General features: G+C 41.4%; 2 protein-coding genes across 2 annotated transcripts; one reads left to right on the top strand and one right to left on the bottom strand.

Annotated features, from left to right (window-relative positions):
* Positions 1-54,131: 54,131 nt before the first annotated feature.
* Positions 54,132-296,542, bottom strand: LOC126282156 (putative oxidoreductase GLYR1 homolog). Its single transcript, XM_049981672.1, has 12 exons — positions 296,207-296,542; positions 296,074-296,110; positions 257,221-257,306; positions 257,004-257,133; positions 248,172-248,267; positions 243,751-243,957; positions 237,465-237,638; positions 95,873-95,983; positions 95,406-95,507; positions 67,875-68,037; positions 63,981-64,160; positions 54,132-54,822 (listed from the first exon to the last, which is right to left on the bottom strand). The coding sequence occupies exons 1-12, from the start codon at positions 296,239-296,241 to the stop codon at positions 54,623-54,625; spliced, it is 1,521 nt and encodes a 506-aa protein (XP_049837629.1). The 5' UTR covers positions 296,242-296,542; the 3' UTR covers positions 54,132-54,622.
* Positions 232,009-236,650, top strand: LOC126282155 (uncharacterized). Its single transcript, XM_049981671.1, has 5 exons — positions 232,009-232,202; positions 232,375-234,253; positions 234,351-234,492; positions 234,685-234,825; positions 234,912-236,650. The coding sequence occupies exons 2-5, from the start codon at positions 232,425-232,427 to the stop codon at positions 235,677-235,679; spliced, it is 2,880 nt and encodes a 959-aa protein (XP_049837628.1). The 5' UTR covers positions 232,009-232,202; positions 232,375-232,424; the 3' UTR covers positions 235,680-236,650.
* Positions 296,543-487,185: the final 190,643 nt, after the last annotated feature.

Raw genomic sequence — 487,185 nt, 5'->3', positions numbered from 1 at the left:
TAAACAATGGAAACTCCAGGTTGTAATATCAACAATATTAGGAAAAGGATAGATTTCTACTCACTATAAAGTGAAGAGTTGAGTTGCAGACAGGCACAATAAAAAGACCATTACACATTACAGCTTTCGGCCAACACCTTTTTCTTCAAATAAAATATGCACACAGTCATCACAAATAGGTACATCTCATGCAGACAAAACTGTCACCACCATCAGCATTGGCCAGAAGGTGACGGTCACATGAATAGCAACCTGGAATGGGACGCGGAAGGGGGAAGGGATAGGAGGGTACAGGTGGATCGAGAGAAGAGCACTGTCTGGCAGGGCAAGCAGCGTCTAGATGGTGACATGATGAGACTGCAAGGCACAGTGTGAACAAGTGGAGTGTGGGTGGGGAGCAGAAAAGGAGAAGAGCAACCTCGGAGCCAAGACAGCCTATCCTCATTCCTTCACAACCTTAACACCTTCTCTCCTGCACCTGGTCCTCCTCAACCCAGCATGCCACATTGACCTCCCCTCCTCTTCTAATGACTCCATCTGCACCTCAGTCCACACTAAACCCACCAACATTAGCTGCATTTTGACAGCAGTCATCCCTTCCTCGCCAAGCAATACCTCCCAGACAGCCTGGCCACCAGTGGATAGTGTATCTGCAGTCAAGAACTTTGTTTCAGAGTATACTGAAAATCTCACCAAGACCTTCACAGACAGTTACTGTTACCCAGACCCAGTCTGCAAACACCTACTGCCCCATGCCATTTCCCCACACACCTCCAATTCTGCCACCACCACCAAGAGCCAGCTACAAAAGAGTGTCCCTTTTGTCACCCAACGCCATCCCGGCCTGGAAAAATTGAACCACATCCTTCGTCACGGCTTTGATTATCTATCAACATGCCCTGAAATGAGAGACATCCTACCCAAGATCCTTCTCACCCCTCCTAAAGTGGTGTTCCCTCACCAACCTGACCTCTCCAACATCCTAGTCCATCCCTATGCCACTCCCAGTCCCAATCCCTGGCCACAGGGTTCATATCCCTGCAGCAGACCCAAGGACCCAGGTGTAAGACTTGCACTATCCACTCACCCAGCACTTCCTGTTTCAGCCCTGTCACAGGCTTATCCTACCCGATCAGAGGCCAGGCCACCTGTGAAAGAAGCCATCTCATTTAGCAGCTCTGCTGCAATAATTGCACAGTGTTTTATATTGGTATAAGTACAAACCAGCTGTACACCATGATGAAAAGCCACAGCCAAACTGTGGCCAGGAGCAAAGTTGACCACCCTGTGGCACAACATGTAGCTGAACACAACGTGCTTGATTTCGATGGCTGCTTCACAGCACAGGCCATCTGGATCCTCCCCTCCACCAGCAGCTGTTACAAATTGTGCAGGTGGGGGTTATTCTTATAACATTCTCCATTCTTGATATTATACTGGTCTCAAAATATGGTCACCTACTGTCCCCACACCCTCCATCCAAAATCCCCCCACCCCACCTCCCTCTGTCCTATCATCTCCTCCCTCACCACATCCCCCATCCTCATTGTATGCTGCCCTCTGCCAATGCACCTGCCCATTCTTTCCCCTTCCTTGCTCCTCTCTTTCTCTGCTCCCTCTTTTTTCAGGTTATATGCGGGGAATTTTTTGCTGTGCAAGGTATGGCGTCTGTCAAAATGCAGGTTCTATTGGTGGTTGGCAGGTTTTATGTGGACAGAGTTGTGGATGGAATCATCAAAGAGGAGGAGAGATCAATTTACAAGAAGATGACATGCTGGGTCGAGGAGGATCAGGTGAACTGGGTGACAGAGAAGGTGTTGAGGTTGTGAAGGAATGAGGATAGTGCATCTTGGCCTTGAGGTTGCTCCTCTGCTTTTCTGCTCTCCATTTCTTCCCCACCCACACTCTACCTGTCAACCCTCTGGCTTGCAGTGTCACTCAGTCAGGTGAATCATGTTTCTTGTTATACCAGGTTGATGATCGTTTCTGGATACACCATCATCCAGGCAAACAGCTGCTCAAAACTTTCAATGCACCACAGTTGCAGGGCAGTTTAGGGAGGATATTTTCCTGGGTGTCCATGGACCTCTGATAGTAATCAAAGGCACGTAACAGCTATAGACTATGTGAACATTACTGCAGACCAGCTGTATCCCTTTGTGCATTATTTCTTCCCTGACAGCTACGGCATCTGCCAGCATGTTAACTGTCCATGTGACAAAGCCAAAATGATGATACAGCTGTCTGAGCAACATGACAGTGAGCACATGTTGAAGTCTTAGCCAGAAAATCCATCATATATGAATCTGATGGGACACTATTGGACACCAGCTCCACTTGCACAAACCACTGGCCCATAATTTATTAGGATTGACTGACCTGTGCATAGGCATGTGGTGCCACATTCCACCGGAAACCTTGCTGAATCTATGACGCACAGAATATTTTTGTACTCTGTTTCAAAGATGGACCTACATCTGCTTATACAGCTGTACTCCGCAAATCACTGTGAAATGCATGGCACAGGATTCGTTCCAGTGTACCAGTTATTAGGGTTTCTTCCCGTGCCATCCACATATGGAGTGCAGGAAAAATTGTTGTTTGAATGCCTTTGTGCATGCAGTAATTAATCTGATCTTATCCTCATGATTCCTATGTGAGTGATAGGTAGGGGGTTGTGGTACACCTGTACAGTAAAGCCAGTTCTTGAAACTTTGTTAATAGACTTCCTCGGGATGGTTTACATCTGTCTTCAAAAGACTGCCATTTCAGTTCCTTTAGTATCTCTATGACACTCTCACAAACCTGTGAACATTCATGCTGCATTTCTCCATATACATTCAATATCCCCTGTTAGTCCTATCTGGTACAGGTTGCACACACTTGAGCAATATTCTAGAACCGGTCACATGAGTTATTTGTAAGCAGTCTGTTTTGTGGACCAATTGAACTTCCCCAGTATTCTACCAACAAATCAAAGTCTACCACCTGCTTTACCCATGACTGAACCTGTATCATCATTCTATTTCATATCCCTACAAAGTGATATATCCAGCTATTTGTATGAGTTGGCAGATTCCAACAGTGATTCATTGATATTATAGTCATAGGATACTATGTTTTTTCACTTTGGCAGTGCAAAATTTTACATTTCTGAACATCTAGAGCAAGCTGTCAATCTCAGCACCACATTGAAATCTTATCAAGATCTGAATGAATATTTATGCAGCTCCTTTCATGCAGTACTTCATTATAGATACATGCATCACCTGCAAAAAGCCTTATTTCATTATTAATATTGTCTGCAATGTCATTAATATACAACATGAACAGCAAGGGTCCCAACATACTTCCCTGGAACACACCTGAAGTTACTTCTACACCTGACAATGACTCTTCATCCAAAATAACATGCTGTGTTCTCCCTATCACAGAGTCCTCAATCCAGTCACAAATTTCACTTGATATCCCATACGACCGTACTTTCAACAATAAGCATAGGTGCATTACTGAGTCAAATGCTTTTTGGAAATCAAGAAACACGGCATCTACTTGGTTCCCTTGATCCAAAGCTTTCAATATGTTATGTGAGAAAAGTGTAAGTTTGGTTTCACATGATCAATGTTTTTGAAATCCAAGCTAGTTGACATTGAGGTGGTGATTCTGTTTAAGATACCTCATTATGTCCGAGCTCAGAATTCTACAACAAATCAATGTCAAGGATATTGGACAGTAGTTTTGTGGATCGCTTCTATTGCCCTTCTTGTAAATGGGTGTGACCTGTGTCTTTTTCCAAGAACTGGGCATGGTTTTTCATTTGAAGGATCTACTAACAAAACATTTTTTCCAGATTCATTGTTGGATGATTAAGTCTCCACCAACAGTTACAGTATGACCTGGGAAATTACGTACAAGTGAACTGAGGTTTTCTCTAAAGTTTTTGGTTACATCAGAAGATGAGTCAGGTGGGCAATAGAAGGATCCAGCTACCATTTTATGCCCACCCTTGACACTGAGCCTTGCCCAAACACTCTCACATGCAGCTTCAATTTCTATCTAGGTGGATTTGAGTTTGTCTACTGAGACAAATAGACCACCTCAATTTCCCTTTGCCTACCCTTTTGATATACACTTAAATTTTCCCCAAAAATCTCACTGCTATCAGTTTCAGGTTTTACCCAGCTTTCTGTGTCTAGTGTTATGTGGGCTTCACTGCTTTTCATGAACACTTCAAACTCTGGCACTTTCTTGCAAATGCTTCAGCAATTTACCATTAGGAATTTAATACTCTCACCTATGGGAGGCATTTCTTTAAATAACAATGTTATTGTTAGAGATGGACGCAAAAGCTGTAACTCTTCCAACTCACACTGAGATTTAAATTGTCCTGAATGCCCTGAAGTTCACAATCACTAGTACTCCACAGTTATCACACTTCCTTAAACTCAGCACAATCCAGTTTGTCAGCCACACATGGAAAACCAATAATATGAACTGATTACTCTTAACCACAAATATATTTCTCTTATCTCATCTCCAAAAACTATAAAGCAGGAGATTATAATGTTTTGGCTTTTGACTGTATGTTTTGATAGTCAATCTGCCTTTTCTCCTCCCATATCTTCTGTTCAATTCCATCAGCCTTCTTGTTAATGTATCATAATTGTGAAATAATCTTCTAGTGCGGAGTTTACTAATTGGGTGCCATAGGAGCATGATCATGTGTTTGTTATTATGAGGGCAAGTCAATAAGTAAATGCCATTTTTTCTGCTCCGTAGGTTGACAGCACTGAAGTAGCAATAACATACCTTAACCTTAATAATGAAGGACAAGATAGAGTGCCACAAAAACATGTTAAGTTGCAGACAGGCAGAATTAAAAGACACACAAAGCTTTTGGCCACATCTTTCATCAGCAAAAGAGAAACAGAGAAACACACACCGTTCATACACACAAGCAAGCACACCTTGTGCTTGTGTGTATGAATGGTGTGTTTCTCTTTTACTGATGACGGCTATGGCTGAAGCCATTGTGTAAGTGTCTTTTAATTTTACCTGTCTGCAACTAGCATGTGTTCTTTATGGTAAGTAACAATATATCTTTTCCTACATGTTGATATTCCTACCTGGAGCTTCAATTGTTTGATATCTTAACCTTTCAGTTACTCTTGTGAGTTACTTGTGGTGGTTGAGTGAACTGCTCATACTGATAGTGGTTTCGAAGTATTTTATTGTCAGAAACCCATAGTTCATATACACTAAGGAAGATATGAGAGGAGTGATTAGTTTTTGTTCTCTGAAAGGAATAAAGGTGAAGAGATTATTCACAGAATGCGGGGGAGCATTCTGCTGTTTGTTTCTCAGTTATAACTTAGCTCTCTGCTGCCAAAGGTTGACCATCCATTCTTTCTTTCATTAAACAGCTGATAAATTCATGACAAACAGAGGGTCACTCAATCTCCTGTTTGCCAGCTCGATAAAAAGCCATTCTTTAAATATGCAGTTCACCACTGCAGTATACAATGGTATACAAAACTTAAGGATGAAAGTAACCTTCACATGAAATGTCACCGACAAGTAAAACAGCTTGATGAAACTTAAACCAACCACAGAAAGAACTGCTACGGTATAGTACAGAAGGTAACTGAAAGAAATACACAGTGAGACAAATAGAAATGACACTTTTGCTCAAAGACAATTATACGGAGGCCACTGTGACTTACAATGTTCCCCTAGACATTACAAAATGCATGCTATGGAACTTAATAGGGTGTGTGATCACCGCAGACAGCAGTGCATGCTGTGTAGTGTGCCCTCATGTTGGCCACAGTGTTGATGAGTAATTCTTGTAGCAGTGCATTCCATTCCTCAACCCGTGTGGTTGACAAGTGCTAGACAGCTGTTGGTGCATGTGAATGTGCTGCAATACATCTCCCCACTGCATCCCACATGTGCTTGATGGATTTAATTCTGGGGAACGCACAGGCCAGTCCCCTTGCAGAATATCCTCTCAATCCAGCAGAACCTCCACCTGTGCTATTCAGTGTGGTTGTGCATTATTATCCATTAAAATGAAGTCATGATTAAATGCACTCCTGAACAGATGTACATGGGGAAGGAAAACAGTGTCACAATATTGTTAACCAGTGAGTGTACTGTATTCAAAGATTTGGAGGTTAGTATGCCCATACAAGATTATGCCTTACCACACAATACCTGGACCAACAAAACAATCACATTTGACAATGTTCCTGGGTGCATTATGTGTTCCTTCCTCTTGCCACATGAGGATATGCCCAGTGTCACTACTCGGACTGAATCTAATCTCATCCAAAATGAGCACATGACACCACTCCTTGTCGGTCCAGTCCCTATGCTCTTGGCAAAATCATAAATGATACCACAGACATGCCGACGCCAACAGAGCACAACATACTGGTTGTCATGCACAAAGAGCACCCCCATACAGTCACCATGGCACTGTGGAGGGTTAGTTTGCATGCCCTAAAGTCCTATTATATGTGGTTGTAATTGCAACTGCTGTTTGACATGAGATTTATCTTGCCTGTTGCACAATGTAGTTGTCATCTGCTGTTGTATCTGACCTTGGTCAACCACCTTCTCACCTTTGGGCAGCAGTGCCTGTGGTTCACAAATCTTTCTGTGTATGACCGTGAGACCTCTGGCAACATGCTCCACACTTTCATTCATTTCCACAAAGTGGATAATATGTTATGTTACTTTATCTATCACATTTTGCAGAAATGTAGGTAGGACAAGACAGCAGAACTAATCTACTGGGATACAACTCTTGCATACAACCCAGACAAGATGAGCAAGGAGAAGTGGCACTTTATATGAGAAAAGGAATCTCTACAGTTGAATCCCCATACCTCCCTCAGTTCAGAAATATAGAGGCAGCAATGGTATATGTAAAGAGATCATGACAATAGATCTTAATCACAGTAAGTGTTTATACATTACCCCACACAGAAACACTAACAAACTTCCTACAATACTTTACAATCTCCAGATAGTTTATGAGCATGGGAGGCTTCAATGCTAGTCATGAGTCATTAGGTGACACTCCAACTCATAATAATGGTAACAACCTTATTACTTTCTGATTAGCAAAAACACAAGTTGACTGACACTCTCCACCACAACATCCACTGGATTTCAAGGACATTCCCTGCCAGATCACATACTATTTAACAGAGTCATTTCTGAAACAAGAAATCAAGATCGGAGATTCTGGCCACAATACTCAATGCCAGATGAAGAGCACTGCTGCACAAATGGGGACAGAAGTCCTCTCTTCAATGTAGCTGTGGTTTATTTGTTTTGTTCTAGGATGTAAAAACAACTAAGATTATACACATCCATGTCAGAACTGTAGAACACGAAGACAACAAAGGAGTGAAAAGTAACTACATGTTAAGCCCAGTTGATGGAAGGAAAGACAGCTAAAAACAGCAACTTTCTCTTGGAGAAAGATCCATAAAATACACCATAGAGACAACATAGGTACTGAACTAAAGATTAACTCAGACAGTAAACATAAATTAGAATGTAAGTGGTTAAAAAAAAGGGCATTCCAAAAGGAAATGACGAACCATCAAATGTTGATGACAATAAGCACAAAGTGGTGGGGGTCACCACTAAACAAATGGTGATGGCTAAAACAACAGTGCCCAATACACTGATACAATGATCTCACACCAAGAGGGCCAAGAAAAGGTTAGCTAAGCCGCTGGGAGAGGTTTAATTCCTTGGAGCTTGTTCCCATGAAGGGAAGACCAGTGCAGATGCCAAAGTGACACCACTTGCTGACAGACAGCAACCCAGAGATCATCAGAGGGAATGTAAGAACTAGCAGGCTGAGGTAGGAGGACTGCAGCCCTGGCAGCAGTGTCAGCAGCCTCGATTTCCATCAGATCGACGTGACCAGGGACCCACATAAACACCACAGTGGCACCTTCAAGAGTGAGCAAGTGAAACCTTTCTTGCACCCATTGCACTAAGGGATGGATGATGTACAGCACACAAAGGCTCTGAAGTACACTGAGAGGGGTTGGAGCAAATGATAAATTGAAAAGCCTGTGTTGCTAGATGTACTGCGTGGCCTGATACAGGGCAAAGGGCTCCACTGTAAATACTGAGCAGTGTTCCAGAGGCTGATGACAAAAATCATTAGTGCCAATGATGAAGGCAAAACTTATGGTGATAGGTTGAGTCTGGAGTCATGCCCTTAGGAAGAGAATGAAGTCTTAGGTGAACAAAGGTCGCCATATGAAGCCAAGATGGTGAAGGGTCCACCCTCATCAGCAAAGTGGAAGGTAGGATGAAGTTAAGCTGCCAGAGCAATAGCCAAAAGCAAACTCCAGGAGGTCACAGAGAAGAGGGACACACCCCATACTGGCAGTCAGCAGTCATCAAAGGAGGAGGCATAGGTTGGGTGGCCAGGCATGCAGACACATGGTACGCATATCCGCTGAGAAGTACATCAAATTGGTATGACAGCAGTAGTTCAACAGCCCCTGCTTACAGATTTTCAACCAGGCTCGTGCCAAAGGCACCAGTGGCCAAATGGATGCCACATTAGTGGACTGTATTGACGTGGCACAAGATAGACAGATGTGCAAATGCATAACCCAAGATGTAAAGACAGCGGAAATTCATACAAATGGTTTTATCAGTGAAAAAGCAAATGCCATTGTCGATGCTCCACAAGTAAAGATGATTGAAACATCACTGAAGACGCTGCTCAAGGGGCAAGCTGTGGAGAACTCCAATAGATCACAAAATTGTCAATGACAAGGGAGCTGGAGATGACCGGTGGGAGACAGGCCGTAATAGGGTTAATGGTGATAGCAAAGAGGCTGCTGTAGGCTTTCTCCAAATTGAAAAACATGGCCACAGTCTGGTATTTCCATAGAAAACCATTCATGATGTAGGTGGACAAAGTGATGAGATGGTCAACTACAGAACAGTGTACTCTAGATCCACACAGTGCAGTGGTTAGTAAAAGCAAGACCCAAGCCACCATACCACATGGGCATGAATCATATTTTCCATCATCTTGCAAACATAGCTGGTGAAAGAAATGGGGCAGTAGTTAGAAGGAAGGGGTCTGTCCTTACCAGACTTGGGTATGGGCATGACAGTGGCTTCATGCCAATGTCTGGGAAACATGCCCTCTGCCCAGATGTGATTGTTCCTATGAAGAAAAAGTGCTTGCCAGCAAGAGAAAGGTGCTACAACATCTGAATGTAAACATCATCCAGCCCTGGGACAGAGGATCAGGATGAAGTGAGAGCACAATCTAGTTCTCTCATAGTAAAAGTGACATTGTAGCACTCATAATTCTGAAAAGAGCAGGTATTGCCTGAGCCTCCTCCATTCATTTCTTTTGGAGGAAGGCAAAGTGATACTGGGTAGAGCTCAAAATTTCCACAAAATAGTGGTCCAAGGTGTTGAAGATAGCAAGAGGTTTCCACTACGACATCATCTGCTTTGGACAGGCCAGAAATTGGGCAATGTAGGATGGTCCCAGAAAGCCACTGAATGTTGGAACACATGATGGAAGAGGGAGTGAAACTATTAAAAGAACTAGTATATGAAATCCAGTTAGCTTTTTTGATATCCTGAGGAATACAAAGATATTTCACATGCAACTGTTTATAATGAATACAGTTCTCCATTGTAGGATGATGGTTAAAAACGCAGAGAGCACATCTCCACATGAGAATTGCATCACGGCATGCCTCAGTCCACCAAGGGACCGTGACACGATGAAGTGCCAGGAATGGAACATTCTGTGGCAGTAAGGATAAAATTTGCAAGGTATTCTACCTGGTCATCACAAATGGGGAAAAATTGTTCAACAAAGGTCACCAGGGAGGAGTACAGTCTCCAGTCAGCTGTAGAAAGCTACCATTTGGGTTTGCGTATAGGTGGGGTAGGAGTCAGCAAACAAACAGCATGCGGGCAATGGTCACTCGAGTACATGTCAGAGAGAGTGGACCACTTGAGATTATGGGCAAGCTGGCCAGTGAAGAATGAGAGGTTCAAATGACAATAGGTGTGCACGGAGTATGAAAGGAACATGGGTGCTCCAATGTTAAGGCAGATGAGGTCGAGTTGATTGAGAAGGTCACACAAGAGGGCACCTCTCTGACAGGTTCTGGGAGAGCCCCAAAGGAGATGGTGTGCATTGAAGTCACCGAACAACAAAAAGGGATGAAGGAGTTGCTCAGTAAGCTGGAGGAAGTCTGCCCTGGGGACACCAAATGAAGAAGATGTAAATGGTACAAATAAAAAAGATGAAGTGAGGAAGGAAAATGTGGACTGCAACAGCTTGCAGCTGGGTGTTCAGGGAGATGGTTTGACTATGTTGTTGAGTCTAAGGCCACATATGTACCATTGGAGGAGAGTCATGATGAGGAAACAGGAAAAGTGAGGAGGGAAAAAATGAAGGGGTATTACCTCATCGGGTGCCGAGTGCCAGCCTCCAAGGACTCTCTGCTATGGGGTGCGGAGACTGGAGGATCTTGCTCCATGAGATCTACAGAAGCATCGGCATTCTACCTCTATCAGTCTGCAGACTCCAGGGTAGATAAACAGTTGGTACTGTGTGCCAGTGACATGATCACCCACATGAAAGTATCATGTGGCAACTCCATTGAAGAGGATCTCCGACTCAGCAAAGGAGAAGACCATTTGCCTTTGTTTGATTTCTTGGAGCCTTTCAATTTGGCAGTTGATGATTCAGATGTTTGTTGGGTAGAGGGACATAAAAAGTCTTCATGGGATTACTCCTTCTGCCTTTTCTAGCATTCCGGTTGTGTAGCAGGTACGCTTCTGTGACAATGGACGACTTTACAACCATGCTGCTGAAGTTGAGGTTGCATGTCTGTGTGGCCATGTCCTTCATGGAGCAAGATGTAGCAAGAACTGTACTGTAAGAGCCAGATGACTAAACACAGATTTTCTCACTAGCCAACAACTTGCGAGTGACAGGGTAAGGCAATTTTTGCTCACCCAAATCTTCTAGACGGCCCACTCGTCTAGATCCACAGGATGATCTCGGGAGGAGGCTGCAAGGTCAGCATTGCAATTGATACAGCAGGGAGAAGGAGGCAGACAGTCACTCTTATGAGTATCCCTACCACAGGTTACACATTTGGCCGGGGGTTGTGATAGCAATGACGGCACTAGGAGCAGCACATTGGGTTTGGAATGTAAGGTTGCCCTGCAATAACTTTATCTAGATCTTTGAGGGAAGCACTACTCAATCAAACGTGAGTAAAGGACTATGCATGGACACTAAGGATGCGTCTACCTTTTTCATCATACGACCAGAGAGGTAAGTTTGGGTTTCTGCCTCAGTCAGACCATCAAGCAGCCTAATGTAAATAATGTAAATAACACCATGTGAAGAATTCAGCGTTCAATGGGTCTCAACACGAACAGGATAGCCCTGGAGGAGCAGAGCTGCAAGCATTGAGAAACACAAGTTGTCTCCAAAAGTGAAGTGACATTGCGCAAACAAAGCAGGATTTCACAGGGCCGGCAATTTCATCAGCATCTTCCTGAATAATAAATGGATTGACAGTAACAAAGGCCTGACTGTCTTCAGGATGTGAAACCATGAGGAACAGTGGTGCAGCTGGGCAGGTCTTTGAATCATTAGCCTCATTCCGTTTTCATTTAGTAGAATTAGACTGAGAAGAGTGCGTTTGGCTCATTACTAGAAAATCCCCCATGATTGCCATCATCTGTGATGGTGTGCTCCTTCCAACTAGGGGCATCTCTGATGGTATGCTCCTTCCAACTAGGGGCACCCCTCAGAGTGGGACTCACCTGCCTTAGGTAACTATTCACATCTCAGGTCACACCTCCCGAGTACCTGACCGAGGGACCAGTTGGCTATTTGGGAAGGTAACAGCTCAGGCAGTCACCCCTCCCTGGGTCTGGCCTGTACCAGGGTTACATACGAACGCTACCTGTCAACCAGGGCCGGGAATTACGTGTTACCCAGTCACCTGTTACACGTCAGATGTGTGGGCTGGCCTTCAGGAGCACATGGGGAGGAAGAAGAAAAAGAGGAACTTCAAATGCCAAAGTGGAGGAAGGATAGGAGAAGAGGAGCAAAGAAGGGAACAAAAAAAGAAACAAAGAACAAAGAAACAGGGAGGGACTGAAAATGCACCCCCAAAAATATCCCAGACATGTTCGCCAAGGGAGGGGAAAAAGAATAGCAACAGGACAGACACATAACATGGAAGAAAAAAGATGCTGTGAATGCTTGGGCCCTGTAGTAGCCAAGCATGAACTCGCCAAAGAGCGGTGAGCCCCAGGCGGGGGGTGGGGTATGTGGTTGTGGTGAAGAACAGCATGCTGTACACTGAGGTCACAAAATTCAGAGGGTAGTGGTATCCATGTATACAAATGAGGGTAGCACAGTGTATACAGGATGTAATAGGGCATTGTGTTGGTGGAGCTGTCATTTATACACAGGTGATTCATGTGATTATGCCTGCACAATGGGAATTAACAGCCTTTGAATGCTGATTGGTAATTGGAGCTGGAAATGCGGGACAACCCGTGTCAGAAATTGTTAGGTAATTCAGTATGCACAGCATCAAGAGTGTGCCAAGAAAACAAAATTTCACGTAATACCTCCCACCATGAACAACACAGTGGCCAACATCCTTTGCTTGATGACAGACAGCAGCATTGTTAGTGTAGAGTTGTCAGTGCTAACATACAAGCAACACTGTATGAAACAACTGTAGAAATCAATGTGGGATGTATGATGAATGTATCCATTAGGACAGTGTGGTGGAATGTGGTGTCAATGTGCCATGGTGTGACCATATCAGTTAGATGCTATTTGCCTGGAAATCATGGCCTTGTCATGAGTCCCAATTTCAGTTGGTAAGAGCTGATGGTAGGATTCGAGTGTGGCACAGACCCCACAAAGCCAAGGACCCAAGTAATCAACAAGGCACTGTGGAAGCTATTTTTGGCTCCACAATGGAATGGGCTGTGTTTGCATGGCAAGGACTGGGTCCTCTGCTCAAGTTAAACCGATCTGACTGGAAATGGTTATGTTCAGCTACTTGAAGACCATTTGCAGCCATTCATGGACTTCATGTTCCCAAACAATGATATAGGTTTTATGGATGACAATGCATCAAGTCAGAACATTCTGGACAATTTGAGTAAATGACTTGGCCACCCAGATTGTCCAACACGAACCCCATTAAACATTTATGGTGCATAATCGAGAAGTCAGTTCGAGCACAAAATTCTGCACCAGTAACTCTTAGGCAATTATGGATAGCTATAGAAACAGCATGACTCAATATTTCTGCAGGGGCTTCCAATGTCTTGTTTGAGACCATGCCACATTAAGTCGCTGCACTAAACCGGCCAAAAGGAGACCAGGCATGATATTAGGAGGTGTCCCATGACTTTAATCACCTCAATGTACATCATAGAACATTTGAATATTCCCTCACACCATTCAAAGGGGTAGTGGAAAATCTTCCCAATTTGTCAGCAGAAGCTTCTGCCTGGGGCTATGAACCCATTGAGATTGTTTGTATCTTGAAATGTGGCAACGGCAACGTGATGAGCACTAATGCCGCACTCTAGCGTAGTACTACTTTAAAACTTTAATGCGTGTAAGTAAGAGTAATTGCTTATTGGAGAAGCAAATGGGGTTGCTGTACGAGCAAAGAAACAGAAGTTATAGTGATTTTAATTAAAGAGGCACAAATCAAAATTCAGTTTGATATTGAACTCAGGCAAGAGGTGAATCAACATTGCTCATGTGGTTGGCAGTGCTGAATGATCACAGACTGAGCCAAATCTGGGAGTTCACGTGGGCCACTTTGACTTGCACGACATTAGCAGGAAGGCAGGAGAAGACTGCCAAAGAAGATTTTGACAAAAACTAAAACACAATATCCCATAGACAGACACCCCTCCACACTAGGAAAGGTAGACTGGTCCAACTAGTGTCCTCCAGCAAAGACAAAAGAGTTATGTCAATGAATAACTAAGGTAAAGCAGGAAGCTCAAATTATGTAAAGTTATAAGTCCATAATTTGAGTGCTAGGGAGTCAGTAAGAATGAGTTAGGCATGGTTATGATTAATTTCATGAGAAAGATAATGGATGATGTCTCAGTGCCGCAGTGAGAGGTAGGGGCAGCAGGAACACCATTGTCGTGCACTTGGAATTCTGGCAGCAAATGGGGTGGATGGGCATCAGCATCACTCACCCTTATCTCAGAAGTATGAATTGCATTTTGCTCATGCAGAGCCAGAGTGTGTGAAGTAACTGTCATGTGGATTGTTCAGTTTTATAACTGTGAATTAAAGTTTGATTTGAACTGTGACAACAATAGAGGTCTATGTGACTTTAATTCACTTAGCAAAGCTTATTCTGCACAACCACATGGATTATGTCAGACATGGTAACTAAGCTGCTGCATTTTCACCTGCTATTGTAATCCGCATTTGTGGTTGCAAGCAGCAGTCAATGATAACCAGTTGCTTGTGGTCACTCTGTTTTGACTGTAGGCTGTAGTGGATCAGAATGTAGTTCCAAATCCTTCCTTTGGAAAAGATCCTGGCTTTGTGTAAGGAAGACCTGCGAGGCAAGAAAGAGCATCATCCCCAAGAAAGCACAATAGGGATTAGTGTAATACTGGATGTGAGGCTGCAGTAGTGTGGCATATGCATCACACAGAGGGTCATGCCAATATCATCCATCATAGTGGATTCTGAGTTGCACAGTACGGAAGTTGTGGTGTGTAACTGTGTAAGAAGATTTAATACAGGCCAATGTGTCTCAAGAATATATTTCATTTTTATCAGAACTTTGTCATTTTCTTTAGTAGTGGCAAACCTTCACTTCCATCCATTAGTCTTATGCCTTTGTAGAGAGACAAAATTCACAGTGTGGTGAACAACACACAGTGGCTGCACTCCAGGTAAGGGCAGGTAGGCTACAGGTGGAGACAGTGCTCAGGCTGAATACACTGCCAATGTCCTGGTAAGTCAAGGAAAGGTCCCATCATGCATCCCTGTAAAGCAGGGGTTCACAACATACATACTCGCGGAGCAAGCTGTGAGCAGCAAAGCGCGAGCACGGAGCAGCGCGAGCACGCTACCGCCACTACTGGACCAGAGCAGAGAGTGGGGAGAGTCACGGGGGGCACACAGCAGCTGTCGCCAGTCAATGTAAATCCACGGCCACCTGCAGGGATATCACTTACGAATTATTACTGCGACAAATGAAACAAATAAAAGAGAATGTACACGTGCCACATAATTTTATTAGTTTAGTGTATGCCTCTACATTCGTATTAATTTGTGAACTGTTACACAATAAAAGGTGTCACTGAAGTGTGGGATTCTCCATTATCTTGTACTTTTTGCCCTTTACAATTGCGTCTATGTTCGAAGAATTGTTCTCGTGCATTGTAGGCGCAGCGTGCAGTTTAAATTTTTGATCAGACAATGCGTTTCTCAGGCGCATCTTGTTACACTTCATTGCAGAGAACAGTTGTTCACAAACATACATGGAAACGAACATTGATATTGTAGCCGCCAGGTTGTGGAAATGAGGAAATCTATCCTGAGGGAAGTGTCCGTAGAATTCCAAAATGTTTTTCTTGTTCTGAAATTTGTCTCTGTATTCTCTGTCACACTGCAGGTCAATAATTTCTAGTTGCAGCTAAGGACGAATCTCATCAATATTCGTCAAATATGAAGAGGAGAACAGATCAAAATCACTGTCTAGTGCTGTCAGATCTTGAAAGCATTAATCAAATTCTTCCTTAAGGGCAACTAAACTATGTGAATAACGTTCACAGTCTGTGTGAACATCTTGCATGGATGATAATTTAGGAAAATGAGCTAGATTTCCTGTTTCCAGCTGACTCACTCAAAGCGACAATTTCATTTTAGAAGCTCGTATTGGATCTATGAAATGAGTAATTAGCAGATCTTTACCTTGCAGTGACATGTTCAAAGCATTTAGATGGCTAGTTAAATATGCTAAGAACGCGAGATCACATTTCCATGAAGGCTCTTTCAGTTCAGGAACACACATGTTATTTATTTCCATGAACATATTTATCTCATCTAACAGGCAAAAAAAAACAATTTAATAATTCGCCACAACTAAGCCAGCGGACCTCTCTGTAATAAGGCAGGCTACCATACCGGCTTTCTACATCCTCAAGAAAGCTTTTAAATTGCCTGTGTTGTAGCCCATGCTTCCTTATATAACTGGTAGTATGAACAACAACACTCATCACATTTTTTAGAGTGATACTCTTTGCACGTAAGTTTTCCTGGTGGATCACACAGTGAACGCCCCTTATTTCATTCGGCACAGGCAGTTTTTGCATTTTCTCCTTCAACAGCACAATGAAACCTAATTTTTTCCCTGTCATCGCTGGTGCACCGTCTGTAGACACTGAAACTAAAGAATTTCATGACAATCCTATATTTTCAACACTTTCTTCAACACTACTTAAAATATCATCTCCAGTTGTAGTGTTCTTCATGGCTACTACATCGAGGAGCTCCTCCCTCAACTGAAGATCCCTATTAACACCTCTAATAAATATGGCAAGCTGCGCTGTTCCAGTGAAATCAACACTTTCGTCCAGAGCTAGAGAATACGCCATAAAATCTTTACAGATATTTGCAAGCTGGCTCTGGATGTTGTCTGCCATATCCTGTATGCGACGCATAATGGTCATGTTAGATAATTGCACAATCCAAAATTGTTCAACTTGAGATGGACACAAATGTTAAGCTGCAACTACCATACATTCTTTTATTAAATTGCCATCAGTGAAGGGGCACAGGGATTTTGCTAAAAGCAAAGCAATTTTGCAACTCACTCTGAGAGCTGCTTCAGTTGATTTTTTTTCATCATCCAGATCTTCTTCGGATAGCTTCCTTTTAAGCTTAATAACTTCCTGTGCATGATCTGGTCCATCACATTTTCCACTGCCATAGTCTTTTGCGTGGTACGGCATATAATGTCACTGCAAATTAAATTTCCTAAAAGAATTCAGCGTTTTGTGACATACTAAACATTTTGCAACACCTATTTTTCTGTAAACAGATACAATTCCTCCCAATGGGGGTTGAACTGTGAAAACATGGTTGGGGTTACACAACAGCGACTTGACATGATTCTTAACCAGTGAAGTGACTGTTAGAGCTGATCATAGTACTTTAAGCGTTACACAGTCGATGCGAATTCAATAGGCACGCTTCGGCCCTATTCAAAAGTGCCCCTCCCTCCCTACTACGCGACCTTGCACCTGCTCGTGAGCACATGCCTGAGCAGATGCAAGTACTCGCACTCACAACCGGCCAGTTGTTAGGCCCTGCTGTAAAGCTATCACTTACTGCACCATTCTGTCATTGTGGTCCAGGTGTATTGTTAAGTTAAGTTCTGCTGTTGGGATGCCTTATTAAGTCTTATTTTGTTTTTAACCAACAAAGAGTAGGCTGTTCTGCTTCAGAGAGCAGGCTGGGATGTAATGTTACAGTCTGTCTAGAAATGAATACATTTGTTGTAAATAGTTTATAGTCATGCAATAAATAAATAAATGATGGACCGCTTTCAAAATCAAAACACCATACAGCTGCAAACTGGAATATCTGTGGGGGTCTATTAAATCAGAACTGCAATTGGTAGAAAGCTCTTAGGTTTCCAGCTGAGTGGCAGTGTTCAAATACTATGACATTTCGACAAGTGCCGTTCTCATCATCCTCTTCCAAAGTGTCACGATACGTGGGTTCTGTAACATTTGTACTAGCAGTGTGCCCCCCCTATGCCTAGTTAGAGGTGGCTGGGTAATGTCCGGTTGGAGGATGGGGAGGGGAGGCTGCATTGGTTGGGTAGTGGGTGCACCATTAATATTTCTGTGTGGGCATTCTGGCCACGTCTTCCAAGTTGGATGCTGTGGCAATATTCTCGTCATATTGCCACTAATGATTCAGGATTCAGTGTCATAGCTGGTATCCTCTATCTATTGGGACTGTTCATAAACGAATCCACTGAAATACAGATTCACGAGAATCTCGTCAACAGAGACAAAGGGCACCAACTAACTGCAGTATCAAATACCGCATTAGTGGCAATACAAAGAGAGCATGACCAGCAGCCTTTAGCTTGGAAGACATGGTTGGACTGCTCATAAAGAGAAGCAAATGGTGCACTCGCTACCCCCATCACTGCAGCCTCACTTCCCTCCCCACTAGTATAAATATTACAGCATCCACTTATCTTGACACTTCATCAGAAGATGATGAGCATGGCACTCATCATAACATCATGGTATTTTAACACTACCACCCAGATGGAAAAACCTAAAGCCTTTCATTGAACAGTATAAGCCAGGTGGCCTACATTCAAAGAACTGCAATTCCTTGTGATAGTAACTGATGACTTAGATATGGGGTAGATGAGCAATAGATTTGAACAGGCAGTGCAAACAGCTATGGGCACAGCTGTACTATTAAAGACAATAAAAAAACTACAAATAGCCTATTTCTATGGCTAATACAGGGAAAACATAGAATTTACGAGAAAATTAGGATGACAAACTACCCCAACCACAAAGCTCCGTAGAATATAATGAATGGAAAAAAAATCAGACTACTGACAGCAGTGCAGTGGGAATGATATATGTATTAAGTTGGACTTTCATGGTGAACACGGATTATGGAATAAACGCGAAGTCATTACAGACAGCTCCCACCCTCTCATAGATGCAACACTGGCCATGACAGAGGGAAGGGTAAAGCCTTCAGAAAAGTGTTGGAACAAGGTAACTCATTCTCATAAGATACTTCGATGACAATTTTACTCCATTGCTAGAAAATTACAAGAACTATTAGCTACCCATAAAGCAATGACTAGAGAAGATTCGTACATTGTGTTTCACAGATCCCATCATAGAAGGATATCTTCAAGATGTGCAACTAGTCAATGATACATTAATGTAAGACAGAAATCACAGAAACTTAATCTGTATACTGTATTAACAATAAACCATCACTACACTGCTTGATGCTATATATGAATCTGCCATCTAAATTTAATCAAGTAAATTAGTAAGAAAGCTGCTATTCTGAAAAATCTGTTGCCTTCTCAGTTATTAACCACTTGCTGTTTATCCAGTGTTGATAGCTTATTATTTCCTTGATCACTATGTTATTTTTTAAAAATATTTTTTACATCTATAAATACTGAGTCTTATTCATAGTACATGATTACTTGTCATACAGCTTTATACCAAACACTGCTAATTGCACTGTCGCTAACAGTAAGTTTTAATGCATAGATAAGTTTTAATACATAGATAATTAGTAGAAAGAGTGGCTAATGAAGTAGTTTTTAATTTTGTTTTGCATTGGTAGAGATTCCCAAGTTCTTGCTTTATGCTTATTGAATAACTTGCATAATACTATTCTGAACCCTGAATGAGACAGCAAAAATTATTTTTGTGTTTTGTATTGTGTCTCTGTATCACACTTTAAATGAAACAGATTTTTATTATCATCAACAAAAACCACTAAGGAGGAAATTGTATTGAAAAATGAGTGTAAGAATTCCAAGATCCTTAAAAAGGTTTCTAGATGATGTACAATTATCTGCTGTACACAATGTTCTTTCTGTTTAGTTCTGCTGAACACGCACTTCATTTGCTTTAGGTGCACCAACACAGAAGAAAATTCCACAAGACAGTAGGGAGTGAAAATATGTCAAAGAAGCCAATTGTCTTTTAGATCAACGTGATGTGGGAAGCTTCTAATGCTGTAACATACTGAAATGGGCTTCTTGATAAGTTTATGCTAGTGTTGACTCCATTTTGACTTGTTATCCAGCTGGACTCCAAAGAATTTTACACACTGTGCTCCAATCAATGTATGATCATTAATGTCTACTTCTGTTTCTACATTACATACAAACATATTCTGCAAGCCACAGTATAGGGCTGGATAGATAAAATGTTGTGTGTCAACTAGTCACTTTCCTGTCCCACTCAGAAATGGAGTGGGAGAAAAATGACTATATGACTTTGTACGGGCCCTAACTTCTCTAATATTACATTTGTGGACCTTGTGCAAAATGTATATTGACAGCAGAAGAAAAGTTCTGAAGTAAGCTTCAAATAACTATTCTCTAAATTTTCTCAATAGTGTTACTCAAAATGAATGTCTTCCCTCCAGGTGCTCACATCTGAGTTCCCAAAGCATCTCTGTAATATTTGTGTATTGATTGAACCTACCATTAACAAATCTAGCAACCCACCTCTGAACTACTTCGATGTCTCCCTTTAATTCAAGCTGGTTTGGATCCCAAACACTTGAGCAGTACTCAAGAACAGGTCGCATTAGTGTTCTATACACAGCCACCTTTACAGATGAACCACACTTTTATAAAACTCCCCCAATAAACTGAAGAGATCATTCCCCTTCTCTACTACAATCCTTATAAGCTTGTTCCAAATCATGCTGCTTTGCAATATTACTTTGGTGTATTGTACCAACTAATGAGTACTTCAGAAGGACATCAAGCAGATACTGCAACACACACACAAATTATTAGTAAAATTTATTAAAATGTGAGCATGGTAAATACTTAACTTTGTAAACAGTTATTGTCTACACAGGTGACATGTAATCATTGCTGTTGCTGATACTTGTGAGATCAGCACTTTGTTCATTGCAGAATGATGAGAGTACAATGGACCTTAATGTGATACACAGTTCTGAATAACTGCTGTATTCACACACAACCAATGTGTGCTATGACAATACTGTCATCATAAGTGATGATTGCAGGTGGTCACTGATTACACAGAGATTGGGCTGTAACACAGAGAATGAGCTCAAACATAAACAACTTTCCAACCGCAGCGGCGTTGCATGGAAATCTTAGGGTGCATGTCTACGCCGATGTCTCTGGTTAACTGCTGCATTTAGCAGTGACTTTATTTATGGTGCCCTTGTGGGGTACTAACTTTTGTGTGAGACATCATTCTGCTGACACCTCCACAATTACACCTAGATTTTTAATCAACCCGACTGTGTCAAGTGGCACACTACGAATGCTGTATTCAAACACTAAGGGATTGTTTTTCCTACTCACGTGCATTAACTTAAATTTCTCTACATTTAGAGCTAGCTGTCACCCATCACACCTCTAGAAATTTTGTCAGAGTCATCATGTATCCTTATATAGTCACTCAATGACAACATTATTTTCCTCCACTCTGAGATTATTTTCATTCTTCTTTCTGTTATGGGGCTAAAACCCCACTCAAGCAAGATGGGTGCCATTGATACCCTAGCACTTCAGTTTTTAAGTAGACATTTGTGATTCACACAAAGACTTTGGGGAGGTCACAGATTATACCAATAGGATAATACTTCTTGACTAGCTCTTGCAGCCCTTCATTTTTGAGATCTTGTACTGCTTTCAGTGTTGAGAGTCCTTTATGGAAGCCACACTGAGAGGCAGCTGTAAAGTTCTGCGAAGTTGAATGAGTCAATATTCTATCATTGGCCATTTTCTAAAACACTTTTGAGAAGTATTCTAACCCAAAATAAAGTACATACAACAGACAACAAACAAGTAGTAAGCAGAGTCTTGCATTCTGGCCTATACAGCCACTAGTTCTAACAGGGAGCACAGTAAGCAGGCTGCAAATGCAACTGCTGTTGTACTGGCAGTCCAGGTGGCATCTAGTGGCCAGTTCAAGTACAGATTTCATGTGTGAGCTATGAAGCTGTGCAAACACACAAATTTGGTAGTTACAGCACTCCTCCTTCTTTGCGAAGTAGTAAGCACTGTGCTCGTGTCCATTTCTCTGTCGACCATGCTGGTTATGTGACATGCTGCCACTGGTGCTTGGGGCTGGAAGTGGCATGTGTGCGAACAGGACTGGCGCCCGCCCTCCTGTGAGAGACCATATGGTAGGACAGGCAACACTGGTGCAGCTTCCATTCCCATGTCCGAGGCCGGCCACAGCAAAGGCAGTTAAACAGGTGGCACGAGAAGCAATGGAGGCAGCAGCAGTGGAGGCAGGGATGCAACAGCACGGGAGGTGGGGTCTTGCATCGACAGCTGAAAGGAGTACTCAAAGCAAAAGATACAGTTGTGAAGATGTTGGCAGTACTGGTGGAGAAGGTTCGCGCACCGGCTGTGATGAGCAGCCACCCACATGAGGTCGTAGCTGGTCAAAGTTTCACGTCCTCCCCTCAGCAGTGCAGATGATGCAGAGGTGTTGGCCATGGTGACTCTTAATGACCACCAACACCTATTTCGGTCAACAGCCAAAACCATGATTCCAAACGGTTGTGCCAGGCTGGAAGTGTTACGCTGCCAATGTAGGCAAATGCCCGGGCACTGACTGAAGCAGATGTGCCAGAGTCTGGGGATGATGGCTGTCCAACAACTCTGCTGGACTCTTTATGTCTACCAGGGGTAAACCTATAGGTCATGAGCCACTTCCAGTGACACACCCAAAACGTATTCTCTCATCTGTCTTCAATGTTGGGACCATTCATTCTGCTTCCCATTTGATTGACGGCGGAAAGGAGGAGCCGTGACATGGTGCACATCATTTTTCTTACAAACTCTTCAGATTCCTAAGATATGAAATGGGGCCATTGTCTGTAACTAATGTATATGGAAGACCTTCCATTGCAAAAAAATTTTGACAGAGCTGAAACTGTTCTCATTGCAGAAGTAGACAGACAGTGCACCTCATACAGAATCTTAGAAAACATATCAATTGAAACATTTCTGTTGAAATTAAAAAATGTCCTACAAAATCAACACGAATTCATCCTCAAGGCTGCTGTGGAGCTGGCCATCATGATGAAGATGCACTTGCCTGATGGGTGGCACACTGTGGGCAGGTTGCAACAACTTGCGCTATTTCCCTGTCATTGCCAGGCTGAAAAACATACCTGTGTGTTAACACCTCTGTACGTGATGATGATGATGATGATGATGATGTTTGGTTTGTGGGACGCTCAATTACATGATCATCAGCACCCATAAAAAGTTCCAGTTTTCACACAGTCTAATTTTTTTACACAATCCAGTGTAGCCACTGTCACAAATGATGATGATGATGATGATAAAATGATAAGGACAACACAAAGACCCAGTCCACAGGCAGAGTAAATCCCCAACGCAGCCCAAAATCAGCCAGAGGTAGCAATGTTAGCCACTAGACCATGAGCTGCACACACTTTTGTACGCGATACACCCCAGTCATCCATGTGTAATAAAAGCATAACCTCACGCCAAAGTGCAAACAGGACTACAACCCAGGGAGTGGTGTTCTCTGTAGCTAACAGCAGATTTTAGAGGCATATGCAATAAGGTGTTCTAATCCGTTCACATAGTTATGAGCAAGGACGGCACCAAGGCCAAACTAAGATGCATCCACCTCTAGCTTAATTAACTTGGCTCAAAAGCGTGCAAATGAGACATTGACTGCAGGTTAGATTTAAACAACTTGAATGCCCTTTCCCAAGCCAGAGACCATTGGAAAGGAACATATTTGTGTAATAATACATGGAGGGTTGTGCAAAAATTGCAGCATCCAGTGTGAATTTGTGATAGTATGCAATTTCGCCTAAAAATTGCTTATAAGTACTTGACAGATAGGGCACGTGACAACACAGCAATAGTATCGATATGCTGAAACAATGGTTTATTGCCAGTGTGCAACATATCAAAACCCAAATAACTAACAGGTGGTTGAAAAAACTATTGTCCAAACTGCACTTTAACCTTGTAGACTGTAAACCAGAAAACAGAGACACCAGTCACTACTATGTCATCTACATTGCTGATGCAGCCTGGAACTGATTGCAATAAGTTGCTCTAAAAAGCCTTGAAAAGTAGTTGATGTGCTTGCCACAGGGTAAAATGCAAACACTGATACAGATAAAGCCCAAATGGTGTATTGATAACTAGAAGATGTCTAGATTTCTCATCTAGCAGCAGCTGTATATATGCATCTACCAAGTCAAGATTTGGCAAATAATGGCCCCCTGACAATTTTGCTGACTGCTAGTCAGGATGTGGTAAAGGATAGGTATCAATTATTGACTGTGCATTAATTGTGCATTGCAGAGGCATAATTTACTTGTAGGTTTTTTTACTATCACCAGTGGTGTTGACCATTCACTGGAAGACAAAGGTTGAATAAAATCAAGGGGTTGAAGATGATCTAATTTTCCTTTTACTTGATCTCGTAGAGTAACTGGCACTGGGTGGACTTGGAGGAGACAACTGATACACATAGGGTGAGATCCAAGACAAAAAAGAGCCTTGAACAAGTTTACTTCAGTTACCCCAAATGCCTGGAAATGTTGTCACAGGTGTGTTTCATAAGTGTCCCCGTCTTCTGCTGCATCATCGTGTGCAGGGAACAGCAGCATATATGTTTTTGGCGGGGCTGCACATTGTGCCAATGTAGACATTAATCTGGAAATAGTAACTCCTGTTGCTTGTTAAGAGACTTAAGCACTGCCTCCATGGAAATTAAACTCACAGGACCAATGACCGAAGTGGAACATGTGGAGTCGAGTACTGTACTTGGTGCCAATGAGTTCTAACCCTACAACACAGTAGTTTTATTACATGAAAAAGTGTAAACACATGAGAGACAAATTAATACAACAGACAACACACAAGTGGCCAGAGTAGCCGTCTGCTCTGACCTACACAGTCATTAGCTCTAAAAGGGACACAGCCAGCAGGCTGTGCATGCAACTGCTGTCATACTAGCAGGCCAGGTGACCAAATCAAGCGCAAGCTTCACGCATGAACTATGAAGTGGCACACACACACAAATTTGATAGTTACAGCAAAAAAAGTGGAAGGAGAGATGTAAGTGTGTAATTAGAGGTGCTCTTCTTATCTTCAGTTTTGTAGATGGGTGCTGCCAAAGTGTATTTACGGAAGGAAATATATACGGTGTCATTAACTGATTACAGAGATAGCTTAGGGCTAGTTCTATAAAGTCAGCACAAGATTTTAATCTGTGTTAGAAACACCCACATAGCCATCAGAATAACTACATTTTAATTACACAATGAATTCTGTAATCTCTGTGGGAGTTGCATTGTTGAAACTAATATCTGTCTGCTGTACCTCCACAAGTAAATCTAATGATCTGTATATCATTGTTTATTTCTGGGTGTAGTGTTTGCTGCCATAGTGGAGTAGTAGTCACTGATGAATTTGGTGGCCAGTGGATTGAAATTGTCACCATTTCTGCCAGATCTATTTTCTGCCGTCTCAGTTTCTTTTGGATGACTATTTTTACCTGTCTGTTGAATGTTCCAAATATTTTTTTTTGCAATATTCTTGGAGTGCTTTATTTTTTGAAGTTAAGACCTGAGTTTTATTTTGTTATGGAAGAGTGGAGGATTCTACAGTACTGGGAGTAATGGAGTTTCAGATCTTGACTACTCCTTTTGACTAAATTACATGGAGTGCTCTCTTCCTACTAGGTGATCCTTTAATCCCAGGAATTATCCACCCCCTATCCTTGCTTTTTTTTCAATTGTGCCCATATTTGTTCTAGGGGGAAACAGGATGAAGTGCTGTAGGAATGGTTTTATGGAAGCATTAAATTTTCAGTTAACACTATATGTTTTATAAATTTCACTACGCATTCTTCTCACAATTTCTCTCTAAATTCAATGATGAAATCATTGTTTATGATTTGCGATACAATATGTTTCTTCTTTGGTCTTTACCTCTTTACTGTTAACATTTCACCATCAAGAATGGAAAAGATAGATTGCTACTTACTGTAAAGATGGTACACTGAGAAAGGCACAACAATTACACACACACACACACACACACACACACACACACACACACACACACAAGCACACCTCACACATACGAGGTGTATTCAAGTTCTAAGGCCTCCAATTTTTTTTTCTCCGGACTGGAAAGAGATAGAAACATGCGCATTGTTTTAAAATGAGGCCGCGTTCATTGTCAATACGTCCCAGAGATGTCAGAACCGTACAGCAGATGGAATTTTACCGCCAGCGGCGAGAATGAGAACTGTTTTAAATACTTAAAATGGTGACGTTTTCCTTACTTGAACAGCGTGCAATCATTCGTTTTCTGAATTTGCGTGTTGTGAAACCAATTGAAATTCATCGACAGTTGAAGGAGACATGTGGTGATGGAGTTATGGATGTGTTGAAAGTGCATATGTGGGTGTGGCAGTTTAATGAAGGTAGAACATCGTGTGACAACAAACCGAAACAACCTCGAGCTCGCACAAGCCGGTCTGACGACATGATCGAGAAAGTGGAGAGAATTGTTTTGGGAGATCGCCGAATGACTGTTGAACAGATTGCCTCCAGAGTTGGCATTTCTGTGGGTTCTGTGCACACAATGCTGCATGACGATCTGAAAATGCGAAAAGTGTCATCCAGGTGGATGCCATGAATGCTGACGGATGACCACATAGCTGCCCGTGTGGCATGTTGCCAAGCAATGTTGGCGCGCAACAACAGCATGAATGGGACTTTCTTTTCATTGCTTGTGACAATGGATGAGACATGGATGTCATTTTTCAATCCAGAAACAAAGCGCCAGTCAGCTCAATGGAAGCACACAGATTCACCGCCACCAAAAAAGTTTCGGGTAACCGCCAGTGCTGCAAAAATGATGGTGTCCATGTTATGGAACAGTGAGGGCATAATCCTTATCCATTGCATTCCAAAGGGCACTACGGTAACAGATGCATCCTATGAAAATGTTTTGAAGAACAAATTCCTTCCTGCACTGCAACAAAAATGTCCGGGAAGGGCTGCACGTGTGCTGTTTCAACAAGACAACGCACCCACAGATCGAGCTAACATTATGCAACAGTTTCTGCGTGATAACAACTTTGAAGTGATTCCTCATGCTCCCTACTCACCTTACCTGGCTCCTAGTGACTTTTGGCTTTTCCCAACAATGAAAGACACTCTCCGTGGATGCACATTCACCAGCCGTGCTGCTATTGCCTCAGCAATTTTCCAGTGGTCAAAACAGACTCCTAAAGAAGCCTTCGCCGCTGCCATGGAATCATGGCGTCAGCATTGTGAAAAATGTGTACGTCTGCAGGGCAATTACGTCAAGAAGTAACGCCAGTTTCATCGATTTCGGGTGAGTAGTTAATTAGAAAAAAAATCGGAGGCCTTAGAACTTGAATGCACCTCGTACATAACTACCATCTCTGCCGGCTTGGACCAGTCCAAGAAATTACTTATGCCATGAGTGCAGGACATTATTCTGCCCCAGATACAACTAGACAACACTTATGACAGTTCTTCCGAACACCACCACCCTCACATTATTGGGTACTGCTTGGTAAAAGTAACAACACAATTGATGTGGAGACTAACGGTGAACATAATGATTCGCAAAGCAGACAGGCCACAGACAGACTCAAAGTCTCGTAGACCTATCTCATTTCTAGGAGTCGTAAGAAATACATTTGAAAGAATAATCACTGACCGACTGACACAATATGATTATGAACACCACCTGTTACCAGACACACATGCTGATTTCTGGAAACATAAGTCAACAAATCACCCTTTTCTAAGACTTACAACAGACACAACAGAATCCACCAATGTTGGACATTCAGTGCTAGCTGTCTTTCAACACAATTTGCCAGGAAGTACTTCTGTACAAGCTGACAAAAATGAGAATACTGAAAAAAATAGTATGACTCATATGAACATTATTGTAAGAGAATATGCAATGCACAGGATGGTTAAACTTTCACTACTTGAGCCAATGTAGACAGAAAACTGTTTACCATATGGCAACCCAACTTTACAGGAATGGTGTTCAGACTGTGTGTTGCAGTAACTGCATTGTTAGTAGTGGTTTTGGCGTCATGATTTGCCGTTAGGCATGGGTACTGGTGCAGCAATGTAGAGTTGAAACACAAGCGTCAGTGTGAATTACAGTTGCAGTCAGCATTGGTCTGGACAACGTGAGCAGGGATTTACTCGTAAAGTTGTTTTATGGAAACTACAGCAGTAGTGCTGTTTCTCTTCATGAGTATCAATACATTAGAGGAATAAGGAGAGGTCCTCTTCCCACACAGGGGTTGAAGAACATCAATTGGAAGTTCAAATTAACTAGTGATTTGGGAACTATTCCTCGAAGAGGGAGACAGGCAATTGAGCTACAATTTTTTGAAGAAGTTACTGTTTCCATGGCTGAGAATGTTGGGTGAAATGTGAGATCTTCAAGCAGGGCATGAGCTGTGTCATGAAAGCTGGACATTCTGGGGTACACCATTCGAAAAGTGCTGTGAACAAGTTTGAAACAGTATTTCTAGTGCAGTTTCAGGCTATCAAGGATGCAGATGGTCACATCATTTGGCGAAGTATGGAGCCCTAAATCAAAACATGGTAAGCATTAACAAATGTTACCCTCTCATGTGGAAATTAAAATTAGTTTCTTTCAATGTTTATTTGTTATTTCTCTTCAGCAGGTCTTTACACGTTTCCATAAAGTTTCATTGTCCTCTAGGATCACTTGCTTTTCATGGGACCCCTCTCAAGTGGCAAAAGTTTAATTATAACCAGACATGTAATCAATACGAAAATGAATTTACACAGACATTCCACAAACTGCCAGGACAAATGAGAAACTAGGGATGGACGCAGACGGCACTGCTCACAGGTGCTTGGAGCCTTCGACCCATACTGTACATAGATTAGACAAACCAGTACCTTGACTCACTTCAGAAGTGGATGGGACATTAAAGCCAGACTGCAATAATACACAGACAATACTATTTAGGCACCGTAACCTATCCCAGCAAAAACGGCAAACAAGAGACACCTGTGACTCCATCTCTGTGATGTTCTGCTGACAGTATCAGACAACACAAAGTACCTAATGGAAGACCTTTGATAGAGTATACAAAAGAAAAAAACTAATACAACTTGTGCAAGGGCATTTCCATAATCTGTATAAAATACAGGGTTATTCACAAGTACCTCTGGGGTTTCTGAAGGCGACTACAAGAACACTATGATACATGAAGAAAATACACACACACCAATGCATAGAGCATCTCTCCATGTCTTTAACTTACAGTACAGATTCTCAATATGAGCACTGTTTGTGACATGGCAAATATCAGTACATGAGTGTAATTCATTGAAGTCACTGACATGAACTGCCCTACAAGCCACAAAGGCAACCTGCTTTGGACATCTGTTCATCGGGTTGCCTATCTGCGGTACGAACTATCTCATTGTGATAACAGAGCGGAAGATTTGTCTACATGCGCCGACACTCCTGCCCCCTAGTGTAATTATGCCACAGCACCTACTACAAATCAAAATGTGGAGAGATGTAGTATCTGCTGACATGTTACTGGTCTGCATGTCTTGCAGTTTTCATGCAAACATGTTTTGCAACCATGGAATAACCCTGTATGTAAGACCACAGAAGGAATAAGCAGCTGACCCCTTCATAGGAATGACCAAACCAATTACAGAATGGCTGTATGCCACCAAATGATGACTACTGTGGACCACCCATCACCAGTCATGTCACAACTAAGGATTCGTACACTGCAGCCAATGTGATTCTACTGCATACACAACTTCCATCACCTTGTGCCAGACACGGAAGACATAATTTTAAGGAACAAAGGAGATATGAGTGATGTCCTTATACAGTGACCTAGTTTCACAACCAAACCTGGGGACAAGTACTTCTACCCACTGACAGCCACAGCGAACAGCAGCAATGAATATGGCACCACTACAAAGAACTTCTCATTCTGACGTACGCAAGACATGCTACTGCCCACTCACTTGGGTCTTTGATATTATTGTCATGAAAGGACTAACAGGTGACTGACAACATACACCATTATATTTGTGAAATCAGTCAAACACCAAGTTAAATTTAAAACAACAGTGTAAACCAAATTAAAGCATAAAATCATGTAAACATCCTGCAAAGTAAATGTGGACTTTTCTGTCCACAGCTACCAATGGCCAAAATAAGTTTTTCTTTATAGTTTTTATCTAACCACATAAATTATCTCAAGTGTCAAACCAATTTATCTTCCTGCACTGTATATTATGTTTATTGTTGCTTTCCTTAACACTTTCACTGCGGCTGACACTTATAAGCGTCACAACAAGGCATGAGCCAGTGCTGCTCTCGCTTATAAGTGTCTGCGCTCACTGTCAGAGTACTCAGTCTAGTTGCAGCATCTAACCTAGCATCAGAGCATGTAAACTTTTGTGTGGTCAGCTAACGAACATATATTGTTTGTAATGGTGGCTAATGAACCGACACCTGGACCTCCCAATGTGACAAGGAGCAGGAAAAGTGTTAAATTGACAGGGGAGACAGAGGAACAGTTACTTAGTGTACTAGACAACAGTGATTTTCTGTGTAGTGAGGGCAAGGCATACCACAGAGATTATCATTTATAGGCTGCAGAGGAATTGCAGAGTGATGATAGGGTGGAAGCACTGCTTTTGAATCTGTTTTGTGACAGTTCCTAATCTGACGATACAGATCACGACGATTGTGTGGAAATCAACGACGAAAAAGAGCCTGACCTGTCACAAGGAGATAATCCAGGTGATTCCTGGTATAAAGAACCACATAATATGCAGTATTACCCTTTTATGAAGGAAAAAGTTTTGCAAATTCATCCTGCTGGCAATTCTCCTATGGATTTCTTCAGATTAATTGGTAACAGACGAATTGTTGCAACTTGTAGTTGACGAAACGAACAACAACGCAGTCAACATATTGCTGAGCGAAAATGCAAAAGAGGAATCTAGGATCTGTAAATGGAAACCTCTAAGTATAGGTGAATTACTAGCTTTCCTGGGTGTTTCGTTACATATGGGTAATGTTAAATATCTGCGAGAACAATACTACTGGAAGAAAGAACCAATGTTTGAGAATAGAGGAATAGCGATGAGTATAAGCAGAGACCGGTATTTGATCATATTACGCTCCCTGCATTTTGCAAAAAATCCACTTCCAGGAAATCTGAAACGAGACAATTGTTTATATAAGATATGACCTATATTGGATTATTTTGACATGAGAATGTCTCAAGTGTATTACCCGGGAAGAGATTTATCAATAGATGAATCAATAATTCTTTGGAGGGGAAGATTGTCATTTAGACAATACATAAAAAGCAAACGTAATAAAAATGGCATTAATATATTAAAAACAAAGATTCCAAGACTTACCAAGCGGGAAAGCGTCGGCAGACAGGCACAATGAACAAAACACACAAACACACACACAGAATTACTAGCTTTCGCAACCGATGGTTGCTTCTTCAGGAAGGAGAGGGAAAGACGAAAGGATGTGGGTTTTAAGGGAGAGGGTAAGGAGTCATTTCAATCCCGGGAGCGGAAAGACTTCCCTTAGGGGAAAAAAGGACAGGTGTACACACACACACACACACACACACACACACACACACACACACACACACACATCCATCCGCACATACACAGACACAAGCAGACATATTTAAAGGCCTTTAAATATGTCTGCTTGTGTATGTGTATGTGCGGATGGATGTGTGTGTGTGTGTGTGTGTGTGTGTGTGTGTGTGTGTGTGTGTGTGTGTGTGTGTGTACACCTGTCCTTTTTTCCCCTAAGGGAAGTCTTTCCGCTCCCGGGATTGAAATGACTCCTTACCCTCTCCCTTAAAACCCACATCCTTTCGTCTTTCCCTCTCCTTCCTGAAGAAGCAACCATCGGTTGCGAAAGCTAGTAATTCTGTGTGTGTGTTTGTGTGTTTTGTTCATTGTGCCTGTCTGCTGGCGCTTTCCCGCTTGGTAAGTCTTGGAATCTTTGTTTTTAATATATTTTTCCCATGTGGAAGTTTCTTTCTATTTTATTTACATCATCAAATATGGCATTAAGATGTACATGCTCAACAATCCAGATGGTTTCATATATAAGTGCGCTGTGTACATGGGAAGTAGTGGAGATATGGGGGGAAAGATCATGCTAAAAAGGTCATTTTGCATTTGATGGCAGAAAAGCTGCATGTTGGTCATTACATTTACTTGGACAATTGTTATAACAGTTTTCATATAGCTACAACTCTGTTGAACCTAAAAACCCCTGAAGACTTGGGAGGGGAGAGACAGTTGCGTGGTATTCTAATGAAGTTATGATTGGAAAATGGAAGGATCAAAGAGAGGTTTCCTACATTTCCACAGAACATCTAAATGTTATGGGGCAAGTGACGAATGCACGCCAGCAAATAGTAACGAAACCTTTGCCTATTATTAGGTACAATGCGTGTTATGTCTGGGACTGATAAACAAGATCAGATGTTATCGTATTATTTATGTGAACAAAATACTATCCACTGGCCAAAAAAAACTATCCTTTCATGTCATTGACATGCTAGTTTTCAATTCTCTATATCTGTACAACAAATACTGAGAAAATAAAATGTCATTGTACGATTACAGAATGAACATTGTAAAGGGCTTCCTTCCACCAATGGACGTTCCACGAAATGTGAGCAAGAAACATCACAAACAAACACATGTTATGCAAAAGCAGGAAGTTACTGCAGGGAAGAAGCAAGTTATGAGGAAGCAGTGTAAGAAGTGTGCGGAACAAGGCAAGTGCACTGATACACCATACGAGTGTACAGCCTGCCCAGACAAACCTGGATACTGCTTGAACTGCTGTATAATTTCCGAATAAGTAGCAAAAACGCGATAATATCGAGGAAATTCCGATTATCAAAGACAACTTCTTTTATTTCTTTTGACACTGAAGGGTTTCTTTTTATGACATGAAAGGTTGGAACTTTTTTTCATGAGTACTCAGAAAATGAGGTTTTCTTTTATGTTAAATCGGCTTATTTCTCATTATGTTGTAAAGCGTTCACTTCAGTTTCCTGTAAAAGAATTTGTTGTGCTAAATTTGTTTTAATGGCACTGCTATTGAAGTGATGGGGGACACGAGAGAAACCTCCACATAGGGTGTGTTTCGCTTACTAATTTCTTAACATTCCCTGGGCGTCTATAATAAATGTAGACAACTAATTCTCTCATACCAGGAGCAAATATGCTACTAAATTGACGACCTCTATTTGAGTCAATCTTAAAAATGTGCATTTGAAGTAAATATAATTTCAGATAAATCCAGTTTCCTTTTTTTTCCTTCTTAAGAATCTGTGTTTTGGAATCCAAATTTTTCCTGAATGCAGTGGGTTTGTTGCTTGTTTGAATTGTATTTTTTGTTACGTTATCAACATACCACGAACATCTGAATGACGCCAGTGAACCCTGTAGGTGTCAGACAGCGGACAGACTTTAAAACATGACCACAATACAGTCGAAGCTTATTTGAAGTAATGCATCGGTGTCATCATTAAGTCAGTATAGAACATGATCCCACAGACCTTACAAGGTCTTGATGTCAGCCTGTATCTCAGGTGTACTTAGGAGCGTTGCTTGTTTGAATTGTACTTTTTGTTACGTTATCAACATACCACGAACATCTGAATGATGCCTATGACCCCTGTAGGTGTCAGACAGCGGACAGACTTTAAAACATGACCACAATACAGTCGAAGCTTATTTGAAGTAATGCATCTAAGGTGTCATCATTAAGTCAGTATACAACATGATTCTACAGATCTTACAAGGTCTTGACGTCAGCCTGTAGCTCAGGTGTGCTTAGGAGCGTTGGCTCCGAGCGGTACCTGCCGTTTCAGTGTGTTACCGGCCCGCCCTAGGGCGTTGCCGGACCACACTGGAGAGCTGCGCGCCTGCACCGATGCTGCAGTGAAAGTAAGTAAATTTGTAAGTTTTTATTTTCTCTGCCAATCATGATTGTCTTACGTTGAAATTAATGCCTATATGTACCAGAAAAAATTAATCTTAAATATTAATGTTTACTTTATTGTGCAAAATTACATTTACGTTTTTATCCTTGTGTCTTTTTTAGTTTTGTCTTTTTACATTTAATTTTTGTATTTCTTTTTAATGCATTTTATCACTATCTGTGATATGACTTTTCACTGAGAACGTGGATTATAACAATTATCCATCTCTATAGATGGAATGGTGACAGTATAGGTAAGGAACAAAAACATTTTAGTCTTAGCCATCGAACTGATTTAGTCCTCATGATATGTTTCATAAGGAATCATCCATTTTCAGGAGTGTTTATGTGAAATATTTAGATTATTCCCATGAATCCATTGCTGAGATATGTTGCCACTGACAATAATCTCGAACCATGAGGCATGACACTGCAAGAAATGTAACCAGTCAGCCCTTAGAAGGAGATGGTTGGCAAGCCTTGCTACCTCTTTTGTGGGAGGACAACACTGAGGACTTTTTCAATTAATCTCTTTGGCATCTTCCTCTCTTATAATTAGCTGTGTGTGTTCATTCAACTTTAAACCATCTATATTTATACTCTCAGATATTTAAAGCATATGACTGTTGCCATTTATTGTTTGTGAATCATATTGTCAAACAGTAATACGTCTTACAGCCTATTTCTGTGTAATATGTTACAGTTGTATGTGCTGAGAGTCAACTGCCATTCATTGCACCAAGTATGAATTGTCTGCAGGGCTTCCTACATTTCTCTAAAAAAAATTTCGGAGTTGCAAGTTTTCTACAAGCAAGATTATTATCAGCAAACAGCTTGTGGAGCTTCCAACATTATCCACTAGATCAAGAACCAGAAGTCCACAGACAAACTTTCAGAGGTGGTAGTATGGATGAAAAGAATGAAAAACTGTCAAGTAAACATGAGCTCTGCAATGCATACCTCAAGAGCTATTAGCACTTGTTCAGTAGAAAATACGTGTTACACAGCAGCGAAAATGAAGAAATGCTCACAGCTCTAAATGAAAGCATTTTAAATCCCTTATTTACACAACACTTTTTCTAATTATGGTCCACACTACCACCTCTGAAAGTTTGTTGGGGCTCTGGTGCACTCAGTATATTGTGATCAGAAAGGGTCCTACGACACTAACTTGCAACACACCCAAAGCTACTCCTATGTCTGAAAATTTATTTCAGTTAAGAATGGCATATTGCATTCTCTTGTTTCCAGTCACAAACTGACCTGATATTCTGTACGCTCATATTTCATTCACTAGGTGACTCTATGGAACTGTGCAGAGCATATTAGCAGAAGTCAAGGAACACAGGTTTGGACTGGGCACTGGTACTGTCTGCCTTCCTAGTTCTACGGAAGAACAGAGTGCACTGTGTTTCATAAGAGTGTTGTTTGTAGAATCTGTATTATTTCCTGCAGTCAAAGCCAAATAACTTATTGGGATCATGTCACTTTCTCCCCACTCTCCCTTTGTTGGAGAGCTTAACTGTTGTGGCAAAGGAGCTCCTCGTTCTTTATCATCTTGTTCTTTCACCCATTTCATTCGATCTGTATATTTATTTACTGAAATAGTGAGAACTGTTGTAAGGAAGTGGCTTCATGACCAGCTATTCAGTTATGTTATTTATATGGGAAAAGGACAAACCTGAATATACTGGTAACATTTATGGTTAGATTTATACTGGAACTACATTGAATGGGGCGGGGGGACAGGTATGAGGATGTAAAAAAATAATTAGCAATATACATTATTTAAAATCATTTGGATAACATTTCACAATTACTGAGGATATACAGTGGGTCCATAAAGTCCCTTTACAACTTCAAAATTTTATTACAATGGCAGTCGTCGAAATATTTGAACAAAATTTCTTTTATTGTGGTCACTGTTTACTAAAGTTTTTATATATACTAATATTTTGTGTTTCAGATACTCTGTTGATGGAAGGAACTGAACCTCTATAAAATAGCAACTCCTAAAGAGAAGGCACAATGCGTGTGTCCTGGTTTATTGAAACAAAATCAGATGTTCAGACTGAACGAAATTTCAGAACGAAGTATGGAAGAGATCCACCAGCACGCCTTTCAATCCGCGCATGGCACAAAAAATTTATGGAGACAGAGACAGTGTTGGATAAAGAGAGGAGCAAGCGACCAAGAACATCTGAAAAAAACATCAATAGCATTTTAAACGTCTTCACTCGTTCATCTACAAAGTCCATCCGCACTGCTGCCAGACAGTTGCAAATACCACGTTCAACTGTGCATAAGGTCCTCCACAAGAACTTATGGTTGTATGCTTACAAAGTGCAACTGTTACAGACACTTGAGCCAAATGACAACCCAAAACGGACAGAGTTTGCACTTAACATGCTAGAACGACTTTCGGAGGATGAATCGTTTCTCAAGCGAGTTTGTTTGAGTGACAAGGCAACTTTTCATGTTTCTGGACATTAAACAGACACAATGTGAGAATCTGGCAATCTGAACAACCTCATGTGACTAGGGAGCTTCACCGGGATAGTCCAAAAGTGAATGTGTGGTGCGGAATCATGTGCATTCGAATAATTGGTCAATTTTTCTTCATCGAGTCAACAATTACTGCAGATGATTACCTCAACCTTCTGACCAAATATGTAGCACCACAATTGACTGACTTACAACATACTATCATTTTCCAGCAAGATGGTGCACCACCACATTGGGGACTGCATGTTCGTCAGTTCCTCAGTGAAACATTTCCAGGCAGGTGGATTGGGAGGGACGGGCCAATTCCTTGGCCATCACGTTCACCCTCCCATGGACTTTTTTTATAGGAATATGTAAAAGATATCATGTATTGATATGGGACATTGTTGACTTGAAGCAAAGGATTCGTAATGCCATCGCCAACATTGATGACGCAGAACATGGCAAGAAATTGAGTACCGCATTTATGTGCTTTGTTCAACTAAAGGTGCCTATATAGGGGTCTATTAAACACTGTCAAAAAACTGTTATAAACACTGATTACAATAAAAGAAACATTAAAATATTTCAACAACTGCTGTAGTAATAAAATTTTGAAGTTGTAAAGGGACTGTGTGTGTGTGTATGTGTGTTTTTCAGTAATCCCACACCATCTTCAAACATTTATATCAGGCATATATTGCAAAATTAAGATTCAAAAACTGCAAATAATTTGGGATGTACTTATTTTAAGATAAAAAAATCTTTCATTTCCTTCTGTGGAGGAAGAAGGTGGATTCATTGAGAGCTAAAGCCTTTTAATGACATATGATCTTAACAGTATCTCTCTGGGTTTTCTTTTCAATGTAAGTTACAATTACTTACCAATTATTATTATTATTATTATTACTTCTCTATCTAATTGAAGCATGAGAAAATAGAAAAAATATTTATGGATATTAACAGTAATAACGCACAAAGGTAATTGCGTTGTCAGTGGCAACCTGTCTTGGCAATGCAGTCATGGAAATAATCTAAATATTTCAAGCTAAGACTCCTGAAAAAGGAAGATTCCTTATGAAACATGTAGTGTGAAGAATAAATCAATTCAGTGGTGAATGTTGAACATATTTTTTTTACTTACCCAGTTGGTCATCATTCCACCTACAGACATAAGCAAGTGTCATAATCTACTTTCACAGTGTAAAACAAAGCATTGGGCTACTGATAGAGAAGTGCTGAATGAAACTCATTTGGCAGTCTAGAGAGCAAGGCGTGATGCCTTCTATGACTACCATAGCAGAATATTGTCAAATGACACTTCACAAAATCCAAAGAAATTCTGGTCATTTGTAAAAGCTGTTAGTGGCACCAAAGTTAGTGTCTAGTCCCTAATGAAAGAGATAGGAGCTGAAATTGAGGGTAGCAAAGTAAAAGCTGAAATGTTTAACTCTATTATCAAACGTTCTTTTACGAAGGAAAACCCAAGGAAATTGTCCCGATTTAATCGTCTTACTATTGAAAGGATGAATTTCAGTGTCAGTGGTGTTGAGAAACAGCTGAAATCATTAAAATTGGACAAAGCACCAGGTCCTGATGGGATACCTGTCAAATTCTATACCTCATTTTCAGGTGAACTAGTCCCTCTTCTAACTGTAATCTATCATAGATCCCTCAAACAAAAAGTGTACAAGTTCTTGAAAAAAGGCACAGGTCACAACTGTCTTCAAGAAGGGTAATAGAAGTGATCCACAAAGCTACTGTCCAATATCGTTGAAATTAACTTGTTGTGGAATCTTAGAACATATTCTGAGCTCAAACAAAAGGAGGTATCTTGAAAACATCGATCATGTGAAACCCAACTTGCACCTTTCTCACATGACATACTGAAATCTTTGGATCAAGACAACCAGGTAAACATAGTGTTTCTTGATTTCCAAAAAGCATTCAACTTAGTACTGCACCTATTCTTATTTTCAGAAGTATGATCATGTAGTGTTGTTGTTATGGTCTTCAGTCCTGAGACTGGTTTGATGCAGCTCTCCATGCTACTCTATCTTGTGCAAGCTGCTTCATCTCCCAGTACCTACTGCAACCTACATCCTTCTGAATCCGCTTAGTGTAGTCACCTCTTGGTCTTCCTCTACGATTTTTACCCTCCACGCTGCCCTCCAATGTTAAATTTGTGATTCCTTGATGCCTCAGAACATGTCCTACCAACCGATCCCTTCTTCTGGTCAAGTTGTGCCACAAACTTCTCTTCTCTCCAATCCTATTCAATACTTCCTCATTAGTTATGTGATTACCCATCTAATCTTCAGCATTCTTCTGTAGCACCACATTTCAAAAGCTTCTATTCTCTTCTTGTCCAAACTAGTTATCGTCCATGTTTCACTTCCATACATGGCTACACTCCATACAAATACTTTCAGAAATGACTTCCTGACACTTAAATCTATACTCGATGTTAACAAATTTCTCTTCTTCAGAAACGCCTGCCTTGCCATTGCCAGTCTACATGTTATATCCTCTCTGCTTCGACCATCACCAGTTATTTTGCTCCCCAAATAGCAAAACTCCTTTACTACTTTAATTGTCTCATTTCCTAATCTAATTCCCTCAGCATCACCCGACTTTATTCGACTACATTCCATTATCCTCGTTTTGCTTTTGTTGATGTTCATCTTATATCCTCCTTTCAAGACACGATCCATTCCGTTCAACTGCTCTTCCAAATCCTTTGCCATCTCTGGCAGAATTACAATGTCATTGGCGAACCTCAACATTTTTATTTCTTCTCCATGGATTTTAATACCTACTCCGAATTTTTCTTTTGTTTCCTTCACTGCTTGCTCAATATACAGATTGAATAACACCGGGGAGAGACTGCAACAGTCTCACTCCCTTCCCAACCACTACTTCCCTTTCATGTCCCTCGACTCTTATAACTGCCATCTGGTTTCTGTACAAATTGTAAATAGCCTTTCGTTCCCTGTATTTTACCCCTGCTACCTTCAGAATTTGAAAGAGAGTATTCCAATCAACATTGTCAGTCTACAAATGCTAGAAACGTAGGTTGCCCTTCCTTAATCTAGCTTCTAAGATAAGTCATAGGGACATTATTGCCTCACGTGTTCCAACATTTCTACGGATTCCAAACTGATCTTCCCCGAGGTCGGCTTCTACTAGTTTTTCCATTCGTCTGTAAAGAATTCGCGTTAGTATTTTGCAGCTGTGACTTATTAAAGTCATAGTTCGGTAATTTTCACATCTGTCAACAACTGCTTTCTTTGGGATTGGAATTATTATATTCTTCTTGAACTCTGAGGGTATTTCGCCTGTCTCATACATCTTGCTCACCAGATGATAGAGTTTTGTCAGGACTGGCTCTCCCAAGGCCGTCAGTAGTTCCAATGGAATGTTGTCTACTCCGGGGGCCTTGTTTCGACTCAGGTCTTTCAGTGCTCTATCATGTAGCGTATCAAGTGAAATTTGTGACTGGATTGAGGCTTTTTGGTAGGGAGGACACAGCAAGTTATCTTGGATGGAGAGTCATCATCAGATGTAAAACTTCAGATGTGCGCCAGGGAAGTGTGTTGAGATCCTTGCTGTTCATATTGTATATTAATGACCTTGCAGACATTATTAATAGTAAAATCAGGCTTCTTGCACAAGATGCAGTTATCTATAATTAAGTACTACACGAGAAAAGAATCTTGATAAGATTTCAATGTGGCGCAGAGATTGGCAGCTTGCTCTAGATGTTCAGAAATGTAAAATTTTGCACTTCACAAAAAAATAAAAACATAGTACCCTATAACTATAATATCAATGAATCACCTTTTGAATCAGCCAACTCATACAAATACCTGGGTGTAACACTTTGTAGGGATATGAAATGGAATGATCACATAGGTTCAGTCATGGCTAAAGCTGGCAGTAGACTTCAGTTTATTGGTAGATTAGAGACTGCTTACAAATCACTTGTGTGACTGGTTATGGCATATTGCTCAAGTGTGTGGGACCAGTACCAGATACGACCAACAGGGTATATTGAACAGGTACAGAGAAGTGCAGCACGAATATTCACAGATTTGTTTAATCCATGGGAGAATGTCACAGAGATACTTTAGTAACTAAATTGGCAGACTCTTGTAGACAGATGTAAACTATTCCGAGAAAGTCTGTTAACAAAGTTTCCCAGAATTGGCTCTAAATGATTACTGTAGGGATACATTACAATCCCCTACATTTCGCTCACATAGGGATTGCGAGAATAACATTATAGTAATTACTGCACCATTATTGGAAAAGGATGAAAATATGAACTTAAGCACATAAAATAAAGTACACATTAATATTAAAGATTAATTTTCTCTATATATATAGATAATTCCATGTCAATTCAACACAGCATGAAATGCAGCTGTAGCGATTCTAAAGCTAAGTACTGACAAACTTATTTGTGCACTGTTATACAGTTATTAAATTCAATAGTTTTCAGTGGTGTTTCATGCTGTTTGTGGCAAAATAATGATTTAATAAACTTTTGGAAACATTCACTCATTGTGTCTTTTAAGAGTTTTCTGTGCATTGAAGTCTCTGAGTTTTCTGTGCTTTAGTTTTCAGCTGACGTTTCTTAGACAGAGAATTTCGAGATTGCTATTGTTAGTTCCACAAATAGTTCTACTAGTGTAACTGAACTTTTTTATCGTAGACATATAGTTTTTTTAATTAACTGTAAAATTTTACAATGAGTGAGAAGTGTGGGCTCTGTCGTAGGTTTGGGAGTAGTGGGTTACAGTGTGGGATTTGTTCAAAGTATTTTCATTGGGGGAATGCTGTGAGGAAGCCAGTGGGCATTCTAGTGAGGTCCTCTCCTGGGAATGCAGAATCTGTAGTAGAAATAAGTTGATAGATGAGCAGGAGCATAAGATCTGTACCCTTCAGCTGCACTTACAATGCGAAAAGGAGGAACTAGGTAGGTTGAGGAGGGTGAAGCGTGCTGGGGACTGGGAAATTGCATTTGGCAAGAAGGCAGCTAGGAAGAGGAGGTATTCAGACAGTTATACTTTGCGTATATGCAATAGATTTGACCAACTGTCAGAGTTCAGTGGAGAGGAGCCTCGTGTAGCTGCAGATGTACGGAACATGCAGCAGTTAGGAGGCTTATGGTCAGTTGCAAAGTCTAATAGAAAGAAGAAGGTTCTGCTGCTAGGTAATTCACACAGTAGAGGTGTGGGCCAGCAGTTGCAGGAAGTGTTGGGGAGTGAGTTCTAGGTCACCAGAATTGTGAACCCTAGTGCAGGACTGGCTCAAGTGACTGACATCATAGGGGAGCTACGAAGGAATTTTATGGAGGCTCAGGTAGTGATAGTGGGTGGAGCAGGGAACAGACCTGATAGGGTCGGGGAATATGATGTAAGTGGTGATCTGGTACAGATAGCTACTCAATGTGCACTAACGTGCATTTTGTGCAACTATTTCACCGTCATGATTGGCCTCACCTTAATGTGGTTGTTAGGCACGTTAACATGGGGCTGGGGACGGCGCTGATGACAGAGGGCATGGGTCACATCTCAGTGGAGACAGTTGGATCTATCAGTAGATCGGGATTCACTAGGAATGGCCTGCACCTCAATAGGTATGGAAAGGGGAGGCTGGCGAAGCTTATGGATGACAGTGTAGTGTGTGGTGGTGGTGGGGTCACGCATGGAAAAATTCCTGTAGTAGTTGGTGTTAAAACTGCACCTTTTTTAGACTGAAGTCAGCTGATAGGTCAGCCAAAGCACTGCTTTATTGCCTGTGCCAGTGGGACCTACACTGTTTGTTTGTGTGTCCTACACCGGAATTTTAAGCTTATGGTTGAAGGGCATTAATTGAAAGAACTAATGGAGTGCGAAGAATACATATTCCCACTATAAAAGCACTGAGTAGCATTTGTTACGTGCAATCCTGTATCTCTATCATGCTTCTTCGGCGCACATCCCTATTGTCCAACTTTGACAAAACTGACTAATAATCTGTTTTACCTGTTTGGTATAAATTGCATTGATGAAATAACCAACAAGGCAGGATAGTTCTAGAGACTATAACAAAATCAGTGAGATGAATTCATTGAAGTGTGTGCATCTACTTTATAACACTTCCTACCTCACTGTGTACCACCCAGTAGCAGTCACTGATTTTTAAAATCACAAAAGAAGAAATCGAAGTAAATTAATATCTTGTTGTTTGTGATTTTGTACAGAATTACTCCTTCACCATTCAGGATGAAGAACAGGGATTTCACTAGAAAAATTCACAGTTTACAATTCATCTATTTGCAACTTACTACCAAGATGCAAATACTTGTAAAATGCATCATGTGAAATATGTAGAAATATGGATTGCCTTCAACATGATACTGTGTGTGTGTTTTTTCCGTTTTTAGCACATTCTCATCAAGTTCTTAATATGTTGCTTTCCAACCCCAAAGCACATTTACTCCTCTTTGGATGGATATACTGCCCAATATAACAAAAAATTTCTTCAGTGCAGCCCACCATCAGGAAGATTTTGAATGGCAGTTTTTTGCTATAGCACATGGTAAAGGACCTTGAGATAAGGTTGCAGGGGCTGTAAAGAGGTCAGCCACAACTGCCAGCATCAAACGACCCAAGAAACCCATATTTTGACATCCAGACAGTTGTTTCAGTAGTGCAAAGAAAATATTCCTTCATATGTCTTTGGCTAAACATCAATTTCCCACCATGATTATGACATTGCCAAATTGAAGCAACATTTCAAGAATATGATTCCAGGTACCAATAAGTTTCAATGTGTAATACATAATAACAAAGGTATAGTAGTAATAAAGACATTTAGTGAGCAGAGAAGATACAGTATTGCTATGTGGAAAGAAATGCTGTTAAGACTTACACAGATTTGCTGTCTATACAATGACAACACGTATGTATTTTGCACAGGGTATAATTTAATCATAGCTGTCACTTGCTTTAAAAATTGTGAAAAAAGATTGTACATGTGCAAGAGACCTGCAGACACCAGAAGGGTTCTGATTGACTATAAAATGGTAAGACTGAGATTTTGGAACCAGGTTTTAAATTTTAAGACATTTCAAGGGGTAGATGTGGGCTCTGATCGTAATTTATTGGTTATCAACTGCTGGATAAAATTGAGAAACTGCAAAAAGTCAAGATTTTAAGGAGATGGGACCTGGATAAACTGAAAGAGCCAGAGCTTGTAGTGTTTCAGAGAGAGTATTAGGAAACAATTAAAAAAACAGGGGAAAGGAACACAGTAGAAGAAGAATGGGTTGCATTGAGAGGTGAAATAGTGAAGGCAGCAGAGGATCAAGTAGCTAAACAGATGAGAGCTGGTATAAATCCTTGGGTAACACAAGAGATATTGAATTTAATCAACAAAATGAAAAAAATATAAAAATATAGTAAATGAAGCAAGCGAAAGGGAATACATACATTTAAAAAATGAGATTGACTGGAAGTGCAAAATGGCTCAAGGACAGATGTAAGGATTTAGAAGCATATATCACTATGGTAGAAACAGATACCACCTACAGGAAAAATAGAGAGACCTTTGGAGAACAGAGAACCACCTGTATGAATAACAAGAGGTCAGATGTAAAACCAAAGCAAAGAAGAGAAAGTAGAAAGGTGGAAGGAGTATGTAGAAGGTCTATACGAGGGAGATGTACTAGAGGGCAATATTACAGAAATGGAAGAGGATGTAGATGAAGATGAGATGGGAGATATGATACTGCGTGAAGAATTTGACAGAGCACTGAGAGATCTAAGCCAAAACAAGGCTCCGGGAACAGACAAAATTCTGTTATAGCTACTAATAACCTTGGGACCACCAGCCAAGACAAAACTCTTCTATCTGGTGAACAAGATATACAAGACAGGAGAAACACACTTACACTTCAAGAATAATATAATAATCCCAATTCCAAAGAAAGCAGGTGCTGACAGGTGCGAAAATTACTGAACTACCAGTTTAATAAGTAATGGTTGTAAAATACTGACAAGAATCCTTTACAGAAGAACAGGAATGCACAGGGCAATAATTATTCTACAAATTCTCATAGAAGAAAGGTCAAAGAAAGGAAAGCCCACATTTATGGCATTTTTAGACTTAGGTAATACTCTCTTTCAGATTCTAAAGATGTCAGGGATAAAATACAGGGAGCAAAAGGCTATTTAACTAGATGGCAGTTATAAGAGTCGAGATGCACAAAAGGGAAGCAGTGGTTGAGAAGGGAATGAGACAGAATTCTAGTCTACCCCCAATGTTATTCAATCTGTATATTGAGCAAGCAGTAAAGGGAACAAAAGAAAAGTTTGGAGTAGGAATTAAAGTTCAGGGAGAAGACATTAAAATTTTGAGGTTCGCTGATGACATTGTAATTCTGTCAGAGACAGCAAAGAACTTGAAAGAGCAGTCGAGTGGAATGGTCAGTATCTTGAAGGTAAGATATAAGATGAACATCAACAAAATCGAAACAAGGCTAATGGAAAGTAGTCGAATTAAATCAGATGATGCTAAGGGAATTAGATCAGGAAATGAGACTCTTAAAGTAGGATGGGTTTCGCTATTTGCAAAGCAAAATAACTGATGATGGTCGAAGTAAAGAGGATATAAAATGTAGACTGGCAATGGCAAGAAAAGCATTTCTAGCGAAGAGAAATTTGTTAACATCGTGTATAGATTTAAGTGTCAGGAAGTCCTTCCTGTAGCCATGTGTGGAAGTAAAACATGGACAATAAACGGTTTAGACAAGAAGAGAATAGAAGCTTTTGAAATGTGGTGCTACAAAATAATGCTCAAGATTAGATGGGTAGATCATGTAACTAATGAGGAGGTACTGAACAGAATTGGGGAGAGGAGAAATTTGTAACACAACCTGATAAAAAAATGGGGGGAGGGGGGGGGGGGTGGATTGGTAAGAGACATTCCGAGGCATCAAGGCATCACCAATTTAGTACTGGAGGGAAGTGTGGGGAGTAAAAATCATAGAAAGAGTCCAAGAGATGAATACACTAGGCAGATTCAGAAGGATGTAGATTTCAGTAGTTACTTGGAGATGAAGAGGCTTGTACAGGATACAGTAGCGTGGACAGCTGCATCAAACCAGTCTTTGGACTGAAGACCACGACCAACATCACAACAACAACAACAACAACAACAACAAAAACATGTATGACAGTCACTGGTGGGTTGTGTATTACTTATAAACTTATGGTGTACAGACCAGCATCTTGCATAAATGTGGATACCTCTATAATTTGCGTTTTCTGATATACCTGTTTCAGAAGATGTGACATTCTAACAAGACTGTATCCAGTGACAGCATCTGCAAGGACAAGCTCTCTCCCTGCGTCAAATCTGATGAACGTTAACAATTTATTTTGGAGACTTGTGAAAAGAGCTGTAACCACTTTTTATTGCCTTTTTGTTAAAGTTACACTGTAGATGGTTCATAATACCAATACAATAATAGAAACCATTTTTGCACAACATGACTTCCAAATTATATTTCTTAATAATTTGTCTTTCATATTTATGTGATATCTTCTGCATTTTGATAATGTACTGATGCTGACAAAATAAATTTTTGGTCATGATGCCTTTAGTGTGATATCTTGATATTTACCATGTCTATAGTGGCATATTTGAATAACACAATACATTTTTTTAAAATATTACAGTGAGGTGTTTTGAGATATTTAATGTCAATGACCTTAAATGTGAAAATTCTTAAAAAACACCATGTTGCATATCAATGTAAAGATCTAATCATTAGCTTTACAATGATGTAAGTTTCTTTGCTGTATCTGGATTGCAACCAGAATTATAGTCATTATGTTGAGGCAGACACTTGTAAATTTTACACAACTTCCAAACTTTTTCAGACCTTTAACATTCTCCAGTCGTCATATACCTCTGCAAATTGGTAATTTTCCATCTCTTATGTGGACCATTGGATGCATTAAATCTGAAAGAAATGCGAGGTGGTCTCATTGGAAATTTTACTTTTCTATGTTGAATTGACATAGTATTACCCATACATACGTTTAACATAAGACGATTGTGAGTGGGATACAAAAGAGAGAAGAAGTTACATATCTATTCCGAAAAACAAAAACATATACAGATGACACGATATTGACTAGATGGGTCGTTTGCAAACTAACTAGTCCAAACGAACAGTTCACCAAGATGAAGGGAACGAGCTAGGTACAAATTATAAGGAACGGTCTTTCGTAGTTCACTTCAGTCATGGCTTTCTAATTATAGTTCCTGGGAATGGGAGACTGTCGGTCCCGATCCCGCAACGGCACGTCAGCCGGTCTCGTTCCAGCCTCGGTCCCATTCTAATTTGTCTCAGTCTCACTTCGCTGGACTTGTCCTTCTTCACGTGGCCACTTGTCACAGTTCCACTGCCGATTGCTCATAGCTCAGTATCAAGTTGTTGTTGTTGTTCGTTTTGTTTGCTTCGCACACCCATTCTAGATCTGTTTCAAACCTTTTCTGAACTTCTGGTTCTTTTCATACTTTATTCAGCGTCCATGACCGGTTATTAAAACCTATTTTATAATTACTTAAACTATATAAAAATTACACGGTATGTAATACACTCATCTTCTCAGGTAACAAAATGGCGTGTCAGCTTACTTCACTATTCCAATAAATAGCACAAGTAATACTTGTAAAAAGGCAAGATTTTTTGTTATTACACATGTAAAGGATGTCGGCACAGAACGCACAAGCAGCCATTTTCCGTCTTTTTTTTTTTTATCCAAGGTAAAAGAGCATGTTCATTGTTATGGAAGGCAGACCGACTTAAAACCGAATGAAGCCTGCGCTTCATAATCAAGTGTATTTTGTAAAGAGAATATGATAACTCCTACAATATTATTTCAGTGGTACAGGGTGACGCACAAAAAATTGGCCCCAAGTAATAGACTGCTCATTGTCGCTTACCAATTGTCATTATTGTTTCGAAGCTGTTTGCATTAGCTTATGTGTTATTTCTTCACTGCCTAATTATTACGTGTTTATCTATTCTGCTCTTAGCGGTCAACAAATTGTGCGTAATTGGCGAGCAGTCTGTACTTGGTGCCGGTTTTCCGTGCTCCACCTTATATTATTTCACTGTGATGAGCCACATAACGATACAGTTGGCTAAACGCGATGTTTTGCAGAATCACGAAAATTACAAGTGTGTGAGAATTCTGTTATGAATAGAAACTCTGTACTCCAGGGGGGAGGCAAGTGCCCCCTCTTGACGCCTTCCATCTTCAGTCACCTATGCTACTAATTTTCAATTTTTCATAAGAATCATATACCAAGCACAATCAACAGTGAATGAGTAAAAATGAATGGTTTCCAAAAAAGCGCGTCGCCAGTGAACTAGTTCCCAAGGATGAACAACTTTGCTCATCTCTAGTACTGACCATGTAAATGATTTGTGATTATGTTCAGTCACACACATTAAACTATTATATATTCAAAAATTCATCTCTATGGAGGAGGAGGAGGAGGAGTTGCGAAACAGATATGGTTTCAGTTTGTTTCTAAAATTTATTTTATTAACAAAACCACATGATTAAACAGTCAGCATACTCAGAAAAATTTCCTTATTAGATTCCTGACACCACTAAATGTTTAAAGGATTTCCATCAGTAAATACTTCACTCCTTTCCATTTCACACTAACACTGTGTGATAGGTAATTATAAATAAAAAGCACAAAACAGCAGAAAGTCCGATGATGGTCTTTTAAGCCGAAAACTAGTTAACAGAATAAATTAATACCGTAGAACATCTGTAATTTTTGTGTCTTTCTTTAATTATTATGAAGTTGGCCAACCAAGAAGCGATGGGAGAGTTAGTTAACATTAGTGGTACACATTTTAAGCCTTTTCTCCTTTTAATACTATATTAATGAACATTACTGTTGATATCAAACTGCAATTGATTTTTGACAGCAAACCTCATTAAGGTTGTGTTGCCAGAATGAACAATTACTGCACAATGAAGCAACTTCTAAGGCTTTTTTTCACAATAAGCATGTGCTGGGGCTATATTATTGAGGTGGTGCCTTGGCTACATTTATCGTAAGGGCATAGTTTTTCAGATGTGTGCCACCCCAACAAACAAGCTCCAATAACAATTGATTCTCACTAATCTGATGACTGTATTTATTGGATGTGGGCTGGCTTGTGTGTTGATAGCTGGTTTCCTTCTGCGGCAGTAACATGTTGCTTGATCCCTGTGTTTGAGTTCAGTTACAGCAGCACAGTCTACTTTAGTGATATTACAGCTTGTCCCTGTGACCAACTGGCTGCAGCCTCCAGGTGGCTGGATGGAGGAAGTAAATGGCAGGCCAGAACATTATAATGTTATCCTCTGTAAGTGATTAGTAGCATGTAGGAGACTCAGGTTTGACTCCTTATACTGCCAAGTACTGAACAAAGTACACTTAGCCTTGAGAACACAACTGAGGAGTGAGTTGATATAAAAAGTAGTATTAGCAAATACTGGAAAACGGGCACTCAACCTCAAGAGCACAAGTGTAGATCTACTTGAAGGTGACTTGTGGAGAAAGCCATATTTAATACGGGTTTACTAATAACTTTCGCGTCTGCATTGACAGTTAACATGACTCAGAGGTAAGCTCACAACACGAGGTTCCCAAGGTCTACTCACACAGTTATACATTACATAAAAATTTATATATAGGGGTAACAAAAACATTATTTTATGGGCAATGTTTTGAAACAGTATAGCAATTCTAATGGCAAGAAAATAATCAATCAGAATAAAATTAACTAAGCAGTAAATGTTATATTAAACTTCTTGTAGAATGTAATTAAAGGAGATCACTTAACAAAAAGCAGCAGCATTGACTTGTCAATAGGCATACATAAAAGGAGGCGCAATTATGTGCCTCTCCTCCTACATGATGCCAGCTGCACTATGCTATTTTGCAGCAGGTAGACTGGATATGGTAGAGGTAGTGTCACATGGGGTGGGTGGTTGAAGGAAGAGAGAGGTGGGAGAGGGATTGAAGATGGGTGGCTAGCAGCTCCAAGGGGAGCAGTTGGTTTGCTGGCATGGAATGCAGAAGGAGGTATGCCAGGCATATGGGATGGACATATAATGCAAGATTGTAGGGGCCAGTGGAGAGCAATGCATGCTGAAGGGAACATGAATTCATAGGGGGGTGACAGGACAGAGGAAAGAGAAACTAGAAGATGGAGGCTGTGTGGACAGTGGGATACCCGAGGCAGACAGTTTCGTGTTATTTTCTTACCTCTTTGTTCCCAATGAACTTGATGCCATGCAGACATTCTTTCATCAGACCAAATACAATGGTGTCCAAAATTAAAGCAACAAACCACTATTTCCCCATCCTGTGTCTAATTCATGATATAATCATACAATCTGTCAACCAGATGTCCATATGATCATGTTCTGCGAGGAGGATGGCATTCCGGTGAACAGACAACCGTACCAATGATGACATCAGTTGTTGTTGTTGTTGTTTTTGGGGAAGGAGACCAGACAGCGAGGTCATCGGTCTCATCGGATTAGGGAAGGACGGGGAAGGAAGTAGGCCGTGCCCTTTGAAGGGAACCATCCCGGCATTTGCCTGGAGCGATTTAGGGAAATCACGGAAAACCTAAATCAAGATGGGTGCGGGATTGAACCGTCGTCCTCCCGAATGCGAGTCCAGTGTGTAACCACTGCGCCACCTCCCTCGGTTATGACGACATCAGGGCACCTATGAAATGAGGTAGTGTCTGCTGGGTAGTCCCACATCCACAATCACTATGTACACAAGTCACAGGCAGTGCAGTATCGTACAGAGAAGATGCCTACAAGAACACTGGGGTAGTGGGCCATAGAAAGAAAGAAAGAAAGAAAGAAAGAAAGAAAGAAAGAAACCCACCAAGACAGTCGCAAACTGATGTGGCCCGATGTCTTAATGCGAATCATTCTGTTGTTTCTCGGATGTGGCCATTAATAGCTGTAAGGACATGACAGTATAACCTTAGTACTGCACAGCAACGAGCATGCGAGCTTGCAGCAGCCACTGGATGTTTTATACTGAGAGAAAGTGCATGCAAAAGGCTGAGACAGAATGGCTTTTATTGTCGGAGACCTGCTTTATCTGACTGACGTGTCTTCACAGAAGGGAATGTCCAGAGTGGAGTCATAACCTGGACAGTAGAACAGTGAGCCAATGTTCTTTTCACAGGTGAGTCCCGATTTAATCTGGAGAGTGATTCTTGATGGATTTGCATCTGGAGGCAACGTAGAACAGGATTTTGGACCCAAACATTGTGAAAAGAGATCTATATCAAGGAGGATCCCTAATGTCAACATCCAGAAAGACTTTTACTTCAACCAATCATCATTAGTTTGTTTAACTGCTGTCAGGTATCGTGACGAGGTCTTGGGACCTCACCTGTAGTTATGGCGAGGTGCTGTCAGCCCAGACTTCGTATTGATGGAAAATAATGTTCGACCTCATAGAGCAAGGGTGGTTGATGTTTTCTTGGAAACAAAAGAGACTGCATGTATGGTGTGACCTACTTGCTCTCTCGATCTGAATCCCATAAAACAAGTATGGAATGCACAAGGGGAGGGCTTGCTTCACACCAGCATCCACCAAACACTCTCCAAGACTGCGAGCAGCTCTGCAGGCAGAATGGACATATTTGCCTCAACACGAAACTGATTACATCATTCACAGCATGCCCCGTCACTGTCAGGCCTGTACTGCTACCAGAGGTGGTCACACCCCATATTGAGCACACTAATCGGTTGTCACAATGTGTGCGCAAATCTGTTAAGTTGGAAAAAACCAAGAATACTTTTTTTCAACTATTACGCATTTTGCAGTTGTTCTGTATTCTTTACGTTGTTATCACCTGTTTGCACTCTTTTGTGTGTGTGTGTGTGTGTGTGTGTGTGTGTGTGTGTGTGTGTGTGTGTGTGTGTGTGTGTGTGTGTGTGTGTGGGGGGGGGGGGGGGGGGGGAGAACACACACAGTCTTGCAAAATTTCCGTTTATTAATTTAATTTTGGATACCAATGTAGATAATTATACAAAGAAGCAAGGTCGGGGCTGTACGGAGGATGGCGTAGGAGCATCACTTCCAGCGTGAGCATTACTTGTGCTCTATGAGGTTGAACATTGTCTTTAAGAAGCAGCATGCCTTTCCTTTATGATCCCGAACATTTCTTCTTCAGTGCAGGTTTGACTTTTCTGTCAGGCCCACAAGTAGTCATATGCATATACAGCACCTTTTTATTTTAAGGGGACTTTCTTATACACACAGTGGATTCAGGGTGTTTCCATTGTACATTTATGTTCAGGCTCAAAATGCTTTGTCAGAGTTTCATCACGGGTTAAAAACCTGTCCAAAAATGTAACAACTTCACTACCAAAGTGATTTTTGAGCCTGGTGCAGCTGTCACCACTCTTTTCTTTGACAGGAATGGTCAGTTCCGTAGGAGCCCATCTTGCACAAGTCTTACAGTAGTTCAGTTTGTTTTCACCAGCATGTAATTGAAGTTTCAGCAATTTTTTTAGTTCCAAGTAGTCAGTCTTCTCGGATAAGTGAATAAATATCATTCTGCAACATCAATACTGATATTGCTGCTACTCACCACCAGCAGGGCTTTTCACACATGCTTTTGCAGTTAATTTCGAATGGCTCTGAGCACTATGGGACTTAACATCTATGGTCATCAGTCCCCTAGAGCTTAGAACTACTTAAACCTAACTAACCTAAGGACAACACATAACACCCAGCCATCACAAGGCAGAGAAAATCCCTGACCCCGCCGGGAATCGAACCCGGGAACCCGGGCGCGGGAAGCGGCAGTTAATTTTAAGCTTTTTCCAAACCACATTTAAAACTTGTCTCATTCATGCGATTACTACCATACTGTTTCTTCATCATAGAGAATATTTTTGCCAGTTGTACACGGATTGCACAATGCTCATCTTCAAAAGTATTTTCTCTGAATGGACACACATCGTAGGATCTTAGATGTTATGTTTACATATATATTAATTTAAAAAAATGACACACACTCTTCACATGGTTGCCAGCTAACACATACGAAAATTTCCATTCCCCGCATTAGGTGTTGCTTTCACTATATACCTTTGTCCATCTAATTATTCAACAACTTGGAACCACTTGAAATTTTCATCTCTATTGTGTATTGCTCTCTTCCCATCAAGTTCATCTTCGAGTTGTGGTCTGTTAGTTAATTGCACACTTCACAAAAATGGCAGATAAGAATTACTTTTGCCCTCATTTACAGCAAGTGTTTGAAAGAAAATCCAAATGCTTTAAACATTCACAATCACTACCTGAAGAGAGGTTTTTAAATACTGTCAACCCACATTTCACGTGCCACAGATCATCTAAATCCACTTAGCACACTGGCTTTTTCATCTGATTACCCAAAAATATGTAATTTCCATAAGAACCATACTTTTAGATGTATGGAGACTGCATTATGAACTGCAGGCAATGGTTGTAGAGGTGTTAGCTAAATGAACTACAGCCAACTGTGCATAAAAATGTCATTTCCTGTTACTTCCCTAAAATTAAAATGTAGTAGTTCCTCAAGACATTATTTCAGTTTAAGACACTTGTACACATTTGTTTACAGTATAAGCAGCTGTGTGCGATATAATGAAAGAGTCTGCCTTTCTAACATCACAAATGAGAACCAAAACATGATATCTTCGGGTTTTTACTGCCTGTTAATTAACAATACGAAAGAAAGGAAAAAATCAACCTACAGTTTCATATGCAACAAAGAATGGATGGCAAAATTAATAAAACTGCCCTCCCCCCCACACCATAAGAATTCTTCAATTGAGGTACAAAATACAAAAGTGCAGTCTATGCACAGCTTACAGAAAAACGTGAAACATAGGTTACGAAACAGCTCATAGTATTATTACTTCACAGAGAAATTTTTAAATACTTTTTTTTTATCTACAGGTTGCTTGTATTTTGACTCCTTTGAACAAAAGGTTCAGTAACATAAACTAGTTGCACAAATAACTTAATTGTTCCTTATTTTACTTAAATTTTATGTATAACTTGACAGAAATAAAATATAAATGCACAATAAGTGGAAGCAGTACAATAATGATTCAACTAGATCCTTCAAATCCATCATACGTTACACCAAAGAGACAAATGTAGTATGTATTCAAGTATATTCATGAAACATTCTGTTTAACATGCAATAATGGCACGGAAGTCTAAAGTACATACATTTATCAGATATAAGGAAGTTATGCAGTATTTTTGTAAGGAGAGGGGTGTTAAACAAACTTATCTTTGTGTGCTAGACAGAAAAACTTATTGGACATACTTGTTCTTGCCAAGTGAAAGATCAAGATTTTTCTAACAGGATGTACAAGTGTTAAGTACATCTATAAGTACATCTAATCTTTTCAAATCACAAAATACTGCAATTCTGAAAAATGTAACAAAATATTGTGAAAGCTGTTTTCAGTCATGAATCTCTTCATGTAAGTTAAAATTCTCTCAAGACAGAATATGTGGAAAAATAAAAAATCACAACAATGCACCTTCTGTTATTTTAATAAAAATTTATTTGTGAAATGTATCCATACAAGATTCTATACATTATTCTGTGAATGATATCATCTCTCTCGAAAGTCATATTTAAAGCACAGAAGTCTCTGTTTCATAATTGCACTCTTGCATTACTAAAAAATAAAACTATTTTTTCAAGATAATTTTTCCTTCATCCACCAACGGTGGCAGTAGAATTGTTTGGTATCAAATTACCAGTATTAAAGCAGCCTGACAAAAATTCATCACTGATAAAACAAATCGGGTTACAGTAATTACACAGATTTCAAAGTGTCAGTTCATTTATGTAACCACTTCAAAAATATTTCTGGTCAATACAATTCAGTGATAAATGGGCTGCAGCACTGTCATGATCATGTGGAATATGTCATAATTCAACACTATTTGTAAAAGTATATAGAGCCTCTTTCCACGACCCTGAAGAAACCATTGTATAAAACAGCAGTCATCTATTTAACAAATTTTCAAAATCGTGCACGGATGTAGACTGCAGATGCATCATGTGAACCGTATCCAAGCCTTTTCGCGTGCTTGAAAAGTTCATTGGTTGATGCAGTCAGCGGCAGCGGTTGCTCCAACTGGTCACCCATGATTAGAGAAAGTTTTAGGTCCTTCTGCATATGTTCCAGAGGTAAATGCGTAGGGAAAGAACCATCTATAATGGCTGAAAATGAAAGTTATTTAAGCAATCAGTAACTGGCTCACTTCACCTATTCACACAAATACAATAACTATACAGAAACAGGTCTCCTACACATCAGCCTTCAACAAGTTACTACAACGTTAAGACATGAACAGTACAAATCTTAGACTTTGCTTCTGTAAGAATTTTATAAAATTACAAATGGTAGTTTCCACCAACACAAAGCATACACAATAAATACTACATGATGTTCATACAATGCAGCACCTCACTTAGTAAGTAAGTAGAGCGATCTCTTATTCGAGGATGTTATTTCTGATAAAGTTCATGTAAAACATCTGACTCTTATTTCAGATGTCTTCAAATCCAAACCTTGTTTTTTTGGTGTGTGTTTGGGAAATATGTATACACGAACTCCATCACTTGTCTCTGGATAAAGCAAATTTTTCAGACCAGTGATTTCTTTAGTACACTTTCACTGGCACCATGTTGTTGTTGTTGTCGTCTTCAGTCCTGAGACTGGTTTGATGCAGCTCTCCATGTTACTCTATCCTGTGCAAGCTGCTTCATCTCCCAGTACCTACTGCAACCTACATCCTTCTGAATCTGCTTAGTGTACTCATCTCTCGGTCTCCCTCTACGATTTTTACCCTCCAATGCTAAATTTGTGATCCCTTGATGCCTCAAAACATGTCCTACCAACCGATCCCTTCTTCTAGTCAAGTTGTGCCACAAACTTCTCTTCTCCCCAATCCTATTCAATACCTCCTCATTAGTTACGTGATCTATCCACCTTATCTTCAGTATTCTTCTGTAGCACCACATTTCGAAAGCTTCTATTCTCTTCTTGTCCAAACTAGTTATCGTCCATGTTTCACTTCCATGCATAGCTACACTCCAAACAAATACTTCCAGAAACGACTTCCTGATACATAAATCTATATTCGATGTTAACAAATTTCTCTTCTTCAGAAACGCTTTCCTTGCCATTGCCAGTCTACATTTTATATCCTCTCTACTTCGACCATCATCAGTTATTTTACTTCCTAAATAGCAAAACTCCTTTACTACTTTAAGTGTCTCATTTCCTAATCTAATTCCCTCAGCATCACCCGATTTAATTTGACTACATTCCATTATCCTCGTTTTGCTTTTGTTGATGTTCATCTTATATCCTCCTTTCAAGACACTGTCCATTCCGTTCAACTGCTCTTCCAAGTCCTTTGCCGTCTCTGACAGAATTACAATGTCATCGGCGAACCTCAAAGTTTTTACTTCGTCTCCATGAATTTTAATACCTACTCCAAATTTTTCTTTTGTTTCCTTTACTGCTTGCTCAATATACAGATTGAATAACATCGGGGAGAGACTACAACCCTGTCTCACTCCCTTCCCAACTGCTGCTTCCCTTTCATGTCCCTCGACTCTTATTACTGCCATCTGGTTTCTGTACAAATTATAAATAGCCTTTCGCTCCCTGTATTTTACCCCTGCCACCTTTAGAATTTGAAAGAGAGTATTCCAGTCAACATTGTCAAAAGCTTTCTCTAAGTCTACAAATGCTAGAAACGTAGGTTTGCCTTTCCTTAATCTTTCTTCTAAGATAAGTCGTAAGGTCAGTATTGCCTCACGTGTTCCAACATTTCGACGGTATCCAAACTGATCCTCCCCGAGGTTTGCATCTACCAGTTTTTCCATTCGTCTGTAAAGAATTCGCGTTAGTATTTTGCAGCCGTGGCTTATTAAACTGATAGTTCGGTACTGGCACCATACCCAGTGTAATGCTAACACATTATGAACTGATTCACAAGTTGTTATGAACAACCCAGCTTTCTTTCTCACTGCACCTTTTTGCACCAATTTTATGTGTAATACAGGCCTGTAGTGGATAAACTTATGAAAATGATAATATCCATTTCTGACTTGTTCACTCTGGGGCCAATTTACAGTGTATGGTAACTGAAGAAAACTTTACAATCCAAGATCGCTAAAAAAGTGTTTTATTGGATGACCGGTTATGACAGAGCTACACTGTCATCATTGGATCTTATGCTTTTGAATTTTTACAACGTATTATTCATCAGTTTTGCAAGTCGCTTCACAATGCTTCTGTACATCTGCAGTTGCCAGCTGGTAGTGAATATGAACACTTTCAATCAGTGTAATATATTATGTTCATTTTGGGATTGTACCAGCACTCAACAGTGAGGTTATCAGCACCCTTAAAAATATTAAAAGAAATGAATATGGTTAAAAGGGCTAAAATGCTAGCACACTCATTCATTCATTCACTCACTCGCACTTATCCACACAGTCCCTCCATACCATAAGCCTTGGTGCAGTATAGTTATGTTTATGTTTGTATGTAGTACTTTTACGTTTGACATACTGATGTGTAGCGACCTTCATGGTAGTGTGGTGTACACGTGCAATGTGAAGCAACTTCTAACACTGATCGATAATATGTTGTAAAAATTCAAAAGTATAAGATCCGATGAAGACAGCATATCTCAGTTGAAACTGGTAAACCAATAAAATTCTTTCTTAGTGATCTTAGCTCGTGAATGTTTCTTCATTTACTCTAAGATAATAGTTGACTCCCATAGAATTTTGGATGGTGGTTTTATTAAAAAGATACCTGAAGAGGTGGCTATATAATGAAAACTATAACATTATTTTTTTATTTGTTGCAACTGATTGCTGTATCTGCCTTTGCCTGATAACTCTTGTTGCATGTCTGAGGCTTCATTGCCAAAAAACAGCAACATCTATGAAGAAAGTGTATTATGCCTATTTTGGTATAAAAGTGAGATCAAAAGCATTTATAGATCCTCTTGAGAAGACTAGCTTTGATTCTCGTGAGGACTTTCAAGACACTGCAAGAGCCTGGGATATTCACATAAGCCAAATTGAAATCTAGTCAGAGACTTACATCTCAGGATTTATCATAATCATTAGTTAAGAGGAAAAAAAATATTGACAATGGAACTACTCCTTTGTGGCACAGAGAGAGAGATCATTTCCATAACTATTTGTAGAGCTTCCCATGCTACTGAGAGAATGCTGAAAGAATTTCTATTCTCACACAACTGAAGCACAGTGATTATTGATAAACCATTATTTCCATATTTTCTGGACAAAAGAAATGTTAACAAAATATCTAAAACTTTTATGTGAATGTGACAGCTCTGACAGAAGCCAGAACTGGATTAAAAAATGCATGACTGCAAAAATATAGTTCAGCAATGTTCAGTTGTTCTAAAGGAAGTTCTCACACAATCACTTCAGATTAAGGTAGGGCTTTAATGAAACAATATCAGATGGCTTGTCTAAAGAAAGTGGGTGTTTTAAATGGATTTGTGAAAACTTTGTCCATTATCAGAAGCAAAACTGAAACTAGGAATTTTTGTTGATCCAGACATGAAGAATATTTTTAGTGATCAAGTACTTGTAAGCAAAGCAGTAACAGGTCAGCATCATACACCAACAGTGTTTGACGAGGTAATCTAGAAATATTTTAGAAAGTTTAAGGACATGCCCGCCCCCCATGAATGTCCAATTGGAAGTATTTAGCGAAAACCCTTGTAAATGAAGACCAAGAACGGTTTTTTTAAATTTTTTATTCCTTCAATAACTCAAAAACTATGGCTTTTTGCAAAAAAGGCTCCCAATAGTAAATTAAACTATAGTAAATTTCCTATTAAAAAAGACCCTATTCATTTTTCCTTTTGAGACTAATACTTCTTATGTTGTATGTGATGGAAAAATCACATATGATTACAACATAGTGTGTTAATGGTACAAAATTATTATTTACTGTTAAATAAATTGGGTTAAGAACAATTAAGAGGATAAGTCAATTATTATCTGCAATTTAGTTAATTATTGATTATTTTGGTAGTACTGTCATCTTACGTTGATGAGGCATGCTTTGTTTATTTGCTGTTACATCCTTGCAATTTTCAAGCTACTAGGTTAGTTTCTTTATTGCTGTTTTGCTGTTAATCATGGCTGCTCTACTGTATATTTGCACCAAAGAAGAGCAACATTTAGTGATCCGTTTTTTTGTGGCCAGAAGGCATATCAGGGGTTGAAATTCATCGAAGACTTTCGGTACAGTACAGGAATAGTGTTTTGCCACAATGGAATGTCTACGAATGGATTGAAAAATTCCGACGTGGTTGCACAAGTGTTATGCACGATGAAGGAACCAGATGACTGTTTACCGCCACAAATGAAGGAACCACTGAGCGTTCACATGATATGTTTCTCTTAGGCAGACGATTAACTATTGATGAAGTGGCACATCGTCTGCAAATTGGTTGTGGTTCTGCCTACAAAATCATCCACAACAGACTTGGGTTTCATAAAGTTTGTGCAAGATGAGTCCCCAAACAACTCACACAGTTGCATAAACAAACACGTTTGGACATCTGCAAAAAACATTTAGATCCCTATGGTAATGAAGGGGACAACTTTTTAGGCAGGATCATTACTGGTGATGAAACAGGGATCCCTCATTATGAGCCGGAGAGTAAACAGCAGAGTATAGAATGGAAACATCCAAATTCGCCGTGCAAGAGAAAGTTCACGACCCAACCGTCGGCAGGAAAAGTGATGCTTACAGTTTTTTGGGGTGCACAAAGTTCAGTAATGGAACATTATGGGGAAAGGCACACAACAATAAACAATGTACATTACAGTGAGATGCTTACTGCCAGGCTAAAGCCTGCAATTCAAAGCAAATGTTGAGGATTGCTTACAAAAGGTGTTGTGTTGTTGCACGACAATGCCTGACTGCATACTGCTGCCCACACTGCTGAAATTCTACAGGAACTCAAATTTGAAGTACTGGATCATCCTCCATGATCTTGCCCCCTTCTGACTATCACTTGTCTGGTCCACTCAAACAGGCATTAGGGGGCCGTTGATTTGCCTCAGACGAAGCAGTGAAAGTAGTGGTGCATTCCTGGCTCGCAGCTCAACCGAGAACCTTTTTTTTATGAGGGCATCAGGAAGCTTGTACAACGATGGACTAAGTGCATTGAAACGCAAGGAGATAATGTCGAAAAATGATGTTCTTGTAAGTTTCCTATTGGATTACAATAAAATTTTATAACTACTTTGCTGATGATGATTGACTTACCGTCGTATTAAATGCTTCTATCACATCTAAGTGCAGTAGGACCATATTAATCCTAGCAATAGCAACACATTTCCCACAGCGCACATTACAAAAGGTGAGTACTTTATATCCACCTTAAAAAAAATCATTAACTGTTGATGGCTTATATAAACAACAGCTTTAAAGAGGTATGTAAGTATAGTCAAGAAGGTGAAAACATCTTTTAGAACACTCTTAGCAGTATCTACACTTCTTTTTATAACGTGTATTACCCAGCTATAGGTACTTTATGACCACAGCAAAAAACTTAAAAACTGCAAATTTTGCCCTAGTCTGTTCACATTTACTTAAGACATACACTTTAAAGAAAAATTGATTTGGAAGCAAGGTCCTGAACCTGAAAATATTGTGTGTAACATTCATTGTGGAAAGCGACTTCATTAATAAGACTTAAATTTTGGGCTTAAGTTTCACTGAAAAAATTAAAACATTTACAAAATCTGATAGATGAATTCATCAAAAACATTTGCTTCTCAAAATTTTAAAATATAAAATAACTGATTAAACTACAATATTTTCCAAATGTGGGCACATTAAGTACTCTCCCCTTGCTTAGTATTGTGTGCTGGGGATGTAACAGTGTGGGACTGGTGAGGGGTATGGGGCATAATAGCACAAGGTAAGGTAGGTCACTCGACTGCAGTCTTGCACTTTCCTCCATCATAGGTTTGCAAACCAAAGAGCAAGCAGGCAATTCCCACACTATCTACACCACCACATCACAAGAAGCAACTAAAAAGCTTAATTCACCACCAAGTCACTACAACAAAGTAACATGGCCTTACAATATGCTGTCAACAGCAGAGGTAGCAGCAAGGTGCCACACTTACCAATTCTTTCCACCAACACTACAAAAGTCACTGAAAATATCACAACTACATATTGTACACTTCTCAGCCATGCTTTATAGGAAAGCATTTTATATAAAAGCTCATGTAACAACTGCAAATAACTACGCATTTAATAAACTGAAAACAATACAACTATATAAAAATGAGCTCAGTGGAGTCATTTTGTCCACTTCGATAACAGAATTGGACAGGAAACGCTGGTGAGGCATATGCTGTCTACAAAATGAAAAGAGCACAGTGTTTGTGGCGGGGAAGTTGCAGTCCCTAGAGGAATGTTGCATCTGCTGTAATGGATGACTAAGGATCAATTTGCCCTCTAGCAGTGTAGAAGAGTTGGCAGAGATCTTGTCCTCATGCTTTCTTCTGTTAGTATTATTAGTAATCTTATTTGTATTTCATTAGCAAATCTTGTAGGTATTTCATGTAGTTTTAATGCACCCCCCAAAATGTGTCTGCACACTGCATCATCATTGATTTGTAAGATCTGCACAGGGCTGGTATAACTTTGTGGAATACCTTGTAGTCACTTCTTGTAATGTAGTGGTGTAGGTAGAGTCGGTAATTACTGTGGAAAGTGTGAGTAAGCTCTTCATTTAAAAGTACACAGTAATTTCATACCATTAAAACACTATTTTTAATAATCTGTGATTTTTATCATCCCCTGTAACATGAAACGTGTTAGCCCTAGTAAAACATGAATAGCACCTTATTTGTAGAAAATATAAGATATTTTCTCTCACCTTATAACTACATTTCATTGGTATTAATTTCTGCTCTATCGATCAATTCAGAGAAGCATACCTATTCATAGTTTTAACAAAGTCTCTTGCCTCTTTCCTGAAATGTTGCCTAACATGTGAAATCCCACCTCACGTCCAGGTGCTGGTGCTGATGCTACTGCTGCAAGTAACCCCCTTCCGTAGATGTCACCCCTCCATCCAACAACAACCTCCCAGTTCTCTGGTTCATCTGAGGCCCATCCCCCCATAAAACTAGCACTATAAGAACAAATTCCCATGACACAGGCATCCCTGAACTACCTCAGCCTCTCTGTAAGACACTCTTATTATGTTTTCCCAACTGCCTATAATCCAACTTCCAAACTGAAAATCCTTGTCATCAACAACTGTTTCAAACAGTTATCTAACTTCCTGTCTTGCATTACCACAGCACAACAGGAACTATCCTGCTATAATAAACTTCCCATCAACCCCTTACAACACACAGACTCACTCTTGCCACTCTTCCATAAACCAAAACCACCAAAGCTCCCTCACAACACACACATCCCAGAACTGAAACAAACATATAACACTGTTGTCACTATACCCACAACGTGTTTTCACCAGTTAATTTTGACGATGGACACTGTCCACAAGTTTAAGAATGATTTCAATCTTCTTTTGAGCCTGTTGACATAAACTAGACTGAGAGTTGCTACCCTTAATCCTTCCATTATTTGTATTCCATGCAAGAATTTCCAGCATCTTTCATAAAATTTTTATTTATTGTGATGTACGATGTGCATATAAAAATTGTACATGTGCACATTATTTAACAAAGCCCAAGTTGGCTGTGTTTGTATCATCATCATCATTGCTATTCCAACACCAACACCAACACCAGGAAAGACTTGTCTTTTGCGTTTTCATTAATAAACTGCCACAGCTAAGGACTATTTATTCCCCGTAATTATTATTCTTTATGTTCAACCAAATGTATTAACCGCTATTTTCACTAACTGCAATCCCTTTCAAAGTATAAGATTTTTTCCTTGGGTACATAGCATGTTGTTCTATGTATTACACTCTTGGAAAGGTATCAGGTCGTCATGAGACAGCTTCTAGGTACCTCATAATCTACGATACCGTATATCATACTCTGTGATGTAAAGGTGTTGTATGACGATGACCTAATGTGTAACACGCCAATCACCATTTTGCAAATCAGAGGATGAAGCCTTTCGTGCTTTGAAATGATTGCACTTAATGAAACATAATAAATACAGCTATTCTGACGTTAATAACCCCAACCCCAACAACAACAACAACAACAACAACAAGGAATAAATCTGTACTTGAGAAGCAAAGTATTGCAGATCCAGTTCCCTCAGTTTTGATTTTAAATTATATCTGTATTACTACTGCTTCATTTGCCAAAGAATGGTGACAGCCCTGCTCCAGCCCATTGCTGATTTAGACAATGTTAGATGGACATCCGCCCTTTTACCACTGCCTGAATCAGTTAACAGGAGAAGCGGGACTACCATCATTCTTCCACAAATGAAGCGGTGATACTACAGACAGGGTCTTAAGTCAAAAGTGAGGAAACTGAACTTCACTCTCCATTATATCTCAGACACAGAAATAGTTTTTATTCTCCGTTAATAAGATATTTAGCACCTGTCATCTCCATCTCTTCTATCACTATGAAACAACAAGATTAAAAGTTACAAGATTGTCACTCCAATTTTCAATTCACATAATTTTCAGAAACATGTATTCTGATATCACATTTAACAATCCATCTTCTTTCAATGACGCAACTGGTTGATATCAGTGCAAAACATCCCGAAGAAGTCCAAACATTTTAGTACAATTGGTAATTTTGCAATGATGAAATTAGAAGCATAAACTAAAACGTTTTTAATTTTTGTCCATCCACTATACAATATATATCCTACCAACTGATATCATTTTAATCTTAGTTACTAACTAATGTGATTCAGGTGCTTCATACAATTGCATTTCATTCTGTGGCAATCTGCATTTCTTTATGTTATTAATTTTGTGAGTTGTCCTCTCCTCCTCCAGACTTCTACTTTTCATGATTATGACTACAATCTACACCCAAAGTTTCTCAGCTATTTGTACTGAGTTATCCTCTGAGGGAATTTTCTTTGCCATTTGAAAAGTAAAGAGGATACTAAAAGCAAATACATAATTCTATAGTTCTTCTCATTTTTAATATGTTGTCTGAGAATCTTAACAAAAAATTGACAACTTGTCTAATTATGTATGATAGTGTAAAAAATCTAATATGTAGAAAAATATTTCCTTTTGCTGCTATGAAAATGAGGTCATGTTAAAAAGATAAAAATGACAGAAGTATCAATTTTTTAATATAAAATTTGTTTTAATTACCTCGACCCTTGTCAACTAAGGTTGGACACGCCAAGGAAGTAAGTTCTAATACTTCAAGCACATCTTTCTGCTGGAGCCCCGCCCGATCAGCAAGAGCCATGCCTTCAGCTAAGCCAGCCAATGTTACACCAGTCATCAGCTGAAGAACAAGATTCATCTTCGAAGCATTTCCAACTTCACCTGAATAAAAATACACAACATAATTATCACATGCAGTTTTAGTTTCCCTATGACTTTGCATTAACATAAAGGACTTCTTCTTCTTGTTAAGTCTCAACTTACGCATGTCATTCAAAAATAACTTTATTATGGAGTGGACCACATGCTGCTATTGCTCGTAGTATTACGTGGAAGTTTAAGAGCACATTTAAACTACAGAATGTTTATAATGGTGAAAGGCTGATATAACTTAATTGGTAGAAAATATGGAACTGTGCCTCTAGCCATGGACATACTCAAATTAGTTGTATTATGTGGACATTTCAGATACCACTTGCACTTTTATAATGAAATATTATTAATGATTTCCTCTGAAATGCAGAATGTTGGTGGTTGTGACTGACTGGTATGAATTACTTGTGTTTGTGGATGCGAATTTTTTCATTTTCTGCTACTGCAGCTTCATCCATGATTGCCCGCCTCTTATGTAATCCCCCCCAAATGGTAGCATGTTGGTATACACACAAACAAACACAAACATACACACAAAATTCAAGCTTTCGCAACCAACGGTTGCTTCATCAGGAAAGAGGGAAGGAGACGGAAAGATGAAAGGATGTGGGTTTTAAGGGAGAGGATAAGGAGTCATTCCAATGCCGGGAGCAGAAAGACTTACCTTAGGGGGAAAAAGAACAGGTGTACACACACACACACACACACACACACACACACACACACACACACACATCCACACATACACAGACACAAGAAGACATTTGTAAAGGCAAAGAGTTTGGGCAGAGATATCAGTCGAGGCGGAAATACAGAGGCAAAGATGTTGTTGAAAGACAGGTGAGGTATGAGAGGCATTAGCTTGAAATTAGCGGAGGTTGAGGCCTGGTGGGTAACGCGAAGAGAGGATATACTGAAGGGCAAGTTCCCATCTTCGGATTTCTGACAGGTTGGTGTTAGTGGGAAGTATCCAGACGGTGTAACACTGTGCCAAGATGTGATGGCTGTGCACCAAGGCATGTTTAGCCACAGGGTGATCCTCATTACCAACAAACAGTGTCTACCTGTGTCCATTCATTCATGCAAATGGACAGCTTGTTGCTGTTCATTCCCACATAGAAAGCTTCACAGTGTAGGCAGGTCAGTTGGTAAATCACGTGGGTGCTTTCACAAGTGGCTCTGCCTTTAAGCGTGTACACCTTCCGGGTTACAGGACTGGAGCAGGTGGTCGTGGGAGGGTGCATGGGACAGGTTTTACACCTGGGGAGGTTACAAGGGTAGGAGCCAGAGGGTAGGGAAGGTGGTTTGGGGATTTCATAGGGATGAACTAAGAGGTTACGAGGGTTAGGTGGACGGCGGAAAGACACTCTTGGTGGAGTGGGGAGGATTTCATAAACGATGGATCTCATTTCAGGGCAGGATTTGAGGAAGTCGTATCCTTGCTGGAGAGCCACATTCAGAGTCTGATCCAGTCCCGGGATGTATCCTGTCACAAGTGGAGCACTTTTGGGATTCTTCTGTGGGAGGTTCTGGGTTTGAGGGGATGAAGAAGTGGCTCTGGTAATTTGCTTCTGTACCAGGTTGAGAGGATAGTTGCAGGATGCGAAAGCTGTTTTCAGGTGGTTGGTGTAATTGTTCAGGGATTTTGGACTGGAGCAGATTCGTTTGCCACGAAGACCTAGGCTGTAGGGAAGAGGCCGTTTGATGTGGAATGGGTGGCAGCTGTCATAATGGAGGTACTGTTGCTTGTTGGTGGGTTTGATGTGGACGGATGTATGAAGCTGGAGGTCAACGTCAAGGGAAGTGGCATGGGATTTGGAGTAGGGCCAGGTGAACCTGATGGAACCAAAGGAGTTGAGGTTGGAGAGGAAATACTGGAGTTCTTCTTCACTGCGAGTCCAGACTATTAAGATGTCATCAACAAATCTGAATCAAACTTTGGCTTGGCAGGCCTGGGTAACCAAGAAAGCTTCCTCTAAGTGACCCATAAATAGGTTGGCGTACGAGGAGGCCATCCTGGTACCCATGGCTGTTCCCTTTAATTGTTGGTATGTCTGGCCTTCAAAAGTGAAGAAGTTGTAGGTCGGGATGAAGCTGGCTTAGGCAATGAGGAAAGAAATTTTAGGTAGGGTGGCAGGTGATCGGCGTGAAAGGAAGTGCTCCATCACAGCGAGGCCCTGGACGTGCGGAATATTTGTGTATAAGGAAGTGGCATCAATGGTTGCAAGGATGGTTTCCGGGGGTAACAGATTGGGTAAGGATTCCAGGCGTTTGAGAATGTGGTTGGTGTCTTTGATGAAGGATGGGTTATCTGGATACTTCCCACTAACACCAACCTGTCAGAAATCCGGAGATGGGAACTTGCCCTTCAGTATATCCTCTCTTCTCGTTATCCACCAGGCCTCAACCTCCGCTAATTTCAAGTTGCCGCCGCTCATACCTCACCTGTCTTTCAACAACATCTTTGGCTCTGTACTTCCACCTCGACTGACATCTCTGCCCGAACTCTTTGCCTTTACAAATGTCTTCTTGTGTCTGTGTATGTGCGGATGGATGTGTGTTTGTGTACGAGTGTATACCTGTCCTTTTTTCCCCCCTAAAGTAAGTCTTTCCGCTCCCGGGATTGGAATGACTCCTTACCCTCTCCCTTAAAACCCACATCCTTTCATCTTTCCCTCTCCTTCCCTCTTTCCTGAAGAAGCAACCATTGGTTGCGAAAGATAGAATTTTGTGTGTATGTTTGTGTGTGTATCGACCTGCCAGTGCTTTTGTTTGGTAAGTCACATCATCTTAAATTTGTCATTAATAACCCATCCCAATTCAAAGGTAACAGCGAAGTACATAGCTAGAACACTAGAAGAAAGGAGGATCTTCACTATTCTGGATTAAACCTCACTTTGGCACAGAAAGGGGTGAATTATGCTGCCACAAAAATCTTTGCTCATTTGCCAAATAGTATTAAAAGTCTGACAGATAGCCAAGCAACATTTAAAAGCAAATTAAAAGAATTTCTAAATGACAACTCCTCCTACTCAATAGATGAATTCTTAGATATGAAGCAGTAAAAAAATGTTAGATTAAATTATTTTGTGTAAAGAAAACTTATTTTAAAGTGACACATTCCACATCATTATAAAATGCCATATTCATGACCTATGGAAGATGGATTAATGTATGTACAACAGAAAATACAGGGATCTACCGCTACAGGAGTCAAAGGGTTGTAAAAGTTCTATAAAAAAAGCATCACTGCTATGATATGCAAGTGACAAATAAGTAGAAACACGGTCAGGGGAGGAGGGGTATGAGAATGTAGTTCTTAGGTGTTACAGGAAACAATATGGTCATAGCATTTAACAATCTTTTCACAATCCATACTATATTACATGCCATGCACATACGCAATTCCCCCGCCCCCGATGGAAGGTATTTGGGTGGAAACAGTCCAACATTGAAACAGAAGTTAAGCAGTATATATGTGATTTGCTGTTGGCATGATCATCATTTTTCTTTCAGGAGGGGATCAAAAAGCTGGCCACACACTGCAGAAAATGCATTTCCATTAAAGGGAACTATGTAAAAAAAACATTTATCGTACCAGTAAGTAATTTTACCAGTCACTACTGGAATTAAACTTTTTCTCTTATTTCAAGGAGTCCTGAGAAATTTAAAACACAAGTAAATACTACAAAGCCTGAAGAACAAGTCCAGTACTATACTCACCAAGGTAGAAAGAATTTTTGCCCATTGCTTTGAAACAGGACTGACATTCATCAAAGAGAGATCTGTCACCAGCTGCTAAGATTACAAGAGTTCCTTCCTCCGCCTGTATCTTACTTCCTTGTACTTGGGCTTCCAGGTACCGGCCACCTTTGGCATTTATCGCCTATTGCAAGAAACACTAGTTAAAGAACATACATACATTACAATCATGCTGGCAATTTTATGAAATGCTAAGAGATTTCCAAGTATCATTCAATATTGTCAAATATTACATACAAAGATACTCATCTGACACTAAACAATATGCCTCTTTGTCTTTACTTTATGACTCATCATCAGAACATTAATGGAAGACACTAACTAGATAGTATTACTGGAATCAGAAAAGAAAAGGTGAGAGATATTCTACTACTTGAGGGAAGAGGGGGAGGGGGTGGGGTGGTAGCAGCTCAGACTTTTTCTTTAATTCCAGAGACAAGGAAGCCGAAGTCTAGTTAGTTCACAGTTAAAGAAGTTAATTTTTATCTAATGTCTTTGTACTAAATTTACTGGAACACTTCGGAGATCAATTAGATATAAGTTAAGAAGTGGCACAAAATTTTACACGCACCAATGAAATATAAATAATAGCGAGACACCATTTACCCAGCACATACTGATAAGTGCAATCAGCTGCCCAGTGGTGACTTTTTGCTGGTATATTTTTCAACAGCTGTTTACAGTAAACTGGCAGTGTTGGACCCACACAGAGGGGAAAAAATGTTGTTCTTCCTCATGTTTTCTTTGACATTGGAAATGTTTTGTCAAAACTTACTACTGCACTACTTAATTACCATCCATTAGTGTAGTCATGGACAGTATTTAAAATGAAACTTAATGTGTTGATACAGTACCCTTGGGGGGGGGGGGGGGGGGGGTGTCAAACACATCTAAAAGAAGGGTAGTAGAAGTGATCCACAAAATTACTGTCCAATATCCTCAACATAGATTTGTTGTAAAATCTTAGAATATATTCTGAGCTCAAACAAAATGAGGTATCTTAATGCCAACCAGCATGGATTTCGAAAACATTGTTCATGTGAAACCCAACTTGCACTTTTCTCACGTGGCATACTGAAAGTGTAGGATAAATGCAATTAGGTAGATGCAATGTATCTTGATTTCTGAAAAGCATTCAACTTGGTACTGCACCTATGCTTATTGTCAAAAGTACGATCCCGTGGGTTATCAAATGAAATACGTGACTGGATTGAGGCTTTTTGGTATGGAGGACACAGCACATTATCTTGGATGGAGAGTCATCATCAGATGTAGATGTAACTTCAGGTGTGCCCCAGGGAAGCTTCTTGGGACCCTTGCTGTTCATGCTGTATATTAATGACCTTGCAGACAATATTAATAGTAAAATTAGGAATTTTGCAGATTACACTGTTATCTATAATGAAATACTATCTGAAAGCTGCTGCATAAATATTCAGTCATATACTGATAAGATTTCAAAGTGGTACAGAGATTGGCAACTTGTTTAAGTATACAAAAATGTAAAACTTTGAACTTCAAACAATTAAAAAACCTAGTATCCTAAGACTATAACAGCAATGAGTAACTGCTGGAATCTGCCAACTCGCACAAATACCTGCATGTAACATTTTTTAGGGATGTGAAATGGAATGATCACTTCGGTTCAGTCATAAGTAAAGCAGATGGTAGATATCTGCTTATTTGTAGAATACTGGGGAAGTCCAATCAATCTACAAAGGAAATTGCTTACAAATCACTGATGTGACCCATTCTAGAATGTTGCTCAAGTGGATAGTACCCATGCCAGATAGGACTAACAGGGGATATTGAATGTTTACAAGAGAACAGCAGCACGAATGGTCACAGGTTTGTTTACTCCATCGGTAACACTCAGAGATACTGAAGGAACTGGACTGGAAGACTCTTTAAGATAGACGAAACTATCATGAGAAAGTCTATTAACTAAGTTTCAAGAACGTGTTTTAAATGATTACTCTGGGAATAACTGCAACCTCTTTGCGTATGGACTGTGAAGATAAGATCAGAATAACTATTGCATGTACATACAGCTCTAGGTTCTCTCCTAAGAGAAGCCAGGTGCATTTTCTCTAGTGTTTTTGCATATATTTATAATTTCGTTTCTATACTGTGTGGACTGAGACATCCCACACAAATTCCGCTCATCACATTTTTATGTGAGACCAAGTGTGAATAGGAAACGCTGACTTCTTTCTCAGAACAAACAAAATGTTTTAAAGTGAAATTTTAAGTGACCATCTGATATAGCAGTTCAAAAATATCACTAGTGCAATATTTGCTTCAATAACGTGTGTTTTTCAGAGACATAAAAATATTAAGAATAACCACTAACCCAGCTGTGACAAGCAGCACTGTCATCAGCCTGTTCTGTGACAATGTATTGAAAATTTACACAGTACTGACCTATATTAACACTGCACTTACACAGATTATTCTCTATTCATCTCTACAGCCATCACGACCAGGTGTTGTGCGACGTCCTTAGGTTAGTTAGGTTTAATTAGTTCTAAGTTCTAGGGGACTGATGACCATAGCTGTTAAGTCCCATAGTGCTCAGAGCCATTTGAACTATTCTACAGCCATCAGTAACAAAAACAAACACTGGAAGATTGATTAAGAAGTGTTGGCCATTACTTCCTCACACACGGCACGCTCCGTCTTGTATATCAGCCTGTGCAACACTGACTGACTGCTCCATCATGTTGCTGCTGAGCTACTGGTGGCTCTATGCAGCCACTGTTAACACACATTGCAACACCAAGCATTGCACTACATTAATTACGGACTGTTCTATGAAATGGACAACATACACGAAAAAAAAAAGAGTGTTTGTAATGAGAAACAAACCTACATTTTCCAGGGACACTGGATGTCACATTAAATGTAGTGTCTTTTGGAGTATTCAGTCCAAAGACTAGTTCGATGCAGCTTGAAATGCAGCAAGGTGGATTATGTTAACATACTCTGTACACCTCCTAGCAAAGATAGTACGTTAATTTTCTCTCTTTTACATATGTAATACATACTCCGAATATACACGAAATAGCAAAATTATTTCATAACCTGTATTTTGCCAAATCTACCTGATGAGAGTTAGAGATAAAACTTGGTTGATAACAGTAACACAAATATTTTGGAGAGAACAACTTTATTTAAGGAAATATTCCAAATTCAGGATTCAGTAAAACCACAAGCAGATAAAAGGCCCCGAGATTCAAGGACCCAACTGAGCCTATGAGTAACTTGCAGGGCACATTAGTCAGGCTGACTGGCCGGTAACTATCAAGGGGTGGCAGATCCTTACCAGGCTTAAGGACAGGAACCACAATACTGTCTCTCCATTGAGAGGGGAAAATGCCTTGGAACCAAATACAGTTAAACACCTGGTGGAGGTATTGTCATTGTGGAAGGTTGAGGCAATTGGTTAGGCATGGAATCCGTGCCAGGAGCTGAATCGTTAGAAGAAGAGAGGGCTAGAAGCAGCTTCCATATAGTAAAAGGTGGTGGTTGTTTTGGGGGAAGAGACCAAACAGCGAGGTCATCGGTCTCATCGGATTAGGGAAGGAAGTCGGCTGTGCCCTTTGAAAGGAACCATCCCAGCATTTGCCTGGAGCGATTTAGGGAAATCACGGAAAACCTATATCAGGATGGCCGGACGCAGGATTGAACCGCCGTCCTCCCGAATGCGAGTCCAGTGTGCTACCACTACAGTAAAAGATTTATTGGAGGATTCCACTTGACAAGAGGTAAGACATCAGTGGGAGGCTTCAGCCCACTGTTTCTGGAGGAAGAAGGTGGTTGGGTAGGAAGCTGATGCCGATGCCATCACAAAATGGGTCGTGATATGTTTAACAAGAATTGAAGGATCCATACAAAGACCACCTGGAAGTGCAAGGTATGGAATGGTAAACTGCCACTGACAACTTTGGAGGGTGCGGAGTGTAGCCCACACCCATTATGAAGGGACAAAAGCACCAAGAGGGGAGCCAAAGCATTCCCCACACAGCTTATTCTGTTTGATTAAGTAACAGGCTTTGACACAGAGGCATTTAAAGATAATAAGACCAGTGGAGGACGGGTGCCACTTAAGATGTTGCAAAGCAGCATGAAACTCATGGATAGTGGAGGTGATGGCCCTGCTCCACCATGTAACTGGCTGATGGCGTACGGAGCCTGTCACACTGGGAATGGCAATGCTGGCAGTGTGGATTATCTTATCCGACAGATCACTGACTACTTCATCAATACTATCTGGCAAAGATGATGTAAACACGATGTGGGAGGTATATAGAAGCCAATCCGCATGACGGAAAGCCCAGTAGGGTAACCTTGCCATCAAAAGGCACTGCCCCAATAAGGGTGGTGTGCATTAAAACCCCCAAGGAGGACAAATGAAAGGAAGGGAGCGAGGGCGGGGGGGGGGGGGGGGGTGGAGTTACTGAAGGAGGGCTTTTAGGGTAGCAGACGAAGGTGGCCTGTCTGGAGGGAGCTGCTTCCAATGTGGTACAAAGTGGTATCCATGTATCAATAACACCTGTACAGACCAATGTGCAAACACCACCAGAAGCCCTCAAAAGGATGACCTAGTTCTGAGAAAGGACAGAACCCACAAATGGTCAGTGAATGACCTTCAGTAAAATGAGATTCCTGGAGAATAACACACGCTGCCGATTAAAGGGCAATAAGGGATTGCAACTCTGGGAGGTGATGGTAGTATCCATCAAAGTCCCACTGAATAAGCAAAGAGAGAGGATATCCAAAGGAGAGATGAAAGGGCTGGATGCAATCATGCCGCTGGGTCACCATTCTTCATCAACGAAGACAGGGCGACATCCATAAATGAGAGGTCAGACTCGGGTTGTGAGGGGGGAGATGGCACCTCCGGGGGTACCAGGGGAAGGGGCTTGTCCTCTCTTCTTCCGTTTCAAAGGCTGAGGAGAGCAGAGCATGGCAGGAGAGCAGGCTTCTGCTAGTCCGTAACCGAAAGAAAGCAGGCAACCTTGGGGTATACAGACCGTGTGTCCCGTGCCCGAGTTGTGGTAGCAGGTTTCCAGCCTGAGAGATGCTGGGGGAGGGTTCCTGGGAGGGAGTCCCAATACCTGTGGACACCAAAGAATGCACTTTTTTTGGCCGGAGAGGGGGAAAAGCACCCTGAGGTAAGAGCATGGGAAGAGTAGTGGAGGGTAAGAGGAGAGGGGATAGGACTGGGGTGATGAAGGGGAAGGAGGGAGAAAGAATGTAACAGAGGCAAAAGTAAAAGTCATTAACACAGGGTGAAGCCCGTCATATTTCTGACAAGCCTAGGTGTAAGATAACAATCAAGGGACTTATACTCCTGTATCCTCTTTTCTTTCTTCAGGGTCTGTACGCCGACAAGGAAAAAAAATTCCCGGATTTTTCCCGGATAAAAATACCCCCCATGAACCATGGACCTTGCCGTTGGTGGGGAGGCTTGCGTGCCTCAGCGATACAGATGGCCGTACCGTAGGTGCAACCACAATGGAGGGGTATCTGTTGAGAGGCCAGACAAACGTGTGGTTCCTGAAGAGGGGCAGCAGCCTTTTCAGTAGTTGCAGGGGCAACAGTCTGGATGATTGACTGATCTGGCCTTGCAACATTAACCAAAACGGCCTTGCTCTGCTGGTACTGCGAACGGCTGAAAGCAAGGGGAAACTACAGCCGTAATTTTTCCCGAGGACATGCAGCTTTACTGTATGATTAAATGATGATGGCATCCTCTTGGGTAAAATATTCCGGAGGTAAAATAGTCCCCCATTCGGATCTCCGGGCGGGGACTACTCAGGAGGATGTCGTTATCAGGAGAAAGAAAACTGGCGTTCTACGGATCGGAGCGTGGAATGTCATCCCTTAATCGGGCAGGTAGGTTAGAAAATTTAAAAAGGGAAATGGATAGGTTAAAGTTCGATATAGTGGGAATTAGTGAAGTTCGGTGGCAGGAGGAACAAGACTTCTGGTCAGGTGACTATAGGGTTATAAACACAAAATCAAATATGGGTAATGCAGGAGTAGGTTTAATAATGAATAGGAAAATAGGAATGCGGGTAAGCTACTACAAACAGCATAGTGAACGCATTATTGTGGCCAAGATAGATACGAAGCCCACACCTACTACAGTAGTACAAGTTTATATGCCAACTAGCTCTGCAGATGATGAAGAAATTGAAGAAATGTACGATGAAATAAAAGAAATTATTCAGATAGTGAAGGGAGACGAAAATTTAATAGTAATGGGTGACTGGAATTCGAGTGTAGGAAAAGGGAGAGAAGGAAACATAGTAGGTGAATATGGATTGGGGCTAAGAAATGAAAGAGGAAGCCGCCTAGTAGAATTTTGCACAGAGCACAACTTAATCATAGCTAACACTTGGTTTAAGAATCATGAAAGAAGGTTGTATACGTGGAAGAACCCTGGAGATACTAAAAGGTATCAAATAGGTTATATAATGGTAAGACAGAGATTTAGGAACCAGGTTTTAAGTTGTAAGACATTTCCAGGGGCAGATGTGGACTCTGGCCACAATCTATTGGTTATGACCTGTAGATTAAAACTGAAGAAACTGCAAAAATGTGGGAAATTAAGGAGATGGGATCTGGATAAACTGAAAGAACCAGAGGTTGTACAGAGTTTCAGGGTGAGCATAAGGGAACAATTGACAGGAATAGGGGAAAGAAATACAGTAGAAGAAGAATGGATAGCTTTGAGGGATGAAGTAGTGAAGGCAGCAGAGGATCAAGTAGGTAAAAAGATGAGGGCTAGTAGAAATCCCTGGGTAACAGAAGAAATATTGAATTTAATTGATGAAAGGAGAAAATACAAAAATGCAGTAAATGAAGCAGGCAAAAAGGAATATAAACGTCTCAAAAATTAGATCGACAGGAAGTGCAAAATGGCTAAACAGGGATGGCTAGAGGACAAATGTAAGGATGTAGAAGCTTATCTCACTAGGGGTAAGATAGATACTGCCTACAGGAAAATTAAAGAGACCTTTGGAGAGAAGAGAACCAAGTGTATGAATATCAAGAGCTCAGATGGCAGCCCAGTTCTAAGCAAAGAAGGGAAGGCAGAAAGGTGGAAGGAGTATATAGAAGGTTTATACAAGGGTGATGTACTTGAGGACAATATTATGGAAATGGAAGAGGATGTAGATGAAGACGAAATGGGAGATACGATACTGTGTGAAGAGTTAGACAGAGCACTGAAAGACCTGAGTCGAAAAAAGGCCCCCGGAGTAGACAACATTCCATTAGAACTACTGACGGCCTTGGGACAACCAGTCCTGAGAAAACTCTACCAGCTTGTGAGCAAGATGTATGAGACAGGCGAAATACCCTCAGACTTCAAGAAGAATATAATAATTCCAATCCCAAAGAAAGCAGGTGCTGACAGATGTGAAAATTACCGAACTATCAGTTTAATAAGCCACGGCTGCAAAATACTAACGCGAATTCTTTACAGACGAATGGAAAAACTGGTAGATGCAGACCTCGGGAAGGATCAGTTTGGATTCCGTCGAAATGTTGGTACACGTGAGGCAATACTGACCTTACGACTTATCTTAGAAGAAAGATTAAGAAAAGGCAAACCTACGTTTCTAGCATTTGTAGACTTAGAGAAAGCTTTTGACAATGTTGACTGGAATACTCTTTTTCAAATTCTAAAGGTGGCAGGGGTAAAATACAGGGAGCGAAAGGCTATTTATAATTTGTACAGAAACCAGATGGCAGTCATAAGAGTCGAGGGGCATGAAAGGGAAGCAGTGGTTGGGAAAGGAGTGAGACAGGGTTGTAGCCTCTCCCCGATGTTATTCAATCTGTATATTGAGCAAGCAGTAAAGGAAACAAAAGAAAAATTTGGAGTAGGTATTAAAATTCATGGAGACGAAGTAAAAACTTTGAGGTACGCCGATGACATTGTAATTCTGTCAGAGACGGCAAAGGACTTGGAAGAGCAGTTGAACGGAATGGACAGCGTCTTGAAAGGAAGATATAAGATGAACATTAACAAAAGCAAAACGAGGATAATGGAATGTAGTCAAATTAAATCGGGTGATGCTGAGGGAATTAGATTAGGAAATGAGACACTTAAAGTAGTAAAGGAGTTTTGCTATTTAGGAAGTAAAATAACTGATGATGGTCGAAGTAGAGAGGATATAAAATGTAGACTGGCAATGGCAAGGAAAGCGTTTCTGAAGAAGAGAAATTTGTTAACATCGAATGTAGATTTATGTATCAGGAAGTCGTTTCTGAAAGTATTTGTTTGGAGTGTAGCCATGTATGGAAGTGAAACATGGACGATAACTAGTTTGGACAAGAAGAGAATAGAAGCTTTCGAAATGTGGTGCTACAGAAGAATACTGAAGATAAGGTGGATAGATCACGTAACTAATGAGGAGGTATTAAATAGGATTGGGGAGAAGAGAAGTTTGTGGCACAACTTGACTAGAAGAAGGGATCGGTTGGTAGGACATGTTTTGAGGCATCAAGGGATCACAAATTTAGCATTGGAGGGCAGCGTGGAGGGTAAAAATCGTAGAGGGAGACCGAGAGATGAGTACACTAAGCAGATTCAGAAGGATGTAGGTTGCAGTAGGTACTGGCAGATGAAGAGGCTTCCACAGGATAGAGTAGCATGGAGAGCTGCATCAAACCAGTCTCAGGACTGAAGACAACAACAACAAAAATACATTTTCTCCCCAGTGAAAATACACTTTTTCTGTTAAGTAACAGTGTACTTTCTGTCGGAACTGTAAAACTTTTCAATCCTTTGAATGGATATGGTTTTATACAGCAGTGCAGAATTTCTCAAAACTCCGAAAGGGTGGGGGTGGGGGTGGGGGAAGCAAGTTTTGGAAAGATCTTTGATATGCAGCAACATGTGTGCTACATATTTTTGTATTACAAAAGTATAAATTCGAGTTCCACTAACAGGAAATGTTAATGGTTTAAGTTGCTACACATAGTGCTGCTACAAGAAAAGCAACGCTTTCGCATATAATATTTGTCTCTAAGATTAATAAGCTACAAGAGAAGCTAAGCTTTCATATATAATGTTGATCTGCTTAGGGCATGTTACACTTTAAGGTACATCGCACAAATAAGCCAGTAAAATTTTTAACACCGTTATAAATCTCTGATCTTCTGGGCTCAAAATTCTTCTAAATGGCTCATCATCAAAGAGTTGATTTTTAAATGAGAGCAAACACTCTGTGATTTAAGAAATTCATCGTACATTCTCGCACATAGTTCATCTTGCATAAAAGGAAATTCACTTGGGGGGGGGGGGAGCTTTTCGAACCACAATTCGCAATATTTTCCTGTGGCCTGTTAGAAATAGATTCATTTCAGCAGAGGACAGAGAGTGCCATATAAAGAGGCGCCACTGAGCTTGTGCAGATACAGTGAGGTAGGAAGCTGATATGTTCGTAGGTGTGAAACATTCAAAGACCTATCTTACATAATGTCATAAAAGAAACAAGACATCAGAGGATACTCCAAGAGCAACGGAATTTTGTGAACCGTACTAAAATGCATAGTTCACCTTAACGTGCACATTCGTATGTCCAGACTCCTAATGACATAGGCCTCGACCTGATATTAAGCTTTTTGGTATGGTTTTCAGGATGTAAATGTTCTTGGAGTACCAGTACTGTATTACCTCATGTTTGGTTCTTTATTGTGCCATATGTGCTAGAAGATGAAAACGTGCACTTGAAATACAGTGAACAGTTGAAACTAGCCAATAGTGTGGAATAAAAGACCTCGTTTCAAATAAATTACTGCCTCAGCAGGAATGCTTTATAAAAGTCCAATTTCTTTAGCAAACCGACAAAAATAACTTTATTGTTCTGCAAGGTGATTAATGCTTCACTGTCAGAAAGGTGGAAATAAAATTAAATCTGAAACTAGTAACATACTGCCGTCTGTAATTGTGTGAATGTATTTTAATTCACTTGGTAGCTCCCAGCCACAAAAATCCGCCTTGTTTTCATTTGACATTAAAGCAGTAAACGAAGAGGAAACATTAAAATAATAATAATAACAATAATAACCCAGCAAAATATCACCCCATAACATGCCTACCAACAATATACAAAATATTAACTTCAGTCATTACACAGAAATTAATGACAGAACAAAATTATAATTAAAAAACAAAAAGGCTGCAGCAAAGGAGCACAAGGATGTAAAGAGCAACTGATAATAGGTGCAGAGGTGACATATCAAGCTGAAACTAAACATAGGTCGCTACACTAGGCATACATTGATTGCCAAAAAGCTTTTGATAATAGATGCAGAGGTGACGTATCAAGCTGAAACTAAACAAAGGTCACTACACTATGCATACATTGATTGCCAAAAAGCTTTTGATAGTGTACCCCACTCATGGCTACTACAAATATTGGAAATATACTAAGTAGATCCTAAATTGATACAGTTCCTAAACATAGTAATGAAAAATTGGAAAGCCACACTTAATATCCAAACAAATCCAAATAATATCACATCACAGCCAATACAGATTAAGTGTGGAATATACCAAGGAGACTCATTAAGTCCTTTCTGGTTCTGCCTTGCTCTGAACCCACTATCCAACACGCTAAATAATACAAATTATGGATTTAATATTACTGGAACAGAACCACACAAAATCACACATTTGGTATACACGGATGATCTAAAACTACTGGCAGCAACAAATCAACAACTCAATCTATTACTAAAGATAACAGAAGTATTCAGCAATGATATAAATACAGCTTTTGGAACACACAAATGTAAGAAAAATAGCATAGTCAAGGGAAAACACAATAAACAAGAAGATTACATATTGGATAACATCAGCGACTGCACAGAAGCGATGGAAAAAACAGATGCCTATAAATATCTAGGATACAGACAAAAAATAGGAATAGATAATACAAATATTAAGGAAGAACTAAAAGAAAAATATAGACAAAGACTAACAAAAATACTGAAAACAGAATTGAAAGCAAGAAACAAAACAAAAGCTATAAATACTTATGCTATACCAATACTGAACTACTCATTTGGAGTAGTGAAATGGAGTAACACAGACCTAGAAGCACTCAAAACACTTACATTATGGACAGGTAGACAATTTAAGAAAATTCTTTATAGAACAAGCAGAAACTAGTAAAATACACAAAGCAATCACTCATATAAATACATCGGCTACACCACCACAATTTCATAACCACTTCTACAACCCTTTAGATCACATCACATCAACAGATAAGATGAAAGTAAATTGGAAAAAGAAAACACTACATGGCAAGCACCCGTATCATCTAACACAGCCACACATCGATCAAGATGCATCCAACACATGGCTAAGAAAAGGCAATATATACAGTGAGACGGAAGGATTCGTGATTGCAATACAGGATCAAACAATAAACACCAGATTTACAGCAAGCATATTATTAAAGATCCCAATACCACAACAGATAAATGCAGACTTTGCAAACAACAAATAGAAACAGTAGATCACATCACAAGCGGATGTACAATACTAGCAAATACAGAATACCCCAGAAGACATGACAATGTAGCAAAAATAATACATCAAAAGCTTGCCTTACAACATAAACTTATAAAACAACACGTTCCCATATACAAGTATGCACCACAAAATGTACTGGAGAATGATAAATACAAATTAAACTGGAACAGAACCATTATAACAGATAAAATAACACCACATAACAAACCTGACATCATACTCACCAACAAAAAGAAGAAATTAACACAACTAATCGAAATATCCATAACCAATACAACAAATATAAAAAAGAAAACAAGAGAAAAAATTGAAAAATACATCCTACTGGCTGATGAAGTCAAGGACATGTGGCATCAGGATAAAGTTGACATTATGCCAATTATACTATCAACTACAGGAGTCATACCACACAATATCCACCAGTACATCAATGCAATACAGCTACATCCAAACTTATATATACAACTGCAGAAATCCGTAATTATTGATACATGTTCAATTACCAGAAAGTTCCTAAATGCAATATAACATATACCGTACAGTTAAAAGGAAGTCACGCTTGAGCAAGGTCCGCGTCACTTTCCACTTTTGACCAGACATAACGTCTGAGATAAGAAAGAAATAATAATAAAAGAAGACTTTTCAAAAATAAGTTCATTTTGTAGTGCACATCTTTCTGAAGGGTCTGATACATAAAACATATCTTCGAGGAAATGTAAGACATGTTATTTGGTCTTTAGTGTGCCGAAGTACAGTGCCACCCCTCTTCAAACCACATTCTTAAACAGCGCATCACTGAATTTCACTCTGTGGAATGCAAACGTGTGTATTTTGCAACGGATGCCATCAAACTATCTTAGGACAGTGGAAATTAAAATATCCTGTAGTGCCTCTCCTGCTCCCAGTTGGCCAGTTTGACATTCTGGTCCCCCCTCCCCAAAAAAGAGAGAGAGAGAGAGAGAGAGAGAGAGAGAGAGAGAGAGAGAGAGAGAGAGAGAGAGGGGGGGGGGGGGGGGGCGGCAATTAATACTTGATGGGATTATTTGTAACCGGGAGAACAAGAGCAAGAACTCTTCAGAAAATCAGGACTCTTTATTGCCTATTAGCTAATAACTTGCTCTTCTGTGTGACATAAAATTAAATATGGGTTACCTAAACCCAGTAAAGGCAAGAGACAGGTAAGACAGCACACATTTCTTCAATCCTTCGGTCCTAACGATTTTCTCTCTAATCCTGCTGCAGCTTTGAATGGCGCGCTTTCCTTTCGGCGAAAGAATCTATTACCTCATCAAAGTTCATCAAATATTTTGCTACATGAAAAATCGAAATGTTGTCTTCTAATAGTGAAAAAGCTGTTAATACAAAAAGTATCCAAGACTCGATCTGATTATGTCTATTTTGTCCCTGTGTGCTGGATTAAACAAAACAGGCCTTTCCAATATTGCAGCAATTGTAGCACACACCAGATAAGCCAGACTTTTTTGGCAATAATGGTGATTTTATAGTGCGAGAATATAATTCATGAAGTACCAATACGAAATACCTATCTGGTCTACTACAATCAAAAAGCTTTATGTTAGGAAATAGTTTCACATTTCATTCATACGCTCCAGTTTCTCACACCCGCGACCGAAAGCAGTAAAATGAAATTTTTGTATATATTTGGAATCGTCGTATTCTTCCATAATTTGTTTGATGTCCCCGTTTCTTCTCCTTCCTCATTCTAACAATCTTGTCATCACTAATTCTATAACTATTCCTACCACTGTCAAAACTCATTCGCCGGTTAACTTTACTAACCCTGCCACAATCACCAGCTTAGCTATCCAGCAATTATTCTCCAGTTAGGTGTTTGTACAATGCGTTTTCCATGCTACTCCCAGAATGGAACTTAAAACGGCTGCTAGCCGGGAACTACAACGGGCGTGTCTAGTGTAGCGATCTGGCCAAAAATATTCTGTAGGAATTTCACTTTCTTGGATACACCGAGAAGATAATACATAATCTTTCTAACCTGTTACTCCTGTTAGTTGTTTATTTCCACTCTGGTAGTCTGAATCTATGGATTTTCATAGTAATTATAACAACGCTGAACATTTACAAACTAAATCAACCACATTAACAAGAAGCAGTTGACATTCACCAGTTCGGCTTTATCCCACTCAGCTCGTATAGCCCTGTCCTATCCTGTCTGCGGAAAGTTCATTTCTAGGTGCGACGAGGATTCTCCTGGCAGAGACATCACCTACACAACGCACGCATTCAAAAATCAACTTATAATTCATTCAGAAATCAACTTAGAATATGTTCAAAGATGTCCAAAAACCAGCAGGGGTGTGTTTCAAAATCATGTTGTTGTTGTTGTTGTTCTTGTTGTTATCTTCAGTCCCGAGACTGGTTTGATGCAACTCTCCATGTTACTCTATCCTGTGCAAGCTTCTTCATCTCCCAGTACCTACTGCAGCCTTCATCCTTCTGAATCTACTTAGTGTATTCATCTCTTGGTCTCCCTCTACGATTTTTACCCTCCACTCTGCCCTCCAGTACTAAATTGGTGATCCATTGATGCCTCAGAACATGTCCTACCAACCGATCCTTTCTTCTTGTCAAGTTGTACCACAAACTTCTCTTCTCCCCAATTCTATTCAATACCTCCTCATTAGTTATGCGATCTACCCATCTAATATTCAGCATTCTTCTGTAGCACCACATTTCGAAACCTTCTATTCTCTTCTTGTCCAAACTATTTATTGTCCATGTTTCACTTCCATACATGGCTACACTCCATACAAATACTTTCAGAAACGACTTCCTGACACTTAAATCTATACTCGATGTTAACAAATTTCTCTTCTTCAGAAACGCTTTCCTTGCCATTGCCAGTCTACATTTTATATCCTCTCTACTTCGGTCATCATCAGTTATTTTGCTCCCCAAATAGCAAAAACCCTTTACTACTTTAAGAGTCTCATTTCCTAATCTAATTCCCTAAGCATCACCCGACTTTATTCGACTACATTCCATTATCCTCGTTTTGCTTTTGTTGAAATTCATCTTATATCCTCCTTTCAAGACACTGTCTATTCCCTTCAACTGCTCTTCCAAGTCCTTTGCTGTTTCTGACAGAATTACAATGTCATCGGCGAACCTCAAAGTTTTTATTCCTTCTCCATGGATTTTAATACCTACTCCAATCTTGTCTTTTGTTTCTTTTACTCCTTGCTCAATATACAGATTGAATAGCATTGAGGAGAGGCTACAACCCTGCCTCACTCCCTTCCCAACCACTACTTCCCTTTCATGCCCCTCAACTCATAACTGCCATCTGGTTTCTGTACAAATTGTAAATAGCCTGTCGCTCCCTGTGTTTTATCCCTGCCACCTTCAGAATTTGAAAGAGTATTCAATCAACATTGTCAAAAGCTTTCTCTAGGTCTACAAATGCTAGAAACGTAGGTTTGCCTTTCCTTAATCTTTCTCCTAAGATAAGTTGTAGGGTCAGTATTGCCTCACGTGTTCCAACATTTCTACGGAATCCAAACTGATCTTCCCCGAGGTCGGCTTCTACTAGTTTTTCCATTCGCCTGTAAAGAATTCGCATTAGTATTTTGCAGCTGTGATTTATTAAACTGATAGTTCGGTAATTTTCACATCTGTCAACACCTGCCTTCTTTGAGATTGGAATTATCATATTCTTGTTGAAGTCTGAGGGAATTTCGCCTGTCTCATACATCTTGCTCACCAGATGGTAGAGTTCTGTCAGGACTGGCTCTCCCAAGGCTGTCAGTAGTTCTAATGGAATGTTGTCTACTCCCGGGGCCTTGTTTCGACTTAGGTCTTTCAGTGCTCTATCAAACTCTTCACGCAGTATCATATCTCCCATTTCATCTTCATCTACATCCTCTTCCATTTCTATAATATTGTCCTCAACTACATCACCCTTCTTTGCTTAGAACTGGGTTTCCATCTGAGCTCTTGATATTCATGCAAGTGATTCTCTTTTCTCCAAAGGTCTCTCTAATTTTCATGTAGGCTGTATCTCTCTTACCCCTAGTGAGATAAGTCTCTACATCCTTACATTTGACATCTAGCCATACCTGTTTAGCCATTTTGCACTTCCTGTCGATCTAATTTTTGAGACGTTTATATTCCTTTTTGCCTGCTTCATTTACTGCATTTTTGTATTTTCTCCTTTCATCAATTAAATTCAATATTTCTTCTGTTACCCAGGGATTTCTACTAGCCCTCATCTTTTTACCTACTTGATCCTCTGCTGCCTTCACTATTTCATCCCTCAAGGCTACCCATTATTCTTCTTCTACTGTATTTCTTTCCCCCATTCTTGTCAATTGTTCCCTTGTGCTCTCCCTGAAACTCTGAACAACCTCTGGTTCTTTCAGTTTATCCAGGGCCCATCTCCTTAAATTCCCACCTCTTTGCAGTTTCTCCAGCTTTAATCTACAGTTCATAACCAACAGATTGTGGTCACAGTCCACATCTGCCCCTGGAAATGTCTTACAGCTTAAAACCTGGTTCCCAAATCTCTGTCTTACCAATATATAATCTATCTGAAACCTTCTAGTATACAACCTTCGTTCACGACTCTTGAGCCAAGTGTTAGCTATGATTAAGTTATGCTCTGTGCAAAATTCTACCAGGCGGCTTCCTCTTTCATTACTCTCCCCCAATCCATATTCACCTACTATTTTTCTTCTCTCCCTTTTCCTACTGTCGAATTCCAGTCACCCATAATTGTTAAATTTTCGTCTCCCTTCACTACCGGAACAATTTCTTTTATCTTGTCAAACAATTCATCAATTTCTTCATCATCTGCAGAGCTAGTTGGCATATAAACTTGTACTATTGTAGTAGATGTGGGCTTTGTGTATATCTTGGCCACAATAATGCATTCACTATGTTGTTTGTAGTAGCTTACCCGCATTCCTATTTTCCTATTCATTATTAAACCTACTCCTGCATTACCCCTATTTGATTTTGTGTTTATAACCCTGTAGTCACCTGACCAGAAGTCTTGTTCCTCCTGCCACTGAACTTCACTAATTCCCACTATATCTAACTTTAACCTATTCATTTCCCTTTTTAAATTTTCTAACCTACCTGCCCGATTAAGGGATGACATTCCACGCTCCGATCCGTAGAACGCCAGTTTTCTTTCTCCTGATAACGACGACCTCTTGAGTAGTCCCCGCCCGGAGATCCGAATGGGGGACTATTTTACCTCCAGAATATTTTACCCAAGAGGACGCCATCATTTAATCGTACAGTAAAGCTGCATGCCCTCAGGAAAAATTACGGCTGTAGTTTCCCCTTGCTTTCAGCCAATCGCAGGACCACAACAGCAAGGCCGCTTTGGTTTGTGTTACAAGGCCAGATCAGTCAATCATCCAGACTGTTACCCCTGCAACTACTGAAAAGGCTGTTGCCCCTCTTCAGGAACCACTCGTTCGTCTGGCCTCTCAACAGATACCCCTCTGTTGTGGTTGTACCTGCGGTAAGGCCATCTGTATAGTTGAGGCACGCAAGCCTCCCCACCAAAGGCAAGGTCCATGGTTCATGGAAGGATGGAAAACCATATGAGTAATTAATAGACCGACGTGCGCTGGATGCTAGGTGCTTTGTGGAACAATGTTTTTTCCTCAAGAATGTAGATTTGTCCCCTTCCCCCGAAACTGTCGCCCGGTTCAGATACCACGGTTTGCAGTCCCTTTGCTAACTTCTGCTGTACCTAATTTCAACCGATCCATTTCTCTGTTCGAATTTGGTAAGCCATTTGACTCTTTAATTCAGAAAGCTGGCAGTTCGAGTCCCTACCTAGACATAGATACTTATGATTTACTTAAATCGTCTAATGAAAGTGCTGGGATTCTCTCTTTGAACGTGCATGGTCAATTATCTTTTACAATCTGCCCCCACCCCAGCTTGTGCTCTATCTCAAACAAACATTAAAACCACCTCTTCCTTTTCAAGTTTTGTAATCTGCCCACAAGATTAAGGGACGTGCATTCCACACTCTGACCCATAGAATGCCATATCTGTTTTCTTTTTTCATTAAACCACACAAGAGAGCTGTTATATGCTCATTAAATATAACAGCTGTATATTCTCCTTGGTTAATGTTACATCCTTCAGATTGGCCAATCATCCATTCCATTGCCCTTAGAACTACTTTAAAGCCTACTGCCCCTCTACTGGAATTATAGGTATGTCTGTCCTCTCCACAGACACTTATTTGATGTGACTGCATCTGTGATACAGCCATCTGTGCTTTTGGTGCACGCACAGGACCCCACTACAGTCACATTTACGATTCACAGCAGCATGAAAGACATGGTGATCAGTATATGCTTAGGCTGACTTCATCTAAATCTATATATCCACCTACATCTATATCTGAATCCATACTCCACAAGCCACCTGACGGTCTGTGGCAGAGGGCACCTTGAGTATCTCTATCGGTTCTTCCTTCTATTCCAGTCTCGTATTGTTCGTGGAAAGAAAGATTGTCGGTATGCCTCTGTGTGGGCTCTAATCTCTGATTTTATCCTCATGGTCTCTGTGTGATATATACATAGGAGGGAGCAATATACTGCTTGACTCTTCGGTGAAGGTATGTTCTCAAAACTTCAACAAAAGCCCGTACTGAGCTACTGAGCGTCTCTCTTGCAGAGTCTTGCACTGGAGTTTATCTATCATCTCTGTAACGCTTTCACAATTACTAAATGATCCTGTAACGAAGTGCGTTGCTCTTCATTAGATCTTCTCTATCTCTTTTATCAACCCTATCTGGTACGGATCCCACACCGGAGAGCAGTATTCAAGCAGTGGGCGAACAAGTCTACTGTAACCTACTTCCTTTGTTTTCGGACTGCATTTCCTTAGGATTCTTCCAACGAATCTCAGTCTGGCATCTGCTTTACCAACAATTAATTTTACACGATCATTCCATTTTAAATCACTCCTAATGCCTACTCCCAGATAATTTATGGAATTAACTGCTATATTGTAGCTAAATGATAAGGGATCTTTCTTTCTATGTATTCACGCTTTACACTTGTCTACATTGAGATTCAATTGCCTTTTCTTGCACCAAGCGTCAATATGTTGCAGATGCTCCTGCATTTCAGTACAATTTTAAATTGTTACAACCTCTCAATATACTACAGCATCATCTGCAAAAAGCCTCAGTGAACTTCTGATGTTATCCGCAAAGTCACTTATATATATTGTGAATAACAACGGTCCTATGACACTCCCCTGCGGCACATCTGAAATCACTCTTACTTCGGAAGACTTCTCTCCATTGAGAATGATATGCTGCGTTCTGTTATATAGGAACTCTTCAATCCATTCACACAATTGGTCTGATAGTCCATATGTTCTTACTATGTTCATTGAATGACTGTGGGAAACTGTATCAAATGCCTTGCAGAAGTCAAGAGACACAGCATCTACTTGGGAACCTGTGTCTATGGCCCTCTGAGTCTTGTGAACGAATAGCACGAGCTGGGTTTCACACGATCGCGTTTCTTGAAACCCATGTTGATTACTACAGAGTACATTTCTAGTCGCCAGAAAAGTCATTATACATAACCATAATGCGTGTTCCAAAATTCTACAACTGATTGACATTAGAGATATAGGTCTATAGTTCTGCACACCTGTTCGACGTCCCTTCTTGTAAATGGGGATGACCTGTGCCCTTTTCCCATCTTTTGGAACGCTATGCACTTCTAGAGACCTATGGTACACCACTGCCAGAAGGGGGGCATGTTCTTTCGCGTACTCTGTGTAAAATCGAACTGGTATCACATCAGGTCCAGCGGCCTTTCCTCTTTTGAGTGATTTTAACTGTTTGTCTACCCCTCTGTCATGTATTTTCATATCTACCATTTTGTCATCTGTACAACAATCTAGAGAAGGAACTACAGTGCAGTCTTCCTCTGAGAAAAAGACATTTGATATTTCGGCCTTTAGTCTGTCATCCTGTTTCAGTACCGTTTTGGTCACAGAGTGTCTGGACATTTTGTTTTGATCCACCAACCGCTTTGACACAAGACCAAAATTTCTTAGGATTTTCTGCCAAGTCAGTACACAGAACTTTACCTTCGAATTCGTGGAACGCCTCTCGCATAGCCCTCCTCACACTACATTTCGCTTTGATAATTTTTGTTTGTCTGCAAGGCTTTAGCTATGTTTATGTTTGCTGTGAAGTACCCTTTACTTCCGTAGCAGTTTTCTAACTCGGTTGTTGTACTACGGTGGCTCTTTTCCCCCTCTTACAATGTAGCTTGGCACATACTCATCTAATGCTTATAGTATGATGGTTTTGAACTTTGTACACTGATCCTCACCAATATCTGTACTTGAGATAAAACTTTTGTACTGAGCAGTCGAGTACTCTGAAATCTGCTTTTTGTCACTTCTGCTGAACAGAAGAATCTTCCTATCGTTTTTAATATTTCTATTTACGGCTGAAATCACTGATGCTGTAACTGCTTTATGATCGCTGATTCCCTGTTCTGCGTTAACTGTTTCAAATAGTTCAGGTCTGTTTGTCACCAAAAGGTCTAATATGTTATCGCCACGATTTGGTTTTCTGTTTAACTGCTCAAGGCAGTTTTCAGATAATGCACTTAAAAAGCTCCACTGGATTCTTTGTTCCTGCCACCTGTCATAATTGTTTGAGTCTCCCAGTCTATATGTGGTAAATTAAAATCTCCACCCAAAACTATAACATGGTCGGGAAACCTACTATAAATATTTTACAAATTTTCATTCAGGTGTTCTGCTACAACAGCAGCTGAGCCAGGGGGCCTATAGAGGCATCCAATTACCATGTTTGAGCCCACTTTAACCGTGACCTTCACCCAAATTATTTCACATTTCGGATCTCCGTCAATTTCCTTCGATACTATTGCACTTTTTATGGCTATAAACACTGTCCAGCCTGTTTCTGCGGTATACATTCCAATCTGAGTTTAGAATTTCATTACTGTTTACCTCTGGTTTCAGTCAACTTTCTGTCCCTAGTACTATGTGTGTATTGTGACCGTTTATTAATGAAAGCATTCTGGGATCTTTCTATAGACGCTCCTACAGTTTAGTATTACCACATTAATATTGTCATTACCTGTTGCGTTTTGACATTTTACTGTTGCAAAAATAAAATTATTGATATATGCAGGTACAGTCACCACGTGGATACAGATAAAGACAACTTATGCCAGGAATTTGCACGTGCCTCAGTGTTACAGGTAGCCATGCCATAGGTGCAACCACAATGGAGGGGTATATGTTGAGAGGCCAGACAAACGTGTGCTCCGAAAGAGGGGGGCAGCAGCCTTTCCAGTAGTTACACGGGCAACAGTCTGGATGACTGACTGATCTGACCTTCTAACATAAACCAAAACGGCCTTGCTGTGCTGGTACTGCTAGAGGCTGAAAGCAAGGGGAATCAACAGCCATAATTTTTCTCGAGGGCATGCAACTCTACTGTAAGGTTAAATGATAATGGCATCCCCTTGGATAGAATATTCTGTAGGTAAAACAGTCCCCCATTTGGATCTCCTGATGGGGACTAACTCAGGAGGATGTCATCATCAGGAGAAACAAAACTGGTGTTCTACGGATCAGAGAGTGGAATTTCAGATCCCTTAATCGGGCAGGTAGGTTAGAAAATTTAATAAAGGAAATGGATAGGTTAAAGTTAGATATAGTGGGAATTAGTGAAGTTCTATGTCAGGAAGAAGAGGACTTAGGGTCAGGTGAATATTGGGTTATAAATACAAAATCAAATAACAGTAGTGCAGGACTAGGTTTAACAATGAGTAAAAAAATAGGAACACGGATAAGTTACTATGAACAGCATAGTGAATGCATTATTGTAGCCAAGATAGGCACAAAGCCACACCCACCACAGTAGTACATGCTTATACGCCAACTAGCTCTGCAGATGAGGAGGAGACTGAGGTAATGTATTATGACTTAAAAAGAAATTATTCAGATAGTTAAGGGAGTCAAAAATTTAACAGTCATGGGAGACTGGAAGTCTACAGCAGGAAAAGGAAGAGAAGAAAAAGTAGTAGGTGAATGTGGACTGGGGAAAAGGAATGAAAAAGGAAGCAGCATGGTAGAATTTTGCATAGAGCATAATTTAATCATGGCTAGCATTTGGTTTAAGAATCATGAGAGAAGGTTATACACATGGAAGGGACCTGGAGACACCGGAAGTGTATTGATTGATTATATAATGGCAAGACAGAGATTTATGAACAACATTTTCAGATGCAAGACATTTCCAGGTGCAGATGTGGACTCTGAGCACAATAGATTGGTTATGAACTGCAGTTTAAAACTAAACAAACTGCAAAAAGACAGGAATTTAAGGAGATGAAACATGGATAAACTAAAAGAACCAGAGGTTGTCAAGGATTTCAGTGGGAGTGAACGTTTGACAAGAACAGAAGAAAGGAATACAATAGAAAAAGAATGGGTAGCTTTAAGGGATGAAATAGTGAAGGCAGCAGACAGTCAAGTAGGCAAAAAGACAAGGGCTAGTAGAAATCCTTGGGTAATGCAAGGGATACTGAATTTAATCGACAACAGGAGAAAATACAAAAACACAATGTATGAAGCAGGTGAAAGAGAATACAAACGTCTAAAAAATTAGAATGACATGAAGTGTAAAATGGCTAAGCAGGAATGTAAAGGACAAATGTATGGCTGTAGAAGCATATATCATTAGGTGTAAGAGATATATTGCCTACAGGAAAATTAAAAAAACCTTGGGAGAAAAGAAAACCACCTGTATGAATATCAAGAGCTCAGACAGAAAACCAGTTCTAAGCAAAGAAGGGAAAGCAGAAAGGTGGAAGGAGAATATAGAGGGTTGATACAAGGGAGATGCACTTGAGGACGATATTATGGAAATGGAAGAGGGCATAGAGTAAGAAGAGAAAGGAGATATGATATGGTGTGAAGACTTTGACAAAACAATGAAAGACTTGAGTCAAAACAAGGCCATGTGAATAGACGACATTCCATTAGAGCTACTGATAACCTTGAGAGAGCTAGCCATGATGAAACTCTTCTATGCGGCGAGCAATTAATTTATTTGCGTTTTTTTGGGTACTTGCATAGTTTAATTCACAAATTTCGGGCATATTATAGTATTTGAGAGTTGTAGCATCGCGTTTTAGTGCCTGTATAGTGTAAATTCACTTAGTCATCAGTCATCTGTTTGTTTTGAAGGCTTGTGAGATAAAAGAGAGGAATAGAAATTGTTAGGGACTGCGCCTGTTGTGTACGGATTCAGGGGGAATTGGCCACCATCCGTAAACAGCTCGACGCCGTGTTGGCCATTGTCAACAGGCTCCAGGCTGTTGCCCTGGGCCGCGGTGTGATTGGGACACCTGAGGTGAGTGCTTTGGTGCCTCTGGTGCCTGCAGCATCGCCTGGGATCTCTGATGCCACTGTGCCCTCAGATGTGGATGTCCCTGCCGGTCGACACTTGTCTGATGGTGATTGGCGAACCGTGGTGGGGTTGCGAATCCCTGGGCGGAACACGAAAGTTGGTGCTGGCCACAAGGCTGTACCCTTATACCTCCATAACAGGTTTGAGATACTGTCCACTGCTGAAAGTACTTCTAAGCCAGCAAGAGCAGCCTCATCTGTTGCTGCAGTGGCCAGTCTTCTTGAGAGGCCCGGACAAGCGCAGAGGGTGGGATTGCTTGTCATTGGAAGCTCCAATGTTAGGCAGGTGATGGAGCCCCTTAGGGATATGGCAGCTAAGGATTGGAAGATAGCCAATGTGCACTCTGTGATCATACCAGGGGGGAGTCATCCAAGATGTAGGAAGGGTCCAGATGCAATGAAGGGTACAGGGTGCAGCCAACTGCAGGTGGTGGCTCATGTCGGCACTAATGACATGTGTTGCTATGGATCGGAAGAGATTCTGTCTGGTTTCCAGCAGCTATCTGAGTTCGTGAAGGCTACCAGTCTTGCTAGCAAGATGAAGGCAGAGCTCACTATCTGCAGCATCATCAACAGAACCGATTGTGGACCTTTGGTACAGACCTGAGTGAAGGGTCTGAATCAGAGGCTCAGACGGTTCTGCGACCATGTAGGCTGCAGATTCCTCTACTTGCGCCGTAGGGTGGTGGGGTTTTGGGTCCGCTAAATAGGTCTGGTGTCCACTGCACACAGGAGGTGGCTACACGGGTAGCAGGGGCTGTGTGGCGTGGACTGGGTGGTTTTTTAGGTTAGACAGTCTCGGGAAAGATCATAAAGGACTCCAGTCTCAAAGGGTACAGGGCAAAGAAACGACGAGAATCAACCAAGCAACAGTCAGTATTTTAGTTGTAAATTGTCATAGCTGTGTTGGAAAAAGTACCAGAGCTTCAAGCGCTGATAGAAAGCACTGAAGTTGAAATCATTATAGGAACAGAAAGCTGGCTAAAGCCGGAGATAAATTCTGCAGAAATTTTTACAGAGGAGCAAACCGTGTTCAGAAATTCAGAAAGTATAGATTAAATAAAGTACGTGTTGGTGCACTTGTGTCTGTTGGTAGTAGTTTATCTTGTAGCGAAGTTGAAATAGATAGTTCCTGCGAATTACTCTGGGTAGAGGTTATACTCCACAGTCGTACCAAAATAGCAGTTGGCTCCTTCTATCGACCCCCCAACTCAGATGATATAATAGCTGAACGCTTCAAAGAAAACTTTAATCTCATTACAAATAAGTACCCCACTCATACAGTTATAATTGGTGGAGACTTCAATCTACCCTCGATTTGTTGGCGAAAATAAATGTTCAAAGCCGATAGTGGGCAGAAAACATCTTCTGAAAGTGTACTAAATGCTTTCTCTGGGAATTACTTTGAATAATTAGTTCAGGAGCCCACACAAATTGTAAATGGTTGCGAAAACACACTTGACCTCATAGCCACAAGTGATCCTGATCTAGTAGAGAGTGTCATGATGGATACAGGGATTAGTGAACACAAGGTCATTGTAGGTAGGCTCAAAACCATAACAACCAAAACCACAAAAATAAATGCAAAATATATCTACTTAAAACAGCAGATAAAAATTTGCTTGATGCATTCCTAAGAGAGAGAGTCTCCGTTCCTTTCAAGCTAATTATGTAAGTGTAGACTAGATATGGCTCAAATTCAAAGATACAGTATCGACAGCAATAGATATACCGTGTAAGTTAATAAGAGACAGGACTAATCCACCATGGTACACAAAACACATCAGAACACTGTTGCAGAAGCAATGAACAGAGCATTCCAAATTCAGAAGAATGCAATATCCCAAGACTGGCCAAGTTTCACGGAAGCTCAAAATTTAGTGCAGACGTCAATCCGAGATTTTTTTAATAGGTTCTACAATGGAACATTGTCTCAAAATATGGTAGAAAACCCAAAGAGATTCTGGTCGTATATAAAATATACCAGTGGCAAGAAACAGTCAATACAGTCACTGCTTGATAGCGATGGAAATGATACCACTAAAGCGGAGTAACTAAATACCATTTTCCATAATTCCTTCACGAAAGAAGATGAAGTAAATATTCCAGAATTTGAAACCAAAACAGCAGTTAGCAGGAGTGACATAAAAGTAGATATCTTAGGTGTTGCGAAACAACTCAAATTACTGAAGAAAGAAAAGTCTTCTGTCCCAGATGGTATACCAATCAGGTTCCTCTCAGAGAATCCAGACAATAGCGCCTTTCTTAGCAATGATATACAACCACTCACTTGACGAAAGGTCTGTTCCTAAAGACTGGAAAGCAGAACAGGTCACACCAATAATCAAGGTAAGGAATAGGAGTAACCCATTGAATTACAGACCCATATCATTGACCTCAATTTGCAGTAGGATTTTGGAGCATATACTGTACTTGAACATTATGTATCACCTAGAAGAAAATGGCTTATTTATACATAACCAACACAGATTCAGGAAATCTGATTCTTGCGCAACACAACTAGCTCTTTATTCCCATGAAGTAAGGAGTGCTGTCGCCAAGGGATCTCAGATCAATTCCATATTCCTAGATTTCCAGAAGGCTTTTGATACTGTTCCTCACAAACGACTATTAATCAAATTGTGTGCATATAGAGTATTGTCTCAGTTGTGTGACTAGATTCGTGATTTCCTCTCAGAGAGTTTACAGTTCGTAGAAATAGATGGTAAATCATGGAGTAGAACAGAAGTGATATCTGGCGTTCTTCAAGGTAGTGTCATAGGTCCTCTGATGTTCCTGATTTACATAAATAATCTAAGTGATAATCTGAGCAGCCCCCTTAGACTGTATGCAGATGACACTGTAATTTACCGTCTAGTAAAATCATCAGATGATCAATTCCAATTACAAAATGGTCTAGAGAGAATTTCTGTATGGTGAGAAAAGTGGCAATTGGTACTAAACGAAGAAAAGTGCGAGGTCATCCACATGTATACTAAAAGAAATCCAATAAATTTTGGATACACGATAAATCGCACAAATCTAAAGGCTGTCAACTCGACACACGCAGCCATTCTTGCAATTTCTGACTGCACAGCAAGATGAATTCTTCATGAAGACTTGAAATTTCATCCATACAAACTGGCATTGGTGCACACACTTAATCCATGCAATTTTTTTTCATTCGAAAACCTGCCTCTTCAGTAATGAGGCACGTTTTCATTTGTCTGGATGCTTTAATAACCAAAACATGCGACACTGAAGTGGTACGAACCTAAAAGAACTTCACAAGTAGTTCCTACATGTAGAATGTGTGACTGCTTGGGGTGCCTCATCCAAAATTGGCATTACTGGCCCACGGTTTTTCGAAGAGAACAATTGGGCTCTTATGATCACTTCTGAGTGTTACGTTCAGATGAGCGTTCTGTACAGATGATTGAGGAGTTCCTTCTTTCCCAAATTGAAGAAACGGGTGTGGGGGATGTCTGGTTCCAACAAGACGGCCATGGCTCATACGGCACTAATATCAATGACACACTTGCGTGAACAGTTCCCCGACCGTCTCAACTCTTTGAGGAGAGATCATCTGTGGTCAGGCCACATTCAAGATATCACTTTCAAAAGCTAATGAAATGGAACTTTAAATGTACCTCTAGGTGTAAAGAAAGTCAACTACATTAGTATCTCCAATACAGTGTGTGTGTGTGTGTGTGTGTGTGTGTGTGTGTGTGTGTGTGTGTGTGTGTGTGTGTGTGTGTGTGTAAAAATACCCTACATTTTATTATTACCCTCTTTTTCGACACTGGTAATTGGAGTTGCAACAAATAATAATACAAAATTGCAAGGTACTATATCTACTCTGTGCAGCTGCAGTTTGTTTAATACCCCATACAGCAATGATGAATTCATTCAAGTGCATCATTCTATTATCCAGTAAATATACAACACACTCATGTTTGTAAAAACACTGACTTTTTTTCACAGGAATAGCCTCTGTTTACCTATACAAGTCTACATGTTTCATTCATATACGAAGTCCATATGGTGACATGTTAACTGTAACACTGCTACCAGATATTTATTTACTCTCTAAAATTCAACACATCACAACCTGGAACTTATGTTCACTACTTGTGATACCATGCATTTGTGAGAGCGGGTTTCCGGCATCATACTACAATGTGCATCTCCTAAGAAGCTAGAGAGAGAGAGAGAGAGAGAGAGAGAGAGAGAGAGAGAGAGAGAGAGAAGCACCTCAAAAAAATAAATAAAAAATAAATAAAAAAAGCAGTTTCAGATATGTGTGTACTGTTTTGTGTATAACTTCACATTTTTGAAACAACAGTATTACATGGTAAGACACAAGTTGCATGAGTCTTCCATATTTTCAGATTAAAGTAAATATATAAGGATGACATTAATACTCATCTCACCTCTGCTATGTCCTGTGATGTCTCGGCATCAATTCCAGTCATTTCCACATAACCTTTTTCTGTAGTAATTTCTACCAGGACTCCACAATTGCCAAAAACCATCTGTAACATAACAAATCAAGACCACATTACTGTTTGAAACAGTGATGATAATAATGATACAATTAGGTAACATTCTTTTAGTTCTTAGATTGGTCAGATTATAAAAATAGGTTTGAGACATTCACATTTATGATGTTTAAATTCTCATTCTCCAGGTGCTAGCAGTTTTAAATTCAACATCTTTTGGTTAAATGAGTTCATAAAAAATTCACTTTATTTAACAGACAACTCTACAAGGTACCACTGTATGACAATATCCACTGGGGAAAGAAGACAATATGGTCAACCTGAATGAGACTGGGCTCAATGTAAAATTTGAGTGTTGTGTGCAGGTCCAAGAAATTTGAGACTACTTTCATACTTACATCTTTAGCTGCTTGTGGATCAGCAACACAAGAAAAGGTAATGTCTGCTGCCTGTATTACATCTGAGGGTGTGAGACCTTGCTGAGCACCTGCTTTCACAAAATCTCGGCACTGAAAAAGATGTGATCCATATTAGAAACATGAGAGGGAACAGCTTTTTTATCATAAATAACTGCAAGGGGGGTTAGGAATGTGTGTCCTAGCCATGGAGATACAGAGTAGGACCAGAATCAACGTAATTCGTGCTGCAAAGGATGAATCAGAATGTAGACTCCTGTTGAAGGAAGTACTCATCAGCCACTCAGTCTCATAATTTTAGTTTTCTCAGATGACTGAAAATTCTGAGAAGTTCCCAGTACAAACTGCAGTAAGAAATGTTAGCCATGATAGCAAAACAGAAGCCAAAGTTTTAAATTTCACATTCAATAAATCATTCACACAGGGGAATCTTACACTGTCATTTGACCATTGGACAGACTCCCATATGGCCAACACCGTAATAAGCACCCATGACGGGCTTGAGACTGCAAAGCTTATGTCCATGAATCAGCATGGTTCCAAAAAGCATCAGTTGTTCAAAACTCAGCTTGCCCTTTTCTCACTTGATATACTGCTAACTACAGACGAAGGGCAACAAGCAGATTTCATATTTCTAGGTTTCCAGAAAGCATTTGATGTGATGCCCCACTGCAGGCTATTAGCAAAGGTAGAATGGCTTGAAGACTTCTTAAGTAATAGAATCCATTATGTTATCGTCGACGTCAAGTGTTTGTCACAGACAAGGGTATCGTCAGTGGTGCCCCAGGGAATTGGGATAGGACTGCTGTTCTCTACACACAAATGATTCGGTGGACATGGCGGGCAGCAATCTGCTGCTGTTTGCTGATGATGCCCTGCCGTATGGTAAGGTGTCAAAATTGAGTGACTGTGGGGAAAATACAAGACGACTTAGACAAAATCTCCAGTTGGTGTGATGAATGGCACCTAGCCCTAAATGTGGAAAAATGTAAGTTTATAGAGACAAATAGGAAGATCAAACCTGTAATGTTCAGATACAATATTACTGTCCTGCCTGACACAGTCAAGTCATTTAAATCTCTGGGTGTAACACTGCAGAGCAATACGAGATTGAACAAGCATGTGAGAACGGCGATAGGGAAGGCAAATTGTCAACTTCAGTTTATTGGGAGAATTTTAGGAAAGAGTGGTTCACCTGTAAATGAGACTGCATATAGGATACTGGTATGACCTATTTTTGAGTACTGCTTGAGTGTTTGGGATCTGTACCAGGTCAGATGGAAGGAAGACATTGAAGCAATTCAGAGGCAGGCTGCTAAATTTGTTACTGGTAGAACAATATGGAAGTTGTGTGTTACAGAGCTGCTTCGGGAACTCAAATGGGAATCCCTGGAGTCAAGGCGATGTTCTTTTCAAGAAACATTATTGAGAAAATTTATGGAACCGGGACTGAAAGTTGACTGCTGAATGATTCTACTGCTGCCAACATACATTGTGGGTAAGGACCACAAAGATAAGGCTCATACAGAGGCATGTAGACAGTTGTTTCTCCCCCGCTTTATTTGGGAGTGGAACAGTAAAAGAAACGACTATTAGTGGTACAGGGTACCCTTCCCCACGCACCGTATGTTGGTTTATGCAGTATGCATGTAGATGTACCTGTACAATGCTGAATAAAGCAAGGTATTCTGCAGAGTGCACTTCCAAAAACAAAGTGTTATTAAAAGAGTTCTGAATTTAACTCGCAACAAGCAAAATGCTATTGGTATGTCATTAAAGAAAAACCTTTTCCAAAGAAATATCCCCGCTGATAATGCAGGCAAAGTGGAAGATTCACTCTTAAAATTTATTTTTTGTGTTCACCACTGACTTAACTAAACAGACAGTGACAGAAAGCTAGTCACAATTCCACTCCATAAACTTGTGAATGCGTTAATGTGTGCTTCAATCGGTGATGTCTGGTAAGCCACAAAAAATTTCAGATGTTATTTGGAATATCACAGTAGTATTAGAATGTTTTGCACTATAATGAAGACATTAAGAGAAATGGATTCTCAATTTTGAAGGGAAAAAAAAAAAAAAAAAAAAAAAAAAAAAAAAAAAAAAAAAAAAAAAACATATGCATCCTAACATAACAAACAATAATTCAATAACAAATGAAGCATGTGAACAGGAGTCAGTGTGGATCATGTAGAAAGTTATAATTTTTTGGTACACACTATGATGATGAAATGTACATGAAAAAATTTGTTATTGAGCTTCTCAAACAGTCCAGTCCAGCAATGGTTGCTCTACACATAACTGACGGTTTTGGAAATGAATAATTAAACCACTTTACACTCTGCATATTTCTACTCATTAATGTCTTATGGCGTAATTGTCTGGGGTAACTCATCAATTGGGAAGAAAGTAATGATTTCACAATGGTGAGCAGGAGGAACAATATATGATATTCAATTAAAGTTATCTTGTATGTGCTCTCTTCAAGGAGTTGGCCATTTTATCTAAAAAAAAATTAACATACTTACTCGATAATGAAAAATATCATCAATAATCCACCACAGTTTGCAAAGGTATGTCCATAGTTACAACATTAAAAAGAAAAAAAAAATCTGTATCACTCATTAGTTAAGCTCAGAAAGGATCCACTACGCTGCGGCATAAATCTTTAGTCACCTCCCCAAAAACATAAAAATGTCTGACAGATAGCAAAGTGAATTTTCAGCGTATTTTGGAATTATTTCTTCTCGACAAAAGCTCCTATACCATAAATGAATGTTTAACAATACACTTACAGTACATTTAGAATACTAAAAAGCTGTCTACTTCAATATTAAATTTGTGTTTGACTTTAACATGTGTAGTGACTAAGAATAAAATGTTTACTAAAGCAGGTTACATGTAATAGAAGTTATTAGGAAATGGCCAGTATGAATCCAATACTTATAAACAAATCTTTCATGCACAGTTTACAAAATGGCTGCTCCACACAAAAAATTGTGCTACTGGTCTGTGAAACACACAGCCAACTCACTCCTCCTCCTCGTCCACCCCACTTTTGCAGCAACATCATGGAAGATCTTTCATTCATGGAAACAATAATACCTCCTTAATAAACAGTGTTTGTTAATCATTAATGTAGTTTTATTGTTTCTCGCTGTGTAAACTGCTTTCATGTGCTTTTACTGCTTCTCGCTGTGTAAACAATTGTCAGTGTTTCCAATAATTGACTACTGCCTTATCATGCAAAATTTCGTATGCTGCAACATTATGCATAGCTCGCCTGCAATATGTACCGTAGCTATGTGTACAGCCTGAAGAACGGTTGTAGCAAGGGGATTAATATGTTAATAAATTTGGCATACATAGTAAACCAGTAGCAAATTCTAACACGTACTCACATTACGGGATTGTTTTCGAACGAGGAGAAAAACTAAGGGAGAGAAGGTGAAGTGTCTCCAATAGCGAAGTAGTAGTTTTGGTATAGATTTCTTTCATATTTTCTACCCGGAACACATAGTGTGATAGTATAAGCTAGTACAAAAGAGGGGGAAGCGAATAAGTGGGTGGTACTCAATTCTGCACCAAATAAAGGTCGCCAGGCGCTTTTTAAGTTCCTGCTTTCAAACATGAATTTCCTTCAAATTCATCATGTGGAAAACTTAATTTTGTTTTTTTGGCGAATTAGGGTCATTTGCAGTCTTCGGTATTAGCAGCTTCGCATGGCCATACACTGAAAAGGTACTCTCTTACACCTCAATTTAAAGTTAAGACGCGTTTATTGGGCCATTACCTCATCGTCATGAAGGAGCGTCTACAGTTCATGCTTACGTCTCTGCTTAATAGATGGCTCTGGCGTCCGCTACACTGCGCGGATCGACGTGCTGTTTGAGCAGTTCCTGATGGAGGGCAAAGGCATACGTCCACGTCCTGCATACAAGTCCTCGAACGCATAATCACACATTCACTACATATTTTTATTTTAAAAATAGAAATATTGCTGAATCGAATCGCTCCACACCGGAGAATGAATGATGAATGAGAATTGCGCATTTGCGAACTACGAAGGCAAAATGGCACAGTTGAGGAAAGTTCGCTTCATGACAACGTGGATGTTCGTATAACAACTCTTACATTCCTATTAGAAAACACACACCATTTTCAAAGATTTGTCAACGACTTCTGCGTTTTAATACCGATGTAGTTCTCACTTTCAATTACAGGCCAACACTCAATGAAATTGAACGAGTCTGCTACCATAACGCAGCCAATATTTTATTAATAAAGAGGGTCAGTGACATATGACAGTACGACTGCGTCCTTTAGTTTTATCAGTAAACGGAGTTCAATAAATTATATTATAAGGAGAAAATCCTATGCGCTAAACTGCGTTTTTCTTTTTCCATTTCGTTGTCCAAATAATTTGTTTCAAAGTGAAACAAATCTCTTCAAGTGCTTGAAATATCATTAAGACACACTGACAGCACGAAAGTACCATGTGTTTCATGGAGTGTGGGGTGCTGTATAGCTGACCAGCACTTCGACTGTAGAATAATCTACTGTAATAATACAGTGTAAGTTTATAATTTGCTGCCTGAGATCTGCATGTACATCTTCCTCAATTCTCTATACGGTGTCCAGTAAGAACAGAATGGTGCGTAGTGTAGGTCCTTGGGAACAGGTGTTTCCAATTACGCTTCTGAAAACTGACGTGGCATCGTCCGCAAAAACCACACATTACTCAATACAATGGGCTTCCGCTCTATAGTGTTAAAAAGGTAACTGTCATTTATGTGGTGGTATTTTCGAAATTCGTGTCGTTTTCAGCTCGCCTCTATGAAATCAAGGGCTTCTGCCTTCGAAATGTTTCCCTTCAATGTCATCTCTTATCAACGTCAACCACAGAAACTTTGATGAGCATTCTGGACACAATATTCGTTTCTATACATTTTGTTCGATATAAATATACCCGGTGTCAAAGATTATCGAAAAAGGCTAATCTCAGATATCTAAAATTTATTTTGTGCTCTGAAGAAACGTGTTTATAAGCATCCATACTCATAGTCATGAATGTTTGGTAGAAAGAAGTTTATTGTATCATATTTGGGTTCCATTCCACTTACGGGCAGTCCAAGGCGAAGTCCACCGCTTGTATGTCTTGGTGCTGGCTATTTGCCTTATATTTTCACGGTTCAGCACATGCCTAGTTTTAGTGTGTACTTGAGAAACAGGAGGCAGAAATTTACACTACGATGTTTGAGTAATGGAAACATGAACGTCATATCTTCATGGGGACAAATGATGAAGCGCATTCCTCAAGTGGTTGATCACAGACGCATTATAATTATTCCTACTTTATGTTAATCGGGAGGAAATGTATATCCTTAACCGGCTTGATGCATCATTGAACAGGAAGCACCCACAGGGAAAATAATGAATGATGTTTTCGTTAAAATTATAAAGCTAGCCCATTTGAGCAGAGCTAGTTATTAAACTTCAGAGAGGGGGGAAAAATAAACAACCGTAGAAGGTTTTTTTTAAGAAGAGAACAGGGTAAAATGTTCCAAGTTCTTAGCTTTTCGTATTAATGAAAACATAGTGAAAATGTTCCAAAAATGTTTAAATTCAGCTACTTTTGCCATAAGAATAATTTTTAATTTTAGGGATATAGTAGACAGTAATGTTAATGTTTTGCATATATTGACTTTCAGTGATGTCCTATTGAGGTAAGTCCTCAATTTGACAAAAAATATTCAATGCAAAAATGAAAATAATTAGATTTACAATTAGAGTTCACTCTCGTACATCTTGCAGGCATCTGTTTAAACAATTAGGAATATTCACCACAACTACGCTGTACATTTCTTCACTCGTGAAACCTGTTAACAATCCATTGTAGACATTCCAATTTGTCTCTGCAGTCTTTTCTTCGACACCAGGAAGTACGTGATACGTGATCCGCACACTTCAGCGGTACTCCAGTATAATCTGCACTATTCACGTATTTCAGTTACTCTCATCGCAAGAAACACAAGCGAGCGAACAGATTTTACGCCGTAGCGAATCAGACAACCAATGAGGCACGTATGGAGTTTGTATTGAGCATGGGTGCCCCTTGCGTATGAAGCTGTCGACAAGGGCGTCAGTATCAGACGCACACAATCCAAACCGCCTCAACTGGCTTACAACGGCCCCTACATTTCAGTTGCGACTAGACCAAGGCCATAAATAACACAGCTGAAAAACTAAATACTCTGAGACACGACTGCTATATTTAGCGATACTGATTCTTTCCCTCACCACCACCACCACCACCACCACCACCACCACCAGCCTCTCTCGACCAAAACGAAAGAAAAAGTTTTTAAGTGCTCCTGACGGATATTCTATGGTTCCAGAGTTCTCTGTACAAAATCTGAATAGTTATATGCAGAATTTCGCGAAGAAAACCATATTCGTGAAACTTTTAATTTTTGGAAAAAAGGAATATTTTTTTCGCATTTTTTTGAGATCAAAATTTTCTCCGCTGCTACTGCTTTCTTGGCGAAATTCCGCACAATTATTCAAATTTGGTACAGACAACTCTATAATTATAGTATTCCTGTCAAGAACTCCGAATAAAATAGATATTTCTCTAAAGTCTGGTATAGTATTCCTGTCAAGAACTCCGAATAAAATAGATATTTCTCTAAAGTCTGGTGCCAAACCAGTTACTTACATTTTTTAATTCCCTAGCAAAATATTAATTTCAAATTATTGCTAAATGATGGAAGAAGTGTAGCGAATGGCGCAAAATGCTTTTATTAATATTTTTAAAAAAGAAAATGTTTCACGTCAACTAAGCTAAGACTATCGAGCTAATATCGACGTATTTAAAGATATTTAGCAAACAGTTACTGCGAGGGTAGATGTGTGTGTTTTTTCAAGGAACACAGTTTTATTAGTTCTCATTGTTCATTTATTGCTACCTGGAGTAGAGGCAATAATTTATTCCATATTTTGTCATTCAGTACGCAGTATTCTTTGTGTAGAACTACGCTCGGCGTAGCGAAATTTATCTTAGTTAGATGCGCATTCTAGGGCCTCAGGCATAATGTTTATGGTCCAGGCTGTAGAAAAGTCTTCAAATTCCTGCTCTCAGGCGAACTTGTTAGAAAATGGACTCGCCACACTGGCGTCTACCAAGTGACTGGGCTATTTCTGAGTTAGGAAGGGAGTTTTAGTCGGTGAAGATTCAGGATTTTGATGCGGTACGGCGAGCAAGAGTCGCACGAAGAGTTGCGAGATTATTGCTCATCTCTCAATACATGTGTACAACTGCTGAGATGCCTGGTGAATATCGTGAATGAACACGCCGACGGCTGCCGGGTGATCGATGGCAGATACTTCCGAGATGGACACGGGCGGCACAACAGTTACGTGTTCGGAGCTGGCTGGCTGTGAGATTTATTGACATACTGAAAGTAACGTGGCGACACGAGGGTTTTCGTGTTGTCGCCAGGGCCTACCACAATCTGGTGGGTCTTGAACCGATCAGGAAGAGGCACTATATTGCCTCTTTAATTTGTCGAGGCGAACCACTGAAACCCGTCGCAGACGACCGGTGGACTATGCTCTCACTATCTGAAGTTTCGACGGCTTCGCAACCAGGGGGCGCAGGTTCGGCACCTGCGTCTAGTAGGTACAGCGGCGTTCACGTTCCTGACCGTGCCTGACCAAGGCGGTGGCTGCACAATGGCGGTGCAGCAGAGTACAATAAATTGAGTGATGTTAACCCTAACAATACCAACGTACTTTCCATAACGCGTAACACCAGGAAGGAGGTACTTTATGGCCGCCACAAACAAAATAAAAAATAAATCGTTCATTGTTGTGAACTTCTAGTAGCAACATAGTTTTTAAATATGTATTGATGAATAAGAAGATCCTGAATCTGAAAATGTCCTATCAGTACCGATGCATTTTCCATTGTGAATACACAGGGAGAAGGGGTACTTTAAAACCACATTTTTAAAAAAAATCCAGATTTCGTTATCCTTACGTTTCATTCACAAAGTAGCTTTTAAAGATATGTAGATGTGTAAGAAGGGCCCTCAATTTTCAAACAGATGGCATTCGTTTCAAATGTAACATTTACTATTAAGACTCAAATTTTTGTGTTACATTTAACTGGAAATTCAAAACTAAGGATTCTAGTATACGAAACCTATAAAAATAAATACTTTTCAAAAGTTTAAAAATCGAAGTACATGACTAGATTACAATGTTTTCACAAATTGGGCATCAAGTACCACTTCTCAGTATTGCGAGGGTTAATTTAAAATAGTAACCTACAGATAACACGGAAATGGAAGAAAGCTCAATTTTATCAAAGCGCCAGGGAGGTCACAGTGACGAATTTGAAGTGGAGGAAACATCATTAGAAAATAAGGCGTAGTTCAGTAGAAGTGGTTGTTGTGGATCGGGAGGTGAGAAAGCTCCAACTGGTTCCAGGAAATACCTCTGTGGTAAAAAAAAGCTCTTGGAAGACAACACACAAAAATCTGTGCCTAGCAAATCTAATAGTTTAAGTGTAGGAAAATCTGAGGTGACGAGAACCAACGAAATAACGTTATCACATTTGTCGTGGATTATTATGTCCCACAATGTGCATTTATGACTCAAGGTCAGAGGTCTAGAACTAGTTAGAACAACTACACGTAATAGAGAGAGAAGTATATTAACTGACGATAACTGTGGAGCAAGAGTCATTAATTGTCTACTATCCAGACCCGAGTGGAGGCAGCAATTGTTTGTATGTATGGAGGGCACCATGAACGTTACGTATACTGTGTTCCTTAATGTACCAATGATGGAACTGGGAAAGACAGTTTATTAGTTGGAGAACTATTTATTAATACATTATTTCATTAATGTTTTTTATTTAATTAACGAGAATAACGGTGTTAAAAGTACTTATCTTCATGATTAGGGTAATTAACTGCAGTAGCAGCAACAGCAGCTTGAACCCGTTCCAATATTATCGCTGATACAGAACAACAGAGAAGTATACAAAATCAGAAGCTCTGCTTAGGTGTAATCGTGAATTTTGAGCGCACCTCGCAGCTGGTTTTGGTAGAACTGGCTCATAAATACGAATGAATTGGAATAGATTAGTATGGATGGATACACTGTCGATATTGATGCTACGCAATCTTGAGAAATATATATATAAAACCATTCAACAGTAGCAAGAGAGATTCTTAAAGAATAGACGAAAATGAATATAAATATTTTCAAACCATTTTTATGGGCAATGGTCATTGTGGGTAGCCGAGCTATGTTTGGAGTGACGTGGATAGGAAGGATATTCATTATACATACATCAAAAAAATTTTGCATCACCTCGGTTCCGGGAGTTCCGGAACCTGTACAGAAAATTGAAATAGTGATCAACATAAAAATCATTTCCGACCTTTTTATTGCTCATGAAAACCACACATTGCATGTTGTACCACCATACGGCGAGACCTTCAAAGGTGGTGGTCCAGATCGCTGTAGACACCGGTACCTCCAATACCCAGTAGCACGTCCTCTTGCACTGATGCACGCCTGTATTCATCGTGGCATACGATCCACAAGTTCATCAAGGTACTGTTGGTCCAGATTGTCCCACTCCTCAACGGCGATTCGGCGTTGATCCCTCAAAGTGGTTGGTGTGTTATGTCGTACATAAACAGCCCTTTTCAATCTATCCCAGATATGTTCGATAGGGTTCACATCTGGAGAACATGCTGGACACTAGTTAAGCGATGTCGTTATCCTGAAAGAAGTCATTCACAAGATGTGCGAATTGTCGTCCATGAAGACGAATGCCACGCCAACATGCTGCACATAGGGTTGCATAATCGGTAGGAGGACGGCACTGACGTATCATACAGCCTTTACGGCGTCTTCCATGGCCACCAGCGGCGTATGTCGGCCCCACATAATGCCACCCCAAACCATCAGGGAACCTCCACCTTGCTGCACTCGCTGGACAGTGTGCATAAGGCGTTCAACCTGATCGGGTTGTTTTCAAACACGTCTCCGGCGATTGTCTGGTTGGAAGGCATATGCGACACTCATCGGTGAAGAGAACGTGATGCCAATCCTGAGCGGTTCATTCGGCATGATGTTGGGCCCATCTGTAACGCGTTGCATGGTGTCGGAGTCTTAATATGACGTCCTGTGGCTTCACGAAAAGCATTATTCAATATGGTGGCGTTGCTGTCAGGGTTCCTCCGAGTCATAATCCGTAGGTAGCGGTCATCCACGACAGTAGTAGCTCTTGGGCGGCCTGAGCGAAGCATGTTATAGACACCTGCTGCCGCTCTAATCTCCTCCGTGTCCGAAAAACATAGATTTAGTTCACTCCGAGACGCCTGGACACTTCCCTCATTGAGAGCCCTTGCTGGCACAAAGTAGCAATGCGGACGCGATTGACCCGCGGTATTGACCGCCTAGGCTTAACTGAACTACAAGACAACACGAGCCGTGTACCTCCTTCCTGGTGGAATGACTGGAACTGGTCGGCTGTCGGACCCCCTCCGTCTAAGAGGCGCTGCTCATATATAGTGGTTTACATCTTTGGGCGGATTTAGTGACATCTCTGAACAGTCAAAGAGACTGTGTCTGTGATACAATATCCACAGTCACCATCTATCTTCAGGCGTTCTGGGAACTGGGGTGATGCAAAACTTTTTTTGATGTGTGTATATATTTATATATAATAAGGTAAGTTACATAGGTAGTCCACGGTAAGACCACTGCTCAACAAGAGTGTAAGATGAGTGTTCCGCATTTCCTGTAGAGACGTTTCTGCTGTGGTATACATGGGAGTGAAATGGTGCAGCAGCTGGAAACATACTCTGAAGTATGCGGGACGGTACAGTTCTTGTGGGCAAGTTGAAACAATACCTGAGGAGGGAAGATGTTTCCCAACGACAAAAGCATTAACTCAGCGGTTCTCGGGTGGCTCCGTGACCAAGGAGCCAATATCCGTTGTCGAAGAACTGAAAGATTAGTAGAACGTTGCGCTGGCTGTTTACAGCTAGCTGATGACTATGTTGAAAGTTACTTGACCTGCCATAATAATGTGTGAATTACTTTCTGAAGTTCCCTGATACACAGAGTAGTTTATTTACTTTAGTGGGGAGTAGCTTAAGACTGACTGTTTAGAAAAATATATAAATATATTTATGGTGTTTTAATACTTTATTTTACTACACTGGCTTATAAGTGGTGACAGAGAATGACCGAATTTGATGTTTCTGATGTCGCAATTATTATTAAGTAGTAATATAAGGCCCCCTCTGGATTTCAGTTGTCATGTATAAAAGCACTACATGCCAAAGGAAGGTTTTCACTTAGGTAAAAGGTTACAGAGACATTATATATGATATGATAAGGTAAGGTAAGTAGATTTCTTACGTTTAAAAACGTGTTAAGATATCTAGCGTTGGAGAGCGGTGGCCCAGAAGGAGAGCCTAGGTATTTCGTAGAGACATCCAGCTGTTTCAATGCAGCCCAGCAGTCCCTTTATGTGTAGGGCTGTTTCTCTCTTTTTCTCACCACCCACGCCCATGTGTCTAGAACTATTTATCTCTGTTTTTCCCCACCGTTGACAATCAACCAACTTATTAGCTTGTTCCATAGATTCGGCAAATTCAGCTCGATTTGCTTCTGTTATGTGGGGACGGATGTAACGACTCAGATAAATACGCTTTTTTATTGCTCGGTAAAATATTGATTTCAAACTTATAAGCGAGGAAAAATATTCCCTTCAAATTGCTGCTGCGTGATTCCAGAAGTGGGTCAAATAGGGCAAGATCTTATTAATGTTTTTGAAATAAATCTGCCCACACTATGTATCTACTCATTGCATTACCAAGCAATGAGTTCCGAGTAATTCAGTGTCCGGGAAATTAAAGAACATGAGGTGTAGGCGCAGGCAACGGCCAAATAGCGTAGAGACCAGAACTCGCCGTTACAGCGTCTAATAAGACAAATTTTATACAATGTATTCGGTACTCTTTGTATTGTATCAGTAATATACTGACTGTGATACATGATGGCGAGAAGCTAGAGCTATTGCAATTAATATTAACTGATTCTTTTTAAAGTTAGCAATCAATCACTGTGAAACGCGGTGCCTGAACATTTCTTTAATGAATAAATAATTTTATTTGCTCTCAGCAACTCTTGATTTTCTTTTGTAAACTGAGTAAACGTGAAGTGAAATTATTTTCACTGGACTTCAGTGTCTGCAGTTTCTTTTACTGCCACGTGGACCTAAGATAATCATTATTCCACACACTGTCACTTAGCATTCTTATGTTGAACCATGCCCGGAGTGGCGGAATTTTACCATCAGAGTCAGATGCATATTTAAAACCCCAATAATGAGTTTTGTGCCGGTAAATTTATATTTCCTGGGGATTCTTATGTACGACCATTCTAGCAGTTGTTCGCCCCATTGGAATAAAAGAGCCTATAAGCCAAACTCCACCTTCCAATTTTAGCTCGGATTATTATGAACCTTATTCCAAAATTATTAATAAAAGGAGACGGATCGGAAAGGGAAAATGGAAGAGGTTGAGCTACCACAGCATAAAACAAGAATCGACAGTAATCGTTAAATAAGTTTACTGGACCGCCTTTCATAGTAAGTAAAATTGGGTGCGGAGAACGCCACATGTGGCTTGTGCCACAAACTGCTGAAAATTTTGTTTCAAAATTCGAACAGAACATTCACTGTACTTTCCGTACAAAGAGGCGGTGAGTATTTATATATATGACAAAGTAAAATTCTGCACCGGCAATCTCTAAGGACATCATTAATAAAATTTAAAAAAAAGTTTTTATCTGAGCTTGACGTGTACTAAGGAATGTTAAATGTTACGTTTGCTCACTACTTCTCTGCGATGTGCAAGATGGACATTAAAGAAAAGAATCGAAGTTTTCGAGATGTGGGTGTACTGCAGGGTACTTAAAGATACTGAGAACTATGAGACTGACAAATGAAGTCTATGAGTGTTAGCAGAGACAAAGACGCGGCAGCACAATTAAGAAAAGACTGCATGTTTAGAGCATATCATGCGAAACGAAAAACATTGATTCTTGTAGCTGGTAACTGTAGGCAGAAGAGAAACCGAAACAAAGCAGAGCTGAAAGAAAGAGAACGCCTTGGCTGTGAAACACGAGGCAATAAATTGGGCTACGTATTATTTAGTCGCTGACGAATACCGCAAAAAACTGAGATGTTATGGAAAGCATGATCGCAAACGTTCATTGGTTGATGGTCATTCAAAGAAGGATCAAGTTATCGAATTTCTGCTGTTTGCTGTCCCAACGTTTCTGTGATAGAACTGTATGATTTTTATGGACAGGCTACGACCAATAGAATCAGATTCCTATATTAAAAAGGTTGTATGCCCCTATAATCTCGTTTGACAAAATACTGTACGAATTTAATTTCTTCAGGCATCCAGACAGTATCTCTGCAATCACTTGCCCCTGTGCTGCCAAAGACAGGCAACACGCCGCGAACCGTAGCCAAAATCCTATTCCCACGAATTGACAGAAAGGAGAGAGCGGAGCGCCTCGGTGAACGGTCGGTACATTCGGGCAGCACAGGGTCCGCGCATGCGCGCTCGCGCAGAAATCAATATAGGCCGGCAACACCGCTCGCAGCCCTGAACTCGCCGGAACTGGCTCTCGCTGCTGCCTCTCACTTATGTTAACGAAAACATTGCTCGAAGTACGTGTGGGCGAAACTGCGTCATGGACATCACTTAACACTAGCCGTACCAAGACATTTCCATTACGCGCATTACCAAGGGAGGGGAGGAATTGTCCAGAACCTCAAAATTTCTTTAACACACACTTAGCAAAATCAACGCTCGTTCGATATCGTGTAATACGTACGACTTTACGTCCATCACAAACAGTATATAAAAATGCATATTTCATTGTTGTTGACTTTTAAACTCAACATACTTTTTACGGAGATATTGATGTGTAAGGAAGGCCTGAACTTGGGAACACTGAATAAGGCATCCACTGGGCAAAATGACATCTACTACTGAGACTTAAATTTTTGGGTTATATTTAACTGAAACATTTAAAACTTTTGTAGAATCTGGTAGAATTCATTAAAAACTTTTTTTTTCAGAATATGAAAACAAAGTTTCAGAATAGATAATATTTTCATAAGGTGGTCATGAAGTACCATCCTCCCTTATTATTGCGAAAATTAAGCTACGTAATTTTATACGACAATTAACGATTCAAGAGACTCAGTTTTTTTCGGGTATCGCTTCTTATTTAAAGCGCCGAGTGCAACACTAACGTTATTACTGAAAAGACTAACATTTTAAGGGCAATAAAGACCATACGAAACAGGTAACAAAATTCCTTTTCATTAAAAAAAAGCAAATCGATTAAATTGCTTTCAATTAAGTTTGAAAGTAACGTTGCTCAGTTCGTGATAGTGTTTTATTATACCTGACGACAACCACTGTCTTTATGTTCAAAGAAACTAGTTTCATCTGTGTTTAACAGCCATCTACAGATAAATATCGCAGTATAGAATTCAGTACAGGCATAAGCTTTCGCATGATGTTGCAAGTGAGAACGCGCGCTTCTGTTTTACGAGGCTTCTTATGCTACAGCAGTGATCTGAAGAGACTGTAGATCACAGCTGAAAATTGTCATTGTAAAAATAGGTAATAGTCTTCAGGTATAATAAAGGAAAGAAAACAATCACTTTTTAAACGCGTCTTTCTTATACTCGATATTGACCATGTCTTATTTCACAAAACACTGCTGAAGCCTTTCACACATGCTGTACATGGCTTGGAACATTTTGTCGCATCGTGCCCATTAATTGTCGTACAGTTCCAAGGAGAGCTTTATAAAATCGGAAAAATATATGATCAAAAAGTCAACATTTTTTTATCGAAATATTGAGTGAACGACGAGAAGTGTAGACTGGGATATCACACTGTTGAAATGATTCATCCTACGTTAACTTTAGTCAACTTGAGCGTCAGACGTTCCATTATACTCCAGTACTGAAAATATCATATCATCGGAAAAAATTGGATCCTTCACAACTTCGGCTACCGCGCACCACTGTAGTATGCGATTTTCGAATGGTACGAGATGAGTCCTTTTTGTACTATGAGGATTGGTTGGTATGGAAGACTGGAGGATGTCTGTGTCGTGTGAACATAGCAGGTGCAGTGCCTAATTCAAGGGTAAGGATAAATACGTAGTTCGGAAGCACCGAGCGAGGCAGCGCAGTGTTCTGATAGGCAATGGACACATTCGGAAGGGCAACGGTTTATATTCCCGTTCGACCGCCCAGCTTCAGGCTTTTTGTCGCGTAATACAAATGCCTTTGGAATGGATTCGTCTGGTCTATCTTCCTCATCCTTTCCGAATCCGAACTTGTGCTATGGCTCTAATGACATCATCGACAGGACGGTAAGATCCTTATTTCGTCAATCTGTACGGAAAGAAAGTAATTAGAGTTTACTTTCCCGCTGAGTGATTCAATTACTAAATCACAAAGTATTTGCATTAACATAGGAGCAACTTCAACACTTTATGCACTTTCGTCCTATATAAAATGCTTGGCTATCAATAGCCCGTCAATGTGGACTTCAGTATCTTAAGCAGCAGACATCAACAGTGGCACTGTCCACGGAGCTATCGTGACATTCGCCTTAAACGGTATCGGGAAACAACTGTGGGTGAACACGGCTTTGAGTTCCACTTATCCTAAATGATAGGTCAGTGCCTTACAGCCAAGTTCTCATTCAAAATCGTCGAAACTTTGATATTTGTATTGCATTTTTTGAAAAGTTGTGTGTCTAGAATGTTAGGGCAGAGTTTTTTTTTTTTTTTTCCCAAGTGGTGTCACGGTCGCTGTGGGACGCTCTCGGCCGGAGACGTCAGGCTCCAGTAGAAAACTTGTCATGCCGTGACGCACGTTCACAAAATGAGTGTTGCAGTATGCACACAAAAAAGCTGACTACCAACGCATTTCGTCCAGCTCAGCTAGATTGGCTATTCTTGCCAAGAGGAACGAAGGAATTGCTCTCCAGGAACAATTCGAATCAGACGAAGGGTTGTTACATGGTCCTGGAATTTCAGTCTAAAAATAAGTAACGAAAACACTTTTTCTGGTCAAATTTTGATCCGCTATACTAAAGTGGACATTTTGAATTCTGAAAATCTAACTACATATTTGTCTTCAGCAACATCAAAACAATACAACAAAGTGTAAGTTTTATGAAAATTGAACTAATAATAAATATAAAAGTTTACACTAAGCTTTCAACAGGTTTTTCGCGTGAGCTGATATTTGAAAACTCCGTTCAGCATAAAATAAAAGCGGTTCAACATATTAACTTATACCTTTGACCCACGAAAAGTAAACACTTTTCTTTGGAGCTTATTTTTACGAAATTTCAGTCACCAACTTTCTCTTCCGAATGCGAAAATATTTTGTTGAGCCCAACCTACATAGGTAGGAATGATCATCAAAATAAAATACGAGAAATCAGAGCTCGAACAGAAAGGTTTAGGTGTCCGTTTTTCCCGCTCGCTGTTCGGGAGTGGAATAGTAGAGAGATAGTATGATTGTGGTTCGATGAACCCTCTGCCAAACACTTAAATGTGAATTGCAGAGTAGTCATGTAGATGTACATGAAATTTGTTAGTATGAATTATGTTTTGTAAAGCCATAAGAAGTGAAACAAACCACCAAAAAATCTAACTCGAAGTTCGAGTTAGCACCTTATAGTTAAATTTACGTTTATTCCTACATCTACATGGGTACTCTGCAAATCTCATTTAAATGCCTGGCAGAGGGTTCCTCGAACCACCTTCTACTATTCCAATCTCGTATAGCGCGCGGAAAGAATGAACACCTATATCTTTCCGTACGAGCTCTGATTTCCCTTATTTTATCGTGGTGATCGTTCCGCCCTATGTAGGTCGGTGTACAACATATTTTCGCATTCGGAGAATAAAGTTGGTGATTGGAATTTCGTGAGAAGATTCCGTTGAAACGAAAAACGCCTTTTTTTTTTTTAATGATTACCAGCCCAAATCCTTTATCATTTCTTTGACACTCTCTCCCATATTTCGCGATAATACAAAACGTGCTGCCTTTCTTTGAACTTTCTCGAAGTACTCCGTCAGTCCTACCTGGTAAGGAACCCACACCGCGCAGCAGTATTCTAAATGAGGCAGTCTCCTTAGTAGATCTGTTACATTTTCTAAATGTCCTGTCAATAAAACGCAGCCTTTCGTTAGCCTTCCCCACGACATTTTGTCTGTTTTCGTTGTGATTAGGTAGAATCTCCCATAAATTTAAAGTAGCATCGACTGACGTTATCCATTTTTGATTCCAGATAACTGCTGAGGGGCAACACTGCACCCAGTCTGTGTACTTCAAACTCTCAGACTCTCGATCAAACCACAATTACAGGAGCCATTTTGTTTTTTATTGAAAATCTAAAATAAAGTTCAAAGTATGATCAATCCTAATCCCCAAACAGATCCTTTGCATGTCTTCCCACCGTCTCAAAAAATTTCTAAACTTTGCCTGTTTTCTGTTCATTTGAATTAGAACGTGGCCTTAAGCACTTGGTCCGCTCACTCCGTGTTTAGATATAGACGTAGCGGTACTGAATTTTGGTATATATGCTAATATTTTCAATGGATACTTCTAATAAAATACTAGAGCGCGCATGTTCTTCACTGCATCTATACGTATCGGCAAAACATTCTATACGACAAACTCTCGTTCGTTCATCATTCAAATCACTCACAAGTGGTAGTGCGATTCCGCTCGACACGTCGGAGCTCGTTCGAATCCTAATTCGTTGCTAATAGTTCCCTAAAAAGAAGAGGCGAAGTGTTGATTTGGGGTTACTGGTCATCGACCAGGTGTGCCAGTCCCTGGGTGTAAATTCCAAATCTTTACGCAATGCCTCGTAGAGTGAGGGCATGTGACATTGTAATCCTGTTTCGCGAAAGACAGATGCCAATAAACACGATTAAAATGAGAGAGAGAGAGAGAGAGAGAGAGAGAGAGAGAGAGAGAGAGAGAGGCAAGCGGCTGCACAAACTACTAGACGGTCTCCTCGTTAACATTTCCACGTCTCTAGTCTCCCTCCCTAACCGTTTTCGTTACATTTAGAATCGTGTGGCCACGTCATCTCCCATGACGTAGTATTAGCGAAGACGCACCTCTGCTTCGCATGTGATGTTCTGACTTGTGGTTCTGGCCTTCACTGTACGTGGACTCGTATGCAAAAAGGAAATATTTTATGTGCCACCGAGAAAGGTGGCGCATTCGTGACACTGGTTTCTATTAAAATCCCCTCCCGGCCACCCATATTTAGGTTTCCGTGATTTCCCTCAACCATTTACAACGAATTGAAGGGACAGACGGTTTTATTCACCACCTTTCATCAATTCGAGCTTGTACTCAGTCTCCAATGACCTCGCCGTCAACGGGAAGTTCAACACTAACTGTCGCGTGGAGTGGCCGTGCGGTTTGAGGCCCCATTCGCGGATCGCGTGGACCCTCCCGTCGGAGGTTCAATCGTCCCTCGGGCGCGCGCGCGCGCGCGTGCGCGTGCGTGTTATTAGCATAAGTTGATTTAAGCAGTACGTAAGTCCAGGGACCGATGGCCTTAGCAGTTTGGTCCCTTAGGAATTCACACACATTTAAACACCAATTTCCCTTCCCTATTACGTAAGTTGCCGTGCGGTAGCGTGACATTTTGTCACCACAGCTTTCATATCAGTAGAAGTGCCTGAGAACGAATTACCAACAATAATTTCCATGTACAATAAAAGCACAACGTACAGAATGGAGTACAACGGACATTTTACCAGCAGTAGAACTCGAACTGCTGTTGTGAAGTTACGAGAACGAAAATAACTTTCTCTGCGAACAGGAATGGAGAATGTACGGAGTATGTTCACCTGTCTCTCCGTTCTTTAGATGACTACTACTGTTCATTACGAGAGCTGTTAGGTTTAGCAGGAAAAAATGTTAACAGCGTCAGTCTCAAGTACAATATGAAAAAGATGACATCTAAAGTCACCTAGCTGTACTGTGTGTTAACACTGAGGCCTCGCTCATTATTTGCATTAGAGCTTCAGGTTTTGGCATGTCTTTGTTGCAGGAAAACTTAAGGCGCGTAAGAATTAAGTAGAGGTGAGGTAGCGGTGCGGTATGAAGTTTCGGGATCACTGGTAAGCATGCGAAGGCACTGAAAGGCTCAACGAGGAATTCGTAATACTTTTGATAAAAATCCAACGAACATTGTCGGCGGCAATTGATAACAGGCACTGTCGTGGATGCAACATAAGGAACACTGTTACTTTAAGAAAAGACTCCAATGCTGTTATCAATGATGATATGTTCACCAGAAATTTAAGAAGTCTTTGCTGGGAGTATCTTGCGTTAATGATCTAACATCTTAACAGAATCTTCCCCTGGGGTCAGAACCACCGCGAAGAATATTACCTGTAAGAATTCGAACCCACAATATCTCATACACAATGGTGACAGATGGTATTAGCTGGAACTTTGGTGGTATCAAAGCGGACAACTATTTGTGGTGTGCTCAAGTGAAGTGGTTTCTCTCACTGTTTTGTTAAAAGATATAGTTGTCAATATATGGCGTGCAAGACCCGACATGTGTGTGCTGATAAAGAACAGTTACGCCCGAAGATTATGGTTTGGCACTAGATTACGGCCACTGTATCTTTTGCTAACTGACGGGTGAGATGACATCGTCCACACGGATGGCCAGCGCGTGGTTCAGGTCTCATGCCCTGTGATTTTTCCCCATTTCATTGCAGTCAAAAAAGATGTGCGGCAAGAGATACAGTGAATGAATAGGAACCAACTATGATATTTGAGCCCCCCCCCCCCCCCCCCCACACACACACACACAACCCACGCAAGTTATTAAAGCGGGAGCTTGAAACCTAGCAGACATGTCACAAAGAATGTCTTGCATGTAAGAGAGCTTTAGTTGGCAGTTATCGGATATCGAGCTAACCGCTACGGATTGGGGAATGTAACATCCAATGCTTATTAGGAGTGGTACCTTGAAAATAGCGAGTGACCTTATCCACCCAGTTTGCATTACATTAAATGCACTACACGCGATATGTTTTAATCAAGAAACTCGGCATACTTCCAGAATATCATGTTGTTCTCGCCAGCAATCGAAACTATAACAAGTGCTACAGTTTTGATTTATACTTTGCTTGCTTTCCTCATTGCGTTGGTGCGGTACAGCTACTTTAAGAAGTTCATTTCTTTCATAAGTCCACAGCAAAAGGTACGAGGGCGATAATGGTCCAATTCTGGCCAAAGAGCTTACGGGAACGTAATCGAGTGGCTTTTCGACAGCCATCTATATTTCGTCAGGCGCTGAACCCACATTTTCAAGGTGAAAATGCTACGAGAGAGCACTTTGCAAAGAAATTAAATCTCGATATGCTGAGCATATACAAAAAGAGAATGCAACACTACAAACAACTAGCACGATCACACAACCAAAAATCACCAACGTCAGAAATTGCTGTTATACACTGAAAATTTATCACCAACGGCAGAGTGAGTAGTATTAACTCAGTCCCTCTGTGTAACCAGAGAGCGAGAAGGATTCACACAGAACCTCCATCTATTTATAAAATTAGACGCAACTGCTTCCTTAATAACACTATCCCGACAGTTGGAAGAGCACGCTAGGATCTCTGTGTAGCAATTTATCAAATGTTTGAGAGGAGCTGAAACAAGACTCCCTAGAAATTACGCAAAGGATTTTTGTCCGCACAGGTTTACAACACATCCAGCTAGTTGGCTTATCGACATTCACTACGATTCTAAAGAAGCGACGTGATTTGCCACACCCCCGATTAGAGGAAGTGGAAGTCACATGCCTTGTGTCAACAAGGAAATATGAAGAATGGTGTACCAGTATCGACTGATGTGTTATGAAGACCTATCCAACGGCAGTTTCTAATGGACTTGATGAACAATAACACCTGAAAAGCGGCATGGGTCGGCCGTCACGAACACATCGCATCAGTAAGCAAGAATTGCCGTGCAAGAAGAGAAAACACGTGAGGAAAAAGTACATAATGCGCATTTGTTTGTTGTGTAAAGTACTTTTAAGTACTGTCAAACTAGCAGACTACTGTCCTGTCACCCTGAAACTGCCCAGGAAGATATGTACATTAAATTTATTTTCCAGCTGTTAATTTTGTTCGTGCCACGCCCAGCTATTTTACTGTCTCGAATACACGACGGCTGTGCGACGGTTCCAAGCCCAATGAAATATTTAAAGAGGTCTCCGTGAAGGGAATCAGCCGCCAGGTAGCGCTGGCAACATTGTGTGCAGTGAGCGACTGGTGCGGCTAACCTGTCGATAAAGCGGCCAGTCATTACAGGCACTCGAGGTAGGTGCTACGAACAACGAGCTGGAACCCTCTAAAGCCCTTTCTCTCACAGGAAGTGACGTGCATGATACGAACAATATGATTCCACTGCAGAGCCTCCTGTTCATGATTACCAGATAAATACGACTCTCGCGACTGCCATTCACGGTTCTATACACACGCATGGGTGGCAAAACCACTGCTTCGTCTTCATTTCTGTCCGTTATTACACTTTTTATCGATGTCACCAGTCAGCATCCATGTTTTACAATTATATTTTTTTTAAACTTCAGTCTATATGTAAGTACTGAATTTATAATTCTACTCCTATAATTTAAAGCCACTTGGGCCACTGCTACACATGGTGCCCCGGGAGGAATGGTCAATGTTCAGGTATACGACACCACATCTTTGATACTGTGAAATAAATCTCTTGCACTGGAAGCTCTTCTCTCTCCGTCTTTTGAGAGGTGGTAGTATGGACCAAAACAAGAAAATTGACCAATATACACGGGCTCTAAAATGCATACCTCCAGAGCTATGATCACTTGTTCAGTAGAAGAGCCGTGCTTCACAGTAGCAAAGATGTAGTGCTCCTAGCTCTTAGGGTATGCATTTCAGAGCCTATGTTTACCAGATGTGTTTTTTTTTTCTTTTTTGCTTCGAATGGTCGCTCCTGCCATATCCTTGACCACAGACCTTTTCTTCTAGGACACCCTGTATAATTCCAAAAATGCTGTAAAATTTTAAACATTTCGATGATGCTCTCAAACTTTAGGAGGTATGTTTCCCTCCATCTTCTTAAGTCTTCAACAATCATGCTGGTTAGCAGCAATTCGCCATGCATTTGTGTCTCGGTCTTCCTCTTGAGTGTGGTTTAGGTGGTGCAGCTCGTATCCTCCATTATCTGGTGACGTACTCCAGTCTCGGCCTGCCTCTCTTATTTTTCCTTTCAACTGTCCCTTCAATTATACTTTCAATGATATCTTCACGTCTCAGCAGATGGCCGACGCATCTGTCCCTTCTGCGGAGACAAGGCTTCTCTTCCTCCACTCTGTGGAGCACCTCTTCGTTTCGTCTTGTCTATCCAGGGAATCTTGAGTATTCTGCGGTAGCCCACAACTCGAAGGCTGTTATTTGTGTTTTTCTGTTTCTCCAAGCGTTCACGTTTCGCTTTCGTACAGCAACACACTTCAAACAAACGTATTTATAAGGTTTTCCCTGAGAAGTTTGTCTAAGCTGCTGGACGTGAAAAGGTTTCTTCTCTTGTTAAAAGAAGCTTTTTGCCTGGTAGATTCGTCTTGCAATATTCTTCCTTGACCTTCCGTCTGATGTAATTTTACTCCCTAGGTAGACAAGCAATTCGACGGTCTCCAGTCGGTCATGTTAAGTGAGCACTAAGCAACGGTGTTTTGTATGCTCATCACTAATATTTTTGTTTTACTTTATTAATACTTGTATTATACGAAGAGCTGAAGGGGGTTTCCCTTTGGGCAAGCATCGTTTCTGAATGCCCTGCATCTTCACTTAACATAGTCATATCATTAGCAAACCTCAGCATGCCCATTATTAATTTAATTCCTCCTATTGCTCCCAGGTTCTCCCTAGCTTCATTTATCGCCCTCTGAATGTATCCACTGAACAAGACTGGAGAGAGTGAACAGCCCTGTCATGCACCCTGCATAATAGCTGCTTCTAGATGTTCTCCACATCTTATCAAGCCACATCTTCTCTATACAATTTCTGCGTCATTCTTCTGTCCATATAATTTACGCCAATCTCTCCCAGCATCTTAAAAGGCTGGCGGCACCATTCTCCAGCAGCCTTGATGAGTTCTGTTGGTGCATTAACTCTAGTGGTTTTCTCAGGTTTCAGTTACACGACTACAAAGTCGAACTCATCGCGTATGATGTCTTCCCTCTTCTTCCAGATCTTCATAATTTCCTATATGCAGTTTTTCAAGGTATTATTTCCACCTTTCTACTATGTATAGGGGGCGTTCAAAAAGAAACGAGCTGGAGACAGAATTACAGAAACAATACCTGTATGTTAGAAGTATTGACCCTGGTTGTTGAGAGACTTGCACCACTGTGACACAAGGCAGTCAATGGCTGTCTTGTAAAATTCCCGGTGCTGCGATGTTAACCAGTTCCGCACGTACAGCTGGACGTCGTCGTCCGAGGTGAATCGTTTGCCCTTCGGAGCCTTTATAAGGGGACCAAAAACGGCGTAATCTTCACATTCTCTTCCTGCAGCACGGAACAACGGTGAATGCCCAGCGTTACTCGCAAACGATGACCATCCTTGGGCAAGCGATCAAATCAAAACGACCAGGCAATCTCATCCGTGGACTCATTCTGCTCCACGACAATGCAAAGCCTCATACGGCGGACACAATCGCGCCCCTCCTACAGAAATTCAAATGGGAGGTTCTCGGCCACCCTCTATAGTCTATACAGTCCGGACCACTCTCCCTGTGATTACGCCATTTTTTGTCCCCTTAAAAAGCCTCTGAGGGGCAAACGATTCACCTCGGACGACGACGTCCAGCTGTACGTGCGGAACTGGTTAACATCGCAGCACCGGGAATTTTACGAGACAGCCATTGACTACCTTGTGTCACAGTGGTGCAAGTGTCTCAACAACCAGGGTCAATAGTTCTAACACACAGGTAGTGGCTTATGTAATTATGCCTCCGGCTCGTTTCTTTTTGAACGCCCCTTATATTTCTGCTCATATAAGACTTTTGTTTTGGACTCCACTGCATTTTATTTGTCTGTTTCCCCTACCAGATTATTTTATCCAGTTCACCTCCAGTATGTAAAACATTTCGGCGACTGACCTAGTCGTCTTTGACAGTGGCCTCAAGTGATGGTCTTAAAAAGTGCACGCTGTGAGGTCTCCAACAAGGTAAAACCTACGAAACCATACAATGGTGCTGTTAACTGTATGGTTAAAGTCAACTGACAACGTCTATCCCTGTCGAATGTGGATAAAATTGTTTACATACATTGTACCGGAAAAAACAGCAGCAGATGGCCAGTATTAGGCACTGAATGTACTTATTTATACAATAAAGAAAGATACATTGATATATATGTCGAAGGCTTCATATATGCTAACACTTTCGTAAGGATGACGTCTCGATCAACAGCGTTCATTCTCTGCCAAAATGTCATTCAGTCTGCTGTTTAGATGCATGGATTTTATGTTTTAAAATCTTTATCAACAAGAAAGAAAAAAGAAAGAAATATACATCCGTTCTTGTCATCTACTTTCCGGTTCTACAAATTAATGTTTTCGCTCGTACATACAACAGAAGTTCCCTTTTATTTAATACTGTATGAGCTATTTTCAACGTGCGAATGAAACTACGACACTAATAATTCAAATGTTGAAAGTGCTAATAAATACTCTGAATTTCCCTACAGTTGGTAATGGAGCAGTCACAAAACAAGGGCGATTGGCAGACGCGTCCTTTCGTTAGCGTTCTTGTTCGTGTCTCCTGTTCCGTAACAACTAAATCTGTTGCTATAAGATTTACTTAAGATAAAAAATTACCTCTACTTCTGACAATTAGTCCCTTTCAGTTACGATCTTCTACCAACAATAATTCTGATCCTAAAATATAACGAGGTTAACTTGTTCACAGGTTGAGGAATGCTACGGCATCATACAACCTTTACAAGAACCTGCTTCTTATTTTGTTTAGAGTTACATGCTGGCCACTTACATAAATACTAAAATTAATGAAAATTACTTAAGAGAGGACTTTTGAATCACATGTGATACTAATTCTCGGAGTAAAATTCTGACTTTGTTTAAAGGCTACCAGAAAAACTATGTCAGTCTTGATTACTAAACACTGTATCTATTAGATGTTACTGGGGAACTAATAGATAGTTGTAGCAACATACTCCGCATTTCTATGAGTTAAATGTATACATCCACTCGAGTACCAACGACACTTCACTTCCTTTCTCCAGTTATTATCACTCAGGAGAGAGCACTGGTCGACGCTTAAGAAATCACGAAAGTTTATGTCCGAAGCAAATGCATTTTGAGATACGTAACCATTATGACGGGAACGTTCCGAAGACAGTACTGTACCATGTTTTTCTGTTAAGGTACATTGCTCATTTCGTAACGATTGTGTGTCTCACTTGTCAGTACTTATTTTGCGAACTGCGCTGCCGATATCAGATTGCAAGCCTGGTAACGGCTGAGAGCTTAAGATCCGCAGTTCACAGTTTATATTTCAATTTACGCATCAGACGGGATCACATAGGGTGAAATAATAAATTAACACAATAGCCCCACGTAGGGAGACGCGTATCAATTCTCGATGGATCATTTACGCAAGACATGACATTCGCTTTAGACTTAATGTGAAGACAGACATTTTGAGGAAAAGGCTTGTAGACACTTTACACCTCACTCGGCACATTAACAAGGGCTGTTTATCAATGATCTCTGAGCGACAAATTTCCTATCCTGTTGTAGAACGTTAACCTTTCAGAAAAACAAGGAAGTTAATTATATATGATGGGGCAAGACGTACTTTTATTCTTGTCAACACAGTAGCTAACCCAAACGTTAAATGAGCGATGGATTGATCGAAGATGTCCCGTGGCATGGTCTCCCTGTTCTTAACGCTTTAAATTTCTGGCAATGGGGACGTTTATAAATATTCGTGTATTCCATATCCACTGACGAATACGTAACTGGAGCATGTGATGGAATACGACAGTCGCCGCCAGACAGTTACCAATAGTTGGTAAACACGTGGAACACACCTTATGTAAGCAGAGAGACTGATGGCTATCACAGGACAAGATGTCACTTTTCGTTTTCACAAATATTATTTACAGGCATTTCTTCCACTTTCGACAAATACTGTTTCCGAAGCAGCACCATGAACCTATAACGGATCCCGATCATCTGCAAAACTCAACTATCCACTTTCTAGAAATATACATGTGTTTTAAAGAAGCACACAAAATTATTCGAGCATTTTTATTTGAACAACAAAATGGAAATACAAGTCTTAGCCCATCTTCAGAGTGTTGCCAGAATTGTCTCAGAAACTGCAGCTTTGAAGCTGAATTCGTTTGTGCAGCAGTTTCACGAGTAAATAAACAGGAATTTTCACTTAACCGTTTCAGTAGTAACTCCCAGATACAAAGCTATTAACACACAAGCCGCGTAACAACGAAACACAGGATCACTATTACACAGGGTGATTCAACAGCAGATGTACACACTTCTTGGGTGAAATGTATACGTCAAAATAAGAGTAAAACGTTAAATCAAGTTTTGTTTGAAATTGCTTTATTTCAATTATGCAGTAGAATAGGGGTCCCAAATGCAACACAAACAAGACAAGATTAATTCTTCTAAGAAAGCTACGACACGAAGGGGCCCAAAATTCAACTCAGTTACGTACAATACGTTCACCCCATGACATGTTCCAAATGATGTACATGTACACGAAGACAGTGACAATTGTACAGATATTTTCAGTTCGACGCTGTAGTTGTGCTACATTCTCCATTGCAACATTATGCACGAGTTCCTTCAGAGAGCTCCAAAAGTAGAAGTCCAATGATTAAGATCCGGAGATCTGGCGGGCCAAGCAACTGGTCCTGCACGACCACGACCGGGATACGCAACTTTCAGATACTCTCTTGCCTCCAGACTGAAATGTGGAGAGGAACCGTCGACAAAGCAGTATCAGTCGATATGCAGACGTACACGACACGCCAGAAGCCTGTACCAGTCCATGATGTAATGCCCATCACAAATGACATTATGCATCATAATTCGGAAATAAATCTGTTTCAGACAAAATTTTACGTGACATTTTGCTTTTATTTTGATCCATACATTACATCCAAGAAGTGCGTACAGTTACTTTTGAATTACCCTGTATAAAACTGTCATCAGATAGATATAGACCATCGTGTTAAACATATTTAGATATCCACAAAACAGAGAGTTCGTAAACTTTGTCAGCCTATTAATTTTTCGCCAGTAATAATAGGCGGATGACGCGATATAAGAGTTTGTAACTATACAAATTTGGCGCTACACAATACACAAAGTGAATTTTGAACTTCTAGTCACGGAACTCTACGCGGAAGCAGACTGTCCACGTGACGTTTCATGGCTAACCACTGTGGACGGAAAGTTACGGCATGCAACGTTCTGTCGGCAAGGTATCACGTAGTCTGACGCAAGGAAAAAAGAGAAAAAAAAATTAACCATCCATTGCCACGGACAAGCTGGGATTCCCGATAGATTTCTCCAATTGTTCGAGGCGTCAGACTGATGCCTCTGAATGAGAGTTAATACTCAAAATGCAGCTTTACGATGAGTAGTCACAAAAGGCATTTTAACAATTTGGCGCATACAGTTTACAGAAAAAAATTACGTGTTCATATCTTGTCACAGGATGATGCGAGCTTCACACTTGATTTTTCACTGCGTGTGCTGTGCTGTGTCATTACATACTGCGTACTGTGAATAAAAGATTTTGAACTCTACAAAGTGAGGTCGTCCCGCGATGTATATGGGAAAAGCACCATCGGAGGAATGCATTTGGTGGACGGGCAGGACCATTTCATTTTAGTTAACTCCAGACGCTGATATGGGTTTTGATGACAGCTAGGGAATTGAGCACTACCTCAACCAATTGAGGATGAAAAAAATAGTACCGTGGTGCTGTTGGAGGAACAATTCTAGTATTCAACTGAGGTGATTCACAAGAGCTAAGGGTAGTGTAAATAAAGTGGTTTCATGCGAATATGGAGACAGCGCCTACCGAACGTAAAAACAGGAAATGGTGTGAGGTCATCCATATCAGTGCTAAAAGGAATCCCTTAATCTTCAGTTACACGACGACTCAATCAAATCTGAAGGCCCTAAATTCAATTAAATGCCTAGGAATTACAATTACGAACAACTTAAATTGGAAAGAACGGACCGAAAATGTTGTAGGGAAGGTGAACCATAGACTGCGTTTTAGTGGCAGAACACTTAGAAGATGCAACAGATCTATAAAAGAGACTGCCTACACTACGCTACCAACAGCGTAATTGGGCCGTCAAAGCACTCGACACGTTCAATCACTTGGAAACAGGCACACATATGGTGGGTGTAGTGGTTGAGACTTTTTAGGATATTTTTGCAGTATGAATTGGGCTCGCTCATTCAGGTTCCCACGTTATGAACCATTATGTTAAAGTAACCATTCTCAGTGACCAAGAAATACCTTTTCAACTGTATGTTCATGATAAATATGCTGTGGAAATTACAATCTCCCAAGGCGATAAATATGCTGTGGAAATTACAATATTCCAAGGCGACTACAACCCTGTTCACAGAGCTACACGCATATGCGTCTGGCATGACAAACGCTCCGGCAGCTTACAGCATCACGACTGGCCCGCTTAATCATCCAATCTTAATTCCATAGAAAATGTCTAGAACTATTGGGAGCAAAGGGTAGAAGTATCATTCAGCATCCCCACAGTGTGGTTCCTCTGCGGGATCTAATCGTTAATGTGATGCTTGAGCTGGATACGGTATTCCCACAGAAACTTGTACGCACTTTTTCTCACTAAACTGAGACCATTCTCAAGGCTAGATGCAGTGTCACACAGTATTGTATGCGTTCTATATGGGAAGGAGCTGTTACATTTTTGTCCGGTGTACTAATATTAGAAAGAATGGTGGTAACATAATGACAATGAAATGATACACTGAGTACAGTTCATTACACTAATGTGATGTTATCAACATTCTGCGTCGTGTATTTGTATCCTCTGTCCCCTGAACTATAAATGGCGTTCATATGCCCAGTGTAAAGTAACTATAATTTACATACTCGTAACTTGCTACCTCCATAACTGAACCGCCCTATCATGGACAATAGGCGGTAATTAGTAAGTGGAGGTTACCTGTAATCTATTTAACACGCAACACTAAGTGACTGCACACGATATGGGATTTCCTGCATAGGTTACGCATGAAAACTGATCTTCAGATTTCAACGTCTAGTTTTCTTTCAAATACGTTTCTTTCTGGACGCTAGACAGGTATTACCGAGTTACATGGCAACAAGTATGTATGCCAAAAATGCCACGGTGCAGTTTGCATTATACATTACACTGTGCCGTCCTCCTGTGATCGGCTTTATAATCTCATCTCGGGTAGGAAGATGGCAAAGGCTTACCCTCTACATATGATCACGTTTAGCGCTGTGTACAGATGACACTTGGGAGACCGAGCTGTTTCACACTAGAGGCTCAGTAACAGTGTACTGTACATACAGGATGCCACAAAAAAGTACGGCCAAATTGAGAAATATGTTTTTAAAGGCACAGAAAAACAGTATGTACAAGGGTTTGGATATGCTCTAAGTGATTCATTTTCTATAACTCTTCATATTAGAATAATTTTTTCATGAGTTTGACCGTATCTTTCTGTTACAGCCTGTGCAGTTTAAAACCTGTGATATTTACTAATTGCAAATGAAAATGTCAGCAAAGTAGAGATCTTTGCACTCTTGCTTTCGGCAGTATTATAATTTATCCATGTAAGAGTAGATGGACAATATGAAGCACAGGTGTGCTTATCTAGCGCTCTGTGCCAGTTTTATCGCTGTTTGTACAGGGAAGTAACATCTGGTTACCTAGCCAGAATTTTAAAAAAGGCCTCGCATACCGCAGTATCCTCATACGAATGAGGTGCTGTCAAAACATCCTGTCACCAGCAGACAGCCACAGAGGTGTGTTTTATTCAAGAAAAGAAAGGAAGACACTTACAACCTTTGTGAAAGCTGAAACTCAAGCTCGCAACTTTAGAGAACTGTGAATAATTTCTGACATTGCAGAATGGTGTGAACACTCAAATCCCCTAACCGTCGTGCCATGAATACACGGAGGATCTTGACATATTCCAGGGCAATCTTCCTCCATGTTGTTAAGAGTGTTTACAAGAAAAACAACGGTGGTTGTTGGACGTTCCTGATTAACAACGTGCCGATCTAACACATCGCAGACACGTTCAACGGGAGACACACCAGGCGAGCGTGCACGGCAGGGTATCAAATTACCCGTTCCCTTTTTATGGTTTTGGGGTAATTAACCGCTCATGTGGCCGGACACTGTTCTGTTGAAATGTGGCTTGTGGACTTGCCTGATGAGGAGCAATAACTCGAACCTGCCTGGTGCTGCGCTACATCAACTTTCCCGCAATATGTAAGAGTTGAGATAGCGTATTTTATTCCACATTGATCCAAACTATCAAATTTTACTATGAACTAAACCCGTTTGGACATTAGGCTGCGTCGTTTAGAAATTAAAACCCATGTTTAGACCGTATCCACAGCAATCCTAGTACTCAAATGGACTTTACTGCATTGACAGTAGCTGTCGAAGCCTTTACACTTATCAAACACTTCACATTTACCCGCTAACACGGTAGTTGATTATCCATGTTGTCCTGATGTTTATCACAGGAAGTAAGCTATTTGTATATCAAGTTCAGTTGAAATTGTTCCAAGCTTTAGAGGTCACCTCGTCCTACCATCACTCACACCACAAAGTTTTGAAAGTCGTTGGCAGCGCTATGTATTCGACACTACGATCGATCACTTTCGAGTACGTTTTAGAGTTCGATATCTTGCCTCTCCTTAAGGCGTGATGCTTCAACCCTCCTCAAATACACCTCCCACCACTAATGGTGCTAGATTCTCTCATCATACAATGCAGGCTTTCATACCAGGTATTTGCACATTTGATAATTTTTGTTTTATCGTCTTTAGGCCCTGGCCTAAGGCATATTTATTCGCCTAATATTTAGTGTCTCAGTACAAGAGATCATTCTAGGCTATAAAGATTCAGAAGGCAGTATCAAAAACAAGCTCAGCAAGACGAATTAACAGATGGAAGTGCAATCGTCGTTTGGAAACTGCGGATCGATCTGTAGCAGCAGTTCATGCACAGGGCCGGGGACCAGCCAAATTAGTCTCTGCTATACTATGGTTTTATCAGGATGCAGTCATTACTATGCTAGGATATACAGAGGCAAGGAAATTCAAACACACGAAAACCACTTTAAAAGAGGAGGAGGACTGAAATTAAACTTACGGAGAGCCTTACAGTTAAATTAAGGAAACTGGTTTCGCATTTCCAGATTTCTAAGTGGCTTTTGACACCATCCCTCACACGTCACTTATAATCAAATAACCTGCCTACAGAGTATCATCTCAGTTGTGCGACTGAATTCGTGATTTCCTGTCAGAAAGGCCACGAAGATTTAAGTGTTTCTTTGTCCCACGCGCTGTTAGTGTGTGCAACGGTAGAGGAAAAGCTTGAAAGGTGACTCGGTGAACCCTCTACCGTGCACTTAATTGTGAATTGCAGAGTTGTCACGCAGATGTAGCGCTAACTCTTCCCCATTAAAGCTCTGTAACACACATTGGTGCAATGACGCAATCTGATGACATCGTTAACCTACAGTTGCGTGGATAGCAGTTCGGGAGCTTGTTTCATAGTGCTTTCTTTTATAGGCTCTGACGCTGTCCCTAACACTGAGAGACGAAATGTTCGGCAGGTGTCTTGGACCACGACCTAAAGCCCATAAAACAAAAACCACGAAGATCGTAGGAGTGTCTTACACCAACAGTATTTTCCCCAGATGTAATTCATATATCAGGCTGAAACTGCCCCAGGCAATACGAAGTTATGCTTTCATGTTTCCACTTTTGCACATTTTGGAAGAAAAAGAAATGGAGTCTTCATTCTGAACAGGGGTACTTACCGACTCGCTCTCTTACTACACATTGTAAGTGTTGCACATTTCACAACTGGTCGAAGGCATCTAACACTGCACTTAAGAATTCCTGAAGTGCCATTATTCCAGAATGAAGAGAGAACGGCAGTTTAAAAAACTGAAACGGAGAGTGGGCCTTACTCTGACTTATTTCTTTGTAAGAGATCGTGGAACGAATCCACCTTCGGCACAAATTTAGTACGGTTCATTTTTTGCTTGTGCTTCTGGTACCTACAAGAAACACACCATCGTGAAAAAAAGCAGCCTTATATAACAACAAATTCCGGGAGGGGGTCGCCCGATTCATTATCTTAGCCGTGCGAGCGAGGTTAACTTCTCGGAGCTAGAGGCCGCTATTGACGTGAAAGCGTTTCCTAACCGACGTCAGAGGGAAAGCAAATTGCCTAAACTTCGCGCCTTGCAAAATCCATCGCATTACCCACTCAGATGGGGAAACCTTCGCGTTACGGACAGGTCGCGTTTACAAACTGACGCCGTCACATACAGCAGACGACGCTCGCTGACATGAAAGGATATAACAGAAATAGTGCACAGTTCAAGACTCACATTCTACAGGAGTCATGACGCACGTGCGGCCGCACATGTGCGTCGATTCGTTGACCATACACTCGATCTCTCCCTCCGCCTCCCCCCCCCCCCCCCCCCCACGCCACTGGTCCCAAGGTCGCCATGGCGCCTGTAGCTATGCTGCTGAGTTAGTTGGCTTTTCAAGCCGGCTATCTGGGCAAGCACCCACGCCAGCAAAAGATTGGCGACAGAAAGAAATCGCGCGTAATCGGTCACAGCCATTTGCGCCATGCACTATATAAAGGGGTATGTTAGGGTCTCAATAACCATGTCTTCTGACAACTTACTGAACACTGCGTCTACCTCTGACCTCGCCGAAGCTGCACTTAGTGAATTTTTCGTAAGTACACTACGAAATGGTTTCTACTTTGTACGCTTTCCGCTAAAGAATAAACGGAGGATGCTTATTTTTGAAAGGACACTACCGATTTATTTCCACAACCTTCTCCTACCCGAGCTTGTGTTATACCTCGAACTCGCCGTGGACAGGACCTAAAACCCGTCATCCTTCGTCTTCCCTAAATTGGTGGACAGCACTAAAGTTATCCCAATCGACTTCCGATAGTGTCAAATTTTGAATGCTAGTCGTAGCAGTTGTTCATTACCGTTGTCATTTTTTGAATTTTGCTAACAGTTCACTACAAGTGATACAAAGTGCTCAATGCGCAAAGTAACTGCTGAATACTGTTTGCAGCTCAGCTGGCCAACGCAGTGAATCCCGAACACAGCCGGATTAATCTCAAATAGCGTGTCATAACTTGCTGAAAAAAGTATTGAATTATGTGCGTACCTGTGAACGTGTGTAGGCTTATATTCTACAGATGAAAAAAATTAAATAAAGGCCTTATCAAATTAAAAAATAAATTTACTGTGAGAGAAAGTCCACTTACCAAATATAGGCAGAATGTTTGAAAGTGAACTTAAAATATCAGATCAAAAGTATCCTGAAACCCCCCTGTAACGAGGAAACGATCGCTGGATGACACGAGAGGTGGACCCACCAGAATAAAATAAGACAGAGGACTGCTGCGTTGTCAGTACAGGAGCAGTTAACTACTGAATGGGTTGGTCAGAACTCACTGACTTAGAACGTGAACTATTCATTGGATGTCACATGAGTAAGAAATCCAGCAGGGACATGTCAACCCTTCCAAAGCTGGCCAAGTCTACTGTCGGTGCCGCGAACAACACAGCTAAACCAAGAAGACCTCATGTACTGATGGACCGGGCAATGTCAGGCACTGAGGACGACGCTCGTGAAGAACCGCATGAAATCAGCAGAAGGAACCACTCGCGAGTTCCAAAGTGATACCAGAAGTCTAGCTAGCACAATTTGTGTGAGGAGTAAAAAAGAATGGGGTACAATGGTCGAGCAGCTCCTTATGTTCCACACATTTTTGTAATCAGTGCCAAGTGACACTTAAGGTGAAGTAAAGAACAACGCCACTGGACAGTAGATGGCTGGAAACGAGTGATGTTAGCGATGAATCGTGCTGTATCCCACGTAAATCCAATGGTCTGGGGTTGATGAAAACCAGGAGAACGTTACTTGCCTTGATGTGTAGTGCCAACACTGAAGCACAGAGGAGGCCATGTTAACGGTGTAGTAGTGTTTTTCGTAGTTAGGTTTTGCTTCCCTTACTGTGTTAGAAAAAAATGTTTAATGTGGGAGAATATGACCGCATTTTACAGTGTTGTGTACTGCGTAACAGTTCGGAGGCGATGACTGATAGTATGAGCGTAACAATGCACTCAGTCATACAGTAGCATGTGTGAGGCAATGGTTTATGGGCAGTTACATTCCTGAAATGGGCTGACCAGCAAGGAGTCCCGAGTATCCGAATGGAGAACCTCTCCGCTAAATTAGAGCGTCGACTTCGCTACCTACCCTAGCGTCCATCACCACCACTTTCGCTGTTTTAGGCTGTTGAGCAGGAATGGACTGCCATTCCTCCACAATCAGACACCTCACAACGTGTCCCCAGCAGAGTTCAAACCGAAGGCGAAGAGTGACTCCTCCTACATTAATGTCCAATTATTTTTGGTCAGACAGTGTATGTGAAATGGAAATTTTAATTTTGTTGATGTGTAACATTTAATACTGCATTAGTCCACCCCGTGCTCTGTAACATGTTTCTCATTCTCTTCGGGGCATGCTCTTCACCAAGTGCCCCAGACCGTCGTTGCTGAAGACTATCCCACTCCTATGGCAGCGCTCCTGACATCCAGTGCGAGAGAAAGTTTTCTGCAACGAACGGTTTCTAAGTTTCAACTGACCTCAAATACGCTCATTTGGGCTCGTACCATCAGATGCAGCAGGCCATTCGATTGTTTCCTGCCTCCTGGTGGAAGGTGTTCATGAGTTGGGTGCGGTGTGCTCGTTAACTATCGTCTTGAAGTTTTTAAGTACTCGCCCAAATGGTCGGCTCGAACACTAGGTTAGAGAATCCTGCCCCGATATTGCCCAGCCCTCGAATCATCCTCGATATCGAAGCCAGGACGGTACTGCCCTCAGCACATTACTGGCCTGCCTCCTTGTTGAACCTGTGGCACCGCGTGCGTGAGACGTTTGGTGGTACCTGTACCTGGCCCTGGCCACCTCCACATTCTTCTACGGCGCACATCGGGCTTCAGACAACTCCTGCGCTCGTCGGTGCCGATAACGCGATGCCAATGACCCAAGTTCCGTTTCAGGTGTTCGCTCACCTACCTTGAAGCCAAATTTATGTTGTGGAGACGGTTTCGTACTGTTTGGAACGGTATACTACTACATTAACGGCACACGTATGTGACTGTATCAAAAACCAAAAAGAACTCAATGTGCCGTTCCCATTGGTTAGACTGCAGAAGAAGAGAAATTGGCCTCCGCTGTACCTCAAACAAGTTTGATAAGAGCTTCGCTGTCCGCGATATATGTAAATGACTTTACAAAAAAACGGCTACAGATCTGTACGCAGTCGATCCAGTTGTGTACAGGGAAGTCAAACATAATAATGAAGATTATGAAAACTTCCAAAAGTTTGGCATTTGGTTCAAAGACTGCCATAACATAAATGTAATATAGGGCGTAAACAAAAAATGGAGCCGATATCATCTGACCAGGCAATCCACAGTCACTACAATCCGAACCAAGTCAATGAGCAGCAATTTAAGGTAGAACGAGCACGAAAAGGTGTTCGTGAGGAAGGCAGATATCGGGCTCAGCTATACTGTAAGGAGTGATCGATGCACGAAAGTGGTCGCTTAGAAATCAATCGTTCCCCACTTTTTTACTGTTGTTCGGTGATATGGGAACACTGTCAAATCGCATTAACGCGGCAGTGTAGTGATACGAATATTTTAACTCGTCACCACACAGCTGGAGGTGCATCTTGAGGTAAAATAAGTCGTTGCAAATGTGACCACAGATATATTTGCTATTGTATTCATGTAGCGAATGCATTCTCTGTATTGGCGAATGCGACGTCAGGTAGGGGATGCAGGAGGGGGCATTGAGAGCAACTCTGCTGGTTGTGATCATTTTAGTACTGAGTGGTAATAGCCAATGTTCTTTAATAATTGTGTTTTATTTAAATCAAATTTTTACTTCAGGCCATCACGACAAATATTCAATTACGAGTAAGCAAAAGTTATTATTTTAGAACTGTACTACGTAATGTATCGTACAAAATCGACCATAAAAGGAAATGTAACGGAGCCAAGTACCACAGATAGGATTAACGGAAGACCTAAAAAAAAAAAAAAGACAAGCGCAGCTCACTTTGGATTATCATAAAAAAGAAACTATCACAGACATAACGGAGTTGGGGGTGGCAATCTTTACAGCAAGATTATTTCGTTGTGTTGTGGTCTCTCACGAAATTACAATCACCAACTTTTTGCTCCCAATGCCTGTTTTTAACTGCCGCCTACAGATATACTTTTCTTGCTATTGTCAGTCTGCAATTGATATCCTCTTTGGTACCGGACAGGATTACGGTTTTGTCCTTGGCCCTTCTAGCGGCTTGCTTTACGTTCAGACTGAATGACATTGCGGACTATATATTATCCAATTATTTCAGTCTGTCCAAGTAATAAATAGGCCATGGACAACTAGTGTCAAACGGTGACCGACGGAGGGATACAACCACATACCGGTATACATATCCTTTGCTCATGCCCTTACGTCTGCCTGATTGAACTTTGAAAACATCAGCCACGCGGCCGGCTCAAAAACGCCGAATCAATGTCATTTACGCATAATACGAAGTTTAGCTGACAGTGCAGTTGTCTCTTTTCTGGTAGCCTGTGTACCCTCCGCTGCGCGCTTGCGTGGTGGATAGCGAAGAACAAAACATATTAACTGCGAATGTAAATTGGAGCGGCAGAGCGGAGCGATGATTGAGGGTGTCGGGCAGGAGCGTGGAATGTGATGTCGGCGGTCACCGCGTTATTATTGGCTAGGGGAGAGGCGGAGGCAGAGGTGGGCCGCTATTTCCGTAGCCTCGTGCGGCAGCCGCAGCGCTTGTCACGGCGGCGCTGTCCCCATGTCGTCTGCGACCGCAGCCGCGCCCTTGGCGCCGGCGTCTCAATGGCAGCCGTGCTGCTGCAGACACCACCAGCGAGAGCAGCCTGTGCAAGCATCCAAGCTGCATTCCACTGCGCAAATTTACTATCAAAACCCCCTTACGGACTGGCCTCTTCGACTTCCTACATACATACAGCATTTGACTTTCGTAAAACAGTACGACGCAGTACAGTATTAAACTGTTTTCTGGAAATCGTCTTAAATGGTTAATTACGTCATTTTATGGTCATAGCAGGCTTTTTCCCTCCTGAATTTCTGTAGTCTTTTATAAAAACGGAAATGAAATTAAAATAGTTCGAAAGCCCGTTAAAACGCTCCATTCGACTCATGTGAAGTGGCCAGCTCCCTGCTCCTATGTATAAGATAATTCACAGTGATGTCTTGTTTTGGCATTTACGTTTCGGAAAATGGATTACAAATGATAAGTGTAGCGCCATACTGTACAAACACATCCATAAAAACTCTTGAAAACATGTCTGAGTGTTACAAAGAATGAGAAAGAGCGAAAAAATGTGATTGCACTGTACCGGCAAAATGCCACCACGTCGATGCCAAAGTTCACTTATTTAATTAAAAATGTCATACACTTTCCCACTGTTACAAAGAAGGATATCATCATTCAATGACTTTAAATCCAAGTAAAAATATCGTTATATCCGCTTTCTTTCACATAATTTAGTAATTCGGTTGGCAGAGCGATGGGCTATCGAATATCAGAAGATGATATCCATAGATCGCAGGTTCGAAATCAAGCCTGCAAAAATATTTTAACTTATTTGTAAAACAAATCGACAGCCTCTTCATATGAAAACCAAATCACAATTACAAAACTTCAGCACACCGATTAGAAACAGTATTATTGTGTTTTCCTTGGGGTTTACATACACTTACATTTTCAATAACTATTCACTAGCGTCAGGTTCTAAAAGATATTTCTATGTAATGCGACCATACACTTTTTACTTTGTTAGAAACAATGTTTATCATCTCCTTATTGTTCAGGCTTTTGAAGCTTCATTACATTACACAAGATGAAGTTAAGTCTGCTTCAGACACTGACATTAGTTCAGACTCACAAATAGCACAGCCCTTACATTTCTGTTACCTTCATATTGTACATGCTTTATATCTCTCCGCACAAAAGACCTCATTGTCCTACACCTCCTTGTAATGTAGGAGCATGGTGATATCTTCACCATTAGCACTGCTTTCCAAAAAGGTAATTGTTTGTGAGCAAAGTAAATGCCTTAATGTGAAGCTATATATAATACATCTCACCATTGAACCAACTGATACAATGAGTTCTTGGTAACGCTATTTTCGTTTTTCGCGTAAAACTTTAAAAAATGTACGACCCTCCCACGATTCGGATCTGTGTTCTCCTTCTCTGTAGTCACATGCGCCACGTAACGCGAGCTAGAGGCGGCACGTCTGTTTATTATCATAGCGGAAATCAGCACTAAGATTTGCCAAGAATAATTTTAATATGCTCTGGGTCGTAGTAGTTCACGACTTATAGTCGACAATCTAGACAGAAGATACGGACCCATTTGCGAAAGTTCTACAATTCCTTAGTTTTGACAGTGTTTAATGATGTTGCAGGGAGCAGGGGAAGGAATGTCCTTCCTTGCACATATCGTCGTTCTAAATGAGTGGAGCATAAACGCATCAACTTTCGTAAGGTTAACACTTTCTGCGTTCACAAAATTTCTTCCTATTGTTTCTTTGCAGTTGTAAATGCGTTTTTCATCACTAAATAGCTAAGTTATTTCCATAAAAAGTACGTAAAATCTATTAACTTCGACTATCTTTTCCCAGTTCTGTTCTGTGTGTGTTCTTGTTCATGTGTGTGTGTTTCTTTATGATGTTTCTAAACTGTTTTTTATTGTTTATGTTGTCAAGTGTGATTCGCAGTTCTTTAATGTCTTCTTCTGTTTCAGTGATCCAATTTGTCTCGTTTTTGCTATTGTTCATTATCTCAAAGATTTGCCCTGTGAGCCTTGTTTTATTTGTCCTGCTGATACATCCATAAAATTTCATCCTCTTTCTAATGGTGCCTGTTGTTGTTTCTATGTCTTTATAAATCTCTCTAGTTGGCCTCTTCATCCAAATTCCTCCCCGAAACACTGGTCCATATACTTTCCTCGGAATTTTTCTTTCCTGCTTTTAAATCTCTCTGATCTTCGTATGACCATGAGTCATTGTAATTTCTGCAGCGTGAAGTGCTTCTGGCAGGACTACTAAGTTGTAATGCCTTAGTTTCGCATTGACAGAAATAGATTTCCTATTATAATGATTCCAAGTGAGCTTATATGCTTTTTATAATCTGGAGATTGCATCTTCATTGGCTACTGAGTTCAGTTCTGATGGTTGGATTATCTCTCCCAGATATCTGAAGTGAGTAACTTTTACCACTTTCCCGAACTGAGTAGTAACGGGGAGATTATCTACAGGTTTTCCACGTACTGTGTTTTCTCGTACGAGATTTGTAGCCCTGTGAGATTTCGTGTAGTTTTTCCAATGGAAGATTGGCTTCCTCTCTATTGTTCGTTAGAATGGCAAGATCGTCCACGGAAGCCAGACACTTCACCCTGATTCTCTGCTCTTTTTTTTAATCCCAAGCTGAGTTCCTTTTATTTCCTTTTCCCATGTCCTCACAACATTTTCCAGAACCATGTTAAACAGAAAGGGGGTTGGGGGGGGGGGGACACATTCCATCTCCTTGGCGAGCACTAGTATGGATATGAAAGGCTTCTGATGTTTCTCCCATGAATTTAACTTTGGAGGTTGTATCTGTTAATGCCCGTTGAATAACTGACCTTGTTTTCCTGTCAATCCTAAACTCCTCTAAAGTAATAATGTTAGTCTATCTATTGAATCGTAAACCTTTTTAAAATCGAAGGAAGTTACCACAGTATTTCTACATCTTCTCGTTTGCAAGATCGATCTCTGCGAAAACCTGCCTGATACTACCCTATTAATTGGTCCGCCTGTTCTAATCTGTCTGACATGGCCTTTGAAAGAATTTTGTGTATTACAGGGAGCAGTGAAATTCCCCTGTAATTATTTGGATTGGTTTTTGCACCTTTTAGGTGGAGAGGGTGAATTAATGCACATTTCCTCTCTACAGATATTTGTTCTGTTTCCCAAATGTTTTATATAATTCTGTGGGTTGCTTGTGTGAGATTATTGTCATTTAATTCCCATACTTCTATGATTCCGTCTTCCCCTGGAGACTTGTTTCTCAAAGAATTGATCATTTACTTTCCCTCTTTAAGTGATGGTGGATTTGAATCGGGATTGGTTCTCTCTCTCTCTCTCTCTCTCTCTCTCTCTCTCTCTCTCTCTCTCTCTCTCTCCGAAATCTAGTTGTTCTGTCGGAGGCTCGCAGTTGTGAAGTGAATGAAAATATTTAGCTAAACAGTTCTTTTTAGGATTGATTTCCAGTGATCCATCGGGCCGGTGAAAGCACAGATTAGGTGGATGATACCCTGTTAGGTTAGCTTTGAAAATTTCGTAAAAAATTTCTGGTGTTGTTCTTGATATATTCTTCTTCAATTTCTTTAAGCCAGCTTATATCACATCTATGTTTTCTCTTCGTATTGTCTTGGACGAACTCTTCTGTATTCTCAGAAACTCCTACCATTTTTCTGTAGTTTTGTTGCTACTGAAAGTTTTCCGAGCTTGTATTCTTTCGTCTATTGCTTGATCACATGCGGTATTCCACCATATGTGTTTTCTATTTCGTGGTGGATCGCCGAATCCCTGTGTTTTTCAGTTCTTCTGCAAGTTCCTTCCAGTTCGTTGCGTTTGATTGCCCTATTTCCTGGAGAATTTCGCTTCTTGTTAAGTTTAAGATATTCTGGATCATTTCTAACTGTTTTGTTCATTGGTGGATTCTTTCTGTTAGGTTGAAATCTAATCTATATTTTAGTTTCTTCACAGAAAAAATTACGCTCGGATTTTTCTTGTTTGCCTACTATATATTGCACAGAATCAACAACAATAAGCACACAAGAAAATTCCGAGCGTAATTTGTAATTTTATCGGTGCAGAAACTAAATAATTAGTGAAATTCATAGCAATATTTATCACAAAACGGCTAAGAAGCCCCCCTAGAGATGAACAAAAGAACCGAAAAAGACATGCAGGGAGGGAAAGAAGTGCTACCCAAGATGTTTCCTAGTGGATCTTGTATACATTGTCAATTTAGTATTGGAGGGGGAGAAGGGGGATGAGATATCGTGTGTGTGGGGGGGTGGGGCGTGAGGGGGGGGGAGTGGAAGCTTAATAATATAGGGAGAGACGAGTTTAGTAAGCAGATCTTAATGGATGTGGGTTGCAGTAGTTATTCACAGTTGAAGAGGCTTGAACAGGGCAGAGTTGCGTGGAGAGCTGCTGCAAACCAGGTTTCGGACTGAAAACCACAATGGTTCTTCGAGGCAGCTGCTCGACATCGTCAGGCCGTTGCTGCTGATTGCAGCCGGCAAGGAGCAACCACGTGATGATGTCGAGCGGCTATCTCACAGAAGTATCTAGGAACTTACCCGGCTTAAGCACACCGGCAAAAAATTAGTCACCCTCAGAAAACACCATGCTAATACAGTGTAACAACCGCCTCTAGCTTTCACACACAAAAGAAGTGAATTACAGAAACCTCGTTCGTTCAATTCTTGAGTATTAGTTGCCAATTTTGGCCCCTTGGTAGGATTAATAGAGGTGATAAAGAAGATCCATGGAAGAGTGGTGCGTTTTGTCCACAGTTCGTTTAGTAAGAGTGAGAGCGTTACGGATGTGCTGATGAAAGTCCAATGGCTTTATGCATCATGCAACATTAAAAGTTCCGAGTGTGTGTGTGTGTGTGTGTGTGTGTGTGTGTGTTTTGCAAGAGTCTGACACTATATTACTTCTTCCCATGTCTTGAGGAACAAGCACCACGACAAAACCAGAGAAAGCTGGAACTCAGGCGAAGATTTACTGACAATAATTCTTGGCGTACGCAGGGGTAGATACAGACTCTAATCACAATTTGGTACCGAAGAGTAGGCTAAAATTTAAGAGACTAGTAAGGAAGAATCAGTGTGCAAAGAAATGGGATACGAAACACAAAGGAATGAAGAGAGACGCTTGAAGTTCTCAAATTACAGACACTGAGCTAATGAAAAACTCAATAGGCAGTACAATCGAAGAGGAATGGACATCTCTAAAGACGGCCATCACAGAAGTGGGAAACGAAAACGCAGGTACAAGGAAGGCAACTGCGAAGAAACCACGAACAGCAGAAGAAATACTTCAGCTGTTCGACGGAAGTACAAAAATGTTCAGAGGAATTCAGAAATAAATGTCACTTAGGAATGAAATATTTGTAAATAGGAAGTACAGGGACCTAAGGCGCAATGGCTACACGAAATAAACTGACATGCCAAAACATTACGCAGAGCCTATGAACGAATATCTCGAAAATGGCGAAGCTGGTCGAAGGTTCACGCGCTACCTGACGCTAAATGGTTGTACGTCCACGACTCTTCACAGAACGTGGGGTTCGGTGGCTTGTCTGTTCAGTAAAATATGATAGATGGTGATCTGTGCCATCTTTGGCGGAAAGGACAATGCTAATGCACACACTACAAGTGTTTCGGAGAACACCGTTCACGTATGTTGAACATGGAGCTTCGCAGCAGACCACCCGTACGTGTTCACTTGTTGACTCAACGATTGCAGTGGGCACGGGAGCATCGGATTGGACCGTAGATCATTGGAAACGTGTCGACTCTTCGGGTGCATCACATTTCTGCTGCACTATGTTGCTGGTCGTCTCCACAAAAGCCGCCATCGGGTGAACGGCGGCTAGGAAAGAGCAGCGCGCCACGGACGTAGGCTGGTTGGAGCAGTATTATGCTATGGGAGACATTCTCCTGCGCTTTCAAGCGACCTGTTGTAGTAATGGAAGGCACGCTGATAGTTAAGAACCACCTGCATATCCTCATAGTTGATGTCTTCCCCGGCGGCAATGTCATCTTTCAGCATTATAATAGTCCCGTCTCGAAGCCAGAACCATGTTAACAGTGGTTTGAGGAGAATTATAGTGAACTCACTTTGATATCTTCGGCGACTAAATTCACATGATATAAATGCTACGGAAGCCATCTCGATCGGTATCGAGCCCCAACACCGCGTACGCAAATCAGTATCCCCGTTATTGACGCGAATTACATGACCTGTGCATAGACATCTAATTCCACATACATCCACAAACCTACCAACTAACTGGCGGATCCCTGATACGGAGAATCAGTGATATATTTCGTTCCATAACGGACGCACAAGCTATTATGCAGGTGGTCATCACGTTTTAGCTCATCAATGTATCTGAAGAATCGTAAAAGAAATGATTGTCGGAAGGTTTGACTCCGTATATAAAAAGTCGAAACAACCTTCTGTGTAACTGAAAGTAAAAACGTTAACATTAAGAGTGCAATGGGAACTCCACTGTAAATTCAGGTGAGAGCGCGGTTAGGTAGAAAAAGTACATCGAAGGCCTCTGTGAGAGGGAGGACAAGGCTGATAACGTGATAGAAGAAGGAAAAGGAAAGAAAGGTAATCGGTATATATAGGACGGGGTCCAGTACTAGAAACAGAATCTAAATGAGCTTTGGAAGACTTAAGATCGAATAAGTTAGAAGGGATAGATAACATTCTATCACAATTTCTAAAATCACTGCGCGAGTGGCAACAAAATATTCATTCACGTTGGTGCGTAGAATGCATGAGACTGGCGATGTACCATCTGACTTTCGGAATACCATCATCTACATGAATACCAACATCCACACAATTCCGAAGATGGTAAGAGCCGATAACCGCGAGAATTATCGCACAGTCAGCTTCAGAGCTCACCCATCCAACTTGGTGACAAGAATAATATACAGAAAAAAAGAAAATAGAGGACCTGTTAGATGACGATTACTTTGGCTTTAGATAAGGTAAAGGCAACAGAGATGCATTTCCGACGTTGGGTTGATAATGGAAGTACGACTGAAGAAAATTCAAGGCACATTAACCGAGTTTGTCGACCTGGAAAAAGCTCTCGACAATGTGTAATGGTGCAAGATGGGTAATAATATGTACTACAACCAACAGGGAAGAATGAGAGTGAAAGGCCAGGAACGAAGTGCACGGAACAAAATGGGTGTAAGAGGCGCGTCAGTCCAGAACCGCGCGACTGCCACGGTCGCAGGTTCGAATCCTGCCTCGGGCATGGATGTTTGTGATGTCCTTAGGTTAGTTATATTTAATTAGTTTTAAGTTCTAGGGGACTGATGACCTCTGATGTTAAGCCCCACAGTGCTCAGAGCCTAAAATGGGTGTAAAGAGAGGGATGTTTTGCGCCCCCCCTGCTGATCAATCTATAAGTAGAAGAAGCGATGACGAAAATGAAAGAAAGTTTCAAGAGAGGAGTTTAAATTCAAGGCGGAAGGATACGAATGTTACGATTTGCTGATGACAGTGTTATCCTCAGTGAAAGTAAAGAATTATAGGATACGCTGAATGGAATGAGCACTCTAATGAGCATCGAAATGGACTGAGAGCAAATATAAGAAAGAGAAAAAGTTATCAGAACTGGGGATCACGAAGTAGCTAACGTTAAGAAATTCTGCTACCTAGACCAAAATAACCCGTGACGAACGGAGCCAAGGATGATATAAAAAGGAGACTAGCAATGGCAAAAAGGGCATTCCTGGCCTAGAGAACTCTGCTATTATCAAACATAGGTCTTAACTTGAGGAAGAAATTTCGGAAAATATACTTTTGGAGCACAGCATTGTGGCAGTGAGACATGGACTGTGGGAAAACCGGAACAAAAGAGAATCGAAGCATTTGCGATGCGCTGTTACAGAAGGTTGAAAATTAGGTGGACTGATAAGGAATGAGGTGGTTCTCCGCAGAATAGGGGAGGAAAGGAATATATGGGAAACACTGACAAGAAAAAGTGATAGGATGACATGAGGTGTGATAAGACATTAGGGAATAACTTCCATGGTACTAGAGGGAGTTGTAGAGGGTAAAAACCGTAGAGGAAGGCAGAAATTGAAATCAGGATTGGTAGGACCTGATTATGGTACCGCAAGTACCGCCCGCCACACGTGGTAAGGTGGCTAGCGGGGTCAGCAGTGTGCTCCCTCTGTCCAATCCGCGGCTGAGGACAGCTGTCCGTTCCCCGCCGGGACCCGGGGCAGCAGAAGGCGCGCTGCGCCAGCCGCTGGCAGCGACCCTGGGCTGCGGCGCGATCAATACGCGTTGCATGCGGTCGTCCGCCGTCTCCGAGCGTCAGCTTTACCACTCACAGCGCGTCTTTAACCGCTGCAACACGCTGCCGCCGCTGGGTCTCCTGCTCTACTACAAAACTATTCCATAGTTAACCGTAACTAGGGGCAAAATCGAAAGAGAAAAGCTGAGCACTTATTGGGCGACTTTATTTCAAGTCCTGTCCCATTTAATTTTGCTCAAAATCAAGTACCAGAACAATTTCTCATTTTACACGTAAATATTAAAAAATCAATTCTAGAAGCCGTGTAAGCCGTGACTTTGATGTCCGCCGACTTCAGCAGGTGGACTGTTACAGATTCGTCGAGATGGTTTTATGTTATGAGACTACAAGCAATGAAGTTAATCAACCATTCTCGCGACAAAAACTTAAACGTTTTGCAGCACTTTATCTGCGAACGTGTACCCGCTTAGGTCCAAGGGGAGCAGGGAATGAAAGAATACGCTTTATCAAACCAAATAATGAACTTTACTGTTCAGTAAAAACAAAACAATATCCAAATAAAGATAGCCTGTCGAAAAGAGAACACATCTGCAGGTCTGTGAATGCAAAATGTGCTGCCGGGCAACATTTAATACCATTTCTTCACGCATGGGCCTACAGCCTCAATGTAACTTCTAAATGGAGAAAATTTTAGAAACCACCGTGGGCTGTCAGTTTTATTATGCAAAGATCTTTTATTGCATCGTGTACGTATTTCACATTACAGACTAGTTTTGGCCTTTGGCCAATTTGAAATGTGTACGAATACAGTACCAGAAGAAGAGTAAAAAGGAACATCTTTACGTTTGCATGTTACATTCATTGTTAAATTACTTAAACAATGCTGGTGATGTTTGTGACACATTTAACACCTGTTTTGTGTTATGTAGGGACTGATATAACCTGCTTCCAAGCTCACATAATGCACCATGTCATGTTAGTACAAACAAGACAACTACCTTCCTACTCCTTTCCAATTCATTTAACGGCACAACATGTCCTTTTGCTTCCTCGAACATAAACATATCTGTTACAAAAACGCGAGTAACATGCATCATCCAAAGACCATACTTGGGCATGCCATTTTGTGGCGAGTCAAAATTTATCGACAGCAGGAGCTACAGTCATATTACAAAGCATAGCGTACTTGCGGTTAATTCTTAATAAAAATATTACATTATGGACTTTGAGCCACTTACAACCATCGCTAGTATAATCAGTTCTTTTGTGCTATGTAGATATTTCGATGTTTTGATAAAAAATATTTAATTTTCCATAGTTATATACCACTGCTACAAGCGGTCTCTTCACTCGTTGCCATTACAAAAAACAAAGTGACTTCATCACTGTCCCTCGCCACTGCACTAAAGAGACAGTCCTTACTTTTCACTGATAACTCTATGCCACGCAAATCAGTGAACTAATAAAATTGTTTAAAATACTGTCAAATAATAATATCATTTACATTCATTATCGTTTGATAAAAATAAAGTCATTTTCGTAAGATTCTACTAAGATGGTTCGAAGTGTTCGTTTTTCCTAAAGCAGTATATTCAAATTAGGAATTACGTCACTCGTAAAAATAGAAAAACCATCCCTAGGTAGGAACAGGATGTTACTCAGCAAACACCGCCATATTACATGACGATAAAAACAGTCTCTCCGGTTAATCAAATTTAACGTAAATTTCATTTTGCAAGTATAGTTATGTCAACAATGTGTCGTATCTATTTACTGTTCAATTGGTACTGTATTCACAGACGTAAAAATTGACTAAGGCCGGAAGTAGCCTGTAATGTGAAACATATACGGTACATGATCCAATAAACACAGTTTTCACAACGAAACTGGTTTCATCATTCAGAAATTCAATACGATGTCGCTTCACTTGGTGCACTACAGCAAGCTTTCATCTTCCTTGGCTTGCTGTTCAGACCTGTTCCATTCTTCGACGGCTGCCTTCCTTTGGCCATTCAGAGTGCGAAGAAGATACCTGCCCCCATACACTGCAAGTTTCAACTGTTCTCAAACAAGTTATATCTACGTGATGTCAGTAGATACCTCATGTTACTCTAATCGAGTGATTCAAGAGTTCGGCGTAGTGTGCTCGTGTATTATCGTATTAAACGACGAACTCGTGGCGAAATGTTGACTGAAGGACTTGACAAGAAGTTGGATGATCCTGTACCGGGACAGAACAGCTCTAAAATTATCCCCGATAGCAATGACGTTCGGATGTGATATTAGCTCTAAATACCTGTGACCCAGCCGATGTTGGACCCGTGGGATTGCATACCTGAGACGTGATCTGGTATCAGGCAACCTCCACACAACCATCATCAGGCATCAGATGAATCTTGCACTCTTCGACGAACGGAACCCTATGCCATCGCTGCATGTATTCCTTTGCCCACAGTCCTATCGCACACTGTGCTGCAAAATTTGTCTAACTGCTAATAATGGAGGTACAGAAACAAACTTCTTCCTTTTGTACTACCTAATCCAGTGATGCCCAACCTGAGCGCAATTGCCCCCTAAGGGCTAAAAGCTGAACGATTCGATTCTGTTTCAGTCAAAAACTGAATTATTTTCAAAATATCTTTACTATTATTACAATCTTTTAAGACTCTAATGCTGCTTATGTAAGTTATCAATAATTACCTTTCCTCAATTAGTATCATTATTATGGTGGAGATTACGGGTTTCTCACATAATGTACCCACTAAACACATGTGCGTTGTGTCCCGTCCATAGCTGATGATAACAGTGAGAAATATACGTAACAAATGCTAAATACACGGGTGAGTGAAATGAAAACCTTAAATAACAAATCGAAAGTTCGCGCCGTTATCCCGAAAGGTGGTACGCGTGCTACAAACAGCGTGCAGATGGCCTGTAGGTGGCAGCATAGAGCAGATGCACACACATCGTCGCAGTATCAGTATAAAGATGGCCGCCCCACTTGCGACTTGCACCAGGGAAGAACAGCGTTCTGTTATTCGGTCTTTGCGTAGTGAAGGTGTGAAACCTACTGAAATTCATCGACGAAAGAAGGTTCAGTACGGTGATGTATGTTTGTAACAGCAGCAAGTCTACGAATGGAGTACAGAAACAAACTGGTATTAAGTTCGCAAATGGTGTGACTTCAGTGGAAGATATTCCTCGTCCAGGTCAGGAACAATGAGATGTGACTCCACAGAACATTGCAGCAGTTGAAGCCATAGTGAAGGAAAACCGCCGAGTGACACTGAATGACACTGCAGCATGTTTACAGATTAGTCATGGGTCAGCACACCACATTGTGCATGATGTGCTCCAGTTTCACAAAGTGTCTGCAAGAGGGTGCCACGGCAGCGGACTCCTGAAATGAGAGAACGACGTGCTGATGCTTGTAAAGAACTTCTTCGGCGCTTTGAACGAGAAGGTGATGGCTTCCTTGCAAGAATCGTTATTGGGGACGTAACCTGGGTTCACGGCCACCAACCGGAAACTAAGAAAGCGAGCAACCCAGATCTTGCCCCAAGTGATTTCCATATGTTTGGACCACTCAACGACGCAATGGTAGGAAAGAAGTTCCGTTCTGATTAAGAGGTACTCCACACGGTGCGTCAGTGGTTGCGCGGACTACCAAAAGAATTTTTTTCTAAAGGAATTTATGCACTTTGTAAACGCTGGAGGACCTGCATTGAGCGTGGGGGAGATTATGTTGAAAAGTGATACAGCTTTGTACCATTTCTGCACAATAAACAATATTTTTAAAAAGTTTAAGGTTTTCATCTGACACCCTCGTATCTAAAGAAAATGTCTTCAAGTTGTAGATAGTACCCGGAGTAGTCTAGCAACTGCTTCATTACTCGCTTCCAATGAGATAAATGAATTGGCAGGACGACACTGCAGTTACTACATAAGGCCTACTGTTGTGCAGTTCAAATTACTACTACTACTGCAGCAATTGAGTGATTTACGAACAATAAGTATAGTGCGTACATTTTAACTTGGTTGATTCTGAATGGGGTTCCACAGTATGTAGGTCAAACAAGTACAGCAATAGAGAGAAGTAACAACTGTCTATACTCACTGTGGGTAGCTAGCTTTCTTATCTGAGGAGTAGGGGAGGAGTTGTGGGTAGCACCATTCATTCTATCGCCCCCCCCCCCCCCACCCCCCACACACACACTAAAAAATCATTCATCTTTCATCATTTTAAAAAAGTGTTTCATTCTACAGTTCAGTTAGGGGCAACAGACGGAGGGGGAAGAGGCAGGGGTAATGTCTGATTGCACTCAATGGTAATGGTTTAAGAAAGGTTGGAGAACCACTAGTCTAGATCGACGATACCTCCCAGTTGCCTTCAAAAAGACAGCTCGCAATTCTCTTGCACACTCACCGGCCTACATAAGAGTCATAATAGATAGGCAGCACGTATCAGCTAGTGATTTTGACCGCGGGCGACCACTACGAGACCGATTTTCAATTTCTCGTGTCAGTAAAACAGTTTGATGTTCGAATGACGTCACTGTTGTGTACAGTACTTCAGTGGGCAAACACTCGTACTGACAACCCTCCTTGCCCCAAAGCGACATTGCGCGCACTCCACGGTCTACGCTTGCTTTGTTTGTTGGTTGGTTTAAAGGCGGGAAGAAGGAGCAAACTACGAGGTCATCGGTCCCTTGCACCTAATAAAACAATGCCGTAAGTGTGAGAATAAAACGGACGAAACATATAACACAAAACGGAAAGAAAGGAAAAGTCACAAGAACGAAGGGACGGCAGCGAACACTAAAAGGAACAAAAGAGGACAAGAAAACAACAGAGAGACGCTAGAAACAGTAGAGAGTAAAGCATGAAAGATTACAGTGGCTGGCCAACCACGAGAATAAAAAGGGAAAGCCAGCCACTCTGCAACACATTAATACCTCCACCCTGAAAGCACTAGGGTGGAGGACACAGAGGGACATGCGCTAAAACCTACACGGAAGTATTAATTTGACTTTTCGTTTCAATATTCTGTGGAGGGGTTCATGGATAAGAGAATGTGCAGATGTTGGGTGTTGTTATTATTTATTATTTTATTGGAAGTATTATTATATAAATCCTCTTTGGGAGAGTTGTTATTTTATCTGTTAGTGCATATAATGAATTGCTTTGCATGTATACTTCGCCATTCAACAATGGTTTTCCTTTCTGCTTTGGTTTTCTGTATGTGGCAATTTTCTTGCAAGGTAAAAGGTGTTTTTTGTTGTTGATTCTAATTATTGTCATGTCATCTTCTCTAGTGGTCACGTTCTCTTAGGTGTTCTGCATATGTGGAGTGGTTTGTCCCATATTTCCAGGGTCTCATGTGTTCTTTGTATCCGACATCAAATGTTCTACATGTTTGTCCTATGTATCTGCCTTCACGCGTGTTGCACTGCAGTGGATATATACTTGCTTTCTGGTATGTGTCTTTTTTTGTCAGTTTCGGGGTGTATTTTTGTATGGAATTGTCTGTTATGTATGCTATGTTTATTCCCTGTATTTTGAAAATGCTGGTGATTATATGGGTGAGTTTGTGTTTGTATCTCATTGTGTACCGTCTTGTGTTTTCTTTCATCTTTTTCTGATTATCCTGTATAGTTGTTATGGGACTGCATGTTTGTGTTTGGTTCTGTTGTGTTGTGGTCTGGTACTTTCTACTTTTATTTTACTTTTAATTTTGTTGTTTAGCTTTGTGACTGTTTTATCATTGTAACTATTTTTTGTGCTATCTGTATTATTGTGTCCAGTTCTTTTTGGTAGCTTTCTTTGGTGAGTGGTACTGTGTTGAGTCTATGGACTTGCTTTTGTAAGTGTGGGTGGTACGAGGATTGGGCAAGTTTTCCGACAGGTCTGTGCGGAACTGTCATCAAATTCATATGTTCAAATGTGTGTGTGAAATTTTATGGGACTTAACTGCTAAGGTCATCATCATTCCCTAAGCTTCCACACTACTTAACCTAAATTATCCTAAGGACAAACACACACACACCCATGCCCGAGGGACGACTCGAACCTCCGCCTGGACCAGCCGCACAGTCCACGACTGCAGCGCCTTAGAACGCTCGGCTAAAACTGACATCAAGGGAAGATAGTTCCTACGACTATGATGATTTAAGTTTGTGAGTAAACGGTAGTCCACACAATAACTAACATTATTCATGTCGGAAAAAACCTCAGTCTTCAGACAGGACAGCCCGAAAGGTTCAGCAACACTTACTGAACTAACGCATAGATTGTTGGCTTTTATTTCGGGATCTTCGGATATTTAAAGGCCTCGACCCCAAACCCCGACGAGCAATGGAAATTGAACTTTTGACAATTTTTAGTCTGTCCAGATCTGACGTACAAAACAACAACTATGCATTACATTTCAAAACATATGCGAAGTAAATATCTGGCCACTATCGGCCCTTTGGCAACACCAGGCATCGCGCTGGACAAACGTCAGTCGAATCGTTCAACAAACGTCGCACGAAGATACAGGCAAAACCCAACAGGCAATATGACACCAGGTGGCCGCAAAAGTTTTTTTCACTGTGTAAATCAATGTTTATGTCGATGCACTACTTTAATTCCTTAGAAGATGCCATTATGTGAATTTTGAAATGTGTAAGTTATGAAGGTATTGACGTTTGATACCTGCATCTGATAGGTAAATGGATCAAAAATTGGGAAAAGCCGTGGTTTGGAGATTAAAATATGCGTCATTTAGCCTACAGAGAGGAGTGAGCTTTATATTATTTACTTTTTATTTTAGAGTCCTCACTAACAGCAGTCAATATACCCTAAATAGCTGCAAAAATCGCAGAAAACACGTCACCAAGAACGTAAGCGTCCACCGCAAGAAATCTGCATTTTATGAGCATTCATTTATCCTGCCCGTGTACTTATCCTCAAATTATTTCAAATCCGGAATAACTGGACGATATTTCTTCTGTCCACCAACAGCAATGTTGTTAGTGGTGCCCCTGCCACACACACTAAAAAAACTAATTATCTTCAAAAGCACCGCACTCATGGGACTGAATGGAGAGCTGCCGTCAACGCGTGGCGAAATGACCACAGAACAATTCCCTATCAGTTAGAAAAAATAAAAAGATAAGAAATCCTGTTGTGCAGTGGACGTAACTAAGACGCAAGCGAGATGCAAAAGCCGGTTTGCGGCGACCCTCGCCGGTGTTTCGCAAGCCCTGCAGCTAGCACAGAGACGACAGACAATGCCTCGTGCCAGGTTAGCACGTGTCTATTTTATCATATAAGACGTACGCAATTCAAGTCTTAAAAGACTGCCCCCTCAATTGCAATGGAAGCTATCGTTTCAAGGCTTACAAATACTTCTTGGCAACATGTTTTGAAATATTTCCTTCCTCCGAACAAGTACGACGTCAGGTACACAGACTGCGATATCGTACAGTTGTGTAGTGGGAGACTGTAGTACTCTTTCCAGAATTTATTTTGTAAAATAAAAAAAAATGCTTAGCAGTATTAGTAATATTGAGCCAGTGTAATTTACAGCATTCGGAACAGACTGAGCTTTCCCTTTAAATTACGCTATAAATTAACAGATTAATTTCTTCCACGCTTGTAGAAATGGATGACGACAGTACGGGATTCAAATGATGACGAGCATGATTCATTCACTCGTGGACTGTGAAAGTCTTATCACATGTAGCGAACATTTTGCGTTGATAACTTCCTCGTTTGGGTGTGCTCTGTGTTTCATGGAGAATATAGATTTGCGTCTGAATTAACTGTTTTGTTCAGTTGAACTAGTTTGTTAACAAGTACCGTATTTCATTGCGAATCGACGTTCTAGATATCTTTACAATGGTTGTAACACACGTCATTTTTTCTAATAGGATAGAAAATGTATTTGGCCTCAAGATACAAAACTTGCCAGAGCTTCAATACGCAGATGTTTGGTGTAATCAGCAGTTTTCAGCGTATAAGCACGACTCTTCCCTATATGCATCCATTAACGTAAAAATGCTTTCTTTAGTCCACTGTGGAGGTACGCGTGTTAGTTAAAAGGAACGTTTGATCGAGTTCCAACCTGACGGCGCTATGGAGAAAGCGCTTGGAGGTTGATGTCAGACGCCGAAAGGATTCCTGACCGGTGAGTACGGGAAACCAAGAATTTTACATGGAAAATAGCACAGGAGCTATCACCAGAAAACGTGCGGAGCTCCGCGGACGGCTAACACCCAACAACGCCTATTTAGGAGCAATCGCGCGAGCCGTCAAACTTACAGCGCATCTCATTATGTGTTGGTAAACTTTAGTCTGCGTGATATGGGCTTAGCATTTCAGAACGCATCTCCAGCACGCTACACACGCGTAACGTCGCCTGTGGAACCGAGCGACGTGGCGCAATGGTTAGCACACTGGATTCGCAAATCGTTCGAGACAAATACTGGAACGCTTTGTTTGAAAGGGCACGGCAGACTCCCTTCCCCATCCCTGAAGCAGTCCTAGCTTGTGCTCAGTCTGTAATGACCTCGCAGTCGACGGGACGTTAAAATCTGATCTTCCTTCCCTCGACAAGAGGGCCAATTGCGGCGCTTCAGGGGCACACAGACGGCCGGGTGTAAATCAGCCGGCACGTGTGGTTTAATTGGGAATGCCCATTTGCTACAGGCCCGTGGTGAAGAAGGCCGCAGGCAGTTTAGCGGCGTTTAGCGAGGCAGGCAGCGGCATTCACCGCGTGACCTCGCGTGTCCCAGGCAACAGAGTGCACGCACAGCTGGGATGCTGTTTTGCTGTACAGACAGCTGACTAGGCACGCTCGACAGCTGCGAACTCCAGCACACAAGCAAGTACAAACAATGGCGACTTTTCTTTCTACGTTGTTCACGGTAATGTTTGAAATTATGAACAGGCACAAGGTCAAGCGATTTGGTGATGAACCAGCCATCTTCTCCAAGAGGCAAGAAGCAATCCATACACCGTGCCACCAAATTTCGCATAAGAAGACGCACTATAGGTATACAAACAACAAGGTGAAATCAGTGAACTTTTGTGGCCGCATCTGGAAGCCACCAGGAGGGGAATCAAACTTATTCGTCTGAACTAATGCCATGCTGCTCAATTTCAAAACATGATAGCTAAATTCTAAGAAAAAAGTTTTGCTTCAGGTTTTCGGAAACAGAAAACGGATCAAACAAATCCATTACGTGATAGGAAAAAAATGCTTATTGGACCAAACCGCTCAGGTCATCAGTCCCTTAGCTTACGCACTGCTTAAACTAACTTACGCTAAGGACAAAATACGCACCCATGCCCGAGAGGGGACTCTAACCTCCGAGCCGCGCGGACTGTCACAAGGCGCCTCAGACCACGCGAAGTTATTTAAATTTCTCTTGTTGACGAGCAGACCACATAAATCAGAAATATTTTTACAATTTTATATGATTCACTGTGATTAGTTCTTTTGCTGCTTTTTCTCATCTTTTGCTTATATGCGTACCACTACGATTCAAGTCAATCAAACCGTCACTCATTCCTCCTTGCCCCATATACACGAACACCGTTCGACAAGAGACATGGAATTTATACTTATTGTCTCCGTCGATAATTTACGATTCCTCATAATTCACGTAAGCCCGTTAGCCTTATTTCCTCGAGCAATCATTCAATGTTAATCTTTCAGCAAGTCACCAGCTGTGGCAAAGCAATTATCATTGATGTTAGTGTCACTCTTTCCGTCTTGTCGAATGATTTTGTTATATCTGCCTAAGGAAGAGCCTGGGATACTGTCATTTTTCCAAGTTCCCATGGCCCGTGCTTACGCATACATTTCGTATCCCAAGCCAGATCTCTGAGATTTATTTGCCACGTAGCTGAAAATTCTTATTTCCGTAAGATACAAACCGCCCAAACACCGGATGCTTTCCGCCAATAATTTTCCAGGAAACAGTTTTGGGCAACGAGCACACCTGTCTAAAAGTGGAATAAATATCAGATCGATCCAGCTGCACTCCACGAATCATCCTGCATGCCTTTTACAGTAATTCCACTGCATTAAATGTCACTCGGAAACTACACATATACATGTCCATATCTGACGTACCAATCGCCTACGACAGACTACATACACTGATTCGTCCAGTCAATATGTCCAATCGCTTTAAAAGTATCGTTACTTGCTCTGAAATATACTACAGGAAGTTTTGTATGCAACACAGAAGATGAGTTTTCGGTACTTCCATTACCCAACAGAGAAAGGCTTCTTGCTTATTTACAGAAACCAGAGCAATGCGCATATCAAGAATTACAAGAAAGTACACCACCTCGTCAAAAATATACGGAAACCCTTATGTAATACGGAATCGGCCACTAGACATTAAGGGTAGTGGACTGGCCAGTATAAAAGGAAACGAGGAGTATTGTTTTGTCGGTAGAGATGCAATAAAAGAAGAATGAATGGGTCCGTCCGGAGAGCTCAAAGACTTCGAAGGTGAACGTCACAGATAGTCACATAAGTAGTGCCACATCCATCAGTGACATTTCCACCCTTCTAAAGCTGCCCAACTCGTATGTTGGTGACGAGATTGTTAAGTGGAAACGCTAAGAAACAACTACAGTTAAACCAAGACCACGCAGGCCTTATGTATGTCGCACAGTCAACGTCGAGCATTGCGGGGAGTGGTTGTCAAATATCAAATGAATTCGGCGGAGGAATCACTCGTAGAGTTTCAAAGTGATACCTGGGATCCAGCTGGCACCATTATTTGTGTATTGAGTTAGAAAAAAGGAAGTTTGATACAATGGTCGAGCAGCTCCTCATATGCCACACATTTCTGTAACCAATGAGAGTTCTGAGAGATGAAATAATAGTGAAGGCAGCATAAGATCAAGTACGAAAACAGACGAGGACTTTTAGAAATCCTTGGGTAACACAAGAGATATTTAATTTAGTCGATGAAAGGAGAAAATATAAAAACGCAGCAAATGAAGCGGGCGAAAGGGAATACAAAGGTAGAGAGAGAGAGAGAGAGAGAGAGAGAGAGAGAGAGAGAGAGAGAGAGAGAGAGAGAGAGAGAGAGAGAGAGGGGGGGGGGGGGAAGTGCAAAATGGCTAAGCAGGAATGGCCAGCGGAGAAATGCAACGATGTAGAAGCATATATCACTAGGGATATGATAGATACTGCTTACAGGAAAATGAAAGAGACCTGTGGAGAAAAGACAACCACCTGCATGAATTTCAAGAGCTCAGATAAAAAACCACTCCTAAGCAAAGAAGGAAAGTTAGATAGGTGGAAGTAGTATATAGAGGATCCGTACAAGGGCGATGTACTTGAGGACAATATTATGGAAATGGAAGAAGATGTAGATGAAGTTAAGATGGGAGATATGATACTGCATGAAAACTTTGACACACTGAAAGACCTAAGTCGAAACAAGGCCCTAGGAGTAGACAACATTCCGTTAGAGCAACTGACAGTCTTGGGAGAGCTATTCATGACAAAACTCTTTCATCTGAGGAACAAGATGTATGAGACCGGCGAAAGACCTTAATGCTTCAAGAAGAATATAATAATCCCGATTCCAAAGAAAGCAGGTGCTGACAGGTATGAAAATTACCTATCAGTTTAATAAGTCACGGGTGCAAAGTACTAACACGAATCTTTAACAGAAGAGTGGAAAAACTGGCAAAAGCCGACCTCGGGGAAGGTCAGTTTGGATTCCGGAGAACTGCAGGAAAACGCGAGGCAATACTGACCTTATGACTTCTATGAGAAGATAGGTTAAGGAAGGCAAACCTACGTTTATAGCACTTTTAGACTTAGACAAAGCTGTTGACAATGTTAATTGGAACACTCTCTTCCAAATTCTAAAGGTGGCAGGGGTAAAATACAGGGAGCGAAAGGCTATTTACAATTTGTACAGAAACCAGACGGAGTCGAGGGGCGCGAAAGGGAAGCAGCAGTTGAGAAAGGACTAAGACGGGGTTGTAGCCTATCCCCGACGTTATTCAATCTGTACACTGAGCAAGCAGTCAAGGAAACAAAAGAAAAATTTGCAGTAGGAATTAAAATCCATGGAGAAGAAATAATAACTTTGAGGTATGGCGACGAGATTGTAATTCTGGAAGAGCAGCTGAACGGAACGAACAGTGTTTTGAAAGGAGGAAAGAGTAAAACAACGAGGATATGGCATATAGTCTAATTAAATGACGTGATGCTGAGCGAATTAGATTAGGAAGCCAGACACTTAGAAGTAGTAAGTGAGTTTTGCTATTTGGGGAGCAAAATAACGGATGATGGTTGAATTTGGGAGTGTATAAAATGTATACTGGCTATGGCAAGAAAAGCGTTACTCAAAACGCGTACAGATTTAAGTGTCAAGAAGCTGTTCCTTAAAGTATTTGTATGGAGTGTAGCGATGTATGGAAGTAAAACATGGACGATAAAAACTTTAGACAATAAGAGAATAGAAGCTTTTGAAATGTGGTGCTACAGATGAATGCTAAGATTGCATGGGTAGATCACGCAATTGATGAGGAAGTACTGAATAGAATAAGGGAGAAATTTGTGGTACAACCTGACCAAAAGAAAGGATCGGTTGGTAGGACACATTCTGATGCATCAAGGGGTCACCAATTTAGTACTGGTGGGAAGTGTGTGTGTGTGGGGGGGGGGGGGGGGGTGTTGGTGGTGGGGGGCGGGGGGGGGGAATCGTAGAGGGACACCAAGAGATAAGCAGATGTAGGTTGTAATAGTTACTCGGAGATGAAGCGCCTTGCACAGGATAATACAGGAACATGGAGAGTTGCACCAAACCAGCCTTTGGACTGAAGACCCCCAAAAACAACGACGACGACGGCGGCAACAACAACAACAACAACAACCGACATACCATATGTTGCACCATCTTTCGGGCGCGTATACTGGAAAAATAAATATTACGGATGCTCAGCCGAAAGATGCTGGAATATTCTATCCGTAAGGAAGATATCAAGAAACACGTAATATACCATGTGTGTTTTCATGCTTAGAAGAAACACCAATGCTCATCTAATATCGCACAAGAAGCTTGGTTGGGCTCTTGCTCTTATCCGCGAAGGCCTTGGCAAGTGCTAAACCGTGCACAAATCTACCGAGAGTCGACGGCAGAAAAGATGAGACTACCAGTTACGAGAATATCGGCTAATTGTTAAAGCACCGAGTATCTGTTTGAATGTTTACATAAGCAGACTCAATGTTTTCTAGTGACCTAAGCACATATGGCTTCACTTAACAGGATCATACGCACTGCTTGGTCGTAGTATCGACCGGGGCTGTTTATAGACTTACGACAATAACTGTACACGACTCTTACGATCAGGCACAAGCGTACCATGCAGTTACAAGATGTAAATGCAAGACGTAAGTTACGTCTTAGCAGCTTCCATAAACGAACATTAACTGAGTAAAAAAATATGGTAATTTAGTATCTTTATTTGTTCACATTGTCGCGTAGGTAGCGGCCTGGTGAGTGATGCATTGCGTTTCTTCTGGTTTGCGTAGCTCTTTCGGAGCAGTGAGTTAGGTGTGTGTGCATTGCGGATTATGGGTCAAAGCATGTGGGCGCATCACTTTGCCTCACTATATGCGTAACAACTCTCGCCATAAAGAAAGTTGTGTAGTTTCGTGTGTTACGTTCCAGTTATAACGTGTTCTCAAAGCAAACTTCAAATAGGTGCAAAAATATACAACAAGTTTAAGTGAGCAGAAAATATGCTTAAGTAAACGATTTTTATCCTTGCATAGAACCGACCTATCTAGAAACTGAAAAACAAGCAAGGAACAGGGAAAGGTATGCTGTAGTCTGACGGAGGGAGCAAAAATAAGATTTGCGACTAACGTTCCGCAACGATAATTAGACAGCAAAAACTAGGTCCGTACAAGCATGGAGCACAAAATATGTCGTGATATATTCGAAGAAACCTTCCTGATAATGGTCTAAAGTGGTACGGGTCATCACGAAAACCCGAACCTCGATAGCCGGTCGAGGATCTGAAATCCTCTCTAACCAAATACAGCTCCTGTACATTAACGATGGCATCTCACTTCGTATATGTATAAAAAGTTAGGGGACAAAATCACATTGCGTTTGCAAACCGAATACCCGAGAGGAGGAATTTCCCATCTGAACTCATTACTTAAGTTTGTTCCACCAAGAAAACTATGCATTGGGATGTTCAATGGCGACAGAACCTGATGATGCACATAATTACATGCACGAAAAGAATCCCATCCCCAAAGTCTCAATTAAAAGCATCGTTTCAAGTCGTATGGTTGCCCTTGGAACACCTATGTGGAAAAACAGGTTTCATGGGTAGCGGTTTGCGCAGAAACGATGCAGAGTGAGCACTGCGACGCCGTTCCGGAAGAAAAATTTAGCACAGTGACGGCGTTCCCACTGGAGTACCTCTTACTTCACGCGTTGTGGGCTTTCAATGTATCAGGTATGAACGCCCAGCTCTAGAATACAACAAATACGAACTTAGGTGAATGCAGACAGACAGACTTACTAAATTACTAACAGAATTTGGAAATTTGTGGTAAGTTCTATGGGGCCAAACTTCTGAGGTCCTACGCTTACACACTATTTTATCTAACTTTAACTTACGCTAAGGACACACACACACACACACACACACACACACACACACACACACGTGTCCAAGGGAGGACTCGAACCTCCGACGGGGTAAGCCGCGCGAACCGTGTCAATGCGCCCCAGACCGCACGGCTACAAAGAGCGGCTCTGACTTTCCAGATGCCAAATCAGAAAGGGAGAAACCAGATGTGTGTGGTTTATCAGGATGTAGTGTCCGATGGGTTGGTGCAGGACACCTTGAATAAAAGATTAATTCACATTCTGCCTACTGGCAACATTATATGAGAGTACCATAAAATGAAACTGTCACTGAAACTGCGGACCCAAATTTCGGAACATGGGCTAAAATCATGTGAACGCTTTCCACCCGTATAAGAACGCGACGAAAATAGGTTTCCTTCTTTGCTGTGTCCCGAATACCGACATTAATAGCAACAACAAAAAGTTTCGTGTGGACAGGGAATGCCAAACTCCAAATGTTTATAATCACTTGAGTATTCTTGGTCTTAGAACGTAAGATGAGTAATTGTTTCGTAAATACGATGGATTTCTGTGTATCGCAAGATAATAACGAGTGTTCTCAAATACATCCGCAACATATAATATTCATATGTTGATTTCAGATTATTTGTAGCCGTCGGCATTTGCTACCTTGTTAATCATGGGCAATGGTAGAGCATGGAGCATAACGGCATTACCAACTAAACTGTAACTCAAAACTTCTCTTCAAAGGCACTGGCGTGAAGATGCAGGCCCCCTTTTCACTGTGTGAAGTCGCGTCATTGTACGCTGCAGATAACCCAATCTCCGGCCTATGTAGGCCACCAGACGGTAGCGTTTCCGCTTGATGCTACGTATCTGTATCCTACTCCGTTTCCTACATGACAGTTCAGGTGGACGACAGTATTTCGTACCGGCGAAAGTCTTGAGATATTATTATATATAGTTAATGTGAGTGGCCCTGTGACACGTGGCGGAACGTCTAATGTCCACAAACAATTAAAACGATGTCACAAAAATAATAATTATTATTATTATGAGTGGGCCAAAAAATAATGACGTCTCTATGTGGCATTCGAGGAAGTGATGCTGCCCTGGGACCACGGAGGTAGGCTGTTCGGAAATCCCTTGCTACTACTCAACCGCAGCAATTGAATTCCGGCAAATGGCGCGAATACTCCCGCCTGCGGACCAGCAGTAGATAATACCACTTCACACGCTACTCGCTCATACGAAAGATTCCGCAAATGGGCAGTAATCACCACGATATAACGGAAGTATAGCCTTTCTCACGAGTCACGGGGCAAGCATGTTAGTACTATCAGGTCCATTGTCTGAAGGAGTTCAGCGTATATTTTAATATATTGACTTAATTCTTACATAATGAAAATGTTTTCATCGGGCAATGTACTATGCTCAACACCCGTACAAACTCTACACACGACACGATGGACGGATTATTGTTGTATGCCGACCAACCTTTGTTCTACAGCAGCTAGACAGCCCGGGAATAATACCCACCGCCACCGCCCCCTGGCATCAAAATGGCTCTAAGCACTATGGGACTTCAACATCTGAGGTCATCGTCTCCTACACTTAGAACTACTTAAACCTAACTAACCGAAGGACATCACACACATCCATGCCCGAGGTAAGATTCGAACCTGCGAATGTAGCAGCAGCGCGGATCCGGACTGAAGCGCCTAGAACCGCACGGCCACAGTGGACGGCCCCTTGACATCCATTCATCGTCGTCCTCGCCGGTCGAGCTTTGGAACTGAGTAATTAAGAGCTTTATTTCAGACTTTCAGCTTAATTCTTGACATTTCTGTCGGGTAAGAAAGAAATTTCGCAACAAATATTGATTCCTCTTATTGCCGGTTTCAGCACTAAGAAGACTGTCGAAATTTCTCTAGTCACAATTGGTTAGCTCAAAATACTATATAGCTCATACAAAGGTTGGAACTATTTGTTTATTCACAATAGACACATATTTCAAAAGTTTTACTGCTTTTTAAAGTAGTCACCAGCCCTGTGTGTAACTCGTTGCCAGCTGGTCGTAAACTGTTTTCAAAAAATGAATAACAGCTTAGAAAAAGATGCTGCGACACCTTCTGCAGGAGCCGCCCATCACTTTGCAAGACAATGCTCGGGCGCATATGGCTCGAGGATTTGTTCGATCGATGGGGTGGGAAGTTCTCATTACCCGCGGAGTGAATTCCTATGGGACCAAACTGCCGAAGTCATCGTTCCCTACTCTTACACGCTACTTTAACTTATGCTACGAACAACAAACACACCCATGCCCCAGGGAGGAATTCAACCTCCGGTGGGAGGGATCGACGCCGTTGTTACTTCGAACTGAATCGCAGGATGATGAAAGCACTTCATGGCGTTCGCTTCAGAGCCGCTACTCAGTTTCGTCGAGAAATAGCAAGATCCACTAGAACCATCAACACAACTGACGCTGCAAAGAGTGACCTACGACTTCCTATGCCTGGCAACGAGTTAAATACAATGCTGGTAACTACTTTGAAGGGCAGAATCACTTTAAAACCTTTATCTATAGTTTATTAAGTTCAAAATAAATAGTTGCCACTACTGAAGTTCCAATCCTCGTACATGTGTCCATGGCAGCGCACGCACACGCCACATTCGTTAGGTACGCAACAACTCGACGCCTGAGATGAAACACCCAGCCCACTCTCGCTAGTTCTTTAGCGTATAACACAGTGCCATCGTAAATCATATACTCGTAAATCTTTACAAAACGGCTTTCTAAACACAGAAGTCTGACGGGCAAAATCTACATCTGCGACGACACTATGAAAAACGCTGTGAAGTGCATGGTAGAAAGTAGTTCCTAATGTACCAATTACTGGAATTTCTTCCCGTTCGATTCGAGTGCGTAGGGCCTCTGTGCGCGCTATAATTAATCTTATATTCGCTGTCTGTACGAGTGATACCAAGGGGCTGCAGCATATTCTTAGATTTCTCATCCACTACTGGTTCTTGAAACTCTGCAAGTAGACATTCGCGAGATAGTTGACGTTTATCTTCAATAGTCTGCTAGGTGATTTTTCTAACATCTCCGTAGCGCTCTCCCTTGGGAAAAACCAATCTGTGTCCACATGAGCTGCCCTTCCTTGTATTGTTCAGTAGCTCCTGTAAGTCATATTTGCTATTGGTACATGCTCCTGAGCAATATTCCAGGACGTGTCGAACGAATTTCATCTATATGCTACAAATGGATCAAGGTTGTCACCAGCTTCAAGTACGACTCAGTCTCGATGTCAGCGTTTCATTTCACACACCTACAAATTGTTTGACACGGGCATTTGTATGTGCTGATTGATGCAAATGGCGACTCAGTGACCCTGTAGTCTGTTAAGAGCACAATTTTACATTTCTGTCCATGTAAAAGGAGCTGCCACTCATGTCTTCCTATGGAGTCAGTAATTCATTATAGATAACTGCATCTGTCAGACTACTACTACTACTACTACTACTACTACTATTATTATTTCTTTCTTATCTCAGACGTTATGTCTGGTCAAAAGTAGAAAGTGACGCGGACCTTGATCAAGCGTGACTTTCTTTTAACTGTACGGTTTATGTTACATTGCATTTAGGAACTTTCGGGTAATTGAACATGTATCAATAATTACAGATTTCTGTAGTTGTATATATACGTTTGGATGTAGCTGTATTGCGTTGATGTACTGGTGGATATTGTGTGGTATGACTCATGTAGTTGATAGTATAATTGGTATGATGTCAACTTTATCCTGATGCCACATGTCTTATTATTATTATTATTATTATTATCTGCAAGGTCATTAACATGCATTGACAGCAAGGGCCCCCTCCCACTTCCCCAGGTAGAGCCAGAAGTTACTTCTACATCTATCGATATGACACTCTGTCCAAGATAACAAGCTGCGCCCAGCGGGAATCATAAGCTGCGTTCAGGGATGCTTCTGTGAGAATATATTGGATACTGGAGAATATTTCTCTGACATCCGAAAGCAGGGACAAACGGCCGTCCCGATTTCTTTAATCGGAAACAGGGACTATCCTGGAAAACTGGGATGTCGGGGAACCCTAATTGGATACAACTCGCACTCCTGTGAGTACACTCAGTAGCAGCAGTTGGTCCCCACAGCCACCAGCGCAGCTGCTGTGGCTGCGTAGGCGCCTGCAAAACCGACACAGCAGAGCGGCGCGAGCATGGCCGGGTTGTTCCTAACCGCCTTTACGTAACGCGCAGCAGGGTACGCACACACTGACACACGGCGACGCGACGCGAGAAGGCCAAACGCGGCCAGAGCAGGCGCCCTTGTACTCGATGGTAACGAGCGCTTACTTGTAGCTTGCACTCGAGACGAGCTGCTTCACAACGTGCTACCGTCAATCGATTTCCCAGCTGCTCGCAGAGCCCGCAAACTACTTCACTGCCCGGCAACAAGCGGCCCATCGCATTAGCGTCGGAAAGTCCGCCACGGTGTCAAATATTTACCGAGCCAATCAGATTATGGACAGACCTGGGTTTCTACTACAAACAACGGGTGGCAGCAAGTACTACACCCACTCAAATGTCCATGGCATATAGTACTGAAGTCGAAGGTAAACAAAACGCCTCCACGTCGTTAATTCTTGTCGGCAGTATTGTTTAATTACTACAGTGTGTTTACTGATTTTAGTTCATATCACACTAGACGCGGGGAAGAAATATGCCGTCGTCCTTACTAAATGGATACCAGTCCTTACTAAACGGATACCAGTATTCACTTTGAGTAATATGCAGAATAGAACCCACACGCAACTGACAACTTGCGGAATGTAAACCAGAGACCCAGTAAATAAATTCCGTACCTTTTCAAGACTGGTGTACAGAGGTAAATTCGTCTGAAAAACGGTACGAAATGCGGAAAGCCTTTTAAGATGAACAGCGTTTGTTACTGTGCCGGCAACTAACTGGCAATGCAATGAGACTAGGCTGATGAAAACACCCCACAAATCGTTTCACTATATGGTCAGCGAACTATCAGTAGATTCAATAAAGGGCTTTTTTACTTTCATTCCACTGATATTTCTTCTCTATCACTTCCCTATATTACGGGCAAAGGTTTTCCCACGCGAAATGTGATAACATCCTAGGGCGAAGAAATTTGTAAGCGGTAGTTCCAGGTCTGAGTCCCAGAATGGTACAAATTTCTATTTGTCTCGGCATACTCGTTACATTCCAGGTTCAGCAATTCAGGTGATTTTCACTTATTTTTAATGTCTTTCCACCTTCACCTATTTCATCCCACCGATTTCGGTAAATTTAATTCAATTTGTGTAGAGCACTATTCAGCGGTCTTCAGTCCGAATACTGGTTAGAAGCAGTTCTCTACACTAGCGTATCTTTATCTGCCTCCTCTTGATCTATGCATAAAACCTTCATTACTTCGATCTGCTTACTGTTGTCAAGTCTTGGTACTCCCCTACAGTTTTTACCTCTATTACCAAAGTGACTATCCCCTGTCGCCTTAGGATGTGTACTGTGAACCGACCCCTTCTTTTAGTTCAGGTACAAATTTTCCCCCCCTTATTCTGCTCAGTCTCTCTTTAAGATAGGTATTTAATCTAGCAGTCTAGTCTTCTGCAGCACATTTTAGAAGCTCCTATTCTTTTCTTTCGCATATTATTTATTGTCAACGTATCACTCCGGTGAAAAGCTACACTCCGGACATACACTTTCACAGAAAAAAATATATATTTAATACTGAAATAATTCTGTTTCAGGAACACTTTCCTTGCTATTGCCAGCCTGCATTTTATATTTTCTATATTTCTGCCATTGTCAGTTATTTTGCTGCCCACATACGGAACCTCATCTACTATTGTCAATGTTTCACCTTCTAATCTAATTCTCTCAACATCACCTAATTTAATTCAACTACACTCCATTAGTCTAGTTCTACTTTTTTATGTTGCTCTTATGGTTCTGTAGCAAGGAAAGCCACGGCCCTCTGCCTAATCAGTCAACCTATGTTCCCGTAAGTCGTGAATGTGGCATGGGTAAATTACAGGCAGCGAAATGCTATTTACAATTTGTACAGAAACCAGATGGCAGTTATAAGAGTCGATGGGCATGAAAGGGAAGCAGTGGTTGGGAAGGGAGTGAGACAGGGTTGTAGCGTCTCCCCGATGTTATTCAATCTGTATATTAAGCAAGCAGTAAAGGAACAAAAGAAAAGTTCAGAGTAAGAATTAGAATCCATGGAGAAGAAATAAAACTTTTGAGGTTCGCTGATGACATTGTAAATCTGTCAGAGACAGCAAAGGTCCTGGAAGAGCAGCTGAACGGAATGGACAGTGAACATCAACAAAAGCAAAACGAGGATAATGAAATATAGTCGAATTAAATCGGGTGATGCTGCGGGAATTAGATTAGGAAATGAGAAGCTTGAAGTAGTTAATGAGTTTTGCTATTTGAGGAGCAAAATAACTGATGATGGTCGAAGTAGAGAGGATATAAAATGTAGACTGGCAATGGGAACGAAAGCGTTTCTGAAGAAGAGATACTTGTTAACATCGAGTATAGATTTAAGTGTCAGGAAGTCGTTTCTGAAAGTATTTGTATGGAGTGTAGCCATGTATGGAAGTGAAACGTGGACGATAAATAGTTTAGCCAAGAAGAGAATAGAAGCTTTCGAAATGTGGTTCTACAGAAGAATGCTGAAGATTAGATGGGTAGATCGCATAACTAATGAGGTGTTGAATAGGATTGGGGAGAAGAGAAGTTTGTGGCACAACTTGCCTAGAAAGAGGGATCGGTTGGTAGGACATGTTCTGAGGCATCAAGGGATCACCAATTTAGTATTGGAGGGCAGCGTGGAGGGTAAAAATCGTAGAGGGAGACCAAGAGATGACTACACTAAACAGATTCAGAAGGATGTAGGTTGCAGTAGGTACTGGGAGATAAAGAAGCTTGCACAGGATAGAGTAGCATGGAGGGCTGCATCAAACCAGTCTCAGGACTGAAGACCACAACAACAACAACAACAACAACAACAAGTCGTGAAAGAATCTGAGGTAGTAGTGTCCAGTAAGTGGAAACGTCAATGACAGCGAAATTTTTAATTATGTAATGGTTAAAGCGGCTGCTCGCAATACGCAGGAAGACTGCATTCAAATCTGGCACAAATTTTCATTTGTAACGACATTCAAAATCGTCTTTGTCTAATGACTGGCTGCTGTCACTACAACACTACCGTAGACCAGTTCGCCACTCTATATCGCCCTGTACGTTATTGACTGGAGGTCAATAGTCACCCACCTCTCGAAATAACGGCCGAGTTCCGAAGCTCCCATTACTTCGAAAACTCGGCAGCTGAGTACCCTGAAAATCATTAATATGCAGATCTAAACGTAAGTAACAAGATGTGTAACGTGGCAGTGGCTATACGTCACTGACTCTCATTCTCCGGGCTACAAATAAGCGTCATCATACGTCATTATCCTTTTTAAAGTTGAAGTCACGTGCACTAACTCGTGAAATGACGACTAACAGCCAACGATTCGTAAAGTTCGAAGTGAATACTAACTGCTGCCGAAACTTGCAGTTTTCTGCTGCTTGTTTTCGTCTTCAGAAACTTCGTACACAGCCGCTCCTAGGCATAACACCTCTGGCTGCCCTGACAAAACTACGTAATGCAGTTCATATTTATGTGAGGGAGGCAGTTATAACAGGCGGTCAGTATGATATCAACACAAAGCTGTGAAAACGTGGATAATGGACTATTCATAAACCGTGCAGTACAAGAGCCTCGCACTGCAAAAGTGACACTATAATCTAATATCTTTTTTGAAATTCAGTAGTCACAGCTTCATATCTTTGATTCCTAGAATCAAATACTACCATCGTTTAGTAAATATTATGATTAAAATTTACCAAATTGACGTATTTTGCCTGGCTGTGTTTCGCAAATAAAAAATCTGATTTCTGTATAGTACCAGAACTCTAGTTAGCTTGGTACCAAAAATTTAGGAAAATTCTTATTCTTACCTACCCAAAGTGTTTTGGAGCAATTGCAGTGGATATCCACAAACAGCAGCTATATTTTCGACGTGATGTAATTAGCAAATTCAAAACAGAAAAAAAAACTATTAGTACAATGTGGTTAAAGGGACAACAGATATTGAACACAATGAAGTGGTTGATGACCTTGTAAAATACATCAATGAACGAAAAACGATTTTTCAAGTGAAGAGACGTATAAAAAAGGTAAAAGCAGTGGCAAACACCTCAGCAGGGGAAGAGGTTTACGTACACTCCAGTCCACTTCATCGGACCAACAAAACCGCGGAACTATCAGAAGAATCCTTTGAGCAGAGGTGTTACATCAATTTTCGGTATAAGTTTTGGGTGAACACAGGTTACCCAGCACATTTACGGAAGATCGGAGTCATAAACACTCCCCCACACTGTGAACACGCAGAAGGCGACGGTAATCTGAACCACGTCATATTGTGATGCACTGACATTGATCAAAGTAAACTATACGATAATATTTATTTTCCCCTCCCCAACATACTCTGAAATTCTAATAAGTTTGAACAGTATCGTAGTTAATGTAATACCAAGTTGCCAATAAGAATAGGCTATAAATCTCTGACGCATTAAATACTGAAATTAGTAAATTTATGTGTGTATAGCGTTACCTGTATTACCCAGTCCATAAAATCACATTTATATGGTTGTATTGTTTCCAACAAAATTCCAATTACACTTTAAAAAAGCATATCATAAGAGCTACATCTCAATTTACTTTCGTTTCACTCATCGCAACAGCCCACGCCTTCAAATTGGAAATAAATAAAGTGCGCGGCTTACACACTCTTGATCCCATCCTGCCAAATATTTCCTGAGCCACATCTCTCCCCAGCCTTGGCATGCTTAGTTGACATTCACGTCTAATGTTGGTCTCACTTACACGGGTCTGCAGATCCATATCGAAGCCAGCACATGGTAACTTTACTTTATACAAGGGTACATAAACGTCTAATCTGTACAGCACAGTGTTTCGTGTTCCACAAAGCTTGAGATTCTGTTTTTACTTCCGGCGAATTTACGGCTACCATACAATCCGCTATTTGAGCGCATGTACTAAAACGTTGGTAAAGAACAGCCACTGCAGAGGACATTAACAGGGCAAGAAAAATCATGCCATTTATAATTACTGTTAGCAGTATCGCTTGTTAATACGGTACATAACAGCACAAACGGCAACTAACTTTGTCACGTCCTATGCTAATGCCTGACATTCATATCTTATACGACTTCCGCACTCAAAAACACACGCAAATAGCACAGGTGGCACTGAATGTAATTTTTCGCAGAAATATCCGAGTAATGAGGTGGAAATGCGCCAGCACAGTCCCGTTATGCGTCGTTGGCGTGCCTTTGGAGTTGACTCTGCCCTGAACAGATAGCACAATCGCCATTTATTTTCCTAAATCGTTCACTGTGAACATTGGTGCTTTTTTTCATCGAGGCATCTTTTTAAGGACTATCGAATGCTATAAAAGTATATAGTACCTCATTACAATAACCACAGTCTGATCCACTTCTTAATATTCAATAATATTTGAAATCATTAAGCCGCTATAGGAACACGTGCCCTTCAAATACAATTACTTACTGAAAACCTCGTTATGTATTTAACAGTTCTGAAATTTGCAGGGTATACGCCTTGCGTGGAAGAGGAGTAGCCTATGTATTTCGTCATAATAAGACTTTCCAAGACGCTTGAGATGGGAGAAATTTTCTTATGGAGTTTATTAAGAGATCGAAATTTTTCGGCGATGACGTAGGTGCAGGAGGGCACGCGCATATGGAGCTATAATTTTTGTAGGAACTATGTTCCCTCAGATAGTAATAAACATTGTGACCGCTGTAACTAGGCACGATTTTCAGCATGTCAGGAGAACGTTTCATGCGATACGCGTTGTTGTATTGAAGGCAAATTGTCTAATAACTTAAAACAGTTGGTAGACGTTTAATCAAAGGTAATTGCTGCCTGGCTTCGTGAATAAGCTATCTCTCTCTCTCTCTCTCTCTCTCTCTCTCTCTCTCTCTCTCTCTCTCGCGCGCGCGCGCGCGCGCGCACGCGCGCGCTCTCTCCTCGTGTGTGTGTGTGTGTGTGTGTGTGTGTGTGTGTGTGTGTGTGTGTGTGTGTGTGTTTCAGAGGTAATTCTCTTTAAGTAAAATGGATGATGGACTATCACATAAACACAGTATAATGGATGACACCAGCATTTGTCCTCAGTGAAAGCTGAGACGCGATAAGAGCGCGAACTTGCTGTGTAACACTTGATTGCTATGTGCAAAGCTTAAGTCCAAAGTACGTACCGACTGCGCAAGGTCTTTAACCTACAAACAAAGACCACCCGCTATTGTTTCGTCCGGCGACTACGTCCGGTGATAGTCGAAAATAATACGGACAGTATTTTAGCCGCTCACAAGCATGGCCCATGAATTCAGAAACAAACCTGCAGAGCACAGACGATCTGTAAAACATGTTCTAATCAACGTCCTAAATCCCTCGAGAATGACTACAAATACAAACATGAGCGCCTAGTTTGGCCACTTGTCTTAAAGGACGCATCGCCAGCCGAACGGCCCGTTACGGCTATTTTAGACAACGCGAAAGGACAAAACATTAGTTCCACTCATAAGTCGCCTTGTAACTCAAATACCCCTTTCGTAAGATGACACATGGTTACACAAAAGAACAAAAAAAACCTCTTCTCTCTTCTCTAAATGATCACCATACACAATGGCCTTCCCCTTGGTGGGTCAACGTTCTTTTAAACAATACGGGGTGCAATGTATGACTACTAGGTCCTAAATTTCAGGTTACAACATATACTCATGAGTTACTTGTTGCCTGGCGAATCTTATGCGAAATTTTGTGGATGGTGTTGGAGTTCAAAATTGTTTATTATTCAGGGAAGGGATTTCTTCTGAATATTTTGGTATAAGAGACTCGTGATTTCCAGTGGCGCATTACCGAGTAATAATGTAATTATTTATTTGGTTTTTTACCCTAACTGCCTTTGTTTCTGTGGAAATACCTTTACAACAGTGAAAACGCCTGTAACATGCAATCAACAAATCGCCAAAACAAAACAGAGTTATACAACACGCACCGCCCTAGGAACAGCTCTGCATAGCATCGTTGTGATGCTTTTGCAGTTCATTCTGTGACTCCACACACGAGGTGCTCACCTGCCAATTCTTCACCAGTCAACCTATCCATACTGCTTTGTATTATTATTATAGTACAACTAGCACTGCAGGAAAAACAAACACTAGACAGAATCGACAATTACTGAACGCAAGGTTGGGGGTGAAAGAAAAGTTGGCATTACGGCTGCGGGCAGCAAAAGCTGTGATTTGTTTCTAAACATGATACACAGCACATACCGTCAACATCTGCACTGCCGTGCAGTTATTTTCACACATGCGAAGATAAACAGCGGTAACAAATCAAAACGAACTGCAATCACACTGGGTCCAGCCACTGGAAACCACCAGGTCCCACGTACCAAAATATTCTTCACCTTGCACATATACAACGGCTATATAACTGAGAATTGTAGTCCAACAGGCTTTTCCTGCGTTTTGCTAACACTACTGAGTTGTCGAATAATTACATATTAAAGGTGAGTCTATCGCACAACAACGCAGTGATTCAAAGAGTCGAAATATTAGAATACGTAGAGGCTGTGCATAAGGAACGCCGAAAAATATGGTGTGACCGAGAGAAAAAGTGAACAAAATTGGTAGAGCATTATTAGGAATACTGCGGCTGGAAGGAAGACTTTGAGGAGAAAATTTGTGCCTCTTGGACGGAGGACTGTCAGGAAGAGGTACGTAATTTCTCAAGTGCTTGACATTGTGGAAATAATAATAGGCGCCATCGCATCAGTGTGTTCGTTCGGTAGCGTAGCCCGTTATGAACTATATGCAACTGCCAAAAATTAACCCAAGGTTTGAAACTCAATCGCAAAGCTAGATGAAACAAATAAATGGCAGGAAAATAAAAGCTGCGTGGGTGATGGAAGGAAATGCTCTTGGATACAAACAAAAAAATCTACGACTGGAGTACGAAGGAAGGAAGATTAAGGTTTAACGTTCCGCCGCATCGACAACGTGGTGATTGGAGACAGAACACAAGCTATGATTGTTACAAGGATGGAGAAGGAAATTGGTAGCCTTTTCAACGGAATCATACCAGCATTTGCGTGGAGCGATTTAGGAAAATCGCGGAACATCTAAATGTGGACAACCAGAGGGAGATTTTAGCCGTTGTAGTCCCGAATGTAAGTGCACTGTGCCACTTCGCTCGGCCAGTTGGGATAATACCGGAGAATGAAGTCAAGACTTTCAACGGAGACTCATTGCATAGAAAAGTAATCATCACTTCTGGGGAATGAAGGCATGCGGATGACACGTAAAACATCCAAGTTTGCAGTTACCACTATACAAGATATTTCCACAGCTGTGTTTGGAACCAGAGTTTTTAGCGGAGATCTTGGTACCTTGTTGCCTGACTTAATGAATTTTTTTCTTTCCCTGCATATGTAGGCAGAACGGGCCGTTTTAGAATTTTCAGTTCTTTCCCAGAGAGAAAGAAATGAACCAAGAGCTTCCCAATTGAGAATATTTGTGAAGGCATTAATAATTTGGACACCTGACATACGGGGAACTTCCCAAACATGTTTGTCTAGAACTAATACAAGGTACAATCCGAGGCCCCGTTGTCATGGTTTGCTAAGTACGGATGTAGATGCAATGGCAAGATGCGTCTGCTTTCAAGATTTTTGTCTGTTACGGGCACTGCAGTATAATTATACCCCGGGTAACACGTTTACTCGCGCTTTAGAGCTGAAGTAAGGTATAAGGGGGGCTCTTGGTATCCTTTCGCAACCCTAGTCTTCCTATCAAAACTGTCTTCCACTTTATGCCCTACAAAGTCGATGGTTGACCCATTCATTGAGACAGCGTGCTTCAGCTGACATCCCTAGCCAGCTGCTACTCGGTGGGGGCTGTCGCCGCCGAACGAGCGAGGCTACGGTGTTATAACGGCTGCGCCCGCAGCCGTCAGCTGCCTCGCGGCGTTGCCACGTTTCTCCCGTGCTACGGGGCCATCTACAGCTCGGCACTCTCGCAGCCCATCCGGAAAGAACAGCCCACCGACGTAGAGAATTCGCATACTGCTCGTTTTTGCATCAGCAACTGCCGTCTTAGCGCATAGTCGTATCTGTGACGGCTGTATTCGTGACTAAGTTACACTGCTAAAGCAACAGGAACACACCGTAAACATTCACCAAAATTCATCTACGTGTAACAGCTGGACCAACAGCTTCTACACCTCATCTATACTCTGTGAACTACTGTGAAGTGTATGGCAGACAGTACTTACTACTGTACCGTGTCTTAAAATTTTGCGCACAGAGCGCAAGGAGAATAATTCCTTAAATGACAGTAGAGCGCTATAATTAGTCTTGGCTTCCCAGCCTCTACGAAAGCGATATATAGAGGGTTGTGATATATTTTTAGACTCCTCATTTAATTATCTTAAACTTGATAAGTGGGGCTCAACAGTCTCCATGTTAGGCTTTTTCATCATCGCAGTGGCGCTCTTCAGTGGGTACAAACACTGGGACCATTCGAGATCCCCTTCTTTGTAACCTTTAATACCTCTCGTCAGTCCTATATGATGGTTCTCCGAAGATTTGGGCAATATCCTTGGCTTGGAAGCTGAGGTGTTCAGCAAGCAACCTCAATCGCAGAGTCGTTAAATTTTTCTTCTACCCTACCAATGGATATATGTTTTCATATATTTCACCCATGCATGAAAGTACATATCTTTTACTTACATCGAATATCTTGAGTAATTTTTAGGGCACTGTTCCTTGTTTTTAAATAGCTTTATGTTCCACGAAATAATATGCAAGAAAAAAGTGTCAATATTGTATTTTGTTCCGCAGAATGCAATCTCTTGTAAAACAATCAACACTGCCATAATAACTTCTTGTTTTTAATGACACCCAACCTTCAGTGTGGAGGAACGGTAGATAATGGCTGTCATGTTCTACTCATCAACCCGAAGACTGTTTTGACGTAGCTCTCAACGCTAATTTATCTCATGTAAGTCTTAGCACACCTGTGCCGCTATTACACCCTACAACTTTCTGAATCAGCTTACTCTGTTGTAACCTTTATCTCCAACAATTTTACCCCCTGACATTTCCCACTGTTACCAAATTCTCTCTTGATGGCTCGGGATGCCCTACCAAATATCCCATCATTTAGTTGATGTTTCCCATAAAGGCCTGTTCCCCCCTAACTCTATCCAGGCACCAAGACACACTATCTAGCGAACTTAAGTTAGCGTCCTGTCGTCCTCAGGTGCGTGTAATGTTACAGTATGTTGATAATTTTTACTTTTAGACGGTCTAACTACAACTTAATTTTCAGTGGCAGGTTCCGTGAATGTTATTCTATATATTGTGTTTCTGTTCCATTTTTTGTGCTCTTCTTCTTTTATTTTTGAACACTTGTTTTGATGCTACGTTTTGGTACTACATAGCGTCAAAACAAGTGTTCAGTTTCTAGTGTTGTAAATCTCAAAAACAACATTTAAAATAGCAGTTATAATTAGGCGATAAAAAAAGCAAAAATCATCAATATACCGTAAGTTTAGCGTTCTTGTGTAGCGCCACAGTCCAAAAGCTTCTTATTGCATGTATCTTTTACCGTACACGTTGCACGTTTATGTAAGCTAGTAGGAAGACAAATATTTTCAGAAGACTCTTTCTAATATCCCATGACGATAAGCAAGTGCGTTCGATTACAGCACCGTTTGTGAGGCGCATGAATCTGCTGCATCCATTAAATTTACGACGGGAAGATTACGAAGCGAAACTGAAGGCACACACAACTGTAGGTGCAGGCTGTGTTGTTATAAATCTGGGTTTTGTTGGAAGGACTTTAAGAGACTTGTACCACATCTAAATTGATCGCCACTCTTGAAGAAACCGTTACAAGTTCAAAAACTTTGTCCGATGTAAGAAACGGCCTAATGGTCCTAAAATTATAAGATTAAATAGACAATCATCCAACACAACCGCGACATACGTTCTCTGATATTTCGAGTGTTCAGGGTGATTAAGTGTGTTGAAGCTATTAAGATACATGTCATTTGAATCGCAATGGACATGTTTCGCGGACAGGAATATAGCTTTTTATAAGTATAGGCCCCTCACGTCTTAGTATGGCAAGCTTCTTAAAACTAATCTTGGTTCAGAACATTTTATACCAATCACGGTGGGCTCTTTTATTAGATGTCTTACTTGCTTTATTATTTGAGGAATATTCCTTCACTGAGATAGGTAATAAAATTAAGAGCGCATACGACGATTCGTTTTTTCGATAAAAAAAAAAGACGAGTGACGAATGTGTGTGTAGCAGGAACATGCAGAACGTATTCCTGGAATCACAGACAGTACAACGTTTCTGCAACTCAAACCAAAGATCTCGCAGAATGATTGAAACTCTCTTTCTTGATGAGCGTAATGGCGAAGAAATTCTGGAGTTTCATGTGAGAATGCAGCAAAAATGGAAACAAGTAATAATGGTACAAAGCACTTTGCAAAGATACTTGGGTACGAACGTTAAAAACTTAAGTGGGCCACCGTTTACATTGCAATTAGTTGACGCCCGTGTCTGCATAGGTTTTATTGCAAGTTTGAATCTGGGGACACCGAAACATTTCACAAAATATTGTAAGTAGTGAGATAAGAGTATAACTAAGCGAACTTTCGTTTGCAACAGTTGTTAATGATCGCTGCATTTCTATGATTTTATTTCCTTCTTTAACATGTTATGCACAAATTTTGAATTAACAACAACTGAAAACTGGCTAATGTACTCTTAAAGGGAGACTGCTGAATGCACGTCTTCATATTGTGTGGATCTCTGTAGCTACTTGTGTTAAGAACACAGTTTATAGTTCTGTAAACTTGTCTAAACAATTTAGTTGGTGCGGACGACAGAGGAACAATAACGCCCTTCATTCGCTACGGAGTGAACGCCGATGCTGTAGCAAAGATAGGCGGAGGCGGGTGGGGATACTGTATAGTGACGGGGTTACTTTTAACAGCTCATGATTGAACACTAACCGCAGGAGTCGCAAGACATAAGGGCTTAAAAGTTCTGAACGTTCTGCAATGTAGTTATCCGAATGGAAAATGGAAATGGGGGGTTGCAATCTATGAAGATGAAATGGTATGAAGTGATGTCAAAACAGAAATGTAAAACCTCCAATGTAATGAACATGCTGACAATTTAACATTGTGCCAGACAGGGACTCTAATGCGGATTTCCTACTTTTCACGAGCAATCGCCTTAACCATTACGCAAACTCCGCACGTTTCCATACCTGACTCAAACCTTCACAGCCACATTAGAGCGATACGAACACTGTCACAACATATTCCTTACATTGAAGATCCTGATTTTTGAGCAGCCTTCACAGATTCATTGCATCTTCACTGATGTACAGCCATAGACTCCAGCCTTTTCATTTCAGTGAATTGATTCCTATGGCAGGATAAGCCACGGTTCTTCAAGATATCAGTTGCCCCAGTGGCGATATTTTGTCATACGCCGTGAAAGAAACTAAGTTTTGTAATGTTCGCAATGGGAAAAATTAACGGTATGACGTTTCATGTCTAATCCTGAAGCGCACTCAAGACATCTTAATGATTAGCGGTAGCTTTCGAAAATCTGGGAACAGGTTGGAGGCCAAGTAAGGCACGATTTTTTATTTGCTGTGATTTATTCATTCGCGACTTCGTTTTACTGGTATCTCAAATTTCCGCGGAACACTTAAACGATGTGGCCAAAATTATCTGGACATTCACAACCATTCTTTCCAAAACGTCTATCAACGGAATTAAACTCTCCGAACAAAACCTTCGATACACCCAGTATAAATCACGCTAATACCTCGTAACACCAGCTTTAGCCTTGATGATGGTCTCAATTCGGGGAGGGAGAGGAACCACAAGTTTCTTCTTGGTTACCATATCCCGAAAAGCTCCTTGATTAGATAGATGCCTCAGAGCTACTAAAGTGTGGTGATGAACCCTACTACATTTCACCTGAGGCTCCAAATGGTCCCAGGCATTTGCCACGGGATCATTTAGTGAGCCAGTCGAGGGGCTATAAGATACCAGAGTGTTCCGTCAAAATACGAACGTATTTTTCTCGACTTGTGTACACGGCTGTTATCTTGGAAGACGGGAGTGTGTACAGCATTCTCTCTCTCTCTCTCTCTCTCTCTCTCTCTCTCTCTCTCTCTCTCTCTCTCTCTCGGGCGAATAGACGTGCAATTATGGAGCAACTGACTGCCCGTATGAACGAAGGGGGCTGCCAACAGTGTCTAGTGAACAACAGTTTAGCGAACGTTGCTGCGTAGGGGCCTCCCCGCAGAAGTACCTGATTACGCAGCCATACTGACTACTGATAATCGGTGACGAGGACTGGAATTTACACACGATTATCGCAATTAGACTTCACTGAGTGGCAACAGGTGGTCTTTTTGGATAAATTACATTTTATTCTCCACCACACAAATGGCCGTTTGCGTGTACGGTGTGAAACGTCTGAAAGCAAATGTTCCGAAACAATCGCTGGAGGCGTCCAGGCCAGACACCATACCCTGGATGACCTCGTCGTCCTGGAACGCAAAATGGATCAACACAAGTGTGCATCTATCGTTGGGGACTTGGAAACCATATCAACCAGTACATGCAGCTTGTGTTTCTGCGGCACGGTGGCATTTAGCAGCAGGGCAGTGCAACGTATCGCACAGCTCACAGTGTACGTGCGTGGTTGGAAGAGCACCAGGATGCGTTTACTGTACTCCCCTAGTCACCAAACTCTATGGGGCCACCTCGATCGAGCTGTTCGCGCGCCATGGATCCTCAACCAAGAAACAGTGGAACTGGCCATGGCACTGGGATCGGCATGGCTCCACACCCCTGTCGATACTTTCCAGAACATCGTTGACTCTTCCTCCACATCTCGCAGTGGTCCGCGCTGCAAAATCTGGTTATTCAGGCTTTTGACAGGTGGCTGTACATGCATCCCAGTCAGTTGCTGCCCAGTATCTGTGTCGTTTGGCTCTCTCAAGATGTGCAGCTGTCGCTGGCACCAAGCCTTTTTTTTGGGGGGGGGGGGGGGTCAAATGTCCACTGCATGCAGATACATTCGCCATCTTCGCTTGAAAACTGACATGGACTTGCACTCACTCACAACAACAATTCCTGTCGGGTTAGACACCGAATGCCATGGCATGACACTAGCGTCTAGTCCCTTCGGTCAGGCTCTTTATACGACCGATGTTATTACGCCGAGTTATATGGCTGCGTTTGGTACTCTGTTCCTTGTAGGCACGTGCTGATACACAAATCAGTCAACTACATTTTGTTGTCATGGGCACATCCTTTTTGCCATTTAGTCACTTCACCACGTCGGCCCATGTTACAGCGCTAACTCCCTACAACAGACTGGCACATACGCATCACTGCACTGTCATGACTTCCATTAACTGTGGAAGGTCACATAAATCCAGCTGATAACCTTGAAACTGAAGTAGTACTAAGGCTAGGCTTTAATGCCCCCATCAACGACAATGTTACACATGTAATGATTCTCGTTCGTGTATAGGAATGGTCGGTTTATAAATTCTTGTAGTGCGAAAATCATTAAATGAATATGGACTCTATGAGGAGGAAATCAATTAAGATGCAACAGCATGAAATGCCATCACCAGGAAACAAGCAGATGTGAAGAACCTGCAATATAATGAATATGTGCCATATCTAGACAAGAACCTTCAATTCCTATTTTTAGGACCAATCGCACTGGCCATCTATTTGAAAAGGCTGACAAACATCCAGGAGGAGGAGGGGATTAGTGTCTAACGTCCCGTCGACAACGAGGTCATTAGAGACTGAGTACAAGCTCGGATTAGGGAAGGAAATCGGCCGTGCCCTTTCAAAGCAAAGATCCGTTCAGAAGTTAAGACGACTATTTCACACAGTTCAATAATTGTCGCCCTGTATGTATCCACTAATGAATTCTGAAGACTGCTATCAGCGGCTGTTCCAGCAGAATTTACGTAATATTTGACATGGTCGCACGGAGCTACAAGATGTATGCTGCATCACCACAGTCTATGAAGTCTCATGAGGGAACTGCTTGAATAAAGAACAGGCGACACACACGCGCTAGCTGCTCAACCAATTCGTGTAACAAAATTTGCTGGAGGCAGTCAATTATTCTCATACGGCCGTGTGAGATCGACTCTATAGAACGAATGACGGAAAAAATGTCACGATAACGGGTAGCCAAAGGTCGCGTTGAATAACGTTCAGATTTGTGTGTGTGTGTGTGTGTGTGTGTGTGTGTGTGTGTGTGTGTGTGTGTGTGTGTGTGTGAATTTACTTCTAGTCCTGTGTCTCTTACGGATTTTTCCGAAACATTTCGTAAGATGTCGAACGCGATTATCCACTTCCTTCATACAGCTTTAATGTTTCCCTGACAGCGACACCGACATGATTAGGTGTAGTCTGAGCAGGTCAATATCTAAGCCTTCGCAAAGAAACCAGCTCTTTTATTTGAGAACGAAACAGTGTCTACTTTAACACACGTCATACAGAACGTATTTGTTAACAGTAGATCGAGCAAATCTCATCTCAAGAGTTCACTTAGGAAACTGATCGAGTTAATTACTGCTACAGCTTAAACGTATGAAACGCCGCTATTGATGAGTACCAGTTTACACGAAGCAAAATGGCTATGAGCACTATGCAACTTAACTTCTGAGGTCATCAGTCGCCTAGAACTTAGAACTACTTAAACCTAACTAACCTAAGGACATCACACACATCCATGCCCGAGGTAGGATTCGATCCTGCGACCGTAGCGGTCGCTCGGTTCCAGACTGTAGCGCCTAGAACCGCACGACCACTCCGGCCGGCTTACACGAAGCAAAAAACTTCTAGACAGATACGTCGTGCTAACAATTCAGCTTGGCCAACGGCTCACTTTGATAGTTTAACTCATTTTCCAATATCTCTAGGATACTCTTTCTATAGGTCATGGCTGTGAACAACTCCAACCCATAGTTCTTTCAACTGATCCAGATTCAATTTTCATAATTTCCTATTTCTTAATTTTTTGTCATTTTATAATCTACTAATTATGTGCAGGGTCCACAGCTGCCTCTGGAAATATCTTACAATTTAACATTTGGTTCCAAAACTACATCTTGTCATTACATAATCAATCCGAAACCTGCCAGTGTCTCCATATCCCTCCCACAAATACAACCTCGTTTCATGACTTTTAAAAGAAGTGTTCGCGGTGATTACATAAATTTTGCCCCATGCAAAATTCTACCACGCAGCATCCTCCTCCGTACGTTTCCTACAGTCCATATTCTCCTATTTTTTCTTCTCTTCCTATTATCAAAGTGTAGCCTCCATAACAAATTTCCTCTCCCTTAACTACATGAAATATTTTTATCTCATCGTATATTCTTTCAATCTCATCATCTGCGGAACTAGTTGGCGCACAAACGTTTATTATGGTGGTAGGCTCTGGATTCGAGTCTATCTTGGCTACGATAATGAGTTTACTATCCTGCTCATGGCAGCTTACTCGCTTTCCTAGTTTAATTCATTATAAGCCCCACTTGTGCTCCTCATCACTATTGTATTTTGTATTTATAGCCCTACACTTATCTGAATAGAAGTCCTGTTCATGTTGCCACCAAACGTCACTATTTCCCGCTATAACTTCAACCTACCCGTTTCCCTTTTTAAATTTTATAACCGGCTTACACGATTAAAGGATCTAACATTCTAAGCTCAGAATCGTTGAATGCTAGTAGTGTTTTTCCTTATGGCAATTTCTTCCTAACATGGGAAAACTCCCCATCGCACTCCGCTCGGCTTTAGTGATCAGACGGCAGAATGGATAGCGCGTCAAAAACTGAAAACAGGTCAAGCATGAAAACACGAAGGGGGTGGACTGAATTGTGAAAAACGAAGCAAAATAGAAACAGTGAATGGTTCAAGATCAAGATGTGTGATGACCAATGTATTTGAATAGTAACGTCGTCGTCGTCGTCGTCACGTGGACACGGTATTGGCTAGTGAAGGTGATGGTCTGGGTTTTAATCTCCCCCGTGTCCCATTCTTTTTTTTTTCCTCACGAAATTATGAACTGTCCATCCGGTCATTGATGTGTCTGTACGCTGTATTAAAATTTGTATCTGTGCCGTGATGTAACGTCCGTCTGCAACAGCGAGGTGTAAGGAACGGACATCCAGAGGCATGTATCTCCTATCTGTTCTACAAAAGTATCACATGTTATGACTCTTTCATTTCGTTTTTTAAGTTTTGACTCTTTAATTTCTTTGTTGTAACATAGTTCACGCCCGTTTATTTGTTGTCATTTCTGTAAGAGTTCTATGCCAAGATTACGGAAGGAGAACAGACACGTTAGTGACAGGGCGAACAGTTCGTAAGTCTGTGAATAAAAATGGTTCAAATGGCTCTGAGCACTATGGGACTCGACTGCTGTGGTCATCAGTCCCCTAGAACTTAGAACTACTTAAACCTAACTAACCTAAGGACATCACACACATCCATGCCCGAGGCAGGATTCGAACCTGCGACCGTAGCAGTCGCACGGTTCCGGACTGCGCGCCTAGTACCGCGAGACCACCGCGGCCGGCCTCTGTGAATAAAAAATATGGGGGGGGGGGGGGGGGGGGGCACGAGGGAAGTTTGAACACGGATCTCCCGCTCCTCGTACAGACACCGTGATCACACATCCAAGTTGCGGCGGCTCTAGCACTTCGCTCGATGTTGCACCTCTTAAGCTTGGACCGTTCGCTGTTTCTATTTGCTTCTTTATCAAAGTTCAGAACACCTTCCTGTTTTCATGCTTCATCTGTGTTCAGTTTTCGACGGGCCATCCACCGGGACATTTGACCACCAAATCTGAGGGAATTTACCTAGTGAGTAGTCCCGCCCAGAGATTCAAAGGGGCGACTATTTTGCCTTGGGAATATTTTACCAAGAGGATAACGCCATGTATCCATATAGTACAGTTGTATGCCCCCGCAAAAAAATAACGGCTGTAGTTTACCCTTGTTTTCAGATGCTCGTAGTAGCAGCACAGTAAAGCAACGATGGACGGTGCTACGATGTCAGATCAGTCGATCATCCAGACTACTGTCCCTACATCCAGACTACTGTCCCCTGCCACTCTTAAGGGACCAAAAGTTTGTCTGACCTCTCCGTGGATACCCCTCCCTTATGGACGCACTTACTACGTGGATATCTTGATCGCTGACGAAAGCAAGCGACCCCACCTTGGAAAGATCCGTAGTTCATAGTGGGGGCAACAGACTTATCAGTGTCTACCGGTTAGGATGTTTGTTTCTTCGCAATAAACTGTAAGCTCTGCGATGGTATAAATCTGCAACTTGGTCAAACTGCAGCCGTCAAAGTTTGTTATTTTACTATCGTTAAAGCACAGCAGTACATAAGGAATTAAATCTACAATGAAATAGTTAGAGTTGTTATTTTACGCTGCCGTGGAAACTACGTACCTCACGACAGAAAAAATAAGTTTATTAGCAGTAGGCATTTAAAGACAAACAAGGCAAAGAAGGATGCTGAAAAACAAGTAAACTGATAAGGAAAGATGAGGTTCTTAACAGCATTGGTGATGAAAAGAATATATGCATAATGTTAACAAGAAAAAAGACACGATGATAGATCAGCACAGGAGATGAAACTGTGGTAGGCCGCATCAAACCAGTAAGAAGTCTAAAGTTATTTGGTTGGCGAAGATTCTAACCACTACAAAGATTTCTGAATCACTACATAACCCCGTATTAGCATTGTAGGTTTACGTAATGCATGTCATTTTTTACTCCACAGGGACTACGAATAATCATAGATAGAGCATATGTACGAGTATTCAGTCCCCCCTCTCAACCCCATTTTAGTCCCCGTTGAAACGCATATTCGTCCGCAATGGTATTTGCACCACGGCTGGTAAGATATCTGGCCTGTACTGCGGATGCGCCGAAATCTCCCACCGGAAGGACTACAGGCGAAACGCGCAACGACGGGCGACCTCGTGTTCTAAACAAATTCCTCGCCACAATATTCCGCGCAGTTTGTTTTGAATAACTCCACGCTGTTTTTGCAGTATCTCACAGACGGTGTCAGCAGTGATAGTGTCTCCTCGAGGCAAACACTAAACAAAATTATTTGGTACATCGTTCCGGGGAAAACTGACTTCTTTATAATATTGTAACTTATTTCAATACACATAGACGTGATCGCAAAGCTTTTTTTATTTTTAGATGACCGTTTCGATCTTCTAAGTTATCAACTTCACATCTTACATTCCTTGATGATCGTAGGAACTGTTGGCATGGAGCAGGTCCGTCTGTGCAGGGGTGGAGAACACTGCATCGTCTTTTGGATTTGTATCGGGTGGCTGTTTTACGCTGGAAGTTCTACGTGTGAAGATACCAACAAACCCTTGCGACGACAGAAAGGCATTTCCCAAGTAGTAACACGAGTTATACTGAAACCACATGAAAATGTTGAGAGATGCCATGCCTTAGACACAGGCAGCGCTAAATCTAAGATGTGTAAAACAACTTAAAAAATGCTAGAATAATCAAAATCAGTTTTATACTGATGTATATAAAACAAATTTTAAAGCTCTGTCCCCAAGTGCCCACAAAATGTAGCTGTAAATTTTCAGTGCCTTTAGCCTTCTTCGCAGTTTTATTTGGAAGTTTCAATTTGAGTCGAACACAACATGGGTAACAGTAAAAACTGCAACGAACTGGTACTTCAATACCTTTACAAAAAATAATTGGAATTTTGACTTACCAATAAAAGTTCTTACTACACACACTTAACGCCCACGGTTCTTGATAGTAGATGCGAGGATAGCTAGTTTTCATTTAGTAAGATGCGAAGTTCTGTCGTGGCCACGTTATGTTAAGGCTATCTTCAGAGGGCGGATACCTTCACAGTTCTACAAAACAAGTTAATTCACTAAACCATCCAATGTCCTAAGTGCTCGTCGTGAAGAAATAACACGAATGCAGAGAGAAGGCTATTCTCCAGCTGAACGGTTGGGCAGTTTATTTAGCTCACCCGTCATATAACTATTACCTTCTCTCTCTGGCTGAATTCTGTACTAGATTAAAGTGCAGTACCAGATCGTGGTACATTCCGAAGCTCTTCGTTGAGAAGTATCATCGAATTCATCCCAAGTGTAACAGATACCGGTATTGTCTACTGGGCAGTGCTATTTTAACTCTCAGCATTCCAATGGTACGCCGATTACTTCATGAGATACTGTGCACGGCAGATAGTTATTTACGGGCAGTAAATACTTGCGTCGTATTCACGCAGTCCCATTCGTATCTGTAGCAGTTCATGTATTATCAATAATTACTACTGGACAGTAATCACGATAATGAATAAAGTTTCATGTATTACAACCATTTATCTGGTCAAACGATTGTCTGAAAGCATTCGGCACTAACAACATCTATTAAGTGTAGTCTACACTGATAGCTGTAATAAAGTCCATTGAGATATGAGAGAGCAGACGGGAAAAATATGCAGAAACATTCCTCATAATGACCAAACTTAACTGCGGAAATAAATCTAGCTATGTTTATTACATTTTAATACTAGTTTGTGGGCTGACTGTAATATGCTCAAAGACAACTAGGAGACTTATTATCGTCTTCGTCGAGTCCGATGGCTGATCTGATGCAGCTCTCCACCCTAGTCTATCCAGTAAAATCTCCTTTATGTCTGCAAAACTACTCCAACTAGCATCCATCTCAACCTGCCCTCTGTGACCAAGCCTTGGTCACTCTTTACAATGTTAGCCCCCCCTCTTCCATTATCAAACAATTATTTGATGCCTCACAATGTGTTCTCTCAACCAACGTCTTCTTTCAGTCAAGTTGTGTCGTAAATTTTTATCAACTATTTCGAGTGACTCACTTCCTAATCTAATTGCCTCAGAATCGCCTAGGGCTTGACTGGCGTAAAAACGAATTTTATGGAGACCGAACAATTGGAACTCAGTACATCATTCTCAACAGGGAAACCGCCGCAGAAGCGAACGCAGCGATCGGCCTCCCTCAAACTATTATAATCGTACCATTACTGTTCATAAACGATGTGTCACATGAGATTTATAGTACAGACTGTTCGATAGTTGTACAAGGTGATGGGTGACGCCGTTAGGACGTTGTTGCAAAATGTAGAAAAACTGCAGGAAATGATCCTGAAGAGGATAAGAAGCAAAAAAGGCCGGCGACGCGTTTCACGAGAGGTAACCCACCTGGAGGTGAAGATAATTGTGTTGAACGCTGTAGAATGTGACTCTGTTACCAGTACCAGGCAGGTGGCTCTCCATCATAGAGTAAGCCAGACGATCGTGTAGATCTTTCTCCACGACAACTGACACTATCTGTATCATTTACAGCGCTCGCAGACCTTATTACCAACAAACTTGCCTCCGCGGCGAGGGTTCAGTCGCTGGTTAGTCACATAGGTCACCATAGTGCTGGGTTTTCTGTGATCCGTCCTATTTACAGATTAGCCTACCTTTGGGAGGGATGGTATGGTCAACGTACAAGCACCCACCTTTGGACTATGGGGAATCCCCATAGTATGGTGGCATTTAAACCATCAACGCTGGTTCAGCCTCAATTTGAGGACGGGGATTCTACAATGTGGTGATAAAAGTCATGGGATAGCGATATGCACGCATACAGATGGCGGTAGTATACCGTACAAGAGAAATAAAAGGACAGTGGATTCGCGGACCTGTCATCTGTACACAGGTGATTACAGTGAAAAGGTTTCCGGCGTAATTATAGCAGCATGAAGGGAATTAACAGACTTTGAACGCAGAATGGTAGCTGGAGCTAGACGCATGGGACACTCCATGTCGGAAACCGCTAGGGAACTCAATGCTCCAGGTAAACAGTTTCAAGAGTGAGCAGAGAACACCAAATTTCTGGCATTACCTCTACACCATTGACAACGCAGAGAGAGAGAGAGAGAGAGAGAGAGAGAGATAGAGTGAAAAGGGGAGGGGGTCCGGGGTCCATTTTACGCTTTCCACGACCGAGGGCTGTGGCGTTTGTCAGTGCTAAGAGACTGGGTGAAATAGCCACAGAAATCAATAGGGGGCATACGACGAACGCATCCAAAACGACAGTGGGCTATGGCAGCAGATGACAGACACGAGTACCTTTCTTTGCTAACAGTGGGACCTCGCCTGCAGCACCTCTCCTGGGCTCGCGACCATATCGGTAGGACTACAGAAGGCTGAAAAACCGTGGCGTGGTCAGATGAGTCCCGATTTCAATCTATAAGAGCTGATGATAGGGTTCGTGTGTGGCGCAGACCCCAAGAAGCCATGACTTAAGTTGTCAACAAGAAACTGTGCAAGCTAGTGGTGGTGGCTCCATAATGGTCTGTATGCAACTGGAAATGGGTTATATTCGGCTACTTGGAGACCATATGCAACCATTCATGGACTTCATGTTCCCAAACAACGATGGAATTTTTATGGATGAAAATGCGCCATGTCACCGGGCCACAATTGTTCGCGATTGACTTGAAGAACATTCTGGACAATTCTACCGAATGAGCTGCCCGTCCATATCCCCCCCCCCCCCCCCCCGGCATGGATCCACCCGAACATTTATGGGACGTAAGTGACAGGTCATTTCGATCACGACTAAGCGTAATTCGCTCACGAAGTAAGTCGTCAATAAAACCCTCTTTTAACCAATTCACAAAAACTGATTGTCGCTTTGGAAGCCTTAAGAAATTGCTGAACTAAGCTAACTGCGGAGGCTGTTTTCTTACTTTGAATGAAACATATTTCAATAACAGCCCATTTCACCCCACCACCCAGACATTATCAAGGTACATCACACCAACAATTTTGTTAAATGTGTAGTACGATCCACATAGAAGCGTGAGGTAGGTAAGTGCACAACTATCACATGTGTGTTCATATATTAAAAAATAATAAAAAACTACCAACATACATAATACAATAAAAGGGGCCACGATAATTACTGAAATGTAAAATACAAATAGCGTAGATGGCTTAATTTTTTTACTTTTTATTTTTGCAACTTTTTGAAGGCACTGACCGCGTGAAGTATATTTTAGTTAAATAGTTACGCCGATCAGTTTTAATGTTTTGTTTCGTTTGCATGTTTCCATCTTACATATAAACACGTTTGTGATCCTAGTTCCTGCACTTTAGTTGTGTTGAACTCATACGGACGCTAACGCTATCACAAAATTCCAGCGTACCTGGAGGGATCCAAATTTTCTTCCCGCGAATGGAATAAGAAATGGACAAAGTGACTGCAAAGTTATGACACCCACAACAGTACAGTGGTTTACTAGGTACACACGTACATGGAGAATCGGTCTAATTACCCCTTCCTTGGATGATATGCACAGTTGATTCGAGTCACGTAATGTTGTAAGTTTCGCATACAAAGCAGCGCAGCAGACGACAGACGTTGCACGTTGCGTCACACTGACACAGCGATGCCGTCTAGTTTCGAAAGCTCGTTTCCGCGGAGTGCAGACCGCCAAGCGTTGCAGCTGCTGGAATTGCTCCTTCTTGCACACAATGGCGACAGCCGAGCAGGAAGTCAAGTGGAGATCGTACCGCCCGCAACGACTTTGGTATGTGGTCTTCCGCCCCCTCTCAGCCATGACTGCTGGCGCCCATAATTGAGGCAACACTGTGAGCCAACAACTGCCTAACTTCCTCAGGCCAACTTCATTAATAACCGGAGTGCTATGAAACGCATTTTGCTGGAAACAGGAACTGGTTTCCCCTCACAACGCAAATAGCACTTCCCACGTACACAGAGCTTCCGAAGTGGAAGTTCAAACTTCTACCTACCACATGTGATGATCTCTATGTAACTAGCTCGAAACAACGAGATTTCAGTGCAGAAATAGAAATTTAATGGCGCCTTTGAAAACACAAGTGCTTTCTGCTTGAAACTGATCGTTATTTGGTACATAAAGGTCCATCTCTTAACGCATATAAGAAGTTAAAACATTTTAATACAGAAAGTAAGTCATAACTTCTTACAGTCTAGAACTTGCAAAAGCCCTATGTCTTAGATTAACTTAAGTATTTCTCATTGGCTTAGTGTAAATACAAACTAAAATATAATGGGCAATTATGCCGGTTATCATCCTTAGAAGCCTAGTGTTTTTATACGTATAGAGCATAGTGCTGTTATGTGCACAGAGAATACCCCGATTGATAGTAGTTTAAAACTCATAAGGCAAGAGTGTATAAGGAATTTTTATTTTGGAAAAAAAGTCTGTATACGTGCTTTGCCTACAAAATTTAAATTCAATGAAACATTAGGAAAACCTTCACTTGTAAAGAACCTTTAAAAAGATGTCGTTTGAGACTAAGACAGCATGGCAGTTACAAATCAGCATAAAAAAAGAAACTACAGACGCCCTGGTCTTTATTTACTTGTCTACTCTCAAAAACTGATCGGTTTAAAAGACATTTACCAGCTTTTGGTTTGTTTCTTAATTACGAATATCCACTACTTTCTATCATCTATTCACATAGATCTTACGGAATACAGATATTCCCAGTCATAAAAATGGTCTAACAATTGTACCACACGTATCACGCTACCATTTGTGCTTTGCTAGGAATAATGTTTAAGTGACATCTGTCGTATTAAAAAATGTCTATTGAACAGATAGTTTTTAATTATTAAGTAAACCGAAGAGTTTTCCGTAACTATCGATCCAGCAAATAGACAATTAACCAACAGAAATGATATGCCAAAATTTTAATTTAGTTTAAGTTGTGGTATAATTACCAAATAGAAAAACAGAATAAAGTATTTCTGTTACCACTAGATTTCTGGGTTTGCAGCTGAGTTAATGCTGACGCGCTGCGCGCTGACGGAGTATAACCACCACTGAGAAAAGGAATAAAGAATAGATTCACGCAGCCAGCTATTTCAGCTGTCGGTGAATACTGCCTCACCTGTAAATATGCAATGCAATACGAATATACGGGCGATGTGGTGCAGGCTCCGAAGTTCTGGGACAATGTAATAAATAAGGCAATCGAAATTAAGAGAGGATGATAATTTAATTAACAGGTACAGTGGCTTTAATTCATGTGAAGCGTGGGACCTGGCGCTCACTTTTGCTTAAATTAAGTCGGAAAAACATTTTCTTAATTCATAGATGAAGTGCCCATAAAGGCAATTTTTGTGAATAGTACAACTTTATATATTATTCTTACTTCTAATTTTTTTACGATTTGCCATTGTCTTTGGTAAGTCTTAAATTACTTTGAGGTCACTAAAGCGGTTGACGTCTAAACACGAGAAACGGAGTCTGTGCGCAATACTTGAATGCAGAAGTTCTCGAAATATCATGGAAGAAGCATGACATTAAACCTCGAGATAGGCCGTTGTGAAGTGGTTCAGGTAGTTCTTATCTCTGAAGTTTACACTTGAAGTTATTTCAAGTAGCATAACTTCATCACCTCCGGCGTTTCCTTGCATTTGGTGACTTCTGCAAATTTTAGTTAAAAGCGCTTGGTCCAGACTGTGTCAATACCGATGTCGATCCCGTAGCCTATTCCTGTCTTCACTGCACCTGTTTCTATAAATGTGGCTAGTGTAAATACTTGTTCATAGCAGCCCTACAGATTGTTCCACAGGCATCACCTTTTTCGATTAGTGGCATTAATCTCGAGGAAGATAACCTCTCAAACAGTTATCAGGTCGTGCACAGTAGCAAGATAGGCGTAAAGTTCTTTAGATTGTACGCTGTTTTACTGGTTTAAGTATTGGAATCACTTCTGTCTCCTTCGATATCTTGGGTAGTTTTGCAGAGTCAGCTATTTCCATGAAGAATCTGGCCAATTAGATTTTGGCTTTTGGTCCCGTAAAAAAGAAAAAAAAAAGTAATCCATCCACACGTGAGGTCTTAAGGCTTTTCGCTTGTTTTAGAGCAGCCGCTATTTCACCAATATCAATGGTGCGCGCAAATTCTGTATCTTTAAAACACTTTTCTAAGTAGCAGCTTCTCATTTCCTTTTTTTCTGAAATGTTGAGTTATTTTTTAGTTTTATGAAGTATGGAGGCAACCATCCTTGGCGAGGCACTGGTGGCCCCCCTTGACAAGAACACTCTGAGGTGAGGTGACGGGAGTCATGGGATGCCTTCTAATATCGTGTCGGACCTCGTTTTGTCAGGTCTAGTCCAGTAACTCGACGTGGCATGCACTCAACAAGTCACTGGAATCCCTCGCAAAAATGTAGAGTCTTGCTGCCTCTGTAGCCGTCCATATTTGCGAAAGTGTTGTCGGTGCATGATTTTGTTGCCAGTCCGATTTCTGGATTATGTCTCGGAAATGGTCGATAGGATTCATATTGGCGATTTGGGTCTCCAACTCATTCGCTCCAATTGTCCAGAATGTTCTTAAAACCTATCGCAAATTGTGGCCCAGTGACTTGGCGCATTTTCATCCATAATAATTCTGTCATTGTTTGGGGATATGAAGTCCATGAATGGCCGCCAGTGGTTTCCAGATAGCCGAACAAAAGCATTTCCAGTTGGATCTTTGACAATTATAGAGTCACTGTTAGTTTCACAGTGCTTTGTTGACAAGTTGGGTCCATGGCTTCCTGGAGTCTGAGTCACGCTCGAACCCTACAATCTGATTTTACCAACTGAAATCGGGAGTCATCTGACCACGCCACGGTTTTCCAGTCGCGTACAGTCCAACCAACGTGGGCAATACCCAAGGAGAGGCTGCAGCCATTGTCACGCTGTCAGAAAAGGCATTCGCGTTGGTTGTCTGCTGCCTCTGTCGAAACCATTTCATCGCACTGTCATATCGGATACGTTCCTCGTACTTCCCATGTTGATTGATGCGGTTATTTCACGCAGTGTTGTTTGTCTTTTAGAACTAACAACTTACGCAAACGCCGCTGCTCTCGGTAGTCAAGTGAAAGCCGCCGGCCATTGCGTTGGCCGTGGTGAGAGACGATGCCTGAAATTTGGTGTTCTCAGCGCACTCGTGGCACTGTGGATCTCGGAATACTGAATTTCCTAATGATTTTTGTAACGGAGTGTCCCATGCATCTAGCTTCAACTATCATTCCCCGTTCAAAGCGTGTTAATTATTGTCGTGCGACCATAATCTCGTCTGAAGCCTTTTCACGTAGACCACCTGAGTACAAATGATAGCTCCGCGAATGCACTGCCCTTTTAATACCTTGTATACGCAATATTACCGTCATGTGTATATGTGCATATCGCTATCCCATCTCACAGTATAGAAACTGACACACAAAAAAAATTAGCATTGTACTGTAGAAATTTAAACTTCGTCATTTCGAATAATATGCTGCTTACGCTATCCCGATGTAGGAGGCAAAAACCTTATATCCAAATCTTGAGATGGGAAAAATTCTTAGAAGATACTTTTATTGATATAACACGTGTAACTTATTGTTATTTTCCTCGGGTGTGTGTGTCTGTCTCTGTGCAGTCTCGGCAGATCCTGAGGTTCTGGAACTTTCTGGCCTCTTATTCACCGGTTTATTAATCTGGGATTCTTAATTTTCAACTTATACACCTCGAATTTACCCAGCACATAGTCACATAAATTTGTCTATGCCGATGATTTAGCAATTGTCACACAATCACAGTCATTTGAACAGCTAAAAACCACCCTAATTAGTGATCTAGATACTTTTCATCAGTATTATACCAAATGGCACATAAAACCAAATCCTTCCAAACCTGAAAGTATCACTGCGCATCTCAACAATAAAGAAGTGGCAGGCTCTGAGCACTATGGGACTTAACATCTGTGGTCATCAGTCCCCTAGAACTTAGAACTACTTAAACCTAACTAACCTAAGGACATCACACACAACCATGCCCGAGGCAGGATTCGAACCTGCGACCGTAGCAGTCCCGCGGTTCGGTTCCGGACTGAGCGCCTAGAACCGCGAGACCACCGCGGCCGGCAAAGTGGCCGGAAGTTGAGCCTTAATGGAGAGGCAATTAAACATAAAAACACGAACGAATACTTAAGAGTTCAAGTTGGCCATACACTTTCATACAGGCACCACCTAGAACTCCCAACTATGAGGCTGCTCATGGGGAGGCGATGCGAACATATTGCGCACATAACATCAGCATTGGCACTGGTACATAGTACTGCAGAATACTGTGCCGAATATGGGCAATGAGCAGCCCCACAAAAAAGTTCATGTGGATCTCAATGACTCAATAGATCACTCAAACCGACCCCTACAACCTGGCTACCAGAGTTAGCCAACATACGACCATCAAACATCAGACGCAAGTTTGTAATACAAAGAGAGTGGAAGAAGACATCAAACCAGTGTGATCTTCCAATTCATCGTCCTTTACACTCAATGAATCGATTGCAGTCCAGGGTGCTACTCTTGAAAACCATCTAAAGATTAGATTTTGAGGAAGAAAGAAATTGGCAGGAACACTGGCGAACGAACACCCCACAAAATGGAACCCTTATCGCTATGACCGAACAAGTTCCTGGTTTTGACCTTCCAAGAAGACCCTTGACAACATTAAAGAGAAAAGGACTGTAACGGGTCACTGCTAAATCTTAATGGCAAGTGGGACCTTGCCAATGATCCTTTCTGTGTGTGCAGTGAACTTTGGGCCATATTTTAAGTTGCGTAATTTACAGTCTTAGGAGGAGGAATTAAAGTCATCCACCATGTCTCCGTAGAAGCCTTCCAGTGACAGAGGAATGTTCAGTAAGTTATTTGACGGTAGTGCATATCTTACCTCTTTAATATGTTGTCTCGTTTATAATGGTTCATGAAAATACAAACTTCATTAGTTATTGTTGATTTCTACTCGCAACATACTTTTTACAGTGAAACTGATGTCTAAGTATGGTGCCGAACCTGAAAATATTGAATACGACATTCATTGTGAAACGTCGCATTTACTACTGAGACTTAAATTTATGGGTTAAGTTTAACTGAAAAATTTAAAGCATTTACGGAATCTGGTAGAAGACTTCATTAAAAAGAGCAAATATTTTTTTCAAAATTTTAAAATAAGGTAACTTACAAGATTACAATATTTTCAAAAGATGGGCACAAAGCGCCCCCTCCCCCCTGATATTGGGAGGGTTAATAATGCGTAGCCCGGCTTCTACCGTTTCCAAATACTTTGGTTTTTCTACATTTTTAAATAGCTATCTGGAACCAGTGTTTTTCGTTTATATCGAAAACATTTTCGGCATTCAGCCTCGCAAAGCAGTGTGACGTCACGACGAATATAAATACGCGCGCTCGAATTTTTAGCGAGGTCTTTGTCTACTCCTGTCTTGCCTCTGTTCTTCCATATGAGCTTCGTGTCCACGGTGTGACCGACCCAAACATCTAATAAAATTTAGTGTGTGTGGAGGAGCATTTTAAAATGTATAGAACATAGCAATTAAACTCAAAATCAGTGGGAAGTATAGCAATGTCCTAACTATAACGAACACTTATATTGGTCCATGTCAACACGGAGTTTAAATCAGTTTGAATGACAACACATTAGCCAAAGTTATTGCATCATTGTTTCACAACAGAGCAATTTTGGCATTACGCCACTGTGAAGTGCTCACTGGAGTATATTTAAGATGAACGTAATAAGTGTCAAATAGGACGGAAGTAGTCTCGCATGACAAAGAAACGAAATCATGTTACCTAATGGCAAATAACTGCTCCAAGATAAAATTTGACGACGACAGCAACTCCTGCATCATCGTCGGTAATTGTTTAATATCCATGAGGAGACAATCTTTATATAGCTTATCCCTTCTTAAAGAGTGCAATAAGAAAAAAAAAAGAACTGTCAGAAGGAAAAGGATACGGCATACGATGAAGTTTAATGCATCGTTCAGTGCGGGGTTCTCTAACTTTTGCCGACGCGGCCCCTTCTGAAACAAATTAGTCTCCTATTTTTCCTCCCATTCTCCAGCGCTTCCCATACAAAACCGGCCTACGCTATTTGGTTCTGTCAAATTACTGCAAGTACAAATTACAACGATTATAGTAATAGTAACTAGAGTGCGTATTTTGAGCAGATTATCATACATCTGTATTATCGTTAGGTAGCGAAAGTTAATAACAAAAATAGTTTATAAAAAAACCACAGCTGCATGTCCAGTTATAGAAACTGAGCAAATAGATGTATTTCACAACACGTCTTTTGCAAATTAGCTCACAAATTAGTTAAAGTCTAGCTGTTAATCAAAATTCGAAAATTTTCTGACACTGAACGTCGTTGAATCATTTAGTATTAGTGCATTTAGTATAGTGAGTGTGTGTGTGTGTGTGTGTGTGTGTGTGTGTGTGTGTGTGTGTGTGTGTGTGTCTGTGTGTCTTGAACCTGGAAAGAAAGCAGATCCAATCCAAGATGGATTTCTTGAACAGCAACTCGCAGATCCCCTTCCCTGCTGCAGTCGACACACAATTCGTCTTGATTAATGACCCTGCGGAAAATCTTGAATCACACATGTAAGTTGATGCGAAGGGTAACAAGAAGTCCACTGCCAGTCTTGCTAAACTGGGGTATTCACTCTGCGTTTGCAACCCAAACATTTTGAGGTTACTTTGATTTAAATTCGTTTCGAAGAATTCTATTAGCCGCTACTGTTCTCCTTTTGACAAGTGGTCTGTTGTTATCGTATCGAATGGATTGTGGAATCAGTCACTCAGATAAAGACATTGGAAATTAATCCTCTAATTGATGACGCAGGTTTTCCACATGTACGAAGCTAATTCTACTATTTTACCTACATCCAGTTCAGTTTCCTTCATGAACTTATACAAATATGAAAACATCTCGCAGTTACCCTTCTCCATCTTGGTTGCCCAAGGCAAACTTCTCTCTTAAACGCAAACACTTTTCCGTTTAGAAAGATAAATTACTATTTCGGCATTTAAATAATACGCTGAGATCATTGAGTTTCTCAAAAACGTCAGACAATCTGCACAATATTTGAAGCCTTTTTCATCCAGAAACAGAGCCGGGATTTTGGGACTGCTATTCGATGGGAAAAAGATGTTCTTCATTCAGGTCCTCCAGGTCCTTGACACGACAAATAACTAGATAACCAACGTTTCTCCATGGGCAATAGAAATGAATCATGAGCAGAACCCATCTACTCGCAAAGAATGGAAAACAGTCTACTGTTTGAAAAAAAAATCAGTTCCAATAAATGCCGCTGTGTCTTCGGTATACACACACACACACACACACACACACACACACACACACACACACACACACACACACACACAGTTTGTCCATTGCAGGAAGTTGTCAACAAAAAAGGAATTCACAAAAAAGAAAATACCTTCGCCTGTAGTTCGCCGTTCCACAGCTTTACAAAATAGAAAGCTTTCGTGCATTTCATTTTCATAACAGCAGCGCACAAAAACAAAAAGCTGGAAAATATTTCGAATATCAGTACTGTTATCAAGTTGCTGGGCGAATTTTGGGTTATCATGAAGACGTGATAGCAGTTCATTTTTCGAGTCATTAGCTGTTGCATCAACACGACGAACGCCAGTATCATATGAAAGAGGCGTCTACATCAGACTCTAGCCAAACCTTTCTCCGCGACGGCTGCGAGAAACAGTAATTTCTCACTGATTATGTGCGGTGTTTCAGGTTTGGCAATTAAGTACAATGCTTCTAGGGATTCTCCTGTTGCTCATGACGCTTAAAAGATTCGATGGGTTTACTTAAGCGACTAGCATCTTTGTCTGCAGGTGTGTCTTTAGATTTATATGCTTCAAACTATCGTTGGCTAAAATCTCCAAACAAAGAAGCCATACTGGTCTTTCCTCATAATTCAGAAGAATGCTGGCCAAGCCTAACGCCAGATAATCAACTTCATAATTATCTCCTTTTGTTTTGCGTTTAGAACTAACATTGCGGCTCGGAACCAAGAAAGATGGGGAAAAAAGAATGTACTTGGTGTTTAAAATCGAATCTTTATCCTTATTAGAACTGTATACTTGCGAAGCGGAAGAGGTACTCTGTGAATTACTTCCATAGGGTCTCTTGTTACCACTGCGAGAATTCAACTTACAATAAAGTGCTTGGCAGAGGTTGGTTGGTTGGTTTGTTTGTGGGATTAAAGGGACCAGACTACTATGGTCATCGGTCCCTTGTTCCATAAAAACTAAAAACTAAACAGGACATGAAATACTCTGACAAAGACCAGACAAAAATTAAAACACACAGTGTGACGGTGGCTGGCCGACCGTAGAGAAAAAGAGGAAAAGCCAACCACCAAGAACACTTTAAAAACTCAGTTTAAAATCAGAGGCTAAAAGCCAGAATCAAGGGTTCAAAGAAACACCTTCATGCTGTATCTCTACCGTTCCACTCTAACGGCGCGCGGGAAAAACGCACACTTAAATTTTTCTGTGCGAGCCCTGATTTCTCTTATTTTATCGTGATGATAATTTCTCCTTATGTAAGCGGGCGCCAACAGAACGTTTTCCCAATCCGAGGAGAAAACTGGTGACTGAAGTTTCATGAGACGATCACGCATGAGAAGAAAACGCCGTTGTTTTAATGACTGCCACTCCAATTCACGTATCATGTCTGTGACACTATCTCCCCTATTTAGCGACAATACAAAACTAACTGCCCTTCCTTTCAACTTTTTCGATGTCATCCGTCAGTCCCGCCCGATGCGGATCCCGCAGAATAGGGCGGACAAGTGTGGTGTAAGCAGTCTCTTTTGTAGATCTGTTGCACCTTCTAAGCCTTCTGCCAATGAATCGCAGTCTTTGGTTTGCTCTACCCACACAATTATCTATGTAATCGTTCACATTTAGGTTACTTGTAATTGTAATCACTAAGTATTTAGTTGAATTTACAGCCTTCAGATGTGTGACTTGTCGCGTAATCGAAATTTAGCGCCTTTAGATAGTACTCATGTGAATAACTTCACACTTTTCTTTATTCAGGGTCAATTGCCACTTTTCGCACCACACATACATCTAAATCGTTTTGGTCATCTGAACGCTTTACAAGACGGTAAATGACAGCATTATCCTCAAATAATCTAAGCGGGCAACTCAGATTACCCACTATTCGTTAATATAGATCAGGAACAATAGAGGGCCTGTAACACTTGTTTTACTCGATGACTGTCCATATATTACTACGAACTGTGACCTTTCTGACAGGAAATAACGAATCCAGTCGCACAATTGAGGCGATATTCCATAGGCACTCAGTTTGGTTAGATGACACTTGTGAGGAACGGTGTTGTAAGCTTTCTGGAAATCTAAAAGTATGGAGTCAATTTGACATACTCTGTTGATAGCACTAATTACTTCATGAGTATAACGAGCTCTAGTTGTGTTCCGAAAGATCGATATTTTCTGAATCTGTGCTACGTGTCAATAAATCGGTTCCTTCGAGGTACTTCATAATGTTCGAATACAATTTATGTTCCAAAACCCTACTGCAAATCGACGTTAGTGATATGGGCCTGTAATTCTACGGATTACTCTTATTTCCCTTTTAGGGTATTAGTGTTACTTAAGCAATTTTCCGGTCTTTAGGTACGGAACTTTCTGTGAGCGAACGGTTGTATATAATTGCTAAATATGGAGCTACTGCATCAGCATACTCTGAAAGGAACCTGACTGGCATACAATCTGGACCGGAGGCCTTGCCTTTATTAAGTTATTTAAGCTGCTTTGCTACACCAAGGATATCTACTTCTATGTTTCTCATCTTCGCTGTTGTTCTTGATTGGAATTCGCAAATATTTACTTCGTCTTCTTTGGCGAAGAAGCTTCGAAAATACGTGTTTAATAACTCCGCTTTAGTGGTACTGACATCTGTGACTTGACCGTTGTTATTGCGAGTGGAGGTATTGATTGCGTCTTGCCACTGGTGTACTTTATATATGACCAGAATCTCTGGGTTTTCTGCCAGATTCCGAGACAGAGTTTCGTTGTGAAAATTATTAAAAGCATCTCGCATTGAAGCACGCGCTGTAATTCGAACTTCTGCAAAACTTTGCCAATCTTGGGACTTTTGCGTTCTTTTAAATTTAGCATGGAATTTTCGTTGCTTCTGCAACAACGATCTCACCCGTTTCGTGTACCATGGGGGATCAGTACCATCACTTATTAATTTATGTGGTATATATCTCTCAATTGCCGTCGATATTATCTCTTTTGAAATCATTCCACATCTTTTCTACGCTTACGTGATCAGATCGGAAGGAGTGGAGACTGTCTCTTCAATAGGCATTAAGAGCATTTTTATCAGCTTTTTAAAATAGATATACTTTGCGTTTCTTTTTGGTAGTTGTGGGTGTTACGGTATTCAGCCTAGCAGTAACTGCCTGTATTCGTCATGATACTCCCTATCTGTCCAGGATTATTTGTTGCTAAGAGGTCAAGTATGTTTCCACAACCATTTACGCGCTTCGTGTGGGTTCATGAACTATTTGTCCAAAATAATTTTCTGAGAAAGCAGTCAGTACAATTTCGGATGACGTTTTATGCCTGTCCCGCCGGCTTTAAATGTATAATATGGACAGTCACAATGGCTGTGATGTAGCAAGGAAGTGGCGTTCACATTGTCAAGCGACTTATTGTCATCAGTCGTTAGAAATTTGATAAACAGCGGTGACAGGGGCTGTGTGATGAAATATTACTCACTTTTCTATCCTCTTTTGAAGTAAGACAGCAAATTAACGATGGGGGAGCTTCGTAACTTGTTTCATGGAAATGAGAATCTGACGCTAGCAATATCTGTCCACCGGAGGTCTTTTTCTTACATTACATGAAACACAGTTCGAGGACAGCTGGTCTAGTGAACTGTAATGTCCGAACCCTACTAAGGTTCTTAATTACCACCCTCGATTTTTCTCTTCTTCTTCGGAAACGACGTAGATGGCACATATTTTGACATCGCAGAAAACAAACTGAAATGAAGTGGCGTGAACGTAGATGCGCACAGAATGAATTATCTGCCAAACGGATTTCACAGGCGTGTTCAGAAAAGAGTGGACTTGTTTACAACTAATGGACAATTTGTTTTGCTTTTAGGACATACATTTGCCATGTGAATCATATTTCCAACTTTTGTTTTGATACATACGAGTGAAAACAGTCTCAGATTACTGCTATGGAAAGGTGAAAAATATTTTTCAAAGACCTGATTACATGGCTTAATGTTATGATGGGAGTGGATTATTTATTAACTCCTGCAAACTCAGCCACTTCGTACGTTGATCCACAACATTGCACAACTTGCATTCGGATTAATGAAATAGAGCTGCCTTTGGAATTTTCACTAATGTACAACTGCACAATTTAGAGTACCGAAACAGTTTCAAGTTGTGCCGAAAGAAGCTGGACGAGATAACTGTAACTGACTGGTTACGTTCCGTCGCCCAACCATTGTCAAATCAACACGGTCTATACTATATTCAGTCCAATATATACATTATCTCATTAAAAGTATCCGGACACCCATATGTAACGTGCAATTTACCACTAGATGTCACGAGAGGCCTATAAAACGAGGCGGGGAGTGTAGTGTTGCCAGTAGAAAAGCACTACCAGCAGAAAGGGTGCCAGGAGATCACAGTGACTTCTAACATGGACTAGTTACTGAAGGCCATCTGAGTGGCAAATCCATGAACATTTCAACCCTTCCAAAGCTGCCAAAGTCGACTGTTGATTAAGTGACTTGGAAGTGGAAACGCGACTGAAAAGCCACATGTAAAACATGACCAGGCTAACCATTTACTGATGCACAGGCAACGTCGAGAATTACTGAGTCATATTGCACAAAAAGTCTCATAGAATTAGAGGAAGAAATCACTCTTAAGTTGCTAATTGCCACAGCAGACCAGGCAGCGCTGTGGCTGGGTATAGGGAGTTAAAGGAGTACAACGGTAAAGCAGCTTCTCATAAGCTGCACATTTCATTTCATTAGTCAATCCTAAGCTACGCCTAAGGAGAAGTAAAGAGTAATGCTACTGGACAGCAGATGATATGAAATTAGTAATTTGGACTGATGACTCTTACTATACGCAGTGGTAATCCTATGGAACGATTTTGGTTTGGCGAAAGCCCTGAAAACTTTACCTGTCATCATATGTAGTATCAACAGAAGTATGGAGAAGACGGTGTTATGGTATGGGGATGTTTTTCGTTGTTATGGTGTGGTCCACTTATTGTGCTTAAGCAAATGCTAGAAACAGAAGGATATGAACAAATTTTACAGCTTTGTGTACTGTGTTCAGTAGAGGAACAGTTGGGAGACGATAACTGTTCAGCATGACACTGCAGCCTGTCATAAATCAGCATATGAGGCAATAGCTTGTGGATAATAACATTCCTGAACTGCACTGACGTGGCCACAGTGTCGTCCTGAACCCAATGGGACGAGTCTGCGTCCAACATTATTACCACCTCCTGGTTTCGATTCTCGCGGAAGAATGGGCTGCCCTTTCTCCAGAGACATTCAGATACCTCAATGGAAATGTTCGCAACAAAGTTCACGCCATCATAAAAGAGAAGAGTGGACACACATATTAATATCCACTAATAGGAATCCGGATACTTTTGATCCGATAGAGTATATAGGTGCGTGAGATATCGCTAAGCACACGATAGTGGGTCTGTGTGCCGATCAACAACCATGCATAGAAATGTTGCACTGAAGTTCACAGTCCATAGGAAGCATGTAAATTAATTTAATCGCTAACTTCGTTAATGGCTAATGGCACAATGCCTTTACAATTTCTTAAACTTTGATCTGTCGCAATTTCATGGACTTTAAGGGTAAGTCGCTGAATTTACATTATTAACAGGTTTTTAGTAAAAACCCAGAAGATAACAGTAATTCTGCTAGCAGAATCCTTTGCAGTTACTTACTAATATAAATTTTTCTTCCCACCTGTGAAGTATTATACCTAGTTTGAAATTTATGTCGACGTTAAATCTTTTACTCAAATAACCTGATACAATGGCACTATGTTTCAACAGCTTGTGCACAGATAGTGTTAATATAAATACAATATTCATTCTATATGTTGGTACGTGCTGCGCAGCGACTCGAGTCGAGTGTCAACTCGCTCGCAAAAATAGTTTTGTTTATACTTTTTTTTTAATAGCTGAGTTTTGTGTTTCGTTAAAACCGATGAACTGGAATACCGTGCAGTCCTAGACTTTACAAGTTTTGAAAAGTTTCTTGGCAATGGAAATTCATGTGAATTTCGTCAATGTTTAACAAGGTCTTGTTTGTTCATTTTCAAATACTACACAATTGTTGATTCTTGTTATATAATAATCACGCAGTGGTATCAGGCATGTTTTTCGCCTCCTAAAGCTGGAAATAACAGCAGCTATATAGGCTAGATAGTAGTTTCAACCCCAAATAAGCTCAGCTAGCAGAACAACGAGAAAGAAACGTAGCGTATCTAATTAGAAAAATAAGTACTGAACATTTTGAGCACGTCATAGTGTAAGTATTTATGACGTGCAATACTAAGAAGCGATATGAAATGGGACCAACACGTAAAATCAAGGCGAATGGAAGACATATTTGTTGTGAGGGTTCTGCTGAACTGTAGTGCACCCAACGTTGCCCTAGGCGCCAGTTACCCTAGTTACGCCACGGATGCTATGCATAACAAATCTACTGCTCGGAGCCGGCACAGTATTGATGTGCTGAAGAGCATGACCGGGAGGTCTAGACGAGGGCTTTCCTGAACAGGTTTCGGGCCTGCAATAAAAAGCGTTATTCTCCTAAATGCCAGCTTGATCCTCAGTCGGCTCCCTCAAGTTTTTATTGTATGTAAAAATAGATTAGAAGGGCTAATCTAATTAGTAGTTTATGACGCAGGCGAAAGGGAATACAGACGCCTAAAAATGAGTGACAAAAATGCAAATTGGCTAGGTAGGAATGGCTAGATGTCACATCCAAGACTGCAGAGGAATGCTTAAGCAGGGGAAAGATGCCACCCATAGGAAAAGTTAACAGACCTTTGGAGACAAGAGAAGCAGCTATATAAATTATCAAGACCTCGGATGGGAAGCCAGTGCTAAGCACACGAGTCTATGTGCCGGTCAATAAGTATAAACAACAACCACGCATAGAAATGTTGCAATTGCCGGATAGAGAAGGGAGGGTGAAACGAATATGTAGAAGGGCTATACAAGGCAAATAATCTTTAACACAATATTATAGAATGCGAAAAGAAAGTAAATGATGACGAGATGGAAGTTGTAATACTGCGAGAAGATTCTTGACACAGCACTGAAAGGCTTTAGCCAAAGCATGGCCTCAGAAGTAGATTACTTTCCCTCAGAAATATTGAGAGCCTTCGGAGAGCTAGCCACGCCAAAGGTCGTATCTAGTGCGCAATGTAGAGGGTGGTCTGGAGACAGTGAAAAGCTTGTAAGGGTGCTGCAGGCCCCTTGCGGGGCCGTCCGCGTTGCCACCCGCGCCGCCCCCGCCAGTCAGACCGCACGCTATTCGTTCGTTTCTTTCGTCAGCCGACTCGACTGAATAGAGTTATTGAGTAGTAGTGCTTTCCTACGTAGCACGCGCGTCCATGCCATCGTATTTTATACGTTTCTGTCTGGCACTCAGATAGCTAACACATACCTACGAGAAAATTCGCGGCCATTCCGATGACCTCGATACATTATTCTGTGTGGAATTTGTTAGAGAAAAGTCGCGAATATTCTACTGTTTTCTTGCACAGAGAACCTTCGATACGTAGCGTTATAAATACGGACTATTCGCCGAATAGGAAGCTAGTTTACATTCAGAAGCAGTAATATTAAGACTGAAGAATGAATAAACAAAAAGTCCTAGTTGTAGCAAGTGCAAGTGTGAAAATTAGTCGAGAGTGATCAGTTGATTGTGAAGTATTAATAACAGTAATTCATAGTAATTTCTCAGTAAAATATTGTTACTAGACTCATATTATTTTCAATAGTAACGTAACAATAGTTTCCCACAGTTAGGTACGGGAAACTATTGATGCGTATATCGCCGGCAATAGGGACTTTCGAGAAGATTCCTAAAAACTTATTGTTACTATATAGGCCCTGTATCGAATGCACCAGAAAAGAACGGAATCGACAATAAAAATTCCACACACAAGTTGCCGGATGACATTGGAAACTCGCCCTTACATTCTAGGTCGGAAGGTATATATTAGCTTGTCGCTTTCACAGTAGGTACTTGTTCACACTCCATAAAAGTCTGGAAGCGAACATTCTGGCAGCGAATGTTCTCGAAACAACCGAGCCACAATATAGGGGAAGCTGAGTCGCTGCCAGGTAGTCAGTTTGAAAGTTACAATCGTCGCGATAACTTGGAAGTGAGCAACTGCTGTTATTGGCTATTACCACGGACTTCAGTCAGTGTTGTGTTTAGTGATATTAGAAATACGCACTGCGTGACCGTGTTAGTTTTAGTGCTAAGTGTACTAGTGTTGCATTTTTCAGTGCGAACAAAATATTTATTCGTAACAATATAATAAAATGGATCGTTATGTAATAAGAAAAAAGTAGAAACACCTGAAAATTCTGGTCACCATCCAGCCGCAAAAACACCACCACGTGTACAGGCGGAGCCCAGCACTTCGTCGAAACTACCACAGCAAAGTTCATCGTCTGTCCCACGGGAATTGGCAATTATTTGGATATATTAGCGTCAGGAAATATTAGTGATGACATAAAACACAAGCTTCTCACAGCTCCAAGGAAACTAACTGTAGCCGGCCGTTGTGACAGAGCGGTTCTAGGTGCTTCAGTTCGGAACCGCCTGCTGCAACGGTCGCAGGTTCGATTCCAGTTCGGGCATGGATGTGTGTGATGTCCATAGGTTAGTTAGAGACTGATGACCTCAGTTGTTAATTCCCATAGTGCTTAGAGCCATTTGAACCACACTAACTGTTCGATTTTTGTGAATAATAAAATGGTTGGAGGAAAGAAATGCATTATCGCCAAGAAACTTGTGACTCGACGAAGTTTACCAAACTTACTGGTAAGACTTGAGACCCACTCTCAGCTCAAGTACCACGTTGAAGCGTCAACAGATGCAAAATTATTTCTGGCGACACGAGACAACTGCGAACTTGAGGTCATAAATCAATTGTCAAGACAGAGAATGGAAAGTATTAAGGAAAACAGAGACCGTCTTGTACCCATAACAAAAGCAATCGCGCTTCATGGAAAGCAAAATATGCCTCTGCGGGGGCATAGATATGATGGGAGTCTATTAGAAAACTAAAATGACCGTGAAAGTATAGTGAATAACGAGGGAAACTTTACAGCTCCTCTAAGATTAGAATTGACGCTGGAGACTTGCAACCCTGAGATCACTAAAGCGAACGCCACTTACGGAAGTAAAACAACGTGTAACGAACTTATTTCATGTTGTGAAACAGTGATGTTATCGATTGGAGGATATAAGAGATTCTCGTTATTATAATCATAATCTTCGATGAGACTACGGACATTGCGCACATCGTCCAACTGAGTTTAGCTGCAAGATATGTTGATAGTGACGGCAAATTACACGAAATATTTTTGGGTTTCGTTGACATCCATGAAGACAATGATTGTAGTCGAAACATTGACGATGAAAGTCAAGACGAAGAGTGTAGTATATGGTACTACGATCCTAAGGAGAATGGAAAGCCTTTCTCTGAGAATTCTAGTGGTTTCTCAGTTAATGTCAGAATTGAAAGGAGCCGTGGCTACAATAAAAAAGTCTATCAACGCGCAAGTAGCACTGTGTCGAAGTCATCAGCTCAAACTCGCTGTCTCTGGCAGTTGCGAAGTTACAAGTGTGGGAAACTCGCTTGGTACAGGGTGACACAGAATAACGAGAATGTTTGAATGAGTAGTGCCAGCCATGGGTAGCGAATAAACAGCCCGCCATTACAGTAATCATGAATCATTGGAACGGACAACAACGCGCGTTACCCAAAAAAATGTTTTATAAAACAATGATAGTTTGGTAGCGGCACAGGGGGAGTTTCGACGTTTTTATAATTTAGGGCGTCAGGATGCCGTTCCGTCGAAACACGCGATAAAATGTTCGACTAATAACGTTGAACAGACTGGATCTGCCTTCAAGAAGAAACCAACAGGACGACCAAGAAGTGTGGGTTCTCCAGCTAAAGCTGATGTATGAGAGTGTCTTACCGAGCCCACGGCGTTCAATTCGTGAGGAAGCAGCAGTGGTTAGGATGTCCCGGGAGTGTGTTCGCAGAATTCATCTTGAGTTAACATTTCATCCGTACGAACTACAGATGGTGCAACAATTGAAGGACAACGATTACCGGTTACGATTAGGATTCTGTCAACAAGTCATAACAAAAATAAACAATGAAGAATTTCTAAACAGGTTGTGATGTAAAGTGGGGCACATTTTCTTCTCACAGGTTATGTGAATAAACAGAACTACCGTTGCTGGGCACACACACATCCCAATGACGTTCATGAGCGCCCTTTAAAAGCTAGTTAAGTGACACTATGGTGTGTTTTCATCACACGGGATAATCGTACCGTATTTTTTCGCTATTGAATAGGGAAACACAATAACTGCCAATGCCGATCGTTACGTGGAGATGTTACGAACTTTCCTTACACCTGCATTGAACAACTTTTCAAACGTTCAAGAAGCCTGCTTTCAACAGTACGGAGCGACATCACACACTGCACAGCAATCAATGGCATATGTGCGACAGTTGTTTGGCAACCGTGTGATCTTACGATTTGGTAAGATTCCTTGGCCCCTTAAGATCGCAAAATTTACCAGTTTGTGGTTTTTTTTTTTTTTTCTTGTGGGGCTACCTCCAGAGCACAAAGTCTACACGACTCGACCAAGAACCCTGGATGAATTAAAACAGAGAATTCAGGATGCAATTCACAGTATCTCAGTTGAGATGTTGCAGCAGTCAATAAAGAATCTCAATCGCAGGTTTCACGAATGTATTCGTACAAGAGGATGACACCTAAAGAACAAAATTTTTTTAAAAAAATGATAAATGCCATCAATGTTTCGTGAATGGCAAAGTTGTAAGCTTTCAATTTCTATGAATGCAATTTCTTTCCTTCATCACTTCTAGTTTTATTGGATTGTGGAATTGTTCCCGTTTTTCTGTGTACCCCGTACTATTGAAAAAGTAGTATCGTTCTTTACAGCGTCTAGCAAGCGGTTCGCAACACTGAAGCGTCACCTAAAACACTCGCTGCAGTAACATTTTCAAACGAGATTGGTTGAGCGACGCGATGCTGTTATTCAATTCGCACTTGATTTCGGAACAGTGCCAAAGTTCCTAAAGAAATACAGAGTTGGATGGATAGAACAACGGCGCCAAAGCCAATATTCTCCTTCGAGCCCTCTCCAACTGCGAGTTTATCATCACTCTGTTTACACTGAGTGACATTATGAGCATAACATATCAAGTCAGCGAAATCTTACAATACCCTAGGTTCGACGTGGCGATGGTAAAAGTAAAATTAAGATTCGAGCTCAAGGTGTATGACGCCATGAGAGGTAATGCTAATAGCCACTTAGCTCGTGTTGCTGAAGAGGGGAAGGTAGTTTAGACAAGGAGAGCATATAACCTTTTGAAGTATATTATAAAAAATGCTGAAGATTAGATGGATAGATCGAATAAGTAATCAGCCTTCAAAGAGCAGAGAACATCTTCAACGCACGTCAAACTAATCTCCTCGGCGTGGTAAGTAACTGTGGTTCCCCTGTGAAAACTAATAAAATAATTATCACTACTTTCCAGGCACAGACAAAAATGTTAAAGTTATCTACTTCACCAATTTCTGACAGCAATTTTCTGGTACCGAGCAGATTGGCAACTGCGCAAAAAGTTCCCCAATTCAGCAATAACTGGGCCTTTAAAGCACCATGCTCAAAAGAAGTAAGTTACTAATGCGATGTTCTTGGCTTTGAAAGAGCTTTGGTCGCATCAGAACCGACGCCCTCGTTCATAAATTATGCCAAATGGAATGCTTTTGGGCACTTAATTTCGCTCTCCACGTTCCATCCTTTCAAAGCGACAGTGGGATACAAAGAACAGAAACCATTTCACGAACACACTAACAATTATCGCAAGCACATTCCAAGATTACATGTTTGAAACTGTTTTTTACAAAGAATGCGTCCAAATTAAATTGAAACAAAAGACATACCAATCGAATAGTTAAGCAACCGGTCATAGATTATACTTGCGTACAACAGAAGATAACATGTAGCATAAAGTTTTACAGAACCTAGGCTATAAGATCTAAAATCATCTTTAATACAGGCAGGAGAACACCCTGCAAGCTACGTACATAAACTTTTTATGTATGTTACGAAACACGAAGAAATTATATACTCATATATACAGAGAAAACAATCTATATTTCTTTATTTAGCTAGCTTGCAGCTGACGCAAAGGAAGAGGACGACACCAAACCAAGTAAGTGGACACAATTGGAACAAACAATACGCAATGGTCCTGGGACGATTAAATTTTATTAGCAACAACTGGTAGGTGGTATGCGAGTGATTACAAGCAGTGACGAGATTTACGCTGCAATACATATACACACAACAAAAAATGTTTTGCATCACCTCGGTTCCGAGAGTTCCGGAACTTTTACAGAAAATTGGAATAGAGATCAACATAAACATCATTTCCGCCCTTTCTACTGCTTATGAAAACCACACATTGCATGTTGCACCACCATACAGCGAGACCAAAGGTGATGGTCCAGACTGCTGTACACATCGGTACCTCTAATACCCAATAGCACGTCCTCTTGCATTGATGCAAGACTGTATTCGTTGTGGCATACTATCCACAAGTTCATCAAGGCACTGTTGGTCCAGATTGTCCCACACCTCAACGGCGATTCGGCGTAGATCTCTCAGAGTGGTTAGTGGGTCACGTCGTCTTATCAACAGCCCTTTCCATTCTATCCCATACCATGTCGGAGAACATACTGGCCACTAGTCGAGCGACGTCGTTATCCTGAGAGAAGTCATTCACAAAATGTGCACTATGGGGAGGGGAATTGTCATCCATGAAGACGAATGCCTCGCCAATATGCTGCCGATATGGTTGCACTATTGGTTGGAGGATGGCATTGAAGGCCGTGCCCTACGTGAGCGACAGAAGCTACCGACAGCGAGTGCCTTCTGGAAACACTCAAGCGACAATCAGCCAGAATATTTTTTAATTTCATACGTTTAGACAAGTCATTTCACAGAACTTTTGACTTTATTTTCAAAAAATTTGTATGCTTTACTTTTACATACTATTTAGATTAACTGAAACGCTTGGTCTTAACACTGACTGCCGATGAATTAGTTCGCATCAAATATCTGTAAAATTTCATGGTCCATTGTAATTTATTAGGAATTTAATGTGTATGATATACTGGGCTACGTGTGTGTACACTTAAAGATCAAGTTCTTTGGCAAGACCTTAAAAATATACTTAGGGATGCAGTGTAAACAGTATACAAACACTTAGTATACAGAATTGTAACTGAGTCAGTTAAAACAAGAATAAGACGGGATCGAACCCGGACCTTACCGAAGCCGCTGTCACAAGCTGATACGTTTCCGCTACACCACAGCTAACGGAAACTTACATTGTCAAACTGGCTATTTATGTGTGTATTTAGGGTTGTCAGTCATTTTCCGCATTTATTGGCTGTTAAATTTCTTGATCATGTGACAAACACTCTTTTTTAATTTATTGATGAGATAGTCGAATGCTCCTATGTTCCTTCACGTGTATTAGAAGAATTTGTCTTGTGATCTTTGTAGTCGACGATATTTATGAAATTGTCCTTCGAGATGCCTCCCTTTGTAAATTTCATGAACAGCATTCCTTTTTGCTCTATTTTCTTAAATAAACCTAATTTTGTAGCCTTACTCTCCAGCTACAGTATTCTACAGTTTAGGGGCGCCGTCTTCAAGTTTTATTCAGAAAGCATGATCTTGCTGACTCCCCGTTAGTTTTCCTAACGTTTTCCTAACGTTGGTACTTAATTTTGACATTTAAATACCGCACCAATGTATCTTTTTATGTGGGAAGTATCTAGGCCTTGAACAGGTTAAATGTTTGACACTTAATTTACATAGTTTGGCAGCAGCTTTTCGTAAAATATTTGAATTTTTTCTCAATTCATTAATTAAGTTTTCGTTAATTACCCTGATTACTTTCAAGTAGTTAAATATTCTCAAGCTAAACTTGACCTCACGCTGGTCACTTTGATACCCCGTTTATCTGTTTGTTTGGCTATGAAAATTCAAACAAAACTTCATAGCGTAATTTATAGGGAGTCTTGTTTTCGCTCTGCTCACGCGCTTACAAAAACGTATTTAGTGTTAATCATGCGATAAAATAGTCCTTCCTGCGTGCTGCCATTATCAAAAATCGTCGTTTTGATATCTTGAACCGTTTATGACCTATGACGACTTTTAAGACCACTTGATTCCCGAAACGCAAGACTCAATTTCGTGCACCACAGTAACTTGGACGAATAACGAAATAAATTCAGGACTTTCGAGGAAAGATATCAAGCTATAAGATGCGGAAGAATATTTTTTTTTTTCACCGAATACTTTTCTTAAAATCGGATGATAAGCATTTCATAGCTGCCGTCGCGTCCGCCTTACTGCCTTGCCGAAAAGACACGTGGCTGTCGCCCTCTGTCGCGCGTGCTGCAGCGGAAGACAGGCAGCGACACACCTTGCGGTTGTGTTTTGTCGCCTGAAGCTGTCGTCTGTAGTCGGTCACTTCTGTCGCTTACGTAGGAGGCGACTGAAAGGACCCTGACCGGGTTGCCTCCAAGCATGTCTCCGACGACTGTCTGGTTGAAGGCATATGCGACACTCATCGGTGAAGAGAAAATGATGCGGTCCATTCGGCATGTTGTTGGGCCCATTTTTACCGTGATGCATGGTGTCGTGGTTGCAAAGATGGACTCGCCAAGCATGTTGGGAATGAAGTTGGGCATCATGCAGCTACCCTATTGCGCACAGTTTGAGTAGTATCACGACGTCCTGTGGCTACACGAAAAGCGACGTCCTGTGGCTACACGAAAAGCTTTATTCAGCATGGTGGCGTTGCTGTCAGGGTTCCTCCGAACCATAATCCGTAGATAGCGGTCATTCACTGCAGTAGTAGCCCTTGGGCGGCCTGAGCGAGGCACGTAATCGACAATTCCTGTCTCTCTGTCCAACAACATCGCTTTAGTTCACTCCGAAACGCCTGGACACTTCCCTTGTTGAGGCCCTTCCTGGCACAAAGTAACAATGTCGACGCGACCGAACCGCGGTACTAATCGTCTAGGCATGGTTGAACTACAGTCAACACGAGCCGTGTATCTGCCTCCTGGTGGATTGACTGGAACTGATCGGCTGTCGGACCCTCTCCGTCTAAGAGCGCTGCATATGCATGGTTGTTTACATCTTTGGGCGGGTTTAGTGACATCTCTTAACAGTTAAAGGGACTGTATCTGTGATACAATATCCACAGTCAAAGTCTGGGAACCGGAGTGACGCAAAACTTTTTTTGATGTGTGTATATTTAGGATAGGATGAGTCCAGCCGCATTTAAACGATGATGAAAGAGTTTTGGATCGACCAGTCGTATATAAATGATAATGAAAGGGTTTTGGATCGACCACAGAATTCGACCACTCGTACATGATGATAGGGAATAGGAAAGTAATAGGCGACGTGAGAGTCTGCCAAGCATTTAAGGATTAGTAGACGAGGTATTTCCGCCGAAGCATTATTATTAGTTATATCACGACGCAGAAATGTTACCCATACAGCTAATGGACACAAGACATGAATATTAAATAGGACACACACAATAATAAGTACTGAGGTACAAATGCATAAAGCACACGAGAAATGTTTGCTATATTCATAGTGTTTGCATGTTTGAGCAGCAAAGTCCATAATAAGTGACAAGTGAATTAAAGTAACAGGATTTTTTCGCTATCTTTCTCTGTTCTCTCAAAAGACCTGTGAATTTTGTTTGAATGCCTAGTGAAGTTATCGAATGCAATGAAAATAAAACCTTAAGCATAAAAAGAGAGCTATTCTGTCATATAATTTCGATTCTCAATATGTAGACGTAAGATAGTGGTGTGATGTTAACTTGAATGAAAGTAAGCACTGACTGGGATGAGTCACGCCGAATGATGCCTTGCATATTTACGGCTATACGCGCCTGGGAAATTAAATACTAATACTGCAGCTGGAAAAACACTTTGTAAGTGAACCACGAGTTTAAAGCATTGCTTTTTTTATCTTTCAATCGTGCACATTCAAGAAACAAGGTTACAACTTTCGAATACCGAAAGCACAATTCTAATGTGAATCTTTAATATAACTGATCCTTGTGGCTGACCTTTCCGTGTCTTTTTAGATTTCTGTTACTTCTGCTCCCTACAATGCCTAGCTTATGGCGATTAATATAAACGGGCACGAGCTGTCTCTTGTAAGACAACAGAGAATCTAAACTGCTGTTTTCAGATTTGGAGAACGTACGGAAAAAAATTTGCTTGCTGGTAAAAAGTTATGGAGGATGCTGTAAAACCATTGTTTTTAGTATCGACGTTGCTGGAAAAGAACTGCACTTTTTGCCGAAGCTGTTTCGTCACACAGGATCTTCGCACCTGTTACTTAATCTTGTTTTCATGAAATGCTCATGTTTCGAAATGCACACACTTTTATTCCACCCCGAAAGCGGAGTTATGTTTACTTCACACGGTGTCAGGGCTTAAAAGGCGGTCGACGGTTATCACGGATCGTCCTTTTAGCCTTATCTGGGCCATTAATGCGTCTGGAAACATGCGACATCAAGCATTTTACATGCAGATGTATACAGGCCCCCTCCTTACTTCTTCAATTGTGCGTATTCATGCAGCGCTTACATGCTTAACATCTACTACCCCCCCTCGTTTCCATGTCGTCGTCGTCGTCGTCGTCGTCGTCGTCGTCGTCGTCGTCGTCGTCGTCTGTGTCCATCCATCACCCATTCACCTGGATATATGTCTCCATCAGCTCAAATGCATTTTCATTACAGCCATATTTACGTCTTACACACCATTTTGTTAAAAGGTCCACTTGTTTTCTGTCTCTCTTACTAAGTCCCAACACGCATCTGTCCATTCTCAATTGCTTGTTGAACACCTTAACGGTTTTCAATGGTTTTCACAGTGAAGTCCATGTTTCGTCCATACTGACGACACATACTACTTTAGTTTTGAAAATCCTATTTAGTTTAATCGAAATGCTCTGCAGGCCAACTTCACTCTTCCGTTTATTTCTTTTTCGTCTGTTTACTCGTTGCCTTCAACTGCTCTCAATACAAAAGCTTATCAATTTGTTATACATCATCATTATCTTCTACAATTTTCACTATGCTGATTGTGCATGACGTACATGCCTACTTCATGTGAAGTATCTGCCCACACACACTTCATCGGACTGAATACATTATTAAGAAGTCTTTACCCATGAAGTTTTCACAGTAAAAATACACACAGAAGCCAAACATATCGTTTTATATGCTATCTTTTTTCCTTTTATATATTAATGACACTATCGTGAGGTCTTTGCGTGGATTAACGTTTCCAAATGTATGCCATGCAATGAAGATACTTGTGTGCAGATGATTCTGATCATTAAAGCAAGTAACTTCGAAACGTGTTAAATTAATGGTTTTGCTTGGTATTCGGCTCAAATTACATTTTTTGTTTTCAAACTGAGAACAGTCACGACCTCACGTAGAATCATTCTACTGAACTCTCTCTTCCAATTTTGGAGTTTACCTGCGCTAGAAGTAAGCCGTGCAATACCACCCGAAAAACTTATGTGGCTATACTGAGGAAAAAAAAGGAATAAGTTTGCTGCATAAGGAAACGTTCTGTGTTGATAATTTTTGTTATAAGAAATCTCTTTGCCTGACTCGTCCTATTTTGAAATTCTCACTATCCCGATGATGTTTACTGAAAGCTTTAACATTTGTATGTTATGCACATACTAACAAAGGTTAAATCAATGTCTTGATCCCTACGGCCTGTGGGACATTCATGATGAATATGTTCCCGTTATAGCTAAGCCCTATACTCCGCTAAAAATTACGCAGTACGGAGCCAACACTTCTGACTAATATTATACATAATCGAGTCAGAATACGTGTTTCGTCTTAAAAGACGGAGAAATCGTGCAACAGATGCCGCGGAGAAGAATACTCGTGTAGATGTTCATCCCACATTTCTTTAGCATGTTTGGTGCGCCTGGTTGTGCTCGACTTGTTTAGCAGCATACGCTGTACTCTAATTGGGAGTGACGCCCGTAAATTAATTTCCCACAATGACACTACGCGTTCTCCACATTTCGACTTGGTACGCTTACACACCAAGCGCCGAGCAAGCGAAAAGCCTTCCACCACTGCCAACTGGCCATAAGCAGCTGTTACGATAATAGCACACACAATCTATCTACCACACGTATGCCAACTCTGTCATGATCTAACACATAACCGGTACAAATTTACATCGTTTTAGTGGCTGAGTTGTATTCCTCCTGGTCCACTGTTCGTTTCTCAAGGTCGTTCCGATGAACGTTCGGCAAAAAGACGTCGACAGTTCCAGAGATAAGGCAATGTACAGGCTGTTTCAAAAAGATTATATGTATTACAAAGAATTATTTTGTCCTAACTATCGACCGCTGCGCCTCGTCTCTTGAAGAACCGAATACGAAGTCTAGTTTATATTAATAGCCGCTAGATGTCAGTTGTCTTCTGTTTTGCTTGGTAACCGCCATATGTTTAAAATGGCTACTCCGCAGCAGAACTCATTTTGTGTTCTCTAGTTTGCGAAGCGCAATTCCGTGGTCACAGTGCGAAGAGTCCTGGCTGCCCTCGTGTTCCTGAAGAAAATGTTGCACGATTTCAAACTGCTTTCCAACGCAGTCCTTAAAATTCAACTCGTCGTGCTAGTAGGGAGTTACAACTGCCTACGACAACATTTCCGCGTGTTTTGAGACGTCGGTTTGTTATGAAGCCGTACAAGTTACAACTGTTACAGGCTCTGCGTCCTGATAACTAACACAAACGTGTGGCATTTTGTAACTAGATTCTTGATGACCTGACAGTGGTAACACTTTCGCACAACGCGTCGTGTTCAGTGATGAAGCGACTTTCTATGTTAGTGATCAGGTAAACAAACACAATGTTCGAATTTGGGGCTTGCAGAACCCATATGCAGCCACTAACATGTACATGATTTGCCCAAAGTCAATGAGTTTTGTGCGATATCCCGATCATCTGTTTACGGTCCATTCTTCTTTGATAGAAACATGGTTAACGGTCAGCAGTATCCCGCTGTTACAAAACTGGTTGTTTCCGAGGCTGCACGAAGACAACTGCGTTTTTCAACAAGAAGGGGCACCCCATCACGGGAGTCGCCAAGTGCGTAAATATCTGAATAAAATTCTACGGAACCGTTGGATTGATCGTCAAGGAGCTTAGCATGTCTCAGCTGGGCTCCACGGTCACCTGATTTCACACCCTCTGACTTCTTCTTGTGGGGTTTCGTTAATGAAAACGTTTATGTACCACCACTGCCACAGAACCTGGAAGAGTTGAAGAACCGAACCAGTACTGGCATAACATCAGTGACGAAGAACATGCTTGCCTGAGTATGGGAGGAACTTCAGTATCGATGTGACGTTCGTCTCGCTGATTGAGGGCATACTGAACATCTGTAATCTGAACTTGAGAGGTTCGTAAATATAAGTGTAAAGAATAAATATATACGTTTGAAATACGTAAATTCTTTTTGAAACATCCTGTATTTCACGTCGGGAAAAAAAGCTTATGCTTTCACAACGGTCATTTTAAACGAAGATACCTTAAAATTTCACTGAAAATCTCAATGATGTTTTCTGATACCGTACAGTTCTATAATTACAATATAATCGGCAAGAAAAATATTGGGACTACTGTGTATTACTAAATACATATTTTCAGCGTTTAGTACAACAGAATTGCGGTTACCCGTTTATCATATCATTGTCTTACATTGTCTGAATTGTCTGTCAAGCTTGTCTGCATTAATAAACGGCAAACCCAGTTCATGCTACTCGATCCCAGTTGCAGGGATTCCACGGGCAACGAAAATTTGATTTCAAGTATTTCATACAATTATTGGCCGAATTTTAAGATTTAAAATGCTATCATAATTTACACATTACGGGGTAAACAAAAAATGGTTCAAATGGCTTTGAGCAATATAGGACTTAACTTCTGAGGTCATCAGTCGCCTAGAACTTAGAACTACTTAAACCTAACTAACCTAAGGGCATCACACACATCCATGTCCGAGGCAGGATTCGAACCTGCAGCCGTAGTGGTCGTAGCGTCTAGAACCGCTCGGCCACTCTGGGCGGCCCGGGGTAAACGCAGTAACACAAGTAATACAGTTAGAAAGTGTGTATGTGTCTTGAGGGAGCGTAGCTCGTGATGGCCAGATTAACCTGACTATATTTACCCATTGTTTCTTAATAAGAGCACTCAGCAACTTCCATTAAAATATAAACATCTGATTACGACTTCTCTTGTGTATTGCACTCTTTGAATTGCATTGTAAATATGTTGCTCGTATTCTAATCGATTCTGCTCGCATCCATAATACGGGATGGAATAAATGATTCCGTATTTGGTATTTTTCATACAAAACAGGAGTCAGCTTCATCACATGGTGTTTTGTGGATTTCTATGTATTTGTTATTGCCAATCTGTATGTGAAGTGCTCGATTTAAATGCATGTTAATTATATTGCTTTTATTCTACTTTATTTTTGTTTGCTTCGATTTTCCTCAATTTGTCTTATTTAATATTAGCAGATTATGACAGTATTGGTATTCAGCTTTATCACATCCTTTTACGGAATGAGTACGGAATTCTGCTTTGAATGGTGTTGCTTCTTGCCACTAATTGCCATGCATTTCACAGAGGTTTGCAGAGTATGTACGTAGATGAGTATGCTTTGTATTGTTGGTGATTGAAGCATTCATCCTTATAAATGCTAAAAATGCGACAATAGTTATGCAACTGTTTTCACACATCAGTACAAACAGTAAATTTTAGTAGAAGTCGATGAAACTTCTGTGACCTCCATTAAATGCGAGAGTACGAAAACAGATGTAAACAAAAACAACTTAGAACGAGCAACATACTTACAATGCAGCTAAGCTGAACCGTTCACAGGAGGTTCAGATATCCCTTAATGGTAGGGCGGCGGATATGAAACAAAAACAGATACAGAATCATTTACCCAACTCAATATTACGGATAAGCGCAGAAATTAAGCAAAATACGAGCAGCACTTTTACAATTCAATTCAAAGAGTGCAATAGGAACGAATGTGCGTAGCGCCACTGTATATGACTGTGACGTTTGTAGAAGGGCAGCAGGGCCGGTTCTGTAACATTTTTCCACACAAGCAACATATCATTGGCACTCCCTCTCTCCATTTCTCCACATTAGTGCCATATGATTCGGCGCCTATCTCGCATATATTAGCTGTTCATTGGGCTCGGCAAAATCTTTAAAAATAAATTCGACCTGGTGAGTGTGGAAAACGCTGTTTTCATTACTAATTATTACGATACATACTGCGAACAAAATCTGCACCGTGGGGATGTCTGGCGTCCCTCTCTCACTTTCACGCCCTAAGCGGCCGTTTGTACCGCTTGGGCCTTAAACGGGCCCTGAAACGCAACCATTCACTTCGATATTTCTCCGTTAATGGTGGGGCGGCGCACATCGACCCCCCTCCCCCCGGGGTCTTCCCAAAGGTCAATATCATCGGGATTTGTCGCAGCAAACGTGTGGTCCCTCATGTTCCGCAGCACTTACGGACGTGGAAAGGTCGTAGGCGCCAAGGACACATCGATATCGCAATGTTTGTCTTTAATGGAGGTACTTATCGATTCCATCAGACAAGAGCTCGAAAGCGTTAGGACGAAAATTCGATACTTGCGACAAAGGACAAAGGTCAAATGCCATGAAACGAACGAGTTTCAGAACAGGCTTGCGTGTAGTCAATGGGTTCAACCAGCTGCCAATAGTACAGTATCTTTCTACATCCGACCCCAACTTTTCATTCGGAAGACCGATTTGCAAGTCTCTCCATCTATGAATAAAACTACTGCAGCTTACATATTTTCCAAGACGCTTGCTGTAGTCAAGCCTTGGTCCCCGTCTACAATTTTTACCGCGCACACTTTCCTCCACAACCAGATTAATAATTATTTGATGTCTTGGGATGTATCGCATCAACCTACTCCTTCTCTTAGTAAAATTGTGCCATAAATGTCTTCTTGCCCCCTCCCTCCCGACTCGTTCCAGTGCCCGTTCGCTAGTTCGAACCACACTGGTATTTAGGTAAGCGATTTAGGAGAACTACGGAGAACAATCTAGATGGCCAGACGGGCAATTGAATCCCCGTCATTCCAGGGGTGAACTGTAAAATTAGCATCACACAGTAATTAACATTTTATTTTCAAAATATTTACATCATTTACGGTCTTATTAAAACAGTGACAGCTATAAGCCAGTTCACTACCGACGAAATATGGAAGTAACATCAATCTATAGACGTACTTGACAGTGGCGATAAATGCCAAAACAATCTGTCGGGGATAAAGATTAGTTTTTATACGCTGCAATTTGATGCATCTTTCCAGTAATTAGTTCAGTGCCTTAACAATGTATCACCTCGCCCCGCCATAGTCTCTCTCTCTCTCTCTCTCTCTCTCTCTCTCCCCTTCTCCTGCTCCCCCCCCCCCCCCACTCTGGCAAGTTTTCGTTGACACTGCTCGTCCAAATTTTATACCATCTTTCCCTCTATCGCCATTAGTTATATAGCTGCACAAATAGCAAATTTCATCAACTACATTCAACATGTCATTTCTTAATCTAATTAGCTTAGCATCACCTGACTTACGTAGGTTTCATTCCTTTACTCCTGTTTTTACTTTTTTTAATGTTAATATTATTACCCCTCTTCAAGACATCCATGCCATCAACAGCTCTTCTTTGTCCGTTATCCCCAAATTTGGAAGTTTATATTTCTTCCCGATGAAAAGTAGAGGGAATTTCTGAGACGGAATCGGTTCCCTTCACTGTTTGTTCAACATACACGTTGAACAACTTGAGGGGCAGACTACAAATCTAATTCGACTCTCAATTACCGTCTCCTTTACACAATTTGACTCCCGAAATATCTCTACTCTGGACCACTGTAGTGCATGGCAGAGGGTGCGTCGTATCATACCAGTTATTAATGCTTTTTACCGTTCCATTCACATCTGGAGCGCGGGAAAAGTCATTAGCCTCCCGATCTCTACGGTAGCAGTACATGTCATATGATTGTAGTATATTCCTAGAGTCGTCATTGTAAGCCGGTACTTGGAACTTGTTAGAAGACTTCCTCGGGATAGTTTCCGTCTATCTTAGAGAGGCTACTAGTTCAGTTCTTTAAACATCTCAGTGATACTCTCTTGCGCGTCAAACAAAGCTGTGACTGTTCGTGCTACCCTTTTCTGTATAAGTGTCCCACTCGAAACAGGTCCCACAAACATAAGTTTTTTTTTTAAAATTATACTTTGTATAAAAGCCAGGGAATGAAATGAACGTGTCATACTTTGTTCACGAGAAAATAAAGGTGAATCACAGAAGGTGCTGGAAGTGACCGCCCTCGACTTGTGACCACAGTTGAACACGACGCTGCAGATTCTCAAATGTTGCTACCATAACCTCTGGTGTCACTGCCTGGATTTCACGGATGATCTCTCGTAAATTTTCCAAGTTGTGTGGTTTGTTCCTGCAGCCATTGCCTTTTAGGCCACCGCCGAGGGAAAGATCAGGTGGTGTTAAATCAGGTAACCATGTGGACCACAGTCCTTTTGAAATCACTCTGCCCGGGAAAAAGATTGGATCTCAGCCATGGTCATTCGTGACTTGCGTCGTCATCCTGTTGGTACTAACTGCAGGTTAAGTTCTTCGTCGTCCAATTGGTTCACAAATTCCCGAGAAAACTCTATATACACTGCACTTGTCACTATAGGCTCGAAAAGAGTACGCCAATCTTTTGTGAACGCAGGGATTGCTCGATCAGTGCATGTGGATTTTCGTCACACCACACCGTGCATTATAAGTGTTTACTTAGAGACGTGGAACCACGCCTCATCACTGAACAATGTGTACTGTAATATTCCTGGTCTCTGAGCAATAAATTGCTGAAACCAACAGCAAAATGTAACGAGTTTCTCTTTGTCACCGACATTCAGTTCCTGAACAACTGTAAATCTTTATGGATACATGCCTGCTTTCTTCGAGCTCTGTGACATGTGTGCCTTGATATTCCACGGGTCTACTGCAGCACGGGATAAAACCCGCCGGCTTTAACCAATGACGTCATAGGTTGCTCATAGATATTAATGTCTTTATTTATGCATTTACTTTACCTGGCAAGATTAGGGCCTTCAGGCCCTCTCTTACACTTAACCAGGCATACTCAGATTTCCAGCCATAGATAATAAATCGGTTGTCTCCTGCGGATAAGCGCCATCATTGCACATTGAAAAAATCGAATGTGGTTTTAAAAGACAGCAATATATATTGCGTAATTTTTTTTCGTGTGCATTGATTGGTTGTTTGCAATTCATTCTGTACTTAATATCATTCTTATTGAGTTTGAGATAACTTGGACAAATAGTTTTTTATTTTAGGAGAATGTTTTGTTTTTCATTTTCGTTTGTACGTATGGATTTATCTATTCTAATGAATCTGGATGATTTAAAGAAGGCTATGGGCGTAGACATGATGGTCACGATTAGATTTTTACATATGTCTGGTCTTGTTGCCATTTACGTTCGATGTAGTGAGTGCGGCGAACACATGCGCCTGACAAGTGTGTGCACTCGCCGTACTCACGACTTATTCGTATGGCGCTGCAGCAAAGATCGGTAATGGCGGTCCATTAGACGAGGAACAAGCTTCGAGAAATCTAAGCTAAACTTGAGGGATATCATAAAAATTACCCACTGTTGGTAGTTGAGGTATCCTGCGTGTGCATGAATGTTGTGTAAGTGAGCGTACAGTTGTAGATTGGTACTCTTTTTGTAGGGAATATATAAAATACAGGGGGCCAATGGGGGGCGAGGGGAGGGGGGTGCTATAGTCGAAATCGATGAGTCGCGTTTTGGCAAAAGGAATTACAACAGGGGAACCTGCGGTAGGATTATACTTTCTTTTTTTTTTTTTTTTTTTTTTTTTTTTGAGGATCTGTAGTTTCAGGTGCAGAATGTGACGATGTAGTTTTTAAAGTAGTTCCCAATCGAACGAAGGAAGTTTTGATCACATTAATTGAAGATCATGATGCAGAGGGTTCCGTAGTGATTTCTGATGGTTTTTCTTCATACAGGGATTTGGGGAATAGGGGTTTTCAGCACCTTGTTGTTAATCACAATGCTGAATTCAGATCATCAACTGGGGCTTGTACAAATAGTATAGAAGGTTATTGGTCAGCCATAAAAACTGTTTTAGGGAAGCAGAAAGGGCGGATTTCGACACTACAGAGTCACTTGGATGAATATTCGTGGAGGCGTAGTGTACCCGATACATATTGCCCGTTTAAGTGTTTTCTTAAACGTGTTGGGCAAATGTATCGTCGAAAATTTGTTAATTTCAGATTAGGATGGCGGGTGAATTGTGTGTGTGTGTGTTCTTGTGTATGTGGTTTTTGTTGATGTATTTCTAGGCGAGCTTCGGTCTTTTGCAGTTTCGGTGTGGTAAGTTCAGTTTTTTATTTTTTGTTTTCGTGCATTTGTCTATTTTGAGGTATTTGATTGTTGTATTACACAGTTACGTATGGGCACGTCAACTGCAGTACGTAATACAATTTTTTGCAGCTGTTGCTCTTCTTCCCTTTCCCAGCACTAGTATCACTACGATTTTTTCGAGTCTATACTAACACTACTAAAGGCGTAAAGACCGACACACGTAAAATTTGTATCCTGTACATTAGCTGACGTAGAAAGGTCAACTTAAGCACGGGATACTGGTACTAGCTAGACGACAAGAGAGATATATGTAACATTGACGTGATTTACCTATATAGGTAAACTGAAGAGCAGGATACAAATGTTACGTATGGCGCTATTTTTCTACCTTCCATAGCACTAGTAGCCTATTCTTCAATTGACATACATAGGTCAATTAAGTTACAGAAGACGCATGTTATACTGTCGTTATTTCCCATTCGCTAGTACTAGTATTCTATCCTTCAGTTGACCTATATAGTTCAACTAAAGAATGGGATTCAAATTTCACTGCTGTTGGTTTTCTTGTCGTCGCTAGCAAGACCATAACTTTCAGTCGATACTATTAGCATCGAAGGCAAGGAAAAAAAAAAAATTGTGTATGTGTCGTCTTCTTCTGCCTCCACGTAGTTCAAGTGAGGTACAGGTTGCTAATGTAACGTACGTCGATTTCCTATTCTTCAGTTGACCTACACAAATATTATGTATGTAGATCTTTCCGCCGTCTGTAGTACTACTATCTACGTAAGAACAGACTATTAGTGGTAGCGGAGGCGAAAGAAACAACACATGTAAAATTTGTATCTCGTACTTCAGTTGACCTATATAGTTCAACTGAACAACAGGATACTAATGCTAACGAAAACGAAGAAATCAACGTACCTTAAATTTGTACTCCGTACTGCAGTTCACCTATACAGCTCGACTTAAGTTCGAGATATAACTCATATCAAGTGAGGTATTCTATGCTACCGCTACTTCTATCACTTTTTTTCCTTCATTGTTCACAGAAGTACTAGGACTCAAACAAGTGATATCCTTAACATCAAGGTAGAAATATTACTTGCAGTGATATATGTCTACCATCTGTAATCTCTCCTACAGTCCTTTCTTTATGAACACTCCTATCAGCTGTTAAATATCTGGCAAATTCTGACGTCATTGGTCAAAGCCGCCGGGTTGTATCCCGTTCTTCAGTAGTCCCCATTCCACATTATTGAGTAAAACGTCGAACGACTTTGCAGGAGAGGCCAACAATCGCTGTTTCACGTCACTTTTTCTTCCGATAATGGCGGCTGTCCCCCGCCATGAAGATCTAACGATTCCACTGCTTTCCATTCTGTTCACTAAATTGGGTCTAGTGAAGCAGGGGATACAACCCGTCAGCTTTGACCAATGACGTCAGAATTGGCCAGAGAGCATTTCTTACTCAGATGAAAGAGCTGACAAGAATGTTCAGAAACAAAGGAATACGAGAGACGGAAAATATAGTCGACATATACAAAGGCCAGTAGTATTTTCACGTTAATGATACCGCGTGTTTGTATCGTATTATTTCTCCGGAAAATGAAAGAGAAAAAATGGATGAAAAATATTGGTAGCATAGAATACATCACGTCACATATATATGAGTTTTATCTCGAAGCTCATTCGAACTGTATTGCTTAAGTGCAGTACGGAATACAAGTTTGGCAATAAGACGACACATATACAATTTGTATCCCCTACTTCACTATGGGGTACATTATTTTATTTTATTTTATTCGCCTTCGATGCTAATAGTATCATATTCTGTACTTGAGCTATATAGCTATACACAACATTTGTATCCTCCTCTTCAGTTGACATATGTTGATAAAACTCACCAATGTTACATATGTCGTTCTTTCCGAATACATAGTGTCAGAGTAAAGGTCAACTAAAGGACAGGATACAAATTTCAGTTGGGTCGGCCGTTTCGCCTTCAATATTGCTAGTACAAAACCGAAAAAAATCGTACTGGTACTAATGCTCGGAAACGAAAGAAGAACGACAGCTGCGAAATTTCTATTACTTACTGGACTACACGAAAACATACGTATTGGTGTAATACAACAATGAAATTCGTCAAAACAGTCCAATGCAGTAAAAGAAGAAAATGGAAAAGTGAACTTACTAGACGGGAACTTCATAAAAACAGAAGCTCGCATAGAAAGACATCAGCAAAAATCACATACGGCGACGAGATACACTTGTGAGGCGCATATCTTCGCCGCACTCACGACATCGTACATATTCAGCAACGAGACCGCACATTTGCAAAAAACAAATCGTGGTCAACATGTCTTCGCCCATAGCCTAACGTAAATCATCAAGGTTCATCGGAACAGATAAATCAATACCTATAAACGAAAATGAGGTACTAAAAATTGTTCTAAAATAAGAAATTAATAGTCCAGGTTACCTTAATATCATTAAGAATTTTATTAAGTACCGAATAAATTAGAAACAACCAATTAATTTAATAAATGCACACGAAGAATATTTTCATCAATATGTAGCAATTCTTTTAAAATCACGTTCAATTATTTTAATGTACAATTATACCGCTTATCCTGAACACAGAACTGTTATTATCTATGGCTCGAAGTGAAGACATTACTAACTATGAGTACTGTATGACATCATTAGTCAAAACCGACGGGTTGTATCCTCTGCTTGACTAGACCTATGCAGTATTTATAATGTATATGTTGTTCACCGTTCAACAAACATTCGATGACAAGTCTTAATGCAACCAGTAATCCAATATTGTTTCACAAGAAACTCACGCCCTTCGACAGAATAGCGATATACTGTCACTAAACACTGAACTCCAGCCACAGCGACGCGCGGAAATACAATGTTGCGTCAAACGATGTTGCGTGTATGTAGTGTTGCCACGTCAAGCATCACAAATTACACAGCGCAATTTCAGCCGATGCAGGGGATACAACCCGTCGGCTTTGCCAAAGGCGTTATAACTACTCCTAGATAATTCTTACATTAAAATAATTGAATGTGATTTTTAAAGAGATGCTACATATTGCTCACAATATTCTCGGTGTGCATTTATTTAAATAATTGGTTGTTTGCAATTCATTCTGTACTTTATTTCATTCTTAGTGATATGGAGGTAATTTGAAATATTAGTATCTTATTTTAGGACAGTTTTTTGTATCTCATTTTCGTTTGTAGGTATGGATTTATCTGTTTCGATGAACCTACATGATTTGCAAGGCTATGAGCGTAGACATGTTGGCCACGATTTGTTTTTCACAAATGTGTGGTCACGTTGACGAGTATGTTCGATGTCGTGAGTGCGGCGAACATATGCGCCTCACAAACGTATCTCGTCGCCATACTCACGACTTATTCGTATGGCGCTGCAGCAAAGATCGGTTGTGGCAGTCCATTAGACGACGGCCGTGGTTCGAAAAATCTGAGCTCGCTTTGATAGACATTATGAAAATCATGTAGTGTGTGTTTAAGAGTCCTTTGTGGCTGTGTGTCCATGAATGAAGTATGAGTAAGCGTACAGTTGTGAATTGGTTCTTTTTTTTTTAGACAAGTTTGTGGGGAATATATGAAATATGGGGGAGGGGGGGTTATGGTCGAAATTGACGAGGCGCATTTTGGCAAAAGGAAGTACAACAGGGGGAACCTCAGGTTGGATTATGGGTTTGGGGGCTGTAGTTTCAGGTCAAGAGTGTGACGATGTAGTGTTTGAAGTAGTACCCAATCGAAGGAAGTAAGTTTTGGTCAGCTTAAGGGTTCCATTGTGATTTCAGATGTTTTTTCTTCATATAGGGATTTAAGGGAAAGGGGTTTTCAGCACCTCGTAGTTGAGTTCAGATCATTTTACACAGGAACTTGCACAAATAACAGAGGGTTATTGGTCAGCTGTGATGTCTTGTAGGGGAGGGGCAACGCCGGATTTCCACACTTCAAATCACTTAGCCGAATATCCATGGACGCTTAGTATTCCCTAAACATATTGCCCGTTTAAATGTTTTGTTAAAAATGTTGGGCAAATGTACCGTCCGAAATATGTTAGCTAATTTCACATTAGGATGAGGATTGGGGGTGAAAGTGAGTGTGTGTGTGTGTGTGTGTGTGTGTGTGTGTGTGTGTGTGTATTTTTGTTGATGTGTTTCTAGGCGAGCTTCGGTTCTTTTAAGAGGTTCCCGTGTGGTAAGTTCACTTTGCCTTTTTTCCCGCTTTTACTGCCTTTGACTATTTTGACGCCTTTCATTGTTGTATAACACCGTTACGAATGTTTTCGTGTACTCCAGTACGTAATAGAAATTTCGCAGCTGTCCTTTCGTTTCCCAGCACTAGTATCAGTACGATTTTTTCGAATCTGTACTAGTAATATTAAAGGTGAAACGCCCGACACAACTAAAATTTGCATTCCGTCCTTTAGTTGACCTTTACACTGGTAGAACCTATTCGAAAAGAACGACATATGTAACATTGATGAAATTTACCTACATATGTCAACTAGAGAGCAAGAAACAAATGTTGTGTATAGCTATAGAGCTCAACTAAAGAATGGGATACTATTGTCACTGCTGTGATCAAAACTATAACTTTCGGTCGATACTAACATCGAAGGCGAAAAAAAAGGAACCCCATAGTGAAGTAGGGGATACAAATTGCCGTCTTATTGCCTCTTCGAGTAGTTCAACTGCGGTACAGGTCGCAAATGTAACGTACCTTACGTTTTGGTTAGCAGTATATATATCAATGGAAGTATGGTATACAAATATTATGGACGTAGCTCCTCCTGCCATCGGCAGTACTACTATCTATGTAAGAACAGACTTATTAGTAGTAGCGGAGGCGAAAGAAACAACACATGTAAAATTTGTATCCCGTGCTTCAGTTGACCTTTATAGTTCAACTAAATAGTACATTAATGCTAACGTACGCTTTTATATATGTATTCTATGCTACCAATATTTCCATCCATTTTTCCCCGTCATTTTCCACAGAAATAATATCGTGCAAACACGGTATATCCTTAACGTGAAAATACTACTTGCCTTGATGTATGTCAACAACATTTTTTGTCTCTCGTATTCCTTTGTTTCTGAACAGTCTTTGCTCTTTCATCTGTGTAATAAAGGATCTCTGGCCAATTCTGACGCCATTGGTCAAAGCCGACGGGGTGTATCCCCTGCTTCACTACACTCTGACAGTTGCAGAGATCTAAGCGCAGCAGCGTCACGTGCCTCCATCAACCAATAACGTAACGCGATTTTGTAAACGTTTTTATGGCAACGCCTCGGTGTTGTCACATTTCTGTGGATCGCTACTGTTTTCGGCTGCAGCCGTTAGCGCTTCTCAGTCGAAGGCTGACAACAGTGCTATTGGCTGTCAGGGACTTTTTTACGCCGGTATTACACTATCAAATTTCTTTGTCAAAGAAGTTTGATGGTGTAATAGGGCACTTTGTCATGTCTCGTCTGTCGTCAGATAAATTTGATCAAATCTAGGGCCTCGCTGTAGAGTTTATCATAAAAGTCGCTTGTCTTCTGTTCACTGCAATGTGAAATGTTACCACGTGGGGCCATAGCATCGCTGCAGCGTTCTGCCATCTGTAGTGAGTTTATAAACAAGGCCAGTAAATACAATTAGTGTGTACCGACAACTACAAAATTAATGGGGAAGTATGAAGCTGATGAGGCGGCGCTTTACAACGTGAGGCACCCTGAATAAAAAAAATAGATTAAGAAGATTGGAGACCTAACCTAACCCTCTCCTGTACCAAGGAATCGGAGTGTTACAGTGAGACTGTCTTCTACAGATATAGCAGTTCTGAGGACACACTTCACTGAGCAAATACTGAAATGTATGCTCATCCATTGTTAAGTAATTATGTATGACTTTACGTCCTCCACTACAAACTCACGTAACAAGTTTTGTTGATTGCTTTTATCGTCTCGTCGTAAAACACACGGCTTCACCCTGAGGGGTTTCCTTTTTTTCCCCGCTTCTCTTCCACATGTGCACACAGAGCAATTGTGGTACATGCAACTGCTGCGGTTAATATGTTGTTGTCAGCCATCTTTAACTTCGACGAAAAATATGATGACAGTGTAGCCCTTTTTAGCGCCACGTCAAAGATCTTTGTGTCAAATTTAACGAATATTTGTTCAGATATGTATGAGCTGGCCGATTCCAACAGTGATTCGTTGATATTATAGTCATAGGATACTAGTTTTTTTTCGTTTTGTGAAGTCTACAGTTTTAAATATTTGAACATATAAGGCAAGCTCCCAATCATGCATCATTCTGAAATATCATCAGGTCTGACTGAATATTTGTAAAGCTTTGTTCAGACTGCACTTCACACTGTAGATAACTGCATTATCTTCAGGAAGTCTGAGGTTACTGTTAAAGTTGTCCACAAGATCATTAATATACAATCCTCAAACCAGTTCACATTTTCGTCACACACCCATATGATCGTACCTTTGATAATAATGTGGCACCGAGGCAACCACTTTTCGAAAATCGAGAAAGACTGCATATTTTCCTTCGGTCACGTCCGAAACAACAAACGCCACGCTGAATCCACAACTGGGTTACATATAAGCAAGCAAGAGATCCCGGGTTCGAGTCCCCGTCCGGCACATATTTTCACTCGTCGCCACTGATTCCGCATAAAGTCCCGATCCAGCTGAGGATATGAGTTATTTCCCCTTCCTTTGCTTTCTTCCCCCTCCACCTTCAATTTACACAAAATGTACCACAGTTTCGCATTTCACATGGAGCCTATTCTTTTGCACCATCGGAAAGAACAGCCAGCACGCTTTCGTATAATATTCCCAATATATAGCAGTTTCAAAGGGTGTAGATGGGCAGGCACCTAAGACGGCTTAAATTTCTTCAAGTAAAACAAGTAGCAATGACATTTTGAATTCTAGCTTGTTAAAGTATTTTGCTGCGATCGAATCGTAGCGGTCAAAATTTACACTTAATGAACTGCAAAACTGATCATGGACACTGTTGCTACAGTTCCCGACTGTAATTTGTACTGTAATTTCCACCTTTGTATTTTACACCTCACTAAATCATCATTTAAAGACAAAATATACAGCTAATTGTGGCAAGAAACTGTGTTCGCCAAGACAACTATTCAATATACTGACTGCTACGAATTACAAAAAAGTTTTCAGTGAACCTTTACAACATGAGATTGCCAGAAGCAGAAGACAGCAAAAGGAGCACTCTACGTATTGGAAACATGGACGAACTATTTCTCTCCCCATTTTTACAAAAGTAACTACAGTCACAAAATAAAACATTCCATGAATCATCCGCTGACAAATTGTTCTCGGAATGTTTCATACGGAAACATTAAGCTTTCGTTCGCCTGCATCTCCGACGGCAACAACGCTCATCCAAAAGGAAGCAACCATATTGGCGCTCGCTACGCTTGGGTCGAGCTGCCCCTAAGAAGTTTGCTGCAAAGACGGGAAGGATGTAGGCACCATTTTGTAAAAAGGGGCAGTCAGATTTCTTAAAGAGGGCATTAAAGAGACTCATGGTCTTCATTTACTTTGAAAATTTCTATAAAGAACGATAAACTCTTTTATTCGACAATGATCTCGGAGTTTTCACCGTGCTGAGATGTAATCTCATTACTTAGGACGGCTGTATTTCGGCAAACCACTAATAAGCAATCACGCTCGAATCTTCCTTTACACTCCAAGGTCATTTACACTCTTCTTTCGCTCTGGATCTGAGCTAAGTGATCCGGGATGGACGAGCGCTAATTTTTTTGGGCACTGTAATTATTACAGACATGGCTTTTGGAATAAAGAGATCACTCTTCGACAGAGAACACAGAAAAATTCTTGGTGGAGACAATGCAAGGGATCTGAAATTATTCAACCTTACGCTTTCCCAAATTTCATGACCTAAGTATGCATTTATCACTCCTTGCAATGTAAGAAAGTTACTCTTTTCCATTAAAGAATGTGCTGACAGATAAATGAATGAGCCTAAATGAGGAAAAATTGGATCATAGAATTAATGTACGTTCTGCACCGCTTATCTAGAACGAAATTTTGTAGACGTCTCTATGACAACGCCGCTTCATATATCTATAGACAACTACTGTTTCCGCCTACAGCCGTTTGCGCTCCGATGTTGAAAGGTGTCAAAAGCCTACCCGGTGTCACGGATTTCCTTAAGGTGACTGGACTGTAGGAGTGTCTTAGCAATAATGAATAAATGTAGTACTACTTAATGCATGGTACCATATCTTTTTATGTATCTCATTGTTTATGATATCGTATCTCCTGAACTAAGTTTCGTACAATGATATTTTTGTGTATATACATACAGCGACATATATGGATACAGTCTCCGGAATGTGTTGCTACTGAAGAAATAAATTTAAACTTAATGCATGATGCGGCAGTTTCTCACGCATCTCATTTATGACGTCATATCTCCTCAGCTATGATAGGCGCTTCTTTTTCCCGCAGCGATTGTTGCCTGACAGCAAGTGATGTGTGTACCAAGTTCGGTTGAAATCGGTCCAGCGGTTTTGGAGATGTGGAACGGACACAAGCAGCCCGCTAAAAAAATCTTTTTGAAGTGAACGTACTACAGTATGTGCTGTCATCACATACCCCTCCAGCCTGGTTTTCATAAAACAGTACCGCCCCGGTGACCACATTGGGCGATTTTTTTGTCATTTGGACTACTAATGCTAGAATACTGAGCAAAATTTTTTAAGAAATGCAGCCATCGTCGTTTCGGTGTTTTTTTTGTTGAACGACGCGGTTTTTAGATGACAGACAAATTCGAGGGTATTTTTATGCAATTATTTTAATTTCATGTTGTTATTGTCTTCAGTCCTGAGACTGGTTTGATACAGCTCTCCATGCTACTCTATCCTGTGCAACCATCTTCATCTCCCAGTACCTACTGCAACCTACATCCTTCTGAATCTGCTTAGTGTATTCATCTCTTGGTCTCCCTCTACGATTTTTACCCTCCACGCTGCCCTCCAATACTAAATTGGTGATCCCTTGATGCCTCAGAACATGTCCTACCAACCGATCCCTTCTTCTGGTCAAGTTGTGCCACAAACTTCTCTTCTCACCAATCCTATTCACCTCCTCATTAGTTATGTGATCCACCCATCTAATCTTCAGCATTCTTCTGTAGCACCACATTTCGAAAGCTTCTATTCTCTTCTTGTCTAAACTATTTATCGTCCATGTTTCACTTCCATACATGGCTACACTCCATACAAATACTTTCAGAAATGACTTCTTGACACGTAAATCTATACTCTGTGTTAACAAATTTCTCTCCTTCAGAAACGCTTTCCTTGCCATTGCCCGTCTACATTTTATATCCTCTCTACTTCGACCATCATCAGTTATTTTGCTCAGTTTGCGGCAGTTCAGAATTTGCACATGTGAAGACTTATGAATTTAAAGGCTTATGTGGCACGTTTTTAACGAAGGATTCATCACAACTTCTTAAGTGTTTAATTCAGACGCTTATATTACTTCCGTTTCGTATGAGTGGCAGTAGTAAGCAGCTATCGTTTCGCGTTTACTCGGTTTCAATATATGGTGTCAAGCGCAACGCTTGACTTCGTACAGACCACGTGAAACGCCTTCTACTTTCCTTTCTGTGTACTGTCTATTCTGTGCTACGATCACAAGCACCGTATGCACAAGCCAGAACGTTTCTGAGCGTTGAACAGTGTGGTCGAGACGACGTCCCGTGAGGAAGCAGCTTAACATCCGTCAAGATTCCGTGTGCCTGCTGGCTGATTTTCGTACCTGGTATATTGCACGGCTGCCGCCTGGTGGATCGTTCACGCAGCTCTTTCTCAAGTACTACGAGCCTCATGCCGACGACGAAACTGCAGGGGATCAGGAGACCAATGCCCTGCAGGACTATAGGGCCAGCGAGTTTAGTTTTTGCATGAGGTCTCAAATTCGTCTTTCCGTAACCCGATGTCCCAATACCGTATCTGTTTTGTCATGAGAACACTCCAATATCGATTCCGGAATTGAAGATTCGATTGTTGGATTCCAGCTCCCACGATCGATTTGTGCTAAATGCAAACATTACCAGATTTGGATCGTGACTGGGTTGTCAGAATTATTAAAATGTTGGTTAATGTGGACGGTGTGTTGAATGTGGAGGGAGGGAGAGGGAGTGGGGGTGAAGGTGGGGAAAGAGAGAGAGAGGACGTAATGTAGTGACAGGTTTATTTAATTGAAGAGCAGCTTATTTTACCTAGAACGCTACCTAAACACTGGTATATTCGCTGACTTATCAAAATGTAACTTCTTGGTAACAAACCTATAATCTCTTAAGCTGGTAGATTTGTAAACTGCTGTGCCATTCTCTCATCAGTATGCTGTTACACAGGTCATCTTACAGTAGATCTGCAGTGCATTTCTCCTTCCACCTTGACCCCTTCTCTTTCGTCCTTTCTCATCAGATTCCTTGGAATAGTGGGCAAGGTTGAATATATAAGACACTGGGCTGTTTTACAGGTTTATCTCTGAACGCTGGGAGTAGACAAAGGGGGGGGGGGGGGGTGTTCCAAATGGGATTGGATGAGGAGGGGATCACCAGAGTCGACAATCGCCTCGTAAGCACGAAATACTTCGAAACCGAGATAATCTTGATGCAGACAACAGTATATGATTCTAGTGCGTGCTAGAGAAAAGTTGAGGACTTGCACGGAATGTAATGGAGTGTACATGGTCGGTCGAGAATTTCTTCTTTTAGGTGGACAGTATTTTATTAACGGAGACTAAACCGATAACTTCCATTGTCATATCTCCCTGCTGTTTGACGAAGTGTCATTGTTTCCACATTGTGGTTGAATTAACACTTCACGAAATTGTTTTCCTCAAACCCAGCTTAACACAGCAGGAGAAAAATCATCATCTTCTAAGGGTTCCGCCACTGCTATTCTAGAGCTTATGTCAATGCTGTACCTCCCATTACCTTCTACTAGGTCTTAAAATCTTCCATTTTTATCTTTTCACTTACACCTATTGTCAATATGCTCTTGTTTATGTTTATTTTCACATGATATCACATCACAGGAGATGAAAACGTTACGTGATGATGCAATACTGATAGATAGTACTTATTTCTGATAGGTAGTACTTCAGCGACATAAATACTGGCATACGTCAGTGAAATTTTAAACTTATATAACAGGTGTTTTCACCGAACTCTCTTTTGGTCGCAGCGCTATTTCCGTTTACTCAGCTACTGATGCCTCCCCGAGAGTCAACACTTGCATCTGTCCCAATCCATGTCTTATAGTCCTAAACTAGGAGTGGCCTCCCACGATGCTGTGCGATATAATCACGCAAAAGGACGGGAGGGGGCGGGGGGGGGGGGGGGGGGCGAGGTGCGAAGCGTGCATAAGACTCCACATTGCGTATTGGAGCGGCCTTCATCGAACGCTCTACAACGCGAGATACATGGTGGCTTACGTACTTATGTAACGTGCAGTCTGTTCGGATTCCTCACGACAAACAGTAGCGCTCGCGATATCAACGATCTGGGGGGCAGGGAGGTTACGACTTCCAGCCCAGCGTGCGAGAGAGAGAGAGAGAGAGAGAGAGAGAGAGAGAGAGAGAGAGAGAGAGAGACCCTATAGATTTTGGAGGAACAGTCATTATCTGATGCTTCCATTCGTAGGGAACATTAAGTTGCATTCCCCAATCAAACTCAGGTTGTTTCCAGGTGAGGGCATTTCCGATGTCCTGTCAGATCGTGATCATAAATAAAGGTCATTGGTTGAGTTCCTCGAAATTTGTTTCGGCAGTTGGAAAAGTCAGGAGTCACATGCAGGAATCGCCTATGTACGAGGGGGCTTTCAATACGTAATGCAATAGATTTTTACTGAAATCATGTTCGTTTTATTGAGAATTCCATTACAGAATATTATTCCATATCATTTTGGCTCCAAAACCCTATTTTTCCACATAGTATCCGTTCAATGCGGCGACCTTGCGCAGCCTGTATGCCCACTAGGTACCACTCTATTGGTCGACGTCGGAGCCAACGTCTTGCCACATCAATAAATTCCCCGTCATCCACGTCCTGTTTCCCGTGGACTGCATCCTTTATTGGGTCAAACAGATAGAAGTCAGAAGGCGGGAGATCCGGGCTGTACGATGGATGAGAAATGAAATTTTGTGAGCTCCTCGACGGTGTGCAGACTTGGGCGAGGTCCTGCTTTGTCATGTAGAAGGAGTAGTTCGTTTGGATTTTATAGCGACGAATGTCCACACGACACAACATAGCACGAGTCAGTTTTGTGCGGTCCGCCGGCTGGCACACGGGGAGATCGGACAGGTTTGCGCGACCTTGTTGCAATGACAGGCGCCTACTCACCGACTCACTCTTCTTTTGTTCACTCCCTGGTCACCGAAGAAATTTTGCAAGTGCCTGTGGATATCTGCGATGCTCTGGTTCTCTGCCAGAAGCCGCAAGTGACCACTTTGCTTCGAACGCACCTTCGTTACAGAGGCCATTTCGAAGACTACTTGGAGTGCCGCTACGTATCGTATGGGAATACTCCACGGCATCCCACGAAAAATTCCGCATTTTTCCAACCGAAACTGGCCGAGAAAAAAACTGTGGCATTACTCACTGGACGTCCCTTGTAAATCTACATTCAAACTCTGCAAACGCACTGCAGAGCAGTTGTTAGGGCTTCTTCCTATTCCAATCACGTATGGAACGCGAGAGGAATGACTTTGAACGCCTCTTGTAAGCGCTATAATTAATGTAAACTTGTCCTACGCTAGTGATACACAGGAGGTTTAAATATATTCCTAGATTCATCATTTAAAGGTTGGCAACTCTTAAGTACGCCTTCTTGGGATAGTTTTCGTCTGTCTTCAAGCGTTCGCCAGTTCAGTTTCTACAACATTTCCCCGACGCTCTCCCATGCTTTCAGCGAACACATGACCATTCATGCTGCCCCCTCTTTGTATACGTTCAATATCATCCCTTTGGTAAGCATCCCATACATTTGAGCAATATTGTAGGATGGGTCGTAGATAGTACCAGCGAGCAATTTCTTTTGTAGACTCATTGAATTTCCTCTAGTTATCTAACAATAAACCGAAGTCTGCCTCCTGCTTTAGAGTAATACTGAACCTATGTTATAGTTTCATATTTGCACGAGTTGACCTATTACAATTGTGACCCATTGATACTGAAATCACAGGGTGCTACGTTTCTTTTTCCATTTTATGCAGCGCACATATTTAAACATTTAAATCAAGTTCCCAGTCTTCGGACCACTTAAAAATGTTTGGATTAATTTAATGAATGTGGGCGCCGTTTTTTTACTTTTTTTTTACACACACACAACTTTGTTATAGATAACTGGTTTGTCTGCGAAAAATCTGATGTTACGACTAATATTGCCCGCTGGGTCGTTACATTAATATACAACATGATCAGCAATGGTCCCAACACACATATGTTGCTTCTACATCTGTCGATAACTCACCATCCAAGGTAACAAGCTGCGGCCACCCTACCAAATAAGCGATACGATCGCACGTTTGATAATAGGCGTAAATGCTTTACGGAAATCGAGAAATACTGCATGCCACGTGAAAAAAGTAATGAAATTGCAAATTCAACGCATTGGCTACCCAGGAGTGGCGTTGTGCGACCACTTCCGCTTAAACTCCTTGTGACAGAACTTTTAAAACAAAGTAGAGAGGTCTTGTGGCAGTTCACTCAACAAAATCGCCAAGTTAATCTAAATGTTGCCTGCCAGACTATAACTATTAATAAATATTTCTTGTTTTGAGCACGACGAATCAAGATATGGTTGCACTCTTCATAGCAGCACCTAGAATCGCCTGCTGAAGAAGTAGACAAAATCGTACGCAATAACGTTGCAAACGAATATCGTACACGCGTATAACGTTAACATTTCAGCAGAAGGGAATTACTAGTGAAAACCTAAAATAATTAGAAGTTCGTTAACAACACAGCATCGTAAAATTGTCTACTTGTGCCTGACGCGTTAGTAGGCATAGGTGGGCCCCTGATGGGTGAAGTATTGGTTATAAAGAGCCACATTATCAGATCGAGAATACTTCACGCAAGGGCGTCGTCGCACAACTAATTTCATTCAGGATTATTAATACTGTTGCTTGCCTGCTGCTCCCTAAGCTCAAAACCACAAAGAAAAGAATTACAAAGCATATAAATCGGTTCCGTTAGATACAGGGTGCAGGTAACGAGCTTAGGGGTAGCGTACAACGGTTGAGAGAGAGAGAGAGAGAGAGAGAGAGAGAGAGAGAGGCGTGTATGGAAGGGGAGGCGAGTTCCGCGCATGCGCAAACACGGCAGCGCGGTGTGCGACCCGGCCGGCCTGCAGTTCCGTATCCGTTCCCGTCGTGGCAAGTGTCGCGTACGCCATGCCGTGAATAGCTCCGCAACTCTCGCGCCAACGCCGATCAGCAGCAAAACAGCCTCCCGCACCACGTTACTCCTACACGTCCGTTATATTATGGGAAAGTGTCGCGGGTTACTTCACCGATGGTGAAAGGTGAGTATAATCTGGAACGTACAGACGGCCATTTTAACTACAGCTGCCAAAATTCCGACGTCCCGTCACTTCATATGTGGAAGTGTCAATGCTGTTCGATACACAGCTGTCGAGTAGTGTGAACTGGTGCGGCCCGAGTGTGTGACGGCAGTCCGCTTGTGGCGTGTTGCAGGTAGCCCCGACAACTGAGCTCGGCCGCAGCAAAATGCACAGCTGTGAAAGATGAGAGCTTGCGACGCGAGCAGAAATGCCGGCACTTCTGCTCCGTGCGCGGCGTTCGTGGTGGCCGCGGCCGTGCTAGCGGCGGCCGCCCTGTGCCACGGCGCCTCCACCACGCTGCACCCGCGCCACCATTCCCGGCACTCCAGCGCCGCGTGCCCCACCGAGTGCCGCTGCTTCAGGGAGCACCACTCGTCACAGCTGCACTTCCACGTGGAATGCACCGACTGCCTGCCGCACGTGCAAGTCCCCGCCGGCGCCGTCCGCGTCTCCTTCACCGACGTACAGCCAGAGTGCCTCTCCAATTACACCTTCTACGATTCCCCTTCGCTCGATTATCTTTCCTGGCAGTTTAGTAGGCTGAAATCCGCCAACGAAACCTTATTCCACAAGCTGACGCTTTTAGAGAACGTCGATCTCAGTCACAATGAGCTCGAATCCCTCTCATCTCACACCTTTCACTCTCTCCTCTTACTCAGAGTGCTCAATTTATCTTACAATCAATTGCACGACCTCCCAGAAAATGTATTTGACGGTCTGGATAAATTAGAGCTGCTGTCTCTTAGTTATAATGAATTTCACGTGATACCTTTCCAAATATTTGCCCCCTTGAAGCAACTGTCATTTCTGGATTTATCATTTAACATGCTCACTACGATACACGACGATTTTTTCTTGCCCAACAGCAAACTGCATACAGTAAATCTACAGTCTAATGCCATAAGTAGAATTGCTATCAATGCCTTTAATGGTCTACACGAACTAAAATTGCTCTCTCTCTTCAACAATTCACTAGCGGAAATTCCCAGCCGTCTTTTCCGGGAACTGAGCACTTTACAGACTCTGAATCTAGCTCACAATTACATAAAAAATCTGACTAGTAATTCATTTTTTGGGCTCCATCAGCTGAAATTGCTCAATTTGAGTAGTAATCCGATACAGAGGATACCGACAGATCTGTTTCTCCCGTGTGGGCAACTGAACACCCTCATTCTGGAAGATACGAAAATTCACGAAGTAAAGGGTTCCGACTTAAGGGGTCTGTCTAATCTCAATTCTCTCGTACTAAAAAGAAATTCGTATCTCGAACATATAGATAATTTTGTCCTCAACCACACTCCAAGGATACAGCATGTCGATCTCAGCAGTAACAATCTGACTCATTTGCCACTTTCATTGAGAAGCCTGAGTGATGTGAGAGAGATAAGACTGGCAAACAATCCGTGGGCTTGTGACTGCCAAATGCTCTGGTTTTTAGAATGGAGCCAGAATGTTGCTATCCCAAAGACTGAACTACACTGTGCGAACAATCCGCACAACGTAAAACAAAACAATATGATCCTAATTCTGAGGAGCTTGAACTGTAGGCCAACAACCTTTGTTAGTGCAACACCGCAGAAAATGTACCCACTGCGGTCTCATGCCATGCTCCACTGTTCATTTAGTGGCAGCCCTGCCCCTTCCATAACGTGGATGACACCAACAGCAGAAGTTTTTCACTGGAATCCTGATCCTGGTATCCGCGGTGTTTTTGATCATCATCCACCAGCACATTTTACAAACATGCAGCCTATAGATCACAGCAAGTCACGCATAAAAGTCCTCGAAAATGGCACCCTGTACATTAAATATATAAAACGCTCTGACTGTGGTGAATACATTTGTTTTGCCTCAAACCCTATATCCAATGCCACTGCTCGAGTAATACTTAACATTGACCCAATTACAATTCAGCAAATAAAAGTGATAAGTCTTCTTGTAGGTATAGCAAGTGCTGCTGCTTTTCTTCTCCTAACTCTGGTGATAAAACTGTTCATTTATCTAATACACAAGTAAGTAGAGCACAGTTATATTGCCTTCACTTTCACAATGTCATTATTACTACAGTAATTGCACAGTGAAAATATATTTATGCTTACTGTATTAAAGGACTGGCTGGCACCAGTACTGCTGCTGCTGTCGAAGAGACAGAATATCACCCCGAGCAAAGCAAATCTACCAAATGCTAGACAATATTGAGCAGTATAAGACACAGCAATTGGAAAAACTAAGAGAAAATTATACATTACAGGTATGAAACAAAGATCTGTGGAAACAACTGTATGTACTGCATTTGACTTTATATTCTGCAATGGACAGTTTCTTAAACTGATCATTCTATTTGGAAGTATATTTCCAATTTTGTTAAATTATATTCCAAAACAGCCCTGAAGAACTGTAAAATTTAAAAATAACAAAAATTATCTTTTTTCCTTGTTCACAGGTGCATAGAATTAGGGATAATTGTGCTCAGCAAGTAGAATGGATCCAAACAAGCTACCAGGGTCAAGTTAAGCACTTGAAGGATTTTAGAGATTATGGCACAAATCATTTAACATCCATCAGAGATCAATACTATGAGCAGGTAATGTATAAAAAAATAAATAAAAAGAATTGTGCAAGAATTATATGGTGGAATTCTTTTAAGTTACACTATTTCTCTCTTTGCAGATAAGGCGAGTTAGAGATTATTCAACTGGGCAGCTTAACTGGGTACGAGAAAATTATGTCTTCCAACGCAACAGGATTCGCAAGTTCAGTGCTCATCAGATACTTCGTTTCAGGGAATCTTACAAATTCCAGCAACAAACACTTGCCAAACTTCTAGAAAATCTACCGGGATTCTATTTTGAAAACTGCCGCTCTGGGTCCTGTGGTCGTACGGACTCTGCAGTTTTTGAACCTGAAGAGGAAAATGTTGAAGTCTACCTAAAAACAAAAGCACATGCCAGCACTTCAATAAATGATTCAAATAACTCTGATGATACACAGAGTCATATATCACTCTATTACACACCAAGCGAATTATCAGAAAGTCCTAACTTTTCGCCAGTGAGTACTGCTAGTCAATTGGAGTCTAAATTTAACATCAGTATGGAGAGAGAGTTGCCTGAAGAAGAAACTGTGGAACCACAAACCTCTCCATACTTTTCTCCTGTCCTGTGCCAGTCTAAAGGAAAGAGAACAAGAAGTGTAGCAGCAACCAAATTGTCAACAGAAGACTGTGCTGTGTTTCAGTGTGCTAAAGTGAACAGAAGTGGAAGTAGCAGTGATGTGAAAGTGCAGGAGGCAGGTACTCCTGAAGAAGTGGCAGTGCTACTACCCCAGCTCCATTTGAGTGCACATGGGTCATCAGAAGTGTTTGTCTCAAAATGTGATGATGATGTGGCGAGTGACCAGGGAAAGCAACCAACACCAAGTCATGAAACTGCGCTGTAGAGCTAAGGAAAGCTGGGTGTGGTATTTTACTTATTTAAATAACTGTGATATGTTCCATTCAAGAATGTGCTCAGTGCAGTGTGTGTGTGTGTGTGTGTGTGTGTGTGCGCGCCAGAGAGAGAGAGAGAGAGAGAGAGAGAGAGAGAGAGAGATATTCTCCTATGCTGTGATTTCTCAACTTCCATGAACTGTAATAAGCATTCATGGCTGCCAGTGGTAGGTAGATGAAGCTTAAAATCTCTACTGTAGTCTTTTGTTTCAACAATTTCCAAAATGTTTTGCAAAGAATCTTTTGGAAATTTTAGGTTTTAGTGACAACTAAAATTTCTTTAGTCATTCTCTCATGCAATAAATAATTAAATCAAATGTAGGGTCACATTTTAATGAACAGTAATTGCTGCTCTCTCAAGTTTGTTACCTAGTGCATTGTCAACAAAATTGGCATTCTTTAATTGAAACATCACAAATACAGTAAAAATGATGGTATGTAATGGAACTTGTTTTAGCAATCTAATTGTACACTGGGGGATCTTGTCCTTTGTGGAATCTCAATAACTAAGTGTTTTTTTGTTTTAAGAAAAGCTTTTCAAGATGCACTGTCATGGTTTAAAATCCTGTAGGAGACACTGCCATACAATTATAAAACATACAAAAGACTGAGGGGTTGGGTATTGTTCAGACAGGAACTGAACTATCAGCAATGAAACTTATTCTCTGAGTAAGTTTCAGGATGTTTCACTTTACGGTTCATCTTGAAAAGCTGCTTTTTTTCCTGTTCAAATACAAAAACATGGAAAAGAAAAAAAATTCATTACCTACCACAAACTAGACAAAGGAAGTTCTTCAATACAATAATTAGCTGAAATGTTACTGAGATTAAAAAGCACCATTTTAGTAACAATGTTGAGAATGGATATTTATATTTTTGTGGTAATTCTGTAATGTTGAAAATAAACAGCTTTTGAAAACTATTGCTTGCTGTTCCCACTGATATCATTCTCATCTCTGCCATTACCAGAGATTTTCCACTGTGTCACATGTAAAACTGCCCTGTTCAGTATGCTTTAAAAATGGCAAATTTAATTTCTGCAACATGAGCAGTGATAAATTAAAATGAATTTCAATGTCTAGTTTTCAAAAATTTCAGAAGTGGTAGTTCTCGCTAATTATATTTTACATCGACAGGAGTCATTTTTATTTCCTGCATCTAAAAATTTTTAAACCACCTAATTTCAGAACATGTAGATTGGATACTAGACATTTGACATCTTGATCTATGGGCACCACCAACCTATTTCAGCAGTGTGCACCACTCCATTAGAATATTCATAGTTAATAGAGATTGAGTGTTTTATTGGATAAATACTACAACACAGAATACTGTGACAATTCAAAAATCTTCTGAAAGTTTTCTATTTCATTGAAGTTCACATCATCTCATTGTTCAATGTCTTGAGGCAAGTGGTAAAGTGTCAAGAATGGGGTTTGATCCCATATTTGTATCTGTCGATTTTCACTTATGGCAGTGTGTGCTAATGTGGGGAAAAAAGCTGCACCATCGTTTGGTGTCCACCTTAAACTTTAGCCCCCCTACAAACAGCTAGTAAGTCAATTCAGTGGTCAGAGGAAGGTAATGGCATGTTACCTCAAATAGGACCATATCAACTTCAGCAGTGTGGTGTTCAAACCAACCTTCAAGCTTTATCTTAATGTCTTCAAGACATCTCATCAATCATAAACAACAAACATGTTCTATTTAATTATTAAAAATCATAGCTGTCTTACCTTTTCCGGCGTCCTGTTCCAGACAATCACTGAATGGCCTGAATTTAGTAAATTCTTCACAATTCCTGAGCCCATGATTCCCAGACCGAGAAAGCCAAATTTGAGATCAGATGGTAGAATATTCTTTTCTTTTAGAGTCTGTGTAACACTCTCTACATCCAAAATAGGAGTTTCCTACAACAAAACTGACAATTAGACAAACTTTGAATATAATTATTTCTTAAGGGAATGCATTCAATGTAAGTAATGTCCTGGGGTTCCAGATCAGACAGCATACAAAATAAAAGTGCAAATGCAAAAACAGCAGAAATAATAAGATGATGATAAATCAAACAACAATGCCACGAGCTTTTTGATAATGAGAAACACATTTTAAACCGCTAGCCAATTTATGAGAGAAAATTAGCAATACTTCTGAGTGAAACCATAGGCTGCAATTATCAGTGAGAGGTATTTGCCATCTTCACCTCTAAAAATTATCCATATCTTAATACACTAAGTTTTGGTCTTACTTTGGCGTTTGTACTACGTTACGGAAAAAGCTTGTTGGGGGACAAAGCATTCTGGCATTTCACTTCGCTTCACATGAACTATATCGACAAATTACTGAAGGAGCTACATTTTCAACAAGAAGTATGCAGGTGTCAAAATAATAACAAAGATTGAGACAGAATCGTAAAACAGCTCAGTCACTGTGATGGAACATTCTAAGAAAACTAAACATCCATGCACATTTCTGTCAAATGTATACACATTTACAGAAGATGGTCTGTTTAAGGGGATGTATGAGGGTGCCTCGTATCAAATTGCTTGCCATATGAATATTATCAGGAATGGAGGAATATTTCATATGAGTCATCAGCTTTGACCAGTGACAAGGGAAACATGCAACAAATGCTATAAACAACTTGGTGACTATAACATGTTGTTGTTTGTGATTTATTCAAATGGATTAATCTACAGATCAGTCAATCATCACAACCAGGTATTTTAGCATAACATTCATTGGCTTCGCCATCTCACAACCGAATTGTCACCTTCCAACGTAACACATACCTTGAGCTATGCTACAGATTGGTATGCCACAACAACCAGTTTTATTTGTTTGCCTTCATAGTCACTGGATTCACAAACTAACAACAAAATTATGAATATACACACCAAAAGGTGACAGCAGCCATTAACGATACATCACTGGCGAAATCTGCAAACATTCCTCTTAACACAATGTTACCATAGATAACACCCACCATCATTTATGCTGCCAACAGTCCTTTTCAAACAGTGTTATATGCCTCTTACAAAAGTCATATACTGACAACCATATTGTCACAGCACATCTCATTACTTACAAAGACAAAATTGGTACCTGGCCTGAACCATTCAACTACCAATGTCAGATCATTAACATGATTTCTAACAAGAATTTCAATGACTAAGAGGAAGTCATCATCATCAATTAAAAATTAAACACTCTTTTAGCCACATTTCTACACACAATTGCATTTATGTGGTAAAGGATTTGCAGCTTTCAACAAGTCAATTGCTGAGTTAGCTTGCCGTTAATGAGTAACACCCTCCTACCTTCCACTAGACTAAATTGTTATCTTACTGATCCTCTACAGTGTCCATACTGATCCTCCACAATGTCCATACCAATACAGGGTGATCCAAAATTCGTACACTTTGAAAGTACAGAGTGCTTTCGTCCTTGCTAGCACTACAAAAAAGTAATAAAATCTTGTCCCTTAAATATTTTCAGTAGAAAATGGAAGTCAACGAAAGGAAATATGGAAACAATGTAATCAATCACATGTATGACAAGCAGCTTCATCATTCAATACTCTATAATTGCGCCATCCAGCTAATGCAGTCAGTTGAGTTTTGCATTAGAAATTTAGAATATTAGAGTTTCTTCTAACTTTGATCTGCCCAAAAATTCTGTAGTACACTGTTTCTTAAATAATGCGTATATACCTCAACTACAGGATTCTTCCATGTTGAATATAATTATTGGCCATATAAGTGAAACATGTTAATACTTGGTTTAAAGAAATTATCTGTTTTAAGACAGAAATACCCACAAAACTTATTAATTTGGAGATTTTAAACAAATTACTTATATTAAGTAAGAGTGGTTAATGGTTTTTTCTTCTTTTTCTTTTTTTAAAGGCTCACAATGGAATGGATAGCATGAAGCGGCAACATACATGTGTAAATGTGAAGAAACACAAATTTAGTCTCATTTCTGTGTTAGAAATAAAAATTGCTCACATTTTGTGTAAGACTTGCTGTAATTGCTGCATTAACAATTAAGAAGCCTGATAATGTATTACACTGCCTAAAATTATAAATAAGAATCAAACTTGAGTACTGTATCTAAAGACACTAACTCACTGTACTAAGTAGGCAGCACACCAACAGAATACTGATCGCAGATAAGTGTCACACAGGTGACTGATTAGTGTTGCCAAATTACCTTTCTTTGAAGAATATTTTCTTCTGAAAATCTGCCCAACTTTGTGAAATTTTGTTAGAGACTCTTTTCACTCTTATTAGTATGCAATTACCATGCTGTGGTGTCCGAGGGTGCAAATTTTGATTCACCCAATACATGGTCACATGCAATTTGTACAAAATTTCCGACCCTACATTCAAAACTGCAGCTATCAACAAATCCTATCATCATCAAAATTTCTACATTCAAGTGACTTGAATATGCCTGTAAAATTTTACCCAATAGTTATTTGCTTAAATGCATTTGACAGCCATCAAATTTGGTTTACATAGTATCTCTGCATAACTGCTGCAAACTACATTTACTTGAAACTGTTTGCTGTGGTCAGGCCTTGGTCTCCCACTACAATTTTTGCCCCACACTAACTCCCATTACCAAACGGACTATTTCTTGATGGTCAGACTGTGTCATTTCAACCTACTCCTCCTTTTGGTCAAGTTGTACCACAAAGCTATGTCCATACGATGCATTTTTGTGTTAAACTTCGCACATTAATTTCCAATAGTGCAACTACACACATGCATTTGTGCATGCGTAATTTCCTGGAAATGGAATCTGTGCATAAAGCACATTTCTACCTGTCTTTGACTGCACACTCTGAGCTTTTTAGCTGACGATCGGCAGCTGGGTTCTGTATGTGATCGATTGTGTACTGTGTTGCGATTATGCTGTAAAGTGATTTATGTGCAATAATGTCTGTTGACTCAACAGGAAGTACAGTTAAGTTTATACGTGATTACAGACAAAGAAAAAAATCATGTGTAAAACTGCTTCTGACAGTTATTTGAATAAAAATTCGAGATGTGTCGCCATGAGTGTCACATAGACAAAAAGGCTCCCATCATATTTCTGTAAACAATAAGATACCATAAGTTTTGAAGTAGGAAAACTGAAAAGAATAACCTAAAAATTTATGAACATTGTATATGAAAACTCTGGTGAATGAATATTTGTGCTGTGGTGACTTAAAGACATAACAACTCAGTAGCCTGACATCTGAACAACAGAAACTGAAAAACACAACCTCTGTTCTAGTAGATTCTGGCATTTATGAAATTCCCAAATTTGCCATGTCCAAGGACGCTAATCTACATATCACATTTCATAATTAAATACAAATGATGCATTGACAGTAAATTAACCTTCACATATGACAAAGAACCTCCCTTAAGTATATATGTCAGTCTTAGGAACAATAACTTTTTATTTTTATTTATATATTTATTTGTGTTCCTTTGATCCAGTATGCAAGGATATGGATATAGAATGAGTCATAATTATACATGAGAACAGTACTTATGGATGCTCATACATAAAAATTTTAATATTGTATAGGAACAAAATATGCTAATAATTAGAAGCTTAGGGATTTCCTACAGTGAAAAGAGGTATAAAACAATCAAATAATAAATTACAATTATTCCACATTACATGTTACAAATGTGATAGAACTGAAATGCTTTGTTTTGAAATGAGGAATAAATGACTCAAACGAATATATAAATTGCTATTTACTAGGTAACAAAATTTTATTGCCAGGCTTATCGCTGCAGTTTCCCAAGCAGAAAATCTAAAATCTCGCCATGACCTCCTCCTGAAACTTGCAGACAGAATGTTGTCTTCACTTTTTACTGTGTATAAACACATCTTTACCTACAATCGCTTTTGTTTTCTTTTTCTGTCTCCTTTTCATCATAATAAATGAAACAGAAGCTCCAAAGCGAATAAGTGGATTCACACAGCAGACTGCTTGCGCGAAGAGGAACCCATGGACTGCAGAACGCCTATGCATACATGGAGTCTTTCCATGAATTTTTGTGCATGCCCTTTTATTCCTGCGTGTCTGCGATAGGGCACAATGAAAGAGGCATCATGTGGACATACCTTAAAATAATCTCTCTTCAACTCTACACCTCTTCAGCATTTAATCTCTTCACACATTTAATCTTCAGCATTTGTATGTAATACCTAATTTCAAATATTTCTAGGTTCATCAGGCTGTACTGTTTATTGTCCATGGTTCACTTTCATCTAAGGATTCACTCCAGACAAATACTTTCAGAAAAGGCTTCCTACCACAAATTTATATAGGTGTATTTCAAATACAAACATTTCTTGCTATTGCAAATCTACACTTAATACCATTTTTACTTCAATGGTTTTTGTTCCTCTTATTACGTGTGATGGAAACACTGGACATTTTCTTCATGCCACTCCTGTGGCAATAATTTGAAACTGGGATTTTAGTTTGCACAGTTATAACATTCCTGTGTGTAGTAGTTGTGTTGGGATGATAGCACAAGTATTGAAAAGTCAGTGCACCACATCAAACCAGTAAAGAGACTGGCAACTTAAACTCATATACATTATCTGAAGGCCAGAATCATGTGGTTTGGTGAAATAGCAGGGACTGAAATTTCATGAGTACTTAAGACAGAACTGATCTCAGCCCATTCGGAATAACACAATGATGTTAACATTCAACATCATAATGAAATTTTCACTCGGCAATGGGGTGTGCGCTGATATGAAACATCCTGGCAGATTAAAACTGTGTGCCAAACTTTTGCGGCAAGTGCTCTAATGACTGAACTACCCACGTGCGACTCACGATCATACGCTCTGTTGCAGAGCAAAACTTTCATTCTGAGAACATCCACTAGGCTTTGGCTCAGCCATGTCTCCACAATATTCTTTCTTCCATGAGTTTTAGTCCTGTAAGTTTTGGAGGAGAACTTCTGAAGTTTGGAAGATAGGAGAGGTTATGGCAGAAGTAAAGCAGAGAGGACACATCATGTGTTGTGCTTGGTTAGCTCGGTTGGCAGAACACTTGCCTGGGAAAGGAAGAGATCCTGAGTGGGTACAGGTCTATTAAGTGCATCTTTGTGAAAGACATCTAAATGTCAGCAGAGTGTTTAGAATCATACCTGACTGACTTTTCTAAGTCTGAATTTGGCACATAGTTTTAATCTGCAAAGAAGTTTCATACTCAACATGCCAATACTATACAACAATTCAACATATTGCAGAGGAAAAGGAAGAAACTTACTGGAGCATTATACCACAATTCAACAGATTTTTTTCTCTAAATGTTTTTGTTGTCGGATGGTAGCTGCAGCTGAGGTCATCAGTCCAAAGCAGCTCATCACAAAGATTCATCTTGAAGTTCCATATCTGTATGACCCTGCACAAATATGAACCTGCTTACTGTATTCAAACCTAGGTCTCCCTCTATAGTGTTTACCCCCATACTTCTTCCATCATCAAATGTAACTATTCACAGATGCTTCAGGTAGCTCCTGTCACCCTATTCCTTCTTTTAATCAACAAGTGCCATAATGCTCATTTCTCGCATCTGATCCCTTACCTCTTCATCAGTTATGTGATCTACTCATTCAATCTTCTGTAGCCTAATGGAAAAAACGGTGGTTCATATACAATCAAGCCTAAAAATTTAATGTAATTACAAGGCTATTAAGTGCATCTTTGTGAAAGACCTCCAAATGTCAACAGAATATTTAAAATCATCCCTGATTGACTTTTCTAATATTCAGTTATACACTTTGTATGATACATTATTTATTTCCTCAGTATACTCTCACAACCTACAGACACCACCACCACCACCACCACCACCACCACCACCACAACTGCGGTGAAAGTAAATCTATTCTGTAGCCCTTAAATGTGTTCTACAATTGTGTTGCTGCACCTAGTTTAACCTAATTGAATTTTTATATCTACAAAATTGAAGATTGTTATACTCACAGGGCGTATAATATTTGACGGGCGCTCCAATAAATTTGATGCAGCTCCTTTCCTTGGACTTGGGCTGTGATTAACAAGATTTGGTGAAATGTTATGTTTTATCCTAACACTATCATCTTCCAAAGATTGACTTCGAGCCTTTTTCGGTGTTGGAGTATCCTTCATTTTATCTGAAGGCCCTCTTTTAATGTTTTTAACAGGTGTCTCCTGTAACACAAGACAATTACCACTATCAGTTAAATGCCTACCATTATATTAAGATGGGAACAATGACACTACCTTAGGATTTAATGTATCAATATTATATTTGTTCTACAAAAAACAGATTAAAACTGAATGATTATATATAATAATTCAGAGCTTCACAAACTTTCCAAAGAACTATTTTTTTCTGATTCTGCACAAAATGGTCACAGTAGAGCTCAAATTATATGCCATGTTGCAATAATTAATGGAACTAACTCCATTCTGTTGATTGTTTTCGTTGTTATATTAGCACATGTGGCCATCATTCCTTCTTATGTAATCCTCTTTACAGTCTCTCTTGTTGTCTGTCTTGTTTAAACTGTCACCTGTTTTCTACCTTATGTCCTAATCCACTCATTTATTTTCTGTATAATCTCCTTTTATGTGCGTGTTCTGTCGCCACTTGGTGAGTACTTTTTTTTATCTATCAAATTACAACTCCATTCTGTTCCTTGTAATTTACATATTTCATTTGTGCAATGTCACAAATGCATTTCATCAGCCTACAACACACATTTAACTTTAAGTCTAAGTTCCAACTGCCAAGCCTCTAATGCATTTAGGCATTTGGGGAAAGAATGAGGAACGTAAATCAATAAATGATGCCCGTGACAATCAGCTAGTAATTACTATTCATTAATAGGGGAGTCCTCTTGCATTTCTTTATTATGAAAGAAACAGTCAAAATAAGACATACATCAACAACCTGATAATCCCCTAGTGTCTCTGGTGTGTACTTTGTTGTATTCTCCCAGCAATAAGGAAACAGGAAGGATGGGACTTATTAACTGGTATAAAGCGGAAATTATGATTCTGCATAGTTGTAATAGTAAACTCTAAATGATGTAGGAAATATTAACAACATGTTTTCATTTCATGACGGGATTACCATATCCAAAGCATCATTCAGGTGACTAAAATGTTGGTTCTGAGTCCTACATTGTCAGACACACAATTGATTTCAAACACAAAAATCAAACTGCCATGTATGCAAAAACGGCTTGTACTGTAAAAAACTGTGCTAACATGGCTTAAGAATATCCTAGAAGGTACATTATTTATATAGCTTTGCATACTTCTTCGGATCATATAAAGTCTCCAGATACACATTTTCCTTCATTGATGCACATAGTAGTGAACTTGTTGACTGTTTAAGTGTAATACATTCAATACTTGCATCTACTAATATTTTGACATGCCAAAACGCATGTTTGACAAAAGGGGTAGATGGAGAATGGAAAGGCTAAGCCGCAGAGGGGAAGAGGAATAGACAAGCGGCACAGGAAGGGATGTACGTGGTATACAGGCAAAAGGAAAGAAAGACAAAGAGAATGCCAGCAGGTTTGTAGAACAGAGTGTGATACGGGGAAGTGGTAGAGTCAAAAAGGTGATGGCATGCAGAGTAAAAGGAAGGTTGAGAGACAGCAAGCAATCAGAGAGAAACGGAGGGAGAGGCAGCCAGCATATTCAGAGTACATAATTGAGACATGGAAAGCACATAATATGAGGGAGGAATGGAGACCTCAAATAGGCCTAGTGACAGGGTGGAAAGGAAGAAGGTAGCGAGCAGACAGGAGTGGGAATGAGGGAGATGTTCAGGTAGAAAATCAAAGGTGCCACTGCCAAGTGTACATCATACGGACAATGCCCAGAGCACCTTAACTCTATATAATTGGGAATTTATTGTGACAACTTCAAACCAGCAAATGGAAGCTCTTTATTCATGTTGTCGTTCCATGTCAGTCTATCTTCTGCAATTGTTTTCACATCAACGTAACTACTGCATCCTTTTGAACCTGCTTATAAACTAATATTCTCTATTTTTTTTTCCTCCTCACTACAGCCTACCGTTACGCCTACATCTACATCAATACTCTGCAAACCAATGAAGTGCATGGCAGAGTGCACGTTTCATTGTACCAGTTTCTGGGATTTTTTCCCGTTTTCACACATGGAGCACAGGTGGAATGACTGAGTGCCTCTGTGTGTGCTGTAATTAATCTAATCTTGTCCTCGCAAAGAGAAACTTTAAACTTTCAGTGCAGGGCAGGAGCATGTATAGGAACGACGGCTCAAGTTTAAAAGAATAGTTGAGCATGTACAAGATAGATATGTACCAAGTACAACAGTTCATAATGGGAGGAATCCTTCACGATATACAGTCACTATAAAGAAACACTACAGATGCTGAATGAAACCTGTTTGGCTGTCAACAGAGCAGTGCAAGAAGCCTTCAATGACTACTGTAGCAAAACACTGTCAAATGATCTTTCACAAAACACACAGAGATTCTGGTCGCATGTAAAGGCTGTTACTGGCACCAAAGGTAGCGTCCAGTCCCTAGCAAATGAGACAGGAACTGAAATTAATGGTAGCAGAGAAAACCCGAAATGCTCAACTCTGTTTTCAGATGTTCCTTTACAGATCACTCTTGAAAAGAGAGCCACCTAAATACCTGGAAGACAGCAGCAACGCCACAATCGCTTTTTTTTCCTGACAGCAGTAAGCAGACAGAATGAAACATGGATCAATTTAATTCAAAATAATTACCCAAAATTAATGATAAAAAAAGTTATTTTATGATGCTTTGTTAGTGCATACCTTCACTGGATGGCTGGTGAATCAAAGGCCCAGGAAAAAGTATTTCAGTCATCATGTCAACCATTATCATATTATTTACAGAAGAACACTTTAATGCCTCATAGACAACAGATTCATTTTATTTTTCTATCCATATGGCAGGGTACAAGTTTATTTTGTAAATTAACACTTTCAAAGTAAATATCTTTGGAAGATTGTCTGCTAATTTAATCTTATTCTGGTTTATAAAATTATAAAAGTCAAGAATGGCTAACTGTTAACTCATTCTTGAAGTCATCAAGAAAGAGTTTGTTGCTATCCCAAACAACATATTCTGTGGTTTGTTTTCAGTTTCATTAAAGTGACTGGTCCAAGATATAGTCTCACAAAAGTGGGAAGGAGTAAGCCTTAAGGTCATCAGCAGATGAAAGTACACACATTGTATGCTACAAAGGGTGTCAATTAATATTGTGACATCTGGCACCAATGGCAGTGACTTCAAATAAACTGTGTGAAGCTATCAGTTTGAGAGGTACATTTGTACAAGGAAGCACAGATCCGGCAAGATACTGTGCATCTGTTTCTGTGAGAATTTTAATTGTTATGAAATGTTTTACCTCAATGTAATGGTCAGTGGGTCAGGAAAAATAATGTCTAAAACAGCATGTACGTACTTCTTATCACAGATCCATCTATAGTGTTACTGAGACAAGGTGTGCATTCACTCTAATTGTAACATCAAATTTGTGTTATCAATATGTAATATTCAATTTCTGCCAAAATGGTTAATATTTTCTTAATGTCATTAGACAATCCACTACAGTGACACAACTGTATTTTATTTCAAAGAATAAGTTCAAGACTGTTGACATGAACATTAATTTATAATGATAACCAAATGTAAACCAGTCTTACGGTTTACTGTATCAGCTGCCAATCATTTATGTATTCATAATCCAGATGTGACTTGCATCTCCAAATACTTTTGCATGTGTAAAAGTTCCAAACTATTATAAGGTTGGAAGTCCATATTAAATCAAAGATAGCTGAAGTGTGACTGGTTTCAAATTATAATGAAGGCAAGGATATATTGCATTCAATGACACCATTCAGGGCAGGAGACTATTCTTCACTACCACACATACATTTGTTCTTCCTTCTACTGTATCAAGATTTTCTATAATTCTGAATTTGTTGTGTTCCTACAAAGAACTCTGAAACCTCATGTTTCATGTATTATGTTTTAGTTTCCATTCCAAATGGGCTCTTAAAAACTTTCAAAGTTTTAATTGCTTCATACTGCCTTTGTCTTAAATTTAATATTTCTTATACTAAGAATAAATCACTGATTCTCAGTAACATTTACTGGTAATTTTAACATACGATACTGTGTTACAAGCCATTAATTGTGCCCTGAGCTTTCTTAAAATACAGAAACTGTCACAACATATTTTTAAAACCTGGAATTAAGTTGCTATAGGTAGCAAATCTATATAAAAATTCAAACAGTTGTCATACGTATACTGACTACAGAAATGGTTGAGAAATTACCAGAAAGGGGAAGTGGAGAGGGGAGAGAACAGAAACACACACACCTTTTTTAATGCCTTAGATTTTGCATCCTTCTTGGCTGCTACAGATTCCCTTAACCTATTGAACTCCGCATCTGGGTCCATAAGGTCATTGTATTTCTGTGAAAAAGTATGACAAATAAAACCATAAATAATATGCATGGAACCACTAGTATTTTTAAAACACAGATTATACAATAAAGCAATACTGTCTGAACACACAAGATTAACAGTGCACACACTAATGAATTTTGCAGTTCATAATATACTTCATGGTTATAAAGTCATTAATTTTTTTAATCTCAACCTTGTAAAACAACAAACACTCAACACAATTTTTATAACATATTACATTTTAAACTAATGTCCGATAGTTATATTCACATGGAATAAGATTTAACATCTATAATGATGTTGGGCCTGTTCTTGGTTCTGTTATTCATTTATGGACTGTTTACATAAGCTGATCACCTCTCTGTCCTAAAATGCCTATCATGTTTATTTCTATTCAATAAATCAGTAGATCCAAACTGACTCATTAACTGTGCAAAAAAACATTAGTTTATCATCCACATCAACTTTTCTTAAAAATTTTACTTTATGTTTTGTCATTGTTAACAGCAGTTAGCTTTGAACTATTTTTTGAGAAATTTCTTTTCCAGGCCGATGCCTGTAAGGTAATTACTAGTCAGTGGTGGCTGTCTTTACCCAATCTGAAGCCAAATGTATGGTTTGAAGACACCATAGCTGTTACCTTAAAATAGTATGTAAATGTATGTACAAATGGTACAGCTTTTATAAATATTAAAAATATTAATTAAATATCCATTGAGGTGAACCACTTGTAATCTTTATTTCAAAGAAGAACCTCAAGATTATTGACATCAGTACTGATTTCCAATAACTTTCCAAATAAAATCCACAACACACACACACACACACACACACACACACACACACACACACAAAAAAAAAAACCACAGAGCTCGACAGTGGACAGCAACTGTACCTGATGAGAGCAGCACTCTGGTGTGAGTGGTGGGGTAAGGACGCATGGGTGAAGGGCAAGATAGCAGAGAGAATGATCATATAAAGTTGATCGTCGGCAAAACAGATGCCAAACTGAGATTCATTGGAAGAATCCTAAGGAAATGAAATCCGACAACAAAGGAAGTAGGTTACAGTACGCTTGTTCGCCCACTGCTTGAATACTGCTCAGCAGTGTGGGATCCGCACCAGATAGGGTTGATAGAAGAGATAGAGAAGATCCAACGGAGAGCAGCGTGCTTCGTTACAGGATCATTTAGTAATCGCGAAAGCGTTACGGAGATGATAGATAAACTCCAGTGGAAGACTCTGCAGGAGAGACGCTCAGTAGCTCGGTACGGGCTTTTGTTAAAGTTTCGAGAACATACCTTCACCGAAGAGTCAAGCAGTATATTGCTCCCTCCTACATAATCTCGCGAAGAGACCATGAGGATAAAATCAGAGAGATTAGAGCCCACACAGAAGCATACCGAGAATCCTCCTTTCCACGTACAATACGAGACTGGAATAGAAGGGAGAACCGATAGAGGTACTCAGGGTACCCTCCGCCACACACAGTCAGGTGGCTTGCAAAGTATGGATGTGGATGTAGATGTAGAGAGAGAGAGAGAGAGAGAGAGAGAGAGAGAGAGAGAGAGAGAGAAAGGGGGGGGGAGTGCTTAGCAAGTGTGCTGGTAGAATAAAAGACTTCATATAGGAGTGGGAGCAGGGAAGGGAATAGTTAGGAGAAGGGCAGGGACTAACAAAGATTGAGACTGTGTGTGTGTGTGTGTGTGTGTGTGTGTGTGTGTGTGTGTGTGTGTGTGTGTGTGCGCGCGCGCGTGTGCACACGCGCAAGAATGTAGGACATATTGCAGGTAGAGTTCCCATCTGGGTAAATTGGAAAAGCACCAAGCTGATTTTCACAGGAAGAATCCATTTAGCACAGGCCGTGAACCAGTCATCGAAGTGAATGAAGCACACTGTATTGGGCTGCATGAGCATCTGTGTGGTCCACCTGTTTCTCGGCCACAGTCTGTCAGTGGCAATTCATGTGGAGAGAAAGCTGTTAGTTGTCATGCTCACACACAAAGTAGCACAGTGATTGCAGCTTAGTTTGTAGATCAAATGATAGTTTCACAGATAGCCCTGTCTTTGATGGGATAGGACAACATGCCTGTGACTAGAGGTGTGAGGATGAATGGGACAGGTCTTGCATCTAGGTCTATTGCAGGGGTATGAGCCCTGAGGCAAAGGGTTGGGAGCAGAGATGGAATAGGGATGGACAAGGATGCTACTTAGGTTCAGCAGGTGGCAGAATACCACTATGGGAGGGATGTTAAGGATAGTGGGCAGGTTATTCCTCATTTCAGTTGAAGTGAAGGTATTTCTGGTGGTTGGTATGTTTGATATGCATGAAAGTACTGATTAGCCATCCTTGAGGTGAATGTAGACATTGAGGAAGGTGCCTTGTTGGGTAGAGGAGGACCAAGTGAAGCGTTGGGGAGAAAATGTTGAGGTTCTTGCAGAATGTGGATAGGGTTTCCTCACCCTCGGTCCAGATCACAAAGAACCATCAGTGAATCTGAACCAAGTGAGGGGTTTAGTATTATTATTGGTTAGGAAGGATTCCTCTAGAAGGCCAATAAATAGGATGGCACTGGATGGTGCAATACAGATTTCCACTGCTTTATCACAGATCTGTTTGTAGGTGATGCCTTCAAAAGGAGAAGTAACTGTGGATGAGGGTACAGTCAGTCATGGTGGCCACGAAGGAGGTTGCAGGGATGGAGTCAGTTGGGGATTGGGAAAGGTATGTTCAGTAGTGGCAACTCCGTGGTCATTGGGAATGTTAGTGTAGAGGGAGGTGGCATGAAAAGTGTTGAGTAGGGTGCTGTGTGGTACAGGAATAGGAATTGGGGTAAATTGCTGGAGCAAGCAGTTGTTGTCTTTTATATAGAAGGGCAGGTTACAGGTAACAGGCTGCAGGTGTTGGCCTGCGAGAAACAACATTTTCTCAATGGAGGGACAGTAACTGCTCACAAAGGAGTGCCCTGGGTGACTGGGTAGGAATGTGGGGAGTGGTAGAGGTGTGTGTGTGTGTGAGAGAGAGAGAGAGAGAGAGAGAGAGAGAGAGAGAGAGAGAGAGAGAGAGAGAGAGAGAGAGACTCCACAATAGAGGTTCTGTGATGGGCTTAAGGATTTCCAATTCTGGAACAGGGTCACATGGCAGGGTTTGTAAGTGGATGAATGTGACAGCTGGTGGAGTCCCTCTGTCAGGTAATACCTGCAGTTCAAAACAACAGTAAAGGAGTCTTTGTCAGGATTAGTGTTAAGAGGGTGGATTGTGGTTCTCTCTATGAATGTAAAGTTTGCTTCCATGTAGGATGGTGAGACAAAGTCTGACATTAGGAAATTCTGCAATGTTAACAAGGGATGGCACAGTTGGATAGACGAGTTTAGTGAGGCAGACGGTTCAATTTCGGTTTTGAGTTGAGTCAAATTGGTAGGGTTGGTGACAAAGTGTTTCCACTGTACAGAATGGAAGAAGGAGTGAATGTCTTTCAAAAGTCCTGGCTAACTGACTTTGGAAGTGAGCCAAAGGTATGGCCTTGGAAAGAACTGATACTTCTGTGATTCTAAGGCTTTTGCCTCCACTTCAACAACTGCCACCCATTCCGTATCATCAACTGGAGTCTCACTAAAGCTTTCACAGACTGAAATTATCGACCCAACCATGTACAGAAATGGATCTCCCACACTTTGTTTCAAGTCACCAACCACCTCCCACATACCCACCATCTGGCTACAGAGGAGCATTCCCCTCAAGACTCTCACCCAGGACTGACACAACTGAACCTTAATCTCCACCACCTCCTTATCCCCACCATCCACACCAGATTGCTATTCTTCTCTGGCACAGTTGCATCCGCAGTCTGGACTCAATAGCCAGGGACAGTGGTCATGTGTGTGTGTGTGTGTGTGTGTGTGTGTGTGTGTGCGCACACATCTTATGCTTGTGCGAATGCCCCTGTGCTTTTTACTTCAGAAGAAGGCCTTTGGCGAAAAGCTTGATGTACAGCAGTCTGGTGCCTGCCTGTGACTCAGTGTCTCCTTATATATCCTTTCCTTAATATTGTTGTTGCTAGATAATGTAATATTTATTAACTCATTTTGGATTGGATTGGATTGTTTGGGGGAAGAGACCAAACAGCGAGTTTATCGGTCTCATCGGATTAGGGAAAAATGGGGAAGGAAGTCGGCTGTGCCCTTTCAAAGGAACCATCCCAGCATTTGCCTGAAGCGATTTAGGGAAATCACGGAAAACCAAAATCAGGATGGACCGACGCGGGATTGAACCGTCGTCCTCCCGAATGAGAGTCCAGTGTGCTACCACTGCGCCACCTCGCTCGGTAAACTCATTTTGGAACATAGGCACTTGGAATTTTTGTGACTATGGCTTCACACAATAAGGGAACCACCTTTTTGTTGTACATATCATACCTACTTAGAACCATTCCAATAAATTGGTGTCTGGCATCTTCCTTCCTCACTGCTACAGTTGTGGTGTCTTTCCCCTGCTCTGTACTAGACATTTATCTGTATTTAGATCCAGATATCAATCTTCACAACTCTGCATTTCTCAGATAAGTTAATAATGACACTTAATACACTACTGTGTCATCTAGAGCCAACTTCATATTGCTGAAGTAATTATCTGCCACTAATACAGTTATTCAAACATTAGTATAAAGTTTTGGATATTTCAATCATAAAAACACAAGTGCTACATATATATGGAAAATACAAACATGTATATAGTGGTGCAATGTTGTTTTTTTAGTATTATTGAATGTTACATTGAACAAAATGCTAGGGAAGGGGAAAAAAAAGAGTACCCCAACTCCATACATTCGCCACTCACAAATTTAAATATATAATGGGATTAGAAAGGAGACAACAGAAACAGTTTTGGACAGTAATGATAATATGCGAACTTTGGTCAAATCTAACAAGCAAGTGGGCATGCAGAAAGAGTGTAGGAAATATAGACTCAGTACTGTACTGAGTTTGTGTTGAAACCTTCACCATTTGACTCAATCATTTCATGCTCTACTTTGGGAAGTTTATTAAAAAGGAATCTGGATGGAGTCATGGCTTGCAGGATGTAACAAAGATTACTAGGTGAGTTGCCAAATATAAGGTGGGGATGGGGAAGTTAGCTGATTAACTATTAACCTTTCTGGACAAAACCAGCTAACAGACTGAGATCACATCTTACACCATTTTTAAAAGCACCTGACAAATATGATTGTCAATTTTTTAAATGACTGAAAACAAAAATGAAATCATCAGGCATACTGATTTCCTGTAAGTATACCTTCAGTCAAGCAAAGCAAGAAAATTACAGAGCTCTTACTTTGTTATTGGATCTGGTTTTTACATTGTTTCTGCATCTGGCCCACATACAAACAAAACAAACTTAACATCTCAAAACACCTAACATCAGTCTGGACGCTGTCCAATAGTGGCTTGATGCTCTATGTTTCTATTGTTCTAGGACTAATGAAATTTCTTGTTTTTCTGACAGTGGATGCTCACATTTAATGACTCCACTTATGAAAGTAGAATTTAAAGTTCATAGATCTTACAGATCACACCAGCGTACTCAGTTTCATTTTCTGTTTATTCTTGCAATTATCTACTGTATCAATCTTGAATGATTATGTAGAAAGAAGCTATAATTTTTTCCCATAAAAACATATTTAGTTTTCTGAACTTTCTTGAGTAATTGCCTTGGTTTGAAAAGGTTTACCACATTCTGGTACGCAGAAAGTTTACTGTACGTTACAGTCAGAACTCAGCCAGCCTCTCCTTCCTGCAGATTTTGTCACTTGATGGTAAAAGCTCTTCTGAAAATGCAAAACAGACTAACCAGCTGTTCCTCCTCACCAGATGCTAGATTCTATTTTGTATGCATCTTTCTAGAAGTTGACTGCTGTTATTTTCAAACGTTCTTCACCCTTCCAAGTTAAGTCCTTCAACAACTGGGTACAAACTTTTATAAAACAAAAGCTAGGTCTTTGACTAGAACTCCTAAGTGTCTCTGGTGCTGAGCAGTAAATTTAGCAGCATTGTCTTTTAAAATGCATTGGCATGACCTGGTTTACTGCCAAGTTTATTGGGACAAGTAAAAAAACACCCATCACACACCATACTTTTGTATCATTGATGTGCTTATCAAAACTCCATCATTCCCTTCCATCTGCTATCCTTAGAAGTCTTTTGTAGCTACTAATGTAGCAGATCAGCTACTGAATTCAACACAATTGCCAATGGCATGGACAGAACCTGTCTTCAGGGTACAGACAATAGAGTGACTTCTGATGTATGTGGCATTAAACCGACACCCACTTTGAAATACACAACAGAGAAACAACTATTTACCAAATTCTCCTGCTGGACTTTGCAAACTTATCTATACGTACTCTATACTATTCCTGTGGTTTGAATTCAAATAATCTATTCTCCACTTATTTATAAACAAACACCAATGTTTATCATGTCCATCTTATTATTTTCAAAATGCATATATACCAACATGTTCAACCCAAACACATACAATAATACAGCTGTGAGACGACTCCGAGTAACTAGTGCTACGGGCAAATTTGAAATCACCGTCACTTGCTGACGTTTATAAACAGTAAAAACAGGTCATTCACCCGTAGTGATGGATTGCATTCCTTGCACATGTCAGACCTAAGAATGCAATTTGTGTAAGGACCATGAAGATAAGAAAAGTTAGTACTCCTGCAGAGGCACATTGATAGTGCTTCTATCTGTGAAGGGAACAGGAAGAAACTGGCTAGTAGAGAAAGCGTATACATTCAGTACTCTGCAGCCTGTAGAAGTAGTGACAAATCATACTGATAATTAATTGTTTGTTATAAACTACTTGCAGATATTGGTTTGTTTTACTGGACTAGCTTTGTGCACTGCCAATCATCACTGACATACGTATTACAAAAGACACACATTTCTTATAATACTTTAGTTATAGTACACGTAGTGTTGACTGGAATACTCTCTTTTAAATTCTGAAGCTGGCAGATACAGGGAGCAAAAGGCTATTTACAATTTGTACAGAAACCAGATGGCAGTTACTAGAGCCAAGGGGCATGAAAGGGAAGCAGTGGTTGGGAAGGGAGTGAGACAGGGTTGTAGCCTATCCCCAATGTTATTCAAATTGTATATTGAGGAAGCAGTAAAGGAAACAAAAGAAAAATTTGGAGTAGGAATTAAAATCTACGGAGAGGAAATAAAAATGTTGAGGTTCGCTGATGACATCGTAATTCTGTCAGAGACAGCAAAGGACTTGGAAGAGCAGTTGAACAGAATGGACAGTGTCTTGAAAGGAGGATATAAGATGAACACCAACAAAAGCAAAATGAGGATAATGGAATGTCGCCTAATTAAATCATGTGATGCTGAGAGAATCAGATTAGGAAATGAGGCACTTAAAGTAGCTTTGTTATTTGGGGATCAAAATAACTGATAATAGTTTAAACAGAAAGGATATAAAATGTAGACTTGCAATGGCAAGAAAAGCGTTTCTGAAGTAGAGAAATTTGTTAACATCTAGTATAGATTTAAGTGTCAGGAAGTCTTTTCTAAAAGTATTTATATGGAGTGTAGCCATGCATGGCTGTGAAACATGGACAACAAATAGTTTAGACAGGAAGAGAATAGAAGCTGTCGAAATGTGGTGTTACAGAAGAATGCTGAAGATTAGATGGGTAGATCACGTAACTAATGAGGAGGTACTGAATATAATTGGAAAGAAGAGGAATTTGTGGCACAGCTTGACCAGAAGAAGGGATCAGTTGGTAGATGTTCTGAAGCATCAAGCGATCACCCATTTGGTATTGGAGGCAGGGTGGAGGGTAAAAATCGTCGAGGGAGACCAAGAGATGATGACATTCAACAGATTCAGAAGGATGTAGGGTGCAACAGTTTTTCGGAGATGAAGTTTGCACAGGAGATGGTAGCATGAAGAGCTGCATCAAACCTGTCTCTGGACTGAAGACCACAACAACAGTGCTGTTTTATATGTACGTGATTTTTCATATCAATTACATGACCTGCCTTATATATAATGCTTTTTAGCAAATGCCAATGGCAATACTCCATAATAATCATGTAATAAGTTAATTATATGACATGTACACATATGCAGTCAGTGTAAGGCACTTTTAATGGAAATATACAGAGTTGTCACTGGCAATTGCTGCATATGCAAAGACTATTTTTTGCTACATATCACAGAACATACATAATGCTATGTGTAATTTGTATTACCTCCAGTAGTAGAACAAATATGTTGTCAGTAAAAAATGCTAGTGAAATTTTCACCAATTTTCTTTTTGATCTGTCTGTCCATTTAAAATAATGTCAGCATATTTTGTTACAACAGTGAAAATTTTTATTTCTTCCAGTATATTTAGTGTAAAAAGTCATTATTTATAAGGCAATGTACAATACAACATAACAATATGTATGTAAGTGTGTGTGTGTGTGTGTGTGTGTGTGTGTGTGTGTGTGTGTGTGTGTGTGAGGGGGGGGGGGGGGGGGAGGGGAGTTACTACAGGTGTAAAAAGCTCCTTTTCTAACACACGTTTGCAAATGCATGTGGTAAAAAATCTTCAGCAACAGAAATTTAAAATTAATTAATACCCGAGGAGAAACTGCCATGAAAAAGTTAACACTTATAAATAAAATCACCATTAGAATACAAAAATATTCGGAAAATCATTTCCATCATATTACCTCTCCTTGATTCTTTATATAATCCTCTATTGCATTTATGGCATCTTTGAATGCCACCGATTTATTGGACTTCACAAGTTGATCCTTGAATTCAAAGTATGGTTTTATGTTTGTTTCTTCAATCCATGCACTGCAAAAAGATAACTTTTGAAATTAACTCAAGAGACACAGTGGACAGCTATGTTATTTCATCTATTTATTCAATGAGGATACTAACTAATTGTTTGTACCAAAGAAGAATATGCAATGTAGAGCAGTCTTCTTCGTCGATGGTCGTTTCAGATCCTTTGTTGGATGAGAAACCTGAAAAAATTAAAGCAAAATATGAAGACAAAAATAAGAATATGGTGTTATGAAAGGGGTATCTTATATTGCTAGGTTAGTACAAATGTACTAAATTATGACAGAATTTGATTTAGAAATTCTGCAATTAATCTTTAAAAAATATTTTAAATGAAAATGATATACATTATGAGTGTGTGGAGGGAGGGGGAGGGGGTGGGGAGCGTTGGCAGCATGTGGGGAGTTGGGAGCAAGAGGCCAAAGAAGAACAGAGGTGTGTGTGATGGGTGTACATGTGGCAGCAGCGGTTAGGAGGTGGAGGAGGGAGAGGCAACCCAGTGGTCACTAAAGGGGGGTAAACGGGTTTTCTGACACATAAGGACAGAGGAATAAAGAGGGCAAACACATGGTAATGGAAGGAAATAGGTGGAGAGGTGGGTGAAGACAGAAGATGTGGGAGACAGCAATGTGGATGCCTTTATGGAGGGAGGGAGGGAGGAAGATAGGACACATGGGATAGAGGAAGGATGGAAAGGTGGAAGGAAGGTGGATATATGGGACACAGGAAGGAAGGAAGGTGGAAGGAATGGTGGAAGGAAGGTGGATGCATGGGCGGAGGGAAGGCATATATGTATAGGAAGGGAGGGAATGAAATGACTACACGGGAGGGGGACCTTGGGGAGGGAGGTATGCTCTGGATAGGGGCAGGAGGGGTGGAGGAGGAGATGTGGATACTTAGATGACACGGAGGACATGAAGATACAGGGGAGTGTCCGAGGATCTAGGGGAAGGATGCAGGATATGAGGAGAGGGTGATGTTATGGGGGAGGAGTTTATATGTTGAGAAGAGGGTTTTATATGGGGGTTAACTAACAGGGTAGTTGAGACGATAAGGGGAAGGAATGGAGGAAATGAGTGGCAGGGGGGGGGGGCGCACACAGGTGTGGCCGTGCACGAGGGGTGGGAGGGGGGGGCAGCAGTGGGGGGTCTTGCGGGCAGGGAGGGCAGCAAGGGGGGGTCTTGCGGGCAGGGAGGGCAGCAAGGGGGGGCCATGCGGGCAGGGAGGGCAGCAAGGGGGGGCCATGCGGGCAGGGAGGGCAGCAAGGGGGGGGGGGGGGGCATGCGGGCAGGGAGGGCAGCAAGGGGGGGTGGGGCATGCGGGCAGGGAGGGCAGCCAGGGGGGGTTGGGGCATGCGGGCGGGAAGGAATGCAGGTGGGTGGGGGGATGAAGATAGAGGATGTGGGGGACAGTGATGTGGATGCCTCGATGGAGGGATGGGGGGGGGGGGGAGAAGGAAGGGAGGTGGACACATGGGACAGAGGAAGGAAGGAATGAAGGAAGGAAGGAAAGTGAATGCATGGGAGGAAGGAAGGCACATATGTTACAGGAAGGGAGGGAATGAAATGACTACATGGGAGAGGGACCATGGGGAAGGAGATATGCTCTGAATGGGGGAGGGAGGGATGGAGGAGGAGATGTGGATACTTGGAAGACACGGAGGACATGAAGATACAGGGATGTGGCAGAGAGTATAGGGGAATAGTGCAGGATATGGAGCAGAGGGAGATGTTATGTGCGAGGAGTTTAAGAAGAGGGTTTTATATGGGGGTTAACTATCAGGGGAGTGGAGAGGATAAGGGGTAAGGAGGGAGGAAATATAGGAGAGAGAATGTTGGTGTAGCAAAAAAGACTTGGGGAAGAAGATAGGAGGGGGCACAGGGGTGACAGTTAGTTAGTTAGTTACATGTTCCATACATCATCTGAATGATTCTTTTATGAAATGATGTGGAACAAGTCCGTTTACATGATATGTATACGAGATCAGTGCTAACATTAATGAACACACTATCATTTTATTCCTACTCATGCACCTACACTTAAAAATAAGTTTTTTTTGGGCTGGCTACCTGTTTTTGAGTACAACTTCCTCAATGGAATAATTTAAAATCATTTCTTGTGAACATTTCAAACTTGCTTCAGTATCTGACAGACATATTATGTTATTGGGAAAATGTTCAAAATTTATGACTTCACTCTGAACTATTCTCTGAGCCACTGACAGCTTTAACAATGGATAATAAAGGTCATTTTTCCTTCTCTAGTGTTGAGGTACGTATGTGCAAACTGTTCTTCTCAAATTGTTATGAATTCTTTATGACAAATTTCATTAGCAAAAATACGTATTGTTGCAGTGGGGCTAAAATGCATAGCCCCTTCAAGTGGTACCTACATGATGTCCGTGGGTAACACCATATATGATTCTTACTGTTCGCTTTTGTGCAATCAATGCTTTCTTTCTAAGGGATGAGTCCCCACAGAATTATTCTGTACAACATTGAGTGGAAACAAGCCAAATTGTCATGAGGTCGATACATTTGTTTTCAAGATTAGCAATTACACAAAGAGCAAAAGTAGTTGAACTTTATTGTTTGAGGAACTCAGAAATATGCTTCTTCCATTTCAAGTTTTCATAAATATGTACACCCAAAAATTTGTAGCATCTGCTCTCCTTACTGACTCCTGATCATATGCTACATCAATTGTTGTGGCAAGACTTTTTGTTGTACCGAATTTAATGTAGTGTGCTTCTTCCAAAATTTAGGGAGAGTCCATTTTCACTGAACAACTTAATAATTCTTTGGAAATATCAATATTGAACTCTTCTATTGCTTTCTTTCAATTTCGTTTTAATGGGATTTATTGTAACACCATTATTGTCTACCAAAAGTACAAATTTTGGTTGTTTTAACATTAAGTGGACCCAAAATTGAATCTTATGGGACTCCCTTTGTGATCTCCGTTACTTTGAGTAATGTTCAGATGTTGGATCATCCTATCATGAATTGAATCAGGATCTAGGGCCATACTGTGGGATGAAGCGAAAGCCTGAACCAGTGGCCCAGTCTGTGAAAGGTTAGTTATACAAATCGGCTTGGGAGAGCGGCGTGAGTACAAAGTGGTGGGAGAGCACCACATAACAAATGGCAATCGTTAAAAAGAGAGTGCCCGATGCACAACCTCGCTAAAATGATCTCTTCATGGTGAGAAGGCAAGAGGAGGTCGTCCAGGCCACGTAATAACCCAGAGCTTGTTCGCATGAATGAGGACTAGTGGTGATGCCAAAGGGATACCACCTGCTGCAGATAGCAACATAAATATCTGGAGAGAACATGTAAGAACTAGCAGGCTGAGGTACACGGAATGCAGCCTTTGCAGTAGCATCAACAGTCTTGTTTCCTGTCAGACCAACCTGACCAAGAATACACATAAATATCACAGTGGTTCCACCAAGATCCGCTGTGCTAATGGATGGACGGTATAGAGCACACAAGAGGCTTTGAAGGGCACTGAAATAGATGGAGCACATGGCACAATTGGAAAGCCTTTGTCGCTGGATGTACTCTGTGGCCTGACACAGGGCGAAAAGCTCTGCTGTAAATACTGAGGAGTGTTCCAGAAGCTCGATATCAAAAAACCTCGGTGCCCATGACGAAGGCACACTCAACACGATGTTCAGTCTGAGAGCCATCAGTGTACACAAAGGTACTATCAAAGTTCAGTTTCAGTGTGAAGGTCGTGAAACTTGCAGTGATAGAGCGAGGGTGGAGTAGTATCCTTAGAAAGCGAATGAAGGCCAAGGTGAACACGGATTGCCGTATGAAGCCAAGGTGGTAAAGGGTTCACATCCATCGGGAAAGTGGCAGGTAGCGTGTAGTTAAGCTGCCTGAGCAAGAGCCGAAAGCAAAACCCACGAGGTAACAGGGAAGACTGACACATCCCATTCTGGCGATCAAAGGAGTCATCGAAGAATGAGGCATAGGATGGGTGGCTACACATGGCAGACAAACAGCATGCATATCTGCTGAGCGAAAAGTCACAGCGGTGGGACAGTGGTAGTACAGCAGCTCCTGTGTACAGACTCTCAACTGGGCTAGTGTAAAAGGTGCCAGTGGCCTAACGGATGCCACAATGGTGGCACAACAGGGACAAACGTGCAGATGCATAAACAAAATATCCATAGTCTAATTTTGAATGGACAAAGGACTGGTACAAACAGAAGAGGGTGGTATGATCTCCCCAGCAAATACCGCTGAGGACAAGTAGGACACTGAGGGACTGCATGCAGCGGGCTGCCAGGTAAGACATGTGGGATGACCAAGGAAGTTTCCAATCGAGCATGAGCCAGAGGAATTTTAGTAGTTTCGACAAATGGAAGAGCAACAGGCCCAAGATGTAAAGGTGGTGGAAGAAAGCAACTGCACCAACAGAAATTCATACATACGCTTTTGTCAGTGGAAAAACGAAAACCACTGTCGATGCTCCATGAGTGAAGGTGATCAAGACATCTCTGAAGACACCGCTCAATGAGACAAGTCCTTTAAGAACTGCAATAGATGTCAAAATTATCAATGAAAAAGGACATGCCTGGCAAGAGACAGGCTATGATATGGTTAATGGTGATAGCAAAGAGGATGATGCTCAGGATGGAATCCTGAGGCACACCATTTTCTTGGGTTAAAGGTGTCCAACAAGGCAGAACACACACTTACCTTGAAAACTCTGTCTTTTAAAAATTCCTGAAGGAAATATGGCAGGTGGCCATGGAAACCCCACATTAGAGCACATGGAAGATACCAGTCCTCCAGCAGGTGTCAGACTTTATCCAAATCGAAAAACACAGCCACAGTCCGATATTTCCACAGAAAACAATTCATGACACGGGTGGATAGAGTGATGAGACAGTCAACTGCAGAACAATGTGCTCAAAATTCATAATGTGCAGTGGGTAGTAAATTGTGAGACCCAAGCCACCATACCAACCAGGCACAAATCATATGTTCCATTACCTTGCAAACACAACAGCTGGTGAGAGAAATGGGGCAGTAGCTAGAAGGAAGGTGTTTGTTCTTACCTGGCTTAGGCATGGGTATGACAGTGACTTGCCACCAGTGTCTGGGAAACATGCCCTCAGCCCAGGTGCGGTTGTACAAGAAGCAGAAAGTGCTTGCCCACAAGAGAAAGGTGCTGCAACATCTGAATGTGGGAGTCGTCTGACTCTGGGGTGGGATGAGTTGTGAACATGCTCTAGCTCCCTCATAGTAAAGGCGGCATTGGAGCACTCGCTATTTTGAGAAGAGAACAAAATCGCCCGAGCCGCCTCCATTCGTTTCCGATGGAGAAGGGCAGGGTGATAGTGGGAGGAGCTCAAAATGTTCACAAGATGGCAGCCCAAGGTATCAGAGACAGCAACAGGTTCCACTATGACATTATTGGCTACTGTCATGCCGGAAATTGGGAAACAGATCTTGGTCCCAGACAGCTGGCGGAGGTTGGCCCACATGACGGAAGACAGAGTGGAACTGTTAAAAGAACTAGTGAATGAAATCCAGATAGCTTTTATTCTATTCTGAACAATATGGCAACAATGTGCACACAGCCTTTTACAATGAATGCAGTTTGCCATCTTAGGGTGATGGTTAAAACCATGGAGGGTACTCCTCTATGTGCAGATTGTATTGCGGCACATCTCAGTCCACCAAGGGACCAGGATACAGCATGGTAAAGAGGAAGTGCAAGGAATGGAATTTTCTGTGGCAGTAAGGATAAGATTTGTAAGACATTTCACCTGGTCATCACAATTGGGGAAATATTCGTCGAAGGTCGCCAGGGAGGAGTAATGCCTCCAGTCAGCCTTAGTTAGCTGCCATTTGTGTGTGCATGTGGGTGGAGGAGGAGTCAACAAACGGATCGCACATGGGAAATGGTCACTCAAGTACGCATCGGAGAGAACAAACCAATCAAGATGATGGGCAAGCTGGGCAGTGCACAAGGAAAGGTCCAAATGAGAATAGCTGTGCATAGAGTCTGAAAGGAATGTGGGTGGCCCTGCTTTATGGCAGAGGAGGCTGATTGTGAAAGTCAGCCAAGAGGGCACCTCCCAGACAGGTTCTGGGAGAACGCCAAATGGGGTGGTGCACATTAAAGTCACTGAGCAGCAGTAAACTGTGAGGTAGCTGCCCAATAACCTGGAGGAAGTCTGGTCTGTTGACATCAAATGATGGAGGAATATGAACGGTACACAGGAAAAAGTTCAAGAGAGGAAGGAAAAATTGAACTGCAACAGCTTGAAAGGAGGTAGTGTGTGTGTGTGTGTGTGTGTGTGTGTGTGTGTGTGTGAGAGAGAGAGAGAGAGAGAGAGAGAGAGAGAGAGAGAGAGAGAGAGAGGGAGAGAGAGAGAGAGAGAGAGAGAGAGAGAGAGAGGGAGGGGGGTTGACTGTGAACATCATCCCGTATCAGCAGCATGACTCTCTCACGAGATGGAATGCCATCCTCTGGGAGACGGGTGGGGGAGGGTTGTCAAAGCAGATTGGGAAGAAATGAAAGAGCTCAAAGCAGCCGTGATGATGCAATTTTGTTTCCTGGAGGCAGGGAACAATAACATGTTGGGATTCTAAGAGCAGCTGTAAATCCTATTTGTTTGATCAAAGGCCACAAATGATCCATTGACAAAGAGCCATAATGAGGAAAAGGGAGGAGAGAAAAAATGAAGAGGTGTCAACTTAGTGGCTGCTGAATGCCAGCCTTCAAAGACCCACTGCTACAGGTCACAGAGGCTGGAGGATCCTGCTCCAGGAGAACTACAGAGGCGTAGGCACCCTCCCTCAGTTGGTATGCGGAGTCCAGGGCAGAAAAACGAGTTGGCAACACATGACACGCATTGCCAGCTGGTCGAGGGTTCACGTGACGACATCGTCAAAAAGGATCTCCGAGTCAGCAAAGCAGAAGACCGGTTGCCTTTATTTGACTTCTTGGAGCCTTTCCAGTTGGCAGAGAAAGCCTCAGATGTTTGTTGGCTGGAGGGACATAGCAAGTTGTCGCGGGAGTATTCTTTCTGTCCTATTCAGCCTGCCGGTTGTGCAGCAGGTGGCTTCCCCCCCAAAAGGTGAATGTTTGGTGGCTTGTTGCACACCTGGACGAGGAGACGAAGATGCTACCATGACACTGGGTGATTTCACAACCTCAGTGCTAAATTTGAGGTTGCATGTCCGTGTGGCCACGTCCTTCATGGAGCAAGACGTAGCAAGAACAGTACTGTAAGTGCCAGACAGTAGAACGCTGGGTTTGTGACTAGCCAATAACTTACAAGCGATTGGTTAAGGCACTTTTTCCTTTACCCAGATCTCCGGGGCAGTCCACTCATCGAGATACATCTCAAGAGGCGGCGGCATGGTCACTATTGCAGTTGATACAGTAGGGAGAAGAGAGGTGGATAATCGCCCCCATGCACTCCCTGCCACAGGTTACACTTGTGATCAAGTGTCGACAAGACATTTGAGTGTGGTCGAAACGACGACACTGGTAGCAGCGAATCGGATTCAGAATGTACGATCGGACTGTGATAACTTCATAGCCTACTTTGATCTTTGACGGAAGCACCACTCTATCAAAGGTGAGAAAAATAACACGTGTTGGCACTAAGGATGCATCTACCTTTCTTGTCACCCGATGGATGGCAATTGCACTCCGATTAGATAAGTACGTTTTGATTTCTGCCTCGGTCAGACCATCAAGTACCCTAGTAGATAATACCACAGGAAGAATTCAGAATTATACGGGCCTCAATACGAACAATATAGCCATGCAGAAGTGAAGCGGCAAACATTTGTTGTGCTTGGGAATCAGAGGTAGGTGGTTGGTTGGTTTGTGGGATTAATGGGACCAGACTACTATGGTCATCGGTCCCTTGTTCCATAAAAACTAAAACCACCCGAAGAGAATAAAAAACAAACAACAGGAAAGACAGCAGACTAAACAGGACATGAAATACTCTGACAGAGACCAGACAAAAATTAAAACACACAGTGTGACAGTGGTTGGCCGACCGTAGAGAAAAAGAGGAAAAGCCAACCACCAAGAACACTTTAAAAACTCAGTTTAAAATCAGAGGCTAAAAGCCAGAATCAACACTAAAAAACAAACACTCAGATTAAAGGATAAAAACCCCCTGCCCGAATATAACATAAAACCAAGTCCACCATGGCAGAGTCATCTGATAAAAGAGCACAGAGTGTGTCAGGCATTGCAAAAGTCTGCCTAAGCACGGTTAAAAGGGCGCACTCCGACAGAATATGGACCACCGTCAAGGACGCCCCACAACGACAAAGAGGGGGATCCTCACGACACAGTAAATAACTGTGCGTGAGTCAGGTGTGGCCAATGCGGAGCCGACGAAGGACGACTGAGTCCCTGCAGTTGGCTCGCATGGATGACCGCCACACAGTCGTCGTGTCCTTGACGGCACAGAGTTTGTTAGGGGTGGTCAAACCGCGCCATTCAGCATCCCAAAACGAGAGAACTGTGCGGCGTAAGACTGCCTGCAAATCAGCCGCCAGGAGACCAATCTCCAGACATGGCATACTGGTGGCCTCTTTCGCCAGGTGGTCAACAGTTTCATTGCCAGGTATACCAACATGGCCTGGCGTCCAAACAAAGACCACAGACCTGCCGCTACGGGCGAGAGTATGAAGGGACTCCTGGATAGCCATCACCAGACGAGAACAAGGGAAACACTGGTCGAGAGCTCGTGAACCGCTCAGGGAATCGCTACAGATAACGAAGGACTCACCTGAGCAGGAGCGGATATACTCTAGGGCATGAAAGATGGCGATCAGCTCAGCAGTGTAAACACTGCAGCCAGCCGGCAACGAACATTGTTCAGAATGGTCCCCTAGACTTAGTGCACAACCGACACGACCAGCAACCATCTAACCGTCAGTGTAGACAACGCCAGAGCCCTGATACGTGGCCAGGATGGAATAAAAGCGGCGTCGGAAGGCCTCCGGAGGGACTGAGTCCTTCGGGCCACGTGCCAAGTCGAGCCGAAGGCAAGGGCGAGGCACACACCACGGGGGTATACGCAGAGGGGCCCAGAAAGGAGGTGGAACAGGGAAACACCCAAGCCACGAAAGAAGCTGTTTGACATGTACGGCGATCGGACAACCCCACCGGGGCCGACGTTCTGGCAGATGAAAGACTGACTGCGGGAAGAGGACACGATAATTTGGATGCCCGGGCAAGCTAAAAACATGGGCAGCATAAGCAGCCAGTAATTGTTGGCGTCGTAACCGCAGTGGAGGGACACCTGCCTCCACAAGTATGCTGTCCACAGGGCTGGTTCGGAAGGCACCAGCGGCAAGGCGTGTCCCGCTGTGGAGGATTGGGTCCAGCACCCGCAACGCAGATGGGGATGCTGAGCCATAAGCCAGACTCCCGTAGTCCAGACAGGACTGGATTAACGCCTGGTAAAGCCGGAGGAGAGTAGATGGGTCGGCGCCCCACCTGGTGTGGCACAGGCATCGCATAGCATTTAGATGCCGCCAACAAGACTGTTTAAGCTGCCGAATATGAGGCAGCCAAGTCAACCGGGCATCAAAAACCATCCCCAAAAACCTATGTGACTCCACCACTTTAAGAAGCTCGCCTTCAAGATAAAGCCGCGGCTCCGGGTGAACAGAGCGTCGCTGGCAGAAATGCATAACGCAGGTCTTGGCTGCGGAAAACTGAAAACCATGCGCTACAGCCCAAGACTGCACCTTGCGGATTGCGCCCTGTATCTGACGTTCAGCAGCTGCAATGCCAATAGAGCTGTAGTAAAGGCAGAAGTCGCCAGCATACAGGGAAGCGGAGACAGTATTTCCCACGGCCGCAGAGAGCCCGTTAATAGCTATTAAAAACAGACACACACTGAGAACAGAACCCTGTGGCACACCGTTCTCCTGGACTTGGGAGGAACTATATGAGGCCGCGACGTGCACACGGAAAGTACAATACGACAGAAAATTGCAGATATAGATCGGCAGAGGGCCCCTAAGACCCCATCCATGAAGCGTAGAAAGTATGTGATGACGCCATGTCATATCATACCCCTTCCGCATGTCGAAAAAGACAGCAACCAGATGCTGACGGCGGGCAAAGGCAGTATGGATGGCCGACTCCAGGCTCACCAGATTGTCGGCGGCGGAGCGGCCTTTAAGGAACCCACCCTGAGACGGAGCCAGAAAGCCTCGAGACTCCAGTACCCAATTCAAGCGCCGGCTCACCATCCGTTCAAGCAACTTGCAAAGAACGTTGGTGAGGCTAATGGCACGGTAGCTGTCCACCTCCAAAGGGTTTTTCCCTGGTTTCAGAATGGGGACAACAAGACTTTCCCGCCATTGCGACGGAAACTCACCCTCGACCCAAATGCGGTTGTAAAGATCGAGGAGGCGTCGCTGGCAGTCCACTGAAAGGTGTTTCAGCATCTGAGAGTGGATGCTATCTGGCCCAGGAGCGGTATCAGGACAAGCGGCGAGGGCACTTCGAAATTCCCACTCACTGAATGGAACATTGTACAATTCAGGATGGTGAGGGCGAAAAGAAAGACTCTGACGTTCTATCCGCTCCTTAATGGAGCGGAAGCCCAAGGGGTAGTTGGGAGAAGCGAAATTCATAGCAAAGTGCTCTGCCAAGCGGTTTGCAATGACGTCAGAGTCAGTACAAACTGCTCCATTCACTGAGAGCACAGGGACACTGACAGGGGTCCGATAGCCATAGAGGCGGCGAATCTTGGCCCAGACCTGCGATGGAGTGACATGGAGGCCAATGGTGGACACATACCGCTCCCAGCACTCCTGCTTGCGTTGGCGGATAATGCAGCGGGCTCGCGCACGCAGCCGCTTGAAGGTGATAAGGTGGTCGATTGAGGGATGTCGCTTGTGATGCTGGAGCGCCCGTCGGCGAGCTTTAGTCGCTTCAGCAATCTCGGGCGACCACCAAGGCACAGTCCGGCGCTGAAGGGACCCAGAAGAACGGGGAACGGCAGATTCAGCGGCAGTAACGATGCCGGTGGTGACCGATTGAACCACTGCATCAATGGCATCGTTAGAGAGATGCTCAATAGCGGCAGTGGAGGAGAACAAGTCCCAGTCAGCCTGATTCACAGCTCATCTGTTAGGGCACCCAGAAGACTGATGCTGTGGTAGTGACAGAAAGATCGGAAAGTGGTCACTACCACACAGGTCGTCATGCACTCTGCATTGGACAGACGGTAAGAGGCTAGAGCTACAGATGGAAAGGTCAATGGCGGAGTATGTGCCATGCACCACAATGAAGTGTGTGAAGGCACCATCATTTAAGATCGAGAGATCGAGCCGCGCCAATAAATGCTCAAGGATGGCGCCTCGACCTGTTGCCACTGACCCACCCCACAGATGGTTATGGGCGTTAAAGTCGCCCAGTAACAGAAAAAGTGGAGGCAATTGAGCTATCAGATCAGCCAGGACATGCTGCGCGACATCACCATCCGGTGGAAGGTAAAGACTGCAGACGGTAACAGCCTGTGGCGTCCACACCCGAACAACGACAGCCTCTAAAGGTGTGTGGAGAGGTACAGACTCGCTGTGAAGAGAGTTCAGGACATAGATGCAGACGCCACCAGACACCCTTTCATAAGCTGCCCGGTTCTTATAATAACCCCGACAGCCACGGAGGGCGGGGGTTCGCATTGCCGGAAACCAAGTTTCCTGCAGAGCAATGCAGAGGAAAGGGTGAAGGCTGATAAGTTGGCGGAGCTCAGCTAGATGGTGGAAGAAACCGCTGCAGTTCCACTGGAGGATGGTGCTGTCCATGGCTGAGAAAGGCTTGACGGGACTGGGAAGGGAGATTACGCCGCTGGGTCACCTGCTGCCTCCGATTTAGCACCTGTGATAGTGCTTTCCATGGCGTCTGATGGACCGGCGAGATCGAGGTCCTCAGCGGACGCCAGAATCTCCACCGCATCCTCAGACGCAGAGCTGAAAGGTTGCGGTGGGATGGCTGCCACCGCAAGTTCCTTGGGCTGAGAGCTCTTCTTGGGTTTCTCACGCCGTTCCTTGGGTCGCACCGGCTGGGAGTGCTTCACCGATTCAGTCTCCGGGACGGAGGAGGATCGTGAAGCCCTACGACCAGCCGATTGCGGGAACTTACGCCATTGTCGGTCATCAGGCTTCTCGCTGGCGGAAACCTGGGAAGGGAGGGACCCAAGGGACCCCTTGCGAGCGTGAGAAGCCGAAGAAGATGGACACTTCTCCGGCTTAGAAGTGGGGACGGACGTCCCCGATGGGTGGGATGGTGTTGCTCCTGAGGTAGGTGGCGCAGGAGCAACCTGGTGGGTAGAGCCCCCCCACTGGCAAGGGGGCAGCAGGAGTTTTACTACTCGTCGATCCGGCCACAAGTGGTGAAACAGACGTGGCTAGCACAGGTGTTGTAGCAGCAGCGTAGGAGGATGTCATTCTCACAGGATGGAGTCGGTCGTATTTCCTCTTGGCCTCAGTATAGGTTAGTCGGTCCAGGGTCTTGTATTCCATGATTTTACGCTCTTTCTGGAAAATTCGGCAGTCTGGCGAGCAAGGTGAATGGTGCTCCCCGCAGTTGACACAGATGGGAGGCGGGGCACATGGAGTATAGGGATGTGATGGGCGTCCGCAATCTCGACATGTGAGGCTGGAAGTGCAGCGAGAAGGCATATGGCCGAACTTCCAGCACTTGAAGCACCGCATCGGGCGAGGGATATAGGGCTTAACGTCACATCGGTAGACCATCACCTTGACTTTTTCCGGTAATGTATCCCCTTTGAAGGCCAAGATGAAGGCACCGGTAGCAATCTGATTTTCCTTCGGACCCCGATGAACGCGCCGGACGAAATGTACACCTCGGCGCTCTAAATTGGCGCGCAGCTCTTCATCAGACTGCAAAAGAAGATCCCTATGGTAAATAACTCCCTGGACCATATTTAAACTCTTATGTGGTGTGATTGTAACGGCAACATCCCCCAACTTGTCACAAGCGAGTAACCGTCGTGACTGGGCAGAGGATGCCGTTTGTATCAGGACTGACCCAGAGCGCATTTTTGACAAGCCCTCCACCTCCCCAAACTTGTCCTCTAAATGCTCGACAAAGAACTGAGGCTTTGTGGAGAGAAAAGACTCCCCATCAACCCTCGTACAAACTAAGAAGCGGGGCGAATAACTGCTACTGCCGTCCTGAGACTTACGTTCCTCCCACGGTGTGGCCAGGGAGGGGAACGTACTTCTGAGCATTAAACTGAGCCCGAGAACGCTTAGAGACTGCTGGCGGCTGGCCACCAGGGAGAGACGATATACCACGCTTCATTGCGGGTCATCCGCCCTGATGCCACCTACTCTGACCAAGGGCCCTCCCCAAGGGCGCCACCCAGCCACGGCAAGAGCCACCTGGCAGGATGGCCGTTGCCGGGAGTCCCGATACCCCAGGAGGATAGGCATTTACTCCTTGGCATATGTGGGGAGTTAACGGCGCAGGCATCAGTCTATATTACCACCTCTGAAAGTTGCCTACCCGACAATCTTAGCAACAACAGTACCAGTACATGTATTCCACTGTCACAGATATCAAAGCAGTTTTCGTTTAAACTTTTGATTCAGTCATTTCCCGACTGTGGTCTCTTACCTCAAACGGATATGTATGCCCTTCTCAATCATTCCTGAAAGTATGTAACATCATGGAATCACTCTATATGTATTGTATTGTTACGATGTTATTTAAAGGGGGCGGCTGAAGCCACGAAGGTCAGCAATGGGTGAGTTTTAGTGATGTTAATTCATACGCATGTCTCAGTCATAAATTGTTGAATAAATAGTTTACGTTCAACTTTAGTGTGCCAACTTCATTATTTAGTAGTTACTAAGTTACTATAATGCAAAAAAAAGCCCCGATTTTACAAAAATGAACCACATCATGCTTCATGTGTAAGACATTATTTCACTGAGTTAAACCACCTGTATGTCAAACTGTAGTGAATTACAGAATTACTCTCATAACAAGACCATCACATTTCACCATGAAACTATCAGTTCTCTGAGAACACATCATACAAGGTAAATCAATGCCTTCCCATGGTTATGTACTACATTTATACATTTAGCACAAAAAATGCCCTCCAAATGCTGAAACAATACCCTCTAACAAAACACAAAAGCACCAACCTCTATTTGCCCACAGCACCAGAGATGGCCACAGCATACACTGAAGTGACAAAAGCCATAGTATAGTGATATTTACAAAGTTGGTGATAGTATCATGTACCCAAGGTATAAAAGGGGAGTGTATTGGTGGAGCTGTCATTCGTACTCAGGTGATTCATGTGAAATGATTCCTGATGAGATTATGGACGCATGACAAGAATTACCGGAATTAGACCGTGGAATGGTAGTTGCACACAGTGTCAAGAGTGAGCCAAGAATATAGAATTTCAGGTATCACCTCTAACCACGGAAAACAGTGGCTGACAGCCTTCACTTAACGACCGAGAGCAGCGGTGTGTGTGTGTGTGTGTGTGTGTGTGTGTGTGTGTGTGTGTCAATGCTAACAGACGAGCAACACTAGTTGAAATAACAGCCAAAATCAATGTGGGGCATATCTTTTAGAACAGTGCAGCAAATTTGGCATCATTGGGCAATGGCAGCAGGTGACTGACAAGTGCCTTTACTAACAGATCATCATCTCCAGCACCTCACCTGGTTTCGTGACAATCCTGGTTGGACCCTTTTTGTCTTCAGTCTACTGACTGGTTTGATGCGGCCCGCCACGAATTCCTTTCCTGTGCTAACCTCTTCATCTCAGAGTAGTACTTGCAACCTATGTCCTCAATTATTTGCTTGACGTATTCCAACCTCTGTCTTCCTCCACAGTTTTTGCCCTCTACAGCTCCCTCTAGTACCTTGGAAGTCATTCCCTCATGTCTTAGCAGATGTCCTATCATCCTGTCCCTTCTCCTTATCAGTGTTTTCCACAGATTCCTTTCCTCTCCGATTCTGCGTAGAATTTCCTCATTCCTTACTTTATCAGTCCACCTAATTTTCAACATTCGTCTATATTGGACCCTACACAACCAGAAAACTGTGGCCTGCTCAGATAAGTCCCTATTTCAGTTGGTAAGATCTGACGGTAGGGCTCGAGTGCAGTGCAGACCCCACAAAGATATGGACCCAAGTTATCAACAAGGCACTGTGAAAGCTGGTCATGGCTCCATAATGATGTGGGCAGTGTTTACATAGACTGAATTGAGTCATCTGGTCCATATGATCCGACCATTGACTGGAAATAATTTTGTTCTTGGAGACCATTTGCAGCCATTCATGGACTTCATGTTCGCAAACAATGACAGAATTTGTATGGATGAAATTGCGCTATACCAGCAGACCACAATTGTTTGTGACTGGTTTGAAAAATATTCTGGAGAATTTGGTTAAATGATTTGGCCACCTACATCACCCAACATGAGTCCCATTAAACATTTATGGGACATAATTGAGAGATCATTTCATGCACGAAATCCTGCACTGGCAAGACTTTCACAATTATGGATGGCTATAGAGGCAGTACAGCTCAACATTTCTGCAGGGGAGTTCCAACAATTTGCCGAGTCCATACCATGTGAAATTGCGGCACTACACCTGGCAAAAGAAGGTCCGATACAATATTAGGAGGTATCCAATAAGTTTTGTCATCTCAGTGTGTAACTGTCAACATCTACTGTCAACAAAATGAGACCAGTACTGCTCACTACAGAAATTATTACCCTATGTGAGAATGTGTCTTCAACAAAGGAACACTGGACAACATTTCTTCCACATAAGTGTCTCAAAACTTACATTTCCTTGAAATCTTGCTATCTGAGGAGACTATGTACTTAAGAGTTATGTACATGGCTGTAAAAAATTAACAGAAGAGGAAACCAGCATTCAATATGTTCAGCCTGACACACACTAAAAAGAATTATCATTAAGTGTACAAGTTTATTTGTGAAAATAAATACATCATAATTTGTGAGCTTGCTGCACAGCTGAATTGCAGTCACAACACCCAACAGAAGATTGCGAAAGACTTGAAGTATTTAACAGCACACCTTGACAGTCGATACCTGATTTCTAGAACAGAAGAGTTCAGATCTGCTGGAAGTTTTCAAAATGTATAAAAAAAATACGCTTCCCTTATCTAGCACGAAAACAAGAAGCATGGGCACATCATGATCCAAAACAAAATATCAGTCCACAGAATGACGACATAATTCATTTGAAGAGCCTAAGACAAAGTCTGCAATCAGCACAAAGAGAACTATGATTATTTTTATGACGGGAGCGTCCCACTGATTTTCTCGCATATAGCAAAATGATTATCAGCAAATAATATGTTAAGAAACTACAGAAGCTTAAAGAAACCATCAAGATGGAGGAACTATACAAGAATCTAAAGTGATTCATAAATATCACAACAATATGCCAAAGTACAGTCCACTGGTAATAAATCAAACAACTGCCACATAAGAATTGTCCTAGGTCACCCCAATCCAACATAAGGTCTGGATCTGTCCCTATTTGAAAAAAGATGAGGTAAAGATGGGTACGAAGAAGGAGATACAATAGCACACACCTGACCTTTTTCTGAGAGGATTCAAACGCTGGTTGAAAAAAATCAATAAGGATTTATTACAGGGGAAAAGTTATTGCATCCAGATGCTGCCTGAACAATCTGCAACAGTCAATGAAGTTAGTACCACTTATCTTACTTTCAGTATACAAGTAGCTCTCATATTAACCAGCTCTAAGACGGATATTCTCTCTTGCGTAGATAACAGAGGTCATTGTTTGGTGTGTTGATTAAGGGATTCAACAGCGAGTTTATCAGTCCCTTGTTCAAGGGACATCAATCAGAAATCTGATCATCTTATAACAATATGCAGGAGAGGTAAAATCACAGGACTGAAAGCAATATTGATGCCAGAGATGAGAAATAATTGCATGGGAGCTAACAGTATATGAGTCAAGATGATTTGTACATCAGATAGCAGATGAGGTGCCCCAGGGCTCACCTACAGTGAGCAACACCTTCCCTATGACAAAGCCCCAACCAACCCAGCACACAGACGGAAGACAGTAACAGAGTAAATAATTCCTTGTAATCGGGTGGAGAGGCAATAACAGCAGAAACGAAAAGGTTAAACAGTAATGAACACCAACAATAAAATAATGTGGGAGAAACAATGACGTCAGTAGGTGGGTGGACACAGTCAGGTGTCTCCCAAGACCCAGCATGTAGGAGAAAGCAGCCCCCCCCCCTCCCCAATGCATTCCATTCCAGACCCAATGGAATCAAAGTGTTTAAGATGAGAATAGAAACCATTTCTTCACAGGGAGCACAAAAATTTGAATTATTCTTTCGTCATCTACTAGTATTAAGGATAAGGAATCCTTAAGATCTTGCCTTCACCTGAGAACAATATGATGGAGACATCTAGAAAAGTGCTAATTAAATTTTAAAGTAATTAGAAACAGAGGATGAGATGGATGAGCAGGGCAGCTGGTGAAGGAGGTAGCATCACGGCACCCCTGCTCATGCAGCACGAGGGGCCATAACTCCAGCAATCCCAACCCCACACCAAAAGGAGTTTAAAACTTTACATCTGAGAATAAAAACATCTTTCTTGGAGGAAACAATCAGATCAATTGTCCACACATCATATGTCAACGTTATATACAAAGACTATGGAAGACTGTGTTGGCATGGAGAACCAAAATGAGGAGAGGCATTCCAGCAGGATGCGAGCAACTGTCTTTAAGGCTCTGCATCCACAATATGGGGGTAGCTCATTACATAGGACAGAACTAGGGGTTAATCTAGTACGATGGATGCAGTGGCAACAACAGGGTGGATTCCTCCGGCCAGCAAGGCCATGCAGCTGGAGTATCCTTAAAAGTACAAAGTTTATTGGAGGAGGCAGTAGTCCAACAGTTGATGTTCAATCTCCGCGTGAGTACAGGCCTTACCCATGTCACAAATATGTGTCTGGGATCGTCAAAGTGAATGGTGGGCAAATAATCAGTTCTCTACACAAACACTTGTACAGTCCATTCCCTGGAATATCCAAATGATTTGGGACCCAGAGAAAGACTGCTGAGCAGGTACTAGAAGGTCAGGGTGGTAAAACTGATCAGTAACCTGAAGACCGAGAGGAACAGACCCCAAAAGTCAGAGGGGCGACAAACTTCAGATAGTTGAAATGAACAGGTCCTAATCTGTGGGTTGAGTACCAACCAAGGATGAGTGCAAGGAAATACATGGGAGCAAACACTAAGGGCATGGGGGGAGGCAGAGGTCCCAGCACTGGGTCTGTACAGACATTCCAACTGGGAAATCCACCCAAGGGTGAGCTTTACAACGTCAAAAGTAACTTGGTAAGTAAGATGTTAGGCAACTGTCATATGGTGATTGTGTAAGTGAGTGGTTAGTGTGGCTGAATGCCATGTGAGAGGCTAAGGTTCAATTCCCAGCCCAGTCAGATACTTTCTCCTCTTGGAAAGTAGTGAAGTATTATCACCCTCATCATTTCACCATGATCAACACACAAGTCACTGAAAAGGCATCAAATAATAAGATTTGCACCAAGTATTAGACCACCTCAATTGGGACTCCTGGAAAAAACGTGCCACACTGATGCTCCATGTGTAAGTGAACAAGAACTGGTACTGTTGGAACTGAAGAGATAAGATCGTCATCTGAGCATGGAGGTGGTCTGCAGGACTAGTTAGGAAGGCACCTGTGGCCAATCTTATATGCAGGATGTTCATTAATAAACAACTGTTTGTCTAGATGCAAATCACAAAATGTTTCAAGCAAATGTTCTTTGGTCATCAGGGGGACATAAATCAGCACAATTGCCTTATTGTGTGACGTGTAAGAATACAATGTACACTGGTTGTAGGAATACCAATCTTGTGTTTAAGCTGTCGTGTGCTCATCTTCGTAAAAAACAAAGCCACAACGAAAGCAATCATTCTGATTGCTGTCCCCCTGACAGCTAAAGAACATTTGCTTGAAACAATTTGTAATGTGCATCTGAACAGTCATTTAGGGTGGTCAATATAAATGGGACACCCTGTATATCATGACATTGTATTGGGCACAATAATTTCAAAGCTAAATGTGTTGCTCACACATCAAACGAAATCGTACTACAAGTCAGGATGATGCCATGGCCTGGTAAAAATGTATCGAAACGCACAATCTGTTCCCCGACAGGTTGGTTGGTTGGTTGGTTTGTTAAAAGAGGGGGGACCAAATTGCGAGGTCATCGGTCCCTTGTTCATGGTAAAATAATTACACAACGGGAAGAAGAAAAGAAGGGAGACATACAGCACAATAACAGGAGAAAGGAACCAGAAGAACGACGGAAGGACAACCAACATTACTATGGACAAAACAGGAAAAGAAAACCACAGAGAGAAGCAAGAAACAGGTAGATGCTGTAATCCTAGAAGCATTCGAGTGTAGAACACAAAGGGACAAAGGACATGTGCTAAAACTTATACACAATGCTAAAATGCACCATCATGTATAAAACGTAAAACTAAGTTAGCCAATGAGGTGTCGTCAGCTAAAATTAATGGCAACGAGCCCAGTAGCTGAAGAGCCCATTGCACGGCAGTCAAAGAAGGGCAGCTCACCAAGATATGGGCCACTTTCAGCCAGGCGCTGCATCGACACTGAGGTGGGTCATCACGGTGCAGGAGCTAACCATGTGTCACACAAGTGTGGCCAATGCAGGGCTGGCAGAGAACCACAGAGTCCCTGTGATAGGCCCACAAGGAGGACTGCCACACATTTGGCCTCCTTAATGGCACGCAGTTTGTTGTGCGTATTGAGGTTATGTCATTTCGTCTCCCAAAAGCGCAAAACCTTGCGGCATAGTACTGAATGCAGGTCAGTTGCTGAGAAGCCGATCTCCATACGCGGTTTCCACGTAGCCTGTTTGGCCAGCCTCTCACCAAGTTTGTTGTCTGGGATTCCGATGTGACCTGGGGTCCAGACAAACACCACTGAATGACTGGACCGTTCCAGGTCATAGAGGGACTCCTGGATGGTCACTACCAAATGATGACGAGGGTAGCACTGGTATTCAAGGCGGGATTGAACAAGGGATCTGTACAGCTGAAGCAGCATAGAGCTATCTGCACCCTAGTTGGTTTTGCTCAAGCAGCGGAGGGCACTGAGATGCTGCCAACACTTCCACTTAATCTCCCTATAGGTGCCGCTCAGCACACCAGTACTGGGGGAGCAGTACAAAATGCAGAAGTCATCTGCATAGAGAGAAGGTGAGAGACAGCCCTACAGCTGCCGCTAGACCATTAATGGCCACTAAAAATAGAGAGAGACTCAATACAGAGCCCTGCAGGACATCATTCTCCTGGATATGGGGGAAACTGGGAAACACCAACTTGGCCAGTAGGCCATGTCACTCCAGGACCCAACCCAACCGCCAACACACCATACATTTAAGTAGCTTACAAAGAACGTTTGTGAGGCTGATGGACCAATTGCTATCCACATCAAGTGGGTTTTCACCGGGTTTGAGCACCGGAATGATAGTGCTTTCTTGCTATTGTGATGGAAAGATACCATCGCACCAAATCCGGTTGAAGAAGATGAGGAGTAGTCAGATGAGAGCTGTATAAATCATCTGACTGCGGATCCAATCTGGCCTAGCAGCTGTGTCAGGGCAATAAGCAAGGGCACAGAGGAGCTTCCTCTCTGTGAATGGGGCACTATAGGATTCACTGTGGTGTGTAGTAAACGAGACGACTTTCCCTTCCAGGCACCTGAGAGTGCAAAAGGCTGGGGGTAATTCTCCGACACAGAGGTTTGAGCATAGTGCTTGGCAATCGCGTTTGCACCAGTAGATAACACGCCATTTATGTTAACAGCAGGAACACCTGTTGTAGTCTGGTAGCCAGAAACACGTTTGATCTTTGCCCAGACTTGGGAAGGTGACGTATGGCACCCAATGATCGAGATATATATCTCCCAACACTCCTGCTTCCATCGTTTAATAAGTTGGCGAACGCGGGCCCGTAGCAATTTAAAGGCATGCTCCAGGGAAGGGTGCTGTTTATGCCGTTGTAGAGCTCGCAGATGCTCCTTAACTGTTTCAGCAACTTCAGGTGACCACCAAGGGACTGCCTTTAGCTGGGAGCACCCTAAAGAGCAAGGGATCGTGTTTTCTGCAACAGAAATGATTGTTGTAGTCACTTGCTCAACCACTACATCGATGTTACCGGGAGAGATTCAACGGTGACAGCAGAGGTGAAAGTTCCCCAGTCCGCCTTGTTTAAAGTCCATTTAGCAGGCGTCCGTGGGCATGAGGCCAAGGCAGTGACAGTAAGATGGGGAAGTGGTCACTAACAAACAGGTCGTCATGTGCTTTCCAGTGCATAGATGGGAGAAGTCCCGAGCTGCAAATTGATAAATCAATGGCTGAGTAGCAACCATGAGAAACACTGAAATGTGCAACGGCCTCAGTATTTAAGACGCAGAGGTCGTACTGAGAAAGTAAAGTTTCGACATAACTGGCTCAGCCAGTAAGCATGGTGCCACCCCACAAAGGGTTAAAATCTCTCAAAAGTAGAAAAGGTTTAGGGAGTTGATCAATCAGTGCAGTTAATACATTCAGAGAAACTGAACCATGTGGAAGAAGATATTGCAGACAGTTATTTCCTGTGTTGTCCTTATTCTGACAGCTACAGCTTCAAGAGGGGTTTGAAGGTGTACAGTTTCACTACAGACTGTGTTTAGGACATAAATGCTAACCCCAACAGACACTTGATTATAGTCGCCACAGTCCCTATAGTATCCCTTATAGCTTCGGAGGGCAGGGGTCCACACTGCCAGGTACTAGGTTTCCTGGAGGGCAATGTAGAAAGCAGGTGTAAAGCTTCACAGTTGCCGTAGCTCAGCCAGGCAGTGGAAAAAACCGCCACAATTCCACTGGAGGATGACATCATCGTGAGACTGGGAAGGCATGGAAAATTCAATGAGGCAGTTTACCCCTCAGGGTCACCTGCTGCCACCAATTTATTGCCTGAGCAGTCTATATCCATGGTCCAGCGAGATCTAGGTCCTCAGTGGACGCCAAAAGCTCCACCTCATCCGCAAATGCAGAGCTTGTAGGTAGCGGGGCTGTGGGTGCCACAATTTCCTTAGTCTTGGGAACCTTCTTTTCTCATAGTGGCGGCATAAGAGGACAGGCACATGATGTAGGTGCTCAAATTTCCTCTTAGCCACAGTGTAGGTCAGTCAGTCCAGCATCTTATATTCCATGATTTTCCTCCCTTTCTGTAAAATCCTGTAGTCTGGCGAGCAAGGTGAATTATGCTCTCCACAGTTGACACAGATGGGAGGCAGGGCACATGGAGTATTGGGATGTGATGGACGTCCACAATCTTGACATGTGACGCTGCATGATGAGGCTGCTGACGATTGGTTTGTGGGGTGCTCAACTGCATGGTCATCAACACTCATACAAAAATCCCAACCTTTGCTCAGTCCAATCTCGCCACTTTCATGAATGATGATGAAATGATTATGACAACACAAACACCCAGTCATCCCGAGGGAGGTGAAAATCCCTGATCCCGCCTGGAATCGAACCCGGGACCCTGTGCTCGGGAAGCGAGAATGCAACCATGAGACCACGAGCTGTGGACTGTGACGCTGGAAGTACAGCAGGAAGACATATGGCCGAACTTCCAGCACTTAAAACACTGCATTGGCAGAGGGATATGTGGCTTGACATCACAGTGGTAGACCATCACCTTGACCTTCTTGGGCAAATGTGGTACCCTCAAAGGCCAAGATGAAGGAACAGGTGGCAACCTGTTTATCCCTCAGACACCGATGGACGAAATGAACACCTCATTGCTCTAAATTGGCACGCAACTCGTCGTCAGACTGCAAAGGAAGGTACATGTGGAATATAATACCCTGGACCATATTTAAGCTCTTATGGGGTGTTAACAGAAACATCCCCCTACTTGTCACAAGCGAGTAATGCCCGTGACTAGTCAGAGGATGCTGTTTTTATAAAGACTGACCCACTGCGCCTTTTGGACAAGCCCTCCACCTCCCCAAACTTGTGCTCCAAATGCTCCACAAGAAAACTGATGCTTCATGGACATGAAAGATTCCCCATCAACTCTTGTACATATGAGGTACCGGAGCGAATAAGATTCACTACATCCTTAACCTGGCATTCCTGCCATGGTGTGGATGGGAAGGGGAAGCAGAGAGCACTAAACTTTCACATGTAGCTTATATTAAGTTGACAAATGTGGGGCAGCCTCATCAGCTTTTTATCAAAGAGGAGTCCCAAAAATCACGATTAGCCCCAGTCTCTACATACTGGGTACAAAAGTAGAGTTATGGGCCGAGAAGAACCATGGTACTATGGCAGAAATGCATGACCTGCATTTTCACAAGAGAAAACAAACTGTGGGAAATGGTCCAAGAGAGATGTCTTCTTCGAGCTGGCATTCAACCAAGGCTACAGGAAAAGTCATCAATATACAGTGGGAGGGTAACCGCTTGTCAGACAGAAGTCACTAGCCCACTGATGATGATTGGGAGAGTGCAATACTCAATACTGAGCCCTGAGGGATGCAGTTCCCAAATATGGCTTCAGCTGCAAGAGGCTGCAGTTGTGTGTGTGTGTGTGTGTGTGTGTGTGTGTGTGTGTGTGTGTGTGTGTGCGCATTTTTGACAAAGGCCTTGTTGGATGAAAGCTTATATTGTGACAATCTTTCTTGTGCCTACCTGAGACTCAGTACCTCTGATATATAGTGAGGAGAAACTTTCCTTTTCATAATATTGTTTCATAAAAATCATAGTGATAACAACTGAAACTTCGGCAAGCAGCTGTGGAATTTCCAATCATGGAGGATATGTAAAATGTGATGACAGGTCTTTCCTGACAATATTTGTCTGGTGTGTAGCGTTTTATGGAAGTGGAATGTGGATGATAGGCAGTTCAAACAAGAAGAGTATAGAAACTTTTGGAATGTGGTGCTATAAAAGAGGGCTAAAGATTAGACGAGTAGATCCTAGAACAAATGGAGGGGGGGGGGGGGGGGGGTTGGTACTGAATCAAATTGGAAAAAAGAAATTTATGGCACAACTCAACTAAAAGGACAAATTCATTTCATAGGACACATTCTGAGGCATGAAGGACTCATCAAGCATTGTTGTGCACCTCATGTATGTTGAAATAAGACTTCAGTGAGATATTGGTGTTGGCCTTAGCACTGGACTTTTGGATTGTGATTTCCAACCTAACCCATGGTCAGTTGTGGATCATCCTCCCCAGTAACAATGATGCCCTGCAATTCAAAAACTTAGCAAAATTGTCAGGTTACCCTTCTTCCAAGCAGTTTGCAGAGGAAGTTTGTGAGGCTAATCAGTCAATGGTTCTTCATATAATTTGGATTTTTGCCTAGACTTAAGTAAGAGGATGATGATATTTCTCCACAGTGAAGGAAAACACCTTCTGAACACATGGTAGTCTGTGAGTTGCACTGAAATGTTGGATTATATATTATGAACAGAAGCAGGGCCTGATGTCATACCGTGTGATGACTTTAGAGCCTGAAAAAGTTCCCAGTCAATGAAAAGCTGATTATACAATATTCAGGATAAAGCAAATAGGTAAGGGGGTGTCTTCTACTTGTCTTTTATGTCTTCAGAAGGTAGCAAGATAAGAAGGGACATTGACAAATTTGAAAAATGTGTCATTAAGTGTTTGGCAAGAACTGACGCATTGGTAGAAAACCATCATGGAGGAGGAGACCCAGAACATTTGTTGATTTGTGACAGTCCTGTAGACAATGGAGTTTGCCCACACCTTTGAAGAAGACATGTACATTCCCAGCATTCTTACTTACCATGTTTAATTTAGTAGCAAACCTTTGTAAGCAGCCACTTAAACTGAGGATGGCAGTCAGAGAAGGGTGTTGCTTAAAACATAGGGTCGTTTGATGGTCCTGAATAGCTGGTCACCTGTGAAGGGAACCCATAGTAAGAGGTATACAGCTGTGGGAAAACTACCATATAGCAAGCACTGCAGCAAAGTCACGAGACTGGGGGAAGAGAGAGCAGGATTAATAGCCAAAATGGGCAACACCAAAGTAGATAGTGGTACTGTCATCGAGAAGTTTGGAAAGAAGTTCACGAATCAGTCAGTGGTGTGGTGAATGATATTATTATTGTTGTTTTTATCTTTAGTTCAAAGTCTGGTTTAATGCAGCTTCCATGCTGGCCAACCCTGTGCAAGCCTCTGTGTGTCACAACTACTATAACCTACACGAATTTGCAGCTGCTTACTGTATTCAAGCCTTGGTTACCCTCTACAACTTTTACCCCCCAAACTGTCTTTCATTACGAAACTGATGAGTCCTTCATGCCAGATCCCTTCTTTTAGTCAAGTTGTGCCATATTTTTGTTTTTTCTAATCTGGTTTACTACCCCCTCAATTGTTGCTAGAACTACCTATCTAATCTTCAACACTCTTTTATAGCACCACATTCCAAAAGCTTCTATTGTATTCTTGTGTGAACTGCCAATCACCCACATTTCACTTCTGTACAGACCAGACAAATCTCTTCAGGAAAGACATCCTAACACTAAAATTTATATTAGATGTTAAGAAATTCCTCCATCTTTAGAAACACTTATCTTGCTTTCTTTGGCAAGTGGTGTGCAGTGAAGTCACCAAGTGAGTGTTGGGGGAGGGGGGGGGGGGGAGAAGGTTGTCTGATTAACGCTGCCATCTCAGGGTCCGTAAGGACCGTGCCTGGAGGTAAATAGACGTTTCAAATTACACTATCTGCTAGTAATTTTAAAGGGTTGGAGAATGGTCATTTGTAAAATGCGTTTTTTGGAGAGCAACACAGCTAACAAAATGAGACATCTGTTATGCAGTTATGGCAGGTGATAGTAACATCCTACGCAGTTCCCTTAAATTATAACATTACGAGTGAAGAGGTCAAGAGAACAGTCACACTCCAGGTTTACTGTCTGTCACCAGTGAACAATATACAGGGACATAGGTTTTGATTTAGACAGTGTCGAGGGTCTGGCAACACTGGAGTGTGTTTCTCGAGAGACATTTTCTTTTTCTCATTAACTACTTTACAGTACTTTGCAAGGGTGTGTCTGGTGTAAGAATAGGAACTGAATGGGAGTGGGAAGCCTTGGGAGCAGCAGTCTGAGGCTCCTTCAAGCACTGACTAGGTCAATGGAATGTAGATTCCTGGGGATATGATTCCCTGAAGGGAGGCCTATCACTGCTAAACATTGCAGGATGACAGTACTACTTCTGACCTGATACAGTGAACTGAGATCCCAGAAGATGGTGCTGTAGGAACAGCAAGAAACAGGCCTTTGTCCACTTTGGGCTAATTCACTTGCACGACTACCAGACAGAAATGTCACAGGAATCAAGAGAATAAGTACTTGACATAGCAGCAAAATTAGATATCACTGGGATGGTCTATAAGCACATAAGTTATTTTCTGGGCTTCAAAATATGAGGGGCGACCAGTTACATTCCTTAAGTAAGGTAACAGGCTTTTCGGGTATTGGCAAGGGTAGTGGTTGGTCTCTGCAGTTGATACGACACAGAAGTGACTGCTCATATCGTAAGTTCTCATGAAGTGGCTGACCACAGTCTCCACAAATTGGGCTTTCCGTACAACAGAAGACACATGTGCAAAGCACTGATGTATACAGCATCGCTTTATGGGTGAGGGAAATATGGCTTCACATCACAGCTGTAGATCATGATTTTAAATTGCTCAGGAAGCAAATCCCTCTCAAAAGTGAGGACATATGCTTCAGTGTCAACCTTACTGTCTAGAGGGGCTTGACATATGAAGTGGGTCACTTGCTTCTCCAAATTTTGATGTAATTCCTCATGTGCATGCAGCATTAAGTTGTGGTGAAAATTTAACCCCATACTATGTATGGGCTCTTATGGCTCAGTTAACAGTTATGTAATCAAGTTTCTTGCAAGAGGAGTGGGTACAATGTTCAGTTCAGATTAACAGATTTCACCAGAAACATTTTTGATGTTGCTTACAATAGATAGACAGGATCATTCATAGTCAAGTCACAAACCAGGAACAGAGGGGAGTAGGTTTTTGTGGTTTACTTGTTTTTGCTTTCCTCCTATGGTGTGGTGAAGGAAGAAAACTTCTTGGAGTCATAATGATCCACACTGAACCAATCAGGGCTGTCTGAAGAGACTGCCAGAGTCTGGTAATGGTCACAAGCTGATAACTCAGGTTGTAAAGCAACTAGGGTCACACACGCCCGTGTCAGAACTGTAGAACACAAAGGCACGTTAATATAGGCTCAATTGACAGAAGGAAAGGCAGTTAATATAGGGAGGAGAAGAATGGTCTATAAATTAAACCCTTGAGAAACAGAGGTCCTGAACTAAAGATTTATGTCCTTCGCCATACTGCCGCGATGGATAAAAAGTACAATGCAGTCAACAGCCATCACGTCGTTTGCTCAACCGGTCGGTAACTCAAATGGCAAACACAAATGAGAACTTAAGTGGTTAAAAAAGGGCATTCCATCAGGAAATGGCAGACCGTCAAAGGTTGAGGGCAATGAGTACACGGTGATGGGGGAGCACAACTTAACAAATGGCGATGGCTAAAAAGACTGAGACCAATATGCAACACAGCTAAAACTATCTCCTCACAGCAAGAGGGCCAAGAGGAGGTTGTTCAAGCCGCTGGGAGAGTCTTAATTCCCCGGAGCTTGTTGCCATGAAGGGGGGACCAGTGGTGATGCCGAAGTGACACCTCCTGCTGACAGACGGCAACGCAGAGACATCGGAAGGAATGGTGGACCGAGGTACGAGGCCTGCAGCCTTGGCAGCAACATTAGGAGCTTCATTTTGTGTCAGACTGACGTGACCAACAACACACACAAACACCACAGAGGCTCCATCAAGAGGGAGCAAGTGACAGCCTTCCTGCACCCATTGCACTAAGGAATGATGGTGTGCATCACCAGAGGCTTTGAGGTGCACTGAGAGAGTTGAAACAGAAGATGCAACTGAAAATCCTATGTCGCCGGATGTACTCCGTGGCCCGATACAGGGCGGATAGCTCTGCTATAAATAATATGCAGTGTTCTGGAAGCAGATACTGTAAAACTTCGGTGACAATGATAAAGGCACACCCGGCGCCACAGTCAGTCCGAGAGCCATCAGTGTACGCAAAGGTACTATCACAAAGTTCAGTGCGAGGGTTGTGAAACTTACGGTGATAGAGTGAGGGTGGAGTACTATCCTTAGGAAGCGAATGAAAGCCAAGGGGAACACGGGTCGGCGTATGAAGCCAAGGTGGTGAAGGGTTCACACCCTTTGGGAAAGTAGCAGGGAGTGTGAAGTTAAGCTGCGGGAGCACGAGCTGAAAGCGATTTCCAGGAGGTAACAGAAAAGATGGACACATCCAATACTGGTGATCGAAGGAGTCATCGAATGAGGAGGCATACGATGGGTGCTAACGCATGGCAGACAAACTGCATGCCTATCTGCCAAGCAGAAAGTCACGGCAGTAGGACAGCGGTAGTTCGGCAGCTTTTTGCATACAGACTTTCAACCAGGCTCGTGTAAAAGGTGCCAGTGGCCAAACAGATGCCAAAATGGTGGATAGTATGAAGGTGGCATAAGACAGAGACGGACGTGCAGGTGCACAAGTGAAACAGGCAAGGGACTGGTACAAACAGTGGAGGCAGGTTCAATCTGCTCCCCAGGAAATATCATGTGACGAAGCAAGAGCAGGGATAATTTTAATTCCCTCTTGTTTTGCCATCTGCATCTCTAAATTCGTTTATTTCATTTTTGACTAATTACTATTAACATACATAAGCATAATCTGCATTTTCAAAAAAGAGAAAGGTTGGATCTCAGTTTTAAAGTACATAACACCAGATACGATTTTGAGCGAGATTTAGGTAGGTAATTGATTTTCGAATTTATTTTGACTATACACAGTTAGTATCTTTCAGTATAGAGTGAAATCAGTAATTGTTTCACAACTTAAATTCTATTGTTGACGTATAAACAAATATAAATCCTGTACTAATTATAAACACTTGGAAGATGCATTCCAGTAATCTATTTAGCTCTATTCGAAAACATGTTAGCAAAGCCAGCCCTTCATTAATTCCAACGTAATTAACAATTTTGTCAAAGTATTGTTTACATAACTATACATGTTAATAATTCGGTTTAACCCTAATAGTAAAATAAACTGTTAAAAAGAACCAGTTTTTTTATGTATCCAGTTAACTTAATGAGTTAAGTTTTAATTGTAATTTCTGTAAATGTCAACTTCAAACAATATGTAGTTTCAGTAACCCTTATTGTGATGATATATAAGGGTCCGATTTTGGTCAAAACACAGTCAGTCCACAGCCGAGTTCCAGACGCGTAACTTGCGTTACTTAGAACAACAATGCTTCAACTTAACTGTGTAATAAGTGTTAAACAATTTGGCCATGTGTAAAAACAAGGACAGCACCTGCTCCATACGTATCTGATTATTCTTCAAGAACCGTGAACTTTGTGGTTAGGTTTTTTACTGCTCTTAGATGCTCAACAAGAAATCTAGTGTACCAGTGCAGTATGTGGATGGTTCGCCTACTAATTATCAATGAGGCTTATTGGAAGTTAGAACAATACTTGCACTGGCCATATATAACTGTGTATTATTGGAGGATTGTGAACAAAGTAAAAGACACTGAAACGCAACCGTGTCTTTGTTGCCGGCTACATCATTTACAGTAGTCATTGTCCCAATTACAAACCCCATTTTCCACCCAGTTCAGCAATGCATACGTTGACACCGAGGAAAACAAACGAACAAAAATAAAAGTAGGAGGAACCGCTACAACCAATGATGACATGTAAGACAATGAGGGACCACATGCAGCGGGCTGCCAGGTAAGACATGGGATGACCAAGAAAGTTATCTATCAAGCATGAGCTCCAGGATTTTCGTAGTTTCAACTAATTTAATACAACGGGCCCAAGATGTAAAGTCGGTGGAAGAAACCACTGCTCTACCAAAACGGTTTCATCAGTTGAAAAACGAAAGTCATTGTCAATGCTCCATGAGTAGACGATCAAGACTACACTGAAGACGCCAAGCCCAAGCAGAACTCCAAGAGATCGCAAAATCGTAATTGAAAAAGGAAGATGGAGATGTCCGGTGCGGTACAGGCAATTATAGGATTAATGGCGATAACAAAGAGGTCGACACTCAGGATGGAACCCTGAGGAACACTGTTTTCCTGGATAAAGGTGCCTGACAAAGCAGCACACACACTTACCTTGAAAACTGGGTCTTTTTAAAACGCCTGAAGGCAACAGGGCATGCAGTCACGGAAGCCGGACATGTAGAGAGTATGGAAGATACCAGTCCTCCAGCACGTGTCACAGGCTTTCTCCAAATGGAAAAACACGGCCGAGTGAGATAGTTTCACAGAAAATTATTAATAACATAGATAAACAAAGTGATGTGATGGTCAACTGCATATAGGTGCGCTAAGAATCCACACTATGCAGCAGTTATTAAATTGCGAGACTCAAGCCACCACACCAGCTGGGCCTGAATCATACGTTCCATAACCTTGCAAACACAGCTGGTGAGAAAAATGGAGTGGTAGCTAGAAGGAACGCGTTTCTCCTTACCGGGCTTAGGTATGGGTATGACAGTGGCTTCATGCCAGCATCTGGGAAACATGCCCTCTGCCCAGATGTGGTTGTACGGATGAAGGAGAAAGTGCTTGCTCGCACGAGAAACGTTCTGCAACATCTGGATGTGAACATCATCTGGCACTGAGGCATAGGATTGGTATGAATTGAAGCCATGATCTAGCTCCCTCATAGTAAAGGTGGCATTGTAGGACTGATGACTCTGAGAAGAGAACAGTATCGCCCAAGCCTTCTGCACTTTTTCCTGATGAAGGAAGGCAGGACAATAGTGGCTGGAGATCAAAATCTCCGCAAAATAGTGGCCCAAGGTGTTGGGGAGAGCAATAGGGTGCATTGTGACATTGTTTGCTACTGCCAGGCTGGAAATTGGGAAATGGACCTTGGTCTCAGAGAGCCATCGGAGGTTGGCACCCACATGACAGAAGAGGGAGTGGAACTGTTAGAAGAACTAGTATATGAAATCCAGCTACCTTTTTTTCTGTGGTGGAAAGGATAATGTTTGTTAAGATACTCCACCTGGTCATTGTAACTGGGGAAATGTTGTTCAGCAAAGGTTGCCAGGGATGTGTAAAGCCTCCCTTTGGCCTGAGAAAGCTGCCGCTTCGGTGTGCATGTAGATGGGTTAGGAGTCAGCATATGGATAGCACGCGGGAAATGGTTAGAGAGAACAGATCACTAGAGGCGATGGGCAAACTGAGCAGTGCAGGAGGAGAGGTCCAACTGGGAATAAGTGTGCGTGGAGTCTGAAAGGAAAGTGGGTGCTCCCGTGTTAAGGCAGATGGGGTGAAGTTGATTGTGAAGGTAAGACAAGAGTGCACCTTGCAGACAGGTTCTGGGAGATGGTGTGCATTAATGTCACCAAGCAGCTGAAAGGGGTGGTAAGGCTGACCAATAAACTGCAGAAAATTCTGCCCTTGTGGCATAGAATGACAGAGGGATGTAAACAGTGCAGAGAGGAGGTCAAGTGAGGAAGGAAAATGCGGAGTGCAACCGCTTGAAAGCAGGTAGTGAGGGAGGTGGGTTGACTATGAATGTCATCCCCTACGAGCAGCATGACTCCCCACAAGATGGAATGCCATCCGTCCGTCAAAACGGACCAGGAAGAAATGTGAGAGCTCAAAAGTGGCCGTGAGGACGCTATTTTTTCTCCTGGAGGCAGAGAACAAGGGACACTGTGATTCCAAAAGCAGCCATAAGTCCTCTTTGTTGGATCGAAGGCTTCGAACTTTCCATTGGAGGAGAGAGGAGGGAATGGGTAGGAGGGAAAAATGAAGGGGTGTTGTCTAAACAGCTGCGGAGTGGCATCCTATGAAGGCTGGAGGATCCTACACCACGAGATCTACAGAGACGTTGGCATTCTTGTTTTGTCAGAGTGCAGCGTCCAGGGCAGAAAAGCAATTGGTGGTGTGCACCGGCGACGTGGACGAGGATACCATGTGACGCCACGTCAAAGAGGATCTCCAAGTCATACAAGGAGTAGACAGTTTGCCTTTATTTGACTTCTCCCAACTGGAGAAGGAAGACTCAGATGTTTGTTGGCTGGAAGGAAATAGGAAGTTGTTGCAGGAATATTCCCTCTGTTCTGTCTGCCCTGCCGGTTGTGTAGCAGGTAACTTCGCCCTGTGAGGCTAAAGATTTTACAACCACAGTGCTGAATCAGATTGCATGTCTGTGTGGCCATGTCCTTTGTGGAATGAGATGTAAGCAAGGACAGTACTGTAAAGGCCAGATGGTAGAATGCAGGGTTTGCAACTAGCCAACAACTTGCAAGGGACTGGGTGAGGCACTTTTCCTTCAACCTTCAGCCAATACGTAAACAAGAGCAGGATTTCACAGGTCTAGCAATTGCATCAACACCTTTCTGAATAATAAACAAATTTACAGTTGCAAAGGATTGACCATCTTTGGTACGTGAAACCACAAGGAACCATGGTGCAGCTAGGAGGGTATTTGAATCCTGAGCTTCATTCTATTTATGTTTGGTAGACATTGACTGTAAAGAAGATGACTGGCTCATTGCGAGATAACCCCCCCCATCATTGTCAGCGTCTCCTCTGGCATGCTCCTTCCAATTAGCCCCCCCCCCCCCCCCCCAGGTGGGGCCACACCAGTCTTACGTGATTGTATACACCTCCTGAACACCCGACAGAGAGACCGCCCAGGCAATTGCTCCTACCTGGGCTTGGCCTGCACCAGGGGGCACGTGCGAACCTACCTGTCAACCCAGGGCTGTTAATGACTCGTTACCCAGTCACCTGTTAAGTGTCAGATGCAAGGGCTGGTCTTCAGGAGGGCACAGGGAGAAGAGCAAGTTCAAACACCGAAGCAGAGGAAGGATAGGAGAGGGAGAATGAAGAAAGAAAAAATGGAACAAAAAACGGTTGAGAGAGTATTCTGATATCAGCTACTGAAAATGCAGAACACATTCCCAAAACATCCCAGACATGATCCCCAAGGGAGGGGGGAAAAGAATAGTAAGAGGACAGACATGCAGCACAGAACGGAAAAAATGACGCAAAGGCGGGAACCCTGTAGTAGCCAAGCACGAACCCACCAAAAAGCAGTGAGCCCCCTGGGGGTCAGGTCTCTTGACTGTGCAACATAGCCTCCATGCTACCACTTACTCTGATCAAGCGCCCTCCCCCATATATGCCATTCAGCCAGAGTAATGGCCACCTGGTTTGACAGTCACTGCATGGCGTCCCAGAACCCCTGACGACTCCCCAAACGAATAGGCACCTATTCATTAGCATGCACAGGGAAGAAACAATGTGACAACAATAGTGCATTCTCTGCATAGTCAGGGGCTGCCATTATGTCAGTGTAGGACAACCCCCACATCGACTGGCTATCATACCGAGTACTGGACAACCCTCCCACGCAATTCTGTAAAAATTTCTTTTTAAAAAAAGTGGGGGCAAACTCAGATGTGGGGACCAAACATGAGTTAACTACAGTAAATGTTGTAAAACAAATGAAGTGGGAAAAGCCCCAGTGTCCTACAAGCAAGCTAGGTTGTTAAAAGGGAATATGTCCTACAGATTAAGTCAGAGAAAAGATATTATTAGCGAGTAAGAGTGCAGCACAGAAAATGAAGTATGGCAATGGCTTGGTGCCCCAAGGCTTCTACCCATACTGACTCCCTCACAAAACTATCTACTTTAACTTCGCTACAATATAGACCAACATCCACTGATTGTGAACACACTGCTATTCATTAAGTTGCTGCCCTCCCCCCCCCCCCCCCCAATTGTTTCATGGTTTTCTGGATTATGCAACATTACGCAGCACATTTTTAATGTAGGGTGGCCTACTTTTCAATTTTAGTAGTTTATAAAAAAAAAGTGTGTAAAAAATGGAGCAAATACTGCCAACCACAAATGACTCAAAAATTGCTGAACCAATTAGAAAACAGGACAACGAAATTCTATAAGGAGTGGATATTGGCAATGATGACCTAGACCTCAAGCTACATCACACATACCTGTTAACATAACCATTAAAGCAGGCTAACTTTCACTGGCTTTGTAACTGGTGCGTGCATGCACACACCTGGTTACCTACAAGCGCATGTACTATTCCCCCATAAGAAAACAGGCCTACTGATGTAGGCAGAAAAGTTACTCACTAATTGGGATCATAAATTAATTGTAACAGTTTAAGTACAATATATGTAGGCCTACATAATAAGCATCAAATCATTCATTAGAGACTTGTCCGTTATCCAATATAGATTTCCTGAATTTACCTTGTAGTTTAAGTTTTACAACAAAAAGTGTATTCAGTAGGGAGTGAATATAGAAATTATTCTACACTACAAATCAATACCACAACCTATATTACACATCCACATTTGTTGGCTTTGAAAACTCTCAAGTAAATTATATACCACCTCAACCTAGATTTTGGAACTATGAGGGGGAGGGGGAATGCCAATATCACGTTTGCTCGGCATACACACTAATGTTATTTATCAGAAATACTCGTACTTCCAAAGTATGGACAGCTCCAGAAGAGAATCTGAAAATATGACAAAACTATATTGTGTGGTATAATTATTATATTCATCGGCACAGAAGAGAGATTGGCATTTTATCTTATGTTGTCAGTGCTCTCCAGGGAAAGGTATACACTTGTATTAGCTAGCCGGAAATACAGAAGCGCCGATACCGCCCGTCTGCTTTGACCCATAACATCCCAAATATGGCGGAAACGACAATAAACCACAATTCCAATATGGTGCATATAAGTCCGTACATACACATTATGAGGACGAAAATACACCAAAAAACAAACACTTTCCACAAAAAGCCTAATGACACTAACAGGACAAGTGCGGGAAATGGGGTATTTTTAGATGGGGCCACACTAAATATAAACAAATTCAGACACCCACCCCCATACAAAAACACACAAAAAAACGACATCACAAAACTCCCCAAATACCAGTAAACACAATATCATCTGGAATCTGACACTTCCCTTGACCTATATAGCTCAACAGCAGCTCCCGAACCCATAAATTAGGATCAAACACTTCCCTTGGCCTATATAGCTCGAAAACATCTCCCGATACTAATATCAACATACACAGCCACACATTGGGATCTAACACTCCCCTTGACCGGCGCACTGTTAATTTTATCCGTCATATCCATTCCTGAACAAAAACAACAACCGATTAATCTTACTAAAATTACCACACGATGTACAGCGAACAACACTAAATTAACCTTCACACAAAATAGTTAATTCATTGAAAAGAATTCCACTACAAACACAGCCGACACTCAAACAATTCTGGATAATGAGCAAAAGCAAACTGAGCCCATTACACCACACAAACTAAAACCCTGAACATACCACCAAAGAGCACAACAAACCACAACATGACGACATCTACAAACACGCCACACTCACAAACCAAACTCCGCGCTGTCATGACGTCACACACAGCAACACCCTTATGTCACGGTTCAAAGCCGACGTGTGGGGGTTGGATGCTTCTGTCGACCCAGCTAGCCTTAAAATACACACGCCATTATATCTAAGTACTTGCAGTCAAAAATAAACAACAGGACACATGAACCTATCAATACCAGATGTCAGCTTCGTTCTGTAACATAATTATCGTGTCGTGTGTGCAAACAAAAAAAGAGAAAATGGACACTTCTTTTGTATCTATTTCATTTTTCACAATGTAGGATGAGGCAACAGACTGATCTGTAGCGAGGAATGTAAGTTGGAACGTGACAGTTTGGTTGTTACTGGGTACAGAACACTTCAGTTAATCCAAAATGACCACTATCTGATGCAGTATCATTGGAGTGAGATTGGTCAACTTCACCTTTCTAGACAATTGTGCATAACACTTGTTTTAAGATGAGATTAATCAAGTCTATTTTATATAATATATGCAAAGAGCTAGCGAACTAGAAATAACTCCTCCATATCTTAGGAAATTCTGAGACAATGGGGCAAAACATTATGTGAGGCAAGATTAATTTGGACGACGACTCACTCTAGACTTTATTTCTATTACGCTGAAGAAACAGGATTTTTAAAAAAGAGAGAAACTTAAGTGTTCCATGTTGCTGTACACCAGTAGTCTTTCAGAATGTATACTTTAACCAAAATCAGCAATACATGGTACTGATAATGGAAATAAAATCTCCTTCATAACTACTGCTAAGATATCAGTATTTTATCTCTTTTTTTCTTTTCATTCTAACCTCTTTCATGGACTCCTTAATTCATCTCATTTTCTTTTCATCCAGGGCATCATGTACTACACAACTGTGGTTCAGTCCCCCTTTCTCCTTCCAGAACATCCCAAAAATTATCAAGTATAAACAACATTTTCTTTACCTTGTCTATATTTGTTTCCTCAATGTACTGCACACTAAGAGATCTTTTGGGATATTTCCTATCCAAAACTACTAAACATGCTTATCTCTGTATGAAAGGGAGGCAGCAAGTTACCAAAAACTGGTCCACAGGTCATTACAAACATTCCACACTACGCATCTTTTCTTGGCACTTTGTACCACATCAGTAAATCAAGTGATTTTCCACTCTCATTGATGATGTCAATCTCATAATAGGCCGACAATACACAAAGGGATTCCACACAGCATACCTTCCATATCATCAAAATATTGTATCTGAACTTCAGGAGACACTTGATAACACAATTTAAAAATATCCTTTGTTCAGAGTTGGTAAATAGTTTGGCAATCTGTCTTCTTCACTCTCAATCCATGGAATTTGTTGTATGATGTGCCATAAGCTACAGTGTGCTTCAGAGACAATTTCCTTAATGAATGTTATATATTTTGTCTTTTAGTGCTGCTTCAGTTTGGGATTCTGAGGAATTCTCTTACACTTGTTACCCCAAAACCTGTTTACATGTTCTTCCTATTCAAATTTTGTAGCTATTAAAGGAAAAAAATAGAATTTATTACTAGCTACATATGTGGCACTACAGTATTAATCAATGTATTCACAGTAGAATTTTTGTTGATTTATGTTTTAATTAGCCTCACCCTATCCTATCTCTGTTCCAATAATAACACACACATACACAACTGAATCATTTTGCCACTACCCCCCCCCCCCCCCGGAGAGAGAGAGAGAGAGAGAGACAGAGAGAGACAGAGAGAGAGAGAGAGAGAGAGAGAGAGAGAGAGACAGAGAGAGAGAGAGAGAGAGAGAGAGAGAGAGAGAGAGGAGCAATAGCTCTACCGAAACCAAATAATCAACAGGGTACCCTTCATCTTGCGCACAAGTTTCTCTATTACACCATAAGCACTCAATGAATAGAAAATCCAATTCTTTCCTGTGTGAATGGTCAGAACTTAAAAGAGCAGCATTACAACAAGAGCCTGCCATTACAATTACCAAGCAAGCTAGGATTGTGTTTGTGTCAATATCTGGCGTTACCTTCAAATATTTATATATTTGTAAACAATGGTGTGCAAGTGCCGATATACAGTTATGAAATCAACTCAGGGACTACTGAACAGCAGCACACCACATAATTCACACTATGATTATAATTATTCACAATTGATGGTGGTAATGTGATACAGTAAATTGTAGTGCACATTACTGCCATGAAGAAATAATACCAGCTACTAAGAGGACACAAAAGGAAGGTCAGCACCTATGCAATTGCATGTTGATGGTAATACAAAACCAAGGAAATTCCATTTCTACAACAAAGCAGTTTATGTTAAGTGCAACTAGAACCTGCCATTAGGAAATGGAATTATCCTGTTATAGAGATTGATCATCTCTGTCATGCATAATTCAAAGTAGAATTACATAAGAATGAAATCATTCCATCAGTCTTTAACTTTAAATTGTTTACTGCACACACTCATTTTACGCAAAGGCCAAAAATGGAATATATTTTATGTATTTGAAGCAAGAACTATCAGCAAACAGCAAAGACACTTCTGACGGATCAAGCATATTTCAATTCACATCATAGCTTACATTTATTGTAAAAATCGGCGCATACTTCTTCCTGCACACAAGAAGACAACCAATGAGTTGACTTTTCCCCAGGTGAAACAATGTATAAACTTGCCATTCTAGTCTACATCTAGGAAAAAACTACCAGTTATACTCCGAGAGGTGAGGGTCAATCGGTTGTATGGAAACAAATCATTTGATGCCATTATTGATGTTCTAGCGGAGGAATCCAAGATCTGTCGTAAGTCGAAAACATCGTACGTGAACGTAAACATAACAAAAACACAAGTCATTATGCGTCTCGCCAATACTTTGTACCTAGGGTAAAATCACTTTACAGCTTGCAGTTTAAAGTATCTGGCACATTCTTCTGATAGCAGCACAATTCCTCGGTTAAAAATCTGAACAAGAAACAACACACAAAGCTTGATCAACACCGAATGTGGCACCCAGTAACTTGCAAGAGGATGCTCCCTGATTAAGAGGCTGATTTATCTTGCGGCGCACCAACAAATGATTTTCCACGGGTTTTCGCTAACTGCAAAATGCCTAAAAAGTTCGCAGGGCACATCAGCCGAAGGCTTACGCCCTAACGGTTTCTCACTAGCGTAAGCGTAAACAAAAACACTCACCCGTCCAGGCCATGGAGAAAACCCCTTCATTTTTGCCCTGGAATAAGATTCCACGTTATAAACACAGCACATATTTCAATTTTAAACACTAAATCATTCCTAAAATCACTATGTTCGAACAATTTTCGCTCACCACACTAAGTCCCCCAGTTTGAACTCCTCCGCCATATTCCTACACGATCTCGACTGCGACTGATAGGAATTCTGGGAGCAGCGTCCTTTTCTTTACTTGTAGTGCAACACCGCCGAGAGATTTGAAGTTTTGGCGCTTCGCGTACTTAGTAGAGAAAAATCTTAAAGATACGAAGTAAGGGATGAAAAACAGTTACAAACTATTTTTCAAGGAGAGTTTGTTCTTCTATTTTGAAAAATTGCAGGTTAATAAAGCTAGCGCCCAAATCCAAACACACCGCGGAAAGGATTCTACGAGAAACTGAGGTCATGTATCGCATAAGTATAGTTTGCTCTTCCTTCTGAACTGCTTTGGAAAGACACAAGGTCGATCAATTGATCGATTCTGAACGGTCGACCGTTTGTATCTCAGAATGTGACTACAATTTATTTATTTATTTATTTATTGGTGCTGAAAGCGTTACGGGTATTGTGTATTTTGAGAGAAGTTTTACAAAAAAGTGAAGAGTTGCACATTATTTCACGCTGAGAGTTACCCTGATCTGTGTACAGTATGTATGAAATTCCTTAATCACCGAGTCCAGTAAAATATTATTGATCAGATAGCAGGATGTTATCGACAACTTCTGTTATGTTGATTTGTCTAGTCTGGTACACTGGACAGAAACATTCTTCTTTTTCATTTTAGGAATTAGGCTTTTAAACGTCGATTCACACTTAACGTAAAAAGGAACAAAAGGGAACACGACATTCACCATAGCAGTAGATCGAACATCCACACAACGTCACTTCACTTAGAGCAGTGTACAGTGATCTCTATATGAAGATCACTGCCAGTATACCATCGGGGATACAAAATGTCGGAACAGAGTAACCGAAATAAAAATTTAGTAATGATAGTAAAGTCTATTAATGACCAAAGTAAAATTCAAAATGCATGTTGTATTACTTTTACATACTGCTGTGAAATAACATCCAATGTGAATAGACCTTTAGCCTTTTCCCTGTTCACAAGTTCTTTTCATGACTGCTTAGGATTTCCCATATCCATCCCCCCATATCGTTTCTAATCGAAAGATCGAGTGATACTGGACATAACAAAGCATCATGAACCGGAACCGAATAGAATATGCCATCTACCATGCAAAACATTAGAATTTTGAGGAAACGTTTATTAAAAAAGTAACCAAGAATACTGGTAGACTTTATTAACGGTCAAAACACAATTCACAGCGGAAGATCTTTTGTGTAGAAATTCAGTAAGTAAAAATAACTAAGACCTCCTGGTACCTTCGGAATATATTATAAAACAGAACAATTAATGAAATTAAATACAAAATAGAGACAAATCAAGAAGGACAAAAGTTTAAAGTATCTCTTTGAAATATCAGAACCAATGGGGTTTGAAAAGGAAGCACAGAGAGTTTGATTACGGAAACTCAACAAATCATGTGGGAGAATCCGTGAATTCTACATGAATAGGTACATTTCCACACATTCAAATGTACATCTACATCCACATATATACTCTGCAAACTACTGAAGTGCATTGCACAGGCTAAATCTCACTGTATCATGTATAAGAGTTTTCACCCTTTCAGTTCACGTGTGGTGTGCCGGAAGAAGGTTTAAATTCCTCTGAAGAGCTGTTATTAATGTAATGTTACCCTCACGATATGTAAGGGCTTGTAGTACGGCAGATTCCTAGAGTCATCAAGCAGAGCTGGTTCTTGACACTTTGATAGTAAACTTTGTTGGTACAGTTTGCATCGATCTTCAAAAGTCTGCCTGCTCAGTTTTTTCATAAGCTCTATGGGAACACTGTAATCAAACCTAGAGCTGTCTATATAGGTAAAATTGTATTTCTCGACAGAAAAGGGCATCTGGAAAACATTTTGAAGCAAGAAAAAAAGAATATTCTGGACCCAGAAAATACTGAGTATAGATACACACTGAAAACCCGAAAAGTAGCAAAGAAATTATGAAAATTGACAGCTGACATTAGAAGACAAAGACATATTCAAACAATCCAACGATGAAGCTAACACACAAAGCAACATTAAAGAATATACCATGGATCCAAGAAGTTACAAAGGACTTAGAGAGAGGTCAGATCCAACAGTAAAGGTAGTAGACAGGAAACTATTCGTTCAAAAGGTGTGCTGACAGATAATACAGTCAGGGAACAAGTTCTTTTAGATAAAGAAAGAGAACAAGAGCTGTATGGGAGGTCAGTATACCAAACCAAAACGCACTGCATGGTCCAATAAGACCTTTAGGAATTTAATAATAATAATAATAATAAACCCGTGGAGGCCCAGGAAAAGAATAGGCCTTCGGTATGTTCTGCCAGTCGTAAAAGGGGACGAAAAGAACAAACGACTAATAGGGCTAACTCCCCTTTTAGTGTGATTAGTTAGCTCAGTGGTTCAGAACAGAACTAATGAAGCTTCGGAGAAACGATGTCATGGTCGGGGACTACGCCTGAACCCTATGCCCGTCCACAACGGTAGCGACACTGCTAGCCACACGGAAAATGATTTAAATCCAAATAGAGGTGTTTTGCAGAATATGCTTCCTGCAACCACTCTAGAAGGAAAACAAAGGCAGAAGATGAGATGGTCAGATGAAATTCTGTTATTACCAAGCAACAGACTTAGGAACCAACACAAATGGATACAGATCACAAGTATACACAAAATTTATTACCACAGACCCAGAATTAAACTTTTTAACAAAACAACGACTAGCTGATCAGGATCCACGTAATAATAAAAAAAAACAGGACACCCCAGTCAGAATTAGAAAACATCAAACAACAAGTACAACAAATACTGGAACAAAATAATGTGCAATCAGAAGAAGAAGAAAATATAGTAATGGACTCGAACATCCCAGAGGAAACAAACAAAGAACACCATGCATCATTTAAACAATTAGGGTAAAACGAAATCTTACAACAGCCACCAGAACAAGCACAAATAGAATATGAAGTGACACACATGTTAGATATAGAAGAAAAATTTCAGCTAACATATATAGAATACAAAGACACAAATACAGACATTAGACCATTCTTGCATAGAGCACCAAATAACCCACAAGTTGAAACAACAATAACAACTATCAACACAATCATACACAACAAAATAAATGAAAATACAACTATGGAAGAGTTACAACTACTGGTTTATATAGGAGCACTCACTACACTAAATATACACACTAGGCAGAGATCAGAACAAACCAACACACAGAAGAAACCCACAAAACCAGCACGGCATTACAGGCTACAGATCAGAATAGAAAAACTGAGAAAAGACATCAGACAGCTAACACAATTTATAAGAAATGAAACATCAGACAAAAATCGAAATAGGTTAGGTAAAATCTCACAACAAGAAACGATAGAGCAATAAGATGAAAAGAAGCAGAAATTACAAGCATTGGCCAAACGACTTAGAAGATACAAAAAAAGTGAAAATAGAAGGAAACAAAACCAAACATTCAACACAAACCAAAATAAATTTTATCAGACAATAGATAACACACACATTAAAATAGGCAACCCACCAAATATAACAGACATGGAACAGTTCTAGAGAAACATATGGTCAAACCAGATACAACATAACAGGCATGCACGGTGGATACAAGCAGAAACAGACACATACAAGATGGTGCCACAAATGCCTGAAGTGATAATTTTGCAACATGAAGTCACTCAAGCAATTAATTCAACACACAATTGGAAAGCCCCTGGAAAAGACAAAATAGCAAATTTCTGGCTAAAGAAGTTCACCTCAACACATTCACATCTAACTAAATTATTTAACAGTTACATTGCAGACCCATACACATTCCCTGATACACTTACACATGGAATAACTTATCTGAAACCTAAAGATCAAGCAGACACAGCAAACCCAGCTAAATATCCCCCCCCCATAACATGCCTACCAACAATATACAAAATATTAACTTCAGTCATTACACAAAAATTAATGACACATACAACACAGAACAAAATTATAAATGAAGAACAAAAAGGCGGTGGCACAGGAGCACGAGGATGTAAAGAGCAACTGATAATAGATGCAGAAGTGACATATCAAGCTAAAACTAAACAAAGGTCGCTACACTATGCATACATTGATTACTGAAAAGCTTTTGATAGAGTACCCCACTCATGGTTACTACAAATATTGGAAATATACAAAGTAGATCCTAAACTGATACAGTTCCTAAACATAGTAATGAAAAATTGGAAAACCACACTTAATACCACACAAATTCAAATAATATCACATCACAGCCAATACAGATTATGCGTGGGATATACCAAGGACACTCATTAAGTCCTGTCTGCTTCTGCCTTACTCTGAACCCACTATCCAACATGCTAAATAATACAAATTATGGCTACAATATTACTGGAACATACCAACACAAAATCACACACTTGGTATACATGGATGATCTAAAATTACTGGCAGCAACAAATAAACAACTCAACCAATTACTAAAGATAGCAGAAGTATTCAACAATGATATAAATATGGTTTTTGGAACAGACAAATGTAAGAAAAATAGCATAGTCAAGGGAAAACACACTAAACAAGAAGATTACAAATTGGATAACCACAGCGACTGCATAGAAACGAGGGAAAAAACAGATGTCTATAAATATCTAGGATACAGACAAAAAATAGGATAGATAATACAAATATTAAAGAAGAACTAAAAGAAAAATATAGATAAAGGCTAACAAAAATACTGAAAACAGATTTGACAGCAAGAAACAAGACAAAAGCTATAAATACCTATGCTATACCAATATTGACCTAGTCATTTGGAGTAGTGAAATGGAGTAACACAGACCTAGAAGCACTCAATACACTTACGCGATCACCATGCCACAAATATTGAATACATCACATACATTCAGCAACAGAAAGATTCACATTAAGCACAAAGGAAGGAGGAAGGGGATTTGTCGACATAAAAAAACCTATATTATGGACAGGAAGACAATTTAAGAAAATTATTTCTAGAACAAGCAGAACCTAGCAAAATACACAAAGCAATCACTCATATAAATACATCGGCTACACCATTGCAATTTCATAACCGATTCTACAACCCTTTAGATCACATAACATCAACAGATACGAAGAAAATAAATTGGAAAAAGAAAACACTACATGGCAAGCACTCGTATCATCCAACACATCCACACATCGATCAAGACGCATCCAACACATGGCCAAGAAAAGGCAATACATACAGTGAGATGGAAGGATTCATGATTGCAATACAGGATCAAACAATAAACACTAGATATTACAGCAAGCATATTATTAAAGATCCCAATACCACAACAGATAAATGGAGACTTTGCAAACAACAAATAGAAACAGTAGATCACATCACAAGCGGATGTACAATACTAGAAAATACAGAATACACCAGAAGACATGACAATGTAGCAAAAATAATACATCAACAACTTGCCGTACAACATAAACTAATAAAACAACACGTTCCCACATACAAGTATGCACCACAAAATGTACTGGAGAATGATGAATACAAATTATACTGGAACAAAACCATTGTAACAGATAAAACTACACCACATAACAAACCTGACATCATACTCACCATGAAAAAGAAGAAAATAACACAACTAATCGAAATATCCGTACCCAATACAACAAATATACAGAAGAAAAAAAGGAGAAAAAATTGAAAAATACATCCAACTGGCTGAAGAGGTCAAGGACATGTGGCATTAGGATAATGTTGACATCATACCAATTATACTATCAACTACAGGAGTCATACCACACAATATCCACCAGTAGATCAACGCAATATAGTTACATCCAAACATATATATACAACAGAAATCTGTTATTATTGATACATGTTCAATTACCAGAAAGTTCCTAAATGCAATGTAACATATACTGTACAGTTAAAAGGAAGTCATGCTTGATCAAGGTCTGCGTCACTTTCCATTTCTAACCAGATATAACGTCTGAGACAGGAAACATAATAATAATAACAGATTAAGAATATAGCAAAGCACAAGATAAACTACTATAAAATGTATGAGTGTAGGCAGGACAGTTTAACATCGAATGTCAGCATATGACATCACATTTGTTCCACCAGCATTAAGATCAAAACTCTCTACCAGAAAATACTTGACATTTACATTCCATTCTGTTCCATTCCGTTGGTGATGTGTGAGAATTTCGCTGTTTGAAAGATACTGTGGAATGTTTTGAATGTTACATTGTGTGATGTGCAGTGAGAAACATTCTTTATTTCTAAACCTTTGTATGTGGTCATATCAGTAATTGAAGTATTTGTTTTATTTCTTCACAGATTGTATACATTTCTAGTAATGGCCTTATTGTTTCATTTCTGGTATGTAACATGTTTTCCTCTTATGAATTTCATATTCGTGTCCTGTATTCGACTTAATGTTTTTTAGTTGGTACCCAGCTTTCCTTGCCATACAAAAGGAGTGGGATGACCGTAAATTTATAGATCTTAATTCTCGTATTTTGCCAAGTTTTTTCTTGAATCGGTCGTGCACAGCAGCTGGAATTTATTCAAATATGAGCACTATTTCTTCAAGATCAAGAGTAGCGTAATTTGATAAGTTAAAAATCCGCGTGATGATGCTTGCTCTTATAGTGTATCTTCTGGAACAACTTTGTTTCATACTTGCTATGTGTCACAGAATGTCGTTACCTATATTTTATCTTTAGATATTTTAACATAATATTCCTTCAGAAAGGTAAATGAAGAGATGTGTACTTCAGTAACTTTTTTCTCATTGATTTATTTAATTAATTTGTAATTTCTTCTTCTACATTTAGAGCTACTGAACCATGTTTACAATTTTTTAGCGATTTTACCAGTTATTTATAGATAGTACATATGTCTATATACAGGATAAAAATGATATTTCCTCATTCTTTGTTTCTATAAAAAACTTTTATTCTCTACAGGTAGTGCTGTAAATGTATTTGCTAGTATTATTGTAAGAAAATAGCCTTTATTTCTAACTGATGATTGGTTCTGGAAACAGCAATGTCTTGCATTGACAAATCACTATTTATGTTACCTACAGACATAGTTACTGCTTTTGACTCTAACTTATGTGTGAAAGTATGGATTTCATATTCATCTGACATAAATATGATCTGGACTGTTTGCTTAATGTATACAATTTCATGGATGTTGTCGATTTGAATTAGGCTGTATGGTGTTAAATCTTCTTTAGTGAAATAATCTTCAAAAGGTTTTTCAGTCTCTTTCTCAGATAATTATTGTTAAATGTGGTTAGCAGATTTGGATTAGGTTCATCTACTTCTTGTTTCCAGTTATCTCTTGTTAACTACACCCATATCTTCAACTGAATCATTAACAGCAACTAATTGGATAATAGGTAAACAGACTTAATTTTTCATTTCCTTAAGCAGAACTACACTCCTGGAAATTGAAATAAGAACACCATGAATTCATTGTCCCAGAAAGGGGAAACTTTATTGACACATTCCTGGGGTCAGATACATCACATGATTACACTGACAGAACCACAGGCACATAGACACAGGCAACAGAGCATGCACAATGTCGGCACTAGTACAGTGTATATCCACCTTTTGCAGCAATGCAGGCTGCTATTCTCCCATGGAGACGATCGTAGAGATGCTGGATGTAGTCCTGTGGAACGGCTTGCCTCAGTTGGACCAGCGTTCGTGCGGGACGTGAAGACCGCGTGAGACGACGCTTCATCCAGTCCCAAACATGCTCAATGGGGGACAGATCCGGAGATCTTGCTGGCCAGGGTAGTTGACTTACACCTTCTAGAGCACGTTGGGTGGCACGGCATACATGCGGACGTGCATTGTCCTGTTGGAACAGCAAGTTCCCTTGCCGGTCTAGGAATGGTAGAACGATGGGTTCGATGACGGTTTGGATGTACCGTGCACTGTTCAGTGTCCCCTCGACGATCACCAGAGGTGTACGACCAGTGTAGGAGATCGCTCCCCACACCATGATGCCGGGTGTTGGCCCTGTGTGCCTCGGTCGTATGCTGTCCTGATTGTGGCGCTCACCTGCACGGCGCCAAACACGCATACGACCATCATTGGCACCAAGGCAGAAGCGACTCTCATCGCTGAAGACGACACGTCTCCATTCGTCCTTCCATTCACGCCTGTCGCGACACCACTGGAGGCGGGCTGCACGATGTTGGGGCGTGAGCGGAAGACGTCCTAACGCTGTGCGGGACCGTAGCCCAGCTTCATGGAGACGGTTGCGAATGGTCCTCGCCGATACCCCAGGAGCAACAGTGTCCCTAATTTGGTGGGAAGTGGCGGTGCGGTCCCCTACGGCACTGCGTAGGATCCTACGGTCTTGGCGTGCATCCGTGCGTCACTGCGGTCCGGTCCCAGGTTGACGGGCACGTGCACCTTCCGCCGACCACTGGCGACAACATCGATGTACTGTGGAGACCTCACGCCCCACGTGTTGAGCAATTCGGCGGTACGTCCACCCGGCCTCCCGCATGCCCACTATACGCCCTCGCTCAAAGTCCGTCAACTGCACATACGGTTCACGTCCACGCTGTCGCGGCATGCTACCAGTGTTAAAGACTGCGATGGAGCTCCGTATGCCACGGCAAACTGGCTGACACTGACGGCGGCGGTGCACAAATGCTGCGCAAATAGCGCCATTCGACGGCCAACACCGCGGTTCCTGGTGTGTCCGCTGTGCCGTGCGTGTGATCATTGCTTGTACAGCCCTCTCGCAGTGTCTGGAGCAAGTATGGTGGGTCTGACACACCGGTGTCAATGTATTCTTTTTTCCATTTCCAGGAGTGTATTTTTGAAATATTCTGCATATGTTAATTCTTTGTAGCTCTCAGTAGTGACTGTATTTATTGTATTTCAAATAAGTTCCATTTATTACATTCAAAATTTCATAGATATCCTTAAACCACCTTAAAACAACGAAACAAAACTGTCAACTTGTATATTTACAAAAACTTTGTATTATCGATTTTTCATAATGCATATAACACAACTGATTCCAGTTATTTAGCTAAAACTACTGGAACATTTTTGCTCCAAATGAGTGTAGTAGAATTTTGAGGACAGGTAATGAGTCATGCTTGGATAGCTCAGTTGATAGAACACTTGCCTGGGAAAGGCAAAGGTCCCAAGTTCGAGTTTCGATCTGGCGCATAGTTTTAATTTGCCAGGAAGTTTCAATACCAACATATGCCAAGTAATAGGATCATGTTGAAAGAAAAAAAATTGCAACTGAAACTGGTCATGTCATGAAATTTTCATTTTTCAGTGGAGAGTGCACTGATGGGAAGATTCCTCAAAGATTAAAATTGTGTGCCCGACCGATACTCATACTTATAACCTCTGTCCTTCTCAGATGAGTGTATCACACTTGCTTGTGAAATGGGAAGGTCCCGAGTAAGAGTCTCGATTGGGCATGCAGTCTTAATCTCCAAGAATTTTTTTATCATGATGTTCCTTAGCTCTGTCGACCTTATCGAACTTCTGCATTATCAGTGCAAGTGTGCTTTGTTCCATCTGTACTGGTGCATCTCTTAGATCATCCAATGATGTGATGTTAACAGAGTAAATTTCTGGTTCTGCACACATGCTCAATGGAGATCTCTCAGGCAGCACTGGCTCGCCTCATCGGTCATCCTAATCAATTTCACTATTAACAATACTGCTTTCAGCACTCTTTACACCCTGTGGCATTTAGCTCACATTTTGTCAAACAACAATGTCAGTATCTTCAATGTAAACAGCTGAATGCTCATCTTGAACATTTTCTATGTTTGATATACTTATTGACTTCGAAGTCGTTATTTTCATACTTTCTACCCAATCAATTTTGTTCTATGTAACAGTCATGGCCATCACCTTGTGTCCTACAAAAGGGATAACATAATTTTCTAACAAAAACGAGATAGACGCTTTCATCCCTTAAAAAAGTCGCTAGAAACACAAATAATCTCCCACAAGTATACACACAAAATCAAAAATTCACAATAATGCACAACACACCACATTAGCTCAACACATAGTAAACAATTAAAAGCTGCAAAGCAAAATCTGTGATCAGACAAAATCAGAACTTTGTTTTTCCTGGAAAGAAGATTATTAATTACACAACATATATATATATATATATATATATATATATATATATATATATATATATATATATACATATGTCTGTTTATTGGAAAATTTCAGCGAGAATTCGAAAGATTCTAGTCAGAGGTAACCAAATAAAAGGGGGGGTGTTAAATCTCTGAAGTTTGTGTCAGCAGATGAAAAGTAGCTGTAACTCACTTACACTCACTCTGTTCAAACACCTATGACAAACTATCACCCTTGCTGTTCCTAAGCGACATTAATTAGGATCACATTTAATAAATATACATGATCCCAGCCTTCAATACCTGTTTGTATGACAATGTATGCAGTGCATAATACGAAGTAGCAGGCATGAAGTCAGAATATGAGGCTACAGACGAAAGCACATGCTTAGAGAAAAAGGCTTACTGCTAACTGATATTCTTGTCTCACTGCCTGAAGAACTGTTAGTAGTAAGTGGTCACAAACCCTCTGAAATGGGACAGAAGCTGGTGTGGCATTGGAATTCCAAAAAAGTTTTATTTATTTTAAATTGTTCTTTTATTAGAACGATTTTGTAATCAATAACCAAACTGAAACATACAAATAATATAAATTATTAAAAAAGCAAAGGGACATGGTATCAGTCAAACTGTCACCACTTGTGACAATTCATCCACATTGTCCTTTAATACAAAAGAATTTACACGTACTAATTTGCCTAGGCACTTACATTTCGGAATAGCATCGCACGGTGTGAGAAATGTTGCAAGGTTCAAGAAACAGTGAAAGGTTGGATGCATAAGAATCCAGCAGACATTTGTTCATCTACACATGAGGAGAAAGTAACATTTTTCGTCACAACTAGTAACGACATGTCTGTAATGAAGCCAGCAGAGAAACTGTGACTTCATTTCATGCACGTGCACAAGTTCACAAAAATATATTAAATTAAACTTTGATCAAACTGGACAAAATTGTCCAAGCACGTCTGTGTTCATCCGACATGGAAAGCTACATACCATTCACTGAACAAACTCGTTCTAGCATTCATTAGCAAGATGGGAATAACTGCACTCTCCTCACATGGATTCACACAAAGAGGGGGCAGTCGCAGCAACAAAAACAACGAGTCTAGATTGCAACAAATATTTATTTACTTTGGTAACCAGTTTCTTTCAAACACGACCATCTTCAGATCACTAACTCTAAAATTTACAAAACTGGCCAAGTATAAGCTAGTCACCTTACAAACTAACATACAGCAACGAAGTTACAAGATAAAATACATATTTACCTCTGGTGACCTGTGGAGCAAGTGCACAGGGCTGCTGTACATATGAAAACGTACCAGTGAGCAACTTTTGACTACTTGTAGATGCTAGTGGTTACAAGAGGAAAGCTCTGCCCACTGTTCCACATGTGGTCTGTAGAGTAAAGCAATGAGTGAAAAAGTACCTAATAGTTAGTGTACAACAGAAGAAAACCCATATTGTATATGCGAATGTAGTGCAAGATTGATTTTCATCAACAAATTCTTGTATGTTAAAATATTTAAATGTGCATTAAAAATTTGAAAAGCCATTTGTAGCAACTACAATTTGATAGAATTATTACGCTATGCACATTTTGATAAGTGTAACATAGGCGATATGAACAGCCAACCAATGATGTATAGAGTAGGACACCAATCGTTGCCATAGGGATGCACACTTAATATTCTTGGTTCCCCAGCGATAATACACTACATGATATCAAGAGTATCCGGACGCCACAAAAAACATACGTTTTTCATATTAGGTGCATTGTGCTGCCACCTGCTGCCTGTTACTACATATCTGCGATCTCAGTTGTCATTAGACATCGTGAGCGAGCAGAATTGGGCGCTCCACGGAGCTACCAGGCTGCGAACGTGGTCAGATGATTGGGTGTCACTAGTGCCATACGTCTATATGCGAGATTTCTACAATTCTAAACAATCCTAGGTCCACTGTTTCCAATGCAATAGTAAAGTGGAAAAGTAAAGGGAGATGTACAGCACAAAAGCGTACAGGCCGACCTCGTCTGTTGACTGACAGGTGGCCGGCCGGAGTGGCTGAGCGGTTCTAGGCACTACAGCTGGAGCCGCGCGACCGCTATGGTCACAGGTTCGAATCTTGCCTCGGGCATGGATGTGTGTGATGTCCTTAGGACAGACCTGCAAGGTTAGTTAGGTTCAGAACTGCTTAAACCTAACTAACCTTGCAGGTCTGTCCTAAGGACATCACACACATCCATGCCCGAGGCAAGATTCGAAGTTCTAGGGGACTGATGACCTCAGAAGTTAAGTCCCATAGTGCTCAGAGCCATTTGAACCATTTTTGAACTGCTGACAGTTGAAGAGGGTCATAGTGTGTAACAGGCAGACATCTATCCATATCATCACAGAGGAATTCCATACTGCATCAGCATCCACTGCAAGTACTATGACAGTTAGGCGGAAGGTGGGGAAACTTGGATTTCATGGTCGAGAGGCTGCTCATAAGTCACAAATTACGCCAGTAAATGCCAAACGACGCCTCGCTTGGTGTAAGAAGCGTAAACACTGGACAATTGAACAGTGGAAAAACATTGTGTGGAGTGAAGAATCACGGTACACAATGCAGCGATCTGATGGTAGGGTGTGGGTATGGCAAATGCCTGGTGAACGTCATCTGCCAGCGTGTGTAGTTCCAACAGAAAAATTCGGAGGCGATGGTGTTATGGTGTGGTCGTGTTTTTCATGGAGGGGGCTTGCACCCCTTGTTTTGCATGGCACTATCACAGCCATGGTGGTTGAGTGGTTCTAGGCGCTACAGTCTGGATCCGCGAGACCGCTGCGGTCGCAGGTTCGAATCCTGCCTCGAGCATGGACGTATGTGATGTCCTTAGGTTAGTTAAGTTTAAGTAGTTCTAAATTCTAGGGGACTGATGACCATAGAAGTTAAGTCCCATAGTGCTCACACCCAATTTGAACTATCGCAGCACAGGCCTACATTGATGTTTTAAGCACCTTCTTGCTTCCCACTTTCGAAGAGCCATTCGGGAATGTGTCTGCATCTTTCAACATGATCAAACACCTGTTCATAATGCATGGCCTGTAGTGGAGTGGTTACAAGCAATAACATTCCTGTAATGGACTGGCCTGCACAGAGTCCTGACCTGATATCTACAGAACACCTTTGGGATGTTTTGGAACGTCGACGTCATGCCAGGCATCACTGACTGACATCTATACCTCTACTCAGTGCAGCACTCCGTGAATGGGCTGCCATTCTCCAAGAATTCTTTCAGCACCTGATTTAACGTATGCCTACGAGAGTGGAAGCTGTCATCAATGCCAAGTGTGGGCCAACACTATATTGAATTCCAGCATTACCAATGGAGGCCGGCACGAACTTGTAAGTCATTTTCATCCAAGTGTGCAGATACTTTTGATCACATAGTGTAATCCTGCAGGTAAGCCAGTAGCATTTAGAGAGTCCTACTTCAATCTCAGAATCATGCACGTTGTAATTTAAAAACTTCTACATGCACTTAAAGACAGTCAACTGGTTACAAATCATGGAAGAAACTGCAAGTATTTAAAAACAATTAAAAAAACGGAATTGCTGTTGGTTATATAGTTAATTAGGTTGCATTTTAATATAGTGATAACTAACACGAAAAGTATATATACTAAGTTTTGAGAAAATTACAGGCTACTGTAAGACCTAAAATCATAGTATTAAACTCCTAGTACTATTAGATACCTATGTAGTGGCATGTGGACATGTTACATGGTGGGAACTTTGTCACACCCCTCCTCACGTAACGTCAACCACCCATTCTCTTAATGCCTCTGCAATGGGAGTCAGAACTGTGACACCCAGCACTGAAACCATGCTTTTTTCGTATGACTGGCTGGGGAGAAGATTTCAGATACGCTGCCGTTCAGAATCGATGTGAAAAGGTCTCAGGAGGTAGGATAAAGGGCACCAATGAAACCACCCTTTCCTTGGGGTGTACATTTACACCTATTTTGCGGCCGCAAACGAGTTTTCAGTGCGATGTGCAACAGAACGTTGTTCTTGACAACATTTGACGCAGCCGACACACCCCAGACAATTGAACCCTTTTCTAAGAACACTGTGTGGCGGCATCGCCATTCATTATGAACTGATCCATTTGGAGTATGGTGCGACGTTCTTAAAGATTCGACAAAATTTGTACATGTTACTAAGCAACAAAGAGTATTTAAGCTTTTACAGCCTTTCTATTTCGCATCCTTCTGTGGGTAGGTAGTGGGGTTGGGGGATGGGTGGGTGATGACCTTCCCATCGTGTGACAAGTCCAGGGTGGTGTTGTGCAGAATTTCTGTGAAATTTGGTGCCAATGTGACATCATTACCCACCCTACACATCACATTAGCTGTGGTCTTTTTTCATAACTATCGACACCTTGCTGTTTGAAATGACGCTGAGCCCGAGGATGATGTCTCAGAATGCCACAGTCTTGCACCATTACAGAGCAATGTTGTAGACACTTTTGAGCAAAATTTTAAACTCTTCCATCTCAATGGGAGAAAGTGATGGGGTTTCAAAAAGTGACCCTGTAATTCTTCTGCACAGTTTATATTTGAAAAAATCAAAACTAAAAACGTAAAAAACCATTTAAAGGTAGAAACACGCTTCTTTAAATTTATCAGAATGTAAATCTGCACCTAGCACTTCATGGTAAAATGAACTAAATTCGTAAACTCTTCTCAAAATATGTTCAATAAATTTCAATTATCTCTAAGTAATGGTTTTGGAATTATCGAATATGTTTGCATAAACTATAAAGAAGCTATACTTTTACATCTTCCCTCAGTGCAGTATTCATAAATTGCATCCTTGGTTTTGAGAATGAAATCATAAAATAAAACATCTGAAATATCTCCACATTTATCCCAATATACTAAATTTTCATTAGTTTCAATAAGCATACCGAATATAGTGTCCAGTTTTCCTCGTGTTATACCTCTTTATAATCTTATTGGACATCCTCTAAACATTCATGGTGGTGTCTGTTTGTTCTATATCGTGTCTCCCTAACACTTTCGCGCAACAACGCTCTGAGCGTGTTTTTTAGGGAATTGACTAGTTTGAACCTGGGACCTGTTGCTGGTAAGGAGACGCCAGACCACACATGACATGTAGAATTCAGAAGAGTTCAGTGAGACTAGCAATGATATAACCAAATACTAAATGATCTCAGCGTCAGCTTCACTGCCCTCCCTGTAAAAGAATCTTAATACTAACTAAATTTAGTGGAAAGGGTTCAAGGCTTTCCTATTTTTAGTTAGCTGGTAAAATAACGTCGAAAAAGCAGTTAAATTTACCATTGGAGGTTTTATTCTAGTCACAAAACATCGTTTATAAATTGCACTACTGATAAAAGGAAATGTTTTAATACAGGATGGTAAAAACCAACTGCGTTCAACAAAAATGTGAACGAATATTCCCTGAATGGGTTTCCAAGTTCTACAATCGATCGAAGGATGACCTATGCCATATCACATCTATAATCTAGGTTTAATTTAAGTTTCACAAAAGAGAAAACTATCAAAATGGTCTACAGTGACCCTCAATTATCTTTAATTACTTATCTAACTTGTCGTAAATTACAGTGGCTGATGTGGCTTCTCAATAACTATATAAAAGAAAAAACTCGCCCACTGATGCAACGCTTTCAGTTTTATGAACTGAGCTAAATGCTAAAGCAAGCACAATTTTCCAGTTCACCTAAACCTATCATTCAAAAACTTTTCGACACTGTCACCCAAGTTAAGAGAACGACATATTTCATGTCCAGTAATGAGACATAATAAAGCACTTAATATGGCACCAGACACAGTCTCTTAGAAACATTTTGACTAGTTTCATTTAAGAAAATCATCTTCGAGCTGCATTTGATGACACAAAGAGCTGCAATGTGATTAAGAGACCTAAATATTCAGTTGTTATTTTTTCTCTTGATTGTTCGATCGCTTGTTTATATTGCGTGTATTTTTGTATACATTTAACCTTTTATCTATGAAGTCCTTAAATAAGACTGTAAAACGACAATGTAAGCCATACAAATAAAATAGAAAATCTTTCTGTCACAGCCAAAGTAACTGGCAGCCCAGGCACAGACCACACAACTTTGATCATTGAGCTCGAGAAGCGAAGTAGTTAATTCTATAATAACGGTCAATTAAGTTAATATTACAACGTAAGGAAGTTAATTAGAGTTTATTTCATATTGTCTCATGGAGGTTTCACTCGTTTCAAAGCATTTCTCGAAGAAAAAAAAAGAAACCTAAGAAACAGTTTCTGTGAACTTTAGACGTAGGTTTATATACTAATTTAAGACGTTTGCGTAAGTATTAAGAGAAGAATTAGGATGTTTTTATTGCACATATATATAGCAGTACCGTATTTACTGCGAGAAATAAATGGTTTAAGTTCTAGCTTTTATCTCATTTCAAAACGCGTAAAACTCCATATTGCGCAGACACGATCTTAGGCCTAATTTTTCCGGTATTTAAGTTTTGAGTTTTAACGTTTGTTTAAGTACATATTAATAGTATACTCGTACATTAGTGTCCTGCATAACTTTAGTGACCCTTGTGGGCTGTGGTTAATAGAATATTATTGTTATTGCCCAGATAAATTTCGTAAAAATATTGTAAACAACCAAGAGCGAGAAGTGAACAAAATGTTCTCGGGTTTCCAAAAGCGTCAATTGCTTAAAACTACACGAGCTTTCGGCTAAGCACTCCTTGGCCATTGTGAAGTGAAATGACTGCCAGTGGGCTGTAGGTGCGTCCTTATATACGCTAGCTGCCGGCTGTGACGTCACTGGTGCCTGTGACATTGCCATATATGGGCATGTTTTGAGTCGGCGTTCGATGTGCCCTCTTCAATCGCGCGATCGCTGGATCCCACACAGCGCTGAGCTGCAAGCTACCGTCTCTATTCAGGGTGTTTGCGGTACTTTTTATTTCAATAGCTTCCTTTATTTAACTGTCCCAGAAGCTGTTAGTGCGAGGCACTACAGAGGTATAGTCAAATTTTATGTGGTGACAGTTTTCTAACGCATGCTCAGCTAACGCAGATTTATCTGGATAGCGCAGGTGATATAATACCACTCATGTCCTTTCCTGCATTGTTCCACTGTGCGCACCGTTTGTCCGATGTAATTCTGGCCACACTCACAAGGTATTTCGTAGACTCTAGGAGTTCTGAGACTTACTGCGTCTTTATCTGGTCTCAGTAATTGACGGATTTTCGTTGGAGGCCTGAAGATTGATTTGAGCTTGTGTCTTTTCAATAGGCGGCTTATCTTGCCCGACACAGAGCCACAGAATGGCAGCAAAGCAAGTTTCTTTTCCTGCTCTTCATCGGTGGTCTTATTCTGATATTTCCCAGAAATCACTTCTTTCACTTGATGGGCGCTGCAGCCGTTATTCCTGAAAACCTTGCGTAGGTGGCTCAGTTCATGGGGCAGGTTATCGTCGTCTGATGTTACTGTTGCACGATGTACCAATGATTGTAATACTGTGCGCTTCTGTACTTTATGATGATGGCTGGTGGCAGGCAGGTACAGGTCTGTGTGGTGGGTTTTCTGTAGACGCTGTGGCCAAGGCACTCATTTCGTTTACGGTGGACGAGGACGTCGAGGGAGCGCAATGGATTATCTTTTTCCACCTCCATGGTGAACTGGACATTACTGTTGATGCCATTGAGGTGTTCCAAAAACTCGCCTAGTTTTCCCCGTCCGTGTGGCCAAATGACGAACGTGTCGTCTACGTATCGAAAGAGGCACTTCGGCTTCAATGGCGCTGTATCTATGGCGCAGTATCTATGGAGCGGTTGAAGAGGGCATATCGAACGCCGACTCAAAACATGCCCATATATGGCAACGTCACAGGCACCAGTGACGTCACAGCCGGCAGCTAGCGCAGCTAGCCCACTGGCAGTCATTTCACTTGACAATGGCCAAGGAGTGCTTGGCAGAAAGCTCGTGTAGTTTTAAGCAATTGACGCTGTTGAAAATCCGAGAACATTTTATTTAATGGTATCGCCGCGAGACTCTACATTCATGCGTGAGCGAGAAGTGTTTGAGTTGCTGGGGGAATGTTAGTTCTGGACTTCTATGCAGCTGTTGTGACAGATGGTTACATTGTGGGGAATGTAGTGGCGTGGGAGTTGGGGAAGTAAATGGATCTCTTTCATGGTATTTGCAGAGCATGTTCAAGGGATAGGAGAATAGCTAAACAGGAAGAGAAGATTAGATCCCTTGAGGCTGAACTGAGTAGTGCTAGGTAGGAACAGATGAGGTTAAGGCGGAGAACTGTGAATATAGGTAGGAGGTGGTAGCAAGGAACAGGGACCACAGAAAGAGAACATTATCTGACCGTTTCATCATTGGCACAAACAATAGATTTGCCTTGCTACCTCAGTTAACTAAGGAAGAGGCTCAGGTAGATGTGAGTGCACTCAGCAATCAACAGACTTTCGCCAGGAAACCAAATGTTTCCCAAAATGGAGTGTGAGAGGAAGGTTGTGTTGTTGGGTAGTAGCTGTGGAAGAGGTGTGGGCCAGATGTCACAGGAAAAATTATGTGTTGGGTACCAAGTCACAAGTTTTTTCAAGCTCTGTGCGTATCTCAGCCAAGTGAGACAGGATGTAGGATCACTATTCAATGGTTTTACAAGGTGGGATCATGTTGTGGGGATGGGTGGAGTGGGAAACACTATTGATAAGGACCAGGGCGACAACGTTGAGTGTGACCAGTTAAAACACCACCTGCAACAAACCGTACAAATGTTGGCTTGGTCCTTGTTTTCATGTGGTATGATCAGCCCCAACTGAGCATCTCGGTCAGTTGGTTCAGTATGTAGCTAGATCAACTGCTTCAGGATGCTACTTTGTTGGGTGTAGGTTTGGTTCCTGTTGATGGTATTGGTAGGTGGGACTTCGCAAGACATGCCTGCATCTCAATAGGAAAGGGAAGGGTAAACTGGCTGGGATGGTAGCATAATCTTTAAGAGAGTGGGGCATTGAAACTCATAGGAGTACCTCTCTTGTAGGTGAAGATCAGTGGACAATGCTACAACACTGAATGAAATTAAGCTTAATGAGAAACTCAGACAGGCAGGCACTACAGATGTTAAAATACCACAAGACTCTCATAAAATACAGTGGAAAATAATGTTACTATGTCACAAGATTCTGATAAAAGTAGAGTGAAAAATAATTTTAGTACACTGCATCAGAATATCGGGGGATTAAAAAACAAAATAGATGAGCTTCTCGTTTGTTTGGAAGATTTTGAAACTAGGGGTGGAATAGGTGTACAATGAATGTCTGAACATCATACAGTCATGGAGATGGAAAACGTAAATGTATGTGGATATAAGCTTTCAACACATGTAAGCAGAGACACTATGGAGTGAAGGGGGTTGCCATATGTGCTAAAATCTGTCATAGTGTGAAAAATTTAGAAACTAAAAAATTTGTGTAGATTGACATGTAAAAACATGTGCAAGTGAACTTAAAATAAAAAAAATGACACTTTTATAATTGTTGCTGTCTGTAGGTCCCTAGAGGGAAATTTTCAGTTGTTTTTGAAAAACTAGGATTTTTTGTTGTACTACCTATCAGGCAGATGGAAACAAATTATTGACACTGAAGAGTTACTTGGTTCTTTCAGTTTGATGTCAGTTATTGATCGCCTTACTCGGGTAGTACAGGGTAGCAGCACACTGATAGGTTATGTTTTTATAGATCAAGATAAATTTAATCAAACAAAAACTTTTCCTGATAAGAAAGGTCTGTCTGATCATGGTGCGCAGATAATTACATTATATGGCATAGCTCCATACAGTTGTGAGAAACAGTCATCTAAAATAGCGCATTCAAGTAATGATTTAACAGTCAAAATTTTTTGGGAAGGCTTGCAACAGTTAGACTGGGATGAGGGGACCTGATGCTAATTTAAACTCTTACACAATACCTTTGTGTATTTATTTTAAAACAATTTCGCTAAGAAAACAAGGAAATATAATAGTAAAAAACCATCTAAAAAGCCATGGCTTATGGAAGGGATGAAAATGTCTTCTAAATATAAAACGGAAATGTATCTTATAGCTAGAAGGAGTAATGATCCAGAAACAATGGAGCATTATCAAAACTACTGCACTGTATTAAAAATATTATTATAAAGTCCAGGAGAATGTGCATTATACTGGCCATTAGCACATCTGATTATAAAATTAAAACAATTAGTAATATAGTTAAAAGGGATGCAAAGCAATCAAGCGCACAGGAAGACTGTATTTCTATCATGCTCAAATGAAATGTTTGTTAACAAAAAAGCAGAAGTAGAAAACATTTCTAATATTCATTTTTTAAGTGTTCTAGAGAAAATAGTATCCAGTTATTCATTAGAAAATGCAAGGCAGTATATGGAAGAGGCAATACCTATGCAGTTTGATAAAATTGAAGTTCAACCCACCTTTCCTACTGAAATTAGTAAAATAATAAATTCTCTCTAAAGTAAAAGCTCAAATGGAATTGATGGCATTTCCAACAGAGTACTAAAAGCTTGTTGTAACAGATAAGTAGGATTCTCAGCGACATATGTAGCAGCTCAATAAAAAGGGTGTTTTTCCAGATAGACTGAAATACACTGTTGTTAAACCATAACATAAAAAAGGGGATCGGTCTGATGCTAACAACTACCATCCAGTTTCACTTTTGGCAGCCTTATCCAAAATTCTTGAAAAAGTAATGATTTCAAGAGTAGCATCACAAATTTCTAAAAATTAAGTGATAATAAAAGGTCAGTTTGGTTTTAAGAAAGGCTTTTCAATAGAAAACGCTATATATACTTTCACTGATCAAATATTAAATGTTCCAAATAACCGAACATCACCCATTGGAATATTCGGTGGTTTCTCAAAGGCTTTTGAGTGTGTGAATAATTAAAATTATTCAAGATAAGCTAAAGTATTGTGGTATCAGTAGGACAGTGCACAAATGGCTTAATCCATATTTAACTGGAAGACTGGAGAAGGTCGAAATTAACAGTACAGATAGTCTGCAAAAATCTACGGAGTCCTCTAAATGGGCATGTATAACGGGTGGTGTTCCACCAGGTTCAGTATTGGGTCCCTTATTGTTCTTAATATATATTAATGATTTGCCACTCTATATTCATGAATATGCAAAGCTAGTTCCTTTTACTGGTGATACAAGTATGGTAATCAGACTCAAGAAACAAGAATCAGTTGAAAAAATTGCAAATAATGTCTTTCAGAAAATTATTAAATGGTTCTCTGCAAATGAGTTCTCACTACATTTTGAATAAATACAGTATACACAATTCGGTACAGTAGATGGCATCTGCTGCTAAGGCAGAATAATCCAAATTTATCGGTATGTGCACTGATGAGATACTGATGATCTGCTGAACTGGTTAGGTTCAGCAAGTTATGCTATTAGGGTTATTGCAAATTTTAGTGATAAACGTATCAGTAAATTACCCTACTATGCCTATTTTGAATTACTGCCATCATATGTCACCATATTTTGAGGTAATTCATCACTAAGAGAAAAGTATTCACTGCGCAAAAGTGTGTAATCAGAATAATAGCTAGAGCCCATCCAAGATCACCTTGCTGACATTTATTTAAGGAGCCAGGTATATTCACAGTACCTTCGCAATACAAATATACTCACTTACGAAATTTGGTAGTAACAACCAACACCAATTCAAAAATAATAATGAAGTGCACATCTACAACACGAAAAGAAATGGTGATCTTCACTATTATGGATTAAATTTGACATTGGCACAGACAGATAGCCAACCAGCATCCAAAAACACATTAAAAGACTTTTTGAATGACAAGTCCTTCTGCTCAACAGATGAATTTTTACATCTGAAGTAGTAAAAAAAGGATTAATTATATTGTGCAGAAAACTTATGTTAAAGTGATGTGTTCCACACCATTACAAAATGTTTTATTCATGATTTATTGTGTGTTGTGGTCTTCAGTCCCGAGACTGGTTTGATGCAGCTCTCAATGCTACTCTATTCTGTGCAAGCTTCTTCATCTCCAAGTTACTATTGCGACCTACATCCTTCTGAATCTGTTTAGTGTATTCATCTCTTGGTCTCCCTCTACGATTTTTACACTCTACCCTGCCTTCAGTACTAAATAGTTGATCCCTTCATGCCTCAGAACATGTCCTAGCGACCGATCAATTCTTCTGATCAAGCTGTGGCACAAATTCCTCTTCTTTCCAGTTATATTCGGTACCTCCTTATTGGTTACGTGATCCACTCTTCTAATCTTCAGCACTCTTCTGTAGAACAACAGCACAACATTTCGACAGCTTCTATTCTCTTCTTGATAAAGTGTTTATCGTCCATGATTCACATCCATGCATGGCTACACTCCATACAAATACTTTTAGAAAAGACTGCCTGACACTTATATCTATGCTAGATGTTAACAAATTTCTCTACTTCAGAAACGCTTTTCTTGCCATTGCTAGTCTACATTTTATATCCTTTCTGCATCGACCGTCATCAGTTATTTTGCCTCCTAAATAGCAAAACTCCTTTACTACTTTAAGTGTCTCATTTCCTAATCTAATTCTCTCAGCACCACATCACTTAATTCGACTACATTCCACTATCCTCGTTTTGCTTTTGTTGATGTTCATCTTATATCTTCCTTTCAACACACGGTCCATTCCGTTAAACTGCTCTTCCAGGTCCTTTTCTGTCTCTGACAGAATTACAATGTCACTGGCAAACCTCGATTTTAATTCCTAGTCCAATTTATTTTCCTTTACTGCTTGCTCAGTATACAGATTGAATAACATCAGCAATAGGCTTCAACCCTGTCTCACTTCCTTCCCAAGCACTGCTGACCTTTAACTGACCTGGACATTTATAACTGCCAACTGGTATCTGTACAAATTGTAAATATTCTTTCACTCCCTGTATTTGATCCCTGCCACCTTCAGAGTTTGGAAGAGAGTGTTCCAGTCAGCATTGTCAAAAGTTTTATCTAATTCTACAAATATTAGAACTGTAGGTTTGCCTTTCCTTAATCTAGCTTGTAATATACGTCGTAGGGTCAGTATTGCAGCACATGTTCCAACATTTCTATGGAATCCAAACTATTCCTCGTCGAGGTCGGCTTCTACCAGTTTTTCCATTCATCTGTAAAGAATTCGCCTTGGTATTTTGCAGCCATGACTGATAGTTCAGTAATTTGCACACCTGTCAACAACTGTATTCTTTGGGATTGGAATTATTATATTCTTCTTGAAGTATGAGGGTATTTCGCCTGTCCCACACATGTTGCTCATCAGATGGTAGGGTTTTGTCATGGCTGGCTCTCCCAAGGCTATTAGTAGCTCTAATAGAATGTTGTTTATTCCTGGGGCCTGCTTCATCTTAGGTCTTTGAGCGCTCTGTCAAGTTCTTCATACAGTATCATATCTCCCATTTCATCTTCATCTAAGACCTCTTCCATTTCCATAATATCGTCCTCAAGTACATCGCCAATCAATACCTTCCATCTTTCTGCTTTCCTTTCTTTGCTTACAACTAATTCTCCGTCTGAGCTCTTGATGTTCAGATAAGTGATTCTCTTATTTCCAAAAGTGTCTTTAATTTTCCTGTAGGCGGTATCTATCAGTAGAATGTGTTCACTATTGTGTTTGTAGTAGCTTAACTCTGCTCCTATTTTTTATTCCTTACTAAACCTAGTCCTGCATTACCCCTATTTGATTTTGTATTTATAACCCTGTGTTCACCTGACCAGAAGTGGTGTTCCTCCTTCCACTGAACTTCACTGATTCCCACTATACCTTACTTTAACCTATCCATTTCCCTTTTTAAATTTTCTACTCTACCTACCCAATTAACGGACCTGCCATTCCACGCTCTGATCTGTAGAATGCCAGTTTCCTTTCTCCTGATAACGATTTCCTTTTTAGCAGTCCCTGCACAGAGATCCCAATGGGGAAGTATTTTATTTATGGAATGTCCTACCCAAAAGGACACCATCATCATTTAACTGTACAGTAACGCTGCATGCCCCCGGGAAAAATTACAGCTTTAGTTTCCCCTTGCTTTCAGCTGTTCACAGTATCAGCACAACAAGGCCGTTTTGGTTAATGTTACAAGGCCAGATCAGTCAATCATCCAGACTGTTGTTGCCCCTCCAGCAACTGAAAAAGCTGCTGCCCCTCTTCAGGAACCACACGTTTGTCTGGCCTCTCAACAGATATCCCTCCATTGTGGTTGTACCTGTGGTATGGCTATCCATGTTGCTGAGGCATGCATGCCTCCCCATCAGCAGCAAGGTCCATGGTTCATGATCTATGGAACAAGTATTACTAAAATGGGAGGCTACTCACAAGATAAGGATTTTCAACAAACAAAAATTTTCGTATTTAATTTACATGTTTCTTTTCCTACCAAATTCTTTCAACATGAGAGTTTTTACATTGATAAGTTCATATGAAAGAATTGTAATAAACTCTGATTTGTCCTTTCTAACAAGCATTATTTTCTGAATGGATTTTTACTCATAATTATGAATGTGGCTTGTACAAAGTTATGAAACATTGCAAACACAGGGCTACATCGCATTTGTCTCCTGGGAGTACTAGAATGGGCACATCTTCGAAAGGTGGGACCTTTCGCTGGTAAATGCTGCCCTGCATTTGTAAGACAAATTATACTGGTCATCAGTACACTTTTCTTTCTTTCCTCTTCCAATCTCAACTACTGAGGTATTTTTAATTTGTACAGAGATGGAACCAATCATTTCAGTTGCTAACTAGGGCCTGTATTTCAAATGACCCAAAGGTTTTGTGCCAGACTAACATTTTATGACTGTATATTTATAGAGAATGTAACGATTGATAATGCTCTCCTCAATATAATAATAAGAACTTTAGCCTTAATCGTTAGTATTTCGACGAAATGTTGTATGTGGAGAGAAGCTGATTATAGTAACACACTTCTTTCCCATGTCTTTTCATTTTGCCAGTCCTGTATCTTCTGGTATAACTGCAATGCATTCTCCCATTTTCAGAGTTTTGTCAGCAACTAATGTGCATGCAGGAAGAACTTTCCTGTTTTTCTGGGTGTGGCAAACCATGAAAAAGAACCTAGTAGATGTTCCATCATAACAACATTTGCAAAAAAAATTATCAAAGGACAAGCAGTATCCTAGTCCTTTAGAAGGAACTGAAGTTCTTGTGTGACATGTTCACCCAAGGACTTGTTAGAATTACCTACCTCATCTCTGTCCTCATATACTTACATTCCTTGACAATGTCCGGTAACAGCACCTGCAATCGCCCATATCATAAAACCTCTTTTAATTGGTATATTTGACATATACTATTTCAAGAAACTTCTCCCTTTGAATTCTGCCATAGATTCCTCAACTGTAAAATATCTGACAGCATGAAACAATTTATTGAAAACGGTGTTGACAAGCTCCAACATAGGTCTAATCTGGCACAATCAGTCAAAACCAGTTTCAATCTTTTTTGACGCTTTTGAATTATCAGTTAGGTGTAAAACCTCTAAAATTTTCAGGAAATGTTTTACATGCGTCACTTGTCACTTCTACTGTAATGAAAGTTTCTATCATTACTCCGGTACACTCTAAAACTAGGTGATGGACTGAATCCAGACAAAAAGTATACCAAAGAATGCTTTCAGTTCATTCACACTTAAATTTAATTGGTTATTTTTCTGCATGGCATAGGAACTTGACTGAACAGTAATCTGCTCCAAGAACTTATAAGTCAAAATAAGGTTCAAAATACTAATATTCACTTCAGCTGTGTTTGATATACCAAAAGGCATTGAGAAAACAGTTCTGTAGAAGTGTTGGGGTACATGCCCTGCCCTACACCATGAGGAGGTTTCACTTACTACGGTTTCAGTTTCATTTTTACTTTTTGATTCTTTGACAACTAAAGAGCTCAGTATAGTTTCATTATTGCCAGATGACAGTTGAGCATCATTAGTGGATGATGCAGATGTGTGGCGATCATATTTAATTCTGATGTGCATCTTCACATTTTCATGGAGCAATGGATGTTTTGTAAAATCTTAGGAGGACAAGGATGGCTGCGCTATGTAAGCTTCGCCAGGATACTGAGACGGTGGTTCTTCCAGCTGATAAAGGTAATGCCACTGTTTTAATGTTTTGTGAAGAGTATGACGATAAAATGAACAATTTAATGAGTGACAGCACATACTGAAAGATTATTAGAGACCTCACCAACAAGGTGATAAGGAAGACTGCTTCACTTCTGAACGCCTCCCCCTTTCCACCAAAAGTTGTGCAAAGATTGAAATCAAGTGCAGCGATTCCTCCAAGACTTTATGGAGTTCCAAAGATCCATAAGAAAGATGTTCCTCTGTGACCGATAGTGTGTAACATTGGCTGTCAAATATATGACTGTGTCAGACACTTAGGGCTGATTGTATAAACATCACTGACTAGAGATCAAATTGGACATTGGATCAAAAACTGAATTACGTCCAGGACTCAGCTCTATCGTATAACGCTAAACTTGGATCTACCGAAGTAGGTTCAGGTTTGATCTTATGTAGCATTTGAAAGGTTCCTGCAGCATAAAATCTTAAGATTAACAGCAACATGCACATTGCCATCAGTTGTTGGTTTCGTCAGATAGTCACTGAGCCTTAGTTCCAACTGCTCTATAGTGCTTCCTCCAAACAAAATCTCAGCTTAAATCAATTGTCATTTAACTCCAAGAGTTGGTTCACCCTTCCACAGAACCTGTGGGGAGCTCGTTGAGCCTCGTTCTGGTCGTCCTCATTGGACATATCTGAGTGCGCGGATATTTATAATGTAAAAGAAAGGAAACAACGTAATTCACACAGCGCAAGTTTGTTGAACACAGAATTTTGCCCAACAATGCCCCAGAACGCTCGGAAAACGGAGAGTATGCTATGGTACCAGTAGTATGGGATGGCATGGTAATGTTGTTATGGTTATCTTTACAACCAATAAAGTAAGGAAAGTAGTAACAAACACAAAAAATTTTAAAAATTGACCTGGGTTCGAACATGCAAGCTGCGCGGGATTAGCCGAGCAGTCTAACGTGCTTCAGTCATGGACTGTGTGGCTGGTCCTGGCGGAAGTTCGAGTCCTCCCTTGGGCATGAGTATGTGTGTTTGTCCTTAGGATAATTTAGGTTAAGTAGTGTGTAAGCTTAGGGACTGATGACCTTAGCAGTTAAGTCCCATAAGATTTCACACACATTTCAACATTTTTAAACATGCAATCTTCTGCAAAGAAGTCCACAATGCAATCTCTGAGCCACTGACATAAATGAAATAACGTTCTATGGTTAGTATATTTCAATTTATTTGTTTGTTCTCTATTTATCAATGCACATGGAATTGTCAGAGTGGTTTAAAGCTTTTTTGGTAGTTAAAATTATAATATGAATTGCATAGTTACTACTACTCGAGCCGAAAGAGAAGGGGTATAAGTGAAGTTGGTGTCAAAAAACCCATACGTAATTAACTGTTCACTACAAATATTTCGAATTTTCCTTTGTTACTCTGCTGCTAAGTTTTTATAAAATATCTTTGAACTAATCACACATTTACGAGTCATCTGCCCAGAGCTGTTATGAGAGTGATCATTAAATACACAGTAGCCGATAATTTCTTTAAACTAACCTTCCAGAACGGCAAAACAACAGTTTATAGCATCAGCAGCGAGGGGATGGCGTAGTCACATATTTACTTTCTATTTTCAGTGTTAATAACAACTTTTTTAATTATTTCAGTTGATTAGAAACAAAATCGACATATCGTAGTGCCACTCCGTTATAAATTAACAGTTAGAGCTGAACATGACTTTGAACTGAGAATTTTTGCCAGTCAAATATGATCGACTTCACGGAGATGTGATCTAGGATTAACGTTTATACAACACAGATTTCCAGGTTAAGCTTAATCTGAGGTCATTCTCTCTTTTATACAATTACCCTTAGCGTCATAGTAAGGCCTCTTGTGGGGAAATGCGCTCATCACATATGTAACTCTGTGGACGTCATTGACCAACGAAATTACTCAAACAGAACAGTTCCGATATATGTAGAGCTGTTGTTCACAAAGGTTCCTCTTTCAGAATAATTATTTCTCATTGGAAAAACCTTGATACAGAGATTTCAGTTGTGTTTGAACATTCAAAAATGTTGTTTGAACATTCAAAAATGAATTTTATGAAGAAACTGGCTGTATTGGCACGGGTAGTCCTTTCTCGCCGTTTTTGGCCACCTAATTAATGGAGAACTTCGAGGAAAGGGAGCTGGAATCTGCTAGCTTGAAGCCCACAGTATTTTGGAGGTATGTTCATGACCCATTTGTAGTATGGCCCCATGGTCAAGATAAAAGAAAATAATTTTTAAATTATCTGATTTCCATCCATAGACAAATTCAGTTTATAATGGGAATCTAAAAACGTAGATATCTTCCATTTTTGGATGTTTTGGTATGATGCAACGATGATCACACGTTTGGACATGCAGTATATCAGAAACTGACCCATACCGAATTACACAGAAGCGCCAAAGAAAGTTGTATAGGCATGCTTATTCAAATACAAAGATATGTGAAAAGGCTGAATACAATGCTGCAGTTGCTAACGCCTATATAAGACAATAAGTGTCTGACACATTTGTTAAATCGGTTACTGCCGCTACAATGGCACGTTATCAAAATTTAAATGAGTTTGAACGTGATGTTATTGTCAGTGCACGAACGATGGGACTCAGCATCTCCGAGATAGCAATGAAGTGGGGTTTTACCGTACGACCATTTCACGAGTGTACTGTGAATATCAGGAATCTGGTAAAACATCAAATCTCCAGTATTGCTGTGGCGGGAAAAAGATCCTGCAAGAAAGGGACCAACGACGACTGAAGAGAATCGTTCAACGTGATAGAAGTGCAACCCTTTCACAAATTGCTGCAGATTTCAATGCCGGGCCATCAGCATGTGAACCATTCAATGAAACATCATCAATATGGTCTTTCAGAACTGAAGGCCCACTCGTGTACCCCTGATGACTGCACAATACAAAGCTTTATGCCTCTCCTGGGCCCATCAACACTGATATTAGACTGTATGGTTGGAAACATGTTGCCCAGTCCGACGAGACTCGTTTGAAATTGTATGGTGGAGATGGTCATATATGGGTATGGAGACAAACCTCATGAATCCATGGTCCTGCATGTCACAGGGGACTGTTCAAGCTGGTGGAGCTCTGTAATGGTGTGGGGTGTGTGCAATTCTAGTGATATGGGTCCCCTGATACGTCTAGATACGACTCTAACAGGTGACACGTACATAAGCATCCTGTCTGATCATCTTCATCCATTCAAGTCCATTGTGGGTTCCTACGGAGTTGGGCAATTCCATCAGCACAGTGCGACTTCCGACACTTCCAGAATTGCTACAGAGAGGCTCCAGGAACACTTCCCTGTATTTAAACACTTCCACTGGCCGCCAAACTCTCTAGACATGAACATTATAGAGCATATCTGGAATGCCTTGCAACTTGCTGTTCAGACGAGATTTCCAGCCCTCGTACGCTTACGAATTTATGGATAGTCCTGCAGGATTCATGGTGTCAATTCTTCCAGCACTACCTCAGATATTAGTGAAGTCCATGCCACATCGTGTTGTGGCACCTCTGTGTGCTCGCGCGGGCCCTACACGATATTAGGGAGGTGTAACAGTATCTTTGGCTCTTCAGTGTCTATTTATGCGCAAACAGCTGCCACCATCTTTAGCAGACGATGAGCGTTCCCAGAACTCTGGTACACAGAGCACACGTTATTGCTGAAGAGAGCAGTCTGGAAGATGAGCTTCTACACTTGAGAAGAACTTTTGAAACCAGTGGGTATTCTCCATAGTAGATATGTAAGGCACTAAGAATGTAACGAACAGTGAGCATAATGAATAGTGAAGAAGACATGGAATCCATGGCTTTTATGCCATATGTGGGAAGCCAATCATAAGAAATAGAACGAAACCTTAGCAATCACAAAGAGTGATTTTTCACTCTCCACCAAAGACATCAGCGCTGCTGCGTTCGGTTAAAGATGATTTGGTGCTTAGGAAGCCTGGGGTTTACAAGATCCCCTGTGAGTCTGGCCATTAATACATTGGAAATACGACACATACAGTCCATGAGAGATGCACAGAGCACTGCACGTGCACCTGACTCGTACAACCTAATAAGTTGGTGATGCCAGAGCACTGTATTGACACTGGACACTCTATGGTGTAAGGTAGCATCGAAATTTTAGCCTCGAGTTAATCTTTCTGGATCTCAGTTGTGATAGAAGCAACTGAAATTCGGTTAATTCATAGAGATGGCGGCTTCAGCTTGGATAAATTATGGAATCCGGCACTTCTTGTAATAAACTCATGAAGATGTCCCAACGGTGCAGCTCACAGTGATACATCTATATCACCGTGTGGATCGATCGTGCAGTCACAGACCTAATCCCATGCGTATGTTGTATCTCTTTGCCACCGATCAACGTCTCTGGCACCTTGTCTGTCTGTGGCTGCATGCACAGTAGCGCGGTCTGTGGGTTTAGGGCAGAGTAAGTGCTGGAGCGTCAATCATCTGGGCTCACTCTGAAGATGGAAGACGAAATATCGGAAGAGAAGTGAAATTTATGTGGCTGCACGCCCGAAATTTTATGGAACAATCTTTACTGCTACTTAGATCCTCTAAAATTTCCTCCTGCATCAGACATCTTCTGTTGAGAGCAATGATTAGGCTACAACAAAATGGATGCTGGGGTTACAACCAATAAATTTTCAGTGGTGTTTCAACTAATAAATTACATTCGTCATTGGTATCGTTTGTTACCAAACTTTCAGAGACCCACATACGATTATAATACTGTAACATCTTAGCCGTTATTTTGAGAGCGAAATTGTACCCACGATCTAAAAAAAATTCATTAATGGATTAATAAAATATAATTATAATCGACAATTTCATTACAAAGGCGAGAAGTTTAAATTCGAAAATGAACAATACTGAGTAATTGTACTGGCTTGCACAAAGCATATGCTAATTATCGTAATAAATGTCTCAACATACAATGAAAATGAATAATATTTGTCACAATATATGCAGATTGTGTGTAGAATTATTCCCTTACCTTGGAATGCACCAATCTCAAGCATTTCCGACCTGCAGAACAAGTTATTGTCAACTGTAAACAATACCACACTCAGAGACAATCAACAGTAAGAGTCGGACCCTGTGGCCGAGCGGTTTTAGGGGTTTCAGTCCGGAACCACGTGGCTGCTAAGGTCGCAGGTTCGAATCTTGCCTCGGACATGGATGTGGGTGGTGTCCTTAGGTTAGTTTGGTTTAAGTAGTTCTAAGTCTAGGGGACTGATGACCACAGATGTTAAGTCCCATAGTGCTCAGATCAATTTGAACCATTCAACAGTAAGAATGTTTACCACTTTCACTCCTTATTACGCGTTTAAAAGGTAGTGAGGTGTCAATTCAAAAAGTGGTAAGTATTTCTGCCAGAGTTCGTTAAAGGAAGTTATTTGTCATAATAAAAGGCTACATAAACAGATCTTTCTGTACAAAGCAGCAAAGAGGACTTATATTTACCAGTAACTAATAAAGGGTTAAAAAGATGAATACTGTGTAAGAAAGTAAAATAATCATTAGCATTATGTATGCTGGTAAAACGTTTGGTCAATTATCAGATTACAATATCAACAGGCGCACTGAAAATTGTGACCTGAAAAGACTTTCGTGTACCTAGTACTCTATGATACGCAGAAAGCTCATCAAAAATTTTCTTCATTGTGTTGGTATGTTTCGAAGTCAACCTCGGATCTATGCTCCAAACTTTCGCTAGTAATTTCGCTTCCCCTACTACAATTTCAAAATTTCTTCTTAATGTGACTAAATTGTTACTTGTAGTTTGAAGACTTTGAGAGGCATTCCCTGTGTCAGCGTTCAGGCACTGCAGTAGTTTAGAAACTGTGTTAATATTTCACAAAATCTGATATTGAAATGCGAGAGAAAGACAAAAGTTATGAATATCTCTTATAAAATTAGAGGATTCTTCACCCTCTGCTTTTTTCTTGCTGTCTTAAATGACACTCGATGAGCACTGTAAAAATTGTATGAAATTCTGTTTGCTAACAGTTGAACATCATGCAGTGGGGCACAGTGTCTTCGAGTCGTTGAAACACCTGTGCCAGTTATAATAGTCTCTTTTATTTGTTTCCTTCAGATGCACTAAAGAAACGTAAATGCATTGCATTTCGTCACAGAACTATTGAAGTTCCACCATTTCATGACAGAAACGTTTAGTACCAAAATTAAATTATGTGTTGAACAATTATTAAACTCAGGATTTGAGACGATACTTTTAATTCCTGACTTCAGTCTACAGGCCTGTGCATTTGTCACTAATGGACGTAGCACATTCGTATCCTTGACCTCTGCACCTATCCAGTTGTATGTCCATCTTCTCTAAATTAATTTTTTTCCCCAAAGCTCTCAGCATCAAGACCTCTTACTTCCCAGAACCCTTAAAAACGATTTTTTGTTTCAAACTACTTTCTATCTGGTTTGGTTAAATATTAGTGCAAATACCTTAAAACATATCTAAGATGGTCTTATCTTGATAGATCAGGGGTTGTGTCTACAGTAAATGAAAACAATGACTGCTGTTTAATGCACTCTAAAACACAATCATTTAACAGTTGTATCATTTCGTTTTGAGTCTGTGGGCTCAGATATTTAGTTCTAGTTTTGTCATTTGAAAGATGTGCCGTGAGAGGAGGACCATATCACTATGGGCGTTCCCTATGTTTCAGAAATTGCCACTTTTTTCCCCTACTTCATGATCACGATTGCTATGGAAAGCAATTTGATATCGAGCTAACATCCTTGTTACAGCCAGTATTCTAGAAATTGTACTTTCATTTGGTCATGTCATTCATAGAAAAGTTTATTAATTGATTTTGCCATGTATCCAAATGCTGAAAGTGATACAAGCATTGAAATGCGTAGCACAAGTTCTATGTACTTTATTTTCTTTCTTACACCTTGCCAGTCATTAATTTGTCCATCTCACCATGCAATTTCTCCCTCTCTGAATACTCAGCAAGGTACACAATGTACTGTATTTTGGAATCAAAGGAATAGCATAGCCAAAATCGGTGGGTTTTTTGATATGTTTTGCTACAATTATAATTGTAATCGCAATAAATGATTTCTTGACCTTAGTATATATAGTGGAAAAACCTTGAGGCTTGCATGGCCTGCTATTTGTAAGATTAGATTAATTCCATAGGCCCATAAAGGAGGGAATCCTCCTGGTTGTGGAACATGTCAGATAAACACATTACAAAATGTAATTAGAAAAAACTTCAGTTTCATTAATTTCAATGATCCTCAGTCAATAGACAGTAAAGTTATGTAGATGAATCAAATTTAAACTACTAATATTTACAGTTTTTATACTTACATCTGTTTTCATTAAATCGATCATCAGACATTTGATATTACAACCAAGTATTGTCAAAAATTAAAGTAATTTATTCATTTCAGTGATCTTCAGTTAAGAACAGTCAGATTATGTGCAAGATTTAAAATTAAACTTCCACTATTTACAGACTTAACACTTACATCTACTTTCCATACATCCATCACTCACACACAAAGTAGTTCCTTAGCTGTTACAACCAAGTGTTGTCAAAAATTAAAGTATAATAAATTTTCATTAAAATGGTCTACTGCAATTGTTGAGAAACTCATGGATGGAATAGAAGGAGTTGGCCACCAAAAATTCTTTTAAATTATGTTTAAATTGTGCCTTCTCTGAAACTAAACTCTGAATGGTTGCTGGTAACTTATTGAAAATATGCATTACTGAATACTGGATGCCTTTCTGGGCAAGAGTAAATGATTTTAAATCTTTATATATATTGTTCTTATTCCTAGTATTGATACTGTGTACTAAGCAGTTAGATGGAAAAAGAGATGTATTATTTACAACAACCTTCATTAAGGAATAAATATAACGAGAAGCTGTGGTTAATATGTCCAATTCTTTGAATAGGTTTCGACATTATGTTCTTGTATTTACACTACTCATTTCTCTTATTACACGCTTCTGTACTCTAAATTTTTTCTCTATTTCTAGATTTGCCCCAAAATATGATATCATATTACATAATAGAGTGAAAGTAAGCAAAATATGCCAGTTTTTTTATATCTCCTATGTCTGACATCATTCACATTGCAAACACAGACTTGTTTAGGCGCTTTAGTATGTTGCTCCCAACTGAATTTATTATCAAGTTGTAATCCCAAGAATTTTACACTCTCACCTTTTCCTATTTCCATGTCACCATATTTTATACACACACCAGAAGGAAATCTCTGGGAAGTTCTGAACTGCATATAGTGGGTCTTTTCAAAGTTTAATGACAGTGAATTGGCTATGAACCACTTATTAATGTCAGTAAATATTTGATTAGCTGCCCTTTCTAAATTTATATTTGATTTGCTATATTGCAATGTTTGTATCATCTGAAAATAAGACAAACTTGGCATCTTGTAATGTAACAGATGACAGGTCATTAATATACACAAGAAACAGTAGTAGATCCAGTATGGAACCTTGGGGAACACCACATGTAATTTCTTCCCTGTCAGATGATGTCTGATTGCCTGCCGCTGAAGTGTTATGTAATGCCCCCTTTGTTTACTATTAGTAAGATATGACTGAAACCACTTTGCAGCACTACCAGTGACGCCATAATATTTTAATTTACTTAAAAGAATGCTGTGATTCACACAGTCAAACGTCTTTGACAGGTCACAGAATATGCCAGTTGCCTCTAACTTGTTGTCCAATGAATTAAGGACATTTCCACTGTAAGTCTAAATAGCTTTCTCAATATCAGAACCCTTAAGAAACCCTTACTGTGACTTTAACAGTATGTTATTTTCACTAAAGTGCTTAAGTAGATGCTCGAACATAACCTTCTCAATGATTTTTAAAAAGCTGGCAAAAGTGAGATCGGTTGGCAATTTGATAGCATTTCTTTGTCCCCTTTCTTGTGGAGAGGTATAACTTTAGCATATTTAAGCCAGTACGGGAATGTTTCTGTGACAAGTGATTGATTACACAAATAACTTCAGATATGACTAAGCTCACATGAACACTCTTTTACTAATTTTGATGATATGTTATCATAACCACTAGAATGCTTCAATTTCAAGGATTTTATGATGGATTCTATTTCTTTGGATGAAGTAAGTGTCTATTCCATTTTACTGAGATTACTTGTGTGCACTGCTCTCAGATATTCCATTGCATTATCTACTGAACCTGACAAACCCATGCTATCAGTAACAGAGACAAAATACTTGTTTAAATGGTTTGCAACACAACATGCATTTGTTACCAGGGTTTCATTTATTTTTAGAGCTATTTGTTCCTCCTCATTTCTGGTCCTACCTGTTTCTGACTTAAAAATTTCCCATATTGTTTTTATTTTATTGCTGGATGTATTTAACTTCTTCTCATAATGCAGGTCTTTACATTTCTGGATTACCTTCTTAAATATTTTGCAGTAATTTTTGTATGAGCTATAATGCTAGTATCAAAGGTGTCCCTATGTGTCAGACAGAATTTCCTTTGTGTCTCACATATCTTTATCCCTTGTGTGATCCATGGTTTCTTATTAGACTTCTGCTTAATTTGAGTTACCTTCAGGGGAAAAAATTTTCAAATAAGGTGCTAATTTTATTAATGAATGTTTTGTATTTTCCATTTGTGTCTTGGATGCTGTAAACATCCATCCAATTAATTTCTTTGAGCAATGTCCTAAATTTCTCAGTTTTTGACTGTTTTATTGGCCTTCTGTACTCTGTTGTGATAGATGTTTTAGCCTGACAATTTTCAAAATTTAATGTTAGGTGTTGCATGTCATGGTCAGATAGCCAATTTACTACTGCTTTGGTAACGTGGCTTAGTTGCCTAGAATTGTCTATAAATATATTATCAGTGGCAGTCTTAGAACATTTGTATACCCTAGTTGGGAAATTTACAGTAGAAGTGAAATTGAATGACAATGTAACTGATTTCAGTAACTGTTCACTGACAGTGTTTTTCATGACGTTTATATTAAAATGTTTGGTTTACTCTCTTCATTCATTTTGCCTTGAAGTAATCCTCTACCAACAGCTAAAGGTTGCAGTTTTATTGGTTATCTTGAAGTTGAGGATGATCTGTCGGTGTGAATCAGAGTCTACTGCTTGTTGTCCGTTTCCAAATTGTGCATCGCCAGAATTAACACCCAGTTCATTTTCACAGCTAGCAACATGTCCTCTGTGAACTTGCACACTGTCAGAATTTTCTCCTGTTTCCCTTGTTCAACTGTATTGATTTCCACTTTTAAATCGACAGCTTCGTGAGATGGCATGTAGCTATTAACATGGTCTGTCATTTTAAGTAATTGGTTTTACAGATGTGACAAGCCCTTGACTCTAGGGGCCTAAATTTTTATGTATGGACATACAGACCATTGCCAATACATGTCATGTGGAGACAGCTTTTACTGACTGACTTGCTAATGTGCAGTTTATTTTAAAACCAATATTTGTTGCAACTGATTGGTTGTCTTTTATGCCTGCTGTTCTGTGACTGTTATTGTAGTGCAGACATGTTCAAAATATTGAACGTTATTTGCTCCTATGCGAAGATTTAGTAGCATCTGGGTAATTTTATGGTCTGCAGCAACAATATGTAAAACAAGTGTTCCGCAGTTTTGTCTTTTGTGTGAATGTTACTGTAGCCCTGAATAAGTTTGACATCTCTTTCTGCATCATTCACAACAATCATCTCTTCAAGTTTTTGAACTGCACTTTTGTAATGAGAGCCATCTTTCCACATTGAAGAGTGTTTGAGGAGATAATCGGTACTGATAGAAAACCCCATGAAGATAATTTTTGCAACAGGAGTTACAAAAGACGACGACCCAACATTCATAATGGAAGAAAGATAATTTTTGCATATAATGTACTTTTTAGTCTTTTTCCGACTTCCAAGATAACTTGATTTATGTTTGCCTTGACCTTTGTGGAACATTATCGTCAAAGAGACCTAAAGCCACTGTTTTTGGAGCCAAGTACGAGAGGCGATCCGAATTTTTTTCTGCTGAATTACTGATTATTGAATCAGTATCCTAACAATTTATCAATTGGCTCACGAACAGGAAACTGTGGTAAGCCATCTTTATTGTGTATGTTGCTGTCTGCAAGAAAAATACATATTATTTTTAAGGAGTTCTTCTCAATATCAAATAAATGAAACTGATCTTGAACTATGGATACCTAGAGTGGATACATGGCCTTTGCATCCACTTGGAATGAATTGCTGTCCCTGGGATATGAAACAACTACACGATTTTTGGAATGCCACCGTGAAAGATCACCGTCACTTTTCTGTAATTATTTCGCAGTTTCTCCTGTGTAAAAAGTTGTTGTTGTTGTTGTTGTTGTTGTTGTGGTCTTCAGTCCTGAGACTGGTTTGAAGCAGCTCTCCGTGCTACTCTATCCTGTGCAAGCTTGATAAAATGTGGTGGAGAAAAACTAATAAGGGTTTTGCATGAGATTATAGAGAAAATAATGGCGGAAAGAAAATCAGCCTGAACAGTGGAATACAGCTATACTCTGCCCTATACAGAAAAAACCTGACAAAGCTGACTGTGCAAATTATAGAGGAATTGCACTGCTCTATATAGTATATAAAGTATTAAGAGAAAATCATGACCAAGCGATTCAGTACGTATGTAAAAGAGTATCTAGAAGACTACCAGTGTGGTTTCAGAACTGATAGATCCACTACAGATCAGATTTTTACCATCAGACAGATTCTTGAAAGTGTTATGAGTATAATATCGATGTCCACCAGCTGTTCATTGATTTCAAACGAGCTTATGATAGTACCAAAAGGGACCAAGTCAGGAAAGCAATGTTCAAAATGGTTCAAATGGCTCTGAGCACTATGGGACTTAACATCTGTGGTCATCAGTCCCCTAGAACTTAGAACTACTTAAACCTAACTAACCTAAGGACATCACACACATCCATGCCCGAGGCAGGATTCGAACCTGCGACCGTAGCAGTCACGCGGTTCCAGACTGGAAAGCAATGTAAGATGCAGGAGTACCCAAATAAATAATTGGGCTGGTCCAAATGACTTTGAGAAGAACAGTACATAAAGTTAAGGCTGAGGGCACTTTATCAAAGGCATTTGAAGTTAACCAAGGATTGTGACAGGGTAATATGCTTTTCACTATTCTGTTTAACATCACCTCAGGGAGGGTAATTAAAAAAAGACACAGAGTGGCAACCCTGGGGGAACACTGTTAAATAGAGTGATGCAGGCTCTTGCATATGAAGATGATGATGTTGTTGTTGTGGTCTTCAGTCCTGAGACTGGTTTGATGCAGCTCTCCATGCTACTCTATCCTGTGCAAGCTTCTTCATCTACCAGTACCTACTGCAGCCTACATCCTTCTGAATATGCTTAGTGTATTCATCTCTTGGTCTCCCTCTACGATTTTTACCCTCCACACTGCCCTCCAATACTAAACTGCTGATCCCTCGATGTCTCAGAACATGTCCTACCAACCAATCCCTTCTTCTAGTCAAGTTGTGCCACAAACTCCTCTTCTCCCCAATTCTATTCAATACCTCCTCATTAGTTATGTGATCAACCCATCTAATCTTCAGCATTCTTCTGTAGCACTACATTTCGAAAGCTTCTATTCTCTTCTTGTCTAAACTATTTATTGTACATGTTTCTCTTCCATAGATGGCTACACTCCATACAAATACTTTTAAAATCGACTTCCCGACACCTAAATCTATACTCGATGTTAACAAATTTTTCTTCTTCAGAAAGGCTTTCCTTGCCATTGCCAGCCTACATTTTATATATATATTAAATGACATACATATTAAATGACAATACATATTAAATGAAAGCTGCAAAAATCTAGAAAAATTGAGTTTGTGTTTCGTGTCTCTTTTGAACTAGACGAACTTTTCAAGAAATGTAGAGTAACTTGGTCGAAACTCGACGAGAACGCTAACATAACCGATCGCAATGATTATTTAAGCGTTCTCGTCGAGTTTCGGTGTAAAAAGTTAGTTTTCAAGAAATAGATCGTTCATCATCAGGTATTTCATTGCGATCGGTTATGTAATCGTTCTCGTCGAGTTTCGACCAAGTTACTCTAAATTTCTTGAAAAGTTCGTCTAGTTCAAAAGAGACATGCAACACAAACTCAATTTTTATAGATTTTTGCAGCTGTCATTTAATCGACCTGTTTGCTGTCGTATCACAGCGAAGTGTCAGAATTTTTTCAGCTATACCCTATTTGTCTACTCCTGACGACCTTCGAATTTCAGGCACTCCTAAGATGCTATGAAAACTAATACTGCCCCACTCTGTCTGCCTTTTTATCACCTTTGAGCACAAGAACGAGCTTTCCATCCCAGTACTATACTAATACTTGGCAATCATTTAATTAAATTCGCGCACGTGTCGCTTCCCTAAGTTTGTGCATGTTTCGCTTCTCTAATTTTTTTCTGAGAAGTTCAAAAGAAGTTCGATTGATAACCAGGTTTTCAGTTTCATGCCCAAAAGCTTTTTCAATAGCCAGAAATACGTAAACATCATTTCTATAACTGATTTTGCCCCTAGTAAAAATTTCAGAGTGACAGGGAGCCCAAAACTGCAGTATACCTAGAATTTTTGTTTCTGCTGAGGTCTTTACTCTTAGTGATATTTGCTGACTGACTATAGAGGAGTTTTCACTGGCATCACTGCTTCTGTACCCTTGCCTTCTTTGTGTTGAATAATACTTGTTATATATTATGATCAAATATTGTTATATAATATTATGTATTAGGATTTAACTCTCAAGAGAATGTTATTAAAGTAACTACTTCTAGTTATAAAACTTTATTTAAAGCATGATTATGAAAAACTGGAACACAACAGAAATTCGAAACTTCATGGTCTATGAGATTCTTCTTATAGTTGTCTGACTGAGCTTAAATTTTCACAAATGTTCTTTTTTGTAATTTATTGAAACAAAATCGTATGTGGGAGCTAAACTTCTAGAAAATTGAAGAACAAGGACCACTCTACTCTACAGTGTATACCTCTGTCGTTCTAGAAAAGCCGTCAGTACCCTAGTAGTAGAGTAGTAAAAATCCCTGTACTAGGCCTCCTTTAGCCACAGTTCTTCAGCAATCAGTGTCCCAAATACTTTGCATCTCTGCTTAGAGTTTCTTTCTCAATTCCCATCGTCTGCAAGTAGTTCTTGAAATTCCAATGAGCAGTCAGTAGACTTAGCATAAATTTAATCTGCCTCTTGTTGAAGCCCAGGATTAGAGAGCTCCTCTTTAACTCCTTGACCGGGATATTTCTTGCGCTAAGTAACTGTCATTATTGTAGTATTACCTGCCGTTGAACCGAGCGGGGTGGCGCACTGGGTATCACACTGGACTCGTATTCGGGAGGACGATGGTTCAATGCCGCGTCCAGCGATCCTGATTTAGGTTTTCCGTGATTTCCCTAAATCGCTTCAGGCAAATGGTTCGTTTGAAAGGGCACAACTGACTTCTTCCTCCATCTTTCTCTAATCCGATGAGACTGATGACCTCGCTGTTTGGCCCCTTCCCCCGATTCAACGAACCAACCAACCTGGACATACTCTGACCTCCATACTCGTAATGGTTCCTGCCGCTGACGAGGGTATTTCCGTGCTCCACTCTCTGTTCCCACCAGTATAATTATTCCCCTTCCCTGGGGCACCTTCTGCAGCGCAGCAAAAGCTGACACGTTTCGGCGTATGATGTTCACATCAAGTACTTGAGGGGATTGTCGTCTTCTGATCCAGGTACAGCCATAGCCTTATGTTCTGTTTCAACAAATGGAGGTAGTATAGTGGTGGGCATACGAGGACAGAAGATGCCACCATCCAACTCTCGTCTCCTCCTCGCCCTATAACATCATGCAAAGTCACCAGATTTCTCACGCGCCTCTGACATAGACTACTTCCCCCATGTATAAAATGGCGGGGAATGAAAAAATTGGCTGCAAATTCAAAATAACTTGTCCTGCAAGTTCCCTCCCCCCCCCCCCCCCAATTCATATGGCATCACTGTGGGAGTAAGACTGTTGTCCTAAGAACTCAAAAATCCAAAACAGTGCATTATTCAGTTGATGTGAAATTCGAGGTCAATCTCTCTGTCGTCAGAATCCAAGATGGCGATCAAAGATGACGACCTTTGCATAAGGGGATGGTGATTAAAGATGGCAACCTATAGATATGAGGACAAATAAAGTTTGGCAGCCGATCTGACCAAGATCCCTAATAGATTTGGGTCTTATGTAAAATCAGTATCCAGATGAAAATAATCTTTTCAGTCATTCAGTACCATACAGTCATTGATATGGAAGCTGACAGAGAAAGTCAAGATACTGAATTCGATCTTACGAAATTATTTCACCACAGATCATAACACAGTCTCTACTATCAACTGTATGGACATCAGAATGGCATATATTGAGATACGTGCTACGATCTGAGTGGGAGTCGTGTTGTTATCAGGAGGTCGTGCAAAGTGCGGGGCTGAGTGATCCTGTCGACAGCTGAAGCGCTATTGAAACATCATTCAATTAACAACCATTTATTGGCTAGGATTTTACAATCACTCCATCTTTTTCCTGGCACTGCCTACCAGCAACAATCCGCACTGCTTGAAACCGCGAGTGCAGGCCCTGGCGTTGCCTGTGGTCAGCACCGTGGCACGCGAATGGTGCAGCGGCCTTGAGTGTCCGCAGCCCAGTGTGACTGTGGTCTTTGTCGGAGTCTCAGTGGTCTTGATGAGTGAAGCTGCACTTAAGTTTGATCCCAGAATACTGCACACCTCTGCAATCGGTTGCCAAGATGCCGTGAAGGGAGCAGCCTCAACAGCAACATGAAAGACAGCTCGAGTGGGAGTCCCAGCGTACAGCTGGTAAGGTGGTACATGTACTGACACAGTAGTGGCGGCACAGGCGCCTGGCAGCCAAGCTGCAGACAGGCAGATCAGTTCGTGCCATGGAAGATCAGCCCAGCCTCCGTTTTGAGTGGCGTAACTACGACTTGCAGATCAGAAGTCTCTTCCACAGCTGGACAGCTGTGGACTTGCAGCAGTGGACTCCAAGTTGGCAGCAGTTTGTAGACACTTGTTGGATTCACCACAGCAACTTAGCAGAGCTGGTCTACCATGGCTATACTTGATGCAGGTTGAACGACCTCACTCAGAGCCTGTCTAACTCTTGACTGCTCTAGTGTCTAAGTTCAAGATTTCAGGTCGTTCCTTTATGCAAAGTTTGCATCCTGAAAGACTTTCTTATGACATCACTAAGTGAGGCCCAGAAAAAAAGAAGATAACATGAAAGTCTCGTTACAGGAATTAGTGAAGTTCGGTAGCAGGAGGAACAAGACTTTTGGTCAGGTGAATACAGGGCTGCAGTTATACGAGTCCAGGGACATGAAAGGGAAGCAATGGTTGGGAAGGTAATCAGACAGGGTTGTAGCCTCTCCCCGATGTTATTCAATCTGTATACTGAGAAAGCACTAAAGAAAAAAAAAATTCGGAGTAGGTATTAAAATCCATGGAGAAGAAATAAAAACATTGAGGTTCGCCGATGACATTATAATTCTGTCAGAGGCAGCAATGGACAGGAGGATATAAGATGAACACCAACAAAAGCAAAACTAGGGTAATGGAATGTAGTCGAATTAAGTCGGGTGATGCTGAGGGAATTAGATTAGGGAATGAGACACTTAAAGTAGTAAAAGAGTTTTACTATTTGGGTATCGAATAACTGATGATGGTCGAAGGAGATAGGATATAAAATGTAGAGTGGGAATGACAAGGAAAGCGTTTCTGAAGAAGATAATTTTGTTAACATCGAGTATAGATATAAGTGTCAGGAAGTCGTTCCTGAAAGTATTTGTATGGAGTGTAGCCATGTATGGAGGTGAAACGTGGGCGATAAATAGTTTGGACAAGAAGAGAATAGAAGCTGTCGAAATTTGGTGCTACAGAAGAATGCTGAAGATTAGATGGGCTGATCACATAACTAATGAGGTATTGAATAGAATTGGGGAGAAGAGGAGTTCGTGGCACAACTTGACTAAAAGAAGGGATCGGTTGGTAGCGCATTTTCTGAGGCATCAGGGGATCAGCAATTTAGTATTGGAGGGCAGCGTGGAGGGTAAAAATCGTAGAGGGAGACCAAGAGATGAATACACTAAGCAGATTCAGAAGTTTTTAGGTTGCAGTAGGTACTGGGAGATGAAGAAGCTTGCACAGAATAAAGTAGCATGGAGAGCTGTATCAAACCAGTCTCAGGACTGAAGACCACAAAAACAACAACAACAACAATAACACAGTTTGTCAGCTTTACACTGTTGTCAAAGTGCTGCGTCACTTGTCCTTGGCTTCTCTCTCAAGTAGTCTGACGATACGATCTTCCAGCTTGTTTGTACTTTGGACCATCAGCCTTGATATTCAGTTAAGACACTGTTGTGTAGCCAGCAGACACGCTCCCACGTAGCATTGTCTCAGTCAATTGCTAACAAAATCTTATTACTGCACTAGCTTACTATTCTATTGTTTAACATAAGCGATTATGGAACAGAAAAGCAACTACAATCACTTAATAGTGCCAAGGTATCAGTAGTAGATGATAGACATGTAAAATGCTACAGAGACTATGCAGAAGAACTTGCTCCCCTTCTAGCTGCAGTTTATGGTAGGTCGCTGAAGAAACGAAGAGTACTAACGACAGAAAAAGTGCATGTCTTTTTGTTTTCAAGAACGGTAGTAATAAGGATGCATGTAATTCAGCCATATGTGGCTCATGTTCCCGCCATAATGTATTTTACACCCCGTTTTTAACGTACTTCCACCTCACTACGTTAATTTAAATTACTGGTGTCACTGAGTTGCTGTTTTGCCTGACCGTGAGTGGTGCTAGCACTGCGTATCAATACATCCGCCCTCGTAGTGTCTTTGCTCGACTGCTTTTACTTTCCGGTCGTTGTCTGTCGTAAAGCAGTTCGGGTTGCGAGTTCAGGCTGCCAGTCAGTTGGAACGCAGTCCGCACCTGCCAGTCGGGGAGTTGTAATGCGGCACTAGTGTAGTCGAGTTGGAGCTGTGAGGTCCGTCGACATGGATCGCCTGACCATTGCCGCCACGCATCACTTGAGCCGGGCCATGGGCTTGGTGGACCGTCGGTCGGTCGTCCAACCGGACGACGCACTTTCGCTCGCCGATCGTTCATGAGTCGGCTGTGCATGTGTGCATCGACTCCCGATTGGTCTTCTTGTGTGCTTTCTTACTGGTGTGTATCTTTCAGGTCTTCGTGCAAGTGTTTGTCAGTGTTGTGTGTGTAGTTGGCGTTATTTCCACTGACGACTATTTTAGATGCTGTCGGCATTCTGAGGGTAGTCGGTAGTCGGTCGGTTGGTGCGGACCAGGGAGGATATCTCCGTGCGGCGCAGTCGACTGGGTCCGCTGGCGGTCCCTGCGCAGTGACGGCGCGTGTGTGGAGCTGTCCGATCGCTACGAGATTCGTGGCTCACCGACCCAGGACGTCAAAGTTGAGTGGTGTGTTAAGTACCCAAGCCACGTCCGTTCTTGTTGTCGTTCGTTTGGTGTTCGCTGTTGGGGAGCTTTTCCTGTGATCAACACCGAGTGTTTGTAGTGGTGAAATCGAGCCGCCGTGCGGTGGAATTTACTATATTGGTTCACTGTAATTCAAGAACACCAGTGGAATTTTGTGCCTTGTGGCCATTAGCGTTCCAGTTACCTGCCCTGGCCACTAACGTAATTTCAGACAGTGTCCTTTCCTCACCTATTGTCACTATCCAACATGGTGTGTAGCATGAAAGCTTAATACATATTTCACTGTGGATAATCACGTACGTAACAGTTTGGTCTTTCAGTTGTCATGAACCTATTGGTGGCTAGCAAGTTGTTTGGTCGGTCGGTCCGTCACTGTCTCTTGGTTGGGTTACCGGTGGATCAAGTGTAGTTGCGCCCACCACCTGTCTCACCTAAGTGAGCATTAATGTTTCGAGGTCAGCGCCCCCCCCCCCCCCCTGCCCTCCCCTGGAGGCGTCTGAGTGCCGTTGTCTATACTGTCCTTTTTATGGTTGTTTAATGGTCTGTTTGTAATCTATTATAGCCAATGCTTTAAAAGAAAAAAATTTATTGTTTCATGTAAATCATGGGCCTTCGGCCCATATAAGTAAGTTTGAATTCTGGGAAGTGGATATTTTGCTGAAGATTACTGTTTTGTGCTATCTTTTAATATAGTGCGCTGTCAGTCACTTAAAACTTAAAGGCTTAAGTTGTTTTGAATTTTTGTAAAATCAATTGTGGGCCTTCAGCTGCTTAAGCCCTTATTCTTAAATTTAGTTATCGTCGTTGAGTTGCCTTTTCATTTAGTGTGCTTTTGGCCACTTAAAACTTAGAGGTTTAACCTATTTTTTGAATTTTTGGAAAATCGTGAGCCTTCAGCCGCTTAAAGGCTTATTCTTAAAATTTCCCCTTAAGCGAAAACATTTCGGCCTTCTGCCTTAAAAGATTAAGGTAATATATTTTAAAATGTAGAAATGTAATTGTGGCCTTCAGCTGTTGGTATTGCACTTTGTTTATGTTTGTTCTGTCCACTTTTGCCTTGAGGTTTTCAGCCTAGCTGTGATATATACATATATATTTTAATTATTTTCTTTGCAATTTTAACTGCGTGTCTTCAGTCACTAGAAATTTATCTTGTTTATTTTTAAGATTTCTTGTTTGGAGGCCTTCAGCCGTGAAAGAATTGGATTTTGAAATTCTTAGTTGTAAAAGTTCGGCTATATGCCGTTGCGGTTTAAATGTGTTATTAAATTACAATAAATTACAATTTTGAAGTGAAAATGACCGCCACCTTATTTGGCCCTTTCCACAATCCTAATCACCTGTTCTACCCTGCGGGTTTGGCGGGCGTTTCAGTAATTACTGCGTGCAGTTATTGACGTCAGTCTGTTATAGAATTATGGAACACGTTTTGTGCTCACATAAATAAACATGGATTCTACAAACAGACAAACGCGAAACTCAGCTCACTCTGTTCCTCCATGAAATAGTATTGTAAAAATCGGTGCTCAAGCTGATGCCGTGGTTTTTGATTTCATCCACGGAAGAACTGGCTTACAGAACACTTTTTTCGAGCGATTCTTGAATACTGTTCATTACTTTCCGATCCTCACTAGCTTAAGCTAACGGAAGAGTTACAGAACGCCCAACAAAGAGTGGCGCGCTTCGGCAGGGATCGTTTAGACGGCATCAGAGCATTATCATTTTGTGGAAAAAATACGGGCTTAGCGAATATCGGACCAGATTTGCGACTGGATTCAAGACTTCCCTGTAAACATAACTCAACACGTCGCTATTAACGGAACAAAGTCAACAGATGCAAAGGTAACTTCAGGAGTATCTCAGGGAAACGTGATAGGACCGTTGCCGTTTACAACGTATGTAAATCATCTAGTACCAATTGTCAGAAGCTGCATAAGGCTCTTCACAGATAATGCGACTGTCTATAAGAACGAAGCAACGCCAGAAGGCTGTAGTGATTTGCAGAATGACCTCAGAGAATTGATGAATGGTGCAGGGACTGACTTGACCCTGATTTTAAACCAATGTAATATATTGCACATACACAGTAGAAGAAATCCATTACTGTAAAACTATACCGTTGATGACAAACTGCTATAAACTGTATGTAATGGAAAATATCTAGGAATAACCATCTATGAGACAGATTCATAAAGCGAATCTTAAGGGAATGTAAATCATCCACGAAAGAAGTGGCTTACACAACACTTTTTCGAACAATTCTTGAATACGGTTTATCACTTTCTGATCCTTACTAGCTTAATCTAACGGAAGAGTAACAGAACGCCCAACGAAGGTATCGTTTAGACGTCATAAGAGCATTGCAGAAATTCTCAACACAGTCGCTAGTGTTTCTTTTAAACTATTAAAACTAGAGTTAAGCTCTTGTTAGTACTCATACTTCTGTATTTATAGATAGAATTGTTTGGTTATTTACGTCCAGCAATCGAAATCCATTGTCATCGTTAAATGAACTCAATGAGAAAATTCGAGAAATTAGAGCCAGCACAGAGGTTTACCGACAATCATTCTTCTCATGGGCCATTTGTGAATGGAACAGGGAACAGATATTAATTAGTACCCACTGCCACTCAACGTGATGTGGCTTGCGCATTATTGATATATACATAGACGAGGGATGTCGACCTGGAGATACAAGGACAAAAGATGGCGATTTGGAGATATGAGGGCAAAGGATGGCCACCTGGTGATACGAGGGTAGACTGACGGCAGAATACAAAATGGCGATCTAAGGTGATGCCCTGGAGATATGAGGATAGTCTGCATGATCGCCAGGTCACTTGAATCCAAGATGGCGGACCTAGGCAACCTAGGATAGCGTGCATGGTTGTCAGATCACTTATCCTGACTATAAAATAGCACTAAATTCAAAAAATTATAAGTTTTCCTCACTCCTATGTCGTTACAGTTGTAACGTTTATATCTAAAGTATTGTGTGATGTTTATATCTAACAAAGAACAAGTGGTGTGCTGATTGTATATGTGATTACGTGTAACTGTAGCCGATACTTACCTGACTCTGTTTTAAACAATCTGTCTACTAACAAGAAAGCACCCACCCTAAGGACAAGAGAGTGCCCTGAACCTGTGTCCACTCCTTGGCTTCTTTGATTACGCCATTGGCAGAATGATGGTGACTTCTTGTACCGGAAGTCTTCGGCCGCTAATGCTGACTATTAAGCAGAATTTAAACGGTGGCAGGTTTCGACCCCAGCACCTAGGATGTCTTAATTACTAACCAAATACTCTAACTTTAGCCAACCAGATTCTAACAATATTTCTCTACATTAATATTTTTTTGTGTTGCCATTTTTTTCCTTTGGTGTGTATTGTATATAGAAGGTGTACCTACTAAGAGTTGTCAGGAGTATTTTCTCTGGTGTTTGTGCAGATATTAGCAATTTCGTTTTTGCAGCATGTAGCTGCAGTCAGCTCATACACACACTCCTCGTCACATCTTCCATACAACACCCAGAATGGGGGGAAAGCGTCGGTTACAAACAAAATTATTTTTAACGTGGAACTTTACCTGCCCGTTCGAAAGAGCGGTCCCAACGTAGGCTACGGCGGTATTTGTTTTATCGATATTTGTATTAACAGGGACGTTGAAACACGAAGAATAACCTGTACTGGAGCAGTGACAGCACCATCCTGGCTTGCTCTGGCTGCTCCCACCATGCAGCAGCACTGCTTCATTGCTTATGGAGTACTGGCTGTTCACTGTCTTTTAATGGCCCATTAATACATATCTATAAAAAAAATATAGCTCTAGCCTAATCTGGAACTGCTTTATCGAATAAGGACGTAAAACTTCGCTTAAAAAATAGTTTTGTTTGTAATGGAAAAGAAACTGGCGCTTTCTGCCGAGACAGCAGAGGAAATGCGCCTCACAACTCTTAAGCCTAGTTTTCAAGACGACACTACGTTGCAGGCAACTGCGCTTCCGGCCACTGCGCATGCGCGCCGCGCGTTTGTGCAACTCATCGGTGAAACTAGACACTTTCGACGTGTTCCAACTTTGGCCACTAGCTGCAAGAGTTTTGAGGTCATGTGTGTTCTTAGAGTGTAAACAAACCGAAATATGAAGTGGGGAACGGAGAATAATGTTCGCTTTTTGGATATCTATGCTTTGCATAGGTGTTGCATAGGGCAACCAAGAGCACAGGAAGACTTTAGTGCAATAAAACTGAATGACAAGTGCACTAACAAACAATCAGAAATTGAAAATATTTTGAATAATCATTTTTTAAATGTTGTGGAGAAAATAGGATCTATATCTTCACCAGAAGAGGCAAGGCTATTAATAGAAGGGGCCATACCTGCGCAGTTTGAAACATTTGTAATTCCACCAACCTCTCCCTCTGAAATCAGTAAAATAATAAACTCACTGAAAAGTAAAAGCTCTTACGGAATTGATGGCATTTCCAGCAAAGTACTTAAAGCTTGTTCCCCACAGATAAGTAGGATTATCAGCCACGTATGTAATAGCTCTTTGGAGCAGGGTGTTTTCCCTGATAGACTGAAATATGCCATTGTAAAACCATTGCATAAAAAGGGGGATACGTCGGATGTCAACAACTACCGCCCAATCTCTCTTCTGACAGCTCTATCAAAAATTTTTGAGAAAGTAATGTATTCAAGAGTAGCCTCCCATATTTGTAAAAATAAAGTACTAACAAAATGTCAGTTTGGTTTTCAGAAAGGCTTTTCAACAGAAAATGCTATATATGCTTTCACTGATCAAATATTAAATGCTCTGAATAACCGGACATCACCCATTGGTATTTTTTGTGATCTCTCAAAGGCCTTTGATTGTGTAAATCATGGAATTCTTTTAGATAAGCTAAATCATTATGGTTTGAGTGGGGCAGTGCACAAATGGTTTAATTCATACTTAACTGGAAGAATGCAGAAAGTTGAAATAAGTGGTTCGTGTAGTGTTAAAACAACAGCTGATTCCTCAAACTGGGGTGCTATCAAGCACGGGGTCCCACAGGGTTCTGTCTTAGGTCCTTTACTGTTCTTGATATACATTAATGACTTACCATTCCACATTGATGAAGATGCAAAGTTAGTTCTTTTTGCTGATGATACAAGTATAGTAATAACATCCAAAAACCAAGAAGTAAGTGATGTAATTGTAAATGATGTTTTTCACAAAATTATTAAGTGGTTCTCAGCAAACGGACTCTCTTTAAATTTTGATAAAACTCAGTATATACAGTTCCGTACAGTAAATGGCACAACTCCAGTAATAAATATAGAATTTGAACAGAAGTCTGTAGCTAAGGTAGAATTTTCAAAATTTTTAGGTGTGTCCATTGATGAGAGGTTAAACTGGAAGCAACACATTGATGGTCTGCTGAAACGTCTGAGTTCAGCTACGTATGCTATTAGGGTTATTGCAAATTTTGGTGATAAGAATCTCAGTAAATTAGCTTACTATGCCTACTTTCATTCACTGCTTTCGTATGGCATCATATTCTGGGGTAATTCATCGTTGAGTAGAAAAGTATTCATTGCACAAAAACGTGTAATCAGAATAATTGCTGGAGCCCACCCACGGTCATCCTGCAGACATCTATTTAAGGATCTAGGGATCCTCACAGTAACCTCACAGTATATATATTCCCTTATGAAATTTGTTGATAATAATCCAACCCAATTCAAAAGTAATAGCAGTGTGCATACCTATAACACCAGGAGAAAGGATGATCTTCACTATGCAGGGTTAAATCTGACTTTGGCACAGAAAGGGGTAAATTATGCTGCCACAAAAGTCTTTGGGCACCTACCAAACAGCATCAAAAGCCTGACAGATAGCCAACTAACATTTAAAAATAAATTAAAAGAATTTATAGATGACAACTCCTTCTACTCATTGGCTGAATTTTTCGATATAAACTAAGTAAAAAAAAGAAAAAAAACTTAATCATTAGTGTCATGCAATATTTTGTGTAATGTAATTTATTGTACAGACATCTTTTATTAACCTGACACATTCCACATCATTACGAAGTGTCGTATTCATGATCTATGGAACAAGTATTAATCTAATCTAATCTCTAATCTAATCTGTTTGTGGGATTACAATGATGCTGATTACAGAAATAAACAACACATTGCTGCCACTGAGAGCGTCATGGTTTGACAATATCTGAGCTGCAGGGCAAAATTTATTGAGTTAGGAGCACATTTACAACTGAATTAAGAAAACTACAAGCAAGTATAATTCTAGCTGTGGAATGCTCTCGTCTACAAGACTAAAATCACATCATTCGAGTTGGCCAACTCTTTGTTAAAGAATATTGTTGACAGGAGGGAAGGCTAAACAAATTCAAGAACCTGCAGTCTTTATTCAATATTCATCTACACTCCTGGAAATGGAAAAAAGAACACATTGACACCGGTGTGTCAGACCCACCATACGTGCTCCGGACACTGCGAGAGGGCTGTACAAGCAATGATCACACGCACGGCACAGCGGACACACCAGGAACCGCGGTGTTGGCCGTCGAATGGCGCTAGCTGCGCAGCATTTGTGCACCGCCGCCGTCAGTGTCAGCCAGTTTGCCGTGGCATACGGAGCTTCATCGCAGTCTTTAACACTGGTAGCATGCCGCGACAGCGTGGACGTGAACTGTATGTGCAGTTGACGGACTTAGAGCGAGGGCTTATAGTGGGCATGCGGGAGGCCGGGTGGACGTACCGCCGAATTGCTCAACACGTGGGGCGTGAGGTCTCCACAGTACATCGATGTTGTCGCCAGTGGTCGGCGGAAGGTGCACGTGCCCGTCGACCTGGGACCGGACCGCAGCGACGCACGGATGCACCCCAAGACCGTAGGATCCTACGCAGTGCCGTAGGGGAACGCACAGCCACTTAGGGACTCTGTTGCTCCTGGGGTATCGGCGATGATCATTCGCAACCGTCTCCATGAAGCTGGGCTACGGTCCCGCACACCGTTAGGCCGTCTTCCGCTCACGCCCCAACATCGTGCAGCCCGCCTCCAGTGGTGTCGCGACAGGCGTGAATGGAGGGACGAATGGAGACGTGTCGTCTTGAGCGATGAGAGTCGCTTCTGCCTTGGTGCCAATGATGGTCGTATGCGTGTTTGGCGCCGTGCAGGTGAGCTCCACAATCAGGACTGCATACGACCGAGGCACACAGGGCCAACACCCGGCATCATGGTGTGGGGAGCGATCTCCTACACTAGTTCTACCATTCCTAGACCGGCAAGGGAACTTGCTGTTCCAACAGGACAATGCACGTCAGCATGTATCCCGTGCCACCCAACGTGCTCTAGAAGGTGTAAGTCAACTACCCTGGCCAGCAAGATCTCCGGATCTGTCCCCCATTGAGAATGTTTGGGACTGGATGAAGCGTCGTCTCACGCGGTCTGCACGTCCAGCACGAACGCTGGTCCAACTGCGGCGCCAGGTGGAAATGGCATGGCAAGCCGTTCCACAGGACTACATCCAGCATCTCTACGATCGTCTCAATGGGAGAATAGCAGCCTGCATTGCTGCGAAAGGTGGATATACACTGCACTAGTGCCGACATTGTGCATGCTCTGTTGCCTGTGTCTATGTGCCTGTGGTTCTGTCAGTGTGGTCATGTGATGTATCTGATCCCAGGAATGTGTCAATAAAGTTTCCCCTTCCTGGGACAATGAATTCACGGTGTTCTTATTTCAATTTCCAGGAGTGTATTTAAAACGTCGCTGCACTGCTCCCCATCCCCATAAGTTAGAATTTTGAAATATTGCCACTGTACAGATCTATCTTCAAAAGAGTAGTTTGCAAATCATTCTCTTCTTAATGCGGCCTGCTTCTAATAATTATTGTTTCTAATGTTAATAATTATTACTGTTAATGTCGATAATTATTGGTGTTAATGAAATAGCGTCATCACCAACTAAAACCGTATCTTATGCATTGCCGAGTGTTCTCGATTGTAATGCACGAAATATGATAATGTAATTTCAGTTCTGGCGACAGTGCTTCAGGCATTACAGTACCTTTATTCCTTATAGCATAATTAACTCTATTTAGAAGTTCTGGTGACTTTCTAAGCTAATTAAAAGAACTACTTGGATCTTCCGTTATATATTATTTCAGCAAGGATGCTGACCAACCGAGCTGACGTCTTTTCTGTATCCAGTCACGAATCGAAACACATTTCTTATTTATTTTTTTATGCAGCAGTTCCATGCAACAAGCTTTAACTCCATCGTATATGAAGCCACTTGCGTACAACTCATTCCAGGCAACGAGTGGCGCAACCCAGTGTTGTGTAAACTAGGCTTTGGGATGGACATCATTTTTGGTGATAGAAATATTTGTTGTTAACATTGCAAGTAATATTTGTTATTAACATCGAGCTAGTTCTGCAATTTCAATGAAATCGTAACAGCCCCAGAATATTGTTTATTTTTCGTTCGATACGTTGCGCAGTTTCCGACTTAACTAGCACTGAAGTTAGCCAATCAGGCTACTGTGCGCGTATATTCATCCCGCCCGGCAGATATAATTAGTGTTCGTTGTTCTCATAGCATAGATAACAGGGCACGAAGCTGCTCAGCGTTTGGCTCGAGTTCGATCGTTACTGAGAGCCCTTGTCAATTTTTGTATCGCTCTCTTGTTCGGTCTTACGGCACCAACAGAAGAACACTTTTGGTTACACCGTCAGCAACGAGCCGCTTGAATTTTCGCGTGCAACAGCCTGAGTGGCTGGCTTCAGTGCTAAAGTAAACGGTTGTGCAATACCTAAACAACTAGATTACAATATCATACCTTTTTATTTTTCTTCTTTTCGCTCGTTATTAATTTATATGAATTTTTTTCTTTCCCTCATTAGTAATAAGAAATTTGTGCATTCTCGCAGAAGACGGCAAAGATAAGCTTTCAAAATTATCTTTGTAACATAAGAGCAATGTCCGGAGAATATTATTTTTTTAAACAACTTTTGTTTCAGTTTCGCTTGAGAATATTTATGTTTTAGACCTCATACAAAAGGGACGTATAATTTTTTACTCGTGCATCAAAAATGTGTGTAGTAAATGCTATGTGTGTACAAAAATGCAAGAAAATTTATGTATTAAGAGTTATCATAGCCAGAAGAATATTTTTATTTATTACGCCAATATTCGCTGACAAGCTTGACTTGTGCCTGCAATCATAAAAAGAGGCAGTAATTTCTTCCATCTTAAAATATATATGTGCTAATCTCAAGATTTAGTGGATGGCAGAAAATTAGAGATAAATTAATGACGTCAGCGTAACTTAATAGAGTCTTCTATTAAATATATATATATGCGCGTGTGTGTGTTTGTGTGTGTAATAATTGAACAACTGACTTTTTGTTAAGCACCTAGTCTGCTGCAAGATCACACATTCTAAAAAACTACGTCGATGGAGTAAGAGAAATTATCCTAGATACATTATTCTTTTCTGCACCTTCAGTATTGCATTGCATTTTCCTTACGCTGTGAGGAAGACTGTTCACGGCACCAATTTAGTTTCAACAAGAATCCATGCTTTAATTCCAATACTGCAAGTAGCAATTATCTCTCATTACGTAAATTTCATGCCGATTCCTACTCTTTGTGTTAGCTGTTAGGGTGCCTCTCAGCAGGTTATTCCAAAATCGACTAACAGACGAACACAATACAGTAGAGTGTCGATTATCTGAAGTAATTGGGGGACATGGGTGTTCGGAAATCTGGTTTGTTCGTATAATCGAACTGTACATGTTTATTTGCCAAAAAGAAGTGCTGTTCAGTAAATTTATTCATAAAAACAGGCATCCCTTTTAGTATTACAAAGTAACATACAAAGGAAACTTCAGTAGGAATATATAGTATGTGGCACAGTTTTTTCAAACAAAAACATACACATATTACATACGCATTTTGCATGAACAATACAAACAGTATACAAAATTAACGTTTAAAAAAATCCTTTCTTTTGGTCTGTGTAAGCAAGCCTACACGCTTACGAGCAGCTAAGTCACGTACTTTTTTCATTACAGATATCTGAAGCTGGTCACTTTCATCTTGGGCTTCAAACCATCGCAAGGCAGTATCTAAACAAATGAACGCCTCAGAAGCTGTTGGTATACTTCCATCTTCACTTTCTGGAGCACTGATTGATGCGATTCTGGCGGCGTTATGTTTATCAGTGACGACGGTTACAATCTCGCTGTCCTGCATGATTTGGTGTCCTGGATGATTTGGTGTTCTGGATCTGCATCATCGATATTCATCCATTCATGAACGTCTTTTTCATCACATTCGTGGCAATCTATTTCTTTTAGCATACCGAGAATTTCGGGCATATCATTCTGTTCGTCATTTTCAATCATACCTTGTGAATTTTCTTCTGTGTCCAAAATTTTATTCCAGGGTTTCTTCAAATTCTCTTCCTTTACACTATTCCATGCTGCACTGATCATGTAGGACGCGTCTTTCAAGTCAATATTCTTATGATTTCTTAAGAAACTTTCTTCTCCATCCTCTTCTCTTTCTAACAATAACTTACGCAACAATTCTTTCCTGTAATATCGTTTGAAAGTCTCAATAACGCCTTGATCCATGGGCTGTAATAAGGTTACGTTAGGTGTAAGAAATATTACCTTTAAGAACTGATGAGCTTTTACAGAGGGTACGAAAACTTCCAGAAACCACTTCATAAAGATCGTACTATCCATCCAGGCACTATTTTGTGAGGTGTACACAACAGGCAAGACTGACATATTAACGTGCTTGAAACAACGCTGTTTTTTACTTTTACTAATGACAAGTGCGAGCGAGTTCACGGTTCGGTTAAGCGGTCGTTCGGTTGACCGACGTTCGGATAGTCGACGCTCTACTGTAATTGTTTCTCACCATAAACTACCGTGCAACACCCTTACAAGCTTTTCAGACTACTCCTGGTTACCCTGTATACACGGTCAACTCACTTTAACGTGACCACCGCCCGTGTTCGACGTCAACGGCAATAACCACTCACGGACGGCAGGTGGCAGCACTAGCATTGAGAGATTTACAAAGTGTGTAAGGGGACGTTGGAAAACTGTGCAGTCTTTGGCACAATGCAGAAACGGAGCGATTTATCTGACGTCCAAAAGGATACCACCATCGGCTGTCGAACCAGTTTCTATAACGACTAAGTTTGTAAACTGTTTCTGTGCTATCCTGGTTAAAGTTTACCATGCATGGCGAAATGGCACTGTCCAAATCTGAGTTGCACCACGAGCCATAATGACAGGCATGTATGGTGGAAGGTGATATACATATGGGCAAATAGAAGAGCAACGTTGATCAACTGACCGCCCAAATTAACCATGGGGCTACCAACGGTGGCTCCTTAACGGCATTTCAGCGAATGTTGGTTCGTATGGGCCTGCACAACAGGTACTTCGTTCATGCACCCTTGCTGGCTGCTGGTCATTGGCAATGAAGGCTGGAGTTTGCATTCAGATCCCACAACTGGACGTCTATTGAGTATCGACAGATGACCTTTTGAGATGAATCTTGTTTTATGCTCCATCGGACAGATAGCCATTAGCGTGTAAGGCATGAAACGTTTAAAAGCAAGCACCTGAAAGAATAGTCAGTAGGAAACAGGCCGGAGGAGGGTGTGTTATAGTTTGGGAAATGTCCTCGTGGAATTTCCTGCATAATTTTGCCTTTCTGGCAGACACAAAAGCATCGGGACAAAGCGGGTTCTACCCCAAAGTACCATTATCGAAGCTGGCGGCCATGACGTCATCCGAGATGGCGGGGTGTGGACTTGGCAATACCATATGACACCATCCAAGATGGAGCGTTTTGGCGGGAAGTTTGAATTTTGGCGAGAAGATGGGTCAATTGGGCTACCTCCACTAACCTAACCCCCATCCCCCCATCCCCTCAGAAAAATGGCAGGTAGCTCAAATTCCAAAAGCATAATGCTTCACAACTCTACTAACCTAAGAAAGTCGTGGGAAGATAGGTCCCTTGGGCTACCTCCACTAACATAAGTCACTCGAGCGCCACCTCTTCCTAAGAACTGGCGCCAAATTTGAATTTTAGCAGTAAAGATAGGCCCACTGGGCTATCTCTACTAAGCTAAGAAAATCGTGGGAAGATAGGTCACATGGGCTACCCCTACTAACCTAAGTCATCCGACTGCCACCTCCTCCTAGGGATTCATGGGAAAAGGACTCAGACTATACTGGGCTACTGGAGAGAGGAAGTAGTGTACTTTATTTATTTTGAAAAAAATTATTTAGGAATGGAGTATATTTATCACAGTGATACAGAACACACATTCTTATGTGCCACACAGCATACAGACCTGCAAACTACTCCTAAATAACTCATGTATAATGCTCTACACACGCGCCAGCTAATTGTAAACAGTCAAAATAACGCCTTGCACAGCTTACAGACATGCAAACCACTCATAAATAATGCAATACACGTACGCCCAGAGCCGCAAACAACTCGTAAATTGTCAAAATAATAATCCATCTGAAAGACTCTGCAAACATGTTTGCTAATCGTCAACTGTCGAATTCATGCACCAGTCTCTATTTAAACATTTAGAGACAGCACCACCATCCAGTGTGTCCGGATTCCAATTGACCTAATACACACAACCATTAGCAGACGCCACTGTCATTGAAGATAGCAGCCATTACGTCAGCTGATGACACAAGTACTGTTATCCAAGGTGGCGTCAAACAGTGTGTTCACGACGAGGTCTGGACTTAGTACACAATACCACCACCAGATAGCGCTATCGTCTGTTCCGTTACGTAATCCAAGATGGTGGGGGAAATCGTGGGAAAACGATTCTGCCTGTGCTGGACATGAGTTTTTATTTTGCAGGCACTGTCTCCACCACGAGATCTAGAGTCCAACTGACCTAGTACACAATCCTATCGCCAGAGGGTGCTGTCATCTCTCCTGTGATGTAATCCATAATGGTGGTTTGGGGTGATGGGAAAATGGCGGAAAAATTACTTGGCCTGTGCTGGACATAAGTCTTTATCGTGCAGGCAGTCTCTCCACCACGAGATCTAGATTCCAACTGACCTAGTACACAGTACTGCCAGCAGAGTGTCTCTCTCCTGTGACATAATCTGAGATGGTGGTCTGGAGGGGGAAAATAACGCGAAAATGACTCAGCCTGCGCTGGGCTGCTGAGGAGAGTGAGGAAGGAGTGTGCTCTATTTATTTTGTAACATTTTAGTTAGGAATGGAGTATATTTATCACACTGTCCCTAAACACTCGCCCTGATGTGCTTGGGGTCACAACACACAGTCTGCAGACCTGTGAACTACTTCTATATAACACTCTCCAGACATCCAAAAAATTTCCTAATGTACTGAAATAATTTCAACAAAGGCATGCTAACTGCTCCTAAATAATGCAGTACACTGATGTGCAGGCACGAAATCATAAACTGTCTAAATGATGCGTAGCACAGTCTACAGACCTTCTCGCGAAATAATGCAACAGACACATGATCAACGTGCACAAACACAGCCCCCCACACATTGTCCACTGGACTTCACAGGAGATTAGCGGCCGCTCCCATGAAATGACGCAGCCGTCAGCTGTCAAACCACACACAGAAGCCATCAAGCATTAGGCGGCGACATCCCTTTGACACTTGGTACCTGAGAAGTTCCTCTCGTCATATGTGTTCACATAGGCACTGATGCTGACATGACCGGGGTGGGGTACAGACACTCCAGGGGCACACAAGCCGTCACAGCCATGAGCTGCCACAGGACGCAGGTGAAAGTTGTTTCTATTTTCGAGTATACAGTCAGTGTTATACTGATGTCACAGAACTCCTAAACACGCTCACACCGGTCTCATACACAAGACGCCTCTTGGCCACACGTGTCTTTACTGTTGATGACAGAGTAGCACAGGGCGCATTGTTCCTAGCACGACATGAGAGATGCGTCTAACCTTGCTTAACTGCCCAGCGTGACTAATGTAACACCGCGAAGTGTGTGCGCATAGCTACCAGGCTTTGCAAGCGTGTCTAACAAGGTTCTCAATCTTATACTGATGTCACATTACCACGTAGAAAATAAGTACCAAGTCGACGTCACAGAAATTGTATAGTGTTCTGGAAATAGTTAACACTCGCTTTCTTGATGTCTCAGCTTGTATACACGAAAATTCTTTCCCTAACTGAACCTGTTTACGAAAATAACGGAGAATAACATCGAATGTAGTCTTCCTCACGGACCTAACGTGCTACCCACTCCATTACATGTTACACTTCCTGCTTTCCACACACACAAACGTTCCCTCCACTATATAGGGGCTCTTATATCACAGTGCAAAGGATGTGAATGAATCGAGCATTATGACTGTCTCTTATCGAATTTACCCGCCGAATTACAGTTGCCGACAGTATCAAAGCACCATCCGACTTTTTACGTTCTGCAGGCAAGATTTTCAGCGATTATTTTACACAGATCGCCATATCGCACTAGCAATTAAATCTTACAAACTACCATACATATAATCACATATGGATACACTGGTCTCCCAGCGAGGACAGGAACTTGAATATTAGTGAGCGAAACCGATCTCCAACCCAGCAATATATCACCGCCTACCGTGTCAATGTAGTAAACATACAATATCTATCCTCTGCCAAACAAAAGATTCCTTTTACATCATTTGTACACATACCGCGAAGATGGACGGTCCCGTACATACTACTCACACCACTAGATATTTTCCTGCACCCGACAATCACAAGTCATCCACCCCCAATGCACGACCAGAGCACCCTCAGTGGACCGAGTCACTCTCAGAACCGTTCGACAAATTCGCTCTCGTTTCCCCCCGGCACAACCACGTTTCCTTTTCTGCTCTGTAGCTGCTTCCTTGCTTGCTCGCTTTTCTACACACGTCTCCAGACTACAAAATGTGCAGAAACAGTCAACTGAACAATTTACATGGGAGGGATAACGATCCAGCACAAAACGCCTCCATATTCAATCTTCTCAAATTTCCACGCAATCACGGAAGATATTCAACACTTACTAAGTATGAGTTCACTATTCGGTCGTCTGGAGGACAATACGGTTAATTCATTTACATTTCTAGACTCCAACAGGTATTTCCAGTCTGACAGCTCCTACCGTTAATGGGAAATGTGTATCACCCCACACAGGTCACAGGCACTGCAGACTGAGCAAGCACAGGTAGAATGTTTATCCTAAGAAATCGGTCACATATATGTTTTATCCCTGTAGTTACAACTAAGTGTTACGATCGCAGTCGCAGTTGAATGACATTCGACAATGAGCGGAGTATCGGAAATACACTTTGTTGACGGCTGTAGCTCTGGAAATAGAAATATCAGTACCATTCGTATGACCTTACATACTCTTCCCATGTCAAATCCATACATTCCTTACAACCGGACAAGTCATTTCCTTTGCACATGTCGGAACACAAACACATACTCTGTAAGCCAGATACTCAACGCAAACATATCACGCAGCCCCTACTACTAAGTATTATACTTCGTCTCTAATTGGCGATACGAAACAGTACTGAGAGAAAGTCAACCATGGGTGCACATGTCCCATAAATTTTTCTTGCATGTCCTAGAAAGACAGACGTAATAGGCCAGATGTTAAAAAACTCGATCCCAATAACTGCGGTATGTTACTGTCACAAGTGGTCATGGTTCTACAGGTGCACAAAACTATCCCTGTTAAAAGCTATACTGGCTTTATAAATCGAGGTAGGACATTACTTCTGAATAAGGTGTTTTTTTTATAGAGACAAATACTGAGACAGTGATCTCTGCAGTGTATATTATCAGACAAGTACCGTGCTTACACATAAGCCACGACGCAATCTCGTTATAAAGTCGCTTAATTTTGAAATTTTTTCAGCTTAGGAACATGGTATGAAATAGGTATTTGCGACGTCCTCACGCCGCTAGGTATTTATCCAGTATGCGTAAGACTGAATATGGAGGTGCGTTTGTGTTGGATAGTTATCCCTCCCATGAAAATTGTTCAGTTGACTGTTTCTGCACACTTCGTGCCTTTATTGAGTTGAGAGAAGATCGATTGTGGTGTGTGCATCCAGCGTGTGGAAGACACATTTGTCGGTTCTCTAGACATGAGAAACACTTTAGTTGATCTTGAAAATTATAGGGATGATTTGGAATCTACTACATCACCGACATCGGTATTCGAGACTGGAAATATCATTTTCCTCTATTTGTTTCGAGTTTCTGAGCAAATGTCTTCGCAGACATGACAAGTGTCTTGTTAGTCAGTGGTTTTCATCTTGCTCCACCTTAGCTAATGTTTCGGGTTTGTAGAGAAATAATTTCAAGTCTATATCTTCGAAATTATGTTGCGCCAATTATCGGTAGGATACTGCTTGATATCGTGAAGTACCCCAAAAATGGTATAATAATATGGCAAACCATGCGAAAATACAGGTGTCCTTGTAATCCTTGAATTTGTAGATGTGTGTAGAAAAGCGAGCAAGCAAGGAAGCAGGTTCAGAGCAGAAACAGCAACGTGGTTGTGCCGGGGAGGGGGGGGGGGGGGGGGGGGGGGAACGAGAGCGAATTTGTCGAACGGTTCTGAGAATGACTTCGGTCCGCTGAGGGTGCTCTGGTCGCGCGTTGGGGGTGGATGACTTGTGATTGTCGGCTGCAGGAAACTATCTAGTGGTTTGAGTAGTATATACGGGACTGTCCATCTTCGCGGTATATGTACGAATGATGTAAAAAGAGATGATTTTGTTTGGCACAGGATACGAATTGTATGTTTAGTACATTGACATGATACGTGGTGATATATTGCTGGGTTGGAGATCGGTTTCGCTCACTAATATTCAAACTGCTGTCCTTCAGTGGGAGAGCAGTGTAAATGAGGAGAGCCTTTCCATATTTGACGATTTGTATAGTAGTTTGTAAGATTTAATTGCCAGTGCGATATGGCGATCTGAGTAAAATAACCACTGAAAGTCTCGCCTGCAGAACGAAAAAAGGCGGACGGTACTCTGATACCGGTAGCAACTGTATTTTGGCGGGTAAATTAGATAAGAGACAATTATAATGCTCGATTTATTCACATCCTTTATGCTGGGATGTAGGAGCATCTACATAGCAGAGGGAACATTTGTGCGTGTTGAAAGCAGGAAGCGTAACACATAATGGACTTGATGGTACGTTAGGTCCGTGAGGAAGACTAAATTCAACGTTATTCTCCGTTGTTTTCGTAAACAGGTACAGTTAGGGAAAGAATTTTCGTGTATACAAGCTGAGACATCAAGAAAGCGAGTGTTAACTATTTCCAGAACAATATACAATTTCTGTGACGTCGACTTGGTACTTATTTTCTACATGGTAATGTGACATCAGTATAAGATTGAGAACCTTGTTAGACACGCTTGCAAAGCCTTGTAGCTATGCGCACACACTTCGCGGTGTTACATCAGTCACGCTGGGCAGTTAAGCGAGGTTAGACGCATATCTCATGTCGTGCTAGGAACAATGCGCCCTGTGCTACTCTGTCATCAACAGTAAAGACACGTTCTGCCAAGAGGCGTCTCGCGTATGAGACCGGTGTGAGCGTGTTTAGGAGTTTTGTGACATCAGTATAACACTGACTGTATACTCGAAAATAGAAACAACTTTCACCTGCGTCCTGTGGCAGCTCATGGCTGTGACGGGTCGCGTGGCCCCGGAGTGTCTGTACCCGGGCCTGGTCGCGTCAGCATCAGTGCCTAGGTGAACACATATTTCGAGAGGAACTTCTAAGGTACCAAGTGTGAAAAGGATGTCGCCGCCTCATGCTTGATGGTATCTGTGTGTGTTTTGACAGCTGATGGCTGCGTCATTTCACAGAAGCTATCGCTAACCTCCTGTGAAGTCCAGTGGACAATGTGTGGGGGGGCTGTGTTTGCGCTCGTTGATTGTGTGTCTGTTGCGTTACTTTGCGAGCACATCTGTGGTCTGTGCTATGCGTCATTTGTACAGTTTTCGATTTCATGCCTGCACATCAGTGTACTACATTATTTAGAAGCAGTTTGCATGCCTTTGCTGAAATTATTTCGGTACATTAGGAGTTTTTTGGACGTCTGGAGAATGTTATATAGAAGTAGTTTTCAGGTCTGCAGACTGTGTGTTATGACCCCAAGCACATCAGGGCGAGTGTTTAGGGACAGTGTAATAAATATACTCCATTCCTAACTAAAATGTTACAAAATAAATAGAGCACACTCCTTCCTCACTCTCCTCAGCAGCCCAGCGCAGGCTGAGTCATTTTCGCGTTATTTTCCCCCTCCAGACCACCATCTCAGATTATGTCACAGGAGAGAGACACTCTGCTGGCAGTACTGTGTACTAGGTCAGTTGGAATCTAGATCTCGTGGTGGAGAGACTGCCTGCACGATAAAGACTTATGTCCAGCACAGGCCAATTACTTTTTCCGCTATTTTCCCATCACCCCAAACCACCATCATGGATTACATCACAGGAGAGATGACAGCACCCTCTGGCGATAGGATTGTGTACTAGGTCAGTAGGACTCTAGATCTCGTGGTGGAGACAGTGCCTGCAAAATAAAAACTCATGTCCAGCACAGGCAGAATCGTTTTCCCACGATTTCCCCCACCATCTTGGATTACGTAACGGAACAGACGATAGCGCTATCTGGTGGTGGTATTGTGTACTAAGTCCAGACCTCGTCGTGAACACACTGTTTGACGCCACCTTGGATAACAGTACTTGTGTCATCAGCTGGCGTAATGGCTGCTATCTTCAATGACAGTGGCCTCTGCTAATGGTTGTGTGTATTAGGTCAATTGGAATCCGGACACACTGGATGGTGGTGATGTCTCTAAATGTTGAAATAGAGACTGGTGCATGAAATCGACAGTTGACGATTAGCAAACATGTTTGCAGAGTCTTTTAGATGGATTATTATTTTGACAATTTACGAGTTGTTTGCGGCTCTGGGCGTACGTGTATTGCATTATTTATGAGTGGTTTGCATGTCTGTAAGCTGTGCAAGGCGTTATTTTGTCTGTGTGTAGAGCATTATACATGAGTTATTTAGGAGTAGGTTGCAGGTCTGTATGCTGTGTGGCACATCAGAATGTGTGTTCTGTATCACTGTGATAAATATACTCCATTTGTAAATAAATTGTTCCAAAATAAATAAAGTACACTCCTTCCTCTCTCCAGCAGCTCATTGCAGGCTGAGTCTGTCTCCCACGAATCCCTAGGAGGACGTGGCGGTCGGGTGACTTAGGTTAGTGGAGGTAGCCCAAGTGACCTATCTTCCCCCGACTTTCTTAGGTTAGTAGAATGGTTCAAATGGCTCTGAGCACTATGGAACTCAACTGCTGTGGTCATCAGTCCCCTAGAACTTAGAACTACTTAAACCTAACTAACCTAAGGACATCACGCACACCCATGCCCGAGGCAGGATTCGAACCTGCGACCGTAGCAGTCGCACGGTTCCGGACTGCGCGCCTAGAACCGCGAGACCACCGCGGCCGGCAGGTTAGTAGAGGTGTGATGTATTATCCCATTGGAATTTGAGCTTCCTGCAATTTTTCTGGGGGAAGGGAGGGGGGTTAGGTCAGTGGTGGTAGCCCAGTTGACCCATCTTCCGGCCAAAATTCAAACTTCCCGCCAGAATCCGCCATCTTTGATAACGTGATGTGCTGTTTCCGAATCTACACCCCGCCATCTTGGATGACGTCATCGCCGCCATCTTGGATAACGGTACTTTAGGGTAGAATCCGCCTTGTCCCAGTACTCACAAAGGATCAGTAAAAGTATACATCTATCCTTGGGGACGATGTACACCCATACATGCAGTTTGTTTTCCTCACCACTATGACATCAGCAGGACAATGCAAAGTGTCACAGAGCTCGCAGTATGTGCGTGGTTCAAAGATCACCAGGGTGAGCTCACCGTGCTCTTCTGGCCACCAAGCTTCCCACATTTAAGGTCAATCGGGAATGTTCGGGAGCACCTTATCGGCCTGTTCGTGGCATAGCTCCTCAACTAAGACACCTAGTGCAGCTGCTCACAGCACTGGGGTCGGCGTGCCTCCATATCCCTGTTCCTACCGTCCAGAACCGTACTGACTCTGTGAACACGGTAAAAGGTAGTTAAATAGGGTTTGACTGATGGTCGCATTAATGTGTCTGGATAGTGACTTTATAACTTTTGTGGCTTTCTGTTAATCAGACTTTTAATATTTCGAAAGACAATAATTCTTGTTTACGTCAGATCTTTTCGCATTAATGGTAGAGTAATACATTATATTTTAATAATAATTTAATTCGTAGCGGTACATCGTGACTTGATATATTCGAGGCATAATGAGGAATAGTAACGAAGTGAAGGTTTATTTATCGATACGGTCATACATTTATTAAAAATTTTTCGCACTTGTAGCTCTTCTTCATCATTGGGGAGGCCGACAGCATTATGGAGTACGATGTATCATAAAACGATGAAAAATGCCGTGTTCTTGATAAGATACCGGGACGCAGCGTACATAGAAGTGCGCAGAGCCACCTACAACTCAGGCGCAACATAATAACGTTAGACACAAGACAAGGCTCACATGACAAGGACTATGTTACGCATCCGCCTTACGACGCACAAATAGTTCCCAAGTGTATATCCGTACGCCAAATTCATAAGCAGGCACAGGGCTCCATCCAGCTGGTAGCACCTCAAATTCATCGTCGTCAGCAACAGAGAAACTGGACATTACGCAAGTGATATTAGTCATCCTTCACTGAATTTAGTACTACACCAATGTTTAAAGACAGATCAGGGCAAGTGAACATGAGACTATATTCTGCACATACATCTTCATATCCACTCCGCAAACCACCGTATGGTGCATGGCGGAGGATACTTTGCACCACGATAACTTCTCTCCTGCTCTATTCGCAGACAGAGAGAGAGAAAAATGTCTGTCTGTATGCATCCATATGATCCCTCATTTCTCGTGTCTTATCTTTGTGTTCCTTAAGCGAAATGTATGTTGGCGGCTGTAGGATCGGTCTACAGTCAGCTGCAAATGCCGATTCTCTAAATTTTCTCAATAGTGTTCCTCGAAAAGAACGTCGTCTTCCCTCAAGTATTCCCATTTCAGTTACCGAAGCATCTCCGTAACATTTATGTGTTTTTCGAACCTACCGATAACAAATCTAGCTGCCTGCCACTGAATTGCTCGATGTCTTCCTTCAATCCGATCTGGCGCGGATCCCAAACACTCGAGTAGTACTCAGGAATAGGTCGCATCAGCGTCCTGTGTGCGGTCTCTTTTACAGGTGAACGAACCACTCTTTCCTAAAATTCTCCCAATCAACCGAAGTTAACCATTCGCCTTCGCAAACACAGTTCTCACATGCTCGTTCCACTTCATATTGCTTTGCAACGTTACGTCCAAATATTCAAACGACGTGTCTGCAATGGGGTACCGTGTTTAATGCTTTTCGGAAATCTGCCTGTTGGTCTTCGCCCATAGCTCGCAGTAGATCATGTGAGAAAACGGCAAGGCGAATTCCACACGAGGCTTTCTAAAACTGTGCCGATCCGTGGACATCAGCTTTTTTGTCTCTTAAAATTTTTTAGTGTATTTGAACTCAGAACATGTTCTAGAATTCTGCAGCAAACCGATATCCCCTCTTTTGCCCTTCTTATATACAGAGTGGTCCATTGATAGTGACGGGACCAAATATCTCACGAAATAAGCATCAGATGACAAAACTACAAAGAACGAGACTGGTCTAGCTTGAAGGGGGAAACCAGATGGCGCTATGATTGGCCCGCTAGATGGCACTGCCAAAGGTCAAACGGATATCAACTGCGTTATTTTAAATAGGAGCCCCCATTTTTTATTACATATTCGTGTAGTATCCCAAAGAAAGCAGGTGTTGACAAATGTGAAAATTACCGAACAATCAGTCTAATAAGCCACTGCTGCAAAATACTAACACGAATTCTTTACAGACGAATGGAAAAACTAGTGGAAGCCGACCTCGGGGAAGATCAGTTTGGATTCCGTAGAAATACTGGAACACGTTAGGCAATACTGACCTTACGACTTATCTTAGAAGAAAGATTAAGGAAGGGTAAACCTACGTTTCTAGCATTTGTAGATTTAGAGAAAGCTTTTGACAATGTTGACTGGAATACTCTCTTTCAAATACAGGGAGCGAAAGGCTACTTACAATTTGTACAGAAAGCAGATGGCAGTTATAAGAGTCGAGGTACATGAAAGGGAAGCAGTGGCTGGGAAGGGAGTAAGACAGGGTTGCAGCCTCTCCCCGATGTTATTCAATCTGTATATTAAGCAAGCAGTAAAGGAAACAAAAGAAAAATTCGGAGTAGGTATTAAAATCCATTGAGAATAAATAAAAACGTTGAGGTTCGCCGATGACATTGTAATTCTGTCAGAGACAGCAAAGGACTTGGAAGAGCAGTTGAACGGAATTGACAGTTTCTTGAAAGGAGGGTATAAGGTGAACACCAACAAAAGGAAAACGAGGATAATGGAATGTAGTCAAATTAAGTCGGGTGATGCTGAGGGAATTAGATTAGGAAATGAGACACTTAAAGTAGTAAAGGAGTTTTGCTATTTGGGGAGCAAAATAACTGATGATGGTCGAAGTAGAGAGGTAGACTGGCAATGGCAAGGAAAGCGTTTCTGAAGAAGAGAAATTTGTTAACAACGAGTATAGATTTAAGTGTCAGGAAGTCATTTCTGAAAGTATTTGTATGGAGTGTAGCCATGTATGGAAGTGAAACATGGACAATAAATAGTTTGGACAAGAAGAGAATAGAAGCTTTCGAAATGTGGTGCTACAGAAGAATGCTGAAGATTAGATGGGTAGATCACATAACTAACGAGGAGGTATTGAATAGGATTGGGGAGAAGAGAAGTTTGTGGCACAACTTGACTAGAAGAAGGGATCGGATGGTAGGACATGTTCTGAGACACCAAGGGATCACCAATTTAGTACTGGAGGGCAGCGTGGAGGCTAAAAATCATAGAGGGAGACCAAGAGATGAATACACTAAGCAGATTCAGAAGGATGTAGGTTGCAGTAGGTACTGGGAGATGAAGATGCTTGCACAGGATAGAGTGCCATGGAGAGCTGCATCAAACCAGTCTCAGGACTGAAGACCACAACAACAACACGTAAATAAATATGAATGTTTTAGTTGGACCACTTTTTTCGCTTTGTGATAGATGGCGCTGTAATAATCACAAACGTATAAGTATGTGGTATCACGTAACATTCCGCCAGTGCGGACGGTATTTGCTTCGTGATACATTACTCGTATTAAAATACACCGTTTACCAATTGTGGAAAAGGTCGATATCGTGTTGATGTATGGCTATTGTGATCAAAATGCCCAACGGGCGTGTGCTATGTATGCTGCTCGGTATCCTGGACGACATCATCCAAGTGTCCGGACCGTTCACCGAATAGTTACGTTATTTAAGGTAACAGGAAGTGTTCAGCCACATATGAAACGTCAACCACGACCTGCAACAAATGATGATGCCCAAGTAGATGTTTTAGCTGCTGTCACGGCTAATCCGCACATCCGTAGCAGACAAATTGCGCGAGAATCGGGAATTTCAAAAACGTCTGTGTTGAGAATGCTACATCAACTTCGATTGCACCCGTACCATTTTTCTATGCACAGGAATTACATGGCGACGACTTTGAACGTCGTGTACAGTTCTGCCACTGGGCACGAGAGAAATTACGGGGCGATGACAGATTTTTTGCACACGTTATATTTAGCTACGAAGCGTCATTCACCAACAGCAGTAACGTAAACCGGCATAATATGCACTATTGGGCAACGGAAAATCCACGATGGCTCCGACAAGTGGAACATCAGCGACCTTGGCGGGTTAATGTATTGTGCGACATTATGGGAGGAAGGATAATTGGACCCCTTTTCATCGATGGCAATCTAAATGGTGCAATGTATGCTGATTTCCTACGTAATGTTCTACCGATGTTACTACAAGATGTTTCACTGTGTGACAGAATGGGGATGTACTTCCAACATGATCGATGTCCTGCACATAGCTCGCGTGTGGTTGAAGCGGCATTGAGGTTGACGGACATCATTTTGAACATTTATTGCCTTAATGTGGTATTTACAGGTAATCACGGTGTAACAGCATGGGTTCTCAGAAATGATAAGTTCACAAAGGTACATGTATCACATTGGAACAACCGAAATAAAATGTTCAAACTTACCTACGTTCTGTATTTTAATTTAAAAAACCTACCTGTTACCAACTGTTCGTCTAAAATTGTGAGAACATTCATATTTCTTTACATACTACACGAAAATGTAATAAAAAATTGGGGCTCCTATTGAAAAAAAAACGCAGTTGATATCCGGTTGACCTAGGGAAGCGCCATCTAGCGGGCAAACCATAGCGCCATCTGGTTTCCCCCTTCAAGCTAGACAAGTTTCATTCTTTGTAGTTTTTTCGTTTGATGCTTATATCGTGAGATATTTTGCCCGGTCACGATCAATGGACCACCCTGTACAGGAGTCACCTGTGCTTTTTTCCAGTCGCTTGAGACTTTGCGCTGGCCGAGAGACTCGTGATACATACAAGCTATGTAAGAGGCCAATGCTGTAGAGTACTGTTTGCAAAACCGAACAGTAATTCCATACGGTCCTGACGAATTGTTTGTTTTCAACTCTTTCAGCTGTTTCTCTACGTCAGGGATGCTTATGACTACGTCTTCCATACAGGACGCTGTGTAATCGTCAGACGACGGTATGTTTGTACGATTATCCTGCGTGAATGATTTCTTAAACGTGGAATTTAAAACATCAGCTTTCGTTTTGTTATCTTCAACTGCCATATCAAACTACATTTCCATGCACAACTTCATTCACAAGTTAAGCAATGTAAAACACGTAGAACAAATTATTATAAGTTATTGCTAATCTGTATTACCACCAATTTTTGTCACAACTGTCACGAAAGTGTATTTGGCCCTTATAGCTGCTAAGTGCAAAAAAAGAACCTCATAACAGCAACTACTTCGGTGGTACGGTGGAATGGGGCTTTCTCCCTGCTCAATTTATGTGTTAGACGCCAAGCGCCTTTGGCGAATACCATATAAAACATAATACGGACTCGGCCGTTTATAAACAGTTTTTGTGCAAATCAAGGGTATCTGAATAATTGTTCATTACATCATTATTCCTTTTATACCTCGATTACATTTCGCCATGAATGAACCACTATAGCAAAAATTTCTCTTATTGTTCATTTTCGTAGAAACATGAATTTTTTGTAGTGATGCAAGAGTTTGGTAAAAAATAGAAAAAACTTGAGACTAGAACGCAGTACAGACAAACTTGTTGTGCACCGGTTTATCTCTTTGCGCTAACACCGCTGCTCGACGTCTGTCTCTCTCAAATGGTATTTAACACAGACAAAATTTTGAACCTCAATTTCTCGAAAGCGGTTGAGAAGTACCAGTGCAGTTTCTCTTACATATCGAGCCGTCAGAATGGTTCAAGCCTAAACCTCACTGTCTCGAAAAATGAGAATTCACTATGTATTGACTGCATATAGCTAGAGTTATCTACCCGTGAAGTGATTTGTTGATTTTTCATCAGGTGTTGCAGTAAGGTAAGCATATTTTAAATCGTTAAAACTTATATAATTGATTTACAGATTTCTCCAAATCTTTATTTTGCTCTCCTCTAAAATTTACTTCTTCTGACATTTTCATATACATACATACTATAACAGTGCGACGAATGAGCAAAATCGGCGGCCCATTGTTTATATGCTTCTCTTGTCGCTAAGAGTGTACGCGATGAGTAGGACAATGGCTTTCATTAGCTTTGGAACCATCGCCTAGCTGCAGAAGGTGTTTAATTAGAAGACCGACTTGCCGAGGCCTAATAGCGGCGTCCAGGTTGATCGCGTGCTCCTTGACTTCCGAAAAGCTTTCGATGCAGTTCCGCACTGCCGCCTACCGAACGAAATGCGAGAGTACGGAATGTCAGATTGGAACGGTACCGCCGACCATCTTAAAACGGCAATAGATGCTAACGTTATACCTCTGCGAGGAATTTTTGAATGTTGTCACCGTGAGATAACCTAATGGATACAGAACAATCAAACTGGGCTTCGTTTCCGAAACACTCCAGCAAAGTATAACTAACAGTAAACGGCGGGGCAGAAACAAACGTTCTCCCAGAGCAAAAGCAAGTTGTAACAATACATATTAAAACAGGTCGCCAGCCTAATTAGGTATTCTTGTGTCAAGAAAAATGATAAAGCAGAAGGCAGTGCTAAGGCTAACCTAACTTTCCTTTACACACACACACACACACACACACACACACACACACACACACACACACACACACACTAAACTCTTTCCATATATCTGTTTCTACTACATCACAGTAACCTAACCTTGCAGATAAATGTGATACTAGCAAACAAATGGCCTATGGAATAGTAAACAGTAGCATAGGCCTCTCAAAAACAAGTTCCATAAATGAACTAGGTGTAACAGTTTATAAAACTAATTACCGGCACACATGAAACTAGTAGCAATACTGAACAGGGAAAAGATTGAAATGGTTCTGAATTTAAATCAGGGGGTCTGCTAAATGATCATAATCTATAACTTCATTGCTTAGTACAGGGTCTCTATGCCTGTGCATTAACAGCTTGCATTAGAATAGATAACAAAGGAAATAGTTCTTTCTTAAACTCGGTTCGATACAACTAAACAGAACGCAAATATAACTACACTGGCTCTGAAGGAGCCTTTGCAGTGCTTCATTAACTAACTAGTCTAGTACAAGAGGACCCTTCAACTTTCATGGTTTGAAGAACAATGCTCATTAACAAAACTACACCACTATGTATGAGAAACGGTAAGTATTTTTATCATTAATTATTCATTAAGTGAAGTACAACAAACTATAATTCTTTAAATAACTAATGTCTTTAGATAAGCAGTCTTTTGGTCTACTCAAAAGATATAATTGGCTGTGCAAATGACAACACAACATTAAATTCAAGATCAACCACTTTCTCATTATAAATTAGGACACTCGGAATTAAATTCACTAGGATACGATTACTGTCCAGATTTGTGATTTGGGAGAATCACGAGTGTAAGATAGAGTTTTTAGCAACACCACGATTATTACTAAAGTCAACCAGTTTTCACAAATACCTGGTCCATTTACAGAGTGCCAGATATAAACAACTCGGTGGAAGTCTGATGGTACTGATGGGGTAATTAGCAGTGGCTGTTAACCTGGTGGCGATGCAGTCATGGCAGTACTGTTGTCCTCGCCCTGTTACTGATCTTCTTGGCGTTGCAATTACACTTTTATATGGCCAAAAATTATGACAATAATATCACAATATGCAGGCAGCGCGGGGTACCCGCGCTATCTAGAGCGCGTCTTGCCACGGTTCGTGCGGCTCCCCCCCCCCCCCCCCCCCCCCGTCCTCGTCGGAGGGTTCGAGTCCTCCTTTGGGCTTGGTTGTATACATTGTCCTTACCGTAAGTTAGTTTAAGTTAGATTAAGTAGTGTGTGAGCCTAAGGACCGATGACCCCAGGAGTTTGGTCCCATAGGAATTTACCACAAATTTCCAAATTTTTTTCACCAAATACAGCATCCGAGGCCCAAAAATACTGATCTCAAGCTCTTCTGGCCCCAAAACTCCAAGAAAATGAGCCACAATGATCCACTGCTGCTTCCAAGGTGTTAATCACAGCACTGCTCAGCCCAGGCTCTTTACCCGTCACAAAGGACGAGTGCCACTTACGCGCCAACCACACCTTCTCCATCCCCCAGGCTACGTCCGTAGCTGCAATGTGGGGAAGCAGCCTACTCACGCCCCACAGCTGGGCTTCCCCACATCTTTTACATTCAACACTACGTTCCCTAACTATGGAACAAGTCATTTACAGTACATTATATAACAATCATTTGAGTAGTTTTTTAAATTCACAAGCATAATTTAAACAATGTAGTTCAAAAGCTCACATTACTGAAATATGTACATAAAGCCATGACAGATACAACATTATACATAAGCAATACTACAAATTGACAAAATAGGTCAAAATAGGTGCAGAAAACAGCATGTCATTCTCAAAGGAGAGATACCTTCATATGTAAAAGTGTTAGCCCAGGCGAGTGTTACTGGACCATCACTTTTCACAATATGTGAGTGATCTAGTAGATAACGCCGGAAATTCCATGAGACGTTTCGAGGATGATGCTCTTTATAAAGAGATGTCGTAGCGATGGAAAACTGCAGCGAGATGAAATACAAATAATGTGAAAGCCCGCTAAAGCGCTCCATTCGAGTCATGTGATGCGAGGCCCACGAGAGAGACAGGCCGCTGCGCGTACGTCACGAAAGCAGTCCTGAACTCGCTCGCTCGCCCAGTTCAGCAGACAAAATGCGTTTCTAAGCCTGTTAACTCGCAATTGGGCATGTATGTACTAACGAGAATTGTGTGTTCCACTGGAATCTGCTGTTACGAAGTCTTACTGATTAAGAGTAGTACAGCAAATTTTAATCTAAGATCAATACTGGATATAAATGGTATGACGGCATGTTTATAGCATTTAGTCTCTTCTGCTTAACAGTACTCATTACATGCTGGTAGTTGTGCTTAATGCAACTGAATCATTTTAGCAGGATTTTATTTTATTGTACACCATTAGAGCCATAAAAAATTATAAGTGGGCCCATGGACTTCATATCATTATCAATATAGGACTAATAATAGCGGATTCCAATAGAAGATTCAGTTTTCATTTGCACGGACACGCCTAGTTAAGAGTTAACAGGTGTAGAAACGTAGTTTGTCTGCTGATATGAGCGAGCGAGCGCAGGACTACCTTCGTGACGGACGAGCCGAGGCCTGTCTTTCTCGTAGACTTCGTGTGATGACTGTGACGTCACCGGATAGCCCGCCGCTCCTACTGTCGCGATGCTAATCCACAGTGATTTGTTTTTTTTTGGAATTCACGTTTCGGAAAATGGGTTACAAATTGTGTGTAGCACCATACTGTACAATGACATCTATGAAAACTCCTGGAAAGTTGTTTTCGAGTGTTCCAGAGAATGAGAAGATGTGCATAATGTGGCTGCACTCTACCAACAAATTGCTACCACGTCGACGCACGAGTTCACTAACTTAATTAAAAATGTGTTGCACTGTGAAGTTAACATTAATTTATTTCGGAGATATGCTCTCACACTGTCACAACGACGAGTAGCGTCATTGAACGAAATTAAACTCCTCGTGAAAATTGCCATTTTACCCAACTGCACGTCAGTTATTTGGTAGCTCGGTTGTTAGGGCGGAAGACCCTTGAATTTTACAAGATAATGTCCTTAAATCGATGGTTCGAAACTAAACCGAAAGAAAATTTTAACATATTTGTAAAACGACTCAACAATCCTCTCAATCACAATTACAAAATTTCACCACACCGATCAAAAACAGAATATTATCGTGTTTTCCTTGCTTACATTTGCAATCGTTGTTCACACACGTCGCGTTCAAAAAGATATTTTCTAGTTGATGGGCCCACACACTTTTTACTTTATTAGAAACAACGTTTTTATCTTCGTGTTGCCCAGCTAGGATCCTCATTGTTTAACTTCTGCAGTTTCATCATCTTACATAAAGATGCAATAAGCCTGCTTCAGACACTAACGTTCGTTTACAATCACTAACATCACAGTCCTTACGTACGTGTCACCTGCATGTTGTACATGCTATATATCGCCGTATAACCTCTGGACGTACGGTGATGTCTTCGCTACTAGCAATGCTTTCCAAAAAAAGTGAATTGTTTGTTCGCTAAGTAAATGTATTTATCCTCTGTTATCCATTTCCCAGACTAAGACAAATGTGAAGCTGAATATAATACATCCCACAATCGAATCAACCCTACAATTAGTTCCTGCTGACGTTGTTTTCGTATTTCGTGTAAAACTTTTAAAAGTATATAAATATTCCAGGATTTGAACATTCGATCTCTTCCTTTATAGTCGAATGCACTACCCATTACGCCACCGAACGTATCCTACGGCCTCTCTTTCTGCTGCGTGTATTCTACAGTCGAAATCAGCATTAAGTTTTGCCAAGAACAATTTTCTTGTGCTTTGGGTCATAGCTTATGAGTGATAGTCGACAATTTAGTTATATATGGACTCATTTGCAAAAGTTCTACAATTCCTTAGTTTTGAGCAAGTTTAATGATACTGTAGGAAGCAGGGAAAAAAATGTCCGTCGTTGCCCATATCGCCGATCTAAATGGGGGAGCACAAACGCATCAACTTTCGCAAGGCTTAAACTAACAGCGTTCGCAAAATTGTCTCCTATTGTTACTTAAAAGTGATAGTTGCGTTTTCCATCACTAATAGGTAAACTGTTTGCAGAAAAAGTACTTAAAAGCCTTGTAACTTCTGTTAAAGCGCCAATAACATGCGTATAGTTTCGTCTTACTCCTAGTCTGTGACGACACCAGAGTATCAGCCAATAACAGAGCCTTTTCGATCACGTGACCAGATCTTGATTATTTAATGATAGATACTGCCTACAGGAAAATTACAGAGACCTTTGGAGAAAAGAGAACGACTTGTATGAATATCAATAGCTCAGACGGAAACCCAGCCCTAAGCAAAGAATGGAAAGCTGAAAGGTGGAAGGAGTATATAGAGGGTCTATACAAGGGCGATGTACCTGAGGACAATATTATGGAAATGGAAGAGGATGTAGATGAAGATGAAATAGGAGATACGATACTGTGTGAAGATTTTGACAGATCACTGAAAGACATGAGTCGAAACAAGGCCCCGGGAGTAGACAACATTCCATAAGAACTACTGACGGCCTTGGGAGAGCCAGTCCTGACAAAACTCTACCATCTGGTGAGAAAGATGTATGAGACAGGCGAAATACCCTCATACTTCAAGAAGAATATAATAATTCCAATCGCAAAGAAAGCAGGTGTTGACAGATGTGAAAATTACCGAACTATCAGTTTAATAAGTCACAGCTGCAAAATACTAACGCGAATTCTTTACAGTCGAATGGAAAAACTGGTAGAAGCCGACCTCAGGGAAGATCAGTTTGGATTCCGTAGAAATGTTGGAAAACGTGAGACAATACTGACCTTACGACTTATTTGAGAAGAAAGACAATGTTGACTGGTATACTCTCTTTCAAATTCTAAAGGTGGCAGGGGTAAAATACAGGGATCGAAAGTCTATTTACATTTTGTATAGAAACCAGATGGCAATTATAAGAGTCGAGGGACATGAAAGGGAAGCAGTGGTTGGGAATGTAACCAGACAGGGTTGTAGCCTCTCCCCGATGTTATTCAATCTATATATTGAGCAAGCAGTAAAGGAAACAAAAGAAAAATTCAGAATAGGTATTAAAATCCATTGAGAATAAATAAAAACAGTGAGGTTCGCCGATAACATTGTAATTCTGTCAGAGACAGCGAAGGACTTGGAAGAGCAGTTGAACAGAATGGACAGTATCTTGAAAGGAGGATATAAGATGAACACCAACAAAAGCAAAACTAGGATGATGGAATGTAGTCGAATTAAGTCGGGTGATGCTGAGGGAATTAGATTAGGAAATGAGACACTTAAAGTAGTATCTGGGGAGCAAAATAATTGATGATGCTCGAAGTAGAGAGGATATAAAATGTAGGCTGGGAATGGCAAGGAAAGCGTTTCTGAAGAAGAGAAATTTGTTAACATCGAGTATAGATTTAAGTACCAGGAAGTCGTTTCTGAAAGTATTTTAATGGAGTATAGCCATGTATGGAAGTCAAACATGGATGATAAATAGTTTGGACAAGAAGAGAACAGAAGCTGTCGAAATGTGGTGCTACAGAGGAATGCTGAAGATTAGATGGGTCGTCACATAACTAATGAGGAGGTATGGAATAGAATTGGGGAGAAGAGAAATTTGTGGCACAACTTGACTAGAAGAAGGGATCGGTTGGTAGGATATGCTCTGAGGTATCAAGGGATCACCAATTTAGTATTGGAGGGCAGCGTGGAGGGTAAAAATCGTAGAGGGAGACCAAGAGATGAATATACTAAGCAGATTCAGAAGGATGTAGGTTGCAGTAGTTACTGGCAGATGAAGAAGCTTGCACAGGATAGAGTAGCATGGAGAGCTGCATCAAACCAGTCTCAGGACTGAAGACCACAACAAGAACAGGCTTTAATTACATAAAAATAACAGACATTTTATTAGCATATTGACCATAAATGCCGTTTAAATGTTATAATCAATCGGAATAACAACAATTCGAACCATATTTTTAAGATAGGAAAATAGCGTATTGATCCACAACATAAAGGAATCTAACGTACTGCGCATAATCCAGCAGAAAGACACTTTATTGTATGATTATACAGTTGCAGAACAATCGTTGGAAGCAGTCACATCTATGATATACTTAGAAGAACGTTTATGTAGGGACTTAAAATTGAACAACCACACAAAACTAATCGCAGATAAGGCAGATTACAGATTGAGATTCATTGGATGATTCCTGAGCAAATGTAGTACTCACAAATAGGAGGTAGCTTACAAAACCCTAGTTCGACCATTCCTTGAATACTGCTCACCAGTGTGGGATACGTAGCAGATAGCTTTTGATAGAGAAAATGAAGTAGGTCCAAAGAAGAGCTGCACGTTTCTTTACAGGTTCATTTGATGAGCGCGACAGCCGCACGGGGACGATGAGCCAATAACAGTGGCAATAAGTGCATAAGAAGTGTTCCGCATCACAATGTGATTTACTGTTCCTAGTGCCTACATTCCTGCGAAAATATCGTGAAGGTAAAAATGTAATGACTCGCATTAACACAGAAGCTTACGAGCAATGGTTCTTCTCGCGAACCATTCGCGACTGGAACAGAAAAAGGGTGAAGTTGCAGAAGTACACAAAAAGTACCCTCCGCCACACACCGTAAGGTGGGTCGCGGAGTACAGCTCTATTTCCGGCATTCGCAGTGTCTGTCCGCAGTATTTACGTAAATGTATATGCAATTGAAGCTACTAAATTGGATTTGTTTCTATGGAAATTTACTTGTGGTACAATAGCAATATTGTAACCTGTCTCGTGGAGCCAAGCGGGACTGAACGCTTTTATTAAGACTGTTTATACTTGCAGCAGTGACGATGACAGATCCGCGTCCGGCGGTACACGATTCCTTGCGAATCGATGGAGCAATATGTCACGCAGTTTGTTTAGCTCGCCGCGCATTTCTGGGAGCGTATACATTCTGACCGCAGGCGGTGCCGCGGAACGGCCGAGGACAGACGAGAGAACGTTTCGCCATACGTAAGTAAAGTGACGCCATTGCGAGTGACGTAACGGTCCAAAATGGAGTGGCGCAGTGAGCTGTCGTTTCCATGCTCTCCAGTCCAAATGCAGCCTACTGAAATGATTTGGGTGGGCATTGATGTCATTGGGCAAGTTGCGGCAGTAAAGCATTTACAAGAAATGTACAGCCGTGCTCAAAAGTATCCGAACGACCTGAATTGCATTTCTCCTGATTCGCATGCAACCCACATAACGCAGCTGTGGAGCACGTCCTCTAATCGATCCTTGGTACAGTCGTTTGACTATTGAAAATGATTCCAACAAGTCACCACTAGAAAACACTGCTCTGTATCGCAATAGCTCAAAATGTAAAGTAATACCACGATGCTACAAATATCAGGGAACACCTTATCACAGATAAGACTGTCCTTATGGCTTGTAAGTTCACATTATTACAATAAGTGACATACCTGAAATGTTGATGTTTGATATTAACATGAAAAGAATTCCGTTCTTGTGAAACTACTTCTATAGTGACTAAAAGGTATCAACTGATCTTCAAGTACCGTGTTCCAACGGCGGTATGAAGAAAATGATAGTAATAATGACGGTAATAATCGAATTATCCGGTAGCTTCACACTTCCCAGTGGATTTTCGCGACTAGGAAATCTGCTGAATTTGTGAAAATTTCAAAATGGCTTCACATCGAGCCTATGATGCCTAGAAGAGTCTTTACATCCTGCTGAAATGAGAATAGCATAATCTCCGCGTCAGAAGCTTGCTTCTACTTAATCATTTAATAGTCTCGCGTTTTTTCCACCGTGACTAATTTTGTAAGCTAAGCGCATCATCCGTTACAGCACACTCTTGGGGCTGGGAAATAAGGCCACAATGGTCTGGTGGAACGAACTATCACAGGTGCAATGCGTGGGTTCGGACATTTTCTTTCAAGAGGCACAAACAGATTTACTTTACCTCTGGTAACCTCAAGAGAAAACCGTTATAATCCAGAATCCGCATTAAACATCACGTTCCTTCATTGCCAACTGGGCAGAGCCGGTTTACGTTGGGAAAAGACATAGCGGAAGTCATGGTAAACAGAAATACAGTCGCCAGTAAACTTACTTACATTAGAAAATTTTATTTTATTTGATGAACCGATAGCCATTTAAAGGAACAGAGCTATTATTTTACTTGTAATTGATTAACTAGAGACGTTCAAAAATTTGGTGCTGGACTGTGATTCGAATTCGTATCTCCTCTTTCGAGGATCTGAATCTCTCGGAGCAGTATAGTTCAATCATTTCGTTCCTTTTCCCAAGACTGCAATCTTCTCTATTTCTCCTCCATAGGTAAGTATGTGGCTCCGAATCCTGATCAAATACAAAAATATTCATAATTTCATTTCAAGTCCTATCACGTGCACACCGTCCTGCGAGTGAAAATTAACGTGCATTTTTAATGTCTGTTCATGAGTTGCCAACAATCGCAATAGGTGTCGTTATTTCTGGTCAAACACGCACACATCTTACCTTTGGTGAGTAAGCAACTGATATTTAAGCTATATTCGTGGATGCACGGTAGGTGTGCAGTTCGATTGTCGCTTAGGCACAAAAGTTTGTATCCTTATTTTAGATTCAAACACCTAGCATCTGGTTAGAAAAACCGATACGTAACATTTGATTTTACTTAGTTAACAATCCGATTACGTGTTGGGTTCGTATCTTCGTCACAGAACTTCACATCATGCACTTCATCTTTAAATGCATGCACACTTTGTTACTTCAAAATGGAGGTATATCAGACATCTTTCGTCGTTAGTTAACAGGGACGAAAGGGTCTTTATAGAAGTCCCGGTTAATTACAAAAATTGTCGTATTTTATTTTCAAGTTTAAATTTGGTTACTGGTATTGGCAAAAATTTCGGTAATTCATGACTCTTCATGGCTAGTCATCAATATATGATTAGATTAGATTACATTAGATCAATTCTTGTTTCACAGATCATGAATACGATATTTCGTTATGATGTGGAACGTGTCATTTTAATCAATGATTTCTTTACAACAATTATTTACTCTCTCTCTCTCTCTCTCTCTCTCTCTCTCTCTCTCTCTCTCTCTCATTCTTTTTTATTTCTCTCTCTCTCTCTCTCTCTCTCTCTCTCTCTCTCTCTCTGTCTGTCACACGCAGACACACGTACTTTTTTTCTTTTTATTTGTTTGTTGTGCTCGACTATCGGCGAGGCACGAAAACGTTTGTGAATGAGTTTCTTAGTTTTGAGTACACTTACGAAGGAAATATAACAACAACTATGAGAGTTACTGATTTATGATGCTTAGTTTGCAGTCAGTTCTGAGTATTATTTGTAACTACGCTCCAGTCCCCAAACCTAGTTACAGAAATACGAATCAGACGCATTACGTATTCCAGGCCGTAGCAGCTGCGACTTGGAGACACCAGCTATGGTCACTTCCCAGCCCGCTGTACGATCACGTCGGTTCATCTTCTTCCTGCTGCTACTGTAACTGAGATCTGGCAACAAGGCAAGGTATGTTTGGCAACTCTGTGATCGACGAGTTACTTCCTGGTGTGCACGGAATTAAGCCTCAAAGTTCACTTGATTTTACCTGTCATTTCCATTGAATAATCTGAGTTATTATTGCTTGAGGTGTAACAAAAGATTGTAAAATTACGGTTTTCAGCCCAGGAAAGACGTTGCACGTGGAAATCGCAACTAATATCTCCTTTAAATAGCGGTTTACGAGTTCTAGACACTATTGGTCTCGTAACTGGAATCTAATACACGTAATTCTTTGCCAGCTATGTGGTAATGTGCTGACGTGTAACAAAGCGTCTGTTATGGTTCACAGTTCCAGTCTCACTGACTCTACCGTTTTTATTCCTTCTGTGAAAAAGCTACAAGCAGTCAGATCAAACATCGATAAGGAAATCGCAAGAAAATACTTTCGGCTCATAGTGCAATGATGAAAAACTTACAATGCTGCACAACAGTTAACGCCTCCTCCCGCCGCTGACAAGCAAATTTTGGGTTTCTAGGAATACAAAACTTTATTTATGAAATGCCACATTTGCACTGCACGTTTTCAACAAAGAGATAGCGAAATAGAGTAGCTCAAGTGGAAAGAAACACTTCCTATTTAAATTTCTGCATCCTACACTGTTGGCAGTTCCGTGTAGGTGACAATTACGTCATTTTATTTCGGTGATTACAAAATAAAGTCGCATGTATGCACTGGGTAGCCGAGGCAGCTAGTTCATTGTGATTCGGTCAACCAAGTAAATGAATTTACTGGAGATGCTGCAAATTACTACAGGGAGCCTGTGTATCAGAACTCTCAACCAGTGTGCCGCAACGGCGTTAGGATAGAAAATGAGCCAGAGAGAAGAGGGTTTGGTGGTCTGTTGGATTGATGCTATGTTTGTATATCTATGGTCTGGTTTCGATTCCAACCTCTGTCAATGGTTTTAGAGATGGAGAGAGAGATTCCATTCTCTTCTGGCTACACCAAGTGAAGAAGATATAATGGGATTGCGGTGGGAAATTAACATTAAAAATGATATTCCTTCTCTACCAAGTAGACGTTAGGTTGAGACACAATAAAGTCTGGAGTGGCGACATGTAGAAACTCTATCACCAGTAACCTTTCTTATACTAGTTATTTATTTCTAGTGACGAAAAAAACGCTATGTAGGCTCACAGGACACTTATTCCATCTTTTATCTGAGCTTCTGTATGTCGATAAAATTGGTTCTGAACTGGGAATCTACATCTACATCCATACTCCGCAAGCCACCTGACGGTGTGTGGCGGAGGGTACCCTGAGTACCTCTATCGGTTCTCCCTTCTATTCCAGTCTCGTATTGTTCGTGGAAAGAAGGATTGTCGGTATGCTTCTGTGTGGGCTCCAATCTCTCTGATTTTATCCTCATGGTCTCTTTGCGAGATATACGTAGGAGGGAGCAATATACTGCTTGACTCTTCGGTGAAGGTATGTTCTCGAAACTTTAACAAAAGCCCGTACCGAGCTACTGAGCGTATCTCGTGCAGAGTCTTCCACTGGAGTTTATCTGTCATCTCCGTAACGCTTTCGAGATTACTAAATGATCCTGTAACGAAGCGCGCTGCTCTCCGTTGGGTCTTCTCTATCTCTTCTATCAACCCTATCTGGTACGGATCCCACACTGTTGAGCAGTATTCAAGCAGTGGGCGAACAAGCGTACTGTAACCTACTTCCTTTGTTGTCGGATTGCATTTCCTTAGGATTCTTCCAATGAATCTCAGTTTGGCATCATCTTTACCGACAATCAACTGCAACTCAGACCATCCTTAACGCGGAATTTGATCCCTTCGTGACAATACAGCTCGGCTACAATTTGTTGTTAGTTCGAAACTGCAGATTCCTCAACATCTCCACATACTGCGCGTGAATGGGTTCGTATCCTGGCCCGGCACTAAGGATTCCATTATGTATTATCAAGATCTAGCATGAGAACGCCTATCTGCTGGTGGATAAGAATTTCGATTTTTAATGTATTTTCATTCGTTGTCAACACTAACGATATTTGACGTTTTTGACTCCCACTGAGACACAGAACTATTTGCGAGATCACTGTAAGTTCAAAATGTTATTCCGAGCTGCTGGTGGAGAAAAATTCGGTAGCTGACGTCTCTTTGCGTGTAGTCAACAACGGATGTGTGGGGCTCTGTTCCCGGTCAGCACTGAACTCTTCATCATATTATTTCTAGTTCAAACATCCTCACATGTCGCTGCTGGTGCAACGAACCCATATTTAACGTTCGTTTTCTCTAGAATATAACAGCGATAGGTGCCGGGTTGGAGTCCTGGGATGAAAAATTAATGTTTCGTCTCGTCATTTCAGTTAAAACATCTAGCTACTGCCGAGAAAATCCGAAATGTCACAGTTGATTGTGCGTCGATATCTATCCGATTAGGTTCTGGGTTCGAATCCCTGTCCAACACAAAGCTTTACCTCACGGCAATTCAAGTAAGTTACTTGTTAAGAAGCAATATTTAACATCTCTCGCAGTTCGTTAACGGGGACAATAGGTACTGGGTAGGAATTCGCGTCCATTAAAAATGTTTGCGTTATGTAATTTAAAGTTGGTATTTACTAACTGATACTGTCTAAAATCGAGGTATATCACTCTCTGTATGCCTAATCAAGAATGACTGTTAGTTTCCGTCAGTCAAGAAATCTTTGCTTAGTCTGCATGACCTGGGTTTGAATCCATATGTAGAAAGAGACGGTTCGTCGTGTCATTTGAAATACATACATATTCTCAACTAGCTGCTCATGAATAACTTAATATTTTAATCTCATTTTGTGTTAAATAATAAGTACTGTATGTTACTTTGAAGAGGAAATCGTGAATACGACGAACTTACTACGTGCATTACGTATCTGACGTAATAATGAGAGTGGTAACATTTCAGGTATGTCACTTATTGTAATAAATGTGAGCTTACAAGCCTTAAGGACAGTCTTATCTGTGATAAGGTGTTCCCTGATATTTGTAGCATCGTGGTATTACTTTACATTTTGAGCTATTGCGATACAGAGCAGTGTTTTCTAGTGGTGACTTGTTGAAACCATTTTCAATAGTCAAACGACTGTACCAAGGATCGATTAGAGGACCTGCTACACAGCTGCGTTATGTGGGTTGCATGCGAATCAGGCGAAATGCAATTCAGGTCGTTCGGATACTTTTGAGCATGACTGTACATGGTGCAAATAACACACAAGTACTTGGACTCAAACTGAACTACACTACTGTGCCAGACTCCTCATCTCATACTCGTTCATAATTATTTCTTGAATATATTCCCGTCTCTTTCTTCCCCTGCAGCGTTTACCCTCTGCATCTCTCTCTAGTATTAGAGCAGATATTCTCTAACGTCTTCACACGTGTTCTGCCACACTGCCCCTTCTTCTAGTGTTACGCACATGTCTTTCTTTGTCCATTCCCTGGAGTACCTCCTCATTTTTACCAAAATTTTTAGCAGTTTCTTTGACGCCACACCTCAAACTCTTCGATTTTCTTTTCTGGCTTTCTCACAGTCCACGATTCACTTCCATACAATGCTGTGCTCCAGACGAACATTCTCAGAAATGTCTTCTTCAAATCAAGTCCCATGTTCCATATCAACAGGCTTCTTTTAGAGAAGAATTTTGACTGCCCCCTGTGATAATCTTGTACAGCGTGAATCACCTAAAACTAGCGCCGCAAATATTGCGAAAACAGAAAGTGCTATTGATACTCGGTTTTCATGGAATCGATCGGGCCGGATGGTGTGGACGAGCGGTTCCAGGCCCTTCAGTCTGGAACCAAGCGACCGCTACGGTTGCAGGTCATAAACAGACTGTAATAATACTTAGAAATTGTACTTTTTGTGCAGGCATATATATTTTTTTTAAAATGGAACAATGCCCCACTTTTACAAAAAAAATTAGGGTGCATTAGAACGTCAGCGGTGTTTGTTGCAGGATTCTAGTGAGAGTCGTTTACAGGATATCTTATTTTGAAAAGTTTCCCCACTGACAGCTAGTTGTGTCATTCAGCCTGATAGTTACCAGGTACGATATAGTCATGTTTCTTTACAGTGTGCTTGTGTGTTCCTTGAGTGCAGTGCGACTTGCTGGTCAGTTGGTGTGTGACAGTCGAAGCAGTAGATCGTGAGTAGACGACGGAATTTACCAATGCAGAAAAAGCCGACATGGTCATGATGTATGGAGAGTGTAGGAAGAACGTATTTCGTTCTTGTACGGTGAATGCGGCAAGATCTCCCAATAGACATCAAACATCTCGGCAATTATTTATGAACCTCTTCAACCAGTTACGTGAAAGAGATAGTAGCAGAAGGAAACAAGCGACGACAGAAGAGGAGGAAATAACACTTTGCCGTCCGGCGACACTACAGTGGTGTCGTGTGCATGGTATTCGTTCAAATGGCTCTGAGCACTATGGGACTTAACTTCTAGGGTCATCAGCCCCTAGAACTTAGAACTACTTAAACCTGACTAACCTAAAGACACCACACACATCCATGCCCGAGGCAGGATTCGAACTTGCGACCGTAGAGGTCGCGCGGTTCCAGACTGTAGCGGTCGCGCGGTTCCAGACTGTAGCGCCTAGAACCGCTCGGCCTCCCCGGCCGCCTGCATAGTATTGCTTAGTGACCTGCGACACCACAGTGGTACCGTGAGCATATTACCGCGCGGTGGCCGGTGACAGAACTTTAGTATCTTTTTCATTCTGTTGGTGTTTTGTTAGGGTAACAATAAGTTTTTGTTTTTAAGTACTTGTGCACTTTCATCATCGCAGACGAAAGAGACGATGTGATTGTTTACGATGAATGCGCGGACGTCTTGTCTGACGTTCCGAACGACTTGGCCGTTTGGGAAGTAGACATTGGATATCAAAAAAATGGAAGTAAAGCAGAATCATCGGAAGATAGTGAAACACGTCCAAGAAGAAATCGCCGAACGCTACGGTTGCCAACTGATTCGGATGAATCAGACGAAGAAAGGAGAGAATGATTTACTGAAGACCAATAATAAATTTGAAGGATCTCCGGGTCCACACATATTTCTCAAAGATACACAGAGCGTCGTGGATATCGTAGAATGTATATTGGGAACCATCTATATGAATATATTAGCAACGAAACCAGCAAGTATTACAGTCAAAATTGCAATAGACGGAAACTGGGTAAAAAAATGCCAAATTTGTCGATGTTACGGGATCCGAACTTAGAAAATGGTTTGGGCTTGCTGTCCTTACGGGAATGGTAAAAAAAGCAAGGATCGTTGATTACTGGTCAACGAATCCGTTGACAGACACACCGACATTTCGCAAAACGATGTCTCGCAACCGATTCAGACAAATATTATCATTTTTGCATTTTTCCGACAACAACAATAAACCGGATTCGTAATTGATTATTTTTCCAAAAAGTTTAAGGAAACGTTTAATCTAAGTCAAAACATCTCAATTGATGAAGCAATGATACGAGTACCGTGGCGTTTACAATCAGTCGAAAATTACGAAATATGGCATATTCATTCGAATGCTGTGAGATTCGAGTACCGGATACATTTCCTCGTTCAAGATATACTCCCGCGCTGGACAATCTTCAGCAAAAACAGTGATGGAACTATTGACACCTTCTGATGGAAAGTGGCATCACCTCTACATGGATAACTATTATAACAGTGTAGAACATGCGGAGAAGTTACTTGAAAAGAAAATTCGAGTTTATGGAACGATACGACAAAATACAGGATTTCCTGAAAAATTAAAGCACACAAAAGTCAATGTGTTTGAAGCTTGTCATCAACGGAAAGGCGACAAGCGGCCGCCGACAAACCAAATAATTCCAATTAGCGCTGCCGGCTCCAGGCGAATAAATTTGTACGAGACGTACAAACGGCAAAGTGTTAATATTTCTGCTGCTTCCAGTTGGCCGGTATGTTAGCGCCCGCGCAATGACACGAGGTAGTGGCACGAGTCAGCCAAGTGCCCTACGCATTCTCCATCGACATAGGTTCCATCCCTACTTCTCTCCATCAAGAGCTAGATGGAAACGGTTATGAGAATTGTGTTAACTTCTGTACATGTACAGCCGTAGACATAAAAACTTACCGCCGGCCGGCCGACACAGAGACTAAGTCCGAGTCGTTCACTTAAGGTGGCCAATAAAACTGACCGCCCCTGACAACTCTAAAGTCCGGCCATCTGCACAATATGGCAACACTGTAAGATGCGGAAGAGTTAGGAGGAAGTGTCGTCTACTTCCGACATGAGTTGGAGTGGGTGAGCCACTGGTCTTGTGGTAATCGTCGTGCATTCCAAACTTATAGTCGCATGTTCGCGTCGAACTGTATTATTATTATTTATTTTACCACGTTTCGGTATAAAGTTATGAGACTGATTGAACCATCGAAGGTAATTCGCTCAACATTCTCCACACCAGCAATAATAAGTACTTCCAGAAACAATTCCGCAGGACAGCTCGTGGCTGCGTCGCAATCATTCATAACAGCTTACGCTCGAGCGTTTCCTCGTGCTGCAGTGGCTACCGGCCACAGGCCAGACGAAAAGGAAAAAAAAAAAAAAAGTTGCTCTGAGCGCTATGCGACTTAACTTCAGAGGTCATCAGTCCCCTACTACTCAGAACTACTTAAACCTAACCAACCTAAGGACATCAGACACATCCATGCCCCAGACAGGATTCAAACCTGCGACAGTAGCGCTCACGCGGTTCCAGACTGAAGCGCTTAGAACAGCTCGGCCACACCGGCCGGCGCCAGACGCCACCCGCCGCCTGAAATCCGGCGAAGCCCAGGTGAACGCGGCGCCACGATGTCAGTGTATGTATCAACTGTCACTTTCGAATTTGAAGTTCTAGTTAACATATTGCAGTTAAGCATTGGATTTTGCATACATGAAAATCGTGAACTACAGTTAAGCATTGTAAAATTGAGTCGCAAGTGGAAAAAGGTGTAACATCTGCAACACAGTATTTACTTTTGGTATAACGGAGGGGTGAGTGCAGAGGAGGCAGCTGGAAAGATTTGAACTGTGTGTGGAGCGAGTGCTTTTGGGGAAAATACGCCAGAAAAGATATTTTTGTTTCATCAAAGATCGTTCTGGCGTGAATGATTTTCCACATTAAGGAAGTCTCGACTACTGGTATATGTGACAGATTACCATTTTACCATCATGCGACATTTGCATTCAACAGGCAAAGTTCAGAAGTCTGGTGTAGGAGTAACTGAACGTCATCAGGGCGCTCATTGAGCATTCCTATGCAGTGCCGTTACTGGTGACGTGTTATGATGCCTTTATCGTTAACTTCCTAAGAAGTCATGAAAGTCTATGCCCCACCAAAAGACGTAGACTAGAGCAAAGAGTAGTGTGAACATAATATTTTACATCTGATAGCTTCAAAAGCGTGTTTTGGGCTACGAATTCTGCCCCAAGGGGTGTGTGCAACACAGCTGGAATTTGTTGTCAACAACTGAGACACCTTTCGGTCGAAGTGTAAGAAAATCGAGCAACAAAACTACATCACCTATGCTACTGCATGACAGCGCAGTATGTAGATTTGAGAACCAAACCTATCCAGGATACTGATAGGAAAATCGTCACTCGGGCACTTGTATTGATAATGCAGTCCTGTCTCGTCATATATTCATAAAATTTTATCTTTCCCGCTCTTGATCGATCAGCCGTCAAGGCAATTCATTTCTAGACGAAAATACTCTTAATTTTTGAGAGTGTTCCAGAATTTTTTGACATTTTCGGTGTTTTTCTTATTTTCGATGTTGGTGGGGCCAAGTGCATTGATGTGTGTTTATTTCTTACTGGGGCTCTGAATGAGTATACTCATAAGTCGATTGTTGATGGGCGTGATTTCTTTGACAGAGTAGATGATATATCTGTGTTCGAGAAACGCAAAGCCGAAGATTGGTACGCCTTTCGCTGCCTTTTGTTGTATTTCGCTCTTAAAGATGCAATGGTATCCGTAATGCAAGGTTCCACTGTCAGTTAGTCGTGGTTCTTGAAGAGCAAGGACGAGAATAGTTTGTTGATCGATTTCTTTTGTGAGATTATTAAGTTTTCGTGCTTGGATCAATGTACCGATGTTTACTTTTCAAATGCATGTTTTCTGCTTGTAGGGAAATTTACCAGAGATCTTCGCTATTCTCTGCCGTGCTAACTTGCACTCCCCACAGTCCGAAAATCCAACTGCCGACTGTCGACGGGCGGGTCATGTACCACCTGGGGTAAAACTGACTTTGCTTACACAGTTAATGTTTGCTTGTGTTTGGTTGGTTTGGCTTGGGTGATACCAGGACCGGACAGGATCAGAGGGTGTTGAAGCCTTTGGAAGCAAATATTTTCAGCCGAGCTCATTGAGCTAACAGACGGTGACCAGAGTAGCGGTGATTTTCACTCAGACGTGCCTGGATTTTAGGTTCAACGGGGTTGAGTAGCCGTTCAGGATTGTCTTAGTATTTGGTTCACCCCAAGTAGTTGATTTTCTCGGTACCACCCATATGGGGGAGGGTTTCCCCTATTGGCCCCACGGGATTTTTATTATTATTATTATTATAAATTATCCTATTCCTGTAATTTCATTTCGATACCAGATCGTTTTAATCGGATTCAGCCAGTCATGCTTAATGTGGATAAGCGAATACGACTCTCATCATTTGATAGACTGGGTAAACCACATTCTTAATTGGACGGATGAATCTAGATCACTTATTTATGACAGGGCCTGAATTCTTAAACACTATGGAAACTAATAATACAATGTGCTTAACTAATACGTTATTTAAATATAAATATATGAACGAACGAGATAACAGTTTATTTACAGGAGCAGAGCCCCATCCATCATAGCAGAGCAGTGCGAGATTGCTTTCAGGGCCAAGAGAGGACAAAGCTGTTGCCGTTTGTTCCACGATCACCGAACATCAAGCAGATAGAGAATATGTGGGCAGATGTAACAAGGTCATTCCCATGTGGGCCTACAAATGCAAGCGACCTTTGGACGAATATAGAAAACGTATGGTGGGAAGTAAACCATCAAGCTAGTCTGTCGACGACTTAATGAAATCAGTGCCCCTACACCTTCGAGAAATCTTACGTAATGATCGTGGGTGGGTTGATTACTAAAAGTATACTCGTCCACAAAACGCAAGTGGACAATTATCTGATAGTTGGTTCAAATGACTTTTAGCACTATGGGACTTAACATCTGAGTTCATCAGCCCCCTAGAACTTTGAACTACTTAAACCTAACTAACCTAAGGACATCACACACATCCATGCCCGAGGCAGGATTCGAACCTGCGACCGTAGCAGTCACACGGTTCCGGACTGAAACGCCTAGAACCGCTTTTTTTTTATAATTCTCATTTTGTTCGCTTTTGTTCGTTGCATCTGCTCGGGGCGGACGTCGTAAGACATCCATTTATGTTCGTTGTTTATCGATTGACTCAGCTTTTTTATTACAGAGGGCGCGTAACCCTCTGGCCGAACACGCTGAGCTACCGTGCCGGCTACCGCTCGGCCACCGTGGCCGGCTATCTGATAGTCTCCTCCTTCCAATTCTTGCAATGCAAGGTAATTGAAAAATATTATCCTCTCGACGCCAACTGAGGAATTGACTGGTGCATGTGATGATCAACACACAGTAGTTGTCACCCTCACTGGAATCAATAACTGACTCTGTTGTGTGTGTGTGTGTGTGTGTGTGTGTGTGTGTGTGTGTGTGTGTGTGTGTGTGTGTGTTTTCGTGTTCACGCACAATCTGAATCAATACTATTAACGTTAGAGAGACAACCAACAATAAATATTGCATCAAATATGACAGTTAAGTATTTTAATGCGATGGGAAGTTACAAACTGAAATTTTACCCAACCCACGACCTGCATATTACGTTAAGTAAGATGTATTAACTCCATAGTATCGTTAGCAGACACAGTGCGCTCTTGTTGTCGAGGCTCGCGACAAGTGCAGCGATAGGCAGTGCCCAATGCCGCCGCGATTTGATTATGTTGGCTGAGCGTGGACACTGCAGCAGACGCTTCGCCACAAACAGAAAGAAATCACCTTGGCTCTGACTGCAGTGAGCCGATATCACTGCCCGCGTGTTCTTATAGTAACCAACGTGAGACTCTACTCACAGGTGCCATGGAGCAATTGCAACGGGTATCATGTCATTAGTCATCAGAGTATTAACCAGCGATGAAATGTCCACTCTATTTGAATCCCAAGAAAATAGGAACCTTCTCCCAAAGGAATGTGAGGTGGTATCAAAATTTATCCAACATACAAAAATTATCTGCAGGGCTTTCATGTATGCAGTAGTAGCACACAAGGAAATCTTATGTCTTTTAAGCGTGTATTTCATTTCCTCTTCTCATATTAACGCCCTTGTTTTAGTATGAAGTGAGAAAATAAACACGACAAACTAAAGTTCCTGAGAAGCATATCAGTCATTTCCTCTTCTCATATCACAACTTTTGTTTTAGTATGAAGTAAAAAAATAAACAGTTTAAGGTTGTGAAGCATAATATGACACCAGATTGTTATCGTAGGCGCTATCGGAAACACAAAAAGCAGAGAGCTGTCGATTCTCTTGTCCAACAGTCTGTCTCCTTTCATGCATTACTCCCACTAGGAGATTCTTATTTAAGGACTTGTGGGCATCAAGTTCTTCAGCAGAACACGCCTTATGTTATTGTGCTAATTACGGCATGTAAAAAATGCAACAAAGACGATTTCCCATAAAGCAGTGGGGATATTTGCACATGTCGGTGCCAAACCAACGAAACACAAGCAAACATTAACTGTGCAAGCAATGTCAGTTTTACCCCAGGTGGTACACGACCCGCCCGTCGACAGCCGGCAGTTGGATTTTCGGACTCTGGGGAGTGCAAGTTAGCACGGCAGAGAATAGCGAAGATCTCTGGTAAATTTCCCTACAAGCAGAAAACATGCATTTGAAAACTAAACTTCGATACAGTGATCCAAGCACGAAAACTTAATAATCTCACAAAAGAAATCGACCAACAAACTATTCTCGTCCTTGCTCTTCAAGAACCACGACTAACTGACAGTGGAACCTTGCATTACGGAAACCATTGCATCTTTAAGAGCGAAATACAACAAAAGGCAGCGAAAGGCGTACCAATCTTCGGCTTTGCGTTTCTCGAACACAGATATATCATCTACTCTGTCAAAGAAATCACGCCCATCAACAATCGACTTATGAGTATACTCATTCAGAGCCCCAGTAAGAAATAAACACACATCAATGCACATGGCCCCACCAACATCGAAAGTAAGAAAAACACCGAAAATGTCAAAAAATTCTGGAACACTCTCGAAAATTAAGAGTATTTTCGTCTAGAAATGAATTGCCTTGACGGCTGATCGATCAAGAGCGGGAAAGATAAAATTTTATGAATATATGACGAGACAGGACTGCATTATCAATACAAGTGCCTGAGTGACGATTTTCCTATCAATATCCTGGATAGGTTTGGTTCTCAAATCTACATACTGCGCTGTCATGCAGTAGCATAGGTGATGTAGTTTTGTTGCTCGATTTTCTTACACTTCGACCGAAAGGTGTCTCAGTTGTTGACAACAAATTCCAGCTGTGTTGCACACACCCCTTGGGGCAGAATTCGTAGCCCAAAACACGCTTTTGAAGCTATCAGATGTAAAATATTATGTTCACACTACTCTTTGCTCTAGTCTACGTCTTTTGGTGGGGCATAGACTTTCATGACTTCTTAGGAAGTTAACGATAAAGGCATCATAACACGTCACCAGTAACGGCACTGCATAGGAATGCTCAATGAGCGCCCTGATGACGTTCAGTTACTCCCACACCAGACTTCTGAACTTTGCCTGTTGAATGCAAATGTCGCATGATGGTAAAATGGTAATCTGTCACATATACCAGTAGTCGAGACTTCCTTAATGTGGAAAATCATTCACGCCAGAGCGATCTTTGATGAAACAAAAATATCTTTTCTGGCGTATTTTTCCCAAAAGCACTCGCTCCACACACAGTTCAAATCTTTATAGCTGCCTCCTCTGTACTCACCCCTCCGTTATACCAAAAGTAAATACTGTGTTGCAATTGTTACACCTTTTTCCACTTGCGACTCAATTTTACAATGCTTAACTGTAGTTCACGATTTTCATGTATGCAAAATCCAATGCTTAACTACAAGATGATAACTAGAACTTCAAATTCGAAAGTGACAGTTGATACATATGCTGACACCATGGCGCCGCGTTCACCTGGGCTTCGCCGGATTTCAGGCGGCGGGTGGCGTCTGGCGCCGGCCGGTGTGACCGAGCGGTTCTAAGCGCTTCAGTCTGAAACCTCGTGAGCCTTACAGTCGCAGGTTCGAATCCTGCCTCGGGCATGGATGTGTCTGATGTCCTTAGGTTAGTTAGGTTTAAGTAGTTCTGAGTTCTAGGGGACTGATGACCTCTGAAGTTAAGTCGCATAGTGATCAGAGCCTTTTATTTAATTTTTTTTTTTTTTTTTTTTTTTTTTTTTTTTTTTTTTTTTTTTTTTTTTTTTTTTTTGGCGTCCTGCCTGTGGCCGGTAGCCGCTGCAGCACGAGGAAACGCTCGAGCGTAAGCTGTTATGAATGATTGCGACGCAGCCACGAGCTGTCCCGCTGAATTGTTTCTGGAAGTACTTGTTATTGCTGGTGTGTAGATTGTTGAGCGAATTATCTTTGATCAGTCTCATAATTTTATACCGAAACGTGGTAAAAAAAATAATAATACAGTTTGACGCGAACATGCGACTATAAGATTACTATGCACGACGATTAACACAAGACCACTGGCTCACTCACTCCAACTCATCTCGGAAGTAGACAACACTTCCGCATTTTACAGTGTTGCCAGATTGTGCAGATAGCCGGACTTAAGAGTTGTCAGGGGCGGTCAGTTTTATTGGGCACCTTAAGTGAACGACTCGGACTTAGTCTCTGTGTCGGCCGGCCGGCGGTCAGTTTTTATGTCGAAGATTGTACATTAAGATGGGGTACTCCAGATGCATAATGTACCTTGTTTAGAGATGAAGCCACGTTTACCAATCATTTCCAGGTAAACCGCCAAAACATGCGCTATTGTGAAGATGACAATCTCCACAGACTTCGTCATGTTGAATGTCAGCGTCCAAGGAATGTGAAAGTGTCGTGTCATATATTGAGCCATCAGCTCACAGGCCCGTTTTTCATGTACAGAACACTGGACGTGCACCAGTATCGCAGCTTTCTAGCACACCACCTCCCACAGATGCTACAAGACGTTCCTCTGCGGCTGGCTGTTCAGCCCATAGTGCACGAAGTACTACTACAGCTTCTCTTCACGAATTGTTTCCCAGTAGTTGGATTGGACGCAGAGGACCTTTACCTTGACCAGTCCGTACCCTAGACGTGATGCCTGTAGACTTTTTTCAGTGGGGAAAGCTTAAATATGCTGTCTAAAAGGGCACATTAACTACTCCCGACGATATGTAAAGGCATATTACTGCAGTAAGCTGGGATATCTCCGCCGAAATGCTAGCACGTGTGCAGCAGTCGTTCCATACCAGACGGGAAGCGTGTATTGCCGCTGCTGGTGGTCATTTTGAACACAACTTGTGAAGGTCAGTTATTTCGTTGCTGGTCAGAATCCACATAAGTGGTGTATGCACTTGTGTTTTTCATTAGTGTAAGCTACCATAGGTACTGTATAAGTGTTGGCATGGGAACTTTTCAAAATAGTGTATTTTGTAAACGACTCGCGCTAGAATCCTGCAACGAACACCACTGACATTCTAATTTCCCCTTATTTTAGTCTGTCAATGTCAATAGGCATTGTTCAATTTAAAAAGTGTATATTTGAAAAATACACTTTCTCATTTATATTACAATCTGCTGATTGGCTAACAATGCAAGCTCCTGACTAAGAATCCATTCTGTAAAAACCGACTGCAATATTTACGGTGCAAGTTTTAGGATACATACAGTTTCATGTGATAATCGCTTTCAATGCAGCAAAATTTGTTCACTTTGTATACTACGTGGCCTCCAACTTTGATGTGAAGTTTATTGCTAATGCTATTTGCGCTACTCCTCATTACTTACGCCTTTCTTTGGTTCACTCTCAGACCATAATTTGTGTTTATTACGTTCAATAGGTACCATAATTCTACCTCACTTCACTGAAGACGGTAACATCATCAGCGAAGCTTATCATTTACATCATATCACTCAGAATGTTAATCCGTTTCATTTACGAGGGTCAGTCAAAAAGTAATGCCTCCTATTTTTTTTTCTACGTTTAATTGTCAGGAAATTTAAATGCAATGACATAGGTTGAAAACCACAACATTGAGGATCATTTTGTCATTTTTCAATGTAATCTCCGCCCATCTCTACAGTTTTGGTCCATCTTTGAACAAGGGCATGTATCCCAGCACGGTAAAAATCACAGCTCTGCTTCCTAAGCCATTGACGCACGGATGTTTTGACGGCCTCCTCATCTTCAAAATGAATCCCGCGATGAGCTTCTTTTAGTGGCCCGAACAGATGGAAGTCTGATGGTGCCAGGTCAGGGCTGTATGGGGGATGAGGCAAAACTTCCCATCCAATTTTGACAATCTCGTCAGAGGTGTGACGACTGGTGTGTGGTCTTGCATTGTCATGCAAAAGAAGAACATCTGCCATTGATTTTGTTGGGCGAACTCGCTGAAGACGTGCTTTAAGTTTTTTGAGGGTTGTGACGTATTGAACAGAATTTATTGTGCATCCCTGCTCCAAAAAATCAACCAGAATCACACCCTCTGTATCCCAGAAAACTGTTGCCATAACTTTCCCTGCCGATCGCACAGTTTTGAATTTTTACTTCCTCGGCGAGCTTGTGTGACGCCACTCCATTGACTGCCTCTTTGATTCGGGTTCAAAAAAATGCACCCATGTTTCGTCCCCGGTCACAATTTTTTTCAGAAACTCATCTCCCTCCAAACGGAAGCGCTGCAAGTGTTGGGAGGCTATTGTTTTCCTTGCCTCTTTATTCTGATCGGTTAACATTCTTGGAACCCACCGTGCACAAACTTTTGAGTACCCCAATTGTTTGATAATCGTGATCACACTGCCTTTACTAAGAGAAACAATGCGACACACTTCATCTGCAGTCACCCGACGGTCACCACGAATGATGTCATCAACTTGCTGAATGTTGTGTGGAGTCACTGCACTCACCGGCCTGCCGCTCCGCTTTTCGTCAGTCAACGGTGTTTGCCCTTCAGCTTCCTTACAACGACGAACCCATCGTCTAACAGTGCTGACATCCACTGTCACAACACCATACACCTTCTTCAGTCTTTCATGAATGCGTATGGGCGTTTCACCTTCTGCATTCAAGAATTCAATCACACAACGCTGTCTCAAACGAACATCGATGTCGGCCATCTTACAAACTTCTGCTGTGCTGCCACCTGTTGACACAGAAAGTTACTACTGCAGTGGATTGCAGAAGAAGGTTTGAGGAATGGCGCCAAATTCAAATTTTTCACTTAACTTAATTTTTTTAAGTAGAAAAAAAATGGGAGGCATTACTTTTTGACCGACCCTCGTATTTCTGTCGCTACTTCTTTGATGAGCAGGTTTTACAGTAGCAGTACAGGAGAAAGATTGCGTCCTTGCCTTTTTCCCACTTTTATCGGAGCATATCTCTCTTGGTCCTCCATTCTTAATGTTCCCTCTTCTGTATATTAGTCGTTTTCCCCTGTTGCTTACACCTATTTTTCTGAGAATTTGACACATCTTCCACCATTTAACGTTGTAGAGAGCTTTTTCCGGATCGACAAATATTACGAAAGTGTATTGATTTTTCTTAAGTCTGCCTTACGTTATCAGTCACAACATCAGAATTGCATGTTAGTATCTTCAGCTTTCATAAGGCCAAAGTAATTGTCATCTGACATATCCTCAGAATTATTTTCCATTCTTATGTGATTATTCTTGTCCATACGCAATAGCTGTTATGCCGATTGTGGTATAGTTCTCACATTTATCTGCCTTTGTAATGTTTGGGATTGTGTGGATGATATTCTTCCGAAAGTCTGATGATGTGTTTCCAGTTTCACACATTCTGTACACTAACTTGAACAACCGTGTGGTTACCTTTTTCCTCAACCATTTTATAAATTGCTCCCTGAAGCTCTTTCAAACTCTGACTCTAATACTAAAGTACCTGTTTCTTCCTGATGGACTCCCATTTCTTCTTCCATCCTCTAATCAGACAGTTCCTCCCCTCGCAGAGGCCCTCAGTTTACTCTTTACGCTTTCCCGTTCTCTCCCCTAAGTTTAACAGCGGAATTCCTCTTGACGTGGACCCCCTTTCTTATGATGGTATCTAAATTTATTTTGATTTTCCTGTGTACATTAAGTTCTATTTTGTCTATACTTTTCAGACCTTTAAGTTCATTTATGACCAGATTATGATTTTAATATGTTTCCAATAACGAATGAGAACTTCAGTTACATATTTTTAGTTATTCGATTATTCATGGGATACCTCATAATGTCGTGGCGGACTCCTTTTTCCCGATGTAGCGCAGCAGTTCGAAGTGGCATGGACTCAACAAGTCTTTAGAAGTCCTGTGCAAAAATATTGAACGATGCAGCCTCTGTAGCCGTCCACAAGTGCGAAAGTGTTGCCAGTGCAGGGTTTTGTACACGAAGCGACATCTCGATTACGTCCGATAAATGTTCGATGGGATTCATGTTGGGCGATCTGCGTTGCCTACTCATTCGCTCGAACTGTCCAGAATGTTATTCAAACCAATTGCGAACAATCATAACCCAGTGACATGTCACATTGCTATAAGTCCACGAATGGCTGCAAATAGTCTCCATGTAGCCAAACATAACCATTTCTATTTAATGATCGGTTCAATTGGGTCAGAGGACCCAGTCCAGCCCATGTAAGCACAGACCACATCATTATGCTGAAACTGGGACTCAGCCGACTAGGCCACGTTTTTCTAGACGTCTGGGGTCCAGCCGATGTGGTCACGAGCCCAGGAGTGATGCTGCAGGCGATGTCGTGCTGTTAGCAAAGGCACTCGGTTCGGTCTTCTGCTGCCATAGCCCATCAACGACAAATTTCGCCGCTCTGGCTCAACGGGTACGTTCGTCTTACGTCTCACATTGATTCCTGCACTTATTTCACGCATTGTTGCTCGTCTGTTAGCACTGAGAACTTTACGCTGCTCTCGGTCTTTAAGTGAAGGCCACCACTCCATGCATTGTCCGTTGTGAGAAATTTGGTATTCTGGCTCACTCTTCACATTTCGGGTCTCGGAATATTGAATTCGCTAGAAATTTTCGAAATGAAATATCCCATGCCTCTGACTTCAGCTACAGTTCCAGGTTCTTAGTCTGTTAATTTCCGTCGTGCGACCACAATCACGTCATAAATCGTTTCACATGAACCACGTAAGTGCAAATGTCACCTCCGCCAATCCACTGCCCTTTCATACCTTGTGTACGCGACACTGCCGCCGTCTGTAATTACCCACATCGCTATCCCGTGACTTTTGTCACCTCAGTGTAATTTATGTGCCAACAAGTCGTATCCGTGGCTCAGATGGTTGTTTTTGAGGTGGTCTTCAGTCCAGAGAATGGTTTGATGCAGCTCTCCATGCTACTTTATCCTGTGCAAGCTTCTTCATGTCCAAGTACTTACTGCAACCTACATCCTTCTGAATCTGCTTAGTGTATTGATCTCTTGGCTTCCCTCTGCGATTTTTACCCTCCACGCTGCCCTCCAATACTAAACTGGTGGTCCCCTGATGTCTCAGAACATGTCCTACCAACTGATCGCTTCTTCTACACAAGTTGTGCCACAAATTCCTCTTCTCCCCAATTCTATTCAGTACCTTCTCATTAGTTATGTGATCTACCCATCTAATCTTCAATATTCTTCTGTAGCGCCACATTTAGACAGCTTCTATTCGCTTCTTGTCTAAACTATTTGTAGTCCGTGTTTCACTTCCATACAGGGTTACACTTCATACAAATACTCTCAGAAAAGACTTCCTGACATTTAAATATACACTAGATGTTTTTGCTGTTTGGGGAGCAAAATAACTAATGATGGTCGAAGTAGAGAGGATATAAAACGTACACTGGCAATGGCAAGGAAAGTGTTTCTGAAGAAGAGAAATTTTAACAAATGTCTCTTCTTCAGAAGCGACTTCCTTTCCATTGCCAGTCTACGTTTATATCCTCTCTACTTCGACATCCATCACTTATTTTCTCCCCAAATAGCAAAACTCATCTACTACTTTAAGTGTCTCATTTCCTAATCTAATTCCCTCAGCATCACCCGACTCAATTCGACTACATTCCATTATCCTCGTTTTGCTTTTGTTGATGTTCATCTTATATCCTCCTTTCAATACACTGTCCATTCCGGTCAACTGCTCTTCCAGGTCCTTTGCTGCCTCTTAGATTATTACAATGTCATTGGCAAACCTCAAAGTTTCTAGAATGAGATTTTCACTCTGCAGCGGAGTGTGCGCTGATATGAAACTTCCTGGCAGATTAAAACTGTGTGCCCGACCGAGACTCGAACTCGGGACCTTTGCCTTTCGCGGGCAAGTGCTCCACCAACTGAGCTACCGAAGCACGACTCACGTCCGGTACTCACAGCTTTACTTCTGCCAGTATCCGTCTCCTACCTTCCAAACTTTACAGAAGCTCTTCTGCGAACCTTGCAGAACTAGCACTCCTGAAAGAAAGGATACTGCGGAGACATGGCTTAGCCACAGCCTGGGGGATGTTTCCAGAATGAGATTTTCACTCTGCAGCGGAGTGTGCGCTGATATGAAACTTCCTGGCAGATTAAAACTGTGGTAGCTCAGTTGGTAGAGCACTTGCCCGCGAAAGGCAAAGGTCCCGAGTTCGAGTCTCGGTCGGGCACACAGTTTTAATCTGCCAGGAAGTTTCATATCAGCGCACACTCCGCTGCAGAGTGAAAATCTCATTCTGGAAACATCCCCCAGGCTGTGGCTAAGCCATGTCTCCGCAGTATCCTTTCTTTCAGGAGTGCTAGTTCTGCAAGGTTCGCAGAAGAGCTTCTGTAAAGTTTGGAAGGTAGGAGACGGATACTGGCAGAAGTAAAGCTGTGAGTACCGGACGTGAGTCGTGCTTCGGTAGCTCAGTTGGTAGAGCACTTGCCCGCGAAAGGCAAAGGTCCCGAGTTCGAGTCTCGGTCGGGCACACAGTTTTAATCTGCCAGGAAGTCTCAAAGTTTCTATTTATTTTCCATGGATTCTAATTCCTACTCCGAATTTTTCTTTTGTTTCCTTCACTGCTTGCTCAATATACAGATTGAATAACATCATGGATAAGCTAAAGCCCTCACTCCCTTCCCAACCACTGCTTCCCTCTCATGCCCCTCGACTCTTATAACTGCCCTCTGGTTTCTGTACAAATTGTAAATAGCCTTTTGCTCCCTGTATTTTTGCCCCTGCCACCTTCAGAATTTGAAAGAGAGTATTCCAATCAACATTGTCAAAAGCTTTCTCTAAGTCTACAAATGCTAGAAACGTAGGTTTGTCTTTCCTTGATCTACCTTCTAAGATACGTCGTAAGGTCAGTATTGCCTCACATGTACCAACATTTCTACAGAATCCAAACTGATCTTCTCCGAGGTCGGCCTTATGCTTCTTGAAGTCTGAAGGTACTTCGCCTGTCTCATACATCTCGCTCACCACATGGAAGAGTTTTGTCATCGCTGGCTCTCCCAAGGCTGTCAATAGCTCTAATGGAATGTTGTCTACTCCCAGGGCCTTTTCTCGACTTAGGTCTTTCAGTGCTCTGTCAAACTCTTCACGCAATATCATACCTCCCATTTCAAATGGTTCAAATGGCTCTGAGCACAATGGGACTTAACAGCTGTGGTCATCAGTCCCCTAGAACTTAGAACTACTTAAACCTAACTAACCTAAGGACATCACACACATCCATGCCCGAGGCAGGATTCGAACCTGCCACCGTAGCAGTCGCACGGTTACGGACTGCGCGCCTAGAACCGCGAGACCACCGCGGCCGGCTATCTCCCATTTCATCTTCCTCAATGTCCTCTTCCACTTCCATAATACTGCCCTCAAGAACATCGCTGTTGTATAAACCCTCTGTATACTCCTTCCATCTTTCTGCTTTTCCGTCTTTGCTTGGAAAAGGTTTTCCATCTGAGCTCTTGATATTCATACAAGTGGTTCTCTTTTCTACAAATTTCTCTTTAATTTTCCCGCAGGCAGTATCTGTCTTACCTCTGGTGATATATGCCTCTACATCCTTACATTTGTCCTCCAGCCATCCCTGCTTAGCTATTTTGCACTTCCTGTCTATCTCATTTTTCAGACGTTTGTATTCCTTTTTGCCTGTTTCATTCACTTCATTTTTACATTTTCTCCTTTCATCAGTTAAATTCAATCTCTCTTCTGTTACCCAAGTATTTCTACTAGCCCTCGTCTTTTTACCTACTTGATCCTCTGCTGCCTTCACTATTTCGTCTCTCAAAGCTACCCATTTTTCTTCTACTGTATTTCTTTCCCCTGTATTCGTCAATCGTTCCTATTGCTATATCTGAAACTTTCTACGACCTCTGGTTCTTTCAGTTTATCCAGGCCCCATCTTCTTAAATTTCGACCTTTTTGCAGTTTCTTCAGTTTTAATCTACAGTCCATAACCATCAGTTGGCATCAGAGTTTACATCTGCCCCTGGAAACGTCTTACAATTTAAAACGTGGTTCCTAAATCTTTATCTTACCATTATGTAATCGATCCGAAACCTTGCAATGTCTCCAGGCCTCTTCCACATATACAACCTTCTTCAATGGTACATAAACTAAGGTTAACTATGATTAAATTATACTTGTGCATTATTCTACTAAGGATTTCCTCTTTTATTCATTACCCCTATTCCTACTACTTTTCCTTCTCTTCCTTTTCCTATCGTCGGCTTCCAGTCCCCCATGACTGTTACGTTTTCGTCTCCCTTCACTATCTGAATAATTTCTTTTATGTCATATTAAATTTCTTCAATCTCTCTGTCATCTGCGGAGCAAGTTGGCAGTGGTGGGTGTGGGCTTCGTGTCTATCTTGGCTACAATAATGCATTCACTACGCTGTTCATAGTTGAATATTAAACCTACTCCTGCATTACCCCATTTGATTTTGTATTTATAGCCCTGTGTTCACCTGAACAGAAGTATTGTTCCTCTTACCACCGAACTTCACTATTTCCCATTTTACCTAACTTTAAGCTGTCCATTTCGCTTTCACATTTCTAACGTACCTACCCAATTAAGGAATGCGACATTCCACGCTCCGATCTGAAGAACGCCTGTTTTGTTCTTCCTGATATCGACGTCCTCTTGAGTAGTCCCCGCCTGGAGATTCAAATGGGGGCTATTTTACCACCGCCATATTTTACCCAAGAGGACGCCATCATCATTCAAGCATACAGTAAAGCTGTATGCCGTCGGGAAAAATTACAGCTGTGGCTCTCCCTTGCTTTCAGCCATTCGCAGTACCAGCACAGCAAGGCCGTTTTGGTTATTGTTACAAACCAGATCAGTCAATCATCCAGACTGTTTCCCCAGCAACTACTGAAAAGGCTGCTGCCCCTCTTCAGGAACCTCACTTTTGTCTGGCCTCTCAACAGATACCCCTCCATTGTGGTTGCACCTACGGTATGGCTGGTATAACTCTAATATACATTCTATGTTTTCATAGGAGAAATGTTCCACACCATACACTTTATCATTTGGCTATCACTGCAGAGGTGTCTGCATACAACATTCAGTGCTCATCACACTTTCATGTGGTAGTTGTGCTTAGGGGAAAGTACTATACCATAGAAAACTTTTCAAAATGTATCCTCTAGCCAGCCAGCTCTGTAATGAAAGTTTTTCTATTTACTTATTCGATTTTTCTATGACAGCACTCACTGTTGGTGTGCTCAGGCTTTTTTGAAGAAATTACAAAAAGTGCCATGGGAAAGACATGTTTCTCCAAATATGAGAAAATGTTTCGAGGTACAAGATGATCAAGCATCCTTGCGACAAATATTCTATTGAAATTTAAAACAGCTGCAATCGAGAAAATCTTGTCAGCACTGTATTTAGTAGTTGATCTGTTACATTTTTACTGTAACATATACCACTAATCAGTAGATGAAAGCGAAATAAGTGGAATTATTATCAAGAACCAATTACAGGCTAAATTCACATTGAAATAGAAGCTATTGACAACACTGGAAACGGCTTACACTGGTTTCTTGAGTGTATTCTTTCATGTGAGTCTAAAATCAGTCACAGGACTGAAACACCGAATAATAAACAGCATGCGTTTCTTTTTACACTATCTGCATGGTAAAAAGACTCTGCACTACAATAAAACATTAAATCACAGTCCAATTCACACAAATTAACTCATTGGTATTTTGACTGATTTACTAGTACAAGTGAAAAAGAAAGACACAGGCTTTTCTGGAACCATGAATTATTCCACATACAGAAAAGACAGTGTCACTCTTTACTATCTATCAGATATTCTTCTACTGAGCTGATGGAATTACAGTTTCTTTGAGACATACTAGTCTCAAATTTATCTTCGATGATTGTAGAAGCTGCAGAAATGAAATAAAACTGTGTGTTACGAGTGGAACTTGAAAACAGGCCTCCTGCTTACAAGGCAGATGTGCTAACCATTACATCACCATAGCAGTATGGCCAACACAGCTGCACAAACTACCCTAGTCCTGTGTCCGGACTGAAGGCGAGAATTGAACTTGTGTTAGGGATAGCACTGGAGTACGGTGGTCAGTGTAACTGTGTTTGCCACATTGCAACAGTGATATAACTGTTAGCATACCGGCCTAGTATGCAGGAGACCTGCTCTCAAGCCCTGACCATGGTACACATTTTCAATTCATTTCTTCAGCTTTTACCATTACCAAAGAGTTATTCTTCCATGCACTTGTTGGAGCGCCTGACAAAAACTAAAAGAGGTTGATGGCATTTCACAATTCCGGCACTGGGAGACAGTTGAATGATGCATATAAGTGGTTGATGCAGGCTAGTTTCGCTACAAAACTAAAATTGCTTTAATTCTTAGCGGCATGGTGAAAGCAATGTCATTTGAGTGATGCCACCTGAACTGATTGTTCCACATGCAGTTTCGTTGGCTTCATTTGAGTGAAGTCACGCTAGGTGCACACGGAAACCATGTTCTACAAACAGTAACAGTGTCATAGAGTTTGCCCCTTCACTGAGGACAGTTTTGTGTCATGCATCTTGAAGCAATTTAAGTAAGATTTGTTTCCAGTTGTTGACCAACAGCTAAGACTTTCGATGCATGAGTTGCTGCTCCTTAAATAAAATGTGATGAAAATGAATGTTCATTATTACACATGTGCTGTTACTGAACTTTTCCCTCTTCACATTCTGTAGACATTTTTCTCTGAGCTAGTGTAGAGACTTTGTGGCTCTTGCTACAGCTAACTCTACTTCTCTGGGTTTGGAAATTTTAAAATATGAGCCTGAGTCACGAACTCTGGGACCACAACATCTGCAGTAAGAGTGTCAGTCTATGATTGGTGATGACCGTGGCATTTAAAGTGCCAACGCCTACATAGGCCCTCTCGATCGGCTACCCCCTACGAATATAACTGCTACACAGTGAAAGATTTAATCTAGCTGCCAATACCTGTGTTCGAATGGCCTGTCAATAAAGTATGTATGTTTACAAGGAAATATAACTGAGGCCTATCAAAGACGAAGTGTCTGAAGCAGTTCTTAAATTTTTGGTTTAGAAGGCAACGTTTAAACGTGATAAAGCTCAAAATTTGAGATGAGACTTGCCTTACAATACAGTCGTATGGTGCAGCATAAATTGCTGGGAACTACAGCAAGACCTCGGGTTGGTTTTTAGCTTCCTGCTCTTGGACTGCAGCTAGTACTTCTTTCACCAGCTTCTGCAACAGTGAAAATGCAAACTGGACGAAACTAGCTAATTCTAAGAATTCAATTGTGCTGATAACGAATATCAACAAAAAACTGAAACTTAGCTCTGTTTTTTGTTGTTCTAAGGTTTTCATTCATAAAGGAAAATAAAAGAAATTTATTGCCAGCGTCTGTACAATATTTATTTTACTTATTTTTTATTCAACCTGATCTCATTAGGGCCATCAGACCAGGATTTCACACATATAGTATCTATTACATCATATTTACCTAAGATACAACAATTTTAATATGACAGTATTAAAATGATTTGAGTGTTTGAAGCGGCAGTCTGAGTAAATTACCCTATGAACTAACAAGGGTAATACTGGAAATTCTTGTACCACTGCAGTTATAGCCACTAATAATAATATTAATAGTAATAACATTAATTGACGTTACATTAATAACAATAATGATAGTGACAGATATAAGAATTTTTAGGTCTACGGAATTTATATAGGGAGTTCTGAAGAAAGTAAATTTATGGAGAGGACGTAGGCTAAGAATACTGGGAAATGAGGATGATCAGGTTGGAAAGAGGAATGTACAGGAGTAACAGGGACAATGGTAATCTTATTGTTGCTTTAGTAGATATGTCATTACCTGTCTTCTGAAGCTGGAGAGTTATTTAGTTCTGTAATATGTCCGTAATATATTGCTGGACGTGGTTCCAGAGAGAAGGACTTTGAGACGACTATTGAACGATGGAGTGGGACAGAAAGGATTTTGCTCTGGTGGAAACAGGTGTTTCTGCCTTGTTCAGATAAGAGCGGCACAGTCAAGCAGAGATACGAAGGATAGCGTTCATTGATAAGACAGTAGAGAAGGCAGAGGGTATGGAAATCTCTGCATTTGTCTTCACACAACCAGGATAGCTGGGTTTTGGATGGGCTGAGCTTTAACCCTATACCCTGTACCCAATTTGATAGCGCACACAGGCTGGTATTGAGATTCCTCTTTAGCTGTCTTCAGGTTTACACGTTTTGTACTTAGATATCACTGGAGGTTATCAGCATATACGTGGTATTTTCAACAGGACAAGACTGATGAGACACGATTTACATACAATGAAAAGAGTATAGGACCTAATACCGAGGCCTGGGTTACGTTTGATACTACATGCCTCCACTGCGACCTTACGGTGTCGGGACGCATGGCTGGCGAGAAGTCAGGTATGAGCGACACCACTGCAGTGCACTTAGCAAGATGTTTAGGCTGCTTTTTTGGCAAGTAAAATGGCATAGTAGACAGTGTCAAAGGCTTTGCTGAAGTCTAAGAAGCAGGTGATAGCTACCTCTCGTGCCTCTGTGGCAAGCTTCAGGTCATAACATTATCTTTGTTAAGGTAGATTTTGTGCTGCAATGCTTTTGAAGGCGTCATTGGTATCCATCAAGTAAATTGTTTGTACCTGGGTAGTTCGTTATCTGGTCGTGGACTATATGTTTTGACGCCTTGGACAGTCACATATGACAAGAATGAGCTAGTATAAAAGAAATAATTTTACAACACTATGGTCAAATCAGATCAGTGCCTTACTTCATTTAGTATTGTAGCTGGTATTGATTGCAATTTGTCTTTATGATTTGTTCAAAACTGATTTTTGTATTTCTCATGAAAAATGTTACAAATAAAATTAATCATGAATGCGAGCTCTATAAGCACTTTGTAGCGGTTCCCACCTCAGCCTAAGTAATTAACTGATATGAGATACGGAATATTCCTGCCGTGATCCAACACTGCGTTAGACATGCTAACAGAGCAAGTTGTTCTTTGCGAATTGTTGCATGTGTAAGACTGCACTGAGTAGTTCGAGAGAAAACACTCCACCATTTTCTCCAGATTGTCTCCTAGCGTGACTTGGGAGAGGTATGCTTACCTCAGGTTTTCTGTAGCTGTCTCATTGTCCCTGCTGGGTTTCTTCTTAGTCGGTTGCCGATCCTAACGTGCATGCATCCATGAAATGAATCTGTGGAATAGTGTGTATGAGTATTTAGATGCTACAATACACTCTGATGCCACCTGATTTTTTATTGCTTCAGTCTCAGAATCAGGAAACGATATGATATAATGAACATTTTGTAAGAGCCAGTCTAGTATTAAGATTTGCATAAAAGAACACAGAATCTAATTATCAATTATCGAGCACCGTAATAACGTGTAACAACTGCCATCACACGAGTTTGTTGACTTGTTGGAACCACACACAAATGTTTCCAAGGCAATTTCAATTAACAATTAACAATTAACAATAACGTGTCGTCGTCCATACAAATAATGCCTCTAAGAAAATTAGTCGCAGACTGTTTTTACAAGCTTTTCCTGGTGCCATTTTGAACTTAATTTGAATTAGACACAGTATGCACTCATATCACGAACATCTTGCTGGCTCAAAGATACTTCTAGACTCATATAAGTGATGCTGACAGTTTCGCGCATGCCCGAACAGAACGCGCTCATGTATGTTCTGTTCAGTCCACAAATGATAAAAAACATTAAATGAAACCTTTAACTAAGCTTTGAGTATGAAATTAGATTTGTTGAAATCATAATTATAAAGCCATCAGCCTGGATAACGGTATGATCATAGTTGGAACTCTGTATAAACATTTAAAAAGTAAATGGTTCAAATGGCTCTGAGCACTATGGGAATTAACTTTGAGGTCATCAGCCCCCAGACTGTAGCGCCTAGAACCGATCGGCCACTCCGGCCAGCTTTAAAAAGTAAATATAAAACATTTAAACAGTATATATGGATAATCAAAGTTATGCACTTGGCGTCAGTGATAAGTGGGGAATCACAGCTTTATATGCACCATTCTGTATGGCTGGCTTTCGTTCTCATGGTCTTCCACCATCAGACCTTTGTGAAGTGGATATTCTACTTATCTTGTCTGTTGACTATCTTGCAGCTCCGTGAGCCTTCATACACTGTATGATAACATATGCTACAACATGACCTGAAATGGAGCATAAATGCCGCGACTTCAAAGAAAAAGTTTGGACGATTGGAGTAGTCAGATGTCAAACGAGCAATCTGACGAAATATTGTACGGCGATCGGAAGGCTATCTGGTAAGGTTTTACAAATGTTTGTTTCAGTTTCTTAGGAAATAAAGGAACACAAAAGTATTAGCAGTCCATGTCTCCATTTTATGGACTTTTGGAAAGCTTGGTTGAACATGTCTCAGTAATACACTTCATTTACGTCTACCTCGACTTCTTCCCTGAAAATTGCGCATCAGATTCTGGCGAACAAGGTCAGCGGTATTAATAGGCCAAATTTATTCAAGTTGGAAGATCCTAGATGGTGGCCATAGATGCAATGTTGAACTGATGTCATGTGGGAAGTGAAAATTTTGGCGGGAAAAAAGGTCTGTTGGGGTACCTCCACTGGCGTAACTCCAACCCTCCCTTCCCCCCTATGCCCATTCTCTCACCCATCTGGAAATTGACGGGAAAAGGACTCAGTCTATGCTGGGCTGCTGGATAAATCAAACTTAAGTCTCTATTTTGTATTCCTTGTGGTATACTGTTTATTTAATCAGTTTAAGTTGCCAGAGACAGTACCTCCATCCAGTGTGTTCACTTTGAGGTCAAGAGTCCAACCCCACAACAAGAGGGTGTTGTTGGCCTCCACTCTTCTCCCCTCCCCTCCTGTGACATAACCGAATATGGCAGTCCAGGGAAAACGGCGGGAAGTTCTCTCAGTCTGTGCTGAGCTTCTCAAGAGGACGGACTTAATTGTTTATTGTGTACTATGTATTCAGTGGATTAGATGTCTGTTCTGGAGAAGAAGGAGTTTAATAAGTGTATTACCTGGATACAGCCACCTGCACGATGGTTGGAAAACAATCACATTTGGTGAATGTATAAGGAAAACGAATACGCTTCATCAAATAATGAAGATGCAGCAGGATGAGCAAAGTTACACTTCTCAACACATGCTCATAAATGTGTGTGTTGTAACTGTAGATCATTCAATAAAAGCCCAGTCAATGTTCCAAAGCACAAGAGGCAAGATGATCACCCACTCTGGTGCACACAATCCCTGCCCCAAACTCTCTGCAGCTGTTGGAAGAGGCCTCTGGCTGGGCTCACAGCTCTGTCATGCAGTAGCCACAGGGTGGTCATATTCTAAGTACTTCCTGTCACATCGAAAATACACACAGTATTCCTCCTTCCCAACCCCGCCATACATATGTCTCTTGTCGTTGAACACACACTGTTTCAGGAGTTATTAGATCTGGTGCTTAAGCAATGTGTGGAATATTGCCCCATGCATAACTTGAGGATGTCACAAATACTGAATGTACCACTGCACACACACACACACACACACACACACACACACACAGAGAGAGAGAGAGAGAGAGAGAGAGAGAGAGAGAGAGGAGAGGGGGCTTTGCAGATGACACAAGAATATTTAAAGAATTTGTTATGTAATTACACTTTTTATTCCGAGGTATACCACTAGAACACAGACTCTAAAAAAAAAAAGAAATCCGGAACACTTGTGAAACCTCGTTGAGACACTTCGCGCACTTTCGTGGAAAATACGACAGACTTCCTGTGTCTTCGGCCATGAGATGCTTCACAAGTTACTAAATCCAATTGAATGTGTCTCTAAATACAGTACCAAAAAGATAGCTGCACATTAGTTTGCCTCAGTTTTGCGGTATATACCGCCATTCTTGTGCACAGACTCTAAAAATAGTGTGTGGCACACTTGTGAAATCTCCCTGAGACACTTCACACTCTTTTGTGGGAAATAGATCCTGATACCAATATCAGTTGCAATATTAGATTTTACACACAAACATGACGATATTTGGAAATCGAAATAATTATCTTTGTAAATCTAAACAAGACGCTCACCACTTTTTGAGTTTTAGCTATTTGTTTGAAGGCATTGCCAGAGGGAAAAAAATTTCTGAGTCGTACATGTGCTGTGGTGTTTATCATTTTTCTGAAATTTTTGGTGGGCTTAGTTTATATTTGCTGCAAAGCACACTGGTGTCCAGTCACAGAAGGGAAAATCATAACCATTACACAAACGGAATTCGAAGCACTGTCTTACAGACGAGAAAAATGGGTGGAATTTTTGGTGTCCTACAACTGCTGGTCAGGAGATGGTCTAAAGCCACAATGGCGGTCCAAACCAAAGGAGGACCGTCTGCTTGGGCAAAGAAGACATCATGTGACTCACAAACATCACACAACTTTCGGCAAATCCTTTGTTCCTGACTCGTTCGAACCAACTGCAGAGGCTTCCACGCTCCACACAAAGGATACCTTATGACTCCCTGACGTCATGGAACTTCCTGTGAATGGAGCATTCTGGTTGGTACTCATAGAATTTACCCTCCAAACTGCTACTGCTGCCGGTGTCGAAACACTGTCCGCCCTCTTCTGCAGACAGAAAAATTACTAGAACAGCAGTTATATTGCAGTGGCAGTTAAGCCCTGCAAAAGTGGTCTACTGATGATGAGATTGGAAACGACCTCCAGAGGCACTTCCTCAACTATACTACTTGCTATTGTCGTTGGAAGCTTGAATTTTTTCGGTGTGAAGGAAATCTCCATCCAGGCTACAGCACCAGAAGCGATTGTTCCACCATACCTTATCGATGTGGGAAACACAGTTTGTATCCTGCATCATACAATATAATCACTTCTGCATTCTGCAAATAGCTATCGACCACCAGACGCCCGTGCATATACCGCAAAGACAGGCAGATGCCGAAAAACATAAGCACATGCACCATATATAGTCGCAGCATCAGATATTTCTCACGAGTTTAGTCGGTCGTCCCGTGTGACCAATGGTGATGAGTCATGTGCCCACCACACACACTGGCCTGATGCACGATCAGAGTGCACTTTGTGGACTGTGGCCACTCTCCAACGTGGTCTACAAAAAGGTGGGATGGCTCTCCCGGCACAAAGGTGCTACTGTTTCTGACCCTTACCTACTTGCTTCCTTGATGCTAGCTTTCTACAGCCATCTCCAGACTCTGGGATTACTAGAAAATAAGTATTTTTACACGGTTTTCCAGAATAGCATACCGTTTACGCGATAGTGCTCGATATCAGCCACACACCAGTATGCTACCAATCGTTTGCACAGTGTAATTCCGAAGACATCTCTACAACCCCAACACTTAGCGAGGTCATTATGTGGACATGGTGAAAACCACTAGGTAACAAGAAAATGATCTTGTCTGTGAAGATCTTTACATAAGAACCAAAAATACTAATAGTTTGACTCGTACTTCTTAACAAATAACAATGTCAATCATATGACAGATTCCAAATCATCCTTCTACTTTACAAAGTCAACTAAGGCGTTTTTAATGTCTAGAGAACCAGAAAACGTTTCTTCCACCTGAATTTCACCATCTAGATGCACACAACGTACATCACAATCGATTTTCTCCCCACCAAATAAAGACAGGAAATGTGTAAAATGGCAGTACAAGCAGACAACCATTCAACCGATGAATTTACATGTGAAGATATAATAGTCCAGTGCAAACACACGCCCATAGGTGGAAATGACAATCGTTCCGTCCACAGGCTACCTCAGTCACACGCTCCCTGCACGGCAGGCAGAATAGTCCTAGAAAACCAGCGACATATTCATCACTATACTTATAGTTAAATATTACGATTGCAGCCTCAATCTTATGACATTCAACAGTGAGAAAAGTATCGGAAATACCTGCGCATGGGGGCTGTGGCTTAGGAAATATAAATTTCTATGTCCTCCATATGACTGGACGTATTTTTCCAGATAAAAAAATTCTTTCATTCCCCTCACAGCTATCGACACATGCATTTAATTTCAATTTTGCACTTCAAATTCATAACGTCCTTACGACAGGATGTAGTCATTTTCTTTGCACGTATCAGAATACTGACCACAGCAATTTCACATCCCAACACATACATACCCTCCCCCCCCCCCCCCAATGAACCTTGGACCTTGCCGTTGGTGGGGAGGCTTGGGTACCTCAATGACACAGATAGCCGTACAGAAGGTGCAACCACAACGGAGGGGTATCTGCTGAGAGGCCAGACAAACGTGTGGTTCCTGAAGAGGGGCAGCAGCCTTTTCAGTAGTTGCAGGGCAGCAGTCTGGATAATTGACTGATCTGGCCTTGTAACACTATCCAAAACGGCCTTGCTGTGCTGGTACTGCGAACGGCTGAAAGCAAGAGGAAACTACAGCCGTAATTTTTCCCGAGGGCATGCAGCTTTACTGTATGATTAAATGATGATGGCGTCCTCTTGGGTAAAATATTCCGGAGGTAAAATAGTCCCCCATTCGGATCTCCGGGCGGGGACTATTCAGGAGGACGTCGTTATCAGGAGAAAGAAAACTGGCGTTCTACGGATCGGAGTGTGGAATGTCAGATCCCTTAATCGGGCAGATAGGTTAGGAAATTTAAAAAGGGAAATGGATAGGTTAAAGTTAGATATAGTGGGAATTAGTGAAGTTAGGTGGCAGGAGGAACAAGACTTCTGGTCAGGTGAATACAGGGTTATAAATACAAAATCAAATAGGGGTAATGCAGGAGTAGGTTTAATAATGAATAGGAGTGCGAGTAAGCTACTACAAACAGCATAGTGAACGCAGTATTGTGGCCAAGATAGACACGAAGCCCACGCCTACTACAATAGCACAAGTTTATATGCCAACTAGCTCTGCAGATGATGAAGAAATTGATGAAATGTATGATGAGATAAAAGAAATTATTCAGGTAGTGAAGGGAGACGAAAATTTAATAGTCAAGGGTGACTGGAATTCGACATTAGGAAAAGGAAGAGAAGGAAACGTAGTAGGTGAATATGGATTGGGGCTAAGAAATGAAAGAAGAAGCCGCCTGGTAGAATTTTGCACAGAGCATAACTTAATCATAGCTAACACTTGGTTCAAGTATCATGAAAGAAGGTTGTGTACATGGAAGAACCCTGGAGATACTAAAAGGTTTCAGATAGCTTATATAATGGTAAGACAGAGATTTAGGAACAAGATTTTTAATTGTAAGACATTGCCAGGGGCTGATGTGGACTCTGACCACAATCTATTGGTTATGAACTGTAGATTAAAACTGAAGAAACTGCAAAAAGGTGGGGATTAAAGGACATGGGACCTGGATAAACTGAAAGACCAGAGGTTGTACAGAGTTTCAGGGAGAGCATAAGGGAACAATTGACAGGAATGGGGAAAAGAAATACAGTAGAAGAAGAATGGGTAACTTTGAGGAATGTAATTGTGAAGGCAGCAGAGGATCAAGTAGGTAAAAAGACAAGGGCTAGTAGAAATCCTTGGGTAAAAGAAGAAATATTGAATTTAATTGATGAAAGGAGAAAATACAAAAATGCAGTAAATGAAACAGGCAAAAAGGAATATAAACGTCTCAAAAATTAGATCGACAGGAAGTGCAAAATGGCTAAGCAGGTATGGCTAGATGACAAGTGTAAGGATGTAGAGGCTTATCTCACGAGGGGTAAAATAGATACTGCCTACAGGAAAATTAACGAGACCTTTGGAGAAAAGAGAACCACTTGCATGAATATCAAGAGCTCAGATGGAAACCCAGTTCTAAGCAAAGAGGGGAAAGCAGAAAGGTGAAATGAGTATATAGAGGGTCTATACAGGGGCGATGATCTTGAGGACAATATTATGGAAATGGAAGAGGGTGTAGATGAAGATCAAATGGGAGATATGATACTGCGTGAAGAGTTTAAACAGATCACTGAAAGACCTAAGTTGAAACAAGGCCCCGGGATTAGACAACATTCCATAAGAACTGCTGACCGCCTTGGGATAGCCAGTCCTGACGAAACTCTACCATCTGGTGAGCAAGATGTATGAGACAGGCGAAATTCCCTCAGACTTCAACAAGAATATAATAATTCCAATCTCAAAGAAGGCATGTGTTGACAGGTATGAAAATTACCGAACTATCAGTTTAATAAATCACAGCTGCAAAATACTAATGCGAATTCTTTACAGGCGAATGGAAAAACTAGTAGAAGCCGACCTCGGGGAAGATCAGTTTGGATTCCGTAGAAATGTTGGAACACGTGAGGCAATACTGATCCTACGACTTATCTTAGAAGCTAGATTAAGGAAAGGCAAACCTACGTTTCTAGCAATTCTGGACTTAGAGAAAGATTTTGACAATGTTGACTGGAATACCCTCTTTCAAATTCTGAAGGTGGCAGGGGTAAAATACAGTGAGCGAAAGGCTATTTAGAATTTGTACAGAAACCAGATGGCAGTTATAAGAGTCGAGGGACATGAAAGGGAAGCAGTGGTTGGGAAGGGAGTGAGACAGGGTTGTAGCCTCTCCCCGCAGCTGTTCAATCTGTATATTGAGCAGGAAGTAATGGAAACAAAAGGAAAATTCGGAGTAGGTATTAAAATCCATGGAGGAAAAATAAAAACTTTGATGTTCGCCTATGACATTGAAATTCTGTCAGAAACAGCAAAGGACTAGGAAGAGCAGTTGAAGGAAATAGACAGTTTCTTGAAAGGAGGATATAAGATGAACATCAACAAAAGCAAAACAAGGATAATGGAATGTAGTCGAATTAAGTCGGGTGATGCTGAGGGAATTAGATTAGGAAATGAGACACTTAAAGTAGTAAAGGAGTTTTGCTATTTGGGGAGCAAAATAACTGATGATGGCCGAAGTAGAGAGGATATAAAATGTAGACTGGCAATGGCAAGGAAAGCGTTTATGAAAAAGAGAAATTTGTTAACATCGAGTATTGATTTAAGTGTTAGGGAGTTGTTTCTGAAAGTATTTGTATGGAGTGTAGCCATGTATGTAACTGAAACGTCGTCGATAAATAGTTTAGACAAGACGAGAATAGAAGCTTTCGAAATGTGGTGCTACAGAAGAATGCTGAAGATTAGATAGGTAGATCACATAACTAATGAGGAGGTATTGAATAGAATTGGGGAGAAGAGGAGTTTGCGGCACAACTTGACTGGAAGAAGGGATCGGTTGGTAGGACATGTTCTGAGGCATCAAGGGATCACAAATTTGGCATTGGAGGGCAGCGTGGAGGGTAAAAATCGTAGAGGGAGACCAAGAGATGAATACACTAAGCAGATTCAGAGGGATGTAGGCTACAGTAGGTACTGGGAGATGAAGAAGCTTGCACAGGATAGAGTAGCATGGAGAGCTGCATCAAACCAGTCTCAGGACTGAAGACCACAACAACAACACATACTTATGACCCTGCTGGTCACAGCAAAACTACCACACATCCCCTACTAAATATAATTCTTCGCCAATGATTGAATGGTGGTGACACTAAACAATACTGAGCGAAAATCTGCGATGGATGTACATGCCTCATTAGTTTTTCCTGCGAGTGGTAAAAGTGTTTCTTCGGAAGAGAGATGTAATCGTCGTATAAGCGGCCAGCTATTAAAAACACGATCGCAGAAATTATATTGATGTCACTGTACATAAAAAGCGATCTTCTTTCTACATGTGCACATAGGTATCGCTAATAATTTCCATGTTAAAAACTATACAAGCTATGTAAATCGAGGTATGATATTACTGCCAAAGGAAATGGTCTTCCACACAAATAATGCGACACTGAATATAGAAGGTGATTGCTGGAGTGTGTATTAACAGACCGAAAGCGCAGGTGCACGTCGCTGGCAGTGTAAGCTTGAAAAAAAACATCCTTCTCACCGAATTTAGAAAGTGATTTGGGTAAGGAAAGTGATATTAAGCCGATATTTTCAACTCCCTCATGCTGCCACTAGATGTTTCTCTTGCTAACAAACAGTATTTGTAATGCATTCTACCTCGGTACTATGTCAGAGGTTCCTCAATATATACACTGGGTTATAAGCGAGGGAGGATGATTGTTAATTGAGAATTAATGCATACAATAGATGGTATGCTATGTATCGATTCACTTAAAAAAAATGCAATGCTACTGTCTGCGATTTGGAACCAAGTATTTCCGTTCAACCACATACCTGCATTGGATTCTATGGAGATGTCTTTTAGTAACTTCAGCCACTAGTGAATCATATTCATGGCACTCTCTCCTATCTCAAAATGAATCACCTTTTTCGAAGCCTTCTGCTAAGGACCTCATATAGAGAAACTCCAACATTGATTTAGACAGTCCCTAGGCAATTTGTAACTGTTCCTCAGTCCCTGCAGCTTTGACCATGTGTTCGTCCCAATTTAAGTCAGAACTGAGCAGAAGTCGGAGAGCGCTATATCTACCTACCACCTCCTGCAACGTATGGAGAAACAGGGTGAGCTGAGTTGATGCAACAGAACTGTGGTTTGACAACTCGGCACAAACAGGAACATGTTGTCGTAGCTCTGCTAACTGGGTATAATGTATAACGCCAAACAGAGCTTTCTCCTGCAACACGAGGTAGTAGAAAACACAGTACGAGCAGTTATGGGAAGTGAAAGAAGGGCGGGGATTTAGTTGCTGCATTGTGAGGCTGCTCCAAACTACATACTAGCAGTCCAGTCTGAAGAAGATCTACATCCCTCTTGGTGCATTCAAGTTTGTCACCCAAACAGTTTCTCTGCCATCCAGCAGAGAAAAGCTATGAAATATAAAAACTGGTAGAGAACTCAATAAGATCTTTACAGTATCTCTCTCTTCCGATATATCGGGCAACACATACTGTGTGTGCCGATGCTGAGCACATGTGGCCATCCTATTAAATATACAGGTACTTATCCATTGGAGCAGGTGGCCAATGCACAAACCAGTTTAAAGTTTCATTGCCTGTACTATAGAAGGACCACATTCCACAGATCAGTTGCGAGAGAGGGTCCCTTGTAATTGTCTGATACATTGTTCTTCAGCTGTAGCATGTCCAAGCAGTGTATGACTACAGCTTTGTACATCATCGTACATTTTGCTTTTTTCACAATGACTTTGAGGTCTGCATCAGGTTCTAAACTGGCATTAATACATTTTGATCCATTGGCTCCCACAGAAAACTGTATTACACATGGTGTAAATTATGCTGCTGCTGCTCCCATAGGATGACTGAAACAAAAGGCAGATGTGATGTTCCCTATCAGCAAAAAAAAAAAAAAAACAAAAATGCAGAAGACATCGTAACGTATGGAGACTGGAAGAGTTTTGTGACATTGTGGAGCGTTTCGAGACAGATGTCCAAAGGTGATTGATGACCTCTACATTTAAACTCATCTCACACAGTGATGGGATAGCAGATGTCTCAATGTTCCATTTCGACTTCATATTCACGGTCACTATTTCAGTGCTGGCCATCCTCAGAAGGTATTGCCCTTCACCAAGACTCTCTCCCCACCTCAAACAAGTGATGTCGGTCAATCATTATGTAGTATTCAACAGCATACTAGTGGATGGATAGGACATATATAATGTCGTGTGACTAGGGCCTCCCGCCAGGTAGACCGTTCGTCTGGTGCAAGTCTTATCGATTTGACACCACTTCGGCGAGTTGCGCGTCGATGGGGATGAAATGATGATGATTAGGACGACACAACACCCAGTCCCTGAGCGGAGAAAATCTCCGACCCAGCCGGGAATCGAACCTGGGCCCTTAGGATTGACATTGTGTCGCGCTGACCACTCAGCTACCGGGGGCGGACATGGGTCGTACAGAAACCACAGACACCACTGATGTACTATAATAAGCATCACAGTTGATAGTCCGATCAATTTTAACAGTCACTTTCTGTAATTTCAACACTGACCAATGCTTCCTAATTTCTACATCACAGCTGGTCCACCCCTCCATGCTGGCCGGAGTGGCCGAGCGGTTCTAGGCGCTAAGTCTGGAACCACACGACCGCTACGGTCGCAGGTTCGAATACTGCCTCGGGCATGGATGTGTGTGATGTCCTTAGGTTAGTTAGGTTTAAGTAGTTCTGAGTTCTAGGGGACTGATGACCTCAGAAGTTAAGTCCCATAGTGCTCAGAGCCATTTGAACCACCCCTCCACTACTTTGCGAGTACCATGTACTAGATTTGCGAATGTAGATAGATTGAGCAATACGACCATTCATTGGTAATTCTTGAAAATATATATACACCAGACAGCAATCTACATATTTCTAGCACTTTAATCATGGTACGTAATTCACGATTACGACTGCCCATCTTTCCCTATGTGCATGGGAGCCAGAGAGCACTCTCGCATTCTTAGGATAGAGATTGAAAGATTTCCTTACATTGTCTTTGACCAACTCTCCCTGCAGCACTGTCACTGAATTAATTTGCAGCTGACCAGAAGTAGACCACTACATCCCATGTCTCTTGAAGGAGCAGAGTGAGCTGAGTAAGTAACTGCTGTTCAGCGAAGACTGTTCCACACCAATCTTACTAAGGGCACCAATACAAGTGCAAAAAACCTCTCCAGTTGCGTGCATGCCAAGGAGGTTAGCAACCCTTATCGCAGTACAGTAATAGAGAGTGCTGTGATGGTACAACAGATGGTTAAGAAGAAAACGTGTAGTTCTGTGGATAATGAGCTCCAGAGTTTGAAGCATTTTACATAAATCAATTGCGCTATTAATTCTAAAGTATTGTTCTAGCGCCTGTGGTCAGTACTAAGAAGGTATTATAAGAGATAAATGATCATACAACGTGAATACATGCACTCTAAAGCAGGACATAAACGTTTAACATCTGACATACAACCATCCTGCAAGTTTTCTATCTCACTCACTATGGTGACAAACTTTAAGAAGATAAAACTACTTTCTTTTACGCTAAACAGATAAACAGTAAGAGCCTTTGTCATATATGCACAATATAGCTTTCTGGAGGTGTATAGCACCCACTGTTCACATCTGATCATGGTTCAGAAATTATACTATGCTTGCATCAGTCCTATAAAATGATTATCGGCAACGGAGAATGCCTCTTACAAAGAAACAAATAAAAGCACAGCAGCGATGCTTGACATGTGAACTAACACTCCTTGCAGACACTAGTTCCGTAAAATGGACAGTTGTGAAGCAGATGTATACGCAGGGATTGCAGTATCTCACAAGCATCTGCCACAAACTTAGAGTCACCATAGTTACGAAATTGAAGACTCGATTTTGTGTGCCGGCCGCGGTGGTCTAGCGGTTCAGGCGCTCAGTCCGGAACCGCGCGACTGCTACGGTCGCAGGTTCGAATCCTGCCTCGGGCATGGATGTGTGTGATGTCCTTAGGTTAGTTAGGTTTAAGTAATTCTAAGTTCTAGAGGACTGATGACCACAGATGTTAAGTCCCATAGTGCTCAGAGTCATTTGAACCATCGATTTTGTGTCCCAAGATTGAGCAAGGGTATGGAGTATGTTGCATAAATCCTTGGTCGTTAAAGGTGGAAGCTGAATGAGGATGGACAGGTTTCATTATCACACATGAGTTGGAAGTCCTCTGATGACTGAGAGGTCTGATGTTAATGATCGCAGGTAGACAGTGCTCTAAGATACACACACAGAACACGCAATCGTATACGAGTCGGAGACAGGTTCAACCATACAACTGATATACCCGACAGATAAAGGGAAAAATGGTTAAATGCGCGATAAACGACCGGCACCAAACCTTCCTCTCTCTAGAATGCATCATCAATCTACCATTAAATCATGCCTCGTTACAAGCCTCTCTCAACCGATCACTCCATCTACTTTCTGTCACCCTTTAACGTAGATGTAAATCAGTTTAGATGCTGATAGTTTTCTTTTTTCCAGGAAAGTGTGCACTGATCGCACATCAGGCTAGTGTTCAAATCGCTCTGAGCACTATGGCACTTAACTTCCGAGGTCATCAGTCCCCCAGAACTTAGAACTACTTAAACCTAACTAACCTAAGGACATCACACACATCCATGCTCGAGGCAGGATTCGAACCTGCGACCGTCGCTAGGGCTGCTGCATGTATATATGGTGCATCTGCTTGTGTTTTTCTGCATCTGTCTGTCTTCGCAGTATATGTACGAGTGTCTGGTGGTCGACAGCTACATGTAGAATGCAGAAGTGATGATTTTGTATGGTGCAGGATACAATCCGTGTTTCCCACATCGATAACTTATGGTGGAACAATCGTTTGTGGTGTTGTAGCCTGGTTGGAGATTTCCTTCACACCGAAAATATTCAAGCATCCAATGACAATACCAAGCAGTATTATTGGGGAAGTGCCTCTAGAGGTTGTTACTATATCTCAACATCAGTAGACCACTTTTGCAGCTCTTAACTGTCACTGCAACATAACAACTGTACATTTTTTCCGACCTGTACAAAATAGTTTACCACTGCAGCTCTAGTAATTTGTCTGTCTGTATAAGATGGCAGACAGTGCTCCCACACCGGCAGCAGCAGCAGTTTTGATGGTAAATTCTATGAGAACCAATCAGAAAGGTCCAATCACAGGAAGTTCCATGACGTCAGAGAGTCACAAGGCATCCTTTCTGTGGAGCGTGGAAGCCTCTACAGATGGTTCGAACGAGACAGGAACAAAGGATTTGCAGAAAGTTGTGTGATGTTTGTGAGTCACATGACGTCTTCTTTGTTTGCCCAAGCAGACGATCCTCCTCTGGTTTGGATCGCCATTGTGGCTTTAGACCATCTCCTGATCAGCAGTTGTAGAACACCAAAAATTCCAGCCATTTTTCTCGTCTGTAAGACAGTGCTTCGAATTCTGTTTGTGTAATGGTGCTGATTTTCCCTTCTGTGCTTAGACACCAGTGTGCTTTGAGAAGTGAGGAAAATAAAATAATAAGAGCCTAATATCCCTGTCTCCAGCAGCAGATGTAAACTAAGCCCACTCACAATTTCAGAAAAATGATTAACACCACAGCAGCCGCACGACTCATTTTTTTTTCTCTCTGGCAGTACCTTCAAACAAACAGCTAAAATTCGAAAAGTGGTGAGCGTCTGGTTTAGTGTTACGTAGATAATTATTTTGATTTCCAAATATCGTCATTTTGTTATGTAAAATCGAATATTGCAGCTGGTGTGGGTATCAGAATCTATTTCCCACAAAAGTGCATGAAGTTCATGGAGGTTTCACAAGTGTGCCACACCCTATTTTTAGAGTCTGTGCACAAGAATGGCGGTATATACCGCAAAACTGAGGCAAACTAATGTGCAGCAATCTTTTTGATAGTGTATTTAGAGACATATTCAATTGGATTTAGTAACTTGTGAAGCATCTCATGACCAAAGACACAGGAAGTCTGTCGTATTTCCCACGAAAGTTGACGAATTGTCTCAACGAGGTTTCACAGGTGTTCCGTATTTCTTTTTTTTTAGAGTTTGTGCTCTAGTGTAGTGGTGGTATTCCTCGGGATAAAAAGTGTAATTACATAACAAATCGTTTAAATATTCTTGTGTCATCTGCAAAGCTCTCTCTCCTCTCTCTGTCTCTGTGCAGTGGGTTACATTCAGTACTTGTGACATCCTCAAGTTATGTATGTGGCAATATTCCACACGTTGCTTAAGCACCATATCTAATAACTCCTGAAACAGTGTGTGTTCAGCAACAAGGGGCGTCCTTGCACTGGGGATGCGAAGAAGGAAGGCTGTGTGTATTGCCGATGTGACAGGAAGTACTTGGCATATGGCCACCCTGTGGCTACTGCTGTGAGGAGAGCGAGTGGCCTCTTCCAGCCGCTGCAGTTTGTCTGGGGCAGGGAGTGTGTGCAGCAGAGTGGGTGATCATCTTGCCTCTTCTGCTTCAGAACATTGACTGATGGCTGATGTGTGAGAAGGGGAGGGGGGAAGAGGGAGGGGGGGATTGGGTTTTTCGTTTATTGGAGGTAGCCCAAATGACCTATTTTCGTGCCAACATTTTAACTTCCCACCATGACATCAGTGCCATGGCTGCCACCTAGGATTTGCCATCTTGAATAAATTTGGCAAGAATGTAGAGTGGGGTGATGCCCTTTTTGTCCCACTACTAGCGATATTGTCAAGGTAATGCAGTCATGGAGATGAGTCATGCAGAGAAGCAGATTCCTGCTATTTTGGTAGACCACTGTTGGGTCATTGCTAGAGATGGGACAGCTGTAACTTTTAAACGAGAAACCGGGCAGAAACAATTTATAGATTGATCGATAATTTTGCAAAATGTCACTCCAAAAGAATAATAATGGTGAAAATGTTTATAGTTTTCAATTTTTGTGTACTCTAATGGTACCTAGTATTATTTTTTTATGTATTATAAACAGTGGGGATTTAAAACTTTTGCGCCCCCCCTAAAAAAACCATGTTTTAAATGTTTGCTGGCCGGTGTGGCCGAGCAGTTCTAGGCGCTTCGGTCTAGAACCGCTCGACCGCTACGGTCGAAGGTTCGAATCCTGCCTCGGGCATGGATGTGTGTGATGTCCTTAGGTTAGTTAGGTTTAAGTAGTTCTAAGTTCTAGGGGACTGATGACCTCAGATGTTGAGTCCCATAGTACTCAGAGCCATTTGAACCATTTTCTTTAAATGTTTACCATTACCCGATCACTTCACAATTCCCATTTTGGGTGGGAGCACTGTAAATGTTTCTGTGCTCTGCTATTCGTTGTTCTGTAGGACGCGTCAGCAGTCTAGTCGCACTCAATCAAAATGTAATATGGTTCCTGAACTGTACTTCGTGTACGGCAGCAGATAAAACAAACTTAAAACTGCATTGTGTTAAAACATTCTTCTGTCGAAAGACAACAGAAACAAACACATGAAAAATAACTTTTTCTTTATGGCCTAAAAATTCAGCAGAGCGTGTAGCAGACAACGGATTTTTGTTATAAATTCACTGTTAATATGTTCTTTTACACGAAACCGTCGAAAATGAAAATAAAAAAGTTGTGTGACGATCTAAGAATGTAACTGTGTTGATTCAATGAAGCTGAAGCCTCATTTAAAACAAGTGGTTTTTCAAGCGTATTATTGGCAATATATGTGAGAGCATTGATAACGCCCTCCCAGGTTTCATATCGACTTACACACTTCCTCTCTTAGTGGCCAACTTTCTTTTTGATAACCTTTTTATCGTTTTGCTTCCTGGTTTCATGAAAAAAAGAAGTTTAGGAGCAGAGAAAAACATAAAGGTTTTGCACTACACTGAAAAATGAATATGCTTCCCGACGACAGCTTGCAGCACTAGGACGACGAAATTCAAAGAATGTGCTGCACAAGACACATAATGCGCTTTCGGATATCGTTCTTTAATGCGTGCCTGCAAACCAGTGTAGGTTCCTGACATATTGCTTGCGTTGTCATATGACTGGTCTCTACAGTCAGTAATATCATACAATTTGTAGACAGGACTTTCAATACGGCCTCAGCTAAGTTTTCGGACTTGCGTCCCGGGTTTGGTAAAAACAGAAGGAAACGTTCAATAGGTTCACCATTCTCGTCCACTTATCTTGATATGAAAGATACTTGATCAATATGTGAAATGTCCGTAGTATTATCTGCTATTATAGAGAAATATTTGGCACGTTTTATTTCTCTTTTGGTAATTCAATTATTTGTTCAGAAAGATGTTCTATTATTTCATCACACATTGTTGAAGAAACATAGCTCGTATGTCCCTGCTCTGGATTTCCATGTCGTTCAATGTGCTCCGCGACAAAAGGAACAAACTCGGCTGTAGGTTCAAAAGACATCATAAATTGCCCATTATGTATTGACTGAAATCTTTCAATGTGTCCACGAAGAGGAAGTCCATGACTGGTAAGCTTCTTCACTACAGCAAACACTCTTTTCAACACACTGCGCCAGTACAGTTTTTCTGTCTCAACATATGACTCGAAATGGTTATCTATTGTTCCAAGTGATGATTTTCTTTTAAGAGCGATGACTGAGAACTTTTCTGTTCAATTGAATTCTCATGATGAGATAAAATATTAGAAATATTTTTCCAATCTGCAATACCATTAGTATCAAACGTGGCCTTACCTCCGAACAATTTACTTGTATGAACATAAAGAGCTCAGATGGAAACCCAGTTCTAAGCAAAGAAGGGAAAGCAGAAAGGTGGAAGGAGTTTATAGAGGGTCTATATAAGGGCGATGTACTTGAGGTCAATATTATGGAAATGGAAGAGGATGTAGATGAAGATCAAATGGGAGATATGATACTGCGTGAAGAGTTTGACAGAGCACTGAAAGAACTGAGTCGAAACAAGGCCCCCGGAGTAGACAACATTCCATTAGAACTACTGACAGCCTTGGGAGAGCCAGTCCTGACAAAACTCTACCGTCTGGTGAGCTAGATGTATGAGACAGACAAAATACCATCAGACGTCAAGAAGAATTTAATAATTCCAATCCCAAAGAAAGCAGGTGTTGACAGACGTGAAAATTACCGAACAATCAGTTTGATAAGCCATAGCTGCAAAATACTAACACGAATCCTTTACAGACGAATGGAAAAACTAGTAGAAGCCTACCTCGGGGAAGATCAGTTTGGATTCCGTAGAAACACTGGAACACGTGAGGCAATACTGACCTTACGACTTATATTAGAAGAAAGATTAAGGAAAGGCAAACCTACGTTTCTAGCATTTGTAGACTTAGAGAAAGCTTTTGACAATGTTGACTGGAATACTCTTTTTCAAATTCTAATGGTGGCAGGGGTAAAATACAGGGAGCAAAAGGCTATTTACAATTTGTACAGAAACCAGATGGCAGTCATAAGAGTCGAGGGACATGAAAGGGAAGCAGTGGTTGGAAAGGGAGTAAGACAGGGTTGTAGCCTCTCCCCGATGTTACTCAAGCAGTAAAGGAAGCAAAAGAAAAATTCGGAGTAGGTATTAAAATCCACGGAGAAGAAATAAAAACTTCGAGGTTCGCTGATGACATTGTAATTCTGTCAGAGACAGCAAAGGACTTGGAAGAGCAGTTGAATGGAATAGACAGTGTCTTGAAAGGAGGATATAAGATGAACATCAACAAAAGCAAAACAAGGATAATGGAATGTAGTCGAATTAAGTCGGGTTATGCTGAGGCAATTAGATTAGGAAATGAGACACTTAAAGTAGTAAAGGAGTTTTGCTATTTGTGGAGCATAATAACTGATGATGGCCGAAGTAGAGAGGATACAAAATGTAGACTGGCAATGGGAAGCAAAACGTTTCTGAAGAAGAGAAATATGTTAACATCGAGTATAGATTTAAGTGTCAGGAAGTTTTTTCTGAAAGTATTTGTATGGAGTGTAGCCATGTATGGAAGTGAAACATAGACGATAAATAGTTTGGACAATAAGAGAATAGAAGCTTTAGAAATGTGGTGCTACAGAAGAATGCTGAAGATTAGATGGGTAGATCACATAACTAATGAGGAAATATTGAATAGGATTGGGGAGAAGAGAAGTTTGTGGCACAACTTGACCAGAAGAAGGGATCGGTTGGTAGGACATGTTTTGAGGCATCAAGGGATCACCAATTTAGTATTAGAGGGCAGCGTGGAGGGTAAAAATCGCAGAGGGAGACCAGGAGATGAAGACACTAAGCAGATTCAGAAGGATGTACGTTGCAGGAGGCACTTGGAGATGAAGAAGCTTGCACAGGATAGAGTACATGGAGAGCTGCATCAAACCAATCTCAGGACTTAAGACCACAACAACAAATCAATAACGATGTTATTTCTTTTTGTAATGTCTGATTCGACACTTAGTTTTTCGTGGAGCTCGAAATCAGGAACAATTTGCTTTTCTTCATTTTTAATTTTTGTTTCGTCTTTATTTATTTCTTTTACAACAGTTGCAGTGCCAAAAACATCATCCGCCCTACTTGAACTCAAAGTGGAACCAGCAACATTTTTTGCGAAAAATGTATCTACTCTGTCAAGCATTTTTAGAACATTGGCTTCTCGTTCTCGCCTTTCCTTCGATAATTTCCGAAATGCCACCCCACTTAATTTTGCATGTTTGCTTTTTTCACTGTTATTCATTTTAAGGCACTTTCAAAATTGTCAACCAACATTCAAAACAAAAGAAAAAAATCGTAAAAGGGAAGAATGGAAGACTGTATCCAGTTACAATCGTACTACACCGCACATGAGCACAAAGCTTTTTACTTTAAACACGGCACACGAGCACAAAGATTTTTCCTTTAAACACGGAGCTATGAACTGACCAACTCGGATTACTCGACGTAACTGTGCTATGAAAGAACGGCAATGCAGAATAATTTAATTTCATTGTCGCCTCTTTCTCTGTTGTCAGTGAACAGTAAAAGCACACCTGGCGGCTTGCATTCGCCTTTTAAAGAAAATGGGACAGTCCCTTCTTTGGCTTCTGTTTCCCTTCGTTGCCGGAATTTTAGCTGGGACGCAAATATGTTCTGAATATTCTTGACACTGTCTTTATAATTTAAAAATGCGAATAATTTTTGCAGTTTCTGGCAGTGAGGTGTGCTGGATCGACTCTTATTCCACTTATTCTTATAACATTTTAGAGGTTTCTGAGGGCAGAGCAGACAGATTACAAAGTTTAAGTAGCCCTGTTGGCGGCTGATGTGGAGTGTTGTCATTTGTGTGAATACTGCTGTTATGTCTACACGCAAATGCACCTTTTGTTCCAACATAAAATAAAAATAACCATTCCTCGAAAAAAAAGCTTAGTTAAGAAGTTTAATACAAAATTTGCAATGCCACGTACTATTCGATTACACAGAGTGGGAACTTAGACATCGTGCAGGCTGCAGCACAATAAATGAGACAAACGAAAGTTGGTTTCTTCTTCTTTTTTCGCCAGAAAAGGTAGTACCTAAGTAAAAAAAAAATAAAAAAAAACACCGTTGTGAAGTGTATTTCACACATTATTAGATATTCTGCTTATGTTCTTTTCGTATAAACATGTGTTTAAAAATGTAAAACATTCCCAGTATCAACATGATTTGTTAAACGAATGTCATTAAATCAAAGCTCATATATTGAAGACCACAGAGCTTTCACATTAACTACAGAAATGGAGGGCTAACTTGGTATTACCCCGTAATTTCTACAAGAAATTTAAGTAGAGTTTGGCTTTAGATACTGAGATCCATACATGTTATAGTACTTAAGAAACTGCTGATTAATTTATCACAGCTTTTCAGGGGTCCCGGTATTTTCACGGGGAAAATACGGTAGGGTTGAGCCGACAACATTCTAGGAATAGTAACGTTTCAAACATTGTATTGTCGATTGCCGCCCTGACAGCTTACTTCAAAATATTTTAAACAATCATGAAGATGAAACCAGACAGAAACCTAATGTTAAATTTCCGTTCAGTCTCCAAGTAAAGTATGTATATTTCCAAGCATGTATTGTCCAGTTTCGTTTTTATGGCTTATTTAAACTAGCAAGTTGTTTAACAATGGCCATGCTTCCACGTCGACGGCCAAACCGAATATTCACGGCTCCAAGATCATGCTCTGCATTTTGCGGAACCAGCTCGGCGTCGTGTGCTATGAGGTGTTAAAACCAAGTGAAACAATCACAGGTGCTCGTTACCGAACGCAGTGCATTTGAGCAGAGCATTAAAAGACAAATGGCCGCAATACAGCGAGAGGCACAATAAAGTGATTTTGCAGCAAGACAACGCTCGACCGCACGTTGCAAAAGAGGTCAAAACGTACCGTATTCTCCAGCCATTGCTCCCTCTGACTATCAGGTGTTTAGACCAATGGCGCATGGCCTGGCTGACCAACACTTCCGATCACATGAAGAAGTTACAAATTGGATCGATTCGTGGATCGCTTCAAAAGGATGAACATTTTTTTTTTTTTTCCACGAGGGATTCGTACACTGCCCGAAAGATGGGAGAAAGTAGTGGCCAGCGATGGAAATACATGTGTAACCAATTTGTTTCACTAAAGCCTCAAATGCTGGGGAAAAAACGGCGGAAGCAAAGTTGTACATCTTGAAATATGCCGATGATGGTCTGCACAGCCGTCGGAAACGGTGCGGATAGACTGACCGATACAACTGCTTCCGTACTCATATGGGATGTTGTAAATCCCAGGAATTCTGAGGCCGAGCCTGTCCTTAACAGGGGTAGCATTTGCTTTATCTTATTAGAAGGCCGGAAAACAGATCTGATACCTCGTCTTCCCAGGACTCTGCGTATTTTGCTGGATGTAGCGCTGCAGAGGGGAAGGAACGCAATCGCTGGGTCATTAATTCAATGTTCTTCTTTTTCCCGTTTCCTTTTCTCTGATAACGGTGACTATTCCACGCGGTCCATAGCGGTTCTCTCTGACCACATACTTCATGAATCCCGAGTGGAAAAAAAATGTTCATCCTTTTGAAGCGATCCACGAATCGATCCAATTTGTAACTTCTTCATGAGATCGGAAGTGTTGGTCAGCCAGGCCATGCACCATTGATCTAAACACCTGATAGTCAGAGGGAGCAATGGCTGGAGAATACGGTACGTTTTGACCTCTTTTGGAACGTGGGGTCGAGCGTTGTCTTGCTGCAAAAGTGATTTTTGTCATAAACAGTTTTTGCTCTGTGTACCAGTGTATTTAAGGCTGCTGTCCTCTGGACTGGATAGTGAAAACCATGGGCGCTAATATATAAATCAGTGTGCGTCGGCTTGTGGTACACTGAGTGGACGAGACGTCCATCCGACTTTTGTTGCACCAGAACACGTAAAAACGGCAGACTTCCCTCTTTCTCTGTCTCGAAGGTGAACTGGATGCGTAGGTGCATGCTGTTCTAATGTTTCTGGAAGTGCTCGTGAACTTCTACGCCGTGTGGTCAGACCATGATCGTGTCGTCAACGTCAAAATAAAAATAGACGAAGAAGAGCCGAATGTAATGCACGGTCCTCAAAATGGTCCTTAAAAATTTCGGTCCTTGCTGGAGACAGCAGAGAACCCATAGCTGTTCCGTCCGTCATTTCGTAAAATTTACCGCCGTAAAAGAAGTAGGTGGTCGTCATAACACGCCGGAACAACTTTATCGTTTCAGGAGTAAAATCCTCTGCCAACAGTTTCATTGTGCCTTCAAGGAACTTTGGTAGATAGTGAGACCATACTGATCAAAATATTGTCTGCGGCAAATCTCAATGTATATTATAAAAGTAAGTGTACAATATGCGTCCCACTAAAACTCAGAACCGAGTCCCGGTACGATCAAAGGAGTTATATGGTATGGTAGCCCCCTATCCTTCATCCATGAAGAGGGTTCCCATTTTTACCTGAAAAGCGTGGTTTTGAAGATATAAGGGCTGCGAAATCTCGCCCTCTAGAAATTTCTAGAACATTCCAGAACATTCGACAGTATTCGAGAACATTCGAGAATATTCTAGAGCATTCCACAACGTTACAGAATGTTCCACAACGATCTGTGAGGTTCTTGAATGTCCGAGAATTGTCTGGAACATTCGGGAAGATTCCAGAATGTTTCGAAACATCCCGGAACATTGCAGATCATTGTAGAATATTCCAAAACACACTCAAATGTGTGGATCATTTGGAGCTTTTTTTTAGCATGTTCTGAAATTAGTCACTGGTGGGGCTACCCATTGGTAAAGACACGTCCTGGTTTCAAACGTCAGTTTGTTGTCAGTGACGAAGAGAGGAACCAAAAGTAGTGCAGAGAGTGAATAAAAATAAACAGTGAAGTGTGAGTAGCCAAAGTGATACAGTGACTGAATATAAATCTAAAATAAAGTGTGAAAAGCGTGTAAAAGTGTACTTAGTGTACTTGTTAATAGAAAGTTGATTTATATTTTAGGCAATGCCAAAGCGTAAAAGAGGAAGAGATCTTGCCAGTTCTGAAGCAAAACAGCGAGAGCAAAAAGAACAGCGAAAAACAGAGAATTAACAAGAAGCCTCGCTCACATGCTCAGCTGAATAAATGAGAGACTTATTCGCCATAATTCTAACAACATGTAACCCATCGAATCCAAGACACCTATGGGACTCCTTCAAAGAGAGCATGAATGATGACATACTGCACCAGATCCGACAAGCTCGTCCTGAACTGATCATCGAATCAACGGCGGCATCTTCAATGAAACACTCATTCGCCTAGAAGATAAATGTTTAGGAATAAACAATCAGACCTTAGTATAACTTGGGATGCAAGCACCACGAAGTGAGCTATCAGTGTGCTAAGCTTTCGAAATTACAAAGGAAAAAAGCTACAACATCAACGAACTACAGTACTTCAATACAATGCTCACAACAAAACACTCCTCAATGACGATCAAAAGAAAATTTACACCGTTATTGTGCCCCCCCCCCCTCTCCCCTCCCTCCCCCCTCCCTCCCCCCCACCATGAACCATGGATCTTGCCGTTGGTGGGGAGGCTTGCGTGCCTCAACGATACAGATAGCCGTACCGTAGGTGCAACCACAACGGAGGAGTATCTGTTGAGAGGCCAGACAAACGTGTGGTTCCTGAACAGGGGCAGCAGCCTTTTCAGTAGTTGCAGGGGCAACAGTCTGGATGATTGACTGATCTAGCCTTGTAACACTAACCAAAACGGATTTGCTTTTATGGTACTGTGAACCGCTGAAAGCAAGGGGAAACTACAGCCATAATTTTTCCCGAGGGCATGCAGCTTTACTGTATGGTTAAATGATGATGGCGTCCTCTTGGGTAAAATATTCCGGAGGTAAAATAGTCCCCCATTCGGATCTCCGGGTGGGGACTACTCAAGAGAGCGTCGTTATCAGGAGAAAGGAAACTGGTGTTCTACGGATCGGAGCGTGGAATGTCAGATCCCTTAATCGGGCAGGTAGGTTAGAAAATTTAAAAAGGGAAATGGATAGGTTGAAGTTAGATATAGTAGGAATTAGTGAAGTTCGCTGGCAGGAGGAACAAGACTTCTGGTCAGGTGAATACAGGGTTATAAATACAAAATCAAATAGGGGTAATGCAGGAGTAGGTTTAATAACGAATAAAAAAATAGGAGTGCGGGTAAGCTACTACAAACAGCATAGTGAACGCATTATTGTGGCCAAGATAGACACGAAGCCCATGCCTACTACAGTAGTACAAGTTTATACGCCGACTAGCTCTGCAGATGACGAAGAAATAGAAGAAATGTATGATGAGATAAAAGAAATTATTCAGGTAGTGAAGGGAGACGAAAATTTAATAGTCATGGGTGACTGGAATTCGGTAGTAGGAAAAAGGAGAGAAGGAAACGTAGTAGGTGAATATGGACTGGGGCTAAGAAATAAAAGATTAAGCCGGCTGGTAGAATTTTCCACAGAGCACAATTTAATCATAGCTAACACTTGGTACAAGGATCATAAAGAAGGTTGTACACATGGAAGAAGCCTGGAGATACTGACAGGTTTCAGATAGATTATATAATGGTAAGACAGAGATTTAGGAACCAGGTTTTGAATTGTAGGACATTTCCAGGGGCAGATGTGGCCTCTGACCACAATATATTGGTTATGAACTGTAGATTGAAACTGAAGAAACTGCAAAAAGGTGGGAATTTAAGGAGATGCGACCTGGATAAACTGACTAAACCAGAGGTTGTACAGAGTTTCAGGGAGAGCATAAGGGAACAATTGACAGGAATGGGGGAAAGAAATACAGTAGAAGAAGAATGGGTAGCTCTGAAGGATGAAGTAGTGAAGGCAGCAGAGGATCAAATAGGTAAAGAGACGAGGCCTAGTAGAAATCCTTGGGTAACACAAGAAATACTGATTTTAATTGATGAAAGGAGAAAATATAAAACTGCAGTAAATGAAGGAGGCAAAAAGGAATACAAACGTCTCAAAAATGAGATCGTCAGGAAGTGCAAAATGGCTAATCAGGCATGGCTAGAGGACAAATGTAAGAATGTAGAGGCTTATCTCACTAGGGGTAAGATAGATACAGCCTACAGGAAAAATAAAGAGACCTTTGCAGAAAAGAGAGCCACCTGTATGAATATCAAGAGCTCAGATGGAAACACAGTTCTAAGCAAAGAGGGGAAAGCAGAAAGGTAGAAGGAGTATATAGAGGTTCTATACAGGGGCGATGTACTTGAGGTCAATATTATGGAAATGGAAGAGGATGTAGATGAAGATCAAATGGGAGATATGATACTGCGTGAAGAGTTTGACAGAGCACTGAAAGAACTGAGTCGAAACAAGGCCCCGGAGTAGACAACATTCCATTAGAACTACTGACGGCCTTGGGAGAGCCAGTCATGACAAAACTCTACCGTCTGGTGAACAAGATGTATGAGACAGGCGAAATACCCTCAGACTTCAACAAGAATGTAATAATTCCAATCTCAAAGAAGGCAGGTGTTGACAGATGTGAAAATTACCGAACTATCAGTGTAATAAGTCACAGCTGCAAAATACTAACGCGAATTCTTTACAGACGAATGGAAAAAATGATAGAAGCCTACCTCGGGGAAGATCAGTTTGGATTCCGTAGAAATGTTGGAACACGTGAGGCCATATTGACCTTACGACTTATCTTAGAAGAAAGATTAAGAAAAGGCAAACCTACGTTTTCTAGCATTTGTAGACTTAAAGAAAGCTTTTCACAATGTCGACTGGAACACTCTCTTTCCAATTCTAAAGGTGGCAGGGGTAAAATACAGGGAGCGAAAGGCTATTTATAATTTGTACCGAAACCAGATGGCAGTTATAAGAGTCGAGGGGCATGATAGGGAAGTTATGGTTGGGAAAGGAGTGAGACAGGTTTCCAGCCTCTCCCCGATGTTATTCAATCTGTATATTGAGCAAGCAGTAAAGGAAACAAAAGAAAAAAAATGGAGTAGGTATTAAAATCCAGGGAGAAGAAATAAAAACTTTGAGGTTCGCCGATGACATTGTAATTCTGTCAGAGACGGCAAAGGACTTGGAAGAGCAGTTGAACGGAATGGACAATGTGTCGAAAGGAGGATATAAGATGAACATCAACAAAAGCAAAACAAGGATAATGGAATGTAGTCGAATTGAGTCGGGTGATGCTGAGAGAATTAGATTAGGAAATGAGACACTTAAAGTAGTACAGGAGTTTTGCTATTTGGGGAGTTAAATAACTGATGATGGTCGAAGTAGAGAGGATGTAAAATGTAGACTGGCAATGGCAAGGAAAGCGTTTCTGAAGAAGAGAAATTTGTTAACATCGAGAATAGATTTAAATGTCAGGAAGTCGTTCCTGAAAGTATTTGTATGGAGTGTAGCCATGTATGGAAGTGAAACATGGACAATAAATAGTTGGACAAGAAGAGAATAGAAGCTTTCGAAATGTGGTGCTATAGAAGAATGCTGAAGATTAGATGGGTAGATCACGTAACTTATGAGGAGGTATTGAATAGGATTGGGGAGAAGAGAAGTTTGTGGCACAACTTGACTAGAAGAAGGGATCGGTTGGTAGGACATGTCCTGAGACATCAAGGGATCACAGAAGAGACTTCGGCAAGAAGAGAATAGAAGCTTTCGAAATGTGGTGCTATAGAAGAATGCTGAAGATTAGATGGGTAGATCACGTAACTTATGAGGAGGTATTGAATAGGATTGGGGAGAAGAGAAGTTTGTGGCACAACTTGACTAGAGAAGGGATCGGTTGGTAGGACATGTCCTGAGACATCAAGGGATCACAAATTTAGAATTGGAGGGCAGCGTGGAAGGTAAAAATCGTAGAGGGAGACCAAGGGATGAATACACTAAGCAGATTCAGAAGGATGTAGGTTGCAGTAGGTACTGGGAGATGAAGGAGCTTGCACAGGATAGAGTAGCATGGAGAGCTGCATCATACCAATCTCAGGACTGAAGACCACAACAACAACAACATTGTGCCGTGTGCTTCTGCGATTTGATTGCTCCGGTGTAGTGTGTTCGATCTCTTTCGATTCGGTTTGCGGTGCGCGGGTTGATGCGTCCTCTGGGATGCCGTGCGGGAAGCCGAAAGGGAGTCTCGAGCAGAGAGAGACGAGCGGGGCCGGTCGGAGCGACGCCGGAAGACCGCGAAGTCGCGTCGGCAAGTGGTTTGAGTGTGGCAGTTGCATTTGGGCCGGCCGAGCGGCCGAAATGGAGGTGCTGCAGTGACTCGCTGTCGTTCGTTCTGCTGACGAGTTCAACCTTCCTCACGCTGTGGCTACGGACTGGTGTTATTCTGGCCATTTCCTTATTAGCGGCATTTATTTAATATTGTTAAAGGTGAGCTGTTAGTTTGGTGCACCTTCATCTGGTGGAGTTGCAGCAAGACTTTTTTCTGTCGTATTCTGGCTTGCGCTGCTGAGCAGTGAGTGTTCCCACATCGTGTGTCGAAATACTGACTTGTGCCTTGGTTGATTTATTTCTGAAGTGGAGTGCGTATGTGGGCGTGTTTGCTTAAATTGTTGATGAAGTGTTTCACAATACCCTTACTTGAGTGTCTTTAAATTGCATTTCAGTTTGTTAATGAACTTATGTCAGTTAAGGGACGCTCAAATTGTCACGCTAGTCAAGTAAAGTTTAAGTCTACTGTGACACCACTGTTTACCTGTTGGATTAAAATTAATTCAATCTTAACCACAGCTAGGAATAATTCAAGGCTAATTGTAAGTGCCGTGTGTGTTTGCTTTCTTGTCCTTTTCTCTTACTCACTACTGTTGAGTGTTAAACTGTTTTGGAAACCGCTTTGACGTCATTTCACAGCGTGGTTTTAGAAAGAGTTCTGTTTCTACTGTTGTTAACGGCTCCTGTTGCAACGGGGTTTCTGGCTCACACATCTATCGCACGCCGGGGGTTTAGTGCCAACCGCCAACAGTGCGGTAATTTGTTATCAATCCTTTTCGAATCACCGTCTGGCCTACGACTATTAATGGATTTCTCTGGTAAAATTCAAATGAAGGCACTGCCTTGTTAACTTGCCTGAACTGAATGTGCTTGCCTCGTAAAACAGTTCATTACTGATTGGTTCAAAAAATGACTCTGAGCACTATGGGACTTAACTTCTGAGGTCATCAGTCCCCTAGAACTTAGAACTACTTAAACCTAACTAACCTAAGGACATCACACACATCCATGTCCGAGGCAGCGGTCGCGCGGTTCCAGACTGTAGCGCCTAGAACCGCGCGGTCACTCCGGCCGGCTGTATTACTGATACTGAGTAGTTTAATCAGTGGTAGGGCACTCGTTATTCTGGACCAGACTGTACTTGCTGTACAATGCTGTCTTGGTAAATCGGTTTGCTACGTAAGACTATAACGAAAGGGCCATTGTGGGTAATATTTACCATTTAACTATGTGAGTTGGTTCTGTGAATCATTGTGGCACACAAGGTCACGTAAGACAGTGCTATAGTGGGCAGATGTTTCTATACGTCTGTGATATTATTTCCTGTAAGCCATTGTGCCCATTAGGTTATGGAAGGTTTAAATACAGTGACCAGTTTGGTAATTTTCTGTGTTTCGTAATAACATTTTACAAGCATTAAAATTTTGGGAAAGGTTTAGATGTAATATTTGCAGATTGTTTGATGTTACATAACCTGTTGATGATAATGTTAAATCAGCTGATGTACATTTGAATTGAACAAGTTATATGTCAATATGTTGTTACCAGTACCTTGCATGAATTTTCTTCCTTAATAAATTAAATTTTATATTTTATACTCAATTTGTTGCTCAGCCTTCCACTCCAGCAGCCCCTGTATCCTGCTCCCAACCATATCAGTTATCATGGACCGGATCGACATGCATTGGCGGAATTACACTCCTGGAAATTGAAATAAGAACACCGTGAATTCATTGTCCCAGGAAGGGGAAACTTTATTGACACATTCCTGGGGTCAGATACATCACATGATCACACTGACAGAACCACAGGCACATAGACACAGGCAACAGAGCATGCACAATGTCGGCACTAGTACAGTGTATATCCACCTTTCGCAGCAATGCAGGCTGCTATTCTCCCATGGACACGATCGTAGAGATGCTGGATGTAGTCCTATGGAACGGCTTGCCATGCCATTTCCACCTGGCGCCTCAGTTGGACCAGCGTTCGTGTTGGACGTGCAGATCGCGTGAGACGACGCTTCATCCAGTCCCAAACATGCTCAACGGGGGACAGATCCGTAGATCTTGCTGGCCAGGGTAGTTGACTTACACCTTCTAGAGCACGTTGGGTGGCACGGGATACATGCGGACGTGCATTGTCCTGTTGGAACAGCAAATTCCCTTGCCGGTCTAGGAATGGTAGAACGATTGGTTCGATGACGGTTTGGATGAACCGTGCACTATTCAGTGTCCCCTCGACGATCACCAGAGGTGTACGGCCAGTGTAGGAGATCGCTCCCCACACCATGATGCCGGGTGTTGGCCCTGTGTGCCTCGGTCGTATGCAGTCCTGATTGTGGCGCTCACCTGCACGGCGCCAAACACGCATACGACCATCATTGGCATCAAGGCAGAAGCGACTCTCGTCGAAGAAGACGACACGTCTCCATTCGTCCCTCCATTCACGCCTGTCGCGACACCACTGGAGGCGGGCTGCACGATGTTGGGGCGTGAGCGGAAGACGGCCCAACGGAGTGCGGGACCGTAGCCCAGCTTCATGGAGACGGTTGCGAATGGTCCGCGCCGATACCCCAGGAGGAACATTGTCCCTAATTTGCTTGGAAGTGGCGGTGCGGTCCCCTACGGCACTGCGTAGGATCCTACGGTCTTGGAGTGCATCCGTGCGTCGCTGCGGTCCGGTCCCAGGTCGACGGGCACGTGCACCTTCCGCCGACCACTGGCGACAACATCGATGTACTGTGGAGACCTCACGCCCCACGTGTTGAGCAATTCGGCGGTACGTCTACCCGGCCTCCCGCATGCCCACTATACGCCCTCACTCAAAGTCCGTCAACTGCACATACGGTTCACGTCCATGCTGTTGCGGCATGCTACCAGTGTTAAAGACTGCGATGGAGCTCTGTATGCCACGGCAAACTGGCTGACACTGACGGCGGCGGTGCACAAATGCTGCGCAGCTAGCGCCATTCGACGGCCAACACCGCGGTTCTTGGTGTGTCCGCTGTGCCGTGCGTGTGATCATTGCTTGTACAGCCCTCTCGCAGTGTCCGGAGCAAGTATGGTGGGTCTGACACACCGTAGTCAATGTGTTCTTTTTTCCATTTCCAGGAGTGTATTTACTGAGATGTACCAGGCGCCACCGCTAAAACATTTCTTATCAATCTATTGCTGGTGGGAAAATGTTTCTAATAAATCTATTGCTGGTGGGAAAATGTTTCTAATAAATCTATTGCTGGCGGGAGTACGTGCTAAACAACACATCGCACTTGCTTTTGCGTCATCCAGCATTGCAGCCACTCTTACGGAAGGAGGACGAACTGCCTGTTCCGCCTACAACTACCGTTGAATATAGCCGAAGAAAAATTCCCAGTATGTAAAATCCCAAGAGCATCTGGACGGGATGAACTTCTAAAACAAGCTAAAATTATCTTCTGGCACGATTGCGCAGTGGCACATAAAAATATCACTCGAATCCATGGACAGAACATTACAAGACTCGCGAGGAAACTGAAGTGCTGGGAGGACCTCTACTCATATTCTGAGGAGACTTTCGACAAACACTTCCAGTTATCCCCAAGTCAACACCAGCAGACGAGCACAATGCACGCTTAAAAAAATCACATCCCTGGCCACACATATATATACTACGACTAAAAAAACTACGAAGGTAAGTCAGTTATTATCCACAATTTAGTTATATTCTTGTTTATTTTGTTCCGCTGTCTGTTTGCTCCAAAGAAGAGCAACGTTCAGTGATCCGTTTTCTGTGGTCGGAAGGCGTCTCAGGGTCCGAAATTCATCGAGGACTTTCGGTACAGCGCGGGAACAGTGTTTTGCCACAATGGAGTGTCTACGAAACGACTGAAAAATTCCGAAATGGTCGCACAAGTGTTACGCACGATGAAGGATCCGGATGACCGTTTACGGCCACAAATGAAGAAACCATTGAGCGTTCACGTGAAATGATTCTCTTGTACAGACGATTAACTATTGACGAAGTGGCACGTCGTCTGCAAATTAGTCACGGGTCTGCGTACGAAATCATCCACAGCAGACTTGGGTTTCATAAAGTCTGTGCAAGATGGGTCCCAAAACAACTCACACAGTTGCATAAACAAACGCGCTTGGACATCTGCAAAAAACATTTGGATCGCTATGGTAATGAAGGGGACAACGTCTTAGACAGGATCATTACTGATAACGAAACACGGATCCATCATTATGAGCCGGAGAGTAAGCGGCAGAGAATGGAATGGAAACATCCAAATTCGCCGTGCAAGAAAAAGTTCAAGATCCAACCGTTCGCAGGAAAACTGATACTTAGGGTTTTTTTGATGCACAACGTCCCGTACTGGAGGATTGTGGGGTAAGGAGCACAACAATAAAAAGTGTACATTACAGTGAGATGCTTACTGCCAGGCTAAAGCCTGCTATTCGAAGCAAACGCAGAGGATTGCTGTCAGAAGGAGTTGTGTTGTTGCACGACAGTGTCCGACCGCATACTGCTGCCCACAATGCTGAAACGCTCCAGAAGCTCAAATTTGAAGTACCGGATCACCATCCATATAGTCTCAATCTTGCCCCTTCTGACTATCACTTGTTTGGTCAGCTCAAACAGGCATTAAGGGGCCGTCGGTTTCCCTCGGACGGAGCAGTGAAAGAAGCGGTGCATTCCTGGCTCGCAGCTCAACCGAGAACCTTCTTTTGTGAGGCCATCAGGAAGCTTGTACAACGATGGGCCAAGTGCGTTGAAACTCAAGGAGACTATGGCGAAAAATTATGTTCTTGTAAGTTTCCTATTTGATTACAATAAAATTTCATAACTACTTTGCGGATAATAATTGATTTACCCTCGAATGAGAGTTGAACTATCGAAAACGCAACAGCACATTTTGTTCAACAACTTTTACAAATAGGTGACGACACATATCCTACTGGCCAGACGACCGGCCTCATTAAACTCAACTGTGATTTCTGCAACATAGCTACTGCTAAAAACGAACTCATCGACCAAATTTATCCAAACGTTGTTCACAAGTATACCAATCCGGACTGGCTATTTGAAAGAGCAATTTTGCCAACTAAAAATAATATTGTCGACGATTTCAACTTTAATATTCAGAAGAAAATTCCCGGCTAAGACAGAAAATACAAATCGATCGACACGATGGTAAACGTTGAAAAAAGTGTGAACTTCTAAACACTTTGCAAGTACCAGGAATACCATTACACTGCCCTCGACTTGAAGATGGGTTTCCGATCATACCACTCAGAAATCTCAACTCACCAAAACTACGTAATAGAATAAGGATGATCGTCAAACAGCTATCGAATAACATCATCGATCTCTACTGAACTGCCATTCCAGTTTAAAGACTGTAATTTCCAATGAATTATCCTAGTCAATTAGCCTACAGTTTTACAATTAACAAAGCACAAGGACAAACTTTAAAATATTGTAGCATCAATCTCAAACACTCCTGCTTCTTTCGTGGTCAGCTATACGTAGCTTGCTCTTGAATAGGAAATTCGTGAAATTTATACATGTATAAAATGTCTCTGAGCACTATGGGACTTAACATCTATGGTCATTAGTCCCCTAGAACTTAGAACTACTTAAACCCAACTAACCTAAGGACAACACACAACACCCAGCCATGACGAGGCAGATAAAATCCCTGACCCCGCCGGGAATCGAACCCGGGAACCCGGGCGAGGGAACGCTACCGCACGACCACGAGATGCGGGCCTATATACATGTATACTCCGGATAACAATATCAAAAACGTTGTTCATAAACAAGTATTGTAAATAGTTAGAATATGTTTTCAATCAGATTTTCTTTATCACTTATACATTAAATTTTATCCTTTCATTCTATCTACCACACAATCTCGTATCAACTCGTACCCCAGCTCGTTCTTAATAAAGGACGTAAAAGACATTGTTAAATCCCAAAAATCTCCCTAAATATCAGATATCATATGAGGCAAGACCAAATAAAAATAAGAAGAGTTTTCGAAGAGAAAACTTCAAAAATGAAATTGCAAATGAAAACATGGGAAGCTCCATATTTTGTATGTAAGAATAATTTTGGGTTTTATCAAACAGTGTTGGCAGCATTATTGCTTCTAAACATGAGTCTTCATGTATTCTATGCAGCAGTTCCAAAAAAAAAAAAAAAAAATGGATAATTTGCTATCATCTTTAGAGTGTTCCACAAGAAAATCTTCAGGATGAACCTATATTACGCCTAGCATGGTAATTGCACTACTAAATCCTTTCAACAGGTTAATAAGTGCATACATTGTAAAACCAGACTCTACAGAAATATCCATTTAGTTGCCAACACCTGTGGCTGTCAGTCACGAAGCACATGTGGTCTCAGTGAATCTAAACGGATATCGTCTATTTCAGGGGCCTTGTTTCGAGTTAGGTCTTTTAGTGTTTTGTGAAATTCTTCTCGCAGTATCGTATATCCCATCTCATCTTCATTTACTTCTTCTTGTTTTTCTACAATAACGGGTTAAATATCATTCTTCTTGCATATTCCTTCTACATATTCGCCCCACCACTCAGCGTTCCCTTCTTTGGGCAGTACTGGTTCACCACCTGGCTATAACTTGTATTATGAACTACAGCCTTGGACTCGGCAGGAGTTTCACGTTGACATCTCGTGCTTCGAACTTGACTGCTTATGGAATATCCTTCGCACTCTGCACTTCCGGAAACCAAGACAATACACGGACCTCTGCTGTATTTTGCAAGTTTTTTGGTTAGTCTTTTTAAAACAAACAAGGGATGCTCGTAATAATTACCAATTATTCTAGCTCAAATGTGTAGGGTAAATCTTTGTTGGTTTAGTGTAACAGGAATAAAGAGTACAATCTCAAAGTCCTAGATGATTACTCTAACTGCTAAAATAAACGGTAAGTGTAAAATAGACCTCATCCGTATATGTTGAAGGCAACAGCGTCAGCATTTTATGAAGAAACTACTGCACAAATTCCATATGACGAGTGAAATGTGCTGAGCTCACATATCACATTCTACTGCCAAAATGACCAGGACTAGCAAGCACTGTTTTTCAAACAGGTCGAAAAAGTGCAGCACGAGACTGTGGACTGGATGTCTTACGTAATACACTCCTGGAAATGGAAAAAAGAACACATTGACACCGGTGTGTCAGAACCCCCATACTTGCTCCGGACACTGCGAGAGGGATGTACAAGCAATGATCACACGCACGGCACAGCGGACACACCAGGAACCGCGGTGTTGGCCGTCGAATGGCGCTAGCTGCGCAGCATTTGTGCACCGCCGCCGTCAGTGTCAGCCAGTTTGCCGTGGCATACGGAGCTCCATCGCAGTCTTTAACACTGGTAGCATGCCGCGACAGCGTGGACGTGAACCGTATGTGCAGTTGACGGACTTTGAGCGAGGGCGTATAGTGGGCATGCGGGAGGCCGGGTGGACGTACCGCCGAATTGCTCAACACGTAGGGCGTGAGGTCTCCACAGTACATCGATGTTGTCGCCAGGGATCGGCGGAAGGTGCACGTGCCCGTCGACCTGGCACCGGACCGCAGCGACGCACGAATGCACTCCAAGACCGTAGGATCCTACGCAGTGTTGTAGGGGACCACACCGCCACTTCCCAGCAAATTAGGGACACTGTTGCTCCTGGGGTATCGACGAGGACCATTCGCAACCGTCTCCATGAAGCTGGGCTACGGTCCCGCACACCGTTAGGCCGTCTTCCGCTCACGCCCCAACATCGTGCAGCCCGCCTCCAGTGGTGTCGCGACAGGCGTGAATGGAGAGACGAATGGAGACGTGTCGTCTTCAGTGATGAGAGTCGCTTCTGCCTTGGTGTCAATGATGGTCGTATGCATGTTTGGCACCGTGCAGGTGAGCGCCACAATCAGGACTGCATACGACCGAGGCACACAGGGCCAACACCCGGCATCATGGTGTGGGGAGCGATCTCCTACACTGGCCGTACACCTCTGGTGATCGTCGAGGGGACACTGAATAGTGCACGGTACATCCAAACCGTCATCGAACCAATCGTTCTACCATTCCTAGACCGGCAAGGGAACTTGCTGTTCCTACAGGACAATGCACGTCCGCATGTATCCCGTGCCACCCAACGTGCTCTAGAAGGTGTAAGTCAACTACCCTGGCCAGCAAGATCTCCGGATCTGTCCCCCATTGAGCATGTTTGGGACTGATGAAGCGTCGTCTCACGCGGTCTGCACGTCCAGCACGAACGCTGGTCCAACTGCGGCGCCAGGTGGAAATGGCATGGTAAGCCGTTCCACAGGACTACATCCAGCATCTCTACGATCGTCTCCATGGGAGAATAGCAGCCTGCATTGCTGCGAAAGGTGGATATACACTGTACTAGTGCCGACATTGTGCATGCTCTGTTGCCTGTGTCTATGTGCCTGTGGTTCTGTCAGTGTGATCATGTGATGTATCTGACCCCAGGAATGTGTCAATAAAGTTTCCCCTTCCTGGGACAATGAATTCACGGTGTTCTTATTTCAATTTCCAGGAGTGTATTTAGATGCCTTAAGCGGGCAAGAACACGCGAAGAAATCCGTGTAAGCGTACCTCACTAGACGAAATCACAAACGTCTTCTTCTTCTCGCGTTGTAATAATCGCGTGTATGTCTTAGATTCTTCAACATGTTTCTTCTATTCTGCCCTTTTCACTATGGTTCTTCTCCATCTTCTGACTCTAAAGAGTTTTTATAACCTCTTCCAAGTCTCGTTCGTGATCTTCCTCTTTGGCCCCTTCCAGATGACGTACATTTATAAACCTTTTTTGCGTTCTTCCAGCATCCATCCTAAGAACAAGTCCAAACCAGACTATTCTTCTACTTTTTATTAATCTTACAGCCAGCTCCTTGTAGTCTCAATGCCCATTATTATCTTGCAGGGTCCTATAGATATTTCCTAGCACCCTGTTTCATTGACACCATGGAGTCCAGTAACTTCTTAAAGGTATGGAACCATCTGTTACCCCTTAAGATCCGTGATGGCGTTCCATTTGATACGCAGTTGGATCTAGTAACAATAGTTACCAGATATTCAAAGTTCTGTGCATGTTCAAAACTGAAGTCTGCTGCTGATAATTTATCCAGCTTGTTATTTTCCTTCCTCTGAGCATCCTCTACTTGGACTTTTCATTGATGGTAAGGCCTATATGTTGTGTGGCTTTCTTCAGCTCGCTGACTATCTTTTGCAGTGAGTCTCTTGTTTTGCTCACAGTTACTACGTCATTGCCAAACGCCCCTACACTTTATAGCTATAGAATCAGACAGAGTTTTCAGGTTGAAAATCGTTGTAGAAAGAGGCCCCTTGGCCATACTACCTTCTTGCCGCTAAGCCAGATATTAAAAAATGAAAAATCTACGATATTAATTAGTTATTTCGGCAGAAACTAGCCGAGCTGGATCTAACTTGTCTTTGAGGAACCAGACATAATAAACATAAGTCTATGTTACATGTGTGAAGATCATTTACAGCGGGGAAAAGGGTTATACCCGTCAGGTATCATTGATTAATTAGCACTCAAGAGACAGCAAAACGCTGCCAAATAACTGTGCCGTGTTTTTCTTGGAAAATCTGGTGCTACAGAAGCGAAGAGTAGGGATTTTTTTATGAACTTGTCGCATGAAACAGCGAGAAATAGTTCGCTGACTCTAGACTTAGTCCGAGCTACTTCGCCTAGCGCCGTTCAAGGACACCACTTATCAGTATGCGATTGTAGCTCGACGTTATCCGCAACTCCAAAACTACTGAATACGCTTAGTAAAGACTCTGAGCGAAGAACCGGATGCTTTTAAAGTACTGTGGTTAGAGACACGGCCATGAAATAATCACCAAATTCCACATCTCAACGATCTATTTTGCTGCGACGAAAACTTTGCAAGTTTACGTCTCTTCTCTTTACTCCTACAAAACTGCCGACTCCATCCTCTTTCGCTCACAGACAGCTACATACAACTGTGCTCCAAGCGCTCTTCTACTCCAGCACTGCAATCTCATACCATAAGCAGTATCTTTGGCTCTGCGGTCGTGCACAGTCAGCGATCTGCTTTATAAAGCTTACCAGAGACATACATCGTTTACAGGACACTAGTTTCATTTTAGTTTACATTAATCTTACTATCATATTCGGTGCCGCATACAAGTGTACCCAGTAGCCTCCTTTCAATATGAACGAAGCAGCGGATAACATGGGAAGTTCCATCAAGCTTTTCGCGTAATGTGCTGTTATATAAAGAGAATTCAGCAGGCTGTAACGAAATGCAGGAATACCTACAGAGGATCGTTGGTGCTCGAAGGAATAGGCGGTTGACCCTCTATATTAACAGATGCAACGTACGGCGTATAAAGCAGAAAGATCTATTATTATACGAGGGTAATCCCAAAAGTGAGGTCTCTATTTTTTTATAAGTACATAGACCTGCTAATTTCTACAATGGTTTACATCAGTTTACAGCTTGAACATTTAGCTATTTTTAGACATAATCACCATTTCTGTCGATGCATTTTTGTAGACGCTGTGACAGTTTTTGTATGTCCATGTCATACCAGCTCGCCGCCATGCTGTTCAGAAAGTTATGAACCTCTTCCTTCACCTCGTCGTCGGAGCTGAATCGCTTTCCGGCCAAAAGTTCTTTTAACCTAGGGAACAGGTGATAGTTACTGGACGCCAAGTCAGGACTATGGGGTGGGCGGGTGATTACGTTCCACTGAAACTGTTGCAGGACAGCAACGGTTTGCCGAGCGACGTGTGGGCGAGCGTTGTCATGGAGGATGTGTACGCCCTTGCTCAACATTCCTCTTCTCCGGTTCTGAAATGCGCGTTTGAGCTTTTTCAGTCTCACCTGTCAGCGTTAATTGTGGTCCCAGGGATTCAGCTCCGACGACGAGGTGAAAGAAGAGGTTCATAACTTTTTGAACAGCATGGCGGCGGCTGGTATGACATTGGCATACAAAAACTGCCACAGCGTCTACAAAAATGCATCGGCAGAAATGGTGATTATGTCGAAAAATAGCAAAATGTTCTAGTTGTAAATTGATGTAAACCATTGTATAAATAAACAGGTCTATGTACTTGTAAAAAAAAAGAGACCTTACTTTTGCGATTACCCTCGTATGATTACACGATTGCAGAATAGCCACTGGAAGCAGAAGAATACTCAGGAAGTGCAATACACATGCGAAGGAATGACCCTAAGAAATCCTTGTTCTACCAGTACTTGAACCAGCGGATAAAATACTCCTGACGGAGCACAGAGAAAGCCAATATGTTTCTTTTCATAAGACTCCGACAAAAAAGTGGGGAATCAGCTGTCTCAAACCTCATTCCGCCTCCCTTACCAAACATTTTGGCATGCGAACATAAACACGCTCTTAACACGGAACGTTCTAAATCTTTTTACCCAGTCTCTCTTTGTAATGAAGCCTTCACACTCACGAGGAGAATAAGGCATGTGCCATAATCCGATCCTAGCTCATACAGAAGCTTGTGGAGTGGGTGACAATTACTGAGCTGTATGAAAAAAAAGTAAATTAGTTAGAAACTGCGGCGTGCACACACTTTATTCAACATATAAACGTCACTACAGGTATTCGGATTTAGGTTATGACATGTGCGATATGCCTGCCATCATTGGCGAATAGCAAAATTCTGCATGACCCTCTGAACTGTCGGAATAACGATGCTGTCGATGAGCTCCTAAATGGCTGTTTTCAGCTCAGCAATGGTTTCGGGATTATTGCTGTACACCTTACCTTTAATAAAGCCCACGAAAGTGAGTTGTATGTGTTCTGATCCGGAGATGTGGCGGCCAGTCGATGCCCATGCCAGTGGCCTCTAGGTATCCCGAGGCAGAATGCGGTCCCCAAAGTGCTCCTCCGGGACATCAAACACTCTCCTGCTACGATGGTTCGATGGACTCGAGCTCCGTTTTGCATGAACCACATCTTGTCAAAATCAAGGCCTCTTTGAACATTGGGATTGAAATCATCTTCCAAAACCTTAAAGCGCCGATCGGTAGTCACCGTGCCATCAAGGAATATCGCGCAGATTATTCTGTGACTGGACACTGCGCATCGCACAGTCACCCATTGATGGTGAAGAGACTTCTCGATCGCGAAATGCGGATTCTCAGTCCCCCAAATGCGCCAATTTTGCTTATTTACAAACCCACACAAATTAAAGAGTGCTTCGTTGTTAACTCAAAGTGCATGCGCTTACTACAACTAATTCCCATCATGCCCCGTGGCCAACCGAGCAGTTTGAACGTCCTAACGCAATCTGTTCAGAAGTTATGACGATTTTATTTGATGTAGTTCAACAATTGTCACCATGTATTTAGATTTAGAAGATACGATATTTAAACATCATTACTCTGTAAAAATACTATATATTGTGTTTGAAAAGTTTATAAATCTGATAGAAACATCTTGTAGCAACAGTTTATGGGATTATGAAACAGGGTTAGTTGAAGGTTAAAAAAGGTGGCAGACTTAAATTATTTGGTAGGACGCAGGCAATCTATGTGAGACATTGCTTACCACATACTCGTGCGATCTATGCTAGAATACTGTTCACATGTGTTGGGTCCATTACAAATGGGACTAACTGGGGTTATAGAAGTAAGCAAAGCAGGGTATTATGAATGGTCACAGGTTTGTTTGAACCGTAGACCACACAGCGTAAGCTCGCTTCTGGAGTATAGTTGCATATACAGGGTGTGTCACAACTAATGGCTTAAACGCATGGACTTGAAAGTACACGATACTAGAAGCAAAAAAGTCTCAGCAAACACGGGCTCTAAATCGCTTACCTTAAAAGGAGATGTGAACACTTCGCCTTCGATACTGTGAAACAAATCTCTTCTACTGCAAGCTCTTTCCTGTCCATGTTTTGGCGGTAGACAGTATGGACAAGAACAAGAATAAATGTCCAGTGAACATCGGCTCTAAAGTCCATACTTTGAGAGCACTTGTTCAATAGAAGAGATGTGTTTGACAGTCATGAAGATGAGGAGGTGTTCATAGCTCTTCTAAGGGCCCACATTTACTACACTTTTTTTTTTACCGTACTAGTACCCCTCAAAATGCAGAAAGCAGAGAGCTTGTAGTAGAAAAGATTTGTTTCACAGCATCTAAGATGAAAAAGTGCTTGTAGCTCTTTTTAAGGTTTGCGTTTGAACACATGTCTACTAACAGAAAACCCCTTGAATGTAATGTCGCAGCCGGCCGGAGTGGCCGTGCGGTTCTAGGCGCTACAGTCTGGAGCCGAGCGGCCGCTACGGTCACAGGTTCGAATCCTGCCTCGGGCATGGATGTGTGTGATGTCCTTAGGTTAGTTAGGTTTAATTAGTTCTAAGTTCTAGGCGACTGATGATCTCAGAAGTTAAGTCGCATAGTTCTCAGAGCCATTTGAATCATTTTGTAAGATCGCAAAAGTCCAATGATGTTTACAGCATTCTATACCCCACATATTGTTTACAGTGCAACCGTTATATTAGCTGCTAATTGTAACAGAGAGGCGGGAAAGGAGATATACAACGGTGAGGCGCCGGCCGCTGTGACCGAACGGTTCTAGGCGCTTCAGTCCGCAACCGCGCTGCTGCTTTGGTCGCAGGTTCGAATCCTGCCTCTGGCATGGATGTGTGTGATGTCCTTAGGATAAGTTAGACTTAGATAGTTCTAAGTCTAGGGGACTGATGACCTCAGATGTTAAGTCCCATAGTGCTCAGAGCCATTTGAACCACCCCTCCACTACTTTGCGAGTACCATGTACTAGATTTGCGAATGTAGATAGATTGAGCAATACGACCATTCAGTGGTAATTCTTGAAAATATATATACACCAGACAGCAATCTACATTTGAATGGTGAGGCTACGGAGCGTAGTTGAAATGCTTAGTCGACAAGCAACTCACAACTGTGCTATAGTGCTAGTGGTATTGACACGAAGCAGAGTAATTTCAACAATAAACAACGTAAACATTGTATTATGTCTACAAGAAGAGCTACCGAATATGACATTTCGTCAGAAAGGCCTCTAAGGAATCTTGCAGAGTGTGAAAGCAGTGGCAGATGAAATATTAGTGGTTGGTTGGTTGGTTGGTTGTTCGGGGAAGGAGACCAGACAGAGTGGTCATCGGTCTCATCGGATTAGGGAAGGATGGGGAAGGAAGTCGGCCGTGCCCTTTCAGAGGAACCATCCCGGCATTTGCCTGGAGTGATTTAGGGAAATCAAGGAAAACCTAAATCAGGGTGGCCGGACGCGGGATTGAACCGTCGTCCTCCCGAATGCGAGTCCAGTGTCTAACAACTGCGCCACCTCGCTCGGTAAATATTAGTGTTTCTGCAAGATGAGTAGGTGTGGTGTCGTATACTCCCGACTGAGCGGACGATGTACGAGAGGAGTACAGTGATGACGATACGAGCTTAACAAGTGAAAGTGATACTGAAATAGGTGTCAAGCCATTAGTTCATCATCCTTGTCGGACAGGGAGCCACAGATCCCGTCTCCAGTGGAACGCAATAAAGGTCAGCCGTCATCCAAGGAGCAAGTTCTAAACAGAATTACGTACTTGGAAGACCATCCGCAGTGTAGTATGAACAGCTTTAGACTAAGTCTGTAACAACATGCCCGTGTAGTGGATCAGAAAAACTGCGGATATTCAAGGCGGGACAAAGCGCACTTGTTACAAAACGTCCGCAGCTCGTGGTCGTGCGGTAGCGTTCTCGCTTCCCGCGCCCGGTTTCCCGCGTTCGATTCCCGGCGGGGTCAGGGATTGTCTCTGCCTCGTGATGACTGGGTGTTGTGTGATGTACTTAGGTTAGTTAGGTTTAAGTAGTTCTAAGTTCTAGAGGACTGATTATCATAGATGTTAAGTCCCATAGTGCTCAGAGCCATTTTTTTGTTTGTTACAAAAGCTGGTGTTTCCGCGTTTCAAGGATGTTCGTTGCAATTTGTAAGATGTGCATGATAGCGATCTTCTACGTTATGCGCACAAATTGCGCGCGACATAAATTAAAGTGATTTGAAGGGAAGCAGTGGATGATTGCATAACTTAAGTGCTACAGAACTGAAAGATGTAAGATAACTAAATTTCAAACAAAGCATCAACTTGACGATGCACAACAATCTACGGAATCGGCCTGCAAATTTGTAAACGGGACGAACAAACGTATCTCATTGTTCAGTAAGGAATTTGCTTTCAACTCCGACCAACGGGATTTGAAGAGGAAATGCATATGAAAGGCACGCTGGAAATTGGAGGCACGAAGACAGTTATGTCGAGATCAACTAACTTAATGCATTCGTATACAAATTTGCCGACTGTTAATCTGGATGGCAAGAAAGGTATTTATAGTGCTGCGAGAGGTAGGAGCTGCTCTGCCCCTACGAGTCTTTCTCATGTGCGTGATCTTGCAAGGGCAGTAGTGAATATTTACGCCACAGCAAGCAAGAGTGAGAAAATAGACGTAAGAGAACTACAACTATAGTATGAGCACTGTTTTTGCCCAATAAGTGGTCAAAGTAGCTTACGTTAGATCCATTCCTTGTCTGCTTATGAAAGTCACACTCCTTTAGAGCAGACTATCCCTCTTGAAAAGTGTGTGACATTGCAATTCGTACTACCACTGGACAAATTCAGCCTCTGAAAATACACTCCTGGAAATTGAAATAAGAACACCGTGAATTCATTGTCCCAGGAAGGGGAAACTTTATTGACACATTCCTGGGGTCAGATACATCACATGATCACACTGACAGAACCACAGGCACATAGACACAGGCAACAGAGCATGCACAATGTCGGCACTAGTACAGTGTATATCCACCTTTCGCAGCAATGAAGGCTGCTATTCTCCCATGGAGACGATCGTAGAGATGCTGGATGTAGTCCTGTGGAACGGCTTGCCATGCCATTTCCACCTGGCGCCTCAGTTGGACCAGCGTTCGTGCTGGACGTGCAGACCGCATGAGACGACGCTTCATCCAGTCCCAAACATGCTCAATGGGGGACAGATCCGGAGATCTTGCTGGCCAGGGTAGTTGACTTACACCTTCTAGAGCACGTTGGGTGGCACGGGATACATGCGGACATGCATTGTCCTGTTGGAACAGCAAGTTCCCTTGCCGGTCTAGGAATGGTAGAACGATGGGTTCGATGACGGTTTGGATGTACCGTGCAGTATTCAGTGTCCCCTCGACGATCACCAGAGGTGTACGGCCAGTGTAGGAGATCGCTCCCCACACCATGATGCCGGGTGTTGGCCCTGTGTGCCTCGGTCGTATGCAGTCCTGATTGTGGCGCTCACCTGCACGGCGCCAAACACTCATACGACCATCATTGCCACCAAGGCAGAAGCGACTCTCATCGCTGAAGACGACACGTCTCCATTCGTCCCTCCATTCACGCCTGTCGCGACACCACTGGAGGCGGGCTGCATGATGTTGGGGCGTCAGCGGAAGACGGCCTAACAGTGTGCGGGACCGTAGCCCAGCTTCATGGAGACGGTTGCGAATGGTCCTCGCCGATACCCCAGGAGCAACAGTGTCCCTAATTTGCTGGGAAGTGGCGGTGCGGTCCCCTACGGCACTGCGTAGGATCCTACGGTCTTGGCGTGCATCCGTGCGTCGCTGCGGTCCGGTCCCAGGTCGACGGGCACGTGCACCTTCCGCCGACCACTGGCGACAACATCGATGTACTGTGGAGACCTCACGCCCCACGTGTTGAGCAATTCGGCGGTAAGTCCACCCGGCCTCCCGCATGCCCACTATACGCCCTCGCTCAAAGTCCGTCAGCTGCACATACGGTTCACGTCCACGCTGTCGCGGCATGCTACCAGTGTTAAAGACTGCGATGGAGCTCCGTATACCACGGCAAACTGGCTGACACTGACGGCGGCGGTGCACAAATGCTGCGCAGCTAGCGTCATTCGACGGCCACCACCGCGGTTCCTGGTGTGTCCGCTGTGCTGTGCGTGTGATCATTGGTTATACAGCCCTCTCGCAGTGTCCGGAGCAAGTATGGTGGGTCTGACACACCGGTGTCAATGTGTTCTTTTTTCCATTTCCAGGAGTGTATTTCCGTGCCTATAAAACATTTTATCGCACTATCTGCAGTTACGCCTTAAAGGACAGCCAGTTTGACGATAAGCTCCACAACAGACTGTTTCGCACGCACTTGCATGCCCTCACATTCCATCAGTTCTCACCACCCCGTTACACCAACATGATTCTGTATGCATTCTCTGAGAGTGTATACCTGGCTGAACGTTCTACATGGTTAGTAACTTCCAAGGAGTTCACCTTCGATATTGATGGCGCGAACCTCTGTGATCACTGTGGCGCACCATTTTTCATTCGGTGTTCACGGTGCACATTAACGGTTTGTTTTGAACATTGCTTGAATGTCGAAGATGTCCATTTTGTGAAACGTACTAGATACGTCCCACAGAACTTTGATCTCAGCGCATCCCGAACGCTCATTTTCTATCGTCCTCAAGATGCACACGGTGAGTGATAAGCAACGGATATTTTTCCTGTCATAATTGTTAACACAACATGTTCAGATGACTCTTAAGAAAGACTGAATTTGCGACCTCGCACTCAAGGGGTTCCTTGTGAGACTTTTTTGCGTCTAGTATCATGTTCTTACAACAGTGCGCCTTTGTGCCAATGAAAAGGTAGGAAGATTTTTCTGATTAGCAAAAGTGACAAAAAGCAGATTACAGAGTACCTGACGGCTCAACACAAAAGTTTTGTCTCAAGTACAGATAGTGTTGAGGATCAGTGGACAAAGTTCAAAACCATCGTACAATATGCGTTAGATGAGTATGTGCCAAGCAAGATCGTAAGAGATGGAAAAGAGCCACAGTGGTACAACAACCGAGTTAGAAGACTGCTGCGGAAGCAAAGGGAACTTCACAGCAAACATAAACATAGCCAAAGCCTTGCAGACAAACAAAAACTACGCGAAGCGAAATGTGGCGTGAGGAGGGCTATGCGAGAGGCGTTCAATGAATTCGAAAGTAAAGTTCTATGTACTGACTTGGCAGAAAATCCTAAGAAATTTTGGTCTTCTGTCAAAGCGGTAGGTGGATCAAAACAAAATGTCAAGACACTCTGTGACCAAAATGGTACTGTAACAGAGGATGACAGACTAAAGGCCGAAATACTAAATGTCTTTTTCCAAAGCTGTTTCACAGAGGAAGACTGCACTGTAGTTCCTTCTCTAGATTGTCGCACAGATGACAAAATGGTAGATATCGAAATAGACGACAGAGGGGTAGAGAAACAATTAAAATCGCCCAAAAGAGGAAACGCTGCTGGACCTGATGGAATACCAGTTCGATTTTACACAGAGTACGCGAAGGAACTTGCCCCCCTTCTGGCAGCGGTGTACCGTAGGTCTCTAGAAGAGCGTAGCGCTCCAAAGGATTGGAAAAGGGCACAGGTTATCCCCGTTTTCAAGAAGGGATGTCGAACAGATGTACAGAACTATAGACCTATATCTGTAACGTCGATCAGTTGTAGAATTTTGGAACACGTATTATGTTCGAGTATAATGACTTTTCTGGAGACTAGAAATCTAGTCTGTAGGAATCAGCATGGGTTTCGAAAAAGACGGTCGTGTGAAACTCAGCTCGCGCTATTCGTCCACGAGACTCAGAGGGCCATAGACACGGGTTCACAGGTAGATGCCGTGTTTCTTGACTTCCGCAAGGCGTTCGATACAGTTCCCCACAGTCGTTTAATGAACAAAGTAAGAGCATATGGACTATCAGACCAATTGTGTGATTGGATTGAGGAGTTCCTAGATAACAGAACGCAGCATGTCACTCTCAATGGAGAGAAGTCTTCCGAAGTAAGAGTGATTTCAGGTGTGCCGCAGGGGAGTGTCATAGGACCGTTGCTATTCACAATATACATAAATGACCTGGTGGATGACATCGGGAGTTCACGGAGGCTTTTTGCAGATGATGCTGTGGTGTATCGAGAGGTTGTAACAATGGAAAATTGTACTGAAATGCAGGAAAATCTGCAGCGAATTGACGCATGGTGCAGGGAATGGCAATTGAATGTCAATGTAGACAAGTGTAAAGTGCTGCGAATACATATAAAGATACATCCCTTTTCATTTAGCTACAAAATAGCAGGTCAGCAACTGGAAGCAGTCAGTTCCATAAATTATCTGGGTGTACGCATTAGGAGTGATTTAAAATGGAATGTTCATATAAAGTTGATCGTCGGTAAAGCAGATGCCAGACTGAGATTCATTGGAAGAATCCTAAGGAAATGCAATCCGAAAACAAAGGGAGTAGGTTACAGTACGCTTGTTCGCCCACTGCTTGAACACTGCTCAGCAGTGTGGGATCCGTACCAGATAGGGTTGATAGAATAGATAGAGAAGATCCAACGGAGAACAGCGCGCTTCGTTACAGGATCATTTAGTAATAGCGAAAGCGTTACGGAGATGATAGATAAACTCCAGTGGAAGACTCTGCAGGAGAGACGCTCAGTCGCTCGGTACGGGCTTTTGTTAAAGTTTCAAGAACATACCTTCACCGAATAGTCAAACAGTATATTGCTCCGTCCTACGTATATCTCGCGAAGAGACCATGAGGATAAAATCAGAGAGATTAGAGCCCACACAGAAGCATGCCGACAATCCTTCTTTCCACGAACAATACGAGACTGGAATAGAAGGGAGAACCGATAGAGGTACTCAGGGTACGCTCCGCCACACACCGTCAGGTGGCTTGCGGAGAATGGATGTAAATGTAGGTGTAGATTGATTATAATACACCCTGTATAGATCAAGGCAGAACGGCACTGAAATGTTGAAAAACCTGTAATGGCAGATATTTAAAGGCAGACGCCAACTATCTGCGAAAGTCCCACATAGTTTCAAGAGGCAACTTCTAGGAATATACTGCTAACCCCTACGTGTCACTGCCGGCCGGGGTGACCCAGCGGTTCTAGGCGCTACAGTCTGGCACCGCGCGATCACTATGGTCGCAGGTTCGAATCCTGCCTCGGGCATGGGTGTGCGTGATGTCCTTAGGTTAGTTAGGTTTAAGTAGCTCTAAGTTCTAGGGGACTGATGACGTTAGAAGTTAAGTCCCATAGTGCTCAGAGCCATTTGAACCTACGTGTCACTCCAGTCGGGAAGGGGAAGACAAGATTAAACTAATTACAGCACACTTTCATTCTTCCCGCGCTCGATACGCCAATGGTGAGGGAAGAATCCTTCCGCAGAAGCCATAACATGTGGTTCAACAGAGATTACCCTAGTAAATACTTGTGTTGAGCGAAGGTGTCCATATGCTTCATAGTCTGGGTCACCACATCCAAAAGAATTTACTCTTGAGTCGGAAAACATTTTTAATGGGCGTGCATACTGCAGGCGACTACAACATCTGCGGGAAAGCTGTGGGGTCAGAGCGGACAACATATGTTGCTGTGTCACGGCACGGTGCACTGGCGTCAGTTACGGCGCCGCTAGCTGGCAAGTGACACCGGCCACACTTCTGCCAACTGCCGGACTTTAAGCTTCACTCTTGTTCCCTCTCGCCAGCTGAAAAGGCTTCTCAGACGAATTTTGCACCACAACTGTTATCAGTTTAATAAGTCACAGCTGCAAAATACTAACGCGAATTCTTTACAGACGAATGGAAAAACTGGTAGATGCGGACCTCGGGGAGGATCAGTTTGGATTCCGTCGAAATGTTGGAACACGTGAGGCAATACTGACCTTACGACTTATCTTAGAAGAAAGATTAAGAAAAGGCAAACCTACGTTTCTAGCATTTGTAGACTTAGAGAAAGCTTTTGACAATGTTGACTGGAATACTCTTTTTCAAATTCTAAAGGTGGCAGGGGTAAAATACAGGGAGCGAAAGGCTATTTACAATTTGTACAGAAACCAGATGGCAGTCATAAGAGTCGAGGGGCATGAAAGGGAAGCAGTGGTTGGGAAAGGAGTGAGACAGGGTTGTAGCCTCTCCCCGATGTTATTCAATCTGTATATTGAGCAAGCAGTAAAGGAAACAAAAAAAAATTTGGAGTAGGTATTAAAATTCATGGAGACGAAGTAAAAACTTTGAGGTTCGCCGATGACATTGTAATTCTGTCAGAGACGGCAAAGGACTTGGAAGAGCAGTTGAACGGAATGGACAGTGTCTTGAAAGGAGGATATAAGATGAACATCAACAAAAGCAAAACGAGGATAATGGAATGTAGTCAAATTAAATCGGGTGATGCTGAGGGAATTAGATTAGGAAATGAGACACTTAAAGTAGTAAAGGAGTTTTGCTATTTAGGAAGTAAAATAACTGATGATGGTCGAAGTAGAGAGGATATAAAATGTAGACTGGCAATGGCAAGGAAAGCGTTTCTGAAGAAGAGAAATTTGTTAACATCGAATATAGATTTAAGTGACAGGAAGTCAATTCTGAAAATATTTGTTTGGAGTGTAGCCATGTATGGAAGTGAAACATGGACGATAACTAGTTTGGACAAGAAGAGAATAGAAGCTTTCGAAATGTGGTGCTACAGAAGAATACTGAAGATAAGGTGGATAGATCACGTAACTAATGAGGAGGTATTGAATAGGATTGGGGAGAAGAGAAGTTTGTGGCACAACTTGACTTGAAGAAGGGATCGGTTGGTAGGACATGTTTTGAGGCATCAAGGGATCACAAATTTAGCATTGGAGGGCAGTGTGGAGGGTAAAAATCGTAGAGGGAGACCGAGAGATGAGTACACTAAGCAGATTCAGAAGGATGTAGGTTGTAGTAGGTACTGGGAGATGAAGCAGCTTGCACAGGATAGAGTAGCATGGAGAGCTGCATCAAACCAGTCTCAGGACTGAAGACAACAACAACAACAACAACAACTGTTATCCGATGTTTCAACATTCTGTCGAATATCTACTTCTACATCCAAACTCGCCAAGGCACTGTGAAGTGCATGGCAGGGGTGCTTCGCGTAGTACCTCCTATCACAGCTTCTTTTCTTTCAGTCATTAATCCGCATGTGGAGAGAGGAAGTTATGGCTGTTTCAATGCCTCTGTGTGCGCTGTAATCAGTCTAATCTTGTCTTCGCTCACTTCCATTTATTGAAACTTTGTAAGTAAGCTCTCAGAGGATAGCTGACTCCTATCTTCAATGCTGAGATTTCTCAGCATTTACGTGATCATATGATGCATCCCGTGAGTCAAGCAAACATGTGAATAGCCGCACTGTCCTTCTTTTTGTTCATTAAATAGCTCCCGTTAGTCCTTTCTGGCGTGGGAGTAACAGTCTAGTGTTTTGTAAAATTACTGTTCTAGATTGACCGCATTATCCCAGTATCCAACCCAGTTGGAATCAAATATTTACGGGAACTCACCTTTAACGCAGTAGTTCCCATAGATTATATTCTACTCGTAGTTTCTAAATGTGTAGCATTCATGTTGCCTACGGTGCTTTCAAGATATTATTTGCTACAACCACTTTTTATTGACTCTCAAGCACTATGGGAAATGAAGTCAGATTGCTCTTTCACTTTGTTGTCATAATATTTAATTCCTGTTCCCCTTCGTGTTCCCATACCAAATGCACTGGTTTTCCGGCAAACACGATTCCCTCGAAATTCGTTTTTCTCTTTAACCTTTTTTCCGAAATTATACTCTGGCTCCTATGCAAGCAGTTATTCGGTTTGGCACTCATTGACAGAATTGTTGGATGTCCTCCTGCGGGATATCGTGCACAAATTCTCTGCATTTGGCGGATCAGGATGTCAAAATCCTGAGCTGATTTGTGGGCCCTTCCCATAATGCACCTAGCGTCCTCATTTCGGGTGGGATATGTCGACCTTACCGGCTGACAAGGCATTTTCTTGCAGAAATGTAAGCCCAGGGTGGCTTGCCGCGAAAGGCAACAAACGGGGCGTACAATATGTTCGACCTTCCGCTGTGCAGCAAGTGTGCGGCGGATGGCATCAAAGGAGTACTGCTATGAAGCGAAACGGCATCCCAAACCATCGCTAAGCCCGCTGGGCAGAACAGGTAATTAGGACTGTGGACAGGGCCAAATAAGGTTGGGGTCAGTTTCATCTTCTAATTGTAATTTATTGTAATTCAATAACACATTTACAACCAAAGCGACACATAGCCGAACCTTTACCAAATGCAACTCTTTCACAGCTGAAGGCCTCCAAAGAAGAATTCTTAAAAACCAACAAGATAAGAATGCAATTAAAATAGCAATTAATAATTAAAAAACATATATCACAGATAGGCGGAAACCTCAAGGCAAAAATAGATAGAACAAACACATGCAAGGTGCATACAAATGGCTGAAGGCCACAATTAAGCTTCAAAATTTTAAAATATATTACCATAATATTTTAAAGGCAGAAGGCCGCAATGATTAAACTTGAAAGATAATTTTAAAAATAAAGTTGCAAGGCTCAAAGCCCACAATTAATTTGCAGAATTTAAAAAAAAATATAACCATAAACCTTAAATTTTAAGTAGCTGAAAACAGATAAATAAACACCAGTGGGTAAGACAATAAAGACAACGGCACTCAGAAGCCTCCAGGGAGGTCGGTCTGCCCTCATTCACTTAGGTGAGACAAGTGGTGAGCCCAACACCACTTGATCCGTCGGAACCCAACCAGGGGACAGCCACGGACCAACCGACACAACGACTTTCTTGCCATCAATCAGTACATGAGAACTCAAACGCAAAAGGTTATGAACGTGATAATCCACAATGATGTATGTATTAGCTGCCAAAATTACACACCATGTTGGACAGCGACAGCAGGCGAGGAAAGGACGCTGCCTGAAATTACGTTAGTGGCCAGGTCATGTAACCGGAACACTAACAGCCACAAGGCAGGAAATTCCGCTGGTGCACTCGAATTGTAGTCAACCAGTATAGTTAATTGCACCGCATGGTGGCTAAATTTCAGCAATAGAAACACTCGGTGTTGCTCACAGGAAAACCTCTCCAACAGCGAACCACCGAAACGAACCACCACAACATTAATGGACGTGGCTTGGGTAGTTGAAACCACTTCCTGGGTTGGTGAACCACGAAGCTCGTAGTGATCGGACAGCTCCACACACGCTCCGACACTGCGCAGGGACCGCCAGCGGACCCAGACGACTGCACCGCATGCAGATAACTTCCCAGGTCCGCAGCAACCGCCCGACTCACTGCAGACCCCCTAGCCGGGAACTATATGCACAAAACTTAAGATGGTACACGGCGCAAATATCGATAAACATCACTACCGCCACATGTAGAAGGAAGAAGGACCAAGACGTAACCGCAACAAGGGCGGGTACCCAAACACAGATAGACAGCGAAGTTCACAAAAACACATGGTTGCGAGTGAGAGTGGCTCAGTCTTGTTTGTCGGGTCGTATGGCGGACGACACACAGGTTGACGTGCCGCTGCTGTCCAGAGCGGCTCCATGCACGTATTCGCTGGTCATCAGGGGTCAGTCCGAAGCGGGACTCATCAGTGAAGACTGTTCTAGTCCAGTCAATGAGATTTCAGGCGGAAGACGTGTACGGAAACGTTCCGGATAGCGGCGGGATAAAAAACCGGCTGTCGCCCGCCATACGGTCCAACTACGAGGAGTGATGGTCTGGGGTGCCATTTCTTTTCACAGTAGGAGACTTTTGCCTGTCATCCGCCGCTCCCTTACAGCACAGCAGTACGTCGACGATATTCTATGCCCCGTTTGTTGCCCTTCATGGCGAGCCATCCTGGGTTTACATTACAGCAAGATAATGCCCACCTGCACACAGCGAGAGTTTCAACTGTCTGTCTTCGTGCTTTCCAGCAAGGTCGCCAGATCTCTCCCCAACTGAAAAGTGCTATTGACAAGGGATTTCAGATCGATTCCGTATTTCTGGATTTCCGGAAGGTTTCTGACACAGTATCACACAAGCGGCTTTTATTGAAATTGCATGCTTATGGAATATCGTCTCACAAGGTGAAGGCCTCAGAGACAGCCAACCGATTCGGCTTAGATTTGGCAGGTCGCTTCTGTACAACCTAAAACAAAGGACTCTAAGGTATTTTGGGCCAACACCCCCGCGTTTTTGAGAAAATCACCCCTAAGGGTTATGACGAGCGATCGACTCAAAGTTGGCGGGATCGATAAATAATTGTAAATAGAGCACTTTTCATGACCAGGTATAGGGTCCGAAAACACATAATTTTCCAGAAATCTGGGTAAGAAACTTTTACAATTGCCGCTTCTATACCCACAAGGTCAACGCTTTTCGCCGACAGCACCGATAGCGCACCGGCCAAGGTAACTGGCTGCGAATCTCGAAGAAACGTAGTGGATGTTATTCTCTTGGCTTGTATTTTTCCATATCTCAACTGATAGGGATATGAGGGTTAATAAGGTAAGCAAATCAACAAGGAATGATAATAAGGTAGGCAAATAAATTTCTCAAACCTCTTGGGATAGTAAACAACTCCAGGTCACTTTACAATGGAATGGCTCTTACTGTTACGTGTCCTCACTTTTCTTTGAACAACTAGATGGATGGTACTTGTCATATAAACATTCGAAACAAATATACTCACGGCACCAAGAGCATCTAATGAATGCAATCTTTCGACAGCTACACTGTTCCTCTCCCCGCGTGCATTCTGTCCCGTGCTTCGCTGCAAACAAGCGTCGCACGGTTGGCTACTTGTGATCCCTCGTGAGGAAGTCGCAGCACTTTTGCTCGGAGTTGTTTACATGTGACAAGGCTTAAAAGTTTAATACTTTACTAACTCACGGCGTTTGGGAAATTAGTTTACCTACTTTATTATTATCATTCCTTATTGATTTACTTACCTTATTAACCCTCCTATCCCTATCAATTAAGATGTGGAAAATACAAACGAAAAGAATAACAACCGCTGGTTTCGTCGAGATTCGAAGCCGACTTCGCCGATTACCAGCCAGTTACCTTGGCTGTTGCGCTATCAGCGCTGTTTTTTTTTTTATTTCATTTTGTTCGCTTTTGTTCGTTGTATCTGCTCGGGGTGGACGTCGTAAGACATCCGATGAAGCTCGTTCATGATCGATTAATTCAGTGTTTTATTACAGAAGGTACGTAACCCTCTGACCGAACACGCTGAGCTACCGTGCCGGTTTCGCTCTCGGCGACAGGCGTTAACCATGTGGGTACAGACGCTGCAGTTGTAAAAGTTCCTACCTCGATTTCTGGAAAAATATGCGTTTTAGGACCCCATACCCGATGAAGAAAAATGCTTTATTTACAATTATCTATCGATCCCGCCAATTTCGGGTCGATCGCTCGTCATAACCTTTAGGGGTGATTTTCTCAAAAACGTGGGGGTGTTGACCCAAAATATCTTAGATTCCTTTGTTTTAGGTTGTACACAAGCGACCTGCCAAATCTAAGCCGAATCGGTTGGCCGTCTCTGAGGCCTTCACCTTGTCAGTTATGTGACTGGATTTGTGATTTCCTGTCAGAGAGGTCACAGTTCGTAGTAATTGACGGAGAGTCATCGAGTAAAATTTCTGGAGTTCCCCAAGGTAGTGTTATAGGCCCTTTACTGTTCCTTATCTACATAAACGATTCGGGAGACAACCTGAGCAGCTGTCTTCGGTTGTTTGCTGACGACGCTGTCGTTTATCGACTAATAAAGTCATCAGAAGATCAAAACAAACTGCAAAACGATTTAGAAAAGATATCTGGATGGTGCGAAAAGTGGCAGTTGACCCTAAATAATGAAAAGTGTGCGGTCATTCACATGTGTGCTAAAAGGAACTCGTTAAACTTCTGTTACACGATAAATCAGTCTAATCTAAAAGGCTTAAATTCAACTAAATACCTAGGTATTACAATTACGAACAAATTAAATTGGAAGGAACATATAGAAAATGTTGTGGGAGAGGGTTAACCAAAGACTGCCTTTTATTGGCAGGACACTTAGAAAATGTAACAGACCTACTAATGAGACTGCCTACACTACGCTTGTCCGTCCTCTTTTAGAATACTTCTGCGCGGTGTGGGATCCTTACTACATAGGACTGATGGAGTAGAACGAAAAAGTTCAAAGAAAGACAGCACGTTTTGTATCATCGCGAAATATGGGAGAGAGTGTCACAGAAATGATACAGGATTAGGGCCGGAAATCGTTAAAAGAAATGCGCTTTTCGTTGCGACAGAATCTTCTCACGAAATTTCAATCACCAACTTTCTCCCCCTAATGCGAAAATATTTTGTTGACAAATAAAATAAGGGAAATCAGAGCTCGTACGGAAAGATATAGGTGTTCATTCTTCCCGCGCGCTATACGAGATCGGAATAATATAGAATTGTGAAGGTGGTTAGATGAACCCTCTGCCAGGCACTTGAATGTGATTTGCAGAGTATCCATGTAGATGTAGATGTAGATGTAGATGTAGAAAACGTTTGGAGCATTATGGGTAGGGCCCTCTGGGACACAACCTTCGAGTTGATCTCACCGTGAGGCGGTATGCAGATCGTGCATCATGCCAATTCGAAATTCTGCAAAGGATCCCCCTGACATCACTCCTATACGCGATATCTGACTTTTAACCATTGCTCTTGTTGACGAATCATGCCAGGCGAGGACACACACACAACACAGATAATAAGAATGAGTTTAATAAAAACATAAAAATAATCCCCCAAAAGAATGAATGGGTTGAGGGGACTGGCGGGTAATTTTTAACTGGAAGCCAGAAATACTGTGCAGAATAAAACAAATTTTTATTACTACTAGGTTTTTACATTAACATCTCAATATGAATGATGAGGTGATGCCTCCTGATTAATTATGGCACAATGTGCGTAGATAAAAATGACAACTAACACGAAAGTACTAACTTTTTTCAGTTTTCAATAGGGATTGGCACCTCTCCTATCACTGACAGAACGCACGAGTTTCTAGTAGATTTACCTATGAACATGAAGGTTACTGACATATGGAAGAAAACTACACTTTGAGCGAGCACTGCACTGCATATGTGGCCCACAACTAACCCTTCTGTACCTTTCTGGGCAAGAGCGATTGGAGTACGGCTGGAGCTGCAGATATTTACCCTGTGATGTTCTCTGCAACGTCGAAAACACAACTAGCGGCCTCTCGTGGTATCAAAATGTGGATCAGCGTCTAGTTGCAGCTGTGACTGCCACACGCTATTGCCTATGTGCAAAAGTAATGTCCGGCCTGCCGCACGAAATACAATACTTCGCTATCACTCTGTCGCACGGACTGTAGCAAAAGCGACTGCTTCCCTTCGAGGCCAAAACGCGAGTCCTTAATCTCTGTAGCTTGTGCATGGTTCAGAGAGGACGCCACATCTTGGGATTTTGAAGTCCTAACGCACCAACCGGACAGAATTTGGCGCGGTATCCTTGAGAGCGCCATTCAACAACTCCATGAATCAATGCCAAGCCGAACAACTGCCTGCGTAAGGGCCAGAAGAAGACCAACGCAATTTGTGAAGCTCTTTCTCTTGAATAAACCATCCAATTTTTCTGAAATCTTAAAAATTTGTTTGTCTGTACATGTACATTACATCTACCGATATCTACCCATTCGGATAATTCCTTCATGGAGCGTTTATTTTTTCCCCTTAGAGTTATTTGTACTATTCTTCATTTCAACAAGCAGAAAACTGAAATTCACAAGTCACTTCATTTGCATCACTTGCGTCACCGTTAGTCACATGGACTGAATACTGACTTTCAATAAACGTGCGTTTTCATCTTTCAATACACAGCTTTTTATTTACCTTTCTCTTCTGAGCTTGGTCCTTTTCTTTCAAAGAGTTCATCAAACTCCTGACGGCAGAATAACACACTATATAAAATTAAAGTTATTTAGTCTTGAATCCGCACATGGACCACTTTGAAAATGAATGTACTGATTCCGTTTCCGTCCTCCAACGAATGTGGAGTTTACACTGTACCGCCGGTGCCTAATTTCTGAAATTTTAGGTGCCAGAACACATCTTTTCAATCATATTTTCTATTTTTGAAAGCTTGTGATAAAACTTACATTGAGAAATCTTTTTTTTTTTACAAAATACTGTTTTGAAATTAAGATTTTTAAAACACTGTTTCTTCTAAATCAACTGCTACCGACCTCAACGTTCAATCAGTTACCAACATATACCGATCAGAACTTGGATATAAAGCTCAGCTTATCTTGGGTATACTGTACGCACTCACTCACGCACACTAACACACACACACACACACACACACACACACACACACACACACACAAAATCACCACAGTATTTCGCCTCACGCCCCTGCCCATCCCATCACGTTGGTCACCGACTGTGACGTTCACTGGTGTCTGCGGAGCGCAGCAGTAAATTATAGTTACGTTGCGATTTAATACACATCTAAATGTATTGAATCTCCGATGGCGAATTGTTCCAATAAGTACAAGGAAAAAATCTATGGAAGGTTGTAAGGGGGCTATAATTTCGCACCTTGCAAGCACTCATTTACATACTTTGCCGTGATCTACAACCACAATTAGATATCATTTGTTCAAATGTGTGTGAAATCTTATGGGACTTAACTGCTAAGGTCATCAGTCCCTAAGCTTACACACCACTTAACCTAAATTATCCTAAGGACACACACACACACCCATGCCCGAGGGAGGACTCGAACCTCCGCCAGGACCAGCCGCACAGCCCAGACTGCAGCGCCCTGGACCGCTCGGGTAATCTCGCGCAGCAGGTATCATTTGATAGGTTGTACATCGTATAAATGAATATTGAAAGAGATTGACACTGTCCCGTACGCCTTGTAAATAATTGTTAACGCTTTTGCATGAAAGGTGGCAGAGTGTCTTTATTATCAAAACGGCGTAATGAATGATTGGAACGATGATGATGTTGGAATACCAGTGGAGATGAAACCGCAGGCGGAACTCAAGCCCTGGTTGGAAGGCCCGCATAAGTGTGTTGTTCCTGCTTAAACACAGGAAGTAGCAAGACGGACGTTGGGGCATCTGAGTGCTGGAGCACAATAGAGTCGCGGCTGGCCAGTTTTGTAGACGGACCAGAAGGATAACTGGGGACTCTACAAATCTTGAGCGCAGCTGAGAGGAATGAGGAAGCGTCACCTCGGAAATCACGCAGGCTGGGTTATTTCCAAGGATTTTTACTCAGAAGCGTACCAATGTACGAGTATATGTATTCCCTCACAAACTTTCGACGCTGGACGACAAAAGACTAAAATGTGGTTGGTCGATGTTCGGAAGAATCTGTAGAGAGGGAAAAGAGTCCGGGGTTTCGAGAATATGATTCGCCTTCTGCAGTGACGAGAGAGGGGAGCTGAGTCTTGCTGAGAAGCCAGCAGTGGAGAAGAGGTAGTCTTCCATTTTGAGCGGCCATCTTGGACGGTCGCTCAGTATCAGCTTTTGTTGGTACAGATGGATTTTCTGTCTTTGCTCTCAGGAGATTTTATAGTTAGAACGGTTAGGCACTCTACTGTTGTGAACTTACAAAATTCTGGACTTTGTCTCCAGGTTGAAAGTCGTCGTTGAGTACGCGGCGTTCAGTGATTGAGAGCACTTCTTCTGCCTATACTTATGTTGAGACATTATTTGAACTCCATTCTTGTGACTGGGAGTTTGCCGTTCTCGTCTGTAGTGCACAGAGAGAAGAAGACAGTATTAGAGTGTATTAGTCAGAGGACCACCTTCTGCCGTCCTAGTGTTTGAAAGAATTTCATTTTGTGGCTGGAGTTCTACCATCGTCACAGACCTATACGAGAACCATAACTACGACGAACTGGACGCAGTACATACGGTGATATTGCCAACTGCTTCAGCTTATTAGATCAATAAAGCTAAACAGCTGTGATCAAGCTAGTTTATTTCCACTCAAGTTTCTCACCACTGTAGATCGTCTTCGAAAGTAGTGTCTTCAAGTGTTTGGCTTTTAGATAATGTCAGTCATTTCGCGTTATGGGCAATTGATCAGCAATTATTAGTCAGGAAATATAGACAATTGTAATATAAAGGGTTGTTTTTTAATCTACAATAAATATGTAATAAGAATTAACTTTTATCATTTAGTAGTATTAGTTGCCTTAATCATCCATTTATGTTGTTGTTGTAATTTATATGTTAAAGGACATTAAAAGATCCTAAGATCTACTTCAGGGGCTAGTCAGACATGGCCAAATCATCATTTTAGCGTTCAATATTTTCCTTTGCACACGTGCATTTTACATCCGCCTGGAGTAGCATCTTGCATATGGCTTACCCTACCAGGATCCTACTTAGACTCTTCTGATGTTGTTGCTGTGGTCTTCAGTCCTGAGACTGGTTTGATGCAGCTCTCCACGCTACTCTATCCTGTGCAAACTTCTTCATCTCCCAGTACCTACCGCAACCTACATCCCTCTGAATCTGCTTAGTGTATTTATCGCTTAGTCTCCCTCTACGATTTTTACCCTCCACGCTGCCCTCCAATACTAAATTGGTAATCCCTTGATGCCTCAGAACACGTCCTACCAACCGATCCCTTCTTCTAGTCAAGTTGTGCCACGGACTTCTCCCCAATCCTATTCAGTACTTCCTCCTTAGTTATGCGATCTACCCATCCAATGTTCAGCATTCTTCTGAAGCACCACATTTCGAAAACTACTACACTCTTCTTGTTCAAACTATTTATCGTCCACGTTTCACTTCCATACATGGCTACACTCCATACAAATACTTTCAGAAACGACTTCCTGACACTTAAATCTATACTCGATGTTAACAAATTTCTCTTCTTCAGAAACGCTTTCCTTGACAGTGCCAGTCTACATTTTATATCCTCTCTACTTCGACCATCATCAGTTATTTTACTCCCCAAATAGCAAAACTCCTTTACTACTTTAAGTGTCTCATTTCCTAACTCCCTCAGTATCACCCGACTTAATTCGACTGCATTCCATTATCCTCGTTTTGCTTTTGTTGATGTTCATCTTATATCCTCCTTTCAAGACTCTCTCCATTCCGTTCAACTGCTCTTCCAAGTCCTTTGCTGTCTCTGACAGAATTACAATGTCATCGGCGAACCTCAAAGTTTTTATTTCTTCTCCATGGATTTTAATACCTACTCCAATTTTTCATTTGTTTCCTTTACTGCTTGCTCAATATACAGATTGAATAACATCGGGGAGAGGCTACAACCCTGTCTCACTCCTTTCCCAACCACTGCCTCCCTTTCATGTCCCTCGACTCTTATAACTGCCATCTGCTTTCTGTACGAATTGTAAATAGCCTTTCGCTACCTGTATATTACTCCTGCCACCTTCAGAATTTGAAAGAGAGTATTCCAGTCAACATTGTCAAAAGCTTTCTCTAAGTTTACAAATGCTAGAAACGTAGGTTTGCCTTTCCTTAATCTAGCTTCTAAGATAAGTCGTAGGGTCAGTATTGCCTCATGTGTTCCAGTATTTCTACGGAATCCAAACTGTTTTTCCCCGAGGTCGGCTTCTGCCAGTTTTTCCATTTGTTTGTCAAGGATTCGCGTTAGTATTTTGCAGCCGTGACTTATTAAACTGATAGTTCGGTAATTTTCACATCTATCAACACCTACTTTCTTTGGGATTAGAATTATTATATTCTTCTTCACGTCTGAGGGTATTTCTCCTGTCTCATACATCTTGCTCACTAGATGGTAGGTTTTGTTAGGCCTTGCTCTCCTAAGGCTGTCAGAATTTTTAATGGAATGTTGTCTACTCCCGGGGCCTTGTTTCGACTCAGGTCTTTCAGTGATCTGTCAAACTTTTCACGCAGTATCATATCTCCTATTTCACCTTCATCTACATCAGCTTCCATTTCCATAATATTGTCCCCAAAACGTCGCCCTTGTGTAGACCCTCTATATACTCCTTCCAGCTTTCTGCTTTCCTTTCTTTGCTCAGAAGTGTGTTTCCATCTGAGCTCTTGATATTCATACAAGTGGTTCTCTTTTCTCCAAAGAGCTCTTTAATTTCCTGTAGGCAGTATCTATCTTACCCTTAGTGATATGCACCTCTACATCCTTACATTTGTCCTCTAGCCTGCCCTGCTTAGCCATTTTGCACTTCCTGTCAATCTCATTTTTGAGACGTTTGTATTCCTTTTTGCCTGCTTCATTTACTGCATTTTTATATTTTCTCATTTCTTCAATTAAATTCAATATTTCTTCTGATACCTAAGGATTTCTACTAGCCTTTATCTACTTGATCATCTGCTGCCTTCACTACTTCATCCCTCAAAGCTACCCATTCTTCTTCTACTGTATTTCTTTCCCCCATTCCTGTGAATTGTTCCCTTATGCTCTCCCTGAAACTCTCCACAACCTCTGGTTCTTTCAGTTTATACAGATCCCATCTCCTTAAATTCGCACCTTTTTACAGTTTCTTTCGTTTTAATCTACAGTTCATAACCAATAGATTGTGGTCAGAGACCACATCTGCCCCTGGAAATGTCTTACAATTTAAATCTGGTTCCTAAATCTCTGTCTTACAATTATATATCTGAAACCTGTCAGTATCTCCAGGCTTCTTCCATGTATACAACCTTCTTTTATGATTCTTGAACCAAGTGTTAGCTATGATTAAGTTGTGCACTGTGCAAAATTCTATCAGACGACTTCCTCTTTCATTTCTTCCTCTCAGTCCATATTCACTTACTACGTTTCCTTCTCTCCCTTTTCCTACTGCCGAATTACAGTCATCCATGACTATTAAATTTTGGTCTCCCTTCACTATCTGAATGATTTCTTTTATTTCATCATATATTTCATCAATCTCTTCGTCATCTGCTAAGCTAGTTGGCATATAAACCTGTACTACTGTGGGAGGCATGGGCTTCGTATCTATCTTGGCCACAATAATGCGTTCACTATGCTGTTTGTAGTAGCTTACCAGCGTTCCTATTTTCCTCTTTGTTATTAAACCTACTCCTGCATTACCACTATTTGATTTTGTGTTTATAACCCTGTATTCACCTGACCAGTACTCTTGTTCCTCCTGCCACCGAACTTCACTAATTCCCACTATATCTAACTTTAATCTATCAATTTCCCTTTTTAATTTTTCTAACCTACCTGCCCGTTTAAGGGATCTGACATTCCACGCTCCAATCCGCAGAACGCTAATTTTCTTTCTCCTGATAGCAACATCCTCCTGAGTAGTCCCCGCCCGGAGATCCGAATGGGGGACTATTTTACCTCCGTAATGTTTTACCCAAGAGGACCCCATCATCTTTTAACCATACAGTGAAGTTGCATGCCCTTGGGAAAAATTACGGCCGTAGTTTCCCCCTTGCTTTCAACCATTCGCAGTACCAGCACAGCAAGGCCGTTTTGGTTATTGTTACAAGGCCAGATCAGTCAATCATCCAGACTGTTGCACCTGCAACTACTGAAAAGGTTGCTGCCCCTCTTCAGCAACCACACGTTTGTCTGGCCTCCGTTGTGGTTGCACCTACGGTACGGCTATCTGTATGGCTGAGGCACGCAAGCCTGCCCACCAATGGCAAGGTCCATGGTTCATGGGGAAGGAGTCTTCTGATAGTAGTCATAAAGTGGTTTGAAAACACGGAAATTTTCAAAAAAAATTTTTTCCCATTTAATGTTTAGGTGTTATTGATAATGATCATCAGGTTGCGTGTATAGTTTGCAGTGGTATAGTCACGCTATAACATTAAAAAAACAGATTTGTGTATTTTATTGTTTTTTTTCCAGAGGCGTTGCGCTTCAGCCTACAGGCTGCAATTCGTTGATATTTATGTAATGTTATTAATAGCTGTATTTTGCTTGCACTGTAGCTACACTGCTCGTTCACGACGTTGCCATTAGGTTAACTTCTTTGTTGCAGATATTTTATCTTACGTGCACGTTATATAATAAATGTGGGTAGTGTAAATTGTGCGTGTTTTAAGAGAGAACTATTATCAGGGATCAGTCCATGATAAATAGGGCGAAAGCGCGTTTAATAGCACAACAGATCACGAGTTATAACAACATAGAAATGGAGATACACGGGGTAGTAAAGAGAGCCTATGGGATGAGAAAGAGTTAGCTATGTTAGCAGCACAAGGCACAGGTGAGGAGAATACCGATCCAAGGGAACTTTTTGAGGATGACAAACACAGTCAAGCACGCGGTGGGCAATCTGATATCGAAGATGAGGAACAGCGACACACTGAGGCAATCGTAAAGATACAGGAATATAATGTGGGGAGTCCAAGTGAACGCGGAACAACTAAAAATCGTGGTAGATCGCCGTCAGTGACATCGTGACGTGGCAACATATCAAGGGCGCACGGTGATGACTTTCATGAATACCAAGAAATGGAAAGGGAAAAGGGGAGATCATCACCTAAGAGAAGAGGAAGAGAAAGTCATAATAGGAGAGAAAATTTAGATATCACAGGTGTGTTGGACCTCCTTGCATACCTAAAAGAAATGGGAAGTAAAATTCAAATGGTCAGCTCCGAATAGGGAAGCCAAATAAAAAAGGGGAATTATGAAGTACGCTCTGGATTGGGAGAGCAAAGAAAAAAGGGGTATGATGAAGAACGCTCTGAAATGGGAAATAAAATTCAAAACTTTATTGCCAAGATTCAGTCGATAAACCATGAAACGAGGGAAGTGAAAAATGAGGTAGTGCTGCTCCGAACAAAACTAGAACGAGAGATTGCGGAGGTCAGAACAACCGCGAACGAGGTGCTATTAGAAGCGAGGATGGCAAAATCGGATTGCTCTTGAAACATTAGAAAAGACGGAAAACACGACAAAGATAGGTAGAGGTGCATTAACGAAGTTGCACAGACGCGTGAAACAAGTACAAATAACGCAGCTGCAGAAGACAGAAATTGCGCCAAATAAGGCATTGACTGCGGAGCTTTCCCGTTTAAACAAAACATAGAAAGCGAAATTAAGCAACTGTCTCAGGAAGTCAGGTCGTAACCGAGTCAAAAATCAGATCTCAGAAAAGAAATAGTTGACGATTTAGAAACAACAGCAACCGAAAGAGCCAGTTCAAACTCAGTACGATGATGTCCAACCCCAGACGATATTAGAATCTGCTCGAATCTAAGAGTTGCTCGTCAACTACGGAATGAAAGCGTATCTGCAGAGCAACGGAATATCGCTAGAGATATGGACCCCGCGTCTACACAGGGCACGACTCGGTCGCAAATTTCGAATACGAAGAACTGCAATGAGATATTTCATATGCATAATTGTTACCTGATAATACGCGCCATGAGACATTTTTCCAGTGATGAAAACGTAACAGGGAGGAGAAGAGAGGATGCCCAAAGTAACGGTAGACCGGTAACCTTAGCGCCAAGTGAGAATGTGATCGGCCGTGCGGTAAGAAATTCTAATGAAATTTTCGATTGTAAGCATTTTATTTCTGTTCGAAAATTCCAACATTACAAAGACGAAAGTAATGTTTTACACCCGAAAGCTTTCATTGGACAATTTGATTTATCATTACCTCCTCACTGGCCTCTGATGTGCAAACTGGACTTCGTATGTTCACATAACGAGGGAACATCGGCCGAATGCATGTGGAACATTGCGAAAACGTGCACGTCATACGAAGAGCTTCGTAATGCATTTTTACACAAATACTGGTCCAAGGAGACACAACACAGGATAAAGCAGTAAATAATGATGAGCAGAGATTTGGAAAGTTCAGAGTTCCGTAGTCCGGTGAAGTATTTCGAAAACTTGACCAAGAAAAATCAGTATTTGGACGTCCCATGCATACCAGCTGAGATCATAAGATTGTATTACATGAAATTGCCAATTTCCTACCAGCAAACGCTCGTCGGCCGATGTGGAAGTGATGCAGAGCGATTCAAGGGTATCCTAAGAGAGCTGGAGTTCGCTTTCAACGAGCATCAGGCGCGAGAAAAACGTAGGCACAGAGATATGCAAAGTGAAAGAAACTGAGGGAATAATAGAGACCATAACTGGCAAAACAATGTAAATCGGTCACCTCACCAAAACATAAACCATAGGTATTGTAGTGGAAACGGTGTAGAGTGGAAGAACAATGGCAGAGAATATAGGCAACAAAATAAACGCAGATGGGAGCCACAAAATAATGGCGCATCGTGGGGCGTCAATAGAGAAACTCGACAACTGTCTGACCAAGGATGGGGTGGAATGAATAAGAACAGGAATCGGGAACAATCAGTTGAAATTAGACCACTTAACCTTGGCAGAGTATGCCAAAATGACATACAATAGGTAGGAAGAATTAAATGAGCTTGTATGGTGAAAGTAGAGTATATTGTATGTAGTTAGCAATTAATTTAAGTTATTGCACTGAAGGGATATGTAAATTTATCAATATTATGTATGTTATTATCATGTTAAAAAGAGGTATTACAGTGCATAAGCGGGCAAGATGTCGAGAGTGAGATAAAATTAGGATATGTTTCTATGTGTAGACTATAACTATGTGCACAGTAAGCTGAGTGTACAATTTTAGAAGGTGTTTAGAGTTTAAGATGTGCTATCTGTCCATGAAGGAATGAAGTAAAAATGAGAAACGTGTGGTACTGCAAAATGTTGTAAACATGTGTGAATAGGTAAGTTTGTTACCCAATTGATGTGGAACGTATTAGCAGCGAACGTCAGCATTTGGAAAAGAAATTTTTGAACTACTTCATGAAATGAGTATCTATTTTACATGTTTAGCAATGGAATCACAAATGAGAGACTTGTTATTAGTGGTTTGCGGTCACACACGTGTGTCGTCCAAGTATGACTGGTGTCCATTCAGAGAAATATAAGTTCAATAGATGGCCTGCTCCATGTGGCTACGTGAAAGCGCACCATTATTTGTACATGGAAATGTTGTATTCATGCTGGTCAGAGAGACAGAATAACTGTGTACACTATGGACAGTTCTGCGAAATACTTTATGAGTGCACCGAAATATTGTTTGAGTGTTATCGCGACATGAAATGGGAGTGCAATAAGGGATATAGACACGTAAAATTTAATAAAGGAAAGTAAGAATGCTGTACGTTCAAAGTACACGACACAGGGGGTAATACATAAGGGAATGGGAGTCGTGTTGCTGAGCAGTGATTTTGTATAATTTACTAAAACTTTACTTTTCCAGGTACCAATAGTAAAAATAAAATGTAACTTTATTAATATGAGAAGAAGAGAGCACCAGATAAAAATAATAGCAGCAGATCCAGAAAAATGGGGCAGCAGCAGAGAAGGTATTACCGAGTAAAACCATGAGAAAAGGTACGTGAAGAATGATTAAAGAAAGAATCAGCAATTTTGTACTAAACTTGCTATGTAGTTTATGATTGTCCACAGGAAGCACGCTCAAGCATGAAATGAAGAAGAGTCCCGTCAAACCACTCATTTGTTTATGTTTGTGCAGACGTGCACTTCATTGTTCACAGATATTCACGACGACATCCACAATAAAACTAAGGCCATGAGATCAGACAATCTTTGGATACCCAGTGACAGTAGTACTTTGAACAGGGTGGCAGTTAGACTAGTATAAACACCCTACTCTCTAGTAGTTTAACAGTAGTTTAACAAAAGTTTAACCAGTAGTATTTGCAACTATTAACGTTGGGATTTGGTAAGGACTGCTACTGTTGGATGGATAACTAAGTGTTTGGAACTGACATCATCTGTCAGTCATTTCGCGTTATTTATGTTAGATCACGTGGCCATAAAAAGGGGCAGTGTTGGGCAATTTATCACCAACTTTTAGTCAGGAAATATAGACAATTGTAATATAAAGGGTTGTTTTTTAATCTACAATAAATTTATAATAAGAGACAACGTTTATCATTTAGTAGTATTAGTTGCCTTAATCATTCGTTTATGTTAATGTTGTAATTTATATGTTAAAGAGCATTAAGAGATCCAAAGATCTGCTTCAGGGGGTAATAAAGCGTTCAATATTTTCCGTTGCGCACTTGCCTTTTACACCCGCCTGGAGTAGCATCTTGGAAGGTGATGGAATGCCATTTCGGTCGAAATTAACCGCCGTGTGCTATAGTGTCGCTCTGGTGCAGATGTTGACTGTAATCGTGGGAGAACAGACATTTCCTTGCACCCAGCGAATTTAATGGTTCCTGACTGCTGTGGAACTTGCACTGCCGGAAAAAGATAAGTCCACTCTTTTAGAGGTTTCCAGTTCACTCAATATTTATTGTTGCAACAGAAGTACACTCTTTTATAGGTTTCCAATTCACTTAAGAATTATTGTTGGAACAGTGCGTATGGGGTACATGAAATCTTACCTTTACAGATTAATAGCACAAGCGGTTCTCAGGTACCAGATATCGATCAATGCTGAAACAGCCACCTTAGCACGTGGCATAGCCTCCACCGGCGGCTGGCAAGAGCTCACTCTGGCATACAGTCGTTCAGACAGATAGTGAATACTGTCGTGGGATACACTATTCCACCCCTGCTCGACCTGTTCAAGTAGTTATGGAATAGTTGTTGGCTGACGAACCACATGAGTCACCTATCATATCCCAGAGATGCTCGATTGGAGACAACTTCGGAGACAGTGCTAGTCAGAGAAGCTGCTGCGTGTCTTGCAGTGCATGTTGACTTTCGCTGGCAGTATGTGGGCAAGAATTATCCTGGTGGAAGAACACATCACCTTCTTGTTTGCAAGAACGTCAAAAGAATGGGTCTAGCAACACTATAAAGAAACCGAGCCTTGGTTAGCATCTCCTCCAGAATCACCAAAGGTGCGACAGTTGTGGCTTATCACACTCCAGACCAGAAATGGAGTGGGGCCAGAGTGTCTTGGACGAATGCACTCTATAAGGCAGCGCTCCCCAGGTCTATGTCGTATGCACAAACGACCATCACTTACATGCAGGCAGAATCTGCTTTCATCGCTGAAGACCAAGGCTTCCAAGTGATCCTCTGATGGCAGCAGTCGAGCCATGCACGTCAGTGCTGGGACATGAATGAAAGACAGCGTAGAGGATGCAAGCCTTTAGTCCCACTACCAATAGCCAATTCGCAACAGTTTATGTTGTCACATCTGGGCTCACAAACCCTCTTATCTATGCTGTAGTAGCTGTACGATCTGCCACTGCTGCCCTTACAGTACGACGATTCTGGAGGCCGTCTGTGCTGTGTGAAAGTCCAGTACCTCACGTACGGGTGTGAGAATGTTCACGAGACCACTGGTACCAGCATTGTTGCACAACTGAAGCAGTTACTCCAAGCTGTGTGGCAGTTCTATGAAAGGACCATCCCACCACTCAGAAGGCCACAATTTGCCCCCTTGAAACTCACTCAGTTGGCTGTAGTAAGCAGAAGTGCGTCTCTGTGCCATGGTAGCCTGCTTGATTCACACGTTTGCACCACACTGAGCCTTCTGGCTGTGAGCATTCCCTATTAAAGAATAGACACAGATGGTGCACTGGTAGCTATGAAACTACGCTATCTATTGCCGGACGATGTTGAAATCATTATCAGTATATCTACTATCCCCCTGGTGGCAATGACGTCATCGGATTAAAATCGACATCGTCTTTTCCGGTGTACCAAATTTTTTTATCAGGCATCATCCAATTGGGAACCAATAATGTGTGGCGGCCTTCAGGGTTCCATCTTAGGGCCCATACTTTTTATTGTATCTATATATCAATGACCTTTCATCAGTGATATTAGCAGATACCATGTTTGTTTTGTTTGCATATTATACAAACATTGCAATAAATAGTAAATCAAGTATAGCCTGAGAAATATCACCTAATGAAACTTTCATAGACATTAATAAATAGTTCCAAACCAATTCTTTGTCACTAAACCTTGAAAAAACATTTATGTAGTTCAGAACTTGTAAAAGGTTTCATGCATGTACATGCCTAAATTATGATGACAAGCAGATAGAAGAAGTTGACAGTTGTAAATTCTCAGTATTAGTGCTTGATAATGAAGTTAACCAGAGGAACATACCACAGAACTGTTGGAGCACCTAAACAAATCTCTATATAAAACTGCAAAAGCTAGCATACTATGCTTACTTACACTCCATAATGTCATGTTGTTGTTGTTGTCTTCAGTCCTGAGACTGGTTTGATGCAGCTCTCCATGCTACTCTGTCCTGTGCAAGCTGCTTCATCTCCCAGTACCTACTGCAACCTACATCCTTCTGAATCTGCTTAGTGTACTCATCTCTCGGTCTCCCTCTACGATTTTTACCCTCCACGCTGCCCTCCAATGCTAAATTTGTGATCCCTTGATGCCTCAAAACATGTCCTACCAACCGATCCCTTCTTCTAGTCAAGTTGTGCCACAAACTTCTCTTCTCCCCAATCCTATTCAATACCTCCTCATTAGTTACATGATCTATCCACCTTATCTTCAGTATTCTTCTGTAGCACCACATTTCGAAAGCTTCCATTCTCTTCTTGTCCAAACTAGTTATCGTCCATGTTTCACTTCCATACATGGCTACACTCCAAACAAATACTTTCAGAAACGACTTCCTGATACATAAATCTATATTCGATGTTAACAAATTTCTCTTCTTCAGAAACGCTTTCCTTGCCATTGCCAGTCTACATTTTATATCCTCTCTACTTCGACCATCATCTGTTATTTTACTTCCTAAATAGCAAAACTCCTTTACTACTTTAAGTGTCTCATTTCCTAATCTAATTCCCTCAGCATCACCCGATTTAATTTGACTACATTCCATTATCCTCGTTTTGCTTTTGTTAATGTTCATCTTATATCCTCCTTTCAAGACACTGTCCATTCCGTTCAACTGCTCTTCCAAGTCCTTTGCCGTCTCTGACAGAATTACAATGTCATCGGCGAACCTCAAAGTTTTTACTTCGTCTCCATGAATTTTAATACCTACTCCGAATTTTTCTTTTGTTTCCTTTACTGCTTGCTCAATGTACAGATTGAATAACATCGGGGAGAGGCTACAACCCTGTCTCACTCCTTTCCCAACCACTGCTTCCCTTTCATGCCCCTCGACTCTTATTACTGCCATCTGGTTTCTGTACAAATTATAAATAGCCTTTTGCTCCCTGTATTTTACCTCTGCCACCTTCAGAATTTGAAAAAGAGTATTCCAGTCAACATTGTCAAAAGCTTTCTCTAAGTCTACAAATGCTAGAAACGTAGGTTTGCCTTTTCTTAATCTTTCTTCTAAGATAAGTCGTAAGGTCAGTATTGCCTCACGTGTTCCAACATTTCGACGGAATCCAAACTGATCCTCCGCGAGGTCTGCATCTACCAGTTTTTCCATTCGTCTGTAAAGAATTCGCGTTAGTATTTTGCAGCCGTGGCTTATTAAACTGATAGTTCGGTAATTTTCACATCTGTCAGCACCTGCTTTCTTTGGGATTGGAATTATTACATTCTTCTTGAAGTCTGAGGGTATTTCGCCTGTCACATACATCTTGCTCACCAGTTGGTAGAGTTTTGTCATGACTGGCTCTCCCAAGGCCGTCAGTAGTTCTAATGGAATATTGTCTACTCCGGGGGCCTTGTTTCGACTCAGGTCTTTCAGTGCTCTGTCAAACTCTTCACGCAGTATCGTATCTCCCATTTCGTCTTCATCTACATCCTCTTCTATTTCCATAATATTGTCCTCAAGTACATCACCCTTGTATAAGCCTTCTATATACTCCTTCCACCTTTCTGCCTTCCCTTCTTTGCTTAGAACTGGGCTGCCATCTGAGCTCTTGATATTCATACAAGTGGTTCTCTTCTCTCCAAAGGCCTCTTTAATTTTCCTGTAGGCAGTATCTATCTTACCCCTAGTGAGATAAGCTTCTACATCCTTACATTTGTCCTCTAGCCATCCCTGTTTAGCCATTTTGCACTTCCTGTCGATCTCATTTTTGAGACGTTTGTATTCCTTTTTGCCTGCTTCATTTACTGCATTTTTATATTTTCTCCTTTCATCAATTAAATTCAATATTTCTTCTGTTACCCAAGGATTTCTAGCAGCCCTCGTCTTTGTACCTACTTTATCCTCTGCTGCCTTCACTACTACATCCCTCAGAGCTACCCATTCTTCTTCTACTGTATTTCTTTCCCCTATTCCTGTCAATTGTTCCCTTATGCTCTCACTGAAACTCTGTACAACCTTTGGTTCTTTCAGTTTATCCAAGTCCCATCCCCTTAATTTCTCACATTTTTGCAGTTTCTTCAGTTTTAATCTACAGGTCATAACCAACAGATTGTGGTCAGAGTCCACATCTGCCCCTGGAAATGTCTTACAACTTAAAACCTGGTTCCTAAATCTCTGTCTTACCATTATATAATCTATCTGATACCTTTTAGTATCTCCAGGGTTCTTCCACGTATACAACCTTCTTTCATGATTTTTAAACCAAGTGTTAGCTATGATTAAGTTGTGCTCTGTGCAAAATTCTACTAGGCGGCTTCCTCTTTCATTTCTTAGCCCCAATCCATATTCACCTACTATGTTTCCTTCTCTCCCTTTTCCTACACTCGAATTCCAGTCACCCATTACTATTAAATTTTCGTCTCCCTTCACTATCTGAATAATTTCTTTTATTTCATCGTACATTTCTTCAATTTCTTCATCATCTGCAGAGCTAGTTGGCATATAAACTTGTACTACTGTAGTAGGTGTGGGCTTTGTATCTATCTTGGCCACAATAATGCGTTCACTATGCTGTTTGTAGTAGCTTACCCGCATTCCTATTTTCCTATTCATTATTAAACCTACTCCTGCATTACCCCTATTTGATTTTGTGTTTATAACCCTGTAGTCACCTGACCAGAAGTCTCGTTCCTCCTGCCACCGAACCTCACTAATTCCCACTATATCTAACTTTAACCTATCCATTTCCCTCTTTAAATTTTCTAACCTACCTGCCCGATTAAGGGATCTGACATTCCACGCTCCGATCCGTAGAATGCCAGTTTTCTTTCTCCTGATAATGTCATATGGGATTATTTTCTGGGGTAGCTCATCAAGCCAAGCTAGAGTACGGCAAGCCCAGAAACATGCAATATGAATTATATGTGGTCTGAACTCAAGAATGTTCTCTAAATGGCTGTTTAAGGAACTGGGGATACTAACTACTGCTTCCAAGTATATTTATTCATTAATGAAATTTGTCATTAAAATATATACTTTTTTCAAACCAACAACTCAGTTCATGGAATAAATTCTAGACATAAGAACAACTTTCACAAAGATTTGAAGTCGCTTACTTTGGTTCAGAAATGTGTCCAATATTCACAATATACATTTTCAATAACATGCTGTCAGCCATAAAAAGTTTAACTAACAATAAGGTTCAGTTTGAGGAGAGTCTAAACAAATTAGCAGAACCAGCTGATCTGTGTACGTTATTAATAATATCACATAATGTGAATATTGCATACAATCTCACTCCTGTAAAAATGTTGTGGGGAAATGCGATCATTGTAAATTAGTGATGTAAAATATTTTTTTATTTTATTATTTTTAATTTGATGATTCATGGCAACAATAGCCTCAGAATTATCATAAGTTTATTGAACATTTTGTGACAAGTTTTATATCATTTTGAATGTAAATACACTTAAGTTTTTATTTTTATCTTTTTTTTTGGCCAATTCCACATCCACAAGAGAAATTTCAATTAGTATCTGTGGAAGGTACATTAGGATATCTGTTCTTATTTTGTAAATATTTATTGTATATTCTTGTTTTCTGACATAGCCCACATGCCAGAGGATCTCGTCACTATGAATAAATTGGAACAAAAAGTATATCTAATGTAATCTAACCCATGGGAGTTTTATCTTGGGGATGTGCAAAACAACTGGTAACTTATCTAGAAGACCACCATCACCTCTAATGCACTTCCTAGCACTCATGTATGCTGCTGCAGTGATGTTTGAGGTTTATTCACCCTGATATATATCCAACCTTGAGAGTTCTCCCCAAATTTTGTGTGATGATAGGAAGCAAGCCTTTTAACTAATCCTTGTTCCCTAAATGCCTTTGCCATTCTCTATGAGAAATGTGTCTGGTTCAGATCTCTGTAATTCTTCTATGAAAGAACTTCAGCCATTTCTGCTCCTTCACTATTCTTTAAATGTAAGTTCTTGAGTCTGTTCATTGCCTTTGCAAACTTTAAATGTCTCCATTGACTAGTTTGGAAAGTAAGATTCTCAAACGTAGATTTGTATTTTGAAATGTGCACCAAATCACCTACCAGACTTCGAATTTCTGCTTGCATAGATCCATCATTTAATACCATTGTTTACTTTTTTAGAAGTTAATTATCATGAAGATCAATTGCTCTCATTTTATTGTATGATGTTTATTTTGGTTATACAGCTTAATTATTTATGGTAAAATATATAGCCATTTGTACTGGCGATTAAAATGCATCCGCTTATGCTTAGGTAGCATTCTGTTCAAAAGTTCCAAAATACTCACTTTCATGTGAGACAATGTCGAGCAGTGGTGTACTCCATTCCATTCCAATACCATCCTGAAATACCTAACATAAAATTCGCTTCCATGGTCAGTTTGAAGGTTGTCTGGGCAACAGTTCATCCCCATTTGAAGCAATTGTTTGAACACCCATTCAACTACTTTCCCAGTCTTTGCTTTGACAGTCAGGACCCAGATGAATTTCGATTACACATCTGAAACCATATACACACATCAAAGAAAGTCTTCCATCATCCCAGTTCCCAGAACTCCTGAAGAAAAAACGTTGACTGTGGATATCGTATCAAGGACACCGCACCTTTGACTGTTCAGAGATGTTACTAAATCTGCCCAAAGTTATATCTACTTACTGCTGTCTAATTATTGCAACTATCAGCTACAACAATAATAATTATAATAATAAGTAGAGACTGTTCTTCAAGCACATCAGAGTTGAACATTTTCTTTTAAATCATTATGAATTTGTGTTACTCAGAGATGGTGAAAATTAACAGTTACAATTAGTTTATAAATAACCATGACTGCATGTGCAATTATTGGACCTGAGTATATATATCTATTTCACTATATATATTTTTGTGGATTAGCTCACAAGGTAGTTAGTTATTCAAAGTTTAACTGTTTGGATCTATATTGCTTCTAATACATTTAAAAAGTTTTACTATTTAAACAGTTAACAATTAAATGCTAATTTAAAAACTGTCATCTTCATAACTGATCATCCAAAAATGAAATAAACAAGAGTGAAAATCCTCACAGTTAAAAATTCTGAAACTTCCAGACATTTTCACTTTTAATGTGGTGTGTTTGTTTGAAATTGTGAAGAAACCATATCCAGTCTTTGTTGCATCTCTGGATCGCTTTCTGGCTGCAGTCAAGACTGATGTTTTGTCTTGGTTAATGCCACTGCAAAAAATGTTGGCCCACATTAGTAAGTTGATGTGAAAGGCAATAACTGCGCATTGCCCTTCTTGCTAAGCTGGGATATTCATTCTGAATTGCAGCAAAAAATTTTCAACGTGCTTTGGTTTAAATTCATTTCGAAGTATCCTGTCACTTGACAGTTCTGTTTGCTCCTCCTGTTCTCCTATTGGCAAGTGGTCTGGTGTGATCGTATTGAACGGATTGTGGATTCAGCCTTAATCAGACCAAGGTTCTGGAAATTTATTCGCTAATTTTAGACGAAGTTCTTCGAGATGTACCACACGAGTTCTAGTAATTTTACCTAAATCCAGACCTGTCTCTTCATGAAAACATTCAGACAGGAAAAGATCTTGCAGTTTCCCTTCTTCTGTGTTTTCCAAAGTCCAAGTTTTCTTTTAAACACCAACACTTCGTTGCTTAAAATGGCGATATTATCTTTTCGGCCTTGTGACATCTAAAAACATCAAAGAATTAGAATAATATTGGAAGCCATTTTTCATATGGAAACATAGCTACGAGTGTAGGATTGCTGTTCAAGATGAAGTACACCCTTCATCTCTTTGCAAAGAACGAATGCAATGTCTGCAGAAGAAACAGCACACACTCTTTCCATGAACCTTTTATGAGTTCCAGTAAATGCTGCCACCCAATTGGCACACATACCAAAACAGTTTTCCACAACAGATTGTTATCCACAAAAATGAGTTTACAAGAAAGAAAGCATCTTTGTCTGTAGTCCTCCCCTGCATTGAGCAAAGTAGTGCAGTGTTTAGAACATTGGACTCACAGTCAAGTAGAAGATGGTTCAAATTTGAGCCTGACCATGCACATTTTCTGTGAGAGCCCTAAACCCTAATCTTTCTTCCTTCCTAGCCCCTTCCAAAGCATTACAAAATAGTATGTCCTCATGCAATTCAACTTCATAATAGTTCACCAACACACTGTACAGATGATGCATAATCACAAATCCTGAATTTTTATGTACATGCACAAATCTGTAGAGATTAGCTCCATCATTGCTACTCTATACATATCGACTATGAACTAATTTCTGCCAAACATATGGACATCAGTAGGTGTATGAGATGGGTCATAATCGATCTTTATCTTCCTCTCCATGCTACACGACAGTCCCATTCATACTATTTATACTGCACTTTAGCACCAACACAATGAACATTCTTAATTTCAAAGTGACAATCAGGTGCTAAACTTGCATTCACAGTTTTCGGTCCACTGACAGCCACATTGTAATTACAAATAAAGAGCAGTATTGTGGAACCACTTAACTGTGGCTTAATGTATTAAAGAAACTCTGCTGCTGTTTCTACAGCACAGGGTGCTCAAACGACCAATAAGTCAGATAGACAGAATGTGGGCTGCTGCTATGGTGGTGGAGGCAATAGACACTCTAGCATCTGGGTGTCCTGGTCCAACATTTCAGTAAGCCAAGCATCAGGGGCCAATTGGGTTATTGAAAAAAAGGAAAATATTGTTGGTAAAAAACATAGAATACTAATAAACAAATGATCATTTATGGAAAAAGAATAATAGTAACTCTCACATATAAACACACAGAATATTAATAAATAAATAATCATTTGTGGTAAAATAAAAATTCTAAGTATTTTCAAAAACACACAGAATATTAATAAATGAATGTTAATAAACAAGTAATAATGAGAGAGATGGATGGACTAATAATTATGGCAAATGTGACAGTCTTATTATTCTTTTTACTCTGTCTGGGCATGATAGTGCATGTGACTTGGCACTTCATGATGACGATCCTTCCACTACAGAGCACAGAACATAAATGATGAAACTCACAGAATTGGAATGGTAATAAAAGAGTGAGAGAGGGAGTGGTTGAATAGATTTGAGTCTCTCTATTGTCCTAGAGAGAGGAGATGGGGAGGGTAGGGCATCTTGATTTTGATGCCACAACTGTCACCTTGGATAAGTGAGGTACATTGATACAGGTCAAGTATCAAGTTACATAGTGACCTTGAATATAAAACATGCAATGCCTCCAGAGATGTGTGTGGGGTATCAAATTACACCGTGAACTTAAATGTGGTGATCATACCAGTCCTTATCCAGTACTAACAAATGTCATTTAGTTCCATTACGATGGCCATAGAGGAATTGTGCACAAAGTTTAAATTAAATCTAAATCACCTTCTGGAGAAGTATGTCTTGAGTAAGTGGATTAAGAATGAAAAAGCCCCACAGTGGTTCAATAACAAAATTCGGAAAATTCTGAGAAGATGTGGTTGGCCTCTTGGTTCAGAAAAGAATGCCAAAATGTTGTCAGACAAAGTAAGTATAATTTCGTGGTTCTACCAAAAAGAGCGATGCATGAAAAGTACAACTCCCATCATCATACATTACTAAAAGATCTTACTGAGAATCCTAAAAAAATCTAGTCATATTTAAAATCACTAAACAGGATGAAGGCTTCTATTCAGTCACTCGTAGATCAGGCTGGTGTGACAATAGTAGACAGAGAAGCGATAGTTGAAATTTATAGTCTCACACTAAAAAACTCATTCAGATAAAAAGATAGACCAGAGATGCCATCTTTTGACTGACACACAAAATCCCAAGAAAACGAAATAGAAGCAGGCGTCCCTGGTGCTGAAAAGCAAGTAAAAGAGTTAAATACAAATAAGTTGCTATGTCCAAATCAAATCCTTGCTTGGTTGTACAAAGAGAACTCCTTGACAATAGTTCCATAGTTAGCTTGTATTTATCGTGAGTCTTTCACTCAATGGAAAGTACTGAGTGACTGGGAAAAAAACACAATTGGCACCCATACTTTATTTATGAACCCCCCCCCCCCCCTGGTGTTGGTCTATGACCCCAATGGAATAATCTGCCTTCTGAGAAACCGTCCCACCCTTACTTATGTGTTTATTTTACATTTAATGATCAATCACCCATGTTGTACAACCTTCAGTTTAGCACATGATTACTTCAAGTTCAAAATGTTCACCATTGGCAGCTGTACACCTACCAGAACGACGAGCAGTCGCCACAACTATGTCAGTCAATGTTACAGTGGAGATTGCTCCACATGTTGCTGAAATCACCTGGTGGAGTTCCTCCAGCCTGCATGGCTCACGTCGATAAACATTATCTTTCACAGTTCTCCACAAGTGAAAGTCCATATGTGTTAGATCTGGCAAGCGTGCAGGGAACTCAATGGGCCCTCTTTGTCCAATCCAATACCCAAGAAAACTGTCATCCAGAGAAGCTTGTATGGCTAAATGCTAGTGTGGTGGCACCCTGTCCTACTGGTAGATGACCCCTTCATCAGCTCCATAAAGCGGATGTATACCTGGCAAAACCGATGTGCATAATATTTACAGGTACACTTCTCCAGTGACAGTAGCATCAAAGAAAAAGGGTCCTATCCGGCCGAAGTGGCCGTGCGGTTCTAGGCGCTGGAGTCTGGAACCGCGAGACCACTACGGTCACAGGTTCGAATCCTGCCTCGGGCATGGATGTGTGTGATGTCCTTAGGTTAGTTAGGTTTAACTAGTTCTAAGTTCTAGGGGACTAATGACCTCAGAACTTGAGTCCCATAGTGCTCAGAGCCATTTGAGCCATTTGAAAAAGGGTCCTACTAAGCCCCAGATGGTAGTCCACACCACACATGAACCCCCAGCAGACTGATCGCTTATCTACATAAACATGCGGTATCCAGTACACACTGTTATGCCAATTCACGGCTTCAATAAGTTTAAATTGTGCCTCATCACTCCACACTACCTTCATCACAAATTGCTTGTCATCAGTTACTATTTGCTGATACCAATCACAAAATTCCATTCAGCAATCAGGATTGTCATCGTTAATCACGTGCAGTAATCTTGCAATGTATATTTCCCACTTTGTAGCTTTCAGAATTCTTTGAACACTTGTACTACTAAATCCCACTTCACGTGCACATTGTGTACCAGACTTCTGTGCAGAATTAACAAACGTTTCCCACACGAGAGCCGACGAAGCAGGACTTTTGGCTTTACGCTGTCTTCCTGATCTTCCTTTGTGAATATCAAAAAACGTTCCATGCAATTCAGACTTGTCAATGACGCATTTAATTGTCTGCCGGGGTGACAGTTCTGTTTCAAACTCCCGCCTCCACTGACGTTGCACTTCAATGGCATTATGAAACTTGAAAAACGAGTTCACAATACATTTTCGTTGCTCGAATGTCAAGCGTGCTCCAGGCGTCTTATTTTCTCAATACTGAGATGAAAGTACTAACATCTGTTGAGCCAAAGACCATACTACAGCACATTCGTAACTGAAATGGAACGACAATATAGATATCTCGATAGAGTCTGAGAAAGAGTGTATACACTTTTATGGCGGATTTTATATATTGTTTATTTATAAAACTCAGTTTGCAGGGATCGGCTCTCTCTTTTATTTGCCAGGAAAAGCTCATCATTCTATGTTGTTTAGGAAGGTGCAGGTCTTACAAAATACGTCGAAAAGAAGTACTTAAATAGATCCAATGGAAAAACGTGGAATTTTTGTAGGGTAGGCAGAGTTACAAGTTGCAAAAAAAGAAAAAACTTAAAAAAAACTTGTGAAACAGAAACACTGCAAAAGTAACTTAGTTACATATTACTATTTATACTGATACTACTACAGGTTTTTTTATAAAGAAATGCAAAAACTATTAAACTGGCACACATTAATAAAAATGTAATGTATAGTAATTCACTGTCATATCTTCTTATAAATAGTTCATCCTCCTATCCTTTTTCTGGGGTTAAACATCGGCAATATGAGATATGAGCTTCTGTGGTTTGGTTGAAGATTTCACAGTTCCTTTCCCTATAGTCAAAATCACCTAGTTTGACAATCTGTCATTTGCCATTGTGTTGCAAAAGGTAGGTTTTAACGTGTTTTAATGTAGTCATGCTTGTTTCACAAGATGCCGTAGTTGCTGGAATTACAAGAGTCAGTGACAGTAATTTCAAACATTCAGAGAACACGTTTTTTTAATCCATTGTTTATAATGGATTTAAGGAGATTCTTAGGCTGTAGACGTTTATCCCCACTGCTGTAAAAAGCTTAAGTTCTGTTTTCAGTTTTTCACTGTCAAAGAAAGGATATATTTTAAGTAGTTTTTCAACTTCAGGTATATATGCAGAGAAATCCCAGTTGACACTTGGTGTGATGGGTGATGAGAGAGGCAGTAAATGGGAAATATTTTTACAATTGCTCCCATCAGCCACTGTGCCGAGTGTCAACTTGGTTTGCACGGATAATATCAGGATTAATTTAATTGTTTGGTCTACTATAACCAGAAAACTTTTTCTCATTTACAGGTTCTGTAAAATTTGTTTCGTGTGAGTCCTGGAATCTAGTTTCCATGATTACTACTACTGTGTCAATTATTTCAAATGCTAGCCTTCTCAGTTTCTGAATACTTGCTTCTGTTTGGTTTGTTTCAGATACTTCTGCTAAATTTATAAGGCCCTCAGCTTCGACTATGCACTTCAGTCTTTCAACAGCCTTAGTGCACTTTTCAATTCAGAGCTTACAACTTCTTGTGTCGCTAGTTTTACTTTGCATGATGTCAAACATGGTATGGTAGAAAATCGAATTGTACAGATGTAGTAGAAATAGGAAAGTTTAATCATCCAGTAAACTATTTAGCCAAATTGCTTATGTAAAGAATTACAATCACACCCTTCATCGTTTATCATATCATTAAATGCTGCTCTCAGGTCTGTATAGTAAAGAATAATGGTTTGTAGTGTGCACAAATGAAAATTCCAATTTGTTTCACAAGGACATGGTAGTTTAAATCCCATTTCCTTCAGAAGTTCACTTCTTTATTGGAATGTCTAAAAAATATGTGAAAGCCTGTCAGATCTGCAACAAAAATTTTTATTTGCATGATTTTTTACAAGAATAGAGGACTAGGTTCAGCTGATGCGTATAGTAGTAGATAAAGAGAGCTTGAGGATATGCTTGTTCACAACAGAACGGACACCGTTATTTTTCCCTACCATTGCACTGCAACCATTGTATGTTTGCGACACTAATTTGTTTTTATCAATATTCCAACTGCTTAACACCTGCAACAAAACAGTAGCTATGCCTCGTGGAGAATGGTCTTTGGATATGTCATGAAACTCTACAACATCTCTCTTGTACCTCTCCTGGTTCATTATTTGCAAGACAAAACCTTACACTCTTTTGTCTTCTAGTTGAGACATCCATCGTTTTATAGGCTTGTATTGCTGTAAAAGGACGATTTCTAACTTCATTTAAAAAAAATTCGTTAACGGCATCGATACTATAAGCTATTAATTCATTGTGTGTTTGAGAAGAAGTGTCTTTAATTACAATACCTGATGCTAAATTATCTAAGGTTCTTCTTCTGACGAGAAATCCAAACGTTCTAAATGATTTTCTTTATTTACTGACACCTCATAGTCACCTCGAAGAGCTAGCCACTCCTTTGCTAAAAAGCAGATACTCGAAGTAAGTCTCTTCATTATACTTCTGTTCCGATCAACATCCTCATTATGTTTCAAATCTTCCAGGAGTGTTGCTTCTGAAAGAGCATGATCAGTTCTTATTGTCCTTTTTATCTAACAGCTGTTGTGATGTGTGAATGTAACATTCATGCATTTTAGCTTCCGAAGGGAAATTGTGAAGACTTTCTTCACCTACTCCTCATTTACGCCGTTCAAAACCGTCATTAAGCATTCCAAATAGGACACAGTAAAAGCAAAAAGTTTGTTCCTTACGACGCTGCCAATTAACCACGGTTTTGAATTGTAACATTGTGTTTGGAAACATCTTACAAATTTTCAATTAGTTTTTTTAACAGACAGATTTGGAGCCGGCTTTCGTTCCTTCACCAGGAGTTTATCTTCCAAAGAAATACGAGATAATAATGCAAGTTTTTCAATTAAAATTTCATTGGATCTTGTAACGAAATAAATGTGTCCATGGCAGTTTGAGGCAGTCAGTAGTTCCATGTATTGCAAGATAATGATTTAAATATTATACAATTGAGAGTTTACCTTTCGATAACACGATGAGACCAATCGATGTTTGTGATAATGGATTCACGGATACAGTGTACTATCATACTGAAATGATGGGTCCAGGTAAACAGAAATTTTAAGTGGGTGATTTGGCATGTATCTCAAAATACAAGACAGCATTTGAGAAGTCATATCTCCAAAACCGGTCAAGTGAGTTATTCACAGTTTCCAAAGTGCAGAGAACAACTCTCAGAATGTATGTTTTAAATGCAGAAGAGCTCAGAACCACGGTGTTTCTTATAGAACATGTCTTAGAAAGTCAAGAGAATAGAACACTAGTTAAATGGCTTGATTTTCTTGCAACACAAAACTACTGGATAGATGCTGACGATTTGGTATATAATGGCATGCACAAGGCACCACGAGTACAGTAGCAGAGCATGCGTGATAGGAGACACATTATAGGAGGTGGTGGTATTCTCGGAAAACTTCCTGTCGAACTGCACATTCTAGGGGTATAATTACTGCGGACCTGGTACAAAGCTTCAAAAACGTTTGGCTCATGGTGATAACGGCATTAACCTGCTTGACGCGACGCGTTTGGAACACGACGTTGCATATGAGAAACATGAAGATCTCCAAAAACGTCACGCTGCAGATAGAATTTTAGCTGATAAAGCCAAGACAATATGTGCGAGAAAGGATATTGGTCTGGGACAGAGCACTGCCGCATTTGTAGCTGACAAAACCATGTGTGGTAAAATTAAGTTGGTTTTAGGTGTGAATTTCAAGAAAGTTATAAACACTGAACTCAAGCACTGAAGAAGAAGAAGACAACGCTGAAGAAAAAGAAGGGGTGTTTACAAAACTGTATCCTGACAGCGATATATGAAGCTGAAAGTGCCCTGTAGCATGTGGGCCCGATTGAAGTATATGCAATTCTGCTGATACCTAAGACATCAAGTGGCATTAGCCCCTTCCTCATTCCTGCCCTCGCTGGAACCTCAGCGATGGGTTCACTGACTCGTGACGCTGTGGCTATTGCTAGAACAGTTAAGAACGCATTGAACTCCCAGGAGCAGCTAGAGGAAGCAGGAAGACATAACAGCATGATGGAAGCAGCAGCCATCAGAAAAGGACTATTCCTGAAACCATACAAGAAAGGACTAGGTCTCTTCATTTATTAAAGTAAAAGCCCATTACCTATCCTACCGGATAGACCACTTACAAATACAAGACTGTTCAAGTTTATCAGAAAAATTTCAGCATACCAAGATTCCGTGGTGTATTTATCCGGGATACATTAGCGACGACTTATGCGGAAATCTGGAGTAGCTGGAATTGCTGGGGGATGTTGCTGAGGGATCAGGAACCCTCTGGGTGGCGTATATTAAGAAAAATAATATACCATCTACTATTTCGATTCATTTGGAGACTTGCAACCGCCAGAAGACCTACAACGATATTTCACCGACAGCATGTGTGTATTCTACAATTCTCACTACCAATACTTTAACACTTACTGACTCGAGCATCTGTGCATCGTGATTCTCTTAATGTTTACGCAGGAGCACATATATAAGGAGATGCATTAAGCATCCATCTGTCAGTTGAAGTTCAGATGCAATGTTATATACTCTGGTTTTAAAAGATCGATCGTCAATATTGCAGGCGAATTACTTTCAAACCAATTGGTTTAAGCAATGGGGAGTGGAGTATTATATGGATTGGACTGGAGATTTACAACAGCTTTCACAATATCACAGAGGCTAACAAACTTCCCCTGTAAATTAATGGTGGAAAAGAAATAGTGGAAACAGAACCTGGCGTGTACGATATTGACGATTTAAACAAAGTTTTAAAACGGTCTCGAAAAGGGATTGAGTTATGTGCAAATGTCACTACACTAAAATCTAAAATAAAGACTGTGAGTGCAAAGGTTGAAATTATCCAGACAGGTAAAATAGAATGGCTACTGTCTTTCACGAAAGGACAGGATCCGAAGTATGATCGTAATAAATTCTACAGATCTTACCACTCAGTGAATACACTTCCTTTCAGTACAATCTGTGTCGGGTGTGACATTGTAACTAACTTTTCCCTCAACAGCACAGTGATTCATACAGTTTACAGATTCTTCCCATCAGTGGGAACAGGGTATAAGATCGTTGAGACCCCTACCAACGCTATTTACCTTCGAGCAACAGTTTCGGCTATGGACTATCTGTCTGGAGCTGCATATTGTGGACCAAGATAATCAACTTGTCTACTTTCATGGCTAGGAAATCATTATATGGCTACATATAAGCTGAACCAGCAGTTGCCTTGAACGTGTAGAGACCAAGAAGCGGCGGTGGCCTTCAACTATCTGCACCTGTTGGAAGCAGAAGCGACCACCTTTAATTCGCTGGACCAGAAGAGTCGGCGGCGATCTTCAACCAGTCAGGGATCACAGTGTCCCTATATTGTCAACGAAGAGAAGAGGGGTGTTAAATATAAAACCAAAGTGCACAACGCACAGTGCAGCACTTCACAAGAGAACAGCAAGGTGACAGTATGTGCAAACTGTTAAGTTTCTTAAATCAGTAGGTCTGAAGCCACAAAATGACGTCATTTGATGAGACTAGCCCAGTGGAATATGACGAGTGTATTATATACTTCTTGGGTATACCTTATGCAACAACCACATTTAACGAGAATGAGGGAATTAGGATTGTCATCCGACACCAAGACACTTTAATCCTCCCACGAAAGAGTTTCATATATCTTGATGGACCATTTACGGAAAGGGATGCTACTGCTAAAGTGGCACCGAACCTTAAACATAATCCTTCAGCATTCCTGTTTCATGAGATACGATATGAACGTAATGTGGTCGGGATTGACCGTACATGTAGTGGGGACATAACATCAACTCTCAAAACGTATGTCTCTACTGAGAGTACAATGGATAACAACTCATACATTCAATGAGCTCAAGAGGAGAGCTAGCTCATCATCAATAAAATAATATGGAAATTGTCACACATGTCTATATTGGATGAGCAGCGTTTGAAGCTTTTAAAAGTTGTGAATGCCAGTGTATTTTTACAGTTATCTTTCTATTAATGGGAGGTTTTCGAGTACAATAAGTGGACAAACATAGGCAATTAAAACCTACGCTCAATTGGAGACACCCAAGTTCATCATACTTGCGTTTCAGACCAATAGA

Source organism: Schistocerca gregaria, chromosome 7 (genome assembly GCF_023897955.1).
Source record: "Schistocerca gregaria isolate iqSchGreg1 chromosome 7, iqSchGreg1.2, whole genome shotgun sequence".
Lineage (NCBI taxonomy): Eukaryota > Metazoa > Arthropoda > Insecta > Orthoptera > Acrididae > Schistocerca > Schistocerca gregaria.
Note: the sequence above shows the minus strand (reverse complement) of the source record. Positions and strands in the feature narration are given on the sequence as shown.

Excerpts from the sequence above, each read along its gene's own strand:
- LOC126282155 (XM_049981671.1), top strand. The coding sequence starts at position 232,425 with ATGAGAGCTTGCGACGCGAGCAGAAATGCCGGCACTTCTGCTCCGTGC. Across the intron at positions 234,254-234,350 it reads TTCATTTATCTAATACACAA|GACTGGCTGGCACCAGTACT; the intron begins GTAAGTAGAGCA and ends ACTGTATTAAAG. Across the intron at positions 234,493-234,684 it reads GAGAAAATTATACATTACAG|GTGCATAGAATTAGGGATAA; the intron begins GTATGAAACAAA and ends CCTTGTTCACAG.
- LOC126282156 (XM_049981672.1), bottom strand. The coding sequence starts at position 296,241 with ATGGCGGAGGAGTTCAAACTGGGGGACTTAGTGTG. Across the intron at positions 296,111-296,206 it reads AAACTGGGGGACTTAGTGTG|GGCAAAAATGAAGGGGTTTT; the intron begins GTGAGCGAAAAT and ends ATCTTATTCCAG. Across the intron at positions 68,038-95,405 it reads CATCACAGGACATAGCAGAG|GCGATAAATGCCAAAGGTGG; the intron begins GTGAGATGAGTA and ends TTCTTGCAATAG.